This window comes from Rhipicephalus microplus, chromosome 6 (assembly GCF_043290135.1).
Source record: "Rhipicephalus microplus isolate Deutch F79 chromosome 6, USDA_Rmic, whole genome shotgun sequence".
Classification (NCBI taxonomy): domain Eukaryota; kingdom Metazoa; phylum Arthropoda; class Arachnida; order Ixodida; family Ixodidae; genus Rhipicephalus; species Rhipicephalus microplus.
Window position 1 is genome coordinate 66,594,782 of NC_134705.1, and position 576,716 is coordinate 67,171,497.

Below are 576,716 nucleotides of genomic sequence, written 5' to 3' on the forward strand. Positions count from 1 at the left end.
TGCTTTGACCCGAAGTGATAACTTCTGACACCATGTACTCTTTTCCCAGAAAAATCAACGAGCACATAAAAACAGAGCACTTGCAGCTCCCAAGGCGTAAGGGGAATGGGCCGAAGCCACAATATTCCGCTGCTTGGACGCATATTCTGACTTTCACCAGGTCCCTCTTGACGAACAGACGTCCAAAATCTGCACTTTTTCAACTCCTTTTGACAGGTACCGCTACCTTCGATTGCACTTCGGCATTTAATCAGCGCCTGAAATTTTTCAAAGAACTATGAGTCAAGTATTTGAAGGCCTTACAGGTGTACACGTGTACATAGATGATATTTTGATGTGGGGAGCAAGCAAACGGAAGCATAATCGCAGATTAATTGCTGTCTTGAAAGCAGCAGAAAAAGCTGGTTTAACGTTCAACGCTAAAAATGCAGGTTTGGTGTTACGAAAATTCAATTTCTTGGCGACATCATCAGACGTGAAGGCATTTCGCCAGACTTAAAACTTGTGAAAAGCTTGCTTGAAATGCTAGAGCCAAAGAACAAAAATGATTTTCAGCGCATGCTTGCTGTGCTCAACTACTTCGCCAAGTATGTGCCGCGCCTTTTTGAGCGAACTGCGCTTCGCCGGGCGCTTATCAAAGCGCACTCAGCATTTGAGTGGACTGAAAACCACAGAAGAGAGTGCAAATCTATCACGCAGGCTCTAACCACGACACCTGTCCTCGCTATCTTTGATCCCCAAAGACAGTCCAAAGTAACATGCGATTCATCAAAAGACCGCATGGGTGCAGCACTCTCGCAGTGCTACGATGGTGATGAGTGGCGCCCAGTGGCGTACGCTTCCCGTGCTCTAACGCAAGCTGAGCAGCGCTATGCGGAGATTGAGAAGGAGACGCTAAGCGTTTCGTTCGGCTGCGACAAGTTTCACCACTTCGTGTACGGGCACAAAGTTTTGATTGAGACTGACCTTAAACCGCTCTTGTCTATTGCTGCGAAGGGTATCTGTGACATGCCTCCCTGGCTTCAGAGATTTTTCTGAGGCTTCTGAAATATGAATTCAGTGTGCAGTTTGTTCCGCGCAAACATCTCGTCTAGGCCGACATGCTGTTAAGATCATGCCCGGCTAGATCTGAGGACAGCGCTGCAACCGTGGGCGACGTGGAGGTGCACGCAGTGCAATTTCTGGGCTTTTTGGTCACAGATGCGATGCGACAGAAGCTGGAGCAAGAAACTGCTAATGATGGTTACCTGAGCACTGTCATCTCCATCTTGTCCATCTTGAGAACCTGCAGGGTGAACAGAAGCTGTTTTTGTCAGAGCTTTCTGTCGTGAAGGGCGTATTGCTAAAAGGAACGAAAGTGGTCATACCAAAAGGTATGCGACTTGAAATTCTTTTACGTATTTATGCCGGGCACCTAGGATTGCAGAAATGCAAAGAAAGAGCACGACGTCTGTTTTTTCTTGGCCTGGGCTCAGTAATGACATCACCCTGCTCATTCAGAGCTGCCCTACTTGTTGCAAGTTTTCTTACAAGCTACCGAAAGAACCATTTCTCATGCGCCCAGTACCAGCATGCGCATGGATCCGTATGGGCGTGAACATTTTTTCGTTTGGAGGAAGTTCGTACGTCGTCGGTCGCGTTCGACGCGTTTTCAAACTTCCCGGAAGTCTAGAAACTCCATGACACCACTGCAAGAACAACAATTGCAGCACTGAGTGCTATCTTTGCTAGGTACAGCGTGCCTCTGGAGGTATGCACGGACAACGGGCCGCAGGTTGCAAGTTATGAGTTCACAGAATTCGCAAGAAAATATGACTTCGCTCATGTCACATCAAGTCCGCTCTTCCCACAGTCAAATGATCTGGCTGAGAAAGGAGTAGAGATCGTGAAACGCCTCCTTAAGAATTAAAAGTGAAGACTCGCTCGAAGACTTCTGGTTAGGCTTGTTGGCCTACTGCTCTACGCCGCTTGTGGACGGCCAATCACCTGGAGAACTCCTTCAAGGTAGGCGTCTCAGGTCGAACGTACCAGACTTTGACGGCGTACAGTCAACATCAGTCAAAAAGCATCATCAGAGCGACGGTGGAAAGCCCCTATCACCCTTGGGTAGAGGGGCGATCGTACGGCTTAGGGACTCAACATGGTCTCCGAAAGGTATTGTGATGGCAAGAAGGTCTCCGAGGTCCTACGGTGTAGAAACGGAAGATGGGCGGGTGTTTAGACGTAACAGACGGCATCTCCTTCAGACTCGTGAACCGTGGACAGCGGGCGTGAGTGATGATGATTGTGGTCCCTCCGAGACAAAGTCCGCTGAATGTGGGGCACCTGCATCGAGTAGCTCCGTTCATGCTACACCATGCCAGCCTACACCGCACCCTCAGGCAGCGTCCACCGGTGGTGTTCCAGTACCAGCTACACCACACCACGGGCAATCTCCTCCCAGGCTGACACTGGTCCCAAGAAGATCGGGTCGCAACACAAGGCCACCGCAGCGGCTTCGTTACGATGCGGCCTTTATTCAAATAACCTGAACTCATTCCTTACACCTCAGAGGATGTATCAGGCATGCGCTCTCTGCGCTGCCTGCCTTATAACGATAGCACTGCTATCACACATTTCGCCAATATAAGAGCGTGACAATAAACTTTGAGGGCAGTCTTGTTCCTGCCATCGGGTAGTTGCCTCGATCCTTACTTCACCAGCATTGAAAACAGTACAGTCACCGTAGGCTGCCGTGGGTCGTGAAGAGGTACGTATGGGGTGGATTCCTCTTGCGCATGCCGTGCCATGGAGTGCCGGGTCAATGAGAGCCGGCAGTTGTAAACGATCGGGCAATATCGGCAGGGATGAAGCGGCTCGTTCGAGGCTCGACCCGGACAGTCATTGTGAGCGGACAGCGAGGTTAGCAGGGCATCACAGGTGACACACCTGTAAAGGCGCTGCGATGGCAGTACCCTGTGTTTTCGCTTCATATGGGACCGCCACGTGGACAGTCTGAGCGAAACCGAAGAGCGGGCTTGGCAGCCGTCGCAACCAGAAAAAGGACAACGAAGCATTTCGAGCACCGGCAGGTACACCGTCATGATGCCCTGGGGAACGATGGGCGGACGAAGACGAGGAGGGCCCGTAGCTACCGCAGGAACGTCAAAAAAACACCGAGGTGCAAGGACGAGGCCGCTGCGCCGGAGGCGGCGCTGGTGTGCTCAACCCTGAAGAAGGAGCAGGACGCCGCCGACGACGACAGGAACCCAGGTGTAGCGACTCCACTGACACGGCAGGTGGCCTGCGGGAAGTAGGCATCACCAAACAGGAACTCCTCTAGGTGGCAGTACACCGTGGAATGACGTCCCGGCAGGAAGACCTGGGTGATGACAACAGCGGTGAGGTGGACAGAAGGACAAGAGCCCAATGATGTCGGCAGCAGGCATTGACGACCGGGCTGGCAGTGGCACGCAAGGGAAGACGGTAGACCCTTACCACTCCTGGAGGGCGTCTGCTGCGACTGATTGGACCACAACGCCGCGTCAGTGGATGGCCAGGAACTTGTTCCGTGGAACAACAGGGCCAAGGAACCAGGTAGACACAAGAATAGCGAGGACCCGTGCAGCCGGAGAAAAAGAACCTGCCAGGGCGGCCAACTCCCGAGGAGGGACCGTTTCTTGTCCTTTGTCTGTGAAAATGATGATGATGTTTGGTCCTTTGTGGCGCAAGGGCCATTTGATGGCCAGAAAGCGCCAGCTCATGGTACGAGAGATGTGAACAATGATTGTGATTAGCGGCTGTATAAGGGCCTTAAAATTCCTCGCCCTAAGGCGGGTAAAACATAGAAGTAATAATATCATGACCATGGTAGTGTAGTGAAGAGGAATGCCCACTACTGCAGCGGCATCGACACGTTGGCGCGAGGCACGAGCTAAACCTGCCTGGTTGCTGCTGCGACGCTGCCCGTATACTCGGCCTGCTCTTGCCGCTTCGGTACCGACGCCGCTACCGCTGTTTACCTTGCATTTACATTATATTTTAATGGAGAGTGCTGCGGTCTTCCCCAGTCCTGGAACTGCGTAGCCGAAAGCTGCCGTCCGTCATGCCTGACGACGATGTCTTCACACCCCCACCGGCTTCGCCACGCAGGAGCTGTCCCGGTGCCTAGCTCTTGCGAGAACCAGACATCTTCAGCGGCACCGATGCGAAAGACGTTGAGGATTGGCTGGAATCTTATGAACGAGCCAGTGCTACTAACAAATGGGATGATCCCGCGAAGCTTGGTACCGTGATGTTTTATTTAACAGATGTTGCCAAGCTATGGTACTGAAACCTTGAGGCGGATATCCCCACTTGGACGACCTTCAAAGCCTGCATCACAGATGTTTTTGGACGCCCTGGTGTGCGGAAACTTCGCGCAGAACAACGTCTACGAAGCCGGTCCCAACAAAATGGTGAAACATTCACTAGCTACATCGAGGACGTCCTCGACCTCTGCCGGCGTGTCGACCCGAAGATGGCGGAAACTGACAAGGTACGACACACCATGAAAGGCATTTCTGACGACGCCTTTCAAATGCTGCTCTCGAAGAACCCTGTCACTGTCTCTGAGCTCATCGAGTTGTGTCAGAGTTTTGACGAGCTCCGACGACAGCGTCTCCTCACGCGACGCCGTAACGTCGCGGATGACACACTCTCAAGCCTAACCACCACGTGTGACCTTGAGTCCCTACTATCGCAGATCAAGGAGTTTGTTCGTGCTGAAGTCGCTCGTCAGCTATCGCTGCTATCGACAGTGGGCCAACCAGGCAGTTTTAGCTCGTGCCTCGCGCCGACGTGTCGATGTCGCTGCAGTAGTGGGCATTCCTCTTCACTACACATAGAAGTAATAATATAGTGACCATGGCATGAAAAGTGTGCAATGGTAATGGATAACAAAAGTTTGTGATAATGAAAACCATGGTGGACATGTATGGCATTAGCACAAGTGCCTTCATCATCATACCCTTGCGTCCAAGGGCCGTGAGGCAAGTGATTTGTTGAGTGTAGCTACTGCAGTGGAGACCTCTCGGGAGAAGTTGTGCTACGGATTGTCCGAGTATATAATATTAAAGTATGAACATCCCTCAAAAAGCTAATAAAGATTTATGTGTAAAAAGTGGTTTCCTACCGACGAACATTGCAGGATGAAGTGATATCTGTTGTTGGTAGGGTAACGGAAAGTGTTGTCTTCTCGACGTGTCTAATTCTTTACACTGGATCAGAATGTGAAGTACGGTGAGTGCTTCTCCACATCGATCATACAAAGGTAGATCGTCCCCAGACAAAGAAAAGAATGTGTTGTGTGCGTATGTCCTGTTCTTAACATTGTAAGATTTACTTCTGTGTGGCATGATTTTGATACTGGTGGCTGATGACCAAGTTGCGGCTTGATTAAATGCAATTTATCTGTGTGTGTGTTCCATCTGCTCTGCCAATAGACTCTCAGCTTTCGTTTTAGAAAAGGTTTCAAGTCGAGTGCAAAAACTGGTATCGATGTATTAGAAGCGGTTTTGTTGGCGGATCCAGCTAGCTGGTCCACCAGAACATTACTTTGTATTTCACAGTGTCCTGGCACCCAACAGACAACATGCTGCTTAGATGAGTACACCGTGCATAAGAGCGAATAAAGAGAGACAAATAAAGGGTTTTTGTGCTTTTTAAAAGTTTTCAGAGCTTTTATTAGGGTTAGGGAATCTGTTTATATTATTACCTTATGCAGTTTTATTTGTTTAATGTGTTTAACGGCCGCAAGTATCGCATAAGCTTCGCCGGTGAAAATGCTTGTATGAGAGTGCAGGACGCAAGCTTACGAAAAGGATGGGTCGACGGCTGCGTACGAGACCAATGTGTTGGATTTGGAGCATTCGTAAAGAACTGAGGATATATGTATTTATGTTGTAGTTCTAAGAAGAATGTCTGGATTTGTGCGATTGGCGCGTGCGTTGTAACCTCTAAAATAGAGACGTCGCAATCTATCGCCTGCCACTGCCACGGTGGCAGACATACTGCGGGAGCCATCAAACAGTGTTGAAGTGGCACACCAGCTTCCTTCGCTAGGCCCCTCACCCGGAGTGAGTTGGGCTGTCTCATAGAAGGCTGTTTCTCAAACACAGCAAGGCTTGACATATCATTATTTGTGGATTGTAATGGGTGATTCTTGTCTGCATTTACATTAAGATAATATTTAGAACACATGTAACATCTCTGTAGGTGGAGGGACCATTCGTTTGATTTCACGTACAGGCTTCCCACGGGGCTTGTGTGAAAAGCACCCGTGGAGAGACGGATTCCTAGATAATAAACAGGGTCCAGCATTTTAAGGGCAGTATGTGTCGCAGACTGATATGCTATTGCCCCATAGTCTAGGCAGGTACGTAAGAGGCTTTTATCCAAATTCATTAAACACTTTCTTGTCGCTTCCCCACGTAGTGCGTGACAAAACTTTTAAAATGTTCGTAGCTTTTATGCACTTGTTTCTTTAAATATTGGATGCGTTGTATGAAGCTTAGCTTGGTGTCCAAGATTAGGCCTAAGAATTTGTGTTCAGTAATAACAGAAACACGTTGCCCATGTAGCTAAATATCGTGTTCGGAATGGAGGCCTCTCTTCCTGGAAAAACAAGACACGCGTGCGTTTCTGTGCATTCATTCGGAACCCATTTCCTTCTGCCGAATCGGACACTTTGTTCAAACCAAGCTGAACCTGCCGCTCACACATGGTCAGATTACAAGATTTGAAACCAAGCTGGACGTCGTCGACATATGTACAATAAAACATATTTACAATACAACATTACAATAAACAGTACAATAAACAGTACAATAAAACATATAAAATAAACATAGAAAAGTGTGCAACTAAGTACACCGCATGGCGCCACGCCTGTTTCTTGGACAAATGTTTGAGAAAGAACACTGCCTACTCGAACGCGGAATGTCCGGTTTGAGAAGTAACTTTCGATTATAGTAAACATTCTACACGCACGCCAAGGTGGGACAGGTCTCCTATTATTCCAAAGCGCCATGTTGTATTATATGCCTTTTCAAAGTCAAGGAACACAGAAAGGAAGTATTGCTTGTCGACGAAAGCATCTCTGATCTGTGCCTCAATACCAACAAGGTAGTCGGTGGTGTACCTACCCTCTCGAAACCTGCACAGAAACGGGTCGAGCAAATTGTTTGTTTCAAGGAAATATACAAGTCGGCAGCTTCTCATTATATCGAAAAGTTTTCACAAGCAGCTTGTAAGTGCAATAGGCCTATCACTTCGAAACTAAAGAACGGTCCTTCTCCCCTTTAAAAATGAGAATAATAGTATCGTCTTTCCAAGAAGCAGGGATAGCGCCAGTAAAGCAGATAGCATTGTAGAAACAAAGTAAAGTTTTTTGCGTTTTAGTTTGGAGGTTTTTCAGCATTTCACACAGCAGATGGTCGGAACCAGGGGCGGAATTTCTGCAGCAGTTCAGTGATGTTTGGAGCTCAGCTAAGCTGAAAGCTAGGTTGTACGCCTCGTATCTATTACGTTTGTGTTCGAGTTTCTGCTTTTGTATACTTCTTTTGTATTTTCGGAAAGCATCAGTATAGTGTGACAAGCTAGACACCTGTTCAAAGTGTGCGCCCAGGAATTTCGCCTGATTTTCTAAGCTGTCACCGTGTGTGTTTACACGAGTGGGAGTGAGCTTACTTGTTTTTCTACTATTCTACCGACCATTTTTCAGACTGTATCCTCGTGCGTATATGAATTAATCTCTTATAGGAACTTCTGCCACCTTTCTCTTCTGGCCTGCCGATGCGTTCTCTTGCCTTGAGACCTAATTTCCTTAAAGCTGCCAACATTTTCAGCTGTCGGTGAGTTCCGAAGCAACCTCCAAGCCCTGTTCTGCTCCTTTTGCGCATTCTGGCACTCGGTGTTCCAACATGGGACACGTCGCTTGCCAGGCATGCCAGATGCTTGCTGTGTGCACTTGGCTGCTGCATCAGTAAGAAAAGCTGTGAAGTACTGCACAGCTTCATCTGTGTTTAACCTACTTATGTCAGTCCAACTTGAACGAGTAGTGTTGTGAAACTGTTCCCAGTCTGCTTTGTGTATCAGCCATTTGGGAACATGTGGAGGACATTCATATATTGTTGGTGAACTCAAAACTGCATGAAAATGGTCACTTCCATATGGATCATTTATGATTTTCCATTTCAGTAGGGGTAGAAGTGAAGGAGATACGATGATGAGGTCTATAGATGAGAAAGTTTTGTTGGCGACGTTATAGTATGTTGGCTCTTTCCTATTCAACAGGCAAGCACCTGAAGAGAAGAGAAACTCTTCAATGAGACGACCTCGTACTTCGCGAGGAGAATCGCCCCACAGAGTGCTATGTGCATTTAGGTCCCCAAGGAACAGATAAGGTTCAGGTAGTTCGTCTAATAAAGATTGGAATTGACGTTTTTCAAAACGGTGGTGCTGAAGTATGTACAAAGAGCAGACGGCGACGAGTTTGTTTAGAATACCGGCTCGAACAGCCACCGCCTCGAGGAAAGTTTGAAGGGGTAATTGTGTACATGCTATCCGTTGACTAACTATAACTGCTACAACACCTGATGGTGGCATGGCATTATCTCTATCCTTTCGGAAGATTACGTAGTTACGTAAAAAGTTTGTGTTTGTTTACTTTAAGTGTTTCTTTTGTACGCACAGCACCATAGGATTGTGTTCAACGAGGAGTTCTTGTAAGTCATACAGGTTTGGAAGAAGGCCTCGAGTGTTTCACTGTAATATTTCTGTCTGCATATAAAAAAAGATGCTGCAGTGTGTACAGAGAGTATCCTTTGTTGGAACCTATTAACAGGTGAGAGGATGGTCGTCTGGCCCCGTTATTGGGTTTTTACTTTTCTTGGCGCACTCCAAGGACCCACGCCGCTCTTTCGGCACTAAAGGTACCGTCGTATTCATTGCCACCTCGGATGCACTGGAGCCCCGCCGCGGTGGTCTAGTGGCTAAGGTACTCGGCTGCTGACCCGCAGGTCGTGGGTTCGAATCCCGGCTGCGGCGGCTGCATTTCCAAAGGAGGCGGAAATGTTGTAGGCCCGTGTGCTCAGATTTGGGTGCAGGTTAAAGAACCCCAGGTGGTCAAAATTTCCGGAGCCCTCCACTACGACGTCTCTCATAATCAAATGGTGGTTTTGGGACGTTAAACCCCACATATCAATCAATCAATCGGATGCACTGGATGCCCGCACATGCGAGCTGGTGGTTTGAATTTTGCTCCTCGCCTGTTGAGGTAAAGCCTTGAGACCAGAGGACCCTGGAGTCTCCGGTCTCGATTCGCTAGGAGGAGGAGTAGACTGAACTACAGCCACCTCTGGGGCAGGCGCCCCAGCCCACGGCTTGTTCTGCGCTGGACGAAGCAGTAGCGAGGGCTGGTGCGGCGTTGCCCCCTGACGCGCCGCATCAGCATATGTGGTGCCATAAAATGGCGACTCTCTTCTTCTTGCTTCCTTGAATGTGATGTTTTCTTTAATTTTCAATGTTTTGATCTCTTTTTCTTTTTTCCAAAATTAAAAACAACATGAGTATGCGGCATGATTTCCGCCACGGTTTACACAGTGTGACGGTTCTTTGCAGTTGTCAGAATTGTGACCTGACACTTCACATTGTTCACAAGTTTGGTGACCACGACAGCTTTCTGAGCCGTGGCCATACCTCTGGCATTTAAAACAACGACGTGGGTTAGGTATGTATGGTCTGATCGAAGCCTTCGTGTACCGAGTTGGAACAGTTTCTGGCAGATTACTGGAGGCGAATGTGTAAGTGTGAAGTGTTTTGCTGGTGTTTGCTTGTTGTCTCTTCTGATAATAATCCTGTGTACATTGGTCACATTCTGACTCTTCCAACCCTTCAGAAGTTCTGATTCGGTCTGACCAAGCAAATCAGTGTCAGATACTACTCCACAAGTTGTGTTCATTGATCTGTGTGGTGTTACAGTGATTGGAGTGTCACCAAAGGTTGAAAGATTCTGTAGCCTCTCAAACTGTTCTTTTTCTCGAACTTCGAGGAGGAGGTTTTCGCTGGCGATTTTGGTAACATTGTACCCGGCCCCAAGAGTTTCTGTAAGACACCTGGCTACTACAAAGGGGGATACAGTTCTGGCTTGCTTGCCACTTTTCTCACTATGTGTAAGATGAAAACGCGGGAAGTTTTCATTTGATCGATTGAAAAACCCAAAGTCCTCGGTGCGCACACGCTTTAAGGAGGTAAGACCACTCAATAAGGGAAAACTCTATGCATGCTTGTTTAATTTTCTCTAGAAGCGTTGGCGGCCACCCATCACGAAGCTCAACGAGGGGACGCTACATGTTTGCGGATGCTAAAACCTGCAGTGGCCAGCAGTATACCCGTACTATAACCGCAATGCACATAGACCAAGGTAGGCTATTTGCACAGGGTTAACCCTAGCCGGCAGAAAGTTTGGAAGTATACAGAAAAGACTAGAAGACAGGACAGATAAAAAGCGAGAGATAAAGACGAGGATGTAGGGAGAGAGCGATAGGAAAAGGTGACTGCCGATTTTCCCTGGGTGGGTCAGCCCAGAGGCGCTGTCTACGTCAAGCCAGGGCCAAAGGGGTGTGTTTCCTCTGCCGGGGGCATAAAAGGTCCGATCACCCAGCGTCAGCTCACCCCCCAGGATCCCCTTTTCCCCGGGCAGGGCTCAGCCACGCACGGCTAGGCGTCGGAGGAAGTCGAAACTTCCTCGTTAGCTCGGGTCCGTGGTGACGCTACGCACCAAATGCCTGCTCTCACAGACGCCCCTGCGGGCTTGGCTATAGAAAGATGAAAAGTGGGATAGGCCAGGTAAAAGGTTTTTATCTTTCTTTACATTAATTCATTATATTTACCTTATTCACGAAGCAATTTGTTTAGTGGTAAGCTAACTTTTGGCGACGCTTTAGATTTTGCCGCTGTTTCTTGCTTCGAAGGTGTTGGTAGTGGCGCTTCGGGAACTAAACGTTCATGATTATACAAGCATGCTTTATTTATCACTGAAAGTTATTATATTACTTGACGCACTAAACTTACATCTGGGTTGTCTACGCTCAGAGGTGTATGGCTATGAGACAGTTTTATTGCTTTGCGGCGTCGGTGCTAACATGCAAGTGCTAGGTCAGCAAAGACGGAGTGCCATATTCCATTTACACATCATCAGATCGAGAGTTGCATAGATTGAAAACTCCGCTTGAGTGGCAGAGAGTTCACAGTCTCTTTTACTCTGCATTCAACGAAGAGTACGTTCCACGGCCAACTCTGCCCTACTCCCCCACGGAGTTAAACAACTCAAGGAAGAGTGACACAATCCCTCTGCTCTTGCAGTATCCCGTCAGATTCTGTGAGTGCGGCATTCGCTAAGCTATTTTACGTCATTCTTCTGAGAAGCATGCTATCCACTAAACACTTGCAAGGAATGTTGTGCGAATCGTTCATGCAGTGGCTGATGACGATAAAGAATTATGCTTAAGTGGGTATGCGCCAGAGTTAATAAGAGAACAAGCTTTTTGAAAGGGTTGGAGCATTGAATGGACCACTTGTTACGCTATTAGCATTGTGCGACGACTGGTTGTTCTTTCGTTGTTTGAAAACGCTTTATGAGTCGCATTAACACGATTGTTTCCCGACATGAAGCCTACCTAAGGCAAGTCAGCCAACAAGTTACAAACACAGGCGTAGCTCAAAATGGTTATAAGTTGAAAAATTCTGGTTTCAAGCTGTCGAAATATTTCTTTTCTAAAGCATGTGCTCTACGTAAAAAGCTAAGTAACCCTTCTGCTGAGCATCGCAATAACAGATCTGTTGTCAGAATGATGTTTTGTCGTTTATCTATTGATAATGTTCGCTGTAACTTTTATAGTACCTAAAGCGTTCTAATAACTACGCAGAGCTCCGATTCTACCGTTCGATCAAATAATGCATCATCTTCAACAACATTACCATCCCACCCACACGATAATCTTGACTTTCTGCATGTTAATGCCAGAAACATTACTTACACATTTTCGCAATTTTTTCACTGCTCTTTTCACGTTGTCTTCTTGTTATTTGCATCACAGATACATGGCTTAATGGCGATATTCAGAATTCTCAGTGCACTCTATCTGGTGATATTGCTATTCGGTGTGATCGCTTGAATAGAAAAGGAGGCAGTTTCGCCTTGCTTTCACGCTCAGAATGCATATTTGCGGTCCTAACTGGTTCCGCTGGAGTCGAATAGGTTTGGTGCAAGCTTCTCATAAACATGAACACTTTAAATATACGTGGCCTATATTGTCCCGTGATGATTTTAGTGATATGTTTGACAATACTTCACAATTCCTGCGCGAGAATCACCATGACAAAACAAATGTAATCGTTTAGGTGACTTCAATACTCCTGGTATTCCCTTACCGTAACTTACGTAATCCTCCTCTAATACCTCCGCCTGCAGAGATTTAGTTACTTTTTGTTTTCACATATTCCATAAAAGTAGTAGGTCAAAACACCCGAGAGAACTCTATTCTTGATTTAGTTTTTTTAGTGAGAGTTTCGCGCATTTAGGCTTCGTATACTAAGTCCTATAAGGTGTTTCGGATCACAATGCAGTCCTTGTGCACATTGACTGTCCTGCTCAACGTGAACGTTTCAATTGTACTATATATCGTGTCTTAACTAAGGCTGATGACACGTCTATTACCGCACTCTGGCAGAAAACTTTCATCACTTCGTGTCGGACAGTACCGAGTACTAGGCTGATGTGCTTGTTGATCACTTTGACTCATTAGCAAGCTCTTGCATCAGTCATTACATTCCATTGACAAGAAGAAAGGTATATGAAAAGCTTTCTTGGGTTAACCGAGATATCTAGCTCTTATCATGACGTGCTCGTAGACTATGCATATCTAAACAATCTAATACCGAGGTTCGTGGCTTTTTCGAACAAGCAAATGAACAACTACCCACCATCACAAAAATGCCAAGTATTTCTATTTTTCAGTACAACTTCTCCTACTCCTCAGATCAAATCCTCGTAAGTTCTCGACATGGGTACCTCTTGTAGCATGACTGGCAGTACCTGTTTATGGAATATTATTTCTTATCAATAACTGTTTTTATTACAAGGGTCTTGAATTTATACTTCCAATCTGTTTTCACCCTTGATAATCATGTAGTTTCAGTGTTTATTCATGTCTTCAGTTTAATAAATTTGAAGATATAACTAACTTCTGATGGTGTCCTAAACCTAATTTTGAATCTTGATACTGAAAAGAGTGCTGGTTTTGACGGTACTCCGACTTTTTTCCCAGTACAATATTCTTTATGGACAGCACCATCCCACCCCAAAAAATAGTTTTCAGAAATCCATAGACTCTGGCTTTGTACGAAGCTCATGGAAATTAGCCAAAGAATGGTCCTCGCATCAATGAAATGACAAATAACTTTTTCTAATTACACACCAATCTCCCTACACCTCATTTGTGCAAAATGTTAGAACACATCATTCATAAACACAAAATCGATTTCCTTGACACTAATAAAATACTCTCACCAGCTCAGCATGGTTTCTGGCGTGGTTGCAGTACTGTAATACAGCTAGTCGATTTTGTGCATTCGGTTCCTACAATTTAGATCTAGGCAAATAAATTGATGCCACATTCATTGATTTTTCGAAAGCCTCTGATTCAGCGGTTCCTGCTAGCCTCTGTTTAAGGTAACCGTCATTCTCAAAAACCCTCGTATTGTTTCCTGGATTGTCAGCTCATGCGCGCACAAAATTTATCTCTTTCAACTCGACAGGATCATCTCCCATTGATGTCACCTCCGGCGTTCCACTGAGATCCCTGCTGGGCTCTTTATTACTTTTACTATCCAATAATGACTTAACTCATAGCATGGTATCTAAAATAAGACTCTACACAGAAGATTGCGGTTTATATGAAACTATTCCATCCTTATCATTACTCTCTCACACAATCAATCTCGTCCTTTAGCAACTGGTGTAAAAAGTGGCAAATGAACGTAAGTTGTACTAAACCAGTGAGGATGTCTTCTACCAATTGGTGTAACTCACTCTGCTTTGAATATTGTCTAGGTGGCACACTAGTTAACGGAGTTTCTCAGTACAAATACCTCGGCATAATTTCAACCAAGCACCTCTCTTAGGCAAGCCACATCAAGTACGTTTGTGTAAGAGATCTAAAAACTTAGGTTACTTGCCCGTCACTCTACCGATTACCCCTCGTGACGCCACACTTCTCTTATATAAATCCATGATTCACCTTATTATTTAATATGCGTCTGTGGCCTGGTTGACCTACAAGCTACTTAAAATAACATTCCTAGATATGACTCAACGGTAACCTATGCGCTTCATTTTTGGTAACGACAGTCGCAATTTCTTCCCGACCTTAGCTCTTCAATTATTCAACATTCTATCACAGCTCTGAAAACACTAAAATGATGCTTGAAAATTTTTATACGCAATAATAACTCCTCCCCCAGCCTTTCTGACGTTTACCGCGTCTCATTTACTGATGATGGTGGTACTCGCAGTTCCCATGCTTTAAACCTAAGATCCTTTTTTGCGCGTACCAGTGATTTTAAATGCAGTTTTATTTTCTACGTGCGATAGCGCTTTAGAATTGCCTGTTTGTGTTATGTTCTTGGTTATTTGTCTGCTTCTAATATAGTATAATATCCTATTACTGCTGTAGCCCTGTATAGGGCTAGAGTACTTATAAATAAATAAATAAATAAATAAATAAATAAATAAATAAATAAATAAATAAAAAATAAATAAATAAATAAATAAATAAGTACAGGTTGGTGAGACGGAACAGCCCGGTCATGTTTTCGATGAAAGTATTCACGTTTTCGTTGGTGGAGTTGCACACGTGTCTCCAAACTTGTAGCGCCACGTTGCTTGGGGACGACTCTAGCGATGGTGTTCAGGAACTTCAGCTGAAAGAGATTTAGGTTCGTAGTGTAGATTCTTTGTTCTCTAACAACGTGTTTACGGTGTCTTCTGGGTAAAAGTGGACGTGGTGCAGTTTTTGTCAGGGTCCCAGCTGTTCAAGGTGGTGACTCGGTCGCTCCTCGCCAGCCAGCTTCCTGGGTCTTCAAACGATGATCCTTGGGAAGGGAGAGGCTGTCTCGGCTGCCGGAGAAGAACCGGTGCCGGCTGTGTGCAGTCGACGTCAGCATTTTTCAGCACCTGGTGTTTTCGGGAAGCAGTCCGTACTCTGGCTATAGTCCTTTTTGGCTACGCTGCCTCACTCCTCAGCGTTGGTGCCGACGTCCACTTGTGTGGGCTTGGCTCACGGCTATAAAAGGCATTTCGGTTCATGAACCGGGGAGCACCCCCATCAGATGTCACGGGGTAGTGACGTGGCCAATGGAAGCATACTAGGTGTTCAGATCAAACTGTTTATTTGGCTGAACTTGTCACTAGTAAAAGAAAAATCAAACACACCGACACTCATCACGGCCAACAGAATGTCGGCCGTCGATCACTTGAAAAATGTCGAAGGGTGTCTGTATTCGTGCATGTGCCGTTGAATATTCCAGCTTTATAACTGGTCTTCCCGCAAGGTCTCGAGTGTGCTGGAGTGTTCGCGTCTTGTGCGCAATCTCAACAGACCAATACATAGTTATAATGCACCTTCTAGAACAATGAGGCGCAGTTTGTTTTGAGTATTCAAGACAGGCTTTGTGGGTGAAAGCGGAATGAAACACGAGTGTAAAAAAAGAAAAACTGGCGTGCGGCAACATTTCTGTTTTTGGTGGCAAGTAATCCATGTTTTTGGTGGTGCGTAACACACGGCAACCTTTGTAATTAGGTATCTATGCATTTCCAACATTAAAAAAACAGGCAAACTGATGTTTACGAATCAATATTGCCCCTAAAATTTGCGTAAGTACTACTTGGTTGTTCATTGGCAATGTTCACAAGTATGAACGCAGTGACCACATGAAGATTTTGTGCGCGTTGAGCAAGGGGTTAAGCTTTCATTGGGTGGCTGCATCGTAGAAAACGAGAACCAACAGGCAGACAGAAAGACCAAATTTCTGCGTTGATGCACCCCAAGAAACACTATCGCCTTCGAAAGTATTCAGGGCAGCCTGAAACCCCGTCAACATATATAGTATAGCTTGGTAGAAAACTCAAACAATAACCAGGTGTCACCAAATCTGAATTTTGTAAGAGTCATTACATGATTCGGATTCTATAATGAGTGAGCCTTTGATTGTTTCCAACCCATTATAGAGGGCTCAACTAAAATTCTTTATCGTCATCAATCACCGCATCAACAAATTGCACAAAACGTTGAGCGAATGCATGGCGGGAACCTTCATCTCTACGGGATTTTGAATAAGACGTAGTGGGTGCTTCCTAAATTGACAAAAATTATGATCTAAGGCATAGCGGCCACATTGCAAGAGCACATCCATTTCTATTCCCCAAATTGTTTACAACGGTCTTTAGAAAGGCCGCTCTGCGAGCTTTCGTTGTGACTGTGATGTGCTTTCCACGAAGGCCTAGCGTCTTTTTTTTTTACTTGTGCTGAAGTCTGCAGAACTTGAAATATTTTTTCGGCGCACAAAACGACAAGCAGAAACCAACCGTTCAAAAAAAAAAAAAGATTGCATAGCCATCATCTCGGTTACGTCAATATTTTGCTCTTCTATCTAGGGCAGGCTTTTCAAAAGTGTGAGTGTCCATCTCAGATTGGCTTTCCATGCAAAAATGGGTCCTACCAAAAGCCAGAGCCACTGATATATCAGAGGACACTATCCTGCGTAGAAGACACCGTGTTTCCTCATTGCACGTTAGAGGGTCTCATCACTGGCAGAGGCACGGCTTTTGCTGTTGAATTATATCAAGCGAGTTTGGAATGCTGCTAAACCAGCTACCCCCGATGAACCACGAAACATCGCCGAAGTGCTGCCCGGGTACTACGACCTATTGCTGCATTTTGTCCGTGACCTTAACATAGAATACGGACGAGCAAGAAACGGCACACTTAACACCGTAGACGTTTGTCTAATAAAGGAAGCGAGCAACGACGCTCCATGCTATGCTACCGTACATCATGAATAAAAAAGACTGTGAGTATACTTCGGTCTTCGCCCCGCCGCGGTGATCTAGTGGCTAAGGTACTCGGCTGCTGACCCGCAGGTGGCGGGTTCAAATCCCGGCTGCGGCGGCTGCATTTCCGATGGAGGCGGAAATGTTTTAGGCCCGTGTGCTCAGATTTGGGTGCACGTTAAAGAACCCCGGGTGGTCTCAATTTCCGGAGACCTCCACTACGGCGTCTCTCATAATCATTTGGTGGTTTTGGGACGTTAATCCCCACAAATCAATCAATCAACTTCGGACTTCTTCAGTCCTCCAAAGAAACTAAACAACTTGGCCACCAAATCAGCTTGCCAAAGCTGATTTCACAACCTACCCTCAAGTTACACCGCGACCACTACCACACTTTTCTGAGGATGCTCAAGGTCAGATGCTCCGGGAAAAAGAAAGCTTCGACGTGCCACACGAGTTTCTATAGCTCCGTGTGGATCAGACCACCCTGGTAGTTTTACCCACCAAGAAGAGGTAACGTCGCGGAGTGTTCGTGTTGAGGTTGCGCTTATCTCATGCGTGTCCACCCTTTGAAATCAAAAGTACCGAGGCCCGTAAAGCACATCATGCCCATTTTGTGACGCCCAAGTTTAAGATGTAAATGCCTCACGCTTACAGTGAACTTGCACTGGTCTACAAATAAGTCATCGCCGTCACCTCCATACAACAAGTCTCAGGCCTGGGTGACCACTCGACTATGACCGCTGACTTCAAGGACCACACCACCGTTCTCTACTAAACTATATACATGAAGAAAATTTGTATGTGTACTTTAGAATAAAGAATTAATATGCCTAGAGACAAACATTCGAAATAGAAAAAAATACTTGCCCACCTTCTCATCGTGAACCACTAGATGACCGACCACCACTGTTACAATAATGAGTGCCACGTTGTGTAATACCAGGCCAGAAACAATGTTTCGGATTGAACGCTCATAAGCTGATGTGGACTCAGCGCAGATCTTCGTCAGTGATAATTCGAGTCATAAATTATTATCCACCGTTTACGCCTTTTAAACTACCAGTTCAACTCAGAGAGTTTACGCACGTTTAGAGGCGCTGCACTCGACTTCTAGTCGTACATGCCATGCACCTTGAGCGATTTTATAAGCATTAGCGATTTATAGGACAGTGCAATTTGTTATAATCATCTAGTAATTGCTAAGGCGCTTTAGGTGTACTGTGGACACTTTGAATATCTATCTATCTATCTATCTATCTATCTATCTATCTATCTATCTATCTATCTATCTATCTATCTATCTATCTATCTATCTATCTATCTATCTATCTATCTATCTATCTATCTATCTATCTATCTATCTATCTATCTATCTATCTATCTATCTATCTATCTATCTATCTATCTATCTATCTATCTATCTATCTATCTATCTATCTATCTATCTATCTATCTATCTATCTATCTATCTATCTATCTATCTATCTATCTATCTATCTGTCTACGTCTGGGTGCTCTTGTTATCACCCCCCTTAACTTGGAGCAAACCAAACTTAGTATGGCAGAATAAGATGATTTGACGAATATGACTTGATGGTTACCAGGTGAATAATGTCACTATCACAACTCGTACGTCACCAAACCGTTTCTGCCAGACTTGTGGCACATAACTGCCGGCGCGTATCTGCCATGGGTGAACCACAGTTTATATTTACCCAAGAATGGCGAGAACACAAACCAGTAACATTTACACGGGAGCCCCGCCGCGGTGGTCTAGTGGATAAGGTACTCGGCTGCTGACCCGCAGGTCGCGGGTTCAAATCCCGGCTGCGGCGGCTGCATTTCCGATGGAGGCGGACATGTTGTAGGCCCGTGTGCTCAGATTTGGGTGCACGTTAAAGAACCCCAGGTCGTCTAAATTTCCGGAGCCCTCCACTACAGCGTCTCTCATAATCATGTAGTGGTTTTGGGACGTTAAACCCCACAAATCAATCAATCAGCATTTACACGGGAGCGTTGTGAAAAACTTCCCATCGCAGCGTTGACCAGGAGGATGCAATGAATAAACGTTAGTGCCCAGAAGTTATCGAAACCCAGCATTCTCAGTGGTAGTCAAGTATTCTACCAAACGGCTACGTCACGTTTCGGAACTATTTTTCAAATAGACCATATAGCTTGTGAAACGTCAATGGTTCTTGCAGTGCTGGCCATCTAATTTTATACCATTACAATGTACTCCTGTGATACAGCTGTCATGTTGGTTATTGACCATTGCAGTTAGGCGACATCTGCTGAAGTTCAATTATGTAGCAATGCCCAAGGCTCCCGTTCTAGCGAGCTCTAGCACTTCATTGTACTTATGCTGTTGTTATCCGTGTTGCCATTGGCATCGCTACACAAGTGTAAACAACGGCTTATGTAAAACATGTGCGATTGCGAAAATATCTCTGCCTGCCGGTTTTCATAACATTAGCACCACTCTAAACATATTTATCAGTAAAACAATATACAACAGTCGCGTTCCATTGGCATGCATCGCGTAACATCAATTTCCAAGGTACTTGTGATTGGCCGAATTTTTCTGTATGCATATATTTCACCCTTAAATGTTGTTTGGCAGGCACCGGGCGGCCCGGTATGAGTGGGGTGCAATGGCGCACGTAATCCTAACTTTGTATCTCCATGTTACCCCCCATTACCTGTGCTACTGCTTTCTCGCACAAGCTACGTCCGAATGACTGAGAAACACTTAGAAATTGTTCACGCACCACGGGGTTCTAGTGCCTAAGGCACACGGCTTCTGACCTGCAGATCGAAGGATCAAGTCTCGGCCGGAGCGGTTGCATTTTCGACGAAAGCAAAACTGGCCCTTGTGCTTAGATTTAGCAGCACGGTAAAGAGCCTGACGTGGTCGAAGTTTCCGGGTCCCTCCACTACGGCGTCTGGCATACTCCTATGGTGGTTTTGGGACGTTAAAACCCAACAACTATTATTCTCATATATGTTATCATTAGGTAGTATTCAAACTTTGAGATTAGAATATGCACACAACGCGAGCATTGGCTTGTTCTTTAACTCAAGCTGTCGCTAGCGATTACGTTGGAATCTTCAGTGGCACAAGAATTAATGTTGACGCGCTTCCCCGCTTGACAGATTATAGAGAGCCAGGGCTCTGTTCACGGATATATGTGTACTGTGGGATTTGTTTGTCGCATTTTGAGTTTTCCTTTCCTGGCCGGAAGTTCGACCAGATTAACAGCTTTTTCCTGGACCCCCCTGACTCCCATGATACAGAACCGTGCGGGAAAAGAGGAGTGAGGGTGTGCAAGAGAAGAGAAAAGTCACAGCATAGCTATTTATGGCGTCACTCAGGCAAAACCATGATTTTGTTTTGGAAAGCCATATTTTCAAAAGCATGGTAAGGAGGCGGAAAAGATTATTCAGGATTAGGGGAAGAGTTGAATGGTGAAGAGTATGCAAATTATCAAAGCAGAGCGAAGAACATGGCATAAACAGCATAGTGTAGCACATATATATGCAGTTTATTGTAGTAAAATGAGTTCAATTAGTGCAAAAACAAAGTTGCGAATTGTACTACTGTAGAGAGATTTGGTACTGAAGTACCAGCTATTAATTTTTTTTCATTTTTCTCACTTTAAATTTTAATTATTTTTTTTGTAACCACTCCTTCAAGGACGATTGAGCATGTAGTATCCTGATTAAACACGAAAACACAAACAGAAACGCAAAAACGACTCGCTACAAGCAACTGAAATAGATCAAAATTTTAAGAAATAGCAAGCGCGTCATAAAAAATGCAAACGGTATTGCATAACAAGTACAAACACGTCAACAAACATTATTATATAAAAGCTTCAGACTCATACCAATCAATTCAAGTCACTGAAAAGATGGGATGAATAACATCGACCCAGACGAGAAAACTAAGATTGCGTATGTGTTCATGTCGACAAAGAAGAATGCATAGGCGAGTTATGGCTCTAGTACAGACGTGCCAAGATTTATGAAATGTATTATAGCCAAGCTGTCCAATACAATTTCTCCTAGGTTCTTTCAGATTCTGCTTGAAGTAAACGCCTGGCTTTAGCCAATTCTCGTAATAACCTTGCACTGTTTCCGATGAGACAATGTTACACATTAAGCGAAAGCTAAAGAGACCACAAAGAATTCAAATTGAAACCCTTCCGCGATTGATCAACTTCAGGTTAAACTTTCGTGCTCGTAAATGCATCTCTTGATAGATATTTTTGAACGTCCTTGCCTAGCTTAAAATTACATTTTATGAAATGCACAACTTTAATTAGACTCATAAACCTAGGCCAGTAGAGGGTCTAACGGGAGAAGGTATACAAGCAGAATACAATTTGTATAAAATCGGAAAATCAAAAGAAAGTTTTTCTGAAGAAAACGAACAAAAATACACCAGATTTTATTGGAAGTTAAGGTGACGTCAGTGCTTGATAGAACGCACAGAAATGTGTCGATGAGACACTATTACATTTTTGTCATAATTAATCAAATAAACATATACAGACGAAACATCAAAATATGTTCAAGGTTTTGCACATGGTCAATACTATTGCTCTACATGTTGCAAATATTCCTAAGTGCGGTTGAGTGCGCCTAACGAATAACAAATTTACGTGCGCCTAACGAATAATCCGAAAAAATCACAGCATATCCACGGAGTGAATCATGACTGGTGGGGCGCAGCATTCGTCAGTCTGTCTGTCCATTCGTTCTTGCGTCCGCCTATCTGTGTGATCCTTGGTGCATCCGTCCGTTTGTTCATTCGTCTGCCTGTCCATCCATCTCTTTTTGTGGCCATCCCTCTGTTTGTCCATCCGTCCATGCGTCCCTCTGTCTGTCCGTCCGCACGTGTGTCAGTCCGTTCGTCCGTTCATATGTCTAGAGAAAACTCCAAGCACAGCCATCTCACATCTTTTCATAATGTATTCATCATATACAAGTGCCCCCATCCAGCAGACATTGTAAGGATCGCTATTTCAGGTATGTGCCACTGGTGGTTACGTACTACTAGGGACGCACAAGCCACGCCATAAGGAGCTTCGCCCCTAAAATAATGCCAATACTTAGAAAATAAAGCTGTAAGCTTTCAAGAAATTAAGAATTAGTCGTTGTGAGTTTGAAGGAAATTTAACACTTAATGAATGACTATTTTTATTCCGTGTTTCTTTTTGAGAACGCCACAAAAGTCTATCTACTTCCAGACTCTGTGGATATGCTCTGGAAATTACTAAGGTTCTCTTTTGAGCAATTCATAAACCAGAAGTGGGTTCATACTACTATACGACTACAGAAGAGGGAATCACCACTCAAGGCCTAAAAAGCTTTGCCCCTAAGTGATTTATGAAGTTGCCCATTGGGACTGTCTTGCCATTTTGTCATACAACAGCTGCCGCCTTGAATTGAAGTCAATGGGAAAGTTCAAGAACTATTTTGTTTCTCAAACTAAAAGTTTTAATGATAAATTTGTCATATACAAAGAACCATTTACTTGGTTTCAGTTTAGGTAAAAGGCATTTTTTTTGGACCACTACATGGTGAAAATTGCGTCTTAATGTGGACAAAAATGACAAATCTGTGGTGTTCGTGATCTTTTGTTGTGAAGACTAACAGCTAAGATGTTTAAAATAATTTTTTCCTCAAATTATACCTTCTGTCAAGTAAGTATTCACAAAGAAAACATTCACATGAAGCGCAGTATTGCTGCGAGAAATGCAAACATAACACAAATTGTCTTAATTTTTGGAGGCGTATATGACCGAAAATTGTATTGATATTACTGAGCTTGAAACAACTTACACAAGCCCCTTTTCTTAATGTGCACACCAAGCATTGTACGGAGAAAATAGGCGGTACTTTTAGGACATTTTTTTTCATAAAGAACACCCACACCACATTCTGGGAAGTTATGAAGGCAGCCACGTGAAGAAAAAATTTCCCTCCAAAATATTTTAGCGGTTTACTGTTTTCAAAGCATAAATTCAGCGCAATTTTTTTCATATGCACTGGAGTTTTTACATGGTCACCACAATGACTGCAAAGAGTGGCGTAAAATGACCCTTTAGCTTTTACTCAATCACCATCAATTGCCGACTGCTAAATTAGGGTCATTATTTTTAATGATGCCGGTCAGCTAAGAGAGCAGAACTTCTTCGTGCAGGAGAAGCTATTCTGTGGCCGTGCGTTAACAACAGTGTAAAGGCCGAGACTTACACAGAATCAGTGATGAGCCCTGTGCCTTCACAATAACGATGCAAGGTTCTGTGACAATCTATACCGCCAGCAGAATCCTTGAAGCTTTTAACCGCAGTTTTGTAATACATAATGATTATTCGGCGAAACAGATTCCTGAAGGTATTTGTTTTAATATCAAGATACTGAAACAAGCACATTTATTATTGTTAGGTTCTCGGATAAATATGCTGCCCAATCTGACATTTTGGCGGCAGCACATGCATGCATACCGTGCAGTATGCATAACATCAGAGTGCTTTTCGTGCAACGTAGCGAACATCCCTTTACCATCAGTAGTTTTTAGCAAAATTAAGTAATTAGCACAGTTAAACTCTGAAGAACAAGAATATTAAGAAACCTACACACGAGAAAAGCCAGCAGAATAAAATAAATTGTGCTCAAACGTCAGCAGTTATGTTCAAACTAGCGTTGCACTGTTCAAGTACGGCAATTCGGCCGCACACACAGATAAAAGATACGTTCAAAAACGAGTCCAGCTGAAAACTTCGCTACACTGGCACGGCTGCCGGCCGTGTCACGCAACTTACGTGGCGGGTGAACGAAAAGATCGGTGAAAACAAGTTTGACGAAATGGAATTTCATTGATTGATTGATATGTGGGGCTTAACGTCCCAAAACCACTATATGATTATGAGAGACGCCGTAGTGGAGGGCTCCGGAAATTTAGACCACCTGGGGTTCTTTAACGTGCACCCAAATCTGAGCACACGGGCCCACAACATTTCCGCCTCCATCGGAAATGCAGCCGCCGCAGCCGGGATTCGAACCCGCGCCCTGCGGGTCGGCAGCCGAGTACCTTAGCCACTAGAGCACCGCGGCGGGGCGACGAAATGGAATTTATTAGCATGTAGGCAAACTTTGCGAGGCGCACCTAACACGGAACAATAAGATGTGTTGTCATCCCATGCGTCAACCCGAGTTATCATCTTAGTTTTAGTGCACAAAACGAAGAAGTACTCAAAAGAACTACATGGACACCACACGCTTGTTTTCCGTTCTCAGGCATTTTGTGCGACAAAATAAAAAAAAGAGAGAGAGAGCATTTGAAACACTAACATGCCTAAGCATATGGGTCTCAGACACGTTTGATGCTTAGTGCTAACAGGCGCCGCCCCTACGAAAGTATTAGTAAACCAAAATTGATGGTCAGCGTGAGCGGGCCGCAAAGAACCCCTGCCAACAAAGGGCGCCGCCACAGCCGCGCATGCGCACTCTGCTATCTAGTCCAAACAATCCAAACAAATAAAACATGCCCGCACTCACATTGTTCTGTCACCCTGGTGAACACTGAGAAGCTTGTCAGGTAAACAAATGCTTTTTTATCGACAACTTATTAAGCAAAAAATGCTTGAAGTCTTTATTCTCATGCTCACGAAGTTGCCCCGCCGCGGTGGTCTAGTGGTTAAGCTAGTCGACTGCTGACCCACTGGTCGCGGGATCTAATCCCGGCTGCAGCGGCTGCGTTTTCAACTCAACGCTTACGAAGGTGCTTGGGTCTACCGCGCTGTACTTCAAAAATTGGACAATCGCAGAGGCTCGGGCTTGTCCCATTAGTGTATACATGCTCTGAGAGCCACTTAGAGTTCACCTCCGATTGCTGAGCCGACACAGACAGCACCCACTGTCAGTACTACCCGCCACTCACCCAGATTGCAGTTTCTCAAGAGTAATATCGCAACATGAGAATGTTATACCATCAAGGATTTCCCCGCCAAATGCCCCTCCAGTGCCTCCATGGGTACTGCCGTAACCACCTGTTTGTTTTACGATACCTGGAAATACGAAGAAGTCGCTCATTTCTTCTGTTGGCCTCAGACAACTTACCCTATATCACATTTATACAACGTACAGTGATTCTCTGCACGTGTACACCGACGGATCCACCACGCTAAACACCTCCGCCGCAGCCTTTGTCATCCCAGACATGGATATCGCTCGACGATTCAAAGTGGACCATAAAACCACATCAACTACGCAGAGCTTGTCGCTATCCGGAAAGCAATAAGATTTATTTCCGGAGAGCGACCTCGAGCCTGGACGATTTTCTGTGATGTCAAACCCGCTTTGCAAACCAATAATTGCATCATGAATCAAGGTCCGTATTACAGCTTGGCAATTGAAATCACAGAACTTATTCAGGTTACTTACACAAATGGGCATCTTATCACTTTTCATTAGATTCCCGCTCATTGCGGCGTGATGGGAAACAAAGAGGCAGACGCTGAAGCTAAAAATGCCTTAAGCAGTGCTCCTAAAGTACGCATTGCATTTTCACGAGCTGTCATGAGCGCCCTGCTTCGCTGCGTGATGCGCAGCTACACACTTCAGCACTGGACCAAACCGGAACGACGACACCAGCGACTTCACAAATGGGACCCGGAAATAAGGTTCCGCATGCCCCGTAAATTGAAACGGCAACTCACAAGTATGATCCACCGCATACGTCTTGGTGTGGCGTACACCACACGTTTCGCACATATCATCGGTCGCAGTGACACCGGTCCTAATTGTGAACACAGTGATGTGCAAGAAACACTTGAGCACAAATTTTGTGTCAGCCCAGCATACGCACGTGAACGACAAACACTGATTCCTTTCACTGAACTATATCGCAGTAGGTCATTAACTGATGAGACCGTGTTGGGCCCTTGGCCAGACACCAACAGTGCAACTGCGGTCACAAGAGCAGTTATAACCTTTTTGGAAACAAGTTGACTATATGCGCGGCTATAAAATATGTCTCAGCTAGAAAGAACACTACATACTGACCTCTCTATCTCAACATCGTCATCCATTATTTTTTCTTTTCCCCTTTCCCTTCCCCCAGAGTAGAGTAGCAGGCTAGAGCAAGCTATCGCTCAGGACGACCTCTCTGCCTTTCTGTAAAAAAACTTATCTCTCTCTTTCTCTTCAATGGAGGCGTAAATGATGTACACCTGTGTGCTCAGATTTGGGTGAAGGGTAATAAACCCCATGTGGTAGAAATTTACAGAGTGCTCCACTACGGCGTCTCTTATAATAAAATGGTGATTTTAGAACGTTCCATCCTCATTTCAATCAAATCAAACCAGCGCTCATGAAATTAACCAAGTGCTGATTTCAACAACATGAGCGCGGTACTTATTTTTTGACTTCGAGTACTCTACAATACGAATACGCAGGTCCCGCTTTCAATATGGCGCATCTTCGCAACAAGCAGCACTGGTAGACCACACAGGACGAGTACAGAGCGCATGCACTTTTTTCAGACAACGAAACACCGACTGATAAACTCGACTGATCGAGAATACAAGTGCACTAAACGCCAACAAGTGAGAGGGTATATCCAGGTATTTCGCCAGCGCACGCACTGATTGGTTGGTATAAGGAGTTCAACGTCCCAAAACCATCATATGAATATAAGAGACGCAACGCCGTAGTGGAGGACTCCGGAAATTTCGACCACCCGGGGTTCTTTAACGGGCACCCAAATCTCAGCACACGGGCCTACAGCATTTTCACCTCCATAGAAAATGTAGCCGCCGCAGCCGGGATTTGATCCCATGACCTGCGGGTCAGCAGCCGAGTCCCTTAGCCACTAGACCACCGCGGCGGGGCGCGCACGCATTGACATGCAACATGAAGCCGTTCGCTCTCCCGCGCTCTGCGCCCACTGCGCACGCGTGCCTGCACATATATTTATCCCGCTTCTCAGTCGCCTGATCGTTCGAGTTGTTCGGGTTGCAGCTATATGTGACCAAGGTAATTAGAAGGTTTTGTCATCAAACAATGCGTATACTGGCCGGAATGAGAGAAGGCCTCCGAATCATCCGTTTTCAGGTGCATGTAAGCAGATAGATTTTATTACCTAAATGTTTAAACGTGGGCATTAGAGAACATTATTTTTCTCAGTGAGATGACTTTCCATTAAAGTCAAATTCAGTTATTAGCCACAGCAGAGCTTATTGAATAATATGTTACTACACTGCACACTGCTGATCTAAACCAGTGTTGCGAAATGGGACTCTCAATTCCAATCCAATTTCGTTCCGCAAAGCTAGAACTTGCCGCTGTTCCATTCTTTCCCTGCCCCCCCCCCCCCCCTTCGCAGTGGTCTAGTGGCTAAGGTATTCGGCTGCGGATCTGCAGTTCGAGGGATGAAATTCTGGCTGTGGCGGCTGCATTTCCGAAGGAGCTGAAAATGTTGTAAACCCATGGGCTCAGATTTGAGTGCACGCAAAGAAAACCAAGTGGTCGAAATTTCCGGAGCCCTCCACTACGGCGTCTCTCATAGTCATGTGGTGGTTTCGGGACGTTCAACCCCGCATATAAATCTATTTCCTTCTTTTCAGTTCCCCGGCAATACAAAACCTGATTCATTCCCACTCAGGGAAAAGCCGGGTACAATATTAGATTTTTAGGTAATTCTCATCCAAAAGAATTTTCCGTAAGAAAGACATCTTGATACGCCCCAGAAACAAGATGTCATCAGATGCATTAAGGACTGCACAAGTAAGTAAACATGTTACCAAGGTAGAGGGCTATTAGCAGGATGACATATCTCGTGCCGTACGACCACACTTGGAGGGCAGTCTTCTTGCCACTCTGTATTTGCATAGGCAGTATTTTTTTAGACTAGGTGGTGTTTTCTTATTGTTTATTCCTAAAGGTTATGATACAAAAATGATGTCCTAGCGAATTTTTATGCTGAAAAAAAAGCAGCGTTCAAGAAGACTATGCAGTTCTGATGGCATCAGTAAAGACCTGATTATAGTGAAGGCCTGTTTTGTTTCTTGCGTTCATATTGTATCATTTTGAAAAATGAGCATGAAGTAGAGGTTAAGAGGGTTTTTTATAGTGACCACTACCCTAGTTAGTGGTCGAAAACTGCCGCCTTAGACGTATTCATACCAAATTGTGAGTCTAGCGAAGTCTTAGTTGCGTCATTCGTTCTATGGAAGTTATATGAGAAGAAACCTTCGATGTTGTGTGGCATAACCCTGCAGCAATATAATTTCCTTTGTTAACAAGATGGACACAACAAAAATATTTTCAAACTCATGGCAACGAACTGCTTTAGTAATATTTTCCTTCTTGAACAAATACTGAACATATTCGTCAAACTTCGGGAAAGCCTCACAAATATAGATTGATATTTGGGGTTTAACGTCTGAAAACCACCATATGATTATGAAAGGGCCGTAGTGCAGGGCTCCGGAAATTTAGACCACCTGGTGTTCTTTAACGCGCACCCAAATCTGAGCACAAAGGCCTGTACCATTTTCGCCTCCATCGAAAATCCAGACGCCACAGGCGGGATTTGGTCCCGCGACCTGCGGGTCAGCAGCGGAGTACTTTATCCACTAGACCACCACGGCGGGGCAGCCTCAGAAAAGAGATACAATGAAGACATGGCTCAATGATAGGTTACTTGAAGTACACTGCTCCTAGGACATGGCTAAAACGGCATTAAAAGTACATAAAATTCCAGTCAGATGTTACATGACGTTGACTGTAAAAAATGTTGCCAAAGTGGTTCATGCAGTGATTGCAGGAACAAACTTGAACGTGCCATTGGAAATAATTTGCTCTTGCAATAAGCACAACCTTGCCTCGCTGCTCTGGGCAAAAAATAGTAATAGTGTTCGCTGCAGGTGGATGTTTTTGCCATTGAGACGGGGGGAAATGAAATTTCTGTATGACACAATGTGATAATAGGTGTTCGTTCTCGAAATAGTCAAAGAAATAAAATTTCACGTTCGGAATGGCTCACGAATAAACAATGATACTTCTATGCCAAACAATTGCATCTATATGTTCTACAATAAACTTCTGACGCAGACGAGGGCTCGTAATTCTTCCTACGTTATATGGTGTTGAAGTAATGCTGAACGACGTAATGCTACCTAATTGGGGAAAAAATTTTCCTTGTACCAGTTGGCTGTTCGGTGGTACCTGTTCTACATGACACCCGTTATCTTATATGTGTAATGGTAAATATTATGCGCCGTATGAATACAAATAAAAAACACCACCCAGGCCTAATTAGTTGCATGAACGTTTTTCTCTAGTTGCATGAAAGTTTTTCTCTAATCTGACGCTCTTTAACTTGAATCAATCAGCTACGTAGTACATTCATTCACAGCGGAGGAATTCAATCTCAAGACTAAATAAAAAAAATAATCCAGCATTTTGTGAAAGCGCTACTGCAGATACGTCAGTGCCACCCACCAGAATACTTGTCGGCAGCCGTGTACTCAGTGTCCTAACCGTGTGGCATGATCTAAACAACGCTGGGTTTTGCGTGCACTGTCTGTGAGAGTGGACCTATTGAAGACGAAGGCCAGGGTTGAACAGATAGTCCAGGATCGGGTGCCGTCTTCGTGATTATTATTCCTTACAATATCGTTATTTCGGATGATTCAATGTTTTGCAGCATATACAAATATTCGCATAATTATTTATTTACTTTTTATACCTCAAAAGCCCTCTACAGAGGGCTTAGTAAAGTAAAAAAGTCACTGTCTAAAATTACAAAATTGCTACGCCCTGTTTCTCAGTAAATGCCAGCAGGTGTATCTCAAGCACAGTGAATGCGTTTGAGGTACGAGACTCTCTCTATATAGAAAGCATACCGTATAAAATTAATGTCGAGCGTACAGATAAAGGCTCACCACGTCTCTATATTCTTTGTATCACATTTGTGGCGGTGATTACATATTTGTTTAAAAACGTAATCTCACTAACTAAAAAGTTTATTCACTTCGCAGGTGCGCCACTGGTAAACTGACTGGCTGTATCGAACACAATTTGGAGCATTTCGGAACTTCGCCTTTTTGTTGCTTTGCAACAAGAAATGAGAGGGAAGGCTTCGCACTGTGTTATTACATATGAAAGGGCATTGCATGTTGCGGCTTTGATAAATTATACAAGCCACAACGAAGACAAACGGGAAAAGGCTAGTGCAGAAATATAGTGAGGAACGAAAATGGAGAAACTGGTGTCGAGACATTGCTTAAAAACTGAGGTTTTCAAGGACGTTGGTGCAGTCAGCTTTCAATTTTGGACTTCACAATTTTATGTGCTGAATTTTGTATGTAAATTTCCAATGAAGTATTATCTTTACGTAGAAACGATTTTACCATCTGAATATACCGTTAAACCTCCATTGCCAGAGCAACTTGTTATCTGCGTCGTCAGCCTATCATTGCATAAATATTACTTAGCACACTAAAACACGAGAAGAAAGGGTTTTTTCCTCTTTCTCGTTCATGCGTTCTATTGCTTCATATATTACAAAGTGTCTTAGCAACAAGAGCGCGTTTCTCCCCTGGTAGCATTCATTCTTTTGTCCTGTCGTCTCCAGCAGTACTTTGAGCATTCTTGATATGTCGAAAATCAATTTCGAGCACATACGGTGATGAACAATGTTCGAGCGTCATTGCGATGCCAAGGAACACAATTGTTATCAATTCTTGCCACGTACACGTCATTGCTTCATGAGGGATAAATGATAGGACCGTGTCTTTGATGCTAGGCTTACATTACAATTAAAAGACTATTTCGGTTCTCAAGCATTCTCAAGGATTGAGTCATCAGGTTAAAAGCTATTGCTCAGAGACTTGAAGCTACAAGAAAGATACGAGGCGCGATATAGCTTGCAGGTGCTATATGTGTAGAACAATGACAATGTTACACATCATTGCTAGTAGTCTACCAATTGCTAAATTGTAAACGGCACACAATCTAGTAAAAGTTCAGAATAGTTAAAAAGCATGATAGGAACATTCGTCCAAAGATATATAGCAGATGACTCCACTTTACCATTGTTATAAGGAGGTAATTGCTGAGGTAATTTTAAGCTATGTGATGCCTGTACGTAGACATTCGCTACATATTTAACGCTTGTGCACTGCTACAGCAAAATGTAAGTCGTATCTCCACTTATCTATAGGCTGATGTCGTTCATGTACTCATATAGGAAAACGTAAGGTGATGGCTATTTCATGGCACTATGATGTTATTAGATGCAGTACTATTGAAAAGTACATCGTGGTGTTTGAAGATAACAGTCACCACTTCATCATATACGTGCGACATGTGTCCCATGAATATTTGAATGACGTTTATTTTTTCAATTTGGAAGGACACTAAAGCAGAATATCTTTACTGTTTTTTAGATAATTGTGCATTTTACATATATAAAGGAGTAGCGCTTTTGAGGGACACCACGAAATTGGGAATATGATAACTATATGATGTAAACTACATAATATGAAGGCATCTGGAGAGCTGGACGGGTATAGGCCTCCTTACCTCGGTTAGGGGGCGCTGCGCCACGCGCGTTTCGCCGCCTCGCTATCGAAAACCAGTCTCTCATCACCCCGCTTCCGCCATCTGCCTGCGCTGTTTAACCCCGTTCACGCGCTCTGCGCACACTGTTGTCTGGTCGCTTTATACGTGCAGTGTCACCTGTCACTTCCTGCGAAAGCTCTGAAATATTTTAAAAACATTTTCATGGTGTGGATATTGCCAGAACAAAGAGCGATTCATTGACAACCTTTGGGGGACGAAGCTACTGAATGAAACCATCAAACAAGATGTGGTTAGTGAGTGCTACTTGCTTTTCCATGTTGAACAGCCGCACTTCTATTACATAAAAGGAACACTCAAGGCAACTATCGAATCGACGCTGATTATTCAAATAGCGGTCCGCAAAACTTGTAGTGTTACTTTTAGCCCAAAGAAGTGCTTATATTCGTGGTTCAGTGACATTAATCAGGTTAGCGCACATAAAAAAAAATGGCAGCATATCAGTGAATGAAGGGTAGTGGGGCGAAGCATCCGTCCGTCAATTCGTTCTTGCTTCCGTCCATCCATGCGTGTGTTTGTGTGGCCGCCCGTGCGTCCATCCGCGCGTCCATGCGTGCGTCTGTTCATGCGTCCACACGTTCATCTGTGTGTCCGTCCCTGCTTTCATACATGCATCCACTCTTGCGTCCGTCCATGCATCTGTCTGTGTGTCCGTTCATCCACCTATTCAACATTCCAAGTACCACCATCTCACATCTTTTCATCATACATTCCTCATATAGAAGCACCGCCATCCAGCGGACATTCCAAGGACTGGACGAGAGAAGGCACACGCACACTTTCTTACGGCTTGCGGTTCGTGTCTACTTACCACCTTTAACCACCTCGAGTTCATGGTATATACTAGTTCACTGCGGCCCAACAATCGCTAAACCTTTCTAAAACCTAGGAGGTTACGCCCAGCAAGTATAACGTAGCAACCCTTTCTTGTCGTCTGTGCATTGTAGAACAATAAAATAATCGCAGCCTGCACTTCAACTAAAAGCCGAATTCTCCTGTCTCTCATTTCCCCCTAACAGCCATTGGCTTGTACATTGAGAACTATCTTTTATTGTTCAACAACGCACAGAAGAAATCTCTCACCGGCACCACCTTGGAGGTCAAAATGTTATACTTGTTACACACTACTGCAACGGCTACGAGGGACGAACGGGTGCCGCTATAAGAAGCTGCACCCCTAAACAAAAAAAAAAAAAAAACTGACTCGAGAAGAATGTCTGACGTCACTGTTGCCGTGCACAGCGTTGTCACTTCACTGCGCGGCCGCCGACACTAGTAGCAACAGAACGAAAGGCAGGAAAGCCAGAGCAGGAACGGCCATTGAACAATTTTCCGCCACCGGCTCTGAGACGGCGACGTGCTTGGTTCAACTGGGCCCTGCTATACGGCATGACCGACGCGTTTACCAAGGCGAAAATTGAACTTTTGAACCACTCGCACTATTATCCATAGGCACGTACAGTGGTCCTTTTTTCATAAATTAAACAGAAACGAATGAGCAGCAATTGATGGCGTCTGTTGATGCACGCAAGGTTGCTTATTCAGTGCAGCTAGTTCCGTTACTAGTGATTCATTGCGACGCATGTGTTTTCGATGCATTTACCTTAATTTCTGTGTAGTTACGACACCACTGCTGATAATACTATCCTTTGAGAGGTTGTAATACATTGAGCTTTCCCTCTCATGTTTTTGTTATATGACTTAGTGTACCAGTTATGTTCAAAGCAAGCGAAGGATGGCCAGTCGAGAGACGGCACCTAAAGAAAAGGGAAGATAATGAAAAGTGACTGCCTAGACGGGGACCAATTCGTTCGCCTCTGTACGCGGCTTTCTTGCCGAACACCTTTTGTTCACCGCACCTCGAATTCGATGCCTAAATGCGCCAAATTTGAGAATATTAATTATGTCAAAGCAATGAAGTACTTACACGAGATATGTATCTTATGATCAATGGTACAAAACTGTCTTTGTGAGTTGCGAATAACGCGGGTGATTTTCGTCTTTGTAGTTACATTCTCCATCCACATCTCGCTTCTTGTGCGTTGGACTGTTTTATTACGCATCCTCGAATGTTCTGTTGACAATTGTCTTCGGTTTCCATAGAATGCAAATGGGTACACATGCTTCTCCAATGACTGGGTCTACAACTAAATTTAGAACCGAAACTTTCACGATGGCTCCAGCAATGGTGGACCCCACGGGCAAAAAAAATGTTAGAGTAGTCGTGACCACAATTTTGAAATTTACTTGTGTGATTCACGTGTTAGCTTTTGCTAACTGAAACTGGAACTTTAAGCCTTCAAGATTAGCGTTTGTGTGTTTTGTGACATTTATTTAGAATATGAGCGGTTGTACGGCGCGCGCGTCACCATTCTGCGTTTATTTCTTGCACAGCGTGCTTCGCGGTAAAATGCTTTGCAGATTTGCATTGTGCAGGGTAGCATGGCTCTCTATCAAGGCTACTCAAAACAATAAGAGGAGACCTACCTTACCACACTTTCTCAATTGACCGGCTGTGGGTCGAGAACGTGAGTGGTTCACTCGCCCAGAATGTTCGCAACGTCTCGTTTCCAGTGTTTGTACCGTTCTTCTTTGTGTGAAAGAAACGGAAATGAACAAACCAAAGTCATTCACGTCGATGGCAATTCACAACGCAAAAGTAGCGTCAACTAAAGCATTTCTTTGCAGTGCACGAAGCAGTTGGCGTCTGCCTGTGCTTTGGCCGTCATTGAAGCAAGCGATCCAACAAGCACTTCTCGGCGGTAAAGTTGTGCGTCCGACGAGGCGTCAGAAATTCGCAGCTCTTTGTCTCAGTGTTCAACGCACAAACTGAGCCAATATTTTGATCAATCGTTGTTTCACACACCTTAGTTGCACAGGAAGCTGTGCAACGGAGTTGGTCTTTGTACTACCCAACACTGCCCTGAAAGTTGCGCGTTCTGTCTGCAGAACTACAGAGTCTGGCGTCTACTACCAGTTCGGCGTTTTGATTTGAGACTTCGTCGGCAGGACGGCGGCCATTTCGTGGCACGCGTGCGTGTCTTCGATGCCTGTTTATTAAATGCGCCGGCTTCTGTTGCGTCACATCAGCACCTGATTAGAAAGGAGACGCTGCAGTTGAAAAGAGGATGCTCGCGCTTTCTTAAAGCTGTTTTGAGATACCTTGTTACCGAGTGATTCCGGGTGAGTTCGATGTGTTTCAGCTTTAGCGTGTCTTATTTTGAAAACAGAACTTACCATTAGGCCTCAGCCAGACGTCATGTGTCTTGAGGTTAACAAAAAGACAAAACCGCTCACAGCCGACAAGGTTCTACGCTTTTACAACTCCTCAGCTGCTTGCGTACTGCGCAAACATTTTTCACGTTCGTTATATGTATTTTTTTTATTCATTCGTTTTTAATGACTCGGTATAAGCCAGCCTTGCATGTTTTTTGACAATAAAGTTTTGATGTTAACACAAAATGTCCAGCAAGGCTTTCATGAGAATTTCTGTCACAGAATACGTCGAAAAAATGAGCGTGCTCAGTAGGAAAGAGAAAAAAGTGAATAATCAAATTCCCACCCTGGGAGGTGAACCCACGGCATTGCTGTCCGCAACAATGGCGAGCGTTTAACCCACCACGTTACCACCGAAACCGTAGGGTAGGCTGCATGAGCTCGCCTTTACTTTTGTCATAGTGATGTTGTTCGCGAAATGGTGTCAGCACCTCGAAACGGAAAAGTCAGCTTTTGCGTCATTTCCTCAGTTACCTATGTTAACACGCCATTATAATACCACCACCATCGGGGTGCTTCAAATATCTGTGTGATTTTGCGAAAGTTCTCATTCCCCGCAGGGAGGCTCTCGCCTGGTCGTCAGCCCACGTTCCGCAATCTCCTTGCAATGAATAACATCTGGAATAAAACAAACACATGGTGTGTTGCGTTTCTTATCGCGTTTAACAATGTTTTGAAGAAGCGCATAGCGAGTACCTATGTTTGTAAGGTGCTTGTTGCTGCCATCTCTCTTCGAGTTTCACCATAGGTGGTGCACTAAACACCACTAGGCATTAAAGTGGGTGGGCCAACGTGAAGTGAAGCTATAACTGCCAAACACCTGTCCATGTTGTAATCATCATCATCATCAGCCTGACTACGTTCACTGCAGTACAGAGGCCTTTCCCAGACTCCGCCAATCAACTCGATTCTGTGCTACTTGCTGCCACTCTGTACCCACTTTCTCTTGCAATTCAGTCTGCGTTCCTTGACGACCAGAGGTAATATTGCATTCGTGCAACGCGCCCTGTCAATGAGCATTTCTCCTATTTGATTTCTTGAAATGAACAGATTTATTTCTGGAGAGATAGAGAAAAACGAAGCGAAGCTAAAGGCCATTTGGCCTGGCGTGGCTTCGCTACGGGAAAAAAGTTCAGCAAACAGTGCTACATAGAATAATAATTATCAAAATAACAGGAGCAGCATAAATGACAGAAACACAGAAATAGCATAAAAGCAAAAATAGGTGATATATAAGTACAAAAATAGGCTGCATAGACACACAGAATCAGACATCGAGGCTCTTTTCATTACATATTCAAAAAAAAACCTACATATTGATATAATCATATAATACACTCATATATTCATACATACATCTGCGCATGTGTACGTACATGCTACTGTATATACACGCGTTTTGTACCTAAAGGTGAGAGTATATGTGGAACCTAGCCAGAAGTTTATTGGAAACAAGATGTTTACTATACTCAATAATTGATATGTTTTATGTGATATTTGAAGTGTGTTATTGATAGGTTCAAATTCAATTGTTCACCTAAATGAGTTATAGGCAGTGTATAAGCTATAATGATTTATAAACTCTGATGTCCTTAACACCCGTTTCTTCTTTCATAAACTATGGGCTCCTCCTCTTGTCGCTAAGGCTTACACCTACTCTGTTCTTTTCCAATGGACGCTGTGTCGTCCTCCACTTAGGTTGAACTCCCTTCTCCATGATTTTCCTCCGTAGGCAAGTATCGGTAAGATGCAGCTTACCCTTGGAGAATAGTGGTAATCAATTATTCATAATTTGAGAAGGCTTGCCAAATGTGCTCAACCGCATTCTTACTCATCTAGTTGCCTGTTCTACAACTTAAAGTGCACTGCCACCTATCTCGTTGCGCTGTTCTCTTCTGAGGTTGTTGTTCATTAAATTCGCTTTCTGCAGATGAAGTTTAAGACCTACCTTCCTGCTCTCCTCGTCTAATTCAGTAATCATGAATTGCCATTTGTCCCCTGAGTTACTCAGCAATGCAATGTCATCGGTAAAGGACATTGATTGGTTGATTGATATGTCGAATCTAACGTCTCAAAACCACCATATGATTATGGGAGACGCCGTAGTAGAGCATTTCGGAAATTTCAACCACCATGGGTTTTTTAACATTCGCCCAAACCTGAGCACGTGGGCCTACAGCATTTTCGTCTCCTTGGAAAATGCAGCCGCCGCAGCCGGGATTTGATCCCGCATTCTGCGGGTCAGCAGCCGAGTACCTTAGCCACTAGACCACGGCGGCGGGGCATCGGTGAAGGGCAGCACAATACGGTACTCTCTAATATTTTACATTCCTAACTTTTCCTATTCTAGGCCTCTGAAAACCTCCTGTAAGCAGGCCTTAAGGACCATTTGGAAGATCGTGTTTTACATCCTTCTTAATCAGTATTGCGTCGCTCTTTTTATGGAGTGATCTGGTGGCAGTTGAAGCGCTTTAGATTTTTCCCGTGGTGTTTTTATATGCTTTGTCAATGCCCTGATTTCGCAGTGTCTGCATGAGCGTTAATGTCTCTACTGAATCAAATAACTTCTTCTAATCTATGATGGCTATGCATAGTGGTTGGGTGTAGCTTCGAATAGAAAGTAGCTTCTAATGCCCTCGCAGAACATGTTGCGTCTACTGGGCATGCTTTCGACTGGGATAAAGCCTGCATCATTGCCACGGACAGAAAGTTGTTACCACGATTGCACATGGAATCTCTGGCCATTCAAACTACTGCGCATAAGTTGAACAGAAATATTGGGACACTCCCCTTTGTGTACGCGCGATGTCTACAACACGTGATGAAACATGCATAAGAAGAGCACACTGCGCCATTTGCGGACACTGTGAACAAGGCTCTCGTGTGGGGAGCCCAAACGTCTTTTTAAGTTTTGTGTATTTCACCTTGGTCAGCGTTTTTGTTTTTGTTATTTTGCCCTATGTTTGTCCCCGAGCAGACGGGATTCCGTCGGACTCTTGACTGGTTGGGTGTATTCTGAACATTTTCCTGTCACCTGATTGATGGTATAAATGGGGTCGATTGTTGAGTAGCCTGTACAAAATCTTGCTTGATACCTTGGTTGATTGACTTTTTATGCTGGCCTAATTCTGCTAGCAGTTACCTTTGTAGATCGCTTGTATGCGACGGAGAGCAACCTCAGCACACCGTAATTCTTCAAGTCCTTGTCATTACGTTTCTTATTATTAAGATGATATACACATTATTTCAAGATTCTGGTACCCTTCACGTCAAGAGACACTTCATAAACAGAGTGGCCAGTTTTTCTAACACAACCTGTAATACGTTTTTCAGCAGATCTCATGCTACCTGATCCTCACCAGTAGTTTGGCATTTTTGTATTCCTTCCAAGGTTTTTCTGTCTTCATCTGTCATTTTTGGCGGAATGTCTGCCGAGGTAATGTTACCTCCTACATCATAGTCGTGGTTGTCCCCGCTGCTGCACAGAACTCTGGAAAGGTCCTTCTACTTTACCTACCATATTCATGTTAGTGGTTAGCTTGCCTTCCTTTCCTATTAGTGCATACACCTGATTTTTCGCCTATCCCAAGTTTAGTCTTCACCGCTTTCACGCTTCCTCCGTTCTTTAGAGCATGTTTAGCTCTCTCGTTGTCGAATGCCTTGCGCATATTATTCAAGTTTGAAGGCCGTGCTAGTTCCGTTTTGTCTGTTGACTTTGTGGCTTTCATGCCTTGATATTTTTCAATAAGGTTCTTCGTCTCCTGAGACAGCTTGCCAGTGTGTCTAGCTACCGTACCTCCAACTTCCACTGCACACTCCGAACTGATACTCGTCACACTACGAATAATTGCTTCAACGGTAAGACCGGTTTATTCTATAAGAGCAAAGTTTCTGCTCTGAAGCTAGACTGAATTCCTGTAATTTCGCTCTCAGTGCTAGCTCCTTGAGTGGCTTCTTGCGTACACATTCTATTAACTTCTAGATATCAGTGCACTATGAACAACCAGCTGCTGCAAAGGGCACGTTTAACATTCGTGCTATATTCACTCCTATGACGAAGGGATAAGCCCTGTCTTTTCAGTGCTTCGTGACTTTTTTGGCTACTGTTATTCTCACTTGGCCAATCGCATCGCCCGTCTAGTGGATTCTGGTGAAGATCGCAAGTGGCTTCAGTGACACAAGGTAGCATGGGTATCACGCATGAAACATGACGAAGTGCGTTCGACGAGCATATGTCTTCCCATCCACATTTCAGTCAGCCTGCTTGAAACACTTGCTGATATTCGTGCAACTTGTTTAGGGCATTGTGCTTCAGTGTTTCTATTAATTTGCTTCGAAGTTCATTCAAAGCTATACGTTTGTGAGTATATCAAGGATGCTTTCTGCAGGGGAATATCTTATATTAATACATGAAAAGTTTGACTTGGTGACTGAATAATAATAACTTAGTAACAATGTCTGTGCTTAAGGTTTCTGTTTTTATAACTTGTTAGTCAAAATTGACCACGCAATCACATCTAAGCCGTCCGACCGCTTGTGTTTCATTAAGGTATATTGAGTTGGCGGGCAAACAAGGCACTTACACAACTATTTCACGTAATTCCGCAAAATTTTGTGGAAAATCTCATGATAAAGTAGGTAAGTCATGACGTTTTTACGAGGAAATATTATCTTCCAAACCGCGATTGATTGAGTTATTGGTAAAAATGTACAGAATGACGAAATGTATGTGGCTGCAGTGTGCCGAAAGCGAAACAATATTCCAAGAGCTGGTTACAAAGCATTTATCATCGTATAGGTAATCAGGGCCCTCATCAGCGACAACAAAGCTTAAGCTCATGCATTAGTCAGAGAGAGAGAACTGTTTTAAGGGCAGAAAGGTTGGTCTCAGCTGCTGAGCTCTAGCCTGTTACTGTATAAATGAGACAAGTATGCGTCTATGAAACTCTTTGGTAGGGCCTGCAAAGTTTGCCTAGCCCGTGTAGCAAGGAGTAGTTTTTTTACAGATTGTTTTCGGTGAAGCCTTCTGGTTACATATGGACACTAAACTTGGCTGTCATACCGTTTACTTCATCGTATTATGGCTGGCAATGTTCGTGGGAAACTCAACGTGCCCTAAGCGAAAAGTAAGTATGGGTCTAAAACTTGAAATACCACACGGCTAGGGTTGGCTGATGCACATTGAAAACAATTTATCTGGTAGATTTCGCAATTGTTTCAAAAGAAATTTTAGCAGCCTAATCTGGACATTCCGCCTGCTTTTTGGAACTAAACGAAAATACGCTACAGTGAGTGCGCTAGTAAATTGTGTTTATGTAAACATACGCGAATCGTAGGGTTGTGTTTAATTTAGGTACGACTGACATGTATTCGTTTGTGTACCCCACTTCCAATAGTATGCTAAAAGCTCGGTTTAAAACACGAGAGAACTATGTCAGTTTACCGTACGAGATTAACAGCATATCGACATTTTCTGTTTATGAAAAGAAACTAAAAGTACAGAGAATTCTATCTCTTTAGTGCTGCAGTAGCAGCTTTGGCGCATTACGCAATTGCACATCAAGTACAGAATTCAGAAAGCCGTAGTACGGATGTGACAAGCAATGAGGTGGTGATCAACTTGTCAACACTATGGAATGCAGCCAGGAACCTATTCTTGAAGGCTTGCAGGTTCAAATCCTTTTTCGAGTAAGAGGAACAGAATTTAGCTTGCGGCAAGCCATCATCGTTTGCACGACGACGAGAAAGTTGCAAGTAAGCTGGTCCGCACGTTCAAACCGAGATCGAGGGAATGTTTCGGCGTCTATTGGCTGCCAATTTAAATTATTTTACAACGTGTCTGAAATAAAATGTGGGCGATTGAAAACTGACCACATTGTCTCATCTGTGGTGACCCTTACGACAAATGGCAACGTGCTGCCTGCTCAGCCCACCGCCAACACACCCAATCTATATGGATGGCCACCACCACTTCTCAGGTGACCGTGACATAGGTACTAAGCCTCGTTACTTCAGGCTGACCAGGGGCACCACGCCCAACAGTGGCTTAGCGCCGAACCCCAATTTACCGGACGCTGTAATCACTGTTCACAAGATGTTGATATTTGGGCAGTTGATGTCGGATCTCTGGCTTTTAAACGTCGGGCCTTTCAATCAGAATTAGCGAGTAACATTAGAAAGAGCAAGGTACTGCATTATCATTGAAGTCATACCATCTGATCTCATCGTATTCGCAACAACATTCGGTGCTGTCCACCTCCTGGTCATCGGACGGAAGAGTCTGAATGGCGTAGACTGCAGCAGGTGCTTACGAAGATGGGGCTTGGTAATAAAAAAAAAAAACTACAGAACTTCTTCTTTGCATGCGGCGTTTGACGAAAGACACCTGCATCTCTAATGCAATAATTTTGCGTGAACACTTTGTGTCATGACCAGCCCCCCAGGTCAATAAAGCCAATGGCCAAAAAAATATAAAGTATGGTTCCATGACACTATCTATGATAGACACGCGATTTTTTACTGTATGTACCTGCCCGCGAGAAGTGCGTGGACCACCAAAATAAAGCTCACGAGGTGCTCCACGGTAAATAGACCTCAGTTAAGGCAGGCTGCTGACGCATTACATTGCGATCCGACGCCAGAGTTAAAATAGATGGTAGAGTCTTGTTCTGAGCGTCGGCTGATGCCACCACGAACACGGAGGACCTGTTTGTGTGTAACGTCGATTTTGTCACTTTACCCGAAACGCACGGGTCCTGCGCTGACGGCAGCCAGTGTTCCATACCCGACATACAGTCACCTATTACACGTCACTGACAGTGTTACCAAGGTCTGGTGTGTCATCGGCAGAAGTCCCGAAGTGGGTGCTGTTACTGATACGTTATAGGAGTGCTATCGAAGTCACTCCCCACCGCCTCTCACTGGTTCTAGCCTACGAACCTACGAACAGAAAACTGTTACACTGCACATTTGTCTAACGCGCGTGTTTTCATTGTTTCTCTTAACAATCGGCGTGTTTCTTTCAATGGTTGTAGCATGCTTTTTTGAACATAGGCGTCTCTTTGATTCGATCACCCACCTAACAGTTCAAAGCTCGTCATCAAGTTTAGCACCCGTGCATCTCGCGAAAGCTCTTGGCTTGCACACCGCTGCCTACGCTTCCAGAAGAATTATGCGATCTTTTTTATGCTGAATCTCTTTGAGAAGCGGTACGCCGCAATGTCACTCATCCTATTGGCACAGTAGGAGCGCCGCTGTTCGCACGTGTTTGTAGTCTTGCTCCTCATTTGCACATAATTTCACGGCAAGAATTTGTGCATATATGTGAAGTCGCATACACGCACTGCTCTTTTGCTGCGTGGTAATTACCAGTACACATGGTCCCGAAACTCTCAGATGAATGCAGGCTGTGTGTTTGCAACTACGCCCTCAACACATTGACTAGCGGACGGCTATGCGATACCTTGCTGCTAGGACTTGATGGGGGTTCCACCCCATTATGTAAAATCGACATCATAAGGCATGCCAACAAATATCTGTTGAACTTCCGACGTACCGAAAGAATGCAAACATTCCTCTTTTTGACGCCTCTGAATACGTGCGTACGCCATTCAGTATACGAAATGGCACGAAAATTCTTGAAAGGTTTGATTACCGGGTTTCAAATGCGAAGCATATTTACCAAACTTCAGCGACTTTAAGACTATCTATCTATCTATCTATCTATCTATCTATCTATCTATCTATCTATCTATCTATCTATCTATCTATCTATCTATCTATCTATCTATCTATCTATCTATCTATCTATCTATCTATCTATCTATCTATCTATCTATCTATCTATCTATCTATCTATCTTGCTGCCTATTATTTTTAGCTCTCCTGGCTGTTCTGATGATAGGGTCTATACCAAAATGTTTATGGCATGCTATGAGTGTATAACGATCATAAGTGAGTAGTCATAACAAGAAAATTATGACATGTATGTCATGAATGTCATGATTTACATTTCCGGATCATGCTGCTCTCGCGATGGTTTTGTTCATATGGCATGTTGCAAAATCGTATAGTATGACATAACTACATGACGAACACAATTGAGAGACCCTAATGCGGAAATCTCGATATCGTTGTCATGCAAGTCATGACGACATTCCACCCTCATTATGCGCTCGCGACCGTTTCGTGAGCTTCACACATACCAATTTTATTATTAAGTCATCTGATTGTTTGTCGAATGCATGTGAGTGGTGCAAACATTATAATCATGGGGTGCGTGTCATGTAATAACATGACTACATGCCACGCTCATGATGCGCGCACGGCCGTTTCACTTGCTTTACATATACCAAACATGGTTTGGGGAACGTGAGTGGATGACGAAGGTATGGTAGTGGTGCATACATGATAATCATTAGATGCTTTTCACGTAAGAAGAACATGACTACATGTCGTACCTATGATTGTGGTCACGGCCGTTGCGCTAGCTTCACGTATACGAAATCTAGTATTACGTCCCGTGAATGGATGACGAATGCATATGACTGGTTCAAACTTGATAGTCGTGAGACGCGTGTAATGTAACAACATGAGTGCATGTCATGCTCATGGTGCACTCATGGCTGTTTTTAGCTCCACAAATACCAAGTTTTGTATCACGTGACGCGACAACACGACGAAGGTAAATGGCACGTCAAAACATGATATTCATGGTATGGCCTTCCAGCGATGTTTTCGGCGCTTTTTCTACGCTCTTGCCAGCGGACGTGTCATATTTGGTAAAGTGATTTCTACGATCGGTTTACTTGGGCAGTAAGGTTCATTATACAGACTCTTCCACAAGTTTCTGGTGTAGCTGTTTCTCAGAACTTTTCTTGGTTTCTTTCTCTTGGTTTCCCTTGCCTTAGAAGCATCAGCCCTTTCGCTCTGCGTTCGTCTAGGCTGTCGTATATGGGGGGGGGGGGGGGTTGACACTGTCATTATAGTTCGCATCTTCGCAAATATATGCCATTCCAACCACAAACTCTCTAATCTTGACTTCTGTGGCTTACCCGAAGTGTCATAGTTTTGATAAGTACTGGCGGTAGGCTTACGTTTTCTCGTTGACTTTAAATTTCTCTTTCTTTGGCGAAATGGCCTCGATTTCCTTTCATCAGGTATTAGGTTGCATAGGCGTGAGGACTGCAATACAACAAAATCTGACTTCTTCGGCATGCAATCATCCTCAAGTTCTGGTGTGTTATTATTTGGATTTCCAGATGCCTTCTGCTTTTCCTTCGTACAAGTCTCTTCCAGCATGTGCTCTTGAGTTGCTGTAACTGTCGTGTCGTTCGCTTCATTGGTAGTGTACGCTGATGGAAATTCTAAAGGCGTGGCCCAGTTTTTTGGAAGTAGTGGTTGTTCTGTGATGGTTGAATGCTCGTTACGGTGGTGAAATAGGTGACTTTCTGGCTTCCAGTACGTTCAGAAGTTCATCGGGAGTCTGAGTCGTTTAGCTTCCGTAGAACAAGATTGCTGCTGAAGAAGCAAAGGCTAGATGGTGGCGCCACAGTTGAAGAGTGCACGTTAGCTTGTACTTCTGTCCAAATTCTTTGCCTCATGGCTTCCAAGCGAGCTTGCCGAGCATTTAGTACGTCCGCGATCCTATAGTAAACTCTGACCTTGGCTAGAATTACCTGATGTTCATAAAGCTCTTCTTCCTCAATATCTGCTTCCAAATGATCAATGGCAACTGTTTTTTTCAATCTCCTCATCAATTACTCGTAATGTTCAGTCGAAATTCGGTTAATCTTGCGCAACTCACATTTTGATGGCTGGTTAATATGCTAGAGGTGTCCGATATCTGCAATGACCTGCGTGACGGCGTTGCGTGTGTGACTCTGTTTTTCACAGGGAGCCTCCGTGATCCGGTCCAGTGTCCGAAACGGGAGAGATCACTGGTAAGTCGTTTCACGAGGTGAGGTAGGATTCAACACGGCACCCATCGCAGAAGGGTCGCCGAACGATTATCCGTCACTTGTCGGGCTATCGTCCTTCATGATATTGTGCATAACGGGCCATCGTCGTGAAGGGCGAGTCAGTAATGAGCCGGAGAAGACGTGAGGGCTCCCGTCTCGCGAGCCTACAGACGGTGCCTGCACTCATGGGTCTGGGCTGTCCAGATGTACGTCATTGACCTATTCACTGATTTGATTGATATGTGGCATATAACGTCCCAAAACCACCATATGATTACGAGAGATGCCGTAGCGGAGAGCTCTGGAAATTTCGGCCACCTGGGGTTTTTTCCGTGCAGCCAAATCTGAGCACACGGGCCTACATTTCCGCCTCCATCGGAAATGCAGCCGCTGCAGCCGAGATACAAACCTTCTACCTGCGGGTCAGCAGCCGATTACTTTAGCCACTAGACCACCACGGCGGGGCGACCTATTGACTGCCTTCACTTGGGAACATCAGGCCACCGTCTTGAAGGGTGAGTCAGTACTGAGCTGAATAAGACGTGAGGCCTCCCGTCTCGCGAGCCTCCAGATGGTGCCTGAACTCACGGTGCTGCATTGTTGAAATGAACGTTGTTCACATATGCACTGCTTTGACAATATCGGGCCGTCGTCGCGCAGGGCGAGTCAAGACGGAGCCGAAGTAGACGTGAGGGCTCCCATTTCGCGAACCTCCAGATGCGTGTACTGACGTCAGTTCATGGGGTCTCCTAGTGGTCTCAGTTGCAACCGGAGTCGTGCTCCCAGATCTCAGCGAAGGTTAGGCCTCGCACATAAGCTTTACCCACGGCTGCTTCACAAAGTTCTCGAGGCTACGACTGCGGTCGAAATGCGTGAAGATTGCTCAGCCTTACCTCCGAAGGTTCTTACTTCCGAGTATCAACACACCAAAATGTAGAGAAAAGGACAAGCCACCGTGCCCGTGGTGAACTCCACTGGTCGACCTCTTCTTCATTCTGAATGCACTGCTCTAATCCTAATGATATCACCACTCCTCGTTTTCTACATTCTTTTTAACAGCCATTTCCTGGGGGAGCCATGGAATCTCATTAGGTCTAGCTTAGGAAGCCTTGATCCTGTGCCACCAGAAATATATGACAGGGGTTGCTTGATATGACAGAGAAGAGTCGGTTGGCAACTCACCGTTGTACCGGCCTGGTCTTGATGTTCGGACAGCAAGCTTCTCGATGTGATGTTTTGCAACAGTGCGACATCTCGCTGCCCCAGTTGTAATTGCGAACACTTGGCAACGGACAAAGAATGTTTCAACCTCGTCATGCGTCATGTGGGCGTGCAGTGCTTCGTCAGCCTTGGCGAGCTCGTCGCTGCTTTTCTCTGGGCGCTAAAGAGTGCTGCAAAGCCCCACCAATTCAAATTCATTGAAGGCTACCAGCTCGCCTAAGGCATTGATGGTCTTGGAGCTGTGTCGCCATCTAGTCGCTCTCGTGTTTCGCAGGCGTTCCATGGGGCTCCTTGAAATCGCGCAGGGTTTCAGCACCAATGTAAAATCCGAAGACTTCTTTCGTGGAAAACCTAGTTGAAAGGACTAATACGCCTGGAGATGAAGAGCAGAGCGCCTCGGCGTCCGTTTATTGCGGCGTTGGTCCGAGAACCACCCCACGTGCCTCGCGCCACCCACGTCCCTCTCTCTCTCTCCTCCGCCCTATGTCTAGTGTTTTTTTAACACGCCATATGTGGACATGGGCATCTGCTTGGAATTTGCGTAGGCCTATTCATTAGTAGTAACAGTCGCAGTACATGTGTACAGCCTTTTCGCAATGGGAGCACCTTTTTAATGTTCAAAACACGACGTTATTGCTAACTAGTCAGTCGGCCACGTTTTGATACACAAGGAAAGATTGCAGGGTACATTACAGACGGTTAACTTGCACGAGCTAAGACGAAAATGGTCCTGCAAAGCGGGGTGATGGGCAAGGCTTGGAAAACGTCAAAGAGCCGCAGCAGGTGGATGAGCAAAACGCGCCGTCCGCGGCCTAGAGACGCCTAGGTCACCGCGCAGGAGAGATTGGGTGGTTCGGATTGCGATGGTGGTAAGTAATAAACGAACTGCCTGATTTCTTTCAGAAAGACGTCGATACGAGTGTAGTGGAGCATACGCACTAATGCGTATGCGCCTTCCAAAGAGAACGAAAAACCCCGTGATCTGATTACGTGAGAACCTGTGCTGCCTTTGCCAGACTTGCCATACGCCCATTTTCCGTCGCGACCTCGTTGCAACTCTTCTGTTTGAATAAACATCATCGCTTTTGGTGGAGGCTGCTGAGATCCCTAAGCAGACATAGAGCTCCGCTCTCTCAAGTTGGCCGAAAGACCACCATACAACATGACTGACGCAGTCACCAACCAGTTTATCCCAGCACAGCCAGCACCATCAGCTGCCCCATCGACCTGCCCCGGCGCTACCCGTCAGCGGGACCCACTAATCTTCAGTGGCAGTGGTGAGCAAGACGTCGAAGACTGGCTCTCCTTGTACGAACGCGTAAGTGCCAGCAACAAGTGGTACAACGACTCCAAGCTTGTCTATGTTATATTTTACTTGGCTGACGTCGCAAAGCTATGCTTCACCAACCGCAAAACTGCCATCGCCAACTGGTCCACCTTTAAGACCCTCGTGACAGAAGCGTGCGGCCGACCAGAGGTCCGCAACCTCCGCGCTGACTAGCGTCTATGTCATCAAGCCCAGCAGCCTGGTGAGACTTTTGCTAGTTATATTGAGGACGTGTCGACCTCTGCAGGCGCAATAACCGATCCATGCCTGAAGAAGAGAAAATTTCACATATTCTCAAGGGCATCGAGGATGGCGCATTCCAGATGTTGCTGGCGAAAAGCCCGACCACGGTAGCAGTCCTCGTAAGCTTGTGCCAGAGGTTCGATGAGTTGCGTTGTCAGCGTTCCATCGCCCGACAGAGTGTCCCATCACATGATTTCATCTAGGCCGTCACACTCGCAAATGGCAACGTACGCCAAGGAACTCTGTCGAACCAGATTAAAGACTTCATCAGGGAGGAAGCCGCCCGAGAGCTCTTCCTGCTGCCGCATTGCGACGCGCCCACCACAAGCCTCCCTTCGACACTGCAGCAGGCCATACGCACTGAAATTTGCGATGCCCTCCCTACAGTTCCGGCCCTTTACCCACGCACTTCGGTACCATCTGATCTATCAACTGCCGGCTACGAACATCCTGTGCCACCTTCACCTCTTAGCTACGCAGCTGTGGTCGCGCGGTCCCCACCGCATCCAGTCGCCTTATCGGCTCCACCTCCTCCGGCCTCGCCTCCAGTTTACAGGCTCCCACCTCGCTTTTTCCGTCGATCTAATGAGTGGCACACCCAAGACAATCGTCCTACCTGCTTCACGTGTGGCATCGCTGGCCACATTGCACGCTTCTGCCGCCGCCGTTCCACACCTGTTAACGCATATTTCGGAACTCCTACCTACGCGCCGCAGCAGGTCACCACGTCTGCATATGAACAGAGGCACTCAGACTCGGATCGCTGCTCATCGACTGCTTGTTTCCCATCCCCTCGTCGCCGATCGCCATCGCCTATGCGTCTTCGACCACCTCCTGAGGAGGGAAACTAAACAGTGCAGTTCCGGAGACAAGAACTGCAATTTGTGCGCAATTCCCAAGGCCTCCGTTTTCACCGCAAATTGTTGTTGATGTCGATGTTGAGGGAGTCGCCGCATTGATGCCGGGGCCACCGTTTCTGTGATGAACGCAAAATTATGTCGGAAACTGAAGAAAGTGACCACATCTCTCTGTGGCATGATGGTGTCCACGGCTAGCGCGCAACGCATTCACCCCTCGGCTATGTGTACGGCGCGCGTCGTCATCCAAGACGTTATGTACGTCGTACAGTTTTTTGTTCTACCATCTTGCTCTCATGACCTTATCCTCGGTTGGGATTTCTGATCATGTCTTGAAGCTATCATCGATTGTTCCCATGCCGAAGTGTCTCTTGTGCCAACATGTGAATTTCTACCACCCGACCGGTCTCCTCGGCTCTGCAAACTATTCGCTGACGACGACATCACCTTGCCTCCGGAAGCTTCGGTCCCTATAAGCCTTTTATGTGTGGCGCAACCTGATGCCACGGTGGTGTTTACACCATCTCCGGTTTTTACTGAACGTAAGAGCATCGTTCTCCCATTTGCCGTTCTTACAATTCCGTCTGGTTTATCCGTAATGCTGGTTATCAAACACCGCAACTACCTATTGGCTTACTTCGTGGTGAAACCTTAGGATATGTGCAACCTGTCGACCATATTGATGATATTATTCTTCCCGACGCAACGCCACGTCACATTGCCGCAATCCCTCATGCGTCTGAGCCATCAAGGTTGTCAGCCTTCGACGATGCTATTGACACAGACCTTCCCCTCTCGCATCGCCGCCAACTTGTTGCTCTCCTTAACAAGTTTCGCTCTTCTTTCAAATTTCAAGAACCTGCTTTGAGCATCACCACTACTATCACTCATGCTATTGACACCGGCTCACATTCGCCTCTGCGACAGCGTCCTTACCACGTTTCCGCCGAAGAGCGCCGCGTCATTACGGAGCAAGTAGATGACATGCTTAAAAGTGGAGTCATACAGCCTTCTCAAAGCGCATGGTCATCATTTGTGGTTCTGGTGAAGAAAAAAAGATGGCACCGTTCAATTTCGCGAGGAATATCGCCACTTAAACAAGATTAAAGAAAGATGTCTACCCGCTACCACAAACAGACGATGCTCTTGACTTTTTACAAGGTGCCGAGTACTTTACATCCTTGGATCTGCGTTCTGGGTATTGGCAGGTGTCAATGGCTGAATGTGATCGCCCTAAAACAGCCCTTGTAACGCCGGATCGCCTATATGAGTTCAAAGTCTTGCCATTTGGGCTCTGCAACGCACCTGCCACATTTGAGCGCATGATCGGTACCATCTTGCGTGCCCATAAGTGGAAAACTTGCTTGTGTTACCTGGACGACATCGTAGTCTTTTCATCTGATTTCCCGGGACATCTTGTTCGCCTCCATGAGATTCTGACGTGTCTAACTTCTGTTGGCCTACAACTCAACTCCAAGAAGTGCCACTTCGCAGCACGGAAACTAACCATCTTGGGACATGTCATCACAAAAGACGGTGTTCTCCCGGATCCCGATAAGCTTCGGGCTGTCGCTGACTTCCCGTTGCCCACATCACTGAAAGCCCTAAGAAGTTTCGTCGGTCTCTGCTCCTACTTTCGTCGCTTCGTGCGCAACTTCGCGTCCACCATCGCACCTCTCACGCATCTGCTTTCCAACAGCAAAGGTTTATTTGCACGGTCACCTGCATGTGACGACGCATTTCGCCAGCTGCGCCGCCTGCTGACATCACCACCTATTCTTCGTCACTACGACTCCGCTGCTGCCACAGCAATTCACACCGATGCAAGTGGCATCGGTCTTGTTGTAGTTTTGGCACAACGGAAAGGCACCCAAGCCGAATACGTAGTCGCCTATGCAAGTCACGCTCTCAAGAAGGCTGAATTGAGTTACTTCGTGACAGAGAAGGAGTGTTTGGCCATAATCTGGGCGTTGACGAAGTTTCGCTTGTACCTTTACGGCTGTCCTTTCGACGTGGTCACAGATCGCCACGCTCTATGTTGGCTGTCCACCTTGAAAGACTCGTCCGGACGCCTGGGGCGTTGGGCACTTCGATTGCAAGAATACGACATCCGTGTCGTATATCGTTCCGGTCGCAAGCATGGGGATGCCGATGCATTTTCGCGATCGGCACTAACACCAGATGTGGCTTCTCTGTCACCCCTTTTTACAACCTTGTCACCAATAGACACCACTGACATGCTTTCGGAGCAGTGTAAAGACCAATACCTTGCATTGTTACATGACTACCTTACCGATCCGTCTGCTGTCCCTTCCACGAGAACGCTATGCCTACAAGCAGCCCACTTTACAAGCAGCTCACTACAAGCAGCCCACAACATTCTGTACCGCCGCAACTACATGCCTGGTGGTCGGAAGTGGCTCCTTGCTGTCCCAACTCATATGCGCTCTGACATCTATATGAATTTCCATGCTGACCCCGAAGTGCTCACGCAGGTGTCCTGAAAACCTACGAAAGGCTGCGCCAACGATATTACTGGCGAGGAATGTATCGCTTTGTGCAGAAATACGTTCAGTCTTGCACCACTTTCCAGCAGAACAAGACACCTCCGCGGCACCTTGCTGGCATGTTACAGCCGCTCCCATGCCCGGCTCGCCCATTCAACTGCGTGGGTATCGACCTCTAGGGCCCCCTCCCATATAGTCGCTCTGGAAACCAGTGTATTATTGTCGGCGTCGATCATCTGACACGCTACGCTGAGACTGCAGCTCTACCGGCAATGACCACCCACGAAGTTGCACTCCTCATTCTGCGCAGCTTCAATCTCCGCCATGGGGCTCCACGTGAATTACTCAGTGATAGGTGCCGAGTGTTCCTGTCGGAGGTCATCCAAGCTATTCTCGCTGAATGCAGCACCATCCACCGGAAATCTACCGTATACCATCCACAGACGAATGGTATCACTGAACGGTTCAACCGCACACTTGGCGACATGCTGAGGATGTACACCTCCTTCGACCACACTAACTGGGACGCTGTATTACCTTTTGTTACCTTCGCTTACAACACCGCGACGTAAGTGACTACCGGTTTTTGCCCGTTCTTTCTGTTGTACGGCCGCGAACCATCCCACCCACTCGACACCATACTCCCGTACCGCCTTGATGCATCGGAGTGCTCCCCGTTTTCGGAAGTCGCCAGATATGCTGAAGACTGCCGTCAGTTGGCTGGTCTATGAGAAGTGAGGCTCAAGCTCTACAAAAAACCCGACATGACGACTTTCATCACATAGCGCCTACGTTTCGCACTGGCTCCCTTGTGCGGCTTTGGGTGCTCCCGCACGTTCCTGGCCTTTCTTCTAAGCTTCTGGCTCGGTACCATGGTCCATACTGTGTCATTGACGGAACCTCGCCGGCGAATTACATCATCGAGCCCCCAACTGCCAGATTTGCGCCGTCGAGGACGCGAGACCGTATACGTCGACCGTCTCAAGCCGTACAACGACCCCCTCATTGTGCCTACTCCCTGAATCGCCAGGATGGCTACTCTTCACCCCGGGGTAGTGTAGTGGAGCGTACGCACCAATGCGTATGCGCCTTCCAAAGAGAACGAAAAACCCCGTGCTCTGATTGCGCGAGAAACTGTGCTGCCTTTGCCAGACTTGCCGTACGACCATTTTCCGTCGCGACCTCGTTGCGACTCGCCTGTTTGAATAAACATCATCGCACGAGTAACGATACTGGAAGGGCACAATGCATGCAATTTGTGGAGTTCTTCGTGTACAACCTGCCGTATGAGTTCTGTGAGAACGTTCGTGCCATCACATCCTGGCATAAGCGAGCACGCAGCGGACATGGCCGTCTGAAAATTAAGCTGCGACAACTGCTGCTGAATTGCGTGCTTTATAACGGCAGCCTTACGTATGAATTTTACAGCGTCGTATGAAGCTTATGCAGAAGGCCCACGCAAATCTGCTCTTTCACGCCTCAAAATAATAGGCGCAACTTCTTTTTTTCTGGCACATGGAGGTCAGCCCATCAAAATGATTGCGGCATCTCTTCAAAAAATCATGGCGACGCTCTCGTTTGCCATTTCAAATTGCAAAGAATGTACCTTCTTCACTCTCTCTTTCCGTTGGGGGTTACCGAAGGCCTCACGGAGCTGCCGATGTAATTGTTACCAACTTGAATGACGCTTCGTTTTTCTCGCATCACCATATTACCACGTCTAAGAGATATATGTAGACACTTTTCAACTTACGGCCGATTTTCCTTGTCGTTAGTGGCAGTGACTTGGTCGAAGGGGTCGAGCCAGTCTTGCACATTTTCATCTTCAGCGGAATCGCCATGGATTGGGTTGAGCGTGCGAGGCGTATGTGTTGGTGACACAGGGTACGCCAGCCAATGGGCGATGCTCGATTTGGATTGCGCATGTGAGCAAACTTTGTCCTCACGGAACTTTCCAAGTGGCCGAACTATGGTGGCAGTTCTTGAAGGCGGCGGCTCCTTCTGTTGATATCAGCCGACTGATGTCAATTGTTTCTGGTTCAGTACCAGCAGGCATAAGCCATCACAGTACCCAGCACCCCCACCAGTTTGTCGAGAGAGGAAACAGGCACTCGAAGCGACCGACTGCTTTCTGACCGGACCACGCAACCTCTCAGTTATACGCTGTCTTCTCGTGCCACCAACAGAGCGCGTCGATACGAGAGGGTGAACACTTTCACGAATGAATCGATATTGAGGTTTCCGAAGAACAATCGAGTTAGAAAGAAGAAGTGCACATCCGTACATTGCACACTGCTATTCAAAACGAGAAGGTGGGCCATCATAAAATTTAGAACAGCGATCTCGCAGCTCTTTACTTCGAACAGTGACCCGCGTGTCCGACGCTCCCAGCCGAAAGAAAAGTAGCGACAAAACAACGCAAGCTTTTGAAAAAAAGTGCTCTCCAGATACAGGACACAGTCCAGTAAGTTGTTTGTTCGGGCCCCACGTTCCAGTGTCAGGTTCGATTTAATGCAGTTAAAAATGCTGTATTTATTAAGCTCTAAGCGTGTGGAAGAAGACTTGTGCCCAAAATGTGTGGTTGAGTGTGCTAATGGTTTAGTTGAAGGAGATAACTTAGAGAGAAACGCTTGCCTTTTTTTGTTTGGCAAGTGTGCTCGTAGAAAGGTTTAAATATTGGACCCATTGTGGCGGGGTAAGGAACGTTCTTGTAATTTTTGATAATGCTAGGTTTTCAGGAATTGCATGTGAAACCACCGAATTGAGCTCTATGTAGGCATGTCTGGGATGTGGTAGAAAGTCAGCGCTAAGGCAGTTATCCTTTTAGACCTTAACCACCAGAGATTGTTCTCTTTTCCCCAAAGGAGCTATAATTTCGAACTGAGGTCATTCCCTGCGACAAAAACCCATACGCCTGGCGTGCTTTTTCGTACGATTGTCACGAAAACAAATATCATTCAACGAAGTTTTTCCGGGTATAATATAAAGCCGAACCTGGGGGGCATAGTTTTCAGTATCGTTGCTGAACATGGTGTCACGGTTAGCCTGAGCACTATCTCAAAACAGAAGCTTCATGGCTTCTTCAAACTTGTCTTTCGTCTGATTCAAGAAGTTTGAGTGAATCCCACGAAAAATATCATTGCTGCAGACACAACAGATGAGAAGATGGTGCAAACCCTGTTAGGTCTATGTCAGCTACGCAACGTCAACGTGCGGGCTTTTGTTCCACAGGGCGCTAATGTAAGAGCTCGGGTTATATCAGATGTAGACATAGAACTTTCAGACGACATTTCAAAAAACTTTCAGACGACGTTTCAAAAAGTATGATAGTCTGTACGTCACCATGCAGAGTCATCAGCGCTTGAAGGCTTAGCTCTTCGAAGTGTGTGAAGACTTTTTTCGGGTGCGGAAAGCTACCTAGTCACATATAAGCCGGACTAGTGTGGTACCCGGTCCAAACTTTCATACCTAAGCCTCTACAATGCCGCAAAAGTCTCAAGCTTGGACATGTACAGGGTTTCTGCACAAATGTTGTGGTCTGTGCTAAATGTGCCGCAAATTACAACGTAAAAATATGCTACAGTGCGACATCTCGCTGCCCTAACTGTAATGGCGAACACTTGGCAACGGACAAAGAATGTCCCAAGCTAATGAAAAAAAAAACGGAAGGTCCTGAAAGAGAAATCTAAACAGACAGCATCACGAGAAAAGACGTGTAGCTGTAGTGCCCGTCAAGTAACTGGAAACGGTACAACTGAAGATACACCTGTACGTTCGAAAAATAGTACAGTCAGAGAGAATCGAAGTGACGAAGAGAGGCGCAGTTTCAGCATTTCGGTGACACCGTGGCCGGCAATACCATCAAAGCTGTCGGACACAACCTCCTCAAAGGTCACGCCTCATAAAGTTTCGGAACCAGCTTCCGCGAAAGCCATGTCTGCAATAGAAAATACTGTAAACAGGGCACCGGAAACGGCTCTAGCCAACGATGATGCCCAACTTGTAACCATGCTTAAGATGCTTGTTGATGTCGTGATATCACTCATAGCGGGTCCTCAACCGCCAGCAGCATTAGCCGCACAACAGCTCTTGGAGGCTATCGTTCCCGTTCTCCACAGTCTTCACTAGAAACAATGTGAACACCTGTCGCAAGTCCCGTCCCTATGTACTGCAAAGGAACGTCAGGTCTCTACGACCACGCCATTCTGATCTCGTTCTTAGGCTTCTTGCAATAAAAATCCGCCGGATGTTATAGCTCCCCAAGAAACCAATGTGAGAAATGACGAGCTCAGACTTCCGTGTTACGTAGGCGTTCACAGCAATACCCGATGGACGGCAATGGCGTGTGCATCTTTCCAGTGTACAGACACCACGCATCCTCGAAATGCTTCGAACGCGTCGTTGTACATACGATCTGATGTTCATTTCGCAGTTATTGACGCAAGTGACCTCTGCGACGCCAACTTTGAATGTGTAGCAGTTGCTATTATTCTCAGGACCAGCACTATGACTATGGCAAGCATATATTTTCGGCCAACGTGATCGTCGGACATCACATTGCTGGATTGCCTGCTATCTCGGTGTGGCTCGTGATTTCTGCTGTGTGGAGACTGCAATGCCCACCATCTTCGTTGATGTTGTCACCCAAAAGACAATCGTGGAGCGGAAATCAATGAGCTTATTGTTAAACATGATCTTCAGACCCTTAATGACGGCTCCTCTACATTTATTGGCAGAGGAAGGGAACAATCCACCATTGATCTTGCCATATCAACCAGAGATGTGCGTCTCACTTGGTCAAGCGTAGCTGACCCATGGAGTTCAGATAACTGCCCATTTGTCTCGCTTCAGAGAATTCTAGCAGCCAGAGTGCTGCCTACACAGTGACAAATAGGGACAAGTTCCGTCAGCTGATTGCGGGGGCGCCATCACACGATAACCTGTTCAAACTAGTGAGTGAGTGTCTGCAGCAAGCTACAGTGCGACGACTGCGAAGCATAGACAAGCCAAACCCCGACCTCAAGCTCTTGAGACTACGTGCTTGTCGACGACGTGCTTACAGGAGGGCAAGAAAAAGCTCTGATTGGACACATTATAACCGCTTAGATGCAGCCATTAGGCGGCACACAAAACAACTTCGTCGAAGAAGCTGGGCCACTTTGTGTAGCTAGTTGCATATGCCGAGTGGTTTCGGGAGTGTGTGGCGCAAATATAATGTTCTTCAAACACCTCAGGTCTGCAAGAACCCAACTACAGCATTTTGCATCATGAATGGACGGTCTCCAAAAGTCCTTGTGGAAGATTTCATCAATATTTTCATCTGCCCTATGTCAAATGGCAGTGCCAGTCATCGTTCCGTAACAATTTTGTATGGGCCTCCATGTGAGATGGATGAGGCAGAATTTACCCTGGCCGAGCTGCATCATGCACTTAGCCTCTGTCAACGTCACACTGCCCCAGGCGAAGATGGTGTTACATACCAAGTCTTGCGAAACTTTGATGAGGTCTTTCATCAAAGTATCCTGGACGAATACAACAAAGTGTGGCAAACGAGTCTGATTCCTGCTGAATGGAAATCGTCTGTGGTGAAGCCAATTTCAAAGCCTAGTCACCTTGCACAACTCCTGAAGTCATAACGGCCAATATCACTAACTTTATTGTTATAAAGCTGATGGAACGTATGGTGCTGTTTCGTCTGGACGCCAGATTACTGGAGCTCACTTTCTTCCCTTACGTCATGAGCAGATTTCGGGGCCACCGTTCAGCCCTTGACAGCATAGCAGATCTTGTATCATCGCTTGAATCTACTTGAGCAAACAGACATTCAGCATATGTTCTATTTCTTGACATACAGCAAATATTTGACTCGGTGCCACATAAGGCGAATTATTGTGCACTGATGAATGGAGGAATTTCAGGTGGTATGTTACACTTTCTCCGTCATTTTCTATCTGAGCGTGGAATGAAAGTGCGCAATGGAGAACTACAGAGTCAACCTCACGTTGGTAAATGTGGCGTCCCATGAGCCAGCGTCTTGTCACCGCTTCACCTTAACAGCGTATTTTCTGGACTTCCAGGTCGATTACCAGAAGAGCGCAACTTTCCTATAGGCATAGCGATTTATGCACATGACGTCGCACTCTGGGTCAGTGGTCCGTCACGCCATGGTCCACGTCTTGGTGGTATATTGCAGCGAGCCCTGAAAGCAACTTCAGAATACTTGTTGGAAGTTGGCCTGCAGGTTTCACCTGTGAAGTGAGCTGCGATCGATTATCATCCAAGGCAACGCACTCGTCAAAGCCTTAGCACGTTTCACCTCGGAGACACATCGTTACAGTGGGCACACCAACATCGCTACCTGGGTGTAATCATCGATGATCGCCTTTGTTGGCGCCCTGCCGTTCCAACTGTAAGGAAAAAATTGCTTTCTCTCTTCAAGTATGTAGCCGCCTTGACTGCTAGGGTAGAGGGCATTGATCAGAGGACGGCACTACAGGCTTACCAATCAGCTGTACTCTCTTGCGTGATGTATGCTTTGCCAGTCCTGAATGTACCGCCTGCTTTGATGTCTCACCTGGAACGGGATCGTCGTATTCCCCTCCGAGTACTGTTTGGCTTACCTCGTGAAGCACACTAGTGGCCGCTAAGGCTGCAAACTGACCAGGGAGCGCTACGTCATATTGAGCGTCTGAACCGAGCCCCACATGGCAACGCACTCCTTAACAGGCTGTTGCAGAGCCCACTTTCTCGGATGGATAAATTGGCGGCTTTGTTTAATGACATTACTGGCAATTCCGGCGAAAATATTCAGTTGCCAACATCGACAGAGCACAGGCCATCTGCCTTCCCTGCCCATCTGTCAATTCCAGGAATACGCAAAAAGCGTGACCAACCTGTTTTAGAACTATAGCAATAAGTCCATTCACATTTATTTGAAAATTTCGAAGACAATGCAAAAGTTTTTGCGGACGCTTGTGTAAACAGCGATGGCCTGAGCGCTTGTGTAAACAGCGATGGCCTGAGCGCTTCCGTAGTTTTTTCTGCCCTTCAACCGATATCAGGCGGTTGTTTAAAATACCGCACCCCTCATAGTCGGTGACGGCCGAGCTAGCAGCGATTGATGTCACCCTTAACTACGTACAAGAAGGCTTACCAGCATCGAAGGTTGTCATCCTTACCGACTCTCGTGGTGCCCTTAGCAGTCTCACTAGCAAGGAGACCAGCAGCCCAATTCTGAGCAGCATCATGGAATCCATTAACAACATTCTGTCACGTGACGTATGCCTAGCTACACAGTGGGTACCTTCGCACGTGGGTATTGCCGGCAATGAAGAAGTGAATCACCTTGCTTCGCCACGCAACCATGATGGCTGTGACTATCCGGGAATTCTATATATGATGGACAAAGCTCGTCTGCCTATACGCCGACACCTCCTAAAGCAGCACCCAGACCAGCATGTGGCAAATGGATCGTTTTCTCCCCGTGTTCATGGCCGTGGCTTGCCTCGTAATTCTCGGGCGCTGTTGTATAAACTAAGAGTGGGCTCTGTGCTGGTGCGTGAACGATTACACCGTCAAGGGCGAGTGGACAGTCCGTTGTGCGCAGCTTGTGGCTCCTGCGAAACACTTGAGTATCTCGTAATGCACTGTCGCACATTTGCAACGCAGCGGTCTTTGTTTATTAAGGAATATGAATTCCTAGGACTCAAGTGTGCGACTCTAGACGACTACCTCTTTTCGAGTGGTAGTGCTTCCCGACGTGACCAAGCCCACCGAGCTCCCCTTACATTTATGAACCAAACGGACCTGGCCACTCATTTATAGGTGGTCTCTCTTTCTTTTTCTTTGTTTTCAATCATTTTTATTGAAAATTTTTTTTAACTCGTACTCGTCGAAGTCTTCGTCATTTTTTCTCCTTCGTCATCTTGTTTCCTCTTTCTCCCCTCTAATCTTTGTTTCCTCTGTTTTCTTCCCTCTCTCAAAGGAGTGAGCAAGAGTTGTGCCCCTCCAAGTGGCAGTTGCCAGCTTGCTCTCTCCCTCTTTCCTCTGTGTCCTTGTGTATCTGTGTATGCAAATAGGATAATAAATAATAAATAAATAAATCAACGTTTTTTATTCCTAATCATGAGCCCTTGGCGCGCGCCCAGGAATGTATAAATAAAAACAATGATGAGCTCATTTCAGTAGTAGCAGTCGTATGAGGCAATATTGTTAAAATCTTGTTTCGCGGAAATTGTGGTGTCAGCCTTCTTTGTTTAAAACAAAAAATTTACATCTTGTCGTGAGAGAAAATCTTGAGGAAGATGCAACTACAATAAACAATACAAACATCCGGGTCCTAGTGAGGATCGAACGTGCGTCATTCGCGTGAAAAAAAAGCTTAAAAAAACAGTGAAATACAGTAAAAATACTGTAAAAGGAAGCTTGCCAATGACAGTATTACTTTTTAGGCCACTTGTGCCGCAGATACGCCTAACAGGACATTTCAAAATACCAATGCAGGCGTCGTACAAGCCTGCATTGCCATCTGGCGTCAAAATAGAAGATTATCACCCCTACCATTTAGGTTAAAGAGGGTTACTCATTGCAATAGGCCCACACGTTACTGCGCATATTTTTTAAAGAGTACGTAGAGGGTGCACAGCAAGTTCGAAAACATTTCACGTGCATAAGTTCATTGTTTCGAAAATGCTAAAGATTGTTTAGAATGTAGTCATATGTGCAAGCTTCACTGACACAATTTATTTTCGACTTTATTACTTTGATCTTCTCGAGTTGCATCAAGCAATTATAAGTAAGCACCAAGTGGTTCAAGTACTCTCTCTATGAACCGAATATTGCTATTGTATTGAACTCTTAGACGTGACCCTAAAAGTGCCCTAATTTTTTCCGTAGAATTATTCACTGAAATACTGGCTTTTTACCTCAATTCTGCATTATTTGTTGGCAAGAGTACACCCTAATTTAGTAAGCATGAGCCTCTATAGACTCGTGAGTGGAAATTCTTGCGTAAAGTTTTTCAATATAAAATTAATCGTCTTTTGGATACAAGCCTACACGAAACTCTGAAAGGTAATTTTCGATATGTGGACCGTTATTTCTCAGTTGTGACATACGTTACATCCACTATATATATTTCAATTGTGTTGACTGTGTTTATGGCAGAAGGCATGGGCGTGTCGTTTACATAAAAGGCTCACAAATAAGTCTCTGCGATTCCTCGATTTTCACTTCGCTGTAGGAATGTCCATATTTACTGGTGTTTTAAGCATCCATTAACGAATTGTCAACGCTACATCAGGCCACTAAACGAACATCTCAATCACTTTTCACTGTCGCCTCCAGAAGAGTCTTGCAAGCATGGGCTGGCCTTCAGTTTGGAAAAATATGTAGCAAAACCAGAGGAAGAAAAGTTACCACCTAGTGCATTTGTGCGTAATTTTTCCACCTTAGCAGGTTTTTTTAAAAAGGCGTGCAGCAACGAATCTTAATGCTGACGCGTAAAAGATGCTCGCGATCATGCCTTCATGCATAAACTTGTACACGAGTTTAAAAAGAAATATTGGTTCTTACTATGTAGTTAATGTTGTTTTTATGGTGCCGAATTGTTTAGGCAAATTCTGTGCTTAAGTGGCAATAATGGCAGATAATTAACTGGGTGAATTTAGCTGCGTCTTTAGGAGTTGAACGCGATAGCGATATCCGTTCTCTAGTGCGTACTGAGTTCAGTATGGCTTGTTTCAGTGAAGCATTCGCATACGGCTACGTTGTGTGATGTGGAGGATGATTTTAGGAAGGAAAGAAGGAAGTGGCTGGAAACATTGGCACACAATCACGCTGGGAGATTGGCGAAGAACAACGTAGTTCTTTTTAAATACTGTTAATTTGCCAGCTCACGGTTTCTAAAGTATAAAACAAAGGCAAAAATAAATAAGAAATTTACAATTAGAAATAACGAATACAGAAATTGAAGCAGACGGTTTCACCAACAGCAATAAGTAAATGAATGAATGAATAAAGTAATTTGAAAAATGAGTTTTTTGGGAGTAATAAGAAGTTCTTAAGCCTGAAGTTTTTTGAAGTTTTAATAAACTCCTGCAAGGAGTCGGCAACTCTCCCGTCAGTGAACCCCAAGGACGAAGCCCCCAAAGAAAGTACATTTAGAGTGGACAACCACAATCCTACGAGATTGAAGACGGCATCTAATGTGATTTTGCGCAATTCAGCGTATTTTGTACAATATATCACATAATGTTCTGACGTCTCAGGCACTCCACAAAACCGAAAATTAGGGGAAGCAGCCAGACAAGCTCTGTGTAAATAAAAATTTGGACACGGAGTATGACCCCTCAGCCTTGTGATTTTAAGCGCGGGCATTTGTGGGCGTGAAATGCTTCCGAGCTTGCCATGCACCCACTACATGGTGTTAAAGAAAACGGCTTCGTAACGCGTTCATCTTTTGTAGTGGGTGGCCCACTTTAAGCTTTGAAGTCATTAAAATCATGTTCTGACACCCGATTACACTGTACGCTTGTACGACGCATTATTACTGCGCTATAACAAGTTACGCTGGGAAGCACGTATACACTAAGTCCGCATTTGTGCAGCATACGTTACTTTCACTGTATCTTTAGCACAGGAAGTTATTTTCTCTTTATTTTCAAGTGGACGCGTGGCTCTGTGCATGAACACCAACTTGCCACGCGAAAGACTTGGCTTCGACTGAAACCCAGACCTCAAATTTTTATTATACAATTTATTTGCATCCTTCTGGGTTTTCGGGTATGCACAAGATGATGAGTTATCGCTCATACACAATGAAGCCGACACCGGCATTTTCGCCAAACGAGCTCTTGAACGCAGCCTCAGTAATAAAGATAGGTGTGATAAAAACAAATATGGTGAAAGCCATCTAAACATGCATGTTGCGTGTGCAGTGGTGAGTTCGTGGGAGGTGTCGTATTTCAATATTTAGTGACCTGTAGTTATTGGACAGATGAGCCGGTGTGCAACTGGAAAGCTACGATTATATTATAATGCGAAGTTTTACGTTCAAAAACGACGACACGCTTTTGAGAGACGCCGTGTTCAAGGTTTTCGAAAAATTCAATCATCTGGTGTTCTTTATAGTGCACTGACATCGCACAGTGCACGGACTTTTACAATTAAAGATTTATTGAAAAGCTACAATCGTGGTTGGGATCAAACGCAGGAGTCCTGTGGATAAGTCCGCAGTCGACTGCCTTAGTGGCTCATCCACTGAGGCGGACATAAGCTACGAGAGCAAACTGTCTATTTTTACATAACAACCCTTGTTATTTGGCATGGAACTCGTGTGAGTGAACGTGCGTTATCTCTAGCACTATTGTTATTTTTACCCACGAGGATTATTTAAATCGTTGTGTTTCTGTAACCTACCGTATCAACAAGTCACGTGATTCTAGGGAGATGCAAGCCTCAGTGACATTGCAAAAATTGTAATTTTTTTTAATGACGAGAGTGTCACCTAACTAATCTGTTCCTCTCTTGCGATGCGTGCTTTTCACTTTTAAGCTTTTTTTTTTCGTTTCAGTAAGCTTCCGGTAGTGAGCAGTGAGAGCTTTGTGTGGTTCATCTCTGATTTGTCCTCGTTTTTTCAGTGCTTTCTTTTCTTCAAGTATGTATATCATAATACGGCAGCTCAACTTTCTACTGATTAGTACTGCGGTAGCTGTGTTAAATCTCGCAGCAGACAATTGGCTTTTTGCCTGTGTCTAAGCCATCCTAATAAAAACATTGCAACAAAGTTTTACAAATGTAAATGGCATTTTTAATTAAAAAACGCAAGGCTAATAAAATTTTCGCAAAATTCTAATCACAGATTCTCAATAACCCAAAGAAACACATATTAGAATGTACATCCTCAATGGCTATTTATTCATTTGAGTTTCCTCAGGCCCAGGAGCACTAAGATGAAGCTAGAACACAGTGAAACGCAAGCCCTAAGCTTTGTTCTACAAAATGATGGGTAACTGAAGCACTTACGACTACCAGTATGAGCAAGAACAAACAATGAAATATTTGCTTGGGGTATAATCGCGGTACGCTAATTCACAAAGTAGAAAAGTCCTATTGAAAACTTTATGCAACCGGCAATTATGAAAAAGGAAACCATTTGATACTGCGAAGATTTGTTCCCCACAGGCACTAGAAAGAAATGACTAATTAAATGGTTGCGCAAAGTTTTGTAATACTGTCACGCCGTGGGGATGACCGTCAGGAGCGGAAAGCTATGATAGATAGAAAATACGACCATTCAGGATGGGATTCGCAGAGTGGGAATGGATACTATCTTCTGAACGGGACATATGCAAGAAATCATGCGGTAATACGTGATAGGCAGAAGCTGCAAAGACTATTTCATTATTTTAATGCTGGCAGTAGGACTATTCTTTCTGAAAATATTCTGCATAAACTATTCTGGGTGAGTTTTTGAGCAAATCTCCGTACATCAGTGAATGGGTTTCAAATGAAAGCTGCGCATGCAAGTTTACTTGTGGACAATAGTTTTGTTGAGAGGAAGCTTGTAATAAGAAAGGAGCTTAAGTACTGTTGCGGCGAGGATATTGCAACAAGCGAAAATGATTTTATTTCATTTTCCTATACATGATCGGTGCTACATTTGAGTGCTAGAATTAAAAAAATGTTTTGCTAAATTGGTAAACCATCCTAGCATATGTAGTATGCCGCCAAAGTGACGCTGTTCACTCACTGTGCCTCATTAAACAATATTGTGAAATTTTTTTTCCTTTATTATTTCTTACATTGCACAGAAAGAGGAGCAGGAGCTAAGGACCATATGACCTGACAGAGCCTCTTGCTCCTTTGTGAATTCGGCATGCATATACATTGCTTTTATACGTGTACAATAACACATCAGCATGCACATAATTAAAGGCAAACAGAGCTCATACAGTTCACATCATACAAGTACCTTCATACAACAAAAAGCTATATAAATGCTTCATAAAACGATACAATGAAAACGCTTTGTGTAAAATGAAAATTATTATCAACACACTTCATAAAAAGAAGCATATCATGCAAAACACTTAATGAAAAAAAAACATCATTCAAACTGTTCAAGATTGTGCACCTCAATTCAGTAAATTATGAAGCTTGAAACTGTAGCAAAAAACCAGTAAGAAAACAAGTATAAATGGCGTAGTTACCATATCGACATGTTATCATATTACGAAACATAACGCCTTTTGCATATTTTTCGCAAAGGGGTGCGCGAAAGCCTGTCTTCCCTCACACTAATTAACAGCCGGGGTATTTTAAATTGTAGGTTCTGAGTTTGTTCGCGTGAGTGTTGACATTGTTGTTAGGTGGCGTAATTGATACCGTGGAGATGAAATTGGTATGCTACTACCATGAAGTTTCTGTTTCTTATGATGAATAGTAATCTATAATAGTATAATTGAATTGCTTTTTTCAAGAGTGTTTATCAAAACTAGTGCATGTGGTCTACCATGATAGTTTTGGAAACTTCTGAAAAAGATTTTTTGTAGTTTTAATAACTTGAAGTAGTGCGTCCTCACATGATTTATTATTCTGAAAGCCATACTACAGTGTGCTACTTATAGTACACTTACTTAGAAATCCTTCCAGCCGCGAGGTTATAACAGCCTCAAAGTGTTCTGAGAAGAGCTGTGGTACTGAATTGTTCATGGAGAGGTGTGCACCCCCTTTGTGAACAGCAGAGGCTCGGGCTAGTTTAAGTTTGCTTTGGAAAACTCCCGACCACAAAGCCTTTTACTAAAAAATTTGTTAAATAAAGCTTCAGTTGAATGTATATTCTTGTGTGCAGTATACATTGTTTATTGTTATGTTATCTCACTTTCAGGGCTCACCCTTTTCACCTCCAGTAAGTATACATAAGAAGTATACGCCATGCAAGAGTGTTGAGCCTATGACAACTATATTATACTTGGTGATCTAAAAATAGTATATTACGCATAATCGGCGCACAATGGAACCTGTACACTCGTCACAAGAAAGAGGAATATGATTTTTGCAAATTTCACTTGGCTTTACTGCATGATACTAATTAGGGATACACGAAATTATTGAACATGGAGAAAACATGACGCATGACACATCGGGTGACAGTGCAGCAAATTCATGACTTAGCGTCATCTGCCATACCAAACTATTTGCGTCTTTTTTTTCCCGAAGGGCATATATAGAAAGCCCCACCATGGTGGTCTAGTGGCTAAGGTACTCGGCTGCTGACCCGCAGGTCACGGGATCTAATCCCGGCTATGGCGGCTGTATTTCCGATGGGGGCGGAAATGTTGTAGGCCCGTGTACTCAGATTTGGTTGCATGATATAGAACCTCAGGTGGTCTAAATTTCCGGAGCCCTCCCCTACGGCGTCTCTAATATTCATATGGTGATTTTGATACGTTAGGGAAGAAGAAGTGTCTCTTTAGAAGAACGCTTGTTTCAGCGCTCTGTTTCATTTTAGTGAAATCATCGGTCTTTTGAGGTGCCTCGCCTCTCCGTCTTGCGGTGATGGACATCGAGCATGGCAGAGGCCCGCCATGTCACAGGTCCTCACACCCGTCAGCCACAAGGAAGCGAGCTGGCTCTCCCAGTGACACTGAGGACACCGATCTCTATTCTATGTCGGAAGACGACACATCCGATGGCAGCTTCACACCTGTCCGGGGTAAGAGGGCAAAGAGAAGGACGGCGAATACAGCAGCATCAGCTCCTGCAAGCACAGCGACTGTGCATTCAAGGCCTGCGCGCTGGCCGCACGTCATCATCTTCATGCCCGAAGATCCATCAAGCAACCTACGGCTCCTGAACAGGCAAGCCCTTTCGGTTGCTCTCGAATGTGCGGTGCCACATCAAATTAAGGACGTACGAGTAAACCCAAGGAAGAACATTCTCGCATAGACGTGCAAGATGTGAGTGCGCTAGGACAGCTGCAGCAAATGACTGAGCTAGGTGGCATTAAAATGCGCCCCTTTATCCCGATGGATGACAAATCAATTGCCGGTGTAATTTATGACATCGACATTGCCATTCCTAATGCTGACTTGTCTACCCTCATCAAGCCTGCAAACGAGGGAACTGTCATTACGCAAGTGCGGCGCCTTGGAAATACGCGCTGCGTAAAAGTGTTTTTCAAGGGAGATTGCATACCGTCCCACGTTAAAGTTGGACATTTTCGACATCCGGTTCGACCATTCATCCCAAAGCCACTTCAATGTCATCAGTGCTTCAGGCTAGGACACGTCAAGGGCGTATGCCCCAACTTACGACTGTGTCCCCGCTGCGCTGAATCTCATGCTGAAGACGCCTGTCGGGCGACTACTCTGAAGTGCGCCAACTGCAGTGGTCCTCATGCTGCCTCGTCGAAAGACTGTCCTCGAATCCAAAAGGAGCGCGCGGTTCTCAGACAAATGGCCCGAGAAAACTCAACGCACAGGGAGGCAGCCGAAGTAGTCCGGCGTCGGCATCGACGTCGGCATCATCGAAAGTCTTCAAAGAAGGCACATTCCCGAGACGCTCCTTCCCACTCTGTAGCGGTTCCATCCAGTAGCGCCGCGAAAGGGCCCACCACTTCTACGAAAGAAACAGAGAAGCCTCCTTCTCTGGAGGAATGGCCCACGCTCCCGACACGCTCTTCTGCGAAGGAGCCTCGGCAGGTTGTGGCCACACAAGAGCCGTCTCCAACCATGGAAGATTTGCCTAAAACAGATCTTCAAGTGATCTCGGTGCTGCGTTCCCTTATAGAAGCCATCCGAGTGATATTAGTCGACATGAAGACACCATCTGCTCGAAGCGCACTTGGACTATTGGACGCCCTAAGCCCAGTACTTGAATCTCTCAACTAGGAAGATGGCTACTCACACCTCAACCTTTCTTAAAGAAGTCAAGGCTGCATCCGTCATCCAATGGAACGCCAGAGGACTAAAATCACGCCTTTCAGATTTTCGTCAGTTTGTGTTTACCAACGTGTTTCCAATTATCGTCATTTGTGAACCCAATTTGTCGAAACCAATAAGACTATCAGGGTACGAAGCTGTCATGTCTTCAACGAACGGTGCGTGCAGCAAAATCATCGTCTTTGTTCGTCGTGAACTGACGTATGTTGTGCAACCAATTGCACCTCACGATGACAATCAGTATGTCTGCATCACTGTGAAAAAGAACCAACTCATGTTTACTCTCATAGGCGTTTATATATCACCGTCAAGTAATCTCGATTCCAGGAGATTAGCGGATATTTTGAGAGTGTGCCCTGCACCATGGGTCCTCATAGGTGATTTCAATGCGCACAATCACGCATGGGGAAGTACGCGGACAAATGCAAGAGGACGCAGGTTAGCAAACATCGCCTACAACTATGGCCTTACTCTCCTGAACGATGGCAGCCCCACTTTTCTTCGAGGGGTGACATACGGCAGCTGTCTCGACCTTGCTTTTGTCTCCAACTCCCTCGCGAGATACGTCAAGTGGTTTCCAGATGTTGAGACACGAGGAAGCGATCACATTCCAATCTACCTTAACATCAAAGGCTTGTCTAGTTATGGTCCACGGACGACCATTCGAGCAGTCCAATGGACCAACTTCAAATCTGACATGGAAGATGCTTGCAGCGATGGCCTACGATCTAGGTTAGAGGAAACAATTAAGAGCACAATGCAAAACGCCACTCGCACGGTGACGATATCTTCCACACGAAACGACTTTGATATAGAGTTGGAGCGACTCCGAGCACTGCGACGCCGGGCGGAACGTCGGTATCGGCGTACAAAATCAATTCACGATCTTAGGGCAGCCAGGAGGATGCAAAAGAAGATTCGGCATCGCATGGATAGATTAGCGTCGGAACGATGGACAACGTTTTGCCAGTCACTGGACCCTCGCAAGCCACTCTCACACATTTGGAAAACGGTGCAAGGTCTGCGTCACCCTACGGAACAGCGCTTTCCATTCAAAGCGCTCGCGCTATTTCAAAGGAGGCCAGACATCGATGTCGCAGAAGATTTCTGTGCGCAGATCGCCAACCTAGCCACTCATCCAGATTCTCCAGTGAGAGGTGACGTCCCCCGTTCCCGTGACTACCACATGGACCTCCTTTTTACAATGGAGGAGCTCGAGGCGGCACTAGCTCTCTGCAGGCGTTCAACTTCTCCGGGCCCAGATGGTATTCCGTACCGAGCCTTGTGCAACCTTGGGGAAGGTGCAAGGAGAGAACTGTTGAGCCTCTACAACATCTCGTGGCAGGATGGCAATGTTCCTGATGACTGGAAAGTAAGCCGCTTGTTACCCATCTTGAAGCAGGGCAAATCCCCACTCGAACTAACCTCATACCGCCCAATAGCGCTGGCCAGCTGCGTAGGGAAGATAATGGAACGGATGATACTAGGCCGCCTGGAGTGGTATCTTGAATACTACAAGATTTATCCGAATTCAATGGCTGGTTTCCGACGCGACCGCTCTTCTATTGACAATGTCGTTGATCTAGTTTCGTACGTTCAGCACGAAAGATCCCTTAAGCGACTATCTGCAGCTTTGTTTCTAGATGTGAAAGGCGCTTATGATAATGTTCTACATGAAGCCATTTTGGGTGCTCTTGCGGAGGTTGGCCTTGGTGGTCGAGTCTTTCGGTGGATTTCGAGTTACCTGGCTGCAAGATCATTCTTTGTGTTAACAGAAGATGGCCCAACTACGCGACGCTATACTTCCAGGGGTGTTCCTCAAGGCGGAGTTCTTAGCCCGACGCTATTCAATCTTGCACTAAATGGCCTTGCTGAATACTTGCCAAGCACCATTAAAATATCAATATACGCAGACGACATCTGTGTCTGGACATCGGCAGTCACACGTCCTCAGATACGTTCCCGGCTTCAAAAAGCAGCAACTATGATTGCCAACTACTTGTTCAAACAAGGTCTCAGCATATCACCGGAAAAATGCGCGCTGGTGGCTTTCACTCGCAAAGCAATGACCCCTTATGTCATCTCAATCTGCGGGCGACCAATTTCTTACGCCAAAACCCACCGGTTTCTGGGCATCATTATTGATAGGGACCTCTGTTGGAGTCCGCATGTGACCTATATGACGAAGCGCCTGACCGCTGTTACTCAACTGTTCAAGTTCCTGGCAGGAAAGACGTGGGGGATGTCAGTAGACGCAATGATGGAGCTCTACAGGGCCCTGTTTCTCGGTTTCCTCAGATATAGCTTGCCTGTGCTTAGCAATACCTGCAAGACCAATGTTCGTGTTTTACAGGCAGTACAAGCCCAAGCGCTGAGAGTGTGCCTCGGTCTGCCCAGATGTACGTCAACAGAAGCAACAATTGCAATTGCTGGTGACTATCCGATACAAACTCACATTGTTGTAGAAGTCCTGAGAACGCACATCCGACACTTCGCACGTGCCCCCGGCCATCACATTGCACTGTTGCCTTCAGAGAGGCGCCAAGCATCGTTCGCCAAAATTATCGTGAAATACAACGATAAACTTCCCTCGGGCTTCACTCATGCATCTAAACCACCCATACCACCTTGGTGTCTTATTCGACCCACAGTGCATCTTAGTGTACCAGGGATCCGGAGGAAATCTGAGTTTTCGTCACCCGTGCTGAAACAACTGTCTCTTCTTCTTTTGCACGAGAAATATTCAGACAGCATACATGTATACACCGATGGTTCCACGAACCACCAGTGTTCGTCAGGGGCAGTAGTTATCCCAGCAAGAGGTGTTACCATCAGCTTTAGGACTGACCACTCCACGGCATCTACAGCAGCGGAACTAGCTGCTTTGCGCGCTGCACTTTGTGTGGTCAATCGGGAACCACCGCAACAATGGTCGATTTTCAGCGACTCAAGGGCTGCCCTACGATCTGTGCTCTCAGCACTGCGTCGCGGCCCGTACGAACAGCTTGTTTTTGAAATTCGATGCCTTCTCCACACTTTACTCGAGAAAGGGCATCATGTGACGCTTCAATGGCTGCCAAGTCATTGCGGCATCATAGGGAACGAACATGCCGATACTGCCGCGCGGGCAGCCCTCGAAGGAACACGAAAAGAAGCCATACCACTTTCGAGGACTGATGCTGCCAGTAATCTTCGACGACTTGCGCGTGAAATCACGTTTTCACTATGGTGCCCACCAAGCATCGATACGAATCGTCAACACCACCTGTCCTATTTGATGGCTCTCCGCATGCCCACTGGACTCGACCGAAGAGAAGCCACCCTACTTCATCGCGTATGGCTAGGAGTGGCATTTACAAAATCTTACTCCTTTGTCATAGGAATGGCCGACAACGCTCTCTGCGATGCCTGTCATTGCGAAGAGACGCTACACCACATCCTGTGTGACTGTCCATTGTATGAAATCCAGAGACAGTCACTGGCGTCTGCTTTTGCGCGTATCGACAACAGCCAAATGTCTGTGGACACTATTCTGTGGAGTGCCCGAGAGAAGACACTGCAACAGAAGGCGACGAAAGCTCTGTTGAAATTCCTACGCGACACCGACTTGAACAAGCGACTGTAACAGCAATGTCACACACCGCGAAAGACAAGACTGGACTATGACTGAGTGTGCGCGCATGTGCTGCCGAATGTGCTGTTTCTATCTTCCCTCTCTGCTCTCTTTCATCTCCCCCATCCTTCCCCCATGCGCAGGGTAGCAAACCGGCTGCCTATAGGCTGGTTAACCTCCTTGCCTTTCTTTTCCCTCTATTTTCCTTCCTTCCTTGATACGTTAACCCCAGAAATAATCACCATCAGATAGTAGAAAAAACAATTGCTGTTTGTCTTAAATACATATTAACAATGTCCTTTTATCGGCTGAAATAGCACCTCAACGTCAATGCAGTTACACCGAAGGAAGTCAGAGCCACTCAACGTACGGTGTCTGGCTGAATTTACAGAATTTGGTGGCTCAACATTTCTATTTCAAGCGTTTGCGTTCGCTATAAATGCACCATTTTCTCTAAATTGAATTGGTATATAAATTGCATACTTAGTTCACGCTATATACAAATTATTTGTGGCAACCTAGTACAGCGTCAATGCTTCTGTTTAACGTCACTTAGTTACTCCGGGACGGTGTATGATACGGGTCGGGAACTTCTGCAGCCAAAAAACCCAGTCACGTGAAAGCAATTCGGTGGAAGTGGTAAGGGGGGGGGGAGGGGTAAACAGGGTTGTAGAAAAAAATATTTCAAATCTTCATTCAAATTGAAAGACTAAATTCAAATCATCCTTGTTAATACTTAGAGCACGGCTTTGTAGAGGAGTTGAGAACTTGGCATAATGAGGGCGTAGTGCATTTTTGAAGTGATCCTGCAAGACTTTTTGAGCATGGTCAGGAAAGGCTGCTGATTGGTAGTAAAAGCCCTTGAGATTGTGTGAGCCATATAAGATAGGGCAACACGCACCTGTAATTCACAATCAATTCTCCAAGTCAACTGAATATTGCGTTTTTTTTTCTAGACAAATCACGCAAAATGCTCGAAAATTACTCGTCACAACCGTTCCACCAGACTATGGTTGATCTGAGTATGGTGCGCTAGGTCGTTACAGCGATGGTCGCGGGAGGCTGCGACTTGGCCACGCGTGCGAACGCGATCACACCAAAAACGAAAATAAACTTGGCTCCGGATCTGCATGTTACATTGCAAATGCCATCGAAAGACGACCGTCTTGCGGCCAGAGAAAGTGAACAAAACTTTTTTTGAATGTTCTGCGCAAGAAAATTGGTGAATCGTATTCTGGAGGCACTGCAGTAGAGAACGTCGAGCGTGCAGCGGAGGCGATTGAGGGCATCGAGGCACGTTAGAGACGGGTGTTATACTGGTAGTTGCCTTCGGAAACGATGGGAGGTGTGCGAGTCTGCGGAGAAAGATGTGTGCCATTCTCGGGGGTGATAAGATATCGAAAGCAAAGCGATGGGCAGGTGCTGCCACCGTGTCGTTTTAGCAAAGCGTTGGTAACACTTGCCTTTTTGAGCACCGCGTTGCACTGTCAGCGCAGCGAGTTTAGCGCTACGGTCCTTATAATTACTTGTGTGTGCCTTTTCTGGTATAAAGGCACACATACAAAACATCGACATGCTGTTATGGTACCTGAGATATGTGCAGTGATTGCTTTTTAATTGACAATCACACAATTATCAACGATAAATTTTCAGAAATATTGTTGGGCGCTGCAGATGGGGTCGGCAGTTTGAGGTATTGTTAAGGTGGACAAATACGAAAATGTACAGACATACCAACATTTGCTCGTCGAAGGTCTCCAAGAAAAACTATCGTCTTTAAAAGTGCTGAAGGTCATGACTGATGAGGCGCGCATGATGTATTTTATTTGCCTATGCCAAACCTCCCTGCTTTCATCGGGTTGATAGAAAAGTGAACCCGATTGCAGGTTGCGACGAATATGTGTAACGCTCCTCGTACTGAACGGATTTTACTGCTAATACTAGTGATAATAATACTACTATTAACAACGAATGTCAGGCTGCGGAGGCGTGGAGCACTCGCTAAGTGGCTGCAGCGCGTGCTCACCGTCAAGACGCACCGATGAGAGCTCGCGAAGCCGAAGCGAAACACCGGTGCTGGCAGCAAGCACAAGCCGCTGATCCAGAGGCAGCGAGAGTTGTCGCAGCGGAAGCGGCACGGGCTCGTCGACAAGGTGACAAGCAGCTGAGGTTGGGCCCTTAGCTGAGAGCCGACGAAGCTGTGGCGACATGGAAGCGGCTACAAGCAAAATTTGTGGAGGTGCGGGAGCGGGAAGAGTCAGCGAAGCACCTGAAGTGGTTCTTTTTCAAGGTTTGTGGTGCCGACATGTGATTTAGGCGTGACTTCCCAACTCGCAGTTTCTGCCACAGTTTCGAGGTATGCGACTACTTGTGGTTTGACAAGAATTTCACCACGATTTCTACTCTCAGAAACGAGGAATCCCTCGCGTCGACTGCAGTAGTTTGCCACCACCCCTTTTCGTGAATTAGATCACAGTGAGTACAGAATGCTCTTTACTTGAAAAGAGTGTTTGGTGGCTGGGGAAGTCTCTTTGATGAGTGTGGTGTACGAGTACCGCTACTCAACTAAACCATACCAACTGCCCGAGCTCAACCCCGTGGCAGTTCACCTGATCGCTCTTCGCCTACCCTTTATGACAATCAGGTGCTTCACGCCGGCAGCGGTCAGTGCGATATCAAAGGTTGAGTAGTGAATATACCCATCAACTTGCAAAATACTGCGCGATGCGTGCCACAAAACATCCCCAATGACGTCGCCTTCTACATTCACCTCAACAACTATCGTACAAGAGGGGGCTTTACATAAAGCGCGACGTGCACGAGTGGCTAGAACATCTCGATGGTTATCCTCTTTGAAAATATTGCAAGAAGAAGAGTGATTCGGGTAGCTTTTGCAAATTGAAGAAAATGAACTGAAGTGTGACAATGATGAGATCGGGCTGGTGACGGAGGTTTCATATTTCGAAGAACCGTTGCAAGCAGTCATCAGTATAAAATTGTGAGTCATCTGTTGGGGTACGACAATGACGGCATCGGCACTGTTGCTGCTGCTGCTACTTCTGCTATGACTGCTCAAAAAAAACTGTGGTCAATGGCAGGCCCTCACAGTCTCGATGTGGCACACGGCAAAGGTGAAACGCCCAGCCTGCTGCTCTTAGGCTAGTACATTGAAGAGCTCTCGTTCCCGCATTTGTACGTGGGCATGGCTCGTCAAATCACCGAAACTCAACCGACGCCCTTGGATGGATGGATGGATGGATGGATGGATATGACTGTACCCTTTAGATCGGGCGGTGGCTAGCGCCACCAAGCCGTAATACCTAATGAACCAAAAACTATATATTTTTTTTCCTTAAAAAAAGAGTTTGAGGATTCGTACTTTGCAGTGAAGAGTTTAATTTTCACTCGTGCCTTGACTTTAGCCACCAATCAGATAACCTCCTTCTAGGTAAGTCTACCCGCTTAAAGTTTATTTTGCCCTCCCGGTCCCTAAACCCCAGTGCTTTGAAAAACTCTGCGCCATCATCCTGAACTATAGGGTGAAGCCCTTTACAGAACATTATCAAGTGTTCGGCAGTTTCTTCTTCCTCTCCACACGCACTGCATACTGTGTCTACCCCTTCGTATTTGGCCCGATATGTCTTGGTTCGCAGTACTCCCGTTCTGGCCTCAAACAGTAGAGAACTACCCCGAGTATTATCATAGATCCTTTCCTTGGCAATTTCCTGCTTAAACGTTCGATAGATCTCTAGTGCGGACTTCTTTATCATGCCCATTCTCCACATGTCAGTCTCCGTTTCCTTCACTTTCTTCTTAACCGATAGTTCTTTTTGGTTTGGCCACCTGCTGTTTTCTAAGTATTTACCAGTCAACTTCCTGGTTCGCTTCCTCCATTTTGTATCGACATTCTTCATGTACAAGTAGCTGAAAACCTTCCTAGCCCAACGCTCTTCCCCCATTTCTCTCAATCGCTTCTCGAATTTTATCTTGCTGTCGCTGCCCAGATGTCGCTGCCCACCTTCGCAGTTTTTCAGAAAAGATTCCTCTTCAAGACATAGGGTCTCACAGGTCATCGATTCCTCATGGACATCAATCAAGGTGCATGAATTCTCTTGGACACTTCAGGACAGTCATATTTCACAGCACTTACATCAAACTATCATGATTGTATAATAAATGGCCTATGCGAGTACTTCCTGTGCACGCTGAACGAACGTTTTTGGACCAACACGTGTTACCGTTCGCATTCTTTATTTTTACAATTGGGTTTTCTCCACAAAATCAGCGCCTTGTGTAGTTTTTATACCTTTTTCATTTTTTTGTTTATGGCTGCTCTTGCTTCTCGTAGGAGCGGGCTTATTACTACCTTCATCTTACGTTATTTTCCTTTCTGGCTGATGGACAGTTTAAGTTGGGGCTGGTTCCTGGAAACGTTAGAACGGCTGTGAGTGGAACCTGCAGGTGTGGCTCACGCGCAGGAAAAGCTTGACTACATTTAGCGCGTGGGAATCGTGAATACTAATCTCGGGACGTTCGCGATTTATGCTTTCGCCATCTTCGACTTTATTCTGAACGTACTCAAAGACAAGCGGTCCTCCCTGTTGAGGGTCTACGTGGACGTAGACTTCCTCAATCGGGTCAAGCTATAACAGCGCAGGAGAGCGCACATACACACTAACCATGAGCTGGTGTAGATGCCCACAGAATAAGAATACGCGTGCGCCGACATTCCACGCACTTGAAAATGGTTGAGGACCTGCCGACCAAGAGCACGAATCTACTCGGGCGTCCGCGAACACAGATCCACACGCCCAACCACACGTGCTGCAAGCACTCAAGTACAAGTGTAGGTTTGGCATTTCCTTAATGACGAGTAACGAAACCAGAATATAGTGCCCTTCCTTCCCAACGAGGACTAAGCAGAGAAAGCAAAGCGCTATCGACTACCTAAGCACAACAAATATACGGTCACAAGGAAGTGACAAGAATGAAGGAAGCAGACGAATAATAAACTGTTTACTCGGGCCGAACTTGTCACTACATAAAAGAAAAGTCAGATTACAGCAAAAAGCGAGCACTGATAGCGGTGAGCAGGGCGTGAGCCGTCGATCAACTGAAAAGTGGCGAAGCATGTCGGCATTTATACACTTTCGATCTAATATTCTAGCGTTATCGCTAGCGGCAATGTAAGTTCCAGAATAATCTGAAAGGTTCACGAAGAGGGCGTGATCTTAAGAAAACGATCTACTACTTCCTCGAAGCTTCTCTAACACCATAGACGTGGTTTGCGCTCAACTTAGTGTAACGGGGCGACAACAAAACTTGAAGGAAGGAACCTTTCAGAGCCACCCTCTGAAAAAGGCATCGTCCCGAGGCTGTGAAAAAGACTAAATTACAGTAAAAGGGAAATAAACAATAGGTACAAGCACATTAACAATACACAGTCCTCAGGTTCGGGCATAAAATGGCTTGAGACACACGACATGGACGACTTCAGGACGAGCACGGCGCCGTTGAGAGTTCGTAATGTTACGGGAACAATGTCGTAGTTGAAAGCAGTGCCGAGACGTCGAACTACTCTGTGGGCTTCGAACTACCATCGCAAAAGTTTTTGCTGAGCCCAAGTCGGCTAATCGGCGTCCATACCCAAACATGGTCTCCGTGCTGCTACTGCACGAAGCTTCACCGAAGATTGTAACGGCGGCTGTCGGTCACCTGCTGATTCCCAGGTGGTCAAAATTTCCGGAGCCCTCCACTACGGCGTCTCTCATAATCAAATGGTGGTTTTAGGACGTTAAACCGCACAAATCAATCAATCACCTGCTGATTCATGATGCGCAGGTGGGCGATTTGACGAGCTTCTTCCATGACCTGCAAGTAGGTAATGACGTGAAAGTTATCTTCGTCAGCAACGTTTGGAAGCATAACGGTGAGCGTCATTGCCGGGTTCCTTCCATAGACCAACTTTTACGGTGGCATCTGCGTCGGTTTTTGGACGACCGTATTGTACACGAAGGTCACGTACTAAAGTAATTCATCCTACGTCTTGTCCTTGACGTCGGCGTATATGGCCATAATATCGGTAATGGGTTTATTAAGACGCACCGTGAGGCCAATAATCTGTGGATGGTAGGCGGTGGTCCGGCTGTGACCCGTCTGGCTGTACCTGAGGATCGCCTGAGTTAGGTGCGTCGTAAAGGCCACACCTCTGCCTGTATTGGTGACCTGTGAAGCTCCGCGACATGGGAGGATGTTCTCGACGAAGAACTTTGCTACCTCGGTGACAGTGTTTTTGGGCAGGGCCTTTGTCTCGCAGTGGCACGTGAGGTAGTCGGTAGCTATGAGGATCCCTTTGTTCTCGGAATTCGATGTAAGGAACGGCCCCAGTAAGTCCATGCCGATTTGCTGGAACGGCTTGCGAGGTGACACGTTGGGCTGGAGAAGTCCGGCTGGCCTAGTCAGCGGTGTCTTTCGCCGTGCGCAGTCCCGGCACGTCTTCACATAACGAGTGACGTCGGTGGAGAGGCGTGGACATTGTTCCCAAGAAGTAGTAACTGTTCCCAGCAGCAGAAGCAGATACTGTTCCCAAGAAGCAGTTATTGTCTGCATCATCCTTCGCTGGTGGTTCGACGGGGGCACGAGACAGGCCGTCGGCGTCCGAGTGTCTTCTTCCGGACTTGTAAACGATGAGAATGTCGAAATCTTGCACTTTCAGGCTCCACCTTGTGAGATGACTCGTTGCCTCGTTCATGTTTGACAGCAAGCACAAGGCGCGGTGGTCACTTACAACTTTAAAGGCCTGCCGTAAATGTAGAGGCCAAATTTTGATGTAGCCCTGATGATTGCAAAGGACCTCATTTCTGCTGTAGAATACTTACCCTCTGCCTACTATAGCGACCAACTATTAGGACTAATGGCCCTTTTTTGTGCATTAGTCCTCTGCAAAAAAATGGCGCCGAGTCCTGCACTGCTTTCGTCTGTATGTATTTCTGTTTCGGCAAATTTGTCGAATTGCGCAAGGAACCGAGGCGTCTGCAGGCGTCGTTTTAGTACTTGAAATGCTTCTTCCTGCTGCTTTTCTCACCTGCATTCTAGGTCGGACCTGGTAAAGTTAGTGAGTGGCTCGGCGATATGGGCAAATTTTTGGGTGAACCACCTGTAATAGGCACATCGGCCAAGAAATCAGCGGAAAGATTTCTTCTCGGTGGGTGGTGGGAATGCAGTGATGGCAATTGTCTTCTGTGGTTCGGGGCGTACTTCGCCCTTAATTATCAGTTGGCCGAAGAACATGACTTCCTCGTACGCGAAGCGGCACTTCCCTGGCTTGAGGGTGAGTCCGGAGGGTTCGATTGCTCGAAGTACAGCTTCAAGGTGCCGGAGGTGTTCGTCGAAGTTTGAGAACATAACGACGTCGTCCGAGTACACAAGGCAAGTCTGCTAATTCAAGCCGGCTACTACAGTACCCATAACACGTTGGAAAGTCGCCGGAGCCGTGCAAACACGAAAAGACATCGCCTTGAACTCGAAAAGGCCGTCCAGTCTTATAAAAGTGGTTCTTTGTCGGTCTCTCTCGTCAACTTCAATTCGCCAATAGCCGGTGTTGAGGTCCATTGACGAAAAATACCTCGCGTTGTGAAGTCGGTCGAAAGTGCCGTCTATTTGTGGGAGGGAATACGCATCTTTATTGATTATTTCGATAACCGACGCTACAACGGAGGGTGCCATCCTTCTTGTCTCTAACACCACAAGGGATGCCCATGAACTCTTGGAAAATCGAATGCTGGCGTCGCGTAGCATTTCGTCAGCTAGCTTTCTTTCTGCCTCCCGTTCTCGCGTCAAAACTCTGTATGAGGTCTGACGGAGTGATCTGGTACTCTCCTCTGTTATAGAAAATCAGTGGTGTGGCGTCTTGGTGCTTGCGCGGAAGCGGTACGTAGCGGCTGACTGCAGCAGCGTAGTTCATCGCATGCGGATGACGCTGCGGTGCTTCTGAAACTCCAAGCTGTTGCCGAAGTTTTTCGCGAACAACGTCGGCAATCGAGTTCATTTGGGGTTGCAAAGAAGGCGGTAGTTTCCGTAGTTCCTCCCGCATGATCTGCGAGATTGTTTCACGTATATCGGCGGAGCCGACGGCGTGAACAGTTCTACTGCCTTACGTCAATCGGCGATCGTACTGGCGGGCACGCATATCAAGCGTTTACTCACTTGTCGTAGCCTCCAACACATACTGATGGACTGTTTTAAGCGGAAGCTGGACTAGCCCAGTGAAGAGGTCTTGCTTTATTTCTCGCATGAGCAAACCGACCTTCTTTGCCTTAGTCATATCGGGGTCGGTGAGACGGAACAGACGAATCATTTCTTCTGCGAAGATTGTGACATTCTCGTTTCGTATCTGTACCAGGGTCTCCAGCAAAGCAGTGGCCCTTTCTTCACGGGCGACGCTCGTGAAAGATTTTAGGAACGCGCCACAAAAGAAATCCCAGGAGCGAAGTGCTAACTCCTGATTCTCGAACCAGGTCCTGCCGCGTCTTATAAGTAGCAGTAGACGCGACGCAGCTTTTCATCCAAGTCCCACTGCTTCAAGGCTGCAACTCGGTCGTACATCTCGAGCCAAGTTTCTGGTTCTTCAAATGATCCGTGAAAGATGGGCGGCTTCTTTGGATGTTGCATCACGACCATGGCGAGCATTGGTACAGGGGCTGTCATAGTTGTCGCAGTAGAGGTGGTTGCCGACTGGAACATTAATCTACAAGTGATCCTAAGCTACTAGCCTTGTGCCACCTACGTCATGGGCTTCATGAACAAGGCTTACCGTGCCATATATACCCTCTACAAGGTGGTCGCACAGATCCTCGAAGAGGAATTGAACGTTGGCTATGTTTACGCGCTGCGATTATTTGGTGTCATCTGCTCAAAGAAGTTGAGATGATCAGGCAAGAAATATGCGAGAAGACCTGGGACGGTGTCTACATCTCCACTTGCTACCCCGAAGAGCACGCGTTTTTGTAAGCTAAGCCCGTTTTCATTGAATGCCTGGAAGCCCGACATCACCCAGAAGCCCGATGCTAGACCGCGCGACATAACTACGCCTGTCTTGCGGACTTTGCCAGCAAGTACCGGCATGACATAGGCAGTGGGACCGGCAGAACTGGCACGTGTGTACTTCATGACCACACCGTGGTCATCTGCTACCGTCATTACTCTGCCAATAACATGCTGGATGACTACATGCGGGAACAGGCCGCCTTTATATGTCTTTCTAGAAGAAGCACGTAGACCTCTACAAAGACAAAGAAGGGATCGCTGCTAAGCACCATGATTACAATCCTGCCATCTACGATAACATTGTGGTTCAATTATTTGAGCAACACCATCAAAACCAAGAATCCGAAACAGAAACTTCGCAGCCGCAGCCAGACTCGACAGTGCTGCTGCTGTCGTCCTCGTCCATCATCACGAAGACCGAGGCCTCATTCTGAGTGAAGACTTTGTGTGGCTCCAAGCGCCGGGACGTCATAAATTGACAAGAGTGCATGAAGTCTCTTGGCATGAAGACTGCCGTCTTGCTCCAAGAAATCATCCACAGACATATTACGGCGATAAGTGCTCCTTCATTGCACGTTTTCTTGACGGTGCGGCTTGTTGCGGTGAAACGTTCTTTGTGAGGCAGGCAATCAACCTTCGCGACTGCTCCAACACCGCCGCTGGTTCCTACAGCGCATTCGTCATCTGTGCAAGCACCATAAAGGTGGTGGTGGTGGGGAAAGGAACCACTGTGAATCTGTCATTCATGCTTCCAGCAGCAGAACCACGCATGTCGGCAATTAAGCGACAGTGAGGTGAACACGTTCCAAATGCCATTTTGTCACGTAGAGGCGTAATCTTCGATGAAATAAGGATGTTGTCGCTTGATAAGCTCAACGCAATCGACAGCCATCTTCGACAAATCACTCAAAATCTCGACGAACCATTCGGTAGCCTTGACGTAATCGTGTGCAAGGATGTGCTTCAATTACCGCCCATCATAGCAATTAAGGTTTAGAAGAGAAGCACGGAAACGAGAGGGCTTTTTGACTTTTCAATCAAGCGGCACTACCTGGATTATTTTCCACCCGTCCAGCTAGCCCGGCAGGCCGACGCATCCTTCTCTGCTCTACTAACGGCTTTTAAACAGAAAAAAAGGGCCTACAGAAAGTCAACTCGAACCAACGATCCTGATGACTGGCAGAACTACAAACAGATTTCTACTTTAACTGAACAAACAATACGTGAGGCAAAACATAAGTATTTTAATATTACGCTCCCAAGTATTATGAAAACCGACCCAAGCAAATTCTGGAGTATTATAAACCCCAAGAACAAAAACATGGTACCCGTCCTAACCAATGCAACCGGGGTTAAGTTATCCTTGCAAAAATGTGCCGAACATTTTAACAAAGCCTTTGCCAAAGTTTTCACTACCGAGCTACCTTTAAATGACTCTTTTGACCCGTCGCAACCAAACATAGATTCCAGTGTTACGCCCTTTGTAATTACAGCCCATGGCGTGGCATGCGCTATCGACCACCTAGCTTCCAAGACTAGCCCCGGGCCTGACGGTATAACAGCGAAGCTCTTGAAAATAACTTCTCCTTACTCAGCTTACCTGCTTTCGTTGCTATTTCAGCAATCCCTAGATTCAGGTTGCTTGCCGGATGATTGGAAATTTGCCCATACCCTACCATTTTTCAAATCTGGCGACCGGTCTGATCCGCTTAACTATAGGCCTATTTCACTTACTTCAATCAGCTGCAAGTTGCTGGAACATATTCTTTTCACGCATATTGTAACCCACCTTAATCAGAATAACTTCTTCATTAGCAATCAACACGGATTTATGAAACATTTCTCATGTCAGACACAACTTTTTGAGCTGGTCACTGACCTCCACGTTTCACAGCACAGGTTGCTTTGTACCGATGCCATTTTTGTCGATTTGTCGAAGGCGTTCGATCGGGTTCCACATCAGCGTCTAATGGCTAAAATTTGTAACCTTAAACTGGATGACAAAACAACCCACTGGATTCGTAGTTTTTTAACAGACCGTTTGCAATCTGTAAAATTATATGACCACGTTTCTAACCCAGTGGGTGTCTCATCAGGAGTCCCCCAGGGGTCCGTACTTGGCCCTTTACTGTGTCTGATTTATATAAACGACCTCGCATGTAACATTTCCTCGTCAATTCGTCTCTTTGCCGACGACTGTGTGATATATAGAGAAATAGTAACTTCCGATGATGTTTCTAAACTCCAGCATGATTTATTTACTCTAACTGAATGGTGCGAAAAATGGCTGATGAAAATAAACGTAGAAAAAACTAAGCATGTGCAATTTTCTTCTACGACAAGATCCGAAACTTATAATTACCTAATAGATAATGCCAAAATAGAAACAGTTTCATCTTTCAAATATCTGGGAGTTACATTCACCTCCGATTTAAGCTGGACCCCCCATATAGAAAAAATCACATCGAAGGCGTGTAACAAGCTCGGCCTGCTCAAGAGTCACCTTTATTTAGCTAATTCAGAGACACGACTTCACGCGTATAAAGCTCTTATCCGCTCTTCACTAGAATACGCGCAAATCATCTGGCATCCACATCAGATGTGTCTGACTAACATGCTTGAATCCGTACAGAACAAGGCCGCGCGCTTCATTCTGTCATCGTACTCAAGATACCAGAGTGTATCTGCCTTGAAGGACGAACTTAATCTCCCCCCTCTCACCCAACGCAGGCAGTTGTCAAGATTAACTTTTTTTCACACCCTGTACCATCATTCAACACCATTCGCTCGCAAATTTATACTCCCGGCACCCTATACGTCCGCACGCGCTGACCACGCTCACAAAGTTGGCCCAATTTTTGCCCGAACAAACAAATATCAGAACTCACCCCTTGTTCTGGCAATCAATGAATGGAATTCTTTACCTAGTAGCCTAGTGGACCAAACAGACACCTCTTCTTTTCAAACCGCACTCCTCGCTTTTCTAGCTATTCAAAATACCCTGTAACTTGTCTTCATCATGCTCATCTTTTCTAGGCTGTAAATTTGTGTTCCTGCCTTCCAAATACCAGATTTTCTGTCACTTTTACTTTTTTTTACATGTTTCACGCTGTACTTTGCAATTGTGTACTTTTGCTGCCTTTATGATATTGTAATGTCACTTTTGTTGTGCTGATTCTTTCTTTTTACAATATTGTACGTTGTGTCGGCTTTCAACCCATCCCCCCCCTATGTAATGCCCATTTGGGCTCTTAGGGTACCTAAATAAATAAATAAATAACGAAGATCGGAGACGGTAGGCCACACGCAGAACTGCAGTTGCTGGAGAGCATGTTTGTCACTTTAGCAGAAGCCTTTCTTGTGCCAAAGATAACCATCTGCAGTGCCCATCTTCTACTCCAATGGTGAATTGAATAAGCTCAACACGTTCATTGCTACTCATCAGGTGGGAAAAAAGATTTTGTGACTCATCTGCAGAAGACGTTCTGCAGAAGGCCAGAGAATAGTTTCAGTGGATGTCAGCCACAGAACTCGCCAACCGAAGAGATTCTCAGCGTCCCCAACAGGCTCTGCATGACCACCAGAACCATCTACAGACTCGTCATAAGACTGCGGAAACTCTCAAGTTGTGAGAGAAAGGAGGAGACATTCGCTCCATCAATGCCCATGTAGGCAAATTCGAGAAATATATCATACTGACCGTGGCCCATGTACACTGCTTCACGCACAACGAAACTCTGGAAAGACGTTCTACATCAATGCATTCGTTGCAATGATCTGTATCAAAGAAGCAGTCAGTGTTGGGATCTACGTCTAGCTGCCAGTTACAGCAGAAGACCTCTGGTTACTGTTAACTAACCTGAGCTACAATGGGGAGAGTGCCGCTCTGATGCTCTCCACTGGAACCTTCATCATGAGTATGCACTTGGCACCTGACCAATCCGAGGGAAACTTCGTCGCGTACCTCCAGAAAGTGATACTGCACTACGAAACTGGATGCAAACATGGACCTTTGATTCTTGCCGGAGACTTCAACGTAGACATCATTAACGAGGATGAGCTGGTTCAACGCATGGTGTCCCGTTACGCTTTCCGGGCATTGATATGACTGCAAACGTCCCAACACGATCAAGTGTACTCGAACCGACATTGTCTTCTCGAATTATTTGTACACTTTTGCTGCGTATGGTCATTGTTTATCTGCTATAACACTGCTGGCTAAGAGGTCTATAGGTTGTCTGATTACGTGATGTGACAGTGTACTACTTTCCATTTTTGTTGTTGTTGCCTCTCCTGCTAAGCCCCAAAGTGTAAGCCAGCAGAACCTCTAAGTAAATAATTAAGACTGAGCCTTATTGAAGATCTTACGGCTTCGTACTTCATGAACCACAAGAGTGTTTTACTCAAAGAGAAACGTTAGCCTGAGCCAAAATAAAAAAATGGCAGGGAAGGGCAGATGGAAGCTTAGGATGACAACATTCGTAAGCACGAGTTTTGTCAAGCCGATGTTTCTACAAGCGGACATGTATATCTCAGCGCTAAAACAGTTACGTTCTATCTTTGAGGAAAACAAGCCCACCTGTCAAATCATCGGTGCAGCGCAAATCCTGTTCGGATTTTTTATCCTTCATCTTAAACTCATATATGACTGAAACAAAGCTTTACACTGTCATTATACTTTTGTCATGTCTTTGTATGACCGTGTGGGCTGATTGTTTAGAATATTCACGGCTTATCAAATTTACTACTCAAGCTTTGCCCAGTCATGATCATTCAGTTCTTAAATATGACGGGAGTTTTTGTCATTTCTCATTTCTCTTCCTTTTGTTGATCTTCCTGAATCGCATTTCATGCCATTCCTGCTGTTCCTTTTATCTATTTTTGAGTCTTTCTTTGCCTTTCTACCCTGTTTTTACCTCTACTTTTCTGTCTGTTTTCTTCCATCAATTTCTATGTTTGTCTTTTTTTCTCTCTCGATGTAATGCTTACCTGCTTGTTTTTCTCACGTGTTTAAAGTGTGCTACCTTTGACCAAACACGGATGTTCTTCAACGTCCGCAGCCGCTGTAGGCAGTAGTGGGGTTCCCCAGTACCTGTGCCACACACCCACTTATGGCTTTCCGTGAGCGCCAAAGTTTTCACGGGTGGTTCAAACAGGCCTACTGTTAATACATTTAGTGTTGAAGAAGCACTTATGCGGATTATTTATTTGAATATTCGTACATACTGCAGGCCCTTACCGGGCCATGCAGGAGTGAATACGTAGAGGTGACATGAAGCACAATAACGCTTCACAAAAACAAAAGAAAGGAAGTAGTGATACGCATAGGATACTTCATGATTCACGTTTATACATTGTTAGAAACATCAATCTCTTCTAAACAGTTGACAAAAGATTTCAGCGTAGAACAATTCACAGCATTTACTGCCAATCTATTCCAAAAACTAATAGTCATTGGAAATAAAGACTACTTATGTGTATTGTCACGACAAGCAGGTTCAAAAATGATCTTGTTATGGCTTGTCCTGAGTGAGTTTTTTAATGGGTCCGGTAAGTACAGATTGTGTGGTATCTTAAAATGACCGTGATGGAGTAAGTATATGACTTTTAACCTAATAATTATTTTTCGTTTGGAAAGTGGCTGAAGATTCGCTCTAATAATTAGGTCGGTAACGCTTGAATGCCACGAATAATTGGAGTAGATGAACCATGCAGCTAATTTCTGAATGTATTCAATTTTGTCTACTAGGTGTTAATGGTGGGGACTCCATATTATGTCGGCATATTCTAAGGCAGGGCGAATAAGAGTCTTGCATGCATTCAATTTGACTTTGGCCGGAGCATTTTGCAGCCTTCTTCTAAGAAAGGATAGCTTCCCTACCGCTTTTTAGCAGATGGTGTCGATATGAGGTTCCCAACTTACGTTAGCTCTAAAGGGCACGAAAAATTAAGCGGATTCTTCTTGTTAGTGAATGTCAGTCATTTGGTTTTAGATGCGTGGAGTCCCATGCCCCATTTCTGGCACCAAGCACAAATATTTTCCAGAGAGGTATTCAAGCCAGTTTGTTCCTCTGAATGTCTTACAACTGTATACACGACACAATCATCTGCGAAAAGCCGCATCTGGATTCGTTACTGGATAAAAAATTGGATATCATTGATATAAATAAGCAATAGTAGAGGCGCAAGGACTGAACCCCGCGGTACTCCCGAGTACACATGGAGGCTATCGGACATACGCGTGTTTACAGCTACACGTTGTGTTCTGTTCATTAAGAAGCAGAAAATCTACGAGATTAGGGTGTCATCAATACCAAAAACCTGCAGTTTTGTGATTAAATCTTTATGTGCGACCACGTCAAACGCCTTTGAAAAGTCTAAGAATATGGCATCAACCTGACTGTTGATATTAACAGCATTGGCGAGGTCATTAGTTATTTCGGCCAGCTGTGTTAGTGTTGACAGCCCAGATATGAATCCATGTTGTTGGTTATAAATAAGGTCATTTTTTTCTAGATGAGTGATAATAGAGTTAAAAACAATGTGTTACATCACTTTATAACACGTGCTTGTTAATGATACAGGTCTGTAGTTGCTTGGTTCAAATTTAGAGCCAAACTTTAGTACTGGAATTATTTTTGCCCAGCGCCAGTCATCAGGAATACTCGAGGTATCCAAAGACACTTTAAATATTATGAGTAAATGTTTTAAAATCCAGGCAGCATATCGCTTCAAGAATGCATTAGAGATAGAGTCGGGATGATCATGATTGATATGTGAGATTCAACGTCTCAAAACCACCATTTGATGAGAGACGCCGTAGTGGAGGGCTCCGGAAATTTCGACCAACTGGGGTTGTTTAACGTGCACCAAAATCTGAGCACACTGGCCTACAACATTTCCGCCTCCACAGGTAGAGTCGGGACCAGTGGACTTCCTTTGGTCAAAGTTATTCAATAAATGTAATATTCCTTCTTCACTTATAAATAATTTCCCATAGGCTGCTCAACAGTATAGACCGCCAGTGGCTCTTGTGAAGCAGTGTGTGTGAAAACTGACTGGAAATAGTTGTTAAGTTGATTCACAATGCCTTTACGTTCAGTCAATGTTCTATTCCCATTTTTGATTTGCTCAATGGTTGGTCTATCTTCTGACAAGTAGCGCCAAACTTTTTGAGGGTCGTCCTTCATAAAACTTGGCAAAGTTACACCGTAAAATCGTGTTTTCGCTTCACGTACTATATCACGCGTAGTGCCAACAATACCAACGAGTTCGATTTTATCTGTCTTTGTGCGACGTCGCCGTTTCTGTTTTCGTTTCATCTGAATTATGTCGCGTGTTAGCCATAGGTAATCTTTGTTGACCCGTTTCTTTCTTTGGGAGATGAAGTTGTTTTCGCATAGATATATTATTTCTTTAACACGGGTCCAAAATTTTGGAACTCTGTTCAGGGCGCTAAATACGTCGGAGTTGCGTTCTAATATGTCTGATATTTTATCATCGTCTGCGTGCACGTAACATTTTACGTAAAGGCATGGTCGTTTGGTAGATGAGCGAAAAACTGTGATAGAGCATGCCAGGACAAGCAACTTATGATCTGAAATACCTTCTTCTACGCTAACAGTGCTGTTTTGAAGCGTATTTACAACGAACGTCAGGTCGAGAAGAGAGGAGGACGACGCCCCAATTCTTGTATGTTCGGACACTAGTTGGTTCAGCGAAAAACTGAACGCACTGAAAAGCAGCGATACCGCACTTCTGGCATCTCTGCTGTCGTAACACTTGTCATCCCAGTTCATCCCCGGGAGGTTGAAATCCCCTGTTATTATTATGTTTGACCTTGAATTTGTGTGATGCGAAAGATAGTCGTGAACAGCTTCCTGATACTGGGGCGCAGCATTGGGTGGGCGGTATACGCCAGCAAGTAATATTGTCTTGCGAGAATAAAATAATTTGCCCCATAAGCTTTCTTGATCAGGAATTCCTTGAGGAACAGAAAACTTGATGCTGTTTTTAATGGCTATCGCTCCGCCACCACCTATGGAAATCCTGTCGTTATGGAGTAGTGTATATGATGCCGGAATTACTTCACAGTCCAACACACCAGCATGTAGCCAAGTTTCCGTAATTACCAGCACGTGCGGGTAATGACACAGAAATAAATTTACGATTTTGCTGAGCTTATTGTTTACTACGCTGCGGGCATTGAAGGACAAGATTCTCAAGTTTTGGGTCTTCCCCTGTCAATCCACCTTCTGGACGTCAGGTCTTGCCCTTGTAGCTGCTTTCGGTCGAGAATACCCTGCAGCAGCTTCTACTCTGATGTTCTGTACGGGGTCCAAGACAAACATTTTGCCACCGACTTTTAATTTGTCAAACACGAGGGACGCCTTCGCTCCCTGTGCTTTCTCGTCTGTGGCAGAGCGCCACAACTGACTGTGCATATCTCTCACTCTTTTCAAAAAATCCTCCGAAATCAATATTTCTGTGCCTTTCAATTTGGTGCAGCAAAAGAGAACTTTAGACTTTTAAGAGAAATCAAAAATCGTAGAACAATTGGTCGTGGGCGTTTGCTACGAGGATTGCCTACTGTGAATACTTTCAACAGATTTTACGGCAATAACAAGTGTATCAGTAAAACAGTTCGTTGAACTTTTTTTTTCAGCAATTTTTATTCTTCATGAGGCTCTTCAGTCACCCCAAGTATTACGAGATTATCGCGACGACTTCTGTTTTCCAGATCGTCAACCTTAGCTGTCAGTTCTAGTAGTTGCTGAGTCATGCCTAGGCAGTTTTTTTCGTAGTCTGCTAATTTTTCCTTACATTGCTTTAGTTGACCGATTTTATTTTCTGTGGCAGTAATTTCTCACGAGCACATTCTTCAGCCTTGTTTGTTGAATGGGAAGCAACTTCATGGGCACCACGCGTGCATTATCTTTTCTTTTCTATCAGGAGTCGCCCAGACATCGCACTCGCTACTCTGCTAGCAACGATTCGGTAAATCCTCTATAATAATGCAAAATATGGTATCATTGAGGGTGCAACAAAGGGATACGTGATTTAGAAGTGTGATAGTTTGGACTATTTGGTATGGCATGACGATAGTTACAGCGCAAGTTACGATAGTTCTGTTCTCGCACTATACCTATCGTCATGGCTACGTGACATCGGCTTTTATACAGTGCAAGCCACAGAGAAAACACCAGAAGATGAAAAAAATTTAATGGCCGGTCGCTATACAAACTCTGACTTTTATTCTTGCACCTCCGAAAGGAGCCCACTAATTCATGCAAAATGTCACGGTGATAGTATTTTGGAAATTTCGAGGTATAGTGTGCCGCTTCCCGTTTAAAATCACCACTCAAGTACTCCATACATACAGCTAACCAGCGGAAGCTATAACGTGCGGTCTCGGCGTTTAGCACTTGCTTAAACCAGACGGGCCACTAAAGCGTTTGACAATTACTCGTTACATGTTCGTCCTTCCTAATGAGATAAGATACACCTTTCACTCGAGTTTAACTGATTCTTCACTTAATATGCCGCGCATTGTATCTCGCGCGATCACGGTCAAGAAGGAACGTAATGAGTGGTTAAATGGACTTCGCAATGTGTTAAAAACACAGGTTTTGTTTCGAACCACAGGTGGTCACAGACGTCGCAGCTGAAGCCAATTTGCCGCTGAAGAAAATCTCAGCGTATGCACGGACTGAATGATGATCAGTGGGGCAAAGCGTCCGGCAGTCTGTCCGCGCTTGTATTCGTTAGTTTGTTTTTGCTTCCGTTCTTCCATGCGCCGTCCGCGCGTCCGTCCATCTATCCGTACGTTCATCCAGCTGGCCGACCGTCCGTCGGTGCATCCGTCCAAACGTCCACGCCTCCAATTGTCCGTCCGTGCGTCTGTCTGTCCTTCTGCGTGTTCATGCATCCATCCGTTTGCTTATCTGCCTGTTGCTTCCGTGCGTCCGTTCGTCCATCTAGTGAACACTTCAAGGACCGCCATCTCGAATATTTTCATCATAATTTCATCATATGTAAGTAGCGCCATCCAGCTGACATATGAAGGTCTAAACGAGAGGTATCTATCTGATACTACTACGATGATCACTACGGCTACTACACTCACTACTTCTACAACTACTAATACTACTATTATTACTATTGCCATTAATATTATTATTTATAATAATATTAACATTATTAAAATTTTACTACTATCATACTGCTGCTACTACTACTACTACTACTACTACAAACATCGGGGACGCACGACCCGTGGCTAAGGGGCTTCGGTACCTTAGCCACGTCCCTTAGAACTTCTCGACGGAAGGGACGTTGGCACAGACTAACGCGCTGCCGCAACGCCGCGTTGTTGCAAGCTTCTGACACCGCTACCCAACTCAACAGGGAAACTCAGAAGAAACAGCTGAGCGCGAGATCGGCTCCATGGCTGGGACTACATCACTCACAACGCAGCCAATGGCGCACGGGATCGGGAACGACGTAACTGATAACACACCCAATGAAGACTGTTCATGACAGCGCTGCCGAACAAATTTTAGTTTCTCCTTCCTACATACAGATTTCGCTGTGAAACCATGTCAGCGTCCCTAAACACCAACTGTCGAATTCTTCTGGCACGAGAAGTGACGTAATCATGCCCGAATCCTGTTTGCCAGATGTGGAGGCCCCACCAAATCTGATATGCAGGGCCACTTACCCTGATTACCTGAAAGCATAAGACAAGCCTCTACGCATATGTCAAGCCAAGAAAATAATTTGTCTGAGAGAGTTGAAAAAACGTAGTTGAACTCTTTTCCTTACGATCCTTACAGCACGAAAGTAAAACGTGCTCCTAAAGAGGTGACTGAATGATTAGTGTATATTGCGTAGTGTATACGCTTGTTTGGCAGCTATAGCGCCGTGCCACTTGAATCACACACGCAAACTCTTGCTGGCACATCTCCTTTGCGAGGACTACTGTTCATCCATGATCGATTTTTAAAGAACTCGTTGTGATAACTGCAGGAAATATTAACGGAAAGAGCATAACTAGAGAAAGAAGTGTTGCACCCAAAGGGGCCTGGCATATTGCGCGAAAAACTGGGGCTAACGGCGCCAACCCTCAGCATGTTGAAGCGTGTTAGATCACCACAATTGGACTATATATAAACACTAATCGCGTCATGTCACCCCTGTGGTGCAACCACGATTACATTCAGGGTCGGCTTAGAGAGAAACGTGCTATTACAGCCATGTGAGGCAGGTGCCTGTCGCAGTGATGTTTTAGGTTTGGATGGGTACTATGCGAGACGCCAAAACTTGGCTAATATCGCCCGTTCGCGGTGTGTTAAGGCAATGGCAATATTACACTTCTATTGAAAATGCACTGAATTTTACGCCCAATTGGGGGAACCACCGCAGTGACTCACTGGCGTCTGGGCGGAGCTTGACGCCACCACCTTCACGCTAGCGAAGATCCCCAACTCCTGGACGACGTCCCACTTCACGGCCGCCACGAAACTAGGCGGCGCGACCAATGTAGATGAAGTCACCAGTCAGCTTCAGCTGCACGCAGCTACGCCTCCACCAGTGACTATGCGTCATAACAAGATTGGTGTTTCTGTGAACAATGTTACAACGACAGCTTTTGTGTACACGGGAGCAAGTGTCTTTGTTATTGTCACGAATTTCAAAACCCACTTAGGCCATAAGGTGATGTTCAAGCGGAATGATGCAAGCACATTTCGTGCTGTGAGTGAAGAATCGCTACGACCTCTCGGTGTTTGTACCGCGAACGTCTATTTCTCTAATAACGTCTATCAAGCCGAATTCATAGTGTTCGCTAAATCAACGCATATTGTGATTCTGGATTTAGATTTCCTGCAACAGTACGGTGCCGTTCTTGATTGCGGTACCGGCGAGCTTTTTGCCTCTCCTTTTCTTGCCGACCAACCTGCTAGTTCTTTGCACACCCTCGCCGTCTGTGAAGATTCCGTCGTACCGCCCCGTTCGTTATCCAGCATTCAGGTTACTGTTGCTTTCAGGTTACAATGTATTCGACGCAGTTGTTGAGCCTATGCCATCAATCGTCGCAAAGAAGAGTGTGCTCGTGCCTCGCTGTATTGTTTCTGTGGCCTGTGGCACAAATGCATTGTGGGTGTCAACTTTGACTAACCAGTTTGTTGTGCTTCCAAGTGATATGTGACTTGCCTCGTTTGAGGCGGATACGAGCCTTAATATTGACGCCTTAAGCAATCACGCCTCGAAATAATCCCGGGCACATGAGACTAGCCTTTGTGGCCTCAAACACTCTTCGCCATTTGTGAACCTAATCAGCAAGGCACTACCCCATGAGAAGCGTCAAGCCCTGGTCAGCGTCCTTAGCAGGCAGGCTTCATTGTTTGATTTCACCCACGACACTACCAAAGTTCGTGTTTCCAATACGCGGGCTCGCCACTGGATTGACACGGGGTCCATGCATTCCATCAGGCAGAAACCATACCATGTGCCTGCATCGGAGCCCAAGGTGATTGCTGAACAGGTGGAAGACATTTTGGCTAAGGGTGTCTTCCAAGACTTTCCTAGCTCCTGGGCTGCACCGGTCATTCCCGTGAAGAAAAAAAACGGGTCCTTGAGGTTTTGCCTTGACTACCGGCGTCTAAGTTCGGTGACGAAAAAAGATGTGTATCCGATTCCCCGCGTGAATGACGTTATCGACTGTCTTCATTCGGCATCCTACTTCTCATCTTTGGATCTCTGATCGGGCTTTTGGCAGGTACCTATGCATTCCGACGACAAAGAGAAAACTGCTTTTGTCACGCCAGATGACTTGTTTGAATTCAATGCTATGCTGTTTGGTTCGTGCGACGCCCCGGCAACATTGGAAATGTTTACGGACATGGTACTCTGTCGTTTCAAATTAGAGATTTGTTTATGTTACCTTGACGACATCGTCATTTCGGACGCACTTTTGCTGAACACAACCATCGACTTGACGTTGATTTACTATGCCTTGGACAAGCTGCTCCTACCCTGAACTCCAAGAAATGTCTCTTCGGTAAGCGAGAAGCACTTGCACTTGGCCATGTTGTAGACAAACACGGGGTGCGCCCTGGCCTCAGAAGGTCGCTGCAGTTGCCTGTTTCAAATAACCGCAGTCACAACGTGAACTAAGGAGTTTTCTGGGTCTCTGTTTATACTTACACCTATTTGTTCAAGTTTGCTGATACTACCTAGCCATTGACTTCACTACTTTGCAAAGATAAGGATTTCATCTGGACAACGGAGTGTGGTGCCTCGTTTCATGAACTTAACTTCCTTCTCACGTCTGGACCCACACTCACCATTTCGACCTATCTATTATGACAGAAGTGAACCCCAACGCGAGTGGCATCGGTCTCGGCGCCGTGCTCATCAAGCGAATCGATGTCGCCGACCATGTCATCTCGTACGCCAGTCATTCGTTGAGCAAGGCCGAGAAGATTTACACTCTTACTGAACAAGAGTGCCTCACTGTGGTTCTTGCTGTGCATAAGTTCCGCCCATATCTCTACGGATGCCAGGTCACGATAGCGACTGACCACCATTCACTATGTTGGTTGGTTGGTCACCGTGATCCTTCTGATCGCCTCGCGCGATTGGCGCAACGTTTGCAGGAATTGAACTTTACAATATGATACAAGAGTGGTCGCCATCATGCAGACGCCGACTGTCTCGCGTTAATTCCCCTACCAACAACGCTATGTGACGCCGACAATTTTGACGATTTTCTACCTACCATCGACGATACCGCTTTTCCTCACCTCACTACCTTCCGAGAAGAACAGCGCAGTGACCGCAGCTTCGATTATTTCTTTTACTCAGCCACTCAACCGACAGGTAGCCATGCCTTTATTGTCCGTGATGGCTTACTTTACAAACAAAATTAGATAGATAGATATGTGGGGTTTAACGTCCCAAAAGCACCATATGATTATGAGAGACGCCGTAGTAGAGGGCTCTGGAAATTTCGACCACCTAGGGTTCCTTAACTTGCAGCCACATTTGAGCACACGGGCCCAAAACATTTCCGCCTCCATCGAAAATGCAGCCGCCACAGCCAGGATTTGAACCCGCGACCGGCGGGTCAGCATCCGAGTACCTTAGCCACTAGACCACCATGGCGGAGCTTTACAAACAAAATTACGCAGCTGATGGTGCCCGCCTTCTTCTAGTGGTTGGCAAAAATTTGAGAACACACGTACTCTATGCTATTCACGATGACGCATCAGCGGGGTTCCTGGGGTACGCCAAAATGTACCACCGCATGCTGGCTCGATTCTACTGGCCTACCATGCGACGCAATACATAAACGTATGTGGCTAGTTGTGACAAATGCCAGCAAGTCAAGCGACCAAATACTACACCGGTTGGTCTCCTCCACCGCTTGATGTCGTCCTCGTCTCCTTTTGAAATAGTTGGAGTGGATCTTCTCGGTCCGTTTCAACGCTCATTGAACAACAACCATTGCATCATAGTCTGCTTACACCACAAGACACGTTATGTGGAAACTGAAGCGCTACCAACAGCAACGGCCATAGATGTATCAAAGGTTCCTCCTCTCTTTTTTGATACTGCGCCACGGACCGCCTCGGATTATTCTGAGTGATCGGAGTCGACAATTTGTAGCCGATGTTGTAGAAAAACTCTTGCGTCTCTGTGCTTGCCAGTTTCGTCACTCAACCACATATCACCCACCGACAAATGGTCTCATCTAATGCACTAACAAAACGTTTACCAACAATAATTTAGTATACGTTGACTCTAGGCACAAGAACTGGGATGACATCTTGCGATTTATCACCTACGCTTATAACACGGCAAAGCATAAAACCTCTGGCTACCGTCCAATCTATCTTTTTTATGTCAGACCCCCCGCCACTTTCTTGACACCGTTCTGCGATTTAATGCGCATGAGGACTCTTCCATTGCTCAGACTCACTGCCACGCGGAAGAAGCACGTCGCCTAGCTCAGCTCCGTACCTTGGCCATCCAAGACCGCTCCAAGTTTGCCTATGATTCATAGCACAAGAACGTGTTTTCCGAAAAATTACAAAAAGGATGGCTACGGACACCCTTTCGCAAGCGTGGTCTGTACCAGAAGTTCCTGGCTTGTTACACCGGTCGTTTTGTCATCGTCGGTCGCCTAAGTGATGTGACATACTCAATCGCTCGTATCATTTGTCCTGGCTACCGTTCTAGACAGACGTTCACGTCACTCGCCTTGTTACCGTCGCCCGCCTAAAGCGCTTTCATCCTCGTGATTAATTCTTGCCCAGGGGGCTTCGTATGGGAAAGTGGGAGTCTTACGCTGAAGCGGCAACGTGTGAAAAAAGGAAGAGGAGAAGGAAGTGGTCTGTTTGAGAGCAGCCTAGTGTCGGCGTGGCTACACTTCGCCATTCGCTCTTCAATAAACACGCCCAATCGTAACAATATAGTTGAGTCCCCCGCTCCTCATGTATCTTGAAGTCATGCCAAGTTGCATACACCAATGGCAACAATACCAACTCCCACCAGAGTTATTCGTACAAAAGGAGGTGGTCGTACTTCACCGGCTGCAGGCTCAAACTTTTACTAATATGCATTCATGCTTAAGATATACCCGACTCCTTATTTAGATGCTTATCTTGGATGTGGGGCTGTTTGCACAACCTTTCATGCAACCTTAGATCAGTGAAAAGGCATTCTTTGCGACGACGGCTTCGAGGTCTGTCAGACGCTCGTTCTGCAGGCCAAGCTTGTCGCAGTAGTTGCCATGTTGGTCCCGGATGAGGGTTGCTACGTTTTTTTTGCATTTGGTTAATATAAAAATTTTCATTTTTCTTGAAGAGAGCTTCTTTTTTAATATTGAGTTACGGTGAGTAGGCGTCTTTGTTCACGAGGGCACAGAACCAATACAGGTAGTGCAAGTTTTTCGTGCACTTGCATGCATAATTTCAAAACGAGAGCTGCTTCACAAGCGATAATGTGGCTTTCGTAAGCACGAACGGCGGCGCAGGAGTCTGTGAGAACGCTCGTGTGCGAAGGGTCGATCGTATCGGAAGCTATAACAATCTGCTCGGCTATGGTGCTCATTGCTCGCCTAACCGAGAAGGCTTAGCGTAAGGATTCGTCACCATATACCACCGCGAGTGCACTGATCGAGATGTTTGTCTATTTTGCCGCATTGATGAACACTGTCGAGTTGCGATTCGCTGCGATGCGGTCAAGCATCACGCAAGCACAGGCCAGGCATCTGCCTTTGCAGTATTGTGAAGGGACATTTCTTATGAATTGCTTTTACTTGTAGATAGCTCTACAATAGCTCGGCAGGGCTAGGGCGCATTCAAAGATGGCGTTTGGGAATGCGCCGACCTCGCTTAGAGGTAGGTGGCCAGCCTTGGAACGGAGGTGGAGCACTTGAGGCGTGGTCTGGGCTCCAATAACTTGATCGATGCCGCTGTGCATGCCGAGACGGGAAGTACTCGAGGTTTGTGTAGGCCGAGGGCTTATTCAATGCCTTCACGCATGAATGCCTTTACCTTCGCCTTTTCTACGTTTTTAAAGTAGTCGTTAGAGGTGACCCAGTCAATGTGGCTCACAAGGAAAGCGTACTTGAAACACAGAAGGCAGTGCTTGGTACCTGAGACTAGCTGAATTCTCGGAGCTTGTTTTTCGTTTAAGCGGTCATGTTTGCTATTTTTCATGCAAGGCAGCCGCTGGCCTCGACTAAAAGGCCGAGAATGCATATGGAGTCAATGCGGGGTAGTCATTGGTCGTCTTTGGCTTGTAGCGCTATAAGTAGCAGGTATCCGGGGATCACACTACGAACGCCTTGTCGAGATTGCCAGAACAGCAGCAATTCTGATTTTGTGGGTGGCAGTCGCAGTGCGGTATTTTGTAGATGGGCTTTTGTGGCATAGAGAGCGGCTTGAATAGCCTGCTCTACTTGCACCAGTGGGCCTTCTGGGCATCAGGTGGTGATGTCATCTCCGTATACAGCATAAATAATGTTATCGATGTCGCAGAGTTTTACAGTGAAAGCTAATATGAACTCAAAAGTCTGGTCACGCATGTTGCCGTAGTTGTCCGCTGCTGCTGCCACCCCAACCGCCCGCACCACCGCCGTTGTCTGTAACCAGAATTGAAAAAAATATTCTATAAATAAAGAGTACTGAGGACATGGTGGGGTTCGAACCCGGTTCCGCGGTGGGCCAGGTCGTATTCTACCGCTGAGCCACGCCGCGGCTTGAAAGTTGTTCGCAAAGTTCCCTTAGGCCAGCTTGATGTCGGAAAAAGATTCGTGGTAATATAAGTGATAAAGTGTTTTATCCACTTCAGGCATAATTCCTCATCGTCGTCAGTGACTGCATGAGCTATCGCCACAATATTTCGTGGAAGTGTTTAGCGGATACCACGCTCTTCAGAAGAATGCCGAAGGCAAGCATAGTGATTGCTGGCCCATTACTCAGAAGTTAAGATTATTACTGCCCTTGTGGCAACCCAGCAAAGGTCCTTGCAGCATTTACACAATAAATGTTTAGAAAAGACCTTGAAACGCCGTTCTTCTAACTTTCGCTGTGACAGTTCTGTGCCTTCCGCGCCTACCTGACGTTTTTGTTGCTTTCCGACAGTCTTTATACTGAGTTTAGTAGTTTAAACATTGTTTGTTGAAGGGGAGCGCATAAATTACTGCCGCGTCTCTGTCGAAAAAGTATTGTGATACCCATAGTTGGGCTTTTCTGTCTTGCAGAAAAAAACGAATGTATGCATGGAAGTTTTTACCGTGGCCGCAACTGGCTGAGAATTCCAGTTGTAGGTGGTTAAAGGAGGTGTCAAATACTTTGCTGAAATATAGGGTGAGAAGGCCACAGACATCTCTCGTTTTTGAGTCTAAGATCTGCTTATTTTGTAATATCGTGACGTTTTGTAGTGGTAGGTGAGGATGGAACCCGTCACGTTGATTGGCGAGTTTTTGTGATCCTCCGTGTGATGCAATGTTCGACTTAGGAAGGCTTGTTAAGCTGCTTTTCCTATACATGACATCGCGTTAAGCCAGTAGTCAAAGTTTTTTTGTGTATGACGTGTTTTTCCTTAAATATTTGAAGTTGACAGTGGTAGATTTTTGTCATCGATGGCGCATTTTAACACGTTAATACATATGGTACTTGTATGAGCACTAAGCAAGAAATGACAATTGATTGCCCAAGCGTGCGCACATAAACAATTTGACTAAAGTTGAACAAAGGAAGCACAAGCGAAAACGTCTGACTCTCTCATTTTCTTCTGTCGCTGATTACCATGCATGCCCACCAGTTCATATTGGAATGATTAAAATCAGCAGCGGTAAGTAGTAGTGGAATTTGAAATTTGTTGCACACTGTACTACAAAGTTGTGTAGGCACTGCGGAAACAGTGTGTAGTATCTGGCGCACGATAGCAGACACTAATTACAAAGGTTACAGCTACTGAGGAGCGGAGTGCTACCTACGAAATTTGAAGGCACTTGTCAGTTACAATAACACGTGACGCCAGCTATTTTTATTATAGTGTACAACATTCCACCAGCGCGCGAGGCCGTTTTATCTTGCCTAAATTATGTTATGTTTTAGACATAGACAGCTAAATGTACTACAAATCGCCAGACATTGATGTTTCCGTTCCCAAATTGATATCATCAGTACCATTAGGGAGGAAAGCACAAAAACGGTCATGCTTATATATTAGGCTCCCGAAATTGCATACGGAGAATGATAAATGACTGCCGGAGCTTTGTTGTCAAACTCAGTGCATGGTATGAGGTCTATATTGCTGTGGTGGAGCATGCTGAAGCAAGTTGTGGGAGCGGGCTAGTTGATTTTCTATGCCTTAAACAGCTGAAGCACAAAAATAAGAAAGGAAAGAAAACAATGTGGACAGTTGTTTGTTGTCTTAGTCCGTTGTTACGTTTTCGTGCTTCAGCTGTTTAAGAAATAGAATACCAACTAGCCTGCTCCCACGCCTTCCTTCAGTAAACTTATAGTTCGTTGGGCTCTGTAAAGCGTGCAAATTTTAACCCCTTACTACTTATCGTTTGTTCTCGCTGTTTCCTTGGTTCGTTGTTACCTTGGGTCGCTTCATCTATTCAAGGTAGAACATAACCTTGATTGCATGATGAACATAAGCTTGATTGCTTAAAACAAGTTAACAAACAGTAGTTTACAGCTGTATTGTAGTTTCTTGTTTTGTCGTGGAAAATACCACTTTCTTTCTAGAATGCTGCACCTGGGCAGATCTTCCTCGAAACACAAACACTGTGTTATGGTGTAATGTGGTCCCAGGATCCGGAATAAATCAACCGGCAGTCAGGTGACTCTGTACACAGAAAACAGAATTTAACACAACCGATAACTCTTACAATTCACACACAACACACTATAGCGTTCCTTACTTACATGCCAAACGTCCTACGCGCCTCGGCACATGAACTCTCCTACTCGCCGTTATGACTGTTGCCGCTGCGGCGAGGTCGGTCGTCACCGGTGTTCCTTGTGCAGTCACGCTGCCTTGACCGTGGTGAGGTGGTGGTGGTGGTGATGGTGGTGCTGCAGGCCGGTAGATCACCAGGCCACTGCAGTGCAGGTTAATGGCCCGTCGCCAACATGAGCCGCGGCCACCTCGTGCCACCACTCGGGCCCCAGGACCTCAGGCCACTAACAGACTATGCTGCTGGTCCCGTGTCAGCGCCGGCCACAGAGCGGGAAGCCAGCTCACCAGGTCCGCAAGGCTGCCGGACACCTGGTTGAGTGACGCAGCCCGAAGCAGGAAGCCAGCTCACCAGGTCCGCAAGGCTGCCGGACGCCTGGTTAAGCGATGTCGCGACCCGAACCGCCGACCAGCAGCTGCCGTTCGAACTGTGTCACGCTCCAACTGCCCGAGCCGCACGCCCCGCTCGCGCTTCCTTTTCTTCGTCTTCGCCTCCAAGGCGTACCGCAGAGCAGAACTGCCGTTCCCTCTTCGCCCCGTCACGGGCCACACAATCCACATCATCACACCACCCCCCACTTAAGATAGTTGTGAGCAACTATACCAGTCCATGCCAGGCGGTGAGTAGGCAAAAGTGCAGGCGCGTTTGTAAAGAGGGAACAAGTTCACACGAATCCGAATGGTTGTGATCCACACAGTACGTGATAAAAAAAACACATGAAAAATACACAAGTGGAGAAATATTAGAGCAATTCAGATGCGACCTAAGTAGTCCGCTCCTACATTGTCTGAGCCTTTTATGTATTCTACGGTAAAGCTGTACTCTTGCATTAGTAAGCTCCATCGTAACACTCGATTATTGACGTGTTTGGCTGACTGCAAGTACCGGAGTGGCTGGTGGTCGCACTGAATAATGAAGGGTTTGCCGCATAAGTAACTGTGGAACTTCTGAACAGCCCACACGAGCGCTAAGCATTCACGCTCTATTGTGGAATAGCGGGCCTCTCTAGGCAGCAGATTGCGACTAGCATAAGCAACCGGATGTAAAATATCGTCCCCACTGTTTTGCAGAAGCACTGCGCCGATGCTTGTGCTTGAGGCATCAGTACGGAGCACGAAAGGCTTCGAAAGATCCGGTGTTTGCAGTATGGGACTTGCGGCGAGCTTGTCTTTCAGCACGGTGAATGCTTTTTCTTGCGTCGGTCCCCACGATACGATGTGATGTTGGCCTTTCTTCGTAAGGTCAGTCAAGGGCTTGGAAATTTCTGCGTAGTTCGGAATGAACTGCCTGTAATAGCCCGTAAGACCGAGAAAGAATTGTACAGCTTTCTTCGTCGTGGGGCGCTTGGCGGCTAGGATCTTGTCCAGCGTTTTCAGCATTGGTTCTACCTTCGCCTCGCCAATGCAATGTCCGAGGAATGTAATGGTACGCTCTCCGATCTCACACTTGCTCGGTTTGATTGTGAGGTTTGCATTGCGGATTCTTTCGAAGACAAGTCGTAAGGCTTCCATATGTTCATGCCATGTGCTAGTAGCGATGACCACATCGTCAAAATAATGATGCACATTCGGCAAATCGCCTAGAACTCTCCTCATAAGGCGTGCAAATATCGCTGGGGCAGTCTTAATCCCAAAAGGCATGTATTTGAAGTGGTAGAGCCCCGACATGCTTGAAAATGCCGTCTTTTCACGACTGTCTGGAGCCATGGGCACTTGCCAATAGCCCTTCGTGAAATGGAATTTCGAGAAAAATTTCTGTTTCCCCACAAAAGCTAGAACAACATCAATTCTCGGAATTGGCTCACTGTCGAAAACCAAGGTCTTGTTCAGCTCCCTAAAGTCAATGCACAACCGTATGGTGTTGTCGGGCTTCTTGACGACAACGATCGGCGCATGATATGGCGACTTTGATTTCTCGATTATGCCCATTCGAAGCATCTCCTGTACCTCTTTTTCGACGTTCTCACGCAGCGCTAGAGGAATCGGGTACTGAGGCACGTGAACCGGCTTTTCGATGACGAGGTCAAGAGAGCATTTGACAAGTTGTGTCTTGCCGGGAAGGTCCGAAAATATGTCAGCAAACTCTTCGCACAATTGTCGAACTTGTTGAAGTTGGTCTGTCTGCAGTTTGGGCGATATCTTGACGTCTGATGCCGTTTGTGTTTGGCATAGACTGAGAGAGGGGATGGTATCCTCAGAGTCGTTGCTCTCACTGTTCGCCTCTTCCCCAGGTGTTGCACTTGTAGTATTCACTGCAGCCACCTGATGAGGAGACGTTATTTCTCTTTCCTCATACTTCTTCAGCATATTCACGTGGAAGACCTTGATGCTCTGCCCTAAGTCAATTGCATAATCAACATCATTCTTGGCTTCAGCAACTTTAAACGGGCCCTTCCACTGCATGAGAAGCTTATTGGTGTCTGTAGGAAGGAGAATTAAAACCTTGTCACCGGGCCGTAGCCTTCTGTGGCGGGTCTTACGGTCGTAATAAAGCTTTTGCTTGTCACGTGCTTTACCAAGCTCTTCATGAGCGAGGTTACAGGTGTGTTCGAGTCGGTTTCGAAGGTCCACAAGGTAAGTGTACGTTGTTCGCAATTCATCCTCAATGTTCTCGTTCGTCCACAGCTCTCTTAAAACACTCAAAGGTCCACGCACATGTCTGCCGTAGATTAACTCAAATGGTGAAAAGCCCAAGCTGGCTTGCGGTACTTCGCGATAAGCGAAGAGAAGAGAAGCAATGTAGCGATCCCATGACCGCGGCTTCTCCTGACACACCCTTTTGAGCATGGCCTTCAGCGTACCGTTGAATTTTTCGACCAATCCATTGGCCATGGCATGATATGGGGTGGTACGAAAAAACTTTACAGTTAGTAGTCGGCCCACTTCTTTCATGAGTTCCGACGTGAAACTTCTACCTTGATCGGTAACCACTTCTCGAGGCAGGCCCACTCGGGAAAATATTTCAAGGAGGGCTTCTGCAATACTGAGTGCGTCGATGCTGGGTATGGCTACTGCGTCAGGATAGCGAGTAGCGAAGTCAATGAGGGTAAGCACATAGCGGTTTCCCTTATCTGATCAAGGAGATAACGGTCCGATCAGGTCAATGGCGACTCTTTGGAATGGTGTCTGTATGAGAGGCATGTTGCCCAACGGAGCGACTCCGACTTTCCCTTTCTGCGTTGTCCTCTGGCAGACGTCGCACGACTTGACAAACCGTCTGATTTCGTCATGCATACCTGGCCAGTAAAAATCCCCAAGGATGTGGTCTGTGGTACGTCGCACGCCTTGGTGACCAGCCATAATGCCCTCGTGTGCAACCTTCAACATGTGTTGTCGAAGTGTCCTTGGCACGACTACTTGCCTAAAGGTCCTCCCCGTAGAAAGGCGGTAATGTCGATACAGTAGACCAGCCTCTTCAGAAAATTGGTACGTCGTGTCTTTATTGGAGTGAAACTCCTTCCTAATCTTGCTGATGCAACTCTTCAGACTTGGGTCGTCTTTTTGGCTCTCAGTTAGCTGCACTCGGGTCACTTCTAGCGAACCAACTAGCGGAATCTTCATCATACTCTCCGTCTTCCCCTGCGTCCGGACGATGGCAGAAAGCAAGGTTGACTTTTCCCAGCATGCCGGGATTTTGCTCGAACCAGTCGATTCAGGGAACAGGGCGTCAGAGTACTCCGAGGTAGTATCTGGCTCCTGTGGTCCTTTTACTCCTGGAATATTGCCGAGCACGAGGTCGTACAAAGGGTTAGTCATGCATAAAGCGTTTACATCACCATCGAAGTAGGGCGTGTGTATCTGTATGTTTGCTTCCGGTAGTTCCTTGGCCTTTCCATCCAAAAGCATAACTCTTGCCGTCTTCCCGGTCAGGCATCGATCCGGCACGAACTCGCGTCGGACGATGGTCGTGTTGCTCCCTGTGTCTCGTAAGACACGTGCGCGTTGTCCAAGCACCCGTCCTTCAACCACTGGCATGTTGTCGACTAAGAACATAGGTTGGTTCTCGCACTTCTTGGGGCATTCAGCAGCGCATGTCTCATCCTTGGACTTGGCCATAGGGAAGTAATCCTGTTTTTTCTGTTCTCTCATGGCACAAGACACCGACATGTCTTTGCTCTGATCCTTGCAATCGGTGGCTTTGTGGCCAAGCCGCCCACATGTTTTGCATTTCACAGACTCTTTCGGAACCGCACGACAATCTGGAGCGCTATGTCCTTTGCGGTGACACAGAAAGCAACTCGGCTGTTTGTACTGTGACATAGCACCAGGTTTATTTGCCTCCTTTGTATCATCTGCAATTTTACCAATGTTATTGACTCCCTGTGCTTCGAGAAAGCGGTCGGTGCACTCTGAAAGGGATGTAAGGGTTTTGCATTCCCTCTCTTTCAGGAAGATGGCCAGCTTCGGATTACAGCAACGCAAGAATTGCTCGGCTATAACATGGTCACGAAGAACCCCAAATGTTTTGGGCACATCAGCCATCTCAATCCAGTTATCAAAATAACTCGAGATGCTTGCTGCTAGTTGTTTCCCTGTTTCGCCATCTTCAGGCCTGGCTTTCCGAAATTTGTCTTTATATCCTTGTGCCGTGAATCTGAAGCGCTGAGGTAGGGCTTTTTTCACTTTATCATAGTCAAGGGCCTCGTCAGCAGTCATTCGACCAATGACAGTGAGTGCCTCACCAGTTAAGCACATGCTTACGGCTACTCCCCATTTATCTCTTCGCCATTCTTGCCCAGTAGCCACGCGTTCAAACCTCTGCAAATAGCGTGCAGGTCATCGCGTCGCTCGTCAAATAGCGGTAGTAACTTCTGCGGATTCAGGCATGACGGGTTTGCCGATGGGGCGAGTGCTGCCGCCGCAGATGGCTGACTTTGAGCACTTTGCTGAAGCTGGAGCTTAAGTTGGAGGATTTGCAGCTGCCTCTCGTCTGCTAACCGTTGCCTCTCGTCCGCTGACCGTTGTCTCTCGGCTGCTTCTTTGGCCTCTTCTCTCTCAGCTGCGCGCTCATCTCTCTGCCTAACTTGCTCTCGCTCAATCCATTCGCGAAGTTCCGCACCAGACAAGCCTAACAGAGCTGCTACAGCCGCTAACTTATCGAGATCCATGTCTCTCGTCTTGTGCTGCGTGCATACACCTGACTGGCGATTCCCGCGTTCTAGATGTTACTGGCGGGATCCTGGCAGGCTCGCCAAGTTTGTTATGGTGTAATGTGGGCCCAGGATCCGGAATAAATCAACCGGCAGTCAGGTGACTCTGTACACACAACACAGACTTTACCACAACCGATAACTCTTACAATTCACACATAACACACTATAGCGTTCCTTATTCACATGCCAAACGTCCTACGCGCCTCGGCACACGAACTGTCCTACTCGCCGTTATGACTGTTGCCGCTGCGGCGAGGTCGGTCGTCACCGGTGTTCCTTGTGCAGTCACGCTGCCTTGACCGTGGTGAGGTGGTGGTGGTGGTGATGGTGGTGCTGCAGGCCGGTAGATCACCAGGCCACTGCAGTGCAGGTTAATGGCCCGTCGCCAACATGAGCCGCGGCCACCTCGTGCCACCACTCGGTTCCCAGGACCTCAGGCCACGAACAGACTATGCTGCTGGTCCCCGTGTCAGCGCCGGCCACAGAGCGGGAAGCCAGCTCACCAGTTCCGCAAGGCTGCCGGACACCTGGTTGAGTGGCGCAGCCCGAAGCAGGAAGCCAGCTCACCAGGTCCGCAAGGCTGCCGGACGCCTGGTTAAGCGATGTCGCGACCCGAACCGCCGACCAGCAGCTGCCGTTTGAACTGTGTCACGCTCCAACTGCCCGAGCCGCACGCCCCGCTCGCACTTCCTTTTCCTCGTCTTCGCCTCCAAGGCGTACCGCAGAGCAGAACTGCCGTTCCCTCTTCGCCCCGTCACGGGCCACACAATGCACATCATCACACACTGATATGTGTTAAGCCTTAAAGAAGTTTGTTGGCATGGTGGTTTTATGTTTAAAGTTAAAAAAATATAATGATGACTTGAACGCTGTCCTCTTTACGTACGCCCGACCTGTGTAAATGCCTAAATTCACCTGATTACCCAAATTTGTAATCACGACTTCTTCGTCGAAACACATAGTGTCCTTCCACGTTTGCGAAGAAACCACAGGAATACCTTTGAAAGTAAAATTTTCGCACTGCGAATCAACAAGATAACCAACATCCATGCTAAACTGGTGTGTTCGCTTAGATGCTATACTTTGTAGCTTGCCTTAGGAATCCTTAGGTAGTTGTCCTTTATCATCAATTGATTTGTCAAGGGCATGTTTGGAGACGTCTTTCTCTCTAGCGCCATTTTGCAATGTTTCACTCATCAAAAAAGTACCACACTCTCATCTTCCCTCTGAATACTTCACATAACATCGATGTTCAAGGTATCACAGATGTCCCCATATTTTGTTTTCTTACTTTGAGTGATAGTGGTGAGGCACACCGGTGGTGACAAATAGCTACTCGTATTTACCTCGTGCTTTTACTGTGAAACTGTTTATGCAAGAGACGCGTTATGCCAACTGCATCGCGTAGGCTATATACCTAAAATAAGGTAACGTACACAAGGTCACCGATGCAGTACATTTTTCATAACTATAAAACTAAAGAGCGGTGTTATCCAAGCCACCTTATCACACTCTAGAAAATTCCGCTTATAGCACGCTGCTACTGCCAAATGCCACTAGGAAGCTTTCAGAAGATTTGTAGTGTTTCTAATATTTATGCTTTAATGGCGCGTGCGAGTAAACACCCGGTAATTGCGTCTTCGCCATAGCATGGGTAACAATTTTTACTGAAATTTTGTGAATACGTTTGTTAAAAGGATATATACAATCGCGCTAATGTGTATGCTCCCAATTAGCATTTCAAGTTACCGTGTTGTACTCTTTTTAGCCTACACCACCTTCAAGTCCCATTCCTGGTCCAAGTAGGGTAAGTGTTTCATACGCTCACCCTTGATGTTCCTCTTTATCCCACGTGTCTCGCGATTTCCGAGGGATAAAGTGAGAGCCTGGTGAACGCCGTTTTCACAATACCGCGACGACTGCAAATGCGGCGTATGCGTGAACGTAAACCGCGATGAGGCGTGATAAGTTGCTGTTGTTTTTCATTTATTCGTGAAGTCTCTCATTCGACACGCCAGCTAATCGGCAGACGACGTTGCTCATGACGCATTGCAACAATTTGTTGTAATTAAGGACATGTTTACGACTGAGGCGTAGCCAGACTTTTCCGAGGGGGGGATTCACACCAACACCACAGGGGGGCGTGAGAGCACCGGCGTCAGCTTTACTGCATGACGTGACTATCAGCGGTAGTTTGAGCAAAATGGGTACCTGTATATGAATGTCGTGAGACCTCCCCTCCTCCCCATGTATATGCTTGTGAAGAGAGTAATTATTTATGTGAAGTAACCGCACAAAATACAGTCAACTACACGTAGAGTGGCCTTCTTGAGCAACGACCTCTCGTCGCGTCAATATATGGACTAGTCTTTGAAAACACATCAATGCGCTGGCCCATTCAATTGGAGAATGCTTCATTAAACGTAATAACAAAAACTTGGAAAATGGAACGTGGCAATATCTGTTAAGGGTAGATGGCCTAGTCTGTGTCGGGGCGAAGTGCACTTCACAAGTCGAGGACGGCTGCGTTTACAACGAGGACTGAGAGGTATAGGCAGTCGTTTTTAGACAATGATATTTAGATTTCAATTTTGCTTACTTTGCGGAGCGAATAATTTCTTACTGTCGATAATTGTGACTTCATGTTTATGGGACTGATTTTTTTACAGCAAAACCTCTTCAGCACAGGTGGCGTACGGCGTCATAGTGGTCCGCCGCCGCAGGTGTTGGTAGTCAATATCGCAAAAAATAAAAAAAGCTCAGTAAATAAAGAACACCAATGACGGAATTGGTGTAACCCCAGGTCCTCTGCATGTCAGCCCAGTATTCTACCACTAAGTCACACTGGCGCTTCAGACTCATTTGAAAACTGGGTCAGGTAGGAAATATGTGAGAAAAATAATCGCGCTAATATGAGTAATAAAAAAGTTTTCGAACATCAAAGAAACAACTAGGCGTCACACAGTGCGAATAGCGTCAATTCGGGTCCAATGAACTGACCATTACAAAAGCTTGTTCTTGTTCACCTATTGATTGTGGCGCATAGCCACTTCAAGCATAATTTCTTAACTTTGTCAGCCACTGTATGAATATATCTCACAATATTCCATTCCTGTAGCGGATACAACGCTCCGAGAAATGATCAAAAACAGCATAGCGAGTGTCCACCTACTGCAAAAATATTACAATTATTCATGGCGTAGTGAGTACCCAACCAGTGTACTTGTTGTAGTTATTCGAAAGTGTTTAAAAAGCCTTTGAAAGGCCACTCTTCAAGCTTTCGAAGTGACAGTGTTGCACGTTTCACTCAGGCCTGGCGTTTTTTTTTATGCGATGCTGCACATGTCAAACAGGCTTAATTGCAGTGAAAGCATTTGGTCAACATTTTTTTTACTTCACAGTAGCAATCAAAGCACGCTTGCAATACGCAATAATTGTTTTTTTTTGTAAGTTGTGCTGCACGTTGGCCACATGATTTTGCAAGCCTTATTTTCAGGGCACACTTTCTCGCAACCTTGGTTGACATCATGTTGCATTGTGACATGGAATAGGAATGAAGTAATCCAATCGTAGAGCTTTTATTGTGCGATTTGCGAGGGCAAGGGCATCGTTGTTGATAAATGTTCACTTGGCCTCAATCAAAAATGCACCTCGGGTCACACAATGCCTACTACTAGAGAAATAACTTATTTGCTGTTTATATGCACCAGAAAACCTAAATAGGCGCAAATACGCGGAATGTTCTCGTTTTGTTTTAACTTTTGTTGATCTGCTCCCTTAATTGCTAGCGTTGTGGCAAGGTGTCTTCCGTTATTTGCAATCGTGCACGAGTCATTTTCCTTTACGTCAACGGACTAATACCTGTACAGAATATTTCACTGTGCAGCATAGATATGCCACGCACACACTGTTTTAACTACTGCGCCTAGTGATCTTTGCAGCACTTATGCCAGCGTCAACAGGAGCAGCCTCGTACCACACAAATTGTCGAGTGATCGGTTCACTAGTGATAATGGAAGGAACTCCAATCTTACTCAATGCATAGGGTACCACAATCAAATTCTCTGAACTCGTGAAATCTGTCGAGGACTGTTAGCGCATTAAGCACCACATTATTTACGTTGTACTGTTCACCACCCTTGCCTAGCTGTTGTCTGATTCGGATATTCTGATGCGAGTCTCTGAAATTTCTGTAATCAATTCTGTAATGGGATATTGCGTGGAATATAACCAACCCCGATATTTAGTCTACATAAATTACGAGAATGTGTTTGACCCAGTCGAGACATCAGCAGTAATGCAGGGACTACGGAATTAAGGCACCGAGGAACCCTAAACAAACATACCGAAATAAATGTGCACTGGAGCCACAGCCACGAAAGTTCTCCATAAAGAAAGTGACAGAATCCCAATGAAGAAGGGTGTAAGGCCGGTGTCACAGAACGAGCGCTGAACAAGGGCGCGCCGCCAAATTCTCGCGACGAACCGCCGGAGTGACGCTGCGAGGTCAACGAAAAAAAAAGAAAAGAGAAAACAAGCATCCAAGGCTCCCCGGGCGCGCGACGCTCTCTCCTCGGAAGCGTGGCTTCGCCGATGAACCTCCTCATCCCACAACGGCGGCCGAGCAAGCCCTGGAAATTTCTAGAAGGAAAGAGGTGTGTTATGCCGGGTTGAGTCATCTGTCGGGGACGGGCTTCGTACCGTCTCGCGCCTCTCCCCAGCCTTCGCTGCGTATTGCGCCGACGAAATGACGAGAACTTTCTGGAATGTCGCGCGGAAGGTATTTAACCAAGCAGCGGAGATGAGAGATCAGGAGAAGACGGAAGTTAGCGCCAGAGCGCGTAGGGATTCCGCCGTGTAGTCGGCGAAGGTTTTGTCCGTAGCGACAAAGCAGGAGAAGAAGAGGATTTCCACCTGAGGGGTGAAGGCTCGAGCTACAGGCAAGAGCGTGTGTTTACCGCTATCGAGCGAAGACGCGCGGCAACAGCTGCGTGTGTGAAGCCGACGTGTTTCCGGCGAAGAAGTTCGAAGCTTGGAGAGTTGCCATTTGAAGACGCGAGGTATCCTGGAAGAGAAACTTTGGCGAGGTTTCCTGGAAGAGAAACTTCAGGGGGCAGCGGAACGACAAAAACGCTGGACTTTGAGTGAGTGATTCTCGGAAGAGTATCATCCAGACTTTTGTTCCAAGGACTTTGGACTGAATAGGTTTTTTATCTCTTTAGTCTTTAAGTGTCTCGGTTGTTCAATGCATGTGACTGCATTGTAGTGCGTATTGTTGTCTGTGTCTGTTGTTTCGAGTGTGGCTGACTGTACTGTGTAGTACGTTGTTTGATTGGTGACATATTGTATGCGACTATTGTTGAGTGTGCATTCTTGTGTATTGTTTTCGATCTGCCATTATTGAGAATATAATTTTGTTTGTTTATCAACTCTCGGCTCTGACTTGTTCTTTGGGCCACAGCCAGCGTCCGCTGGCGCGCCAAAAAGGACCACTTCTAAATTGTTCACGCTTTCGTGGTGCGGTTCGGGGGGGCCAATACTTCGGCCCTTGGAATTAGCCCGGCGATCGCCTCCGTAATTAACGGGACCTGTGTGACAGCCGGTAGGTACGATCTCTCCATTGCTAATCACGACGTGCTTACAGGAGATTTTCAGGACCCTATACTGGGAAGAAATAGGGTTAAGAGTTATTTGAGAGTATCTTAGTAATCTGCGATTCCATGATGAGAAATTGTTGATGAGTAACTCAGAGGACGAATTACAACCGCTGATTATGAACTTGACCCAGAAAGCAGAAGAGTAGTTGTGAAAATAAAAAGCACAAAAATAAAGTAAAGGGCAACAGTCTCCGCAGAAAACTGCACTTTGCGATAGGTGGAAACACGCCGAAAGTTGTAAAGAAATTTGTTTACATGAACTGGTAGTAACCGTGGAGGCGAACTTTGAGAGTGAAGTAACTAGAAAAATAGGGATGATGTGGATCACATTCAGCAAGCATTCTTAATTCATAAATGCTAATCTGCCACTTACCCTAAAAAGGAAGGCATAACAGCTGCATATCACCAGTAGTTACCTAAAGAGCAGGCACCTGGAGGCTTACAAGAAGGGTTCAGCTTAACTCGAGGGCGACACAGCGAGTGATGAAAAGAAAATAAATAGGGGTAACTTTGAGAAACGAAAGAGAATAGAGTGGACAGGGAACAATTCGATGTTAATGATATCATAGTTGAAATATAGAAAAAAGAGGTATGGTCTGGGCGAACACCTCGTTGCAAGGATAACCACTGGTCATGAAGGTGAACTAACTGCATTCCCAGAGAAGGCAAACCCACGCAAGGGCAAGAGCAAGTTAGGCGGGCAGATGAGAATAAAAAAGTCGCAGATGTAAAGTGGCAACGCGATAAGGGGCAGAACGTGGCAGAAACTTTTGTCCTGCAATGGGCATAATCAAGCCGATGATGGGGATGAAACAACACTGGTAAAAAAATCAGTGCTCTATTCAATTTAAAATTGAAAAGTTTACAAATGGCGCCTACTCAATATAGTAAAACAGGACTAAACAACAGCATAAAACGTATGGGAGCGAAATATTGATTCGAAGTCCTCTATACAACTTGGCAGTTCAGAATGTCACAAAGCATCTAGAACAAGATGCTTGGACATTATCAAGTGTTGTATTTTGTTTGTTCACGCATTCCTCTCAGGACAAAGACGATGACGCGCAGAATTATTACGCGTCATGAAGGACTCTTATTGAGGAAGAAATAAAACATGATTGCGCTGCCAAAAAAATAAATTATCACAGTAATGCACTGGATTGTCGCAAAACGTTAGAATGGCAGCCAAAGTTTGAGGTCCTGACGTTGCCCAGCTCAAGACGAACAATCCTGGTGAAAGTGCAATTCTCATTTGGAGTTGGTGGTGCAGGATATTCACTCGAGAAGGTAGCAGTGGTGTTCGAAAGTTGGTTGATGCACTGATTTACCCTCCAGCAATTATCTTCTTCAAAGCGCCGACGTTTCGTGCTTATGAATTCAATAGTGGATCAGTTCTTACACATGAGGACGTTTAAGCTACTATAATCAATACTATTCAACACAATGCTGAACTTGTCTACCTCTGATTTCATTGTCAGACTAGTGGCAGTGGGCTAGCAGGTGTATTGTGTAGATGTCTTATGACTAAGTTTACGATCGAACTCGTGATACGAGTTCCTCTTTACCTATCATTTTTCGAGAAACTGACCAGCGAAAAAATTGCGAGGCTTCTGATTGCACATGTTCCAACTTCCTCATGCGCGTCGGGCATCATGCGACTTTCTGATGCGTCTCATACCACGCCCGTCTCGTGCCACTTAGGTAAGGCTCCAGTGTGGCCAAGCGACACCAATGCCGTTCGAGGACTTGCACTAAATACTGTGCGTGAGAAACTCGCTTCACTTCAGGGAGATTCATTTGAACCACCTGTAACTTCCCCCGTCAATATTGTCCCGAGGATGTTCACCTAGCGGCACGGCCAATCGTGTCAGACAAGCCCGTACCCACCTTCGTGCTGTCTTACGCGCAAGCATTGCTGCAAGCCCCGCAACCCATGACCAAAAGAAACTATCCATCGTCTCAAGAACAACTGCACCAGTTCCACAGAAAGCCTGGATACACCTGTACGCACGAGTTGAGGAGCACGAGATGAAATTCCGAAAATCAAGCGTGTGGCGCACATCGGCCAATATACCACTCTGCTTCGACTTTGGAGCAGTGGTTCACACGTATTGTTCCTGCTAATACTGAAAAATGGACTCCAAACGTTTCGCCAAATGCTTGTGGTCCACGCGTGGGAAAGCAGTCAAGAGAGATTCAGCAATGTCTGCCCAGGCAACACTCATCGTAACGGTTGCCTTCCTCTCAAACCGTTCCCGCCGTCTGCCCAGTCTCCTTCTTCAAAGAGGCGACAGTCTCGATTGCCCCCTCTTTAACAATTCACGGGACCTGGCAGCTGTCCTACGTTTTCGGCTTCCTTGGACAATTGGCACGTGAACTCAAGAGGGTTGGATGGAAGGATTTATATAGCTGTACCCTTTATATGGGGCGGTGGCATACACCCCCAAGCTGTAATACTTAGTGAACTGAAAACTAGATTTTTCCCTTCAAATAGTGAGGTCGAGGACTCGTACGATGCAGTGAAGGGTATAATTTCTACTTTAGCCACCAATCAGAGAACCTCCTCCTAGTTAATTCTGCCCTCTCAAAGTCTATTTTGCCCTTCCTGTCCCTAAACCCCAGTGCTTTGAAAAACTCAGCGCCATCATCCGGAACTACAGGGCGAAGCCGTTTACAGATCATTGTCAAGTGTTAGGCAGTTTCCTCTTCCTCTCAACACGCCCTGCATACTGTGTCTACCCCTTCGTATTTAGCCCGATATGTCCTGGTTCGCAATACTCCCGTCCTGCCCTCAAACAGTAGAGAACTACCCCGAGTATTATCATAGATCCTTTTCTTGGCAATTTCCTGCTTAAAAGTTCTATAGATCTATAGTGCGGACTTCTTAATCATGCCAATTCTCCACATATCGGTCTTAGCTTCCTTCAACTTCTTCTTAACCGATTATTGTTTTTGGTTCGGCCCCCTGCTGTTTTCTAAGTATTTACCAGTCAATTTTCTGGTTCGCTTCCTTCACTTTTTTCGACATTGTTCGTGTACAAATAGCTGAATACCTTCCTAGCCCAACGCTTCTCTCCCATTTCTCTCAATCGCTTCTCAAATTTTCTCTTGCTGCTAGCTTCCCTGCCTTCAAATGATGTCTATCTGTCACGGACGGCCATTTTCGACGGCCCCACGTCATGGCGATTAGCGGGCGCCGTACTTCCCCACTGACCGTGGGAACGGCGGGCGCATGAAAGGGAGCCGAGAAGTGCAGAATGGGGTGCTCTTCTTGAAACGTCGCCGTCGACGATTGATCCTTTTGTAACTGCGGCGGCGCCTGCAAGGTCGTGGAAACCCGCGATGTGCCCCAAACATGGATTAGGCTACGGGACGCACTGGCTGAGAGCCAAACAGTCTGACCGTTTCCCACGGGGAAAAGCGTGGGAAACCCTCTGGTAACCAAGCCGTATGACAACAACCGAACAGGTTGTCACTCTCGCTAGTTGTGGGCCCTTCCCCAATTAAAAAGGGGTGGGGTTAAAATATTTTTGGGGCGGAGTTTCTATCAAATAAACGCGCATGATTGGACCCATGTAGACGTCTCTTGTCTCCAAGGAAGAGAGCGAGGAGACACGAGGGGGATTTAAGCGCAGGATTTTGCCCTGCTAGGCATACTAGTCGCTGACCAACATGGTGTAGAAACAGATCAACAAGCATCTCTTCTAGAAGTTTTTAGTGTGGCTCTATATCGAGTGGCCACCTAAACTTAGCCGTTCGTCTAGTAGTGACGCGATATGAACGTCTCTAACGTAGACATCGGGACTTCGCCTAGAGGTAGCTCAATCTGCTCGAAGTCACCTGCAAGCACTAGCCTCCCGGAGCCACCAGCGTTGCAACACCGCCGACATCGCAGTCGTGCCAGAACTCTCTTCGACTTCTTGCATCCGATCGTCGGGGACGCAACGCTGCCGGTCATCACACCTATGCCTTCACCTGTTTATATCTTCGAACACTCTCCTCCGTAGTCCTATTGTTGTTAGTTTGTGTAGTTTGTAATAGTTCTCTCGCGTAAGCTGATTTATTGTTTTTATATGTTTTATTGTTGTATCAAGTGTTGATGTATTTTGTTAGTTATATTGAAGTGTCGTACTAGATCCCATGTGCTGCAGTATCACTAGAGTAATGTTTGTTTTGTTTTATCACGTCTCTGATCTCTTCACTGTCTCTGCTGGCGTATGGAATGAACCAACCTGCTGTCAATCCCGTCGCCGACTTCGCGCTGGCAACGCTAGAGTGGCAGCTTGTAACACTATCCCACATCACCTTGTACTCCCTGATTTGGTGTATTCCCGTGAGCTGCTAAGGCAAGCCTACCTGTTTTACGTTGCTAAATTTCTAATCTTGCTTGAACTTCTAATCTCATGCACAAGACCGTATTGCCGAACGTCTGACCAGCAACCACGACCCCTTTCCATATTCCTCTCACAGCATCATACCTATTGTTATTCAACAGTGCCCTGCTTTTCATCACCGCTGCATTCCTGTTACCTTTCGTCGTCACGTATATTTCGTGTTCCCTTAGGTACTCGGTCCCATTGCTTATCCATACGCCCAGATATTTTAATTTATTAGTAATCTATAGCGTAACCTCCTGTATTTTAAGCTCAATACCTTCATTAGCATTAAAAATCATGACTTCTGCTTTTTTCTTGCTGAATACGAAATATAACCCTTTTCCCCCATTACTGCAGATGTCCATCAATCTCTGCAAATCTTTTTTGTTTTCGGCCATCAGCCCTATATCATTGCATACTTCAATCCTGGTAGTTCCTGTTTTAAGAGTTTTTCTTGTTTGACGAAACAGAGGTTGAAATGCAGTCCACTTCCCTCTAATTTTGCCCCTAGTCCTAGTAGGTGCATCATGAATAACAAGAATGACAGAGGACACCTGCCTGATCGCCCGTTTTACCTCTGCGGGCTTGAATACCTGTTTTTCCAATTTATAAATGGCTTGTTAGTTTATAGATATCCTTTAAAAGATTGGTGACTCTATATTGCACACCTAGTTTGTCTTGTGCACGGGATCGAATCCCGGCTGCGAAGGCTGCATTTCCGATGGAGGCGGGAATGTTGTAGGACCGTGTGCTCAGATTTGGGTGCACGGTAAAGAACCCCAGGTGGTCGAAACTTCTGGAGCCCTCCACTGCGGTGTCTCTCATAATCGCAATATGGTGGTTTTGGGACGTTAAATTCCACATATCAATCAATTAGTCTGTGGTATTCCCCACAAGTTCTCTTTAACCACGCTATATTACGCTCCCTTGATATCCAAAATTGCTAGCCACAGGGGCCTGGGTTCCTTTTCTGCTATTCTTATGCACTGCGTCAGTGAGCACAGATTGTCGTCCACCCTCCTGTGTTTTCGAAACCCATTCTGCAGTTCCCTCAGCACCCCCATTTCTTCTATTCATTCGTGCAGTCTTTCCCTTCATAATCTGCATCGCCAAACTGTAGACAACAGATTTTACTGTTATAGGACTTAGTTGTTTGTGTCAGCTTTGTTTCCCTTTCCTTTATAGATCATGCTCATCCTGCTAAAGTTACAATTATCGGGGACTTCACCATCGATTATTCTTTTGCTCACAGCTTCTCTCAAAGCCTGCTTAGACCTCGAACATAATGTCTTTATCAGCATAATTGGAATGCCATCTGGGCCTTGTTATGCCTGCGAGTCCACAGCGATCGTTCATGCTTCTGAAAAAGGCAATCTGTGTCAAGCCCAGCACGCGAGCCCGCCTGAGGCAACCAACTCAACGGCGTCATTGCGCGGCGGTGCCTTTCTGACGCGCATGCACAGTGAGTCACCTCAGCCAGCCAGCCCGTCGAAGCAATCGGCGCCTTCCTGGCTGGCGAGTCTGACGCAATGCGTGGTGACGTCACTCATCCTTGGGTGCAGCCACGTGCAGCGCAGCGGCTCCAGATTCGATGAAAATGACGCGGCCCAGCGGCGACCCCATAGGAGGATTCTGACCTCACGACCAGTGGCGCTTCTGGTTGGACATTTGGTTACACAAAGAATGCACCCGGTGCATATAAAAAAAGCCCTGCGGTGTGTCGCGAGTAGTAGACCAATGTGTTAGAGAGGAGAGCTCGGCTCTTCGAGTCTCTAACCTGTCAGCCACAGTGCCGAATTTGTAACGCTTCTGTATATATGCTGTACATAAACCTTGTAACTCACCGTCATCTCGCCCGCTCGCCTACCAGGTCGGCGCAGAAGCAGTCGCGAGCTGAAAAACCTACGCTACCAAACGGCTGGTGACCTTCCCGGCGGAGTTCTAAGCAGTGGCGCCTTCAGGACCGTGTTGGCGTCGCCGTCTTTCGTAACAGTGGTTGGCAGCTGTGGGATTGGCCGGCGTCAGCGACATCGATGCGGTGACTGCCTGATGTTTTACCCTTAGTTCACCAGACTACTCTAGCTCAGGTTATAGTAGTTTAGAGAAGCGCTGTGTGAAGCATTGAAGTGAGCTTTGATCGTTTCAAGCAAAGTCGAAGTGCTTTGAAACCCAGAGTTAATGCGGAGGGGGTAAACACGGGAGTGTTAGAAATTGCTTGTGCGTCTTGCTAGTAGACCTATAGTGGGTACGGCAAGTAAATTCTTAACAAGGGCAAACAACAAGAGGCTAGTGTGAACGATGGAGAACCTTAAAGTGAACGAACTCATCGAAATTTGTGAGAAACTCGGCATTACTTTGTGTTGTGCGAAACGAAAGCAAGCGATCCTTGAGATCATGAAAGATGAAGGAGTGTCGGCTGAGGAAGTCGATGAGGCCTGGGTGGATATTAAAGCACCCCGCGAGGAGGCTGAAAGGCGAGACGTTCGCGAACGTGAAGAAGCTGAAAGGCGAGAACACCATGAGGAGGCCGAGAGACAGGAGCGCCTTGAGTTGAAACGATTAGAATTGGCAATCCTACAGTGTTCGCAGGCGCCTAGCGTAGCTTCTCCGACAGTTCAGGTCAGCGGTTATAGAATTCGCGACCAACTGCATCCGTTCATAGTAGGCGAGGACATGGAAAAGTATCTCGTCAAGTTTGAACACGTCTGTGAGCGAAAAGCTTTAGAGCGGTCTCTTTGGGCGCGGAACCTGTTAGCTCTTCTTCCCGGCGAAGTGTCCGACGCGATAAGTTGCTTGTTGAAGGAAGCGTTTGAGAGCTATGACGAGGTTAAGGAAGTGCTCTTAAGCGTTATAAGTTGTCACCCGAGGCTATCAGGCATTTCCGGTATGCTAAAAAGGGGAATGAGTCACACGTTGACTTCGCGTTTCATCTTAAAGCCGATTTAATTGAATGGCTCAAGGGCGAAGGTGTTTATGACGATCGCAATAAAGTGGTTGAATGCATTGCGTTGGAGCAATTGTACCGCTGCGTCGAGGAGGATGTCAAGCTTTGGCTGCAGGACAAACTTGATGAAGCACAGCTAAACAAGGCAGCAGAGTTAGCTACGGAGTATCATACTCGCCGAAAGGTGCATAGCAGGGCCGTGCGCGTTGAAAAGGATGAAAGTAAGGAGGGCTTTTCAAAGAAACCTGATCAACAAAAACCCGCTCCACACCGTTTTGTCAAGAAGGACCCGTTTCTTACGAAGGACACTGTAGGGGAAGGTCAAACGGAAGCGGAGAAATCGAGTGAGGTTCCTAAACAACGCACTGATACCACACGGGCGTTGGAATCACGGAAGCCGCTAATATGCTAAAACTGCAAAAGGAAGGGCAAATCGCGATAAACTGTGAGCAAAAGTTTGCTTTTGCAATAATCTGAAAATCGGAAAAGAACATGTGGTTCTTAGAGCGGTATCTTCAAGAAATTAGTGTGAATGGGAAAACGTGTCGAGCACTTCGAGATTAAGCGGCGACCATGGACGTTGTCCATCCTTCATTGGCGTCTTCGGATGACTTTACAGGAGAATGCGCGTGGATCAGGCAAGTCGCTGAAGGGCAGATTTCTTGCTCACCAATCGCTACGGTTGTCATTGAAGGCCCGTTCGGTAAGCTTCGCACCGAAGCGGCTGTGTCTGTTGATCTTCCCGATCGTTTTCCTTATCTTTTCTCTAACAACTCAGAGCAGCTTCTCAAAGAGCAGGGTAAGTCGTTCTTCTCCAACCTAGCGTACATGGCCCTCACGCGATCGCAAGCGCGGAAGCTTTGGCGGGAGCTTGATCTTGTTCGATGTGGTGAAACAAGTTCAAAAGCAACAGATCTGCGTGACCTTGGCGGTGAGTCGACGGAACCTCAGACACGAAATTCTTTGTGTGAGTTATTTAGCAGTCACTCGAGCGGCCCGTTGCAAAAGCGACCGGCGCGGTTTCCGTAGCAGGGGGAGACGACATGGCGCCATTGAGTCAGAGCGAAAGGGGTGCAACGCTCTCGCCTGTAGCGGAAAGCTGGAGTGAGCTGTCGAGGGTTGATCGAGAAACGCTCATTCGAGAGCAGCGTGAGAAACTCTCGATAAAAGCGCTAATGAAAAGCGTAAACTTGGGAAAAAAAGAAAAAGAATGTTTCTTTTTTTTCAGAAAGCGAGGCTCCTGTATCGGAGCTACACAAATGCGCAAGGTCGAAAGTATGAGCAGCTCTTGGTGCCACAAAAGTATCGTCACCAACTATTGGAACTGACGCATGAAAACGCATGGGCAGGGTTTCTCGGCAATAAAAAGACCAAGGCTAGAGTTTCCCCTGAATTTTATTGGCCAAAATGCTGGAAGGATATCGAAGACTTTGTACGCTCATGCTACCCTTGTCAGAGAGCGGGAAAATCCACGGACAAGTGGAAGGCACCCATGAAGCTTGTGCCAATTATCACAGAACTTTTTCGGCGCCTAGTGATTGATATCGTCAGGCCATTGCCAGAGTCAAGGCGAAATTGTCGGTACATTCTGACGGCTCTCTGTGTAGCCACAAAATTTCCGGAAGCGATACCACTTAAGGAGCTCAATTCCCCTCGTGTCGTGCATGCACTGCTATCCATATTTGCACGTGTCGGATTTTCTTCCGAAATCCAATGAGACAATGGTAGTGTCTTCACCAGCTGCCTTACCTCTACCTTTATGGATAAATGTGGAATAAAAGTAATGCACAGCTCAATACATCACCCGAAATCTAATCCGGTAGAGCGTGTGCATTCCGTTCTGAAAAGAATACTGAGAGCTCTTTTTTACGAGCATAATTGCGACTGGGAAGCGTGCATGGGAAGCTGGGAAGCGTAGATCAGCTCCTCAAGAGAGCATTGGTTTTAGCCCTGCAGAGCTTGTGTATGGCAGGAGTTTGAGAACACCATTGCGAATGCTACGCGAGTCCTGGGAGGGATTCGATGAGGACCCTAATGTAGTTACGTATGTTCTAGACCTCCTTCAGAGGCTTGGAAAAACGAAAGATCTTGTGGAAAGCCACATAACGGCTGCACAAGTGTTGTCGAAGGAGTACTACGACAAATCGGCGAAGAAGCGCACTTTGAAGTTGGTAGTCAGGTAATGCTGCTCTGGCCGTCCAAAAAGAACAACCTTTACGTTCATTGAGAAGGGCCCGCCAAAGTAATATTGAAGCTTTCTGATACCAATTATGAAGTGAAATCAGGAAGGCGGCCGAACAAAATTTACTACAGTAACTTGATGAAAACACACGTTCAACGTCAAGGAATCGTAAATCTGCTGTTGAATGCTTCAGAGGAAGAAGAAGCAGAAATTTTCAGTTCTAGTGATGTAATAGAAAGGGGATCGGAGGTAATCTTGGAGCAGTTCAACCTAGAGCCTAGGTTAAGTGAAGTCCAGAAGGAGGACCTGAGAAGGAATGTTTCTTTTTATGAGAAATCTGGACTCCCATATTGTAGTTACACAGGTGTGCAACGTCGCAAGTATGAGCAGCTGTTGGTACCGCATAGGTATCGTCGCCTAAATGTGGCTGGTTACTGAGGTGGAGGATGATGATCCAACAGCACAACTTTGACGTTTGCTACAAAAAAGGAAAGCTAAACGCTAATGCAGGCGCATTGAGCCGTGCGTTTAGTTAGTACCTGCTCCACTTTAAGGTTTTTCGCTGGCGATACGGGGCAAAATTTTGTCCTCATCACGGCCTTAGCTGAGCGCTCTCGTCCAGAATGAGCTAAAAGAGCCAACTTTATGTTCTCTTCTATTTAGTTACGTTGTTGTACTTCTAAAAATTTGAGTTCTCATTTTAAGAGTCTTGTGTCCCACATGTGCTTCTTGATGTAGAGGGAACGAAATTGCGATAGAAACGTAGCTAGGTATATGTTGTAATATACTTTGTCTGGTGTTCTGTCGGGTGACTGAGGGCACTTGCTTGTGTCGTGTGTTGTCTGTTGTCGAACCGTTCTTGACAAGTTGCAGAACCATCGAAAAGTGCTGAAACCCAAGATCATCAGAACAGATGAGCTTGTCGATGAGCTTCGCTCGTCGACAAGTTGTGGCGACAAGCCAGTGGAGCTCGAATCCGTCCTCAAGAATGACATATGTTCCCGAAACAGAGTCTGGTGCTGTATTCTCCCCATGACTCTGGAGGCGAACCTGGAGGGACCTGGCGAACGACCGCGCCTGACAACCGAGCCACATGGAAGCAGCTTGTCTTTCCGGCGCTCTGTCTGGCAGCGGGGGTGCTGTTATGCCTGCGAATCCACAGCAAACGTCCATGCGTCTGAAAAAGGCAATCTGTGTCAAGGCCAGCATGCGAGCCCACCTGACGCGAACAACTCAACGGCGTCATCACGCGGCGGTGCCGTTCTGCCGCGCACGCACAGTGAGTCACCTCAGCCAGCCAGCCCGTCGAACCAATCGGTGCCTTCCTGTCTGGCGAGTCTGACGCAATGCGTGGCGACGTCACTCGTCCTTGGGTGCAGCCACGTGCAGCGCAGCGGCTCCAGATTCGATGAGATTGATGCGGCCCAGCGGCGACCCCATTGGAGGATTCTGACCTCACGACCAGCGGCGCTTCTGATTGGACATTTGGTTACTCAAACAATCCACCCGGTGCATATAAAAAAAAGCCCTGCGGCGCGTCGCGAGCAGTAGACCAATGTGTTAGAGAGGAGAGCTCGGCTCTTCGAGTCTCTAAGCTGTCGGCCCCAGTGCCCAATTTGTAACGCCTCTGTATATATGCTGTACATAAACCTTGTAACTCACCGTCGTCTCGTCCGCTCGTCTACCAGCTCTGCGCAGAGGCAGTCGCGATCTGAGAAACCTACGCTACCAAACGGCTGGTGACCTTCCCGTCGGAGTTTGAAGCAGTGGCGCCTTCGGGACCGTGTTGGTGTCACCGTCTTTCGTAACAGCCTGTTGATGTACTACTAGGAACTCTCTTCTGAGCCCTTTCGCACTCTGGTTGTGAAAATGGAGGCATTGCGCCACCTAATTCATTCTTGTCTATTGTGGTGCATAAAGCACTTCTTCGTAAAATTTTTTGCCATCCTTGTTCTTATATACGCAATAGCTTCAATAGGGGGAAACTAATAGCAGCGACCTCACGTGGAAGTGCCACTGACCATCGCACTTCGAAACGTTCCCCACAGCGAAAATATCGCATCGATGACGATGACGATAACGACAAGAATACCCACGGTAATATCGACGACGATTGTTGTTTCAGCAACAATCAAGGCAGCAATATCCACGACGGTAACAATGACAATAACGATGATACCAACGACGACAGCGACTATTTACGCTCAAACAATTTGTTGGTCTCTTTTTCGACCATTCTCGGAGGTGTCCTTAGTTGTGTCAGAACCCTGATACTATGATGTTTCTGAGCATAGGCGTCTCATTCCGTCAATGTGCTTCCTCGCGCCCTCACATGAGAAGAGTCATTTTTCGATGCCAGTTTTTTTGAGTGCCGCAAAAACTGCCGAGTTTTAGGCGGTGGAAAAAGAACAGGAGGCGGACTGCGAAGAATGCGAAGAAAGGGCACTGTCTTTAGGCTTTTTGGCAGCATGGAGGTGGCGGTCTTTTTTGAGATGAGGAGCCGAGTTTTAAAGACGATAGTACTTCTTGGAGACTATCAACTTAACAGCTTTTGTCTGTCTGTCTGTCTGTCTGTCTGTCTGTCTGTCTGTCTGTCTGTACACTTGTCTGTTTGACTACCCTTAACGGTACCCTAAACGGCACCAAAGTGGCCGAACGATACTCCAAACAGCCGACCCCATCTGCAGCGCCCACCAATATTCCTCTCTACTCAGCGTTCGTACTTGTGTGATGGTCAATTAAAAAGCAATAATTGCACATATGTAAGGCACCTTAACAACATGTCAATATTCTGTCTATGCAGCTTGGGCTAGTTGGTATGGCATGACGATAGTTATAGCGCGAGAACAAAATGACGACACAGAGACGTGTCCTTCTTGTCTCTGTGTCGTAGTTTTGTTCTCACGCTATAACTATGGTCATTTCGAAAAGTTAATCGAGCGCGAAAACTTGACTCGATCACTCACACAGGCGCACACCCATGCATCAAACACACACATCGCTCACTTCCAACTGTCTGTCTGTCTGTATGTCTGTCTGTCTAGAAGTGGGCGCTGTGTCTGTTCGATGCATGGGTGTGTGCGTGTGTGAGTGATCGTGTCAAGTTTTCACGCTTGATTAACTTTTCGAAATGCTCTACCAACTAGCCCAACAACAAGTTCTTTTAGAAATATGGTCATGCTTTGCTCAGACCACACGGTGGTGGCACCTACCCATCGCTTTGCGTTTTACGCCTTATCACTTCCGAGACAGGCGCGCACAGCGCGCGCCCTTCGTTTTTCAAGATAACTGCCAGATAGTCCTCATATCTCACTAGTAACGTCACCTGACGTACTCGTTCGCCTCCGTTGCACGCTCAAGGTATTCTAACGCAGAGCCTCCAGAGTACCATTAATCAATTTTCTTGCGCAGAACACCAACTGAACGCTTTGTTCACTCTTTCCAGGTGCAAGACTATGGTCTTTCGACAACATTTGCTGTGTAACATGCAGACAGGTGCCACTGTTTTTTTTGTAGGGCCACCATTTTCAACAAAAAATATCTTGCAGAACATATTTACGCATCGTCAGCGACGAGGACTACAGCGAGATAACGCTGCATAGAGCGCACAGAATACGTCCACAGGACAAACCAGACTCAGTCCCACAAGAACAACTTGTCTTTGTTTATTCGGCGTCATTTCAGTGGCCTTTGCAAAGTGCTGTTTCCATAAACGTGAAAACACTAAGGAACTGTGCCACTTCTGTACGTGATAATGTGATTTGACAAACTTTACTGCTTCTTTGAAAGTGCCTTGTTGAACTAAATAACGAGTTCCATTTATATTGAGCAACCGTTTTATATTTGATGTATTCCTTTCTTTTTCTTATTTCATACTCCTACTCACCCTACTCTAGACAGTGTCTTCTTTGGTGCGCATCCGGTAGGTGTGTCATACCAACAAAAAGTATGAGATATTTAACGTAACACTAAATATTGCTCACAATATTTACGTACATAACCAGTATGCATTGAAAGTTGGGCAGATGAAACAAAAAAAAGGACATTAACTAATGTAACATGTAACTATGTAACTGTAATAATACACTTGCGAAGATCTTCAATAAAAGACCTTAGCATTTTAGCAATTCAAAAATGCCTCGCATGAAAAAGCAGTGGTCGATACGCGGCTATCATTGAACGAGCTTTATTGGAGGTTCTGTTTGTGTCTACCGTTGGGTCGTAAAGAAAGTACTGGCACAAGGTTTCAAAGTATCCTTCATCTGCAGCTTTGCTCCTAAAATACGTGCTCCACCTTTTGCGACACGGCGTAGATTAGCATTGAAGGGCAAGAAAATAAATAGAGATATTGTCACGGGGTCGTGACGTGGCCGAAGACAGGAGACTTCGTGTTGGGATTTAACTGTTTATTTGGGCGAACCTGTGCCCCGTAAACGGAAAGTACAATTACAGCAGCACTCTTGCACAGATAGCAGTCTCGGACTGATAGCGGCGAACGGAGCGTCGGCCATCGATCAACAACTGACAAGCGGCGAAGCGCGTCAGCATTTATAACTCTTGCTGTCGAATCTTCTAGCGTTATCGCTGGCGGTGGCGTAGGTTCCAGAACAATCTGTACCGTTCGCACAGTGGGCGTGATCTTATCGAAATGATCTACTACAGTCCGGAACCTTCTCGAAAACTGCAGGCGCGGTTTGCGCTGAGAATCGTGTGGTGTTTTGGGACGATAACAAAAACCTGGGAAATGCAACGTGGCATTGCCCCCCTCTGAAAAAAGGCATCGTCCCGATGCTTTAACTAAAGATGAAGGTACAACAATAATGCAAGAAAGTACACTGAATAAATTATGATACAACAATAATACAAAAAAAACACTGTTTCAGTTTGTTAACGCGCATGAAACGGCTTGAGGCGTGCGACATGGACGACTTCAGGTCGCGATCGGCGTCGTTGAGAGTTCGTGATGCCGCTGGGGCCAACCTCTTAATCAACAGGGCCGAGACGTCGAACCACCCTGTACGGTCGGAAGTACCATCGCAGAAGCTTTTCACTTAGTCCACGTCGGTGTATCGGCGTCCACACCAAAACACGTTCACCGGGCTGGTATTCCACGAAGCGTCGTCGAAGATTGTAACGGTGGCCGTCGGTCATCTGCTGATTCTTGATACAGAGACGCACAAGTTGTCGGGCTTCTTCGGCGCGTTGAAGGTACTCGCTCACATCGAGGTTTTCTTCGTCGGTGACGTTGGGTAACATGTCATCGAGCGTCGTTGCCGGGCTCATTCCTTACACCAATTTGTATGGAGATATCTGCGTCGTCTCCTGCACCACCGTGTTGTATGCGAAGGTCACATACGGAAGAATCGCTTCCCACGTCTTGTGTTCGACATCGACGTACATTGACAGCATGTCGGCGATCGTCTTGTTAAGCCGCTCGGTGAGGCCGTTGGTCTGTGGGTGGTACGCTGTCGTCCAGCGGTGGTTTGTTTGGCTGTATGCCAAGATCGCTTGAGTTAAGTCGCCAGTGAATGCCGTTCCTTTTTCGGTGATAAGGACCTCCGGGGTGCCGTGACGTAGGATGATATTTTCGACGAAGAACTTAGCTACCTCGGATGCACTGCCTTTTGGCAGGGTTTTTGTCTCGGCGTAGCGGGTGAGGTAGTCGGTAGCTACCACGATCCACTTGCTTCCGAAAGCCGACGTCGGGAACGGCCCAAGTAGGTCCATACCAATCTGCTGGAAAGGTCGGCAAGGTGGATCAATTGGCTGCAGAAGTCCCGCTGGCCTTGTCGGCGGTGTCTTGCGTCACTGACAGTACCGGCATGTCCTCACATAACGAGTGACGTCGGTGGTAAGACGTGGCCAGTAGTACCTTTCTTGTATCCTCGCGAGCCTGCGAGAAACACCAAGGCGCCCTGCCGTCCGATCGTCGTGCAGGGCCTGCAGGAGTTCTGGTCGCAAAGCTGAAGGCACCACAAGGAGGTACTTAGCTCGAAGCGGTGAAAAGTTTTTCTTTTGTAGAAGACCGTTTCGTAGAAAGAACGACGCAAGTGCACACTTAAATACCTTCGGGACTTCGGTGGCCCTGCCTTCGAGTTATTATATTAGGGCCTTAAGTTCCGGGTCGGCCCGCTGTCGTTCAGCGAAGTCGTCGGCAGTTATCGTTCCCAAGAAGTAGTTGTCATCCGGGTCGTCGGGTAGCGTTTGGTCGACAGGCGCACGAGAGAGACAGTCGGCGTCGGAGTGTTTTTTGCCGGACTTGTAAATGACAGTAATGTCATATTCTTGAAGTCTCAGGCTCCATCATGCGAGGCGACCTGAAGGGTCCTTCGAGGTAGCTAGCCAACACAAGGCGTGGTGGTCGCTCAAAACTTTGAAGGGCCTGCCGTAGAGGTAGGGGCGAAATTTTGACGTAGCCCAGATGATGGCGAGGCACTGTTTTTCTGTTGTGGAGTAATTTGCTTCTGCTTTGGATAGCGATCGGCTGGCGTAACTAATAACCCTTTCAAGTCCGTCAGCCCTCTGCACAAGAATGGCGCCAAGACCTACGGTGCTTGCGTCAGTATGTATTTCTGTCTCGGCGAATTCGTCGAAATGGGCAAGTAACGGAGGCGTCTGGGGGCGATGTTTAAGCTCCTGGAAAGCGTGTTCCTGTGGCGTTTCCCACTTGAACTCCACGTCGGCCTTGGTAAGGTTTGTGAGAGGATCGGCGATGCGGGCGAAGTTTTTCACGAACCGCCTATAATAGGCGCACAGGCCCAGAAATCGGCGCACGGCTTTCTTGTCAGTGGGCGGCGGGAAGTCGGCAATGGCGGCTGTTTTCCATGGATCGGGATGAACTCCAGACTTGCTGATAACGTGCCCAGAAACAAGAGCTCCTAATACGCAGATCTGCACTTTTCTGGCTTCAGTGTGAGTCCGGACGTCTTGATGGCTTGAAGTACAGCTTGAAGGTGCCGAAAATGCTCGTCGAAACTCGAGGAAAACACGACGATGTCGTCCAAGTACACAACGCAATTCTGCCACTTCAATCCTGCCAGTACTGTATCCATAACGCGTTGAGAAGTTGCAGGCAATGAGCAAAGGCCGAAGGGCATCACCTTAACCTCGAAGAGGCCGTCCGGTGTTACAAACGCCGTCTTCTCTCGGTCTCTTTTGTCGACTTCGATTTGCATATAGACACTCTTGAGGTCCATTGACAAAAAGTACTTGGCGTTATGGAGCCGATCAAGTGCGTCGTCTATTCGTGGGAGAGGATACACGTACTTTCTTGTGATTTTGTTCAGGCGGCGATAATCGACGCAGAAACGTAGGGTCCCATTCTTTTTCTTCACTAACACGACGGGGGATGCCCATGGACTCTTGGACCGCTGGATAATATCATCCCGCAGCAATTCATCAACTTGTCTCTTCATGGCCTCACGTTTTCGCGTCGAAACCCTGTACGGACTCTGACGGAGTGGTCTGGCATTTTCTTCAGTTATGATGCGATGTTTCTTGATTGGGGTCTGCCGAATTTTTGATGACGACAAAAAGCAATCTTTGTATTGCAGGAGCAGGGCCTTGAGCTGTTCTTGTTTATCGTTTGCGAGTCTGGGATTGACGTCGAAAGCTATGAGAGGGGCTTGGTTCCTCTGAGCAGGTTCCGCAGAATCGGCGAGGGCGAAAGCACTGGTGGCTTCGACAGTTTCTTCGATGTATGCGACCGTTGTTCCTTTGTTCACATGTTTGTACTCGTTGCTGAAATTCGTTAGCCTAACTGTTGCTTTGCCTCCTCCCAGCTCTGCTATTCCTCTTGCGACGCAAATATTTCGGGTGACCAACAGATGCTGACTGCCTTCAACGACGCCTTCCAAGTCAGGTGATTTAGGAGGGCCGACTGAAATAATGACGCTTGAGCGAGGCGGAATGGTGACTTGTTCTTCCAGCAAGCACATTCAAGGCATGGTGTCCTGACGGCGTGCGCGGCGGTAGTGCTTCTTCTGTGGATAACGTTATCGACTTTGTTTTTAGGTTGATGACAGCACCATGGAGGCATAAGAAGTCCATGCAAAGGATGACATCTCTCGAGCAACGCTGTAGGACTACGAAGTCTGTAGGATAAATACGGCTGTTAATGGTGACTCTCGCTGTGCAGAATTCTGCAGGCGTTACGAGATGACCTCCGGCTGTGCGGATTTCAGGGCCTTTCCAAGCTGTCTGAACTTCATTTAACTTCGCGGCGAACGACCCACTGGTTACAGAATAGTCGGCTTCAGTATCGACGAGAGCGGTGACACTGTGGCCGTCGATAAGAACGTCGAGGTCGCTAGTTCGCCGTCTCGCATTACAGTTAGGGCGTGGCGTCGGGTCACGGCTGCGTCGGCTTGTTCCGCTGGTTTCATGTTGCGTCGTCAGGCCACCTTCGGTAAGTGAGCTTTCGCCGTCAGCGCTTTGCCTGGTTGGCGTTGTGTTCGGAAAGCTCCGTCGCGGCGTCGTCGTCGTCGGAGGATCTTCGGTAGTTCGTCACACAGCAACCACACCTCCACCGGTTGCTGCCCTTAGTTTCCCGGATACGGGCTAGGAGACCGGCCCCGCGTTGGGCCAGAGTACTGCTGGGGGTGCGTTGACATGCGGCGGCTGGGCGACGGCGAACTAGAAGGACTTCGTGGTGTCCATTAAGTTCCTGTCAGGTAGTCGGCGATGTCACGTGGCCGTTCCCCTGGCTGCGGACGTGGTGCATCGACGGCGAAGCCACGCAGTCCCATCTGTCGGTACTTACAATGGCGGTAAGTGTGCCCGGCCTCGCCGCAGTGGTAGCACAGTGGGTGGTGGTGAGGGGTGCGCCAAACGTCGGTTTTCCTCGGCGCACTGCGCTGGCCCGCTGGCGAACGGTAGGTCGTCGGTAGAGGTGGTGGCGGCTGTGGTGTCTGGCGACGGACGTGCGATGGGGCGGCATTTTGGCGTGCGCTAGGAGGAGGGGCGTGGTGGCGTGCTGCAGCAGCATAGCTCATGACTTGCAGCGCCGGCTCTTGAGGCTGAGGAACGCCCAGCGACTGCTGGATCTCCTGACGTACGACGTCCGCGATGGATTCCACGTGAGGCTGCGCTGAAGGAAGTAATTTTCGCAGCTCCTCTTGCCCGATCGCTCGGATCGTCTCACGCAAGTCAGCGGTTCCGAGCGCTTGAATGTTGGCGTAGCTTGTAGACGAGACGCTACGGTTATATTGCTGCGTGCGCATCTCGAGCGTCTTCTATATCGTAGATGCTTCTGAAATGAATTTGGCGACCGTCTTAGGCGGGTTTCTGATCAGCCCGGCGAAGAGTTCCTGCTTTACTCCTCGCATGAGTAGACGCACCTTCTTCTCCTCGGACATGTCACAGTCAGCGTGGCGGAAGAGTTTAATCATATCTTCCGTGAATATCACCGCGTTTTCATTTGGCATCTGCATGCGGGTTTCGAGGAGAGCTGCGGCCTTCTCCTTGCGCACCACACTTGCGAAAGTGTTGAGGAACCTGGCGCGAAAGTTGTCCCACGTTGTGAGGCTTCGCCCTTGATTCTCGAACCAGTACCGAGCAGCATTTTCCAAGGCGAAGTACAGATGCCATAGCTTGTCTTCGTCTGTGCAGTCATTGAAAGCGGCGACGTGGTAGAACCTTTCGATCCAGCTTTCCACGTCTTCCAGTGGCGAATCGCGGAAAGTTGGTGGCTCTTTGGGTCACCGGAGCAGGAGTGGTGCAGGTAGAACCGGCGTTGACATGGTCGCCGTGGTCGACGTAAACGTCTTGGTTTTCCGAGCCTTGTCCAGTAAAAGCCCGTACTCCGGTGGCAGACCTTGTTGCCGGCGGCTAACTTGCGGCTCGTTGCTGGCGTCGGTGTCTTCATGGCGTGGGCTGGGTTCACGGCTTGACGGAGGCGTCCGGTACATGGAAGAAACAGCGCCTCCACCAGATGTCACGGGGTCGTGACGTGGCCGAAGACAGGAGACTTCGTGTTGGGATTTAACTGTTTCTTTGGGCGAATCTGTGCCCGGTAAACGGAAAATCCAATTACAGCGGCAGTCTTGCACAGATAGCAGTCTCGGACTGATACAAAGAGAAGTTTATTAACTTCAAACTCAAAAACTCTTGAAATCCTTTTATACATACAGTGCTCGTTTATACACCCCTCTTGTGCACTATGGGGCATACAAATTCCATTATCCATAGAGGAAACTAGCGGCACATACACAGATATCTATCTGATAGCGGCGAACGGAGCGTCGGCCTTCGATCAACAACTTACAAGCGGCGAAGCACGTCGGCATTTATACTCTTGCCGTCGAATGTTCTAGCGTTATCGCTGGCGGTGGCATAGGTTCCAGAACAATCTCTACCGTTCGCACAGTGGGCGTGATCTTATCTAAATGATCTACTACAGTGCGGAACCTTCTCGAAAACTGCAGGCGCGGTTTGCGCTGAGAATCGTGTGGTGTTTTGGGACGATAACAAAAACTTGGGAAATGGAACGTGGCAATATCGACAAAGTATTTATGTGAGGTTTAAGGTTCTAAAAGCACCATATGATTATGAGAGACGCCGTATGGCAGGTATTCAGAAGTTTCGTCCACGTAGGGTTCTATAACGTGCACCCTAATCGGAGCACATGGGCCTACAGCATTTTCGCCTACATCAAAAAGTTCGGCCGCCGGAGCCGGCATTCGATCCCACGACCAGAAAGTGAGAAATAAACAGAGAAGCAGGAGGAAAAAGTAACAGAAAGAAAGAGAAAGATAATGAAGGTTTAGAAGAAAATACCCTGGCTTCATTAGAACCAGCGGGCTCACGAAATGAAGGCAAGGTCTAAGGTTTCGTCTGTCCAGTCTTCCTAACTTAAAAAAGTGGGGCATTGCGAGAGAGTGGAGGGTGTGGAGGGGAAAAATCAAGTTTAGTAAGGGTGCAGAGGGGAAAAATAAGAGAAGTAGAGCCAGTACACAGAGAGAAAAAGAAGGAAAGGGAGGGAAGAGAGGCGATCAAATGAGTACGAAGTAACACAAAGATGGTAAACGCAGAAAGTAAAAGAAAATATCTAGAAAAGGGTTATGAGGACAGAAAACAGAGAAAAAAGGCGACAAAATACACAGACATACGCGAATACACGAACAGCAGAGATAACGTATGGAAACGTATATAACAGAACAGAAGTGGGGAAAAGAGGGGCGTGAGGGTAAAAGGCAAACTTATCCAGACCCAGCTAGGTGCCCACCACCTATGATGTGACACAGCCGCTAACTTATCTACAAATATAAAACATGCAACTAACGAAGAACCAGAAGGTTCATGTGCTAAAGCAATACACAAACGCGAATATAATGAAGAGAACTACGAACGAAACGTAAATAAGTCCATGCAGCATAAAGTTTATGAACGACAAGCAAGGACGACGCTGCCCACACTAGGATTAAGAGAGAAAATTCCCCTCGCAGGGCAACGGTGCGCTCAAAACAATGTAATGAAGATATGCATAGAAGCTTTCTATCAAAGTGTATATAAATATAAAATCTAACTTTGTACTTCCTAATGCACCTGCATATACTTTAATCACACAGTAATAAAGACAAATTTTAGGGCTCGTTTCCTTTATACGACACAGCCATATTTACGAGCAAGTAATAAAGAAGCAAAATAAAATATAGGGTTTGTTTAGATGTATAGTAACACCTTAATGAAAACCAGCAGATATTGAAGTAGGCAAAGTATAGGTATTGTTAATTGTAGTTTTTAAACTAAAGGGCAGCGCCGTTCAGGCAGCCCTCTCATTTTCTAGATGATCCCGCTTACAGCGCAGCGTCACCGCCAAATGCCACCAACTAACTTTCAGAAGAATTGTAGCACTTGTAATATTTAGGCCTGATCGGCGTGCTGTTTTCAAACATGTAGCGTGCGAGTACATGAAACCTTCCCGGATATTGAATCTTCGGCATCATATGGGTAACCATTTTTACTGAAGTTTCATAATACTTCTAATAAAATGTTATATACACAATCGCGCTAAAGTGTATGCTTTGATTTATAATTCTAAATTGTCATGTGCTTTTTTCAGCCTGGATCACCATTAGGACCCTTTCCCGGTCCAAGTAGGGTACGTGTTTTATGGGCTCACTCTTGATTTTATTTTTTATCCTGTTCGTTTCGCAATTTACCAGAGATTAGGTGAGAGCCTGGTGAACACCATTTTATATTGCCACACTCACCAGAAAGTTGAAGTGGGCGTGACGCTTGGCCGCGATGAGGTGCGATAGGTTGCTGTTGATTTTCAGTTCTTCGTGGGTACTCGCTTTCCACACGTCCTCTTTCGAACACGCGACGTTGCTTATGACGCATTGAATGTAATCGCCTGACTTAACATTCACCTGCAATGAGGGACAAGTTTTCATTCTTATAGCTCATTCTTGCGCTATGTATTTTTTATCTTAGAAGCCTCCTTTGAATCCGAGGTGCGAGAATGAGTGTGGCAAGTAATTTCCTTAAATATTTACTAAGCACTAATTGACCATAAAAGAGTATCCCACAATTATTACATGGTATATATTTAAAACCACACAAACAAAAACAGAGCAGATACCGTGCTATATCCAACATAGGATTTAAAACGTGTGATAACTGTGCCTACTGATCATAGGAAACAGGACTAAACGAAGCCAAAGAAGATATAGTAGCAAAATATTTATTCGAAGCCCCGTAAAGGCTGGTGCACACCGGCAACTAGCAGCGGTGGCACGACCATTTGCGACTGCATGGTCGCAAAACAGTCGCGAACGGTCGCAAACAGTCGCAAAGCGACCGCATTAGCTAGTCGCTTCCTGACCAATTTTTCAGTCGCGCGACTGCAGTCGCAAAGCTGGTGGAACCAATCAGCGATGCTAAATTTTTGTTTTTTTGTTTTTTTATTGCGCTTGCTTTTTGCTGCCAGATACAAACGAGTGCGTTCCTCTGGGTCTGTGGCACCATGGCCATCATGCAGTAGTTAATTGGCTTGGAAATGGCTATTCGCAGCAGCTCGAGCAAAGTGTCGAATTTGCGTGGCGGCATTCGCAAGAAGATAGACACCGTTAAAATAAAGAGAAAATGAATTGTGTACTATCTCTACCCCGTATTCAGAAACGCTTTTGTGTTGAATAAGACTTGTCACCGCCTTCAATGCAACGCGTTTGCAATGCGTTTGTGCTTCATGCCTTGGCAACGATTGGAAAATATTGATCAACACCACGTTCGAAACGCGTTTGTGCTGTATTGTAGGCCGTGGCAAGTCAAGATAAGTTCCACAGAGTTTCTGAATACGTACGCCTCTTGGAAATACTCCTCGTCGTCTCAGCGCAGCTCGCGAGGTAGGTGGTTTTCATGGCCGGCTAACTCCCGCGATGGAAGGGACGGTCACGCCCACAACCGGCTTTTTTTTATATGGAGGCATGTGTGCTGCCAGCACTGACACCATGGCACAGCGCACCAGCACCATGACAATCTTTTGTTCTTCGCTTCGATCGAACCCCCGTATTCACAAACGCTCCTCGACTCGACTTTAACCCTTCACTTTACAAAGGTGAGCACTGCGCCGCTGCTCGGCTGAAAATAACGCTGCGCTGCTCGAAAATCGCACCATATTATCGCTGATATGCAGTGACTTGCTATGCTTAGAGAGGGCACTTCCATCGGCTTTCTCAAGTGAAGGTGAAGCGTTGAGTGAAGGAACGTTCTAGAATACGGGGGGAACTCCTTGACGCTCTTGAGAACGCTGTGCGATAACGGTCGAAAACAATAAATGCGGCACGCTCGGTTTGCTCCACTCACTTAGCCGGCGGCGATCACCTGATCGGCGCTGGTCTCCAGAGTTCTCGCTGATAACGAGATCCGGACGTGACTGTCCGCTTTTGCGATCTCCGGTCGCTCGCGTGCAGCCTCTGCCGATCTGAACATCAGTCGCTTTTTGGTCGCCAGTCGCGAATAGTCGCGCCACCACTGCTAGTCGCCGGTGTGCCACAGCCTTAACCCTCATTAGCTCCGAATATTGCAGCGCATGAAGAACAACAGACTTCAATCCTACAAACAAGTGATGTATTTTGTTTGTTCACGCATTCCTCGCATGAAAAAGAAGATACTGCCCCAAAATGCCTGCTGCCTGTTGTCACTGACAAGTTATAAGAGACAGTTGAAAAGACTGTATCTTTCAGGAGGCGTCACACAGAAAACTAACAGTATTCGTGCTCAGAGTCAATAGCAAGCGAGATGTCGTTGTGCGAATTGCGAACGACTCTCCCGCACAATGCTGTTCTGTTCAACTGCAGACAGTTGCCAATCTTCCCGCGATAAAAGAAACAAAAAAAAATGATGCGTTTTTTTTGCAAGAACCAAGTGTTTTCGGCTTCACTGAACATAAAAATCTTTGAAATATTTACATTTATGTCAATTTTCTTGCAGATAGGCTAGACGACCTTCAATTTTTCACCTGTGCATTTTCATTAATGTTCGACGTCATACTGCTTAGTGAAACGTGGTGCAAAGATAAAGACGAAGCCCCCTTTCACTTCTCATCAGTATATTTGTTTAAACTGCACAATGCGTTGGGGGGGGGGGGGCATTATCAAGTTACTTTTGTATGAAGGCACACAATGTGGTATGCTTCCTGCATTTTGTGTGGTGCGTGATGATTTCGAAGTGCGCACAGTTCGATTCGGTAAACATCGTTTTGCTGTGTTTTATAGGCCACCAGGCAGAAACCTTGATGGCTTCTTTTGTTTCAGTGAGGTGGTTTTGCGTTTTTCGTTGGACAGTGCGTATTTTTTTGGTGTCGGGAGGGGACTTTACCATTGATATGGTCTGCAGCTCTACACCAAAACAAACTATGAATGCAATTAGTTCATCAACCGGCTTTAAAATGCTATTAGTTCACGGACCAGGATTACAGAAAATAGTTGAACAAATGCCAACAATAATAACAAGTTTGTAGGAGTTTTCTCTGAGGATATCAGTGATAATCTTGCTACCATTTTTATTATTAAAATAGCATCTTACGAGAACGTAAGAAGCAGACGGTACGAAGCAGACGGTAATCTAGCCTAAAAGCTTTTTGAAGCGAATCGCTTGGTAGGAGCCTTACTGAGTTCCTTTTGATGAAAAACGTAGAGCAGGCCTACAATAAATTCTTAGACAAAATCTTAGCTACTTTTAAACGTTACTTCCCCGAAAAACAAGTTATCTTGAACAAGAGAAACCGTAAGCCGTGGATCAACAAGCACTTGCTCAACAAAATAAACATAAAACTAAATTTTATCACAAGTTATGGTAAAGAGAAAATAAGAAATTGAAAAGAATTTGAGGTATATAGAAGTCGAATAAAAAAAATAAGCTCGCGCAGATCACACTACTTACATACCGAAATAAAAACCAGCACAGATAAAACTCGCGCTTTATGGACGAAGCGGAACTTACTTTTGAACCGTGGTAGAACATAGGCAATTGTTGGTAATCTGAATATAAACGGGCCCGACCTATCAGGACTAGACGTTGCAGATATATTCAATGACCACTTAGTCAAAACACACATCATGAAATGTCTAGTGATTTTATTGAATTTCTACCTGATCTGAATCCAGCCTCTATATTTTTTGAGCCCGTGAGAGATGAAGATGTTTATTTAGTTTTTTTTTGCAACTTAGAAACACTTCAACTTGTGATATTGATGGTGTGCAAACTAGACGCACCACATGTGCGCTGGTATTCTTGTCCCTTATACACTCACATATTGAATATCTGTTTTTCAAGTGCAATGTTGTCTAAAATGATGTAGACAGGGAAAGTCAGTTTTTTTGTTTATAAAAGGTGACAAAAGTGAACTTAATAACTACAGACCTACGTTTATTTATCCGGTATTTCTAAAAATGGCTGTCAAAACTTATGCATTGTCAACTGTACAAATTTTCAGCAAATACAACGTTACAACGTGATTTCTTCAACTCAGTTTGTTTGAGGAAATATCGATCTGCAGAAATGGTATTATTCAAACGAAATCAAATCATAATATATTCATTTAAAACCTCATGCTGTTCTCGAAATGTTTGTTGATTTCAGTAAGACATTTGACAACATTCCCCATTTCACGTTGTTTGCGAAGTCACAATACCATGGAGTTCCTGGTCATGCACTTGATCTAGTAATAAGTTACCTTAAATATCACACAGGTGCTTGTATTTGAAAGAAAGGTCTAAGAGCTGAAGACAAGTACTCAGGGCGTACATCTGGGAAGTATGCTTGGACCAGTATTTTGTATAGTCTACATAAATAATTTATTTCATGTTTATCCAGATGTAAATAGCGTTCTATATGCCGATTATGTCATCAGTGTGTTTCAGCTGAGGATATTATGGCGCTTGAGCATAAAATGAACCAGTTTCTTATGGAAGTAAAACTCTGGTCGCTCCATAATTATTTACATAAACACTAGTAAAACGAAAGTGCTACTATTCGGACCTAAAATAAGCCTGTTAATAAAAACATGGAGCTTAGGTAGGTCGACACGCGTACTGAGCTAGCAAACCATATCAAAATTCTTCGATTAAATTTTCCAGCAATACGCTTTAGAACAAGCACACTGAAAGTGTGATGGGTCTGTTATCTCGCGCAGTGGGTATGGCGCACAGTGGCAAATATGTTCTACCATACAAGGTAAAACTCTTACTTTATAAGTCACTTTTACAATCGCATCTTCTCTATGGCTTATGGTATGGAGGACTACAACTAACACGAATTTGAAATACTATACCCGATGCAAAAGAAGTATATTAGAATAATTTTTAATTGTCGTTTAATGCTTACCCAAGAGAATTGTTCAACAGGCTGGAATATTACCCTCCGTCGCCTCTACGAACTTAAGATAGCAATGGCAATCAGGCGCGTATTGAAAGAAAGTAAACATTTTTTGTATGACTTCTGAAAGCTTCAGCCAAACACTATTGTTTGATACACGAAATAAATAAACATAGAACACAAAATCTTTGAAAACAAACTACTTTAGCAGTTATTCTACATAGTTCATACATTACCTAATTATTTTGTGAAACCTGGCATAGCTTTCTTAATAGTACACAGACCCCAAATCTTGATATATTCATGTTTAGTTTTTATTACTGGTTTGCAGTTGGTATACTGTTAATAGTGTTACTACTCTTTTTTTCTAATTCGGATTTTCTTCTTGAGTTCACATAGGTGACTGTCCTTGCTGTCGTGCTAAAAGACGGATGTGAGCCTTTGGCAAGCTGTATTTTTTGGAGAGCAGCTTTTACTTGCAGCTGTGCTTCTTCAAACTATTGATGAGAAATAAATAATAATATTGTTACGGTTGAATTAAAGGATAGGTGGATTTATTTACAGGGTGAGGATAAAGTTCGGCAGTCGCGGTAAAGATGGAGTCCTCAGGCCGCACCAGACAACGTCATCTTTCTCTTCTACCACTCCAGCACATACTACAGCCCGGCTCATACCGTAGCAATCCCCCGTTCACAGACGAAGCCCGCTGGGCAAGTAAGTTTACGTCACTGAAGGGATGAACTTTCTTGAGGTGAGCCACGTGCACCAACTGCGTTCGATTTGACCGACGAGAAGGTGTCGTCAAGCGTGCCACAACGTACGTCAAGTCAGTCAAGCGATCTACAATGACTTAGGGGCCTGTGTACTGCGGTAAAAACTTCTGACATAAACCAGGTTTTCGTTGGGGGTTTCACAACCACACGAATTCACCTTTGCGGAATGAAACGGCATCCTGGCGTTGATCGTATCGTTGCTTGGAGTGATCTTGTGATGTCAGTGTTCACAGGCGAGCAATTTGGCGGGCTTCTTCAGCCCGGCACAATGTTTCGGCCACGGACTCATCGGTATGGAGCTTAATTGGGAGGATTGTATCAAGGGAGCTGCGTGGTGATCGAGCGTAGAGCAGGTGGAAGGGCGTGAAGACCGTGGTCTCGTGCTTCGCTGTATTGTATGCATAAGTAATAAATGGTAAGATCTCATCCCAGTTTTTGTGATTGGACGCGACGTACATTGCGAGCATGTTAGTAAGAGTTCGATTGGTACGTTCTACAAGACCATTCGTCTGGGGATGTTATGGTGTCGAATGTCTGAACTGTGAAGTGCAGAGGCGAAGTAAATCTTCCACAGCATCCGCGATGAATTGGCAACCACGGTGACTAATGATTACTTGAGGGGGACCGTGGTGAAGAACAACGGAGCGTAACAAAAAGGCAGCTACACCATCAGCTGTAGAAGATGGTATCGCAGCGGTCTCGGCGTATCTGGTAAGGTGGTCGACGCACACTATTATCCAGCAGTTGTTCGAAGATCGCGGAAACGGGCCCAATAGGTCAATGCCCACTAGCTCAAAAGGCGTAGTAGGCGGTTATACGGGATGAAGAAGGCCGTGCGGTGCACTGGTAGGTCGTTTGTAGCGTTGGCAATTCTCGCAGCTCGAGACGTGTTGTTTTGTAAAATCTCGCATTCTGGGCCAGTAAAATGCTGCTGCACTCGATGCAGGGTGCGAATGAACCCATGGTGTGCTGACGTTGGATCATCATGCATAGTATGGAGAACGTCGCATCGAAGACTTTAAGGTACAACCAGTAAATAACGTGCGCCGGTTGCTGAGTAATTCGTTTTGCACAACAGTCCATCACGAATGCGAAAGCGACCACTGCCTTTGAGATTCCGAGCGTCAACAAACAATGGGTCTAAAGATAAATGATTAAATTGTTCTCGTTTGAAGATATTGGCGTCAGGAAACGTGTGAGAGACCGCAGCAAAACAGATGTCAAGGGTATCTGCACTGTCCTCCGTCGTAATCATAGGTAGGCGAGAAAGGCAATCAGCGTCCGAATGATGTCGTCCACTTCTGTACGAAATGCTGAAGTCAAATTCTTCAAGGCGTAAAGCCCATCGAGCAAGGCGCCCAGAAGGGTCTCGGAGGGTAACAAGCCAACATAAAGAATGATGGTCTGTCACAATCGTGAATGGACGACCGTAGAGGTAACATCGAAACTTCTGAATGGCAAATACAGCCGCTAAACGTTCTTGCTCTGCCACTATATAATTCATTTAAGCCTTGCTTAGAGATCGACTTGTATAAGCAACAACATGCTTTGCAATACCATGGCGCTGAACAAGCACACCTCCGATGCCAATTCCACTTGCGTCAGTGTGCACTTCTGTATACGCAGAAGGATCGAAATGACGAAGAATAGGCTCAGATGTTAGTAGAAATTTCAGTTCAGAAAAGGTGGCATCACAATCAGGTGTCCATTCTAATGGGCTATCTTTTCGCAACAAGCTCGTCAGTGGGTGTACTACGTCCGCGAATCGGGGCACAAAGCGGTGAAAGTAGGAACATATGCCCAAGAAGCTGCAAAGTTCCTTCAGTGTCTGGGGTGGTTTGAATGTGCCGACTGCTTCGATTTTGCGGGGATCCGGCCTGACGCCATCTTTGTCAATTAGGTGACCGAGGACTAAAGCTTTTCGTTCACCAAACCGGCACTTCTTAGAGTTGAAAATCAAGCCAGCCTTTTTGACACAGTCTAAAACAAGGCTTAAACGGACGTTGTGCTCTTCGAAGGTACGCCCAAAAATGACGACGTCATCCAGGTAGCATAAGCACACCTCCCACTTAAGACCACGAAGAACAGAGTCCATAAACCTTTCAAAAGTGGCGGGGGTGTGGCAAAGACCAAACGGCACCACATTGAATTGGTACAGTCCATCAGGCGTCACGAATGTGGTCTTCTCCTTGTCTGAAGGGTGCATAGGTATCTGCCAATATCCTGAATGTAGGTCTATTGAAGAAAAGTACGAAGCCGAGTGTAAGCAGTCAATAACATCGTCAGTCCTAGGCAGCGGATATACATCACGGTGTTGAGTTTTCTGTAATCAACGCAGAATCGCCAGGCACCATCTTTCTTCTTAACCAAGATGACCGGTGCTGCCCACGGGCTACACGACTCTTCAATAACACCGTTCTTCAGCATTTCCTGAACCTGGTCGGCAATAACTTTCCGTTCTTATGACGACACTCGGTAAGGCTTTTGTCGGATCAGATGGACAGTGCTGGTGTCAATACTATGGTGAGTGCGAGAACATGGTAAAGGTAGTGGCCTCTCCTCTTCGATAAAGTCAAACACAGCAGCATGTCGCCTCAACAGATGGCATAATGTTTGCTGCTCGTGTGACCGCAAAGTGGCGCTAATCATGCCTTGGATCTGCGACTCGTAAGAGCAACTGCGCTTGCCAGAGACTGTACCTTTCTCGCTTTCATCGTTGATAACGACCGCTACAGAACCTTCAGTGGAATCATCAAAGATGCCAAGCTTCATTCCTCGAGGGAGCACAACGGCCATTGGCGAACAGTTCAGTGCCCACAGAAAAGTTGCTCCTTCATGAACAGATACCAAACTACGAGGGACGAGTATGTCTTTCTTAGCACATTGAACGATGGCAGGTTCAACGATGGCGTCAAAAGATGTGGCAGATTCTGGGGTGAACACGGCAACTGACCTCATGGACCATGGCGGCACTGTCAGCTCATCGGAAACAATCAGAGCATCTTTCGCGGCCTCCGGCGCCTCATCGACGAGGGCAGGAACAATGTCACCACTGATGGAAAGTTCACCGCTTTTACAGTCGACGAAAGCACCACATCTTTGGAGAAAGTCAAGACCAAGAATCACATCGAGGGTACAATGTTGCAGCACAAGAAACTCTGTTGGGAACTCCGACAGGATGAAGTACTTCCCCACCAACACCATGAAACCTTGTTGATTCGCCCCAAGTAAACATAACTTTACGGCCAATGCGACTATTGAAAGAAAGACTCATAACTGATATCGTAGCACCAGTGTCCACCAAAGCACTTGTACAAAAGCCGTCTATTTCCACACGTATCTTGTTCTTGGACATTATAACTGGCGGAGGCATCTGAGGCAAATCCTGTTGTGCGACCTCACCTCCATCGGTCGGGCTGGCTAGTTTCCCGGCGGCGGCGGTGATGCAGGCGTCATCCCGGCGAAGGGGAACGATGCAGTCGGCCAGATGGAGGCGTCAAACTACGGTAAGAAGCGGGAGAACTGCCACGGTGATTTCCCCGCCGTGAGGTATTCCTGAAAAAGGCGAGCCAATGACCGTTGTTGTGACCAGTTCCCGCTGGCGGAAACTCTGATGGGGAAAGTTATCGGGATGTTGGCTCTCTCTGTCGACGACAGAACCGAGCTATGTGCCCGGCGATACCGCAACGGTAGCACACAGGGGCTCGGCGGTATGCATTGCACTCCTGGAAGGCATTGCGCTGACCTGGTGGTGGTACGGATGCATCTTCGTTCGGGTCGTAATAGGTGTTGGCTGGCTGACGGGGGTAACTGAAGCGGTCGTCGTACCTCGGCAGCGGGTAGTTATTGCGCTGTGACTTCGGTGGTGAGTGTGGCCTGTAGTTGCAGTCATCGTTGCCTGCTGCGGCAATTGATACGAAAGGGCGAGAGGGAGGCGGTGCGGGTGTACGCTCGTACGGCGTCGGGCGAGCGTGTCGCGTGAGCTCTTCTCGAACGATCTGGCATATTGTCGACGCGAGATCAAGCGGCGTGTATTTGTCAACACTTGCCACGGTGGTTACATTCGGTAGGCGACCGAACTTGGGGGTGATACGTCACATCTTCAGGGTCTCGAATGTGCGACAGTGGCTTATGACGTCGGTCACCGTAGCAAGGCTGTCTTTGCTGATGAGAAACTGATACATGTCCTCGGCAATGCCCTTCAACAGGTGTCCAACTTTGTTTTCCTCTGACATAGAAGGGTTGACAATCTTGCAGAGCTTCAAGATTGCCTCGACATAGGTCGTGCACGTCTCTCCTGGGATCTGAGCTCTTTGCAGTAACGTTTGTTCCGCTTTCTCTTAGCTATGGAGTCTCCGCAGCACGGTCTTATTTCAGAAACGAAGCGATCCCATGACGTGAGGGCATCTTCGTGGTTCTCGTACCGCACGAGTGCTGTGTCCGTTAAGAAAAATACTACATTGGTCAGCTGGGTCGCCGCATCCCACTGGTAGTATTTGCTCACCCATTTGTAGTGTGTGAGCCAGGCATCCACGTCTTTGCCAGATTCACCACCGAATGTGCGAGGCACTATCAGATCCTGACGCAACCAGGGACCAGCCGCACGCGAACCTGGTACTAGCGGTGCTGCTGGGACTGGTAGAAGGTCTGCAGCTGCGGTGATCTGGTTTCCTTCATCGCCGTGAGACATCTCAGCTGCCAGTGGTAACGGGGGCAGTCCAGCAAGGCGGCGGCTTCGTCGTAGATCAGGTGCTTGAAGCGTCGTGTTACTTGGTTGATTACCCCGCGTCTCCACCCCAAAACTGGTACGGTTGAATTAAAGGATAGGTGGATTTATTTACAGGGTGAGGATGAAGTTCGGCAGTCGCGGTAAAGATGGAGTCCTCAGGCCGCACCAGACAATGTCGTCTTCCTCGTCTACCTCTCCACACATACTACAGCCCGGCTCCTACCGTAGCAATATTATCAATATTATATTATTGTTGTTACTATTAATAAATAGCACTCGTAAGCTGAAAAACTCTCGACAACTTAAAATTGATGCTTATTGAAGAAAAAGTGGAACAAAATTACGCTGCCAAAATGAAAATATTGTGATAATAATAAACTGGAATGTTGCAAAACGTAAGGTTATCAGCCAGCTCTTTAAGATCTGGGATGCTCGCAGCTCCTGGCGAACAATCCTGGTGATGGTAGAATTCGCGCTTGGACTTCGTGGCACACGTTCGTCGCACGAAGAGGTCGCAGCGTTGGTCCGAATTGGCTGCCGCACTCATTTATCTTCGTGTTTTGTCTTGCTCAAACCGCCGTTCTTTTTTTTCAATATACTGCAGCCGCGCAGGGCTATCATAGTGGGCAAATACATACATAGAAGAGCATAACAAGTGAGCTCTACATCAATCGTTAGTAATATACAATAAAATTCATCCAGTGATAAAGATCGAACAAAAAAACTTTATTTAAACGCCACCGTACGATGAACGATAGTAGACATGTTTAACTCATGGTAATTTCCGGTGGCCGCTGGTCTAGCGTGTGCTATATATTTGCTGAGAACAGTTTCATTCTAATGTGGTCAATAACGGTTCAGTTCTTGCGCATTGTGATGTTGAAGTCATCTTCAGCTATACTACTCAACACATTGCTGACTTTGTCTGCCACCGACATGTCTTTGTCGGTCTTATGGCAGAGGATTAGCACATCTTGCATGTAGGTGACGTGACTCATTTTAGGATTGGACTCAGGACACGAGTTCCTCTCTGGCTACCATTTCATGAGCAACTGACCAACCGAACAAGTCACGAAGCTTCGGCCTGCACATTTTTCAACTGCCTCATGCATGACGGGCATCGCGTGACCTCCTGATTCGTCTCATACCATGCGCGTGCCGTACCATTAAGGTACGGTTTCAGTGTGACCACGCGACTCTGATGTCCTTCGAGAATTTGCATAAAATTTCGTGCTTGAGAAACTCGCTCGACTTCAGAGAGCTCGATTTGAGCCACACGGAACTTCCACCACCGATATTGTCCACGAAGATGTTCGCCAGACGACACGTGTCAGAAAAGCCCGTACCTACCTTCGTGCTGACTTGCGCGCAAGCATTACTGCAAGCCCCGCAACCCATCACCCAAAGTTATTATCCACCATCTCAAGAACTGCTGCGCGAGTTCCGCAGACTGCCTGGATACACGAGTTCACTAGCACCCGACGAAATTCGAAAAGTCAAGCATGTGGCGCACGTCTGCCAATCTACCACTCTGCTTCAACCTCGCAGCAGCGGTTCAGTTGTGTCGTTTCTGCTACTACCAAAAAATGGGGCTCCAAAAGTTGGACCCCAATGCTTGTCGTCCACGCGAGGAAGAGCAGCCGAGAGAGATTCAGCAATGTCTGCCCAGGCAACGCTCGTTGTAATACGACCAGCTCGTCCCCCTCGAACCATTTCTGCCGACTGTCCAGTCTCCTTCTTCTCAATGGTGACAGTCTCGATTGCCCCATCCTTGACAATTCATGTGACCTAGCCGCTGCTCTACGTTTTCGGCTTCCATGGCAATCAGCACGTGAGCTCAAGAGGAGCAAACTAATAGGAGCGATCACGTGCGGTAGTGTCACTGACCACCGGACTTCGAAACATGCTCCACAGTGACTATCCGACAGTGACGAAGATGACAATAACGACAAGAATAACCGCGGTAATATTGACGATGGTGGTGTCAACAACAATCACAGCGGTGATATTCATGATGATAACAATAAAAATAATGATAATACCAACAGCGACAGCAACTATTTACGTTCAAACAACTTGTGGCTTTCTTGTTAGATCATTCTTGGAAGTTTCCTTAGTTGCGTCAAGCCTTGCTACTACGATGTTGCAAGCATAAGTGTCTCATGCCACCAATGATGCTGCCTCGCGCCCTTTTGTGAGAGTAGCTATTCTCGGATGCCAGCGTTTTCAGTGCTGCAAAAACTGCCGGGTTCGAGACGGTGCATCGAGATTACAGGAGACGGACTGCAAAGTTTGCAAAGTCAGTGCACCGTCTTCAGGCTTGTTGGCTGCACGAAGGTGGGGGCCGCTGCTGAGATGAAGAGCCGACTTTTTGTAAGGCCACCAACTTCAGCAAAAAACATGTTAGTGGAAGAATTTATTTCTGAATGGTCAGTGAGGATTACACCAAGATGCCACTGCATAAAGCACACATAATGCGCCGCAAGGCAAAACCAGACTCAGCCCCACAAAAAAAATTGTGTTTGTTCATACGGCGCCATTTCAGCGACTTTAGTGGAGTGCTATTTCCATACACGTGAAAATACTAATGAAATGTGCCGTTTGCCTACGTGATATTGCGATTTTCAAGAATTTTACGGATTTGTTCAAAGTGTCTTGTTGAACTAAATTTCGAATTCTGTTTATATTGAGCAGCCGGTTTTTCATAATTTAATGCATTCTTTTTTTTCTTTTTCAGACTCCTAGTCCCCCTACTCTGGATACTGTCATATTTGGTGTGCATCCGGTAGGTGTGTCATGCCAAAAAAAAGTATCAGATATTGAACGCAACACTAAATATTTACGTATATAACTAGTATGCATTGAAAGCTGGGCAGATGAAACCAGAAAAAAGGACATGTATATTAGCTGCACATGATATACTTTTATGAGGTAATTATGTACGCATGTCATGACAACACAGCGGGAAAATGGGGACTTAAAATGACATAATCTCCTCTCGAAGAAGATCTTCGTTCATAGACCTGTGCAATTTTGCATTTCCAAAATGCCACGCAAGGAACAGCAGTGGTCAATACGCGGCCATGATTGAACGAGATTTATTAAAGGTGCTGTTTGTGTCGACCGTTGCGTCATAAAGGAAGGACTGCCACATCGTTTCATACTCTCCTTCATCTTTAGCTTTGCTCCTAAACTACGTGCTTCCCTTTTTCCGACACGGCGTAGATTAGCATTGATGGGCGAGAGAATGAATAGAGATATCGACAAAGTAAGTATGTGGGGCCTAACATCCCCAAAAAATCAAATGATTATGAGAGACACTGTTGTGCAGGGCTTCGAAAATTTCGTCCTCCTGGGATCCTTTAACGTGCACCCTAGTCTGACCTCATGGGCCTACAGTATTTTCGCCTGCATTGAAAATTCAGCCGCCGCACCCGGCATTTGATTCTGTAACCTGAAAGTGAGAAATAAACAGAGAAGCAGGGGGAAGAAGTAACAGAAAAAAAGAGAAGGAGAAAAAGTGTTTAGGGGAAAACATCATCGCTTTATTGGAGCGAGCGTACTCACGATCCGAAGGTGATCGCTAAGATCTCGTGAGCCCAGACTTCCTAGAATTAAAAAGTGGGGCTTTGTGTACATCGCTTTATTGGAGCGAGCGTACTCACGATCCGAAGGTGATCGCTAAGATCTCGTGAGCCCAGACTTCCTAGAATTAAAAAGTGGGGCTTTGTGTACTTTAGAATGAAGTGGTGAGAAAGGTTAGTGAGGGTGCAGAGGGGAAAGATAAGAAAAGAAAGAGAAGGAAGGAAAGAGAAGGAAGAGAGGCAAGCGATTGAGAACGAAGACACAGGAAGAAAGAAAACGCAGAAAAGAAATGAAAACATCTAGAAAAAGAAAGTGTATGAGGACAGAAAACAGAAAAAGAAATAGAAAAAATACACAGAAGTATGCGAATACACGAGCAACACAGATCACGTATGGAAACTCAGATAACAAAATAGCAACAAGTGTGAAAAACAGAGGCGTGAGGTTAAAAGGCTAACTTACCCAGACCCAGCTAGGTGCCCACCACCTATTATGTGACACAGCCGCTAACTTATCTACGAATACAATGCATGCAACTAATGAAGCACGAAAAGATTCATGTGCTAAAGTAATGAACAAACGCAAATATAATGAAGAGAACTACAAACGAAGCGTATATAAGTCCAAGCAGCGCAAATTTTATGAACGACAAGGAAGGATGACGCTGCCTATACTATAGCTTAGGAGAGAAAATTCACCTCGCAGTGCAATGGTGAGGTCAAAACATTATAATGAAGAAGTGTCGTGCTGTTGACATTCAAATATAAAAGTGCCCTTTGTATTTCCTAATGCCGCTCCATATTTTTAATTACACAATAATGAGAAAAATTTTAGGGCTCGTTTCCTTTATATGACGCTGTCTTAATTGCATGCAAGAAATAAAGAAGCGAAATAAGATAAAACCTTAACGAAAACCAGCAGATAGTGAAGTAGGCAGTGTGCAGGTATTGCTAATTGTAGTTTTTAAACTAAAGGGCAGCGCCGTTCTGGCAGCCATATCGCAGTCTAGATAATTCCACTTACAGCGCAGCGTTACAGCCAAATGCCACCAACTAACTTTCTGAGAAATTGTAGTGCTTGTATTATTTAGGCCTGAACGGCGTAGTGTTCTCAAACATACAGCGTGCGAGTACATGCAACCTGCACGGAAATTGCGTCTCCGGCATGATATTGGTAACACTTTTTTACTGAAACTTTGTAATACTTCTAATAAAAGGGTATATACAATGGCGCTAACGTGTATGCTCTGATTTGAAATGTTAAATTGTCATTCCCTACTTTTTTCAGCCTGCACAACCATTAGGACCCTTTCCTGGTCCAAGTAGGGTACGTGTTTCATGCGCTCACTCTTTAAGTTCCTTTTTATCCCGTACGTTCCGCAATTTTTCATGAATGAAGCGAGAGCCAGGAGAACACCGTTCTTATAGTGTCGCAATCACATGAAATATGAAGTGGGCGTGAAACATGGCCGCAATGAGCCGCGATAAGTTGCTGCTAATATTCAGTTATTCGTTGGTACTCACTTTTCACACGCCCGCTTACGGGCATGCGACGTTGCTTATGGCGCATTGAATGTAATCGCCTGACTAAACATATGCCCGAATTAAGGGACAAGTTTACATTCTTGTAGTCCATTCTTGCGCCATGTATTTTTTATGAAAGCCTCCTTTGAGCCAGAGGTCCAAGAATGAGCGTGGCAAGTCATTTGCTTAAATTTTTACTAAGCACTCACTGACAATTAACAAGCGTCTCACAATGATTACATGGTATATATTCGACACCACACAAACCACAACGGTGCAAAGACAGAGCTCTATACAATATACGATTTCATTGATTGATATGTAGGGTTTAAGGTCTGAAAACCACCATATGATATGAGAGGTGCCATAGTTGAGGGTTCCGGAAATTTCGACCACCTTGGTTTCTTCAACGTGCACCGGATGGATGGATGAATATGGCTGCACCCTTTAGAACGGGCGGTGGCTAGCGCCACCAAGCCGTAATACTTAATGAACCAAAAACTAGATTTTTTTTCTTTAAAAAGTGAGTTTGAGGATTCGTATTTCGCAGTGAAGGGTTTCCTTTTCACTCGTGCCTTGACTTTAGCCACTAATCAGATAACCTCCTTCAAGTTAAGTCTACCCGCTTAAAGTCTATTTTTCCCTCCCGTTCCCTAAACCCCAGTTCTTTGAAAAACTCTGCGCCATCATCCTGAACTATAGGATGAAGCCCTTTACAGAACATTATCAAGTGTTCGGCAGTTTCTTCTTCCTCTCCACACACACTGCATACTGTGTCTATCCCTTCGTACTTGGCCAGATATGTCTTGGTTCTCAGTACTCCCGTCCTGGCCTCAAACAGTAAAGAACTACCCCGAGTATTGTCACAGATCCTTTCCTTGGCAATTTCCTGCCTAAAAGTTCGATAGATCTCTAGTGCGGACTTCCTAATCATGCCCATTCTCAACATGTCAGTCTCCGTTTCCTTCACTTTCTTCTTAACCGATAGTTCTTTTTTTCGTTTGGCCACCTGCTGTTTTCTAAGTATTTACCAGTCAATTTTCTGGTTCGCTTCCTCCATTTTGTATCGACATTCTTGTATAAGTAGCAGAAAACCTTCCTAGCCCAACGCTCCTCCCCCATTTCTCTCAACCGCTTTGTTGATTATTTTTCACGTTCTTGGCTGGGACAAGGAAACGAGAAAGAAGAAGAGCACGAGCGAGGGACGCGGGGACGCTCAAGTGACAGCAGAGCGCTTCCGAACGCAGTTAAATAAACAAGTTTTTTGCCTTATACCTTAAAGACGGAGTTGAGTCTGATCGCAGGGTCTGGAACGCCATCGTCTACACATTGGTGCCGAAGAACCGGGATTTAAAACCAGGACCCTACGGACGTCTACCAACCAGTCAACTGCAGCGGCATGGAGCGACTGAAGTCGAAGCGGACGGCGCGGCGAGCACAGAACACGAGGATTATAAACAAGGCAAGTGAGCTCCTCGCTAACGACTCTGCCTCCTATGACCAGCTCAACTCCATATATGAGAGGCTGAAGGCTAATAACGAAGCCCTTAAAAACCTTAACAACGAGATTGAGCCGCATATACCTGACGAGGAGTTCGAGGTCGAGTATAACGCTGTCTTACAATACGAGGACGTTGCCACGTGCATTCTCGCTGAGATTCTCAGCAAGAAAGATCGCATGCTAAGGACATCGACTGGAACTCAAGAAACAGTTGCCCAGACAGTCCTAGCCCCATCAGACGGAACTGGAGTTAAATTGCCTAAACTGACAATAGCACCTTTTTTCGGAGAACTATGCAAGTGGACCGAATTTCGGGAACAATTTTACCAAATTGTTCATAGTAACAATCGCATCACTGCCACAGAGAAGTTTCATTACCTGCGACTGTATCTTAAAGGAGACGCTACATCAGTAATTGCGGGCCTTCCGACGACAGAAAGTTGCTATAACGCCATCAAAATGCTACAGAAGCGATTTGGGGACAAGACGCGCCTGGAGCAAGAATATTTTGCCAAGCTACGGATGTTAAGCCCTGTCCGTTCATCGACTGACACCAAAGTGCTACGCAGCTTGTACGGCCAAGTTCTCGTGAATATCCGAGGCTTAGAGACTTTGGTGTGCACAAGTCGTCATTTTCGTCAATGCTCTGCGACATCCTACTGCGTGCTCTTCCACGGGATATAGTCGTGCAGTATCATCGATCATGTGCCGTCCAGTTGGCATATGACTCGAGAGCTGAAGCTACACCCGTGGGACTGGACCATGTGCTCCACTTCCTGTGTATCGAGCTGGAAAGCCTGGAGAAGAGTGATTTTAAAGATGCGAAAGGACGAGAACATGGAACACTCCCCGTGGCCAGTCAGTCGACGTACTGTAGGCGTGGGAAACCGACGTCATCTGTGCTTCACGGCAACTCGGTACGAGAAAAAAAGGACAACTGCGTATTCTGCTCGTCCAGCCATCACGGATCGGAAGCCTGCACAGCTGACTTGTCACTGACACAAAAGAAGGAACTGCTTTCCAACGACAAAAGGTGTTTCCGCTGCACCACCAAAGGCCATCGGGCACAGGACTGCAAAAAAAGGATTTCCTGCTCCAGATGCCAAGCTCGACACGCTACAAGCATGTGCGATCCCGATTGGTGTTCGCGAAAGTCAGACTATACTAACAAGATCTACGAAAAAACTACGACAGTCTGTGCATCACTTGGAAGAAGACCCGTCAAGGAAGACTCGACCACTTCCATTTTTCTTCAGACTTTCAGAGCATGGGCCATGAATGATGACACCTGCCGCTACATACGAGGTGTTTTCGATGGTGGCAGTAAGAGGACTTTCGTAACTGAAGATCTGTCCAAGCACCTCAAGCTGAAAAGCGTGGGAGCAACTAAAATAGCCTTCAATACTTTCGCAAATACATAGGACCAAGAAGCTAAGAGGCGTCGCATAGTAGAACTACGACTGCGAAGCCAGTTTTCCGACGCGGAAATAGTCTTAACTGCAATAGAGATCCCAAACATCTGCCAAGACATCGCAGAGACTGCAATGGACGTAGCCTTCGTTGCGTCTTTCAAGAAGCTGGAAAACGATGTTGCCGATGAGCTCCAACATCCATCTATCATAACTAAGAGTGGCATCAGCGTACTTATCTGGTCCGATCAGATGTGGAAAGTGTTGACCGGCGAAGTTTCACGGTGCGAAGGCAACGAATCATTGATCGCACTGAACTCCAAGCTTGGATGGACCTTCCAGGGAAGCACATCGCACTTGGTGTCCCACCCAACTACTTCACAAATGATGGTGTGCGTGCTAAAAGCCCAAGCTACCGATTCCGACGAGATATTGCGCTCCTTTTGGGAACTTGAAAACATAAGAATTACGGACGCGATAAACAAGCCACCTGAAATGAGCGACACCATGAGGCATTTTGAGCAAACGATCAGCTTTAAAAACGGAAGATACGAGGTGACCCTCCCTTGGAAGGATAATTTCGAGCTTGCAAGCAACAGGCAAGTAGCCGTTACTCGACTGGACAAGCTTGTCAACCGTCTCAACTCCAGAAAAGGACTGCTCGAAACGTATGACCGTACCATAAGGGAGTACTTGAGGGCAGGACACGCCGAAGTAGTCAGTGACGTACCTGCAGAGGTGACGAAATAATATTACATGCCGCACAAGGAAGTCATGCGTGAACAAGCACTGACGACGAAAATGAGAGTGGTGTTTGACGCTTCGTCACATGCCAAAGGATGCAAGTCCCTTAATGACTGCCTTCAAAAGGGTGACAACTTATACCAAGACCTCGTGCAAATTCTGCTACGCTTCAGAACGCACCCGGTGGCAGTTATCGCGGACATAGAAAAGGCATTCCTTCAAATTGCGATTCAGGAAGACGACAGAGACGCTTTCCGCTTTCTCTGGTTTGCAGAAGGAGATTTATCCAAGGGCAAACTGCAAGAGTGGAGGATGACACGAGTGCCTTTTGGAGCTACATGTAGCCATTTTTGCTCACAGCTACTATTCTCTACCACGTGAAAAGAGCACCGGCTGTCATGGCACAAACAGCGCAAACTCTTGCCGAGTCATTTTACGTGGAGGCCTTAGTCACTGGTGCCGACACAGAAGAGGAAGCCGCTAAACTATGCCGAGAAGCGCGCACAATAATGAAATCAGCCGGCATGACATTGCGAAAATGGACAACGAATTCAGCAAATTTGATGCGCATGCTTGAGAATCAAGTGGAATCTACTAGTGTTGAGATGGTCGTTCTTCACGAAACGTCGGTCAAGGTCCTGGGTTTGCTTTGGAATCCTGCAAAGGATGAATTCAACTTTTCGGTTGAAAATCTACTCTGGTTTTTGACAGCACAGACGGGTACAAAACGGTTTGTCTTGCAGTCAGCATCAAGAATATTTGACCCGTTGGGATTTGTAGGACCATATACTATTGCCATACGAATATTGTTTGAGAGACTGTGGATACGAGGAATTGGCTGGGATGAAGTCCTACCCAATTACCTGTAAAAAGAATGGAATGATTGGGTCATCCAGCTGCCGCAACTGCAAGACGTCGTCGTTCCTCGCTATCTGGGCGGCGGAGCAAGGAAGACCAATGTGCTTCAAGTACATGTTTTCTGCGATGCCAGTCCAGCGGCATGCGGAACAGCGATATACGTCCTATCAAGTCCTGAGGAGCCGATACTGTTGATTGCGAAGTCCCGTGTAGCACCCATTAAGGAGACAACGCTGCCGCGATTGGAGCTGCCGGCTGCCTTAATCGGCTCAAGAATGTTGGCATACGTGAAAAGGGCTTTGAGGAATGTTCAAGTTGACTACACGATGTGGACAGATTCCGCCATTGTGTTGTCATGGATAGCCCCGCCGCGGTGGTCTAGTGGCTAAGGTACTCGGCTGCTGACCCGCAGGTCGCGGGTTCGATTCCCGGCTGCGGCGGCTACATTTCCGATGGAGGCGGAATTGTTGTAGGCCCATGTACTCAGATTTGGGTGCACGTTAAAGAACCCCAGGTGGTCAAAATTTCCGGAGCCCTCCACTACGGCGTCTCTCATAATCAAATGGTGGTTTTGGGACGTTAAACCCCACAAATCAATCAATCATGTTGTCATAGATAAAAGGTGACGTCAGAAAGTGGAAACAGTTCATAGCCAACAGAGTCAATGAAATTAGGTGCACTACAGATCCATCAAAGTGGAGATACTGTCCTGGAACAGACAACCCGACGGACCTACTCACACGTGGCGCGACGCTTGAAAGACTGCTGTGCAGCTCAAAATGGTGGCACGGTCCCGAGTGGCTAACTAAACCGATGTCTGAATGGCCCCTACAGTTCTGTGAACTAGACATAGCGGAAGCCACCCAAGGTAAAGTTAAAACAGTCCACGTCGCACTAATGACACGCTTCTCAGTTCCGATAATTGATATTCAACGGTACAGCAGGCTTCAACAGCTACTCAGAGTCACTGCGTGGATTTTCAGATTTACTGACCGATGCAGAAAAAGAAGTAATCACACAGGACATCTCGTGGCAACAGAAATCCTGAACGCTGAACAGTATTGGATAAGATGTACACAAGAGCAAGGCTTTCTTGAAGAACTCACCACTTTGACCAACGGCCAACCAGTCGAGTCTACATCTCGAATCGCTGAACTACGCCCTTACATAGACAAAGACGGAATTCTTCGGGTTGGAGGCCGTTTATCCCTCATGCATTCCACACAAGATGTCAAGCACCCAATCAAAATGCCGTCAAGCCACCACTTTTCGACACTTTTTTAGACAGAGCCCATCTTCAAGTCTTACGTGGAGGAGTTAGAGATACATTTACACAGCTTCGGGAACGCTACTGTATTTGTCGAGCTCGCTCTTTGGTAAAAAGAGTGCTGCATAGCTGCAATATATGCAAGCGTTTCAGTGCAGGCCCAGGAACTGCTGAGACTGCTCCGTTAACAATTCATCGAGTGACACCAACGAACCCGTTCGAAGTTGTAGGAGTCGACTTCACGGGCCCTCTGTATGCACGCACGGAGAAAGGGGACACGAAGTGCTACGTTGCACTTTTTACGTGCGCCGTATCTAGAGCCGTGCATCTCGAGCTTGTCTCGGAAATGACATCCGAGGCTTTCCTGCTGTGCCTACGACGATTTGCAGCTCGGAGAGGATTACCTAGGGTGATCTATTCTGACAACGCACGAAGCTTTCACAAGACATCGGCAGACATAAAGCGGCTAAACCGAATGTTCTCTGAAGAGGACGTCGCTGGTCACCTCAGCACCAACGGCATTTCGTGGAAGTTTATAGCACCAAATGCTCCTTGGTGGGGTGGATGGTGGGAGCGCCTTGTACTATCAGTGAAGCTTCTGCTGCGAAAAATTATCGGCAAAGCTCGTCTGAATTACGAAGAACTATCGACAGTGCTGGCGTAGGTCGAAGCAGTCGTAAACTCTAGGCCTCTGACTTTCACCGAGACAGATGCAGGAGAACCTTGCACTTTGACGCCAGCCGAACTTCTCCTTGGACGAAGATTGACTTCCATACCGTATGTGACCGCTGACGAAGTCAACAGTGATTCCAAACGATCAGACGCCATACGCAGACACAACTACAGGAAGCTGCTGGTTGAAAGTTTTTGGAAGCGTTGGCAAAAAGAATACCTGTTGCGATTACGATCTGCACACTTTGCCGACACGAAATCAAATACAGCATTAAAGCAAGGGGACATCGTTCTCGTGCATGCGTACAACACTCCACGCCAGCTATGGAAGCTTGCAAGGGTCACGGAAGTGTACCGCAGTGCAGACGGTCTCATTCGTTCTTGCAAGATCAAGTTGCAAGGCGGTCACCTTGCGATCAGGCCGATACATAGACTGTACCCACTTGAACTATGTGTTTGACTTTGCGCGGCCAGGAATGTTGATTATTTTTCACGTTAAGGGCTGGGACAAGGAAACGAGAAAGAAGAAGAGTGCGAGCGAGGGACGCGGGGACGCTCAAGTGACAGCAGGGCGCTTCCGAACGCAGTTAAATAAACAAGTTTTTTGCCTTATACCTTAAAGACGGAGTTGAGTCTAATCGCAGTTTCTGGAACGCCATCGTCTACACAGCCTCTCAAATTTTATCTTCCTGCTAGCTTTCCTGCCCTAAAATGATGTCCATCCTATATCACCTTGTACTCCCTGATTTGGTGTATTCTCGTGAGCTCCTAGCCTACCTATTCCACGTTGCTTAATTTCTAATCTTGCTTGAACTTCTGATCTCATGCACAAGACCGCATTGCCGAACGTCAGCCCAGGAACCATGACACCTTTCCAGATTCCTCTCACAACATCATACCTATTGTAATTCCACAGTGCCCTATTTTTTAACACTGCTGCATTCCTGTTACCTTTAGTCGTCACGTATATTTCGTGTTCCCTCAGGTACTCGGTCCCATTGCTTATCCATACGCCCAGATATTTGTATTTATCTGCTATCTCTAGCGTGACCTCCTGTATTCTGAGCTCACTACCTTCGTTGTCATTAAAAATCGTGACTGCTGAATTTTCCTTACTGAATCTAAAATCTAACCCATCTCCCCCATTACCGCAGAAAGCCATCAATCTCTGCAAATCTTTCTTGTTGTTGGCCATTAGCACTATATCATCTGTGTACATTAATGCTGGTAGTGCCTGATCAATGAGTTTTCTTGTTTGACTAAAGAGAGGTTGAAGCCCAGTCCACTTCCTTCTAGTGTGGCCTCTAATCCTCGTAGGTACATCATGAATAATACAGGTGACAGGCGACACCCGTGCCTAAGCCCCCCTTTTACCTCTGCAGGCTTGGATACGTGTTTTCCCACTTTATAACTACCTTGTTACCTTTATAGATATCGTTTAAAAGATTAGTGACTACATGTTCCATGCCTAGTGTGTCCAGTATTTCTCAGAATTCCTCTTGAACCACGCTATCGTACGTTCTCTTGATATCCAAAAATGCTAGCCACAGGGGCCTGTGTTCCTTTTCTGCTATTTCGATGCACTCCGTCAGTGAGAAGAGATTGTCTTCTAACCTCCTGCGTTTCCGAAACCCATTCTGCAGTTCCCCCAGCACCCCCTCATCATCTATCTATGTCTGCAGTCTTTCCTTTATAATCTGCATCGCCAGCCTGTAGACCACTGATGTCACTGTTAAAAGACAGTAGTTGTTTATGTCAGCTTTGTCCTCCTTTCCTTTATAGATCATGCTTATCCTGCTAAGTTTCCATCCATCGGGAACTTCACCATCGATAACTATTTTGGTCACTGCCTCTCTAAAAGCCTGCTTAGACTTCGGACCTAATGTATTTATCAGCATAATTGGAATGCCATCTGGGCCTGTTGATGTACTACTAAGAACCCTTTTCTCAGCCCTTTCCCACTCTCGTTGTGAAAATGGAGCCATTGCGCCACTTGATTCATCCTTGTCTATTGTGTTGCATGAAGTACTTCTTTGCTGAAATTTTTCTGTAACACTTGTTCTTATATATTCATTAGCTTCGTCCCCTTCTAACCTAGCACCTTGGGCTGTAGTTATAAAACTCTGCTCTAGGCTCGTCTCATTTCTTAGGGAGTTTAGATGGTTCCAATATTTCGCAGCCGCCTTTCTATGTTTTTTATGTACTTCTGCCAGCCACTGAGCTCCCTTTCTTGTAATCTTTTCATTGATCAGAAGGAATGCATCCCTTCTACAGCTTATAAAGGTTTCCCATTTTCTTTCAACATCATCTGTCGGTTCACCCCGCTGCTTAGCATGTCTGTGTTCCCTATAGGCTTCCTGACGTTTTGCTATGGCTCTCTTAACTTCCTCATCCCGCCAACTTTTGGGTTTGTGTCTTCTTTTCCGGGGTGACTTGTCACGCGTCTTAGGAAGCTCTAGCTCAAAGAGTCTAATTAGATTCGTGTATGTCCACACTGTTTTATTATCCACCGTGATTACTTTCTCAATTTGTTTAGTGGGTATTTCAATTTGCCTTTCTGGACAAAAATGTTTATGTAGTTGCTCATCTTGTCTCCTTCCCACTTTCTGTGCTCTTCCAAAACTTAGCTTGATACGTTTGTGATCACTACCCAGACTTCTGGAGCCACCTTTATCTATGTGCATTCCCCTGAACTTATCATACATCCTAAGTAACATCAGTGCATAATCTATTGTCGACTGCAGCCTTCCTACCTCTCATGTTATTTGCCCTTCACACTTCTCGGTACTGTTGCAAATGATCAAATCAAGCTTTTCACACATATCTATGATGATTTTGCCTGTCGGGTAGATAGACCCATCTATATATTTCATGTGCGCATTCATGTCTCCTAGTATAATTATCTCGCACTCTCTTCCTAACTCCTGAATGTCCTTTGAGATACACTCTACCATTGCCTGGTTTTTCTCTCTGGCCTTTACTCCCGTCCACAAGTACACGAAACCAAGGAGTGTCATTTGACCTGCCACTTTCCCTTTTAGCCATAAATGTTCCGTGCACTCCTGCTTGACCCTTTGCCAGTTTGTACTTTTATGAATGAATGCCCCAACACCACCCCCCTTTCTGCTGCATTCTGTTCTATTAAAATATTCCTACGCGTAGTCCGCATTGTTCGGACGTTGTTCCATGTCCCTGAGATGTGTTTCTACAAAACCGTATACCATCGGCCTCTCTTCCCTTAGCTGTTCTTCTATCTTTTCTCACTTCAGCCTGTTTCTACTACCCTGCATGTTAATATACCCTATGTCTGAATTGGCTCGGCACTCGTGGCTACGTCTATTTATGCACCTGACTCTACCTATCTTAGATATTGGTGCCACTTTGGAATCATATCTGTCCATACCACCTGTCGAAGCGTCTCCCTGGTTGTTTTCCTCGTTAATAGCTATCCTGCATCCCGAAGGGCCCGCTTGCCTCCCAAAAAAGCTACTGCGCGTCCTGCAAGTCGCCAACCCACCTCAAGACATAGCCGCCCATCGAAGTGAATTCTGTCTCGTTGAAAACTACCCCACCTATGCACCTCTCTGTTTATTTCCACCATCTCAAAGCCTTTCTCTCGACTCATCCGCCATATCTCTTGGTTTGCGTTGACAACCGCTCTTTGCAGGTTGCTATCACGCACCGGTACCTCCGGTATCGTGCATATCACTACCTGTACCTTAGGAGAAGTGGCGCGCATGTCATCGACGCCTTTCGCCAGTGTGGTTGCTAGTCCTGCTGTATCGTCATTTAAAACATCGTTTAAACCGCCTGAAATGATCATGAGGTTTCGTCTATCAGCTGTAGTTTTGAGTTTTGCGCTCGCTTGCCTCATGACTGCTTCAAGCTTGCGTCCTGGGAACGCCCCTAATGCAACCCTCTTGTCACCTCTTACCCTCTCTTTGATGGCTTCTGTGCATTGATTTAAATTCGAGTCCCCGGCGATTATCACATGTTGTGACTTTTCAGCTGGAGCGTCCTGCACCTGGGGGCTACTTGCACCTCTGACGCCGACGGCTTTGTCCCCTCCCAGCCCCACCACTACCTCGCTGAAGCTGGGCCTTGCGACAATTGAACCGGCTGAACCCGTTTTTTCTAAACTTGCTTGCTCTTCCTTCTCCACCGCTCTGGTTGCCGGTTCCCTACTGTTCTCTCCGTAGGCCGCTTCTTTGTTCAGCTTCACTAGTGCTTCCTCGGCGGACTTCAGTCTTTCTCCCATTGAGCTCGTTTTTTCTTGCTCTGTCACCAACGCAGTCTCGAGCTCGGCGATTTTCATCAGCAGTCCACTCTGGGCAACCATCATCTTCTTCATTTTTTCCTCGACCTCACATGCCTACACTTCGCGTCGGCCTCTTGTTCATTCGCTTCTACGCTTGGGTCCACTTTCAAACCCACTCCCCATCCTGAACACTTTACAGTCTTTTTAACCATGTCTTTCTGACACCAATTGTTCCTATACTAAATAATTACTAAACTCGAGCCCTGCACTACAAAAAAAAAAGTCTAAGCTCTACTACAGAAATTCGCATCTTCAATGTACGCGCACCTTCCCAACGGGGTGGCAAAAGAAAAAAAACAACAACAAAGAATTCAAACACACACACCCGCCCTAACTAATAAATACCTGGTGACTGGCCCCCGAAAAAGCCGTACCTTAAAATGGGTGCTATGAAGATTTCAACCGCTGCCTTATAATTATAAACACAAGCTCAAAACATGCAAAAACACTTATCTGCACAGTCGATCCGGAGCACTCAAAAAACACGTCCATCCACCGTGACAGCCCGAACCGAACGTCCACACAGCGGAAATGCAGCTGCCGCACCGAATCTGAGCACACGCGCCTACAACATTTCTGCCTCCAGCGGAAATGCAGCCGCCGCAGCCGGGATTCGATCCCGTGAACTGCAGGTCAGCAGCCGAGTACCTTAGCCACTAGACCACCGTGGCGGCGCCATATACGATGTTATACTTGTAATAAATACGCCTACTGAATATCGTAAAACGGGAATAACGAAGCCAAAGACTTTTTAGCAGCAAAATATTGATTTGAAGCCCCGTAACACTCATTGAATCAAAATAATGCAGCGCATGAAGAACAACAGACTTAGATCCTACAAACAAGTGGTGTATTTTGTTTGTGCACGCATTCCTCGCATGAAAAAGAAGATACTGCCCCGAAATGCTTGCTGCCTGTTGTCACTGACCAGTTACAAGAGACAGTTGCTTAATGTCGCGAAAGAATTAGCAAAAGACTGTATCTTTCAGGACGCGTCGCACAGAAGCCTAACAGTATTCGTGCTCAGAGTAAATAGCGAGCGAGCCGTCTTTGTGCGAAATGCGAATGACTTTCCCGCATAATGCTGTTCTGTTTAACTGCAGACAGTTAATTGATTTGTGGGGTTTAACGTCCCATAACCACGCTATGATTATGAGAGACGCCGTAGTGGAGGGCTCCGGAAATTTCGATTACCTTTGGTTCTTTAACGTGCACCCAAACGGAGCACACGGGCCTACGACATTTCCGCCTCCATCGGAAATGCAGCCGCCACAGTCGGGATTTGAACCCGCGACCTGCGGGTCAGCAGCCGAGTACCTTAGCCACTAGACCACTGCGGCGGGGCTAACTGCAGACAGTTGTGAATGTTCCCGCGATACAAGAAACAAAAAAAAGATAAATTTCTTTTGCAAGAACTAAGTGTTATTGGCTCCACTGGACATAAAAATATTTAAAATATTTGCGTTTATACGTTCGTTCTCTTGAAAATAAGCTAGACGACCTTCAATTTTTCACCCATGCATTTTCTTCGATGTTTGACGTCATACTGCTTACTGAAACGTGGTGCAAAGATAAAGATGTGGCCCTCCCTTTCACCTCTTATCAGTATATTTGTTTAAACCACGCATTGCGTCGGGGGGGGGGGGGGGCAGTATTAGGTTACTGCTGTAGGAAAGCACGCAATGTGAATTGCTTCCTGAATTTTGTGTGGTGCGTGATGATTTCGAAGTGCGTACAGTTCGATTCGGTAAACATCATTTTTCTGTGTTTTATAGACCACCAGGCAAAAACCTTGATGTCTTCTTTTGTTTTTATGAGGTGGTTTTGCATTTTTCATTGGACAATGCATATTTTTTGGTATCGGGAGGAAACTTCTACATTGATATGGTCTGCAGCTTTATAGCACAACCATCTATGAATGCATTTATTGCATCGAACGGCTTTAAAAATGCTCTTAGTTCGCAGACCGGAATTGCAGAAAATAGTTGAACAAATGCAAACGATAATAACAACTTTGTAGGAGTTTTCTGTGTGGATATCAGTGATCCTCTTGCTATCATGTTCTTTATTAAAATAGCATCTTAGGAGAACGTAAGAAGCAGCTGGTAACCGTTAGAGATATCTATGAATTCAGCCTAAAAGCCTTTTGAACCGAATCGCTTGGTAGGAGCCTTACTGAGATCCTTTTGATGCAAAACGTAGAGCAAGCCTACGCTATATCCTTAGACAAAATCTTAGCTACTTATAAACGTCTCTTCCCCGAAAAACAAAATCGCTTGAACAAGAGAACCCGTAAGCTTTGAATGAACAAGGACTTGCTCAAAAAAATTGAACTTAAAAATAAACTTCATCACAAGTTTTGGTAAAGAGAAAATCAGAAATTTAAAAGAATTTGAGGTATATAGAAGTCGAATAAATGAGAAAATTAGCTCGCGCAGATCACACTACTTGCATACCGAAATTAAAACCAGCACAGATAAAACTCGCGCTTTATGGACGAAGCGGAACTTTATTTTGAACCGTGGTAGAACACGGACAATTGTGGGTAATCTGAGTATAAAAGGGTGCGACTGAATTTTTACCTTACCTGAATTTATCCTCTATAATGTTTGAGCTGGTAGGGGATGAAGATGTTAATTCAGTTTTTTTGCAATCTAGAATCACTTCAACTCGGGATGTTGATGTACGCAAATTGGACCCCCCAAATATGCACTAGATATTCTTGTCCCTCATATCACTCACCTATTGTATTTCTGTATTTGAAGTGCAATGTTTCCTGAAAGAATGTAGACAGCAAAAGTCAATGTTTTGTTTGAAGAAAGGTGAAAAAAATGATGTTCAAAACAACATACCCATACCTGTTAGACGGTGTTTTCGAAAAGGTTGGCAAAGCTTATGGTTTGTCAACTGTACAAATTTGTAAAAAAATACAACGTGAGTTTTTCAAATCAGCTTGGCTTCAGGAAGCATCGGTGTGCGGAAATGGCATTATTAGAATAAATCGAGTTCATAATCTCTAAATTTAAATACACAACATGCCGTTCTCGGTTTGTTTGTTGATTTCAGTAAGCAATTGATAACATTCAGCGTTTCACATTGTTTGCAACGTCACAATGCTATGGAATTTCTGGTGATGCAGTGGACGTGGTGAAAAGTTACCTTAAATATAGCACACGTGGTTGAAATTGATAGAAAGTTCTCAGCGATGAATAATAATAGTTCCGGCGTATCTTTGGGAAGCATGCTTGAACCCCTTCTTTTTATAGCCTACATAAATGATTTAATTTGTATTTATCCAGATGCTAAAATGGCTTTTATATCGATGATGTCAGCAGTATGTTTCAACGGAAGATAGTATAGCGCTTGAGCAAAACATAAACTAGTATCTCACGAAACAAAAACTCTGGTCACGCCATGATTATTTGAAAACAATAGTAAAACGAAGGCGGTACTATTCGGACCTTAAAATAAGCCTGTTAATAAACACCTGCAGCATAAGTATGGTGATACTCGAATTAAGCTAGTAAACCGTATCAAAATTCTTGGAAATAATATTTCCAGCAACATGCTTTGGAACCAATACATTGACACCGTGATGGGTCAGTTATCTCGTGCAGTAGGTATGGTGTTCAGTGGCAAAACTGTTCTACCATACAAGGTAAAACTCTTAATTTATAAATCTCTTTTCTATTCACATCTTTCCTATGGCTTATGGGTGACTACAACTAACAAATACGTAGCGATGTTGGGTAGTGGTGGGAACTTGGGTAGCGGTGTGATCTTGGGTAGCGGTGACTTGGGTAGCTGTGTTGTACGCGTAGGTCACAAACGGAAGAGCCAGGTTTCAGTTCGTTTGGTTAGATGCCACATGCCTGGCGAGCATATCATCCAAGGTCCGATTAAACCACTCAATCAGGCCATTCGTCTGAGAGTGGTAAGCAGAACTCATTGGGTGCATCCGGTGTACAATACGGCACTGGCGGATAAGTGCTTGAATTACATCGGATAGCAATACACGGTCCCGGTCACTGAGGAGCTCGCGAGGAGGGCCATGACGTGACACTAAACGATGGAGAATGGAAGCTGCGATGTACTGAGTGGTCGCCGTAGGATGAGCAGTGGTATCGGCGTACCAAGAAGGGGGATCTACAGCAACGATACCCTACCGGTTACTTGCTGTGGTCAATGGCAGTGGTCCATGAAGGTCAATTCTGCCATGATCGAATTGGCAGTCGGGGCACGCAAGCAGCTGTAGTGGAGCTGCTCCTGGATTCGGTGGCTGTTTCCGTCGCTGACACTCGCGGCATCCGTGAATAAACTGTCGAACAAAAGTAAATATCCCTCGCCAGTAGTACCGCGCCTTAAACGTTCGCAGGTCTTAAAGACGCCGGCGTGAGTGCATTGCGGGCCGAAGTGAAATGATGCACATATTGTAAACCGCAGCTTTCGGGGAATAGCGAGCAGCCACTTCCTACCCATCTGGTGCTAATTGCGCCGGTACAAGATGCGACCTCGAATGGTGAAGTGCGAAGCCTGGCGTCACATTGCTCGAGTGTTTGAAAGTGTCGGTACTTCAGATAAAAGGTCCAGAAGCGAAGTTATACATGGTTCATCGCGCTGTGCAGAGCACATTATATCGATGTCAAGAGCTGATAGCGCGTGCTCGATAGAGGATATAGAGACAGCCTCAGTGGACAGTGTTGATCGCGAGAGCGCATTACCATCGGCATGTTGGCGGCCGGAACGGTACACGGCGCAGTTTTCATACTCTTGAAGTCGCAGAACCCAACGAGCAAGGCGACCTGCTGGATCCTTCAGTGACGACAACCAACATAAGGCACGAATGTCTGTAACTACAGCAAACGTGCGGCCATATAAGTATGGGTAAAACTAGACAAGCGCCTAAAGTTTGGCTAAGCACTCTTTTTCGGTAACACAGTAGTCTACCTAAGCCTTGTAGAGTGTTCTGCTGGCGTAGGTGGGGACATACTAAATGCATTCATGCTTTCGCTGAGCGAAAAATGCACCGAGACCGACGCCATTGCTGTCTGTATGGATTTCAGTAGCAGTCGTGAGAACATAGTGGCGCAATATAGGCGGTGATTTCAAGAAACGGTGAAGAGTGGGAAATGCGTGATCACACTCGGAAGACCATGACCACACGTCGTTGGCTCTGCTTAAAAGTTTGGACAAAGGGGCAATTATGGAGACAAAGTTATGCACAAACTCAAGAAAGTAAGGCATAATCCTACACAACAGCGTAACGGTTTTTACAGTCGTCGGTTTGGGAAATTCAGCGACAGCGTGTAGTTTAGCGGGGTCGTAAAGAACGCGATCTCTTGATTCGACGTGACCAGGAGTAGTGAGCCTCCGATCAGCGAAATGTCATTTTTTGAGTTTTAGTTGAAGCTGCGCATTCTTCAGACACGTGAGGACATATTTCAAGCTTACAAGAAGTGTTGCAAAATTGAGTGCAAAGATGACGATGTCGTCGAGGTAGCAGAGGCATATGTTCCATTTCAAACCCCGCAGAACCAAGTACATCATGTTCTCGAATGTGGCCGGCACGTTGCAGAGGCTTAAGCGGATGACATTAAACTCATTTAGCCCGTCCGGTGTCACGAAGGCTGTTTTTGGACGATCGGCATTTGCTAAGGGCACCTGCCGAATACACCGAACGCAAGTCTAACGACGAAAGGAAAAAAAAAACTCGGCACCTTGTAAGCAATCAAGGGCATCATCACTCCTGGGCAAAGGGTATACGTCTTTGCGAGTGATCTTAATTAGGCGCCTCTAATCCACGCAGAAGCGAATTGAACCATCCTTGTTCTTAACAAGAACGACAGGTGATGCCCATGGACTTTGGGAAGGTTAGATAACGTGGCGCTTGAGGATATCGTCCACCTGTTCGGAGATAACCTGATGTTCCACGGCGGAAACATGGTATGGTCACCCTCGTACTGGTGCGTTGGAATCTGTGCCGATCCAGTGAAAGAAATAGGAGTTCAGCCAAGCGTAGGTTGGGCAACGTCAAAAAATTCACGGAACTGGTCGTGCAGCTAGAGAAGCTCCAAGCGTTTAGACGAAGATAGTACGACGGCAATCGATGAATTGAAAAGCTCGGAAGGTGGTACACTTGAAGGGTTGAAGGCATTGATGGCATCGCAGTCACCGGAACAATATGGTGCCATAGTAAAAATTTGTTCTTTATCAAGGCAGGCACGTGTCCAAGAAATTCACCTTGAAACGGTTTGACGGTATACGGAAGGAGATTGATGAGGCAGAGAACACTGTTTTCTTCAGAAATGGAGACGGTTGAATACGGCAGAAGAGGTGATCTTCGACTAAGGAAAAGGCTTGATGGCTCAAAGAATGCAGCTTTGTCCCTAATGCCGTCACAGAACACGGGGAGCGACATAGCTGGTCTCGGAGGAATTTCAGTGCATTTTTTGGCGATGAGTTTGTGTACGGCGGGCTAAATGCGGTCGGTCGGTTGGCCGTAAAACAGGAGGAGTTCAAGTTCGGATCTTGCACAATCAATAGCGGTGTAGTTACGCGTTAAGAAATAGCATCCAAGTATGATGTCGTGTGAGCATGACGAACGGACAATAAACTCAATAGTGTAACGGTCCTTCGCGATGATCAGTCGGACAGTAGAGGCGGCGACAATCTGAAAAGGCTCCCCATTCGCTGTTTGCAAGGACATCATATCAAGAGGCGTAGTCACTTTTCGGAGCTTACGGCAAAGTTTAGTGTCTATCACGCAAACGACAGCACCAGTATCAACTATAGCATATGCACGAGTACCTTCCACAAAAACTTCGACAATATTGGACGGCAATGTCCTAGGACTTGAGCGTTTCAGCAGCGCAGTTCTTGCCTCCTGAACTGCGGCGATTAGTTTCCCTCGTTTTCAGGAGCTGGCCGACGACTCTTGGGTGACAAGAAGCAACGATGGGGAGAAGGTGAGTGACCAGACGCAGTACGCGAATATTCCCGTGAAGACGAGCCTAACTGGGGATCCCAATTTTCCAGACGACATGGAGGAAGGTCCAGGAAGCAGTTCTGTGTCCGCGCGTCTGTGTATCCCGGCCCACGACGGCGGTAGTATCAGGCTATGTGGCCCGTACCGCCGCACGCAAAACAGATGAGCCGGTTATCGCGCGTTCTCAAAATATTGGCGACGAGGGGAGCAGCCCATGCGGCGGACGGGTGAGTCGGGGCTGAGGTATGCGGCAGTCCCTGGAACGGTGGGGGCTGGTGTAGCTGCTGCCGCTTTAGTGCCTCAGCGTAAGTGAGACGCGCGGTGACGGGGGGCTGCCGCAAACGCACTGGCATAGCCTCAGAAATCTGCTCCTGGTTCACATATCACAGCATGGGAGCCAATGGTGGTGGGTGTCGCAGTGGCTGTTGCTGCGAGAGCTCCTGGCGTTGAGCAAAAAGCCGTAGAGAAAGCTGACAAGCCACTTTCTTTCACACGAAGTCTTTCGTTTGTGCAAGAAGGTTTGTCTGATCAGTCATGACGTCCAGTGCGGTCACTGGTTAGATTGTCTGGAATGAGCGCCACGTTTGAGCTTGTTGCCTCTGCAATTCTTCATAGCCCCGACACCAAGTCCCCACTACCGCCACAGTGCTAGGAGACTTCGCGAGAAGCATCTGGAAAACGTCATTGTCGACGTCCTTCATAATGTGCTGTATCTTTGCACTCTCGCTCATGGAAGCATCGACGCGACGGCAGAGATCGATTGAAATTTCTATATATGAGGTGAACGTTTCACCTGGCTCCTGTGCCCTTGTGCGCAGACGATGTTCGGCAAGTAGCTTCCGTAAGGCAGGGGTACCAAAAACGGCGCCTATTGCCTTTTTGACGGCGAAACAGTTCGCGAACTAGGTTTTGTGGTTCATATACCACAGCTTGGCCACGTTGGTGAGATAAAAGTTGACAGTACTGAACTTAGTATCATCATCCCACTCGTTGGGTTCACTGACTTTTTCGTATGACGACAGTAAATCCTCGACATCCTGGTCTTCTGTGCCCGCAAAGATCGGCGTGTCTCGCTGGAGAACCGGACCAGGGAAAGTAGCGCCCGCGAGAGGTACTGCATGTTGGGCAGCGTCAACCTGCCTAGTCAACAGCAGGGTGCGGGTTCGGAGTTCCAGGTCGTGGACGATGTGTTTACCCAGCACGATCCATCAAATGTAGAGGTTAATTGAGCAAACCTAATGGGTAGGCGGAAGATTCGAGATAGCCACAGGACGAGGAAGATGGTGGGGCTTGAGTGCCGATCACATGGTGCCTTTCTCTGCGATGATGCTCCCTGGTGATGTCGTCATTCCTTCAAAATATAATATTATAATTATTAATAATATTGTTAATAATAAATAGCAATCCTATGGTGAAAACCATTCGACAGCTTAAGAAAGACGCCTATGAAGGACAAAGTTAAACAAGATGACGCTGCCAAACAATAAATAATGCGATAATATTAAAATGCATGGTTGCAAATCGTAAGGTTAGCAGCCAGCTCTTTAAGATCTGATATGCTCGCAGGTTTCGGCGAACAATTCTTTTGATGGTTCAATTTGCATGTAGACTTGGTGGCGCACGACCGTCGCACAAAGAGGTCGCAGTGGTGGTCAGAATTGGCTGACGCACCGATTTATCCTCCTGTTTTGTCTTGCTCAAACCGCCGTTATTTCATGCTGATGTGGTCAATAATGCTTCAGTTTTTACACACAATATGATGTTGAAGCCATCGTCAGTTATACTATTGAACACATTGCTGACATTGTCTGCCACTGGAATGTCTTTGTCTCACATGTGGCAGAGGATTAGCACATCTTGCATGTAGGTGACATAAGGCTCATTTTAGGATTGAATTCAGGACACGAGTTCCTCCTTGGTACCATCTTGAGAGCAACTGACCGACTGAACAAATCACGAAGCATCTGTTTGCACATTTTTAAACTTCCTCAAGCGTGTCGGGGATCATGTGACTTCCTCATGCGTCATATCACGCGCATGCCGTACCACTAAGGTACCGCTTCAGTGTGACCACGCGATACTGATGCCCTTCAAGAATTTGCACGAAAGGTCATGCGTAAGAAACTCGCTCGACTTTACGGAGCACAATTTTAGCCACACGGAACTTCCACTACCGATATTGTCCACGAAGATGTTCGCCAGACGTCACGTGTCAGAAAAGCGCTTACCCGCCTTCGTGCTGACTTACGCGCAAGCATTGCTGTAAGCCCCGCAACACATTACCAAAACTTACTATCCACCTTCACAAGAGCCACTGCGCCAGTTCCATAGACCGCCTGGATACAGCTGTGCGCACGAATTCGCGAGCACTCGATGAATTTTGGAAAGTCAAGCGTGTGGCGCACGTATGCCAAGCTACCGCTCTGCTTCAACCTTGCAGCAGTGGTTCACTTGTATCGTCCTGCGATTACCGGAAAATGTGGCTCCAAAAGTACAGCGCAACGCTTGTCGTCCACGCGAGAGAAGGCAGCCGAGAGAGATTCAGCAATGCCTCCCCAGGCAGCACGTTTTCGGCTTCCGTGAGCAATCGGCACGGGAGCCCAAGAGGGGGAAGCTAATACCAGCGAACTCGTACGGTAGTGCCACTGACCATCGTTCTTCGAAACATCCTCCATAGCGACAATCTCACATCCACGACGATGACGATACCGACAAGAACAACCGCGGCAATATTGACGATGATGGTGGTAGCAACAGCAATCTTGACGGCGATGTATACGACGATAACAATGACAATTAGGATGATACCAACTACGACAGTGATTCTTTATCCTCAAAAAACTCGTCGTTCTCTTTTTCGACTATTCTCCGATGTGTCCTTAGTTGAGTAGGTTCCATGGTACTAATGTTTGCGAGCACCAGTGGTGGTTCCTCGCGCTCTCATAACAGAAGAGCCTTTCTTCGACGGCAATTTTTTTAGTGTCCCAAAAAGTGCCGGGCTTCAGACTATAGAAAATTATTGCAGGGCGTCTTGACTGCCAGAAGGTGGTAGCGGCTGCTAAGATTCGAGTTTCTGTAAGAGCGGCAACTTCAACGAAGTTGATGTTACGGTGAAAACTTATTTAGGATTCGTCAGTGCGGATCAGAGGGAGATAACACTGCAAAGAGCCCACTGAATACGTCAACTGGGCAAAGCAGACTCAGTTCCACAAGAATAACTTGTTTTTGTTAAATCCGCGCCATTTCAGCGCGGCTCTTGCCGACTGGTATTTACATACACGTGTGAATATGATGACCTGTGGGAGTTGCATAAGTAATATTGCCATTTGCACAAATTCTACGGCTTTGTTGAAAGTGTCTCGTTTACTCTGTTTACCGTGAGCACTCGTTTGTTAATTTGATGCGTTCCTTGTCTTTTTTTTTTAGCTTTCTAGTCCCCCTAGGCTGGACAGTGTCATTCTCGGTGGACATCCGGTAGGTGAATTATACTAACAAGAATTTTGATATCTTTGATGTAAACTATAAATATACGTAAATAACGTGTGTGCATCGAAGGTTGGGCAGACGACACAAGAAAAAAGGACATTTATATTACCTGCGCGTGGTATAATTTCTTGAAATAACTATATGCGCATGCTATGATCCTACAGGGTGAAGACGGGACTTCAATGACACAACCTTCACTCAAAGAAGATCTTTGATCAAAAACCTCAACGATTTTGCATTCCCAAAACTCCACGCGAGAAAAAGCAGAGGTCGATGCCCGGCAATGATTGCACGAGCTTTATTAGAAGAGGCGTTTATGTCGACCGTTGGGTCATAAAGAAAGTACTGGCGCAAGCTTTCATAGTTTCCTTCATCTGTAGCTTTGCTCCTAAAGTACGTGCGCCACTTTTTTCGACATGGCGAGAGAAAGAACCGAGATATCGACCATGTATGTATGTGGGGCTCAACGTCCCAAAAGCACCATATTCTTTTGAAAGAGGCCGTATGGGAGGGCTTAGAAAATTTTGTTCAACTGGGGCTCTTTAACGCGCACCCAAACGTGAGCCAAGGAGCCTACAGCATTTTTGCTGCATCGCAAATGCTGCCGCCGCAGCCAGGATTGATCTCATGATATGAGAGCAAAAATAAACAGAGATTCAGAGGGAGAAAGTAACAGAAAAAAAAGAAATAACAAGAGAGAAAGAAAAAAAATTTTTAGGGGAAAACATTCTGTCTTCCAGGCTTCCTAGCGTCGAAAAGCGTGGCCTTGTGTAGTTTAGAAAGAAGGGGCTGGAAAAGGTTAGTAGCATCGAAAAGCGTGGCTTTGGGTGGTTTAGAATGAAGGAGATGGGAAAGATTAGTGAAGGTGCAGAGGGGAAAACTAAAAAAAAAAGAGCCAGTACACAGAGGGAGAAAAAAATAAATGAAAGCAAAGGAGGAAGGAAAAGTAGGAAGAAGAGGCGAGCGAATGGTTACGAAGGAACTGCGAGAAGACAAATGCAGAAAGGAAAACAAAACATCTAAAAAACATCTAGAAAAAGAAAGGGTATCAGGACAGAAAACAGAGAAACACAGAGGCAAAATGCACAGAGATACGCAAAAGCAGGAACAACGCAGATAACGTATAGGAACGTATATAACAGAATACCAACAAGTGTGAAAAAGAGAGGCTTGAGGGTAAAAAGCTAAGTTAGCGAAAACCAGCTAGGTGCCCACCATGCACCTGTGCTGTGACACAGCCGCTAACTTATCTAGGAATACAAAGCATGCAACTAACGAAGCACCAGAAGATTAGTGGGCTAAAGCGATTCACAAACACAAATATAAGGAATAAAATAAAGAACGAGGCTAAATAAATCGATGCAGCGCAAATTTCATAAATGACAAGCAAGGACAACGCGGCTGACATTATAGGCTCATGATATAAATTCACCCCGCAGTACAACGATATGGTCTAAAGCATATTATGAAGATATGCCTTGAAGTTTTTATCAAATGATTGAGCCGTTGACATTCAAATTTAAAAGGCGCCCTCGGTATTTCCTAATGCTGCTTCGTATATGTTAATTACAAATTAACAAGTAAAAATTGCAGGGCTTGTTTCTTGTATGATTCAACCTTCATGACATCTGAGAAATAAAGAAGCCAAATAAAATATGGGGCTTGTTGGCTTGTCTGGTAAAAACCTAATAAAAACCAGCAGATAATGAAGTAGGAAATGTATAGAAAATGTTAATTGTAGTTTTTAAAGTATGTTTTTGGAATTTCAATATAAGTGTGGTAGTAAAGTGAGCGGAAGAACAACTTTTGCCGGCTAGGACTAAACTTGCTACTTTTCAATTACGCGGCCGATGCTCTACAAAGTGAGCTATGGAGGCGGCCATTCCCCGTTGTATAGAAATTCGTTTAGAATTCCCATCCTGACCACGGCAGTCTTGATACATTTAGGTGGTAATCGAGAGTTGAGTAGCTGTCCGCTTCACAAATGATTACGTAATTCTCACAGTTGTATAAGTGCTCGGCAGTTGCTGTCGTGGTGCTGACTAACACTCCAAGGTTTACAAGTACATAAATACCTGAGAACGTAGAGAAGGGACTGAGCGGCAGCGTAGCTGAATTGTTAGAGCATCAGATGCAGCAAGAGGGTCTTTTTGTCGATGGTACTTTTGAGGTCATACAAGAGATCTAGTACAATATGTTCAAAGGATCGACATTTCTTCTTTGGTTGCATATGCTGCTGGTTTTCTTAAACGTTTCCTCCCGCAAAGAAATGAGCTCTCGAACTTTCCTTTGTCGATCACTCATAAACAGTGTTTCAATTGGACAGAATCGATGACTTTGGGTAGGACGGGACCGTATACTGGGCGACGGCCTTGTCAGTAAAGAATCACGTGTTACGTGACGTAAGCTCGCAAAAGAAAGTGTTGCACACTCTCTGGCGTCGCCATCAGTGGCCCTGACTAGAACTACAAGGTTTGCATGCATATAAAACACTACAAGGTTTGCATGCATATAAAACCACACATGACATGGACGAAGGTACGGTTGGCACCATAGCTCAACCGGTACATGATTGATTGATTTGTGGGGTTTAACGTCTCAAAACCATCATATGCTTATGAGAGACGCCGTAGTAGAGGGCTCGGGAAATTTCGACCACCTGGGGTTCTTTAACGTGCACCGAAATCTGAGCACACGGGCCTACGACATTTCCGCCTCCATAGGAAATGCAGCCGCCGCAGCCGGGATTTGAACCCGCGACCTGCGGGTCAGCAGCCGAGTACCTTAGCCACTATACCACCGCGGCGGGGCAGCTCAACCGGTACAGCATCGGGTGTATAATGTGAAGGCTGAAGGTTCGCTTCCTGCCAGGGGTATGTTCTTTTTTGTCGGCTTTACAATATTCACATCAATTTTAGTTGCTACAAGACAGCTACATCGCTAGTATTACCATTCCTTCAACTCTTCTTGGCTTCGCTATGTGTTGAGTTTGATTGAGGTTGGGTCATACTTGGAAACTGTGCCTTTGATATGCAAAATATTGTGACTCACACAAAATATACAGATTTGTTTCTATTTGTCTGGTTTACTCCAACACCAAGTTCGGATTATTTGCATGCGTTTATCCGTTTTCCTGTGCATTCTTCATCCAGATTCCCGGTCCTCTTACTCTGGGCAGCGTCACCTTAGGCAAACATCCGGTATTTTATCCTAATATAAAATAGGTGATCGTTGATGAAAAATGAAACTTTTGCGTATCTACCTAGTATGCATCAAAAGTTGGGGACATGACACAAGAAAACAAAACACCACATTACATGCGCATCTTCTATTTTATTCAAGTAATTACGTGCAGGACGTGGTCACACTTGAAGAAGACGGTGTCATAAAAAATGCCAGACATGCGGGTTATGCACAGCACAGCCAAGCTAAAGCTGGAAGAGCGGCTTTTCAGAGCCTTTTCAAAACACTCATTGTGTAACTACAGCAAGCACACTTGCTCGATACCCACTAGGGCATTATAATAAACTTTTATGTAGTGGGCTGGCATTGGCTACGCTATTTTTTTTATTCTTCTTAGAAGCGTGGTGTCTGTTGAACACTTGCAAAAAATTTCGTGCCAATTGTTTATGCAGTGGCTGACGTCGATCAGAAATTACGGCTGAAGTGGGTATACGCCACAGTTATCAGGGGAACAAGGACGAGCGTTTGTAACGGGTTGGGGCATTGAACGGTTCCTCGTTACACTAATTGCCTTGTGCGACGACTGGTTCTTCTTTCGCTGCTTTGAAACGCTTTATAAGTCGTAATAACGCGATTGATTTCCCGACATCAACCCGCGTAAGGGAAGTTTGCAACGAGTCACAAGCACCAGCGTAGCTCAGTGGTAGAATACTGGGCTGGCACCTAGCAGACCCGAGTTTCGAGCCCGACTGGATCTGTCGCACTAGGTTTTTTTTTCTAATGTCGCGCGATATGGTTACGGCCATCGGCGGCGGTGGAGGCGGACAACTGCGCGTTGCCCGAGTTGTGATCTCATAAAAGTTTCGCTGTAAAATGACACAGTGAACATATTAGCAAACGTTCGTTCAGTAACCTTCACAGCTTCTATTGCCCAAAATGCGTTACAAGAAAGAGCGGAGGCGTATACTCGGCTCTCAATTCGCGAGCTTTAATAGATGAGCTGCTTAGGCCGAACTTTGGCTGAAAAATCATAAAAATGAACATTATAGAACGAATCCAATAGAAATGAACAATCATAGAACGAATAAACAACCATAGAAAAAGTGAGAAAAAAAGAAAGAAACAGTATAGTTATGATGAAGAAACAGAGAAACTTTTGTTAAAGTACTCTGTCGATATTAGAAGCAGCGTAACTAGGCATGCTAACATAAAACAGAGAAGCCTTGTGTTATACAGAATGAAAGTGTTTCTAAAGGATAGCGAAGGTGTCAAGGAGGAAAAAAATCACAGCATATCCCCGGAGTGAATGATCATTGGTGGGGCGAAGCGTTCGTCAGTCCGTCCATGCTTTCGGCCGCCCATTAGTTTTTGCTTCCATCCGTCCTTGCGTCTATCCATGCGTCCTTCCATACGTCCGTCCGTGCGTCCGTTCATCCGTGTGACCATTGATGCAGCCGTCCGTCCATGCGTCCCTCCATCCGTCCGTCTGTGCGTCTGTTCGTGCAGCATCCTTCTGCCTGTCTGTCCATCCATCCGTCCGTGCATTTATCAGTCCGTCCGTCTTTTTGTATGTCCATTAGTTCATCCGTCTATCTAGTGAACACTCCTAGTAGAGCCATCTCACACCTTTTCATCACGTATTCCTCGTATACAAGTGCTGCCATTCGGCGGACGTTCTAAGAACCGCTCTTTCGGGTATGTGCAACCGGTGGCCAAATACACCATCAAAGAATGGGCAGACCCACACCCTATGAAGCTTTGCCCCTGAAAGCAGAACAAAGAGATGGTGGGAGAAAATATATAAGGAAGCGTAGAAAAATAAAAGGCCAGATATTGGGTATGCAAAAGAGTAAGAAAGCGAAAAAGACAGGGAGCAATATTAACAAAAAAATGGTATAAAGAAAGAATCAAAGAGACAAATAAAACGCCATGCCAGTGAACAACGTACAGCAAAGTTGTAGCGATTTCTGGAAGAGTGGTCCTTCTACAGCTTGATTTAGTTCGAGTAACTCATACTAGCGGACTTGCAGGTACCAACTGCGCAATAATTCATCATACTTTTAGTGTTGTAGGTACGCATTTACTATGCCTTTCTTCGTCATTCTTCGGAGAGGCGTGGTACCTGCTATGCACTTGCAAAGAATTTTGAGCAATATTTTTATGGTGAGGCTGTTTTTATGGTAGGCTTTTGTAATAAGTTGGTGCGTCTCATGGCGCACTCGTTAGACCCTTCGCAATGTGTGACGCCTGGTTGTTCTTTTGTTGTTCTAGTACGTTTTATTACTCGTATTAACGTGACTCCTCTTCCGACATGAAGCCTGCAAGGTCACTTTCCAACGGAGTGGCAAGCACCGGCCTGCCCCTGTCTTCTTGCGTCCGCTGTTGCAAAGACTACGTTTTTTTTTACAGTTGGATAAAAATAAAACCGCAGGATATTCACGGAGTTAGTATAGATGAATGGGCGAAGTTCCGGAGGTAAATTGAGTAACCGGCAATTTCATTCAAAGCCATTCCAGCGTTTTGAGGAGCCTGTGCCTGTGTACATTTGTGGCCGATAGCATGAGGAACACGAGCGGTTCGCCCAGCTCGTGAATCATGGCAGAGATTTTCTTGCGGCGTTCTTGCCACTATTGCACCGTGTTAGCTACGCACCGCATGAAGTCCAGGTCTCGGTTGAGTGCTTCGTGCATGAACTCACGCCCGCTGCACTTCAGTTGCTCCCACTCGAACGAGCTAATGGTAGATAGATGGATGCGTGCTTGAGCCTCTTTTTTATAACGGGGCTGTGACATGTGTGCCACAAGGCTAGCAAGAAAAAAAAATGAAAAGAAATATGTCTTTTTATGTTGGCCTAGTGCCTTATCTACTTGAAGAAATTGATCGTACTCTAACAGAAAAAAATTAAATTTTGTGTTTCATCTCTCTGCATCTTCAAGGAGACAGACCTAATTTTTTCACAATTTCTGTCCTTTATCTCTACTTCTATGCCACCAATACTCTAACCGCCTCTCACTTGAACCTATCGTGGAGGTCATCTACTTCACATATTAGTCCCTGAAACTCAAAATCTTATGTAAGATTTACCCACACGTATACCTGGGTGGACACATGGAGGTTATTAAGAACTTCTGGAGTGGCGGTCCCGCATTTCCGCCTATGTGTCAAAGTGAAGCCGTGGCGTTGCTCAGAGCGAATGAAGGTGGTCACTGCCTTGTAGTGCCGTAATGCTTTGGAGACTTAGGGCTGTGCGTTTCTGTATCGCTACGAAAGCACTAGCTTATTACTTTTAGGAGGCGAGAGAACGTGGGAGCGACTTTAATGCACATCTGCTTTAACCTTTTTATCGCTTGGTGTTTTGACGCGTTAAAAAAAGAAACGCCAGGCCTGCGCAGAACACGCTGTACAGGCACAGTGAAAGCAAGAAGAGGGGCCTTCCAGAGCCTTTTCTAAACCCTCATTGGGATGCTACAAGCACATTGCTGGGTACCCACAGAGCCATAATTATTCATATATTTTGTGTAGTAGGCCAGCACTCGTTTGTTTGTTTGTTTTTTGGAATCATGACTCATACCCACTCAGAGAGATTGGCCAAGCAAGCGTAATGCACTTTTTCTGTGAGCATTACAACCATTTCTAAGAATGAATTTCTATTGTAATATAACTAATGTAAAGAAAACCACACAAAAGGAGAGGAAAAGAAGGAAATGGAAAGGTCAATTTTAGAGATGTTGGAATATCAGTTGTTGAGATGGCCACACAGCTGCATTTACTTTACCTAACCATTCATAGTGAACACTTTTTCTTGATACAAATAATAAAGATTTGATTAAGGATCACAATAGTACACGTTTGGATGCGTCAATAAAATCGCAAATGACATTAAAAGCATCCCTATAACAATATCCCAAAACTGAGGCGCCAAAATTCGGTACAGTTTCCGCCAACAATGTACCGCCTATTCTCATAAAGGGAATAACTATAAGCATTTTTCTAAGTATATTGTGTCGGTTAGAAGACGAAAAATATTGTTCAATTCATTCTATTTCTCCGCACAATGCACAGAGGGGTGATATCACGTGAGCAGCTCCGTGTAGATATAAATATAAAGGGGTGACACGGCATCAAAGTCTAGTAAGCAAAACTTCAAGCTCTCTGGACTGACTTCACTAAGGTCGCAACGGAAACTTGAGGTGGTGATATTCTGTCCTTGTAGTTATTGTTTCTATCATATTAGTACAGATTGCTGAATTTCTATATCTTATTGCGGTAATATATTTAGCTTAGGCAGTACAAAAATATTGGGCCATCAAGCGTGGCTCACTCTAAGAAATCGGCCAGTTCATTTAACCTTATTTCGCAATTTCCTGGAACCCACAGAATCTTCAGGTGTCTCAACTGCCGTGGTACATATGTTTGGAATATCCTTAGATTTCGAGAGTTCTGAGATGCTATCAGAGCTGCATGAATTGAAAGAGAACCAGTCATTAAGACTGCGCTGTTTTGATTTCAAGGAAGGTTTTGAAGTGCTAAAATAACAGCCACTAGCTCACCTTCAAAAACTGGAGTAAAATCAGGCAGTCGCACTGAGAAGGACCAGTCAATGTAATCTTAGGCGATGCCTACACCTGCCTTTCGATTATTCACTGAAGCATCTGCGGCTATTATATTATTTGTTTCTGCATGCTCCAGGTAAGCTATTTCAGAGAATGGAACTTGAATGGAAATTTCAGAGAATAGAACTTGGATTCTTGGGGGAAAACATTATCATATTCAGTCGTACCGTTACAATTCAAGTCATTTGACACAATTACGTTTCTACTGTTCACATATACACTTTGTAGTTTCTTTTGTAATGTCAAGAGGTTTATTAGTCGTTAAAGGCAGCGGCGAGACAGCGTGAAGAAGGTGAAGTTACTCACCACCACTCTGAGGCTGCCGAGACAGAGTGCGTTGCCTTTTCAACTCGTCGTAGCTCTGACACAAGCTGACGACTTCGCAAACTGTGCTCGAATCTGACAAGGTCAAACACATCCGGAAGGGCATCGACGATGGCGCATATCAAATGCTCTTGGCTAGGAATCCGAGCACAGTTTCCGAAGTTGTCAGCTTGCGTCAGAGCTACGACGAGTTGAAAAAGCAACGCACACTGACTCGGCAGCCTCAGCGTGGTGGTAAGTCAGTGTCCAGTTTTGACACCATGCCTGACAATTCATTGTTGATTCAGCAAGTCCGAGCCTTCGGCCGTAAGGAATTCGCCCGCCAACTTTCCCTAGTGCCCTTTACTCACGAAACAATCACCCGTCAACCTACGCCACACCTCCACCAAACGTGAAGAGGTTTATTAGTCGTTAACGGCAGTGGCGAGACAGCGTAAAGAACCGTCCAGAGATCGGCACAGCAACAAACCGAAGCATCAGCCGAGAGAGCCGGGCGTTGGCGATGCTGCTCGCTGCAGGCACATCTTCTTCTCCACGGTAAAAAAAACATTATCTAGGGTATGTGAAACAATGGCCATAGAGCAAAAAAAAAGGCGTCTGGATCTGGGATAAAACCAGATTGAGATCTTGCCAGCAAGCTGTAAAATTTCAAAAAATGCTTGTACAGCCAAAATGCGAAATCTACAAAGTAGTGTAGGAAGGCGCGCTTTCTGATACATTATGTTGATGTCCATAAACCTGGGGAGTCCCAGACACATTCGCAGTGCTTCTCGCTCCAAAACAACAAGAGGTTTTGTTTTATAAGCAGGGCCACCCGAGAATAGTATGCATATGAATTGCAAGGTTGGGCGCATGTAAATCTTGTGCAACATTATCAAAATGTGCCTCCGTAACCCACATTTATGGCAACACAGTTTGTGCAGTAAGCTTGAGACCCGTTGTGCTTTGGCAGCTATATACTCTGTATGTGGACTTCAATTAGGCTTCTTTTTAAATTGATTCCTAATTATCGTATAGAGTCTACTCTCTGATTGGGTTTAGGTTTATGTAGTATTGAAATTGAGTCTGCAAGAGGAAACACCAATAGTGCCCTTTTCCTGACATTTACCTACAATTCAACCAAGTTTCTATCATATTATTGTATTCATAAATTTAAGTTATAGTGAGTAAATGTCAGAGTGAGCAGCGATGAATGCGATGTCATCAGCATAAAAGTAAAGTAACTTACTGTTTTGTTGGAATCATGATCATTAACGCATTGAATAATACTGAAGATAAGACGGCTCCTTGGGGACCTCCACGTGTTTGTTTGATTTTAGATGAGGAACATCCATCTTTGACGCAGTAACATTGTCTTGATTTTAACATTTTTGTCATCTGCTCAATAAATGATTGTGGTAAATTTAATCTCCCTATCGTATTTACCAAAATGAAGTGCTCCCAAGTATCAAGAGCTTCAGCTATGCCAAGTGTTACTTACACAGTGTATTGTCTTCTTTTTCGAGCTAACTGGATTCGGCTGTATAAATCACCATGTGCACACTAAATAGAGCAATCACACCGAGAACAAATTTTTTTTCAGTTTTAATACTAGGTTGCCTTCCGTCCAGATACTTACCCTGCCATGTAGGATCATCTCTAGTAGTTTGATCATGTTAGATGTTAGAAATATGGGTCTGACATTATCTGCTTTAAATCATACTCCTGGCTTTTTTAGTACAGGAATCACCTTCGCTATTTTAGGATACTTCGGTACCAATGAGATATCAAAGGAGTTGTTTATAGCATCAGTGACATCACTGGGCGATACATTGAACAGAATTTCATTCATGGGATCTGTAATTCCACCTTAGTCAGCATCCGCAGAAGGTAAATGTCTAATCACGTTGAATACTTCAGTTTGTGTCACTTCGTCAAAGTCAGTAGTTGTCATTGACTAGTGTCTGTTTGGCAAGACTTAAGTAAATATGCTTTCTCGACCTTTACCGATTCTCTCTAGAGATGTGGTCCTTTCTTGCGACGACAGATTATCATAGCTGCATTTACTGGTGGGGGAAAGATTTTGCGAGCTCCCATATCCCGGAACAGTGCATTCATATGTTTGGGCGTCTACACGTATTCATAACGCCTTCTGCCAATTCTATTTCCGATGGAGGCGGAAATGTTGTAGGCCCGTGTACTCAGATTCGGGTGCACATTAAAGAACCCCAGCTGGTCAAAATTTCCGGAGCCCTTCACTACGGCGTCTCTCATAATTATATGGTGGTTTTGGGACGTTAAACCCCACAAATCAATCAATCAATCAATCATTCTGCCAATTCTTGTTGAGCTTGAGCTACCGTTTGCTGGAAGCCCACTGCAATAAATTTGTAACATGTCAAATTTTGGGGGGACTGATTATGTAAGAGCTGCTTCCCATTTGCCTGACGTCGTTGGTGCTTTCTTGTACATTCATCATTTCACCAACGGCTGCATGCCCCCTTTGTGGATGCACAGTAATTTCTCCTCTTTTGTAGGCTCTTTTTATGACTGAAATTATCTTCATTGCTTTTGTGTCGTCGCTCTCTTCCGACTGAAAAGCCAACGTTGATTTCAGGTACTTGCTAAATTTAGTATATTTACAAATACTCATACATTATAACATGGTGGAATTGTCGGACAAAAAATATCAAAACTTATCGGCAAGTCGTGAACGTTGGTGCCACAGTCAAGCGCTTTTCAATAAGTAGTAATACCTGAACTGACGAAACCTAAATGTATGACTGACCAAGAGCGATTACGAATAAATGTGTGGGCTCTAACATTCAGGCAGATCCGGTCATTATCTATTGCACACTCCCCCAAGCATTTTGCACGCAGACTAGTTCTGAAACACCAACTCAAGTAATGGGAATTAAAGTCTCCCACAAAAACTTTGTCCTTGCACTAAGCAAGTCTTCGTCGTTCTTTGGGGAAGAGCGGTATCCGCTACACATTTGTTGGAAATTTGACCAATTTTTTGTGCAGTGGCTGACGACAATGAAAAAATATGAGTGAAGTGGGTATGCGCCCCAGGTAACAGGGATCAAGAACGAGTTTTCTAATGGGTTGGAGCATTGGACGACCCACTCGTTACGCAATTCGCATTGTGTGACGCCTGACTGCTCCTTCGATGTTAGTAAACGCTTTATTACTCATAATAACGCGATTACTTTCACCACATCAAGCCTGCCTATGGCCAGCTTAAAAATGAGTTCCAAGCACTGGCGTGGCTCTGTTGTTGGATACTGAGCTGGCACGTGCGCGACGGACCCAGGTTCGAATCGTATTGTGTCAATATAGTTTTTTTATTTACTGATTTTATTGCCTTAGTGTGGTTCATTAGTAGAGTACTAGGCAGCCACGCACAGCATACCCTGGTGTCATTGGTGTTTTTTTCATCAAGTTTTTTTTTATTTAATACTGTTTACGGGTGGCGGCGCTCAACTACGGCGCTGCGCGGGACCCGTATTGCGATCTCATAACAGCTGTCGCTGCAAAAAAAAAAAGGTACTCAATGATATCAACTCACAATATATGTTTACACAACTGCCCCACAGCTGAAGTAACCAGTCAGGAGATGCAGTGAAAATAGAAGTTTCACTAGCACACAATCATAAGCCCTTGGCGACTAACAGCGCAGCGGGTGTGCAAACTCTTTTGTTGAGGGGGGGGGGGGGACTATTCGCCTTTTCACGTACTCGTTTGAGAAGCCCCTAGATATCGACCGAAAACTATGCTTGTAAAACTTCCAATCCTTCATCTCACAACATGTTCTGCTTCATTATCTGGTCAATCAAAATACGGCAGGCCCGAAGCATTTTAAAACGCCCCATCAGTTCTGATACGATGTCGTACCCTTCTTTCAAGGCGATAGCGTTAGAGAGCTCGTGTCGCAGAAATTCCGCCGTCAGCGTCGGCACTATTGGTTGTGAGAAAAAAATCGTCCGTGAGCAAAAAATCCAGAAAGAAGCGAATAAAATGAAGAATAAAACTTTCGATCGGATCAAACCCGGGCCTTTCAGGTAGCAGGCAGATATTTTATTACAAAGCCACGACATTACTTACATGGGCTTCGGGCCAAAACACTACATAAGTGCCATGTAGTGTAAGGAGTCTTAACAAATTTCGTTCGACAGGCGTCAATACAAAAACGTGCCCATTTGACGATTTGTAGGTGCATTTGGGAGGTCATCAACTTACGTCAAAAGACACCGGGATAGTGCCCCCATCGCCGCTAGAAACGCACGAGAACTTTCAAACAGCTGTAAAATGGACAACTATGTCCATCTAGCAGAAAATATGCCATTCCTTTGCAGTGGGCGCTCATCGAGCAAACAACAAATCCTAGAATATGTGGTGCCATCTGTGATGCATTGTGAGTCTTCTTATGGCCTGTGAAATGGCGAGCGCGCGGCGTGTATCTTGAAGGCCAGGTATCCTTTGCTTCAGACAAAAAACCTGTATGCACTATTCCCGCGCGCGCACGTGTGTGTGTGTGTGTCTGTGTGCGTGTGTGTAGGTGGGTGGGTGGTTTTTTTAATTTTTTTTCTGGTAATTGTTCCTCGTTTGCGAATGATTCGGTCTTCTCTTTTTTCTTTTTTTTTTGCCTGACAACTGGTTTGGGGGTGAAGTTTGGGGGGTGACGGGATTTTGACAGCTCCATCCATGAGAGGTGCTTTAAGCGAGAGTGTTTATGTCCCTGACCTGTCAAAGAAGCTCATTTCTTTTTTCTCCGACATAAAGAGAGCTATATCGCAGCATCAACCATTTCGGCATTGGAAGTGTAGTGCTCATGCATATATAGGAAAATCAGAATTCCGAAAATTCAGAGCCGGTGTTATATTAACTATCTTTCGAAAAACGAAGATCTCCCTTGTATAGGGCACTCCAATGTACTGGTACTGGTAAGTGTGCGTGGAAACTATGCAAACACGGTAATTATGTTACAAGCCCATCGTCTCGTTATTTACCCTGTCTAATCGAAGGAGCCTGCTTCAACATGTGTACTGAACGTAAGTCGTCATTCTTTCTTGGCGCTTAACCTTCTCGCCTGAAAGCACACTCTCATGTGCCACGCAATATGACGTCTTTGCAATCTTGAAACGTACGAAAATCATTCAAAGTGTCTCTGTGAACCCGGATGCAAAAACGCTGGGCGTGCGCGGAAAACGCAGCACACGCAGCACAGTCACAGCGAAAGCGAGAGGAGCGGCCTTTAAGAGCCGTTTCTAAAAACTCATCGGGTAACTACTGCAAGCATACTTCCTTGATACCTACTGGGTAATTAATAATAAACTTATTTGGGTCGTAGGCAGACGTTCACTATGCTACTTTTCGTCATTTTTCTGAGAAGCGTGGTCCCCGCTAAACACTTGCAACAAAGTTTGTGCCAATTGTTCATGCAGTGACTGACGACGATGAGGAACTATGACTGAATCGGCTTTGCGCCACAGGTTATTGGGGAACAAGAACAAGCTTTTTTGATGGGTAGGAGCATCGGACGGCGCACTCGTTACGTTATTCGCATTTTACGACATTTGGTTGTTCTTTCGTTGTTTTACAACGCTTTATGAGTCATAGTAACGCGATTACTTTCCCAGCATCAAGCCTGCCTAAAGCAAGTTTCACAAGCCACAAACACTGGTGTAGCTCATTGGTGGAATACTGGCTGGCACCCAGCGGACCCAGGTTCAAGCCCAACTGCGTCATTGGTGCTTGGTCAAACCTGCCTAAGACAAGTTAGACAACAACTTACAAGCACCGACGCAACTCAGTGGTCGAATACTGGGCCGGCAGCCAGCTGACCGGGATTAAGACCCCACTGTGTCATTGGTGCTAGGTTTTTTTTTTTCTAATTTCGCCCGATGTGGTTACGGACACCAACGGCGGTCGCGGAAAACTGCGTGCGCCCCGAGTTGTGATCTCATAACAGCTTTCACTATACAACTAAATCTATGTACTTACGAAAGTAGTTGTCACGAAAACATGTGATGAAAAGCGAGCAAGCGAAGGATGCCTACTTACACATCAAAAGTTGTGCACGGTTTCCCCTTTATAATTTTTGCGCAGCCAAGTGCTACCTGTATAGATTGATTGCACACGTGCGTTGGTGTCTCGGCAACCAGTTATGTTTATTATTAGCGGCATGCTTATATACAGCCGTGGCAAGTACAATGTTGCCCGCTTCCTTTGATACATATGTGACATGCTTTTTTTACAAACAGAAGCATTGTTATTTACAGAAAACAAAACATAAGCTTTACAGGTTAATTTGTTCGTCTATGTTGTTCATCGTAGTTCAAACGGCAAGTCTGTCGTCTCTCCCTTGTTGACCTGCGTACCATGGGGCTTGAATTGGCGCAGTTAGCCTGCTCATCCGGAGACTGGGGCTGTGCCGAATGAGTTGCTGGAGTCATTTCCTCCCTTCTGCACGAGAAGCCGTAGTGTTCAAAGGGTGGACCCCCACTAGTATTACATCGTTCCGCTCACACGCGCACAGATGTCTCGCTGTTTTCTCCCGGCACGAGCAGAGGTGTTTCGCTGCTTCCCGATGGCGCCTTTGACAAGGTGGCACTGCTCTCAGTTGAGCACTCAGTTGTCGCACTGCTTTCACATGAAAAACGCACCAGGGATGTCTTCTGCTCTTTGAAGGGGTCAGCTGTTCGCCTGAGGTCTCGGTGGTTTCTTCCCAGCGGCCTTCCCTCTTCTGTGTGAACCAAGTACGAACGTGGACACACTATCTTGAGCACCTTCGCTTTCAAGTGCCAATTGTATGGTTCATAATTCCGACACTGTGTCCTTGATGAAGTAGCGGTAGCCGCGCGTCTTTTTGCATGTTTTGTCTATGTTTCACAGGCTGCGACTATGTAGAATGTTGAAACTCGAGGACTTGTGTACGAGGGTTTTGGTGCATCAAAAGCTCTGCTGGTGACCTGCCGTCTTAGAGTGGTGATATTCTGTAATTTAATTGCCCCAGCCAAATTCGCTGGCTGCACCCGCTTTTTTCAACAGCCCTTTGATGATCTGGACTCCTTTCTCTGCGGGGCCATATGATCTAGAAAAATAGGGGCTGGAAATAACATGTTCAGTCAAATATCTCCGAAAAATCTCTGAACTTCTTCGCAGTGAATTGCGGCCTTCCGTCCATGCAGAGCTGTTTGGGTATGCCGTATGGAGCAAAGGTACACGACAAATTTTTAATTACTGTTCTCGCATTAGTTTTTTGGAGCTCCTCAAAGTCTGGTAAATTTTAGCAGCAGCCTTACACATCGATGCAATGTCTTCCGGCATATCCAAACAAGTCTGCTGCCACTCGGTCTTATAGATGATCAGGCGTATCCCGCAAAAACAATGGTTCCTCGGCTTGTCTGTCCGCATGCAACTGACAGTAAGACCACCGCTCTATCATATCAGGTATGTCATCGTTTATTCTAGGCCAGTACATGAGCTGCCGTGCTCAGGATTTGCACTTGGCAATGCCTAGGTTAGTTACCATGGTGGAGGTGCTCTAACATATGTTTGCGCTTTGAAGTGGGAATCACAACTTTTGTTATCTTAAGCAGTACAGCCCTGACAACTGCTAGCTCATTTGCGCACCTTTTGAGTTCACCTTCGATGGGCTGCGAAGCTTCCGGCCTTTTTGTAAAAATCTGCAGCTCAGGGTCTGTTTTGATAACCTCAGCTAGTTTTGCCAATGTTTTGTGGCTACTCGGTCAGAGAAGATGTTTACAGCATGAATTTCAACGTCCACAGAAAAATCACCCTGCAATTTTTGTTCCTCAATGCGCGAAATCATGTCTACTGTTATCAGCTTCTTCCCAGGAACGTGCCGCAACTGATAGTCATACTCTAACATGTGCAGGAAAAGTCTTTGTAGTCTTGGCGGTATATCACCGAGCCCTTTTTTAGAAATAACTGCAAAAGGCTGGTATCAGTTTATATGGCTATCTGCCTGCCCAGGAAAAATTCGCTGAACTTTTTACACCCCAAAACAATGCTCAGGGCCTCCTTCTCTATCTGCGTTATCTACGCTCCTTGTCTGCTAACATTTTGCAAGCATAGCCAATCAGATGGCAATCTTCCCCGTGTTTTTGAAACAATGCAGCTCCTACAGCGAAAGCCGATGCGTCAGCAGATAGCTTTGTTGGCAGTGAAGCATCGTAAATTGCAAGAACAGGGGCTTTTGTAAGCATGTCGCGAACGTTTATTTATCTGTCATGCTCGTCTGTCTATTCAAACATGACATCTCACAGCAAAGAACGCAGCTGCCCCGCCGCGGTGGTCTAGTGGCTAAGGTACTCGGCTGCTGACCCGCATGGCGCCGGTTCGAATCCCGGCTGCAGCGGCTGCATTTCCGATGGAGGCGGAAATGTTGTAGGCCCGTGTGCTCAGATTTGGGTGCACGTTAAAGAACCCCAGGTGGTCGAAATTTCCGGAGCCCTCCACTACGGCGTCTCTCATAATCATGAAGTGGTTTTGGGACGTTAAACCCCACATATACATCAATCAATCAAAGAACGCAGCGCTTTGATGCAACTGGCGAAGTTCAGCAGTTACTTAGAAAAGTTGTTCACAGCGCTTAAAAATCTTTGCAGATCTTTTTTAGTTGACGGCGTCGGGCACGCCACGATGCATTTCACTAGAATGCCGTTTGTTTCAGAGCTGATTTTATCACCCATGAAGTATTTTGGTGGCGTCGCTATCGTGCACTTATCCCAGTTAAAAGATAAGCCTGCGGCTCGTGCAGTGTTTGAAGTGCTATTCAGCCTCTCGGTATGCCCTTCTGGCATGGCTCACCAAATTATAATGTCATCCACGTACACTCGCACGCCACACTCTAAAAAAATATCGAGTAAAAAGGGCGTCTTTTGGTCCCACAACAATTATCGTCATCAGGCTTGCGTGCGCTTCCTTTCTTGAAAACTCGGCGCTGGCCGCCTTCCTATCGAGAATTCAATGTAATCCTGATAATGGGCATGTCGATCGTGACAGGAATGTACCGGGCGTGGGGCGATAGCGCAAGGATGGATCGCAATATAGCTGACGATTATTGTTGTGGGACAGAAAGACACCCTTTGTACTCGCTCTTTTTTTAGAGTGCAGGCAGACTGTCAAATATTTCTGTCATCATCCTCTGAAAAACTTCTGGTGCCAAAACTCTTTCGAATTACAGCCATACAAAGCGGTAACGCCCAAAGGGGCTACTGAGCGTGCGAATTCGAGAAGTTTCCTCATCAAGCTGGATTCCATGAAATCCGCTCTTTGCATCCAATTTGCTGAAATATTTCGCACCTACAAGCTCGCTCTCAGTCTCTTTTTTTCGTGGCTAATGAATGTGCTCCCTCTTTGTCGCCCGATTCAATAAGGGGGGCCTATGCAAATACGCAATTTTCCATTTTTTTACGAAAAACTACCAAAGGGCTCCCCCAGACGGATGATTCTCTAGCTTTCATGACGATACCAGTGGCTTCCGGACGGTCAACATCTTCCTTGAGTTGGAGCCGTAGTAAGAGAGGAACCCTCCTCGCAGGCTCTGCCACTGCCAGGGCGTCATCCTTCAAGATTTCTCTGTAGCAGGTCGCGGGATCAAATCCCGGCTGCGGCGGCAGCATTTCCGATCGAGGCGGGAATGTTGTAGGCCCGTGTGCTTAGATTTGGTGCACGTTAAAGAACCCCAGGTGGTCGAAATTCCCGGAGCCCTTCGCTATGGCGTCTCTCATGATCATATGGTGATTTTAGGACGTTAAATTCCACATATCAATCAATCAATCAAGGTCACTCTGTATTCCCGGTGCAGCTTGCCGATACTCATGAACAATTTTTTTGACTCGGTTTGTATGCAGTTAGACAGGTTGCTCTCACTTTTGACGTAGTCAACATTCACCAAACTGAACTGCTCACTGGCTTCAAGCCCTAGTATAGCCTGCCCTATACCCTAGTATTTCGCTTCCGTCATATCTGGGCGGAATGGCTTTTGTTGGTAACGGAGGCTGTCTAGAATGCAATGTGTCAAATATACCTCCGTGGTACAACGCGATCAAAGCACAGGTTTGCCTTGAGCCAGCGAAAACAGCGCGTTCTCAAAGCTGAGCTGCAAGATTGACTTGTTCGTCCTTGAGGGAAGCCAGAGGCTCACTACCTGGTGTCCACTAAGTCATCCCCTCATCGTTTTCATTCACATGTAGACACGAGTCATTTGCCTCCCTCTCAAAAACCATCGACCCGATGCGAAGACAATAATGCAGTTTTTTTAGAAGGAAAGTCTCACGCAGTCACTCGGTGACGTAAGGCTTCATGCGCTGAACGTGGACGAGTTCAGAATGGTGCTGGCGACGCTTCATACTACACGAACTGTCGGGAACGACTGCGTAAGTGACATCACTCAGCGGTCGCAGCACGCGGTATGGCCCCAAGTATGTTCTTAAGAGCATTTCGGAAAGTCCTCTTTTTCATACAGGTGTTCGAGCCCATACTTTGTCGCCAGTTTGATAGACGACTGTTCTGCGGTGAGCATCGTAGCGGCTCGCATCGCACTCTTGCTGCTGGCGGATCCGTAAACGTGCAAGTTGCCTAGCTTCTTTCACGCGTTCCATAAACGTGTCAGCGTCCGGGTCGACGTCGTCACATTTGTGTGGTAACATCAAATCTAACATGGTTCATACTTCTCGCCCATGAACGAGGCTGAACGGGCTGATGCAGGTTGCGTTTTGCTTGGCCGTGTTGTACGCAAACGTTATGTATGGCAAAATTTCATCCCAAGTTTTGTGTTCAACGTCTAGTACATCGAAATCATATCTTCAATGGTTTTGTTTAGACGCTCTATCAGCCCGTTCGTCTGTAGGTGGTAGGCGGTGGTCTTACGATGCGTTGTTCCACTCATCATCAGGACTGATCCAAAAGAGCTGCCATAAATGCGGTTTCTCTGTCTGTGATCACGACGGTTAGTGCACCGTGCCTCAGTACAATATTATGGATGAAAAATCTCACCACCTCCGCTGCTGTACCTCTATAGATAGCTTTTGTCTTGACATACCGGGTCAGATAATCTGTCGTGACAATAACTCAGCGGTTCTTTGCAGTAGAAGTAGGTAGTGAGCCCAAAATGTCCATGCCAATCTGGTAGAATGGAGCTGTTGGGACCTGCACGGGTTTCAGGAGGCCAGCTGGGTTATTCGGTGGTGACTTGCGTCGCTGGCAGTCTAGACAGGTACGAACATGGTGCTTCACGCCTGCGGTTAGTCTGGGCCAGTAATACTTTTGCTGTACTCTGGCCAACGTTCTCGTGTAACCCAAATGGCCAGAGGCCACGTCGTTGTAGCATGCTTTGAGTACTTCGATGCAAACAGCTGCGGGGATGACGAGCAGATGGGTGGATCCCGTCGACGAAAAGTTTCTTTTGTAGGATACTCCGACCCGAAAACAAAACGATGACAACATTCTTGCGAAAACTCTTGCCGCCTTCTCAGATCAGCCATTCAAGTAGTTAATTAGGCCAAGCAATTCAACGTCGTCATGTCGTTACTGCGCAATGGCGGTCGTGTCAAGCACACCAACAAATGCTGTTTCCTCCTCCTCGGGTATTGTTGCCGACTCAATGGGTGAACGGGACGGACAGTCAGCGTCCATGTGTCGCTCGCCTAATATATGTACAACTACCATCTCGAACTCTTGCAGCCTGAGACTCCAATGTGCTTATCGCCCGGTAGAGTCTTTAAGAATTGTTAAGCAGTGAGTGGTGGTCGCTAATTACTTTGAAGGGGTGGCCACATAAATACGGGCGAAATTTTGTAACCGCCCATACCACGGCGAGACATTCCTTCTCAGTCGTGGAGTAATTAGCCTCAGCGCGTGTTAGCGTTCTTCTCGCCTAGTCGACTACCCTTTGTGTGCCCTCTTGCTCCTGGACAAGCACAGCTCCCAGAAATACATCGCTAGCATCAGTGTGAAGCATCTAGTGGCTCCATTGTGAAAGTGGCCAAAAACTGGTGGTGTTTTTAGTCACTGGCGAAGATCGTTAAAAACAGCTTCCTCTTCGTTCTTCCACTGAAAGGTGATGTCTACTTTCATGAGGCGAGTGAACGGTGATGCAATGCGTGCATCGTCCAAGATAAATCATCGATAATATGCACAGAGGCAGAGACAAGATCTGACAGCCTTTTTATTGGTTGGCACAAGGAACAGTGCAATGGCTGCGATTTTTTCAGCATAGGGACGACCACCTGCATCACTGATGATCAGACCAAAAAATTGCAGCTCTTCGTAGCAAAAGTGGCACTTCTCAGGCTTCAACGTCAAGCCCTCAGGCCGTATGGCTCGTAAGACTACTTCAAGCCTTTGAAGGTACTAGTCAAACGTTGCGGAGAAAACTATGACATTGTTCAGATGTACTAAGCAGGTTTTTCACTTAAACCCGGAAAGCACGGTATCCATGAGTCTTTGAAAGGTAGCAGGCGCTGAACACAGACCGAATGGCAAGACCTGAAATTCATATAACCCATCTAGTGTCACAAAAACAGTCTTCTCGCGGTCTTTCGAGTCCACCTCGAATCACCAAAAACAACTGCGCAAGTCCATTGAAGAGAAGTTTCGAGCATGTCGAAGTCTGTCGAGAGAGTCGTGTATACGAGGTAGTGGATATACGTCTTTCTTGGTCACCTGATTTAGCTTCCCGTAATCCACGCAGAAGCGCATGCTTCCGCCTTTTTTCTTAACGAGGACCACAGGCGACGCCTAGGGGCTCTCTGAAGGCTGAATGACGTCATCTTCATTCTGTTTACCTGCTTTTGTATCGCTTTGCGTTATTTTGGAGCCACGCGATAAGGGTTCTGGTGAATAGGTCTCACCGTTTCTTCGATAATTATCCGATAATTATCCGATAATTATCCGACTGCAGTTAGAGGCGCGCGGCCAACTCTTTACGCTGTCGAAAAGCAATCTTGGTATTCGGCAAAGTGTTGCCAAGGTCCATAACAGGCACTGAACCAAGTTTTAGTGCCTCGTCGACTATAGCCAAGCAGCCTTCGGCATGTATGAAACCGTCGAACTAAGCGACAGCCACACCTTTTGGAAGGTGCCGGTGCTCAGCTCTAAAATTGATCAGTAGTAAGTGTGTGCGTCCAGCAGACATCTGACAATACTTCGCGCGACAGAAGTACCGTAGGTGAAAAGACGCGAGCTTATTTGGTCTGCAACTTCTTCGGCGTCAAAATGGACAATGGCGGCTACAGAAACAAGCGTGCATGACCTAGGAGAGAGGACCATGTCATCATCAGTAAGACGCAGTTGGTTTGCTCGCGCCTCTTGAAATTCAGGTAAGCCCGTTTTGTTGCAGAAAGTAATCAAGCTCTTTGAGATGTCGATAACGGCATTATATTCTCTTAAAAAAATCGTGCGAAGGATTACATCTCTGCAGCATGCAGCGATAACGACGAACGACGCAGTGAAAGGAGAGCTTCTGATGTCAATTTTTGCTTTACATCTTAGAGAGGACATCAATCACTGGACCCCTGCCGTTCTTATATGAGGGCCTGTCCACGGCGTCTTTACTTTTTTAAACTATCAGCGAGGCCCTGACTGATAATAGAGAAGTCGGCATCGGTCTCGACTAAGACCGTCACTTTCTGGCCGTTAAGAAGAATACTTAGGTCGGAAGCCACAATTTCATCGCTTTCATGGCTTATCGACTGTACGACGTCATGCAGTGGGGGCGTTTTTGTCATATTCATTGCCTGCAACTTTGCCCTCGGAGGACACCACCCTCAGTTTCCCGGGCACGGGCTAGGTGACCTTCTTGTATTAAGATCCTCATAGGTTCGGCGGTGCGACAAAGGCGAACGCGTGGGCGACGGAGAGCGGGATCGACGTCCCAGACCAGGCGTGTTAGTAGGCATTACCTTCTCTACAGTGATACGGCCGCCCTCAAAGTAAGAACGGGCTCCGTAAAAAGAGGTGTCTTCACGGCGTGGAATATATATTTCGTTGGCACGGCGGTCGTCAAACCAAGGTTAAATAGGACGGAATGAATCGCCTCTATGTCAGCAATGACGGGCAATTTGGCCTGCACCTCCTCTGTGAAAGCAAAGTGGACGCCTGTCGACTGTGCGCCATGCGTCTGTGCTTCGGGTCGGTGGACGTCTGAGCAGCTCTTCTGGCGTCGATGCCCATGGCGTAGCTGTGGATGGCTGGTAGTATGGCTGTGGCATGGGTGGTTGCTGTAGTGTATGCTCTTGCGGCGGTGACAAAAGGGCCATTGGTGCCTGGTGGCACGGCGTCGGCATAGCGGGTGGTATACGTCGGAGAGTGGCAAGCAGCTCATGGGACAGTGCTCAGCATGAGGACCAGCCGTAGACAACGCTTGGTGGATTTCGTCGCGCACGACTTCAACGAACGACGCAGTGGGCGTTTCAGCAACCAGAGTCTTCAACTTCTGCAGTTCTTTGTGAACCATCCCTCTGATAAAGTCTCGCAAGGAGCTCTGATTCTTAGACAGCATGGCGATTAGTATTCATTAGGACATTGCTAGACATGCGGTCATATTGCCTTTAGCGTTGATGAAGGGCCCGCTTGAAAGCCGTAGCCTCTCTAATGAAGTCAACCACGGTATTTGGAGGGTTGCGCAGTAGCCCGGCGAAAAGCTGCTCCTTGACACCACGCAAGAGGTAACTCAACTTTCTATCTTCCATCATGTGCGGGTTAGCTCGACGGAAGAGCCGAGTCTTGTCTCCCGCAAACATTGCAACAGTTTCGTTAGGTTTTTGAACCCGTAGCTCCAATAACTTCTGTGCACGGTCCCGTCGATCGACATTAGTGAAGGTATCGATGAACTGCTGTCGAAAATCGGGCCAAGTTGATAGTTTGGCTTCTCTTTTTTCATACCAAGTACGAGCACCATCGTCGAAGTAGAAATAGGCGCGAGAAAGCTTTTCTTGTTCCGGCCACTGGTTTATCTTGGAAGCATGCTTGTAGTGGTCAAGCCAGTCGTCAATGTCTGCATAGGCGTCACCACTAAAGCGATCAGGAACGAGTGGTTGAAAGATGGTCACCTGAGATGGGTGCGTCAGAAAGCTGCCTTGGGGCACCTGTTGGGGGCTTGCGTTAGCCATTGGTCGAGGTGAGCGGTGAGCCTGGGAGGTTTCAGCGAGAGAAGGAGCTCTAGGGCAAGGCCTTGCAACCGTCGACTGAAACGATGCACAGGAGTTGAAACAGGTGACAATGCGTTCGGACTTGAATGGCTCCCAGCAGGAGTGTGGAGCATCAGGCAGGTTGGCGATCTAGCACCTGCATTAGTGTTGCATTACAACGCAAGCAAAACACAGGTACGCCTTGAGACAGCAAAAACAGCATGTTCTGATGCTGATGACCTCAGATAGATGGCGCCAACCCACAGAGATGGATGGGTCTAGAACCGGGCGGTAGGATACCTAAATGAAACTAAACCTAGATAAAGATTGATTGATATGTGGGGTTTAACGTCCCAAAACCACTATATGATTATGAGAGACGCCGTAGTGGAGGGCTCCGGAAATTTCGACCACCTGGTGTTCTTTAACGTGCACCCAAATCTGAGCACACGGGCCTACAACATTTCCGCCTCCATCGGAAATGCAGCCGCCGCAGCCGGGATTTGAACCCGCGACCTGCGGGTCAGCAGCCGAGTACCTTAGCCACTAGACCACCGCGGCGGGGCTAAACCTAGATAAAGCCAATATGAAAAATTTGTTTAGAGATAATACTACCAATAAACCAAAATGTTTGCTGAGCAAGCGGACAAACCATCTCTTGTTTTGACAGACATCGCTACGAATTATAAACTAAAGATCTGAAAAGGTTAGGGCTCACTACCTCGGTAATCTTTTAGTTTCGATGACGTAATCAAACACAGTGGAGCATACATCCCTGTAGCAGTAACCAAATCAAGTGCCGCCAAGTGATAAAAGTACTTGTAGATTTACTTGTATTCCTAGATTTTGTAATGGGGCTACTAAAAATCTTTTGCTCTGATAAGAGTTACGACGACAGTATAAAAAGAAATGTTCAATTGTTTTAACTTCATTGCAAAAAATTCAGAGCGGTGACGCCTTGAGTCAAGCTTTCTTAAGGTAATTCTTTAGTTGTGGAGCTGTACAGCGCAATCTGGTATAAGTGACCTCTGACTGGCGAGATACACGCCACTGTTTATTCTAGCAGTACCTTTATTGCTCAACATCTTCAAATTTATCCAAATTACCTATTCTCCATTGCAGGCAAGCATTTCGGAACTTTAGCGCTGTCACGTAAGCCGTATCTGGCAAAACTGGGATGGTGAGCCCACTCAAGGATACTGCTGCTAAAGAGTCCACCATTTCGTTCAAATATAATCTGCGGTGGCCTGGTACTCATAGCAAATGCAGTTTTTTTACGTTTCTTTCGGTGCTAAATGCCGAAACGCATTCATCGGCTCTGCATTTGCTGCCGCAGAAAGTGCATTACATAACGATAAGAATCTTTATTAAATTCTCAACAGCTGAGCCGCAAGCTTGACTTCTTCGTTCTCGAATAAAGACAGAGGCCCACTACCTGTTGTCCACTAAATCTCCCCCCCCCCCCCATCATCGTTTTTGTCAATATGTAGACACGGGTCAATACAAAGGGGAATTAAGTTGGCTTGAGCAACCATGTTAACTTTCAGCTTTACATCATGGCCAACTATGCGAGGGGCAACCAGCCAATCCCGCTTTGAACTTGTCTTTTTGCTGCTTCCAGCTGTGAAAATTTTGAGCACGTCGAAATCGCTATCGCTGCCCCGCTTTTCATCAATTCGCTGGTCCACGTTATCTACTTTTGGTGGTTTCGTTCTGCAGCACACTATAGAGAAACGTACTTTCATAGAGAGCGTACTCTCCCGTAGCGCTCTGCGGCCCAGCTTCTGCGCTGCTTTCAGCGCCATGAGTAGCTGGTCAGACCCGGTAATGTCTTTTGAATAAATAAAATAACAAAAGTTTTCTTTCTGATGCTCGGATTCCTGATACCCTACTGCTCCAAAAACAAGTGTCTTTACCACTAAGTTACAAACCCATGCGTGCACGGAAACAATACATCTACAGCACATCTAAACCATATGAATTTGTACCCTTTGCGCAAAATAAACGCAAAAACAACACTTTCTAGTCAAACTTTACTGAATTTTGTGGTAAAGCGTTAGACGTCCTCTGTGGGAAACGTTGTAAAGCGAATGTGAGAGTTGCAAAAATTAATAAAGTTTTTTCTTTGAAAATTTTTGATGCAAAATTTATGTTTTCATTAACCTCCTGAGGCAGGTATTATATGCCATTACAGAAGAGTGGAAGCGAGCATGGGCACACCACGTAGCGAGTAATCAGAGCCTATCTTGCTGGGCCGCGCAGAAGCTCGAGTGGCCACTCTTTATATAGTATGTTTCTCTGTGAGCACACAACAAAGTGGTTTGGTTTGTTGCATTTCACGCAGATTTTACACAAAGCAGCACATTGCCTAGCCTTGCGCAGTCTGTCACAAAAGACGCATTTGCTTTTCTTTTGATGCCTGTGCTAGGATTTTCGCTTGTGTTTTATGGCGGCAACACTTCTTTTCTTCTCCCATTTTCTGCTGCGTGCAAGAGCAACTTCTGCTTTTGATTCCTCTATGGCCATCTCAGGGGCCATGTTTTTCTTGGCTAACAGCTTTTCCCGCATACACTTGCTTGTAGTACCAAAAACTGTCTAGTCACGTAGCATGAACGCGCTCAGTACGCCGAAATTACAGCTCGTAACTTTCAAGTGCAAGTCTCTGTAGAATTACTCAACTGGCTCGCCATCCGCTTGCACTCAGCTGCGGAACACGTACCTCTCATATGTCTCGTTGGTTTGTGGCATACAGTAGGCTTCGAAGGCTTCCACTAGCTTGTCGTAGTTGACTTTGTCTTTTTAACTGACGCTCAAGGTGTTGAACGCATCGATGGCCTCTTGTCCGGCAAGATGAAGGAAGACAGCCGTTTTCTGTGCCTTGGTGCATGGTTTCTGTTGCTCGGTGGTGGAAAAATAGAGCTGTATACGCTGCTTCAACTTCAACCAGTTGTCAGGAACGTTCTCACCAAGCCGCAGTGGTTCCGGGGACGGAAGCTCAGCCATTGCTTTCGAAAAGGGCGTCGACACGGCCGGCCCAATTCTGACACAATGTATCAGGTTTATTGCACACATGTGTCAGCGTCTCGGCAACCAGTGACGCTGATTGTTAGCGGCATGCTTTTAGACAGTCGCGGCATGCACAATGTTACCCGCTTGCTTTGATACATATGTTACACTACCCAATAGCCCAACAGCTTCGTCTCGAAAAGTGATCACAGACGTGTTCAGAACCATCTTGTTTAATTAACCACACGCGACATTACTAGCACGAAAACAACGCGAAAGCCACGTACGCTACAATGCGCCCATCCGCTTTCGGCCCTGAGCATTATGGCGGCGCATCACCTTCAGCCACAGAGCCTCTCTGCCTTTCCATAAGGTTTATATAACCTCCTTAGGTGGATATCACTTCATTCAATCAGAAAACGTTCCACCGTATCCTTAACTCCCCCAAAGCACGCACACTGAGAACGAGTGCCGCTGCGCCATCTAGTGAGCATTCTGAGTACTGGCGGAACTCGCACCCGCTGCTCTCTAGGTGCGTCTGCCTGAATGAGTTGGTGATAGGAGGAAGTGCCGCAGCGCCGTGTAGTGAATACATCAAGTACTAGAGTTGGCTACGACGAACAAATGTGTAAAAGCCCACCCCTTTATAAGATTATTCTCTAAAAAGGTTCATAGAACTTTATGCGGCACTGTGCAGCCTATCTGACTGTACACAGCGCTACAGCCTAAAAGAGAGAGCTGGGCACTCTCTCTGGGAGAGTAGTTTGTTGCCCCAGATTGCATTTTCTTTTCCAGAGTAAATCACTTCTTTTTGAAGCAGAGTATGGTGATTATCCAAAAAGTGTCAAAGTACTACACCTCAACAAAGTGACACAATGCTGCCTGAACAGAGCAGCGTGGCCCCAGCGAAGGAAATAGTAGTTGTACACATCACAGAAAAACAACCCAGGCGAAAATTGGGCTTTCCCATTGTTTTTGCCCGACTTGCTCGTGTGCACACCATAAGGACGGCTAAAAAATGTCGCCGCGTTGCCGCAAAGGTGAAGCAATGAACACTCTACCAGCAAATTGGAAGGTCATGTGCACAATAGCAAGCAGATTGAAACGTTCCCAGCGTTTCTCACATACAAATGACACACAAAACGTACTAGCAGGTACAGATGAACGCGAATAAGCGTCTGAGTTGTTACTTCGCTGTGTCTGAAAAGCACGTCCTTTTCGCAAACGGAGGCTGTGCAACAAATGCAGTGACCTTTGTGCGCCCAGTAACTACAACAGAATCGTTCCAGTGAAAGGCCAAGGCTAGCCAAGACGAACGATTCTCCCCACTGCAAGATGAAGGCGTGTGATCGAGCATACAAACCCTCATTCTCTACGCTACGAGCGCGTACACACCCTCATTTATTCGCTACGAGCGCGTGGCGGCTCACGTGAGCCGCCACGCATTCACTGCGCTATCTTACTGACAATCCTGAAAACACGATAGTTCTCTGCCGTCTTCCAATACTCCCGTCAGCAGCGGTAAGTGGTAGATATGAATAGCTTGCCGTTTCAATGATGAAAGAGGTATCTCTAGGTGGCTAAGTGCTTAACGCCTCGCAATCGTGACACGGAGATCCCACGTTCAATACCACATTCCAGAGTCTTCTTTTTTTCTGAGATATCTTTCTTTCTTACATTTTCATATATACAGGTGCGTATACGGTGCATACGTACACGGTGCATGACATTGACGCTGGAGGTGATATCGAGACGAGAGTGTCGATATAATTGATATCGCAATAATACAAACACAAGAAGAAAGCTGTGCAAATGAAGACGACCGAGTGAGACTCTAACCTCCGACCTATACATGCACAAGAAGGTGGGAACCCAACCCGCTATTACTGCGCCACATTGGAGACCTGTACATCATGGTTAATTTCTTCATGTCATAAGTAATGTTTGTGATTTGTCTGGAATTTCTTGTTAAGAAGCACAAATTATAGGGTGTCCACACTTGTTAGAAAAAAAACGGGCCCTTGTTCAAGTGTTTAGCGTGCTGATTTTGTGCTTTGTGAGATTGGAACAGTACATTGAGATGCTTTACAGTAGAATAAAAGGGTAGCGCAACCGACGATGTGAACGACACTAGCGCTCACTTATTAAATTCTGTTTAATCAATTCTGTTTGCGAAACATCGCGCTTCTAACGTATGCACTGAGGAATTCAGTTTGTTGTCAAAGATTTGGCCATTTTGCCACGTTTCTTTCGTCAAGTTTTGTTATCACCCCACACCACTGCATTCAGCGCAAACCACACCCACGCTATTTCAAAAGTTTCAAGGCTTTAGGCTGGCCTCGCCGTGGTGGTCTAGTGGCTAAGGTACTCGGCTGCTGACCCACAGGTCGCGGGATTGAATTCCAGCTCAGGCGGCTGCATTTCCGATGGAGGCGGAAATGCTGTAGGCCCGTGTGTTCTGATTTGGGTTCACATTGAAGAACCCCTGGTGGTTGAAATTTCTGGAGCCCTCTACTAAGGTGTCTCTCATAATCCTATGGTGGTTTTGGAACGTTAGGCCCCATATATCTTTCTTCGAGGCTTTGATAGATCGTTTTGTTAAGATTACGTCCACTTTGGTAACGTCGCAAATTATTTTGGAAGCTACGTTGCCGCCAGCGATGATGCTAGGATATTCGAAGGCAAGGGTATAAATGCCGACACGCTTCGCTGCTTGTCAGTTGAACGACGGCCGGTGCTCCGCTCACCGCTATCAATGCCAGCGTCTTGCTGCTGTCTAATTATTCTTTCACTTCGCCACAAGTTCGGGTGAAATTAACAGTTTATTATTCCGCCTGCAACTCCTCCCTTCTTCCCCGTCGCTACCCTGGGACAATGTTGTCAGTCATGCTTGTTTACGTTTCACGACTAAAGCCAAAATAATTCGCAGTATTCGTACCGTATCTTAAGCTTACGGGAGCATTCTCGGTGCACAAAGTTCCTATTGAAAACCATCAATATCATATAAAGAAAACGCAACATCATTAATAATATATTGTCGATAGTGACCGATTGGATCAGGTCATATTTTAATGAGGTCATATTTTAATGAAAAACGACGTTGTGACAATCGTGTGGTTTTAGAGGTGGTAGTGCGTGATGAGGGATGAGTTTGGCGCAAGGTTTAGCTTAAGCCAGGTGGGTCTCTGTGTAGACCCCATTCGGAGCGAAATTGCGAGTGTCGAAGATTACGGCATTCACAATTCTCTGCTACAATGTAAGTACGCAATTCAAAACTGTATCAAAAACGCTAGAATGCATAGACAGTGACCTATTGTTTTCTTCATACATTGCCCCGCCGCGGTGGTCTAGTGGATAAGGTACTCGGCTGCTGACCCGCAGGTCGCGGGTTCGATTCCCGGCTGCGGCGGCTGCATTTCCGATGGAGGCGGAAATGTTGTAGGCCCGTGTGCTCAGATTTGGGTGCACGTTAAAGAACCCCAGGTGGTCAAAATTTCCGGAGCCCTCCACTACGGCGTCTCTCATAATCATATGGTGGTTTTGGGACGTTAAACCCCACAAATCAATCAATCAATTCTTCATACATTCCTTATTCTTGCCGGGGGTTACTTCGTACATCTTGTTCCGGATGTGTAACATTAGAATTAAAGACTGCAATTGCATTTTAATGCTTAAGGTTCTTTAAGGTTTAATGCTTAACCATGTTCTTTGTCTTTCAAGGCTATGCACTCCAACAAGATTTTACTGAAAGTAGATAGATTTCGTTCAAGCTTAAAGTTGTATTTGAAACATAGGATGCCGAAGTGAAACATTGTTTGATTGATTGGTATGTAGGGTTTATGACTCAAAACCACCATATGGTTATGAGAGACGCAACATTGTTTACGATAATATAAATTTGAATGCGGGTATCTTGAGCCCATTAGCGCAATCACTCTTTAGAAACTACACTCGCTTTTTCTGAAATATAAAGCATACAACCCAATTTGCTGATTCTGCTAATAAATAGTTCTGACTAGAAAGTTACTAACAAGATAACTTATATCTCAGAGCCTTACTCGAGTGCATTTTTCTATTGATATAAGTCATTAAACTTTACCATTCCACGCGCACCACGTCGGCGAAACTTCGCTAAGCTTCACATGCAAAAAACGCATCGATTGTACTTTGAAAGGGTTTGCGTGAATGCTAAAAAGCGCAAGAAGCATCAGGAGTGCATAGCTTTCCTCTCATCAGTGACCACATTTCGGCGCACATCTAGTACTACAGTGCCCCTTTGTGAGGTAAGGTACGGGTACATTGTGTTGGTTGCTTCAGAGATTGGAACCCCTCTTTTCTCAGGATGACTAATATTTCTTCTATCATATCAGGTCACCAGGTTCCAATAGGTACCAGTGTGAATATACTGGAACTCATTATTGTTATACTTCTCACCCCTAACCCTAAATATGCTCACTGAAGAGAAGCGAGGGGCGAAGACGATATTATTCTAAGCTCCCTGCTAGCGGAAATCAGTAGGGGAAAAGAAACACTACTGCTGAATGCTCTACTGCTTTTAGATGTGCGTCATCTCTCTCTGTCGCCCTCATCTCCTAAGCACTTGCCTTTCTCTCCTCTAGGCATCTTTCTCAGTGACGTTTACTCCACCATAGCACCTGTGCGTCACCTCCCTCCTCTCCTACGTCCTCACCTCTCTTGCCTCGCCGTTCCGACACAGGCAGCGTTTGCTAGCGAGTTTCTTGATTGAAAAAAGTGCCCGTTCGTGCTGAGCAGCCCTTCACTGGCCACCCCGTATATATAAACACTAGATTTCACCTGCAAGGTGGTGCCGGTGGGACTTTTCTCTCGTGCGTTGCTGAACGATAAAAATTCTCAGCGTATGCGTTAAACTAAAAGCGGACTGCAGGTCTCTGTCTCCAAAAGAATTATTCTGTCTCTCATTGCCTATTAGTAGCGATTGACATGTTTCGGTAGGAAACACTTGTTTATCACTGTGTACTTCGCCGCTCCACAGGTTCATCTTCTGGGCAACGCCACATTGAGCGCCTGCGTCAACGCCACCACTGGTGTAGGCGTTAGAGCCCACTGCTTCGCATCTACACCTGGTTGCCATTAGCAAAAGATGGTGTAGTTTGTAATAGAGGACAACGTGTTTTTTTGCCAACGACTAAACAATATTGTAGCGGACGATTGACGCAGCGTGGCAACAGCAAGGGAACCAATGAGAATAAAGAAGACGTTAGCACGAGCTGCTCAAAAAACGTGCAGTGCTTAGACTAGGACTCGAGCCTTCATTAGGAGACATTTTCTGGTGACAATATATCCCGTTCATCACCCCTTCAAAACTTTCGACTGCAAATGCATGGTCACAGCAGCTGCGCGAAAAACGTAGCGTCACCAGGACCAGCGTCACACGAATCATTATGCCAACTGACAAGCTTCAGGCCATGGCTACAGATGCCACTTGAGTTCATTCCCATGCTACATACCCGACTCAGAAGAACGTTGAGCTCGCCTACCTCCTCAGGTAAATTTTCGTCGCCACGCACGGTGACGCTTACGAAAAAGAGCTCGAGCTTAGGGAAGAATACAACCGGAAGATGTCCTATGCCAAGTCTGGAGCGCGCTTCTTCCTTTGCGATCACGTCAACACCACGATGGTAACGAGGACGAGGAGAGAGCTATGTCCCATGAAGAGCAACTGTCAGTCTTGATATACTCTTGAAAGGGCTGCATCTCACCGCTTTGCGGTAATAGGACAGGCGGCATAAAATTCGCATCTACCTGCAGCGGGCGTACTTGCTTAGGTCACGAAGGTAAGCTAACATTGGCTATACCCACGCTTCGCAGTGCGTACTTTAGCCAAATCTGGCCAAAATTTATTATTTACGTTTGAGCCACAGCTGGGTCACTGGACCTTTATACCACCCAGGGAGAGGCAGCACACATTTTTTACATGCACTCTGCGAAGACGGCAACGCCAGAAGAGCCTGCCGAAATGATATTCACAGACAACTTTGCCTGTTTCTTCGGCCATAATGTCATACAATGTACTGACGTGAGATAACTAAAGGCCTCTTACACTTGCATGTACTTGGTCGGATCGTGAAGACAACTGACCTTTCTTGGCTTAGTTGCGCATTACATACTCAAGTGGGGAATGTCAAGACCAAAATTTGTACAAAAAGCGCGGGTGTGATAGGCTTCGGAGGTGCACTCTTAGATCTCCATTACAATATTTTCACATTCTACCGTAACATAAACCTGTAAATAACGGCCCACATTAACGTCAGGCTAGATCTCCTCACGGCAAAACGACTGTATTATCTTTGTCATGAGCTTGTCTTCGTCCCCTTTTTGATAGCAGCACATGCTAGCCTGCCAGCATCAATAGAAACAACACCAGAAAAACTTATATCAGTGGCATCACCCTTCTTCCCAAATAACATCGTCCCAACGCCACAACAATATAACGCGATTAAACTAAATAAACATACATATAAAGTAACCAGTACGGAAGGGGGTGTTAACAATCCCGACATGTCCATACAAGCGAGTTCGATGAACAGTCAGCGTTGGTGAAACAATTTCACCATTGAAACACGGAAGACGTCTGCCTGTTGTGAACGACGGCATGGACGAGCCGTGTTTTTGAGAGGAACTTCGTAGGTCACTTCGCTAAGACGAAAAAGAAGCCTATAGGACCATAATAGCGGTTCACTAACTTTTCCGACTGGCGCCGTTGTTCAATGGGAGTAATCAACCATGCTCGTACTCCGCGTTGGTAAGAAACTGCGATGACGAGCATTGTACCACTGTGAATCGATGCGTTGTTGCTTATTGATTCTCTCGATTGCAAGCTAGCGAGATGCGTCCGGGAGTGTAATAAATTTGTCTTCACACTAATGTGGTGCCTGTCTGGTAGCAGCATGCGATCCAGACGTGTAGTGACCTCCATGCCATGAAGCAACCGGATAGGTGAAAAACCTGTTATTTCAAAAATGGTGTTATCAGCGAAGGCGATGTAGGGGAGGATGTCATTGTAGTGCCACCATCACCATCATCATTTCTCAATCACCGCGCCGCGCATCTCGCGCAGCTGATGCTATTTCGAGCTGCGCGAGGATTAGAACAAGCTAGCGCAGTTGGCGTATCGGACGTAAAAAGCCACGCCGCTCTGCTTCAGGCGTGGAATAAAGTGGCGAGAGAACGACACGACCACGTTGGCCGCCGTCCCATCTTCCTCTCCCGCTACATTGGTGACCCGGAGAACACGCCCTTCGCCGAGCGGCCCGCGGCCATGTTCCCGCAACTCTGCCCGCCAGTGCCGCCGTTCCAATCGACCTACCCCAAGGTATGGTTCATGCAGCTCGATGCCGTTCGTGCGCTGAATGGCGTCACGGACCAGCCGCTGATGCACGCCATTCTTCATGACGCCCTTCCGGTAGAGTTGCGTCATAACTCTGCCACTTCAACCTCCAGCCAGCCGTCTTACGATGACCTCTGCTCTGCGGTGCTTGCCAGCTATGGCCTCACCTACCACCCGCTGCCGTTTACCCGCGACTTTCATGTTTTCCCTGCGTCGCAGCGTGCTGGACCTTCCGGCCCGAAGCTCTCATCTGACCGCAACCTAACTTCCCCGACAACGTCTCCCTCCACCTTGGGTCCGGCCACTAGCGCAGTGAGTCTCGCACCCGGTCACAGATCCGACGAGGTTCTTGAAGTCGTTCCTGCTGCCGACAACCTGTCCACCACGAAGTGCGTTTTTTCGAAGTCCTCGGCCGATGGTCCTTCTGGCATGCTTGCTACCTCCATGTTTTCCACGAAAGCGACGGCACGCGACACCCTGGCCCCACCAGACTCCATGACGACCACCTTGCCGCCCGCATCGGAGTCTGGCACAGGTGACCTTTCGCCCGTTATTGACTTCCCGACCTCGAAGCTTTCGCCTTCAACAACGTCCGATAAATGAGACTTAACCTCTCGTCTGGCCACTAGCGACGCTTGTCCTGCGCCCGACTGCCCATCCGCCAAGGTTCCCGACATTTGGGCTGAATGCGACCAGTCAGCCACGAGGTTTGTGTTTTCATCGTCCTCGGCCAACGACGCTGCAGGCATGCTTACCACCGGCTCGTCTCGGCCGACCTCCATGGCTCACAACACGGCTGACACGTCAGGTTCTACGACGGCAACTTCAACGAACGCCCTGGTGGCTACCACGACGATGGGCATTGTCACGCCCGCTATTCACCTCCCGGTTCGGAAGCTTCACCCTCCCCGATGTCCGAAGGCGACTGTCGACCAGCCTCAATGTTCTGCACGTCCTGCCAGCAACGACCACCATCCTCCTCGCAGTTTCCCGCAGCTGAAGTTAAAGCCACCAGCCATCAACCACGGCCAAGTTTCCAAGACGCTGCGACTATGACTGACGCGCTTGAGGACGACGTGCCCGGTCCGCTTCAGACAGGGCTCACCAGGCATGCAACGCCTGCGGTAGAGCAATATAAGGGGTGTTGGCTGGAAGCAGCCATCAATTATGCAGGCCTGCACGCCAACCCTCGTGCGCGGACTACCGGAGGTCATTACACGAGCACAGGTGTCCCGTCCAATACTCCGGGCGAGCCCACGCTGACTGGGTTCCACCACCACCATTCCCCGGAGCCTTTGCCTCCGGACGGCAACAACCAGACGTGTGTCCACAAGGCCAGCTCGTGTGTCACAACCGCGACGACGCTCATACCTCATACGTGTCTACCACCCATTACCCTACGTCGGCGACGACAACGTGCTGGGCGTCACACATTGCGGCAAGTTTTGAGCCGCCCTGCTACGCAGCCACGAGTTGCTGTCACAGCCCTGAAGACGGCGCAAGCGCCTACTCGGCCTATCCGACGCAAGGTCCCACCACTAGTCGTGTACCCGACTACCCACCGTACACTTAGCGGCATTGTTAGGACACGTTCCTGCGGGCGTCGGCACGTCTATCTATACCGGCACGTCAGACGCCGCTCGACTTTGAGGTCTGTGTTGCGTCTACCCCAACGTCAAAACCCGCACTGCCGACCCTCTGCCGACGTTAGCAGCATGACCTCGCGACACACGGTCCACTCTCGGCTGTCCGACCAGGTCATCGTGAGACCCGCCTGTCGGCAACCACAGCGACCCGGCACTTCCTTCTTCATCCCTTGCGCTTCTCCCAGAGTCGCCCACCGGAGACACACTGCTTACCGATGGCCTATAAACGTTGACAACCTGGACTTGCCAAATGAACACTTTATGGATTGTCGTTCATGTATATAGCATTTGTCGCTCTCTTCCTTTTTTCATATGCCTTCAAATCGCGCAAAGCGCTAGGGGGGGGGGAGCCCTGTAGTGCCACCATCACCATCATCATTTCTCAATCACCGCGCCGCGCCTCTCGCACAGCTGATGCTAGCTCGAGCTGCGCGAGGATTAGAAAAAGCTAGCGCAGTTGGCGTATCGGACGTGGAAAGCCACGCCGCTCTGCTTCAGGCGTGGAATAAAGTGGCGAGAGAACGACACGACCACGTTGGCCGCCGTCCCGTCTTCCTCTCCCGCTACATCATCGTAGTGTTTATTGTCTTTTTCAATGCACATGGATAGCATACCGGCTATCGTCTCGTTTAGCCTCTTTGTGTGAACGTTGGTTTTTGTGTAGTATACAGTGGTTTTTTGATGAGCTGCTAAACTAAACAGGCCCCGTCGCGGTGGTCTAGTGGCTAAGGTACTTGGCTGCTGACCCGCAGGTCGCGGGTTCGATTCCCGGCTGCGGCGGCTGCATTTCCAATGGAGGCGGAAATGTTGTAGGCCCGTGTACTCAGATTTGGATGCACGTTAAAGAACCCCAGGTGGTCAAAATTTCCGGAGCCCTCCACTACGGCGTCTCTTATAATCAAATGGTGGTTTTGGGACGTTAAACCCCACAAATCAATCAATCATAAACTAAACAGCATGACGTCTTATACCATCCAGGCGACAAAAGCTGTTTCACAATCACCTGTGATACTGATGGTGCTTCTTGACGAACCTTGATGTTCTTCATAAAAAAGTGGGCAATTTCAATGGCAGTGCACGTTGTAATGCTCTCATTTCCCATTAACATATCATGTAACCAGTACCGACTAGAGTTCAGTGGTTGCAGTTGTCTTTGTACTTTGGAAAGGTCCGAGAAGGTGCATGCGAAATTGTTGGAACGGTTGTGCTGGCGGGGCAACGTGCTTCAAAAAGCCCGCTGGGTGCTGAAGCGATGCTTTGCAGTGCTGGCATGCATGACGGGTTTTTACGCAATGCTTCACGTCCCGATTGAGCTTAGGCCAGTAGTATTGTTCGCGAATCCGGGCCACGGTACGCGTGAATTTCAAGTGGCCGGACGAAGGCTCATCGTGACAATATGAACAATTTTCTTCGGTGGATTCGAAGTCACCCTTTTCAAAAATATTTTTTATATATTTACCGAACAGATTAAGATCAAATTTGGAAGGAACCTATGAGTTACAATACAGGCTTAGCAACTAAAATATCGTATATATTCACCGATGAGAATAGGTTCAGGCTGCATATACAAAAAAACGACTCTCTTTAATTACGAGAAATTGAGAAACAATTCAAGTGCACTGTGCTTTAAACAAGGCGTCAACTTCATGCCAACCAGCACAAACGTTTGCGTGCAGTCAGGGTAGCGCTTATTATAGTCCCTTATATTCATTTCGACTCCAGCGACCATTGTACTAGACATAATAAAAAAGGTGATGCAGAAACGCAAGCAGAGTCTCAATCGATGCCGATACCAAGCAGGCACTTTAAAAGGCGAGCAATATAACTTTTAAAGCTTTTCCTCTTTGTGCCGCTCTTTCTTATGTGGGGGCCTTAAAGTATAGGCAGCGTCCACGAGAAAAAACCTGCGCATGGTGTGGTAAAGTATACAAAATTATTTTCGGAGCTATCTTCGTGGAATTCAAATAACTTAATTGTGCAATCAGTATAATGCCTTGTAGAAACAATGATCCAAGAAGGTAGTTTTTTAATCGGTATTTTGCTTACAATGCGAGAATAACTATGTTCAGTGCACTGGACACCAGGATGCAATTGGATCGCGTCGTGCGAAACATGCAGGAAATAAGAAAACTGTGAGTAAGCGTCAGGCCACAAACTTGAAGCCCAGTCATCGAAAATGAAATGGGAGCATGCTAGGATCTCTACTAAAAGCATGGAGCACGAGAATAAAGCGGTATAAGAGGAAGCTGGCTTGTGGAATCTAAGCGCTCTCCGTCCTAGGTTTTTACCATAATGACGCTATTGTTGACGTTAGGTATGATGATTTTTTCTTTTTCTCAGACAAAAACAAACCATTTTTTTTGTTTTTCAAGACAATTAACCTTCTGACAGGGCCGCAAACAACACTCTTTCAAAGAAAGTGGCAAAACGTGCATACCCATGGTGCAAAAAATAATCCTATTCTCTAGTACACTGGACATGGTTCGACTGTGAACATCATCGTACTTAGGTTCTTAACAATTTTTGCACGCTTTTCAAAAGCCTCTCAGCTATATATATATTAAATATTTTCGCCCCACCCTACCAAATTCCTGATTAAAATATATGTACGCACTTTTCTTCGCTCCATCTCCTGCATGTCTTTCCAAGATAGTTGTCTTCAGGGGAATATTGATAATTAGTCAGGATTCACTCTAACTTTATAAACAACGCTGCGGAAGAATGCATATAGTTGTGTTGATGCGTTCGCAGATTGTTTTGCCTCTGCGGCGATCAAGTCCCATTCCCGGTCCAAGTCGGGTAAGTGCTTTATTCTTAGAGAAAGTATGTTATGAAAACACTGCTGGATGGGCAGGAGTGATGCTAAAAATTCTTTGTTTATGGATACCTATGCCATGGATACCGATGCGTTATTCATTCGGTCAGCCATACTCATAATTATCATCTATTTCATTTTTACACGTGATTCGAGGCTTAGTGGAGCAAGATATGGAAGTAACTGTATACGTGCTTCAAAGCGGCTTCAAAAATTCACGGTAACCGCAGGAAACGTGGAGATTAGCCATAAAATGTCGTTATTTTCACCTCGTGCGGTTGAAACTGCGTTTGATAAAAACTAATTAGTGACAAGTCAGTGATCTGCCTTTTTCAGGAATCTGCAAATAAAGCTTACCTTGTTCTGATGTGAAGGCGAAGAGGAAACTACAACAACTGTAGCAAACAATTACTGTTTTGCTGGAAAAGAGCTTGCCTTATGCATTAAAAGCGTTTCCTTTATACGGGCCATGCTCGTTAAGCCGTTGGTCGTGCGTCCGTGAGGTATGTAGTAGTAGTAGTAGCAATACTAGTCGTAGTAGTAGTGATAGTGCGTCGTAACAGTACTTAGCAACGTACACTGCCAGGCTATAAGGAGCCGCACGCTGCGCTCATTTGAATTGAGGAGGAAACCCGCGCATGGTAATCATAAATAAAGAGATGGTTGTTTCCGATGAAGTAACTTACGAGAATAGTATCGGTGACCCAACTTCCAATAAGATTTTCCTTGAGTTTGATGCTTACATAAAAAAGCTAATAACAGAAGGAGGCGCATTGAACACACTATCACACCAGAAAAGGTTGCATCGTTAAACTCGATGGGCGTAACCTCATTTTTTTAGCGAGGTTACATTTATACTCAGCATCTGGGCTGTATAAGTAGTCTGTAGTTCAAACGTGACGGGATGGCGTTATGCTCTCCTATAGTAGAGTACCGAGTACTCTAAATCGTTAACCACTTTCTCTAAGCACGCAGATTTAGCGAAGATTGGGCCACAGCACCATGAACTAGACACGAAGCGTAGGCAGTAAGAAAGTGCACGTGCGCCGCTTCTCTAGTCGGGCCCTGCCCCCTCTTGTTTCAGTCATAGAAATGTCCGCTCGATGGCGGTACTTCTGCATGATGAAAAGAAGTGAGATGGTGGTACTTGGAGTGTTCACTAGATGGACGGAGGATCTACAGACGCGCGGACGAACGCACGGACAGACGTACGAACGGACGCATGGAAGGACGGACGGACGCATGGAGGGACGCACAGACGGACACACAGAAGAACAGAACCAAGAACGAACGGACAGACGGATGCTTCGCCCAACTAATTATCATGCCTTCCATAAATGTGCTGTGATTTTTTTCTGCCATAAAGGAAATGTTAGGTTATCCTTTAGTTTTTCACAGGAAAATACAATAGGACTGTCAATAGGTTATAAATCCTTCGCTATAAAAATGAAAACGACATGAACTGTCAATCAAGAAATATTAATTTCTTGAGTAAGTTGATGATTAATATCAGACCACTACGTATGTCAAATAATGTTTCAAATAACTTTTGTGACGCAATCATGTGAACTGAATTCAGCACACTTGATCACGCTCTGGAAAAAAAAGCACGCGCAGAATGCATAGATTTTTTATACAGAGATACACGTGCATTGCCTAACAAAAACTGGGTAAGAGTCGAATATAGGATGTAAAGTTATATCTACCTCAATATCTAGCAATTCCATGTATAATTTTGCAGCATGCCCTCATTTGATAAGTGCCTCCTAGTTCGCTAAAAGATGGGCCTCACTGAAGGGTAAATAGTACATTTTAAAACTCGTGTGCAATCGCTCACGCAGTACAGTGTTTCCTTGTGCATCCCAGTATTTTTTATTAGTCTTGGACACTCTGTACACCTCTTCCCTGCTGTTCACTGAGCGGGAAGGCACTGAGAAACGGTGGTAGCGTTTTTTTTTTGTGTGTGTGATAGGAAAGTGAGAGGAGGACAGCCAAGCCACCAGCTCAAATTTCCCCACAGTCTTTGCTTCACGTGCGCGTTTCTAGCCTAAGAACTTTCTTGTTCTCCGAAAAAATGTGTTTTCGAGCTTCACGCTGTAACTAGCGTCTTTTGAGGAAGGAAAGCAATTTTTTTTTGAAGTTACACTGCCTCCCGCTAAAGGCAACATCATGCGATGCGAAGCAGTGCGGGGGTGGCGCACTACATTTGCATCGGTTTGAATAGGTGTTTACGTTGATGTTTTCAGCCTAGTCAAACTGAAGTTAGGGTGGTGTGCGCCCCACGTGCTGTTTCTCATTGCCTCATGGTCCCCTTTTGCGGGAGATGGTGCAACTCTATTGAAGTTTGCACCGTCAAAGCTCGGGCGTTCAAGTTGTTTAGCAAGGCGTTCCAGCACAGGCGTTAGGCTCCTTTCGTCTGTCTGCAGCCGACGCATTGTCTCGATGCTCACACTTGGCTTTGAAATGGGTGTGTCGTACGGTGGGGTTTGGTTGCTCACCTCGGCCTCTGTGTGTGACCGCGTCGAGCCCTCGTTTCGTCTGTGGCAGCTTCTCACCGACGCTGCCATGTGGTGCGTGGAGTGGAGGCAGTGTTCACGCCATCCCTTCCACCCTACCTTGTCGCACCACTTACTTAAGAGGGGGGAACGTTAGTTAGCGCATCCTAGTAAAAGTGGTCACGCAGAAAGCACATCGCAGTGAACTTCGCTATAAGCTGCTTGCCAACAAAAAACGCAAAAAAAGAAGAAACTCACGTGCCCGCGTATAGTGAATTGAACACATCACCGCTATCAATAAACCAACATATTATGGCAGTCGAGAAATCTATAGCGCAGGCGGCAAATCACTGCAACAAACTGAACTGTGCGTATGAATTGAGAGAGCACGAGTGCTCTACATCAGAGGACAGAGCAGATAGCCACTTCAGCCAGGCTGGTGTGCTAAAACTACGGTTCGACGTTTAAAGGTGCCAAACGAAAGAGATGCAAACCCGAGGATTCTTAAGTAAAAGCGTCTTCAGGTTTCTGACGTTCTCTTCCTCTTGGTCGTTCTCAGTCCTTGAATGTGCGCGAAGTTCAAACGATTTACAACATCCTCCGCGGGAAGTTCAAACGCGGGAAGTTCAAACGATTTACAACATCCTCCGCGCCCGACAATACCAACGGGCCCAGTATTTAGGAGTACCTTAGGAAGTTGAGCTCGAAGAACCGCACCGACGAGTTGCAGGGGTGGTGAAGTCAGGTCCTTGATTGGAGCAAACCAAGACTTTGCGAGCAGCTACTGGAGTCAAACCGTTCTAGTACTGTCTTCGCCTCGTACGTATGCCACCACTCCTTAGGCACTTGGGCTAGCATTTGTCGAAATATGCAGCTGGTATACACTGTTTAGAGAGCTGATGCTGTCTGGTTCATACCTCTTGGTTCTCAAGTCTTCAAGGTCTTGAAGTTCGACAGTGCACTTGTCCCACTCGATCATAAATGTCTCCGGAAGAACGCTTTCCCAGTCGAGTCCTTGCATTCATAACTTCTGAAAGAGTACCTTAATTCGAATTGTACGTGGTGCTAGAAGTCCGAAGGGGTCAAAAATTTGTGATAAATCCTGGAGCACACTTCGCTTCGTACTAAGTCTCACTTTTATGACATCTGTCAGTAAGTCAAATTTCGCCGAAATGGTGTTGTCAGTGTAATAACAGGATAGTCCAAAAGCCTTAGACTGGGAAACCTCCTCAGCTGACCTTTATCTTGCGTACTTCAGCTTCTTTCTTGATTGGTCGCAGTGTGTCGACCACTTCTGCTTTTTATTTCGGCCAGCCTCATTATGGCCTTCCTCCATTCGGAGGGTTGTAGTGCTTTTTTTGTAGTTGAAGCTCCGAAATCTAGGTGATCGGCAGACAAACTTGCTTTTCGTTTTGCAGCTGCTACTTCGTAAATTTGTCCAACGTTATTTAAATGGTATTCAATCATTGCAGATAACAGGAACGGATTTGCGGAAGTGGCGAATGGAACTTCAGTCATTCGCATTTGTTGTATTTTTTGCAGTGGCCTGTCAGCCATTGATAGCCCTTCAAACCACAAGAAACGAAGAGCATCTCCATCTTCTTCAACGCACATGGATAGCATACGGGCTATCGTCTCGTTTAGCCTGTTTGTGTGAACGTTGTTCTTTGTGTAGTATACAGTTGTTTTTCGATGAGGTGCTAAACTAAGCAGCATGACGTCTTATACCATCCAGGCTACAAAAGCTGTTTGTCGAAAAGAGACGTGCAGAAGGCGACAAACGCCTTCTGCACGTCTGCTGTAATTCCGGTAGCGAAAAGGCGAAACCTGACCATAACTTCAAAAAGGTAGGCATTGAGATTAGGACCTTTTTCGAGCTGTTCATTATTAGAGCAAGCTCCTGATGCATGTGATGATGCGTCAAAGACCACGTAAAGTCTCGTTGTCATCGATATTTCACGGATTACCTCACCATGCACCATGTAATACACGGGATCTTACAATAAGGGGCATCTTCAACTTTTGCAGCATGACCGTTCATCTCGTATTGCCTGATAGCTTTTTCGTAGGCTTTTATGGATTCGTTGTTTGATGACAGCCGCCTGACGGGTCCAAGAAGCTTCGAAAGGGCTACTTTCTGATTGTTGACCATGTCGACAAGAGGTGATTTCAAGGGCAATGCAACTTCATAACATATTTCTGGAAGAGCAGCAGTGATGCTAAATTTGTCTGTAACATCTGCAGAGCGCTGGTGCGTTGGCGTGTCAGACATTCAGATGTCTTCGAGGTGCCGCAATCATTGTAATTGGAAAGGGACGTCGAAATTTTTGTGGCAATCTGTTCTAAGAACACATACTTGGGTGCTTGATTTCCTAGTTGCGCTTCCAACGCCATATTTGCGCCCTGGAGAGTTCAGCCCATATATGAGTTGTTTGCGAGTAAGCCAGGCCCCACCGCAGTGGTGTAGTTGCTAAGGTACTCGGCTGCTGACCCGCAGGTCGCGTGATCAAATCCCGGCTGAGGCGGCTGCATTTCTGATGAAGGCAGAAACGTTGCACGCCCGTGTGCTCAGATTTGGGTGCACGTTTAAGAACCACAGGCGGTCAAAATTTCTTGAACCCTCCACTACGACTTCTCTCATAATCATGTGGTAGTTTCGGGACATGAAACCCCACAAATCAATGAATAAAATCTATCAAGTGAGTAAGGCAGCGTTTTCTTCATCCCATTTCACTTCGCTCGTGCTGGGCATCACTTCCAAAGCTGGTTCAATCCAATGAGGACACTCACACCTGGCTCACAATATACGCTTGGGTATACGACTGCGTCGGCCAGATGTTTGCCCTGTGCTGCGATGGCTTGAAGAAGGCGACTCTGACTTGGTGCTTCAATCATCTCCCCACAAATAAAGGGCGCCACTACGGCTTCGACGTCCATATTGAGACTGTCAAGCTGACTGCGTAGCCTGTACTTGACTATTCTGAAGCACCGTGTCGGACTACTGGCTCTACCAAACGCACTGTTGACGAGTTTGGTTTCGGTAATATTTAGTAGGTTAACATGAAAGGTACACTCAGTACAGAATGTGTGCTGGCTTCAAATATTCAGAACTCCTCGAGTATAACGACAATGTGACGAAGTCGTTATCCAAGCTGGAAATGTCTGGAGTAGAACTTCTTTGATATGTCGGAGAGCTGAAGCTTTCTGAGCAGAAACATGCACCATTGCAGTTAGTTTATTCTGAGAATTAGTCGATAGTATTTCTAAACTACGAGCAATGCTCATCGAGGAGGCGTGTCTGTGCTTGCATGCCTGGCAGTGTACTCTCCGTCGGCAATCACGGACATGATTACCTTTTGGCGTGCACCGGAAGCATCGACCATCTTTCACAAGTTTTTTGCGCTTCTCGACAAGTACGATGTCACTTGTGCAGTTCTTTGTCTTGTCATCAGCAGCGCAGCAGAAAACACAGGACGAGAGCGTAAATAGTGTCTTGTAGAGAAAAAACGACGCTGTAGAAGTCTGAATGCAGGAACAGCGCAACCTAGAAGTAGTTACTTCGGAACTATGGAAGCTAAAACACAAGGACAGGAAAGAGCGCTGACTTTCAACAAAGATTTAATACCGGAGTGGTGTACATATATAGGGGAAAATGAGAAAAATGGGCATGCGTAAAGGCGTGCAGGAACAACTACTGCGATACAATGTCAGCAAAACTCTTGTCTCTTGTTGAATGGGCTGAAAAAACAAATACATATGTAACTCAAAAAAGATCGAGATACGCAATCTCCTTTTGCAACAACGCAACCGATAGGCTACTTACACATTTACCGTCAAACTTGTTTATTTGATAAGCTTCAATTATCTCACGCTTGCCTGCGAGTATTGCTTGCTTAATACCTCGCAACGCTAAAAAACTGGCACGCAGCCGCAGTCTCGGCAATGGATTCCGAGGTGTCCTTGAACTACGTTGTGTACATTGTTATTGTACCTTGTGTTATTGGTGTCGTATATCTCACTCCGCTTTCGTGCGGAACGGTATACATAGAGCAAACCGGAAGGTGCCTTAATGACCGCTTAAGAGAGCACAATAACATTGTACACAACGTAGTTCAAGGACACCTCGGAATCCATTGCCGAGACTGCGGCTGCGTGCCAGTTTTTTAGCGTTTTGAGGTATTAAGCAAGCACAACTCGCAGGCAAGCGTGAGATAATTGAAGCTTATCAAATAAACAAGTTTGACGGTAAACGTGTAAGTAGCCTATCGGTTGCGTTGTTGCAAAAGGAGATTGCGTATCTCGATTTTTTCAACAAGAGACAAGAGTTTTGCTGACATTGTATCGCAGTAGTTGTTCCTGCACCCTTCTACGCATGCCCATTTTTCTCATTTTTCGCCTATATATGTACACCACTACGGTATTAAATCTTTGTTGAAAGTCAGTGCTCTTTTCTGTCCTTGTTTTTTCGCTTCCGTAGTTACGACGTAACTACTTCTCGGTTGCACTTTTCTGCATTCAGTTATGTCCTACCTACTTGCCCAAGCTTCCACGCTTCACATCCGTAGAAGTCACAGACAGCTTATTGAATGATCTGTTTATTACTGTTACGCTGCAGTCTGATGTCTTTGGCAAATCGTTCACTAAAGAACTCTTATCTCGACATTCAACTTCGAAGCGTAGAAACTTCGTCATTTGCTCAGGTTCCTAACATAAGAAAGCCTGGCTTGTTTCCGTCGCGTTCCCTATACTTTTTTTTCTTTTTTTGTATTCTACGATGTCATCTGGTGTGATCCCGAGCAGCACTTCATTCAGCGTAGCCTCGTATGAAGAGTTCGTGATTCTGAGACTATGCTGTCATCTCCTAAACAGTCACACCGTGTCGAAGAAATTCCGCAGAACGGTGACATTGTTTGCTGATTTCACTCTTTCGAGCGTGCGTAATTTTTGGGTATCTTTGCTCAATATTTTTCTGGTTTTTGAACCAATTTTTCAAAACTTCAAGCGCATCATCATAACAAGAATCTGTCACCTGAATAGCTACGACGATTTGAGCTGCAGGTTCATCTAGTAGTGAGACCAAACAGTCAAATCGGTCTGCGTTGGAAAGCCTCGGGTTCTCATGCACGGAGTGCAAGCGCTTATCCCAAAAGGGTCGCCACTTAGCCACGGTCCCGTCGTAACGAATAAGCTCAAATTTGCGAAGTCGTCCACTTAACCCGCGTTGTGGATGTCATTCATGTCGACTCAGCGCACCCTCATAGGATCTTGCTACCATAGCTTAAGTTGTAGGCGACACCGATGTAGCAGAAATCTACGAGCCTAAGTGACTGGCCATATCATGAAAATTATGACACGTATGTCATGACGGTCAAGATTCACAATTCGTGCTTTTGCTGCTCTTGCGGTAGTTTAGTTCATATGACATGTTGCAAAACTGGTATGATATGGCCTGACTGCATTGCAACCACAAGTGACAGACCCTTACGCGGAAATTATGGCATGCATGCCATGTAACAACACGATTGCACGCCTCGCTCATGATTCGCTCGTGGCCATTTTGGTAGCTTCAAATATACAAGATTTTGTATTACGGGACGTGAATAGACGACGAAGGTGTGTGACTCGTGCAAGCATGGTATTTATGAGATGTGTGTCATGTAACAACACGACTACATGGCACGCGCATGATTCGCTCGAGGTCGTGTCGCCAACTTCCCATATATCAATTTTGGTACATATTACGCTAACTGACGACGAAGGTAAATAACATGTCCAAACATGGTAATCATGACATGCGCGTCATGTAACACCATGACTACATGCTACGCTCATAGTGCACTCGTGGTCGTTCCGCTAGCTTCATATACATCAAATTCAGTGTTACGTGACGTCAATGAATGGTGATTGATTGATTGATTGATTTGTGGGGTTTAACGTCCCAAAACCACCATTTGATTATGAGAGACTCCGTAGTGGAGAGCTCCAGAAATTTTGACCACCCGGGGTTCTTTAACGTGCACCCAAATCTGAGTACACGGGCCTACAACATTTCCGCCTCCATCGGAAATGCAGCCGCCGCAGCCGGGAATCGAATCCGCGAGCTGCGGGTCAGCAGCCGAGTACCTTAGCCACTAGACCACCGCGGCGGGGCATCAATGAATGGTGATGGTATATGATTGGTGCAAATATGATAATCAGTATATTGGTCTCAAGTCAGAACATGACATCGTACCATGCTAATTATGCACTCGCGGCTGTTTTGCTAGCTGGATATATACGCAATTCGGTATTACGTGACGTTAATGGCTGACGAAGGTAAATAAGACATCCAAACGTGATGATCGCAACGTGCGTGTCATGTAAAAACATTACTACGTGACAAACTCTTGATGCGCTCACGGTCATTTCGCTAGCTTCACCTATAACGAATTTTGTGTTACTGGATGTGAATGAATGACCGAGGCATGTTTTATGTGCAAACATCAAAATAATGGGAAGCGTGTCATGTAACAACGTGACTACACGCCGCGCTCTTGATGCGCTCGTAGTCGTTGCACAAGCTTCACATATACCAAATTCAGTATTACGTGACGCGAATGAACGACAAAGGTAAATGACACGTCCAAACACAATAATCGTAATATGTGTTTCGTGTGAAACATGACGACATGCTATGCTGATAGTATGTAAGCGGTTGTTTCGCTAACTTCACATATGGGAAAATTGGGTATAACATGACGTTAATATACAACGAAAGTAAATGACGTGTTCAAACAAAATAATGATGGCATGTGCGTCATGTAACACTAGACTACGGGCAACGCTCATCGTCTGGTCACGGCCCTTTCGGTAGCACCACATATGCCAAATTTGATATTACGTAACTTGGTAACTTGTATGGGCGACGAAGGTAAATAACTCGTCCAAACATGACAATAATATATTATCCATGTTGTGTAAAACATGATCATATGCTACGCTCATAGCGGGTTTGCAACCATTTCGCTAGGTTCATATATACTAAATGTAGTATCACGTGACGTGAGTGGGCGAAGAAGGAAAATTGCACGTTCAAACATGACAGTCCTGACATGCGGGTCACCTACAAATTACATGTTACGCTCATAGCACGCTCGTGGCCGTTTCGCTAGCTTCACATATACCAAATTTGGGATTACGTGACCGGAAAGGACTGCGAAGATAATGACAGGTCGAAACATATTAATCCCTGCATAAGCAGATATTAAATGTAACATACTTACCTTCCTCATTCGTGCTTCTTTTATCATCGATTCCCAATGCACGTGGAATTTGCCAATTTGTTCATAACTATATTCTTTGAGTATTCTGTATGAAGGGGGTCAACTTGGTGGAGCACCCTGATTTTTCTTCAGCATGCCTTCTCATCCCTCAGGCGAAGAATTTCACGAGGGTGAAATTGTGAGAGCGCCCTTTTTGGTATATTGCATTGAGGTGCGTTCATGTACTTCCGCCCGCGAAGTGTATGGAATTCGGGAAGGCCATTAGCAGTTCACTGTGGGACAAGATGTAGTGTTAACGGTACTTCTGTTCTCCGTTCGGACATCCCTGGAAGAGGCTTTACGTGATCTTCTTCAGAGCATCAAAAAAGTGCTGCAAATGTGCGCTTTCGGGACCCCCCTTTCGGTTTTTGCGCACTTTTTTTTGAGGAACTCCTACAAGGTAGGGTTCAGCCTTGTTATCCACGGTGTGTTCGTCTCTGACATCAGTGTGAACGCCCTTTTTCTCTGCCTTCCCAACACATCTGAAAAGTTACTGCTTCGAAAAATCTGGTTCTGTTTTCTTCTAGTTCTTGCTTGTGCTTCCGTCTTTTTTGTAGACAGATTGTCTGACAGAGCACTGGAAAACCTGCTGAATTAACTGATGTGTTTAGCATTTATTTTTATTTTCGAAGCCCAATACATTGTCCCATTTACTCGATTCTTCAAAGCTTGGAATAGTGCTTGCGTGACTTTACTTAGAAGCGTGGTGGTTTTTGCTACTTGGTATGACATGACTATTGTTATAGCGCGAGATCAGAACAACGACAAAGGGACAAGAAAAAGACGAGCGCTATCTTTTTCTTGCGCTTGTCTTCTAGCGCTCGTCTTCTTCCTGCTCTTTGTCATCGTTTGAATATCATGCTATAGCAATTGTTTCACTATTACGCTGTAACTAATTTTGCGGGGTTGTTTAAGGAGGTGGGGCACTTAATGCGGTTGTTCAACTGCACGATTTTCTTATCGAAGCACTGTATTTCAAGGCGTTCGAACGCAACCGAAACCACAAAACAATGTCTGGTAGTCTTGAACTGCGCCAGTACTTCTTTGCAGAGAAGTTGGTTCAAACTTGAAAAATCGTCTTCAACTTGCGCAGCAAGTCAAGTTTTTAAATTTGGAGTACACGTTCCCGACGTGTTGCCTGTCTTGGTCCAGCTTGAGACAGCACTGCCGGCATATGTGTGGTGTGACGCGCGATGCAAAATTTTTCACACGCAGAGTTCAAATATGGCAAAGCTTTTAATACTAGGAATAATTTCAGACTCACAGTCTTGCCTTGGGAAGTATCTGGCAATACTACTGCTCCAAGAACCTTCATGGCTTGACCACTACGTAGCATGGCCTTGCCCTCCTGACGCTCGTATTTGTGGCCTCCTGGCAGGGAGCCTACTCAAAGGAATCAAATTCACTTCAGACCCTCTGTTTACTTAGAGCTTGGGCTTGCCCTTTTTGTGGTTGCATTTATCATTCATATCGAAGTGTTGCTGAAGAATACTTGCAACACTTCATGCGGCGTATTCGGTGAGTTGCTGCGAGCCTCGTCAACATGGTCGACAGGACCCCTTTTTTTGCAGGCCACTGCAAAACTATTTTTCCAGTCGCACTTTCGGCATTGTTGACCAACGCTGGCTCTTTTTTCTTCATGCATTTTTAAAGTTTTGCAGGTTGTTTAACTCTGCGTATTTTCGTTGCTTGACAATTTATTTCTATGCTGGTGGCTTCAACAGCCTTCCCTTCCGCCCCGCCGTGGTGAACTAGTGGCTAAAGCACTCGGCTACTGACCCGCAGGTTGTGGGGTCGAATTCCGTCTGCGGCAGCTGCGTTTTCAATGGAGGCGAAAATACTGTACGCCCATGTGCTGAGATTTGTGTGCACGTCAAAGAACCTCAGGTGTTATAAATTTCTGGATCTCTTCACTACGGAGTCTCTCATAATCGTATGGTGCTTTTGCGACGTTAAACCTCACATATCAATCAATGAAACGTCTGTTTGCGGGCTTGCTCCACTCTTTTTTAGTTTGCTCTTTTTTCTGTGAATCGCACTGATTTAAAGACACAATATATCAAAAGTGAATCTTCTCTGAAAAGACGTTCTCTAAGTCTGTCATCAGCCGTTCTGAACACCCCTTCATGCCTTTTGATGGGTCCACGCATCGTTCCGAACTGCCAATTCTGAGCGTTCAACTACAGGTGGCTTAATGAGCTTTCAAAAAACTCGCCATCCGGCTATACGCCCTTCCGAAACAGGTACCGTTCTCATAATTCATTTGTGTGGTGCTGGTAACAGCTTTGATACTTTTGAAGAAGCGTGTTATAGCTATCCTTCTCTGTTGCCATTCAACCGAAATTGTCGAAAACTGACAATTTCTGGTGCTGTGGCTTGGAGTAGCAATGCTGCTTTCTGCATCTGACTGCGTTGCTTTTCGCTTTTCGTTGGTCCGAGGTAAAAAACAAAACAAAATGGCGGCAAAACACACGGCAGTTTTCAGCGATGTTCTCAGAATTGCTGCGTGCGTGAGGGTGATGTTGGCTAAAAGCGACAAATCACCTTGTCCATGAGCAAAAAATCTGTAAATAGGCAATTAAAATACATAATGAATTATTCCAGGTCCGAGTAAGAATCTCACCCAGGCTGTTCGAGCGGCAAGCAGGTGCTCTACCACACGTTCACACTTCTGTATGAAAAGATATTGAAAATAACTTCTCCTGATCGGAAATGCAGTGATGGCAACGTTGATGCTTCACAAACACACGCGTGCAATATACAGGCTGTGCAATACAGTATTTAGTATTGCAGCAATCTTGCGCAGTACAAGAACACACTGCATCGGACGTCAGCACGTGTGATTATAATAAAGGATACATGATTTAGCTGGCCACTAAATATAATATTTTCTTAAAGGGGCCCTGAAACACTTTTTGAGCAAGGTCAGAAAAGGCTGCCGATAGGTGGCAGAGGCTGCCGACAACACGTGAGTCAATTATTATAGTGCAGCACGCACCCAAGAATTTCAATAAAGTATCAAAACAAGCTAAAATTACGTTCTGTTTTCTCGACATATGACAGAAGACGCTCAAAAATCACTCATAGAAAGTTCATCTATTAGCCATTGGCTGATTCGAATATGGCGCGCTCGGTCGTTACAAATATCGCCGCAGGAGGCTGTGACTTGTTCATGCGTGCGTTCACTTCTGGCTGGCATGGTGAATGGATGTGTTTTACGAGGGCACGATCCGCTGCGCAGATAAATGTTTTTGCATGTTTTGAGCTTGGTTTTATAAATAATAAGGCAGCAGTGTAAACATCTCGGGCACTTATTACACGAACGGCCTTGTGGGGGGAGGGGTCAATCACCTGGCATTTACTTGTATGTGTATGTGTGCTTTTTTCGCCTTCATCCCACGATTGGTGTGCACGTACACGGAACATGCAAAATTTAGTACTAGAGCTTGAAGCTTTGTACGCCGCGTTTAGTAATTATCGAAAGAAACAACGCAGCAGGACAATCTGTGTCAAAAAGGCAGTATGAAAAATTGTAAAATGTTCAGGATGGGGGTGGGTTATGAAATGGCAGCTAGTGCAGACGCGAATGCACAGACTGCTGACGTCAAGTGTAGGCAATGTAAGGTCGAAACAAATAGGCAAATGATGGTTGCCTAGAATGCACTGCTGATGATAATCTCCGAGCTAGAGACTGCATTGGCAGCTGAGCAAGAAAAAACGAGGGCTATGGAAAAAAGGCTTAGGGCAGCCGAGAAGGCACAAGCTAAGGTGAACAAAGAAGTGACCTACCTGGAGAACGGTAGCGCACCTGCACCCAGAACGCCGTATAAGAGAGGTAAAACAGGGCCAAAAAAAAAAACAGGTTCCACCAGTTCGATGCCGTGGTTCAGCGAACTAGTGGTGGAGGTGGGAGGTAAGAAAGCTACCGGCGGTACAAGAGTAGGTAACCTCCAAGTGCGAGAAATTTTAGCAGAACCGTCGGAGCACCTATAATTGCCGGGGACTTGAATTTCAATTGATGCGCAGATGGAATCAAAGAGAGAGTTAGCGGCGACAATAGGGTGTCAGTAGGGACGCTCCGACGAATCAAGCTGAAAGCAGTCATGAGGCAAGCGAGTGCAAAACTCACAATCAGGGCTAAATAATGAAACCTCGTAATGGTTGGGGATAGTCTAAACGATGTCTCAAATGAAGAATCGGCGGGACTAGTGAACAAAATGGCGGTAAGAGTCGATGATATGCGTGCCTTTTCACCTCAGGTACAGGTGAAATATGCACGATACCTGAGGTAACCAGCGTGACGAAAACCTCCAAAGCAGCGGTTGTCAACAAAAACAAGCAGATATGGCAGATGAGTCAAGAGAAAGACTTTGAGGTGGTGGAGTTAACAGAGAGGTGCATAGAAAGGGTGCTTTTAAACGAGATAGAATTCACTTCGAGAGATGGCTAGGTAGTGAGGCGGGGTGGTGACTTGAAGGCCGTGCAATAGCTTTCTTCAGGGCACTCAGGCTCTTCGGGTTCCAGGATAGCTAGTAACGGAGAAAACATGTAGGAGTACTTTTTGACAGGTGGTATAGAAAGATACAATTCCAAAGTGGCATCAATATTTGAGACACGTAGAGTCCGGGGGAGAAATTGACGTAGGCGCGAGGACCGAGAAAATTTGACGTAAGTATTTTACCATGCAAGGTGGCAGGAATAGGTTGAAGTGGGCAGAGTTAATGAACAGCAAAGGTGGAGAAGCTGGTGGTATATGAGCTTGCATAAACACATTTCAGGGACATGTAAGGACCACCTAGCAGTCCGGCCTAGGCATGAGAATATTGTAAGAGAATAGAAGGCAGCAGAAACGGGGTGTGGTATTAGGCCATTAATGCATAAAAGTGCACACCGACAAAGGGTCAAGCAGGAGTGCTGGGAACATTTATGGCGAAAAGGGAATGTGGCAGGGCAGATGAGGCTCCTGGGTTTTGTATACTTAGGGATAGCGGCAAAAGCAGGAGAGGAAAACCGAGAAATACTGCAGTGCATAGAAAGTGACAAGAAATTATTATTAAAATAGTGTTTGGTAATTATATTTGGAGATAAAAATGCACCTATAGAAAATATGGATGAATATACTGACCGAACTGGTAGAATGCTAATGAATATGTGTGAAATGCAAGATTTGATCATATAAAACAGTATCGAGAAGTAAGAAGGGCAGATTACATAGAAAGTCGAAGGGCTGCACTGAACGATAAATTACACAATGATGTCACATAAGATGTATGACCGGCTAAGGATAATGAACATAGGTGAATATGGTTCAAGAAGCTTAGGTAGTGATTTGAAACGCATCAAGCTGAGATGTGGAGATAAATGGAATTGGAAAGGATGCGTTTGGAGCAACAACATGGTAGCATTCTTTCAGAAAGGCAAATGCGAATAGCAACCAAAACTATTGAGGAAATATTCAACTAGAACACTAAAACAGAGTGAAAATACACAAAAATTAACTTGATTGCAATAGTTAGATATTGCTTAGCTACGAGTCAAATCAACTGGAAAAGACGGCACGAACCCAAAAGCTGGTGGGATGAGCAAGTTAAAAGAGTCCTTGTAAGACGTCAGGAAGTCTCCAGGGAAAACAGGTATGCTAAAAAAGGAGTGAACCAGAAGATGATGTCAAAATTCATTGGGATAACTTTTTGAGTCGCGGAAAAAAAGGACCCGATCTGATCAGTGAAGAGATTAGAAGAAAGGGGGGCTTAAACGGGAAAATATAGTTGAAGAAATGATAGGAAGGCAGCTGCAATGTTTCGGAACAATCTCTACTCTCTGAGTATTAGGACAAGCGTGGAACAGAGGTTGAAAACTAGAGTTCAATTAGTAAGGCTAAATGAGCATGAGGGAAAGGATTGTATAAAAACAATGATAAAAAATTTTAGCACGAGGAAAGTGCTGCATGCGCCATACGAGATTAGGGTGCACTAATTAAGCACAGTGGCTTCACTGAGCCAACAAGAGTGGAAAAGGGCAGAGAACAGGGCTCCTAATAGCACTTCAACAGGCGCTGACGGCATCCCAGTTCTGCTAATAAAGAAACTAGCACCAAACTATAATCAAACATTAAGAAAAGCAGCAAGCAGAACAACAAATAATGGTGAAGCCTCCATTAGGTAAAAACTAAGCAGAATGAGCATGATCTATAAATAAAAGGGGAACAAAGCTGAAATAAACAACAACCGTTCTATAACAGTGACATCAGTAGTTTACAGGATGGCGAGCAGATAGTCAAGGAAAGGGTACAGACATGGGTGGAAACTCAAGGGGTGCTGGGAGAGCAACAAAGTGGGTTCCGTAAACAAAGGAGGTTAGAGGATAAGTTTTTTTCATTGATGCAGCGTAGTCAAATGGCTAAAAAAGAACAGAACCCTCTATGGCTGGCATCGCTACAAAAAAAAACTAATCTTCTAAATGATATCTATATAAGTAAGAGGGCACTTATAAAATGAGAAGAACAGGTATCCGAACCTATAGAAATACAACGCTGGCTTTCACAGGGGTCTCCCTTGTCACCTTTGTTATTTGTGCTGTATCTACAGGAACTAGGAGCCACATTAAAGGGGAGTCGACTCGGCTTCAACCCCGCTTTTGCCAAGCAACGAAAACGCGTTGAACAGTTATTTCCACCATTAATGTATGCAGATAATATAGTATATTAGCCGACAACGAAGAATTCGTGCAGAGATTGATAGACATCTGTGGCAATGAGGCAGATGATTTTGAATGGTAACGAAGAGAGTGAGCATAAGATACAAGAAATCACTCTAGAAGTAGTGGATAGTTACAAATATTTGGGCGTATGGATGAATAACAGGGCCGAATACCTAAGGGACCACGAAAGATCCGCAATTAATAAGGGTAGCAGGAATGCAGCTGCAAAGAAAAATGGAGCACTGTGGAACTACGATGGGTATGACGTTGTGACAGGTATTTGGAAAGGTGTGATGGTCCCGGGTTTGACGTTCGATAATTTGGTCTTGTGCATAAGATTGGTGGTTCAATCAAGATTGGAAATGGAACAACGTGGCATAGGTAGCCGTGCTTTGGAACCACACAGAAACACCACAAATCAGAGGGTACAGGGTGACATGCCATGGACTTCGTTCGAGTGCAGGAAAGCTAGCAGCAAGATTGAAATTGAGGAGCAACTGAGAAGAGCGTTGGGCTAGGAAAGATTTCTACTACTCGTACAGGCTGTTTCACACGCAGGAGAAATGTTGAAGAGTGTGGCATTGTCATGCGGCCAGCAATTCAACAACGCACCCTGAGCTGATCGCTTGCGCGCATATTATTCTGGAGTGGAGTTTTCAAACACGCCTCCTGCTACAGTGGCTCTTGCTTGCCGCATTGCTGGCCAGCGTGCAGATATCATTGGTAGTGCAGGAACTGGACCGATGATTTGCACTAAACGTTGTGTGACGTCCACCTATGAGCCTTTATTCGAAATAACATGGCGCCACAAGCAGAATTCGACAGCTTACTTGTTTGCTCTCTCGAAACGCCGTGGCGCTGTGTGCATTCATGAATATTCTTTCACTGTGTGGACCCCGCACTAAGATAGGGCGAGGAATCATCACACGACAATCAGCACGCAATGTAAGCTGTCTTGATTTGACATAGATTGAAAAACACTAACTCGTAAGAGCTGTAGTACTGCACCAGCTTGACACAATAAAACATATGGGAATGAATTCAGGAATGTCTAGAGGAGGACAGAGCCTGAACGTGTCTCAGAGAGACAACATTTGATTGCCAAAAGACTCGCTAACTGGCTACAAAATGCAGCGTAGTTTTTACAACGAAGTTTAATAATGTTAAGTCGCTATTTTTCTGGCATATGAAACATGTTAAACTAGGCAAATAACACAGTGTGTGCTCTTCAGACCATAAAAAATACAAAAAAACGTGCGACGTATAAGCTTCTGTTTTATTGACCTCAATCTGGATCTTGTGATGCGCACGCTCCCATTGTTGATTGATTGATTGATATGGGAGGTTTAACGTTCCAAAACCACCGTATGATTACGAGGGACGCCGTAGTGAAGGGCTCCCGAAATTTCGACAACCTGGGGTTTTTTAGAGTGCACCCAAATCTGAGCACACGTGCCTACATCATTTCCGCCTCCGCTGCCATTGTTAACGAACAGGACATGCTGTAGTGGAACACATAATTGACACTATGATTTCACTGCCATCTAGAATGAGCACCATCATCGCCACTTTGAAGACATGAACTTGGAAGCGTCACGAGTGTGTTTTCATGCCGGGATTCAGTCCTTTCTGTTGTGATCAAATATTGTCAAGAATAAGCTCGTTTATGTGGTTGTTCTATTCTAAATCATTTTTGAATTCATTGCTGTAGAGACCACGCGTGGTGCGTGCTCATTATCGTGGTTTTCTAATCCAAGCTTACTGCAACACGCACAAAATTAAGAACATTCGTGAACGCACACAGTGTCATGACGTATCGACACTTGAAACAAGGTATACTATCATATACTGTTTCTAGGGCCCCATTAATATTAATAAAGGCTGATAGGTTGGCGTTGCACAACGCTTAGCGCAGAGATGCGTTGAAGTTTCGGCAAGTCCACACAGAAACATCTGAAAAAACTGCGCGGCTAGACGGGACAAAAAAAGAAAGAATGAGCAAGTTCGTTGTTCTTTGTTTTTTCGTATCACATCTTGCACGCCGTTTTTCTTTTGGAAATGACTAGTGTAGGGTATCAGCCTAGTTCCAGCATTACCAATGATATTGGTGCGCTCGCCGATAATGCGGCACGTGTCCGGCCATAGCGGACGACGCGGATCAACTCCACACCCAAGCGTATGCGCACACGTGAGCTGCTGTTGGAAGACGATTGCAGCACTAGTCACATCCGACATTTCCGACGAGTATGAAACAGCTTGTACATGAAGAACGTTAATACTAAATGGAGGAAGCGAACTCGAAAATCATCAAGCAAGTCTTTAGACAACATCAGAATGCCAAGCCTGAAGGAAACATCGGTTAAGAAGAAGGGGAAGAAAATGGAGAGGGGCGTGTGGAAGATTGCAATACTTACAAAATCATCCCTGTAGACCTACCGAACTTTCAGGCAGGACATTGCAAAAGAAAAGATCGACAATAATTCTCACGCTAGTTCACTGCAGTTCGAGACGAGAACGGAAGTATTGCGGACCAAGGCTATCTAGCCAAATACGAAGGCAAAGAATCGGTATGTAGTGCGAGCGGAAAGGAGGAGGAAACGGCTGAATATTTGATAATGTTCTGTAAAAAACTCTATCCCATAGTCCAAGATAATGACACAAAATTTTTCAAAGCAATGGGGTTTAGGAACAGCGAAGGCAAAATAGATTTTAATTGTGTAGAAGCAACCAGGAGGAGACAAACTGATTAGTGGCCACAATCAAGGTGCGGGTGAAATTCAATCCTTCAAAACATAGTGATAGCACTCAACTTTATGGCCAGGTGGCGTGAGCCATCACCCTATTTACAGGACACAGCCAGATACACCAATTCCTCCATCCATGCGTGCACGATCACACTAAAATCTGTGCATTCGAAGAAAAAATTAAAAAAAGTGCTCAAGGTCACAAGGTGCGCGTAGCGTATCCTCTTGGCCTTGCTCCCTGATTGCTCCCTGTTTAGCTTTCAGCACTTTCTTCGAGGTGAGAGAACGGAGAATGCCATTGTAGCAAGCGAAAAATTTTCGTAAGTCCCCTCGTACTGGGCACATTCTTAAAATTTGGTGGCATTGAATCCATGAAGCAATAAGCTCTTCCAGTGAAATAATTTCATGGTTACTTGAAAAAGTTCATCAGGGCTTCTTTATTACCACATAGAGGGTGCGTATCAAGTTGGGAAACATTTCATGTGGATAATTTTCTCGTGGTTCACAGCATGCTGCGCATTACGCAGAATGAAGCCATCTACAAAAGCTTAACGGACACAAGCCACTATGAAGTTTATTTGTTTCATTGGGCAATTCATACTTGAATCTTCTCCAGTAACACCCTACTATAAAATTATGCACCGAGTGGTTGAAGTATGCACTAAGGATAGAATATTGCTAATGTGTCCACCTCTTATGAGCGAAGCTCAAAAGTTTCCCGCTATTTCCAACGCCAAGTCACATTAAAAGACTCTGCTAAACTAATTGTAGACTGGTACATGTGTTCTATTTGTATGTTTCAAACTTTACAGTTATTTAAACTTAACAAATAAAACTTGCAGTCACCAAAATATGTTACACAATACGCGTACTACAAAGCTTGCATGAGAAAAATCACAGATTTGCCGTAAAGACGAAGCAATGAACTTGATAGCAATAAATTGGAAGTTCACGCGCAGAATTGCGAGCAGATAGAAAAGTTTCCCGCGTTTCTCACGCACAAAGGACGCACAAAACGTACTGACATGTACAGATTAATGCGAATAAAGGTCTCAGCTGTTACTTCGCGGTGTCTTGAAAGCGCACCCTTTTTCCAAACGGAGGCTGTTCAAAGATTGCAGTGACCTTTTGTGCGCCCGGTAACTGCAACGAAATAGTTCCGACAAAACTCAAAGACTACCCAAGACCTACGATTCTCCGCACTGCAAGATAAGCGCGCGCGACCTTGCGTACACCCCTTATTCTCTACGCGGGCCAAAGTACGCGTGAGAGATGACAGCCGCACGCTCACTGCGCCATCTTGCTGATAATGCTGAAAACATGATAGTTCCTCCTCCCCCCTCACAATATACCGCCGAGATGCCCGTCAACAGCGGTAAGTGGTATATGTGAATAGCTTGCCGTTTGATCGATGAAGGAGGTATCTGTCGGTGGCTCAGTGGTTAACGGCTCGCATTCACGACGCGGAGGTCCCACGTTCGGTTCTGCGCGCCAGAGTTTTTTCTGAATTTTTTTTCTTTCTTGTGTTTTATTGTATACAGATACGTATACATATGCGGTGCATGACATTGATGCTGATGGCCATGTCGACGCCGGCAGGGAAATCCAGCTGAGAGTGTCTATATAATTGCGATCGCAATTATAAACAGAGAAAAGTAAACTCTGCAAAACAATTCAGCCAGTGCTCCCGTAACATCATGGAGAAACTTAATAGCATTGCCTTTTGCAGCGCAAGACTGCTAACGAAGGGTATCTAACTAAGCGTTCAGTGGCAAACGAAGACTTGGTACTCTTAATAAAAGGGCGGTGTCCCGTTATGGCACAACCAACGTGCATTTAGATACTGTCGTTCACTAAAAGTGTTATTGCTCTAACAATGCTAATCAAACAACGTACAGCAACTATGCAAGTGCTGCAGATAAACAATATATACAGAAGTGCACTTGCGCACTTAGGCATCTCCAATTACAAATTTTTATGATATAATCTTTCCAGTCTCCGCCACGATCAGGCCCCATTCCTCATCACCCAAGTGGGGTAAGTGTTTCATCCTAAGTTGAAATATGAGTGATGAAAGAACGGTGGTCTTGCATGCTTCTGGTGTAGACTTTTTTTTGTATTTCGTGCGACCCTACAGAACTAATAAAAATCTATATGTAGTAGAATGAAAGCTAGACACTTCTAAATCTTGTAGTTTTCAAGCCGATCAGCTTTTGAGAAGAAGCCAAGTGGTGTGCGCTTTAAGCAATGCTTCCAACTTTGGGTGAACAGCGCGAAGGTTTGCGCAGTCATAGCAGCGCTTAATACGTCCCCTATAATTTTTTTTGGATTCGTAATCTGCTGCTGCCTCAAGAAATATGTATTCTTGTGAAAATTGACAATATGCCATTTTTCACTGCAACTCCATAAACACTGGTTTATAACTATGTATACAGTAGAGTATTTGCGTCTACGTGTATAATGTTTCCAATCGTCATGCTATACCTTTCAGCCACCGCTGCGATCAAGCTCTTTCCTGGCCCAAGTTGGGTTAGTGCTTCCTCCAACACCGGTAAATTGCGAGTTCTATGGATAAAGGTCCTTTGCTTCAATTTTCCTTTTTCCGGCCATGGAAAACTATGCCGGATATCATTTGGCTAGCGGAACACAGAATTGGCATACAATTATTTACACACGATTAGAGGCTTAGTGCTAAGAGACAGATATATAAGCAACCAATACAGGCGCATCAGAACAGATCTGAAAGTTTATGTGAAGCACAGGAAAGGTAGAGCTCAATTATAATTTTTTTAATATTTGCTGCGGAAACCACTTTAGATAAAAAGAAATTGATGACAAGCCAGTGGTCAACGTCTTTGAAGTTTCTAAAACTACAGCAGACTTAATCCTGCGGCGAAGGCCAGAAGGAAGCCACGATAACTGTAGCGAGCAGTCATCATGATGTAGAAAAAGACCTGCCTTGCGAGACAAAATGGTTACTTTTGCTTCAAGTGTTTCGCGGGAAAACACCAGAGGGCTGTTGTTGGGTTCTAAATTCTCACAATCAAAGTGAAGACGGTATGCACTACAATTCTGGAGGGAGTGACCACGAGAGCAAGTATATGCTCATTGTCTGGCTAACACGTCTATTTTATTGCCGTTGAAAAGACTTTTTTTGCGATGCACACGTGTGTACTAATTTCACGACACTTGATCACACACTTGAAAGAAAGCATGCGCACATTATACATGTCTTGTTTTACGAAGAAAATACACATCTGTGGACTAACTAAAGCTGGATAATCGATGATGACAGATTAGAATGATATTTCAAGCACCACATGCCGCAATCCAATGTATTATTTACCAGCATACGCTGTTTTTCTCAAGGGCCACCAGTGCCTCTTAGTTCACTGAAAAATGGGCCACAGCGGATAGTATTTTTTTGTACCTTTTAACGACTTGGGCTGATCTGGTCACGCTTTACAGTGGGTCCTTGTGCATCCCAGTCCTCTCTGAAAGTCTGGGCCTTTTTAGTTTTCTTCGGTGAGATTGAAGGGAAAGGAAAGAATTTGAAGCACTTTTTTTTGTCCCACAGGAGTGTTAATGAAGGACAGCAAAGCCCTAATCTCCACTGTTCCTGTAGTATTAGCACTACTTGTGCGTACTCACCCAATATCTATTTTTTTTCTTTTGCAATCAGTTCTCTTCTCGACCGTGACGCTGTAGCCGGCGTCTTTTGAGGCAGTGGAGGTAATTTCTTGTTTAAACAACCACCACTACCAATGGTGATTACGTGCGCGTGCTCTGTGATTAGAACATGACAACGTTTTAAATAAACCAGCATGTTATGGCAGTCAAATAACGCATAGCACAGGTGGTATACCACCGCAACAAGTGAACTCTGCCCAAAACCTGAGCAAGCATGAGCGTCATATACAACAAAACAAGTAGTGTGAATTCCTTTCAGCAATTAAGAGCAGTCATTAGAGCAGGCAAAATTTGCTTTTGGAGCAGCAACCTCTCTGTTTAGAGCGTGCATGGGCTTCTCATGATACACGCAGAGAAACGAAGTTTAGCTTTAATTTATTTTATTTTTCCGTAAGTCTTTATACTCACTCATACAGAAGCATCGATCCCACAAAATTAGCGCTGAAATAAACAAAAGCAGGATTGTATACAGAAGCGTTCATGAAAAACAGTGAATGGTATTGCACCAACAATTAAGCTACCTTCACTATAAAGTTCTCGCTGCGAGTGCGCACGCAAATTCCTCTCACATGCGTGAGTGAATTTGAGAGGGGTCAAAGCCAGATCAATACATTGTCTTGATAGGAAAGGGGGCACTGCGACTAATGTCCCCCCCCCCTCTTTTCCTAAAGGGGAACCCTGAGCACGTCTATGCATCCCTTCTCAAGCATTCAAAGCTGTTATAGCAGTAAACCCCCATTCTTACATACATGCGTGCCGAGAACGCGGTTAACTTCACACTAAACCTAGTATATGTTAACCACCATGTAGCAATTTGCATCTCTTTACCTGTGTCATCGCCGCTAAAGGAGGAATAAAAACATGTCCACAAGAAATATTGCTCAGCGTGCCCTCCCTAAAGCCATTTTTTTCTGTTCGTAAAACTTCGGAAATGATTGGCACTGTCTGATGGCCGACTGATGGCACGTAGTGGCGCCATGAAGGAGCGTTTTGAAAGTACTTCGGCGACCTGGATACGCAGCGACTGGTACAGTGACAAAGCGGAAATAAGCAGCTGTGCTCAATAAAAGTGCACCGCGATGTGCTACTTAGCGAAAAAAAGACACAACTTTTTTTTAGGTGCGGTACTGTCACACGAAGACGATTGTCTACTGGCTAGTTGCATGCAACGCTTTGCTTACTAGGCCCACACCGTGCCAAAGCAATTGCATTCACTTCGCTTCAGATCGCGTACACATGCGGCAAAAAAAGCTATTTCACTGGCGCAACGATGCGACCTCTCCACCAGTGATGCTTTAGCGGTCCTGATGGCAGACTGAGGTGAACTTGGGTTGTAGGACTATAGAAGAGTGCAGTATGGTTACAATAGCACTACGCTTGCTGTCTCGGTGCCCACAATCCACAATGCTGAAATCTGCAATAACGACCTTCGTTCACTTCTAAAACGTGGTGCTCGCTGAACACGGTCCAGTACAACAGTCGAGGCGGCAGCGATCAGCACCCTGTGCTCTCACAGAGTCGCCAGCCGTTGAAATCGTGTATAAGGCCTAAAGTGGCGCTACGCCAAAAACGTAGGCTTTTTGTCGGTGATGTCATACAGGTGCACTTTTCAGAGGTCGGTACATCGCCATCATTCTTTGCCAGTGGTTACCAGAACAGTATCTGTCGAAATCGCGCGGAAGCGTGAATAATTTTTCGGCTGATTCCGTGTTCTTGCAGTTGCCTAACTGTACGCGAATGCGGAGGTGCAAGTGTACAAGATGGTGACCATCACGTAATATCCGCTTATATGCGGATATTACGTGATTCCTGTTTACAGTATTTTCATTCCAAAATCAACTCTTGGCGTTGCAATGGCGCAAATCAAACAGGAAACACCCCTTCAGTGTAGTATGGCACAGTGATTTCCAGTTGACCCAGGTTGGCGTATTTGGCACAGGTTTGCCACCACCACCACACACATCGTCACTTCAGTCAGGCTGGCTCCTCAGTGTTTCAGAAGTTTAAAGTTACAATACAACAGTTGAAATCTAAGAACAATATGAAATCCTGCTAAGAAAACGTTTTGCTCAGCTACCAAAGCATGTTCAGAAAGCGTCCCAAGAATATTGTAAGTGCATTCATGTTCTAGAAGTGCAGCAGTCACACCTTTATTATGTGTAGCAGGGTTCTTTGGTCTCTAAGGAATATATTGGTGATAATAAACTAATAGGTTCACACACCTGATGCAAAAGGTGGTTTAAAAATTATATTTACATGACACCAAATATCTGGTCCAAATGCTGTATCGAACACTAGGCCTGATCCATGCTGTAGGAAGAAAGGCACCCAGAAACGCGAGATCACACGACGCTGCGGCACTTTTAGTGTGTCACAATGAAGGACAATATTAAAGTTAGAGTATTTGGGAGAGGACGCAACCCAAGGTTGCCGGGCCACTATGTAACGTCCACTGCACCTGCAATTTTTAACGAAGATGCATAGATGAACATTACATCTCTTTTTAAACTGCTTGTGCTAGGACACAAAGTTCGTTGAACGAAGTGTTCTGAGACATCTCCGAAGAGGCTATGTGCCACAAGAAATTTCCGCTAGAGTTGATGATTTCTACTTGACCAGTCACATGAGCAGTTCATTAGGTGTAATAAAAATAGTAAGGACTAAGTTTCTCACGCTTGTTTGAGCGTGCCATCTAAGCAGAATTAGACTCAGTGATGACGTAGTAAAAGACACACGATGTTTATTACAATTCCCAAGGAACTATTACAGTAAACACTTCGGTACAAATTGTACAATGCAAAAAGAGAGAAAGACTAAGCCTGATTAAGAAAATGGTTGACGAGAGTTCAAGGAAGAATTTTCAAAAACCTGACGGCAAGACTGGCGGTTTGATGGACAAAAAGGGTCTGGGCCGTAGGCGGTACAAAGGTACTATGGGCATGCTGACGTCTTAAAGTGCGACGCTTTGGCAACTATGATGTCTGATGTTTTAGGGACGAGGCTCGTTAAGCCGCATGTTTTTTTCTTACCGGTTCGTAACCACCTAGTTGTGTCACTCGCTCATCAGGTGGCGGCAGTGTGTGTGATAGACAGTTGGGCGGACTACGGAGCAGTCAAGCCGCATTGGAGACGCGATGCTCCATGCAATGATTGGCGAGCCCGTCCAGTGCACAGCTTGCGTCGAGACGCGATGCTAGGTGGTACCATGACCATTAGCCGGGCCATGTCAGTCTCTGTGCTGAACAGCTGGCCGCGGAGACGCCTTGCCGAGAAGCAGTAGAACTGGCGGCATTGCCGTACCAGCTGATGGTGTGACGGCAGCACCGTAGACAGGCACGTTTCCAGGTCAAAAGCTTGATCGCTGGCGTCCAATGCTTCGGCCCACTGTCTTCCGTCTGCCGCTGCTTTGGCTCAGCCCCAGCCACAAAATTTCTCGTCCTGTAATCATCACACATGGCCGAATTGTGGCGCACCACCTCTATGGGCATCCCGCCTCGGTGGTTTAGCGGCTGAGGTACTCGGCAGCTAACCCGCAGGTCGCGGGATGGAATCCTAGCTGCGGCGGCTGCATTTTCGATGGAGGCGAAAATGCTGTAGGGCCGTGTGCTCTGATTTGGGTGCACGGTAAAGAACCCCAGGTGGTCGAAATTTCTGAAGTCCTCCACAACGGCATTTCTCATATTGTTGTGATGATTTGGGGACGTTAAACCCCACATATCGATCAGCATATCAACCTCTATGGGCCACCAAATGTCGTCAGCTGATTGGCTGAGTTTAAGAGCATAGCTGGTTTACAAACTCACGTGCTAGCCGCCGCATCATTGTCATCGTTTTTAGGGACGAGGCTCGTTAGGCCATGGATGTGTTTATGCATGTTTTTTGTTACTGGTTCGTAACCACCTAGTTGTATCACTCGCTCAATCAGGTGGCGGTACTGTGTGTGACAGACAGATGGACGGACTGACCAACCGACAGACAGACAGAAATACGGACATACGGACGGACGAACAAACACAGAGATGGACGTTCGTACGGACCGGTAGACAGATGGATGATTGAGAGACGCGCTGATGGAAACGCAGGGATGAACGCACGTGCAGATGAAGCGAAGAACGGACGCATGAACAGACGCAAGGACGAATGGACCACATTGCCTATGACTGCATCGTGCATCAATTGCTTTCCAAATAAGCACACAGATGTATCCATATGCAACCTGTTGTGCTACGAGGGACGTGCATAAACTTTGTGTTTTCCAGCTTCCTACTGCAGCGAATAATTGATTTCTGCGGCTTAACGTCACAACAACTACTGCAGTGAATACAAGAACCTCTCTCACTTCATTTCATGGACCATATAGCCGTAATTATGAAGAGACTTTGCAATCTATCAGCCATGACATTGAAGAAGTGAGAACAAAAACGAACGAAAAACGTAACAACAAACGAATAAGAATGAAATAAACGTTGATTTATATAAAGTGCGGACAGTCTTACATCTATATGATGTTGTAATGGGTTGACTTTTTATGGGAGAGATACGGTTTACCGAAGATAGCCCTGTCTCAAGCTTCGCCCACTTATCAGTTCATTGCGTGAATAGGGCGTGTTTTTTCAGGCGAGCAACTTTGTCAGGCTGTGGGTGGTTCGTTTGTCTGTAGTAGTAGTAGCAATAATAGTCATAGTAAAATGCAGTCACCTCTAGTGTATGAATGGGTCAATGAATGGCGTAATACGTCCTTGGAAATAATTTCACTAGATGGCGTTGGTTTTTTGCATAGTTGTAAACAATACGGTGTCGTATAGTTGACGGACGGATAAGCAGACAGATGAACGCTCGGACAGACAGACAGACACACAGACAGACAGACAGACAGAGAGACAGACAGACAGACACACAGACAGACAGACAGACAGACACACAGACAGACAGACAGACAGACAGACAGACAGACAGACAGACAGACAGACAGACAGACAGACAGACGGAAGCATGGATGGACAGACGGGCGAAAGTACGGACAGAAGAAAGGACGGGCGCGTGGACAGACAGATAACAGAATGATGCACGAACTGATGGAAACACAGATGAATGGACGAAGAGACTGAAGGAAGCAGAAATGAATGAACTGATCGACAGAAGCACGGACGTGCAAATGAATATATGGACGCACCCAAGCAAGAACGGACAGGTGGACGGATGCATAGACGAGCCGACGGAAGTCCGGGTGGACAAATGGACGCAAGCACAAACGGACGGAAGCACAGAAGGACGAACGGATGCTTCGGCCCACTCATCATGATTCACTCTGTGGATATGCTGCAATATTTTTTTCACTCATCACAAAACAGCACTATCGTTGTAGCCCTGATAAGGTGCTTTAGGCACATTCTCTTTTAGCTGACCGATGCTGTGGTCGGTTCCATGTGCCCCTAAACGAGCAACGTTACTGGAGCGCGACGGGCGTTTAAGGGGCGAAGCTCCTTATAGCGGCACCCGTTCGTCCCTCGTAGTCATAGTCGCAGTCGTGGTGTGTAACCAGTCTTACGCTTTGACCTCCAAGGTGGTGCCGGTGCGAGATTTCTCCTGTGCGTTGTTGAACAATAAAAAAATTTGCAGCGTGCTCGTTAACTAAAAGTCAAATTTTTCTGTCTCTCATTCCCCATTAGCAGCCATTGGCATGTTCCAGTAGAAGACGTTAGTAGAAGTAGAAGTGTTAAAATTCCCAGTAGCAGCCATTGCTTACCTCCAAGGTAAACAATGGCTGCTACTGAGAATTTTGGAGAAATTCATCTATGTTCTGCATGCTGTGAGTGCGCAAATATTTGTGTTTTTTTTTCAGGACAAGTTTTGTAGGCTCAACACAAAGTAAAACTAGTTTTTGCGCACATCTACATATCTAAGCGAACTTAGGGTTCACAGAATTATTACGATGTACTATAAAAAATATGTTTCCCCTGATAGAGTCATTTTGTGAAATGAGTGCAGTCGCTCTGGCTTGCTCTTGTTTGTCATGAGCAAAAAAAAAAACAAATTGAGCTGGGGTCCAGTAGAACAAAGCCCTACATGAAATAAAAGAACTCAGTATGCAGCAAACACAGGCACAAAAAGCACATGACATGTTCATTGAGCTAACTGTGGCACTGAAATTGCGAGCACGGGGCAGGCAGAACATACACAAATCGGTCCTGTATTCGTCATGCGAAGTGCTGCGCTGAACTTTATGAACTTGTTACACCAACATTTATTTATTTATTTATTTATTTAAACATACTGACAATCCCTTGTCGGGATTTTCGCAGAAAGGACATCGGGAAAACACACAATAAAAGCACACAATAAAAACATCCGTAAGTTATACATTGTTTAGGATACGCGTTACATTGATGCTACCAAGTTCTCACAATTTCTAACAATCAAATTCAAACAAATTCTAACCAAATTCTAACAACAAAGTTCTAACAGTAATTGTACTATATCCAAATGATTACAGTGTGAAAGAGTCAAAATAACACAGTCTAAAACAATGTATTTTGCAAAGATGACCACAATAGCGCAATATTAGGGTTCCAAACGCAAATGTTCTTCAACAAGACGTGAAAAAATATTTAAAGAATTGCTGCTAGTAATCATAGCTGCTAAGCTGTTCCATTCCCTTATTGATGCTGGGAAGAATGAGTGTTTGAAACATTCCGTACGTAATGCGTATTCTTGTAGCATTTCGGGGTGCTTCTTACGGGTGGGTCGTGATTGTTGAAGTGTACCTGGAGGCATCGATGTTGGTTTGCTTATGGCGTAGCTGGTACATGAATCGTAGGCGTGCTAGTCTTGTTAGTTTTTGCAGCGTTAGCATGCCCGCTTCTTCGAGCATTTCAGTTGGTGAGTCTGTTTGCCTAAACTTGTTAAAAATAAATCGAACAGCTTTTCTTTGCACGCCTTCTAGCTTCGCAATATGTTTTTTTTGTGTACGGGAACCAAACAATGTTCGCATAATCAAGAACAGATCTCACGTACGTGTTGTAGGCTAACAGTTTAATTTCAGAAGGTGCTAGTCGAAGGCATCGTCTCAGAAAAAAAAGTCGTTTCAGTGCGGTAGCTGTAACGTTAGAAACGTGGGCATCCCATCTCAGATCGCTAGTAAAGGTGAGGCCAAGGTACTTATGATGACTTGTTCTAGGAAGTGGGATACTATTGATGGTATATGAGAACTCTGACCATTCCCTTTTTCTTGTTACTGTCATTATAGCTGATTTTTTAACATTAAGTATCATTTGCCAATCTGAACACCAGTTTGATACTATTTCGAGGGCTTTGTTTAAGGCAAGATGATCTTCTGCAGAGTTTATTTCATGATAAATTATACAATCATCCGCGAAAAGTCTGACGTGGACGGGAATTTGACAGGGTAGGTCATCTAACATGGGCAACACTTTACTCTTACTAAGTTTTTATCACATCCTTGATTTTGCAATTTTTCAAATAGATTTATTTTTGCTGAACCACGCATTACATGCGGTACAGAGGAGTACATGCATTCAATATCACTTTATATCCAAATCCATAGCAAATGAGCAGTTCTTTTTTGGCCAGGTTTAATAATACAATTTTAGTTTTAAGGAAGCAAATAACTCTTGAAGTTAACATTGATGGCTGCCTTACAATTTGGTTATAAGGCAGCTTCCGCCTTATTCACCATGGCACCAGGATTCTTCAAGATGGGCAGGACGTTTTCTTAATTCTTAATTTTCACTCGTTGTACTATACTTTTTTGCAGCTTTGGCCGCAGGTTGTCACTTCCGGCGCAAGTCCGGTCAGTGTTTTCTACTAATGCGAAAGAAAGCATTTATGATGGATAAAAAAACTATTACAAGACTTTGGCTTTGTATACAGTACGAAGAGGATGCAAAACACATGATGGAACAAAAGAATTCTCATAGAACTGTACAGCTTGAAAAAGGTGCTGAATTAGCTTTAGACCCACCGTGGCGGTCTAGTGGCTAAAGTACTCGGCTTCTGACCCGCAGGTCGCCCGATGGAATACGGGCTGCAGCGGCTGCATTTCCGATGAAGGCGCAAACGTTGTAGGCCCGTGTGCTTAGATTTGGGGGCACGTTAAAGAACCCCAGGTGTCGAAATTTCTGGAGCCTTCCACTACGGCGTCTCTCATATACATATGGTGGTTTTGGGACGCTAAACCCCCCACATCAATCATCAATAAATTAGCCTGAAGGAAGAAGAAATGAACACTAGAAGAGAGGTAATAATGTACAAATATGATAGCCTAAAATTTTTTTATTAAATGTAGTTAGTGGTAGCTTTTGCTGTAGCTGTGTTTTTTTACCTTAGCCTTAGTGATATCGACGACCAACTAATCAGCGTACACCCAAGATAAATATTATTGCATATAAGGGTGTTCGATAACTAAACCGCATGCAGTGTTCAGCTGGATTAGACACCGTTCTTGTTGATCGTTTTGACACATTTCAAAATCCGCATTTGTAGAATTATGTTCATTTTTTTCCTTTGTTGACAAGCTCTGTAAGCAATTTTTTATTCGATTTCAGTATAGTCGTCATAAAAAATAGAGATTGGAAATTTAACAAAACGATTTCTGATAGTGCGCTTCTTATCAATTTATTATCTGTGGTAAATCTGTAAGCAAGAAAACTTGGCGTAATTTTATCGCAAACCAACTGCGTAGAATCTTTTTCTGATATCAGTAATATCAATTTGTTGTTAAAATAACTTACCTTACAATTCACGAAGGGTAGAACCAGTACTTTTCTCACTGTATATGTTTCTTGAAGAGCGTACTTGGCAGAGTGAATTGTTACGCGTATCATTTAGAGGTGCCCTCGGTTTCCATTCCGCTGAGACAAGTAATGTGCGTTTATTGTTTTCTAAACACTGCTTGTTTCTTGTATGAAGGGCGTGCGAAAAAAGGTTCAGCATGCAGACAAATTTTAACCTACTGAACAGTTCATTTGAATGTGCATCGGCCATTTAGATGTATGCACGTGATCCAAAATCATGGCCTAGACGAGGACGCAGTAGTGAATGTTGGACATAAATGAAGAACTATAAGTAGTATTTTCTACAAGTGACGGCCGAAGTGCACGTAGTTTTGTCTTTATGGCAGTGGTTTTCGAAATCTGCTCGGGTACAAGGCTGACAGGTGTGTACCAGAGCACATCCTTATGAAAATATACACTCATGTATTATGCACTGTATAACTCCCTAAATGACTGGCTAAAAGTGATTTCATGCGCGATTTCACGTTGAGAGTTTTCTGGTGAGAAAAACACAGCTTTCGATTCAGTGACGAATATATGCTAAAACTTCAGATCACTCCATGCTCCTAAATTTTTTAGGCAGTCGTTAACATCTCACAGGAGAGTTCCGAGGTCTGTGGTGGTAGACGAAAGAGCTACGTCAATTGCCTATATAACGTAATTTGGTGGGGTAAAAACTTTAACAATATTGTGTACGTATAGATTGATTAAGACTGGCCTTAAATTAGCGTCAAGAGGTACTGCTGTGCGTGCTGTTTTTAAAAATGATATTCGATGACCTATTCGCACACACTGTCTGCGCGGCTCCAGGTAGGAAGTCAATAGTGAGAGTGGTATACCTCTTATTCCTTCAGGTCTAGTATTTCCAGTACAGTGTCATCTTTTAGCAAATTGAACGCTTCCAAAAAATTAAGTGTACAGCAACGACCAACTGCTTTTTATCCAACACATGTAAATTTTTTCTTTCTTGATTAAAATAGGCAGTTGGTGGATCTTCGTTTGTGGAAACCGTGCTGACATTTATTCATCAAATCAAACTCCTTTACGAACCTTGAAATGGTAGCGTGCGAAAACTTTTCAAGTCGTTTAGATAACAAAGGGAGTATTTATATGGGACGATAACTGATGAGGTTGTTCTTATCCTTTCCTTCGAAAATAAGGTTGGCTTTTAAAATGATATTTTTTTGTGAAAATGTGGCCGTAAAAAAGCTATGTTAGTAATATGGGCTAGAGCTTATGCGGTTAAGCCTACCCTGTATATTATAGATAACGAAATGTGCGTCTATATAGTCTGTATAGAAATATATTCTATATTCATATAGTCTATATGAAATATAGTCTATATTTAAAAAAATTTAGCTGGAAACTGAAGGTATATATTTGTGAGGGTGCTGCCAGCATGCGAGTTTATATCGTAAATTTCAGGCATTCTCTGCGTCATGAAATGCAAGCCATTAAAAACGACAGCGTAAGGCCCAGCACAGTCACAGCGAAAGCTGAAAGTGCGGCCTGTCAGAACTTTTGCTGAGCACTCATTGGGTAAAACTGCAAACACACTCGCTCGATACCCACGATGGCATTAATAATTATTTTTTTGGTAGTAGGCCGGCATTCGCTATGCTCTTTTTTGTCAATATTTTGAGAATTGTGGTATCCATTAAACACTAACTTGCATTTATTTTATGCCAATCGCTCATGCAGTGGCTGACGACGATGAGGAATTATGCCTAAAGTGGGTATGCGCCACAGTTATTACACATTCAGCCATGTTCGACATAGCTTCTCGTTGTATATTTTGCCTTGCCGGTCACTTCACCCACTAGACGTTTAGTCTCACTGGACATTCAGTCTCTTAGTCCAAGTGAGCTGCCGCGACATGTCCAAAACTGTTTAGGGTGGTTTCAAGCAAGACATACACCCTTTTGACGAATCAGAATCAGCAAAAGTAGGGGTGTAAAGGTGGTCCTTTCCTAATTAGGTCAACTAGAATAAGCTTTTTTAATGGGTTGGAGCAATGGACGTCCCACTCGTTACGCGACTCGCATTGTGCGACCACTGGTTGTTCTTTCGCTGTTCTAAAACGCTCTATAAGTTGTATTAACGCGAATGCTTTCCCGACATCAAGCCTGCCAAATGCAAGTTTGCTAACAAGTCCATAGCACTAACAAAGACGCTGTTCGGAATGGTTGCGTTTTTGATGTCCTCCACCACAAAGGATCAATCGGCATCAAGCCGAAGTGTTGCGCTGGTTTCTATCAGCAGTAATGAATACCGCATCGTCCTGCCTCGTCTTTCCATTGGTAAGCTCGTCTCCGACTCCGTTTTTCTGCATGTAGACCTTGCTGGTCGTCCATACAGAGTGCAGGACTTTCGAGATGCCCCCAGGAATATCACAGACCTTACAGACGTAACCTCGAATGGACAGTTTCAAATTTCTCATGTTCGGATGGTGACTTGCAGGAAAGCACTAGCGGAAACAAAGATTGTAACCTGCGGTGAATTTTTCGTTCAAGGCCGAATGTGTGTTGCAATAGACCTTGAGTGCACGGCTGTTAAAACGCAGGTAATATGGCTCCTTGAACCTTTAGAAGATATCTATGTGCATGAAACCCTGCAGTCGTTCGGAAAGATCAAGTCAATAACAGCGAAGCCGAGGAGAGTGTAAGAGATGGAACAGATGCGTGCCCTTAATAGAAAAATCGTGTTGACACTTGTGGTTGGAGTGTATGTGTGCGACATCCCACATATACTCTCGGTTTTCGATCTACCAGCCTCGTGCTCATTCCCGGCAGACCACCACTATCTCTGCACTGCAACAGAGTAGGACACATCCGTCGTCATTGCCGGACACCGTGCTGCGAAGACTGTTGACGGTGTGAACATACGGCTGAAGAATGTGTGGTGAAATATGCCAACAAACTGCACCATCGCATAAGAAGACTTGCTGAGACTTAGCAAGAAAACACATGGATGTTACTGAAGTTCTTGAAGCAACTGGCGATCTTCCACGTACCGCAGTCATTGAACCCTGTGCTGCCGTCCAAGACGAGGCTAACGACTGTGCTGTAGCAGTGACATCCGAACAAGCATGGAAAGAAGATGGCGCAAAAGACAGCGAAAAGGCAGGCGGTCCCCACATCTGGTAAAGAAAGCCTTGAAAGCAGTGTTGGTAATGAAGCACTATATACGGAGATAACTGCAACCGACGTGTGAGGATGCACCATCGCCTTCATAAGTAAACGCCGAGCATCACCAAACTCCGCGACAAGCGAGAAAAGCGACTCGACTACCTGTCTTCGTCAGAGACGTCATCACAAGTCATCACAGTCTGCAGGAAAGTGCAGACGCTCAAGATCAAGGAGTCCAGGTACTCATTACGGGGTGCATTGAAGCACCCCTTCTGTACCGCCGATTGTTAGCGGCATGCTTTTATGCAGTCGTCGCATGCACAATGTTACCCGCTTGCTTTGATACATATGTTACACTACACAAGAGCCCAGCAGCTTAGTTTCAAAAAGTGATCACAGACGTGTTCAGAAATATATTGTTTAATTAACCACTTGCGACATTACTAGCACAAAAGCAGCGCAAAATCCGCGTACGCTACAATGTGCCCATCCGCTTTCGGCTCTAAACATTATGGCGGCACGTCGCCTTCCGCCACAGAGCCTCTCTGCCACTCCAGAAGGTTTACATAACCTCCTTAGGTGGATATCGTCGTATTAAATCAGAACACGTTCCACCGTATCCTTAACTCCCCCAAAGCATGCACACAGGGAGCGAGTGCCGCAGCGCCATCTAGTGAGCATTCAGAGTACTAGCGGAACTCGCACCCGCCGCTTTCTAGTTGCGTTTCCCTGAATGAGTTGGTGATAGCAGGAAGCACCGCAGCGCCGTGTATTGAACACATCGAGTCCTACAGGTGGCTACGACGAACCAAAGTGGACAAGCCCACACCTTAACAAGATTCTTCTCTAAGAAAGCTTCATAGAACTTCATGTGGCACTGTGTACCCCATCTCGCTGTATGCAGCGCAACACTCTAAAAACAAAGAGCTGGGCTCTCTCTTCGGAGAGAATTTCGTTGCCCCAGTTTGCACTCTATTTTCCAAAGTAAATCACCTCTTTTTGAAGCAGAGCATAGTGATTCTTCAAAAAGAGTTGAAGTACTACGCCTCAACAAAGTGACACAATGCTACCTGAACAGAGCAGTGTGGCCCCAGCGAAGGGAGTAGTAGTAGTACACATCACAAAAAAAACCCACAACCCAGGCCAAAATTAGGCTCTTCTATTGTTTTTGTCAGATTTGCTTGTGTGCACACCATAAGGACGGCTTAAAAAACGTCGCAGCGTTTCGGCACAGGTGAAGCAATGAACGCTATAACAGCAAATTGGAAGGTCACGTGCACAATAGCATGCGGATCCAAACGTGCCCCGTGTTTCTCACACACAAATGACACAAGAAACTTATTAACAGGTACAGATGAACACGAATAAGCGTCTGACTTGTTACTTCGCTATGTCTGAAAAGCACGCGCTTTTCGCAAACGAAGGCTGTGCAACAATTGCAGTGACCTTTGTACGCCCAGTAACTACAACAGAATTGTTCCAGAGAAAGGCTAAGGCTAGACAAGATGTACGATTCTCCCCAGTGCAAGATAAGGGAGCGCGATTGAGCGTACACACCCTCATTCTCTACGCGGGCCAAAGTACGCGCGAGAGTTGAGAGCCGCCACGCGCTCACTGCGCCATCTTACTGATAATGCTGCAAACAACATAGTCCCCCCCCCCCCGCAAATATTCCCGGAAGCACTGGTAAGTGGTAGATGTCAATAGCTTGCCGTTTCAACAGTGAAAAGGGTATCTCTAGGTGGCTCAGTGATTAACGCCTCGCATTCGCGACACGGAGATCCCACGTTCAATTTCACGCACCAGAGTCTTTTTTTTTTCTGGGATATTTTTTTTCTTGCATCTTTATATATATAGGTAGGTATACGGTGCATACGTATACGGTGCGTGACATCGACGCCGGACGTGAAATCGAGGCGAGAGTGTTGATATAATTGATATCGCAATAATAGAAACACAAGAAGAAAGCTGTGAAAATGAAGAGGACCGAGTAAGACTCGAACCTCCGACCTACACATGCACGAGAAGTTGGGAGCCCAACACGCTATTACTTCGCTACATTAGAGACCTGTTCATCTGTGTTTATTTCTTGATGTCGTAAGTAATGTTTGTGATTTGTCTGCGATTTCTTGTTCAGAGGCACAACTTTTAGTGTATCCACACTTGTTAGAACCAAACGGGCCGTTGTTCAAGCGTTTAACGTGCTGCTTTTGTGCTTTCCGAGATCAGAACAGTCAATTCAAGTTGCTTTACTGTAGAAAAAAGGATAGCGCAACCGACGATGTCAATGCACTAGCGCTCATTCATTCAATTTTGTTTAGTCAACTCCGTTTGCGATACATCGCGCTTCTGACGTATGCACTGAAAAATTCAGTTTTTTGTCACTGATTTGGCCATATTGCCACGTTCCTTTCGTCAAGTTTTGTTATCACCCCGCACCACTGCGTTCAGCACAAACCACACCCACGATGTTCAAGAACATTCTAGACTTTAGGCCGGCCTCGCCATGGTGGTCTAGTGCTGAGGTACTTGACTGCTGACCCGTAGGTCGCGGGATTGAATTGCAGCTGCGGCGGCTGCATTTTAGATGGAGGCGTAAATGCTGTAGGCCCGTGTGTTCAGATTTGGTTTCGCATTGAAGAACCCCTGGTGGTTGAAATTTCCGGGGCCCTCCACTAAGGTGTCTCTCATAATCCTATGGTGGTTTTGGAACGTTAGGCCCCATATATCTTTCTTCGAGGCTTTGATAGATAGTTTTGTTAAGATTACGTCCACTTTGGTAACGTCGCACATTATTTTGGAAGCTACGTTGCCGCCAGCGATGATGCTAGAATATTCGAAGGCAAGGGTGTAAATGCCGACACGCTTCGCTGCTTGTCAGTTGAACGACGGCCGGTGCTCCGCTCACCGCTATCAATGCCAGCGTCTTGCTGTTGTCTAATTATTCTTTTACTTGGCCACAAGTTCGGCTGAAATTAACAGTTTATTATTCCACCTGCAACTCCTCCCTTCTTCCCCGTCGCTACCCTGTGACAATGTTGTCAGTCATGCTTGTTTACGTTTCACGACTAAAGCCAAAATAATTCGCAGTATTCGTACCGTATCTTAAGCTTACGGGAGCATTCTCGGTGCACAAAGTTCCTATTGAAAACCATCAATATCATATAAAGAAAACGCAACATATTTTATAATATATTGTCGATAGTGACCGATTGAATCAGGTCATATTTGAATGAGGTTATACGCACTGTTTAGTAACCCGCCATGATTGTGCTTTCGAAGCAGCGTTTTTTTCAGCAACAGAAGTAGTAATCAGAGTTTTCGTTTTCACGCTTGTCGGATGTCACGTGTACTGACTTGAAAAGTGCCTTAACATTGATTGTGTCATTAGTGATCCCGGTAGTATCGACAGCGGATGCCTCACTTATTAGCTTCCTCTTCACTTCGGGATATGCACGTGCAAAGTCAGAAGGCACGACTTGGGGGAACTGTTGAGGATGAAAAGATTTCAGCCATGGAACGTAGGCTGGCAAAATCTCTCTCGATATATTTTGATAGGTTATCGAAAAGTAGAAGGCCATTTTCTAATGAAAAACGACATTGTGACAATCGTGTGGTTTTAGAGGTGGTAGTGCGTGATGAGGGATGAGTTTGGCGCAAGGTTTAGCTTAAGCCTGGTGGGTCTCTGTGTAGACCCCATTCGGAGCGAAATTGCGAGTGTCGAAGATTACGGCATTCAAAATTCTCTGATGCAATGTAAGTACGCAATTCACTACTGTATCAAAAACGCTAGAATTCATAGAGTGACCTATTGTTTTCATCATACATCCCTTATTCTGGCCGGGGGTGACTTCGTACATCTTGTTCCCGATGTGTAAAATTGGAATTAAAGATTGCAATTGCATTTTAATGCTTAAGGTGAGGAGCAACCATGTTCTTTGTCTTTCAAGATTATGCACTCCAACAAAAGTTTACTGAAAGTAGATAGATTTTGTTCAAGCCTAAAGTTGTATTTGAAACATAGGTAGCCGGAGTGAAACATTGCTGGATTGATTGGTATGTAGGGTTTATGACTCAAAACCACCCTATGGTTATGAGAGACGCAACATTGTTTACGATATTATAAATTTGAATGCGGGTTTCTTGAGCCCATTAGCGCAATCACTCTTTAGAAACTACACTCGCTTTCTCTGAGATATAAAGCATACAATCCAATTTGCTGATTCCGCTAATAAATAGTTCTGACTGGAAATTTACTAGCAAGATAACTTTTATCTCAGAGCCTTACTCGGTGCACTTTTCTATTGTTATAAGTCATTAAACTTTACCATGTCACGCGCACCACGTTGGCGAAACTTCGCAAAGCTTCACATGCATAAAAAGCATCGATTGTACTTTGAAAGGGTTTGCGTGAACGCTAAAAAGCGCGAGAAGCAACAAGAGTGCATAGCTTTCCTCTCAGCAGTGACCAAATTTCGGCGTACATCTAGTACTACACTGCCTCTTTGTGAGGTAAGGTACGGGTACATTGTGTTGGTTGCCTCAGAGGTTGGAACCCCTCTTTTCTCAGGATGACTATTATTTTGTCTTTCATATCAGGTCACCAGGTTCCGATAGGTACCAGTGTGAATATACTGGAACTCATTATTGTTATACTTCTCACCCCTGACCCTAAATATGCTCACTTAAGAGAAGCGGGGGGCAAAGACGATAATAGTCTAAGCTCCCTGCCAGCGGTATTCAGATGGGGCAAAAGAAACACTACTGCTGAATGCACTACTGCTTTTAGATGTGCGTCATCTCTCTCTCTCTCTCGCTCTCATCTCCTACGCACTTGGTTTTCTCTCCTCTAGGCATCTTTCTTAGTGACGTTTACTCCACCATAGCATCTGTGCGTCACCTCCTTCCTCTTCTACGTCCTCACCTCTCTTGCCTCGCCGTGCCGACACAGGCAGCGTTTGCTAGCGAGTTTCCTGATTGAAAAAAAGCGCCCGCTCGCGCTGAGCAGCCCTTCATGGACCACCCCGTATATATAGACACTAGATTTTCACCTTCAAGATGGTACCGGTGGGACTTTTCTCCTGTGCGTTGTTGAACGATAAAAATTCTCAGCGTATGCGTTAAAACTAAAAGCGGACTGCAGGTCTCTGTCTCCAAAAGAATTATTCTGTCTCTCTCTCATTGCCTATTAGTAGCGATTGACATGTTTCGGTAGGAAACACCTGTTCATCACTGCGTACTTCGCCGCTCCGCAGGTTTATCTCCTGGGCAACGCCACAATGAGCGCCAGTGTCAACGCCACCACTAGTATAGGCGTCAGAGCCCACTGCTTCGCATCTACACCTGGTTCCCTTTAGCAAAAGATGGTGTAGTTTGTAATAGAGGACAACGTGTTTTTTTTTTGCCAACTACCAAACAATATTGTAGCGGACGATTGACACAGCGTGGCAACAGGCAGGGGAACCAATGAGAATGAAGAAGACGTCAGCACGAGCTGCTCAAACAACATGCAGTGCTTAGACTAGGACTCGAGCCTTTATTAGGAGACATTTTCTGGTGTCAATATCTCCCGTCCATCGCCCCTTCAAAACTTTCGACTGCAATGGCATGGTCACAGGAGCTGCGCGAAAAACGTAGTGTCACCAGGACCAGCGTCACACGAACAATTATGCTGACTGACAAGCTTCATGCCATAGCTACAGATGCCGCCTAAGTTCATTTACATGTACATACCCGACTCAGGAGAACGCTGAGCTCGCCTACCTGCACAGGTAAATTTTCGTCGCCACGCACGGTGACTCTTACGAAAAAGAGCTCGAGCTTAGGGAAGATTACCACCGGAAGATGTCCTACGCCACATCTGGAGCGCGCTTCTTCCTTTGCGATCACGTCAACACTAGGATGAAAACGAGGACGAGGAGGGAGCTATGTCCCATGAGCAGCAACTGTGAGCCTTGATATACTCTTCTAAGGGCGGCATCTCACCGCTTCGCGGTAATAGGACAGGCGGCATAAAATTCGCATTTACCTGCAGCGGGCGTACTTGCTTAGGTCATGAAGATAAGCTAACATTGGCCATACCCACGCTTCGGATGCGTACTTTAGCCCAATCTGGCCAAAATTTGATATTTGCGTTTCAGCCACAGCTGGGTCACGGGACCTTTCTACCACCCAGGGGGAGGCAGCACACATTTTTGGCTTTCACTCTGCGAAGACTGCAACGCTAGAAGAACCTGCCCAAATGATATTCGCAAACAACTTTGCCTGTCTCTTCCGCCATAATGTCATGCTATATGCTGACATGAGATAAATAAAGGCCTCTTACACTTGCATGTACTTGGTCGGATCGTGAAGACAACCGACATTTATTGGCTAAATTGCGCAAAACGTACCCGAGTGGGGAATGTCAAGACCAAAAATTGTACAAAAAGCATGGGTGTGATACGCTTGGCAGGTGCACTCTAGATCACCATTACAAATATTTTCACATTCTACCGTAACATAAACCTGTGAACAACGGCCCACAATAATGTCAGGCTAGACCTACCCCAGGCAATACGTCTTTATTGATAATGATGATGATCCTTGTTACTCTGGCACACACTCACAAAGGGGGATCGGCCAAGAACCGGGCGGCAAGATCTTAAGTAAAAGGCTTTTCGAACACAAAGTAATTTTGGACTGAAAAAAATCATATAGACAGAAAAGCCAAAAATCGAAAAAGGAGTATATCTCTGCAGGGATCGATGCAGGCTATCAGATGCGATGTGAGACAGAGATAATAGTGGTTCTAAAACGAATGATATATATATATATATATATATAATAATATATATATATAGATAAATAGATAGATAGATAGGCAGTTAACATGGCAATCGCTTTGTTTCAATTATGCAGTCAAATACCGCAGAGCAAACGTCCCTGTGGCTATAAACAAATTTATTGCTGCTGAACGATAAAATTAGTGCCACCTTTAATTCAAATCCTAATTTTTTAAGTGGAGCTACCAGATATCTTTTCCGATGATAAGAATATCGGCGACAGAACAAAAAACAACGATCTATCGTTTCCATTTCTACGCAAATCTGGCATAAAGTTGACGCCTTTTGAGCAACTTTATGCAAATAATAATTTAGCTGCGGAATTCTGCAATGCAGTCTCGTATAAGTAACTTCCGATTGCCGTGTTCTGCACCACTGTCTATTCCAGCAGCATCTTAGATGTGCGGAATCTCGAAAATAATCAAATGAGTAGCAGTTGAATTCATGCAAACAGAGGTTTGTAAACCTATTGCTGTCGCGTAAGCCGTATCAGGCAAAATCGGGATAAGGACACCGCTAAGAAATACCGTGGTTAGTCCATTCACCATCTCATTGAGATATTTGGCACGATTGCCTATTACCCATAGGAGCTGTTGTTTTTGCAAGTTTTTCGGTATGAGTTGTATAAACATGTCCATAAGTGTTAAGTTGGCTCCTGAAGACAGAGCAGCACATACTGAAATAGAATCTGTAATTACGATTGCTGCCGATTCGCCCAAAGGAAGTTTCCGTAGTGCCAGTACAATAGCAAATTATTCTGCTATGAATATTGTTTTTCTCGTAAGCTTGTCTTCGTCCTCTTTTTGGCAGTAGCACATGCACGCCTGCCAGCATCAATAGAAACAACTCCAGAAAAACTTATATTAGTGGCATCACCCTTACTCCTAAATAACATTGTCCCAACGCCACAACCTAATTACGCGATGAAACTATTAAACACACATATAAAGTAACCAGTACGGAAGGGGGTGCTAACAATTCCGGCATGTCTATACAAGTGAGTTCGACGAATAGTCAGCGCTGGTGAAACGTTTTCATCATTGAAACATGAACGACATCTGCCTGTTGTGAACGACGGCATTGACGAGCCCTGTTCTTATCAGGAACATCGTAGGTCACTTCACTAAGACGACAGAGAAGGGGCCAGACTAGCGGTTCAACAACTTTTGCGAATGACGCCGTTGTTCAATGGGAGTAAACAACCATGCTCGTACTCCGCGTTGGTAAGCAACTTTGCGATGACGAGCATTGTGCCACTGTAAATCGATGCGTTGTTGCTTATTGATTCGCTCGACTGCAAGCTAGCGAGATGCGTCCGGGAGTGTAATAAATTTCTTTCTCTTCACACTAACGTGGTGCCTGTCTGGAAGCAGCATGCGATCCAGCCATGTAGTGACCTCCATGCCATGAAGCAACCGGATAGGTGAAAAGCCTGTTTTTTCAAAAGTGGTGCTATCAGCTAAGGCGATGTAAGGGAGGATGTCACCACAGTTTTTGTTGTCTTTTTCAACGCACATGGATAGCATACCGGCTATTGTATCGTTTAGCCTCTTTGTATGAATCTTGGTTTGTGTGTAGTATACAGTTGTTTTTCGATGAGCTGCTAAACTAAGCAGCACGACGTCTTATACCATCCAGGCGACAAAAGCTATTTCACAATAACTTGTGATACTGATGGTGCTTCTTGACGAACGACGATGTTCTTCATAAAAAAAAGTGGGCAATCTCAATGGCGGTGCACGTTGTAATGCTCTCATTTCCCTTTAACATATCATGTAACCACTAGCGACTAAAATTTAGTGGTTGCCGTTGTCTATGTACTTTGGAAAGGTCCGGGAAGGTTCATGCGAAATTGTTCGAAAGGTTGTGTTGGCGGGGCAACGTGTTTCAAAAAGCCCGCTGGGTGCTGAAGGGGTGCTTTGTAGCGCAGGCATGTATGACGTGTTTTTACGCAATGCTTCACGTGCAGATCGAGCTTAGGCCAGTAGTAGTGTTCGCGAATCCAGGCCAGGGTACGCGTGAATTTCAAGTGGCCGGACGAAGGCTCATCGTGACAATATGAACAATTTTCTTCGGTGGATTCCACGTCACCCTTCTCAAAAAATATTCTTTATATATATACTGAACAGATTTAGATAAATTTGGAAGGAACTTATGAGCTGCAATACAGGCTTGGCAACTAAAATATCGTATATATTCGCCGATGAGAATAGGTTCAGGCTGCATATACAAAAAACGGCTCATCCTAATTACGATAAAGTGAGAAACAATTCAAGTGCACAGCAAGCGCAATACTGCGCTTGAAACAAGGCGTCCAACTTCATGCCAATTAGCACAAACGTTTGCGGGAAGTCAGGGTAGCGCCTGTTAATGTCCCTTATATCCGTTTCCAGCCCAGCAACCAGTGTACTAGACATACTAAAAAAGGTGATGCAGAAACGCAAGCAGAGTCTCAATCGAAGCGCCGATACCATTTAGCAGATAATTTAAAAGGCGAGCAATATAATTTTGAAAGCTTTTCCTCTTTGTGCTGCTCTTTCTTATGTGAGGGTCCTAAAATATAGGCGGCGTCCACGAGAAAAAACCTGCGCACGGTGTGGTAAAGTATACAAAATTATTTTTGGAGCTGTCTTCGCGCAATTCAAATAACTTAATTGTGCAAGCCCCATTTGATGCCTTGTAGAAACAATGATGAAAAAGGTAGTTTTCTAATTGGTATTTTGCTTACAATGCGAAAATAACTTTATGTTCAGTGCACTGGACACCAGGATGCAATGGGATCGCGTCGTGCAAAACATGCAAGAAAAAAAGAAAACTGTGAGTAAGCGTCAGGCCACAAACTTGAAGCTCAGCCATCGAAAATGAAATGGGAGCATGCTATAATCTCTACTAAAAGCATGAAGCACGAGAAGAAAGCGGTATAAGAGGAAGCTGCTTGGGGAATCTAAGCATGCTCCGTCCTAGGTTTTTACCATATTGACGCTATGTGTGACGTTAGGTATGATGATTCTCTTCTTTTTCTCAGACAAAAACAAACCGTTTTTTTTTTGTTTTTCAAGACAGTTAATCTTCTGGCAGGGCCGCAAACAACACTCTTTCAAAGAAGGTAGCAAAAGGTGCATAGCCATGGTGCAACAAAATAATCCTAGTGTCTAGTACACTGGACATGGTTCGACTGTGAACATCATTGTACTTAGGTTCTCCACAATTTTTGCATGCTTTTGAAAAGCCTCTCAGCTATAAATAAATAAAGATTTTCGCCCCACTCCACAAAATAGGGGATTAAAATATATGTACACACTTTTCTTCGCCTTATCTCCCGCTGTTCTTCCCAAGATATTTGTCTTCAGGGGAATATTGATAATTAGTTAGGATTCGCTCTAACTTAATAAACAACGCTGTGTAAGAATGCATATAATAGTGTTCATGCGCCTGCAGGTGGTTTCGCCTCCGCGGCGATCAAGTCCCATTCCTGGTCCAAGTCGGGTAAGTGTTTTATCCTAAGAGAAAGTCTGTTATGAAAACACCGCTGGATGGGCAAGAGTGAGGGTAAAAATTCTTTTTATGGATGCCTTTGCCATGGGTACCTACGCGTTAATTCATTCGTCAGCCAGACTCATGATTGTCATCTATAACATTTTTAGACATGATTCGAGGCTTAGTAGAGCAAGATATGGAAGTAACTGTATACGTGCTGCAAAGCAGCTTTGAAAATTCATGTTAACCGCAGAAAACGTGGAGTTTAGCCATATTAGTCGTTATGTTCACCTCGTGCGGTGGAAACTAAGCTTGATAAAAACTAATTAGTGACAATTCAGTGATCAGCCTTTTTCAGGAATCTGCAAATAAACCTTACCTTGTTCTGATGTGAAGGCGAAGAGGAAACTACAACAACTGTAGCAAACAATTACTGTTATGCAGGGAAAGAGCTGGCCTTATGCATTAAAAGTGTTTCCCTTATAGGGGCGACGCTCGTTAAGCTTTGGGTCATGCGTCCGTGAGGTATGTAGTCATAGTAGTAGCAATACTAGTCGTAGTAGTAGTGATAGTGCGTCGTAGTAGTACTTAGCAGCGTACACTGCCAGACTATAGAGGAGCCGCACGCTGCGCTCATATAAATTGAGGAGAAAAGCCGCGCACGGTTGTCATAAATAAAGAGATAGTTGTTTCTGATGAAGTACCTAACGAAAATAGTATCGGTGACCTAATTATCAATAAGATTTGCCTTAAATTTGATGCTTAAAAAAACTAACAGCAGAAGGAGGCGCATTGAATACAATATCAGACCAGAAAAGGTTACCTCGTCAAACTCGATGGGCGTAACCTCATTTCTTTTAGCATGGTTATACTTACACTCAGCATCTGGGCTGTATAAGTAGTTTGTTGTTCATACGTGGCGGCATGGCATTATGCTCTCATATAGTAGAGTACTGGTGTACCAAGTACTCTAAATTGTTAACCACTTTTTCTAAGCACGCAGATTTAGCGAAGATTGGGCCACAGCACCATGAACTAGACACGAAGCGCAGGCAGTAAGAAAGTGCACGCGCGCCGCTTCTCTAGTCGGGCCCTGCCACCTCTTGTTTCAGTCCTAGAAATGTCCGCTCGATGGCTGCACTTCTGTATGATGAAAAGAAGTGAGATGGTGGTACTTGGAGTGTTCACTAGATGGACGGAGGATCTACAGACGCGTGGACGAACGCAGGGACAGACGTATGAACGGACGCATGGAAGGACGGACGGACGCATGGAGGGATGCACAGACGGACACACAGATGAACAGAAGCAAGAACGAACGGACCGACGGATGCCTCGCCCAGCTAATTATCATGCCTTCCATAAATATGCTGATTTTTTTTTCTGCCATAAATTAAATGTTAGGTTATCCTTTAGTTTTTCACAGGAAAATACAATAGGGCTGTCAATAGGTTATAAATCCTTCGCTATAAAAATGAAAACGACATGAACTGTCAATCACGAAATATCAATTCCTTGAGTAAGTCGATGATTATTATCAGACCACTACGTATGTCATATAATGTTTCAACTCACTTTTTTGACGCAATCATGTGAACTGAATTCAGCACACTTGATCACGCTCTGGAAAAAAAGCACGCGCAGAATGCATAGATTTTTTATACAGAGATACACGTGCATTGCCTAACAAAAACTGGGTAAGAGTCCAATATAGGATGTAAAGTTATATCTACCTCAACATCTAGCAATGCCGTGTAAAATTTTGCGGCATGCCCTCATTTGATAAGTGCCTCCTAGGTCGCTAAAAGATGGGCCTCACTGAAGGGTAATTAGTACATTTTAACACTCGTGTGCAATCGCTCACGCAGTACAGTGTTTCCTTGTGCATTCGCTCACGCATTACAGTGTTTCCTTGTGCATTCCAGTATTTTTAATAGTCTTGGACACTCTGTGAACCATTTCTCTGCTGTTCACTGAGCGGGAAGCCACTGAGAGACGGTGGTAGCGTTTTTTTTTTGCGTGTGATAGGAAAAGGAGAGGACGACAGCCAAGCCACCAGCTCAAATTTCCCCGCAGTTTTTGCATCACGTGCGCGTTTCTAGCCTAAGATATTTCTCGATTTCCAATAAAATGTATTTTCGAGCTTAACGCTGTAACTAGCGTCTTTTGAGGCAGGGAAGCCATTTTTTGAAGTTACACTGCCTCCCGCTAAAGGCAACATCATGCGATGCGAAGCAGCGCGGGGGTGGCGCACTACGTTTGCATCGGTTTGACTAGGTGTTTACGTTATTGTTTTCAGCCTAGTCAAACTGAAGTTTGGGTTGTGTGCACCCCACGTGCTGTTTCTCATTGCCCCATGGTCCCCTTTTGCGGGAGATGGTGCAACTCTATTGAAGTTTGCACCGTCAAAGCTCGGGCGTTCAAGTTGTTTAGCGAGGCGTTCCAGCACAGGCGTTAGCCTCCTTTCGTCTGTCTGCAGCCGGCTCGTTGTCTAGATGCTGACACTTGGCTTCGACGTGGGTGTGTCGTATGGTGGGGCTTGGTTGCCCACCTCTGCCGGTGTGTTTGACCATGTCGAGCCCTCGTTTCATCTGTGGCAGCTTCTCACCGACGCTGCCATGTGGTGCGTGGAGTGGAGTGTTCACGCCATCCCCTCCACCCTATCTTCCCGCGCCGCTTACTTGAGAGGGGGGAAGGTTAGCGCATGTTAGTAAATGTGGTCACGCAGTACGCACATCGGATTGAACTTTGCTATAAGCTGCTTGCCAACAAAAAAACACAAAAAAGGAAGGAACTCACGTGCCCGCGTATAGTGAATTGGACACATCACCGCTATCAATAAACCAACATATTATGGCAGTCGAGAAATTGATAGCGCAGACGGCAAATCACTGCAACAAAATGAACGGTGCGTAGGAATTGAGAGAGCACGAGTGCCGTACATCAGAGGACAGGACAGATAGCCACTTCAGTCAGGCTGGTGTGGTAAAACTACGGTTCGGTGTTTAAAAGTGCCAAAAGAAAGAGATGGAAACGCGAGGATCCATGAGTAAGAGCGTCTTCAGGTTTCTGACATTCTCTTCCTCTTGGTCGTTCTCAGTCCTTAAATGTGCGCGCTATTTCGAGCGGGAAGATCAAACGACTTACAACATTCTCCGCGCCCGACAATACCAACGGGCCCAGTATTTAGGAGTACCTTAGGAAGTTAAGCTCGAACAACCGCACCGACGAGTTGCAGGGGTGGTGAAGTGGGGCTCTCGATTGGAGCAAACCAAGACTAAGCGAGCAGCTACTGGAGTCGAAACGTTCTAGTACTGTCTTTGCCTCGTACGTATGCCACCACTCCGTAGGCACCCGAGCTAGCATTCGTCGAAATATACAGCTGGTATACACTGTTAAGAGAGCTGATGCTGTCTGGTTCATACCTCTTCGTTCTTAAGTCTTCGAGGTCTTGAAAATCGACAGTGCACTTGTCCCACTCGATCATAAATGTCTACAGAAGAACGCTTTCCCATTCGAGTCGTTGCATTCATAACTTCTGAAAGAGTACCTTAACTCGAATTGTACGTGGTGCAAGAAATCCGAAGGGGTCAAAAATTTGTGATAAAGCCTGGAGCACAGTTCGCTCCGTACTAAATCCCGCTTTTACGACATCTGTCAGAAAGTCGAATTTCGTCGAAATGCTGTTGTCAGGACAGTCCAAGAGCCTTACACTGGGAAACCTCCTCAGCTGACCTTTCTCCTGCCAACTTCAGCTTCTCTCTTGATAAATCGCAGTGTGTCGACCACATCTGCTTTTTATTTTGGCCAGCCTCATTATGGCCTTCCTCCATTCGAAGAGTTGTAGCGCATCTTTTGTCGTTGAAGCTCCGAAAACTAGGTCATCGGCGGAGAAGCTTGCTTTCCGTTTTGCAGCTGTTACTTCGTAAATTTGTCCGACGTCATCCAAATGGTATTCAAACGTTGCAGATAACAGGAACGGGCTTGCGGAAGTGCCGAATGGAACTCTAGTCAATCGCATTTGTTGTATTTTTTGCAGTGGCCTGTCAGCCATTGATAGCCCTTCAAACCACAAAAAACTAAGAGCATCTCCATCTTCTTCTCGAATGCTGGTTTGTAAAAACGCCTTCTGCACGTCTGCTGTAACTCCGGTGGAGAAAAGGCGAAACCTGTCGATAACTTCAACGAGGTAGGCATTGAGATTAAGACCTTTTTTGAGCTGTTCGTTAATAGAGCAAGCTCCTGATGCATGCTATGATGCGTCAAAGACCACGTAAAGTCTCGTTGTCATAGATATTTCGCGGATTACCTCTCGATGCACCATGTAATACATGTGATCTCACAATAAGGGGCATCTTCAACTTTTTCAGCATGACCGTCTATCTTGTATTGCCTGATTGCTTTATGGTGGGCTTTTATGGATTCGTTGTTTGATGAAAGCCGCCTGACGGGTCCAAGGAGCTTCGAAAGGGCTACTTTCTGATTGTTGACCATGTCGACAAGAGTTGATTTCAAGGGCAATGCAACTTGATGACATCGTTTTGGAAGAGCAGCAGTGATGCTGAACTCGTCTGTAACATCTGCAGAGCGCTGGTGCGTTGGCGTGTCAGACATTCAGATGTCTTCGAGGTGCCACAATCATTGTTATTGGTAAGGGACATCAACATTTTTGTGGAAATCTGTTCTAAGAGCACATACTTGGGTGCTTGATTTCCTACTCGCGCTTCCAACGCCATATTTGCGCCCTAGACAGTTCAGCCCATATTTAAGTTGACGGCGAGTAAGCCAGGCCCCAACAGGGTGGTTTAGTTGCTAAGGTACTCGGCTACTGACCCGCAGGTCGCGGGATGAAATCCCGGCTGTGGTGGCTGCATTTCCAAAAAAGGCAGGAGTGTTTTAAGCCCATGTGCTCAGATTTGGGTGCACGTTTAGGAACCCCAGGTGGTCGAAATTTCTGGAGCCCTCCATTATGGCATCTCTCATAATCATATGGTGGTTTTGGGACGTTAAATCCTACAAATCAATCAATCAAATCAATCAAGCGAATAAGGCAGGGTTTTCTTCATACCATTTCACTTCGCTCGTGCTGGGAATCAACTTCCAAAGCTGGTTCGATCCAATGAGGACACTCACACCTGGCTTACAATATACGCTATACGCTCGGGTAAATGACTGCGTCGGCCAGATATTTGCCCTTCGCTGCGGTGGCTTGAAGAAGGCGACTCGTACTTGGTGCTTCAGTCTTAAAAAAAATTAAAGGGCACCACTACGGCTTCAACGTCAATGTTGAGGCTATCAAGCTGACTGCGTAGCCTGATCTTGACTATTCTGAAGCACCGTGTCGGACCACTGGCTCTACCAAACACACTGTTGGCGAGTTTGGTTTCGGCGATATTTAGTAGGTTTAGCATGAAAGGTACACTCAGTAAAGAATGTGCGCTGGCCTCAAATATTCAGAACTCCTCGTACATAACGACATTGTGACGAAGTTGTTATCCAAGCTGGAAATGTCTGGAGTAGAACGTCATTGATATGTCAGAGAGCTGAAGCTTTCTGAGCAGAAACATACACCATAGCAGTTAACCTATTCTGAGAATTAGACGATAGTATTAAGAAGCTAGGAGCGTTGCCCGTCGAGGAGGCCTGTCTGCGCTTGCATGCCTGGCAGTGTACACTGCATCGGCAATCACGGACAAGATTATCTTTTGGCGTGCACCGGAAGCATCGACCGTCTTTCACAAGTTTGTTGCGTTTCTCGGCAAGTAGGATGTCACTTGTGCAGCTTTTTGTCTTGTAATCGGCAGCGCAGCAGAAAACATAGGGCGAGAGCGTAGATAGTGCCTTGTTGAGAAAAACCGACGCTGTAGAAGTCACAGACAGTTACTTGAATGATCTATTTATTACTGTTACCCTGCTTTCTGATGTCTTTGGCAAATCGTTCACTAAAGACCTCTTATCTCGACATTCAAGTTCGATGCGTAGAAACCTCGTCATTTGCTCAGGTTCCTTACTTAAGAAAGTCTGGCTTGTTTCCGTCGCGTTCCCTATACTTTTTTTTCCTTTCAGTATTCTACGATGTCAGCTGGTGTGATCCCGAGCAGCACTTCATTCAGCGTAGCCACGTATGAAGAGTTCGTGATTCTGAGACTATGCTGTCATCTCCTAAACAGTCACACCATGTCGAAGAGATTCCGCAGAACGGTAACATCGCTCGCTGATTTCACTCTTTTGAGCGTGCGCAATTTCGGGGTATCTCTGCTGAATAATTTTCCGTTTTTTGAACTAATGTTTCAAAATCAAGCGCATCATCATAACAAGAATCTGTCACCTGAATAGCTGCGACGATTTGAGCTGCAGGTTCATCTAGTATTGAGACCAAAAAGTCAAATCGGTCTGCGTTGGAAAGCCTCGGGATCTCATGCACGGAGTGCAAGAGCTTATCCCAAAAGGGTTGCCACTTAGTCACGGTCCCGTCGTAACGAAGAAGCTCCAATTTGCGAAGTCGTCCGCTGAACCCACGTTGTGGATGTCATTCATGTCCACTCAGCGCACCCTCATAGGATCTTTCACCCAAGGCTTAAGTTGTAGACGACACCGGCATAGCAGAAATCTACGAGCCTAAATGACTTTCCTTAACATAAATATTATGACAAGTATGTCATGACTGTAAAGATTAACATTTCGTACTTTTGCTGCTTTTGCGGTGGTTTCGTTGCTATGACATGTTGCAAAACTGGCATGGTATGGCCTGACTGCATGGCGAACACAAGTGACAGACCCTTACGCTGAAATCATGGCATGCATGTCATGTAACAACACGATTGCACGCCTCGCTCATGATTCGCTCGGGGCATTTTGGTAGCTTCGAATATACAAGATTTTGTATTACGGGAGGTGAATCGACAAGAAAGGTGTGTGACTCGTGCAAGCATGGTATTTATGAGAGGTGTGTCATGTAACAACACGACTACATGGCACGCTCATGATGCGCTTGAGGCCGTGTCGATAACTTCTATATATCAATTTTGGTACACATGACGCTAACGAACGACGAAGGCACATAAAATGTCCAAACATGACAATCATGAAATGTGTGTTATGTAACAACATGACTACATGCTACGCTCATAGTGAACTCATGGCAGTTCCGCTAGCTTCATATACATCAAATTCAGTGTTTCGTGACGTTAATGAATGGTGATGGTATATGATTGGTGCAAATATAATAATCAGTATATTCGTGTCAAGTAAGAACATGACAACGTACCATGCTCATTTTGCACTCACAGCTGTTTTGCTGGCTGCATATATACGCGATTCGGTATTACGTGACGTTATTGGGCGACGAAGGTAAATAAGACGTCCAAACATGATGTTCGCAACGTACGTGTCATGTACAAACATTACTATGGGACACACTCATGATGCGCTCATGGCGGTTTAGCTAGCTTTACATATACCGATTTTTGTGTTACTGGATGTGAATGGATGACTAAGGCATGTTTTATGTGCAAACATCACAATAATGGGAAGCGTATCATGTAACAACGTTACTACACGCCGCGCTCTTGATGTGCTCGTAGTCGTTTCACTAGCTTCACATATACCAAATTCTGTATTGCGTGACGCGAATGAAAGACGAAGGTAAATGACACGTCCAAACACAACAATCGTAATACGTGTTTCGTGTAAAACATGACGACATGCTAAATTCACAGCATGCTTGCGGTTGTTTCGCTAACTTCACATTTGCGAAAATTCGGTATTACATGACGTGAATATACAATGAAGGTAAATGACTGGTTCAAACACGATAATCATGGCATGTGCGTCATGTAACACAAGACTACGGGCAACGCTCATTGTCTGCTCACGGCCTTTTCGGTAGCTCCACATATATGATATTTGATATCACGTAATTTGGTAAATTGTATGAGCGACGAAGGTAAATAACTCGTCCAAATATGACAATATTATGATATGCGTGTTGTGTAAAACATGATCATATTCTACGCTCATAGTGGGCTCGAAATCATTTCGCTAGGTCCATATATACTAAATGTAGTATCACGTGACGTGAATAGGCGAAGAAGGTAAATTGCACGTTCAAACATAACAGTCCTGACATGCGGGTCACCTACAGATTACATGTTACGCTCATAGCACGCTCGCGGCCGTTTCGCTAGCTTCACATATAACAAATTTGGGATTACGTGACGGAAAAGGACTGCGAAGATACTGACAGGTCGAAACATAATAATCCCGTCATAAGCATGTATTAAAAGTAACATATTTACCTTCCTCATTCGTGCTTCTTTTATCATCGATTCCCAATGCATGTGGGATTTGCCAATTTGTTCATAACCATATTCTTTGAGTACTCTGTATGGAGGGGGTCAACTTGGTGGAGCACCCTGATTTTTCTTCAGCATGTCTTCTCATCCCTCAGGCGAAGAATTTCACGAGGCTGAAATTATGAGAGCGCACTTTTTGGTATATTGCATTGAGGTGCGTTCATGTGCTTGCGTCTGCGAAGTGAATGGAATTCGGGAAGGCCATTAGCAGTTCAATGTGGGACAAGATGTAGTGTTAACGGTACTTATGTTCCCCGTTCGGACATTCCTGGAAGCAGCGTTACGTGATCTTCTCCAGAGCATCGAAAAAGTGGTGCAAATGTGCGCTTTTCGGCACCCCCATTTCGGTTTTTCCGCACTTCTTTTCAGGAACTCCTACAAGGTAGGGTTCAGCCTTGTTATCTACGGTGTGTTCGTCTTTGACATCAGTGTGAACGCCCTTTTTCTCTGCCTTCCCAACATGTCTAAAGGTTACTGCTTCAAAAAATCTGGTTCTGTTTTCTTCTAGTTCTTGCTTGTGCTTCCGTCTTTTTTGTAGACAGATTGTCTGACAGAGCACTGGAAAACCTGCTGAATCAACTGATGTGTTTAGGATTTATTTTTATTTTTGAAGCCCAATACATTCTCCCATTTAGTCGATTCGTCAAAGCTTGGAATAGTGCTTGCGTGACTTTACTTAGAAGCGTGGTGGTTTTTGCTAATTGGTATAACATGACCATTGTTATAGCGCGAGATATGAACAACGACAAAGGGACAAGAAAAAGACGAGCGCTATCTTTTTCTTGCGCTTGTCTTCTAGCGCTCGGCTTCTTCCTGCTCTTTGTCATCATTTGAATATCACGCTATAGCAATTGTTTCACTATTACGCTGTAACTAATTTTGCGGGATTGTTTGAGGAGGTGGGGCACTTAATGCGGTTGTTCAACTGCACGGTTTTCTTATCGAAGCACTGTGTGTCACGGCGTTCGAACGCAACCGAAACCGCAAAACAATGTCTGGTAGTCTTGAACTGCGCCAGTACTTCTTTGCAGAGGAGTTGGTTCATACTTGAAAAATCATCTTCAACTTGCGCAGCAAGTCAAGTTTTCAAGTTTGGAGTACACATTCCCGAAGTGTTGCCTGTCTTGGTCCAGCTTGAGACAGTACTGCCGGCATATCTTTATTTATGTATTCATACTGCAGACTACAAAACGTGGTCCAAGCAGGACGGGCAACAGGAATCACAAAAACAGAGGACTAAGATTGATCACGAACGTAATAAATAACAAAGTGAGTAAGATGAGGATATATATACTGTGCTACATCAACAAATATACACTATGAGACAAACATACATACTATGCAGGGCGGTCACACTCAGACAAGGTGTTCCACTCAGACACTGTTCGCGGAAAAAAGGAAAATTTATATGTATATGTTCTAGCAAAATATGGTGTAAAAGAGTTTGGTTGGTGATGTCGTGTATATCTGGTTGGCAAAGGGGTTAAATACAATGAAGGGTCAATCGCAACTCTATGGTTAAGCAAGGAACTCAGGAAGTCTAAGCGCAGTTGCCTTCTTCTAGTCCGAAGTAGTGGAATGTTGTTAGCTGACATTAGTTCAGATGGAGAATCCGTGTGACGAAATTTAGAATATATAAAGCGAACTGCTTTTCTCTGGATTCTTTCCAATTTGTCTATGTTACATTTCGTGTAGGAATCCCACACTACGCATGCGTACTCCAATTTTGGTCGAATGTAGGATTGATAACACAGAAGTTTTACACTTGGTGGTGAATTGCGGAGCTTGTGTCTCATGATGCATAATTTTCTGAAAGCAGATGCACAAATGTTTTCAATGTGTGAATTCCAAGACAGGTTAGTAGTGAACGTAACACCCAGATATTTGTAGTTATTAACCTGTTTAAGTGTAGATGAACCAAGGGAGTAAGCATAGTGAAGGGGATATTTTTTTCGAGTTATACACATGGAAACTGTTTTTTCTGTATTTACAATCATACCCCTTTTGTTGCACCATTTGTATATGTAGTCTAGATTTTTGTGTAGCTCTATTTGATCATGTTTGTTATGAGTTTCACGAAATAAAACGCAGTCGTCTGCGAACAAACGAATCTGGACGGTTGGCTCAATTACATCTGCAATATCATTTATATAACACAAGAATAGCAAGGGCCCCAATACACTGCCTTGGGGCACACCCGACGTGACTGGCAAAAGACTCGAATTTCGACCCTCGATGGCGACGTACTGCACCCGATTATTCAGGTATTCAGCTACCCATGCGACCAATACCTTCGGAAGACCTATTTTATTTAATTTGTAGAATAATTTCTCACGAGGAACTTTATCGAAGGCCTTACAAAAGTCTAGAAAAATGGTGTCTATCTGAATGTTGTCATCGAGGGCGCTGGCAAATGTATGCGTAACGGTAACAAGCTGCGTCACGGTCGAATACTTTTTTCTAAACCCGTGCTGGAAATGTGTTAGTATAGAGTGTGTTTCAAGAAATTCTGTAATCTGGTTCGCTATAATGTGTTCTATTAGTTTACAGCATGAGGAAGTTAGCGATATTGGCCTGTAATTAGGTACTGATAATCTGTCACCTTTTTTAAAGATAGGCGCCACTCGGGCCATTTTCCAGTCACGCGACAAAGTTGCTGTTGACAGGGAACCATGGAAGATTATAAAGAGGAATTTGCCAACGCATTCGGCATAACGTCGGAGAAAGGCATTGGGCAGTTCGTCAGGACCGCAACTCTTTTTCGTATTTAGGTTTACAAGCACGGAAACCAAACCAGCATATGAAATAAAATTGACCTCGAATGGTTGAGATGACACTACAGAAAACGTAGATGCTCCGGAAACATTAAACACGCTATGAAAGTATGTGTTGAAATGATTTGAAATGTCGCCAGGATTTGTAACTATGCGGCTGTGAAGTACAATCTTTGAAATGGGTTTCTTCCTATCTTTAAGGGAATTCCAGAACTTGGAAGGATCGTTCTTTATAAAGTCGGGCATTAAGGTTTTAAAGTAGTATTCTTTTGAGCGATGCATTTTTTCAGCAAGGATTCTTTGGTGCGCCTTGATAACTGCGCGCTGCGCATGCTGCTTCCTTAGCCGTTGAACTTTTCTTTTTAGTTTAACAATTTCATGCGTCATCCATTGCGTACGTTTATGCGTTCGTTTGGGTTTGCTAGGGATAAAGTTATTATTACAGTATTGGCACGTATCAACAAATTTTTCCCAAAGAGCGAACGTGCCTAAAGCGTCATCGTTAAATTCTGCAAGTACAGCTTCCACGTATTCTATTACACGGTCATCATCAGCTCTCGAATAATCCTTAAAATACTGCATGGGTGATATTTGGTGGCTACTGCATTGAAACAGAGGAATTGTCACGCTTACAAGTTCATGATCTGAAAGCCCCTGTTCCACGACTACAGTATATCCTGAAAAAGCACGTGTTACGAATACCAAATCTAGGATAGAGCTTGCATGTCCTTGCACGCGTGTTGGTTGCCTGACTATTTGAGTTAGATCATGAGCGAGCATAATATCAAATAAAGTGTTAGCATTTTTACTGAACTGGGAACAGGTCAGCCCCTCCCAGTCTACACTTGGCAAATTTAGGTCTCCTACCAAAAAGATCAGCTTATTAAAAAACCTTGACATATGTTCTTTCAGAAAAATTAGGTACTCCGGGATCGCATCTGGAGGCCTGTAACATGCGTACAAGATAAAGCTATGTCCCCAGCAGGACAATTGTACGCACAAGCATTCAAGAATGCCAACATCAGCAGCAATCGTTGCTTCGATATCTGGTTTGACAAGGATGGCTACTCCCCCTCCTCTGGCAGATCGGTCTTTTCGATACACGTTGTAACAGGGGGGAAATACCTCGTCATCACTAATCTCCTCTCGCAACCACGTCTCCGTTATCACCGCAATATGGGGATCATACTGCATAAGCATGCTTTCCAAGGAATCTATTTTATTAGTGACACTGCGCAAGTTTATGTTAACTAGTCTAAGTTCTTTTCGTTTGTTTGTGTTCCCGCTATTTTTACACAACCTAGCTTTGTTTTTATAGGGAGGGGTGACAGAAGGCATTTGGTCTGTATTACATTCCTCAGTTATGATTGTCGCGGCTTGTGGCTTCGCGTATTTGGCCGACGGAGTTCGGTTTCTACGGTATTTCTGGCATCGTTTTTTGGAACGGGCACTATATCATTTTTGTCTTCGTCCCAGACGTATTCCTTCTTGTTGATATATAGCTTGTTGTACACTAGCGAGGCTTTATCGCCATTATCTTGATTCGTTTTACAGCTCCACCATAGTTTTCTTCTGATTTCCCGTACTCTTACAGAGAAATCCTCCCCAATAGAAAAATCTGTGTCTTTTAGTTTGAAACACTGTTTCCAAATTTTTGTCTTGTCTCTTGAATCTAGTAGTTTGAGTATCACGGGCCTGACCTTGCCGGGTGATGGCCGCCCCAGTCTATGGATACGCTCAATAGTCACCGGATCTAGCTCAAGAATGCCCTTTATTATATCATTGTTCACAGTGGACTCTAGCGACTTGTTTTTCTCTTCTTCCGATTCAGGTAGTCTGTAAACAATGATATTGGATCTTCTGCTTTGGTTTTCAAGATCATCAATCCTTGCTTCAAGATTCGCAATCTGTTGCTGACATGACGTGACCTTTATTTCTAGGCTGGCTAATGAATCTAATTTTTTGTCTATATCGGTCAAGCGTTTTCCCTTAATTTCCTTGATGTCAGTTGCAATTTCACTAAGTTGCTTTGCTATTTGTTCTAGAGTAGGGCCGGGGTTAGTCTCAATATCGCCACTTAGCAGAAGGATCCTCCTAACAGATGACGCCACATCAAACAATATGCAACATATTCCGCAACCGAACAACCGTGGGCACGGCAACATCACCAAGAATGGATCGCCAGAACGAAAGCACTTTCCGTATCGTTTGCTTACCTGTACAAAATACAGGAAGGGATTAGATGCGACCCACATGGTGGTGATGCCGCCGTACCCAGTGCCAGCCCAGTCCTCGGGAGTGCCTTTTAAAGCCGAACCAGCAGATGACGTCCCCCAGCTACTGGTACCGTGGTGATGTGGTGGTATCTTGCTTTGGAAAACTGATGGGCTTGTCCACGATAAAGCCGGGAGATTGTCAGTCGGTTTGTGGCAGTCGGAGGCGTTCCACCCATGCGACGGTGCCACTTTAGTCGCACCAGCGCACGTTGCGTTGATGATGTGCACCAGGCCAAATATCTGTACAAAATACAGGAAGGGATTAGATGCGACCCACATGGTGGTGATGCCGCCGTACCCAGTCTGTGGTGTGACGCACGATGCAAAATTTCTCACACGCAGAGTTCAAATATGGCACAGCTTTTAATACCAGGAATAATTTCAGACTCACAGTCTTGCCTTGGGAAGTATCTGGCAACACTACTGCTCCAAGAACCTTCATGGCTTGACCACGACGTAGCATGGCCTTGCCCTCCTGACGCTCGTATTTGTGGCCTCCTGGCAGGGAGCCTACACAAAGGAATCAAATTCCCTCCAGACCCTCTGTTTACTTAGAGCTTGGGTTTGCACTTTTTGTGGTTGCGTTTATCATTCATTCCGAAGTGTTGCTGGAGAATACTTGCAACACTTCATGCGGCGTGTTCGGTGTGTTGCTGCGAGCCTCGTCAACATGGTCGACAGGACCCCTTTTTGTGCAGACCACTGCGGAACTATTTTCCCAGTCGCACTTATGCATTGTTGACCAACGCTGGCTCTTTTTTCTTCATGCATTTCTTCAAGTTTTTGCAGGTTGTTTAACTCTGCGTATTTTCGTTGCTTGAGACGACTGAAAATAGCGCTAAGAAACGGGGACACAAGAAGAAGACACACGGCACAGGCGCTAGCGCCTGTGCCGTGTGTCCCTGTGTTGTGTACCGTGTTTACCCAGGGTACCGTGTACCCTGGGTAAACCCCGTGGTACCCGGGGTACCCTGGGTACCCCGTGTACCCTGGGTACCGGACAGGGTACCGTGTACCCTGTCCCTGTACTGTGTTTAGCGCCTGTGCCGTGTGTCCTCTTCTTGTGTCCCCGTTTCTTAGCGCTATTTTCAGTCGTCACAATGCACCAACAAGCCCAAATTTCGACAGTGTTGAACTTCGTTGCTTGACAATTTATTTCTATGCTGGTGGCTTCAACAGCCTTCCCTTCCGCCCCACCGTAGTGAACTAGTGGCTGAAGTACTCGGCTACTGACCCGCAGGTTTTGGGGTCGAATCCCGTCTGCGGCAGCCGCGTTTTCAATGGAGGCGAAAATACTGTACGCCCATGTGCTGAGATTTGTGTGCACGTCAAAGAACCTCAGGTGGTATAAATTTCTGGATCTCTTCACTACGGAGTCTCTCATATTCGTATGGTGCTTTTGCGACGTTAAACCTCACATGTCAATCAATGAAACTTCTGTTTGCGGGGCTTGCTCCACTCTTCCTTAATTTGCTCTTTTTTCTGGGAATCGCACTGATTTAAAGACACATTATATCGAAAGTGAATCTTCTCTGAAAAGACGTTCTCCAAGTCGGTCATCAGCTGTTCTGAACACCACTTCATGCCTTTTGATGGGTCCACGCATCGTTCCGAACTGCCAATTCTGAGCGTTCAACTACAGGTGGCATAATAATCTTTCAAAATCTCGCATCCGCCTATACGCCCTTCCGAAACAGGTACCGTTCTCATAATTCATTTCTGTGATGCTGGTAATAGCTTTGATACTTTTGAAGAAGCGTGTTATAGCTATCCTTCTCTGTTGCCATTCAACCGAAATTGTCGAAAACTGATGATTTCTGGTGCTGTGGCATGGAGTAGCAATGCTGCTTTCTGTATCTGACTGCGTTCCTTTTCGCTTTTCGTTGGTCCGAGGTAAAAAACAAAACAAAACGGCGGCAAAACACACAGCAGTTTTCAGCAATGTTCTCAGAATTGCTGCGTCCGTGAGGGTGATGTGGGCTAAAAGCGACAAATCACCTTGTCCATGAGCAAAAAATCTCTAAATAAGCAAGTAAAATACATAATGAATTATTCCAGGTCCGAGTAAGGATCTCACCCAGGCTGTTCGAGTGGCAAGCAGGTGTTCTACCACACATTCACACTTCTGTATGAAAAGATATTGAAAATAACTTCTCCTGATCGGAAATGCAGTGATGGCAACGTTGATGCTTCACAAACACACGCGTGCAATATACAGGCTCTGCAATACAGTATGTAGTATTGCAGCAATCTTGCGCAGTACAAGAACACACTGCATCGGACGTCAGCACGTGTGATTATCATAAAGAATACGTGATTTAGCTGGCAACTCAATATAATATTTTCTTAAAGGGTTCCTACAACACTTTTTGAGCAAGGTCAGAAAAGGCTGCTGACAGGTGGTATAGGCTGCCGACAACACGCGAGTCAATTATTATAGTGCAGCACGCACCCAAGAGTTTCAAAAAAGTATCAAAACTAGCTAATATTACGTTCTGTTTTCTTGACAAATGACAGAAGACGCTCAAAAATCACTCATAGAAAGTTCATCTATCAGCCATTGACTGATTCGAATATGGCGCACTCGGTCGTTACAAATATCGCCACGGGAGGCCGTGACTTGTTCATGCGTGCGTTCACTTCTGGCTGGCATGGTGGATGGATGTGTTTTACGAGGGCACGATCCACTGCGCAGATGAACGTTTTTGCATGTTTTGAGCTTGGTTTTATAAATAATAAGGCAGCAGTGTAAACATCACGGGCACTTATTACATGAACGGCTATGTGGGGGGAGGGGTCAGTCCCCTGGCATTTACTTGTATATGTGTGTGTGCTTTTTTCGCCTTCCAACCCACGATTGGTGTGCACGTACACGGAACATGCAAAATTTAAAATAGAGCTTGAAGGTTTGTACGCCGTGTTTAGTAATTATCGAAAGAAACAACGCAGCAGGACAATCGGTGTCAAAAAGACAGTAAAAAATTGTAAAATGTCCAGGATGCGGGTGGGTTATAAAATGGCAGCTAGTGCAGACGCGAATGCACAGACTGCTGACGTCAAGTCTAGGCAATGTAAGGTCGAGAAAAAATAGGAAAATGATAGTTGCCCATAGTGCACTGCTGATGATAATCGCCAAGCTAGAGACTGCGTTGGCAGCTGAGAAAGAAAAAACGAGGGCTATGGAAAAAAAGGCTTAGGGCAGCCGAGGAGGCACAAGCTAAGGTGAACAAAGAAGTGACCTATCTGGAGAACGATAGCGCACCTGCACCCAGAACGCCGGATAAGAGAGGAAAAACAGGTCCGAAAAAAAAAACAGATTCCACCGGTTCGATGCCGTGGTTCAGCGAACTAGTGGCGGGCGTGGGAGGTAAGAAAGCTACAAGCGGTACAAGCGTAGGTAACCTCCAAGTGGGAGAAACTCTAGCAGAACCATCGGAGCACCTATAATTGCCGGGGACTCGAATTTCAATTGATGCGCAGATGGAATCAAAAAGAGAGTTAGCGGCGACAATAGGGTGTCAGTAGGGACGCTCCGACGAATCAAGCTGAAAGCATTCATGAGGCAAGCGAGTGCAAAACTCACAATGAAGGCTAAACAATGAAACCTCGTAATAATTGCGGATGGTCTAAACGATGTCTCAAATGAAGAATTGGCGGGACTAGTGAACAAAATGGCGGTAGGAGTCGATGATATGCGTGCTTTTTCACCTCAGGTACTGGTGAAATATGCACGATACCTGAGGTAACGGAGCGTGACGAAAACCTCCAAAGCAGCGGTTGTCAACAAAAACAAGCAGATATGGTAGATGAGTGGATGGAAAGACTTTGAGGTGGTGGAGTTACCAGAGAGGTGCATAGAAAGGGTGGTTTTCAACGTGATAGAATTCACTTCGGGAGATGGCTAGGTAGTGAGGTGGGGTGGCGACTTGCAGGCCGTGCAATAGCTTTTTTTGGGGCACTCAGGTCCTTCGGGTTCCAGGATAGCTAGTAACGGAGAAAACTTGTAGGGGTACTTTTTGACAGGCGGTATAGAAAGATACAATTCCAAATTGGCACCAATATTTGAGACACGTAGAGTCCGGGGGAAAAATTGACGTAGGTGCGAGGACCGAGCAAATTTGACGAAAGTATTTTACCATGCAAGGTGGCAGGAATAGGTTGAAGTGGGCAGAGATAAAAGAACAGCAAAGGTGGAGAAGCTGATGGTATAAGAGCTTGCATAAACACATCCCAGGGGCATGTAAGGACCACCTAGCAATTCGGCCTAGGCATGAGAATATTGTAAGAGAATAGAAGGCAGCAGAAGCAGGCCATTAATGCATAAAAGTGCACACCGACAAAGGGTCAAGCAGGAGTACTGGGAACATTTATGGCGAAAAGGGAATGTGGCAGGGCAGATGAGGCTCCTGGGTTTTGTATACTTAGGGATAGGGGCAAAAGCAGGAGAGGAAAACCGAGAAATACTGCAGTGCATAGAAATTGACAAGAAATAATTATTAAAGGAGTGTTGCGTAGTTATATTAGGGGATAAGAATGCACCTATGAAAAATATGAATGGATATACTCACCGAACTGGCAGAATGCTAATGAATATGTGTGAAATGCATCAATTGATCATTTAAAACAGTATTGAGAAGTAAGAACGGCAGATTACATAGAAAGTGGAAGGGCTACACTGAACGATAGATTACACAATGATGTCACATAAGATGTATGACCGGCTAAGGATGATGAACATAGGTGAATATGGTTCAAGAAGCTTAGGTAGTGATTTGAAACGCATCAAGCTGAGCTTTAGGAGATAAATGGAATTGGGAAGGATGCATTTGGAGCAACTACATGGTAGCATTCATTCAGAAAGGAAATTGCGAATAACAACCAAAACTATGAAGGAAATATTCAACTAGAACACTAAAACATAGTGGAAATACACAAAAATTACCTTAATTGCAATAGTTAGATATTGCTTAGCTACGAATCAAATCAACTGGAAAAGAAGGCACGAACCCAAGAGCTGGTGGGATGAACAAGTTAAAAGAGTCCTTGTAAGACGTCAGGAAGTCTCCAGGGAAAACAGGTATGCTAAAAAAGCAGTGAACCAGAAGATGATGTCAAAATTTATTGGGATAACTTTTTGAGTCGCAGAAGAGAAGGACCCGATCTGATCAGTGATAATATTAGAAGAAAGGGGGGCCCAAATGGATAACTAAAGTTGAAGAAATGATAGAAAGGCAGCTGCAAAGTTTTCGAACTATCTCTACTCTCTGAGTATTAGGACAAGCGTGGAACAGAGGTTGAAAACTAGAGTTCAATTAGTAAGGCTAAATGAGCATGAGGCAAAGGATTATATAAAAACAATGATAAAAGATTTTAACACCAGGAAAGTGCTGCATGCGCCATACGAGATGAGGGTGCACTAATTAAGCACAGTGGCTTCACTGAGCCAACAAGAGTGGGAAAGGGCAGAGAACAGGGCTCCTACTAGCACTTCAACAGGCGCTGACGGCATCACAGTTCTGCTACTAAGAAACTAGCGCCAAACTAAAATCAAACATTAAGAAAGGCAGCAAGCAGAACAATAAATAGTGGGGAAGCCCCCAATGGGTAAAAATTAAGCAGAATGAGCATGATCTATAAATTAAAGGGGAACAAAGCTGATATAAACAACAACCGTTCTATAACAGTGACATCAGTAGTTTACAGGCTGGTGAGCAGATAGTCAAGGAAAGGGTACAGACATGGGTGGAAAGTGAAGGGGTGCTGGGAGAGCAACAAAGTGGGTTCCGTAAACAAAAGAGGTTAGAGGATAATATTTTTTCATTGATGCAGCGTAGTAAAATAGCTAAAAAAGAACAGAAGCCTCTACGGCTGGCATTGCTACAAAAAAAAACTAATCTTCTAAATGATATCTTTATAAGTAAGAGGGCACTTATAAAATGGGAAGAACAGGTATCCGAACCTATAGAAATACAACGATGGCTTTCACGGGGGTCTCCCTTGTCACCTTTGTTATTTGTGCTGTATCTACAGGAACTAGGAGCCAAATTGAAGAGGAGTCGACTCGGCTTCAGCCCCGCTTTTGCGAAGCAACGAAAATGCGTTGAACAGTTATTTCCACCATTAATGTATGCAGATAATATAGTTTTATTAGCCGACAACAAAGAATTCGTGCAGAGATTGATAGACATCTGTGGCAATGAGGGAGATGATTTTGAATGGTAACGAAGACAGTGAGCGTAAGATACAAGAAATCACTCTAGAAGTAGTGGATAGTTACAAATATTCGGGGGTATGGATGAAGAACAGGGCCGAATACCTAAAAAACCACGAAAGATCCGCAATTAGTAAGGGTAGCAGGAATGCAGCTGCGAAGAAAAATGGAGCACTGTGTAACTACGATGGGTATGACGTTGTGACAGGTATTTGGAAAGGTGTCATGGTCCCACGTTTGACGTTCGATAATTTGGTCTTGTGCATAAGATTGGTGGTTCAATCAAGACTGGAAATGGAACAACGTGGCATAGGTAGACTTGCTTTGGAACCACACAGAAACACCACAAATCAGAGGGTACAGGGTGACATGCGATGGACTTCGTTCGAGTGCAGGAAGCTAGCAGCAAGATTGAATTTGAGGAGCAACTGAGGAAAATGGGAGAAGAGAGTTGGGCTAAGAAAGATTTCAGCTACTCGTACGGGCTGTTTCACACGCAGGAGAAATGTCGAAGAGTGTGGCATTGTCATGCGGCCAGCAATGCAACAACGCACCCTGAGCCGCTCGCTTGCGCGCATATTATTCTGAAGTGGAGTTTTCAACCAAGTCCGCTGCTACAGCGGCTCTTGCTTGCCGCATTGCTGGCCAGTGCGCAGATATTATTGGTAGTGCAGGAACTGGGCCGATGATTTGCACTAAACGTTGTGTGGCGTCCACCTATGAGCCTTTATTTGAAATAACATGGCGCCACAAGCAGAATTCGACAGCATACTTCTTTGCTCTCTCGAAACGCCGTGGCGCTGTGTGCATTCATGAATATTCTTTCACTGTGTGGACCCCGCACTAAGATAGGGCGAGGAATCATCACACGACAATCAGCACGCAATGTAAGCTGTCTTGATTTGACATAGATTGAAAAACACTAACTCGTAAGAGCTGAAGTACTGCACCAGCTTGACACAATAAAACATATGGGATTGAATTCAGGAATGTCTAGAGGAGAACAGAGCCTGAACGTGTCTCAGCACGACAACATTTTATTGCCAAAAGACTCGCTGACTGGCTACGAAATGCAGCGTTGTTTTTACAACAGAGTTTAATAATGTTAAGTCGCTATTCTTCTGGCATATGAAACATGTTAAACCAGGCAAATAACACAGTGTGTGCTCTTCAGACCATAAAAAATACAAAAAAACGTGCGACGTATAAGCTTCTCTTTTATTGACCTCAATCTGGATCTTGTGATGCGCACGCTCCCATTGTTGATTGATTGATTGATTGATTGATATGGGTGGTTTAACGTTCCAAAACCACCATATGATTACGAGGGACGCCGTAGTGAAGGGCTCCCGAAATTTCGACCACCTGGGGTTTTTTATAGTGCACCAAAATCTGAGCACATGGACCTACGACATTTCCGCCTCCTCTGCCATTGTTAACGAACAGGACATGCTGTAATAGAACACATAATTGACACCATGAGTTCACGGCCATCTAGAATGAGCGCCTTCATTGCCACCTCAGAAGACATGAACTTGGAAGCGTCACGAGTGCGTTTTCATGCCGGGATTCAGTCCTTTCTGTTATGATCAAATATTGTCGAGAATAAGCTCGTTCATGTGGTTGTTCTATTCTAAATCATTTTTGAATTCATTGCTAGAGAGACCACGCGTGGTGCGTGCTCATTATCGTGGCTTCGTCATCCAAGCTTACTGCGACACGCACACAATTACGAACATTCGGAACGCACACAGTGTCACGATGTAACGACACATGAATTGATTGATTTGTGGGGTTTAACGTCCCAAAACCACCATTTGATTATGAGAGACGCCGTAGTGGAGGTCTCCGGAAATTTCGACCACCTGGGGTTCTTTAACGTGCACCCAAATGTGAGTACACGGGCCTACTACATTTCCGCCTTCATCGGAAATGCAGCCGCCGCAGCCGGGACGACACATGAAACAAGGTATACTATCATATACTGTTTCTAGGGCTCCTATAATAAGAATAAAGGCTGATAGGTTGGCGTTGGACAACGCTTAGTGCAGACATGCGTTGATGTTTCAGCAGGTCCACACGGAAACATTTGAAAAAACTGCGCGGCTATTCGGGACAAAAAAAGAAAGCATGAGCGAGTTCGTTGTTCTTTGTTTTTTTGTATCACATCTTGCACGCCGGTTGTTTTTGGAAATGACTAGTGCAGGGTATCGGCCCAGTTTCAGCATTACCAATGATATTGGTGCGCTGGCCGATAATGCGGCACGTGTCCGGCCATAGCAGACGACGCGGCTGAACTCTACACCCAAGCGTATGCGCACACGTGAGCTGCTGTTGGAAGACGATTGCAGCACTAGTCACATCCCACATTTCCGACGAGTATGAAACAGCTTGTACATGAAGAACGGTAATACTAAATGGAGGAAGCGAACTCGAAAATCATCAAGCAAGTCAGAATGCCAATATCAGAATGCCAAGCCTGAAGGAAACATCGGTTAAGAAGAAGGGGAAGAAAATGGAGAGGGGCGTGTGGAAGATTGGAATACTTACAAAATCATCCCTGTAGACCTACCGAACTTTCAAGCAGGACATTGCAAAAGAAAAGATCGACAATAATTCTCGGGCTAGTTCACTGCAGTTCGAGACGAGAACGGAAGTACTGCGGACCAAGGCTATCTAGCCAAATACGAAGGCAAAGACCCGGTATGTAGTGCGAGTGGAGAGGAGGAGCAAGCGGCTGAAGATTTGATAATGTTCTGTAAAAAGCTCTATCCCATCGTACAAGATAATGGCCCAGAATTTTTCAAAGCATTGGGGTTTAGGAACAGTGAAGGCAAAATAGACTTTAATTGTGTAGAAGCAACCAGGAGGAGACAAACTGATTAGTGGCCACAATTAAGGTGCGGGTGAAATTCAATCTTTCAACACATAGTGATAGCACTCAACTTTACGGCCAGGTGGTCTGAGCCATCACCCTATTTACAGGGCACAGCCAGTTACACCAAATCCTCCGTCCATGCGCGCTCGATCACACTAAAAATTCCGTGCATTCGAAGAAAAAAATTGAAAAAGTGCTCAAGATCACCAGGTGCGCGTGGCGTATCCTCTTGGCCTTGCTCCCTGATTGCTCCCTGTTTAGCTTCCAGCACTTTCTTAGAGGTGAGAGAAGAGAGAATGCCATTGCAGCATCCGAAAAAGTTTCGTAAGTCCCCTGGTACTGGACAGATTCTTAAAATTTAGTGGCATTGAATCCATGAAGCAATAAGCTCTTCCAGTGAAATGATTTCATGGTTACTTGAAAAAGTTCATCAGGGCCCCTTTATTACCACATAGAGGGTGCGTATCAGGTTCGGAAACATTTCACGTGGATGATTTTCTCGTGGTTCACAGTATGCTACGCATTACGCAGAATGAAGCCATTTACAAAAGCTTAACGGACACAAGCCACTATAAAGTTTATTTGTTTCATTGTGGCAATTCATACTTGAATCTTCTCCACTAACACCCTACTATAAATTTATGCACCAAGTGGTTGAAGTATGCACTAAGGATAGAATATTGCTAATGTGTCCACCTCTTATGAGGGAAGCCTAAAAGTTTCCCGCTATTTCCAACGCCAAGTCACATTGAAAGACTCTGCTAAATTAATTGTACACTGGTACATGTGTGCCTTTTGAATGTTTCAAACTTCACAGTTATTCAAAGTTAACAAGTAAAACTTGCAGTCACCAAAATATGCCACACATTACGCGTACTACAAAGCTTGCATGAAAAAAAATCACAGATTTGCCGTAAAGACGAAGCAATGAACGTGATAGCAATAAATTGGAAGGTCACGCGCGGAATTGCGAGCAGATAGAAATGTTCCCCGCGTTTCTCACGCACAAAGGACGCACAAAACGTACTGACATGTACAGACTGACGCGAATAAGTGTCTCAGCTGTTACTTCGCGGTGTCTTGAAAGCGCGCCCGTTTTGCAAACGGAGGCTGTTCAACGATTGCAGTAACCTTTTGTGCGCCCGGTAACTGCAACGAAATTGTTCCGACAAAACTCAAAGGCTACCCAAGACCTACGATTCTCCACGCTGCAAGATAAGCGCGCGCGACCTTGCGTACACCCCCTTATTCTCTACGCGGGCCAAATTACGCGTGAGATGAGAGCCGCCGCGCGCTCACTGCGCCATCTTGCTGATAATGCTGAATACATGATAGTTCCTCCTCCCCCCTCCTAATATACCCCCGAGATGCCCGTCAACAGCGGTAAGTGGTATATGTGAATAGCTTGCCGTTTGATCGGTGAAGGAGGTATCTGTCGGTGGCTCAGTGGTTAACGGCTCGCATTCACGACGCGGAGGTCCCACGTTCTGTTCTGCGCGCCAGAGTTTTTTCTGGAATTTTTTCTTTCTTGTGTTTTATTGTATACAGATACGTATACATATGCGGTGCATGACATTGATGCTGATGGCCATGTCGACGCCGACAGGAAAATTCACCTGAGAGTGTCTATATAATTGCGATCGCAATTATAACCAGAGGAAAGTAAACTCTGCAAAACAATTCAGCCAGTGCTCCCGTAACATCATGGAGAAACTTAATAGCATTGCCGTTTGCAGCGCAAGACTGCTAACGAAGGGTATCTAACTAAGCGTTCAGTGGGAAACGAAACTTGGTACTCTTAATAAAAGTGCGGTGTCCGGTTATGGGACAACCAACGTGCATTTAAATACTGTCGTTCACTAAAAGTGTTATTGCTCTAACAGTGCTAATCAAACAACTTACAGCAACTATGCAAGTGCTGCAGATAAACAATATATACAGAAGTGCTTTTGCGCACTTAGGCATCTCCCTTTACAAATTTTCATGATATAATCTTTCCAGTCTCCGCCACGATCAGGCCCCATTCCTCATCAGCCAAGTGGGGTAAGTGTTTCATCCTAAGTTGAAATATGAGTGATGAAATAACGGTGGCCCTGCATGCTTCTGGTGTAGACTTTTTTTATTGTATTTCGTGTGAACCTACCACACCAACAAAAATCTATATGTAATAGAATAAAAGGTAGATACTTTTAAATCTTGTAGTTTTCAAGCCGATCAGCTTTTGAGAAGAAGCCAAGTGGTGTGCGCTTTAAGCAATGCTTACAACTTTGCGTGAACAGCACGAAGGTTTGCGCAGTCATAGCAGCACTTAATACGTCCCCTATAATTTTTTTGGATTCGTAATCTGCTGCTGTCTCAAGAAATATGTATTCTCGTGAAAATCGACAATATGGCATTTTTCATGGCAGCTCCATAAACACTGGTCCATAACTATGTGCGCAGTAGAGTATTTGCGTCTACGTGTATATTGTTTCCAATCGTCATGCTATACCTTTCATCCACCACTGCGATCAAGCCCTTTCATGGCCCAAGTTGGGTTAGTGCTTCCTCCAACACCGGTGAATTGCGAGTTCTATGGATAAAGGTCCTTTGCTTCAATTTTCCTTTTTCGGACATGGAAAACTATGCCGGATATCATTTGGCTAGCGGAACACAGAATTGGCATACAACTCTTTACACACGATTAGAGGCTTAGTGCTAAGAGACAGATATATAAGCAACCATTACAGGTGCATCAGAACATATCTGAAAGTTTATGTGAAGCACAGGAAAGGTAGAGCTCAATTGTAACTTTTTTAATATTTGCTGCGGAAACCACTTTAGATAAAAAGAAATTGATAACAAGCCAGTGGTCAACGCCTTTGATATTTCTAAAACTACAGCAGACTTTGTCCTGAGGCGAAGGCCAGAAGGAAGCCGCGATAACTGTAGCGAGCAGTCATCGTGATGTAGAAAAAGACTTGCCTTGCGAGACAAAATGGTTATCGTTGCTTCAAGTGTTTCGCGGGAAAACACCAGAGGGCTGTTGTTGGGTTCTAAATTCTCACAATCAAAGTGAAGATGGTATGCACTACAATTCTGGAGGGAGTGACCGTTAGAGCAAGTATATGCTTATTATCTGGCTAACAAGTCTGTTATATTCCCGTTGAAAGGACTTTTTTGCGATGCACACGTGTATACTAATTTCACGACACTTGATAACGCACTTGAAAGCGTGCGCACATTATACATGTGTTGTGTTACGAAGAAAATACACATCTGTGGACTAACTAAAGCTGGATAATCGATGATAAGAGATTAGAATAATATTTCAAGCACCACATGCCGCAATCCAGTGTAATATTTACCAGCATACGCTGTTTTTCTCAAGGGCCACCAGTGCCTTTTAGTTCACTGAAAAATGGGCCACAGCGGATAGTATTTTTTGTACCTTTTCACGACTTGGGCTGATCTGGTCACGCTCTACAGTGGGTCCTTGTGCATTCTAGTCCTCTCTGAAAGTCTCGGCCTTTTTAGTTTTCTTCGGTGAGATTGAAGGGACAGGAAAGCAGTTGAAGCACTTTTTTTTTGTCCCACAGGAGTGGTAATGAAGGACAGCAAAGCCCTAATCTCCACTGTTCCCGTAGTATTTGCACCACTTGTGCGTACTAACCCAATAGCTATTTTTTTCTCTTGCTATCAGTTCTCTTCTCGACCATGACGTGACGCTGTAGCCAGCGTCTTTTGAGGCAGTGGAAGTCATTTCTTGTATAAACAACCACCACTACCAGTGGTGATTACGTGCGCGTGCTCTGTAATTAGAAGGTGACAACGTCAGCATGGTATGGCAGTCAACAAACGCATAGCACAGGTAGTATATCATCGAAACAAGGGAACTCTGCACAACACACGAGCAAGCATGAGCGTCATATACAACAAAACAAGTAGTGTGAATGCCTTTCAGCAATTAGGAGCAGTCATTCGAGCAGGCAAAATCTGCTTTTGGAGCAGCAACCTCTGTGTTAAGAGCATGCACGGGCTTCTCATGATACACGCAGAGAAACAAAGTTTAGCTTTAATTTATTTTATTGTTCCCTCAGTCTTTACTCTCACTCATACAGAAGCATTATTGCCACAAAATTAGCGCTGAAATAAACAAAAGCAGGGTTGTATACAGAAGCGTTGATGAAAAACAGTGAAAGGTATTGCACCAACAATTAAGCTACCTTCACTATAAAGTTCTCGCTGCGAGTGCGCACGCAAGTTCCTCACACATGCGTGAGTGAATACGAGAGGGGTCAAAGCCAGCCAAATACATTGTCTTGATAGGAAAGAGGGTACTGCGACTAATATCCCCCCCCCTCTTTTCCTGAAGGGGAACCCTGAGCACGTCTATGCACCCCCCCCCCAAGCATTCAAAGCTGTTTTAGCAGCAAAACCCCATTATTACGTACACGCGTGCCGAGAACGCGGTTAACTTCGCACTAAAGCTAGTATATGTTAACCACCATGAACCAATTCGCATCTCTTCACCTGTGTCATTGGCGCTAAAGGAGGAATAAATACAGTGCCACAAGAAATATTGCTCAGCGGGCCCTCCTCAAAGCTATTTTTTTCTGTTCGTAAAATTTCGGAAATGATTGGCACTGTCGTATGGCCGACTGACGACACGTAGTGGCACCAAGAAGGAACGTTTTGAAAGTACTTCGGAGACCTGGATACGCAGCGACTGGTACACTGACAAAGCGGAAATAAGCAGCTGTGCTCAATAAATGCGCACCGCGATCTGCTACTCAGCGAAAAAAAGACACAACTTTTTTTTTTTAGGCACGGTACTGTCACACGAAGACGATTGTCTACTGGCTAGTTGCATGCAACGGTTCGCCTACTAGGCGCACACCATGCCAAAGCAATTGCATTCACATGGCTTCAGATAACGTACAGATGCGGCAATAAAGCTATTACGCTGGCGCAATGATGCGACCTCTCCACCAGCGATGCTTTAGTGGTACTAGTGGCAGACTGAGGTGAACTTGGGTTGTAGGACTATAGAAGCGTGCAGCATGGTTACAATAGCACTACGCTTGCTACCTCGGTGCCCACAATCCACAATGCTGAAACCTGAAATAACGACTTTCGTTCACTTCTGCAACGTGGTGCTCGCTGAACACGGTCCGGTATAACAGTCGAGGCGGCAGCGATCAGCACCCTGTGTCTCACATAGTCGCAAGCCGTTGAAATCGTGTATTAGGTCTAAAGTGGCGCTACGCCAAAAACGTAGGCTTTTTGTCGGTGATGTCATACAGGTGCGCTTTTCAGAGGTCGGCACATCGCCATCGTTCTTTGCCAGTGGTTACCAGAACAGTATCTGTCGAAATCGCGCAGAAGCGGGAATAATTATTCGGCTGATTCGGTGCTCTTGCAGTTGCGTAACTGTGCGCCAATGCGGAGGCGCAAGTGTACAAGATGGTGACCATCACGTAATATCCGCTTATATGCGGATATTACGTGACTCCTGTTTACAATATTTTCATTCCAAAATCAACTCTTGGCGTTGCAATGGCGCAAATCAAACAGGAAACACCCCTTTAGTTTAGTATGGCACAGTGATTTCTAGTTGACCCAGGTTGGCGTATTTGGCACAGGTTTGCCACCACCACCACACACATCGTCACTTCAGTCAGGCTGGCTCATCAGTGTTTCAGAAATTTAACGTTACAATACAACAGTTGAAAAACCAAGAACAATATGAAATCCTGCTAAGAAAACGTTTTGCTCAGCTACCAAAGCATGTTCAGAAAGCGTCCCAACACTATTGTAAGCGCATTCGTGTTCTAGAAGTGCGGCAGTCCCACCTTTAATATGTGTAGCAGGGTTCTTTGGTCTCTAAGGAATATATTGGTGATAATAAACTAATAAGTTCACACACTTGATGCAAAAGGTGGTTCAAAGGTTGTATTTACACGACACCAAAAATCTGGTCCAAATGCTGTATCCAACACTAAGCCTGATCTATTCTGTAGGAAGAAAGGCACCCAGAAACGCGAGATCACACGACGCTGCGGCACTTGTAGTGTCTCACAATGAAGGACAATTTTAAAGTTAGAGTATTTAGAAGATGACGCAACCCAAGGCTGCCAGGCCACTATGTAACGTCCGCTTCACCTGCAATTTTTAACGAAGATGCATAGATGAACATTACATCTCTTTTTAAACTGCTTGTGCTAGGACACAAAGTTCGTTGAACGAAGTGTTCTGAGACATCTCCGAAGAGGCTATGTGCCACAAGAAATTTCCGCTAGAGTTGATGATTTCTACTTGACCAGTCACATGAGCAGTTCATTAGGTGTAATAAAAATAATAACGACTAAGTTTCTCACGCTTGTTTGAGCGTGCCATCTAAGCAGAATTAGACTCAGTGATGACGTAGTAAAAGACACACGATGTTTATTACAATTCCCAAGGAACTATTACAGTAAACACTTCGGTACAAATTGTACAATGCAAAAAGAGAGAAAGACTAAGCCTGATTAAGCAAATGATTGACGAGAGTTCAAGGAAGAATGTTCAAAAACCTGATGGCAAGACTGGCGGTTCGATGGACAAAAAGGTGCTGCGCCGTAGGCGGTACAAAGATACTACGGGCAAGCTCACGTCTTGAAGTGCGACGCTTTGCAACTATGACGTCTGATGTTTTAGGAACGAGGCTCGTTAAGCCGCATGTTTTTTCTTACCGGTTCGTAACCACCTAGTTGTATCACTCGATCATCAGGTAGCGGCAGTGTGTGTGATAGACAGTTGGACGGACTACGCAGCAGTCAAGCCGCATAGGAGACGCGATGCTCCATGCAGGGAATGGCGAGCCCGTCCAGTGCACAGGTTGCGTCGAGACGCGATGCTAGGCGGTACGATGACGATTAGCAGGGCCATGTCATTCTCTGTGCTGAACAGCTGGCCGCGGAGACGCCTTGCCGAGAAGCAGTAGACCTGGCGGCAACGCCGTACCAGCTGATGGTGTGACGGCAGCACCGTAGACAGGCACGTTTCAAGGTCAAAAGCTTGATCGCTGGAGTCCAATTCTTCGGCCCGCTGTCTTTCGTCTGCCGCTTCTTTGGCTCATCCCCAGCCACAAAACTTCTCGTCCTGTAATCATCACACATGACCAAATTGTGGCGCACCACCTCTATGGGCATCCCGCCGTGGTGGTCTAGTGGCTGAGGTACTCGGCAGCTAACGCGCAGGTCACGGGATTGAATCCTAGCTGCGGCGGCTGCATTTTCGATAGAGGCAAAAATGCTGTAGGGCCGTGTGCTTCGATTTGGGTGCACGGTAAAGAACCCCAGGTGGTCGAAGTTTCTGAAGTCCTCCACAACGGCGTTTCTCATATTGTTGTGGTGGTTTGGGGACGTTAAACCCCACATATCAATCAGCATATTAACCTCTATGGGCCACCAAATGTAGTCAGCTGATTGGCTGAGTTTACGAGCAAAGCTGGTTCACAAACTCACGTGCTAGCCGCCGCATCATTGTCATCGTTTTTAGGGATGAGGCTCGTTAAGACGCGGGTGTGTTTATGTATATTTTTTGTTACTGGTTCGTTCCCACCTAGTTGTATCACTTGCTCATCAGGTGGCGGTACTGTGTGACAGACAGATGTAGGGACTGACAAACCGACAGACAGACAGAAATACGGACATACGGACGGACGAACCGACACAGAGATGGACGTTCGTACTGACCGGTAGACAGATGGATGATTGAGAGACGCGCTAACGGAAACACAGGGATGGACGCACGGGCAGATGAAGCGAAGAACGGACGCATGGACAGACGCAAGGACGAATGGACCATATTGCCTATGACCTCATCATGCATCACTTGCTTTCCAAATAAGCACACAGATGTATCCATATGCAACCTGTTGTGCTACAAGGGACGTGCAAAGACTTTGTGTTTTCTAGCTTCCTACTGCAGTGAATAATTGATTTCTGCGGCTTAACGTCGCAACAACTACTGCAGTGAATACAAGAACCTCTCTCACTTCATTTCATGGACCATATAGCCGTAATTATGAAGAGACTTCACAATATATCAGCCATGACATTGAAGAAGTGAGAACAAAAACCAACGAAAAAACGTAACAACAAACGAATAAGAATGAAATAAACGTTGATTTATATAAAGCACGAACAGTCTTACATCCATATAACGTTGTAATGGGTTGATGTTTAATGGGAGAGATACGGTTTACCGAAGATAGTCCTGTCTCAATCTTCGCCTACTTATCAGTTCACTGCATGAATAGGGCTTGTTTTTTCAGGCGACCAACATTGTCAGGCTCTGGGTGGTTCGTTTGCCTGTAGTAGTAGTAGCAATAATAATCATAATAGAATGCAGTCACCTCTAGTTTATGAATGGGTGAATGAATGGCGTAATACGCCCTTGGAAATAATTTCACTAGATGGCGTTGGTTTTTTGCATAGTTGTAAACTATACGGTGTCTTATAGTTGACGGACGGATAAGCAGACAGATGAACGCTCGGACGGACGGACGGACGGACGGACAGACAGACAGACAGACAGACAGACACAAACGAATGAACGGACAGCCAGACAGAGACAGTTGAGCGAATGGACGGATGGACAGACAGATAGACAGACACACAGACAGACAGACAGACAGACAGACAGACAGACAGACAGACAGGCAGGCAGGCAGGCAGGCAGGCAGGCAGGCAGGCAGGCAGGCAGACAGACAGACAGACAGACAGACAGACGGAAGCACGGATGGACAGATGGGTGAAAGTACGGACAGGAAAAGGACGGACGCATGGACAGACAGATCAACAGAAGGATGCACGAACAGATGGAAACACAGATGAATGGACGAAGAGACCGAAGGAAGCAGTATTGAATGAACGGATCGACAGAAGCATGGACGTGCAAATGAATATATGGACGCACCCAAGCAAGAACGGACAGGTGGACGGATGCATAGACGAGCCGACGGATGTCCGGGTGGACAAGGCGGACGCAAGCACAGACGGACGGAAGCACAGAAGGATGAACGAATGCTTCGGCCCACTCATCATGATGCACTCTGTGGATATGCTGCAATATTTTGTTCACTCATCACAAAACAGCACTATCGTTGTAGCCCTGATAAGGTGCTTTAGGCACGCTCTCTTTTAGCTGACCGATGCTGTGGTCGGTTCCATGTGCCGCTCAAACTCGCAACGTTGCTGGAGCGCAACGGGCATTTTAGGGGCGAAGCTCCTTATAGCGGCACCCGTTCGTCCTTCGTAGTGATAATCACAGTCGTGGTGTGTAACCAGTCCTATGCTTTGACCTCCAAGGTGGTGCCGGTGGGAGACTTCTCCTGTGCGTTATTGAACAATAAAAAAAATAATTCGCAGCGTGCTCGTTAACTAAAAGTCGAATTCTTCTGTCTCTCATTCCCCATTAGCACCCATTGGCATGTTCCAGTAGAAAACGTTAGTAGAAGTAGAAGTGTTAAAATTACCAGTAGCAGCCATTGTTTACCTCCAAGGTAAACAATGGCTGCCACTGAGAATTTTGGAGAATTTCATCTATGTCCTGCATGCTGTGAGTGCGCAAATATTTGTGTTTTTTTTCAGGAAAAGTTTTGTAGGCTCAACACCAAGTAAAACTTGTTTTTGCGCATATCTATATATCTAAGCGAACTTTGGGTTCATAGAATTATTACGATGTACTATGAAAAATATGTTTCCCCTGGTAGAGTCATTTTGTGAAATGAGTGCAGTCGCTCTGGCTTGCTCCTGTTTGTCATGAGCAAAAAAACAAATTGAGCTGGGGTCCAGTCGAACAAAGCCCTACATGAAATAACAGAACTCAGTATGCAGCAAACACAGGCACAAAAAGCACATGACATGTTCATTGAGCTAACTGTGGCACTGAAATTGCGAGCACGGGGCAGGTAGAACATACAAAAATCGGTCCTGTATTCGTCATGCGAAGTGCTGCACTGAACTTTATGAACATGTTACACCAACATGGGCAACACTTTACTCTTGCTAAGTTTCTATCACATCGTTCATTTTGCTACTTTTCAAACAGATTTATTTTTGCTGAACGAGGCATTACATGCGGTACAGAGGAGTACATGCATTCAATATCACTTTATATCCAAATCCATAGCAAATAAGCAGTTCTTTTTTTGGCCAGTTTTATTAATACAATTTTAGTTTTAAGGAAGCAAATAACTCTTGAAAATAACATTGATGGCTGCCTTACCATTTGGTTATATGGAAGCTTCCGCCTTATTCACCATGGCACCAGGATTGTTCAAGATGGGCAGGATGTTTGCTCTCTGCTTGAGTATCAACGGATCCAATGCCTCGTACGCTGGTTATGTCATGGCATGCGCCTTTTGTGCGACTGAGATAGGTCAGCTTGTTTCAACTTTGCTTCAGCCGCGTTTGTAGGGCCCTCTTGCTCACATTTACTCGTGGGTAGAGCATACGATGTGTGGGATGTTATCAACTTCAACTTTACATGGTGCATGTTGGCGATGCCAATGTCATAAACTCATCAAGAGTTTTCATATCACAGTAAAGAAATTGAAGAGTAACTATGAATACAGTAGCATTAGATACCCGCATTCTGGCTCTCTATAAACACATCAGGTGGTAGCAAACACATGAAGTGTTGGACATGCGTCTGATGGACAATTTTTACATGTGTACAAATAGCGGAAATAACACGGATCCTGAAAGTAGTATCTCAACGAGAAAAAATGCATACAAATATAAACAATAATACATAAAGTGCAGATGTCGTATTTTAAAATGTTATAAACACTGAGCCACTCATACACGGGTGATGCCAGCTTCAGAGATTTCAAGCAATAAAAAATCGCACGAAAGTTCTACTGACGAAGCCTCCGTCTGCATTTAGAATGGCATGGCTTTGGTTGCTTCACTTAAAACCATTCCATTTACATCGTACATCTGTTCGCTTTTTTGTACTTCCTACTGAATTCACTTTTTAACTCGGAGAATTTGTATTCACCTGAACTGCTGTTACTAGTACGCAATAAAATGTCCCGTGTTTGGTGGAAATTCAATTTGCGGCTGAATATGTCCTGCCCATTAAGTTCGACATTTGTTTGATACTGGTAGTGCAGAGTATTACGTTTTCTGTAAGCACTTTTCTTGTTATCAGCCTTGTTCTTCCTCCCGTGTCTTGCCGTATGGTTCATTTTCACTCGTTGTACTACACTCTTTCCAGCATTGGCCGCAGGTTGTCACTTCCGGCGCAAGTCCGGTCAGTGTTTTCTTGTAATGCGAAAGAAAGCATTTATGATGGATAAAAAAACTATTACAAGACTTCGGCCTTGTATACAGTACGAAGAGGATGCAAAACACATGATGGAACAAAAGAATTCTCATAGAACCGTACAGCTTTAAAAAGGTGCTGTATTAGCTTTAGACCCACCGTGGCGGTCTAGTGGCTAAAGTACTCGGCTGCTGACCCGATGGTCGCGGGATCAAATCCGGGCTGCGGCGGCTGCATTTCCCGTGGAGGCGCAAATGTTGTAGGCCCGTGTTCTCAGGTTTGGGTGCACGTTAAAGAACCACAGCTGGTCGAAATTTCTGGAGCCTTGCACTACGGCGTCTCTCATAATCATATGGTGGTTTTGGGACGCTAAACCCCCCCATCAATCATCAATAAATTAGCTTGAAGGAAGAAGAAATTAACACAAGAACAGAGGATTGCTCCGCCGGTTTTGCAATAAGAATTCAGGGATGCGCAGGGATACGTTACTTATGATATACAATCTTTACTTACGCCCAATTCTGGAGTTTGGCTGCGTTCTGTTTTCTGGAAGTGCTGAGTACAAATTAAGACCTCTTATATTGCTAGAAAGGCAAGCTCTGCGGCTGTGTCTCGGGCTATCTAGGTGTGTCGCGAATAGCGTGCTTTATTTGGAAGCTAGAATCATTCCACTTGATGCTAGATTTCGACAGCTTACTGTGCAAACATTTTTAAAACTTTAAGATGCGCCCCTCTTCTGTTCACAGACAATTTTCATCAAACATCCAGTTTCTTTCTTTCAGCACCCGTGGTTTCGTTGTCAAAGATCCCAAGTCATTTTCGTCGAGTCTCTGTTATCAAATTTTTGCGTTTCCCTCCGGCATTTAACTACCCAAACCCAATGCTCGGTGCCAGTTGACTTAATTTTCGATGATATTTTTCCGAAAAATGCCAAGTTACTTCCAAAGCATGTTCTGGAGGGCCTCCTTCAAGACCATCTCAGTCATTTTCCTAAATACGTAGTAATTTCGACGGACGCAACGCACAATCTTCAGAAGGCTGGAGTAAGTGTTTTTTCTCATCAGCTTAATTGGTCTTTTGCGCTCCGATTACCTGACTTCACACCAATTTATCTCGCAGAATTCCTGGCTATTACATTGGCTCTTCGAAAACTAAATTATCGGCAATAAAAAGCTATTATTATTTCGGATGCTTTGTCTGTATGTACACATCTAACGTCCGCAAAGAAGTCTCCTCTTCTCAGGATATTTTGGTCTCTCGTACCGCATAGCCTATCAGAAGTTCAGTTTATTTGGGTCCCTGGGCATGCTGGAATTGCACTAAATGAAATTGCTGATTCGCTCGCTTCGGCATCTTTAAATTTCCCGGTGGTGCTAGTAGCTCCACAGTTTCCTTTTATTACTGCCGAACGATTCAAACGCCTGTTAATCTTAAAAATGAACGAAACGTCACTTCTAGAACCTGAAGAATTTCGGCACTTGCAATTCACATGGAACACCGCAAAATGCCTTTCCCGGCAGTGTGAGGTGACCCTCACAAGCTTTTGCTGTGGAGTTCCTCTGTTAAATTTTTATCTCAACAAATCAGGATTCTCATTAACTAACCTATGTGTAGTTTGCAATGAACTGGAAACAATAAATCACTTTCTTCTCACATGCCGCCGCTTCGCCTCACTGCGCCGAATAATTCTTGAAAGACCGATTGGTATGCTCGGATTGCCAGTCAATACATCCACCCTATTATCGTTTGGAGCCAGTCAGTTGGGTGTGGGCCACAGTGCTATTCTGTCAGCGCTACATAAATTCATTCAGGCAGCCGGAAGGATACGGTGCTAGTGGTACTGCCAGATATATCCAATTCTTTCTCCCTCTTCCTCATTCTTGTTAATTTATTTTATATATTCTGGTTTATCGCATTCTTCTGCAATTTTTTCACGTTTTTTCAAAGGAACATTATTGTTGTTCCTATCTAATTTCTCTTTATTATTTTTAGCAAGCGTTGTAAAAAATGATCTATTTTGAGGTACAGTGTGGCCAATCCCCCATGTGGGTATGAGCCAAGATCTCCTAGGAGACAAGACAAGACAAGAGGCATTAGTGTACAAATATGATGACCTAAAATGTTTTCATTAAATGTAGTTAGAGATAGCTGTTGCTGTAGCTGTGTTTTTTTTTACCTTAGCCTTAGTGATATCGACGACCAGCTAATCAGCGTACACTCAAGATAAAAATCATTGCATATAAGGGTGTTCGATAACTAAACCGCATGCAGTGTTCAGATGGATTAGACACCATTCTTGTTGATCGTTTTCACACATTTCAAAATCCGCTTGTGTAGAATTATGTTCATTTTTTTTCTTTGTCAACAAGCTGTGTAAGCAATTGATTTATTCGATTTCAATATAGTCGGCATAAAGAAATAGATATTGTAAACATAACAAAGCAATTTCTGATAGTGCGCTTCTCATGAATTTATTATCTGTGGTAAATCTGTAAGCAAGAAAACTTGTCGTAATTTTATCGCAAACCAACTGCGTAGAATCTTTTTCTGATATCAGTAATATTATTTGTTGTTAAAATAACTTACCTTACAATTCACCAAGGGTACAACCATTACTTTTCTCACCAAATATGTTTCTTGAAGAGCGTACTTGGCAGAGTGAATTGTTACGCGTACCATTTAGAGGTGCCCTCGGTTTCCAATCCACTGAGACAAATCATGTGCGTTCATTGTTTCCTAAACACTGCTTGTATCTTGTATGAAGGGCGTGCGAAAAAAGGTTCAACATGCAGACAAATTTTAACCTACTGAACAGTTCATTTGAATGTGCATCGGCCATTTAGATGTATGCACGTGATCCAAAATCATGGCCTAGACGAGGACGCAGTAGTGAATGTTGGACATAAATGAAGAACTATAGGTAGTAATTTCTACAATTGACGGCCATAGTGTACGTAGTTTTGTATTTATGGCAGTGGTTTTCGAAATCTGCTCGGGTACAAGGCTGACAGGTGTGTACCAGAGCACATCCTTATGAAAATATACACTCATGTATTATGCACTCTATAACCTCCATAAATGACTGGCTAAAAGTGATTTCATGCGCCATTTCACGTTGAGAGTTTTCTGGCGAGAAAAACACAGCTTTCGATTCAGTGACGAATATATGCAAAAACTTGAGATCACTCTATGCTCCTAAATTTTTTAGGCAGTCGTTAACATCTGACAGGAGAGTTTCGAGGAGTTTCGAGGTCTGTGGTGGTAGACGAAAGAGCTACATCATTTGCCTATATAACGTTACTTGGTGGGTTAAAAACTTTAACAATATTGTGTACGTATAGATTGATTAAGACTGGCCTTAAATTAGCGTCAAGAGGTACTGCTGTGCGTGCTGTTTTTAAAAGTGATATTCTATGACCCATTCGCACACACTGTCTGCGCGGCTACCGGTAGGAAGTCAATAGTGAGAGTGGTATACCTCTTATTCTATCAGGTCTAGTATTTCTAGTACAGTGTCATCTTTTAGCAAATTGAACGCTTTCAAAAAATTATGTGTACAGCAACGACCGACTGCTTCTTATCCAACACATGAAGATTTTTTTCTTTCTTGAATAAAATAGGCAGTTGGTGGATCTTCGTTTGTGGAAACCATACTGACATTTATTCATCAAATGAAACTTCTTTACGAACCTTGAAATGGCAGCGTGCGAAAACTTTTCAAGTCATTTAGATAACAAAGGGAGTATTTATATGGGACGATAACTGATGAGGTTGTTCTTAACCTTTCCTTTGAAAATAAGGTTGGCTTTTAAAATAATATTTTCTTGTGAAAATGTGGCCGTAGAAAAAGCTATGTTAGTAATATGGGCTAGAGCTTATGCGGTTAAGCCTACCCTGTATTTTATAGATAACGAAATGTGCGTTACGTTATCTGCGCCAAATTATAGTTTATATTTAAAAAAATTTATCCGAAAACTGATGGTATATATTTGTGAGGCTGCTGCCAGCATGCGAGTTTATATCGTAAATTCCAGGCATTCTCTGCGTCATGAAATGCAAGCCATTAAAAACGACAGCGTAAGGCCCAGCACAGTCACAGCGAAAGCTAAAAGAGCGGCCTGTCAGAGCTTTTGCTGAGCACTCATTGGGTAAAACTGCAAACACATTTGCTCGATACCCACGATGGCATTGATATTTATTTTTTTTTGTAGTAGGCCGGCATTGGCTATGCTCGTTTTCGTCAATCTTCTGAGAAATGTGGTATCCGCTAAACACTAACTTGCATTTATTTTATGCCAATCGCTCATGCAGTGGCTGACGATGATGAGGAATTATGCCTAAAGTGGGTATGCGCCACAAATATTACACATTCAGCCATGTTGGACTTTGCTTCTCGTTGTATATTTTGTCTATCCGGTCACTTCACCCACTAGACGTTTAGTCTCATTGGACATTCAGGATCTTAGTCCAAGTGAGCTGCCGCGACATGTTCAACACTGTTTAGGGTGGTTTCAAGCAAGAAATACACCCTTTTGACGAATCAGAATCAGCAAAAGTAGGGGTGTAAAGGTGCTCCCTTCCTAAATAGGTGAACTAGAATAACCTTTTGTAATGGGTTGGAGCAATGGGCGTCCCTTTCGTTACGCGATTCACATTGTGCGACGACTGGTTGTTCTTTCGCTGTTCTAAAACGCTTTATAAGTCGTATTAACGCGAATGCTTTCCCGACATCAAGCCTTTCAAAGGCAAGTTTGCTAACAAGTCCATAGCACCAACAAAGACGCTGTTCGGAATGGTTGCGTTTTTGGTGTTCTCCACCACAAAGGATCAATCGGCTTCAAGCCGAGGTGTTGCGCTGGTTTCTACCAGCAATAATGAATACCGCATCGTTCTGCCCCGTCTTCCCACTAGTAATCTCGTCTCCAACTCCATTTTTCTGCATGCAGACCTTGCTGGTCGTCCATACCGCGCGCAGGGCTTTCGAGATGCCCCCAGGATAATCATAGACCTTACAGACGTAACCTCGATTGGACCGTTTCAAATGTCTCTTGTTTGGATGGTGACTTGCAGGAAAGCACTAGCGAAAACGAAGCTTGTAACCTGCGGTGAATGTTTCGTTCCAGGCCGAATGTGTGTTGCAATAGACCCTGAGTGCACGGCTGTTAAAACGCAGGTAATATGGCTCCTTGAACTTTCAGAAGATATCTATGTGCATGAAAACCTGCAGTCGTTCGGAAAGATCAATTCGATAACAGCGAAGCCGAGGAGAGTGTAAGAAATGAAACAGATGCGTGCCCTTAATAGTAAAATCGTGTTGACACTTGTGGTTGGAGTCCAAGTGTGCGACATCCCACATATACTCTCCGTTTTCGATCTAGAAGCCCAGTGCTCATTCTCGGCAGACCACCACTATCCCTGCACTGCGACAGAGTAGGACACATTCGTCGTCGCTGCCGGACACCGTGCTGCGAAGACTGTTGACGGTGTGAACATACGACTGAAGAATATGTGGTGAAGTATGCCAACAAACTGCACCATCACATAAGACGACCTGCTGAGACTTAGCAAGAAAACACATGGATGCTACGGAAGTTCTTCAAGCAACTGGGGATCTTCCGCGTACCGTAGTCATTGAATCCTGTGCTGCCGTCCAAGACGAGGCTAATGACTGTGCTGTAGCAGAGACATCCGAACAGGCATGGAAAGAAGATGGCGCAAAAGACAGCGGGGAAAGGCAGGTGGTTCCCGCATCTGGTAAAGAAAGCCTTGAAAGCAGTGTTGGTAATGAAGCACTAAATACGGAGATAACTGCAAACGACGTGTTAGGATGCACCATCGCCTTCATAAGTAAACGCCGAGCATCACCAAACTCCGCGACAAGCGAGAAAAGCGACTCGACTACCTGTCTTCGTCAGACACGTCATCACAAGTCATCACAGTCAGCAGGAAAGTGCAGACGCTCAAGATCAAGGAGTCCAGGTACTCATTACGGGGTGCATTGTAGCACCTCTTTTGTACCACACTCACTAATGCGACTCTGAAAAGGATTCAGAGAGCATGGCGCTGACCCATAGAGTCACTTTTGAAACGATCAACGTATGTGGACTACGATCCAAGCAGAAGCAGGTGCAGCTCCACTGGTTGCTCTTCAGCCGATATCTCGATTTAGTCGCCGTTCTAGAAACGAATATCGATAGTGAAGTGGATAGAGAGAGGGCCTTGTGGCCATATCTCTGTGTATTTGATGTATTTGAGTCGCATGCTGTGAGTCTTTCGGCGGGGTATACCTTCTGTTTCTCAGGAAGAGTTTACCGTATTTATCCATAGCAAATAGTGTTGACCGAAAATGGCTGCTGATACAATCTGATTTCGTATTGTATGGTTTGCTGTGGTGCCCATTTATCATGTATGCCTTGAGTGATGCATCACAGTGCACTAATTTGTTTTTTTAAGTTTGGCTACCTTGTTATATCCTGATCGTAACATTGTGCTTATGGGTGATTTTATCTGCGTCTGTAATCTATTCGATATTACCATGCTAAGTCGCAATGACAAGAGTGCTGAAGTATTCTTGCTTATGGTTCAAAATTCGGGACTAGTTGATATAAGATCACTGAATAAAAGGCCTCGTATACACATGTACAAGGAAGTACACATACGCGCGTTGATCGCATTTACGTTTCAGCACCACTTATTTTCAGCACCCGCTTCAGCAACCGCATACGCCAACAGTATTACCTCATTCCCATAAGCATTGAAACCGCGGACGTTACTAGATGAAAAACACTTAAGCACAGTGGCTCCAAGTAAAGATTAAAAAGAATAGGCGACAATGAACAGCCCTGTTTCCCAGACAAGTTTAGAAACACGATTTTTGAAAGAGCCATTAACAACTGAACGGGTTTAACAATATTTGTAGCATAGTTTCACACCTTTAGTTATAGTGGAGCCAACGCTAAGCTGTTCGAGAAAAGAAAATAGAAAACAATGGCGAATCCGGTCAAAGGCTTTCGCTAAGTCTACTTGTAGCATTGCCAGTTGTTGATATCAATGAGAACAATGTTCCTATACCGTGCGAGCAATTGGTATATTAGTCTGTATTGAGTGACTTTATTGACCGGACGCCTGATCGGCATCAATTATTATTGACTTTGCAAACTGAAGTCTGTTTGAAAGTACCTTTGCAAAAACTTTTTAGTCAATGTTGCACCATGTAATTGGTCTGTAGCCACCAACGTGGCAAAGTTTTTTTTTATAGCTGAGCATTTTGAAATTATAACAGTGTGGCTTTTAAAAAGAGCGAGGAGGCGTCTTCAAATTCAACTCAGCGGGAAAATTTCGAGCACTACAGGGTGTACTATGAATATAAATGTTTGGTAAATATCACCGCATGTGCCATCAGGTCTTGGCGTTTTTGACAATGGTAAATGGTGAACGGCAAATTCTATTGCTTTTATAGTGAATGGTTCAGTAATAGATTCACAATCTTCGTCAGTTTGAGGAGTCACAAGTCACACAGCTGCGTCCCCAGATCTTCATTTTTGTTTTCCGAAGAGGCGCTGAAGAATTATTTGTTATAAGTTTCAAATTCTGGCATAAACTCACTGGAATTATTCACCAATAATTCTTGTGAGTAAAACCTGGTATAAACTTCATTTCAGCTTTGTGATAGTCCTCGCTTAGGGCAGGACGTGTGGGCTCCACTGAATGCAAAATACGAATAATGTGGGTGCGAACACATGCATCTCCGTAACGTGAAGCGTCATACTCCTGGAGTCCGTTTTTGGCGTTAGCAATTTCGGCTGCATAGTGACCAGGGGCCCTACCCTCAAATTAATATGAGTTTTGAAGAGTTTGCTTTGGCATGTTTTGTTCTAGTTTGCTGTAAAAACCCCTCGCAGATCCAGTTTATGAGCTATTGCCTGCACTCCTTGTTTGAATAATTCCAAAGAGGCGAACAAAAGAACGTCAGCCGACAAACAGTTCCTCAGTGCTACGCGAATGCGTGCAGTGAACTCCTGGTCGCTCACAATTGAGGAGTTGAGTTTTCAAAGTGCCCATTGTTGTCTGAGATACGATCAAATGTTGCTACCCTTCTGTCTCACAACAATGCAGTGTTCTGAAGAGGAAATGGGCTCCATTTTGCACGATACTTCGCGCGAAATAAAGGGTGCTGAAACGTAAATGCGATGAAGGCGCGTATGTGTACTTTCTTGTGCATGTGTATACGAGGGCCGGTTATTCAGTGATCTTATATCAACAAGTCACACATTTTCAAACATAAGCGAGAGAATTTCAGCACTCCTGTCATTGCGACTAAACCCAGTTCAATCGAATGGATTACAAAGGTAAAATCACCCATGAACACAATGTTATGGTCAGGATTTAACAAGGTAGCCGAACTTTCGAAGAAATTAGTGCGCCGTGGTGCATCGCAAAAGGCATACACGTTATTAAGCGCCACAGCGAACCATACAATGCAAACTCACATTGTATCAGCCGTAATTCTTGGTCAACCTTATATACTATGAATGAATACGGTTAACTCTTTCTGAGAAACAGAAGGTAGCCCGCCGAAAGACCCACAGCATGCGACACAAATACAGCAAATACAGAGAGATAGGGCCACAAGGCCCTCTCTGTATCCACTTCACTCTCGATCTTCGTTGCCCCGCCATGGTGGTCTAGTGGCTAAGGTACTCGGCTGCTGACCCGCAGGTCGCGGGTTCGAATCCCGGCTGTGGCGGCTGCATTTCCGATCGAGGCGGAAATGTTGTAGGCCCGTGTACTCAGATTTGGGTGCACGTTAAAGAACCCCAGGTGGTCAAAATCTCCGGAGCCCTCCACTACGGCGTCTCTCATAATCATATGGTGGTTTTGGGACGTTAAACCCCACAAATCAATCAATCATCGATCTTCGTTTCCAGAACGGCGACGAAATCGAGATATCGGCTGACGAGAAACTGGCGGAGCTGCATCTGCTTCTGATTGGATCGTAGTCCACATACAATGACCTTTGCAAAAGTGACTGTAAGGCAGCGCCATGGTCTCTGAATTCTTTTTAAAGTTTCATTCGTCGGTCTGGTGCAGAAGGGACGTGGGAATGCACCCCGTCACCAGTACCCGGCCTCCTTGATCTTGAGCGTCTGCACTTTCCTGCAGGCTATGATGACTTGCGACGACGTGACTGATGAGGACACGCAGTCGAGTCGTTTTCCTCGCTTGTCGTGGAGTTAGCCACTGAGCCACCTCCTTGATTGTTGAAACAACTTGCTGTTTTTATCTACCATATTTAGTTTCCGATGCCCATTTAGAGTAACTATCGTATTTTAAGCATTACCAGTGAGATGACGCAATGAGCGTGCTCATGGGTTCATGTTCCACGCGTACTTTTACCCTCCCACAGAGGATGGGTGAAGGGGGTAGGCGCTCACACGTGCGCAGTTAATCTCGTAGTGGGAATTGTCGTACGTCTTGGGTTTTTACCGAAATCATTCTGTTATGGTTACCGGGCGCCCAAAAGTTACTGCACTCACTGCACAGTCTCTGTTTGCGAAAAAGGCACGCGTTTCAGAAACAGTGAAGTAACGACTGAGACACTTAATCGCGTTCATGCGTATCTGTGAGGACGTTTCGTGGGTCATTAGTGCGTGAGAAATACGGGACACGTTTTGATCTACTTGCCATTCTTCGCATGATATTCCAATTTGTTAATATTACAGTAAGTGCTTTGACTTTGCGGCAAAGCTGTCTTTTTCGGAGACCACCACTCCACCGGAAACATTTCGGTGATGAAACTGCTTGCAGAGTTTTGCCAACACACTCAGATCAATGTTATTCACTATTACATGGATTGTTATCAAAAAGCTTGAATTTCCCCATCTTCTTCGAGATCGAAAATTGGGTAATGTTCAATATTATGCTCTGAGTAAGCCCACAATCACTGATTGCGGCTACGTCGCAAAACTAAGTGAATATTCACCACCAATAATTTTTGCTACAAATTACAACCCGTCACTTGTGCATACATTTGGTCAGTGCACAAGCCGAATCAGGAGTGAAAATCAGGAGTCCAAATCCGAAATCAGGAGTCCGAATCAGGAGTCCGAATCAAGAGTGATAATAAGCTGTTCGCACTACAGGCAAATGTTTTTAAACACAGGCACGCGTCTGATAGGAAACAGGGTAAAAAACTTTCTCTGATCGAAACGTCAGGAAAAATAAATTTCAAGTTTTAAAAATACGCGCGTACTGTACACAGACTTCACAATAGATGTCTTGGCAGTCTAGAAGCGTACATTGTCATCAGCCGTCAGAACATGTGATTATCAAAACGATTTCATTGGTTCGTCAGCCACCTATAAAAAAAGCGCAGATATTACGGCGCGTATTCTCCTAACACTAAGTTTTGTAAGCGTAGCAAGTTTGAAATCGTTACACGCGCAGTGGTTTACTCGTGGTTTAAAGGAGGACCTATTACGCAGAATACAGCCATGTACAAAAGCTGCAATGAGACAAGTCCCTTTCGACTTTATTGATCACAATATAGCAATTAACAACTCAAACATTTCTAGTAACATGATACAATAAAAAGTATGAACTGAGTTGTTGAGGTACGCACTGGGGACAAGATATCGCTGTCGCGTTCAACTCGTGAAGGCGAAGATTGAGGCTTTCCCAATTTTCCCAACGTCAAGTCACATTACCGGACTATCTGCTAAACTGAATGTAGATTGGTACACGTGCATCCATTGAATGTTTCAAATGGCAGAGTTACTTGAAATCAAGAACTAAAACTTGCAGTAACCAAGAAAAGATATGGATCCTACAAACCACAAATGAAATAGTAAGAGCACAATTGACTCAGGAAAACAATTCAGACAGTGCGCCTATGCCATGACTCAGGAGCTGAAGGGCATTGTCGCTGAGGCGGCCATTCTAAGCTTGAATTCACAGTGCAGCAATGCGATATAATGGCTTCTTACTGAGCATTTAGTGCAAAAAAAGACTTTGTATTTTAAAAAAAACTAGCGGTGTTCCCTCCTCGGACAACCAATCTGTATTTAGATTCTACCTTTCAAGAAAATTGCAGTGTGTTTAATTTTGGTTATGGGTCAGTTTTTACTGCAACTATGTAAATTCTGCAGCGAAAAGTGTATAGAGTGGTTCACTTGCATACCTAAGTATTTCCTATTTCAAATTGTGATTTTATACTGTTTGAAATCTCCACCACGATCAAGCCCCATTTCTGGCCCTAGTGGGGTAAGTGTTTCATCCTAAGTTGAACTGTCAGCGATGCAATACCGGTGGCAATGCAAGCACATTCTGCGGCATTTTTCGTGTATTGTTGGAATCTATATAAGACATGAAAAGCTATATTTATTGCAATGAGAGGCAGGAACATCCAAATTAATGCCCTACGGGCCCTGAGGGTATTCTAATAAATAAATAAATAAATAAATTCGGCACACTTTCCAAATCAATGTAGTCTCGTAAAAAGGGTATATTTTGACTCCCATTCGTTAAAAAAAGGATAATTCAGACGTTTATTCTTCGCCTGGCAGGAGTGTGCCTTTTTTAAGGGCATAAAACTAACGCTAATTCACTCATTTTAAATATTTTGGTTAATTATGATAGTCCTTCGCGTGTGCCCAAGGCAAATCACTGCAAATTTCCGACGCAAAGGAGCGAAAGCAGTCTTTATGAACAACCTAATCAGTTGCAGAAAGTCAGGAAGATGTGGTAGCCACATGGTAAGAAACTGTAGATGTAAGGTATTTTAGCAACTTGTAGGTCAGAGTAGGCCACTAGCAGTAGTCCAATATCCACAATCTGCTGGTCATTTATTTGCGCAAATTGTAGGAATTCAGCACGGCACATTCAAAATCTGCATTCCAGGAGATATGTGAATCGAAACTGTCCTAATATCATTGTCACCAGCACAAAATACAAAAACTGAGGCATCAAGCATCCTTGTGCTAGGTTTGTTATTTTGTCTCAGGTATATTGTTTCCCACTCTGTCTCTCTCTTGTGTTCAATGCGTAGAGGGGCTTCTATATTTTGCGAGGGTGATCGACTTAGGCTAATAAAGCAAAAGCTTCAGGTGCCTCATCACGATGAAAAGGGGAAGTCGGCATCAGCGCAAGTGTTGCGAAAAAATCATCATGATGTAACGACGACTCCTTGTGATCTCATTGTGATACGACCTATCGAGAGAATCTTTTGTGTCGTCATGAAGTCGCTATGACTGCACGTCTTCATCACAATGCGACGTCAAATGATGGCGTCATCAAATGTCATCATCACACGCTCATAGGCGGACTGTTACAACAGATACCCGATGCGTCTGAACGTCGTAAATTGTGCCTTATCTGTTTGCTCTCACTGTGAACAAATTGTTATTTCTAAGTGTATGGTAAACGGCAGGTTAAAGAAAATGTTGCGTGTGCTAAAGTATGGTGTTTAGGATCTTCACGTAGGGTATTATCCAAACATTTGTTGGCCACACTCGATCGCCATACAAGATCTCGCTACAATCATGTTCTTGGCTACCGAGGCTTCAACCATCACTTAAGGGCTACTCCATTTTCGATTCATGTTCTACATCTTTCATCCTCTGATTAGCAGCAGTTGTCAATGCTGCGAGAAGCCGTCCTTTGGTTTTTGTTGCGTTTCTTCCGCACTGTGTAGTCGCCATTCAATACTGTGTATCTGCGGCAATTTCTTTAAGCAGCAGATCTGGTACTCAGATTTTTTTCGATGCTTGCTGGATGCCCCGCATGTTTTCTTGGTAATTGCAGTGTCGGTTCTCAAGCGATGCATTTGAAAAACGTTTATGAAACGTGAAGGTGGAATACAGACACAGGAAGGTACGGATGCACAGAACATAGCGTTCTGTTCTACTTTCCCGTGAATCTTGGTGTCTTTTGCCTCCGGCTACAAACTTTGGTTACTGAACGATGGCGGTCCTACATTTTTACGTGGCTCCACATACATTAGTTGTCTGGACTTGGCTTTTGTTTCGCGAAGCCTAGTGAAACATACTGAATGGTTTACGGGTATAGAAATGCATGGGAGTGATCACATTCCAACATGCGTCAAGATCAGAGGATTGTCGCCTCCTAAAGTGCACGACATGTTTAAAAGAGTGGAATGAAAAAAAATTCAGTCTCGTATGAAAGACCAGTGCCAAGAACACATATGCGATTTACAAGAGGCCATCAAGAACACTGTAAAAGAGAATGTGTGTACGATCCCATGCCCTGTAAGAATCATGGACATCGACATAGAGCTGGAGCGGCTTCGAGCCTTGCGACGACGAGCTGAAAGAAGGTACCGGCGCACGAAGGACATAGAAGATTTACGGACTCCTATACGTATGCAAAAGAAGATCAAACGTCGGTTGGACAAGCTAGAATTCCGAAGCTGGATTACTTTCTGCGAGTCACTCGATCCTCGTAAGCATTTATTGCAGATATGGAGGACGGTAAGAGGTTTGCCGTCATCCCCCATTCAGAAGTCACCATTCAAGACCTTAGCCCTTTACCTAAATCGACCAGATGTGGACGTTGCTGAAGATTTCTGCGGCGGACTATCAGGGCAAACTACAGCACTTAGCAGCTCACCACTTTCGAGCAGTTGTCCGCCACCACGTGATTCCTGTATGGACTTCCCGTTCACCATTCAGGAGCTCAAGACAGCACTCGCTTCATGCAAACATACCTCCGCAACAGGACCTGATTGAATCTCCTACAGAGCCTTCTGTCATCTCGGTGAGCGCGCGAGAATAGCACTACTTCAGCTATGTAATAATTGTTGGCTAGAGGGCACTGTCCCCTTAAGTTGGAAAACTAGTCATCAAGTACCACTGCTAAAACCTGGCAAATCACCATTGCAACTCTCCTACTATCACCCGATCGCATTAGCTAGTTGCGTGGGTAAAGTGATGAAGAGAATGATTCTCGACCGACTCGAGTGGTACTAGGAGTATCATGAGATCTACCCAAATGTCATGGCTGGCTTCCGACGTGGTCGATCGTCGATGGATAGCGTCATCGACCTAATCACGTACGTTGAACACGAGAAAGGCCATAAGCGTCTTTGAGCCTCTCTGTTCATTGACCTCAAAGGAGCCTATGATAACGTTACACATGAAGCCGTCCTTACCACACTAGAAGTTATTGGAGTGGGCGGCCGAATGTTTAGGTGGATACGCAGTTATCTCCAAATGCGATCCTTTTTTGTGAGTAAGAAGGCCGGGAACACGTCTGCACATTTCAGTTGTCGTGGCGTCCCTCAGGGTGGTGTACTGAGCCCCGTGCTATTCAATATAACACTAATCGCTCTCCATACGCACCTACCAAACAATATTTATCTATTAACATACGCTGGTTGCATGTGCATCTGCACATCTGCGGTAACTCGCCTGCAGTTACGGACGAGAATACAAAGAACTGCTACTGCAACTGCTTTGTATCTCCGCAATCGAGGCCTCGAAATTTCCTCCGGAAAGTGCGCTCTTCTGGTATTTACGCGCAAACTCATGTCGAATTACAGAGTGTCAATTAAATGTCAATATATACCATATAGTCAATCTCACAAATTTCTGGGTGTCATAGTCGACAGAGACATATCCTGGAGCCCTCATGTGTCGTATTTGAAAAAAAAACGATTGACAGGCATATGCCATCTTTTCAAGTTTCTCGCGGGAAAGACTTGGAGAATGCAGCCTAATGATATTTTACGACTGTACAGGGTGCTTTTCCTTTGCTTTTTACGATAAAGTCTGTCTGCATGTGACGCTACGATGAAAGGGCGACGTGGCCTGGCTCATACGCCATGTTTATTCTCAAGCACTTCTTCCTCATCTACTACTCCCAACCATCCCTGCCTTCTTACGTCACAGGATTCCCCCTCGCCCCGAAAGATGGCACCGGTTACAAACTACAACAAATTGAGGAAGAGAATAAACAAAACAATGGCCAAGTTCACAATTTCACATCCCGACGGAGTTTCACAATGTCACTGAATCTTCAAGGCTGAGGGAGCAGTCCGGTGATTTCTATGACGACTCTGGTGGACGAGCTTGACTGTTGCGTCCTGGATGGCATAACCACACCCTGGAAATCTGAACTGATGATGACATCGGTTGAGTTTTTGTGAAGAACGGACAAGGTTGGGAGTGCCTGTAGCATTTGAAGTTCGGATGTCGTCGGGGTTGTATTTTTCGTCGTGAATGGTGCCATCCCAGTGCTTCTTGCTTTCGTGCTTTTTGACAGACAGTGACGAAGTGCCTGAGTGCTTGCGGTGTGCAAGCAGTGCTTCCGTGTTTTTGTCGGCGTTTTCTGTGGTGGTGCAGTCGGTGTAATAGCTGAGGCAGGGAGTGTCTCTGGTGACTTTTCTTTGTGCGAAAGTGTCTGACGTCTTGAATTCGTCTTTGTTTTCGAGATCTTATTTTCCGATGTTCTTTTATTGGTGAGTGCGCTTCCGTTGAATTTTGCGTCCGTCGGTGCCCTCGTTGCAGTCTCTCTCGTTGTAGCATGAGTTTATGAACTTGGCTTTGCTTGCTTTCCTGAGGCTGCTCAAGAGATGGCTGTAGTGGCGCCCTTTCCGGAATGGGGCATTCATTTCCTTCGGTATTTGACGTGTCCTGTCGACAGCTGATGCTTGGTGAATCGGTGTCTTGCTTGTCGGGCATAGTTGGTAATGCGTCCTCACCGCTAGCAGGCTCTTCAGAGGCTTCGGTGACGTGGTTCATTACGCACGCTTCTGAAAGACAACTCTGTACGAGGTTTGATGTATCATGTACTTCTGAATTTGTTCGATTCATGAATTGGTGAGCTCTGCATGTGGGCCCCATAGGTGACATGGCATTACTAGGTTTGAACTGCAGATTTTGGAGAGTCTGCGGTGCCGTAGAAATGGCAGGAAGCTCTTCAGGGGCTTCCATTTCGCTGTTTACTGCGAGTGGTTCTTGCGCCTGGTAGCGTGCGACGTTCGATGCGTCTGAGCCTTCTGTTTTGTTTGGACTCTCGAGAGTGTGTGCGCCGAACGGTGATGCATGAAACCGTACGGAAGAAGAGTGGCTTGGCAGGGTATTTTTCCGATGCGTCAACTCGTCTATCGTGAACATGGTGTCCTTATGAGGCAAACGGTGAGTGACAGGAACGCTTGAAGAGCCGCATGAAGGAAAACCGGGTGGTGGACCACGTATTCGAGACGAAAACTGAAGTGCATGAGGTGGGTAAGCAACGTCTTGTGTCGTGTGCTGGAGCGACGACTTTGAAAATACCGGCTTTCGTGAAGGGAAACCTGGTGGAAAGCTACGTTCCTTGAGAAATAAGCGTGGACTGCGACGGTCGCGTGTAGTTTCATGCAGATGGCCGGTAATGAGGAAGTCCTTGTCGTAGTCGTTAAAACGGGCAATCATCTTTTCTCTGATCTTTGGCATGATTCGTCGTTTTCGAATATGTGTATCAGGTAAAACTTAAATGCCTCACCGGAGATGTAGTCGGTAAAGTTGGTGATCATCTCCCGTTCCGACCATGATGCAGCGGCGGCATGGAGCTCGAAAAGTTTGAACCGGTCCTGTACGGGTCCGTCGTCCGCTGATCCGGTGTACTTGGGGATGTCAAGGTCGTCTGATGGTGCTGTCATGATGCTTGGTGGTCTTGGTGGTCCGCGTTCTTCTGTGGTCCGTGTTCGGTCACTGCGTCTCGCTGAGGTCTTCGATGATGATGGCCGGGCGATGAAGTGGTTGCGAGGTCTTCATCCTGTCGACTCGTGTGACGCGTATGATGAATGGGTGACGTGGCCTGGCTCATACGCCATGTTTATTCTCAAGCACTTCTTCCTCATCTACTTCTCCCAACCATCCCTGCCTTCTTACGTCACATGCATTATCAAACGCCAGCAAAACAAGTTGACGCATGATATCAAGCGTTCAGGTGCAGCCACTTCTAAAATGTTTAGGTTTGCCTCAGGGTGCCTCAACTGTGGCGACTAAAGCTTTAGCCAAAGACCACCTCGCGCAGACCCATATTCAAGTTGAAGCTTTGAGGACACAAATAAGGCATGTGGGCCGGACTCGCCATCCTCACCTAGCCTCTCTACCAGCAGATAGACCTCATACTTCCTTTTGTCGAACAATAAATACAGATGCTGACTCCCTACCTACTGATTTTACGCCCGTGGCGAGACCTTCAATTCCTCCATGGTGCCTCAAACAGCGAGTCATCAACCTGACAATACCAGGCATTCAGAAAAAACGAGATTTCTCAATACCAGCCCTCAAGCAGCTCGCCTTACTTCTGCTGTACGAGAAGAACCAAGACTGCACCCACGTCTACACCGACGGCTCCATCCTGCCAAACAGCTAAACTGCGGCGGTCGTTATTCCAACGCACGCCACAACCATCAAATTCAGGTCAGCTCATGCAACCACAACAACAGCAGCAGAGCTTGCAGCACTTCGCGCTGCGCTGCGTATTATTAACGAACAAAGCACGCAACGGTGGACAATTTCCTGCGACTGCAAGGCGGCGCTGCAGTCACTTCTGTCAAATCCACGCCATGGTCCACACGAGCAGTTGGTATTTGAAACAGCAGAAATGCTACACCATATAACACAGAAAAGGCACCAAGTTATATTTCAGTGGTTGCCAAGCCGCTGTGGAATTATCGGCAACGAACGAGCTGATCAAGCTGCCCGTTCAGCCCATAGAAAAGACAACAACCAGTCGATACCTCTCTCAAGGACGGACGCTGCTAGGAGGCTCCGCATGCTAACTCGCCAACGCTTCATTGCTCTTTGAAATGAGCCTCTCTTTACGCATGCAAGACTACGATCCTGTCATCCATCGTTAAGCTTACAGCTTCCAACGAAAATTCGACGAGGTGGCGCTACTGCTCTGTGCAGACTATGGTTGGGAGTCGCGTTTTCCCGTGCGTACGCGTTCCGCATAGGTATGGCCGACACCGCCGACTGTGCACACTGCGGATATGAAGAAACAATTCGACATATCCTGTGTGACTGCCCGAAATACAACCTGGAAAGACACCTTTCTAATAAACTAAACAGGTTAGATGAGCAGCCGCTGTCAGAAGAAAGTATACTGCGCCATCGTCATGACTTATTGTCACAGAAGAAAGCCATGCAAGCGCTACTGGGCTTTTTGCGAACTACTGGCCTGTCGGAACGCCTCTGAGTGGACTGATTTTGTGTGCGCGTGTGTGTCGGTGTTTTTCTCTTATTTATTTTTTAACTCTTCCTTTCTCTTTCAACCCCCTATTCCCCAACTCCAGTGTAGGGTAGCATAGCGGATACTAGCATCAGGTTAACCTCCCTGCCTTCCTTTTTCTCGTTTCTCTATCTTTCTCTCTCTATCTCTCTCTCTCCTGTGTCCGCATTTTGCTTCGTGCTATGCATCCAATTTCTTTGAGAAGTTCATGAACATTGATGGTAACTTATGTTATCCTAGCTTTTTGCGCAGCAGATGCCGCACTTGGTAGCTTACTCTTGGTTTCGGAAAAGGCATGCTCCAAATCAGAACACTTCAACATAGGGGAACTGTAGAAGATGGAGAGCGTGAGCGAGCAGGTAGATGTGAGCAGAGAGACCCACAGGCTGACAAAAACTTGTTTGTTACAATTTGATGGACGATCGAAGAGTTGCAGAATATTCTGCGGGGAATGAGACACGTTGACGAGCGCTTGGTGGCTGAGGTGGAAGTGCGTGATAAGAGACGAATTTGAATTAGAGTTCAGCTTAACACAAGGCCGTCAATAGCGGTCATATTCTGAGTTAAAGGACTCTGCAAGAGTTTTAGAGCATGGTTAGAAAACGCTGCCTATCAGCAGCAGAGGCTCCCTATAACTCGCGAACCAAATATTGTAGCGCAGCACGCCGCCTGGATTACAAAATGAATTATCAAAACCAGATCAAAATGGCTTTTTCTACTCTCGTATAATCACGAAAGACGCTCAAAAATCACTCGTAAGAAGCCCACCTATCAGCTATTGGCTGATTTGAACATGGCGTGCTCGGTCGTTACATAGATTGCCGCTGGAGGCAGTGACTTGTTCAGGGTACGCGCGCAATGGCAAGGAAATGTCGCACATTCGTAGAAAAAAAAGAAAAAACAGTGCTCAAGCTGACGAGACCCCCTTGACCTCTTTTTGCCCGTGCTATTTCTCTTTCCTTATCTTCAAGCGCATTCGTCGGGAAGAGAGAAGAGAGAATGCAATTGCAACATGCAACAGTTTTTGTAACTCCACTCGCACTGGATGGATTCCTAAAATTTTTGCGGTGGGCTGATTCCACGAGAGATCGACGCGGGTCCAAAAGTTCATATTTTAGATTTCATTGAGTATTTTATAATTCGTGTACCTCTCACCAGGTATCCCGAAAATTATCTTCGTTTTATTATTAACGGCATAACTTACAAGAAAAAAAATTATCAAACTTAACCAACACGGAGGTACCAACTTCGTCACCTGTAATTTTCGGAAATTGCAGATGCTATCAAAAGACGAATATCTTTGTTTCAAGGAAGATATTTTTTACCTGAAATGCACGTCCAATGAAAAATGAATTCATACGGTTTCAAGTTTGTAGACCTTAAGAAAATAGCTTTTAAAAATGTCTAATTTTGCGACAGTTTAAAATAAGTTACGTATTCCCCATTTTTTTTCTCCGAAAGTAATGGAAGCAGCGTTTTCAAACTTGACATGTTTTAAGAATTTAGTGTGTTCATTATGTACTTAAATTATTGCTGCCGTAGGGCGAATGTAAATTTTTATATATTGCCTCAAAATTCTCATATTGGCAAAAGTGTACTCCTCTGAAATTTGAATAATAAAAAACCCCCATCTTCCATTTTTCTTAAAATCTCGTAAGTAGACAAACGAAGGCCATCATACAGTAATATAAAAAAAAACATGTTTAATTTTTTGGTTTTAGCGACAATACTCGTGGTACAAATCAGAGCTTTTCGAGAATGCGCTGATAAGTTGAGAAATCTAGAAATCGGAACGGAAAAGCGGCAATAAGCTTCAAACGCTAATAAACGGGACCGCAATTGGTGAAAAAAGGCTGTTTTAGCACTGTGACAAATACGTACCTATGAAGGCGCATTTACGCTCTTGATAACACAGCTCTAATGGAGGAAATCTTCAACACTGTAACTCAGTTGCAAAACATCTGTCTATATTTGCAGATAAACTGAAACATGAAAATGTTCCAACGCAAGTGTTGGGTCTTGCTAGAAAAAGCATATGCGCTTGAAGTACCCTCACTGGTATTTAGGTGGTTATTGCGTGAAACAAGAGATGCGCTCAAAATAGCTGCATCTTTTGCAGATCACATTTAGCAGTACGTGACGCTAACAAAACACGACCACGATCAGTGCCCTGAAATGTGCTTAGCCAAACATGCCAAGAACGTATGCCTGGAACTCGTGGCAACGATTTCCACTGGCTCTTCTTAAATTGACGGAATGTTTCTAGCTCGTCTGCATTTGCACACAGCAGCTTGACTTTCTTGAGGTTCGCGCTCATTCGCGCCATCATTTGGGATGCTGACATAATCACAAGTGAGCTTGCCGCTCTGAGGTTGTAGAGCGTAGCCTGATGCTTTCGTAGGCCACCAACGCCGTCGCAAGAGTTCTTGTCATGTCCTGTGGCCGAAAAAATTCACTTTGTTGATATATGATCTTTCTGACATAACTCGAACAACTGGTACTTGTTTTTGAAGTGAATGCATGCACCATCAGAAACATAAGTAACATGCGTGTCAGGCTCAAGTTGTTCCTTCATATGGTTGTGGATTATTTGTAGAGCAAAACAGGCATGTGCAGCATCATGGCATGCGTCATCACTGATGACGGCAAAACTTTGAATTGATTGCTTCCTTGTGACGACACCTGAATATAGACACCTGTCTTTTGTGCCAGTGATACGACTGTACCTCATTCGTTAAAATGGCTGTGCAATTTTCGGCGAAATCAAAGTGAATAATGCAAGATTCATTTTCTTGGTTTTCTTTCGCCTGGCGTATTGCTCATTCTTGAATGTATCTTATGTAATCATGGGTAATCCACTTCACGAACCATAGACTTAGCTCTCGCAGAAAAGCACTTGCCTGGGCTGTTTTTTAACTAGATTGCCATTTTCCCATACTACATAGGCTACCTCAATATCTTCAGGGATTCCTAAACATGCGGCTGTCAGAGCGTCCTCCTTAGCACAATAGTCACAATGGCCCAAAAAACAAACACTTGTAGGGGAGCTGCAAAGACATAGTTCTTTCAAGAAGTCCGCCGTGTAGGCACCATCGGTGATGCCTTGTAGGGCAGAAACATACTCCGTGGCATTATCACAGTATATACAAAGGCACACTTCTTGGTGTGGCGCAAAAAGAACCCACTTCGGCCTCAGTGAATAAAACTTTGAGAGCCCAGTAGACGTGTTCGGATTAGCTTCTCTAAAGAGACGGTAAGCCTCTCGCACCGAACGGGTCATAAACCTTTTCGAAACAAGCTCCTTTTTTCGTCAATGATAACAGATACTACATCTTTTTTCTTGGGACTCTGCCGAGAGCAGCTATACTCATCTTTCAGTAGTAAGCCATAGCTGCCTGGACGTCCATTGGGTTCAGCCGTGTCCTTTTTACCGCATTTGGTGCTAACCGTATCCCGTGTTTTGCGCGCAGCGTCGCGATCTGTATATAATGTAAGCTGACAAGTTTGGTATAAGTGCTTGGAGTTTTCGGCGCTCTATATTGCTCGGCAACAGTGTCAACAAAGGCATGCGCTCTTGATACCAAGAACACGCTTCATAGGTTTGCTTGAAGTTCTTGAACGACTGGGCACACACACTGCTTTTTAAATCTGATGATTGAAAGTGGCGGTTACACACGTTACGGTGGCATTTCACGGTTACTGCCGAATTGCTGCTAAGTTGTCTTGGCTCTGCAAGAACTTTGCTATTTTGCGCATGCAGCTTCTCCAGTCGCATATGTGACAATGCTTCGGGCGTGTTTAGGCACCGTTCTTGACTTCTGCCTTTTCCTTCTTTCGGGAAAAACTCATCAGCTGTTTCAGCTGAGAAGCCATTAGACAAAAAGAGCATATCTCTGAGGCATCTGAAGCAGTTCTGGCAGACGTGGTTGTTGTTATGTGCATGGCGTCAGCTTTCGGCAAAAGCTTCTGGAGGGCAAACAGGCCGATGTCTTCGACCTCGCGGAAGTTTTTTTGATAAGGTATTTTCTTTTTATGCAACATGAGGTAATCTTAACAAAAAACTCAATCCCGGCTGAAGTTGTCAGCTATGGCCACGCTCCTTGAGGCTCAAATTACTGGCAATGCAACTATGCGTGAAACCAGCAGCACGAAAGTAATCTATCTGTCGTCTTTTCCTATGTCTCTCACTTTTAATGAGAGCAGACGTAAAACAGCGTGCGTAAGTATCCACAGTGCGCCCTTATGAAAGAGAATTTTGAGAGTCTAATGTGCAGCTAATGCACACCTAATGAGTCACTAGATTGACATTAGACCTGCAAAGCTTAATGTCTCTTAGCATCAGGTGTGCAATAGAGACTCAGATGACAACATGCACCAAGATTTCTGATGGTCAAAGTACGCAGACTTTTCACTACGTGTCCTAATGTCAAAACACAACACAATAAAAAAAATTTTCGTTAATCTTTTAGAGCCAACAAAAACTCGATTTCTTACTACTAAATGTAATAATCACGGGAATTCTAGATCACCAGACCACTATATGATAATGAAGAACGCCGTAGCGGAGTGCTTCAGAAGTTTCGACGATCTATGATTTCTTAATGTGCACCTAAGTCTAATTCAATTACTTGCTGATCTCGACATTCACGTACATGTTGTCTTTCGGAAATCTAAAGCACTAAACAGTTTGTATTTCCATAGATTTTTCGGCCATGTTTCAGTAAATATAACATCGACATGAAGGGAATGTCTTCGTACCCATGCTTAAGTGTAAATCAGCTAGACCATAAGAGCAATAATAATAATAATAATAATAATAATAATAATAATAATAATAATAATAATAATAATAATAATAATAATAATAATAAAATCTAGGGTCTCTTATGCATTAATTCACGTAAGACAACTCGAAGGCGACAGCCATCTCCTTCTTTTTTTCCAATCAGTTGATGTGTTCATACTGCCGCCCTTCGAAAACTTTCTGCAACTAATGTGGTTATGCATTGCCTCCATGGTTAATGACACCGTTTTGCGTAGCCAATCAGCCAGCCAGCCTTTGGACAAGCTATAATGGGATTGTGTGCGATGTAATGACTTTATCATGTGGCGCTATAATGACACGTCATCTCGTGGTGATTACTTTTTGCATGCATCTATCGTTCCCTACATTGCAGGATGCGAGACGCTGCCAACGGTCAAATTTTACTTTTAATGAAGCATCTAAGGCTTGCGATTTCATTAGTAATCAATGATTTATTATTTACTTATTCATGTAGCGTGCCCAAAAATAATTATAAGGTTGTACATGTGCATCTAAAAAACAAGAACAATAACGATTATTATTATTATTATATTATTATTATTATTATTATTATTATTATTATTATTATTATTATTATTATTATTATTATTATTATTATTATTATTATTATTATTGATGATGATGATGGTGATGATGATGATGATGATGAGATATTTGTGACAGAAGTGCGATGTGGAGGCAAACTTTACTGGGGCATTCAGGGGTGGTTTCCACCACCTTGCGCGCATAAATTTTGAATATGTATTTAAATCTAACAAGCATAGCGTCGATCACTTACGCTGAAGCGGTACCCCAAACAGTTGTATAAACATGCCAATTTACCATTTGCATGGAGGGGGATGGTTACATAAGCCGATCAGTGGACACCGATGATTGATTGATTTGGGGGGTTTAACGTCCCAAAACCACTGTATGATTGCGAGAGACGCCGTAGTGGAGGGCTCCGGAAATTTCAACCACCTGGGTTTCGTTAACCAAAACTGAGCGCACGGGCCTACAACATTTCCGCCTCCTTCGAAATTGAAGCCGCCGCAGCCGGGATTCGATCCCGCGACCTGCGAATTTGCAGCCGAGCACCTTAGCCTCTAGACCACCAGGGTGGGTCTCAGTGGACACCGAGGGCAGCACAGGAGATAAACTCATCGTATCGTTGTAGTGAGCATATGAAAGCGTATTTAAGTATCAGTCATACTTTCACAACTTAAATATGGCTGGGAGCGGCAGCTGCCAAATGTGTGCCCCTCTCTCCCCTCCCTGCCACTGGTAGGTGGTGGAGAGTGAAGGCGTGATGGAGAGGAAGAGATAAGTCTTAATGCGCATTCATGCCTCTCACCCCGCCACTGTTTTGCTGTTACAACGCTAGCTGTCACGTAGAGACGGCGGCGTAGATAAAAAAACAAAAAAACAACGGAGGGTAAGGAAAGGAATCCCTCGTTGATCTCTGGGAAGGGTGGAAGGGGGGAGCAGGCGAATAGTCATTTTGCTCTATGTATACCACGCAAAAAAAAAATCGCCCGAAAGGTGCGGAGATGGGGGAGGGCAGAAAGGGGTAACGGACTCGGTGTGCCGACCTCTAGCTACGCCACCACAGAACACCACTGCGTAGAGACGTAAAGGAACGGACACCCGGTCAGATACCTTTCTTCTCTGTAGAGCAGCAATGCATGCCATTCATTCTTTTCTGCACACAAACAAAGCCGCTGCTGCAAAAGCATTGCCCTTGAGATCTGTACTTATTGGCATTGTGTTGCAGAGACTCAGAGATGGCCATTGCTGCTGACATGTTGTGAAACCTTTTTTTTGTTATTCAAAACAAAATAAAAACTACTGCAGAACTACACTAATTGCAAACTAATTATTAAGAAAGCTTCATTTGGCTTGAAAAGTTATAAATACACTTGATTGTTATTTTGAAATATTTATATAGTGACTCGATAGTGCTGCGACCTGCCCACTTATTTTGGTTAGGCTTGTAAATCAGCAGTTGCTACAGGCCTCGTTGTACTGCGGGCTCACCACCAGCTTCACGCAAGAACATGTGCAGCAAGTCCGCGGTTACAACATTTCCGTGTTGATAGATATTGCGTGAATTGTATACTGATCCTCCTTTGGAATTCGTCTACGGGATAGTTTCCGCGTGTCGGAAAGTTCTGCTGCTTTTATCGAGTACAACTCGCCGTACGTTGCCTGCTCCAAGCAGCCACATCGGACGCGCGCCTTCGTGTTCGCTCTGAAAAGTGATTTCTTCCTCCATTTATCGATTACTCGTGTTGTTCGCGTGATTCAATGTCGAGTGTGCTTCCGAAGACAATGCTCGACCCCTGGTGTGACAAGCAGTGACTGATGTCATGTTAGAGCGTGAGCTTTTGACGGGCGACTGAAGAGTGCACAGCCTATGCCAAAACTTCGGTAAGTTGAAGAAAGTCGCTGAACTACGCAACTGGGTTACTTCATTGCGTGACAAATGGTATGCAGGAAGCGATGGCCCAGGCGGCTTGTTGGCACAGCGGGGATGACGAACCAGAGACCCGATAGGCAGGTATGTTTTGAGGTGGCTTATTTCATTTCACCGTAAGAAACAGTCGTCGTGTGCGTTGATTGCAAGTTTTAGATTCGCGTTGCGCTACGTGATCTATCGTTCGGTTATGCAAGCCTCTTGTCGTGCTGTCATTCCTTGGGTGTTTACTGCACGTGATTATCCTTTGATCCCTTGTCTCCCTGTAAAAGTGTCTGCTTTTAAACATGCTGGTGTCACGAGAGCAGTTCACGTTCACCCAACTCGATAGTTTGTGCGTTTTTACGCGCAAAACAATCACACGACTGGGCACGTAGATAGAAAAACGCACAGCCCTGTCAAGCACACACGAATGATGTTTTCATGGCTGTGCTCTGACTCCTTGTGCCAGAAATCTATGTAATTTCTCTATGGTTAGAATTTCACCCTAGCTGCCTCATAAATATTTTAAGAGAGCTACCTTGAAGTATACGTATTTCAGTAATCTACACTATGTGCTGAAACTAAGAGTACACTCCCACCGCTGCATTGAAGATATGTTGATATCGAGTGTTAGTAGGAGAATATGGGAATTCAATTTAGTTAATTAAGCTAACCCATGACACCCTTGGTTGCAATATTTGTGTGAACTTTTGTTAGCTATTTAAATTTTTGTTTTCTCCTTGAAGCATACCAGGTGCTTCAAGCTGTTTTTCCGTGCTTTCTTTTTTTACATCAGTGTTGTACTGATATTGCCTACTTGCTTGTGTGACGAGGATGTATAACCTATGTGTAGCATTCAGTGATTTAGTATTTATTTTGTTTTGTGAGGCAGTATATTAGAAGGAAAAAGATCTTATTCCAATGTTTCCAGATGTTGACAGAGAGTTTCAGAATAGTATATTTTTGCGGAGGGCTTATGTAATAAAAGAACTCCTACAGATAGCTTGTGTGAACAAAAGTCAAACTATATGGTAATTTGCTTCAGAGTACAAACAGTTTGTTTCCTGAATAGCTTACATTTATGATGTAATACAATATGTGTGGCTCGTTCTTACACATGCCATGTGCGCATAAACCATGCACTCTTTGCAAATATTGTTTTCATCATTTAGATCACCCACACAATTGTGCATGCTCTGCATAGTGTTATTACGTAATTTTGTGAATGCGAAACATTCATTGGCACTCTGTCAATTGTCAGCAAGAAGGGGATAATCCAATATTGCCTGTTTTGATTGTGCCATGATTCCTTTATTCAAGGATTTACCCTTTAATGTATCAGTATACCGGGTCCCACGCAACGGGTTGAGAGTCCTCCAGGCAGAGCAAGCTTCACCTCTGGGGTGACGCGTCACAGCCCCTCGAAGCCCGCCTGTACCCTGTTTAGCTTTTGGTGGGTAGCCGGCTGGCACTGGGGATGGAACCCCGCACCTCCCGTAGCTGAAGCGGACACGTACGTGCAATGCCACAGCTACGGTTAATGTATCAGTATACACTTTGCTAAGACATGTTTGTTACTCGCTATCTGTGTGTGATATAACGTTTGTTGTGCGTGAAAGTAATATTTTGTGATATCTTTTATGTAAGTATCAGCGATGGCAGCTGTTCATGGTCCCGACACAGAGGACAGGTTGCAGTGCGCGATTGGAGCGGTCTTCCTGCAAGCCCTAACGAGCCTTATTAAGTGGTAGGCATTTCTTTTCGTTACCAAAGAGTGATATTTCGGACACATAGCCCCTATTGAGGTATTACATACACTGTCTTCTAGCTTAGGTGTGGGAAGCCTATGTCCTGCACTTCAGTGCAGTATTCCTTGGACATGGAACATGCATCATTTGGTTTGTAATCCTTCAACATGGAATGTTGCCGGAGCCAACGTTGTGACACTTGGAGGCGTCTTGATAATAGGAACAGCTGTTCCTTGTCACTGCTGTCTTGAGTAAGGCAAGAGTTCTTGTTAAAGGGTTGCACAAGGAAAAACATTCAGCATTGTTTGTTAAACATTAGGTAATATTTAGCTCAATGTAACACAAGGATGAGACCAGTGCACTTTAAACAAAATGGATTATTGCAACGGAAGCACAAAAATTTATGGCATGATGCTCACCGTGTATTTTTTAGTGCTTCGGTTGCAATTAACCATTTTATATAAAGTTGGGGCACGTGCCGCGTCTTCTCTGACGGTCTTTGTGTTACACTCTGCTAAATATTACATAAGTTAGAAAGTTGACTGCAGCGACATTCTCTCTTATAGGATTTGTTGGTCTTTTCAAGTTTCCTCCATCAAGATCCAGTTTGTTTGGACTGCCATGAAATTGTGTGCAATGAAATCTTACTTATAATCATGTTTCGCTTATTGTCGTGATGATTGATTTTACCTCAATTTTTTTTTAGTGGAAGTTAAAGATTTTTTTAACTAAGTTCTTTTTTTACAAGTAGAAGTGTCATTCATTTTTTGTGCCTTTTAAAGGGACTGCAAGCAACTTGAAGTCTAAAAATTAAATGAATATATAAACAACCACACTTTTGCTATATGCACATTCGGCTAATTCGTGTTCAAGAATGTCACGGGGGTTGTTGTTTCAGCTCGTTTTCGAATTTTCACGTGTATGAGCAGATTTGTGGTATTTTTTTAGGTTGTAGTGCAATCTTGTTTTAAGTAACATCGTGCAACATGCAAGTACATATTCCTTTCTAACAAAGCCTTGTCAGATAATCCTTATGCCTGAGAGTTTGATCATCTGAATTAGGGACAGCTTTTCTTAAGAGGCAGCACATACTCATGTTTCATCACATTGTTTGGAACATGTTTCCACTACGATCTGTGACAATACTATGGATGTGTTTATGTAACACAGCTCACAAGACATAGAGGCCTACCATACAGAGAAGTGTAATCTGTGTGATAGTGCCTTGAATAGCCTTGTTGGACTGCAAAGGTAAATTGTTGAATGAATTTATGCTCTTTTTTAAGTACAGTACTCACGGATTGAAACAGGACACTCAGAGCGTGTGGTTGACGGTACATGTGCCGCCGCTCATGGGTGCGCGCAGAACCAGTGTGTTGCGTTGTGGTATAGGGCGATACGGGGAAGACCTATGGAGCATGGCTACTCCTTCCGATTGCCAAATTGTTGGCCCGTAGTTTACCACGTGTACACTACCAGGGCAGCGCTGCGAGGCTCACGCACATTCGCAAGTCTACCAAACTGGCTCGCCGCTGCGCACCACTTTTATTGCCACTCCAGCAGACTACCCTCTCGTTCTGAGTGCTTAGGCAATGTAGTACGCATGATGTTCAAGGAAAACGCAGGATTCAGTTAGTAGATTGCGCCTTGTGTGCATTTGTAGACATGATAAATATCTGCACAAAAGCATGAAAAGTTTACTTTGTGGTTTCTCTCTCGAAAAGAAAGAAAATGTGTGGCTTGCTTTTATTCATGCAACAGGGAAATAACATCATGTATTAGTGTCCTTAGGGCAAACTGCGGCCTATCATTGAATAAAAATGTGAGAAGCTCGCTCTTTCTTCTGTGGGCGACAGCTCTACAAATGCTTGCCACGGAAAATAACCGCACTATTCACTGCTTGGGGCGAGACAAGCAAGTACTTAGTTATTGTTTTATTGCTGCACGGAAACAGGCCCGTGGCTGGTGCTTTTCTTTTTCGTTGCGACAAGAAGCTTGAAAAACTTTTTATGCTTTTGTACAGCTATATATTATGTCAACGAGCGCATTTCAGGCGCAACATCTTAGCGGTATCCGAATACTTACTTGCGCAGCCTACGTGCCCCATCGTCGAAGGGCGCCGATCGAGAGCGTTGTCTGCTAGCGTCACAGTATAAATGGTTCGCACAGTCCCTATTGATTCGGGCTGCATGCATGCAAAAATGCGCGAGCCTTGCTGCGCCACGCTGGCAGTGTGCTTTTTGTGAACTAAATGCCAACTCTTTTGCGACCGGAAGGAGTAAGCCTGCTCTTTAGCTGTTTTTGCCCTCACTCTATACAACAGTGCAACTCCTGGTTCCACGAGCACCCATGAGCAGCGGCACATGCATTGGCGGCCATGTGCTACGAATGTCCTGTTTCAATCCGTGAGTACTGTACATATATGTTGACCATACTGGGCATGTTGGTACGTACTTGGGAGGAAACAGGAGTGCAAGCAAATACATGGGCTGCTGCATCCATTATTCTTTCTGTGTCGGCGTCTTAGCTCATGACGCTGTTCACTCCTGAGTGTACACTTTATTTCCTCACTGAGCTCCTACATACACTTTAAATTGTATTATCTCTGTCACGTAAGGGTTGAGGCGATATTTTTGGCATCTGCTTGGTCTAAAATAGTCATTAGTTCAACACTGTGATGTGCTATTTCCTTGAATACTTGAGTAACGCAAGTGTTTGGTTGGGTTGGTAATTCATCGCCTAGAAACTTTTGTAAGGTACGGCAAAATATGAACAGAGAAAAGGGAGAGGACACAAAGTAGTACTAGCTCGTGTTGTCGCCCTTTTGATTGTGCATGTTTTTTTCTGCTGTTGAAAGTTTTCTTTAGAAAGAGTTCCTATCCTTGTCCTATCAAGACATTCAGTAATTGCCAACACACCCCAGTGTAGATTCTTGTGCTTATTAATGACCAGCGATCAATTTCATAATTTGCAATACTGGCTAGTGAACATGGGCAACTGTGCACTCGGAAGCGTGGACCTAGGTAAAAATATTTCCTTTTTTTATAAAGCTTTTGTCACCTCTTCAAGGTACCTAAATAATGTATATTTAGCTATTGAATATTATGCAAAAATCAAGGGTACGAAAATGATTTGCTTGCTTCCTCCAATCTGTTGCTTGTAGAAATATGTGTAGAAACGACCTGTAACATGTTGCAACATGCATATCTGTGTAATATACTGTAGGTTACAAAAAGCACAATTTTTTAATTGTTTTCACTAAAGTTGTGTAGCTGTATCACCTAGACGAGGCTGTACATTTCATGTGCCTGTTTGTTGCTCAGTTTCACCTTGCACATAGGCGTGCGCATAAGAGTGGGGGCAGCCCCCCTCTCCCCCAACTTGTTAACTAAGACGGGGGCTACAAAATTGGAAGCTTACTTAACTAAGTAAGGGGGAGTGCCGTGGTGAACCTCCCTGCCACCCAAGTGTAGGAAAACCCTGCACACGCCTATGACTTTGCATCTCTGAGCATGTGCCCTCAATATTTCTCAGTTAAAGAAGAGGGATTTTAATGTGGTAGCTTTGTGTAAAACAAAGTTGTGGAATATAGACCCACTGTTGCTTGCCGTAGTCATACATTGGGTGCCATTGGATTCGTGAAAGGAGGTTATTCTGCAATATTGCCTTAGCGAAGCTGACTCAGCTGATTCCTCTGTTCATGATAGCTGGCTTCTCTTCAATTACTGATCAATCGGCAGCCCTCTGAACTGATGTATAGTGGTTAGTTTTTTTTTCAACGCAGCATGAAGTCAAGGCTATGTGGTTCAACATGGAATCCTGAGGGATTATTTAATATAACTGATAAATGTATATCACGATTTCAAAAAGGCATAACTCATCAATTGTAATGTCTACTCATGTGCTGCGCTAAAATTTATGCTTCATTGCCTTCTAAGTTTTTATGTTCTTTCTTGCAGGTTTTACATAATGCAGTGGTGCCACCACGACGGTGCTACAAAAGACCCTATTATCAGTGGAAAGTCGAAAATTATATACAAATGCAGTTATTCCTGGAAATGTCTCATTTGGTGTTTCTTTGTGTGTTTGTATTTATAAAACAGGACGTTCGCAAGAATTGTAAACAAGGACGAACTAGCTCCATTTATTGTGCTATCCGAACTGAATCGCATGTCAATGTAATGCGTGTTTCCAAATGCAGGCATTATATACTTGCAGCATTATTTATCGGCTTCGAAAGATTCTGACGTGTAAAAAACTATAACCCGTTCGTTGGTGGAAGTGGTCTGATGGTATTTCCTTTACAATCCTGTAATTTGTGCACACTTTCATATTAATAATGAAGCGATTGATTGATCTGCTTTTCAGCAAATGTTCTGTTGATGGCGTAGGAGCTTAGTCTACAACACGACGTTTGATGTCAACCTAATGCATATGCTCGATAGCACTTCACTAGACAACGGCCATCAGAAACTCAGATGTCAGGACTCTATAGACTAACGCTAGCCAATGGTCATCAGAAACTCTAGTGTCAAAACTCTATAGACTTACGCTAGACTATAGACATCAGAAACTCCAATGTCATAACTCTATAGACTTACGCTAGACAATAGTCGTCAGAAACTCTAATGTCATAACTATATAGACTTACGGTGGCCAATTACTACTAGACTCACATTAGGTACGCATTAGGAAAGCGCATTAGACTGACATTAGACAGTTTAAAGATTGTGATGTCGAATGACATTAGCCTGTTTGTAAAAGTACAATAAATTTTTTCATAAGGGCGAACGCAAAACATGTATAGTACGTTAAAATGGATTGCACAATGTTTTTGTCAATAAAATTACGGGAGGCGTAATCTTTGTCCCTACTTTGAACCATATAATCTAAAGCATTGCCTCCGAGATGCGGTGCACAGCAATTCATCTGTAGAGCAGACGACGGACGACAACTTGCCCTAAAGCGTGTTCTTCAGTTTAATGCGGCAGTCTTCGTGCCCCAAATGATAAAAAATTGTTATAAATCGTTTATGAACTCATTCGAAATTCAATTCTCTTACCCAACGTGTTGCAAACACATGGCCGTCACAGCAGCTCCATCTGTGTGTCAGTAATGGAGAGGCACCACATATTAGAATTCTCAGTGCTCTACGTATAAGAGTGAATTGAGATACTGTAGAATATCATTTTCAAAATATTTACTCCTATCTGCTAAAAGAGCCTTTCTTCACCAAATGTGGTTACGTTTACTCGCGTTTGCAAGCTTATTGCCGCTTTTCAGTTCTGATTTCTAGATTTCTCAACTTATCAGCGCATTCTCGAAAAGCTCTGATTTGTACCACGAATATTGTCGCTAAAACAAAATAATGCAACATGTTTTTTTATATTACTGTATGATGGCCTTCGGTTGTCTATTTACGAGATTTTAAGAAAAATCAAAGATGGGTTTTTTTATTATTCAAATTTCAGTGGAGTATACTTTTGCCATAATGAGAAATTTGAAGCAATATATAAAAATTTAAATTTACCCTACGGCAGCAATTATTTATGTACATAATGAGCACACTATATCCTTAAAACTTGTCTAGTTTGAAAACGCTGCTTGCATTACTTTCGGCGAAGAAATGGGGAATACGTTACCTATTTTGAACTGTCGCAAAATTAGACATTTTTAAAAGCTATTTTCTTAAGGTCTACAAACTTGAAACCGTATGAATTCATTTTTCATTAGACGTGCATTTCAGGTAAAAAATATCTTCCTTGAAACAAAGATATTCATCTTTTGATAGCATCTGCAATTTCCGAAAATGACAGGTGACGAAGTTGGTGCCTCCGTGTTGGTTAAGTTTGATATTTTTTTTTCTTGTAAGTTATGCCGTTAATAATAAAACGAAGATAATTTTCGGGATACCTGGTGAGAGGTACACGAAATACAAAATACTCAATGAAATCTAAAATATGAACTTTTGGACTCGCGTCGATCTCTCGTGGAATCAGCCCACCGCAAAAATTTTAAGAATCCATCCAGTGCGAGTGGAGTTACAAAAACTGTTGCATGTTGCAATTGCATTCTCTCTTCTCTCTTCCCGACGAATGCGCTTGAAGATAAGCAAAGAGAAATAGCACGGGCAAAAAGAGGTCAAGGAAGTCTCGTCAGCTTGAGCACTGTTTTTTCTTTTTTTTCTACGAATGTGCGACATTTCCTTGCCATTGCGCGCGTAACCCTGAACAAGTCATCGCCTCCAGCGGCAATCTATGTAATGACCGAGCACGCCACGTTCAAATCAGCCAATAGCTGATAGGTGGGCTTCTTACGAGTGATTTTTGAGCGTCTTTCGTGATTATACGAGAGTAGAAAAAGCCATTTTGATCTGGTTTTGATAATTCATTTTGTAATCCAGGCGGCGTGCTGCGCTACAATATTTGGTTCGCGAGTTATAGGGAGCCTCTGCTGCTGATAGGCAGCGTTTTCTAACCATGCTCTAAAACTCTTGCAGAGTCCTTTAACTCAGAATATGACCGCTATTGACGGCCTTGTGTTAAGCTGAACTCTAATTCAAATTCGTCTCTTATCACGCACTTCCACCTCAGCCACCAAGCGCTCGTCAACGTGTCTCATTCACCGCAGAATATTCTGCAACTCTTCGATCGTCCATCAAATTGTAACAAACAAGTTTTTGTCAGCCTGTGGGTCTCTCTGCTCACATCTACCTGCTCGCTCACGCTCTCCATCTTCTACAGTTCCCCTATGTTGAAGTGTTCTGATTTGGAGCATGCCTTTTCCGAAACCAAGAGTAAGCTACCAAGTGCGGCATCTGCTGCGCAAAAAGCTAGGATAACATAAGTTACCATCAATGTTCATGAACTTCTCAAAGAAATTGGATGCATAGCACGAAGCAAAATGCGGACACAGGAGAGAGAGAGATAGAGAGAGAAAGATAGAGAAACGAGAAAAAGAAGGCAGGGAGGTTAACCTGATGCTAGTATCCGGTATGCTACCCTACACTGGAGTTGTAACAGCTAGCGTTGTAACAGCAAAACAGTGGTGGGGTGAGAGGCATGAATGCGCATTAAGACTTATCTCTTCCTCTCCATCACGCCTTCACTCTCCACCACCTACCAGTGGCAGGGAGGGGAGAGAGGGGCACACATTTGGCAGCTGCCGCTCCCAGCCATATTTGTGTTGTGAAAGTATGACTGATACTTAAATACGCTTTCATATGCTCACTACAACGATACGATGAGTTTATCTCCTGTGCTGCCCTCGGTGTCCACTGAGACCCACCCTGGTGGTCTAGAGGCTAAGGTGCTCGGCTGCAAACCCGCAGGTCGCGGGATCGAATCCCGGCTGCGGCGGCTTCAATTTCGAAGGAGGCGGAAATGTTGTAGGCCCGTGCGCTCAGTTTTGGTTAAAGAAACCCAGGTGGTCGAAATTTCCGGAGCCCTCACCTACGGCGTCTCTCGCAATAATAACGTGGTTTTGGGACGATAAAGCCCACAATTCAATCAATCATCGGTGTCCACTGATCGGCTAATGGAACCATCCCCCTCCATGCAAGTGGTAAATTGGCACGTCTATACAACTGTTCGGGGTACCGCTTCAGCGTAAGTGATCGACGCTATGCTTGTTAGATTTAAATACATATTCAAAATTTATGCGCGCAAGGTGGTGGAAAGCACCCCTGATTGCCCCAGTAAAGTTTGCCTCCACATCGCACTTCTGTCACAAATATCTCATCATCATCATCATCAACACCATCATCATCATCATCATCATCATCAATAATAATAATAATAATAATAATAATAATAATAATAATAATAATAATAATAATAATAATAATAATAATCGTTATTGTTCTTGTTTTTTAGATGCACATGTTCAACCTTATAATTATTTCTGGGCACGCTACAAGAATAAGTAAATAATAAATCATTGATTACTAATGAAATCGCAAGCCTTAGATGCTTCATTAAAAGTAAAATTTGACCGTTGGCAGCGTCTCGCATCCTGCAATGTAGGGAACGATAGATGCATGCAAAAAGTAATCACCACGAGATGACGTGTCATTATAGCGCCACAAGATAAAGTCATTACATCGCACACAATCCCATCATAGCTTGTCCAAAGGCTGGCTGGCTGATTGGCTACGCAAAAGGGTGTCATTACCATGGAGGCAATGCATAACCACATTAGTTGCAGAAAGTTTTCGAAGGGCGGCAGTACGAACACATCAACTGATGGAAAAAAAGAAGGAGATGGCTGTCGCCTTCGAGTTGTCTTACGCGAATTAATGCATAAGAGACCCTGGATTTTTTTTATTATTATTATTATTATTATTATTATTATTATTATTATTATTATTATTATTATTATTATTATTATTATTATTATTATTATTATTATTATTATTATTAATATTACTATTATTATTATTATTATTATTATTATTATATTATTATTATTATTATTATTATTATTATTATTATTATTATTATTATTATTATTATTATTATTATTATTATTATTATTATTATTATTATTATTATTATTATTATTATTATTATTATTATTATTATTATTATTGCTCTTATGGTCTTGCTGATTTACACATAAGCATGTGTACGAAGACATTCCCTTCATGTCGATGTTATATTTACTGAAACATGGCCGAAAAATCTATGGAAATACAAACTGTTTAGTGCTTTAGATTTCCGAAAGACAACATGTACGTGAATGTCGAGATCAGCAAGTAATTGAATTAGTCTTAGCTGCACATTAAGAAATTATAGATCGTCGAAACTTCTGAAGCACTCCGCTACGGCGTTCTTCATTATCATATAGTGGTCTGGTGATCTAGAATTCCCGTGATTATTACATTTAGTAGTAAGAAATCGAGTTTTTGTTGGCTCTAAAAGATTAACGAAATTTTTTTTTATTGTGATGTGTTTTGACATTAGGACACGCAGTGGAAAGTCTGCGTACTTTGATCATCAGAAATCTTGGTGCATGTTGTCATCTGAGTCTCTATTGCACACCTGATGCTAAGAGACATTAGGCTTTGCAGGTCTAATGTCAATCTAGTGACTCATTAGGTGTGGATTAGCTGCACATTAGACTCTCAAAATTCTTTTTCATAAGGGCGCACTGTGGATACTTACGCACGCTGTTTTACGTCTGCTCTCATTAAAAGTGAGAGACATAGGAAAAGACGACAGATAGATTACTTTCGGGCTGCTGGTTTCACGCATAGTTGCATTGCCAGTAATTTGAGCCTCAAGGAGCGTGGGCATAGCTGACAACTTCAGCCGGGATTGAGTTTTATGTTCAGATTACCTCATGTTGCATAAAAAGAAAATACCTTATCAAAAAAACTTCCGCCAGGTCGAAGACATCGGCCTGTTTGCCCTCCAGAAGCTTTTGCCGAAAGCTGGCGCCATGCACATAACAACAACCACGTCTGCCAGAACTGCTTCAGATGCCTCAGAGATATGCTCTTTTTGTCTAATGGCTTCTCAGCTGAAACAGCTGATGAGTTTTTCCCGAAAGAAGGAAAAGGCAGAAGTCAAGAACGGTGCCTAAACACGCCCGAAGCATTGTCACATATGCGACTGGAGAAGCTGCATGCGCAAAATAGCAAAGTTCTTGCAGAGCCAAGACAACTTAGCAGCAATTCGGCATTAACCGTGAAATGCCACCGTAACGTGTGTAACCGCCACTTTCAACCATCAGATTTAAAAAGCAGTGTGTGTGCCCAGTCGTTCAAGAACTTCAAGCAAGCCTATGAAGCGTGTTCTTCGTATCAAGAGCGCATGCCTTTGTTGACACTGTTGCCGAGCAATATAGAGCACCGAAAACTCCAAGCACTTATACCAAACTTGGCAGCTTACATTATATACAGATGGCGACGCTGCGCGCAAAACACGGGATATGGTTAGCACCAAATGCGGTAAAAAGGACACGGCTGAACCCAATGGACGTCCAGGCAGCTATGGCTTACTACTGAAAGATGAGTATAGCTGCTCTCGGCAGAGTCCCAAGAAAAAAGATGTAGTATCTGTTATCATTGACGAAAAAAGGAGCTTGTTTCAAAAAGGTTTATGACCCGTTCGGTGCGAGAGGCTTACCGTCTCTTTAGAGAAGCTAATCCGAACACGTCTACTGGGCTCTCAAAGTTTTATTCACTGAGGCCGAAGTGGGTTCTTTTTGCGCCACACCAAGAAGTGTGCCTTTGTATATACTGTGATAATGCCACGGAGTATGTTTCTGCCCTACAAGGCATCACCGATGGTGCCTACACGGCGGACTTCTTGAAAGAACTATGTCTTTGCAGCTCCCCTACAAGTGTTTGTTTTTTAGGCCATTGTGACTATTGTGCTAAGGAGGACGCTCTGACAGCCGCATGTTTAGGAATCCCTGAAGATATTGAGGTAGCCTATGCAGTATGGGAAAATGGCAATCTAGTTAAAAAACAGCCCAGGCAAGTGCTTTTCTGCGAGAGCTAAGTCTATGGTTCGTGAAGTGGATTACCCATGATTACATAAGATACATTCAAGAATGAGCAATACGCCAGGCGAAAGAGAACCAAGAAAATGAATCTTGCATTATTCACTTTGATTTCGCCGAAAATTGGACAGCCATTTTAACGAATGAGGTACAGTCGTATCACTGGCACAAAAGACAGGTGTCTATATTCAGGTGTCGTCACAAGGAAGCAATCGATTCAAAGTTTTGCCGTCATCAGTGATGACGCATGCCATGATGCTGCACATGCCTGTTTTGCTCTACAAATAATCCACAACCATATGAAGGAACAACTTGAGCCTGACACGCATGTTACTTATGTTTTTGATGGTGCATGCAGTCACTTCAAAAACAAGTACCAGTTGTTCGAGTTATGTCAGAAAGATCATATATCAATAAAGTGAATTTTTTCGGCCACAGGACATGACAAGAACTCTTGCGACGGCGTTGGTGGCCTACGAAAGCATCAGGCTACGCTCTACAACCTCAGAGCGGCAAGCTCACTTGTGATTATGTCAGCATCCCAAATGATGGCGCGAATGAGCGCGAACCTCAAGAAAGTGAAGCTGCTGTGTGCAAATGCAGACGAGCTAGAAACATTCCGTCAGTTTAAGAAGAGCCAGTGGAAATCGTTGCCACGAGTTCCAGGCATACGTTCTTGGCATGTTTGGCTAAGCACATTTCAGGGCACTGATCGTGGTCGTGTTTTGTTAGCGTCACGTACTGCTAAATGTGATCTGCAAAAGATGCAGCCATTTTGAGCGCATCTCTTGTTTCACGCAATAACCACCTAAATACCAGTGAGGGTACTTCAAGCGCATATGCTTTTTCTAGCAAGACCCAACACTTGCGTTGGAACATTTTCATGTTTGAGTTTATCTGCAAATACAGACAGATGTTTTGCAACTAAGTTACAGTGTTGAAGATTTCCTCCATTAGAGCTGTGTTATCAAGAGGGTAAATGCGCCTTCATAGGTACGTATTTGTCACAGTGCTAAAACAGCCTTTTTTCACCAATTGCGGTCCCGTTTATTAGCGTTTGAAGCTCATTGCCGCTTTTTCGTTCCGATTTCTAGATTTCTCAACTTATCAGCGCATTCTCGAAAAGCTCTGATTTGTACCACGAGTATTGTCGCTAAAAACAAAATAATGCAACATGTTTTTCTATATTACTGTATGATGGCTTTCGGTTGTCTATTTACGAGATTTTAAGAAAAATGGAAGATGGGGGTTTTTTGTTATTCAAATTTCAGAGGAGTACACTTTTGCCAATATGAGAATTTTGAGGCAATATATAAAACTTTACATTTGCCCTACGGCAGCAATAATTTATGTACCTAATGAACACACTATATTCTTAAAACATGTCTAGTTTGAAAACGCTGCTTGCATTACTTTCGGAGAAAAAAAAGTGGGGAATACGTAACTTATTTTAAACTGTCGCAAAATTAGACATTTTTAAAAGCTTTTTTCATAAGGTCTACAAACTTGAAACCGTATGAATTCTTTCTTCATTAGACATGCATTTCAGGTAAAAATATCTTCCTTGAAACAAAAATATTTGTCTTTTTATAGCATCTGGAATTTTCGAAAATGACAGGTGACGAAATTGGTGCCTATGTGTTGGTGAAGTTTGATATTTTTTATCTCGTAAGTTATGCCGTTAATCATAAAACGAAGTTGACTTTCGGGCTACCTGGTGAGAGGTACACGAATTGTAAAATACTCAATGAAATCTAGAATATCAACTTTTGGACCCATGTTGATCTCTCGTGGAATCACCCGGTGTTCAATTCGTGAGGCAATAGGATCGTCCAGAGAATTACTTTCAGAGTTACTCAAAAGAGTATTTCAGGGCCACTTTGGGTAGTAAATTACAAAAGTAATGGCATTTATATTCTTTTTATGCCTAATAAGTCGGAAATTCACGATTGTATGAAGCAAAAGACAATGTGTTACACCTATTAAGTGTTTTCTATATGTACTGAACCATTCAGTCTCGGGTTATTTCGTACATCTTGTTCCCAATCAGTTAAAGCGGAATTGACGACTTCTTAGTGTATCCTAATGGCACCAGTAACGAACGACATTGTTGGTTTTCTTCAAAGACGATCTTGCCGAACAACTTTTTATGTTGTAAACTCTTGATTAATTCTCTTTTTTAAAATGGAAGTAGTCGTCTTAGGTTCAACTTAAAAGTTTTATGCCTTACATAGGATTTAAAATTGAAACTTATTTACGATACAGTAAATTCAATGCTAGTACAGTGAACCTAACAGCATCCAGCGTACTCAACAAGTACCCTTTATTTAGAGAATAGAAAAGACACAATCGGACATGCTGATTCTGCTCGTTATCATTTTTGATGCTAAAGGTTGCTGTATTTTATTCTTATTCTCAAATACTGACCAGGGTGGATCTTTTCAATGCTTCGAGCTGTTAAAATTTACGCACATCAGCTTACGGTGATCGCGTGATATGAGCAATAAATTGTCTAAATTACACAAAGTTACCCATTGTACATTTTCAAACACGTACTGATTGTCCATCAAAAGGAGCTGTGTGGGCGCTATAAAGCACAAGCATGCGCACAAGCGTGAAGGGCCTCGGTGGCTCATGCTCGTCACCAGACAAACAAAAAGGCAGACACACAGACAGACACATGGACCGACGCATGAACGCATGGATGGACGCATGGGCGCAAGCACGAGCGGACGGACACATGGACGGATGGGTGGTTGGACGCACACATGGACAGTTGTACAGACAGACACACAAACAGAAAGGTACATGGACAGACAGACGGACGCGCGGACAGGCAGACAGACAGATGGACGGACGGATGAATGGACAGACAGACAAACAGAAATACAGGCAGACAGATGAACGGACCGATGTACACACAGACACACAGAGACAGACGGACAGACAGATAGGCACATGGATAGATAGAAAGACGGACGCTTCGACCAACTCATCATCACCAACTACATCATTATGCTGTGATATTTTTTTGTCAGTCAAATGAGCGTAACGTAATCGCGATTGTTGGCGGTGTAGATATACTGGAGCCCGGTGGTGTTATACTTGGACGCCGGGACCTTAAATATGAAAACTGATGAGAAGAATTGGGTGAAGACGGTACCAATTCGTCCCCTCTGCAGCGATGGTGAACACCAATGGTGAAGCCTATATTGCTGCTGCATTTTTAAGACACCGTGTCCTATTCGTAAAGGGCAAAGACAATGACATATTTCGTATGGCGACGAACTACGACAAAGTTCAGTCGCTGTGCGGTGCGAGTAGATGACCATTCATTCAAATTAAACACGTTGTGCCACTACCGAATGTCCTTCACAGCTACAGCAATGGCATAGGAGTGATGCAGATACCTACTCGATCAAACTGCGTATAGCCGCGAACTTTCATGCGAAAAAAAAAACCCTGACTTGTACAAACAACCAACTCCACGCATAGAGGATCTGCTAACCTACCGATGGTTAGCAGGCCCTCATCGCATTGACTTTTTTATTGTTAGAAAAATAATAGAGCCTCAGCCTCCATCATAGCAATATCGTTACGAAAAATTGACACGAGACATGGCAATGTCAATTAGAAAAGAAAAAGGGACAGGACCGAGCCATGATAAACTGTGATGGGGAAAGATTTCTAAGAGATGGAAAATCAACCAAAAGAAGAATCGAATAAAAAAGCTCTATTTTTTCATCTATTATATGCTACAATAATAGCATGACCCCACCCTTACCTTCTTCTAACAAATTATCTCATCACGATCTTCAGCGTCTGTTGCCCCTGCGTCCACCCGCCGTACGTGCGAACATTTTCACAGAAGCTTGAAGTCACGGTTGAAGTCCACTGTCTGTAGAAAAAAAAAAGACACATCAATCCAAAAAGCCTGGCATCACGCTTTGCATGAAGCGTCGGTACATACAAGTTATGAGCACCAAGATAACTTTGCTGTTAGCTTTGCAAGAGCTGAGCGTGCTTTTTTTTCTTGTACTATTCCCGCTTGCCCACTTCTATTGCATAGGGCAGCGTACTTCTTAAAATACAGCATTACACTTTCTGAAGAAGTAAACACACCCCAGCCGAACTTTCCAGACGTTCTCGTTCACTGTAGTTCGAAATTTTGAAAACTTCCACTAAGAAGTAGATAATAAATAATCGGTTAGTGAAAATAAATGTGTTTGACAAACAACAAATAGATTGGTCTGTTGACAGGTTTTAGCAGTAGCCTTCGCTGTAAGCATCACGTTGTAAATGAAGTTCGAATTGATATTTGGTAGTGTACGGGTTTGAGCTCGTTGGTATGGCTTCATCTATGCTAAACAGCGCGAAAAATAAGGAGAACAATGCAATCACAAAAAAGAGCACTGAATTGCCAATATATGAGTTTATTTGTGCAAACAAGAATAAATACGGTGCTACATGTCTAAGAAAGGTAACGGAGATTGAAAGGGCGCATGCACCCGGCCCTATACATCGCAGCAATTTAACGGTGCAGTTAGCTAATCTACTTGCCACTTAATGCTATCGATGGTGCACTGACAGCTGCTTGTCTCCCATTAAGCGGTCCGTAAGCCTCGTAGGTTTGTTGGCCTCGGGAATCTCGATAGCTTAGAACAACACGCGTCTGCTGAAAACAAGGATTTGCACCCGCGCCTTCCTCAACGAATCGACAAATTGTTGCCTGTCTTGGCTCCAAGATTGCCCTCATGTTATCGTGGCCGATTCAGAGGGCGTCAGGATAACCATTCCGTGCAAGGGATCGTCCACCCACACGTAATGGCACGTGAGCGCTTAGGACAAACGTGACTGAATAGATAAAATGAGGCAGCCAAGTCTGTCCACTGAATGTGCATGCGATCACACCACCCCATGTGTAATGGCCGCGGTTGACAGCTACCCAAGCTGTATTTTGCTCCTCAATATTAAAAGAAGCTGGAGGAATGGGAAGCTGTGTCACCTTAACAGCAAGTCTCGATACACTTTTCTGAATGTTGGATCTCATCGCTTTCCGCTGACACGACAGGCTGCACAAAAACTACCTCTTCCTGCAGTGACCATATTTGATAATGGGGAAATTGACAATGATATTGATGATGAGGCAATTTTCACTCCAACTTTATAAACACTGCTGCGGAACAATGTGTACAACTGTGTTTAGGAATCTGTAAGCATCTCGTTCTAATTCTCATGCTATATATTTCAGGTTCCACGGCGATCAAGCCCCATTCCTGGTCATAGACGGGTAAGTGTTACATCCTAAGGGAAACTATGTTGTAGGAACACCCGTGGGTAGCTTGGAGAGAGGGTAAAAATTTTCAGATTATCTTTATAGTACTCCAAATGACATGCTTATCGAAATACCAATTCGGAGAGCCTGTCTTCAACGTCCCGTTTATAAATGCATATTCCAATTATTTCGTACTTGAGACAATCTAACAGACGATGGTGAAATTGTTTCTTATGTGCAGCCCAGAATATCAATTTACGTTTGGCGCGTTTTACCACAAAATACAGCGTAACCGCACTCGTGTACGGCACACACAACGATTCGCTAAGCAGTTTGTAATAATTCTGTTAAAAAAACATCGCACTTCTAAACTACGCACTGAAAGCTTCAGATACTGTCATCTGCTACAACATATTTGCTGTCCTCATTAATTCACCGCATACAACAGCCGCTCTTGATTGATTGATATGTGGGCTTTAACGTCCCAAAACCACCATATGATTTTGAGAGATGCCGTATTGGAGGTCTTCGGAAATTTCGACCACCTGGGGTTCTTTGACGTGCACCCAAATCTGAGCACACAGGCTTACGAAATTTCCGCCCCCATCGGAAATGCAGCCGCCGCAGACGGGATGTAATCTCGCGACCTGCTGGTCAGCAGCCGAGTACCTTAGTCACTAGACCACTAACAGCCGCTTTTCACTGTAGCGGAACTCACAATTAGCTGTACTCAACATGCCACAATTCTTTTGAAGAAGATAAATGTTCAATTAAAAATAATGTCATAAGCACTTGAAGTATGAAAAAAATTACTTTCAGTCATAACTGACACAAGCGAGCTGATATGTACTTATTGAACTCCCAAATCCGTGGTTGAAAACTCCGAGTGAGATTGGACGTTTATAACGAACCTTTTTCTACAGCGGACAATTGCTCCTGGTGACTTTTTGCTTCAATCAATGTACATGCCTGAAGAAGGACTGGCTGCTAGGGTAAGTTTCATTATCAGACTAACAAAGCTGTGAAGCTTTTTCGACACATGCATGTAAGCTAAATTATCAACATTTGATCACATATTTGAAAGAAAGCTCACGCACATTATACAAATCTTTGTTATGGAGAACTGGAAGAAAGCATTTACATGTGTTTCTGATACAAATGAGTACGTCCGTCTCTCCACTAAAACTGGATAAGCGTTGCACACAGAATAGAGTGATCTCTGTAAGCTCAACGTGGATTTCCCGATGTAATGTTAAGTATTGCAGCATGCCCCCTTTTAAATGCGAAGCATTTTAGCGAACTTTGGAGACTTTGAGCGTATCTATCTATCTATCTATCTATCTATCTATCTATCTATCTATCTATCTATCTATCTATCTATCTATCTATCTATCTATCTATCTATCTATCTATCTATCTATCTATCTATCTATCTATCCAGCCGCCTACGACTTTTAGCTCTGCTGGCCGTTTCGATAATGGTGTCGATACCAAACTTAACTTGGTATGGCATAACATGACTGTATGAAGAACATGTTGGACTAGTCATAACACAAAAATCATGAAATGTATGTCATGGTTTTTATGATTGACATTTCATGGTCCTGCAGCTCTTACGGTGGTTTCGTTGACATGTCATGTTGCAAAAGTGGTATGATATGGCAAGATTGCATGGCGAACACAAGTGACAGACCCTAACATGGAAATAATGATATGCGTGTCAAGTAACAACACGACTACATGTCACGCTTATGATGCCACGCTCGCGGTCATTTCGCTAGCGTAACATATACCAAATTTGATATTACAGTACGTGAATAGATGACGAAGGCACAGGACTGATGCACACATAATAATCATGAGATGAGTGTCATGTAACAACATGACTACATGCCACGCTCATGATGCGCTGGCTCCGTTTGGCCAGCTTCACGTGTACCTAACTTGGCATTACGCGAGGCGAACGGACGACATAGGTAAATGACACATACAATCATGATAATCACGACATGCGTGTCATGTAACAACATGACTACATGCCACAGTGATGATGCGCTCGCCGCCGTTTTGTTATCTTCCTATATGCGAAATTTGTTATTACGTGACGCCAATGGTTGACGAAGGTCTGTGACAGGTGCAAAGTTGATAATCATGAGATGAGTGTCATGTGAGAACATGACTCCCTGCCACACTCAAGGCGCCAATACATTGCGACGTGACTGGTGCGCGTACTCGCCCGCGTTCATTTCGTCGCGTCACGCCGGCGTTGTCACGCCAGGCGCCGGTCCTGCCATATACTTGCAGGCGCGCGCCGCACTGCGTTCCTTTGGCGCATGCGCGTTTCAGCGCGTCCGGCATCCCTCCGCCACGAAAAGAGGGAGACGTTGTGTTGTCTGCGTAACGCATCAGCGCAAAACGCAGCATGTCGCATTGCGCGCCGCTTGCCATCAGGCCGCGCTGACGGACGCTTGTCGCGCCTGGCGTCAGACTATAGAGTGCTCGCGTTTTGCGAACGTAGCATCGCTGTGCCCAGCGTGCGCGCGCGTCAACTCTACATTGGAATATATTGGGCTCCTCTGATGCACTCGCGGCTGTTTTACTAGCTTCATAAATACCAAATTAGGTGTTACGTAACGTCAATGGATGACGAACTATATGACTGGTGCAAACATGATAATCCTGACACGCTTGTCATGTAAGAACCTGACAACAAACAATGCTCACAGCGTTTTCGCGGCCGTTTCGCTAGCTCTAGATATACTAAATTTGGTATCACGTGACGTGAATAGATGACGAAAGTAAATGGCACATCTAAACATGATAATCATGACATGGAAGTCTTGTACGGCAGCATTTACCTCCACTTTGTAACGTTGTGCTCATTTTAAAGTGACAAATCAACATTTCTCATTCGTGTTTCGCATATAATTGATTCCCACTGTACGTAGGATCTGCCATTTTTTTTCTGAGGTGCCACCAGTGCTCCCTACTTCACTAATAGATAGGCCACACCGGGAAGTAATCCTAGTGCCTTTCAGTGCTTTCAGAGGCAGTACAGTACAGTGCATCCTTGTGCATCCCAGTGTTCTGTGACAGTCTGGGATTCTAAGTAGAGTGCTCTGCCTAATCTTTAGTGAGTAGGGATGCATTGCGAAACAGTGGAAGCATTTTCTTTTTGTCTGATAGAGCAGGCAAAGAAGGGCAGCAAAGTCACAAGCTACAATGTTTCCGCAGTCTATTTGTAAATTTTGTATTTCTCACCCAACATCTCTTCATTGCACTGAGTTGTGTGTTTGAGCTTGACGCTGTAGTGAGTGCTCTTTGAGGTAGTGCAAGCCATTTCTTGAATAAGCAATCAAAAACAGGAATGGACATCACATCTGCCATTTCAGAGAATAGAAGAAAACACCGCAATAAATGTACGTTACACGACATCGGCAACGAAAGAGCATCATAGACGACGAAGACGATGAAAGCGACTGTGCTCGTGTTGTTATTGCTGCTGTTCTTCCATCTTGGCGGCAGCTGCCTCTGACTCTCCCTGTATATTTTGTAAATATATTTATTTTCATTCATTCTCTCACCCCCGTAACATGCTATGACTGTCGACAAACTAGCAGCCCAGGTGTGAAACCATCGCCTTAAAATGAACTTTGCACAAGAACTCAGTAAAGATGAGCGTCATATATACAGATCGCCACATCGGTCAGGCTGGCTCATCAGTATCTTTAAGTAATTTCACCTTTCAGTGCAACAGTACCACAACAGACAGAAATGTGCAAGTTAATGGAAAAAATCTCTCTTGCTCAGCCAACGAAGCCGCTTGTAAAAGCCCACCAACACTAGTGTAAGCGCATTTACGCTTTAAACCTCTCGCTGGTACACCTTGAATGTGCGGGATATGGTTCTATGATCACTATAGACGATTTTTCCCAGCTGGTTTACTCATTCCAATGTAGATCCAGCAAGAACAACCGGGACGTTTTCTTACCAAAGCCGTATGTTTAGCGTAGCCTTCTGCAGTACTGCTCAACAACGGCCGAGTGCCGTTAGCTCAGCGCCCCCGTAGCGTGTGCGCGAATAAAAGAGAAGCAGATGCAATGGGGACACTGACCAGGCGACACGACCGGCAAAAATCCACAGCAGAAAGACGGCTACCATACAAAAAATCAACATGGCGGCACATATGGGTGCAGTTTCTTTTCGCCTCGATCTAATTATGTCGTGTTCCTGCGCTGTGTGGCCCGTAAGTTCACATCCTACGCGTTTATTTGCTTTATGCTTACGTCGTAAAGCTTGAGAGCAATGTATACGTTGGTATTTCGCAGTGCTTTCAAGATTTCGCAGTGCTTTCAAGGCTTAGAAAGGCTACATAAATACACCTGATCTCCTTCATAAAGATAGTACACTCGGTCCCAACATTTTGCGGCAGCACCATAGAGAAACATACTTACACAAAGAGCGGACACTCCCGTAAGGCCCCGCGGCCAAGCTACTACGCTGCTTTCAGCGCCATGAGTGCTGGGACATGAACCCGTACACTGATGTTCCGAAAACGAGTGTCTTCACCACTAGGCTACACACCCATTTGTGCTAGAAAGGAATACATCTACAGTACATCTAAACCACATGAATTTGTACCCTTTCTGCAAAATAAATGCAGAAAAAGAACCTTTTCCTGTCAAACTGCTGATTTTTCTGGTAAAGCAATAAACGTCCACAGTGGGATACGTTGTAAAGCGGATGTGTAAAATTGCATAAATCAATGAAGTTTCTTCTTTGAAAAAATTTGATGCCAAACTTATGTTTTCTAGTATATGCCGGCTAGTATATGCCGTGACAAAAGAGTAGCAGTGAGCATGGGTGCGTTATCTAGTGGTTCGTCAGACCCTATTTTGCTGGGCCGCGAAGGGGCTTGAGGGGCCACTCTTTATATAGTATGTTTCTCTAAGGCAGCACAGCCAAAGCTACGTGGGTGGAGCTTCTGTACAGATGTTAATACGCCAAGCAGTTCGTTTCCGTGCGATTTCAGTTTTGGTTTCGCAAGCGTATCCAACATGTTAAGTGTTCTCGGATTAAAATAGGACCCTCGGAATGCGTGGCGGCCGAAACAGATAGCGCATCTCGTGGAACAAAGGTGTTTGCATTGTGGTGTAGAGTGAGGGCGACAACATCTGCGGAGCAGGATTGCTGCTTCCGGTCGCCAAAGAGTCAGTCTGTAGCTAACCATGTGCACACAGCCAGCGTGACGCTGTTCGGCTAGCACGTTTTCGCATGCTGAGCGAAATGGCTCGCCGGTGCACTCCGCGAGTAGACGACGCTCTCGTTCGGCGCCTTTCGGTGACGCTGCACGCATGCTCAGTAAGTAAGAAATATGATTCGGCTTGAAAATACGCCATACCTTATCTTTTTGCGGTTGTCTGAGGAGGTGGGTTGCTTGACGTGGTTATTGAACAAACTGCGTTAGTTTTTAAGCAATGTGTGGCACGGTGTTAGAACGCATCCCAAAACGGTGAAACAAGTTCAGTTAGTCTTTGATTATGCGTTTTGCAATACTGCTGTGACTTTTTCTATGCGGGGTTGGTGCGCCGAAAAACGTAGCCTTTCCCGTTAGGACCAGGAGGCAGCCAGGCTCGGCTGCTTTGACCTGGTGGCCTAAAGGGTCTTGGTTGAACGTGGCTGGGCCGTGGCCACGCCACTACGCCAATGAGGGGGGGGGGGGGGAGATTGATTTTTAAAGGAAAAGAAGAGAAAAGTGAGCCCCGTAACTGTCTTTCAGGAGAGGACACCTCAACAGTAGCTCACGAGGGAGGGGGGTAGAGAAGGGTTTAAAAGGATAGGATTAAAAGGTATAGAGATAGAGAGAGTGGAAGGAGAGAGCAAGGGCAGGGACACACGGAAGTAAGGAGAAGATAGGAAAGACGGACACGGTCGCAGGAGTCCGAGAACGAGGCACCACTCGGCGAGAGCTCTTGTCGACGTCATAAAAAGGCGTAGGGCGAGCCCAGTCGGCCAGAACTACGCTGCCGTCGGAGATCGCTGGGGCACAACCAGTCGGCATGAAATCGAGAGAGCGAGTAACGCCAACGGGCTCCCGCAAGGGGTTGCCTTTCTAGCGCGTGTTCAGAGTGGCCTCCCACAAGGTGTAGCCCTTTTAGTGTGTGTTGAGGGCTCTGAGAAACCACTCACCACCCTACCAGTACATTACAAGCATTGTTCTAAAAACAATTACTTGTAATCGTCATCAAGAAGCCTTAAAGAGGTTCGCCATCAGCCTAGACCTGCTTCCGAAACAAGTACCGCTCAAAAGTCTTAATTGTCTGAGGCTGGCAATAGCTTTGAATTTTTCGCAGGAGCCTCCCATATATATCCTTCTCTGTCGTCGTGCAACAGAAAGTGTCAAAAACTTAGATGGCGTCTGATCCTACGTCGTGGTGTTGCAACGCCACTTCGTATTTCGGATTGCGATCGTTCTGTTTTTCGGTGGCTTCGGGGCAAAGTTCATAACGGTGACGAAACATAAGCCAGTTTTCAGCAATATCCCTTCTAAATACGAGACGTTCCGGCAAACGTGCTAGTACTCTGGCTTGAAGAAGCATTCAGGCCATGCTCTTCTGACATAAATTAACAAATTCTAGGAAGTGGCATCGCAGTTAGGGGTTCGTCTGTTCCTAAAACACAGTTTAGGCCCTAGCAGCGGATACACATATCAGAAACAATTTTGTACTACTCCGCTAAATGTATCGAATCTCCTACCACATTATCAGAGAGCAAATAGGCTTGCATCACATTGGGTTGGTAAATGGTTTACTCTGATCTTGCCAAGGATCCCTGTAAAATAAATAGCGCAAGTAACATGAAAAAATTCCAGATGAAATATTTGAACAACAGAAAAAGATATGAAAACATAGCAAGAAATTCATACTGTGCAGACGTCTTTATATAAAAATTAATAAACTCCGAGTCACTCGGACTCGGATGATGCCGGTATGGTGCAATTCAAATAACAGTAGAATGGCACGAAAGAGAGAGAGAGAGATAAAGATTCAAAGAAAGGCAGGGAGGTTAATGACATAAAAGGCGCTCTGACGAAACATTCGCCTGCATTCCGAATGGCATGGTTTTGATTCTTTCCATTTAAAGTGCCAATCGGTTCAGTTACATCGTACTTATCTTCACTAATTTGTACGTCCCGTTGAAGAGATTAGGTTGCCAGGTCGAGTAGTATTCATCCGAACTGCTGCTAGTAGTATGGTATGCAATATTGTTTCTCGTGCTTTGTGGAAATTAAATTTTCCACTTATCGTTGTTGGGACACTTTTGTAAGATACTGGCGACTTCAAAGTGCTACTCAAACTGTGAAAAAAATCTTTAAATAAGCCTTTGTTTATGACCCTGTGTTTGCCCGTATTTATTAGTCTCGCTCATTGTACTATCTTCTTTACAGCTTCAAGAGCAGAACGCTCGCCATATTGGTTCTTCTGGTGCACGTCATGTAAGTGTTTTATTCTGACACAGACGATATAATTTAAAATCAGAAAAGGAACCATTACGTTATATAGGCCTTGTGCACCATAAAGACGAACTACAGCGCATGTTATACAACGAGAAAAATTGCAATAATACTCTATGGTTTATGATAAATGCTCAATTATCTTTACATTTGTGCAAAGGAAAGCAAGAAGACAAATATGAGTGCACCAAAACCAGGACCGAAACAATATCCTTGTTGTTTTCCAATAGATGCAGCTGGACAGCTGACGCTACTGCTGTGTTCATTATTTTATCTCTAATGATCTTTTTGGCCAGCCAATCAGTGTCCCTTCGATGCTAATATCCCTGCATATAAGGACGATCTATAACTGCACCGCAAGCAGTGGTAAACTGGAAATGAGCCGTTGATAGGTTTACGTCTTTCACATGTTTTCAGAGCCGAATACGTAGACATATATTAATTTTTTTTCATTTGTAGACAAACCTAATAGGTGCTGAATGCATTTTGATTTGAATTATTTTGCCTATGAAATGGAGAAAGGCCCAGATGAAAATGACGATTTCTCCTAGACGAAGATTTGGGCACTTTTATCTGGCATACAACAAAGACAGTCTCATACACAGACATCTGTGGAGCGTATTGAATACGATAGGAAGTACATAGATCTATTACCATGTAGAAATTAAGCAATACTGGTACAATCGCTGCATATGTAAACAAGAAATACAAGTATATCTTTAAAACAAGAAAAACATTTGACAAATTGCACATGAAATGATTCATTATTATCTGTGCTTAATCGGCAGCTTATGAAGCGCCTGATGCCGTTACTTTACTGCAAACCAATCGTGAATAGCTTCTTTTCTGATGTAAGCAACATCAATTTCTTCTTGTCAGTAGATATATAACAATGCAGGAAGAAAACATCGAACGCGTTGCTCAGCGTATGTGCTTCTTGAAAAAGGTACCTGCCAGAGTTCATTGGTACTCGTAGCATACATCGATGTTTTTGTTTCAAATCTCGCTAAGAAAAGCATTATTTGTTCATTGAGACCTAGTTTGTATCTTGCATACAGGGTGTACTAGCAAAGGTTCAGGATCAAGATGAAATAGAACCTAATGAGCAGTTCATTTTTGTGTGATGAGAGATGGTCACTGACGAAGTCTAATCATGACCGGACGTACCGGTACTACGCAACCCTTCCTTGTATCTATTTCTGACTTTTCCGGTGTAGCTCTGTTCACTTCCTTGTAACTGAATTTACACAGTAAAAATATAGGCAGATGATTGCTGGCATGTAGTGGGAAAATTCCGGTTACATTATAACTAAGAGTGAGGTTAGTTATAAAAAGGTCTACTACGGTGTTTCCACAAAAATATAGCTGGTAGTATAGAGGAGTACTACAACATTAGTGAAAGGGTGGTAGGTATCGTAAACCTCATAAGAGATACAAGTTCAATGTGGCACAAGTTTAAGTGCCTACATGCAGCCAGGATGACGCGCTAGTTGAAACCTTCTATGAAGACGTGTAATCGGCAATAAATAATGTTAAAACAGAGTATACTATGCTGATAGATGACTTCAAGGCAAGGTAGGGAAGAAGCAAGCATGAGACCAGGTAGTAGGAAATTATGGCATGGGTACTACAAATGCCAGAGAGGAGTTATTCATAAGATTTGCCGAACGCAATATTTTATGGATCCTGAATACGTTCTACCAAAAGCGAGTGAAGCGCAAGTGGACATGAAGGAGTCACAATGGCGAAATTATGAACAAAATAGGCTTTATAATGAGTGCGCACCCAGGCATCGCGCAGGAAGTGGAAGTGCTACCCAAGGTACAATGCAGTGACAATAGAGTGGTAAAATCTTCAATTCCCATAGACTTGAAGAAGGAACGATAAAAGCTGATACGCATGAAGCCAGTTAATAGGCTAGCATTGAGAAAACAAGTACAGGAATTCAGAGACTCGCTTCAGAAGAGACACTCGGCCCTTATCTAAGAAACCAGCCTTAGCGTTGACGCGATTGATGATCAGGCCAGTATCATTACGGAGTGTGCGATAGAAGTTGGAGGAACGGCAGTTAAAGGGGACACTGGCTAGCTATCCCAGGATATAAACAATCTCATTAGGAAACGTCAAAGCATGAAAGCCCCAAACGCAATAGACAAAATAGAACTGGTAGAGCTTTCAAGTTGATTAATAAGCCTAAGATATCCTATGTAAAAAGTATAGCATGAAGAAAATAGAACACACTCTAAAAGACAGAGTAAGCCTCAATGCGGTGAAGAGAAAACTTTGGATAGGCCAAAAAAATATATGTATGCACTAAGGAACAAGAAAGGTAAGGTAACTACCTATATGGAAAGAATATTTGAAATAGCAGAGGGGTTTTACAGAAATCTGTGTAGTAGCCGAAACAACCACGATCATAATATAGGAACTTGCCGCACACAAGATGGCATTCCAACAGCAATGACAGAAGAAGCCAGAAAAGCCTTGAAGGGAATGCAAAGAGGCAAAGCTGCTGGTGACGATCGGGTAACATCAGATCAGCTGAAAGACGGAGGACAGATTGTGTTCGAAAAACTAGCCACCCTGTTTACGAAGTGTCTCCTGACTGGGAGCGTACCAGAATCTTGAAAGAATGCTAACACCATCTTAATACTTTATAAAGGAGTGGACTAGGACTTGGAGAATTACAGACGGATCTGCTTGCTCTCTGTCGTATACGAGCTATTTAATGAGGTAATGGCGAGCAGAATTAACACAACTTTAAAATTCATTCAAGCAAAAGAACAAGCAGGATTTCGAAGGTGCTACTCATGATCAACCATATTCATATTATCATTAAGGTAATAGAAAAATCCTCAGAATATAGTCAACTTTTATACGTAGCCTTCATAGACTACGAGAAGGCATTTGATTCAGTAGAAATATCAGCCGTCACGTAGAGACTGCGGAATCACGGCCTAGACAAACTATATATAAACGTTTCCGAAAAAGTCTATACAGTACCAACTGCCACCATAGTGCTCCATAAAGAAGAAGAAAACGACAGAATATCAATCAAGAAGGGTATAAGACAAGGAGACACAATCTTACCAATTTTATTTACCGCCTGCTTACTGGAGGTTTTCAGAGACCTAAAATGGAAAGAGACAGGTGTAAGAGGTAATGCGGAGTGCCTCACCAACTTGCGTTGTGCCGTTGACATTACATTTCTAAGTAAATCAGGTGACAAATTTCAACTCATAGTAACTGAATTAGATGATTAGAGCAGAAATATAGGGCATAAAATTGATGTGCAGAAAACAAAATTAATGTAAAAAACCAGTGCTTCGACATAGGTAACACAGCACTTGAGGTCATAAACAACTACGTCTACTTAGGACAGGTATTAACAGCGAAGCTGAACCACGAGATTGAAGAAACTAGAAGATAAAGAATTAGGTGGAGCTCATTTGGCTAGCACTCTCAAACCATGACTAATAGATGGCCCCTATCCCTCAAGAGGAAGGTATATACCAGCTGCATCTTGCTGGTACTTGCCTATGGAGCAGGAAACTGGAGCCTTACAAAGAAGGTTCAGCGTAAATTAAGGACGACGCAGCCAGCGATGGAAAGGAAAATGATTGGTTTAATCTCAAGACGCAAGAAGTGAGCAGAGTGGATCAGGGAACAAACCAGGGTTAAAGATATCGCAGTTTATCTCAAGAAGGAGAAATGAACATGGGCCGGGCATGTCGTGCGTAGGCAGGATAACCGCTGGTTATTTAGGATAGGTTACTAGATTCTCAGAAAAGGCAAGTGGGTTAAAGGCCGACACAAAATTAGGTGGGAAGATAACAATTGGAAGTTTGTGGGTATAAATTGGCAGCCGCAAACACAGAACCGAGTTAACTGGCGAAACATAGGAGAGGCCTTTGTTCTGCGGTGGAAGTATACAAGCTTATGTTGATGATGATGATGACTATGGTGCTTGTGTGCATGGTGATACATGCTGGGGTATTAATGATGTTATCGAAACCTTGTGAGACGATTGCACTATGGCACGTATGCGAGACAGATCGATTTCACGTAGCAATGTTGCAGTAGCCGCTTAACATGCGTTAGATTATTTTGATTCTCATAGTCAAGGTACGCATAAAGGTATTCCACCAAAGAAAGCATGTTTCCTTCTGGTGGGTGATACAATACAGAAAAGGCATGAGTTTATGACTATAGAGCAAGGTTTTCAGCATGACAGGAAGCAAACGAAAACTGGGGATTGATATCACACTGAAATCTTGAAGCAAGAAATATAGAAAAAAATTACAGCATATCCTCGGAGTGAATAATGATTAGTGGAGCGAAGCGTTCGTCAGCCCGTCCGTGCTTTCATCCGTCCGTTCGTCCTTGCTTCCGTTCGTCTGCGCGACCATCTATGCAGCCATCCAAGCGTCCGTCCATCTGTTCATGCGTGTGTCCGTGAGTCCGTTCATTTGTCTGTCCATCCTTTTGTGCGTCCATCCGTCCGCGCGTCCTTCCATCTGTCCGTCCATCTTCAAGTCTGTCTGTCCGTTCGTCCGTGCGTCCATCTAGTAAACACTACAAGCACCACCGTGTCACATCTCGCATCCCCCGTGGCACATATCTGCTCCACGCATCCATGCATCCATTCGTCCGTACGCTAGTGTGTCCGTCCGTCCTTGTGTCCGTCCGTGCGTCCATCTAGTGAGCACTCCAAGTACCGCCACTTACCATCTCGCCTCCCCTGTGGCGCACACCCGCTCTAGCACGGGAATGTGCCACTGGTGGCTACATACACCGATGGAGGATGGACATACCCACACCCTAAAGAGCCGCGCCCATAAAAGAAGCGATTCGTCACAGATGTGGTTACGGACACTTTTCTTTCGCTAATACTACCTATTTTGCTATGTGCGGAAACCAGTGAAAATGTTGTCTGTCATAGGTTACTGCATATAATATTCATTTTTTCTAGTTAGTTCGGGAGTGAGCTCACGCGTAAGTGTAAAATAATTTGCTATACGAGAGCATTGTGGTGTCTCTTTAGATAACAGCATACGTTTTTTTGTTTTTTTCTGAGCAAAGATTCTCTAGTAGCGTAGCGAAATTTTGGGCATTTAGTTACGTTTTCTTTGCGAAGTGTAAAGATTTAAATAATAAAGGGTATGGCATGGGAGGCATTAACAAAAGCCCCGTTTACATCAACGGTGAAAATGGCTGGCGTTTTATGTCTGATTGGTCTACTGCTACATTATTTTTTTAAGTACCTGGATGAACGAAAAGAAGAATACCAAAACAGACGCTACTCAGAAATGAGAAGAATAATTTCTTAGCACCCTTTCGATATGTTTAGGCAACAATCAAATTTCTGTACTGTAACAGCAACGTCAGTCAGATAGACGAGGGAAGCCTGGCATTAGAGGCCTCTCAACAAGGCGTTAATTACGCGTTTTATGCTAGTAGTACACAAAAAACTCAAAATACAATTGATGAAAAAACTCTGCGGCGTTATCACGGTGGTTTTCAACCAATCACTCTTTACTATATGAATTTTCCAGTAATCGGTCTTCGATCCGCCGACGAGAAGTACCCGGCAACAGCACAAAGCTAGTCAATCGCGTCATCTTCTGTGAGGATAGAAACGGCGGGAAAGTATGCGCCCCTGTTTTGCGATTTTATTTAAAGAACAATTATCAAACGATAACCGCAAGTATTCATGCTTCTTCTTAACGATTGTTAAGGATTAACGTCTTGAGTTCTTGGTTGTCCGTCTTCTATTATCACACGGATGTACGCCGACTTTTTGCTCAGTGTCCACGCATAGCTGGGATACACTGAATACTGGCTCGGATATTGTAGACAGGCTGTCCTTTCAGCAATAAGTGGGCGCTTATTTTGAAGGCTATGTCTATATTTCACGCAAAACGATAATGACCTCTTGTTTTGCCGGAGCGGTGATTAACAAGTGCGCCTGCACGTATGACCTTCATGTACAAATATGAATGTAAACATTTGACATAAGTTTGTCTCGTCAGGTATGAAACTGGAAAATTATATACGTTCCAACCAAAAGTTTTCAAGAGACCCGACGTTTCGGAACCGACTTGGTTCCTTCTTGAGGAGTGACTGTGGAGGCTACGTAGCAGTAGAGTTCTACAGAGAGCGCAGCGCAGTCGCCAAACACGCGGAGACATTGGACCACAAGATAAATTTTGAAGCGACGGCCATTCTCGAAAGCGAGCCGAACTGGAGAAAAAGGTTGTTACTCGAGTCGTGGCACATTAAGGGAACAGCCCACAACATCAACCGCTCTCTCGGAACCCTTCCCCCAGTGTACACACACGGACTGCGCTCCACGGCAAAACGACAGCGACAGAGAGAGGGGTCATTAGCCACCCCTCGTGTGCTTTGAAGACGCTGCTGCTACGTAGCCTACGCAGTCACCCCTGAAGAAGGAACCAAGTCGGTTCCGAAACGTCGGGTATCTTAGAAACTTTTGGTTGGAGCCTATATCATCTCCCATGTAAAAATATGTATGGAGCAACTCTAACTGCTGACTTCCCAGGATATTGGCAAATTCAGCACTTTCACGGGTGCTGTGTTCTTTTCGCACTTAGGTTGATTCAAGGCAGTGAAACTTTGTGCCCCTAAATGCCCATATGCCTGTCATGTGCTTTAAAACATTCCTTTGGGTACCAGCTGCATTGCGTAATGCAACTTTTTTCACACATCTGTTGCATGTATTACATTCTACAAATATGTCATGCATCGAATTGAGCATTCTACACGATGGAAAAGGAGGCAGCGAGTTTGGTGTCAATAGCTTTACAAACTGTGACAGCAGATTAGAAGTGTTAAAACGATTCCGGATAATCCTGTTGCCTAATTGTAGGCCAAAGAGTACATGTTCCTTCTACGAAATTGTCTTGGCGGATTTTGTCCGGGAGAAATAGTTTGCTGTAGGCGCACGGCTGAAAAAAGAAAGAGCCTGGACATGAGGGAAAACTTTCGCGTATTAGACGAGTTATGAAGGAGCCGTGGTTGAGCAGAAAAGCGCGGAAGCGATTATTCAACGACCCGAACAGCTGCTTCCATCGCGCTGGGGGCAACGGTCAGAGGGTTACTCGTTTTAGTACTGTAGAAGTGACATTAATATGAAGGTTCACGAAGCTTAGGCGACACGCAAACATGTCATTCCTCTACCATATATTGAATTCCTCCACCCACACGATCCTTTCCTTCTCTTCCTTCCCTCTGGCTGTGCGGCTGATCGATGCCACTCGCACCTCCACGGTGGTGTTACGCTTCAACAAAAGCTCTTTTTGACATAGCGTGAACACTTGTAGCCACTACGAGATGTATCGCTCCGGTTATTTATATAGGCTTCGTCTATACGCCAAGGACTGTGTTTTGTATTCCAATGTGCGTAGTATCATCGACCAAGTGATGTTAAACGGTCCGTAAACCACGCATACGTCGAAATTCAGTTGTGGCTAAATTGTGCGCGAGTGTACGACGAACAAGAGGCCGTGAGAATGCTTCGAAAGGGTGCCGTAATAGCGGAGTTCGACGCGTTTAATTGTCGAAACCACAACAGTCCCCCCTTTCACTCTCTTCTCCGCTACCCTTCATGGCATCTTCTCCCAAAGCCGCTTTGCCCTCTCGCCAAGAGCCGCTCCTAATCTCGCGTGGCCAACGTCATTCCTGACGCGCTGCTTGAAACAACCTCTACTTCCGATCTCCGCGACTCCGTCTGTCGATTCGTAAGTTGCGTTGTAGCTATTTGCCTTTTGGCGAACCGCCACTCCCATGCTAATATATAATTGTGGAAGTATGAATTCTTCGTTGCGCGCACGCTTTCAGAGAATCGCCACCACGATGGACCCGTACCGGACATGCCATGATAGGCAACCTCCCCAGCTGATTCGCAAGCGGGCACAAGCACGCGGACAACACCACGAACAACAAGCAGCCTGGACAGCTGCTTACCGACTGACCGGAAGTCGTAGGCTCTTGCTCGACTAATCACAGAATCTTTGAATCAGTGCGTCAGAGAATTGAAACGGCGCGTCACGCGGACGCACGAAACGCCCGGGAAGAAGGAGGGATTGTTTCTAGAAATTGGGGGTGGGCCGGAGGCTCGTAGCGCTGGCACGTGAAGAATTGTTGATCAGGACGGCATTCTGCTCATGATGCGTGTGTTTACTTGAAACGTTGGAAAGAAATATCGAAGGTGCTTTACGGGCCGTTTAAATGGTGTTTTCTTTTTTGAGGCTCGAGCAGAATTTTTCAAATGCACTTTAATTTTGAGAAAACCGTGACGTTGTCTTATACTAATAAAATTAAGCCATTGCAATTTAGGTATGACAATCTCGGTCACACACTAGAAAACATTTAGGAATTTAAGTACCTTGGTGTGTTCTCTCTAAAATTAAGGTTGCACAAAAATATTCATCTTACATCTACAAAACCACTTCAGAAATCATGTTACTTAAAAAGGACGTTAAAGGACGCCACGAAACAATGCATGCTTATAGCTTTTAAACCTCCAAATATGCGTATTTATATATTCACCACATCTTGTATATTACAGAGATAAACCAAACTTGGTCCAACGAAAAGCGATGAGGCCTATTTTTAATTGCTATGACCGTAACAACCCCCCCCCCCCCCCTCAGAGCACTATTACGCTTTGCCGCTCGAAGGTTTATAACGCAGACATATGTGCGATCGCCTTATCATGTTAGATCGTGCACAAATCTGTCCGCATAGCTGCACCCGTTTCATTCACCAGTCGTACTACCCATGCGACCCACCGATACAATTCGTTTACCAGTATCACATTCGGAGTTGATTGATTGTTAACAATATTCTTTTTGCCGTGCGCAGTTGTCACTTGAAATAACTGTGCAGTTGTTTCAGACGACTAGCGCATGCGCAGTTTGTAAAACAAGTTTGTTGTTTCTTTCTTGTAGCAACTTCTGCAAAGTCTCAACAATGAAACAGCAGTACCACTTAATAAATAAGAACAATAAATAAAAAGTAATAAATATATTTGCTGGAGACAAGGCTGTGTGAATGGGAGCAGCAGTTTGCCAAGGTTGTCGTAAAATAAATAAACGTTTCAAGGTTGTCTTCAGAAAATGCCAGGACAAATCATTTTTATATTTTGTGAAGCTACCTGTATTAATCCAAGACCCTTCAACCGGCTAGGCTGACTGAGAGCACAGGGCAGCCGGTGTCCCTTACAATAATTCATTATGGACATTTGGGGTCTTCACTCACATTGATGCTAACAAAGTTTTTGGGGCACTGGCACAAAAAAAAATTGTGCCCAGTTTCTGTGCCGTCCATCGGAGGGCGGAGACCTCCAACGTCATCCTGGTTAGCATGAGTTGATATTGGCACTCGATGCAAGCAGTAAATACCCATTAGCTTGCGCCTGGCTCACCGTCGTGTATTGGAACTTCATAGCATTTCTTTTGGTTTGCGGAAGACACACCAAACGTGGGAAACTTGATTATCGTTGTAATTATTCACTGCTGGCTCGTATATTTTCTAAGAAAACGTGAAGCAGTTTTTTGTTTGACTGTGATTTTTCTCATATATCGCCTTAAACAAATACGCTTTACAGCCTTCGCCCTCCTCAAGTCCGGAGGTTATCGCTGGTCCAAGCTGGGTAAGTGTTCTTTCTTTTTTTCTATAACGCGGGATATTTATCTTGCATGTTCATGTATTGAAAGTGCTCCAGAACCCCGTTCTTTGGTTTCGCTAATATTTGCCGTGGTTTTTTAAAAAGTGCGCATTCTTATCAGTGGTTCTTTTGTGTGTTTTCTTTTGTTTATCGTGCATTTTCACACGGTTTGGTTGCAGTATAAATGAACAACTTGTCTATTCAGCCATACAGCAGACCCCATGTTCACGAAATTGTACGTGCGCAATAAATCATTTGCAGGCAAGTTGTGCCTTGTCTCCTGTATTGGTTCTTCTATGGGAGACTATAACTGGAAAAGCGGCATGCCGAAAAGAACGAACGCCTGCTAGTCACGAATTAACTAAGCCGCCTGCACCCGGCCGACCGGCCACAGTGGAGCTCGGTGAGAGCTCGTATGCGTGCTCTCATTGAACGAGCTTGTTCTCAGGTGCACGCGTACGTGTGCGATTTTCAGGCTTGAATTTAGCACAAACAGCTGGAAAATTGGTTCCGCCAGTGAATTGGCACTGCGGCTTAGAAAAAAAAATTCAGAAGTTTACTCTCAGAGGAAAACACTGAAGCTCTGCAAAGCGGTCTGCACCTATATATGATAATGGTGTTAAAAAGACTGTGCTGTGCCATGATGGTGATTCCCTCACCAACATTGTCTGGCTGCTCGCAGAAAGTTTTGTCAAACCAGTGCAGGCTGACACGCCTCCATGTATGAGTACCTACTGCGTCGATATCACGATGCCCATTTCTGCGATCAGAGAAATGCAGACAAGTGGTAGCTGCGTCAATTTTTTTCGGCTGTGGTATTTGTTCCCATTTCATGGTATGAAAGAACGTGGATGCTGATCAAGCAAGCGACCGGAATAGCATAGCACGTATACAGTTGCGCTTTCATTTTGATTTATGTTTACCGGCGTGAGTTTCACACCGCTTGCCGTCAAAGCTCCATGACGAAATGCTCCCCGTTATCAAACGTGAACCGTAGTCACAACACAACACCATGCACAGGTAGTGAAAGCGACCATATTATATGGGTATGTTGACGATTATGCATGTGTACTGCTGCAGATCAGTAAGTGATCAGTACCAAAAAAAAAACATAGCTAAAGAGACTTCAGAAAAAATCCTTTTAAATCAATGTTGACGGCTTTCATAGATTAAGACCATAATGAAAAACTACAAATGGTGCGCTTTTTTCAAAATACATATTTGTTTGCGTGATATTCCCCGGTTACTGAAGCAGAAAACTCCAGGCCTTAAGAGCATCTGCAGAAAACCACATGGCAGATGTTCTAGAGAGGACGCTTTACGACCAGAATTCGTACAAAAGAATCTCTCGTCCCTTAGTAGTCCAATAAAGCAACGTTGACTCACTTTAGTACAACTAACCAAGCAAATTTCAAGCCCTTCTCGTCATCAGCCACAACACCCACAGTCTGCTCATTATGCCTCACGGGACTGTTGCAAGTAGCAGGTTCTCTCATAATGACGCGTAACGGTATATTGAATGCTTCGTTGTATCACAGGAATTATGACGATTTATAGCGTAGAGGGTTCCTGGCTACTGTACTCGTATTAGTGGTTAAGGGAGCTCATCTGGCTCTCATGATTCCCATCCTGACGTTAACATATGTAATATCGCGTGGTAAGATAGGTAAATAAAACCACACGCCAAACAATGTAAATCGTCTAACAAATAGATTGTTAAGCCTTGAACTAAGTAGATATATGATTAGCAATAATTATTCATTTCAATCAGCCACCCCCACACCAAAAAAGTGCACATAACCTCTGGCAGATGTGTAGTGGATATTTCGATTCTCCACATATTGATGAATAACAAATCATTTGGTACTCCGCAACCGGACAGAAATAATTGTTTAGGGCTTAGCAGGTATCTCGAAATCAACCAATCAATCAATCAATCAATCAATCGATCAATCAATCAATCAATCAATGTTTCTTTATTAGCATCAGAAATGTACATTGTGAGTAAGTATGCAGGAGGAGGTCCCAAGGCAGTAAACCGCAGGCGGGATCTCCTATGTTAATACAATGAAAAAGCTAAAGTATGAATAATGAAAGAGCAAACCCTGCAATACACCTGCAATAACAGCCGCAAGAGTACACAAGGAACTCTAGAAATGCCGCTGTTTAATCTTTCGCTATGACTGTTGCTGCGGTTTCCGATGAGGCATGACGTTTTTATACTACGCCATACAGGCATGCCATGTCTTGTAATTCAAGGCATATATCTGGTTGTTTAAATACAGCACCCTGCCTCAACAGACTACGGGAAATCGTGTATCACAGCTCCACACTACATTCATTGAAAGCATTTCTTTGTTCAATTGACCTACATGTAGTCATTATTTCTTCATTCTGATGCGCTACACATACTGCACTGTTTTGGTTGGATGCTGTTCATAAAGCTATCTCTAGAACAGTTGTCATGCCGTATTTTGGACATGCTCTGACGGCTCGGTGTTACCTAGTGTTATAACTAGGGATGTTAGGTGCTTATCGACGATCTGAGTGCTCCGGTGTCACGTGACAGAAAAAAAAACGTTGCAGAGGGCGCTATTCCTGCTTGCGCAAGGATGCGCTAACGCAACGAGATTGAGACGCGTAGAAAGAGTATTGTGGTATTAGTGGCGGGGACACTCAAAGGCCGATGCAGTAGTAGTTGCAGTTGTTATGAAATGATAGAACACGATCCGTCAAGGTCATTTTATGTGGCTCGAGGACTATCATCTTCGTTTAGTTTTTTTTATGGTGTTTTCGCAGCTTACATCATTATTGTAATATTGGTAATGAACACATATTTACTTCCAGTTGCAAATTTTCTTAAGCCACGAGCTTCAATAGTAGAGTACACTAGTAGCCCTTTTATTGCGAAAACAGTGCACACATGCATCAAAAGAGATAACTGAATGCATGATTAAGCTACATAAAACCTGAAACAAGTACCTCCAGTAGTAATAAAAGCACAGCTACGCAGATGGGTTATTTTTGGGCACATATATACAATATTAGGAAACCTATCCGTGCGAACACTAAAATAAAAAAAAGTGAAACATATACATTGGAAACAGAGAAGTAGACCACTGAAAAGAATGGAGAGGCGATGGGATAACATTACAGAAGTACTAACGCTTAGTGTTGCGTTTACTAGGAGTAATGGCGGAAATTTATTCTGAATTGATCCACATAAAAGCACTTTCCAGAGCTTATACATACGTAAATTCATTTGTGCTATAATATTGCATGTATTCTCAGCTACTCTATTAACCAAGTACAAATTGCCGCACAAATGGGTTCATATTTGCATTACAAAGAATGAAAACGTGGCTGTCATTGTTTACCGCGGATGCTGTTTCCTAAGGCAGTGAAATGCAGAGAAATGCAGGCACTTTGATCGACGTGCCTGCCAAAAACTTTATGTAGATCAAACAGATTTGCACAGTACGACTACAGCACGTTTTTGTTTCAGTGTCGTGCTTTAGTGTCGTGATTGCGAAATTTAATTTATTTCGATTGCTCAAGCGCAAAGGAGGTGTTTACTAATTCGCTGCTCAAAAACTACACTGCAGCTGCGTGCAGTGTCACTGTACAATTCAAACTGCTCCAGCCATGACAAAGCGTTCGTTCTTCTGGCATGCACTTCTAGCAGAACACAGTGACTCTCAGTTGCTCTCTACTTGTTTGTTGTCCACGCTCTTTTCAAGATAAACTCTATACATGACGATGGGGCACCTCACCCTTTGTTACTGCTGGAACATAAAAAAATAAAGATTATCATTACAAACTCGCCACGAACAAAAGTTTACAGTAGATAGATGCGTGTCAACAATTTCACTTTTTTGTATTTCCAGAAGCCATGACAGGTATGAAGATAATGGTGAAAAAGGAAGGAAGTCCCAACACGGAGACACAGAATAAGAAGAATAAAAATATATATTTTTAGATACAAGTGCATTACGACATTTGTAATTTCCTCAGCTCTAGTACAGGGTAACATACCAGACTCTAACATCTGTTTAACCTGCCTCTTTTTTTTCTCTTTTCTTTCTTTCTTGAAGGTGAAACCCTTTGCTCAATAGCAAGGCATCAGTCAATAAAGCGTCTTCCGTTTCGGCTTTACCAAGTGTGAGAAGCCATGAATTACTTCACTATGCCACTCACGCCGTACTGTAATAAACGTAGACCATAGAAATGGTGGATTGCACCATCCACCGTTTTAGTGGATTATGGCGGTGGATATGGTGGCACATGGTGTATGGTGGCGTATGGTGGAGCGGATGGTGGATGGCGCGCTCCAGCCGGCAATGCTGGAGCGCGAAGCAGCGTCAGAACCACCGTGACGAGCTGCCGCTAAAAAAATGATAAAAATAATTGTATAAAAAATAATGAAGCAAGCACCCGAAAAAAAAAAAACGTGCGCCAGCGTGCAATCGAACCTGGCACCTCAGAATTATGAATTGAGTGCACTAACCACTGCATCACGCCGACAAATGGCGATACGGGTGTTAAAGCCGTCAGCAACTCACAAAGTCACTGTTTAACTTAGTTCTATTTGTCGTTTACTTGGGAGGGACGGGATCTGCACTTGCTAATGAAATTTGCACATTTGATAAACACGAACAACTGCTGCCTGTAACAATTGCCTCTGCGATAATGGCAACAGCGCTATGTTTTTGTTACAATTTACAACCGCAAGAAAAGCCCCGCCATGGTGGTCTAGTGGCTAAGGTACTCGGCTGCTGACCCGCACGTCGCGGGACCAAATCCCGGCTGTGGCGGCTGCATTTCCGATGGAGGCGGAAGTGTTGTAAACCCGTGTACTCAGATTTGGGTGCACGTTAAAGAACCCCAGGTGGTCAAAATTTCCGGAGCCCTTCACTACGACGTCTCTCATAATCATATGGTGGTTTTGGGACGTTAAACCCCACAAATCAATGAATCAATCAACCGCAAGAAAAAAAAACAACTAAGTGGACTGAGGAGCAGGTAGAGTTTTTCGGCCGTTACTGCCAAGTTTATTATCCGTTTCTCGCTCCTTCTAAAGGGCGATATCAGTTCAGGCTTTATGACGCTTCTATGCTCATTCGATAGATACACCCACACAATTGATTTTCATGTTTTTCGCGCAACGCACACCGCAGTCGTGCCAGCGCACCGCTGTTGCTCTGTCGTTAGGAACAGCTACATAACGACTTGTCCAAAACGAATGCAGTGCGTCAGAAATATTATGCTATCATATTAGTTCAGTAAGCATACGAATTGACGTGTCTATGTTCTCGCATAGGAGCCAGCGAAGCGCCGGCAAGTGCGACCGGCGGCTTTCGGTGAGGCGAGGCATATCTTTGGTGGAAGTGCTGCAAGCGCGTCGCATCGATGTTTGTCGCTTCTTGCGCGGACACCGTGCACAATACAAAATGCTTCATTTAGGGTAAATGATACCGCAGCGGTGCTGTATTGTCATTTTGCTCGTCAAAATCGTGTATTCTGAAACCCAGAAGCGCCTATAACACTTGTACGGGCTCGGTCGGTATGACAAACCTTTGATGGAAATCATGGTCGTAGAACAGAAAGGTGAAAGTCAAATTCGCTTAGGCTCATCTCGACGCATGTCGAAAGTGAAAGTTTATGCATATTCGCACTCACTTTGTTAACTTAAAGGTACGGATCAAACAATAGAGTGTGCTCGAATTACCAGAGCTGCGTTTCCAGCGTGGCGACATCAAGTGACCGCTGTGTTCTGCTCTAACATTGACAGGGACAACTGTGACCTGGAGCCCATTTATTTGTCGACAAGTACTCGCCGATGTAAAACATTTATTGTCATGTTCACAGTGAGAACTCTAGTCTTCTAAACATCACAAAAAAGAAACACAACGCGGATGTCAAACTGAGGTAAGTGCATGCGCGAAATGTAAACATAATCCCGGCCGCACAATCTATGTTCCACAAAAATTGAAGCGTTGTTGACACCACAGGAATAAAAGAAAACGTAATAGAAAGCATCATAAGCAGCGTTGGTTTCTTTTGACCGTAAACATATATCTCTGCGCATTCAAGAATGAAACACTACAAAGAAGTGATTTCATATATTGTCATGTGCTTTTCATCATGCCACTGGCATCCACCAAGCTTCCATCATGCCACCGTTATCCACCTTGCTCACCAAGTCTTCCACCAAACACGTTTTGCCTCGCCACCATGAGCCGGCATTTTTCACCGTCACCACCATTGGCTGCCACCATCACCACCACCATCTGCGACCTTTTTTTCTACTCTTGCCATCCTCAGCTGGCATTTTCCACCGTCACCACCATTGCCTCGCCACCACCACCACCATCTGCCACCATTTTTTCCGCACTCGCCGCCATCAGCCATTATGCCCACTAGAGTTCCCGCCATATCCACTAATCGTTCTACCATGTCCACTATTCTTTCCAACTTATCCACTAACGATTCCTGCATCCACCAACCTAGGATCTTCAATAGGGCGTTAGACTATGATTCAAGAGAAGAGCTATTCTTTATAACTTTATAGTGACCTCACACAACCACTTCATCATGAAGTGTAGAGGAGCAAACGGGTAGTCAGAAACAAACAAAAAGCATTTGCAAATTATAAGTGTGCGTGTTTCTCGCAATCTTTTTTCTTACGAAGTAAACCTTTCAATAGTACACTTTATTATAGAAAATAAACGTAACGAACAAGCATACTTAAAATTCACAAGTTTCTTTTTATGGGCTCCTTCGGCTGCCACTCACATTCATGATTATTATTGATGTGAATGCCAACGGGATGGAATACTGTCTCCTGCGCAGAACACCAAAGGGGCGTTTAGCGCTTGTTGCACCTTACTGTCGCTGCTAACTTTGACACTGGACGCCAAGGCCGGTTACACTTCGCGTTTGCTGGACCTAATATTTCGTGCTCAAACCGAAACTGGACGACGCCAGCGACAGTTACATTTCTAGCTCGAAGCATGCATCGTGCAGACGCCAACGCTGACAGCCACTGATACTTACATTTCGCACCTCATGCACCCAAGTCTGATGCACTCCATACGAAAGCCAAGAATAATGGTTCGTTTCTTACTGAAAACACATTGTTTCATTCAATTGCGTTCGAATGAATACGCAATCATTCGGGTTTTTTCGCATGGAAGACTGCTAGCCATTCATTACTGGCACCGTTTCTGCGATCTGACTTGCACGGTAAACAAATAAATATTCTATACATATTTGTCTACTGTCTCACTAAAAGCTAAGTAAACACGTTATTATGCTGATACAGACGCAAGAATAGGAAAAATAGATGCATCCTTCTATTATCATTGACTGCATCATTATCAAGCAGAGTTCTACTGCCTGCACAGCAAAAAACAAAGAGAAAAGGTGGGAGTTTAGTTTGGCCATATGAGGCATCATCCCGAACTAATGAATTCGCGAACTAATTTGCGAACCAGATTTCATGACTCAGTGAATTCTATTTATTTATTTGTTTATTTGATTAACAATACGGCCAATCTTATCAAAATATAGCAGGGAGGGCACATGAAACATATTTGTTTACAAAAAAAAAAACATGACGTTAAAATCACGAAAAAGACGAATTTAAAAATTACATACAGATAATACAATATACATAGTCATATTGAGAACAATCAAACAACTTTGATAAAAACGTAAACATGGAGTACATTACAGCTAGAAGTAACTGGAAAAAGGTAAGGTATACACATGGAAGATTACATAAAGTGAGCAAGTACACATTATTATTGATCAACTTAGTCGAATGGTTTATTAACAATAGGTTGATACTAGAACGTGTCACCCAAAATATTGCGATCGAAGAAAGGGAAAGCTATACTTTAATAACTTGATATGGACTCATCGCTTATTGGGTCGATTGATGTTTTAGTGTCGTTAGTGCGATTTGTGAGGCAAGCAGTTCGCTTTCAATCGCAGCTGTAAACAAGCTTATGAATGGTTCAGTGGTTAGGGTAGGTTTCAGTGCATTCTGAATTTTATAGGTCTGAGGAAAAAATGAGTGTATAAAGCAAATAGTGTTGCAAGAATATTCGACAAGAATGTGGGAATGATTATGACGGGTTGGTCTGCTTTAAAAAAGATATTTATTTTTATTACGTTGTGAAGTAGTTAAAACATTCGTTGTAGCCTCGTTATTTCTATTCTGTTTTTTAGTGCCAGAATGCCAGCGTTGTTAACTAGGTGGGTCAGTCAGTACATACTTGCGAAAAATAAATCCCATTGCATTCGTTGAACTGTTTCTATTTTATTAACTTATTAATTGGTAAACGCGAACTAGACAGGGCTGGCATATTCCAGTACACATCTGACGAGGGTTATGCCAGCTATTAGTTTGGTATTCGGTGGTGCCTGCTCAATACGTCTTTCCTGCAAACTAGTCTTTTTAGGGCTTTGCTGGTTATGTTGTCGATGTGAGCATCCCATCTCAGGTCGTTTGAACTTTTTATTTCTAGGTATTCGTGTTTATGACTGTGGTTAAGTGGCAGTTGTCAATGGCCTAAAAAAATTCCAACCTGTGTTTTTTTTTTGCGCGTTATTACCATGGAAACACATTACCAATATAAAGGCATATTTGCCATTTTTCGCACCACACGTGTACATCTTCTAATGCTCCGTTCAGAGTTAAGTGATCAGCAGGAGTATTGATTTCTCGGTAAAGCACGGAGTCATCTGCAAAGAGCCTTAGCTCTGCTTTAGTTGCGAGGGACAAATCAATAATGGAAATTGTGAATAGGTATGGGTCTAGTACGCCGCCCCGTGGCACGCCTGGCGTGAATTGTGCTGTTCTAGAGGTGGTGTTCCATTACTGTACATATTGTGAGCGATTAGATAAGTAATATTTAATGTGGTGTACAATGGTACTATCTCGATGTGTGGGGTTTAACGTCCGAAAACCACCATATCATTATGAGAGACGCCGTAGTGGAGGGCTCCGGAAATTTCGACCACCTGGGGTTCTTTAACGTGCCCCGAATCTGAGCACACAGGCCTACAACATTTCCGTCTCCATCTGAAATGCAGCCGCTGCAGCCGGGATTTGATTCTGTGACCTGCGGGTCAGCGGCCGAGTACCTCAGCCGAGGATCACCTCGGTAGGGCCAATGGTACTATCTCCAAGAGTAATATTTATTTTACTATTATTTTGAAACCTGTGACAAGGTCGAATGCTCTTGAGAAATTTAGGAATGTGATGTCAGATAGGTTATGACTAATTATTGACTGGACTGCATTGTGTATTAATTCTAAAATTTCAATAACCATTCAAAGGCTGTTTTTCAAACCATATTGTACAGGAGACGGTATATGCTTTTTTTTTAGGTAAATACTTGCGTGTTTCAATATCACCCACTGTAAAATTTACACACAAAACAAGTTAGTGAAATCGGCCTGTAATTTCAAACCACAGTTTAGCTGCCTGCTTTGTGCGTTGGAACAATTTTAGCAGGTTTTCGTACAGAGGGGCCGGTGCATAACTGCAGTTGTTTTTTTGAAAAATTAGACATAAATATCCTGCTACCCACTTCACATACTTTTCAAGAAACACGGTCAGTAAGTTCTCAATACTCGGGTCTTTCTTGGTATTATCATTTATTATCAAGTAGAACACATGCTCTTCCGTAACTGTCAGGAGTCATATCAGTGACTGGTTGGAAGATTGCATGGGTTGTATGTTTCCGCCATCTACGGTAAAACCTGGCTGAAAGTAATCATTGAAAAAGATAACGAGGTGTTCGTTGTTTTAAGCAGAACGCATAGGCTTGTTTTAAATGCGAATTTTCTTAGTGACCTTCGGCGACTTTCAGCGTATCTATCTATCTATCTATCTATCTATCTATCTATCTATCTATCTATCTATCTATCTATCTATCTATCTATCTATCTATCTATCTATCTATCTATCTATCTATCTATCTATCTATCTATCTATCTATCTATCTATCTATCTATCTATCTATCTATCTATCTATCTATCTATCTATCTAGCCGCTTACGTTTGGGTGCTCTTGTGGTCACCCCCTCAACTTGGCGTGAACCAAAATTAGTGTGGGAGGGTAAGATGGTTTGACTAATATGAAGCACTCGTCAAGACATGAATATTGTCACAATCTCATCGCATACGTCGTCATGCACTTGCCGCCAGACAGTGGCACACACCCATGAGTGGGTGTGAGCCGCTGATATGCGGGTATGTGTACAGGTTATTCACGCTTAGTATCTACTCAGGAACGACGAGGACACACATGGGCAACTTCGACTCGTGAGCGTTAAGCAATATCCGACATCGTTAGCGTCGACCCAATGAAAGCATAGAATAAACTTCAGTGTTAGGAAAAAACTTACCTAGGCAGCTTTGACCCCCCGACGAATGCATATATTGAAATTCAGGGTCCTAGCAGGAACCGAGCGCAAGCATTCTGCGTGGCAGTCAAGCATTCTACCACAGAGCTACGCCATGTTTCGGAACTACTTTTTAAATAGACGCTAATCTCTAACCACTGAGCTATCACAGCGGCCTGAGATGCTAATCTTCGTGAAACGTCAATACTGGTTGCACTGCTACCAACCCAATTTTCTAAACATTGCATATGCTACTTTAATATACTCCTTCATACAGCCGTCACGTCGGGTTCAATTGTGGTTAAATGCCATGCGCTGAAATTTATTTGTGCAGCAGTGTCTGGGGCCAGCATCTCCGCGAGCATCAGCGCTTCACATTAGCTTTTTGTGTTCTATTTGACCTCGTTGCGCAAGTGCAAACAGTTTGCTAATAAACAACTGCAACTCTTCAACATATGTCTGGGCGTGCAACATTTGTACATATGTCCAGTGTCATTTCAAGACAGATTGCTCTATATAAAAATTGCAACATGGTCATCTTCCCTCCGCATGCTTCGCGTAACGTCGATTCCCAGGTACGTGGGATCTGACAAATTTTTTTTTGTTGGATGTACATGTTGCCAAAATTTCTTTGGCACGTTAATCAAAAATGTTGGAAGTATCTTTACAAAGCAATTATTTTTAGCATTACAGTGCAACATTATGGCAAAAGCTCAGGATGTTTTTTCAAGCACCATGATTTATCGATGTGTTTGGCGTGAATACCACTGAAACATAAAGTTATCATGTATTAACTTCACGGTGTACCATCATAATCACGCCATCTCGTGAGACTTATTGACGCCATCTTGCCATCAAAGTGACGGTACCGTAAGATGGCGTACTGGCGTCATAATGTTATCATTTCTAGATAAAATATGGGGTCACGACGGCGGCATTATATTGCCACGTGAGGTACCATAAGCTCATGCCGCCTTCAATCCTGCAAGCAGTGCGACGTAATATGAGGCGCAGAAAAAATTTCGAGGCAGAGAGAAGGGAGGATCAGTTGCTTGACCGTCTAATCATCTTAGGCGACGATTTACATCAGCTATGTCACCCTACCAACAATCTCTTTTCACTGCATAATTTAAACCTAGGTAACAAGTGATAACGCAAGAAACATTTTTTGCAGTAATTTGCTTGGCTTGTCGAGAGCCGAAGGTCACCTGACAGATTAGAACCTAGGCGTGGTTTCAGCACCACCGTGGCTGCCGAATTTCGAAAATGAAGTTTTAAATGCGAGTGCATTTATCAGTCGCGCTATGTCAGGCGACCGGCGGCCTCCACGCACCGGCAGGTGTTATCTCTCCGCTCTCACTCCCCTCTCCATAGCAACCGATGCGGGCACACGCCCTATCGTCGCCCTAGCAACCGGAGCATGTGGTGCAAACAGAGTACAGGAGGTGTGAGTAGAGAGGAGGAGCGCGCTTTGGAGTATGAGAGCACTCGCATCGCGAGAGCTCGGCGGAGCTTCTGCGCGTGTGGAAGCAGTGTAGGAGAGGGTAGATGCAGTGCTTCGCCGCTCCTTCTCTCACCTTTCGCTCTCTCTTCTTCCTGCTACCACTCTCCCGTTTGCTCGCTTGCATGTATATTCAAATGAAGTGAAGCACACACCTCACTCTCGACCATTGGATGGCTGATGAATGTGTAAATAAATGGTTACAGTGCAAATCCTCGTCTCGTCAATACTTTACGCCACAAAAATTACTACGCCGCGTACTCTCTGCGCAAGAAATGCTTTCGCATTTCATCACGGTTCCCTTCGGAACGGTGTGGGCAACTTTTTCCTCCTTCTTCTCTTTGTTCTCCTCACAGTGATATGCCCTGATAACCTCAGTGTTCTGTATGAATCGTACACTTTATTGTGTCTCTGTAAGGCCATGTTGGTTGGCATTTCCTCTGTACCATGGCGTATTTCCTTGGCATGATTATTGCTATGAAAGCATTAGTCAAGAAAGCAAGCAGCAAATTTGTCAAGGTTTTTTTCCAAAAAAAATGAAAAAAATGCTCTAGCACAAACTTGCACGTGGCACGTTAGGAAGGTGTCATTGCACTTTTTTAGCATGACACCTGACTTAACCTAATGAAACTCGTGTGGAAGCGAAACTGGTCTCAGAAGCAAGCGGCATTCTTTCTGTTTACATAGTGTGCACGTGCGTCACGCAGCGCCGATTCGTCACTGCCGAAAGCGCCACCGACATGCCCGGGTACCTACTGACTCCGTGGCCGACCGCTGCCGTGTTGTTTCCTCGTGCACGCGCCCGTTCAGTTTGCTTGACGATGCAAGTTTGAGCAATTATCAACTGCTGGTGAGGCAAGTTCATATAGCAGTCCACGAAAAGCAAGCAGAGCGTCAGCACGTTGGAGCGTCAGGGTGTTCTCTTTGTCGAAAGTTATTATCTAAATTTGAGAACCCAAATGGCAATATTCTAAAAAGCACCGGCATGTTTGGCTGGCATAGATTAACAAAAACAAATTAAAGAACCGGTGATAATTGCGTCTTCAGGTGTAACTTTATTACGGGTAAGTGCTATATTCAAGCACATACCTGTAAACAGAGATAGGTACTGTATATACAAACTTGTCCGCGACCGCTGCGTGCACAATCAGCGTGTCAGGGAGGTGGTTAAAATTATGAAGGCGATCGCGGGATATCGGGTATTGCATTCAAACAAACTGTGAAAATGGATGTGAAACGCTATTCGTTCACTCGCGATTTCAAGTATAGCCGATCGGTTCGATTAGGGGGGTCAGGTTTTTTAAAAATCGGTCAATTGATTCCCTAAAACGGTCTCTATCGATTTCAGGGACTCTACTCTACATTAGCGCACAACAACAAAAGTAATATACAAGGTAAGAAATGAGTCAAAACATACGCAAAAAAAGTGGCCGGCATCAGCGCGGCACGCACACGCGAAGTGTCTACCTTGCACAATATATTCCTCGGCTGTTTTCACAAATTTCAATCAAAGATGCTCAACATCAGCACTGTTTGAAACACTCGAGGAGCTGCACTGCTACTTTGGTGTTGTGGGGCGCACCAATATATTAAAATAATTATGATTATTGTATCTCTTGCAAACTTGCCTAGGTCTTCATGATAACTCGTTTTCAATGGGACCTTTGTGCTTCGCTCATCCACTTTTAAAATTGTGGCTCGAGAGACTTTGAGCTTTCCCTTGTTCTTAGACTACGCAATTTGTAGTGAAAGCGAGATAATTGGCCTTTGTAGGCCGTGGCGGGCAGCTGGTGTACGCGGTGGCTGGTATTTGTGTCACACGTTTTGATTTTTCGGTCTTGTATTGAGTAAACAAACGAGGCCTTCCGGACTCGATGAGCTCGTTAAAGCATTACAACAAAAAACCACACGGCTTCTCTTTAAACATCGCGCACAGCAACAGATGATGAGCCTCAACAAACCGCGCTGCAACACGCTAACTGCTGTAGGTTCCCAGCGAGGTACCCGGGCATGGCGGAAGATGGCGACAACGGCGGAAGTGACATCACATGAACACTATGTATACCGCTTCAATACAGAATACCTTAAATTTCCCCGCTTCAGGCGGATTAGAACACAACGTGATCAAAGGCGTCAACACTGTGAAATTTTATGTCAAAAAGCATGTGCCTTCAAAACAATGCAGCCTCCCCACGATCCCTCAAAGCTCTCCCAGAGCTAAAGGTACGACAAAGAAGCATGGCGAGTTTGCTCTTCGCTTCTAATGTGACGATCTACTGACCTCAAACTGTTCCACTCGCACATAATACCGTCAACGTGCGTCTGGATCACGTATATAATTGCAGACGTTTCGAAGAACCACACACGTTCTATCAATTCAGTTCTCATATATTGCTGTTTTACATGTATTCGCCCTATTCACGGCTTCCTTATGCAGAGAAATATAGTTTCTTTGTGTGACCCTGAACGACCACAATTTCGACTATCTTTTGACCTGTATAGAGCCATGCGGCACGCTAAGCGCAACGTAAATTTTGGAACAAAAAACGAAATAAATGCAGGCTTGAGAGTTTCACACCTTGTAACATGCGAATTTCGCTGCTGCAACAATGCTATCAGGAGTGTTTCAGTACGTGTCTCTTTTATCTATCCTGCAATTTTTTTAAAATGTAGTCCCAGGCATCTCACTGTTTTTTTGAACTGTTAGCTATGCCGAAAATTATCTTCTGAAGTGGCAATTTAAAGTGCACGCAGAAACATACCGTTTTTTTTTTCAATTTACGACATCCTAACAAATCTTTTAGTATTTTTAGGGTAGGACAAAAAAACAAAACGCTTCACCAAATTTCTGCCAGATCTAAAACTGCGTTGCAGAAGCTACACAAGCGTCAACAAAAATTCAGAACACGGAAAGCCTAAGATATGCAGTAGTATGATGGTGCCAAAATTCAAGAAAGCAAGAAAAAACACAATTCACTATACCTCGTATAGACTACATGAATTCAAATCAAATAAAAACGTTTCACGTTTGCTCTTGTAGCTCAATAATTTACATATATTTAGGAATAGTTTATTGAGGATGACTTCAATATTGGGTATCATCTGGAGGGCAATTCATACATTTGAAACCGCTATGCACTCTGTTTCACAAGCCAGTACAGGTAAAGCTTTTTTTTTTTGCAGTGCATAACGTCAGAACTGTTGAAACGTTCCCTACCCATGGCAATATTATGAGAGATGCTAAAGTGAAGGGCACCGGTAAAGTTGACCACCTGCGGCTTTTTAAAGTGCAATTTGATGAAAGCCCACTTCTCACATGCCGTATTATTTTACCACACTGTTCCGGTTCTGCGTACGTCGAACAAAGCGTACGCATACGGGCTGCTAACGCAGTTTAGAGCTCGCTTGGCGAGTCCCAGAGATGGAAAAAGCAGTGACACCCCAGCTAAAAGATAATTTCATTAGCCCTGATCAGTCTCACTTTAGAGCGCCATCCTAGTCACCTATTTCTGTGTTGATCGAGTACAGCGTCATTGTATAAGGCAGTGTGAACGAGGACGGAAGAAAGCCAACGCGAAGTGAAGAATGAAATACGCTGATAGCGAGGACAGCGTGAGAAAAAGTGAACGAAAGTGACTATACGACAGGCAGCTAAGTTAACTCGTAACAAGTCACCACGTTGTGCACCATTCCTAAAGCTAGCACGTAGGAATCAGTTTTCTGGAATGAGCACCACCATTTAATTCTAATCCCAATCCAGGAAATCGCAACTTGCTGTAATTCCACTCTTTTTGATTCTTCGGAATGACAAAAGTAAGCCCATTCCCACTCCGGGAATGGCCAGGCAGGTAAATTTCATTTCTACTATTCTTCAACGTAAGAAAGGTATATCTTCATAGCTTTGTCGGGCTAAGAATCATGGTAACAACACAAAACTGATCTCATCAGATGCATACAAACTGCAAAACTACGCTTCACCCGGTCGAGAAGTAATAGCTTGGTGACTTATCTCGTGCATATACAATCACCATAATAGTTCCCATAGGGGCAGTTCTACCGCTACCTATCATGCTTGCATGGTCAAAAAAAAGTTGGTGAACTGTCGGCAACGCATGCATTTACTTCTCTTTAGCGTACTCTGCTACCTTCGCGGCATCTCTTCAACATAGCCAGCAGCTAGTAAAGCATGAAACTTCCTTCAACCCCCTAATCCCCAACCTCAGATCAGCGTGGCATACAGGATCCTAGCATCTCTTTAACCTCGCTGCCTCACTTTTTTCCTCGTTATGTCTCACTTTTTGTTGCCGTTACAAACCACTAACACTTTCTTGCTCTTTTTAGCTAGGTTAGTACCAAGCTGCATACGTTGCCACATCTCTCGTAAACACCGCCAGATACCTTTCAGCAACCCGCCACTGTGGTATAGTGGCTAAGGCACTCGGCTGCTGACCCAAAGGTCGCTGGATCGAATCTCAGCTACGGCGGCAAAATTTTCAATGGAGGCAAAAATAATTGAGGTCCGCGTGCTTAAATTTGGGTGCACGCAAAATAACCCCAACGAGGCTAAAATTTTCGAAGCCCTGCTGCACTATGGCGTCTCTCATAAAGATATGGTGGTTTAGAGACGTTTAATCCCATTTTATAATATTATTAGTATAGCTTGCAGTAATTGTGACACCTTTCGGAAAAACGTAATAAAAACAAAGCTTCGAAGAATCTTAATTTTGTCAATTACTCTGTATTAAAAATCTCGTGCTAAGTAATAACACATATATTATACCACATACCTTGAGTCTTGAATTTGAAAATTAAAGGCACTTCAATGGCGAATCGAACCTAACGCGTATTACTCGCACTAGTCTGTAGGAATTGAGGCTATTTTGATTTCTCCTCATACAAACTATTTATTCATTCTTAATTACCTATTTTTAATTATGGGCTGGAAATCAAAAATATGAGCACCGGATGTGATGCACTTTCTGAAACCACTTACTAAATTGTTTCCTGTACGATACGTCTCGCGCTGTTATTTTTTCCGTGTTGTAAAGAAAGCATATAGCAGCACTATAGCAGTGCGCTCACAGTCCGTCACAGCGCTTCTTTTCACATTTCGCGGGCTTTCTTTACAACGTAGAAAAATAACAGCGCCAGACGTATCGTACACAAAACAATTTAGTTGGTGGTTTCAGAAAGTGCTGTACATCCTAGTGTTCATATTTTGGGTTTTCAGCCAATAAATAAAAAACTAGGTAGTTTACAATTATTCATTGCTTAGTATAGGGAGAAATAAAATATAGCCTGAATACCTACAGGCTAGTGCGAGTAGTATGCGTTTAGTTCAGTTCACCTCCCAAGTGCCTTTCACTTTCGAATTATTGGTTCAAGTTATGTGGGACACCCTTCAGAATGATAGACGACGATGTGCACAACAGGTCCCCTATTTTTTAAATAATATAGCTGCTAACTAGTACACAATGTGTTATTTCAAAGTGGGAGCATAAAAAGCCTTCAAGTGGATGCTACAGTATATGATACCGGCTAAGTCTTGATATTTCATGTGCGCATTCTCGTGTATGCCCTCATCTCTCATTCTTTCATGCCACTATGTACATTGCTGTGATGCATGCTTGTCAGGGTATTACAGGAAGTAATTAAAACCCACAATTTAACCCACGTGAACAATTGAACTTCTATTATTCTATATATACTTCTGTAATTGAATAATCTTGATGTGGCAATGCACATGCGCATATAAACGCTTCTTGACTAATTATTCAGTGATATATCAATTATTCGAGTCACGGCTATTCAACAACTGCTTTGAAAACTTGCAGGTTTCGCTAATCAGCATTTTACTAAGTTCACTTACTAGGGTGTTAGTGATTTTTCTGACAAGTAAACTATTAGTATTTAGTTACTGAATGAGTAAGCCTTTTTGTCTAATAGTGCATGCTTAAACGAATGATGCTTTGATTTTATTTACTTTAATTGTGTTAACGCTAAAATGACGACTCAGCGAATCGTCGCCCAGGCTTTTGGGGAGGCACCGCGTTGGTTACGTGGGTTGACCTGCCTTGGCTGGCTGCACGAACCGTTGCTTTCAAAAGTCTATTTCATCTCTCTCTCTCTATTATTTATCTTGTACAACAGCTAATCTCACACACAGTTCACACAGCACACAGTTCATGGTGTACGAATGTGTGCAGCGCTGGCCTACATGCCTTTACGATATAGTTTCAGGCAAATGCGCTCATGTGTGTAGGCAGGAGGCATAATATTTTAAAAAAGGTGGGACGTGTAATATGTGGCGAGATTGCGCACAAGCTGGTATACGAAAACTTGCTGTAAACACAAGCATTGCACCAGCGTCAATACACAGATTAGAGAACGTTTTCGAATATGCGTCCGAGTCGCCGACAGCGGCAGAAGCGAAAACAAAGTGAAGGATAGGAGACAGCAAGCTGCTGAGACACTACCGAGGGGAAAAAAGCTCAAGATGTAAGGCGGGTATGATGCCACCCTATAGTTCCGCAAGATGAATACCATGATATAGAGCCATGGTTACATGAAGAATAGCGAAAAACATCGGTGCAACACAGTCTATATGAAAACAGATATATAGTAGACGTTTTACTTAATAATGTGCTTGAAATCAGCGAAGCTTTTTTAAGATACTGCTTTATTGTTGGATTTGGGCGTCTGACTTACTAATGTTGGAAGTTTGAAAAAAAAAACAGTACGTCAACGAAAATAAAATGTGCTCTATTTTCGAAAAAAGTCGCGATTCCGTTCCCATTCCAATCCCCCAAGCTTTGTCGCCATTCTATTCCCATTCTATTCCAGGGTCACTAGAATGTGAAATAATTCCGGAGTGGCAACTCCACAACACTGATAGGGATCCTACCTTTTATTCAAATCACGCTCAGCTATCATGCCTACACGCTCAGCAACTATATTCGACAAGCTTTACGACGCTTTAACACTACGCGAACAGCATTCTGTTTTCTGTTATTTAAATACGACTAATTATTGATTAGTTTACCAAGATATCTAAAGATATACGCCGTTAACACTACCATTATATTTGGTACCATTTCATGGTACTAACTCTGGAATTGAAGTTAGTAGTTAATGACTAGCAGTTCCGTGCACAAATACAACCGAGTCGCAAACCTCTTCAGGAATGGGATGAAAAAGACTGCATGCGCGTGGTCGCGCTGCTGGCTTTTATGAAGGGGGTAAGGTGGGGTGGGTGTGTGCTGCGCTCGGTGGCGGAAACGACTAGAGAGAAAGTGTGTGGCGCGTGAATCGTCACTTGCCGTCGCGACTGCGCGAACGTGATGCCAGCAGCGCGCACCAGCAGCGAGAACTATAGGACAGTGCGATTTCTTTCTTAGCGTCCTCTATTAGGTGCGAAGCTGTTTTAGATGCACTGCGGAAACTTTGATCTATCTATCTATCTATCTATCTATCTATCTATCTATCTATCTATCTATCTATCTATCTATCTATCTATCTATCTATCTATCTATCTATCTATCTATCTATCTATCTATCTATCTATCTATCTATCTATCTATCTATCTATCTATCTATCTATCTATCTATCTATCTATCTATCTATCTATCTATCTATCTATCTATCTATCTACGTCTGCGTGCTCTCGTGATCAGCCCCCTTAACTTGGAGCAAACCAACATTATTACGGCAGGATAAGATGGTTCGACGAATATGACTCGATGGTGGCTAGATGAATAATTTCATCATCATATCGCATACATCACCGAAACGTTTCTGCCAGACGTGTGGCACATAACCGCAGGCGGGTATCCGCCATAGGTGATTCCTAGTTAATATTTAACTAGAAATGGCAAGATCACACATCTGTAACATTTACGCGTGAGCGTTATGAAAAAACTCTCATTGCAGCGTTGACCCGAGGAATGCAAGGAATAAACATCAGTGCCCAGCAGCTAACCGACCCCAGATTTCCCAGTGGCAGTCAAGTATTCTACCTAATGGCCACATCACGTTTCGGAACTATAGTTTTTAAATAGACACTAATGTTCGAGAAACGTCAATTGTAGTTCCAGTGCTAGCTAGGTAATTTTGTACACATTGGATTGTACTCCCGTAATACAGCCGTCATGGGGGTTAATGTCAATTGCAGTTAGGCAACATCCGCTGAAGTTAAATTATGTAGCAATGTCCAGGGCTCCCATTAAAAGCGAGCACCAGCGCTTCATATTAACTTAGCGCTTCTGGTGTTATTATCGGTGTTGCCATCGGCATCATTACACAACTGTAAACAACTGCCTAAGTAAAACATACATGACTGTTTACAGATGTCTGAATGCATTTGTACATATCTTTAGTGCCGCTTCACAACATATTGCCAAGTAAAAAAAAATACACCAGCCACTGCTGTTAGCGATTACGGTGAATTCTTCGATAGTACACGTATTAATGTTGATGCCCTTCACCGCTTGCCACATTAGACACAGCCGGCGCTCTGTTCACTGACATATGTGTACTGTGGGCTTTTGTTTCTGTATTTTGAGTTTCCCTTCCCTGGACAGAAGTCCACCCTAATTACCAGTTTCTTCCTGGAACCGCCAACTTTTATGGTAACGAACGGTGCAGGAAAAGATAAATGAGGGAGTAGGAGAAGCGATAAGTTCAGGCATAGCTACTGATATCGTCATGCAGGAAAAACCACGATTTTTCGGGGGGACAGCATTAAACTCGAAGGCATATTAAGGAGCCAGAAAGGAGAAGTTAAGGTTAGGGGGAGAGTTGAAGTTAGAAGAGTATGCGAAATATAAAAGAAGAAGGAGCAGTATCGCACAAACAGTATAGTATAGCATATCTATGTTAATTTTTTTTGGTAAGAATAAAGTTAAAATTAGGGCAAAAACATAGTTGTGACTTGTGCGAGTGTAAAAGCTTTTGGTACTGAAGTACCTGATATTCGTTTTTGTTCATGATTGTCACTTTTTCTTTAGGTGTGTATTTTTGTAACAACTTCTGCAAGGGCCGATTGAGCCTGTAGTATGGTCAAGTAAAAAAACACAAATACACAAACAGAGAAGCACCAACGACACGCTACAAGCAACTGAATAGTATAGAAAAAATTATAGAATCAAAAAATGAAAAATCTTGCAATCCGGTTAACAAAAAAGTGAGATGAAGGAATCATACCCATAACAATCAATGCAAGCTACTCAAAATATGGAATCAATACCATCTATCCCAGTAGAAAACTAAGATAGCGTTTGTCTACGTTCCGACGTAGCGGATTTCATAAGCGAGTTTTGACACTAGTACAGACGTTTCGCTGTGGTCGATCGCTTGACCTTCCAAGTTCGTGAGATGTACTAGGAGCCAAATGTCTAAAACAATTTCTTCCAGGCTCTTTCAGATTCTGCTTGAAGTAAAAACAGAGTAAACAGAGAAGTAAACACTCTTGTCTCCGATGAGACAATTTTACACAATAAGCGGGAACCAAAGTGAGCAGAAAAAATTCAAACTCAAACCTATGCGTGATTGATCAACTTCGAGTAAAATTATCGTGCTCGGTAGATGTATCTTATGATAGATATTTTTCATCAACCTTGTCTAGTTTTCTAACGAATAATCCAGCAAATTATTGGCAATACTTTGAGAATATTATTGTAAGTTTTTGAGAAATTAAGACTCTGTGGTTATAAGCTTGGCGGAAATTTTGCACATAACGAATGATTATTTTCATTTCGTGTTTTCTTCAAAAAACGTCACAAATCACTGTTTCCAGCCTAGCCTGAATGGGGTTTCGTGGGTTTTGAAGGCGTGTTTTCACTGTTATTCACCGCAAAGACAAGAACTCTGGCGACTGAGTTAGCATTCCAAAATCTATTTCCATCGTTATGTAGAACAGGTATGTCATACTTTAACAGTTTTTTACCCGCTTGAAACGACGATATTGCCAGATGACTGGAGTCTCGCCAGCATTCTATCTCTACACAAGAAAGGTTATCGCCTGCTTAATGAATACTACTTAAGGATGTCAACGTGTTCTAAGGTGATTGAACACATTATTTCTCTGTTTAATGTAAAAGTTCTTGAAAATAGTGACCTTCTGTCTCCAGTTTATTGTGGCGTTGAAACAAATTGTCAATTCGTGTACACAGCTAGCTGAAACTGGCAATAATATCGCACTAATACTTCATTATTCTTATGAGATTAATTTTTCTTTCTATTTGAACAAGACCATGGACCGTGTTTTTCACAGTAAACTGATGTTATCACTAGCAAACCTCAATTTTATATCTTTTGTCAAAAATGGGATATATGCTCATCTTTTAACCCCCCTCAGTACCTTGACGAGGACACTTAATTCTGACACATTATCTGTATTCTGAGGAGTTCCACAGAAAAATGCCTGAAAGCTGATTCTTTTGTTTGTTTAATAAATGGTGTTGCTGATGTGGTGGAGCCAAACATTATTATTTGATTGCTCGGTGATGACTACCTTCTCTAAGAATATTTAGAATGCCAACAAATTTAGGTCAACATAATGTTTCCTGTAGCACAAGTTAGTGAGTTGTGTACTGTAGCATCAGTGAAATTTAAGCCTGACAAAACAATATTCCTACGTGTGACGAACAAAAAACTGCCATTTATGTTTAGTTATCCTGTTCAAGGAACACGTCTACATGAAGTTAATCAATATAGGTACCCTGTAGTAACCACTACCAACAGACTTTCTTGGTACCACCACCTGTAAAAAACGTGTGTGCAGAAGTTTCTCACACGCTCGGTTCTCTGAGGCACAAACCGAAAAAACAGACAGTCACCAAACATAATAAATGCTCGCATACAAAGCGTGCATTTTACGTAAACTGAAATATGAATAAGGTTTTTGAGACCATTTCTACAATACACAATTTGAAATACTAAAAATGGTCCAAAAACGCGCTGTAGGTTATTTTTGTACCAAATTCAAATTATCCTCTTTGCCTACGAAATTAATGAAAGTGACATCCCCGTGCTCGAAGATCATCCCACAATCGAACAATTCAAATTTGGTAATCAATAATTATTTTAAATTCCACATATCTGACATAGATATGCCCAGCTGGGTAAGAACTAATACGAAGAAATTTGACTCATCCCTCCATCACAGCAATCGGCATAACACGAAAGTGAAGCATGTGTTCATAGAAGTAAAGCTTACTTTGTAGTGATATATGAGGGCTTTTACAATTTCTATTGTCGTCGTGCAGCTATATATTTATGTGACTCCGGCACAGCCACGTTGACGCCCAGTGGCACGTCTCTATCACAACGGCTGTCACCCATGATCGTGATTTATAGATAGTTTCAACTGAAGTTTTGAATATATACCTGAACACAGTTTATCGTTATTCTCGAGCAAAGATGACATCTATAAGCCAACATTAAACACTGCTCCTCGATATGCGTGTCTTCGCGAATTGCCAGTATCGAGAGAAACAGCACGGTGTGCGCTTCTTGAAACCTACGCCAGCGCTTACGCATACTTTGCTTTAGCAACGCGTGACGCAGAGGTTCGTAGCCTGAGCTGCGAACGCGCACCAGTGTCCTATGTTCCGCTGGCCTAGGTTTCGCTTTACCAAGACACGAAACTCACCCGTCCACATAGTTGCTTTTTGCCAAAGCCGAGAAAGTGGCCATAGCTCTCGCAGTGTCTTTTGGGTTCACTACGATTCTCAGCGACTCGAAAACCACTATCTCTCATTTTGCTCGTGGTACCGTTGCTCCTGATACCTTACAGCTCCTTCAATTTCTCGCCTACTTCTAAGACGAGGATCCGCCTTCCATATCCCTCGTCTGGGTCCCGGCGCACGCAGGAAACCCGGAGAATGAGGCCGCCCATCGACAAGCTAGAGAATTTGTCAACCGAGTGGTGGGCCCCACCATAAACCTAGAGAACATCGGCGAGCCCCTCATATATTATCACAAAATTGCTCAGCCCTATCGCTTCGCGCTACGAACCAAACCACCACCGCACCCCGAACTTAAAAAGTTGTTCTAAGAGAGAAAGGAAGAGAAAAGTAAGCCCCGTAACTGTCTGCTTCTGGGAGCGACATCTCAACAGCAGCTCACAAGAGATGGGGGTGAGGAGGGATAAAGAGGATAGGAATAAAGAAATAGAGGCAAAGAGAGAGAAACAGAGATGCGCTAAGCGAGAGAGCTACGAAATATCGAGGCGATAGAAGAGATAGGAAAGATGGAAACACGGTCACAGGAGTCCGAGGAAGGGGCACCACTTGCGAGAGCTCTTGTCGGCGTCAGGAGATGGCGTAGGGCACGTCCGGTAGGTCAGAGCTGTGCTGTCGTCGAAGGTCGGCATCAGGAGATGACGTAGGGCCAGCCCAGTCGGCCAGAGCTGCACTGACATCGGAGATCGCGAGGGCACAACCGGTTGGCACAGAATCTAGCGAGCAAGTCACGAAACCTCAAGAAATCACATGGCGCCACTTCCAAACAAACTCGTTCCCGTGACCGCAGGTATACGCACACATTTACCGCGATCTGTCCAGTCCGCGTTGCTCAAAATGTGGCCCCGTCAACTCCCTATCTCATATACTGTGAGACTGCAGCAAGAATCTACCCCCGCCTGATCTTACCACTTCCTTGTCTGAGTCGTGGGAAAATGTACTCCGCGGTACAAGCCTAGAAATACAGCTTCGGGCCATACAGCGAGCTGAGGAGGTGGTGGTCAGGCCGTGCCTGGCCACCACTCCTCTGTGAATGTTTTTTTTTCACTTAAATAATGTTTTTCCTCCCTCTCTGTCTCATTTCTGCAGAACTTGCTGCAGCAGCTTCAATAAATAAGCCAGCGCTATCACACTCCTATTAGTCGGCGTTAAATATCCCTTTGGTGCATGTGGAAGCTCCCCGAATTCAACAACGAGCACTGTGATACCAAATTTGGTATCACAGTGCGTGAATGAATGACGAAGGTATCTGACTGGTGCAAACATGATAATCAGGAGATGCGTGCATTGTATCAACATGACTACATGCTACGCTCACGATGCGCTGGCGGCTGTTTCGCTAGCTTTACTTATACCAAAATTGGTATTACGGGACGTGAATATATGACGAAGATATGATACTGGTGCAAACATGATAAATATGAGATGCCTGTCGTGTAACAACATGACTACTTGCTACGGGCATAATGTTTTCGCAGCTGTTTCGCTAGCTTTACATGTACCGAACTAGGCGTTACGTGACGTGAACGGACGCATAGGTAAATGAAGCATCGAAACGTGAAAATCCCGGCATGCGTGTCATGTAACAACATGACTACATGCCACACTGAAGAAGCGCTTGCGACCGTTTCGCTAGCTTCACATGTGCCAAATTTGGTGTTACATGACGCCAATGGTTGACGAAGGTGCTTGCCTGGTAAAAACATGATAATGAAAAGATGCGTGAAATGTGAGAACATGACTACATGCCACAATCAAGGTGCCAACACATTTCAATCTGACGCGATGCGCGTGCTCGCCGGCGTTGCCACGCCAGGCGCCGGTCCTGCCATATACTCGCAGGCACGTGACGCGCTGCGTTGCTTTGACGCATGAGCGTTTCAGCGCGTCCCTTCGTCACGAAAAGAGGGAGACACAGTGTTGTCTGGGTAACGCACCGGCACGAAATGCAGGACGTCGCATTTCGCACCGGTTGCCGTCGGGCCACGCCGACGAACGCTGCTCGCGCATGGCGTCATATGGTAAAGTGCTCACGTTTTGCTAACGTAGCGTCGCTGTGCCTAGTGTGCGCGCGCGTCAACGCTATAATGGAGTATATTGGGCCCTTCATGATGCACTCGTGGCCGTTTTGCTAGCTCTACATATACTGATTCGGGTGTTACGTGACGTTAATGGGTGACAGAATATATGACTGGTTCCAACACGATACTCCTGACACGCGTGTCATGTAAGAACACGAGAAGATACCACGCTCATACATGCCTGTGGCCGTTTTACTAGGTCCACATATACTAAATATATTATCACGTGACGTTAATAGATGACAAAGGTAAACGACACATCCAAACAAGATAATCTTGACACAGAAGTCATGTACGGCATCATTTACTTCTACCTCGTGACGTTGTGCTGATTTCAAAGTGGCATACCAACATTTCTCATTCGTGCTTGGCATATCATCGATTCCTACAGTACGTAGGATCTGCCAATTTTTTTTTTTTTGCTGATCAGAGTTTGCAGCTTCTTTTTGAATCCGTACCAAGAGGGCAAGGCAGCAACGTGCGTAATATGACTCATGAAGAATGCATGAAATAGCCGCAGCAGATTGTCCTCCCTGAGTCCTCCCCTTCTGTTCTTAGACCTATTAATCAACCTGATCAAGTTCTTGGTCTTTGTTGAAATCTTTGCAATGGCTTAATCGTTGTATTCGTGCAACTGCCTAATTATGCCTAGCACTCTAATCACATCCACTCTCGGATTGGGGGCACAATTTTGTTGTGAACCACAATATACACCTCTAATAAAGGCTTTCAGTTCTTCGGCTTAGTTCATTTTCACCAGGCCTATATAAAAGCAGCTTCGATTAACTCGCAGAGCACTTCAGCGCTGTGCCAGCAAGAAAAAGCTCCATCTGATCAATGGCTATATAAAGTTTAGTCTATACTTCTCATTCGCTGCATCCGGGATACCAGATGGTAATATTATCAGCGTAAAACGTGTGGCTCATGGCATTCACGTTAGATAGCAATGTGGACAAAATGCACATAGCGATGTGGAAGAGAAGCAAGGATATCATCGCTCCTTGCGGCATGCCTTTAGGGCCCATTGCTATGGGAAATGACTTGAGGGCCCCGATATTGAGAGTGGCCTTCCAGGATTCGAAAAGGGAGCAGACGTGTGTGTGAAAGGCTTCACCCAGCCCAAGCTCTGAAATGAAGTTTAAGATGTCTACGTGAGAGATGTTGTCAAACGCTTTTTTCAATTCAAGACCAAGAATGATTTTTACGTCTGTTGTGTTCTTTCCTATGACTTGATGTTTGAGCAGCTTCATTGTGTCGAATGAAGCTGAAGCAAAGAAGAATGAAGCCCGACCTTGTTTTGAGGGAAAAGGCCCTTCTTCTCGATGTTCTTAGAGTTATGGTTGTGAATGACGTGCTCTGCCACCTTGCCAGCACAGGACGTTAGCGATATGGACCTAAGATTAGCTAATCCTGGATGTCGCCCCAGCTTGGGGTTGGAGACAACCGATCCTATTTTTCGAGCGACTGTGACAGAACCTTCTGTCCATATGAGATTGATTTTATCAATAAGGAGCTTGATGATTTCGTCTTCAAGGTTCCAGAGGGCTCTGCTGGAGATGCCACACGGCCCCGCAGCCCATCATCCAATAAGGTTTTGAAGAACATCCCAGACGTAACTGGCGATAAGGACTCTCGGAGCTCAGTACGAGGGGGTCCAGTGTGGGACAGATAGCCTGAACAGCTGGAGGAGCCAATGGGTAAATATCTGCGAGCCAAACCGTTCAGTACGGAGTCTTCCGATTGAGACTGTCTGGCTGCATGTATAAGTTTAGCAATGGCTTCTTTGATTTTTCTTGGAGTTCGACCCGTTCAAAAAATGCTTTAGCACACCCCGTTTTTCTTCTATTCTTACTTGGTCATCCCCCGCATTGCATACCTAATCCTTCTGCTGCCTAGAAAGGGTGTGGAAGTGGTCCTCTATGAATTGGTTATGTTCTGCAGTTTTCTTGCGGAGCCTACAACTGAGCCTCTGCCGCTTTCGCCTATTCAGTAATGATTTCTTGGCCTCTAAGAGGTGCGCAAGGCGGCTGTCCATCCTATCGTTTTTTCTAAATCCGAGGCTGTCTTTTTTGTCGCCTCACTAACGTGTTCCTTGAGCTGTTTGGCCCATTGATCAAGGCTGGGAGTTAAGTCTTCAGCTTGCGCGCATTTTTTTCTGATATGCCGGAAGTAATCCAAATCTGTAAAACAAAATTTTCTACCCAGGGTTGCACTTTACACTGATATTAGTAGCTAGGACGTTATGGTCACTCCTTGGATCCACGAGAAATTTACGCCAAGTAGTAGATTCAACGTTTTCAACAAAAGTAAGATCTGACAAGGGTGTCCCTCGTAGAAGAGTTACGAATTTTAGTCGAAAATGCTGGGTCTGTGGCCAGGTAGAGCTTCAGGTTCGCTGCTGCTTGCCATCAATCCTCGCCTGTACTAGATGATCGCACATAGCCCCAAGGTTATTGTGAAGCTCGAAGTCACCCGCAACTACACGCGGGGAGATACCGGCCGTGGTGGCAGCCCTACTCAAGAGCACCGCAAACCTTTGTCTCGAGTCGTTTGGTGAACTATAATTATGAAAAATGAAAATACTGTTCTTGAATTGACCCCTTCCCCCCCGGAATAAATACGACCCATAAGTGTTCCCTTCTACTAGTGTCCACAGAAAGATTGTGCGAAATAAAGGTGTATCCCTTAGGGACGAGCGTGCAAATGCTCTTAGTCCTTCTCCGTAAGCAGCGTGAGATTTGTAACCAGGCAGAATGAAAAAATCCGAAAGCGTCCCCTGAAGCAAAGTATCGTGCGGCTTTTCACAGTCAGTACGAACGAACTGCTGATGGACCACCATCTTACGGTTGAACCCCTTGTAGTTCCAGTTCCAAATTGTGAACTCTTCAGGGGTATGCGCCATGGTTAGGCTCGAGAGATATGCGCCCGGGCTCAAGCACATTGACCTTAGTATCCAATGGGCAGAAGTTAGCTTCCAACGCATTATCCTTAGCATCTAGCGCGTTGAACGTGACCGCCAAAGTATCGATCTTAACATGAACCAATGTGACTGTTCTGCCAAGCGGATGCACCATGTCTCTGATTCTGTATTAAAACTGTGTAGTGTCTGTTCATGTAAGGGCCTCCTCAAAGCCGTCTTTTTGGCTGGACGAACAGTACACAGCACTTTCATGGATATTTCGAAGGGCGTTTTGACGGGCATTTCCATAGGTATTTCCACGGGCGTTTACACGGACGTTTCGAGTCTAGTGACCTGAGGTGGTTCGAGAGCCTTACTATCAGCGTTATTAGCATTCTTAAGTGCAGCCATCTCGGCCCTAAGTTGCGCAATCGCCTCTTTTAGTGCAGCATTCTCTTTCCAGCTGAAGTTTTCTATCATTGTTGTGCTCTTGTGGCGTACCTCCCATTACCTGTTTCTGGGATCCTTGGACGCAATCAGTCCAATCAGTCATCGTGGCAGCAGGCACCTGAATACCGATGGCCGAGCCTCTTGATCGGGAACAGCTCCTGGACTGGGAACGGCTTGTGGATCGGGTACCGTTCCTGTATCGGGAGCGCCCCCTCGAGCTTTTGGGCTTGAGCCTAGACCTGTTGGCCAGTTCGGACAGCTCATGTATTGGCGTGAAGCTCTTGACAAGGTTGCGTGGCTCATTTCTTCGCTGTCTGACGACGTAAGGTATTCTCACAGACGGTGGCGTCGCCATGCCGCATCCGTCATAACTGTCGTTTGGGGAATGCCAACGCAGCCAGCCTATGCCACCGTTCAGTCAGCCTCACTTTGGCGGTTCGCTGGTGCTTTAGTTTTTGTCACTGGCAATTTCCACTACGAATATTTGTAGTAATCTACCGAAGTCGGACAGGTAATGCGAGTCGTAGTAGCAATGATTTACTCTTTATTGTTTGCTTGCTGAGCTAGAAGAATCACAAAACATGTTGGATGCCGCTGTGTAAACGCCATACAGACGCCTGCTTGGCACGAGCACGGCCACTCGATCTTTCTTAGCCGTGGTAAGAGCAGCGTTCACAAAGCTGTACGTGCATTCCTTCACACTGCAGCAGACGATATGTGTCCAGCGTTGAAAACTTCTTTTTCTTCAATATACGCGGCACACGCGTTTCTCAACACGCAGTGAGGGATATGATGCTTGCTATAGTGAATGACCTCAGCTAAGCCTTGACAAAAAAAGGTCACTGCAGCCGAAAATACTACGCAGTTCAAATTGACGGGCACACCGGTGGCGGCGGCCGGCACGCCGGCAGCACAATCCCCTAAACGGCAACCATGTTGGGCTTGCTCTAGCGCCCTCTCTAGGCAGTGAAATTTGCAAATTTCAAATCTACAGGTTCTGTCGGCCGTTGGATGAGGCCCTCCACAGAAGGCACACTTCGGCGAGCAAACGTGTTCCGCGACCGCGGCAGATGAAGCATCCTAGAGTGGGGCGCACATCGGCTCTGTGGTAGAGTCTACCACAGCCATAGCAGACGTCGTTCTGTTGTCAATAGAGGTGCACTTGATTATGCTGGGACCATACATGCCATAATTTTGGAATCGTAGCCCACAAAAGGGATGACGACTGTGGTATAATTCCTAATTCGCCGCACTACAAGAAGATTGAGATTATTTGCCTAAATAATAAATCTCCAGAGCTCTTTGTTGTCAATATTCATATCAATGTTTCTGATGATGCCCTTGTATGTGTTCTCGGGCGCAGCAATGTATGAGCTAACCTTGTAGCCTGCGTTATTATTGGTAATGGCCTCAAACTTGAAGGCGCCTTGGAATTGGCTCGCGATGGCGTGCTAATCACAACAATTTTTTGCATAGCTTTAGGACAAATGATGTTTGCTATAATATCCGCACTTGGGAGACGCGCTGCAGTCGTGAGGGGTTGAGAAATCCTAACGCTGCTGGTATTCTCAACGTTCAGGCCTCCCCAGGGCTGAACAATGATTTGAAAGTGCTCTCTTGGTAGATGAGCTAGCCTTGACGCGTTTACGAGGCGTTTGATCGCGTTGGTGGAAGATTGGGTGCCATCGTTCTTGCCATACGGTGGGCCTCGAAGTTCAGCGCCCACCACGGACTCCGTAGTTGATTTGCGCTTAAAAAGCGCCGCTGTCCATCCAGGACACTGGAATTCTTCGGGAGAAATGTCTTGCTCTTACACAGTAACTTGCATAGTCATCTTGAATAGTTCAAACGAGCTAAGCCTAGCGTTCGGCTCAGCTAAGTCCACCCTTTGGTCTAACAAGTCATGGCATGGTCGAGCGAGAAAGTTCTTTCAAAGTCGGCAGAGGGTCCACCCACCATAACAAAATTGTTCCCACGTGGTTCTCAAGACTTCAAGCGTTGACTAGAGCGAAGGGCATCAACACCTTGCTAAACTTCCCCCAAAAGAGATGAACAACAGGACCGATGTTTAGGCGACCGCATGAATAGACGCCCCCTAACGTTCCTCACACAACGCAAAATGCAAACAACATAACTGTGTCCGTGACTTTCTGATGCTCGCTCGGTCAAGATTTTTTGCTGCCATTGAGAAGTTTGAACCATAGAGCTTTAACCATCGCCTCTAACACTGCGCACCACATCGCAATCTCGGACGCCATGAATTGAATGCCTCATTCGGCATTACTTTTCTTGAGTAGTCACAGATGGTGGCACCACCGCGCTTCATGAAATGAAAGTATCGATCGAGAGAGAACTATTGAAAGAGGTGAGGAGTGTTTCCGCAAGGTTCAGCAATCATATTAACAGCTTCGTTGGTACATCGTATTTCGTCGGTGTATTTTGTGGGCGTATTTCGTTGTTGTCCAAAAATCAGAAGTTTCACGCCAGGCTGGAAAAGTTTTGGTGAGTGTGTTTTGTTTTTTCTCATTTGTTAGCATTATTATTGCAACGTCATATTCGTGATGGAAATACGTCATTAAAGTCTTCGTTGTTCCTGGGATGAAACACACTCGTTTTACAATAAAAGCTCTGCGGTTACTTTTATTTTTCGAACAAATTTAACTGGAAAGCTCACTCTCTTCTGATTATTATGATGTGGTCAGTATTGTTTCATATAAATGCATGCAGTCCTTTTCTCCTCGCGCATCTCAGAATCGTCATATGTACAAGTTCTTTTCATACAGCACTGGTAGCACTATTTTTCAAACATTTTTCACGAGAAATTATTCAGTGGAATAATTTCCCACGTGATGTTATTTCATGTGATGACTTTCAAAGGGCGTTGCTGGCAGCACCTCCAACACAACTGCTCCCAGCTATGCAAGTATTCTCTCCCCCTTCGCACCTGCCTTTTCAGGAGGAAAAGTGTATACTGCTTTGTAGGTACAAAAAAATCGTTCAGCATTGGTGTTATGAGTGCTCTCCATTCACTGTTCTATCAGTTACATCAGTCTCAGCTTCGTACTGAAGTACGCATGCGATTGGCTGCGTTGTGAGTGTGTCGTCCACCTAGACGCAGCCGTGCCGCCGACCACGCACGCATCAGTTAATGCTGAGAGATTTCACATGGGTAAAACTTGGACAACTGTAGAAGAGCACCGAGAGTGGAAACGTGTGAGAGCTCAGATTCACCGGACTGATAGTGCAGTCCGGGCACAACATGAAGGCCCGAGAGGCCCAGCATCAGTTGCGAAACAATGATCCTGCAGCCTTCTTCCACGGTGTGGGTCTGGTTCAAAAACAGGCCAGGGAGGCCCAGTGCCGGCAGAATTTCCATACCGATGATCCCGCAGCCTTCCAAGCCGTGCTGAACCACGAACCTGAATGAAAGCACCAGGTTGGCGGGTCCTGAAAACTACACCACTGAGTTATCTCGCGAAGTCAAACGCTTGCAACAACGTCGGCTTGCGGGCAGAACAGTGTCAACGTGATGAATGCGGGCGCGCGTTCACTGGGGCGAACGCCAGCTTGCAGTGGAAGTTTCTTCAGCACCTCTTTGGCTTCGCCTGCGAGTTCCCTGACCTCCTTTGGTTTGAGAACAACCACTGTGAATAATTGATTGCGAAGTGCATTTAATCGTTAAATACACTGCATGACCGTGAGAATGCGATCGCTGTATGTGGCATTTGAAATAAACACCAGTACACCGTAGGAAAACGTGATACCTTATTACGAAGTGCGAACATGTAATAAATACTTGTGAAAGGCTTAAGTGAAGCGCTGGGTTGAATTTACTGCTGCCGATGGTGGCGGACCTGTGGCAACTTGAAGGAGACGTAGAAGAGAAGCAAAAAGTTACTCACGAGAAGTAGAATAAACATGAAATGCTTGGTTTAGGTCCCAGCTTTCTACACCAGAAAGAATTTCGTGGTATAATCAGCACATGTGGTACACCACGAACCCCATGTTTATTCCACTGCTCGAGCCTAACTTCTGACCTGTCTTCCACGACGTTATGCTCCTTGCTGCCGCCTGTCTACAACCATCAGCAACACCCACAGCTAAAAATCGGTGCCACACGTTTCAGCTTTCACTTGTTAACAATTTTGTATGGTGTGTTTTGGTGGTGTTTTTTTCTGTCTCTTTCGCTCTTTGCTTTCATTCATTTCATTTTTTTAATCTTTCTATTTATTTTTAGTATAACTTGTCAGACTGCAAGTGTATAACTGCAAGTGTACACTGAGCAATTTCACTGTATAACTGTATTATGTGTGTAAGAACATATATATTGGTTTTATTTGTGCTTCAGGCTAATGCTTCATCTGTATCACTGCGTTTTCTTGGATATTTTTGAGGCATATTGTTAATGCTATGCATCATATATAGAATATTTTGGTAGAGTTTGATTACTGCATAAATATAAAAAATGTTTTCATAGTTGCTTACGGTTTCGATTCTCAGCTGTCTGGTATTGATTGACGGGAGCATCTTCTAAATAGAAAAATGGCATGAGCGACGTAAGAAATCTTGTGCTAGTTGTTGAGCTAAGAAACTCTGAGAGAGGTTTAATCGTGGCAAATCATGGGTGCATTCTTTTAGGCTCTAGTAATAGAACTAAGTGTTACAGAAGTAGAACGTTGGGTATTTAAAAACAACGGCGTTCAAAATGCAAAGCACGGTTGCGCTACAGGGGTTCTTCAGGACTAAGCTCCGAGTATTTTATAAAGAAATTTTAATAACGTTCTTTGAACTATATATTCACTATGCCTGCGAACTATTGAGCATGGAGAATTCAATCAGGTTTGGCGCTCCTAGCCAACCTTTTAATTCTCATCTGCGTTCATGGATTCCGTCAGTTGCAAAAACACACAAAATTAGTGGTTTGCTTTTTATACATCCATTATAACATGTGTTTTGCGATCACTGAAAATTTATCTCTATTGTATTCGCTTTGTGAAGGTGAGGTCCACCGGACTGTATTTGTAGTGTCCTTCTTTGCTGCATCATTTTCAAGACAGGAGCTTCTTTGGCTTTTAGGAGCGAAACTCCTTATAGCATCGTTTTTGCATCTTGCGTAGTCAGCATATCCGCTAAGTGAATGATGATGAGTGGGGCAAAGCATTCCTTCGTCCGATGCATATCTAGTGTGATAGGAGTGAACAGACAGACAGACAGACAGACAGACAGACAGACAGACAGACAGACAGACAGACAGACAGACAGACAGACAGACAGACAGACAGACAGACAGACAGACAGACAGACAGACAGACAGATAGATGCGCGCACGGATTGTTGCCTGGACGAACGTGTGGACGCACGGACGGTTGCATGAATGAACGATCTGACGAAAGCATGGTCTGATGGACAGAGACCTCACTCATCATGATTCACTCTGTGGATATGCTGTGAACTTTTTTTTAAAGAAGAATCCTCTCATGAACACGTACGCCTTCACTCAACATTTGCTCTCCTCCCACCACAACTTCGCTCTTTGTACTGCGTAAAACACAATAACGCTGATGAGTATTTCTCTTGTGTTATTAAACTTACGTAACCACCACAAATGGTTAGTGACATGATTAAAGAATATCTCCCATAGGGGAACTAGACACGTCACAGAAATATTGTAACACCAGGTATACAGCCACGTGACTTGAATATTGTAACAGCTTTCACACAAATAATTATCTTGCAATGTCCCGTAACTAGTAATATAACGAATAAGTAGCCTCACGCAACTACTTGGGCGACTAAAAATCACGTGAGGCTAGGCAAAGTATAGTAATCTCAGTAAAACGACATAACATAACATCACGCGACACGTGTAACAACTAGCCACGTGGCACGAGTACACGATAAGTCTCGCCACACCTATCCACGTTATATTTTTCCGTCCAAAATACGAATAGCTAGCCATGTGACTAATACAACACCATGACATAACAGCAAGTAACGTGACCTGTCCAGTCGTGTTTTACCACACTTTTCACTACTAGAAAATATTGCTTCTGTAACAAAATCTTAGAATTTCTCAACAAACCTATGAAGGTCTAACACTGACTGCGTTGATATTTTCAGCCTTGACAAACCGGGGCATGCTGCACAGTTTTTTATAATAATCATAAATTTTTTGTGTACCTATTTTGAAAGCACACTGACACAAAAGTGTGCTGGCCGGGTTGACGAGAAGAAGCGTATGTCACTTACAAAACGACCACAGGGGTAACTCATTTGCATTCTATAGTTCGTTAGAGTGATACAGTGCTATGCACCTCACCTAGCGATATGAACTTCATCGTAGGTTTTCGATGATGTTCTCAATAAAGGAAGAAACTCATGTTCTTGATGAAGGGAGAAATGATGCACATGTCACGAGTAGGAACTGCCGACTACCCACTCAAAACTCTGCTTTCTCTAATGATGCATACAACTTTCGAAAACAAATCAACCAGGTCACTAAGACACGCACAAATTTTGGGAAACCAAAATAAAGATTCAAGTAAACCTGCACATTATTAAAATGTGGAGGATTGTTTGTTATGACATTGCGTTGAAATATTCAGAACGCGAAGAAAGCAATATTTACTCGCATCTGAATATATGAAGCTTTGTATTTGGGTCAATTTGTACTTTTATATTGTTTCGTGTCTTTTCAATTGCGCATGCTTAACATCAGCATTGTGTTACACTTTAAAATGCAGCGGAAATTGCAAGTGTTTGCTAGCGCTTGTTCATGCCAGGTTGTACAAGGGAGTCGAAGGCTTTGTAGGCCCTCCAGCCTTTAGCAAATGCTTCCCCCTTTGTTTGAAAGAAAAATAAACTTCACCTCACATCCAGAAGCCGCAAATATAGTTAACGCTGCCAGTTCGTTCTCTATGCGACCATGTCACGACACTACCGCTTATCATTACTCGGGAACATGTATTGCACTCCTGGCTTATTACGCAAAACCACTAGCTAGAGCACATGCTGATAGTTCTTGCACAAGTTCAATTGCCATTCACTGATAACTCGTGTACGATGGCGTATGAAACGAATTTTGTGCCAGCATGTCATCCGCGCCTGAAAATACACATCAAAAGGCTTCTACAATATTCAGTTTTCAACTGTACCAAACTGAAACAAAGCTACTGAGTCTCTGATCGGCATCTCCTTAAGAATGCGGTCACTAACACAAGAAGATAGTGATGCGGACTACGCCACCTCGTTCGGGATGTCTGCAAATGCAATTATTATTGTGATAAGGCTATTATGAACACTCTTTCCTGCATTTCGCAGCCGGCATTGCCCTTACTCACTGTATCTGTTTACATATCTATATATATGAAAACACAAGAAAAAAATACACCATAGAAAGACTGTGGTGAACGGAATTGAGCGTCGGACCTCAACATTGTAAATGCGAGGCGTTAGCCACTGAGCAACGATGAAGCACCTCCTTCGAAGTTTAAAGGGCAAGCTGTTTACATGTTTAGAACTTACCACCGGTGACGGGCATCTCGGAGGAAACTATTGTGCTTTCAGCATTACCAGCAAGCTGGTGCACTGAGCGTGCGTTGCACATCATCCCGACGCGGCGGTGCGTACTCTCCTCTCCCACGCGTACTTTGCCCACGAAAGAACGCAGCGTGGATTCTCACGCGTGCACTTGCTTATCTCGTGTTGGAGAGAATCGTATGCTTTTGCTGGCCTTGGGCTGTCACCGGAACAATATTTTTACAGGGCTCACAAAGGTCACTTCAATCGTTGCACACTGTTTGCGAAAAGCGTGCGCTTTTCAGACACAGCAAAGTAACAACAGAGACGCCTAACCCCGTTTATTAGAGATCAAATCGCATGTCTATAACGATGGAGCGTAAGTCACGAAAGAGCACGAGCGACATCTGCACTCACAAATACGCCACATCTGAGCATGCGCGGCGCCAATGATCCACCTGGCCTGCAGTTTCCACCCTTTTTTATCTCAGTGGCCTCGATGACTGCTTTGGACGTCGAAGCGCTATCAACTTTATATAACCAAAATAAAACAAAAAGGAACATTCTCCTTTCGTGTTATTATATCACAACGTCAACGGCTTTACTTTGTTTTTTTGCTTTTTGATTTTCGTTATATTGTTCAAAGCGCTTTCTACGGCCACAGCGGTTGTTGCATTCGCGGTGATAAACAGGGATTAGTATTCCAAGGCAGGCACATAACTGGAGCCACACATACTGAGATGTGGCGTATTTACGACTGTAGATGTCGCCCGTGCTCTCTCGCGCACGACACTCCGTCGTTATAGATATGCGAGTCGTGCGTCATTTGTGCGTGAGAAACGAGGGTTACGTTTCAATCCACTTGCCATTTGGCGCGTGACCTTCAAATTTGTTGCTATCACGTTCATTGCTTCGCCTTTGTGGCAAAGCTGTTACATTTAATCGTTCGCACACTTCAGAAGTTTTACACACTTACTGGTGTATTTATTGTCCAATGGGTAACAGTGCTTTAGAGTGTTTAGATATACCCTAAAATAATACGTTTAGAAACACTCTAGAAAACGTTCGGTGTGAAGACACGTTACACCCTACTTTTATTAGTGTTTATGACCACCCCTAAACCATGTGTTTTAGAACAATCTACACCCGGGCGAGAGAGCTCGAACGCATAAAAACACACTCGAGACGAGGGCAGTTATAAGAATGAGCATACTTGACCAAATGAAGCGAAAAAAATGGGACAACAAAAGGAGAGACACACAAGGCGAAACGCTTCGTCCTGTGTGCCTCTTACTTTTGTTGTTTTGTTCATAGCCCTGTATTTCACCAAATATGCGCCGCCAACTGGCCCAAGCCTCCACTGTTTTAAGGGAGAAGCAGATATGAACCTTCCTACCGGCGATTGCACGGGAAGAAGAGAGATACTAATGTCACGACTTTGCTTATTAAACCAACACTTGTGTAGTTGATAAAGTAATGTGTTGTGGTCATAAATAGGCTGCATGACATCAGTGTATATATGTGTAGTTAGACTGGGTCAAAAATAACACAGTGCCACGCGGCAGGCGTATACCACTAACACACATACACACACACGCACGCGCGCATGCACCACTCCACAGTAGTGCAAGCTGTAGGCTGCAGGGAAAAGTTTAACTAAAGATATCGTTGATTTGAAAAAGAGTTAAACACGTATGTCCACATTCGCCTTTATTTATACAAAAGCTGCAAGAAGTCTCACAAACAGGGCTCGGATAGTATCATGCAAAATTTTGAAATCTCACAGCCAACAATTGTTTTTCTCAAGTGTACTGTAAATTTATTGCTTTCAATGCAATAAATCGCCAGAAGACTTCAGAAACATTTGCGCTAGTCAGAAAATTGCTGAGAGATTTGGCTTTGAATGACACATGTACTAGAGAAAAAACAATTGCTTTGAATGACTGAACAAATGTTGTACTACTTCTGGAGACTTATTTACAACTCATTATTTCTTACAGTATAAAGTTTGACAATTAAAATAAAACAGTTGATAACGTGATGTAACTGGGTTTGGGTTAATGTATTGAGGTTGTTCATACACTTTCAATTGCAAAACCACAGCTCGTCACTGCTGCTTGCACAATCGTTTTCAGCTGCTTTGATGACTGGTCATTTCGAGAGAAATGAGCCCAGGCTGTTATTCCTTTGCAGTAAAGTCACCTAAAGTAAATACACGAGGAGTTTCTGTGCAGTGTTCTTTCTGTGTAGTAAAAGAACTTAAAGTAAATACATGAGGAACAGTGATCAAATTTCACAAAAAGTGCAACATACAGTTAGCACCATGCATTGCAAACTGCTTTTTTAGTTATATATAAGTGTAATTGAATTGCATAGCAAGCATATTCAGTGGCATCGCGCTCCTCTGCAGTGAGAAATGCAAGAAAGGGTATGCTGCAGATTGAATGTCATGAAAATTGCACTGTCGCAGAACTTTTACACATATCGCGACATACTTATACACGTTACATTACTCTTTTAGCTTGGTCGCACAGGCTAATAGAAAGGTGCAGCTCTAAGATGATAATGTCCCATTAAGTATAATAATCGACCAAGTGTAAGTGAATAATACTCATACGATTTGTTTCCTAAAACGAATGCAATACGACGCTTAGCAACAGATAAGTATTTTATCTATGTTGCAGAAAATTACTATGCCACTGAGCATATATAATGGTGTGCACATATATAAGGTATTCAGTGCAGGTAACATATAAAGTTAAGTGGTGGTAGTTACGTGTTTTTTGGGGGGGAATGATACTAGTGTTCTTGAAGTGGCTTAAAATAACACGACTATATAATACAAGAGAGAGAGAGAAGAAAGAAACCGAGGTTAACCAAGCTTGACTTGGTTGGCTACGCTACACTTGGGATGGGGGAAAGAAGGAATAATAGAAATGAAAGAGATAGAGAAAAAAGAAGAGTAAGAAAGATCTGTATAAATAGTCATCTCAACACTACACAGCAAGGCCTCACGCTGTTCTTTCACAAGCACTCGTGAAGTTCAGTTCACGAGTGCTTGTGAACTCGTGAACAGTGGTCCTCCAAAAAGTTCAGTGGTCCTTAAAAAGCACAAGAGATCTTAAGTGACTTTGCGCGTATGCGGAAACATCAGCCGAGGTCCAAGTATTGTTTTTCTGTAAGTGGTCGGGAATCACCTCATGGAGCTTTGATTGCATAATGCACCTTTCAGACTGATATACTGGGCAGTGGCATAGAATGTGTTTAAGCGTCTTCTCGCAAGCGCAATTGTAGCAAGCTGAACTGCTGACCATTTCAAGAAGACAAGAATACGCATTCATAAATGACATGCCCAACCACATCGTACACAGTAAAGTTTCATCGTGTCGTAAGAGTCCGGATGGCAAACAGAGTTGCAAGTTTGGGTTGATCGTTTACAGATGAGCGTTGGAGAAATCATGCATATTCAATTGTAGGAGCGCTATATGGCGAGCAATTGATTGTAATCGCCTTGCAGTGTCCGTTCTCACGAGTGGTATGGGTGTTCTCAGGCCTTGGTCATGAGCCTATTGAGCAGCTTCATGAGCGTGATCATGGCCGATAATTCGGCAATAATTCAGTGACCTTTGAGATACAATATTTCCACCTTCCTCTAGTGCTTCGTGGTAGCCATGCCTTATCTGAAGTACTGATCGTTCGTGTAATCCGAGCTGCAAAGCGAACCGTGGTGTCTCCGAGGGTGACCTCCAGTCACAATACACAAATCACAGTACCTAGAATTTTACCTAAATCGAAGCAAGAGAGAAAGATAAATAGAGAGGAAAGGCAGGGAGGTTAACCAAGCTTGGCTCAGTTGGCTACCCTACACTTGGGGTGGGGGAAAAGGAGAATAATAGAACGGAAAGAGATAGAAAAAAAGAGGAGTAAGAAAGAGAAGCATGAATATTCAGCTTGAGACTACACAGCACGGTCTCGCACAGTTCTTTCACAAGTGGTCGTGAAGTCTGGTGGTCCTTAAAAAGTACAAGAGGGCTTTCGTGGCTTTGCGTGTATGGGAAGCCGTCGGCCAAGGTCCCGGGATCTTCTCTTCTGTAAGCAGCCGTGAATCCAGCTGACAGAGCTTGGCTCTCATAATACGTCGTTCGGTCTGGTATGCTGGGCAATGACATAGAATGTGATGAAGCGTTTCCTCGCAGGTGCAGATGTTGCATGCCGAAGTGCTCGCCATTCCAAGGAGACGAGAGTATGAATTAGTAAATGGCACGCACAACCTCATGCGACACAGTAAAGTTTCAGCGCATCGTGGGAGCCCGGATGGGAAACGAAGTTGCAAGTTTGGGTCCATCGAATACAGGTGCGTGTTGCCTTAAACCGTAGTGCCTTACAGTCACTACGGTTTGTTATGCAGCACGGGTTACACGAAGAATCATTATATCAGATAAGGCACGACTACCACGAAGCGCTCAAGGAAGGTCACGATATTGTATTTCAGTGGTTGCCGAGTGATTGCGGAATCATCGGCAATGACCGCGTGGATGAAGCTGCTCGATCGGCTCATGACCAAGACCAGCGCACGCCCACAGCACTCTTGAGAATGGACGCTGCAAGGCTACTACAATCACTTGCTCGCCGTATATCTCTCCTACAATGGAATACGCAGGGTTTCCAACACGCACCAAATCAAAGCAAATAAACTGTTCATTTTATGTGGCATATTTTACCTATACAATTTTTGTTTTAAGAAAAAAATCACAGCTTATACACCGAGGTAATAATGATCATGACGTCCGTGCTTCTGTCAGTCTGGAAGCACGGACGGACGGAAAGACTGACGCACAGACAGACCGATATACGGAGGGACGCACGGATGGACAGACGAACGAATGGACGCTTCGTTTCACTCAGTCATTCATTCTGTAGATATGCTGTGAAAACTACAAACGCCATCTATTGAACAATTTATAAACTAGAGGTGGCTTCATTGCTACTATGACTACAGAGGAGGCAAAAACCCATGACCTAAGAAGCTTTACCCCTAAACAATTTTTGAACTTGCCCATTGGGGCTATTCTGCCATTTGGTCATACGTGAGCTGACACCTTCTAATTTCTCATTGCCATCAATGGAAAAGTTCTAAAAAAATTGCTTCCTTACAACAGTAATAGTAACGATAAAACTTGTAATATGCAAAGATTCATTGATATGTGCGGTTTAATGTCCCAAAGCCAACATATCATGATGAGAGACGCCGTAGTGAAGCGATACGAAAATTTAAACCACGGGGGGCTCTTTAACGTACACCCAAATCAGAGCACACGGGCCTACATGTCCGCCTACATTGGAAATGCAGCCCCCACAGCCGGGATTCAATCCCGCGACCTACGGATCAGCAGACGAGTACCTTAGCCACTAGACCATCGTGGTGGGGCCTATACGAAAAGCTGTTTATTTGGTTTCAATTTAGGGTTTCAATTTAGGTAAAAGGTCATTTTTATTTGTACCACCACACGGTGCAAATTGCGTCTGACCGCAACAACTTGAGAGTGGTAGTTACTGTTTCACTTCGAGTGCTCCATGAAATGAATCAGCAGGTACCGCTTTCAGTAGGATGTATTTTCACAATAAGCAGCACTGGCGGAACACACAGCACGAGCACAGAGGGCAGGCACATTTCAAACAACAAAGCACCGATTATAAAACTCGACGGGCTGAGAAGCCACGTGCACAACACACGCAGAAGCGAGAGGGTATTTTCAGGTATTTCGCCAGCGCACGCAGTGACATGTAACATGAAGCTGTTAATTCTTCCTCTCTGTGCGCCCACCGCGCACTCGTGGATGCGCACACATTTAACGCGCATCTCACCCCCCTGATCGTGCGAGTTAATCGTGCTGCAGCCATGTATGACCAATGTGATCGGAGGGTTATGTCATCACACAATGCGTATACTGGCCGGAATAGGAGAAGGCCTCCGATTCATTCGTTTTTGTGAATTAGTGAGTGTGGATATAACAAGATTTTATTACTTATTTTTTGAGCATGGGCATCAGAGAATGCTATTTTTCTCAGTTACATCACTCTCTACTAATGATATAGTTAATATTACTAAGGTGATAGCTAAGTGAGTAATGGGCTACTACAGTGCACACTGCTGATCTCCACCAGTGTTTTGAAATGGGCCTCTCTATTCCATTACAATTTCATTCTGGGAAGCTAGAACTCGGCGCTGTTCCATTCCTTTCGATTCCCCGGCATTACAAAACCTGGTCCAATTCCACTCCAAGAACAGCCGGTCAGTTTATTTGATTTTCCGTACTTCGCATCCTATAAAAGTTTTATGTAAAAAGGCCTCGTGATGCGCCCCAGATACCTGATGTCATCAGAGGCATTACGAACTGCACAAGTAAGAAAAGACGTTACCAAGGTAGAGGGCTAATAGCGTGGCGACCTAAATAGTGCCCTATGACCACACTTGGTGGACAGTTTTCTCGCTACCTGTAGTATTTGCATGATCAGTATATTTAAAGAACAGGTTGTGTTTTAGTAATGTTTATGCTTAATTGTTTTAATACAAAAATGATGACCTAGCGTACTTTTATGCTGACAAAAGCAGCGTATAATAAGATTATGGAGTTCTGACGGCATCAGTAAAGACCTGAATATAGGTAAATGCCTGTTTCTTTCTTGCGTTCATATCATGCCATTTCTAAAATTGAGCATGAAGTAGGGGTTAAGAAGGGCTATAATAACGACCACTACCCCAGTTAGCGGTCAAAAACTGCCACCTATCATGTATGCTTACCAAATAGTGAATTTAGCGAAGTCGTATTTGATTCATCCGCTGGAATGAAGCTATTATGAGAAGAAACCTTCAATGTCAAGTAACAATCCTCTGCAGGAACATTATGGCGTTTGTTATGGAGATAGACGCTGTGAAAATTCTTTACAAACACATGGCAAGGAACTGCCATGTGATTATTATTATTATTATTATTATTATTATTATTATTATTATGTGTTATTTCCCTTCTTGAAAAAATACTTAACATATTCGTCAGTTCTCGGGAAAGGTTCAGGAAGGAGATGCAACAAAGACATGACTCAATGAAAGGTTACTTGAAGTAGAGTACTTCTAGAACATGACTGCCATGGTATTAAAAAGTGCATAAAATGCCAGTGCGGCGATGGCGTAGTGGTTAGAGCATCCGCCTCGCATGCAAGAGGTCCGTGGTTCAAAATCCCGGTGCCGCGCAGTTCCCAACCGGATTAAAAAAAAATCCGCGTGTTGATGGAACTGCATTAAGAGGTCTGGGGTGCAGCCTCACCGGTAACCACCGCCGGGAACGCACTCCCTCACCAGAGAAGGATTGGCCACCCTGGTGCAGTATCTGGCCACTACCTCCCACATGCACACGTCAAATAACTCACGGCCCTCAGTCCCCAGCAGCTGCGAAGCAACTGATCACGGCGGCGGTCAGATCTGCAACGCAGCAGAGGGTGCTAAGAATCTCTGGATCCGGACAGGCCGCCATTGGAACCTGAACTTGGCAACGTTTAACGCTAGAACCTTATCTAGTGGGGGAAGTCTAGCTGTACCATTCGAGGAGCTAGAAGGTGTTAAATGGGATATAATAGGGCTCAGTGAGGTTAGGAGGACAGATGAGGCCTATACTGTGCTACAGAATGGGCACGTCTTTTGCTATCGGGGCTTGGCAGACAGAAGAGAACTGGGAGGGGGGTTCCTAATTCACAGAAACATAGCTGGCAACATAGAGGAATACTATAGCATTAATGAAAGGGTGGTAGGTATTGTAAATAAACTTAATAAAAGATACAAGATGAAGGTAGTACAGGCTTACGCACCTACACCCAGCCATGATGACACTTCAGTTGAGAGCTTCTATGAAGACGTGGATTCGGCAATGAGTAAGGTAAAAACACAGTATACTATAGTGATGGGCGACTTTAACTCAAAGGTAGGGAAGAAGCAGGCTGGAAACCAGGCAGTAGGAGATTATGGCATTGGCACTAGAAATGCCACAGGAGAGCTACTAGTAGAATTCAAAGAACGCAATAATTTGCGGATTTCGAATACCTTCTACTGAAAACGAGAAAACCGCAAGTGGATATGGAGGAGCCCTAATGGCGAAAATAAGAACGAAATAGACTTTATAATGACTGCACACCCAGGAATCGTGCAGGATGTGGAAGTGGTTGGCAAGGTACGATGCAGTGACCATAGAATGGTACGGTCTCGAATTCGCCTAGACTTGAAGAAGGAACGACAGAAACTGATACGCAAGAAGCCAATCATTGAGCTAGCACTGAGAGGGAAAGTACAGGAATTCAGAGTGTCGCTGCAGAACAGGTACTCGGCTCTTAGTGAGGAAACCAACCTTAGCGTAGATACAAGGAATGATAATCTGACGAGTATCATTACGGAGTGTGCAGTGGAAGTTGGGGGCAGGGTAGTTAGACAGGATACTGGCAAGCTTTCCCAGAAAACGAAGAGTCTCATTAGGAAGCGTCAAATCATGAAAGTCTGAAGTACAACAGACAAAATAGAACTGGAAGAGCGTTCGAAGTTGATTAATATACGTAAAGTATGCGATGTAAGAAGGTATAAAATAGAGAGAATTTAACACGCTCTGAAAAACGGAGGAAGCGTCAAAGCAGTGAAGAGGAAACTTGGGATAGGCAAAAGTCGGATGTATGCACTAAGGGACAAAGGAGGCAAAATAACTACCAATATGAATAGGATAGTTAAAATAGCGGAGGAGTTTTACAGAGATCTGTACAGTAGCCGAGACAGCCACGACCTTAATACTATAAGAACTAGCAGTAACCCAGATGACACCCCACCAGTAATAATAGAAGAAGTCAGAAAAGCTTTGGAGAGCATGCAAAGAGGCAAAGCTGCTGGTGAGGATCAGGTAACATCAGATCTGCTGAATGATGGAGGACAGATTGTGTTAGAAAAACTAGCCACCTTGTTTACGAGGTGTCTCCTGACGGGAAGGGTACCAGAGTTTTGGAAGAACGCTAACATCATCTTAATATATAAAAAAGAAGATGACAAGTACTTGAAGAATTACAGGCCGATCAGCTTGCTCTCTGTAGTATACACGCTATTTACAAAGGTAATTGCTAACAGAGTAAAGAAAACATTAGAATTCAATCAACCAAAGGAGCAAGCAGGATTTCGAACAGGCTACTCAACAATTGACCACATTCATACTATCAATCAGGTAATAGAAAAATGCTCAGAGTATAACCAACCACTATACATAGCCTTCACAGATTACGAGAAGGCGTTTGATTCAGTAGAAATATCAGCCGTCATGCAGACACTGCGGAATCAGGGCGTAGATGAAGTATATATAAACATTCTGGAAGAAATATACAGGGGATCAACTGCTACCATAGTGCTTCATAAAGAAAGCAACAGAATACCAATCAAGAAGGGTGTAAGGCAGGGGGACACAATCTCCCCAATGCTATTTACCGCGTGCTTACAGGAGGTTTTCTGAAGCCTAGAATGGGAACAGTTAGGGATAAGAGTTAATGGAGAATACCTTAGTAACCTGCGCTTTGCCGATGACATTGCATTGCTGAGTAACTCAGGGGACGAATTGCAACTCATGATTACGGAGTCAGACAAGGAGAGCAGAAAGGTGGGTCTTAAAATAATCAGCAGGAAACGAAAGTAATGTACAACAAGCTCGGAAAAGAGCAGCGCTTCGAGATAGGTAATAGTGCACTTGAAGTTGTAAAAGACTATGTCTTCTTAGGGCAAGTAATAACCGCAGAGCCTAACCACGAGATTGAAGTAACTAGAAGAATAAGAATGGGGTGAAGCACATTCGGCAAGCACTCTCAAGTTATGACAGGTAGATTGCCACTATCCCTCAAGAGGAAGGTATATAACAGCTGTATCTTGCCGGTACTTAGCTACGGAACAGAAACCTGGAGACTTACAAAGAGGGTTCAGCTTAAATTGAGGACGACGCAGCGAGCAATGAAAAGAAAAACGGTAGGTGTAACCTTAAGAGACAAGAAGAGAGCAGAGTGGATTAGGGGACAAACGGGGGTTAAGGATATCATAGTTGAAATAAAGAAGAGGAAATGGACATGGGCCGGCCATGTAGCGCGTAGACAGGATAACCGCTCGTCAGTAATGGTAACTAACTGGATTCCCAGAGAAGGAAAGCGTTTTAGGGGGAGACAGAAGGTTAAGTGGGCAGATGAGATTAAGAAGTTTGCGGGTATAAATTGGCAGCAGCGAGCACAGTACCGGGTTAACTGGCGGAACATGGGAGAGGCCTTTGTCCTGCAGTGGACGTAGTCAGGCTGATGATGATGATGATGATGAAGATGAAAATGCCAGTCAGGTGTTACATCACGTTCCCAATGAAATATTGTCAATGTATGTTATGAAGTGATTGCAACAACAAACTTGAACGTGTCTTTGGAAATAACTCGCTTTTGCAATACGCACGACCTAGCCTCGCTGCTCTGGGCAAACAACATTAACGGTCTAGTCTGAAGGTGCAGTTTTCGCCATTGCGAATGTGCGAAGTGAAATTTCTTTATGACACATTGTGATGATATGTGCACTTTGTCGAAATAGTCACAGACATACGATTTCACGGTCAAAATGGTTCATGGTAAAACAATGATAATTCTATGCCACACAATTGCTTCTATATGTCTAGAATAAACTTCTGACGCAGACGAGGGCTCATAATTCTGCCTACATCACATGGTGTTGAAGTAATGCCAAAAGACAGATTACTACCCAATTAGAAAAAAAAACTTCCTTCTTGTACCTAAGGTACATGATGCCCGTTACCTTTTATGCGTAATGGTAAATAAATTGTGCCATATAAACTTCTACAAGAAACACCACAGAGGCGTAATTACTTGCATGAACGTCGATTGGTGAGCTTTTCTGTAATATTGTGCTCCTAAACTTGAATCATTGTGCTACGTGGTAAACTCGTTTACAGCGAGCCATCAGGTCTTACGACTAAGTAATTGACCGTTTTGTGAAAGAGCCACTGCGAGACAGTCATTAACGCCCACCACAGTCCTTGTCGGCAGCCGCGCGCTCACAGTCAAGGCCGAGTGGCATGAACAAAACAATGCTGGGATTGAGCACACTCCCAGGGAGAGGGGACCTGATAAAGACGAAGAAAAGAGTTGAAGAAATGGCCCGAGATCACGTGCCGCCTCCTTGTCTCTTGTTCCTTCCAAATGGTTATTTCGGACGATCCATTATTGTGCAGCTGTATAAATATTTGAATATTAATAATGAATTATTAATATAATTATTTAATTATTATGCCTTAAAGGCTCCTTACTGAGGGCTTAGTATAGTAAAGAAGTCACTGCTGTAGCGAAGCCTCCGAACTCTGAAATGGGTCGAACTCTTGAGTACCTCCTAGTGGGGCTACCCAACAAGGACGCCGCTCGCGCTGAGAGTCCGTGCTTGGTCGTGACTGTCGCCATTGTGTATGCTCGCTGCTTGCCGGCTAATAAGCGCCTTAACAAATTGGTGGAGAGTGCTGGGATCCCCTTCGATGCCCTTGGAGCTTCGATCACGTACCCTGCCATCTACCATGTCCCACGACGCCTACAACACCGCCCCTCAGAGCACGACCAGTTTTTCACCTTTCTACTTGCTGTATGGAAAGCACCCGTCCCCCAACATGGACATGATACTCCTGTACATGCCGGATCCATCTGAATGTGCACCCGTTTCTGAGACAGCCAGGCTTGCTGAAGAGTGTCGCGAGCTTGCCAAGACGTTTAACACACATGAGCAAGAGCAGCAGAAGAGTAATCGTGATGACTCCACCACTTCTGAGCCCACGGTCCTTCTTGGTGCACTTGTATGGCTCTCGATTCTGATCTCTGCAGCTGGCCTCTCTTCCAAACTACTTCCCAAATCCGAAGGACCCTACCGTGTCATCGAGCGCACCTCTCCCGTCAACTATCTGATCGAACCCATTGAACAATCTTCAGACATGCGCCACCGTGGGTGTGACATCGTCAATGAGGAGCGCCTGAAGGCTTATTATGACCCACTCATAGTAACAAGCTGTTAGCTCGCCAGGCGGCTCCCTCTTTGACCCCGGCGTAATTTTTGCGAAGCCTCGGAACTCTTAAATGGGCTGAACTCTTGAGTACCTCCTGGTGGGGCTACCCAATAAGGACGCCGCTCACGCTGAGAGTCCGTGCTTGGCCGTGACTGTCACCATTGTGTATGCTCGCTGGTTGCCAGCTAATGAACGCCTTAACACTGCCTACAATTGTGAAGTTGCTACGCCCAGTTTCGCAATAAATTCTAGCAGGTGTCTCTCAAGCACGTTGAATGCGTTTGAGGCAGGCGACACTCTCTCTAAAGAAATCAAACCGTTGAAAAATGTTCTTTAGTGTATAGATCAAGTTTCACCGCGTCTCTGTACTGTTTGTATCAGCCTGTGGTGGTGAATACATATTTGTGTAAAAACGTATTCCCTGTAACTAGAAAATTGATTCCTTTAGTGGATGCGCCGTTGGGAAAAAACTGAGCATACTTGCCTTGTTGAACATAATTTGGAGCATTTCAGAGTTTCGCCTTCTTTGTTTCTCTTCAACAAAACACGAGAGGGAAGGCCTTGCACTAGTTACCTTATATGTAAGGTCATTGGATATTTCGGCTTCGATAAATTCCAGCAGCCCTAACGGAGACGAACGGGGGAACGTAAGTGCCAAAATATAGTGATGAACTGAAAATGAAGAACCTAGTGTCGAGGCATTTCTTAACAATGGAGGTTTGTAGTAATGTTTGCGCAGTGCGCCTAAAATTTTTGATTTAACAACTGTTATGTGCTGAGTTTTGTATGCGATTTCTAAACGAAGGATGATCTTTCCATAAAAACAATTTCATCATCTATGTATTTATTGGTCATCTATTGCCAGAACAACTTTTTATATTTGTCGTCAGCGTATCATTGCCTAAGTAATGTCATGCACACGAAAACACGAGGACAATAAGGGGGGGGGGGTAGTTTGCTCCCGTTTCGCCCATGTGTTTCACACAAAATGTTCATTACAAAATGTCTTGGTAACAAGACTGCATGTCTCCTCTGGTAGCCTCTATTCTTTAGTCCTGTCGTCTGCAGCAGTACTGATAGCACTCTTGATATGTGAAAAATCAATTTCGAGCATACGCAGTAATGAGCGGAGTTTGAATTTCATTGCAACACCAAGGAACAATTGGTACTAGAGATTTACACGCATACATCATTTTTGAATGAGGGCGAATTTATAGGTCCATGTCTTCGATGCGAGGCTAAATTTTCCCTCAAATGACTATTTCGGTTCTCAGGAATTCACAAAGATTGAGTCACCAAGTTAAGAAGTATTGCTTAGAGACTTGAAGCTACAACAAGGTTACTAGGCGCAAGAGAGCTTGCTGGTGCTATATGTGTAGAAAAATCACGATGTTTAACGTCATTACTAACCGTCTAACAATCGCTAAAATGTAAAGGGCACACAGTTTAGTGAGAGTTCAAAATAGGTATAATACATTATAGGCACACTCGTTCAAAGATATATTTGCAGATAATTCTGGTTTACTATTGTCATAGGGAGGTTATTGCTACGACATTTTAAGCTATAAGTTGGCTTTCAGGCAGTAAGTCGGCTTTTGCTTCCTATTTAACGCTTGTGCACTGCTGTAGCCCAACGTAAGTCGTATCATCACCATGTATAAACCAATTGGGTTATTCATGCTCTCTTGTAGGACAATGTCAGATATATTCCCTGATGGTGGTTCTTCCATGACACAATGATGTTTTAGTTGCAGTAATAGTAAAAAGTACATCGCGCTGTCTGAAGATAACAGTCACCACTTTATGCTATACGCGCCACATGTGCCCCATCAATTCCGGAATGAGAATTTCTGTCACTTTCAAAGCACACTAATGAAGAATACGTCTACGATCAACAAAGAATTGCACGTTCTAAATATGAAAAAGAGTACGGTGTTCGCAGGAAAGCACTAACTCAGGAATATTATAACTATATAATGTAAACACTGGGCGATATGCAGAAGCGGCGTCGAGACAGTAGCAGCAATAGCTGTTTGGGTCTAGGCCTCCAAATCTCGGCCAGGAAGCGCAGTGGCGCTTCCGTTCCGCCACTTTTCTAGCAAAAAAAAAAAAATGGTCACTCGTCACCCCGCGCCAGCCATCTGACTGTGCTCTCTCAGCACGTTCATGCGCTCGGCACGCACTGTGGTCTAAATGCTCTGTACGGGCAGCGTCACCAGTCACTTGCTCCAAGGGCTTATAATGATTTTAAAAACGTTTTCCCGGTGTTCACATTACCAGAACCGAGATTGACTCATCAACATCCTTTGGGGGACCAAGCAATCAGGCCGTCAAAACGATGTTATTGAGCGAGTGCTATGTGCGTGTCGATGGTGAGCAGCCACATTCCTATGAAGTTTAAAGTGATATGACGGCACGAATTCTGTATGTTACGGGAGCAGCGGCCGCGAGCGAGCCGACCATAGAAGAAAGAATGAAGACAGAGATGACCGGGTGTGCACGGAGTGGCACGCGGCAGCCGCTGGCAGCGGGCAGTTGCGGCCCGTGCTCCGGTCAATAAAGAAGGTTCCTGGTCTAGCTACGCGTCTTCCCTGTGGGGTTCAGGGCGGAGCAGCCGCTAAACCCCTTACAACGCATGTTACCTGTAAAACGCGTATACGCTGCGGAAATTGTCTTCTGGTGTCACGCACCACGCTTTCACGTACGTTTCTATATAGCGTTCTGATTTCGATTGCTTGAATGCCAAGTTTGTGGTGCGGCTTTAAATTCAATACGAGGTCAGTGTGAAGAGCCCAAATTTGCATGTGCCCTGTTAAGTCACTGCGATCATTGCAATGCGCACTGCTAAGTTTCATATGAGTTTCACTTTAACCGAGGTCTTCACGGAATGTAGACAGCGTCGCGTCGTACGTCTAAAGCCACGTTGAATTGTTTTGTAGCTTCTTTGAAAGCATAAAGATGCGCAATAAAGTATTTAATGCCCACTTCAACCACGCACGTTCGCTTTTCCTGCAGCACATGTTTATTCGGATAATAACCAAGCCTGATCTCGCGTCGTGTTCAAGGTAATATGTAATGAACATCATTCGAGGGCAGGCAAGCTAGAAGCAAGTTATAACTTGAGAAGCGATTGAGAGAATTTAGGTTAGGAGCGTTGGGAGAGGAAGGTTTTCAGCTACTTGTACATGAGGAATTTCGATACAAAGTAAATAAAGCGAACCAGAAAATTGACGGGTGAATACTTGGAAAACAGGAGAGGGCCAAACCAAAAAGAACTATCGATTAAGAAGAAGGCGAAGAAAACAGAGACCGATATGTGAAGACTTGGCATGATTAAGAAGTCCCCAGTAGACATCTATCAAACTTTTAGGCAGGCAATCGCCAAGAACAGGATCTATGATAATACTTGGGGTAGTTTTCAGCAGTTTGAGGCCAGTACGGGAATATTAGAAACCACATATGAAGGGGTAGACACGGTATGCAGTGCGTGTGGTGAGGAGCAAGAAACGGCCGAACACTTGATAATGACCTGTGAATGCCTTCACCCTATAGTTCATGATGATGGCGCAGAGCTTTTGAAAGCATGGAGGTTTAGGTACAGGGAGGGGAAAATAGACTTTAAGCGGGTAGAAATAACTAGAAGAAGGTTATCTGAATGGTGCTAAAATTAAGGCACGAGTGAAAATAAATCCTTTCCTGCAAAATACCAGTCCTCAACTTCAATATATAAAGAAAAAAAAGATAAGTCTAGTTTTTGGTTCAGTCAGTTTTACGGCTAGGTGGGGTTAGCCGCCACCCGATTTAAAGGGCACATTCATATCAATCCATCCATCCATCTACGGACCCTGCGGCAAACAAAGTCAGAGCGCGCGGGAGTCCAGCCTGTGCGTGGTTTTTATTTTTTATTTTTTTGCGTAGGAGCAAGAATCACCGCCAGAATGTTCTGACCGAACTGAAGGAAATTATTTTTATTGCTATAGCAATTATTTGGACGCTCTCGACTAGATTTTGCCGCTCGCGTCAGCGTTTACATCGCCGCAACTAATTGTATATGTATACGCATATATATTTATGAAAACATAAGAAAGGAAAAAAATCCAGGAAAAGACTTTGGCGCGCGGAATCTAACCTAAAACCTCTGCGGCTTGAGTGTGAGGTGTTAACTACTGAGCCACCAAGGAGTACGTCCTTGTACGTGTACACGGGAAGCCCTTTATATCTACCACTTACCACTCGTGATGGGTAGCTCGGAGGGACTGACGTGTTTTCAGCATTAGCAGCAAAATGGCGCATTGAGCGCGCAATGGCGCGTGGCGGCGCGCGCGCTTATCTCCAACGCTTATTTTCCACACGAAGAAGAGAGGGTGGTTGTAAAGCACCTGAACGCACTTTAGCGCGCCCTTATCTCGCCTTTGGAAACATCTTATTTCTGGGATGTCCCTAAGCTTTCACCGGAACAATTCTGTTGTAGTAACGGGGTGCACAAAAATCATTGCAATCTCTGCAGTCTCCGTTTGCGAAGAGGGCGCGCTTTTCAGAGGCAGCAAAGTACCAACTTAGACGCTTATTCGCGCTCATCTCTACCTGTGAGCGCGTTGCTTGGGTTACTTGTGTTACTTGTGTGCGTTACTTGTGTGAAACGCGGCACAAGTTTCAATCTGCTTGCCATTCTCTGCATGACCTTACAATTTGTAGCTATCGTGTTCACTGTTTCACCTTTCGGGTAATGCTGTGACTTTTTTATGTTACTGATTTTATTTTCGTCCAATTTACAAAAGAAAGCTTCAAAACTGCTGTATTTCCCTTGTAGGCTATTGAAAGTGGCATGAATTTTATTGTGGAGTACTACTTTTTTATTTCGTTCCGTGTTGTCTTTGTGCTAAAGGCCTCTGTTTGAAAATTATAAAGGCATTTTAGCATTCCTTCTTTCTGGAGACTTGTATGGCGGAAAACGGGGCTAATTATCATCCTTGAAACGTATTGGTCTTCTATTCTGACGCGTACTTTTACTAATACATTGCTTACGCATACTTATCAGGTGGTCAACCTAAGTGCAGTTAGGCTTTAGATAAATGAGTGCGCTGGTTGAAATAAGTTGTACGTGATAAGTAATTTTGTCAGAATATTGTAGAAGGCTTCAATTAGCCAACCTACGTTCACTACTCACGAAGTTCACAGTGAAAGTAGCTCTGTTGTCATCATCTCCTTTTTCGTCATCACATTTTCATAATAATTATTCGGTAGCGCAATTGCAATGTCAGTGTAGTGTTGTTTTACTGTACTCTCAACTGCATCCAAATGAAGGAATTGCATTGCAGCATAGCAGCGCATTTCTAATGAAACCCAAGTATCCGCCGAGCCAGACTACTAAAAGAGAAAAAAATGCAAATTGTCACTGGTATGTAACGCCACAGTGTTTCATATCAGGTGTTTTAAACTCTGAACGCGTGTCGCGCACTTTTTTCACAAGCAAAATATTTCGTTGTTCGGTCTTACATTGCGCAACCTATCCCCTGAACACAGTAAAATTCACAGTGTGATATGGCCATCATAAGCGACCAAAACCTGCCCGTAGCCAGCCCATGGTCGTCGCAGAACGGGCGTGTTTCAGTCTGACAGAGTCTAAACGCATGGCAACCACTTGCACCCTCCTCTGTGTATCCTGCTTCTGTAGCTTGATGGGACGATTCTCAAAACGGCATAACAATGAATAGCAGTGCCAGTTCCACGAAGGGAAAGAAACAACAACCCTTTTATTCGAATGTAACCCGTGAGCACCGAAACACGGCTCTCTTCTTACTTCTCTTGTTGATCGGGCTGCCACTTATTTTTTGGCCGGTGCCCTCCATATGATACAGCCAGAAATATTTGAAGTACATTAGATTTCCTGCCTATCCAGATCTCTTGAAGACATATCGCAATTCTAAGTGCTCTAATATGGGCGGCGCTGGTTTACAGCTAAAACCAAATCCCTGTTTGAGAGTATATGCGGCCAAGCATTGACTTTGCCTATCGTACACCGAGGCCTGACATTCCCAAATGAGCGCGAAGTTATATAAAAACGAAAAACCATTTTTTTTCGCCACACACAAGCTTCGCCAACAGCACGACAGCCTTTTCGACCATACGAAGGGGCGCAGCGGTGCGGTGAAAAGGGTGGCTAACGCTCTACTTAAGAAACTAGCTTTTTCCGCGCAAATCTGACGGCTGGAGAAAAACCCGCCGCACGCCCTCCATCGCGAAGGCCACGAGGAAAACCAAGGGAGAGCGGCCCGTCCGAGAGACCGTAGCTTTACCCTCTCCCCTCTAGGGTGGCAAAAGGTGCTGCGTAAACTTGAGAACATCTTACTTATACGGGCAGCGTCGCAGTAGCGACCAGTCAGGCAGCGAAAGCCCGTGCCTCGCGCCAGGGTGTCGATATGGCGGGAGCATTGGGCATTCGTAGTCGCTACGATTCATCCCCCGTTGAAAAAAAAAAGCCAGCCCAGCGACTCATGGATAACCCAGTACGAGACGTTCTTAATATGGCTAAATGCTCTAGCGATTTTCCAGCGGATAAATGCTCTAGTGGTTTCAGAACCCCAAAAGCGCTGGTCTATAGATGGCGTAAATGTTTCCATGATATAATTGACAGGTTACGTCTGCGCGAAAACGTGGTACGGATGTTAATATTCTAAAAAAAGCTACAAGGAGAGGCCAATATGGACAGCTGGAACCGGAAGCCAAACAAGGGTGTCCGGAATAAAATTAGAGTACGGGTGCCCATCGTCACGTCAAGATTTTTGTCTTCATTGGTCGACGGTTGTGAAGGACTGGGCGATCTTACGGCATTCCTTGGCCTGGCGGGTAGCTTTACAGATGGGCGTAGATTCAGATACATCAGGGTGGTAGAGCATGATATCAAAAGTGGTGGAAGGGTCTCGGCCCTATATAGAAAAAATGGCGAAAAGCCATTGCAAGCCTACGTCACGAACAGCAAGAGGAGGTCTCAATCAGAGTGATCTTAGCAACAAACTAGTATATGATATCGCAAATGGATAAGGTTGAATCCTTTCTTCAAGCTATTTGTTTGGGGATAGTAGACGGTGGTAGTTCACGCGGTGCGTCATGACGGAGAACAAGAAGTTCCGTAGGAGGAAAGATGATATGCCGTGCGCTTTGGCAGCAGTCAGAGCTGCTGTTTCTACGTATCGCGTCCAGGAGTCGACAGCGAGAACGGCCTAATGGCTTTCGGAAGGCGTGAATGAAAGTGGATCATGCAGTTCAATTAGAACATGGTCGAAAGGCCATTGGCGCGGGATCAGCTGCATCAGACCAAAGGCATGTTGAGGAAGAGTTTTGCGTTATTGGCACTGCGGGCATGACTGAATGTAGTTGCACACAAGGATGCGTACGCCTCGCCAAAAAAAACCAACACGAAAGCTGAGCGTATGTTTTGAAGACGCCCCCATGTACGCACTGAGTGACCCTCAGTGCGTACATGGAAAAGCTTGCACGTGGAAAGCTGAAAGTGTGGAAAGCTTAACATATTGAAGCAAAAAGATGGCGAAGTATGACCAGTACCCCTTTCAGCCGTCAAACATGCAATTCCTACATTAAATTAGGTCATCGCGCATCGCAAAGTAAACAGCTTCGAGAAGTTGGTGACTGAATCTTCGAGAAGTTGGTGGAGAAGCCGACGGCTCGGTAAAAAATTGCAGAAGAGGGTTGATCCAGAAATCGTAACGTTGCTCACTCCCGATGTCGCAGTATATATTAGCCTCATAAGAGATTAACTCATATTCAAAGAGTCACGCAACTTCATCTACTGGAACATTGCAGGTCATGCGGTTGTGATCCCATTTTCGAGATAACCACCATCATCTTCAAGCATCCTAATCAACTAGCAAGAGAAATCGCTGAGGCATATCATATTAAGATTAGGGGTAGCAAGTGCATTAGTGAAACATCCGTCACACTGCATGAAAAAGAATTAAGGTATTTAGTAGGCCAATCTTGATTATCGCCATAAGTGCGATAACGCTACCTCGGTGCACCTCTTCTTCTGCGCATGTCGGGATGTAAGCTGCCAGTACCTATATATATATATATATATATATATATATATATATATATATATATATATATATATATATATATATATATATATATATATATATATATACATTGCACCCCATTTTTTCTAATAAACAACAGTTGTGAGTCATCGCCGTCTTTTCTTTCTCTTTTGCTCCTTCCCTGTCTGTGTTTTCTGGTGTTGCGCTGTAAATAAGTTCACGATGGATCCTAACCAACTGGCCCAACTCACCGTCTTACTGCAATATGAAGATGCACCACAGAGCGTTAACGTGGTTGGGCCTACGTGAAGTGTGGATATATTTACGAAACACCGTTAGGCATTGTAGTCATAACCGTCATCATCATCATGATCAGCCTGACTACACCCCCAGAAGGACAAGGGCCTCTCCCATGTTCCACCACTCAACTCGGTCCTGTGCTTCCTGCTGCGACTTTATACCCGCAAAGTTCATAATCTCATTTGCCCACCTAACATTCTGTCTTCCCTTCACCCACTTGACTTTTCTTGGAAATCTGTCTATCATCCTTAATGACCAGCGCTTATCTTGCCGTCGAGCTACGTGCCCTGCCTATGACCATTTAGTCTTCTTCATTTTGACCCTGATGTCTTTAAAACCCGTTTGTGCCCTCATAAACTCTGCTCTCTTGTTGTCCCTTAGTGTTACACCTATCGTTTCCTTCTCCATTGCTGGCTGTGCCGTCCTCAACTTAAGTTGAACCTTCTTTGTAATCCCCCATATTTTTCTCTGTAGGTAAGTACCGGTAAGATCGCATCGCTCTTCCTTGCCTTCTGGTGAAGATCGCAAGTAGCGTCAGGAACACAGTGCAGCATTAATATAACGTATTAAAGATCACAAAGTAGCTTGGACGAGCAAAGGTCTCCCAATCCATATTTCAATCAGCCTGTCTGAAAGACTTCATGATATTCGTGAAAGTTATCTAGGAGATTGTGTTTCTATGTTTCTATTATTCTCCTGCCCAGTTTACTTCTAGCCTAAATGATTGTTAGAATAGCATGAATGATTTTTCATAAAAATGTCGTATTTATCCTACGAAACGTTAAACTGGCATTTCTGAGGAAATAAAAGGTTTTCAAACGCGAATAATTGAGATGTCTGCTGAAAAGTCATGAGATTCAGGAAATCTATGCAGCCAGATTCATCCAAGTGATTCGCTGAAAGCGAAAGATTGTTCAGAAATCTATTAGGAACAATTTATCATCTTTTAGGTCATCAGCAATTGCCATGAGTCATCATAAATTTAAAGCTCATGCATTATTCAGAGAGAAATAATTTATTAAAACCCCGAAAATTCGGCCTCAGCTGCATTGCTTTAGCCTGCTACTTTGTAAAGGAGACAAGTATACGTCAGTCAAACGCATAGGTAGGGCTTGTAAATTTACATAGCCAGTACAACAAATTGTTTTTTTACAGACCAATTCCAGCAGACTCTTTCTGCTTAGACATGGACACTAAATTTGGATGTTTTAACTTTTCCTTCACTGTGTTATGGCTAACAATGTTTGTGGGAAAGTCAACGTGCCCCAACAGAGAAGTAAGTATGAATCTATAAAATGGCTATGGTTGAGTGACGTATACTCAAAATATTCTATCTGGTAGATTTTGGTTTTGTTTCCAAACAAATCGTTCCAGTCAAATCTGCGTATTTGGCCTGCTTAATAGAGCTAAATAGAAACACGCCACAACAAGTGCGCTGCTACAATTGTTTTGATGTATGCAAGAGGGGAACGTAGGGAAGTGTCTATTTTAGGTGCGACTGACGTGTCTTGGTTTATGTAGCCCAATTAATTTATTATGGTAAGAATTCGTTTAAAACACCTTATAAATATTTGCATTGGCCGTACGAGATTACGGTAAATTGACGTTTTCTTTTTATAAAAAGAAACAACAAGTTCTGAGAATTTCTTCACTTTAGTGCAGCGGTGGTACTTCGGTGCGTTGAGCGATTGCAATCCAGGTACAGAACACCAATAAGCCGTAGTACGTATGCGACGAGCAACTCGGTGCTGATGGATTCGTAAACCGTATGGAAGGCAGAAAGGAGCCAGTTAACAACAATAACCAGCGTGCTGTGTGTAGCGTAATTAATGCAGCTGATACAGAGCGCAGAGCCAGCTCCCGACCCGTCAACTAACCAAGCTGATCGGTTCCGCGATGGGCGAACGTGGAAGACCTGAGCACGGGAAAATAAGGAGACTCTTTCGTTCACACAGTTCATGAGCGGAGCCGTCAAGGTCGCCCCGTCTGGGACTAGAAGAGAAAAGCTTACTCGGAAGTGCATCTTGCAAAAAGCAGGCCAAGCGCCGCCGTCTCAGTTTAAGTTATTGCTGGCATACGCGTGTGCCATTGAGAATGACGCATGGACGCGACCACTAGGCTGTCCGAAACATGATGGCGGCATGCATCCCCTATACGTTATTACCGCCTGTTGTTAGGATGGCGGCGCGACTCACTGTCGCGTGCACACCTGGTCAAGCGCACAGGACCTCACGGTGTACTCTCCGCGCTTAAGGAGGGTTCTATGAAGCGACGTTTAATGAGAAAGCTGATGGAGCTCGAGCGGGAAAACGGCTATCGACAAAGGTCGGCCGATACACGGCCTGGCATGAGAGATAGTGGGATACGTGGAGAACCTATTCTTTTGCGTGTTGTACTTGGCAACGTGGTTTTTACCAATGTAGTATCTGTAATGAAAGCGTTTCTGTGACTGGTTGTGATTATGCGAGTCGAAAACGCGTGCAATTGGCTTGTGTGAAGGCCCTTTGTTCTACCAAGGGTTTAAAAGAGAATGTTTGAGTCTGAAATGAGAGCGGAGGTTCCGGCTTAGACTCGGGCAGATACCTGAGGCTGCATTAAAGCGTCTCTTCACCGGACTACGGCTCTTCCTTCGTGCTGCCACTATGCACTCGAGTCATCGAGGGGACCCATTCCGACCCTCAAACATCTCGCCTCCTTAGCTAGTGTAGAAGCTTGTCCAAGAGGAGGAAACTAACTGGCGCAGTTTACCTGGAATAGAGATCCCGCAGCGAGGAAGGCGCTGAAGTCTGGGAAGGTGACAAGACGCTCACCGCTTTTGGGACCTGCTGGTGCGCTGCGAGAAGTAGCGTCAAGACGTCCGCTGCATTGAGACCTGTTGGCGTGCTGTGAGACGCAGCATTAGAATTCAGCACGAGCCTGCTGATCAACTTTGGGGCCAGGGGTTGGGAAGTGTAAGAGCGCTGCGCGTTGGTAAACGAGAGCCGAGCAGCAGGCACAGTCGGCGTGGCTAGCTCCAGACAACAACAGGGATGGTTAGATCGAGCACCGGGAGCATCTAAGGATTCGTCGCTGCCATCGTTGTCGACGAGACGGATGCCGTTACAACCAACGTGGTCATCGGGCGACGAATCACAGCAGGATGAGGCCTGCTTTGTGCTCTCTTCGGGGCCCCAAGTTTTTTCTTACTGAATGCCCTTGCGTTCAGGCCCACTTCGGAAGATGGCAGATTCAGATAAAGATGTTATGGAAGGCGACAGTGTGAATGAATTGGATCGCACCCGTGAATTGCAGCTAGGGATTCAAGCGGTAACGACCAAGCTTGAGATACAGGAGATGAGGTCGCCGTGTGCTCCATCAGAGGTGCCAAGAAACTGGAACCAGAGTTCTAGTATCCGACGGTACGCGAAAGAGGCGGAGGCAGTCCTAGTGCCATGTCTAGTAGTGAACCAGTGATTCCAGCCTGGTACAAGAATGTGGATGCTCTTTTCGCGGCATTGAGCATACCTGAGGAAATACAGGGCACGAGTTTGCTACCATTCCTAAATTACAAGATGCGTACGTTCGTTGCCAATCAAGCAGAAGCTGGGGTATTGTCTTATTCAGATTTGAAGTCTAGAGTGCTAAGGGAGCTGCGGTTGACTCCACGCGACTACCGAAGAATGATCGTGGAAATCAAAAAAGAGGCAAACGAGTCCTGGAGCCAAGTGATGGCGCGCCTAGAAACTGTGTTTGCTTACTAAGTTAGAAGTAGAGAAGTGGCGACATTTGAAACTCTTTCGGATTTGCTTATACCTGACAAGCTGAAGCAGTTAATGCCGACTGATCTCCGCTCATCACGCAGCAAGAAGTAAAGGGCTGGTTTAAGGCCAAGGATATTGAGTAAATAACCGTCAATTTTGAAGAAAGCTTCGACATTGGCAGGCAGAGGGTTGCGCAATGGAGGTGCCATGGTACTACGTTAAAAGGGCAAAATATAGGGCGCAAACTAAACAGCTCAGCGGTGCAAGCTTCAATCCTAATTAAGGAGTTTGTTTTCGGTGGAAACGGCAGGGTCACTTCCAAAGACATTGCGAGCTCTTACGTTACACAGCTGCTAATGAAGCAGAAGTTTCATGCGTAACTGTCCAGATTAAGCGGTCATTTGAGAGCCGATCTACATCGTCGCGACACCCTGCCGTCATGAAAAACTCACTGATGGGAGACCCGCGTTTTGACATTTTCATGGAGGACAAGCCCTGTTCCGCGCGAGGTTACTCAGGTGCGGATATAATGGTGATGCGAGTGAATGAGGTATCCGCTGAGAATTTGCATGAGAAGAGTGGCACAATAAGGCTACCTGACGCTTTTGGGCATGATGTGACTGCGCACCCGCTGCATGTACCTCTCAGTCTCCCAACATTGTCGGGGAGTGCTGCTCAGCCGGTGAAATTGCGATGCGCAGTGATCAATCAGTTGAATACGAGTGTGTCCATCTTGCTTACTCCCGCAGACTCCCGCAGAGCCAGAGCATATGACTCGAAGGTACAGTCCTAGTGCCAACATCATGCAGCGGACAGTGGAGAAACAAGATGACCGAGCAAGGGAGCCGCAAACGCCTAAGTCTGCGTCACGTGTAGAGCAGGTGCAGTTGAAAAGTTACAACTCTGCTGCCGAAAGTTCTATTGTGGACAGCGTGCGGCTTGGTGCATTCGATGTAACTTCTTTCAATGGAAAGAAGGAACACGATGAGCCACTTGCTGCTGCGTGGTGCCAGGTAAAAAAGAGGTGGCACGTCAAGGTAACTGGTAGAGAGAAGTTGGACGATAAGCAGTCACAGCAGTCAGTGGTGCCAGGGTCCTGTAGAGATGAATTGTCAGCGCACGACAGCCCTTGTGATGATAACTGCTCAGAAAAGAAAATGAGAAAGCGCGTTAAAAAGCGGCTGGTGTTCGGGTTCAGCGGTCGATCGGAAGGGTTCTACGTCTTGAGTATTGCTTGTTCGAAAGGAAAGGTCATCAGGTTAGGATCATCACTTTTGCGATTCAAAGGTGAAGTTGAGGCGTAAGCTTTCAAGAGGTTTTAACTTTAACTACCAAAAGTATGAAGGTATTTTTTTCTGCGTTGTTTTTCAGTTGTGAACAGTTTCCTTATGTAATCACCGTGGACAGAAGTTATTGTAGTTACTAGTGGTGCATTTTCTTTTTTTTAGTGTTTAGTTATGGTGTGCTACCGACGGGTGGTGACATTGTGAAATGCTTTAATTGGAAATTCATGTATTTATCGGTAACTGCAGTTACAGAGTGTCGAACACGCTGCCGTGAAACACAGAGGCACCATTAGCCTTTAATTTAATTAGAGGCCTTCGCGTTGTTTTTTGAGTTGACTGAAACCAATCCCGGCAAAGCTTTTGTTTGACCACAGACGTATTGGAGACGGCAATTGGAGGTTGTCTCTTCAGAACGATAAGTGAATGTGCACGATCAGTAGAAATCTTGAGTGAGAGGCTGAACCAGTCGCAACAAGAGGCGTCCACAGTTGAATGAGTGGCGAATGTGAAACAAAAATTGTTCGTAACTTCGGCGTCCTGAGCGAGGCTGGTGATGCTTTTTCGCGTCTCGGATGATCATTGGAATCAGTCATTGTGACTGCTAAGTTACAAGGTGATGTTCTGTATGTTTCATATGGCTGCGTTTTTTTTTCATTGTTGTTGTTGTTGTTGTTATGCAGCCACTGACGCGGTTTCTTTGAATTGAATGACCGTACAGTAGTTTGCATCGCACTTTTAAGTGTTTTGCGTGATGAAAAGTTGGTCGAAGAGACTAATTGTTCCAGCGTGATGTAAAAATGTCTTGTTTCTTGCACCAGACATTTTTTGTTGTGTTGTTGTTGTTGAGATGAGAGCTTGCCTCTAAGTGGTAGAATATTTTAGGTGTAGTAGATGTGTTGTGAAGGAATAATTTTGTAGATAAAACAAGGTAGCATTGGTGAAGTAAGTTTGTTATAATTTTTTTTTCTTGGGGCGATCCATTCAGACTAAGGACTACCTTTAGCACTGGGTCCGTCACTCTCGTTGAGTGTGTCACGCATGGCCTGGAGGGCACATAAAGTGGGTATCACGTGATTGGACAGTGGCCGCGTGGTGTTGTGAAATTAAAAGGCAATGTGCCACAGGACTATGCACGGTGCGCGTGCCCTGTTTCAGGTCAATGCGAACTGACTGACACAGTGCACTTCATTCAGAGCGTGTTCGTCATTGTTGTGCATTACGAGAGTATTTTCTTTCGGAGGACCTTTCGCGAAATATGTATATATGTTGGTGCGTCTGTTTTGCAGTAGAACGCGAAAGTTCTCCGGTTGAGTTTAAAATGAAAATTGGTTCACGCATATGCGTGCACCGAAAGTGAGTTTATTTTTTTTTTCTTTTTCTTGTCGCGTTACTAGACATCGAGTATCCAGTAACACTCTTGAGGGGGAAGGAGTTAATGTGAGGCAACAATTACCGGCGTGTTGTGTGTAGCGCATTTAATGCGGCCGATACAGAGCGTGGAGCAAGCTCCCGACCCGTCAACTGACGAAGCTGATCGGTTCCGCGAAGGCGAACGTAGAAGATCCGAGCAGGGGAAAGAAAGGAGACTCTTTCATTCACACGGTTCATGAGCGGAGCCGTGAAGGTCACCCCCGGTTGGGACTAGAAGAGAAAAGCTTACTTAGAAAGGCGTCTTGCAAAAAGCAGGCCAAGTGCCGGCGTCTGAGTTTAAGTCATTGTTGGCATACACGCGTGCCATTGAGAATGACACAGGGACGCGACGACTGGGCTGTCCGGGACATGATGGCGGCACACAGACGAGTTTCTTCTCCCCCGCTATACGTTATTACCGACTGTTCTTAAGATGGCGGGGTGCCTCACTGTCGCGTGCACACCTGCTCAGCGCAGAGGTGTACTCTCCATGCTTAAGGAGGCTTCTATGAAGCGACGTTTAATGAGAAAGTTGATGGAGCTCGAGCGAGAGAACGGCTATCGAAGGAGATCGGCCGATACACGGACTGGCATGAGAGAGTGACACGTGCAGAACTTGTTCCTTTGCGTGTTGTATTTGGTAACGTTCTTTTTACCAATGCAGTGTCTGTTATGAAATTGTTTCTGCAATTGGTTGTGATGATGGAAGCCCCAATGAGTGATTGGCTTGTGTGAAGACCCTTCGTTCATCGGAGGGTTGAAAAAAAGATGCTTGAATCTTAAATGAGAGCGGAGGTTAAGGCTTGGACTCGGGCAGACGCCTGAGGCTGCACTAAAGCGTCTCTTCAGTGGAATACAGCTATTCTTTCGCGCTGCCATCGTGCACTGGAGTCTTCCAGGGAACCCATTCCAAACCTCAAACATCTTCCCTTCTTAGCTAGTGTGGAAGCTAGTCCAGGAGGGATAACTAGTTGGGCCAATGCTTGAAGAGTGAGGGGTTCTAACCTCTTCCGAATAAGAGCAACTGAAGTGAGCTTATGGCGAGCCATCAGCGTCTGAACGACGATAACGACGAAGTTACACGTCAACTGCTCCGCACGTTCAAACCGAGATCGAGAGAAGGTTTTGGTGTCTATGGTCATACATTTCCATTTATCTTCAAAGATTCATGATATAAAAAATCTGAGATTGGAAACTCCTCACGTTGTACCAGCTGTGGCGAAACTGACAACGAACGGGAACGTTCCGCCTGCTCGTCCCTTCGCCAGCACACCCAGTCTCGACGGCTCCCACCACATCTTGTGTGAACGCGCGAGGTACATTCAGTCCCGTTACTTCTGGCTGACCGTACACCTCACACCCAACAATGGCTTAGCGCCGATTCTCGCGCTACCTGGCGCTATCGTCATTGTTCTCAAGGATGCCAGGATTTTTACACAGGTGTCACACGAGCATTTTTAATCACGATCAGTGTCGACCCAGATTACCCCCGATCCAGATTAGGGGCTGCTACAAGGTGACGTTTAATTACGATTAGGCGTGATTGTGATAAAGGCTCTCGCAATATGCGCATCGCGATCTCCCTGAGAGATCCGACTGTCGCCTGCACCCCTTAGCTGAGCATGTTGAAAGCACAATCAACAAGAAAATCGAGCACAGTTACATAAAAACGCTTTCAAACAGCTAATTGTTTATAAAAAATCAAGTTTAGAACTGTTTAAATTAGAACATATTGTGAAGTATTGCATAATTCAGGATTCGCATCCACCGCATGTAGTTACGAGACAAGCAGACGACAAGCAGATGACAAGTAGTCGACCGCTGCCTTCAGCGCTTAGTTCAAGTCTCGCGCCGTTGGAGCTGTTGGAGCACCTCGAAGCAAACTGATTATGAGTATCGCAAGCCGTGCGACTATATCGCAACATGCGCACACTTCGTGGTCGAATGAAATGTTTTTACTGTAATTGACCGCTGGCAGAAGCGACAGGAATAGGCTTCAGGCGCCAGAAGTGAAACACTGGCGGGTACAACGAAATTGACGTTTTGCTACGACAACACAGCCACGAGTTGGGGCCATCAGAAATAAAAGCAAAGGTTAAGAATCTCGCCCGGCAATACAGATAAGTGCTATGAAAATTTTATTGTTTGATGGATAATTGAAATTACTATTGTAGTTAACGCAAAGTTTTTGACGTTCGAGTGGTTCTTGCACGAATAACATTGCTGATAAAGGGCTCTATAGATATACCGTGAACCGAACTTTGTCAGAGGCATGTTTTACGGTACCAAATTTCCCCCTGGGGCAATTCATCTGGCCCAAGCTCGAACCGGATTAGCTTGGGCTGTGTTGAAGCGATCATAAAGTTGATCGCGATCAAGAAAATTGATTCGGGTCGTCCTGATTGCGATTAAAAGTTGCCGTGTGACACCGGTATTACAGTCGATCTTGAATCTCTGGCTTCTGAGCGTTGAGTCATTCTTGTGGTGACAGCTGGTATAGCATTGGAAACAAGAACATATGGCTATATCATAGGAGTCATACCGTCTGTTCCCACCACGATAGCATTAACATTCTGCTCTGTACACTTTCTGACAGTCCGGTGACAGAGTAGGAGTCATATTATCTGCTCTAAACGTGATTGCATTACCATTGTGCTCTCTGTGCCATCTGACAGTCGTATGAGAGTTCGAACAGCGTATACTGCAGCAGCTGCTCTCTAGGAAGGGGCTTGGTAATGAAAAAACCCACAGAACTTCTGCATTGCATGTGGCGTTTGAGAAGGGATGATTCTGCAGCCCTGAATGCAATCATTCTGCATGAACTCTTCGTGCAACTACTGCCCTGATACGTCCTGATTAGTGTATTGGTGTCCTACACAAACCCTCGACTGAAAGAAACAAACGACCAGGGTAAATATAGAGTGCCGTTAAATGTCAGTATCTCAGATCAAGACATGAGATCTTTCACTCCATGCGCCTGTCCGCGAAAAGCGCGTAGACCGCCAGACTAAAGCTAACGAAGTGCTCAACTACAAAGTGTACTACCTGATCGCTGAATTGAGCTCAGTCAAAACAGATCACCGACGCGTAGCGTCATAACACCGACGCCAGAGTAAACACAGATCACCCAGTCTTTTTCTGAGCGTCTGCGGAAACCACCACCAACAAAGAGCTCCTTGCTTGTGTGCGGCGTTGGTCTTCCAACTTTGAGCGAAACGCACGTGCCGCGCACTGATGGCATCCAGTGTTTCATACCAGACATGCAGTCACCTATAACACGTCACTCACAGTATTAGGGAGATCTGGTATGTCATCGATAGAAGTTCTGAAGTGCGTGTTGTTCCTCACTATTGAGAGGAACTCTACCACACTGCCTTTCACTGGTTCTACCATACGGACTTACAAACATAAAACTAATAGTCGACGCAATTACAGTCGACGCAAATGGTAATGGCAGCGGACGTTCTGTTGGCTGTTTCAGAAGCAGGCTTTAACGGTACGACGTGAGGCAATGGCACAGGTTATCTGTCGGTTCGCGTGACAGTGGCCTCACCTCTGGAGGTCACCTTTTTTAGTTTGCCCGGTGTGGCTTTGCGCCAGTGAAACCAGGAAACCCAAAGGCTGGTCGGGCGTGGTGCGTTGATGCGGACGGGGTGATAGCGGCAGTGGGGCAGTGCCTCTCGTTGTGGGGCGGCAAGAGCGTGGTGACTACCTCCAAAGTATTCTTCAATTTTTGCGGGCGCTTCCTATAGCGTTGACAACGGACGTCTGGGTAGAATCCGCGTAGGCCTATTCGTTTGTAGTGTGAAAAAGAAGACGCATCACTGGTAAGCAGCATCGCCAACGCTTCGGTATTAGGTTCTTGGCTCGGCTCGCTCACCTCTCGCCTATCGTCACCGGTATCTGCTTGAATGCTGCTTCCTTCCGATGGAGGTTGATTCATAGATCCACCGTTGCAAAACACGCCAATTAAGCAATTTTAATTTGGTAAAGGTTGCAGACATTCCCTGTCGCCTGAAAGTGGAGCTGCGCAACAGAATGGTTCCACCCATCAAGGCCACCACAAACGCACAACCTGGCCCTCCCACCTGTCCTACAACACCCCCGGCGCTCCTCGCTTTCGCGAGCCCTGGGTCTTTGGTGGTGCTGTTGAGACCGACATCGAAGCCTGGTTCACCCACTACGAACTGGTGAGCTCTAACAACAAGTGAGACGACAGAGAAAAGTTGACTCACGTCATTTTTTACCTCACTAATGTTGCCGAAATGTGTTATAACAACCACAGAAACGACATTAAGACAAGGCCCCTCTTCAAGACATCGTTTTCTAAAGTGTTTGGCGGAAACGCTGGCCACAAGTTCGATGCCATGCAACGCTTGCGCACTAGCGCACAGAATCCATGCGTATCACTCACTAGTTACATCAAAGACATTGAGGTTATTTTTAACCATGTCCGAACCACCATGCCTGTGTCGGACAGGATTGAGGACATCCGCAAAGGGATCATTGACAGTGCATTTGAGAGGCTCCAGGCCCGTAATCCTGGCACCGTTGCGGAATTTGTCACCTTGTGTCAAAGTTTTGCAATTTGAAGAAGCAGCACGCCCTGACTCGACCATTTTGCTCGCACGCCGACTAGCTCTCCAGTCTCACTTTCGTTGCCGATCACTCCCCAACCATACAAGAAAATAAAGACTTCGTACACGAGGAAGTTGCTCGGGAGTTTTTCTTGAATCCCTCAACGCAGCAGCCGCTGTTCTCTCGTCTGCCCCGACCACTCCACAATGTTATTGCCAAAAGGGTCGCGCCAGCTGTTCCCGTGAATTAAGCAACAATTTTGTCCACAACCCCCTTTCTACACTTGCTTGCGCTACTTGTCGGTGAATGCCTCGGTCATGTGAAACACCTTGAATCTTCTTTCTTTCGTAATATAACAGATTAATCGTGCCGCAGTGACTCGATCGAGCTTCATACCCTTACCCCACTGGAATGCTCGTCGAATAACATCATCGCGAGTTCCATCACCGATACCTTAAGTGCTAATGAATGCCTCGTGCTTCTCAGCCTCCTACAGGAATTCGCGTATTCATTCGATGTTTCTAATCCGCAATTAGATCTCACTTCTGCGGTTCAACACTTCATTCACGCCGGTTTGCACCACCTTTTGTGTCAAAGACCATAACGCGGGTCTGCTACAGAGCGTCATGTCATCAGCGATCAGGCCGTAGAGATGCTACGCCGTGGCGTTATTCAAACATGATCCCACAGTCTTTGGGCATCTCCTGTCATTCTAGTTTGAAAGAAGGACGGAGCCATTCGCTTTTGCGTCGACTACTGTCAAATAAATAAAGTGACGCGGAAAGACATCTATGTGTTGCCGGGCATCGACGACGCGTTTGTCAGCCTCCAAAGATGATGATGATGAACAAACTTTATTCATATTAGCGGAAAGACCCTCCTTCCCTTTCAGGTGCGAGAGGAGAAGGGAGGGCCAAACCTAGATGACGGTCATGATCCCACGGGCCCTGGCGGCGTCTTCGGCCTGCCGTAATAAGCGGGCTTGTATTTGAGAGTCAAGAGCTGAGGAGTGCGGTAACCCATTCACTCCCGTCTGGAAAATTGCCTCTCATAGGGACCTGCGGGCATGCCCATAAAATGTGGCTCAAGTCCGCCCTGTTGTGGCAAAATTTACACTTGTCCAATTGAAGTTCCGGAACGCAGCGGTTCATTGTTACTGGACTAGGAAACGCATGGGTCTGGAGTAAGCGCCATGCCACCGCCTGTGCTCTGTTCAATGAATAGTGTGCGGAAGGATAAATTTTCCTGCTTAGCCTGTAATACTGCGTAATATCTCTGTAAGTGGTCATCCGCTCAAATCTTTCATCATCCTCCCAGTTCGACAAGGGCAATCCAGAGCCTTGGTCTGTAAGTCCTCGAGCTGCCTGGGGTGCAGCCTCATTGCCGAGTAAAGAGGAGTGAGCGGGTGCCCGGACTATATCTATTGTTCGTTGGTATTTGCACCCAGCCAGTATTCCTAAAGCTATTTGGGATATTCGCCCTCGTGGAAAGTTTGTCACAGCCGTCTACGAGTCGCTAACAATTAGTGAAGTCGAGGTGGATGTTATGGCCATTGCAAAAGCTGCTTCCTCCTCCTCTTCTGCAAAGCTCGTTCTCACTGAGCCGCTGACCTTACGATTTTCTTTGTAGTCCACTACTGCTATAGTCATGTTGTCATTTCCTTTGCATTTGGCCGCATCCACGTATGTTGTTTCCGATAAATCTTTTACGTTGTTATGTACATTTTTCACTCTTTCAGCTCTTATTGCCTTGTGATAGTCGGGGTGCTTGTTTTTTGAAATCGATAAAATTACTAAACATTTCCTGATCTCATACGACATATCCATTTCGGCGCCAATTTCATTTGCGAAGTTCATACCCAGTTTCTCTAGTATGGCTCTCACTGTTTTGCTCTGCGTTAGTCTTTCATAATGTGTGATTTTTTTGAGCTTCTATAAGCGCTTCTTATGTGTTGTGAAGCCCAAAATGAAGTAATTTCTCATTAGGGGTAGTGATTGGAAGTCCGATCGCGTGTTTGAAAACTCGTCTAATGATTGTGTCAATCTTTTCACTCTCGGCCACTTGTAGTGTGAGGTTAGGATTCACATACACAATTCGACTGATGACAAAAGCCTGTACCAGTCTTATCAGATTATTTTCCTTCATACTATAGTGCCGGTTTGTAATTCGTTTAAGTAAATGCATAATTTGCTGCACACTGGTTTCAATCAATCTAATCGCTTCCCCGTTATGCCCGTTCGAGCTGATTCGGAGTATCAAAATTCTTATGCTTTCGACTATAGGTATTTACGTTTTTCTAACAAAGACTTTAGTGATGGGTCTTTCCTGGATACTTTTCATGGCCACGTTAAAAAGAAAGGGGGATAGGACTGAGCCTTGCGGCGTACTTCTGCTGCTAGACTAAACCCTTGGTATTCTGCTTCGCCTAGTATTATTCTTGCAGTCCGATCAGCTAAAAAGTCTTTTATATAATCGTATCCTTTTTTTTCTACCCCTAACGCTTGAAGATTGGCAAGTATTGATTTATGTGATGTATTATCGAATGCCTTTTTAAGATCTAGGCCAACTAGGACCTTTGTGTTCTGTATATTGAGACCCGAATCAATTATTTGATGTTTAATCTTAAGCATAATAACGTGTGTGGACAGTTTTGCCCTCAAGCCTACCATCGTACTAAGAAAGAGCTCATTGTCTTCTATATAATTTGACAGGCGAATTAGTGAGGATAACATGCTCTAATAAATTTCCTATGCATGATGTTAGGGAAGTGGGCCTAAAGTTATCAAGATCTAATTTCTTGCCTGGCTTGGGAATCATTATAATAGTTGCCGTTTTCTATTGCTTTGGTATCTTACCTTTTTCCCAACACTTGTTCATATACTCAGTGAGGGCTGTGAAGCCGAATTTTTCTCCTCTGTACACTGATGTTCTGGCTACTAGCAGGTTTCTGTGGCAGAAGTTTATCGCCAGAAACTGCATTCATCACACGAGTTGGCCTGTATGCATTTACTGTAATGCCTTTTAAGCTTTAAAACGCTTCTGCCACACGACTTATGGGCAAAACAATGCATGAACTGAAATGTTGTGTGTGTGTCTATACTACCTCGACGACACTGTCATTTAATTCCCGATTTTATAACTATCGGCATTGATTTCGACTGATGTTGACGTGTTTAAACGACGCTGGAATCCAAGGGAAACTCACAGGGCGCCGCTACGTCGCACGAAAGCTGTCAATCTAAGGGCACATCGTGGCCAAGCACAGAGTTCCACCCGACCCTGCAAAACATTGTGCAGTCTTCGAGATTACGACACCTGATACGCGCAAAGAAAAACACTTGTTCACTGGACTACGCTTTTACTTTCGCCGCTTCGTTAGAAACTTTGCGTTATCAATATCACCTTTGACCAACCTACTACGCGGTGCTGCAGAACTTTCTTTGTGGTCTCCTTACTGAGACGTCGTATTTTCACGCTCCGTAGTCTGCTCACCTCTCGTACCCTTATTCGGCATTTCGACCCAGAAGTTGCAACCGAAGTACACAGAGACGCCGGCGAGGTTGGTCTTGGCGGTGTTCTAGCCCAAAGTTAACCAGGCTACTCTGTTTGACGTTCTTACAGGCCAAAAGCTTGAACGAAACGTTGTAAATAGTGCAGTGATTGAGAGTGACTTTATGTGTTATGTGACTGTTATGCGTGTTTATAGTTGTATGTGTTGCGTGTTTATCATTGTGTATATCACTGTCATCACCCGGCAGCTGCAGTAGCTTGTCAGGTGAAAAAGCAGGCAAACCCCTCCAGCTTACCATAAAATAATTCTCTCTCTCTCTCCGAGTACGTCGTCACTTATCCGAGTTGCACGTTCCCTAAAGCTTATGGCAATTAAAGCTTCATTGAAAAGGAGTGCTAAGCTCTAGTTTGTGTGCTTCGCAAAGTCCGCCTTTATTTGTACCGTCGCCCATTCGACCTGATAACTGATAACCATGTGTTCTGCTAAATCGCCAAGGTGAAATACCCTTATGGCTGCCTTCCTCACTGGGAACTGCAAATCTAAGAGTATGACATTCGCGTCACCTATCGCAGCGGATACAAACCCTCTGACGCGGACACCTTGTCTCTTCCTCCTTTATCCGCCGAGCCGGCCCACGGAACGAACTGCACCAACTACGCCTCATCTCTCGCTCGGCCTTGATTCCTCTGCCAGCAAACAACACCAGGATCCGCGGATCGCTTCACTTTTCGACTGTCCCTCTGGATCGTCAACCACTGCGTTATCGCAATCTCTACGACGTCACGCTGCCCGTTTTGCCATTCTTGAATGGCTGCTACACTGAAGAAACTATGCCTCTCAAGGTCGTAAGTGGCTATGCTGGAGTTTTCATAACTTACGATCGTATTCGCTGTCGCTTCTACAGGCGTGGAATGTATACTTTTGTTCGAAAATTTGTTATGTGCTACCCTGACTGTCAGCGTCGTGAGTGGCCGCCTTTCCACTCACCCGGGGCGCTTCAGCTGCTTCCGTGCCCTGCAAAACCTTTCGCTTGGTCGGCATTGATCTCTACGGCCCACTACGAATTACGTCAAATGGCAATCGGTGGATTATTGTCGCTGTGGATCATCGTAGGCGCTACACTGAGACAGCCGCGCTTCCAAATACCACTGTTCGAGACGTAGCGTCTTTTTTATAACACCTAAAAGGCCCCAAAGAAGAGGTTTTTAATGACGGGTGGGCTATTACAGTGAATTCTTGATCACTGCTTTGAAGGTGATGATACTGGAGTGGTGCAAAACGTGAGGAGGAAGACCATTCTAATCGTACAGTCTTGACAAAAGAGAATGAAAGTTGTGCAGTGGTGTGAACACGTGGCGGGTAAACAGCTTTCCCATGATTGATGTGGTCTGAAGGACGATGGGGTGGCTTGATGAAGGGAGTGCGAGGAGATCTATGATAGAATTCGAAAAACAGTGCACACGAGAAGCACAGCGGCGTAACTTCATACTTTGACATATTCTACCTCAAGAGCTGCTCAGTGACCGAACTCAAGCCTTTCTCTTTGAAGTCGTCGCAGCTCTGTTTTCCTCGGTGAACTTTTTTTTATTGAGCCAGTTTGCCCATCTGACGGCATGGCCGTGAAATCGTCCACGTAGCTCGCCTCAAACCATAGCGCTCTGCCTATAGACTCTTAGGTCGCTAGGATGGCTCTGTTTCAGCGGAGAAAAATTGTTAAGAAAGAGACACATGTTGGCAAGCAGCATCGCCAACGCTTGGGTAGTGGGTTCTTGACTTGTCTGGCTCGCCTCGCACTGATCGTCGCCGGCATCCGCCTAAATGCCGCTCTGTTCCAATTGTGTTTTGTTCGTAGAGCCGCCATCGCAACACACGCCATTAAATCTCTTTCAGTATTAACAGTCGCAGTGCGTGTGTCCAACCTTACCACAAGGGTAGAATAAATTTAAGGCTAACAGCGTGAAGTCCCTGAAAACTTGGCCAGTCAGCCACTTTGGTAGCACAAAAGGCAATTGTCGGGGGCACGTTAGGTGGTGGACTTCCGTGGGCCAGGACGAAAATCGGCCCGCAAAGTTGAGCGATGGGATGGACTTAAAAAACGTCGAGGCGGCCCAGGAGGTCGATGAATAAAACGTGCCGTCAACGGTGTAGAGACTCTCAGGGCATCCGCATTAGGAAGCCGGGTAGGTTCGACGATCGGCTTGCGATGGTGGTGAGAAATCAACCAACTGCCTGATTTCGTACCATATGACGCCGGTAAGATCGGCTATACTCGAGTGGGACGCTGCCTCAGATTTCTCGAGTTCTTCCAGTACAACGTGCAGTCTCTATTATCACCTCCTGGCGCAACCGAGCACGCAGTAGATATGATTGTGTGGCACTCAAACTGCGACAACTGCTGCTGAATTATGCGCTTCATAATTGTGGCTTTACGTGGGAACTCCGAAACCGTCGTAGGAAGGTTACATACAAGGCCCGCGAGGATACGCTACTTTACGGCTTGCATTAACAGGCACACCTTCTTAATTTCTGGCATGGGGGAGGAGGTCAGCCCATTGAAACACTCCCGACATCTTTTCGACAAGCATGGCGACGCTCTCGTTGAGAATCCGAAACCGCGAAAAAGTGCCTGCTCCTCTCTCTCTTGGTGTTCGCGGTTAATGAAGGTTTGTGAAGCTGCCGATTGAATTGTTGCCAACTCGTGACTGAAGCTTCGTGGTTTTCGCACCACAATTTTTGCGCATCTAAGAGGGAAACGTAGACGTTCTTCAACCCAAGGCAATTGACACAGTCGTTGATTGCAGTGACCCGGTCAGCGCTGTCAAGGCAGTTTTTCACATCGTCATTTTCACCAGATCGCTGTGCAAACACGCCTCGCACGTCCAACCCACTATGGGTTGGACGTGCGAGGGGTGTTGACGACACAGGGTACGACAGTGAGCGGGTCTTGCTTGGTTTGGATTGCGGATGTGGCAAACGGTGTCCTCACGAAACTTTCCAAGAGGCTGTACTGTAGTGGTAGTCCTAGGAGGTGACGGCTACTTTGTTGGATATCAGCAGAGTCTAGTGCACTGGCGTTGGTTGCTCCTGTTTCAGGACCAGCTGGCATAAGACGTCGCAGTACTCAAAACCTCCGCCAGCCACAGTCGCGCACAGAAACAGGCACTCAAAGCAAACGTCTGTATTGGGCCTTGCAGCCGCCCACTTATACGCCCGCTTCTTCTGCCACCAACAGAGTGTCACAATATGACAGGCTTCAGCGGTTTCACGAATAAATTGATAGTGGGGTTACAAAAGAACAACTGGGTTAGAAAAAATAAGTGTACATTCTCACGCTGCGCACTGCGATTCCCCATGGGGAAGTGAGCCGTTATTTAAAATGAAATTGTTATCCCGTAGCTTTTCTCTGAAACAGCAGCCCATCTGTCTGACGCTCTCAGCCAGGTGAAAAGTAGCGACAAAAAACAGCAAGCTTTTGAACGAAACTACTCCTTCACTACTATACAAAGTGTGGTCAGTGTTTTCTTTGGGCCCCAAGTTCGAGGTCGAGGCTCGAACTAATGCGGTTCAGAAAGCTGTGGTTGATAAGCTCAAGGCGTGTGCAAGACTTCCGCCCAAAATGTGTGGTTGAGTTTGTTGCTGCCTTAGCTGGAGCAGGTAATTCTGAGAGGAACGTCTTCCCTGTTTTTAGTTTGGCAAGCATGCTCGTAGAAAGGTATACAGGAACTGTTGTGACGGGGTAATAAAGCTATATTGTGATTTTTCATGACGGCATGTTTTCAGGAAACGCAAGTAAAACCGCAAGAAATAGTTACATAGCTGCTTCTGGAACGTTGTACAAAGTCAGTGCTAAGGCGATTTCCTTTTTGAGACCTTAATCTTAAGAGATCGTTCTCTTCTCTTGGTAAGAGCCATAATATTGAAGTGAGCTCGTTTCGTAGGACAAAAACCTATAGGTCTGGCATGCTCTTTCGTACCATCATTGCGGAAACAGTTACGTTTCAACAAAATCTTTTCAGGTATTTAGAAAGTAATTTGAAGCAACTTTTATTCATGATCCCTCTAAAGTGGACAACTGGAGCGCCATGTTTAAATTTCTAATGGAGGGCGGCACAAAGTGCTGCATGCATTTCAGTATCGATGTTGAGAAGATGTTTTTTATTGCTAATCGGAAGCTCTTCGCGGGTGCCGTGGAATTCATCAAGGAAAAAATAACGAGCCTCGTTTTATTAGTAGTAGTCGTATAACCGCGACAGCTTTAAAGAGGTCGTTTCACGAAGATTTTGGCGTCAGCGTTGTTAGTTGTGAGCGAAAAATTATTGCCTTGTCAGTGACAAAAAAATTGAGAAAGATGCAAATATTATAAATCATAGAAACTTCCGGGTCTGAGTGAGGATGAAACTCATGCCGTTCGCATGTCAAGAAGGTGTTTTATGCCAGAGCCACGCGCCTGCCTAGAAAGTGAAAAGAAGCTTGCAAATATCATTCATACTTTACAAGCACATGCGTCCTGCATATACGCTTCACAATACAAGAGAGAGAGATTGACTTTATTTAAACATATCCTCAGGAGGCTGAGAAAGGGCCATTCCGACCCTTAATTCAGCCTGAAGGCTCCGCCAAGGATGGCGCTTGCAGCCGAAGGCTTGTAGCGATGTCCCGGGCCCTCTGGACCGCCTGTAGTTGCAGCTTGTATTGATTGCTCTTGGGAGCTTCCTGCCAAGCCTCTTGGGTATTTAGTTGTGCTGCGCTATGGGTAGGGCACAGCCAGAGCATGTGTTCAAAATTGCAATAGGGATGGTTGCAAAGGGAGCATGTGGGCGGTGTGTCGGGGTCGACTCTGTGTAAGGTGGATGGTGTTATGTACGTACGTGTTTGCAATCTTCTGAGAGTTAGAGCTTGTATTTTGTTAAGTTTTGGGTGCGGTGCTGGGAAGGCACGTCTTTGTCCCCGGTTATGTGAAGTAATCTCGTGGTATGTGACTGCTTTGTCCTGGCTGCAGAAATTCTCGTACCGCTCGCTCATCGAGGGGTCGTTGTCCGCGGCGCGGCGTGTGAGCTCACGCGCCAGGCGGTTGACCTCTTCGTTGGGATTGCAGTGGTCGAGTCCCGTTAACTGTCCCATGTGGGCTGGGAACCAGGATACGTAGATTTGAGCTTTCTCTTCCTTAACAAGGGTTTCTTTGCTCTCGTACTCTCTTATTGCGTTGACGGTGAGTTTTCCTGTGCTTCTAGCTACTAGGCCAGCCGCGAACGTTCGTGCCGCCGTCTTAGAGTCTGTGGATATTGTGGAGTAGGCTTGGCAGCTTTGCAAGGCTAGCGCGATCGCCATTTCCTCTGCTTCGTGGACATGGCTTGTTTGGACGGTTGCCGCGTTTATGAGGTTTCCGTCTATATCAACGACCGCTATGGCAAACGCCTCCCTGCCATAGTAGCGGGCGGCATCTACGAATAGCACGTGCGTGTTGTGTTTTTTTTTGCCTTGTTTATGAGCGCCCTCGCTCTGTCCTTCCTTCGCCCTTTGTTGAACGTAGGGTGAACGTTGCGGGGGATTGGCTCAACCCTAAAGTGTTTCCTCACGTCATTACCAAGTTGTGTTCTTTTCTCTGGTTGAAAAATTGGGCAAATGCCTGCGTCTCGTAGGATGAGATGGCCTGCCTGCGTCAACGACAGGCGTGTGATCTGTGCCACTCTCTGAGCCTCGAAAATTTCTTCGGCTGTGTTGTGCAGACCAAGTTGCTCGAGTTTCTCGTTGCTCGTGCTATTGGGCAAGCCGAGTGCTGTTTTCAGTCCCTTGAGGAGCATGGAGTCGACCTTTTTGATTTCAGCCTTCGTAAGTTTCAGAAACGGGAATGCGTATGCTACGTGACTTACAAGAAAGGCGTGATACGCCTTCATGATGTTGTCTTCTAGGAGGCCTGCTCTCTTGTTGGCAATTCTAGCAATGCCTCTTGAAAAATTGTTCGTGCTTTTTTCAAGGCGCTTGAGTGCTTCTTTGTTGTGGCCCTCCTTGGCGCTTAACGTTAGCCCTAGTACTTTGACCGTATATACTTGCGGTATCGTTTGGTTATTCTCAGCTTTGAGCACTACTTGCGGCTCGTCTTCGCCCGAATACCGTCGAGGGTGAAAGAGCGTTAGAGTAGATTTAGTGGGGGACAGTGCGAGTCTAGTTGGCTTAAGAAATTCTTCAGTTGTAGTCAGTGCTTGTTGAAGGATTCCTTCCAAGGCACCATATGAGTGGGCACATGGGACCCATATGGTAATATCATCTGCGTATATGGCATGGTGCACGAATGGGATTTGAGCAAGCTTCTCCGACAACTTGTGCATCGCCACATTAAAGATCAATGGCGAGAGCACTGACCCTTGTGGGGTGCCGATATTTCCGAGTCGTTCGGGTTCGCCGCATTGCTCTCCTATGCGTATGGTGGCGGTTCGGTTCGCCAGAAAGCCTGTAATGTAGTTGTAGAATTTCTCGCCTAGGTTCATGTGTGATATTTCACCCAGTATGTGTTCATGTTTCACGGTGTCAAAGGCCTTGGCGAGGTCCAGGGCTAATATAGCTTTGGGCGTGTGGAGGAGGCCGTAACATATGTGTTCTCTTAACATCAACATGGCGTCCTGTGTGGACAGTGCCCTGCAGAAGCGAATAATGTTGTGTCGAAAGAGCCCATTGCTCTCAATGTGGTCTGTGATACGGTTGAGTGTTGCATGCTCAGCTACTTTTCCAACGCAAGATGTGAGTGATATGGGCCTTAAGGTATCGATGCTCAGTGGTTTTCCAGGTTTCGGGATGAGCGAAACCTTGGCACTACGTCATTCTTTAGGCACGGTACCCGTTTCCCATGCCTCATTTATCTTCTTAGTAATGATTGCGATTGCTTTATCGTCTAGATTTCGTAACAGTTTATTGTCGATTCCATCTGGCCCTGGCGCCGATCTGCCATTGAGTTGTTGTAGAGCGTACCGTATTTCAGCTTCGCTGAATGGTTCGTCTAGCTTTTCTTGCGGTCGACCTCCATATGAAGGATTTTTGTTTTCCCAGGCTACTGATTTGCTTTCCAGTGGGAGATATTTTTGGCCTAGCGTTTTGAGGAGAGCTTGGGATCCACCACTATCCTGGGCGTGCTTGTGCACCAATCGTTCAATTTGCAGCTGGGTGCCACCTCTGGTGGCTTTGTCGCTGTCCGCCATAAGGTGTTTGAGCAGCCCCCATTTGCTTCCCTTCCTCATTTTGCCATCTGCTTCGTCACATGTGTTGTTCCACTGCTGGGCGCAGATTGTCTTGGCGTGAGATTCGATTTCGCGGCCAAGGTCCGCGATTTTTGTGCGTAAGTGTCTGTTGAGCTTGTTTTTACGCCACGCTTCTTTTAGGTCATGCCTTTTCTGCAGCAAACTGGCCAGGTGAGAGTCCAGTGCCTGGATGGATTCATCAGTCTCGACTTCTTTGGTGGCCTCATTCGCTGCCATTTTTAATTCATTTAGGAGAGCTTCATATGATAGTTCTGTATTGCCCTTCTGCTCCCGTATTTTACGGAACTGGTCCCAGTCTGTGATTTTGAATTTTCTTGGCGCTTTCGCCTCGTTCTCAACGGTAATTTCTAGGATGCAGTGGTCGCTACCTAGGTCTTCGGCGAGGTTATCCAAGGTAGCTCTGACGTTCTTGGTGAAGGTTAAGTCTGGCATTGTGTCCCGCTGTACCGAATTACCTCTTCTTGAAGGGAGGGCAAGGTTGTTTGTCAGCTGCAGGTCCAGCGCATTCGCGCTTTCTGCTAGCTTGGTGCCTTTGCCTTCGCTTTTTAAGTATCCCCATTCGGTACTCCTGGCGTTAAAATCGCCCGCTACTATGAGCGGATTGTCCCCCGCCATTTTTACCGCCGAGGTAAGCAGTCTGTTGAAATCTCTTTTCGTATCTGATGGAGAACTGTAAACATTGAGCACGAAGATGCTTCTTTTATCAGCCCTGTGTGGTAAGATTTCCACCAGGACCGTTTCCAGGCCTTTTTTGTATAGGGGGCGTCCCTTTTGGCGAACATTATGTCCTTCCGGATGAAGGTAGCCACTCCTCGCGTCTTGTTCTGCTCGGGGTGCAGGGTCGGCCTGGCTACCCTGTACCCCTGTATGCCAATGCTTTTAGCAGTTTTGCTTTCTCCACATTCCTGTAGCAATATTATATGCGGCTTTTTTTACAGGCTAGCAATAGTTGTGTTAGTGCTGCTTTGTGTTTCTGAAGTGAGTTACAGTTCCACTGCCAGATCTTAATCTCGTTATGGTCAGCAGCCATTTTGGCTTGGTAGCTTGTGTGCGTTGCGGCTCGTTATTTCCGCGAGATTGCGTGCATTGACTGGTCGGACTTTAGCTCTAGAAGGTATGCTCGGCACGCTTGCCGTAACCGCTGGTTTGTCCGCGCTTAGGCTCTGGGGAGCACCTGCCCCAGCTGGGTTGGTTGCCATCTTCTCCAGGCTCACGAGCCTCTGGTCATCTTTGTCAGTGTAAGTCTTAAAGGTTTCCATAAACTTGGCAAGCGTGTTCGCCAACGTATCAATTTTGTCGTTGAGCTTAGTTGTCACGGACTCGACATTTTTCAGTAGGGCTTCTTTTTCTATCGAGACCATCTCGATCTCCTCCGTCGTGTCGCTGTCGCTGTCTACGGCTTTGCGTTTGTGTGTGTTGTGGATCGTTTGTTGTGAGCGTGTTGTCGGTGGTGCCGGTGAGCTCGACAGATTAATTCCGTGACAGCTCTCTATTCTAGCTATTGAGGCCCGGAGCTGCTCAAGCTCCTTCTTGAGGGCCCTGTTTTCTTGTTCAAGCGCTACAATACGAGAATCGGGAGCATGCTCTGGCTGTGCCTTACCTTTGAGCTGGCTACTTGTGCTTCGTGCTTCACCTGCAACCCTGCTGGCCCAGGAGCCATTGTTCGGCTGCTGCTGCTGCTGCTGCGTGGCTGTTGGCCTCGTTCTCGATCGGGATCTGGAGCACTCCCGAGATGACAGGCGGTTGTCGGATCCCGACAGGGTCGATGGGCGCCCTCCGGAACGAGAACGGCCTCTGGATCGAAAACGCCTTCTGGATCGGGAACGCCCTCTGGATCGGGATCTCCCCCTGGATGGAGAACGGTGATGGATGCTCGAGGCGTTCTCCCGTCCCGGCACCTGGTTGTGGCAGGGTTTTCTTAAACGTGACAGACGTTGGTGCGTCTTGACGTTGTTGTGCTTGCCACTCTTGCTTTCTGCGTCTTCTTCTCCTTCTCACTATGTATGGAATGTGGAAGCGTCTTTTGCATTCGCGATCTCCGGTGGGGTGATTGCCATCGCAAAGCTTGCATTTCGGCTCGCAGTGATGCACGCCGTCTTCTTGTAGCGTTTCACCGCAGTTGTGACATTTCTTGCTCGTTGCGTTTGTGTGCCGGCAAACATCGGCGCGATGGCCGACTCCTCCGCACGTTCGGCAAACATCGACTTATCGCTTGTAGAGCGAGCAGGGAACCATGGCGGTTCCGCATATCACTGTGCTCGGAACGTGCAACCCGTCAAAGAGGATTGCGACGACTTTGGTCTTTTTAATGCGTCTTGCCTCGATGGCAGTGGGATTTCGGTCGTGCACAATCAGGCGTTTGAGCGTTGCGTCGTCAAGGGAGAGGTCAACGTTCTTGATGACGCCCTTGCATGTATTATCGGGTGCGGCCACGTATGCGGCAACTTCGAACGAGCCTTGGTTTGTGTGCAGTTTCCGCACGTTCACGTATGATGTCGCATTATTTTGGTACGGCGTAAAGGTAACAATGATGTTTTGCATATTGTTGGGGCAGATCGTGTCCTCCCGTGCTTGTTCGTCGGTGATCTGGGCAGTCATGATGACGGCTCTCGCCAGCAGAACGAGGTTGACTCGGGCTACGTCCAATCCACCTCTGGGTCTCATAATTACCCTGATCTGGTCTTTGGGTAGGCGGGGTAGCCTGGAAGCGGATACCACACGGTGTAGTGCCGATTGACTTTTTTTAAAGCCCCTGGGGTGCTTCGGCTGGTTGCTGTGCTTGACCGTCCCAGCGGCCAGCTCCTCGTTCGGCGGAGTCGTCTGTCTTCGGCGTTCCATGGCGGTGGCCCATCCTGGTCCGTCGAAGACCTCCGCGCTTACTTCCATTCTCTCCACGGTTACGGTGGAAGGCATTTTCAGTGCCTGGTTGTCGGCTGCGACGTACGGAGGTTGATCCAGTAGCTGCCGCGTCTGGCCGAGCCCTTGGCTACGTGTAACGGCCGTACTCCTCGCTAACCCTAGGTGTGGTTAGGGTTAGCGGGGACGCTCGCCGCGTCGCAAATTTAAAGTCCAAAAATATGTCTAAGAGTTCACTCACTGCCAAAAATGGCGTCTCCACTGAAACCGCAGAGCTTGCTTGTTCGAATAAGCACAAAGCCAAGTGATCTTGAAGCATAGAAACGACAGAAAACATTTAGAAAAGCGGGATCCGACGTTTTCACGTCCGCGCTCCTCGACGTCACCTAGCGATCCTTCACAATACAACTCGTAATATCATAGAAATATGCCGTGGTACAAGCCTACATTGCAATCTGGCGTCAGTACAGTGATTATCACAAGTACCTAGTGGTTTAAAAGCGGCCTTTCATTACAATAGTTCTACACGTCATTGGGCGTTTTCTTTTAAGACAACGTGTAGAATGCACAGCAAGTTCGAAAACATTTCGCGCGCGTCAGTAATCGTTTGAAGAATGCTACACATTACAAAGAATGCAGCCATATGTGAAAGCTTCACTCACACCAGCCACTCCCGAGTTTATCTATTGCATTGTAGTAATGCGTAATTTTAAACTTCGAAACTCTGCGTTTTGGAAGAGGCAATAGGTAGTATGCACCAAGTGGTTGAAATAGTCACTAAGGAAAAATGTCGCTTTCGCGTTGAACTCTTGAAAGTGAAGCTTAAGCGTGCGCAATTTTTTTTTTAGAATTACTCACTGAATTAGTGACTATTGCGTTCATCTTTTAGCAAGCGTACACCCTATTCTATCAGTCAGTAGCTTCTAGATACTCGTCAGGGGAAACTCTTGTGTGCAGTTTTTTAAGCCAACATTGATCACCTTGTCAATACAACCTTCAACGAAACTATTAAACGTAATGTTCTATGCGTGGAAGATTAATATTCAGTTGTGAAAGATGTTACGTCCACTACATACTTTCCTATTGTGTTGACTTTGTTTATGACAAAAGGCATGGGTCTGTCGTTTGCTTTGGAGATTGCTAAATAAGTCTGCAATTCCTCTATTTCAACTTCTGTTTAGGAGTGTACATATTAATTGGTGTTTTGAGCACAGAATAAGGAATTGTTATTGTTGGATCAGGTCACTCAACACGTTCAAAAAGACCGTTTCTATTACTTTACCAATGTCTCCTCTAAAAAGACTTGGGAGCATAGACTGGCCTTCAGTTTCACAAATGAAGTAGCAAAAACAGCGGAAGCAGAGTTCCTACCAAGTACACTTGTGTTTGATGAAGCCACCTGAGCAGGTTCTTAAAAGTACGTGCAATAACGAAACCCTATGCTGATGCGTAAAAAGAAAGCTCGCGAACAGTCCTTATACGCATAAACTTGCATATACATTTAAAACAATAATGGTTCCTGTTGCGCAGTTGTTGTTTTCAAGGTACCGAATAGTTAGGGATAATTTTGTGCTTTGGCTGCAACAGACGCAAATAAAAAAATGGGGGACCTTAAGCTATAGCCTTTAGGAGTAGAACGCGATAACAGTATCCGGGCGCTAGAGGGTGCAGAGTTCAAATAGCTTGTGGCGGTGAGGCTTTTGCATACGGCTACACTCTGCATAAGAAGTAAGGTGCTTTAAAGTACGGGCAATTTCAGTTTCAGTTTACTTCAGTTTATTTTTATTTTTTACTTTCGTACGAAACATACATGCTTACATAAACATACAGAAGGAGGTTCCGGAGCACTTGGCTGAAGGGGGACCTCCTAATTGTGTGCCTGAAATGTTTTCGAGCTCTCCACGTACCCACTACGTGGCCATAAGAGAAAAGGCTCAGTAACGTGTGTGCCTTTTCAAGTGGGTGGCCCGCTTTAAGCCATTAATTCATTATAGTCGCATGTTCTAGCGCCCTACTGCACTGTACTGTTGTACCATGCTTTATTAAAGCGATATAACATGGGGTATTGGGAAGAAAGTATACAGGACACGTGCGATTGTAAAAACTGCGTCACTTTTACCGAATTTAGAAGCAGATAGTTATGTTCGCGTTATTTTAAAGCACACGCGTGGCTCTCTACTTGAACACCATCTTTGCACACAAACGACCCGGCTTCGCTGTTCACTCAAACACGGAGTTTGCTTTTTTTTACTTTATTTGCATCTTTCTCAAATCATATTTCTTGATTTTATGCTCTCACACTGGATGATGATTTTTCACTCGGGAAAAACAACGCCACTGCTGGAATTTCGGCGAAAAAACTCTTTAACGCTATCACGTTAATAAAGACAGGTCTGGTGTAAATAAGCCTGCTGGAAGCCACCAAATTATGTATGTTGCGTGTGCTAGGATGGGGAAGTGGGTGGTACCGTGTTCCATTATTTCGTTACTTTAAGTTATGGGATAGATGGGCCGCTGTGTGACTGGGCAGCTATTATTGTAATAATATGCAGAGTTTATGTGCCAAAAGAATGACATGATTCTTAGAGACGCCATAGTGAAATTGTACGCCAAATTCGACCATCTATCTGGTGTTCTTGGACGTGCACTGTAATCACACCGTACACTGACCTCTACATATAAGGCTCTACAGAAATGCTGCCGTAGCACCTGGATCAAACGCGCGAGTCCCGTGGATGAGTCAGCAGCTGAATGCCTAATTGACTCCTTTGTCGAGGCAGACAAAGTCTACGAAAGCACACTGTCTGCTTTTACATAGCAACTCGCGTTGCCATTTGGAATCACACTGAATGTACCACGTGTGATTCAGCAGTCATTATCTGAAGCACTGCTGTTTTCTCACAAAGGAGAATCAATTGAATCGTGAAAGTTTTGAAGCCTATCCTATCAAAAAGACGTGATTCTTGGGACAACTAAACTTCAGTGGCATCTCAAAAAATGTTTCATTTTCTTATTGGCGAACGTGTCACCCAACCTATCTGTTTTTTCCCATGTGATGCGCGGTTGCTCACTCTTAAGTCCTTGTTTAGTTTCAGTAAGGGCTATCCAGCGGCTTGAGGAGGCTTTGGAGAAGCAACAGAGAAAAGGAGCCGACGACCCGTCTAACGGGAACGGAGGCACCCGAGTAACGGTTGCCTAGTCAAAGCACAACGTCCTCGAGGTCTAGGCTCTCAGATTATTGGACTCTAGTAGCCATATTATCCAGATAGGGAACATCCGCGCCCTGCGAGGCTGGAAACTTCCTACACGCCGGATGTGTAAATAAATGTTATTTCTCTTCTATCTCTCTTAGTTTCAGTAAACGTTCGGCAAATGCTTGAAAGCTTTAAATTTGCTCAAGATTCTTTCACATCAGTCATGGAGTACAGATCGTGACTGCCAAATAAACCTTTTCAGCAGTGTAGTGCTCTAAGGTATGGATTATGGCTAGGTTGTATACAAATCAGCGTCAAGATCTGCACTAAAGATGCTTGACCCAGTGCATCACCATGGCCTTCGTCTGGCTAGAGGTGCTTTCCGAAACAGCCCAGCAGCCAGCCGGAATATCGAGACAGACCGGTGGTCAGAGACAAGCGTCAAGTATGCCACTAATGTGCTCTCCTTTGTCGACCATCTTTTCACCACCTATTGCAGGACTCATCAAATGCCCACTTGTTTTTGAGGCAACCAGCAGCTACACCACCCTATTCAATCAGAGTGGCCTCGCACTTTGAAATTCTGAACATGCCGGTCTCAAATCCTCAACTAAGCTCCCACAAGGAAACTGTGATGCCATGGGAAATGCCAGCTATCCATTGCGACTTGTCATTCTTAGAAGTAGGAAAGTATGTCTTCTGGTCGCAATCGATCAGCATTTCATGTGCTTGCAGGCAAAATACAGCTGGGCTTAGTACTACACTGATGCTTTCAAATCCTTGGCCTTCGTATGTGCAGCATATGGTCCGGCGTACTTTGAATCTGCAACAATGAACGAACGTACCAGCATATTTACTGCTGAATGCTATGACATAGTTCTAGCTATAAGGCACATCTTAACGAAGAAAGAACCTGTCTCGATCATATACACAGATTATCTCATTGCAGTGACTGAGTTATACTCCTCTAAGACACATAAAAATTCTGTTCATAATACCCTTCTAAAATACATCATGTCAGCCTACATATCCAAGCTTGAAATCACGCTATGCTGAATTCGGGAAGGCTGCAGCATAGCTGGCACTGAACTGAGGCAGTGGACCAACTGGCGGAGTCGGCTGCACTCCGCCCATCAGTAGACGTGGACGCCATCTTGTATGAGGAAATGAGGCCACTAACCAGAAACCGAATGCATAGACAATGGGAAGAGGAATACAACGCAGCGATCGAAAACATTGCACACAGTAAAGCGGAGAATAGAAAGATACGATACGGGAAAACGTAACAGGCATCAACAGGTTCCACTGTACAGACTCAAGATTGGTCATACACATGCAACACACTCGCGCCTTTTGAGCATTTCACCTGCACCGCATTGTGAAAAAACGTGGTGATGTGCTGTTTGTGGTTCATGTTTTATTTATGTGTCGATACCTTGAGTTAGAAAGACTGCGTTACTTTCGAAAGCTATACAAATGCCACATACTGCCTCACTCTTTGTTTTTCTTCGTGCCGATTTATTGTTTCCACCAAAAGTTGTTTCAAAGTTCTTTGCTCGTGTAGGCTTCCGACCCTCAATTACAAATCCTCACTAATCTTAGCCCTCTCGCGATCCACACGGAAACGCTGAGGCTTTGTTTTCAAACGTCATGCAGGCAAACTCCGTGTTTTGACTAGGACGGTGGCCGAGAATGTGTGCCTCTATAACGCACTTAGGCTTTGCCCGTTTTATACTGCTCACACATAGTTATTAGCGCTATCTTTAAACCTTATGTAGTACATACACTTCTGCCATCAACCTGCGCAGCTTATTTTATAATAGAGTGGACCACTACCCTAGTGTTTGGCGCTCTTTGGCCTGAGTCACCCTTGCGCAAATAAAATCTGCCACCATCAACATCGCCATTGTCTTCAGCATTTAACAACAAAATAAAAAAGTTACATTCTGCACTACTATCAGCTTAAACAAGCATATGAAGGACTCTTCTTCGAAAATTGTAAAAGGACAGAAGTATGAAGCTGTGGTGGTAAACGCAATTAAGTCCTGTGGTACATATAAATATTGGCCAAGATCGGCTTTGGCAGAGCATCGTCCTTTGCCACTGAATGTTACGCAATTGTGCCGATCTTTCCACCACATCACTTGGCAAGCTGTATTTGTGACATCATGGCTTATTTTTTATGTGTGTGCGTGTATGTGTGTGAGTCGGCGGGCAATGACATTCTGTCGCAAATTACGAAGACTGAAAGTTGGCAAAATGTCACGCGTTTTGATGGAGGAATGAAAATTTTTAGCACTTTATTTCCTTCAATTTGCAAGAAAATCCCAAGTCCGAAACACGATGTCCCCAATGCTTTCCTTGAATGAAATGACAGTTTGTTACATATATGTACAATGATTTTTGTCACTCAGCAGTAATAATTGAGAAAATGCTAATACAATACTACAGCTTGAGTCAGCTAAGACAGCTACAGTAGGAGCTAATTTATGAATAAAAATGCTACAACAGCTACTCGCAGCTAAATCAAATTTTCAGTAGTTAGCTTAGTTTAAAATCAGTCAGATTTAGCGACAAAATAGCTAAAATGGCAACACTTCAGGCACAGCTTATCGACAGAGCAACTATGTTTTCATCTAAAGGCGCCATAGAAACTTCTACATTGTTTACGCTGATCTAGTGCTCTGTCCAGAACACACTTATGCCTAGTCTTTTTCACGGAGAGCTGTTGGAAGGTGTTGACGACTGGCTGAGCGAGTTCGAACATGTCGCAGTGACCAAGTACTGGTACGAAGTCGCAAAATTCCGCTATATCTGCCTGCTGAGTTCCATCATCGCCTTTTCAAGACCTACAGGAGCCGCGACCACTGTGAACGTGCTGGACGTGCATTACAATCACGCATCCAGACGCCTAATGAGACCGTCACCATGTACCTGGAGGGCATGACCCGGCTTTTCACGCGAGCGGATCCGGCAACGCCAGAAAAAAAAGTCTGGCGAAGTCTGATGCGTGGCGTGAAGAAGCATTTTTTGATGGTCTAGTAGGAGTCCTCCAAAAAGTGTAGAACAGTTTTTGACTGAACCCACTACGACGGAGAAGATACTTGATCAACGGTCTGCCCTATTCGACCGGCAAGGGAATGGTGCATTTTCTTTTGAGTTTTCCCGCACCTTCGGGAGAAAAAGCGTTAAATAGATTTGCGAAAACGTTCGCTGCGTCTTTCCCGAGGAAATGACGAAACTATATGAGGCGAGACAGCCAGGGATAATCTGCATCACTCGCATCATCCGGAACGAGGTGAAGCAGGTGCTCTAGAACTGTCGCTGCCAACCGATAGGTAGCAATGCAGAACCACACCCTCTTTCTGCCAATGTTGAGAACCGTACATATGCCGAAGCATTTCGAACTTCCATGCCCGTCTATAGTCCTGCAGTCCCAATGCAGACAATGGCGCCAGTTGCCATTCAATCAGAACACGCTTCGCTTGCTACAATCAACGGTGGACGTGCTCCTACGCGGAAGTCCGATGTCTGACGCACGTCGGAGAGAAGACCCCTCTGCTACCATCGCAGTGAAGCCAGTACCGACAACTTGGACTGCATGGATTTTCGGCGGAATTTCGTCGTCCCCATGTTTGTCAGAGGTCAAGAGAAAGTGAAGACTACTTCACGCAGAAACGTCTACCTTTCTCACGGGGTCAATCGCGGTCACCTTTTTACGGCAACCCGCAGCCATTGGACCAAGTTTTGGTGCAATGGCATGGGAACGCTCCTAAAGCCCTGGGCGGGAAAACTGAAGGCAGTGACTTTTGGGGGTGAGGTCGCTGGGACTCAAAGTGCAAAATACCTCCTATAGACGCTTGGACGAATCTCCGCAGACATTGAATTTACGTCTGAGCGCAGTGCCAAAAAAAGGCTGAATTCTACGTCTGAACGTGGTTGGTCAGTTTCGCTCGACATTCCTCTGCGGATGGACGGTCTTCAGGTCAGGTCATTGATAGATACAGGCGCAGATTATCCTATTGTTAGTGAAAAATTGGCAACCAGACTTAAGGAAAGGATGACACCATAGAGTGTGACGCGTACTCGCACGGCTGAAGTCCACGTTGTTGCTTCATTAGGTGAGAATTAGAAAGAATACGCGAGTCAACAATTGTGGTCACCTGCCTCCTACTAGGCAACTTTTCTCGTCAGCTCAACCTCAGTGTGGACTTTCTTCGAGAGAGTGGTGCAATTATAAATCTCCACGAGCGAATGGTGAATTTTTCGACGCAACACACAACAGATTGATGCGCAAATAGCCGCCGTAGACCTGCCCAGCGAGTTGCTCACGAAAGCGTCACGCTGCCTCCCCGAGCGACTGCTTTCTTAGAAGTCACTTGTAAAGACTTTCAAGACGGGGATGCATTCACTGGGAGCAACGTATCCCTTTTGCTGCTTCAAGGTTTGTGCGCAGTGCGATACATCGTGCGTGTTGGTGACGGATGGTCGCAGATACTCGTCACCGATTTTAACTTCGAACCACGCATTTTTTTCTGTGGCACCACTGTGGTCCTTAGAGACCCTGTATTAGATATCTCGGAGTGATTTGCACCTGAGGAAATGAATGATGAGACACGTTTCTGGACCACATCGCCGTCAGTTAGAAGCTTTCTCACGAGAGGAAGGCCACGCTTACCACCCTTTTGAAAAATGTTTCAATCTTGCTTCGCCTCTTCATCTAGATTCGGTCAAACACCCTTCTCGAAGCACCGAGTATTTACCTACGATCACGTCTACCCAATCCGCCAGCAACCTTACCGTGTTTCGGCTATAGAACGCGAGGCTAAACTGACACAGGTGAAGGAGATGCTTGCCGACAGAGCCATTCAACCGTCCAGCAGCCCATGGTCCTCACCAGTCGTTCTAGTAAAGAATAAAGACAAAATGCTGCGATTGCTTATTGTGTACAGGAAGCTCAATAGCGTCACCAATAAAAACATTTACCCGCTTCTTTGGGTTCAAGATCCTTTCAACGGGCCGTGACAAGCGCAGTATTTTTCATCCATTGATTTGAAGAGCGGCTACTGGCAGATGGAGGTCTGTAAGTGATACCGAGAGAAGACAGCGTTTGTAACTCGCGATAGACATAATCAATTTCGAGTTCTTCCGTTCCGCCTCTGTTCGGCTCCAGCAGCGTTCCAGTGGATGATGGATGCTGTTCTCGCTGGCTTGAGTGGCGGAGCTGCGTTGTATACCTGGACGCTGTGGCCATTTTTAGGAGAGTGCCGAAAAACATCTGAAGCGCCTAAAAATGATTCTGAAAGCTATTCGTTCTGCCGAACTCATACCACAATCCCAGAATTGCCATTTCGGCGAGTATGAGCAGAAATTTACGGAACATGTCGTGAGTGGGCATTCAGTTGAGCCTGACCAGACAAAACTGCAGCAATCCCTGCATTCCTCATTCCGTCAGACAAGAAAGCAATGCTGCGTTTCATCGGTTAGTGTGCTTATAACCGCCGATTTACTACCAACTAATCGACGATAGCCGAAGCGCTCACGTGATTCACCAGAGATGATGTACCATTTGCCTGGACTACACGGCAAGAAGCAGCTTTCGCAGAGTAACGGCAAACGCACCTGTTATTTTGCATTTTGATGAAAACGCTGCTACCGAAGTGCACACTGATGCCAGCAACGTCGAACATGGCACTGTCCTAGTACAACGGCAGAACGATGTTGAAAGTGTCATAGCTTATTTCAGTCGTATTCTCCATTGAGCCGAGGCCAACTACTCTTCTTCCATGAAGGAATGCCTCGCAGTCGTGTGGACAACGGCAAAGCTTCCACCTTAACTTTACAGCCACCCCTTCAAAGTGGTGACTGATCACCGTTCTCTGTGCAGGCAGACCAATCACCGCAGTGTCTCAGGCCGTCTCGCTTGGTGGAGCTCTCATCTGATTGCGTATAGGCTTGGGCGCAAGCACGAAAATGCAGCCGCACTTTCTCGAGCACGTGTAGGACAACGGGCTGTTGACTCAGAAGATGCTGATGGCTTCCTTGAAGCCCTCAGTTGTTCTGACTTCATGTCTAGACAGCGAGCAAATAAGAATTTCGTTGTTTTATCTAATCCTTAGACGACCCAAACGCTCACATTCCTCGGCTAATTGTAATGTAACGGTCAACATTTGGGCTAAGGAGGGGTATCCTTTACAAGAAAAATGCTCTAGGCAGAAACAAAGCCACTTTCCTCGTTGTGTGAGCTGACATGCGTGATGGCATCTTTCTCGCGTGCCATGATGAGTCCACGTCGGAATACTTGAGCTACTCGTGGACTCTCGCCGGGGTGCGCCAGCAGTACTACTGGCCACAACTTTCTACCATTGTAGACCACTACGTGCAAGGCTGCCGAGAGTGCTAGATTCACAAAATGCCATATGTAAAACCAGCGGACCTTCTCCACATAATCACACCACCACAAACACCCTTCAATCTTGTGGGAATGGACCTTCTGGGCCCCTTTCCTTTGCCGTCTACTAGAAACAAGTAAATTATAGTGGCAACTGATTACTTGAGCCGTTATGCTGAGACAACAGCATTTCCCGCAGCATGGCGTCGGAAGTCTCGAAGTTTTTCGTGCACCACAATGTCCTACAGCACGGTGCGCCATTATGCGTAATAGCGGATAGAGGAATGCCATTCAGGGCACAAGTCCTGGCGGACATTTCCGCACTTATCTGCACAAGTAACTGAAATACAAGCGCTTACCATTTACAATCAACTGAACTGACGGAGAGGCTCAACAAGAACATAACAGACATGATGTCAATGTACGTGGTCGTGCCACACAAAACCTGAGACGATATTGTGCCATAAGTGACGTTCGCATACAATACTGTAATGCAGGAGACAAAGCAATTTTCGCCTTTCCACCTTGTTTATGAACGCACCAGAGAAGCCATGCTTGACGCTATGCTGCCACACGATATTAGCAACGAGCTCGCTCAAGAAGCCTAGCAATACACGCAATACGCTCAAGAGACTCATCAACTGGCTCGCGTAAACTTCGGCCACCAACGAGCCGCAGATGCGCGGCGTTACAACCTTCGCCGTAGGAATATCGCGTACCGCCCTGTCGAACGAGTGCGGATTTGGACTCTTATCTAACGACCAGGCTTGTCTGAACAACGTGTGCATCACCTTATCTACGAAGTGTTTTGGAATTGCACAGTATCTTCAAATCGATCACTTTTGCCCGGAACTGTGCATGTCGTACGACTGAAGCGGTATCACACAAAGTAGCCTCTGTGTTTTTGAGTTACTTCTAATAAAGGGGCCCTCCGATACTATATGAACACGTATTTTTCATAGGTTCTGCTGGTGCTGTGGAACACGCCGGTATTGCTGCGCACACGGCAACGCCGAAATCGACGCTGTTTTAATTTTAATTTACCACACAAACTACCTTGATTTCAGACAACGGCGACACACGTCGGCTATTTTTGTTATGGGAAGTGACGTCGCGTCATGTGACGTGACGACAAGCACCGTTCACTTTGATTAGTTTGACGTGAGAAATATTGTGAAATATTCAAATGGTGGTAGCTAGGCCATAGGAGTAAATGATAAAAACAACAAAAACCTTTTTTACATTTTTTTAGAAAGGAATAATTCCCGTTTAGAACTGATGTATTTTCAGCAAACATTAACACAACACTTAGCCTGTGAACGCGGCTATGATACGCCGGCAAGTGTAAAGGGGTCGTGAGAAGCTAGCTCTAAAGCGACAATGCGAAGCCACCAGCGTTTACACGCACTAACTAGGTGACGTCATCATAAGTGATGCTTTGTATATCGAGAACTCTTCGGTACTTGCGAGTGCGTGCAACTGAAGCACTCATCAGCGTCTTTGTTATACGCAATTGGTGCTCACTTGAACTGTGACGTCATATTAAGCAGTGTCCTTGTGGGACGTGGATCGCGTATGGCAGGCGCCGATGAGCGCCTCTTGCGCGTGCCCAATATGCCATAGAGTTCTGTGTTCCTCGATAGGCAACTGAGCGTCTATGCAGGTCCATTCGGTCTGATGATGCAGTTAGTGCATGTGGCGGCCGATGGTGCCGCATTGTCGTTTTAAAGCGACCGTTTCACGACCCCTTAAGTGGAAACGCAGGCCACGTTTTTAGCGAGCCGAAAGTGCTACAGGTGGTGGGTGCCGGCGTTGCCGTAGAACGCTTCTTGTATGCAAGCTGAGAATCAACCTCGCCCAAAGCGTTTGTGTGAATCTTACACACAAAGTGTAAGAAAAATAATTTAGGTGGGGATACTTTGCCCGACGGCGCGTACACATAATGTTCGCCTCTTTCCTCCTCTCTGCCTCTATGTGACAGCGTCTCCCACGCAACTGTGGCCGGTGCATGTACTATAGAAAACGAGCTGCGTGCGTAGCGTCCGTTACGGCGTTGCGCACGTGAGAAGTCAGCGAGCAGAAAGACTGCTCACGCGCTCTAAGCAAGACGCCGTGCTTTTACGTATGCAATGCTGTTAGGTACTCCATGTGCGTCGGGTGTGCCGTTTACGTCGTGGTGGTATGAAAACTCTTCCTTCAGTTGCTCTATTCTCCTCCGTTGTGCGAAAACTACAGCAGCAGCGGTCTGAACAATAAGATCAATTATGTACTTTCTTTTCTGCATACTCATGGTAGTGAACATTGCGATAATTTTTTCTGGATTACCGACAGCCAGTCGTTTACGACAGCGAAGATGGTGAATGAAAGGTAATTATTTTATGGAAACGCAGGCACTCGCTCTGAAGAATAAAAAGAACCAGTGAAACTTGGACGTGCATTGAGCATGCGGGCGTGAATATAAACTTACGTTATTGCAATTTGTGTTTGTTGTGGTTTTTGGTTAGAAATTCACCATTGGTACGTCTTGCCCTTCTGCAATAGCGAGCTCTTTCAGTAGAGTTCCGCCACGGTGGTCTAGTGGCTAAGGTACTCGGCTGCTGACCCGAAGGTCGCGGGATCAAATCTCGGCTGTGGCGGCTGCATTTCCGATAGAGGCGGAAATGTTGTAGGCCCATGTGCTCAGATTTGGGTGCACGGTAAAGAACCCCAGGTGGTCGAAATTTCCGGAGCCCTCCACTACGGCGTCTCTCATAATCATATGGTGGTTTTGGGACGTTAAACCCCACATATCAAAATCAAATCCATCAGTTCTTTCAGGAGATTTAACAGTTATGTAAACACAGGTGGCCATGAGAACAGGTCGCGTGCGTACGTGTTTGGTGGTTGAGCACTCCGACTTTTTTCAGTTGTTTCATATATTGCTCGTTTCAACAGTTACCACAGGAGCGTACTACAAGCTAGGCAGCGCCAGGAGTACCAAATAAAGCATTCGGTGTGCTTAAGCTGCTAACAAAAATAACCATTTAGTAGCCTTCTGACAGCAATACCTTAGTAAAACGTAGTTCTTAATATTGTTCAGAGAGTGGTACAAAAGTCAGCCAGTGCGTGGGCAGCACCGGTAATCCTTGTTAAGAAGAAATAAGGATCTTGGAGATTTTGCGTCGACTATCGCCGACTAAATGCCGTGACAAAAATTTGGCAGCATATCCACGGAGTGAACGATAGAGAGTGAGGCAAAGCATTCGTCTGTTCATTCGTTCTTGCTTCTGTCCGTGCATGCGTCCGTCTCTGTGACCGTCCGTGTGTCCATCCACCCGTCTGTGCGTGTGTCTGTTCGTGCGTCCATCTCTGCGTTCGTCCATGCATCCGCCCCTGCGTCCGTTCATGCGTCCACCCATGCATCTGTCTGTGTGTCTGTTCCGTTCATCCATCTATTCAACACTCCAAGTACCACCATCTCGCATCTTTTCATAATATGTTTCCCATATAGAAGCACCGCCATCCAGCGGACATTCCAAGAACTGAACGAGAGCTGGCACACGCACACTTTCTTACGGCTTGCGCATCGGGTCTACTTCCCACCTTTAACCAACTCGAGTTCATGGTATATATTAGTTCACTGTATTCATGGCACTGCGGCCCAACGCTCGCAAAAGCATTCCAAAACCAAGGAGGTTACGCCCAGCGAGTATAACGTAGCAACCATTTCCTGTCGGATAGTGCCCACTGTACATGCCAATGGCTGCTAATAAAAAATGAGAGACAGGAGAATTTAGCTTTTACTTTGTTATGGCTAGCGCTTCGTACCTACTTCCCATTTTTAACCACCTCGAGGTCATACATGGTATATACTAGTTCATTGTATTCATGGCACTGCGGCTCAACGTTCGCTAAAACTTTCTAAAACTAAGGAGGTTACACCCAGCGAGTATAACGTAGCAACCTTTTCTTGTCAGATAGTGCCAAATGTACATGCCAATGGCTGCTAATGGGGATTGGAGCGTGCGCGTTAACTAAAAGCCGAGTGCTCCGTTTTCTCATTACCCATTAGCAACAATTGGCATGTACATTAAGCACTATTTTTCATTGTTCAACAACGCACTGTTGAAATCTCTCACCGGCACCACCTTGTAGGTCAGTATGTTAAACTTGTTACACACTACAACGGCTACGAGGAGCGAACGGGTGCTGTCGTAAGGAGCATCGCCCCTAAAAAGAACGTATACCCGCCGCCCCTTATAGAGGACGCAAAAGACAGCTTACATTCGGCCTCCTATTCTGCCTCCATAGATTTATGATCTGGTTATTGGCAAATTCCGATGCACGCACTCACAGGACAAGGAAAAGACTGCCTTATATATATATATATATATATATATATATATATATATATATATATATATATATATATATATATATATATATATATATTGTGAGCGCGACAAGCGAATGACTCTTTATTCTCTTTGTAATCATCATCACCTGTATATCTTCTTCATCTAAGAATACCATCACCAGCGTGATTGAGCTCGAGCCTGGCCGGATAAACCAGTTTCTCCCAAGTGGTGGACTGTGCTTTTCGTTCCCTCAAGTCCTCTCGCCCGTTCTCGCTCGAGCTCCGCTCGGGTCGTCGCATACAACCCCCTGCCACGGCGGCCCAAAAAAACCCTGGCCCATCCAACGTCGCCGTCTTACTGCAGCCACCACCACCCGCTCCGCCCAACAACACTCGCCTGCGTGATCCACCTGTGTTTTCCGGTCTCCGAGGCGATGATGTCGAAGACTGGATCAAGAACTACGACCTCGTCAGCGATTTGAACAGGTGGGACAATCCACACAAGTTGCGCAGCGTCCCATTTTACTTGTCCGATGTTGCGAAAACTTGGTTCTGGAACCACCACACGGATCTTCCTGACTGGGACACTTTCGAGCAGCAAATTCGTCAGGTATTTGGTGCCCCTGCAGCTCGCACTGAGGCAGCAAAGAAAAAACTCGCTCAACGCACGCAGCTGCCGGGTGAATCTTACACCTCTTATATTGAGGATGTCCTTGCACTGTGCAAGCGCGTTAACACCGGCATGTCTCAAAACGACCAAATACGCCACATTATTAAAGGCATTAACACCGTCGCCTTTAACGCCCTCGCGACGCAAAATCCTGCCACCACCCAGGACGTGATAACCATCTGTCAGCGACTTGACGAGCTTCAGTCACTTCGCCTTTGCTACGATGCCACCGACGTTCGTTTGCCTGCACCCCTCGACTTGCGTGCGCTTATTCGCGACATCGTTCGTGAAGAGCTGCACGGCCGCTGCTCTTCCTGTGCTGCAGAAGTTACTTTACCTCCTGAAAAAGATAGCTTGCGAGACCTGATTAAACAAGAGATCGCCTCCGCATCGCGTGCGACGTGTTCCAACAGTCCCTGCATGCGCCAGACGCGCACGTACGCCGAAGTTGCCGCGCTCTCTGCGGCACCCACCGTTTGTATGCCTACAACAGCAGACCATACGCCTGTGGCTTCGTTATCACCGCCAGTGCGTGCACCATCTTACTACGCACCTCAGCGCCCACTTCGACCAATCTGTTACTACTGCGGCTATCGAGGACATATTGCTCGGTTTTCTCGAAGGCGCCAAAAGACGAGCAACGCGGCTACGCTCCCGAAGAACATCGAAGCTTCTGTCCGACCATGAACTACTTACGGCCACCCTCCCGATCGTCCTATTACCGTTCACCGTCACCTACTTACCACTCAGACATGCCTGGGAATTCCCGTACGTCTCGCCGCAGGTCGCCTTCGTCAGGTCGCCGTTCAGTGTCGCCTCTACGACCCGCCTCCCATTTCACGAACGCCCACGCGGAAAACTCCCCAATGCAGTTTTAGGAGGGGAAACTGCATCCCTTGGACAGCTAACAATTCCCCCAGAGCGGCCATCGAATTTGATAGTAGTGTTTGTAGAAGGTGTACGTGTTGAGGCTTTTGTAGACACTGGCGCTGCCGTTTCGATTATTCGTGCTGATTTTTGTTCCCGCCTTCGAAAAGTCACCACACCTTATGGCGGCCCACCTCTACGTGCGGCGACCAACGCTCTCATTCGTCCACTTGCACAGTGTACTGTTCGTGTCTGCATAGAAGGCTTTCGTCATCACATTGTTTTCGCGGTATTTCGTGAGTGCACCCACGCTCTCATTCTTGGGTGGGATTTCTTGTCTTCTGCGTCCGCTTTCATATCATGTCATCAGCGCCTCCTGCATCTAAACGCCACTGACTCTTCTCCGCTTGAACAAGATGAACGCATCCGCCTTGTCACCAAGTCAGATTATGTACTTCGGCCATACATCGAAGAAATTATAAGTGTTAATTGCACCGACATTGTGGATGGCGACGTACTAATTCTCCCTTACGGTCATACCCTACGTAGGGGCATTGTGATCACACCGGGGCTTATTCGCTTCTTCGATGTGTGCACGTACCTAACCGCCATAAATAAAACGCCCGAGTGTGTACTGCTCCCCTGTGGCTCAACAGTATCTTGCGCGGTCGACAGTGAGCCTGTTGCGATTGTTACTCTTCCGAACAACAACCACAACGATGTTCCGAAGTCGCAATCATTGCCAATCAATGCCTCTGCCACACCTGTGTCGGCGACAATAAGAAATGACTTAACACCTGATCAAACTGAACATTTGCTCGCCCTGTTAAATAGACACCGTTCTCTATTTGACGTGAACTCGCCCGCCCTCAGCATGACTACCACCGCTACTCACAGCATCCAGACTGACGGCTCTCGTATTGTACATCGGCTTCCATATTGCGTGTCTCAGACAGAACGCAAGATCATCGAGGAAAACGTCTCAGACATGCTACGACGCAACGTCATACGTCCTTCCTCGAGTCCCTGGTGATCCCCAGTTGTTCTCGTTCAAAAGAAAGATGGGACAGTGCGTTTCTGCGTCGATTACAGTGCGCTAAAGAAAATAACGCGCAAGGTTGTTTATCCCCTCCCTCGGATCGACGATGCACTGGATTCATTACAGGGCGCAGAGTATTTTTCCAGCTTCGACCTTAGGTCAGGCTACTGGCAGATACCAATGTTGGAGTCTGATAAAGAGGAGACCGCCTTTTCAACGCCAGATGGGTTGTACTAGTTCAATGTGATGCCTTTTGGACTCTGTAATGCGCCCGCCACCTTCGAACGCATGATAGACGGCGTATTGCGTGGTTTGAAATCGAAAACATGTCTGTGCTATCTCAATGACATAGTAGTGTTTTCATCCACGTTCTCGCAGCATCTACAACGTCTTGACGAAGTCCTCACGTGCCTTGCAAAAGCCGGTCTACAGCTTAACACCAAGAAATCTACCTTTGCTAGCAAGAAAATCAAGGTTCTCGGCCACCTTGTCAGCAAAGAAGGAATTCGGCCCGACCCCGAGAAGCTTGCCGCTGTCCTCGATTTTCCTCGTCCACTACGTCAGAAGGACCTGCGCAGCTTTCTTGGGTTATCTTCTTACTTCCGGCGCTTCATACGTGGTTTCGCGGAACTTGCGTCTCCGCTCCATCAACTCCTCGCAAAGAACGTCCCCTTCATTTGGTCCGAAGACTGCGAAAGCGCTTTCACGGCATTGAAGCAAGCCCTCACGTCGGATCCGGTACTGTGCCACTTCGATTCCACCGCACCCACCATCCTTCACACCGACGCAAGTAGTCATGGTCTCGGTGCGGTACTCTTGCAGTGTGACAAAAACTCACGCGAACGCGTCGTTGCTTACGCAAGTCGTGCTCTTACCGCTCCAGAAAAGAATACACTATCACCGAGCAGGACTGCCTTGCTGTTGTTTGGGCCGTGCAAAGATTCCGACCATATCTTCACGGCCGTCATTTTACCGTCGTTACCGACCATAACGCCCTATGCTGGCTTTCATCGCTGAAAAACTTATCGGGTCGCCTTGGTCGCTGGGCACTTCGCTTACAGGAGTATGATTTCGATGTCGCCTACAGATCTGGGAAGAAGCATCAAGACGCTGATGCTCTATCGAGCTGTCTTTTGCCCAGCGGAAGCAATTCACCATCGATACTCGAAAACAACAGCACCTCTCCTATCGCAGCGCTAAGTTCATCACCTGCCACCCTATCCGTCCTTGTTTCACAACAACGTGTCGACGCATACTGCCGCACCATTGTTGACCGCTTGACCGGCTCTACTACTCCTCCAAACGCCAGACTCCGTCGACAACTTAAACAATTTAAGCTTGTCGGTGATGCTTTATGTCGCTACATTTACCACATCGATGGCAACAAGTGGGTACCCGTCATCCCACGTTCTCTGCAACGCGAAGTTCTGGAAGCCTTTCACGATGATCCAACCGCTGCTCATCTAGGCTACCACAAGACTTACGACAAAATACGAAGTCATTGTTTTTGGCCTGGCCTCTCTTCAGCCGTCGCTAAGTACGTCGCCTCCTGTGTCCATTGCCAACGGCGAAAACGACCAACAACTGCTCCGGCTGGCTTAATGCAACCTCTTCCTTGTCCCGCCTCACCTTTTGAAGTCGTTGGAATCGACTTGTATGGCCCTCTTCCTATATCATCCAATGCGAATCGCTGGATTGTCATGGCAGTCGACCACCTTACCCGCTACGGAGAAACAGCTTCTATACCATCTGGGACTGCCACTGAGATCGCCGAATTCTTTCTTCGCCACATCTTTTTGCGTCATGGAGCTCCACGAATTCTCCTCAGTGATCGTGGCAAAGTCTTCCTATCTTCTATTGTCGAGCAAGTTTTGCGTGCCTCGAACACTGTTCACAAGACCACTTCTAGCTACCACCCGCAGACCAACGGATTGACTGAACGGTTTCATCGGACCCTATCGGACATGATCGCCATGTACATTCACCCCAACCACACGAACTGGGATGCAATTCTACCCTTCGTGACATTCGCCTATAACACGGCTGCTCAACGCACTACCGGCTTTTCTCCAATTTTTCTCGTCCATGGTCGCTCGCCGAGTTTTGCTCTGGATGTCTCTTTCCTTTCGGCCCCTGCACCCTCGACGGCTCCTTTCTTTGAAGATTTCCTATCTCGTCTCGCACACTGCCGTCACCAGGCCCGCGTTAACACCGGCCTCTCTCAAGACACTCGAAAATCTCGCTACGACTCGTCTCGCCGTGTTGTGAGTTTTCCGCCTGGTGACGAAGTTCTTCTATGGACTCCACTACGCGTCCCCGGCCTATTCGACAAATTCATCAGTCGCTTCATTGGGCCATACACGGTGGTCGAACAGACATCTCCTGTCAATTACCGCGTTTCTCCTCTTAGCGCTAGTCCTGATCATCGTTGCCGAGGAACATAGATTGTGCACGTATCTCGTTTAAAGCCTATTGCGCGACGCATTTTATAATACTTTCAAGCGACCAGGCGGCCGCTTTCACCGCGCGGGGCAATTAGTGCGAGCGCGACAAGCGAGTGACTCTTTATTCTCTTTGTATTCATCATCACCTGTACATCTTCTTCATCTAAGAATATCATCACCAGCGTGATTGAGCTCGAGCCTGGACGAATAAACCGATTCCTCACAATATATATATATATATATATATATATATATATATATATATATATATATATATATATATATATATATATATATATATATATATATATATATATATATATATATATATGTATATATATACAGTATAAAAAGAGGTCGACAAACGTGCGAAAAAACACTAGTTTTACTAACGTTTCGGCAGGTGGGCCTGCCTTCGTCGGAGTGAATGGTCCACGCGCCCCTTTGTCGTACCGACTGAACATATGTACCAGGCTGCCCGTCCTTTCTCCCGACCACCCCCTCTGCGCTTTCAGAACCCTTGGCGCACTCAAGACAACCGCCCCATATGCTTCGCCTGTTCAATTGCGGGGCACGTGGCACGATTTTGTCGACGGCGTGAGTTTTTCCTGCGTGACGACGTCAGGCCCAACAATTATGCTTTCCCACAACGACCAGAGCCTGCTGTATCTGGCGAGACTGCGACCATGGACACATTTTCACCTCGCCGGAACTTCAACAGACACCGATCGCATTCACCTCAACGCCGTTCCCTTTCCCCTATGCTATGTCGACCTCGCCCTGTCCCTGAGGAAAACTAGGAGCCGCAGTTCCGGGGGCAAGAACTGCGGATATTTCGAACTCCACAAGACCTTGTTTTTTGCCGTCCAACGTCGTTTCTGTCTCCGTTGAAGGTATACGTGTTTTTGCATTGGTCGATACTGGTGCCGCAGTGTCTGTAATGACTGAAAAATTTTGCCGTCGGCTAAAAAAAGTCACAATGCCTCTTAACGACTTTGTTTTGAGCAATGCGAGTGAGCAACGAATTCGCCCTTTTGCTGCATGCACAGCACGTGTCGCTATTGCTGACGATATTTATGTCGTCGAGTTTGTAGTGCTCCCGCAGTGTTCCCATGACATTATATTAGGCTGGGACTTTCTCTGCACTCATCATGCCGTCATCGACTGTGCTCGCGCCGAAGTGGAATTCGCACCGTTATGCGACGCTGCTTCACTCGACTCGCCCCTTCCACCTGCAAAAGTTTTCGTTGCCGCTGACACTTCAATACCCCCGTTCTCATCCGCCCTAGTTCCCCTTTCCTGTGACGTCTCTAGTGGCTCAACTGTTCTTTTTACGCCTTCTGAAAGTTCGCCGCAAGTACTTCCTGATTCCTTTCGCCGTTCTGAATGTTCACGAGGCATCAAGTGCAATTTATGTTTCAAATCTGTTTCCCTCGCCTTCCAAGTTACTGTACGGAGAGTGCTTGGGCTTTGCCGATGACATTGATCCCTCGAGTGCACGTGTAGTTCCTGACCACTCGACTACGCTACCTATTGAAGCTGTTGATTGCTGCGCGTCATCCTCTTCCCCATCATTCACCGACGCGATTTCGCGCTGCATTGACACCAACTTTACGGCCCAACAGCGCACCGACATCATCGCCCTCCTCGAGCGCTTCCATGCCAGCTTCGACCACCAGCAACTGACTTTGGGCCGTGCTTCCACAGTATCTCACGAAATCAACAATGGCCTTCACGCTCCTTTACGTCGGCGTCCGATCGGGTATCGGCATCTGGGCGTCGCATAATCGCGGAACAAGTTGACGACACGTGTAAGCGAGGTGTTATTGAGCCCTCTAACAGCCCGTGGGCATCCCCAGTTGTTCTAGTCAAGAAAAAGGATGGCTCAATAAGATTCTGCGTCGACTACCGCCGGTTCAATAAGGTCACACGCAAAGATGTTTACCCGCTACCCCACATAGACGATGCCCTTGACTGCTTACAAGGCGCGGAGTTCTTCTCGTCACTAGATCTGCGTTCAGGTTATTGGCAGGTTCCCATGGCTGAGGCTGATCGCCCCAAGACGGCTTTTGTTACCCCTGATGGCTTATACGAATATAAAGTCATGCCATTCGGGCTCTGCAATGCGCCTGCCACTTTCGAGCGCATGATCGACAACATCCTCTGTGGCCTGAAATGGCAGACATGTCTGTGTTATTTAGACTATGTCGTGATATTTTGAAGCGACTTTTCAACGCATCCTCAGCGGCTCTAGACAGTGCTTACTTGCCTCACCTCCGCCGGTCTACAGCTCATCTTGAAGAAGTGCTGCTTCGGCGCTCAGAAACTCCTAATTTTGGGCCATGTTGTATCTAGAGATGGCATTCTTCCGGATCCGACGAAACTCCGTGCCATTGCCGAATTTCCTAAACCGAAGACCTTAAAAGAACTTCGCAGCTTCCTCGGTTTATGTTCATATTTTCGTCGTTTTTATTTGCAACATCGCCTCCATCATATCGCCCTTGACTGACCTTCTTGGCGGAACAACGACCTTTCTAGTTGGTCGTCAGCTTGTGATGATGCATTTGCCACACTCCGCCACCTTCTTACGTCACCTCCTATACCTCCTATACTCTTGCCCCGACGGAAATACACACGGATGCTAGCGGAGTCGGCCTCGGTGCTGTGCTCGCCCAGCGTTAACCTGGATTTGATGAGTACGTCGTCTCTTACGCCAGCCGTACACTCACAACAGCAGAAGCCAACTATTCAGTCACCGAAAAAGAGTGTCTAGCCATCATATGGGCCATAGGCAAGTTTCGACCCTATCTTTACGGGTGCCCATTCAGCGTGGTTACAGATAATCACGCAATATGTTGGCTCTCCTCGTTAAAAGATCCCACCAGCCGGCTCGCCCGTTGGGCGCTTCGGCTACAAGAGTACGACATTCACGTCGTTTACCGATCTGGCCGAAAATATTCCGACGCAGACGCTTTGTCCCGATCACCTCCACGATGTAGTGACAAGTCGCCGTCTTCGCCTGCCCCCGACGTATCTGCACTTAGTGTCAGCGACATGCTACAGGAGAAACGCAAAGATCCTTGGATCGCTTCATTTATCAACTTGTTGAGTCGAGCTCCCTCGAAAAATATCCCTAGAGGTATGCGCCGTCAAATACAGCACTTCGTTATCAGAGATGGTTTGTTATACAGACGGAATTATCTCTCCGAAGGACGCCAATGGCTCCTAGTCATTCCCAGGCGTCTCCGCTCAGACATATGCGCCTCCTTTCACGCCAACCCACAATGCGCCCATTCTGGAGTGTTAAAAACCCCCACCCGACTGTCCCACCGCTACTACTGGCGTGGAATGTATCGCTTCGTTCGTCGCTACGTACGTTCCTGTCTCGCTTGCCAACACCGGAAGAATCCTACTCCAAGTTCTCCAGCTCCACTACAACCCTTACCTTGTCCTGCCCGACCGTTTGACCGTGTTGATATCGACCTGTATGGACCTCTTCCGATTACACCGGCTGGAAATCGCTGGGTAAGCGTCGCTATCGATCACCTTACGCGCTATGCAAAAACTTCACCACTCTCTTCTGCATCAGCCAGTGACGTCGGTCGTTTCATACTGCATCAGTTCATTTTACGTCACGGTGCACCACTTGAACTCCTGAGTGACTGAGGGCGTGTGTTTTTGTCGGACGCCGTTGAATCGATTCTCAAGGAATGCCAAGTCAATCATCGCACCACTACCGTGTATCACCCTCAAACTAATGGCATTACAGAACGATTCAACCGTACATTAGGAGATATCCTGTCAATGTACGTCGCAACCGATCACACCAACTGGGACAGTATTCTCTCTTTTGTAACATACGCACATAATACTGCTGTCGAGACAAAAACTGGTTTCTCTCCATACTTCCTCCTTTATGGTCGCGAGCCCTCTTGCGCGCTAGACACCGTCCTTCCTTACCACCCGGATGTTGCTGATTCGACGACGATGTCACAAGCTGCTAAATACGCGGAAGAGTGTCGTCAGCTTGCCCGCTCCTCCACAAGTTCTAAACAGCAACGACAGAAACACCACTGCGATAGCCCGCCTCCGGCTTCTTATGCATCAGATGACCTTGTCTGGCTTCGCATCCCTTCAACCAGCCCTGGTCTCTCAACGAAACTGACGTACAAGTATGACGGCCCTTACTGTGTGGTTAAGCAAACTTCACCCGTCAATTACATCGTCGAGCCGCTAGAGCAGCCCCATGATCAACGACGCCGTGGACGTGAGACCGTCCACATAGACTGCCTAAATCTGTATTATGATCCCTCTATTGTCTCCTGCCCATGAGTCGCCAGGATGGCTCTTTTCCGGAGGGGAGAAAAATGTAGTGAAGAAAATGCGTGCTACTCAGAAAGGCAGGGGGTATGACTCAGTCGGTGAAGAAGACGACGTTTGCTTGGCTGGGTACTCAGACTGGTTCCGCCATTACCACTTGACGTGTCGTGACCGTTCTCCTGTTTTATAAAAGAGTGCCACTCTAAAACGCCTCATTAAATATATATATATATATATATACATACATACATACATATATATATATATATATATATATATATATATATATATATATATATATATATATATATATATATATACCAAAAAAAAAGTGATGCTGGGTCCGGGTAAGATTATCCGTATAGGGAAGAAGACGCACGTCCAAAGTGATTTTATTGACGTTTCGGCCGTGGGTCCGGCCTTCATATATATATATCGACTTTCTTGTTTTTTTAAACACGTGCATCTTCTTTTGAACAGCGGCACATAAAAGCCTGCCAGCATCTATGGAAAAAAAATTGGCAGATCCCACGTACAGTGGGAATCGGTGATATGCGAAGCACAAATGAGAAAGGTTGATATGTCACTTTAAAATCACCACAGCGTTACGAAGTGGAGGTAAATTATGCCGTACACGACTTCCGTGTCGCAATTATCATGCTTTGATGTGTCGTTTACCTTCGTCATCTATTCACGTCACGCGACACCAAATATAGTATATGTGGAGCTAGCGAAACGACCACATCCACGCTATGGGCGGGATACTTTCTTGTGTTCTTACATGACACGTGTGTAAGTATTATCATGTTTGTCCCAGTCATATATTTTGTCATCCATTGACGTTCCATAACACCAAATTTGCTATATGTGTAGTAAGCAAAACGGCCGCAAGCGCATCATGAAGGGCTCAATATACTCCCGTGTAGCGTTGACGCACGCGCACGCTGGGAACAGTGACGCTACATTAGCAAAACGCGAGCATGCTATAGTCTGGCGCCAGACGGCACCAGCACCCGTCGGCACGGCCCGACGGCAACCGGTGCGAAATGCGACATGCTGCATCTCGCACCGATGCGTTTCCCAGACAGCACTGCGTCTCCCTCCTTTCGTGATGGAGGGACGCCGGACACACTGACACGTGCATGCGTCAAAGCAACGCAGCGTGGCGCTCTCCTGCCAGTCTGAGGCAGGACCGGTGCCTGGCGTGGAAACGCTGGCGTGAGGCGACAAAAAGAACGCCAGGGAGCACGCGCACCACGTCGAAATACATTAGCGCCTCGACTGCGGCATGTCGTCATGTTCTCACACGACACGCATCTCATGATTATCATGTTTGCACTAGTCACATACCTTCGTGATTCATTGACGTCACGTAATACCAAATTTGGCATATGTGAAGCTAGTGAAATGACCGCAAGCGCATCATGAGTGTGGCATGTAGTCATGTTGTTACAAGGCACGCATGTCGTGATTATCTTATTTTAATGTGTCGTTTACCTATCTCATCCGTTCACGTCGTGTAATACCGAGTTTGGTTCATGTGCAGCAAGCGAAATGGCTGCGAGCGCATTATGAGCGTATACCGCATGGTCATGTGGTTACATGACACGCTTATCATAATTTTTATGTTAGGGTCTGTCGCTTGTGCACGCCATGGAATCATGTCATACCATACCAGTTTTGCAACATGTCATGGGAACGAAACCACCGCAAGAGCTGCAGGACCATGAAATGTAAATTATAACATTTATGACATAAATGTCATGATTTTCGTGATATGACTAGTGAAATATGTTCTTCATACCGTCATCTTATGCCATACCGTGTTTGGTATGGCATAAGAAGCCATACCAAACAGACAGATAGATAGATAGATTAAATAGATAGATAGATAGATAGATAGATAGATAGATAGATAGATAGATAGATAGATAGATAGATAGATAGATGGATAGATAGATAGATACGCTCAAAGTCGCCGAAGTTCGCTAAGAAATGCTTCGCAATAAATAGATCTTGCAGAACTTGTACTTGTGGAAATATATACAAAAGTTGCTATCGGGTGACGTTAAGTGATTACGAAGGTAAATGAAACGTACGAACGTAGTAATCATGACATAGAAGTCATGTATGGCATATTTGACGTCCGACTCTTAACGTTATGCTCAATTTAAGGGGACCTATGCCTTTTCCTCATTCGTGTTTCGCGTATCATCGATTTCTGCTGTACGTAGAATCTGCCAATTTTTAAACCAAACTTTCGTTGAAAGTATGCTCTTGTGTGCGTTATTGATAGTTTATTGTTATGTTATCTCACATTCAAGGCCCAACCCTTCCACCTCAAGTAAGTATACATATGAAGCACTTATTGCTCTAGAGTGTTGTGCCTATAAAAACTATACCATATCCAGTAGTCGATCCCAGGAAACAGTGTATCAAACTTAATTAGCGCACAATGAAAACTACACATATAGCACAAAAAAAGGACAAAGAATTTCGCAAAATTTTCTTGGTTTTATTGCATGTTTCTAATTAGGCATTCATAAAATAGTTGAGCAGGAGAAAAACACGTGGCAGGACACATAAGAAAGCAGTGCAGGAAATGCTATAACGCCATCTACCACCCTCAAACGTTTCCATTTTTTACCAAAAAACAGTTAGGTAAAACACGCAATAGTTGCTTATCTTAATTTAATATTATGCTGTCAATTTATTGGCTGTAATAGCAGTTTAGTCCTAATGCAGTTGCACTTAAGAAAGTCATAGCCACTCAACGTATGGTGTTTGGCTTGATGTACGGCCTTTTGCAGCTCAACACAGACGTTTGAAGCATTTGCATTTGGCAATAAAAGCATCATGTTTTCCAAAATTGGTGTATAGGGTGTATACTTTTTTCACGCAAGATAGAAATTATTCGTGGCTACACAATACAGTCTCATTGCTTCGGCTGAACGTCGCGTCTTTACTCCAGGGCGGTGTAGGACACAGGTTGGCAACTTCTTCAGGCAGAGAGCCGAGTCACGTGAAAACGACTTGGTGGTAGCTGCAGAGGGGTTGGGGAGGCTTGTAGGCAAAAAACATAAATAAACTTGGTTCAATTTCAGTAACGCACAATCCCGAAGTGGCAATCACGTTTATTTAAACTGAATAAAAGTATTGTTTGTTCATACAGAAAGCGCCGCTTTGTAGTGGTGTGAACAAGTTGGCAGAAAGAGGTTGAAGCGCATTTTATAGCAGCCCTGCAACACTTTTCGAGGATGGTCAGAAAACGCTGCCGATCGGTAGTAAATGCTCCCGAGAATACTTGAGCCAAATAATATAGCGCAGCACAAGCCTTCAATTCACAATAACTTCTCACAGTCAACTAAAGATTGCTTTTTCTCCTGTCGACAAATAACTGAAAAAAAATCAAAAATCGCTCGACGCAGCCGTTCTATCAGATATTGCTTCATTTCTACTTGGTGCGCCCGGTCGTTTCAGGGATCGCCAGGGGAGGCCGCGACGTGTCTACGCGTGCGCGCGCTATCGCAGTAAACAGCCGCGTGGTCCAAGAAAAAAGTGCTGAATGTCATGGAGCTCAAGTTATGTATTTTCTTTGCCTATGCCATCTCTCCCTGCTGTCATCGGGATGTGAGATGAAACAGTTTGTTTGCAGGTTGCGACAAACCTATGTGACTCTGCTCGCGTAGGACGAATACTACTACTACTACTACTACTACTACTACTACTACTACTACTACTACTACTACTACTACTACTACTACTACTACTATTGCTACTGCAGTAAATATTGAATAGAAGGCGGCGGCAGAGCGGACAGCTCACAGAGTGGCTGCAGCGCGTTCCGGCTTCCAGAGGCGGAGATAGTTCGCGCACCAAAAGCGGCATGGGTTCGTCCACCAGCAGACCCGGGGCTGAGTGCCGATGCTTAGCTAAGAGCCTACGAAGCGATGGGGGCACAGAAGCGGCCTCAAGTGGATCCTGAGCAGGTGTGGGAGTGGGAAGAGTCAGTCAAGCACTTAAAGTGGTGTTTAACTGAGGTTGGTGGTGCCGATACGCAGTTTAAGCTTGATTTTTTATATCACGGTTCTGCCCACAGCTGCAAGGTATGCAACCACTTGTGGTTCGACAAAAACTTGACCACAATCTTCACTATTAGAAACGTGCGATCCCTTACTCACTTCGACAGAGGGAGTTTGCCGCCAACACTTCCCGTGAATTAGATGACAGCGAGTGCAGAGTGTGGTCTACTTTGAAATACTCTTTGACGGCAAAGAAAATGCCCGCAATAAGCGTGACGTACGGATACTGCTACCCACCCAAACTGAATCACCTGCCCAAGCTCAGCCCTGTAGAAGTAGGCGTGATCACTTCTGGCCTACTCTTTATGAGCATCATGGTTTTGACACACGGCGGCGGTGAATACGGCCTCAAGAATTGAGTTATGAACATGCCCATCAACTTCAAATACACTGTGGGATTCGCGCCACAAAACAACGCCGACTACGCAGCCTTCGACGTTCATTTCAAGAGGCCACTCATGAACAACTGTCGAAGAAGAAGGGGCTCGACAAAAAACGAAACGTTCTCGAGTGGCTAAAACATCTAGAAGGTTATACACTTTACAAATATCGCAAGAACTTATTGGTGTCGCTTCGTGCATTTAAAAAAAATGACCCCAAACGGAACGGCGACGAGATCGAGCTGGCGATGGAAGTTGCGGACCTGAATGACCCGTAGCAAGCAGTCGTCGCTCTCAACGTCATGAGTCATACAGTGGTGTTTGAGAATGGCGCTACCGGCACCAATGGTGCTGCTGCGACGACTGCATACGAAGAATGACGCTTAATGGCAGCCACTTACAGTCTCGAAGTTGCACCCTGGGAAGTTCTTACGCCCATCTTGAAGCTCTTTGACGAGTACTTCGACGATCTCTCGTTTCATCATTTATACTTAGGTATACCTCGGCAAATCACCTAGCCTCGACCCCCGCCCTACCCAAGGCGAACAGCCAAAGCCGCTGGACCTACAGTCGCGAAGTGTGGCCTGAACACATTCTCTACACGACCATGAAAGTAATGAGGCACAATGTATCTGAGAAGACGATAACGTTGCGAACCAACCCTGTTACTAGTTTCCTCATGTGGCTACAAATTTATAGTGTAGGTCGCGAGTTCCTCGACAATGTGCTCAAGCGAGACCAGCCATTCGTGCGGGGCGTCCTTAACGCAGTTCAATACTGGCAAGACCGCCGCAAGGAGCTGTTCGCCATCATTCACCAGTCGGGAAATGTGCACATGTATTTTACGTTCTCTGCCGCGAAATGGCACTGGGACAAGCATTTGGAAACGCCTAAACGGCTTCGAGTGAGCCCTGAAGTTGTAGCTTGAGCGTTGCCAAAGCTTTGCTACATGCAGCGTGTGGAATGCGTCAGTAACCATCCTGTGATCTGCGTAATTTAGACTAACCACATCTTCGACGTTATTCTGAACGTGCTCAAAGACAAGCAGTGCTTTCTGTTGCGGCACTACGTCACCGTCAACTTTTTTAAGTGGGTCAAGATCTAACGTCGCAACAGAGTGCGACGTTATCTCCTGGCTGGCCAAGGCGCCCACAGAATAGGAACAATTACGTGCCGACATTCCACGCATCTTGCAGATAGTCGAGGGTTTGCGGACTACGGACATGGATCTTCTGAGACGTCCACGAACACAGATCCACTCGCCCACGCACATGTGCTAAACGCGCGCAAGGACAAGTGCAGGTTCGTTGTACCCTTCATAATAAGGAACAAAATCAGAATATCGTGCCCTTGCCTTCTACCAAATAATAAACAGAGAAAGCGAAGGCTAGCAACTGCCAGAGTGCTATGCATAAATGCACGACGTGCTAGAGAGGAAATGCGAAAGAGTTTGATTCTTTGAAAAAGTTTCCGGGTGCATTTAGCTCCGACAGCGAATTTACGAATATTTTAAAGGTGCGTTTTTCGCATCTTTGTGTGCTTCATCCTCGGACCCCGTTCAAAAGTTCGCGAACGCTTTCAACCCATGGATCGCCAAGGTGCTCAACTCCAACATAATCCTGCATGTGATTCTAGGTCACTAAGCTTGTGCCACCTGCGTCGTGGACTTCACCAACAAAGCTGACCACGGTATATAGAACCTCCAAAGCGCCGTCTCACAGATCCTTGAAGAGAAATCGGACATGAGCTACGCTACCGCAATACGCTTGCTCGGCGTCACCATGCTCAAGGGAGTCGATATGTCGCCGCAACAGTTCTTGCTCAGGGACAAAATATGTGACAAGATCTGTGACGTTGGCTACATCCCCGCTTGCTATTTCGAGGAGCACGTGTTAATGTGCAGAACGAACGAAAAGCTGGCCAAGCTCAGCGCGTCTCTCACAGATGCCTGGAAGGCCAACATCGTCCCCAGAAGTGCGATGTCACACCTTGCGAGAAGGACGAGTTGTGTCTTGCGGTCATTTCAAGAGAGTAATGGCGTGGCACAACCGGCCGCACCGGCAGCACCAGCACGTGTGTACTTTACGACCACCTCGTGGTCATCTGCTACAGCCATTGCTCTGCCAATAACAAGCTCGATGACTACATGCGGCAAGAGGTCCTCCTATGCGTGCCATTCCAAAGAGACGGCATGTACGTGCTCGACAAAAAGAAACATGTATACGCCACTACAAGGATAATAACGAAGTGGTCGCTGCTAGGCACCATCAATACAACCTTGCCAGCTACGATGATTTCATGGCTCAAATAATTCAGCAACGCTATCAAAACTGAGAACACGGATGAGCAGCTGCCACAGCCGCTGCCAGACTTGATGATACAGAAGCTGTCGTTCTCATGCACCAACACAAAGACCCCGGCCTCATTCCGAGTGAAGGTTTCGTGCGAGTCCCAGCGCCAGGACGTCATACACACGGACGAATACATGAATCACATTTGCATGACGACTGTGAAGTTACTCCGAGTAATTATCCACAGAGAAATTATGGCGATCAGTGCACCTTTATTGCGCGTCCTATTGACGGGTTCGGCTTGATGCAGCAAAACGTTTGTCCTCAAGCAGATAATAGGCGTTTGCAACCACTAAAACAGCAACGCTGGTCCTACAGCACATTTGTCATCAACGCATGCACCGGAAAGGCGGTGGTGGTGGTGGTAAGAAGAAGCACTGTGCGTTCACTGTTCAAGTTCTCCCGCAGGAAAACAACTGATGTCGGCGGTTGAGATGACAGTGAGCTCAACACGTTCTGAGTGACTTTCATCACGTAAAGGGAGGCTTCGATGAAGTAAAGAAGCTGTCGTCTGATAATCTCAATACGATTAATGCTGCTGTCTCCGACAAATCACTCAAAGGCTTGAGGAATCGTTCGGCGGCCTCGACGTAATCACGTGCACAGATGTGCGTCTACAGCCGCCCGTCACAGAAAATGAAGTTTAGAAGAGTTACAGGGAAACGGGAGAAATTTTTTGATGCACCATCATGAGGCACTACCTCGACTTCTTCCCACTCGTCCTGCTGGTACGACAGGCTGACGCGTTTTTCTCTGCCCTACCCATCAAGATCAGAAACGGGAGGCAACTCGCAGAAAAGGTTTAGCTGCAGGAGAGCAGGTTGATCACTGTGGAAGAAGCTTTTCTTTGTACATCACCGGCGGTGCGCATATTTTACTCGAATAATCAATTGAACAAAATCAAAACTTTCTTTGCTACTCATCAAGTTACTGGAAATGATATCATCATTCGTCAGCGGCTTCAAGACACGTTTCTGGCGTGCACGATGAGAGACGTTCTGCGGAAGGCTAGAGAAACGCTTCAGCGGATGTCACGCGCAAGTAATTCACCAACCTTCGCGAAGAGATTCTCATCGTCCAAATCAAGTCCTACATGATCACCACCACACTCGGCAGCCTTGTCAACGGGGCTGTGGGAACTCTCAAGTAGTGCGAAAGAGGAGAAGGTGAAGACGACAATGATTTTCATAAAGACATTTCGTTGCACAATGTCGACCTGGCACCGACGAGAAAGCTCGCTCGCCTTCACTCAAAATGAATGGTGAACGAGGTGAATCGAATTGGTCGCACTGACACTACGTAGAGTCCCATTGAACCAAGCGTTGTCACGCTGACCATCATTGGCAAGACGGGTGCTGCGTGCAAACGCAGGTAGTTTTCGTTTGTTCCAGCCCGTGCCATCACCACGCACAAATCGCAAGAGGACTTAATCGTCTGTTGTTTATGATTTAGGAAGATGCATCCGCAGAAGGGTGTACATTGCCCTTAGCCGCTGCACCAACGTCAACAACCTGTATCTTTCTAACGCTAGTTGGAATCATCCTTTTCAACGCACGGAGAACAACAATGACAGGGCTATGCTAAGCGTGTTTTCACGTCTAGAGGAACCCAGGCTGCCGACACTGTCCAAACAGTATTTTGGAGGCTTGCGAGAAAACGTTGACCAGACGACTTAGTTTACCCTCGTCCTGCTGAGCGCTTGCTCTATCATTGTCCATGTAGACGATATCTAGAGATATCTCGTACATATCGCGGCATAGGTATTCTGCTTCACGCACTGTGGAACACTGTGAACATGTGCTACATCAATGTATTCGTACAAATCGTCATTACCGAAGAAGCTGTGCGTCCGGTGGTCGGTGTTGGGATTTACGTCCAGCTCCAAGTTATAGCAGAAGACCTCCGTTCGCCGTTCACCAACCGGAGCTACGACAGGGAGAACGCCGCTGTGATGCTCTCCACTGGAATCATCATCATGGCTATGTACTTGGCACCCATATATTCCTAAGGCAACATCCCCACGTACATCAAGAAAGCGATGCTCCACTACGAAACTGAATAAAAACACGGTTTTCTTTGAACAAACACGGTTCCTTCATTCTCACCGGAGACTTTAACGTAGACGCCATGGATGACGATGGGCTAGTTCAACACATTGTGTGCCGTTAGCGCTCACGCCACTTTGTATGACTGCAAACATCCCAGTACCAACACGGGAACTAGTATTTACATTGCCTTCTTGGACTTCAGAATACGCCGAACTGGAGATCCCTAATTGATTAATATGTGAAGTTTAATGCTTGAAAACGACCATATGATTATGAGGGACGCCGTAGCGAAGGACTCCAGAAATTTCGACCACCTGAGCTTCCTTAAGGTGCACCTATATCTGAGCATGGCAGCCCACAGCGATTTCACCTGCATCGAAAAATGCATCCGCTGCAGCCGGGCTTCGATTCTGCAGCCTGTGGGTAAGGAGCCCAGCGCTTCAGCCACTGGACCACTGTGGCCGGAAATTCAAGGTTCCTTAGCTGCATACTTCACGCACCGCAAGGCTGCTGTCTTAAATAAAAATAGCAGGAAGGGGAACATGGAAGCTTTCGTTGAAAAAATCCTAAAACGTGAGTTTTGTCGAGGCAATGTTTTGACAAGCAGACTGGTTTTCTTCAATGCTAGAACAGTTCCGTTCGAGCTTTGAGAAAGAAGCTCACTTGACGAAGCCTCCGTGCGACACAACTACTGTTTACGGATTATTTCACCCCGGACTTCAAACTTATATATCACGAAAGCGCATTTATACACCACCACCCTGTTTTCGTTCTGTCCTTCAATGCTCAAGTGGACAAATTGTACGGATGATTACCACACTGAAAGGCTTACCCATGAAGCTACGCCCATTCATGATCATTCAGTTACTAGATATGGCGGGATTTTGAGTTTAATCTTGATGATGCCTTCAAGTATAACTCATACTTAATCAGAGGGATCGGCCAAGAACTTATAACATGAGTTCATAACATATCTAATATCAGAGAAATGACGTGGGTACAACGAAGACAGTGCAATAACCATTTTTTTCCTGTTTGGATCAGGCAGTATAGTCGTAATTTTAACAAAAAGTTGTACGTCAATAATTCTTTGTTCCTGGTTTTGCTATAGTGAGTTTTGGTTATTTTGTGTTTGCCTTTTATCTACGTTTCGTGTTTGTTTTGTGTATTTCTACCATTTATTGTCCTCAAGTTTTCTCTCTCTTTCATTCTATAGCTTCCTTTTTGTCTTTTTTTCTATCTGTTTCGTTTTGTTGCTCACTTGGTTATTTTTTTCATGCTGTTCACGTGCTTCATTTGGCCCAACACAGTTGTTCTTGAACGTCCGCAGCTGCTCTATGTGGTAGTGGGATCCCTTATTTCCATTGGCACATACCCACTAGTGGTTGCTTCTTTGGGAGGGAGCCGCGCTATCGGAAAAACTGTCATGGTGGATACTGGAAAACACGGTGGGTGTAGTGGAAATATTAGTGGGTATGGTGGAAAATATGATGAGTATGGTGAGATGTAGTGTAAATTATGGTGGATATGCCGGGACACACTGGGTGGTATGGTGTACAGAAGATGGGTGAAGTAGAAACGATGGTGGAAAGTAAAGGCTAGTTGTGGGCAATCATGGGACCCTTTGCCCACCATTGCGACAATGCTGGGAAGCTCTAAGCAGATGATGGGTGGTGCTTATTATGGTGGGTCACATGATGTAGCAAGCTGAGAAGCTCTTTCCACCATTGCGGTAATGCTGGGAAGCACTAAGCAGATGATAGCTGCTGCTTGTTATGGCGGGCCACATGGTATACCAAGCTGAGAAGTTCTGCCCACCATTGCGATAATTCTGGGAAGCAGTAAGCAGATGATGGGTGGGCTTATAATGGTGGGCAGATTATATAGTGTACCAAGCTGGGATCTGTACACTGTATGTACTACCATCATGATTTCCACCAAAGGTTAGGCCTACCAACCAAGCCCGTACAATTGTGTTAACCGTGCTTCTAGGTTTCAGAATACATAATTTTGACGATTAAGAATGACAATGCAGCACAGCCATGGCATGAATTATCCTAAATGAAGCATTTTTTTATTGTGTACGGTGTCCGCGCAAGAATCAACAAACATCGATGAGACGCGATTCCAGCACTCTCAGAGAACGTATGTCTCCCCTCACTGATAGCCGCCAGTCGCACTCGCCGGCCCTTCTCTAGCTTTTATGCGAGGACACATACTTGGCAATGCGTATGCTTGGGGAACGAATATGATAGCGTAATGTTTCCGGCACACTGCATTCGTTTTGGCCAAGCCGTTATGTAGTTGTTCTATAGGGAAAGAGTTACAGCAATGCGCTAGCACGACTGCCCTCTACTTTGCGTGAAAAGCATCCCAATACTTAATCGATGGGGCGTAATTATGAAATGAGCCTTGAGGCCTCATAAAGCGTGAGCAGATGTCACCCTTCGGAAGCAGCGCGAAACGGATATTAATCTTGGCAGACTCCGTCGATAAACGGTAGCTGCTCCTCAGTCCACTCGGTTTTTTTTTCTTGCGGTTGTGAATTGTAAAATAAACAGCACTGGTGCCATTATCGCAGCGGAAATCGTTACAGGCAGCACTTGCTTGTGCTTAATAAATGTGTAAATTTGAGTAGCAGGTGCAGATCTCGTCTACGTTGAGTACACGACAAACAAAACTGAAGTTTAACCGTAAGTTTGTATGGAAACTAACTATTTGACACGCGACTTATGACGTGTTGGTATGGCGCAGTGGTTCCCGTTCCCAGTGGTTCCATTCCCATTCGGAGACACTAAAGTGTCTCCGAATGAGATTGCACAAGTTGCACGTTCGATCCTCCTTGGTAGCTTTTTTAACGGAGCGGATGTTTTTTACATTGTTTTTACACAATTATTATTTTATTTTTCGTGGCACCTCGTCACGGTTATTTTGACACCATTTCGCCCTGAAGCGTTGCCGGCACTGCAGCACCCACGATATCTCATCATACGTCATGGTGGACGTTTTCCAGCATTCACCAACTACATTAATCCACTATAATTGTGGGTGGTGGTTTACACCGTGTCCACCATTCATTTTTTTTTCCAATAGGGGACGCTAAGTTGTTATGGTCAGCCTAAATGGCCCCACTGTTAAAACATTTAATTTTGGTGAAGCGCTTATATATATTGCAGATTGTTCAGCCTCATTTGTTTTTTGGGGAGCAAATTTATGGATATAGTGCGTGCGCGGTCTTTTCTTTTCTAGCAGGGGCCCCACCGACCTCGCTTACCTAGCACTCCTAGCAACATTCCGGTAAGTATGCTATAATAAGGCAGAGTTTGGTATCCATGACGACAAAACAAACTGATACATCAAGTCAGGTTTTTCTAGAAAGCAAGCCAGACAGAAAACACAAGAAAAAATTTAATGGCTACTATACAAGCTCCGACTTTTTTTGCACCTCTGAAATAAGCCAACTGATCCATGCAGAAGGTCATGGTGATAAGATATAGAAAATATCACGGTATTGTGTGCCTTTCAGTGTTAAAATCACAGCCAGAGTACTCCGTACATATGGTTAACCAGCGAAAGCTCAAACGTTCGGTCTCAGTGTTTAGCAGTGGGTTCAACAGGACGTGACACTGAAGTGTTTTACAATTACTGCTTATATATTTGTGCTTCTTAATGACATTCACCGCACCTTTCGCTCGAGTTTGCAAAAGTGTTTATTTCAAATACCGCGCATTGTGTCTTTGTAATGGCCTGTATATGGCAAGACAGAGCTGTGAACATTGATTGATATGGGGGGTTTAACGTCCCAAAACCACTATATGATTATGAGAGACGCCGTAGTGGAGGGCTCCGGAAATTTCGACCACCTAGGGTTCTTTAACGTGCACCCAAATCTGAGCACACGGGCCTACAACATTTCCGCCTCCATCGAAAATGCAGCCGCCGCAGTCGGGATTTGAACCCGCGACCTGCGGGTCAGCAGCCGAGTACCTTAGCCACTAGAACACTGCGGCGGGGCAGAGCTGCGAACAAAACGCTCGTATTTGTGTGAAAAGAATTACGATGAATTGACAAACATCTGGACAATAACGAGACTGTTTATGCGTAAAAAAAAACCGATGGATTTACAGAGGATGATAGAACCATAGTGGTAGTAAGGAAATAAAACAAGTGCTAAGAGTTATAAAGTCGAGGATCGAAGGAAGCAAATAATGAGATCACCGGGGCCAGCGTGACGGTGAAGCCCCGGGAAAGGGTTGAACGGCTCAACGACGCTGAGGGAAGGCACTCGATGCTTGGGTAGCACCGGAGTGCTGCTGCTACCCAGGTCAGCAATGCTGCTCACCATCGGGGTTGTTCACCTTCAACCAGGATGGCTACATTCATGCTGGTCTAGAATCCTGGCTGAGGCTCAGTGTAGTCGACTCCTGGCTCGCCTGACGGGAACGTCCTGGCGACGTTTCCACAACGCCAGCCCCGAGGTGGTCAGAAGGCTGGTTCGCCCCAGGTGCGTGGATGGCTGGTTTGGGCTCAGGTGTGGGTACTGCTGGTACCTAGAGTCCGAAACCCGATTGGTCTCTGGCTCCGTGCCCTGGTTCTTCGACCACCAGACACATCTGCTTATCTTCCCCCTCTCTCTCAGTCTCGTCCCACCGCGTGTGGCACCACCGTATGCCCCGATTACACACGTCATCTTTCTCAATAGTATCAGAGGTGCGCAGTTCAAACGTGTTTCCCGCACTCCACTGGTCACTTGGCCCTTCGCACACGGCCACTTATCACACCTGCGCCTGCTTGCAAAAAAAAAACTCTTCCAGAAAAAAAAACTTTGCAAGTTTGCTTTAGCCACATCGACCACTTGTCCGTGCAAGAACACTGCACTGCCACGGTGAACAGACGTCCGCAAGGACTCCAGAAGAAACGTTCGAATACACACAAGAAGAAAAATGTTATAACGCTTCCGTGCTATAAAGCGTTAAAACCTACTCATGAAGTAGGCGCCTACATTCTCTGAGCATCTAATATGTTGAATGACAAAAGAATACTCCTGTATAGCCTAACTCCACCTTAGTACTCTGCCGTTCAGGTATTTCGCCTTAGCTAGATATTGCATTGGTTGATGATCCGTTTCTACAACAAACTGCATTCCGTATGATAAGATGTGAAATTTTTCTATTATCCAGACTAGTGCTAGACATTCTCGTTTTATGGTGGAGTAATTGCGCCTCGAGGCGAAAGCTGTCGGCTAGCGTATGACACTGGTTGTAGTATTCCATCGTGTTCCTGCATAAAAACTGCCCCGATACAAGTGTCAAACGCATCCGAATGCAGTACAAAGGTGTGTTTTGGATCAAAAGCTCGTACAATAAGTCCCGATGCAAGGGCTTTCTTCAGTGTCTTGAAAAAAGCTTCTCTTTCCGGAGTCCACAAAATCTGGTTCTTCTTTTCTTGGTCAATTCTGTTAAAGGCTGGGCCTTCTTTGCATATATAATTAATAAATCGCGGTAGTATCCACCTAATCCTAGGAAAGATCGCAAATGATTCTTTGTCTCAGATGGAGTTGCGTTCACTATCTTCGCCACTGTACTTTCCACTGGCTGAATAATTTCGCCTCCCATTCGTGACCCAAGAATTTGATGAATTTGATGGCGATTTCACATTTTTTAAAGGTTTATAGGTCAGTTTGGCTTTGCAGACTCACGGCAGAAAGCCCCACAAACTGTCGACGTGCTCCTCCCAGGTCTCTGTAGGTACGAGAAAGACGTCAATGTAGTGGACTACTTTTGCAATGCCCTGTAGAAGGGTGCTCATTAACGTCGTCAACACGGTGAACGCTGTCTTGATGCTGAAAAGCATATATATGAATTGATTCCGGATTGTGTCAAGAAGGCGGTTATCGTTAAAGGTCGACGGAGTACGACATGCCTTTGGTCAGACCAAACTTCGAAAAGTAGTTCTTGGTCCTGACTTTCGTGATAATTCGTGGAAATTCGTGGCTCGGCTCCAGGTATTAAGATCACATCTATACGCCGAAAGTCCGCACACGTTCGATAAGGGCTGGCTCGCTTCTTGAAAAGAATTAGTGGTGAATTTTAGAGAGACTTAGAGCATTCGAAGGTTCCAAGCTTGTTCATGTCTTAAACTTTCTTCTCGACTACTTCTTTCATTTTTATCGGCAGCGGGTACTGTGGCTCAGAAGTTGGGAACTAAAAGCTGCACTCTAAACGGTTCGCATTTCCGATGATGTCTCGTTAGACATCATCATAATCAGGTAAGATCTTGCGGAGTTGAATACGTTTTTCTTCCTCGAATTCCTCGGCTATGGTTATTTCTTCCATTCCAACACTTCGGGAATCCTTGCAAGTTGGTAGAAGTTTGTCTGCTTCCTTCTCTTCGATGACCACGAAAGATGCTGTCTGAGAGGTAATTTGTGGCTGCCGGTTATTTACAGCGTTTTAACGTGATTATATGGAACAGTTTTTTGTCGTGTCTCAGGTTCAATAAGTAGTCGTGGTTATTCCTTTTGCCAACTCCTCTAAACGGCCCTTTCCACTGCACCAATAACTTCTTTTCCGTAGTACAAAGTAAGATCAGAGCAAGATCTCTAATTTAGAGCTTACAGTTCTTGCTCCCCGATCGTAGTATCTCTTTTCAGTTTTCTTTGATTGTGACAGGTTCTCATGGGCTTCTTGCAACGTCTTCTCAAGACCACCTTGAAGAGCCAAGACCCAGCAATATACTGTTCTCATTTGGTCGCTGATGTGTTCTCCAGTCCACATCTCTTTTAATACGCTGAGAGGTCCTCGAACGTATCTTCCATAAATGAGTTCGAGTGGCGAGAATCTCATGCTGGTTTGAGGTACCTTTCTGTACGCAAACAAGAGCGGTATCAGCAGCCGGTAGCATGATTTCGAATCCTATTGGCACAGTTTACGCAGCGTCGGTTTTCAGCGTGCCATTGATTATTTCCACTATCCCGTTGCACATGGGGTGATAGGGTGTCAAACTCAGATGCTTAACGGACAGCAAGTCATTGACTTCTTCAATGAACTCGGAAGAAAAGCAGGATGCAGGATTACAAGAATCTCACAGGCAAATCCAGTGCACAAAAGCATTTCCAACGGGTCTTCTGTCACAGTCGCCGAATCAAGAGCGGGCAGAGCCATTGCGTCCGGGTAGCGGATGGCGAAGTCAACCATCGTCAGAATGTTTTAGACTGATTTATTAGCGCAAAAAAGACAGGACATATAGAAAGAAACACACACAACAGCGCTGTGTGTGCGTGTCTGTCTAAATGTGCGCTGATGAATCAGTCTAAATAATCATGGACCAACTCGCCCAAGCAACAGTTTTAGCGTCAGAATATACCGGTTGCTGCTGTTAGAGACTGGTTTCAAGGAACCGATATTGTCTACTGCTACTCACTCGATTGGAGTATTATTCAGTGGCATTTGACCCAGTGGTGCCTTGCCTACTTTACTTTTTGGATATGTTCTTCGGCATTTATCACAGGGTCGAACGTAGCGTTCAATTTCTTCCTGTACCCCGGGCCAATAGAACGATCTCAACAACAAACCATAAGTCATTTGTTTGATGCCTCGATGTCCTGGCATCACACGTTTGTGAGCCATCTCAAGCACTTGGACACGCCCTTTACTGAAGACGACCAGCTGGTTCACAGCTTCTAGAGAATAACTGGTAATGGCGGTAGAGTATCTCCTTTTATGCGGTAAACGAACGTCTTGTTGATCCACTTTCATAATAAACTTGTCTGACTTTGTCTCTGCAGGTAGGTATTCAAGGTATTCTGCTAGCGCAGTTTCAGCTCTGCTCTCACAGTGTCGACCTTAAGTGTCGCTGAGTTTGGCTGGGAGCTTGCGCTCTTGATGCCACTCAGGAAGGGCTTCCCTTGTTGACCGTTCTCCTCATGCTACACACGGGTCGTGCTGTCCGACTCCAACTTCGCTGCAGCCAGTCTCTCTTCCCATGTTGAATTTGAGTGATGAGACAGACGTCATCAAGGCCTATTTCTTAAGATGATGTTTTAAATTAGGGACCTCATGCATTTCGCGGTGCATACGCCTGAAAAGTAAGGTGAAAAAAAATTTCCACCGTTGCCTCTAGAACCGTCATTTTGCTTCCGTCCGCCAAGAACAACGTTGCCGTGGTTTCCATGAGTGCTTCGTCTGGCACAAAAAAACGACGCGCAACGACAGTGTGGCGGACCAGAAATAGCGATGTTGCCTAATAAGTCGTTCATGTGCGTAATGCAGATTCCACTGGCACAGTTGGCCGCTCTTCAGCCGCTGGAGATTCAGCCAGACGGGACACAACTCAATGCAGGCGTGGATCCAACAGTGCGCACTACACCGCAACGTCAGTGCTTCGGGCTTCGCGTTATCAACGCGCCATACCACGTGACTTTATCAGACACCTTTATAAGGGCCACGCCACATCGCTTCTACTTCAGTGGGTGTGGCGGACCAGACCTAGCGGTGTTGCCTAATAAGTTGTTCGTCTGCGTTATGCAGGTTAGTGTTTGTTATAGCTCGATCAAAAGTGACTATCGCGGCCTCCTGTTCCTGCCATGCCCACGCCAGTTTCTTCAAATTTTATGCGATGCTTTTTTGTGCATGCAAACTTTTGTTGCGCGGGAATATCGAAGTGAACCTTGGGCCGATCACTGAAGCCTTATTGACCAAACTGCTAGAAGGCCAAAATAAGCTGGTCACAGAGATAGCCACTTTGAGGGATCAGCAGTCCAACATTGAAAAAATGATTTAGGACCTTAACACGCGTTTTTCCGAATTTGGAACGCACGTCGCTCGAGTAGATGGCCTAGAACAGGAGGTCAAATCATTTCATGCGAAGGTAGCTGACCTTGAAGAGAGGAGCAGGTGTTCTAACCTGGCTTTGTTTGGCATTCGGGAGGTAAGCACTGAAAGTGACACAACTCTTCGCACTGAGGTGATTGACCACGTGTTCTGGCCTAAGCTAAAAGCAAGATGCAGCTCTGTCGCAAGATTGCACAGCATTGAAAAACCAGGTAAAATGAGGTCACTAATTGTATCCTTTCAAAATTACAACAAAACGCAGGAAGTTCTTGAAAATGCACAAAAGTTAAAAAGAACAAAAATTTCCATTCAGAATGACTATTCGGTGGATACGCCAAGGAAACGCAAGCTTATATGGCGAAGTGCCTAGCAGGAGAAATAACAGGGCAAGAAAGTTATTCTTCTGCATGACAAAGAGCGCGTAGATAATGAGCTATACGTATGGGATGATGCCACAGATTCCTGGGTAGAACTGGTTACCCGACGAAACGTTTCCTCCAAGGATTGACAGATACCTTCACGCCTTGAGGAACTGCGCCTCTTATATATCAATGTGCGCAACATAGCGAACAAAAGTGCTCGTCTTGAAGCCGTATTCTTGGGGTACAGTCCTCAAGTAGTTGTGATCACGGAAACTAGGCTTTCAAGTGAGGTTCACGACAACAGTATTTTTTCGCCTTCGTACCTAGTAATTTGTCGGGACAGAAATGCAAAAGGAGGTGGCGCTGCCTTTCTGGTTAAACAAAACATTTCGGCAACACTTACAAAAAATCGATAACCATGAAGGTATTACCTTGAAGTTGTCATGATGGGCCTTCTCCTCATTGGTGGTAGCCGGATGCTCCACCGCAGTTTCGGCAGGATTTAGGTGACCACGTCCGGGTTTCAGACAACAAAAAATAATTATTGCTCATGATTTCAACCTTCCTGGTGTTAATTGGGAGAACTCGTTTACTTCTGATGAATCCAGCGCCCTAGTTCACAGTGTGCTGGACTTATTGATGTACAGTAATTTGGAACAGGTGAGTAGACAACCCACTCGTGTTTAGGGTAGTTCCTCTTCTATATTAGATCTTGTATTTTTTTAAGCCGATGCATGACCGACTTTTCTGTGACAATTGAACCTGGTCATTCGGACCACTATACGTTGAAGTGCGTAGGCCGCTTCTTGACAAGGAAATGTGCTCCTTCGAAAACCATCCCAGTTAAAGATTACCTTCACGCAGCGGACGAAAGCATCTTAGGCTTTCTTGACTTAAACTCAAGTAATTTTGGTGGATCTGACATTAATGAGCTATGGAAGGCATTTAAAAGGTTACGTCTATACTGTATCAATCACTTTGTGCCAAATAAAAAGAAAATAACCGCAGAAAAAAAATCCGTTGATCACCCGTGCCATTTTGAATCAAGAAAAAAACTAAAACAATTACGTCGTCTTTGTACATCTCCGAAAACTATTCAAACAAACCAGATGCTCTTAAAACAGTCTGTCCGATGCGCTAAGCAATTTTATTTTCAGCATACTCTACCAGACCTCAAACAAATGGCTCCTGGTAAATTGTGGTCGCAACTATCTCGCAAGAAAGACGGCACTCTTCTAATAATTCACAATAATACAATAATTACAGCTAAAAGAAGCATAGCGACACATTTAAATCAGTACTTTTAAAGTGTTTTCCAGAAAGATTGTGACATCGCACGCGCTTATGTTAGCACTCCTTATCTTGATTCAGACATCGTGTCCCTATCTTGCGTTGTATATATGCGTCTGAATTTAAATGCTAAAGCTTCGCCTGGTCCCGATAACATTCACAATGCGTTTCTGCGTTCATACGCTGAGATGGTTACTAAATTTCTTGTGATCACTTTTCGTGCATCTGCGTCTTCTTCTTCTGTTCCGACAGATTGGAAAACAGCGCGAATTGTCCTAATATTGAAATTTGGAGATGAAGTATTGGTTTCAATATATCACCCCTTATCAATTACTTCTTTTCGTAAGCGTCTCGATCATGTCATAGCTAATTACATCACTAATTTTCTTAATCGCAACAAAGTTTTAACCCTCTTTCATCATGGGTTCAGAAAAGGTTTTTCCACTGTCTCTCAACTGCTCACAGTCATACATATTTTAGCATCTATTCTTGATAAATCCGGGCATACTGATAATATTTTCTTGAACTTCAGGAAGGCGTTTGACTTAGTTCCCCTAAATAAATTGATTTTGAAACTTAAAAATATTGCCCTTCCACAGTTTATTGTACATTGGGTCTTCGCGTACATGTCAAATCGTACACAATTTGTTGACATATAAATGGTCAATGATCATCCAAACTTCAGGTTACATCAGGTGTTCCCCGGAGAAGTGTTTTGGGACCACTCCTTTTTTAACATATATAAATGATATTCTTGAAGTTGTCCCTGAACATGTCAGAATAAGCGTATTCGTCGATGATTGTGTACTGTATAAGGAAATAGTTACGATGAATTATCAACAGCTTTTTAATTCCTGCCTTGATAACGTTTTCCAGTGGTGTAAGCAGTGGGATATGAAACTAAACTCAGACAAAACAGTGGACATGAACATCATGAGAAAAAAAAACTTTTCTTCTTTCTATATGCGCTACAAACACACATACTCAGAGAGGTCAGTGAATAAAAGTACCTTGGTGTAAATGTAACCAAAAATCAAAGTTGCAATATGCTTGTATCGAACATTTGCGCATCCGCCTTCTGTAAGCTGTGTTTTCTCAAGTATGAACTTCGTCTTGCCCCACGATCTGTTAAGCTGTTAGCCGAATAATACCATCATTACACCGAATCTCGAATATGCATGCGTCATTTGGGGCCCATAAACAAGACAAAAAACATTCATGTCATTCAAATGATTGAACTTAAATGCGATAAGTTAATATTTTCTAAATACCGTATGACAGACTCCCCCACAGCTATCATGAAAGAAAAAATATACAAGAACTCCAGCTTCGTCACAAAATTCTGAGATTAAAATTTATTTTTCATTCAAAAAACAAACTTTTCGCACTAAATGCCTCTACTTTTATCTAGCCACTGACGTCACGATAAACTATAAATCGTCATGCGGCGTCGATAACACCATTCCAGACATAAACGAACACATATAGGTTCTCTTTTTTTTGTATTCGTACCATTGCAGACTGGAACGCCCTGCCACTTCAATCGCTACAACACATTGACTACTTCGACTTTAGCACATCATAACCCTAAACACTATCCTTTTTTTTTTGCTTTATATGTACAGAAAATACGTGCACTAGCAATCCTAGCCGTTTACATAAATGTGTTAACGTAATAATACTCATATTACTGTGCCATGTGTTATATTGCGAGTATGTATTTGCGTTGTTCTTTAGTACATGTACTTCTTCTGGTCATGAATTGTTACTGATTTATTCGGTGAAAATGGTGTTGAAAATAAATTGCTATGTGTACTTGTTCGTATGAGAACAATAATTTCGTGTGTACATTGCGCGTGTTGACTACTGATTGATTGTGTTTTTTTATTTTTCTGGAAGTGCTTGTTCCCACTCAAAATGGGCTCTGATTTGAGCCTGCAGTATACTGTAAAAAATAAATAATATATAACCGTCGTGTCACCTCCAGTATCTCGCAATACTGACACCGTCTTTCTTAATATGATGCCTCACAACACAGGCATCAGTCGCTTAGTCGCCCTTGGTCACATTCACTGCACTAGCCATACAATCTTTGCTCTTGTCGTCATCTACCTCCTCGACTTCATTACAGTTCTGGTTCGGCGACCATATACAGGACGTTTTCCGTATATGGTCCTGTATATGTTTTTCCACGGCTGCCAAGGCGTTGGCAGCCGTGGAAAAAAATTTTGTCCGTGTAGACGTAAAAGCAAACAAGGTTAAGCAAATGGCTCTCACTTTACTAGAGAACAGTAAATTGAAACGGCTTGCATCAGCAGTAAAAAGCGCAGGTAGCTTACATCTTGAGTTATTTTTTGCGGCAAAGACTCATAAAATTGATATTCCATTCAGAGCCATTGTATCCGAAAGGGACTCGTGGCAACTATGCTTGTCTTCGTATCTTCAGTGTCACCTTAAGACATTGAAGGTATCGGATCCTTTCAGTCTGCCAAACTCTGAGGCGTTAGTTTCGTATTTAAGCACACATAACCCAGGAAAATGCTATTTCTTCAGCGTAGACATACAAGATATGTATTACAACATCCCGCATGGTCCGCTATTGTCAAGTGTAAAGCATTGTATAACAGAAGAAAACGATGAGTTAGAGTTTGTGAATAAGTGTGGTGTATCGGTGGATGCCTTTCTTGAATTGTTAACCTTTTACCTTAGGTCGACATTTGTTATGTGGAACAAGGCTATGTACCGACAAAAATCCGGTATCACAATAGGCTCGAAAGTAGCCCCGGTTTTAAGCACAATTTATTTAGCAAAAATGGACAAGGCAATAGATTTAAACCTTAAAGGGCTTGCACTCAAAGTGTTTCGGTTTGTAGATGACTTTTTCATTTTTATTGAATCGGATGGTCGGGATAAAATGGTCGCAGAAGTTTTGAAAGTCTTCAAGAAAAATAGTAGAGGGCTTGAATTTACTCATGAATATCCAGTCAATGACAAACTGCAGTTTTTGGATATTGAGTTAGATGCCACAGCAGAACATGTATGCTGGTCATACAATCCGCGAACGGAAAAACCCTTACTTAGCTACCGATCGGCACATTCTAAAGTTGTAAAGAGTGGCATAGCCTTTTCATGTTTGAGAGCAGCCTTAACAAGGTCATGTTCAGAAAAAATTAGCGAAAGCTTCAACCAACAAATTATCAGGCTAAAAAATGCTGGGTACGAAAAACACGTGTTGTGTAGATCAGCTAACAAGCTGATTAGTCACGTACGCAACAACTTTGATAAAAAAATCACAAGTAATGAAAACAGCAAGAAGATAGTGCCAGTTCCATATGCGCACAAGATTGCCCATAACTTAATAAACGTAGGTAATCGCTATGGCCTAGAATTAGTTTTTTCGGCACCCAACAAGCTTAGTCAAATATGTTTAAAACTTGACCGTAAAGTTTTCATAGCAGTAAACACTAATGCTGGTAGTTGTACGGTAAATCACACAACAAAGTTTGTTAAGTGTAGCCTATCAGTCGTGTATTGCTTGCCGCTAACGTGTGGAAAGGTATACATCGGCCAGACAGGTCGTTGTTTGAACACCCGACTTTTAGAACACAAGCGATCATTAAGAACTGACATTCATTCTCACATAAAGAGACACTGTTCCCAGTGTGGCTGCTCACCACAGTATAGTGACACAACCGTAGTCTTCCGTCATGGAAACCAACTAACCAGAGAAATTGTCGAAGCCTTTCACATTAAAAAAAAGAAAAGAAGGATGCATTAGTCAGTCATCGGTTTCGTTAAGTAACAGAAAAGCCAGCTACCTCGAAGGACTTAATTGAGATCAGTGTTTCCATGTGTCATACTCTCCTTCTTGTCGTTTCAAAATTTTGTTTCAAACACGTGTGAATTCCCGCAAAATTTTTTGCTTTTTTGTTGTGTTTTTGATTTGATGTTACCCAGGGCTGTTTTAGTTATGTCATCTCAAAATGTATAAGCTTAACTGCCGCGTACTATCGCTTGAGTCTGCGCAAAAGCTTCTGTTGACAATGATTCAGTGTTCGTAGTTCTTTTCTGTGTCGCTAGGGTTATGGGTTATATATGAAGTGCTGCTTCTGAAATGAAAATTAGTTGCGAGTGTAGCGAGTGTCGTGTTTTCTTGTCCTCTTCGTCCCCGTCAAATTTGCGCTACTACACCATATGGTTAAATGACGTTTTCCGTGTGGTGGCGGTTTTCTTGGGGTACGTTTGACAGTCTTGCCCGGGTTTGTGAGAAAACCCACAGAAAGGTTGCCTTTTCCGAGATCGGCATTCTGCTACTATGTGACCGGACTTGTCACGCACAGAACATCGTGTTTGAATTTTTGATGTGGTGTTTGCGCCTTTTTCTGCCTAGATGTTTTCCGTTTTTTCTCAGAAAACCAGCAAGTTTGACTGTCGCTCAGCTTCCAGGAAGTTGCCGGCGGCTACCGCCACCTCTTCAAGCTCGCGGCAGTTTTTCCCTCGCGGAAATAGTGTCACTTTGTCATGACAGCTGTTCCTAAAGTGTACCGCCATAAGAGGTTCCAAACGGCTTACCGTTCAGAACCTCGCAGACCAACCGTTCGGAACCTTGCCAACCCCCGAGGCACTCCTCGGGTATACTCGGCGGCTTCTCATCGGAGCTTTCCAGGTTAGCGTTTTTTCAAGCCATTGGCCCCTGAAATCTCCGTGGTAACTGGTAATTGGTCCAGTTTCATTTTATGTTGTTGACGTAGCGTCCACGTGTTGTTACTTGTCATCTCCATCCAATTTCTGTTTACGCAGGGACTGCTTGTCTCTTGACTTTATTGTCACGCACTTTTCCGATACACTCACTAAGCACGCGCACTGCACTCATCACAGCCTGCCGCGAGCTGCTCGTTTCCCACATTGCGCTATCAGTGCATGTTTATGGACAAGCACGTGATGATGCAGGTCTCTCTTGAATTCTCGTCCAGCTAAGGAACCTCACTTTCACTGTAACGTAGCCGCAAGTCCGCTACCTCCAAGAGGCGCCTCTCCACGCTGGAGCCCGAGAGCCTTGTGATCTATGCCGAACAAAGCGCTTTCATATGTTCGAGGATGGTATTGTGAACACCGAACTTGATTAGCCTGTCCGTGTTCACCGTGATGGATACCAAGTACCTTTTTGACACTACTCCACATCAGCGTATAAGGCTTGCCCCTTCCCGTTTTAGTCTACTGCAAGACCAACACCACATAACACAATTGGCTCAGGAGGAATGCGTGCTTCGCCCTAGGTAGATTGTCCTCACTTAGCCAGCTTTTTTTTTGGCGACTCTTTGTTATGTTGCACTACGCACAACTTCCCCTAATGAGGACCAACACAACAGTTCACCGAACACATGCGGTGCGCCAAACGATAGTCTCACTATCATGAAGTAATTTGTGATGATTGACAGTGGAGGCTAACAAAGAGTGGTTGTAAATTCTCTTTCTTAGCTTAATAAACAATGTATACAAAAGAAAAATAATTCAACAGATTGGAGCATAGCAAGCGAAGGATCCTTTGAAAACATGGGCATAACGGTGGCCTAGACGCAGTAAAACAATACTACCACAACGAAGCTGAACAAGTATATTTTCTTTAAAACCAGCCATACAACATATCTGAAGGACTTGCAAAGCATAGAAATGTCTTAGCCTGGCTAAGAGAATAATACAAGATGCCCTATTTTATTGGCGTCCGCGAAGCTGAAACGAAAACTGTAACTTTTAACAATTCAAATGGTCCTAATGTTGTAAAGCAATAGATGAAGCCACCACTTATTCGTGGCCCATCATGCTACAAATGTCGCATCGAAACAACGGGAAAAGACCCAATGGTCTGGAAGATGCGTTCACCAAGAATAACAATAAAACGTTTGAAATGTTTGCAGTACGAAACTGAGCCGTTAAAGAAGCGATTGGGCAGTTCGAAAGTAACCCACAATTGTTCAAGGCGCAATCACTAGTGCATCTCGATGCCTACGTTTCTGAAAATACACTATTTTGGGGCTGTATGTGGTTGTTTGCTTTCTTTATATTTTATTGCCGTACTGTCCTATTTCCGGCAGGGGCACTTTCAAACTTCAACAGGATATTTGGAGCAAATCTTTTCTTCTGCAAACTTTGTGACTACTGATGACAAAATGAACAATTATACCACTTCTTGGTATAGCATTAAAGAGATGAAGAGCACAAAAAACGGCAGAATAATCAAGAATGTCTGCTTTATAGTATACATATATACATCTAAAATGAAAAAAAGAGTTGACCTCAAATATGCGATAAAACAAAGCTTAGTGCAATACAATATAGGGCTGTCGTCCAACTTGTTCAAGTCCGAGCTCGCGCCACGGTACACTTTATGAGTGGCTTTGACAGAAAGAGAGTCTGAATTGTCAATCTAGAGAGTAGCTGAGGGGAAGCCTAAGTGGTCAAATCAACAAAGAAGCAAAGTTAGGTGAACAACAGGCTTGGTCGAGGACTAAACAAACCTGCTCTCCGCTTCAACAGCTCCAACTCCGCCGACCCTATTCCTTTCGCCTGCGCTGCAATATGTTATACACGGAACGCTTTCTATTTCCTCCTCACCCTCATTTATTTTCGCGTTTCCTTGTTATACTACAGCAATCATGCTTACCCTTCTCTTTACGAATGTCCCTAAATTCCATATCCTAGAATCACATACTTATCCCCCCTCCTGAAATTGATTTACATTTTCCGCATGTTGCTATGTTGTACTGTTTGTGGCTAGGCTATACGTTTAGCATCTCCTCTTCCCCTCATTCCTACTTTCATTTGCAATCCCCTGCTTTATTATATACCCGGATACGTGATTCTAGGCTGTCTTGGCTGCTTCTCCTCACCCGTCGCTATGCTTGGAACGACACTTCAGTATTGCATGTTGAGCTTTGGGCAATGTTTGCTCTGTGTACTTCTACGTTCAGGTTACCACCAAATAATATTTTCTGCGCCTTTTGAAAGCTATTTAACGCACCATTGTGTTTAATCTATTTAAGCGATGAGTAATCGATGGCCTTAGAACCGTAACTAGGACTAACTACTTGACACTTTTTCTACCGTTGCTTCTTAACATCTTTCAGATCATAGTTTTAAAAGTTCCTTTTCGCTGTTCTGGTTTCTCTTCTATATAGCTGTACGCGTTAATTCTTACGCTTCTGGTCATTCTGAGACTCCGTTGATACTGCTCGTCAGTATACCTGTTTCGCGTTTTTTTATGCCAAGCAGCTTATTAACAAATCTTGTCCTCTATCACGCCGTAAATGACGCTGACGGTCATGCTGATGCAGTTGAAGAGCAAGCGCATTCCATACCATATATTCTTTTTTCTGCTACCATCACTACACTACTACAGCCGCCGTATCTCTTCTTTAATTAAGCAGCCGTTGGAGTACACAATGAAGGTAACAAGTGTACGTCAGTATGATGATGATGACGATCATCGCAATAAAAAAGGAGCACCTTCCATACAAACATTCTCTTTTACAGGGAAAGCTGTTGTGATATCAAAACTTGGGTCACGCGTGGCGCTGTAGTAGTCCGGCGGCACCTCCGCCGCCGCGAGTCTCCCTAACCATGATCGCGAAATAAGAAAAAGATTACAGACCCCACGTATAGTGGGAATCAATGATATGCGAAGCACGATTGAGAAAGGTTGATATGTCACTTTAAAATCAGCCCCACGCTCAGAGGTGGAAGTAAGTGATGTCGTACATGACTTCCGTCTCATGATTATCATGTTTAGATGTGTCGTTTACCGTCCTCGTATATTTACGTCCAATGATACCAAATTTAGTGCATGTGAAGCCAGTAAAACACCCGCAAGCACGCTATCAGCGCCGTAAATTACCATGTTCTTACATGACACGCTTGCCAAAATTATCATGTGTGCGTCAGTCATATATTTCTTCATCATTTGATGTCACGTAACAACAAGCTTGGTATATATGTGGAACTAGCAAAACGGCCGCGAGTGCATCATGAAGGGCCAAATATACTCCAATGTAGCGTTGACGCCTGCGCACGCTAGACACAACGACACTACGTTAGCAAAACGCGAGCACTCTATAGCCTCACGCCAGGCGGGACTGGCGCGACCAGCGTCCTTCGGCGCGGCCCAACGGCAACTAGCGCTAAATGCGGTATACTGCATTACGTGCCGATGCGTTACCAAGACAACACTGCGTCTCTCTGCTTTTGTGACGGAGGAATGCCGCACGCACTGAAACGCGCATGCGTTGAAGCAACGCAGTGCGGTGCGCGCTTGCGAGTATATGGCAGGACCAGTGCCTGGCGTGGCAACGCCGGCGTGACGCAACTAAATGAACGTCAGCGAGCACGCGCACCGCGTCACGTCGAAATGTATTGGCACCTTAACTGTGGCTAATATTCATGTTCTCACATGACACGTATCTCATGATTATCATGTTTGCACCAGTCACATACATTCGTCATCTATTGACCTCACGTAATACCAAATTCGGCATATGCGAAGCTAGTGAAACGGCCGCGAGGCCATCAAGAGTTTGGCATGTAGTCATGTTGTTACATGATACGCATGTCGTGATTATCATGTTTGGATGTGTGATTTACCTGTGACGTCCGTTCGCGTCGCGTAAAACCGAGTTTGGCACAAGTGAAGCTACCGAAACGGCCGCGAGCGCATCATGAGCATAGCATGAAGTCACGTTGTAACAAGACACGCATCTCATGTTTATCATGTTTGAACCAGTATTCGTAGTTCATTTCCTTGAGGCAACGGAGAACTTGGTTGGGTCCGAAGTGCAGACATGACAATTTTTCTAAACGTCCACGTTGACGTATAGGAGTCCGAACCCAGACTAGGCCACCGGGTTTGTATATTACTGCTATGTGGTGGTTGTTGCACCGGTGAGCATCTTGATTTCGTCGTTACAAAATGCGAAAGCGCGCCAGCTGCCAGGCGTCTTCGGCACGCTGAACAAATAATCTGCCTCCGTGGTAATCATGTCCGGCACAGTTGGTTGCAGCATGGTGTCAAGCATTGTGGTGATTTCGCGGCCGTGAACCAGACGAAAAGGAGCAAAGCGGGTGGTGTCCTGCAGGGCCGTATTGTAGGCAATCGTTATACGGGAAGATTTCGTCCAAATTCTTCTGATCCTTGGTGACATACATCAAAAGCATATCTGAAATCGTTTGTTAAGGCGTTCGGTTAACCCGCTAGCCTGCGGGTGGTAAGCAGTTGCTGTTCAGTGCGTCGTGCCACTGAGCAACAGGATCTATCGGAGCAACTGTACCGTAAAAGCAGTATACCACGATCTGTGAGGACGACAGTGGGAACACTGTGGCAGAGAACGATGTTCTTGATAAAAAAGTCAGCCACATCGAAAGAAGTTGCTCGCTGGGTGGCTTGTGTTTCGCAGTATCTGGTCAAGTAGTCGGTAGCAACCACAATCTAATGATTACCACCCGCAGACGTTAGAAATGGGCCGAGTAAATCTATCCTGATCTTTTCAAAAGGTGCGTGAGGGGGTCGTAAAGGCTGAAGCAGACCGCCTGGTTTCGTCGTTGGATGTTTGCGGTGCCGGCAAGCTGTGCATGTCTTGACGTACTGTCAGATGGTTTTCGCAAGTTTCCGTTAGTAGTATTTGCCCTTGACCCGCGCCAAAGTACGCGCGAAGCCAGGTGCCCTGACAATGGCCCCTCGTGACAAGCACGCAAATTATCATGGCGGAGAGCAGCAGGAATGACGAGGAGGTAAACAGTTTTTGTTCGATGACTGTTGCGCTTGAAGAGTATGTCCTGGCGTAGACAGAAAGATGACAAATTACAGGCAAACTGACGTGGGAGTTGGGAGTGACGTCCCACAAGGTATTCGATCTGTGGTTGTAGTTATAAATCTTCGCAGTGCTGCTCAGCCACGTTTTATGATACGAGAATAGCAAGCAAACTGAATTCTTCATCCTTGTGTTCTGCAGCGATCTCGACGGGTGCGCGGGAAAGACAGTCAGCGTCTGTGTGTTTGTGGCCGGACTTGTAAACTATCCTTATACGAATTCCTGTAACGGAAGGCTTCATCTTGCGAGATGACCCGAAGGACATTTCAGATTCACCAGCCAGCAGAGAGAGTTTTGTTTCGGAAGGGGCGTCCGTACAAATAGGGCCTGAATTTTGTTATGGCACATACAACCACCAGACATTCTTTTTCAGTCATTGAGTAGCTCTTCTCCGCAGATGACCACGTGCGGCTAGCTTAGGTGATGACGCGTTCCACGCCATCTTCATATTGCACGAGAATAGCTCCGAGGCCAAGGTTACTCGCGTCAGTGCGGACTTCTGTGTTTGCTTCGGCGTCGAAGTGACCAAAGATCGGCGGTGTTTGTAGGCACTGTTGAAGGGCGTGGGGAACGTCGATTTGTTTGGTACCCCAGACGAAGGCGACGTCGTCTTTGACGAGTTGTATGAAGGGTTGGCGATTTTCGCAAAATTTGGCACCAAGCAGCGAAACAGGCTCAGAGGCCCAGAAAGCGCAGTACATCATGCTCTGTTCTTGGTACCGGGAACAAAGCAGCTGCCATAGCTTTCTGAGGATCGGGGCGAACACCACTGCTGCTGACAATGTAGCCAAAAAATTCGAGTTTCTAATATTCAAAATAGCATTTTTCCTGTTTCAGTGAGAGGCCGGCAGTGCGAATAACCAGAAGAACCACCTCAAGCCGCTCAATGTGCTGTTCAAAAGTCGTATAAAAAAACGACTACATCGTCTAATTACTCTAAACAAGAGTGCCAATTCAGGTCACATAAAACTGTGTTCATTATTCGTTGGAAAGTGGCTGGATCAGAGCAAAGGCTGAAATCGAGAACTTGGAATTCATAGAGACCATCAGGTGTAATAAACGCTCTTTTTTCTCGGTCCTTCTCATCTGCTTCAATCTGTCCATATCTGCTACCGAGATCCATGGAAGAGAAGGAACGGGCGTGCCGCAGGCTATCCCAGGAGTCTACAATGCGAGCTAGAGGATTTACGTCTTTTTTGTTATCTTGTTCAGTTTGCAGTAGTCGATGCAAAAATGCATTGAATCATTTTCCTTTTTAACCAGAAAAACTGGTGAAGCCCAAGCACTAGTCAAATGTTCTGTTAAGGCGTTTATTAGCCGGCAACGAGCGAGAATATGCAATGGCGACAGTCACAGCAAAGCACGGGCTCTCAGCGCGAGCGGCGTCCTTGTTGGGTAGCCCCACTAGAAGGTACGCAAGAGTTCGACCCATTTCATAGTTCGGAGGCTTCGCTACAATTACCCCGGGGTCGAAGAGGGAGCCGCCTGGCGACCTAACAGCTTGTTATTATTAGCGGGTCATAATAAGCCTTCAGGCGCTCCACGTTGACGATGTCTCGCCCACGGCGGCGCATGTCCGAAGATTGTTCAACGGGTTCGATCAGATAGTTGACGGGTGAGGTGCGCTCGATGACACGGTAGGGGCCTTCGTATTTGGGACGTAGTTTGGAAGAGGGGCCAGCGGCAGAGGTCGGGGTCGAGAGCCATACAAGCGCACCAGGAAGGAACATGGGCTCAGAAGTGGTAGAGCCATCACGGATACTCTTCTGCCGCTTTTGATCTTGCGTCGTAAAAGTCTTGGCAAGCTCGCGACACTCTTCAGCAAGCCTGGCTGTCTCGGAAATAGGTGTACACTCAGATGGATCCGGCGTGTACGGGAGTATCGTGTCCATGGTGTGCGACGGGTGCCTTCCGTACAGCAAGTAGAAAGGTGAAAAACCAGTCGTGCTCTGAGGGGCGGTGTTGTAGGCGTAGGTGACGAAGGGCAGTATATTATCCCAATTAGTGTGGTTGGCAGCGACGTACATAGAAAGCATGTCGCCGAGGGTGCGGTTAAAGCGTTCGGTGAGGCCATTCGTCTGTGGGTGGTAAGCAGTAGTTTTGCGGTGGACAGAATGGCACTCCGTCAGAATGGCTTCGACGACTTCCGACAAGAAGACACGGCCTCGATCGCTGAGAAGCTCTTGGGGTGGTCCGTGGCGCAGTATAAATCGATGCAGCAGGAAGGACGCAACATCGCGCGCAGCAGCCGCAGGGAGAGCGGCGGTTTCGGCGTATCGCGTTAAATGGTCAACGGCAACGATGGCCCAGCGGTTACCAGCCGACGTCAGAGGAAGTGGTCCATACAAATCGATACCTACGCGCCCAAAGGGACGGTCAGGGCAAGGTAACGGTTGTAGACTGGCGTGCGACATGTGGGCTGACGGTTTACGGCGTTGGCAAGTGAGGCAAGAGCGAACGAACTGCTGCACATAGCGGTACATCCCGCGCCAGAAGTAGCGTTGTCGAATGCGATGGTAGGTTTTGAATACCCCAGAGTGCGCGCATTGCGGATCAGAATGGAATGATTCACATATCTCTGACCGCAGACTGCGGGGTATCACGAGTAACCACTGCCGGCCGTCGGCGTCGTAATTGCGTCGGTGTAGGAGGCCGTCACGAATGGCGAAATGGCGAGCTTGACGACGCAATGCACGCGTGGATGGCGTTGCGGATGGATCAGAGAGCATGTCGATGAGCGGGCCGATCCAATTATCCTTTCGCTGTTCGGTAGCGATGATGTCAACATCAATGGCAGAAACAGCAGCCGAGGATACTGAGCAGAGCACATCACCTTCAGGCAGAGGGGAGCGCGAGAGGGCGTCGGCGTCAGCATGCTGGCGTCCGTTGCGGTACAGCACGCGGATATCGTAGTCTTGTAAGCGAAGAGCCCAACGGGCGAGACGGCCTGAGGGATCCTTCAATGATGAAAGCCAGCATAGTGCATGATGGTCGGTGACGACATCGAATGGGCGACCATACAAATAAGGTCGAAACTTTGTAAGAGCCCAGACGATCGCCAGGCACTCTTTCTCCGTGACGGTGTAGTTTTTCTCGGCTCTCGTGAGCGTACGGCTTGCATATGCTACGACATATTCAGGGAATCCGGGTTTTCGCTGCGCCATGACAGCGCCGAGGCGTACTCCGCTGGCGTCCGTGTGCACCTCCGTTGGGGCTGTAGGGTCGTAGTGGCGTAGAATGGGAGGCGACGTCAACAAATGGCGGAGCTTCGCGAACGCGTCGTCGCACTCGGATGACCACGAATTGAAGGGCCCGTTGCTTCCAAGAAGCTTCGTCAGCGGTGATATGATCGTGGCGAAATTTCGTATGAAGCGTCGGAAGTATGAGCACAGGCCCACGAAACTACGCAGTTCTTTGACAGATGCAGGTTTGGGGAATTCGGCCACGGCCTGAAGCTTGGCAGGATCAGGAAGAATGCCGTCCTTGGACACGACGTACCCCAGTATGGTGAGTTGCCGTGCTGCAAAGCGGCACTTTTTCAGATTTAGTTGTAAGCCGGCATTGCTCACACGTGCGAAAACTTCTTTCAGACGTTGGAGATGCGTGGAGAAATCCGTAGCAAAGACAATGACATCGTCGAGGTAACATAAGCACGTGTACCATTTCAAGTTGCGCAGAATGGTGTCCATCATGCGCTCAAAGGTCGCAGGTGCAATACATAGACCAAACGGCATGACGTTAAACTCGTACAAGCCGTCTGGCGTGACGAAGGCGGTCTTTGGTCGAGCGTCGTCAGCCATGGGTACTTGCCAGTACCCCGAGCGCAGATCGAGAGAAGAAAAAAAATCGGCTCCATGAAGGCTGTCAATCGCGTCATCGATGCGTGGCAGTGGATAAACATCCTTGCGAGTGATCTTATTGAGCCGTCTGTAGTCTACACAGAACCGCACAGAACCGTCTTTCTTCGCAACAAGAACAACAGGAGACGCCCATGGACTGTCGGAGGGCCGAATAACGTCGCGTCGGAGCATATCGTCAACCTGATCATTAATTACTCGACGTTCAGCAGGCGACACGCGATATGGACGTTGCCGTAAAGGTGGATGGGCACCAGTGTCGATGCGATGCGTAACAACGGACGTGTGACCGAGAGAACTTCGCCCGACATCGAAAGAAGAACGATATTCTTGTAACAGGTCCAGAAGTTGGGAACGCTGTGCGGCCGTAAGGTTGTCAGCGATGGAGGGGCCAAATACATCAGCAGACGACGAATCAGAAGTGGAAACAGCATTGATGGTACACGACCTGGGAGCGCGCGTGTCATCGGGTACGTCCAGGACTTGTGCGTCGTCGACTGGTTCCACTCTGCCGAGACATTCCCCTCGAAGCAAGGTAACAGCGTACGGGAACGGGTTGGTTACAAAAATAGCAGTGTTGCCCTGGTTGACCTGCACGGTCGCGAAAGGTACTAGCAACCCTTTCCTGCTGCAAGCGCGGTCAGATGGCGAAACAAGTCCAATGGTGTCGGAGAGACCAGCGCAGTAGACAGACACAGCCGTCGTCGAGTTTGGAGGCACTGTTGTATCGTCTCTCGTTAGAATCTTGCTCAGTGTCGGGGGACTGTCTTCTGGCGTCAAATGCGAGAAGGGTGAGAGCTCAATTTCGGCAGCGGCACAATGGATGACGGCGTCATAGCGGGAGAGAAAGTCCCATCCCAGGATGACGTCATGAGAGCATGCCTGAATCACGATGAACTGGGCGACATACAGAACGTCCTGGATGACAACGCGAGCTGTGCACCCTGCTGTAGGATGAATCCGGTGCAAACTCGCAGTACGAAGGGATAACCCAGAAAGTGGCGTCGTCACTTTTCGAAGTAAGCGGCAGAGTTTTTCGTCCATAACTGATACGGCAGCTCCAGTGTCAATAAGAGCCGATGCACAAACACCGTCCACAAGCACGTCAATGACATTCGAGGGGCTGCTCTGAGGGCTTTCACATTGCGATAGCGTCGCAGTCCTTGCCTCAGGGACTGCGACGACTAGTTTTCCCGCTCATGAGATGCCGCACTTGGCCGCATGGGAGACAGGGAACGGCGTCGTGGAGACGGTGATCTTCGAGATGGACCTGGGCGAGATCGAGGTGGCATAGACGGCGGTTCTTCGCGATAAGGACGGCTGAGTTGGCCAGCAACAGGTGAAGAAATTGGAGCCGGCTGTACGCGATGGCAATAACGGGCCACGTGACCGGCGTAACCGCAGGCAAAGCAGATGGGCCGGTTGTCGGGTGTGCGCCATCTGTTCACCGGGGTAGGTCTCACCCATGTCGCAAGGGCTGATGGACGGAACGGTGGCTGCATGGTGGACTGAAGCTGAGGCTGAGGGGTTACGTCAACATACGTAGCGGGCATACCCGCTGCAACGGACGGAGGTCGTGCAGCAGCTTCAGCGTAGGTCAGAGGGGCGGGTGCTTGAACGACTTGGGGTGGCCTGGCGACCACTTGCGCGTAACTCAGGGACGCAGGAGCCGGAGGCTGTTGGGGGTGGTAAGCAGGCATTACCTCCGCTATTTCCTGTTCAATCGCTCGGCGGATGGGAGGGAGAAGGGTAGTAGCCGATTGTTGAACAGCAGGTTGGTGGGAAAAGGGCAGGAGGGAGAACTGACGCGCGATTTTCTCACGGATAAAGGACTTCAGTTCTGCCATCAACGCCACTTGGTCACAACTGGCCTCCAAGCCAGCAAGCGTTGCAGCTCGTGGTGGGGAGCGTCGGGTCATCGAACGCTGACGGCGGAGCTCCTCGTAGCTCTGGCACAGTGTGATGACCTCAGCCACCGTGCCGGGGTTTTTGGCGAGCAGCATCGTGAAGGCATCATCGTCGATGCCTTTCATGATGTTTCGGGTCTTGTCAGACTCGGACATGGTGTGATTGGATTTGTTGCATAGGTACAGGACATCTTCAATATAGCTGGTGAATGACTCACCAGCCTCCTGAGCCCGTTCACGCAAGCGCTGCTCGGCTTGCAGCTTGCGAACAGCAGGGCGGCCGAAGACGTTGACGATTGCGGTCTTGAAATCGGACCAGGTGGCAAAATCGGACGCGTGGTTGTTGTACCACAAACTGGCGACACCGGCAAGGTAAAACACCAAGTTTGTCAGCTTGCCGTCCTCGTCCCATTTGTTGGGGACGCTCACGCGGTCGTAAATGGCGAGCCAGTCCTCCACGTCAGTGCCATCAGCGCCAGTGAAGATGGGTGGATCGCGGATTCTGGGGACACCGGGACAAGGGGGTGGCATTGGAGGAGGCGTTTGCTGAGAAGCGTCTTGGTACATAGTAGATGGCAGGGTACGTGATCGTAGCTCCAAAGGCATAGACAGGGATCGCAGCACTCTCCACCAAATTGTTAAGGCGTTTATTAGCCGGCAACGAGCGAGAATATGCAATGGCGACAGTCACAGCAAAGCACGGGCTCTCAGCGCGAGCGGCGTCCTTGTTGGGTAGCCCCACTAGAAGGTACGCAAGAGTTCGACCCATTTCATAGTTCGGAGGCTTCGCTACAGTTCAATTAAGTCGTCGTCGATTACTTGTTTCACTTGATGATGGATGGTATCCTGCTCCTTTTGCGACACATGGTAAGCGTGTTGACGCACGGGTTGGGCGTTAGGCTCAGTGATATTTCTGTGCTTCATTGAGGGGTCTGCCGGACTTTCAACATAGTGGCCAAACATTCACTAAAAGATGAAAGAAGACTAAGGAGCCTTGCCCTCTTAGGTTGTTCTAACTGGCGATTGACGTTGAGGTGACTAGTCACGTCAGTATCGCAGCTGTTCTCAGTCAAGATCGTCGTAATCAAACGGAAGGCGCCCACATCATCCAATGCCTCCAAGTAAACTAGGGTTGTGCGTTTCGCAAAATGCCTGAATTCACCACTGAAGCTCGTAACTAAAAGCGTGGTCTCATCATTTTGAGTTGAACAAGACTTCGAGCAATGGCGACTTCCCGAACAATCAATAACGTCGTGTTACTTTCGGCGATGCCTGTATTTTCCTGCTCCCGTGGACACTCAACAAGCACAAAGATACTACTGTGAGGTGGCAACGTGAGGCAATCATCAACTACGCGTAAGGCCACGCCACGATGTTCTATCTCGATGTCGGGGTCTATAAAAACACAGTTAGCAAAACTGTCGTACAAATCGCGCAGTATAATTACCGCTCCATACTCTTGTAGAAAATTCATGCTCAAAATGACCGGCCGAGAACAATTGTGCAGTACAAGCGATGACGCTGCAAATACGACGCACAAATCTTAAGCCTGGCGGTTTAAATTTCTATAGGGGATACGAGATGTGCTCCAGCGGTGATTAGTTGAGGGCCATCCCGCGCCGTTGGCACCTTGAGTACACGGGTGGCCAATGAAGCAATTATCACCGAGTAATCAACTCCCGTGTCGACGAGTGCAGTCACCGGATAGCAGTCGACAGAAATGGTAATGTCAGCGGACGTTCTGTTGGCGGTTTCAGAAGCAGGCTTTAACCGTACGTCATAAGGCAGTGGCGGAGGGTATTTGTCGGTTCCCGCCACAGCGGCCTTACCTCCGGATGTCACGGTTTTCAGTTTTCCCGGCATGGGCTTGCGCCACTGACACCAGGGGACCCAAAGGTGGGTCGGGCACGGTGCGTTGATGTGGACGGACGGGTGATGGTGACCGTGACTGTCGTCGTGGCGGGACAGGAGCGTGATGGCTACCTTGCAAGTAATCCGCAAATTCTTCCGGGTGCTCATCATAGCGTGGACAACGGCAATCTGGGCTGAATCAACGTAGGCCTATTCGTCCGTAGTAACCTTCGCGGTACATGTGTCTAACTTTGCCACAAGGGTATATCAAAGGACGATTGTCGGGTGCACGCCAGATGGTGTACTTCCGCGGTTCAGGACGAAGGCGGGCGATGGGCTGGACTTGGAAATCGTCTGGTGGTCGCAGCAGGTGGATGAGCAAAATGTGCCGCCGACGGCATGGAGACACGTAGGGCATTTACGTAGGAAAGCGTGGGAGGTTCGACTTGCGATGGTTTCGTTAGAAACGACGTCCGTAAGAGCCGCAATACTCGGAGGGGACGCTGCATGAGACTTCCGAAGTTCTTCGCTTACAACCTGCCGTATGAATTCTGTGAGGATCTCTCTGTTATCACTTTTCATGTACAAGCAAGCACGCAGCTGACATGGCTGTCTGACGCTCGTACTGCGACAACCGCTGCCGAAGCATGCGCTCCATATTTGTGGCCTCACGTATGTACTCCGACACAGTCGTAGGAGGTTTGCGCACAAGGCCCGCGAAAAGTTGCTCTTCTACGCCTCGCATTAGCACGCGCGCCATCTTGTATTCTGGCATGTGAAGGTGAGCCCGTCGAAACAATCGCGACATTTATGCGACAAACATGGCGATGCTTTCGTTCGGCATTTGAAACAGTGAAGAAAGTGCCTGGTCCGCTTTCTATTTCCGTTCGGGGTTACTGAACGACTTGCAAAGCTGCCGATGGAATTTCTGCTAACTCACGAATGAATATTCGTGGTTCTCGTACGACACTCTTGACACGTCTAAGAGGAAGATCTACACGTTCTTCAACTTAAATGATGTCCCAGTCGTTGATGGCAGCGACCCGGTAAAAATTGTCAAGCCAGTCTTGGACATCCACACCGGCATCGCCATGAAATGAATTGGGTGTGCGAGGCGTATTGATGACACTGAGTCCGCTAGCGAACGGGTGATGCTCGGTTCGGGTTGCGGATGTGGTAAACATTTTCCTCACGGAACTTGACAAGAGCCGTATTGTGATGGTAGTCCTTGAAGCTGGCGGCTGATTCGATGGATATCAGCAGACCCTGGTGCACTGGCGGTGGTTACTTCTGGTTCAGGACCAACAGGCGTAGGGCGTTGCAGTACGGTACCCAGCGCGTCCACCAGTCTGCCGCGTGAGGAAACGATGAAGAGGAACTCGAAGTGGATGACTGTTCACTCAGCCACAGCAGCCATTCACTTCTTTGCTCTACTCTTCTGCCACCAACACAGCGTGGCAATATGATGGTAGTTGAAGCCAGATGATGGTAGTTGAAGTGTTTACTAGATGTACAGGTGCATGGATGGACGGAGAGACAGATGCACGGAAGGACGCATGAATAAATATACGGGCGGATGTACACGTGTATGGACAGATGTACGGACGGGCTCAGTGACAAACGCGCATGGACAAACGCAGAGACGGACGCACAGATGAACGCACTGTTGGGCAAATGCAAGGACGGACGCACAGATGGAACGAGGTACGAATGAACACACGGATGGACGCACGGGCCGGTTGCACAGACAGACGCAGGGACACATGGAAACGAAACGAATGGACGCACGCTTCACCCCACTCGTTATCATGCACTCCGCGGATATACTGTGACTTTTCATTCTTCAATAACGCACAGATGAAATCTCCCACCAAATCAGCCTTTGAGGTCTAGTACTGTTGCCAATATACGGAGGGTGGCAGTGAACAGTTGTGCAGTGCGAGCAGTCGGTTTTTGCAATCAAGAAACTCGCTAGCAGATGCTGTCTGTGTCAGCGTTGCGAGGCAAGAGACGGGAAGCATAGGATAGAAGGAGGCACTAGTACGCAGATGGCTGTAACCGCCGCTGATAGGCATTCCTAGAAAAGAGAAAGAACCCCGGCCAGAACACGCTGGCTGCGTCGGCGTTGCGAGAAGAGATGGGGGAGCGTAGGAGAAAAGAAGTAGGGGTGCACATGCACAATGACGGTGTAAACGCCGTGGGGATGAAAGCCTCATGTAGAGAGAGAGAGAAGACAGCCCAGGCTAGCAGGCGCTGCCTATGTCGGCGTCACGAGACAAGAGATGGTAGGTGACCTTAACGCCTAGTAAGGGTGGTCATGCCACACACCAGATATAGCGCGACCAAAAGATGCTCGCATTCAAAAGAGGTAGCTAGATATCACTCGGATAACAACTTCATTAACAGGTCCTGAGGAGATCAGGCCGCCAGGAGGCCTACGATGGACATTCCAGCAGCCGCCGCACTAAGCGATAACCGAGTCGCGGCGGGAAGGTGATGGCATTTCGTCAGTTCATAGGCCCTCTTGACGCCCTTTAGTTGATGGGGGCGCTCGGACCTCGTCAGTTCGTGTTCTCCGTCAGACTTCCTGGTGAGAGCTATCTGAGGTTGCACGGGATATTGCCAGAGCATGTAAGAGAGTAAACAGTCAAGTTCTGTGCAGTCTGGGCGTTGCGGATTTATGTCAGAGCTGTACTGGCTTAGTCGGCCCCGTGAAGGGTATGATATCGTTTGTAGCATGCGAAATGCTACCTCATGCAGGCGTTTGACTTCTTGGGCGTGGTAACGAATATTGTTTTACATCATTTCGCAAGTATGAGTTGAATTCGTAGAAGGTGAGTAAAGGGCTGGTCAACTGTACGTCTGGGCCCAGCTGATGAACCGTCGCGGCGAGTGAGTGTCGGGTAACGAACGCACTGATGCGGCCACTCGAGAACGCACCCTCTGAGCAGCTCCGAGCAGGGAGGCGGCCAACACAAAGCTAGGACTCTCAATTCTCACATAAAACGAAGTCACGGAACAATTCATAAGTGTACGACAGCAGTACCAACTCCCACGAGAGTCCTTCATAGTTGAGGATGAGCTGACGCACTTCACCTGCTGCAGACAAGAGCTTATCTATATGTGAACTTACACTATCGATATACCCTACTCGTTATACAGACGCTTGTCCAAGATTTAGCACTACCCACACAACCTTTCACATCACCCTACAATGCACCGCTGCCTACTTCGTTCCCCTCCCACCAATCATTTTGTCTAACCTTCACCAGAGTGGCGGGAAGGCACGCTTCGTGACGATGCCCCTAAGATATGCCAGGCACTCGTTCTGCTGACGTGGCCTGTCACAAATGTTAGCATGGGTGTCCTAAAATAGGGGTCATTTATTTACTTTGCACTTCAATTATGAAAATACTATAATCGTGCTCAATAGTGAGCCGCTTTGTTGAGATTACGTCACTGCGAATGTACGTGTTCGCCTATTCGGGCAGCAAACCAAGACAGGAAGGGCAAGCCTTTGTATTTGCGTGTTTATACAGCGTTGGCTGGTTTACAAGAAAAAGTGCAATTTTCGTGAGCCCGAATGGCGGCACAGAAGTTTGTGAGGACGTTGGTGTGCGAGGAGTTGATTATCCCAGAAGCTTTAGCAACTTGCTCGGCTGTGGAGCTCCTTGCTAGCCTACCCGAGGCAGCTGAGTGTAGGGTTCCGTCGCTGTCGACTTCCCCGAGTGAAAAGCTGTAGTACTTAATTTATCGCGCCGTATGAACGAATTCGGCAGGGTTCTAATTTGGATTCATGTGGTGAAAGATTTCGTTATATATGTTGTATCGTGGGTGGGAATTTCGCAGGAATGGGATTACCATGAAGGTAGCTCGGAAATCTCTCGGGAGGGTGACTACACGTTCAATGATTGTGTGTGGGGATATGCCGGCTCCGCTTCAAAGTATGTGGCCAGCCTTCGAGGAGAGGTGTAGAAGTTAGGCCATGGATATCGTTGTGCATGCCTAGTTGGTGGAGACGTGAAGTACTCAAGGCTCGGGTATACTGAGGAATTATTGAATGTTTTGGCGCGTGAGTGTCTTTTGTTTTGCCTTTTTCACGCTGGTACAGTTGTGCCGAGAGGCTACATAGTTGATGTGACGCATATGGAACGCCTGGTATATACGCTGAATTGTGGCATCTTTTGGACAGTGCCTGCAACCTGAAGCTTCCTGAATGAGTTGGAACCTGTTTTACATTTGAGCTGTGTTACGTGTTATCATTCGTGCATGCCAGGCGGTGGCCTCGACTAGGAAGCCGAAAATTAGTATGAAGTCAATGCAGGGTAGTCGTTCCCAATCTTTGGCTTGTACCACTGTAGATAGCTCGCATAAGGGGAACACATTACAAACGCCGTGGTGAGGTTCACGGTACTCTAGCAATTCTGAATTCGTCGGTGGCATTCGAAGTGCGGTATTTTGTAGGTAGGTTTCAGTGACATCGAGGGCGTCTTGAAATGCCTGCCTTACTTACACCAGAAAACCTTCTGGGAACTAAATAATGAGTCATCTCCGTGTACAGCGTGATTTATGTTAGATATGTCGCAGAGTTTTTGTAGCAGTCCCTTGACTACTAGGTTGTAAAGGAACACCGAAATCACTGCTGCTTGAGGTGTCCCGTTTAAATATAACGGTTATGTGTCGGATGCGAATTGTGATTTTTGTAGTTCGGCTTTACTGTCTTGCAGGAAAGCACGAATGTATGCCTGTAATCGTTTACCGAGGCCGAGGCTGGCAATGAATTACCGTATGAAGCGGTGTGAGATGGTCTCAAATGCTTTGGTGAGGTTTATGGCGAGGATGCCGCGCACATCTCTAGTTTTTGAGCCAAAGATATTGGGACGGGGCGAGATCTAGGTTTAAAGCGTAGCATTCACAGAGAATTGGCAGCCAAAGAAGATGGCTGAGTTGCCTCTCGCGCAAGCGTCTAACGCACAGGCGTCTTCGTCCTCTTCGCCAAGTGCTACGCTTGCTTCTGTTGATGGTGCACCGTAACATCACCCCCCCCCCACCGCTGAAGCGCTGTCACGGTGCTTGGTACGGCGGCGACAAACTATCAGGCTGATGCGCTTTGAGTCTGGAAACGTGCACAACGTCCGTCTGAAGTGAGGGCGTCGAAAATGCATTGTTTAAGGGTGGGATCTTGTAGTTCACGTCACTTTGTTGTCGTAACGCTTTGTAGGCGCCATGGTAGTGTGGTAGTAACTTCTCTGATAAGCCGACTTGGCGGTTTGGTGTCAAGAGAAGTCCCACAGATCCCGGTGGGAGGTGCACGCTTGGGTGGCGACTGTCATAACGGTCTTTTTGCTGATCTTGCGACAAGTGCAGCCGATCAAATGGCAAGCTGACGGACCGCATGGGCTCGTGAAACGACATCGGTGGCGTACTCAGAAGACAAGGGAGCAGCCGAAGGAAGGAGCGTGTTAAATGGTAACGCTGGATGTCGACCAAATAGCAAATAAAACGGCGAATAACTAGCTGTGTCGTGCCGTGAAGAGTTGTACGCAAAGGTAACAAAGGGAGTGCTTTGTCCTAGTCACGGCGACCTGGTGAAACGTACATTGACAGCATTTGCGTCAGCGTTCGGTTCACACGCTCGGTCAATCCGTTTGTCTGTGGATGATAAGTGGTGGTAAGCTTGTGCTCAGTGGAGCAGGCGTTGAGAATGTCAATCACAACACGAGAAAGGAAGTACCTTCCTCGATCAGTAAGCAGCTGCTGCGGCGCGCTGTGATGTAGAATGACTTCATACAGAAGAAAGTCGGCGACGCCAGTGAAACAGCTTGTCGGCAGTGCTTTAGTGATAGCAAAGCGTGTGGCGTAATCTGTGGCTACTGCAACCCAGTTATTCTCGGATTTGGACGTAGGAAACGAGCCCAACAGGTCAAGGCCATCACGGAAGAACGGTTCCATCGGTATGTCGATGGGCTGTAGGAGGCAGAACGGTAGCACAGAGGGGCGCTTGCGACGTTGACAGTGGTCGCAAGCAGTGACGTAGCGAACCACAGAACGATATAATCCGGGCCAAGAAAGTGACGTCGCACACGATCGTAGGTACGAGAGACGCCTAGGTGACCGACTGTAGGTACGTCGTGGAGTTCTTCGAGAACGTTGAAACGCGGGTGATGGGGAAGCACGAGTAGTAATTCCGGGCCATCGGCAGTGAAGCTGCGACGGTACAGAATGTCATCTTGCAGTTCGAACAGACGAACGGAAGGATCTGTTGGAGCAGAGGACAGACGCTCTATGATGCAGAGTAACGATGGGTCACGTCGTTGTTCGGTGGAGATATCACCCAAAGCGTGGATGAAGAGCACGCAGGGGTCTGTTTCAAGGTCTGTCAAGTCGGGCGTTTCAACTGGACGACGTGACAAACAGTCTGCATCTGTGTGCAGGCGTCCCGACTTGTAGCGGACCACGAACAAATATTCTTGCAGATGCAGCGCCCAGCGACCGAGACGTCCAGATGGGTCCATTAGCAATTAGAGCCAACAGAGAGCGTGATGGTCAGTAAAAACGTAAAAAGTTTGGCCGTACAGGTAAGGCCTGAATTTTGTCACTGCCCGCACTTAGGCTAGGCATTCACGCTCAGTGATGAAGAACTTCCATTCGGCAGGTGAAAGAGACGACTGGCGTAAGCAATCACATGGTCCTTCCCTTGCTGTCGTTGGCCGAGAACCACTCCGAATTCATGGCCACTAGCATCGGTTCGAAGCTCTGTAGGTGATGCAGAATCGAAATGGGCCAGTATTGTTGTCGTAGTCAGCAGATGGATAAGAGCCGAAAAAGCGTTCACTTGTTCTACGCCCCTTGCGAAGGGAACCTCCTTCCTTAAGAGATCAGCAAGCAGTCGAGCGATGTCTGCGAAGCCTCAGACAAATTGACGAAAGTAGGAACATAGCCCTACAAATCTTCGGATGCCCTTGGTTGAAAGTGATTTAGGAAATTCTTGTACTGCTCGCACCTTGTCGGGATCCTGCTGAACACCAGCGGCACTGACAAGGTGGCCGAGTATGCTGATATGACGACGTCCGAGATGGCATTTCGCGGAATTGAGCTGGAGAGCGGTTCTTCAAAAAACATCCAGAACGGCCGACAGACGTGTGATATGGCTGTCAAAGGTAGGTGAAAAGACGATGACATCGTCTAAGTATTATAAGCAGATGGGCTACTTATATTCTCGAAGAATGGAGTTCATCATGCGCTCGAAAGTTGCCGGTGCATTACATAGTTCGAATGGCATGACCTAGAACTGGTAGAGGCTGTCAGGCGTAACGAAAGTGGTTTTTTCGTGATCCACGGGGTTGACGGAAATTTGTCAATAGCCAGACCGAAAGTCGAGTGACGAGAAGTTTTGGGCACCATGGAGGCAATCGAGGGTGTCATCAATCCAAGTCAAAAAGTAGACATCTTTATGAGTGACTGTTCAAACGGCGACTTTGTTCAAATGGCGTCCACGCAAAAGTGCCAGCTGCCATCCTTCTTCTCGACGAGTACGACTAAGGAGGCCAAGTGGCCGGATGATGATTCTATGACGTCTTTAGTACTTATTTTCTCCACTTCATTCTGAATTACTTGGCGTTCCTTGTGAAATACGCGATATGGACGCCACCGTATAGGACTGGCATCAGCAGTGTAGGTCCGGTGCGTCACGGCAGTTTTTTGGCCGAAAGGTGGTGGTAAAAGTCCAAAATGTCTCTATATGATGTTAGCAGACGACGGAGGCCGGCAGTTTGAGCTGAGGTGAGGTCCGAAGCAATCATCTTGGTAATGTCATCGGTAGGCAGAGTGTAATTGCGGCCAAGACAGGGGGATGTAGCATCGGTGTCCGAACCAGTATTGTTGCAGTGATCAAGCGTAGATAGGGTGGCCAAAGACATGTCTTGTGGAACAACTTGAGTCAAGAGACTGACATTGAATAGGGGTATAACCACTGTATTATCAGTGACGGAGACAACAGTGTGAGCAAGGGTGACGTCTCGGGCCATCAGCACATCGACTATAGGGTTTACGAGGTAGTCACCATCGGGCACATTTTTTTATTTATTTATTTAATATACCTCAAAGGCCACCCAACAGGGGGCTTTACATGAGGGTGTGGGCAAACAATATAGGGTTAATAAAACAATGATTCTATGGCATTTTTAAATCTATCCGTGTTGCTATGATGGATGACACTTGGAGGAAGATCGTTCCAGTCCCTGGCTGCTTGAGCGAAGAAGGAGTGATGGTGGGCTGTGGTACATGCAGGAGGTGGGTACACGGCCTTGTGGTGGCTTGTGCGGGCTGAAGTACGATGAGCTGATTGAATGGGACAGTTGTAATGAAACGTATGATACATTTTGTGATACAAGGATAGTCTGGAAACCTTACGGCGTAGGTCAAGGTTGGGTAGATCTGCTATTTTTTTAAGGGTGGTAACACTGGTATGATACGAGTAATCTGCGTAGATGAATCTAACTGCTCGGTTTTGAATTAGTTCGATGGACTTACTTAGGTTAATTTGGAATGGGTCCCAAATGGCGGATGCGTACTCTAGTTTTGGGCGAATTAGTGTTTTGTAGGCTAGTAATTTGACTGATGGAGGGGCAAGATGCAAGTTACGACGAAGGTAACCGAGAGCTCTGTTAGCATTGTTAACTATTTTACTTACGTGAAAAGACCAGTTTAGATTCTGTGAAATGTTAACACCGAGATATTTAATGGAACTTAGGGAAGAAACTATGGAGCCATTAATATTATAGTTAGTGGTGGGTAAGTTTTGGCGTCTGTGAAATGAAATAAGTGCAGTTTTATTAGTATTTAATACCATGAGCCATTTGCGACACCACTCGTCCAGCTTTAGTAGGTCCTGCTGGAGAGTAATTGTATCTGAAACGTTAGTAATAGGTCGGTAGATTACACAGTCGTCGGCAAAGAGGCGGATGTTAGATGAAATGTTATCGGGTAAATCATTGATGTAAATTAAGAAGAGGAGGGGTCCTAGAACTGTACCTTGTGGCACACCGGAGATTACGTTGGAAAGGGAAGAGGGCGTATCGTTAGCTTCAACAAATTGCTGACGGTTAGTGAGGAAGTCCTGAATCCAATTGTAGACAAGTTGGTTAAGGCTTAATTGGGAGAGTTTTAGTAGTAGGCGGTTGTGGGGAACTTTGTCAAAGGCTTTCTCAAAGTCAATAAAAAGGGCGTCAACTGGTATGTTAAGGTCTACACTAGCGCTTAAGTCATGGATGAATAGTGCAAGCTGAGTATCGCATGAGAGTCCCCTTTGGAATCCATGTTGGTTAGGGTGAAAAAATTTAACTGAGGTAAGGAAGTTAGCGATTTGTGAATGAATTATATGTTCCATTATTTTTGAACAGACGCTGGTTAAGGAAATTGGCCGGTAACTAGATGAACCAGGCTTAGGAACCGGAACGATCTTACCCACTTTCCAGTCGTGAGGAACGATGCCGGATGAGAGTGATTGCTGAAAAATATAGGAAAGAATGACACTGGTGATTTCTTTGGTGTTTTTGAGCACCTTAGCATTTATACCATCGATGCCGCAGGATGATGTAAGTTTTAATGACTCGATAATTTTCTGGATGCCCTGAGGTGAAAAAATGACGTCCGGCATGGTAGGGTAGTTGTGGGGGGAGACATCAGGGAGGTTTTCAATCGGTTCTCTGGTGAAAACGGAAGAAAAGGTATGGTTTAGTTCTTCTGCTACTGCATTATTCGCGATAGGCTGTCCAGTTGGATCCATTATTGATATGCATTTGTTTTCGTTTCGCGGGTTAATCACTCTCCAAAATTGTTTTGGGTTAGTGCGGAGTAAGTTGGGCAAGGTGGTATTATTAAACAGCCGCTTCGCTTTATCGATGGCAGAGCAGAATAGTTTCGTGGTAGTCTGGTATTTTTGCCACGCCACAGGATTGTTGCTGTTTTTTGCGGCGCGAAATTGTCGTTTCTTTTTGTTTTTGAGCCTCTTGAGTTCAGGATTAAACCAGCGGGATGTGCTACGTTCACCAATCGTAATTGTTGGAATGTAAGTACTAATAAGCTCATGCATTTTAGATTTAAACATTAACCAATTTTCAGTGACAGATCGTTTGTTAAAATCTTTAACTACAAACTGACAGAATTTTGTTAGTTCTTTATTGAAATTATTATAATCACCCTTATCGTATAAGGTAAGCTTTTTCCTTGTTTTGTCTGGGCGCTTCAGCCTACATTGGAATGTGCCATGAATGACCTTATGGTCGCTGATTTCGTCGAGGTACGAAAGCGAAGTGATTCTATCAGGATGGGTTGTTAGTACTAGATCAAGTATATTGGCTGAGTGTTTAGATTGCCTCGTTGCTGCATTAACAATTTGAGTTAAAGCGAATGTTAAACATGTATCGACGAAGTTGCTTTCAATGTTTTGTTTCGATGTGATAAGGACGAGGTCAGACCAATCTATGTTCGGAAAATTAAAGTCGCCGAATAGGACAACTGGTGCATTAGGGAAATGAATCTTTAGTGATTGTAGCGCGTCATGAAACATTGGTATAAATGTACTGTCGGAATCAGGTGGGCGATAGCATGCACCTAAGACTACGTGGGGTTGAATGGCTTTACAGCACACAAACACCATTTCGAGTGAGGTTGGTATATTGATACGATAGCAGCCAAGGTCACGGTGAGTAGCAATGAGCACGCCACCACCACGCCTGCCATCTCGGTCGGTACGAAAAATATTGAAATCTGGATAAGAAGGGAATATTTCACCGCTGATGACAGACGACCGCTGATGACACATCACCGCTGATGACACATCACGGGAGCATGACAAAGTGACGTATGTAGCAGCTTGCGGAGGCAAGTGGACGTGGTGAAGAAAGCATAAACATGAAGATTGGTCAGCTGGGAAATTGGCAAGCTGCGGCAGCTCAAGCTGAAGAGCACCAGTGGCACAATCAATGAGTGCAGAATGACGTGACAGGAAGTCCAAGCCAAGTATAGGTAATGAGGACTCATTTCAATGACGGCAAACTGAAATAATGTAGGATGACCGGCAATGGACACACGGGCCGTGCACATCCCTTGAACGGCAGGGGTCCTCCCATCAGCGAATCCGAGTGTGCGGGAAGCGGCAGGCATGAGCACATTATGTGGGCGTCGGCGAAGGTTCGCGCTCATTACAGAAATGTTCACTCTAGTATCTATAAGGCCAGAAATAGCGACACCATCAACGTCAACGTCTAACAAACTTTGTCTCGTCGGATGCGCCAAGAGAGGATTTGTGGAGGAAGTCGATAAAGCAGCGTCACTTCCGGACGCCGCACCGTTTAGTTTTCCGGACAGGCAAGAGCGGGGTTGAGGACGACGGCCTGCGAGTCTGCGGTGAGCGAGACGACTGGCGACGTCCTTGAGGCGAACGCGACTGCGGTGACGGAGATCGGCTGCTGAACCTTTTGTAGTTGTTTGGCGAAAAAAGCTGTGCGGCAGATGCAAAGCGGGTGCTGTCCTCTCAGTAGTAAGGTTCAGACGAATTCCGAGGTTGCAAGCATCAGCGGTAGTTGCAGTACCAGACGACATGGCCGATACGGTGGCAATGAAAGCGAATTCGTCGATTGTCGGCGGTTCTCCACGCAGCAGGGTCGCGAGATTGAGCCGTAAACTGCTGCTTGTGATAGAACAAGGGTAGATGCCATGGAGCTCACTGCAGGCTGGAACCTCGACTGCAGGCCCCTGAACCTCGACATGTATCCTCTGATAAGTTCCGTTTTCTACTCTGGCCTGTGTATTCACAATGGCTACCAAATACCAAGACATCCTGCGTTTTCTAGAAGTCACGGTTCCTATCTGCAGGCTGTCAACGTCGTTTGGATAGGGTCACTTGTCTACGGTGGCACAAAAATTGGAGTTTCACGTGAGAAGATGGTCGTGTGCTGACTTTAGAATTGCGCTCCGCGCCACAGTGCCACGCGACACCTCGCAAAAGCCGTGGACTTCTTCGCGCTGTTCTCCGCAACCGAAATAATTGCAGCAATATGCAACATGACTATTAAATATGCGTGGATGAAAATTTCGGTGAATCAGTGATACAGTGTGAGTGACGGGTCGCGGAAGGAAGTGACCCCGGATGTCACGTAGTTTATTGATCTTCTCATTTACATGGGTATTGTACGAGTGCCGCGCTTGCACTGCTATTGGAAGACGCGGAAACTATTTTCTGGTCCTATTGCCAAGAAGTCTAATCAAAACACCACTTTCATTCCTCAGTGTGTCCCAACTCGAAAGGACAACTGTTGCGTCTTCTTGCAAGCACTGCAAAAGCACAACACCTCATCCGCTCAATTTTCTCGGCTTGATCGAAGCCTCTGCGTTTAAAAGAGAATAGTAAAATCCAAGCGCAGATCTAGAATTCAGCACTACATGCGGAGCACTGTTATCAAATGAGGATACAAATTGTTTGTGTTGGCGGACTCCTATTTCGGTAACACAGTTCAAATGAAAAGCTACAAAGGTACAGTAAATCCAAACGTTGCCATTAAGAATACGAAGTTGGAAAAATATGGCCCCGTATCTGCATGTTCTCTGCAAATGCCGTTGAAAGAAGGTAGTCTTGTTGGTGGAGAGAGTGAACAAAACGTTTATTCGATGTTCTGCGCAAGAAAATTGGTGAATGGTATTCTGGAGGCGCTGCGTTAGAGTGCCTCGAGCGTGCAGCAGAGGTGAAAAAACGCATGAAGTCACGTCATACGTGAGATATGAGCGCCATCTGGCAGTTTTCTTGAAAAACGGAGCGCGTGGCTACGAGACAACAGTGCGCGCCCGTCTCAGAGGTAATAAGATGTAGAACGGAAGCCGATGGGTGGGTGCCACCACCGTCTCGCTTTAGTAAAGCGTTGGAAGCACTCGCCTGTTCTTGCAAGCATTGCATGGTCAGTGCAGCGTGATAAGCGCGACAGTCCTTAAAATTACCTATGTTTGTTTTTCTAGTAAAAGACGCACTTTCAGAATAATATATACTTGTTATTGTGGTGCCCTAGACATGCGCAATATTCGCTTTTTAATTGATAATTGCACAAGTATGAACGCTGAATCTTGAGAAACGTTGGTGGGCGTTGTGGATGGGGTGGGCCATTTCAAGTACTCGATTGTAATAAGAGTGGACAAAGAGACAATTGTACAGACAGACAGACAGGCAGACAGACAAACAGAGACGGACAGACAGACAGACATACACACAGACAGGCCAAAACTGTTGCGTCGAAGGTCTCCATGAAAGACTATCGTCTTTAAAAAAACGACACAAGCTAGTGCTTCACAACACCACGCAACTGCTTTGTGTGGTGGCATGACAGCCACTATGGCTAGCGTTTTCTTATGTATAAAAAGAGCTTTTTATATAGAACGTTTATACTTGCACTAATGTCGTATACAACTTTCTTCAAAATATACTTTTGATAAATATTTAGCTTGTATTGGTGCAAAGCGGAATTCACGTTTTTTCGGTGTTTTTTTTTCGTTTTTGTTACGAATTTTTTAAAAAAAATTCTTTGGTTTCAAAAAATTTGAAATAAATGCTTGCTTGTGACTACAAATCATTAGAAAGCACAATTCTCTTGCTACAAGCTCATACTATGCATTGTAAGATAAAGCCCTAGGTATTGCAGTATGAAAATTGTTTACTACACCACCCCCAAACTGCATATTTTCCTGTGGACAGGAAAGTGTTAATACACTTGTTAGATGAATCGTTTGAGAATAACACACGTACTAAAATCGATTCCCCATGCATGAGCACAGAAACCATTTGAAATAGGTTTCACAAATAAAGCACACGGAAAAAAGTGCCAGCACATCCACGCGATCAGTGACGGAGAGTGGAGCGAAGCTGGGTCCGCACGCCGCTGTCACGCCGCTTCGGCCTCATGATTCTTGTGCGCTGGAATCTTGCCGGCACCGACGCGCAGCTTCACAGCAAGCTTCCACCTCACGCGTTCGCACATCAGGGTTCCATCAGAGGGCCTACCTTCTGAGCATGCGCGCGTGCCAAAACGGCTTTTATTTTACTACACCACGCCCTCTATCAAACGGCGCCACCGACGACCACGCGATCGCCAACGTCTTCGTGGGACGTGATTTCTATTTTCTCGCACGCTGCACATCGGGGTTCCTTTAGCGCGAACCGCTTCCTGCTTGCGCTTATCCCACTTTTTATCGGCAAACCATGAGTCATCCGCTGGGCGCGTTCATCCGTCGTGTGTCTCTCTGCCTGTTTTACGCACGGACGGAGGCATGGATGGACGCATGGGTGGATGCATGAATGAACGGACACACGGATGGACGCACGAACGGATGGACGAAGAAACGCAGGGACCTACGCATGGATGTATGGATGGACGCGCGCACGAATGGATGAATAGACTCATGGACGAACGCAGGGATGAACGGATGAATGGACGCACAGATGGACACACGGATTTACGCACGAGAAGAAGAACGGAGGGAGGGACGGACGAATGGACGCACGGACGAATGGAAGGAAGAATGAACGAACGGATGTAAGCACGGACGGAATGACGGAAGCTTCACCCCACTCATCATTTTTCACTCTTTGGATATGCTGTGATCGTTATCACTTATCATACTACAAGTAACGCCATCTAGTATCGTACCACTTGCATTTTTCAGCGTATAAGCATTTTGGTATTTGTACATTTCGGTATATGTACAAATACTGCCCTCTACAGCCGGTTCAAGAACTAAGAAGAGGTGGCTACATACGATTACGACGGGACGCTCAGCCCACGCTTTAAGGAGCTTCGCTCCTAACACTTCTGATACTCATTTTCTTGTGCCCCTGAGTGTCATGTATGCACCACCACACTCTAAAGGAAGAGCGAGTAAAAAGGGTGTCTTTTTCTCCCACAACAATAATCATCATCTATATTGCGTTCCATCCTTGCGCTATCGCCCCGCGCCCGGTACATTCCTGTCCCGATCGACATGCCCATTATCAAGGTTACATTGCATTCTCGACAGGAAAGTGGCCAGCGCCGAGTTTTCAAGAAAGAAAGCGCACGCAAGCCTGATGACGAATATTGTTGTGGTACAAAAAGACACCCTTTCTACGCGATATTTTTTAGAGTGCAGTCAATATTTGGATAATGAAATTCAGCACCTTTAAGTATTACCGGCATTGTGAATTTGTTGTGCACTGTACTAAGGAAGTCGATTACGCACTGTGCAATTTGTCTGTTCAGTCAGGTGCCCGGTAGCAGACGCCTATAGCACAACTTACAACTGCCGAAGGGTGTAGTTTAACCAACGAAATATTAAGGCACGTGTCAGTTACTGTTACACGTGAGTTTATCTTTTTCCTTGCAGCGGTTAACAATCCACCACTGCTTTGGGGCATTTTAGCCTTTTTCAGTATTATGTAGGTTTTAGGCACAGACAGCTCGCTCTTTGACACGTCACCAGACAATCATGTTTCAGTTGCCAAACTGTTATCAGAAGCACTAGTCCGCAGGCAAGCACAAAAACAGTCTTGCTTGTAGAACAAGCTCCTGAAGTTAGATACTAATATTCATAAAATCTGCCTAAGCTTTCCTGTCCCAGTCAGAACGTCATATAGCGTCTTTCTTGTTTTGGTACAGCACGAACCTGATTGCGCGATAAATCAACATAGTACAAAGTTTCAGTTACATCAAGTTAATCAAATATTAGTTGAAAACTCTTTTGTAGGTTCTCGTTTTCTTGTAGAAAGTGACAGAGTTTTTTTATATTTGCTGCACCCTGGGCTTCCAGAAACCTCGCTCGATCCATGCACGATGATCGAGGTGTTTAGCCTTGGAGAACTGTGTGAGCATGGTGGCTTTGGGTTTGAAATTCACAAATTTCACAGCGATCAAACAAACGCGGTCCTCTTTACGTACACACAATTTCTGCGCTCGCTGAGTTTCACATGATTGCAAGCCCAAATGATTGATCGCAACTTTTTTGGCGAGCACGATGGTGTCTTTTTGTGTTTGCGATAAAGCCTGAAGATCGCCTTTGAAAATCAAATTATTCCAGTGCATACGCTTTTCAATATAATCAACAGACATGTTACACTGCTCTGTTTGTTTAGATTATACACTGTGCAGCTTATATTGAGAATCATCCAGTGTAGCACCGTATCACCAATTTATTGGCGGGAGTCAAGTTTGAGAAGACGCCGCTTCACTTCGGATGTACTAAAATAATGTCATATACTTTCTCTGTGGTATCATCGGGAAAGTTTTCATTCCAGGCCACTATTTTCTTAGCTGCTGTGAGGAGTTTGTCAACCTCTTCCGGGCCCGGGTATGTTTCTATGCTTCCAGAACAAAGTAGCAAACGTGCAAGGCAAAAGAGCACTTGTGTTAATGAGCCAGCGATGCACAGCCTATAGGTATGGCAACACAAAGCCATAGGAGACGAGGCATCTTGACATCTTTGCAACAGGTATAAGAACAGCATAGTCGTGAACGGTTTGTCTAACTGAAAATAACCATTGCTTAATATAAGAGGGGCACAATTTGACTTCAAGTTGAGATTTGTAGCTAATAAGGCTCGAAATGTTTAGCACAATAATAGGTCGCGCTCACCTAACGAGCACGAAACGGGACTTGATATGACATGAGCACTGAGATGCGAATTTTGCAGTATTCTTTTTCGATGCCCTTGTGTTGTTTTTGATGATGTTGCAAACCGTGGCAGACTCTATTGAGTTGTGGCAAGGTTAGCAGTGCAACTTGCCTTGCTAAGCAAGTGATAAGAGCTGCAATCGGAACAGTGTTAGCCGGTTTTCAGCATGCGGCTAAGGCAGGCGCAGCGCAGCTCGTCAGTCGGCTAAATAGCTCCGCCAAAGGATGTGATTAGGCGCCTGCATTTAGCTGCTGCTCCCCACTAATGGGAGGCAATATGCGCGCTTTGTTGATGATGTGGCCAACGACGACTTAAAATTATGTGTTTTCTTTTGTTGAGTGGGGTCATTCAACGACGCACTTGTTATGTGACTCCGATAGTGTGTTGCCATCTTGTCGCTTTACTGTTTTAAAACGCTTCTCTAAACATTTTAACACAATTCCTTAGCTTACATGAAACCTGTACAAAGTCTCTTTGCAGAGTAGTTTCAAAAACAAGCGTTGCTCAATGAAGAATACTGAGCCGCCAGGCAGAAAGCCCTGAATTAAATTTGACTGCTACCTGTTTTTTATTATGCCGTTTTTTTTCTTATTTTGAACATTGGTGGTGACCCACACCGGCAGAGGGAAACAGCAATAGCGCGAAAATCGACCCTGGTAGTAACCGCATAACAGCTTTCACTGAGAAACAACTATCAACAGAAGACACCTTATGCCAATGGCATCGCATACATTTAAAGGCTAAAGTAAAGTTACGCACACAAAGCTACTGATGGAGTACTGGTTCCTTAACAGAAACCAAAGAGCAGTGCTGCTCAGCCAGCCTTATCACACTTTAAAAAATCCCACTAAAAGTGCAGCAATAGTGCCAAATACCACTAACTTTCAGTGAATTTTTAATGCTTGTATTATTGATGCCTGAATGGTGTACAGTTCTCAGGCATGCAGAGAGCAAGTACATGCAACCAGCCTAGAAATTGAGTCTTTGTCAGAACATGGGTAGTAGTATTTACTGAGTTTTGTGGATACTGCTCTTGAAATAATATATACAACTGTGCTTATTTGTATGCTCCCACCTATCATTATAAATTGTCCTGTTATACTCTTTTCAGCCTCCACCGCCATTAGTCCCCATTGCTGGTTCAAGTAGCGTAAGTGTTTTATTCGGTCACCTTTGGTGTTCTTTTCTATCACTAATGTTTCTCAATTTCGCTGGGATGAAGTGAGAGTCTTGTGAACGCCCCTTTTTAATGCTGCGATCACCGCGAAGAGAAGGCAAAGTATGCGTGACTCTTGCGCGTTTAGTTGCTGTTGGTTTTGAGTTAATCGTAGATTGTCATGCTCAAAACGCCAGCTTTTGACGACGCGACGTTTCTCATGACGCATTGAATGTTTCGTCTGACCAAACAATTTGGTAAAAGTAAGGACATGTTTCCACGCTTCATTCTTCATTGTTGGGCGACCTTTTTTCAGTCCGGAAGCCTCCTAGGAGCCGAAGATCTCATATTTAGTCCAGCCAGTCATTCACTTTTGTTATTACTAGTCACCAATTGATCTTCAAAGAGCATCGCACAATGGCTACCACACAAACAACACTGGTGCAAAGACAGCGCGCTTCCCATTGTGTGATTTATTATTTATAGTTAATCTAGTCTGTCTACCGATCACGTTAAAATAGGACTAAACGGCCCCTTAGGACATATAACACCAAAATATTGATTTGAAGCCCTGTACAACGTTTAAGAAGGGTAATAGCACACTGAATACGAATACACAAAAACAAAGACACACACACACACACACAAACACACACACACACATAGCGCTACTTTCAACCGTTTATTTTTGTGATCACAACTCTACTTATAGGGCACAACGATGAGCACAACTCCTGAGCAGCAGTAACCACAACATTATTACGCATCATAATGAACACCAAGAAAATCAAATTCCTTCTTCGTCAGCGTGATAGAGGCATACTAACACACCTGTCACCCAACTTTCCAATCTCTCCTGCCTCTATTATCTCGCGTGTAAGCTAATTCCTATTTGTTGACAAAACTGCGCACGTGTTGAACAGGGGCATACAACCACACCTTTTACAATGTATTGTAAAAACCCACCTGCCCCGTTTTTTACATTGTAATGATACTCACGCAGCCGGACACATGATCTAGGGGTAAGACCTAATAAAACGGAGCTCTCCTTAGTTGAGGTCATTCCGAGTTCTTCCAACCTTTCCAGCATTTTTATACTGAACATATATAGTAGCCCTAGTGATCATAGGCAGCGTTTTAGGACGATCATAGCTAAGGCAACCAGAATGGCTGGGCTCTCTCCTCTGGTTGTGGCGGGGGATTTTAACTCGCCTTTCCGGGCGTGGAACTACCCGTATGATTCAGCTAAAGGCAGGAGCTTGTGGCAGGAGACGGGAGATGCGGATCTCTCGTTAATTACGGACCCGATGTTTCCTACTAGGCGCGGCACATCCACCACCAGGGACTCCACCCCGGACCTAGCTTTCGTGAAAAATGCTGGCTCGGTAGGTTGGGAAAATCTTCTGACGGATTTAGGAAGTGATCATTATATTACAGTTACTAAATTACAGATGGAGGCAAAATCTAAAAGAAAGTTTACTTACGTGGATTGGGATAAATTTCGGGAGTCACGCAGCGCTCGAGCGGAACAGGGGGAAATCCCGGACTCTCTGGGGCAATGGACAGAGATGCTGCTGCAGGACGTTAGAGCGGTTACCAGAACCATTGAGACAGAGGTACAGACAAACAAAATGGACAGTCGGCTTGCGCATTTACTGGAGGCAAAGCAGTCGCTATTGGCCAGATGGAAGGGTCAGAGACTTAATCGTAGGCTTCGGAAAAAGATAGCAGAGTTAAATACACAAATCGAAGAACATTGCAAAAACTTGTCGAGGCAGCAGTGGGATGAAATTTGTAATTCAGTCGATGGACAAATGCGAACCAGAGGTAAATGGAATCTTTTAAAACACTTGCTTGACGAGTCGGGCACTAAATCTAATCAGAGGGGGGTCCTTGCTAGAATACTTCATCTTGCTCAAAAATCCTCCTCGGGCGCGGAGCTATTGGGGCAGCTTGCTGAGAAGTATCTACCGCTAGCAGTTGATTCCATGCAAGCCTATCCGGGGTATATGGGAACACCTTGTGCCCATTTGGATGAACCCTTCACCATCAGCGATGTGCGACGTGCCCTGCACGAACTTAATGGCCGATCGGCACCGGGTCCAGATAAGGTCACCAACAAAGCGCTTCGGAATTTGGAAGATGACTCTGTTGAATTTCTTACTGATGAGATTAATAGGATTTGGAAGGGAGGTGACATCCCGGAACAATGGAAGTTGGCCAAGGTGATCCTCATTCCCAAGCCCGGTAAAGCACCAAGTTTGGACAATATGCGCCCCATCTCTCTCACGTCATGCGTGGGAAAGGTGGTGGAACACGTTGTCCAGAACCGAATCGCGGACTACATAGAGCACAATGATCTCTTCCCTCACTACCTTATTGGCTTTAGGCCAGGCCTCTGTACGCAGGATGCTATGAAAATCATTAAGTGTCAAATTTTAGATAATCATACCAGAGACACCAGGGCGATCCTAGGCTTGGATTTAAAAAAAGCGTTTGATAATGTCCGCCATGATTCTATTTTAGATGCGATCTCAAGTCTCAACCTAGGTTCCTCATTTCATGCGTTTGTCAGATCCTTCCTGTGTGGTCGAAAAGCCATACTTAAAGTTGGAGATCTAGAATCGGATGTGCAAGCGCTGGGAAATAGGGGCACCCCGCAGGGATCTGTTCTATCACCCTTACTTTTTAACATCGTCATGGCTGGTCTCTCGAGGCAGCTTTCTGGAATTTCAGATGTTGGTCATACAATTTATGCCGATGATATCACCATTTGGTGTAGAGGAGGAAGTGATGGCACTGTAGAGGCGGCCCTGCAAGAGGCCATCGACACTACCGAGAGTTTTCTGGAAGACACAGGCCTTTCTTGCTCTCCGGAAAAGTCTGAGCTTCTCCTCTATAAACCGGTCAGGAGGGGCCGTCGACCGCGAGGCTGGGTGCCGCCCCTAGAAAATGACATCCACTTACGTACCAAAAGTGGACGATCAATCCCCAAAGTCGCTTCCATTCGGATCTTAGGTATGACGCTAGAAGCAACGGGCACCAACACCATCACGATTAAAAGGTTGGAAAAAAAGACAGACAGTGTTATTAGGCTCATAAGACGGGTGGCTAACCGAAGGACAGGACTATCAGAGGACAACTTGGTCAGGCTTATACATGCTTTTCTGCTGTGTCATTTTGCATATGTGGCGGCAATGCATGTCTGGAAGAGAATGGAAAGGGACAAGCTTAATGCAATGATCAGGAGAGCTGTAAAGAATGCCCTTGGGCTCCCCAACTACACCCACACCAATCGTCTCCTGCAGTTGGGAATTCATAATACATTGGAGGAAATTGCGGAAGCACAAGAAAGAACACAGGTAATTAGGCTGTCTGGCTCAAAAGCGGGGAGGATGATTCTCGCAGAAATGGGTATTCCACCAGCTCAGATTGAGGCTCTGTACCAAGGGTTGACGAGGGATCAGAAGGAAAACATCATTGTCTCGCCTGCCCCGCGGAACATGCATCCCCAACGTAATGTTGGAAGGAGGAGAGCGCGCGCTCGGGCCCTTCTTCGCCAAGTTGCGGATCTTGACGGGGGGGCCTGTTTCGTGGACGCGGCGCAATATGATGGCCAGAGAGACCGATTCACGGTAGTGGCAATCAACCACAAAGGCATTACAATTAATGCGGCGTCGGTATGCGCCAGAACTGCCAATGCAGCTGAGCAGGTTGCCATCGCCTTGGCTCTTTTAGATCAGCGTAATGAACACATATTTAGCGATTCTAGAGCTGCCATTCGTGCCTTCAGTGTTGGAGCTGTGTGCAAAGAGGCCAAAAATATACTCGGTGATAAGTTGCTTACAACCCATACCATTACATGGTTCCCAGCTCATATGGGAAACATGGACGGAGGGATCATAAATCTCAATGAGTTGGCCCACTCCAGGGCGCGAGGGTTAGCTGTCCGCGGCCATGGAGGACCTTTGGGTCGAACTGGAGATTTCGTAAACAGGGATCCGCCAACTACATATAATGAAATAACCCAACATTTCGCTATGGATAGGAGAATCTTTCCACCTCCACATGCGAAGCTAAATAGAGCGCAGGCGCTTACATTGCGATTACTTCAAACAGAAACGTACCCTAACCCTGCCTTTCTTCACAAGCTTTATCCTGATGTTTATTTAACCAACTCGTGTACAAAATGTGGCGGTTTAGCCACCTTACACCACATGCTCTGGGAGTGCCCTTCGGTACGTGGCACCGATACAGCATCGTCCAGAAAGTGGGACTCCGCTCTCCGGAGCCCAGACATAACATCGCAACTTTGGGCTGTCCAGAGGGCCCACGATGCGGCGCTAGGGCTCGGCCTTACTGTCCCATCGTGGGAGCGGCCCGCCGTGTGCTAGGGCGCACGCCTTCGGACTTGTCAATAAAGTTTTTCCAAACCAAACCAAACCAGCCGGTCATTGAAGCAACGACCTGTTTGTCCGACGTAGCAGCGACCACAAGATAGCAGCAGGCAATACACGACACACTCAGCGCACTCAACAAACTTAATTTTGTGAATGAATTACCGGCTGCGTGAGCATCATTATGATGTAAAAAACGAGGCAGATTGGTTTTTAGCAATACATTGTAAAAAGTGTGGTTGTATGCCCCTGTTCAACACGTGCGCAGTTTTGTCAACAAATAGGAATCAGCTTACACGCAAGATAATAGATGCAGGAGAGATTGAAAAGTTGGGTGACAGGTGTGTTAGTATGCCTTCTATTGCGCTGACGAAGAAGGAATTTGATTTCCTTGGTGTCCTTTATGATGCGTAGTAATGTTGCGCTTACTTCTGCGCAGAAGTTGTGCTCATCGTTGTGCCATATAAGTAGAGTTGTGATCACAAAATAAACTATTGAAAGTAACGCTATGTGTGTGTGTGTATCCTTTATTTGTGTATTCTTATTCAGTGCGCTCTTAGCCTTCTTAAACATCGAATACCAACATGGCCACCTTTCCACCTTGTACAACACATTATCTCAGAAAAACGCAGCGCATGAATGACAACAGAGCTAGGTGCCGGAATCAAGAAATGTATTTTCTTTGTTCACGCATTTCTGTCATAATGAAGGAGATCCCGTCTCTCCCCCTACACTCACCACAGCTCCTAGGACATACAATGTGAATAAAGGCGTGTCAACAACAACAAGGAATCAAATAATGCGCAGGAATAACACGCGTAGGGAGAACACTACGTGAGAGTTCAGTAATTGACCCTTAGTGAGAAGAAAATGAAAGTTGTTTGCGATAAACAAAGGGGCGAGAGATGAAGAAAATTATTGCGAAAGTAATAAAATAGAATGTCGCAAAACAAGAGGTTGACAGCCAACTCTTCAGGATCTCAGGTGGTCCCACTATAAAAACTGCCACATCAGGAACATGGTATCGGCGGTGAGCACCAGCATTTTCGCAAGATCTTTCCTAGCTTCTCCCAAAAAAGCTGCATGACTCCTGCACTAACGAGTGAAATGGCAAGTATTCAAGTTGAGTTTATGTCAGCCCGAACAAAAACTCGACGTGTATTCACGTGTAGTTTTTGTAAGTGTGCACCGGGGGAAGGAAGAGGGAGACGATGCATGATAAGCAGGCTTCCCAACGCACGTCTGTAATTTTCCGTCTTTCTAGTAAAAGTCTAGTTTATTTTTTTAATTTTGTGCCTCTACCTCGATAAAAAAGAGCTGGGGAGCTACCGCTCTGCGGAACAAGCACAGCAACGGACTGCGGAAGCATGTCGAGCCAAAAGAGCAGCGTGGCAATCTTCTGTTGTCGCCCACCTTAACAATGTTCTAAAGGCGTCCACCGAAAGTAGCAATCAGCAACAGTCTACATTAGGTCAGCATGTTCATTCTGAGTACCACTAAGATGAGAAATAAACAAGGAAAATAATGCGTGAAGATGATGCCGACTCAAGGACATCTGTGAAAGACAACGAAGAGATAGACCAGGGAACTTTTGCTGTTGTCGCATATAAAAAGAAAATGTTTTTGTCGGGCTCAAGCCAACTCAACCTGATAGATGCTGCTGGAGAGGCAATCCGAATCTTCTGGCTTCTGCAGTGCTGACAACAGCCCGAGAAATGTACTGAGCCATCGCCTGAATAAGGATAGAAGCCTCATAGCGACAATGTCTTCAGTTCCCGCCACTAATCGCATCTTCGCGATGACCAAACTCACATGTGTTGCAGTAGAAGCATGAGTTGCATATTCCTACTCTGAAACGTATGGGAGGCTACAGGATGTTTCTGATCAGTACTCCGACACAACCAAAAGGAGTGTTTGAGCGTCCAAGGAGTCATTTCTGCAAAAAGGCAATTTGACTACTCCCTAAATGGAGATGGTGCAGTTGCAGAGACTCGAAAGTGCTCGGTCATTCTCGAATTATCTAAAGACGCTCCTTTATGAAGCCAAGTGCCGTTTAAATTTAGCAGTTATTCTGTGACGGAGTATAACAGATCCACTACTCAGTGTTTCAGATTTCAAAGATATGGACATATGGCAAAATGTTTCAAAGGCCCCACCGGTGAAAGACTGGTGCACATACGCACAAGGAGTACACGTGCCGTTCTCAGCCTCGATGTGCAAACATTGGTGTTCAGCACGCTGAATCATACGGCGCATAACGCAAAAAGAAAGCACATACTCCAGGAGAGATAACGGAACGATTAGAGGAAAAAACGCGAAAGCGACGAGAACCACCACGTTATACGGATGTGATAATAACCGCTGCAAATCAAATGCAACAAAACAGTGCACAGCACAGTGACACCGCTTCGAAAATGTCCTTTGCAGCAGTAGTGAAAGAGAACAAGCCTTACATGTGCAACGAGCCAAATGACACCCTCGAACGATCTTGAAACTAGTCAACAACAATTGTGCCAGACGTCACGCTGAAAAAAAAGAGCCAAAAAAAGATGAGCTAAATATCAAGTATGCTGATTTCCATGATATTTGCAGGAATCAAGGCCGTGCCAACGTATCGTTCAAAAGCACCCAACAAGAACATACAGTCCTGGCTTCAGAACCGCAAGTGACGACACATTTCACGGTGCAACTTCATGATTCTTCTGAGTAAAAACCACGTAATCGCTACCAATGGACTCATCGGCAGGGTTCATCAATGAGCACTTGTGTACATGTATTATTTGCAGTGAAAATATTTGCGGTTTTCGATCAAATTAAAAAAAAATGGCAGCATATCCACGGAGTGAATGATGGAGAGTGGGGCGAAGCATTCGTCCGTCCATGCGTCCGTCTGTGTGACCGTCCATGCGTCTGTTTGTGCGCCCGTCCCTGCGTTCTTTCGTGCATCCGCCCCTGCGTCCGTTCATGCGACCATCCATGCATCTGTTTGTGTGTCCGTTCGTTCATCTATTCAACACTCCAAGTCCCACCATCTCGCATCTTTTTATCATATATTCCCCATATAGAAGCACCGCCATCCAGCGGACATTCCAAGGACTAAACGAGAGGTGGCACACGCATACTTTCTTACGGCCTGCGCTTTGGGTCCAATTCACACCTTTAACCACCTCGAGTTCATGGTATATTCTAGTTCACTGTATTCATGGCACTGCGACCAAACGCTCGCTAAACCTTTCGAAAACCAAGGAGGTTACGCCCAGCGAGTATAACGTAGCAACCTTTCCCTGTCAGATAGGGCTCAATTTACATGCCAATGGCTGCTAATGAGAAATGAGAGACAGGAGAATTCGGCTTTTACTTTCTTACGGCTTGCGCTTCGTATCTACTTCTCATTTGTAACCACCTTGAGTTCATTCATGGTATATACAAGTTCATTGTATTCATGGCACTGCGGCTCAACGCTCGCTAAACCTTTCTAAAGCTAAGGAGGTTACACCCAGCGAGTATAATGTAGCATCCCTTTCTTGTCCGATAGTGCTCAATGTACATGCCAATGGCTGCTAATGGGGATCGCAGCGTGCGCATTGACTAAAATCCGAATGCTCATGTCTCTCATTCCCCATTAGCAGCCATTGGCATGTACATTGAGCACTATTTTTTATTGTTAAACAACGCACAGAAGAAATCTCTCACTGGCACCACCTTGGAGGTCAAGTGTTATACCTATTTCGGGTATGTGCCACTGGTTGTTACATACGAGGGACGCCCAAGCCACGCCATAAGGAGCTTCGCTCCTAAAATTTAATTATCTTTGATATGTGGCGTTCACCGACTCAAAACCATCCTATGAATATGAGAGACGTCATAGTGAAGGGGTCCGGAAATTTCGACCCCCTGGTGTTCTTTAACGTGCACCCAAAGCTGAGCACACGGGCCTACAACATTTCCGCCTCCATTGGAAATGCAGCCGCTGCAGCCGGGATTTGAACCCACGACCTGCGGGTCAGCAGCCAAGTACCTTAGCCACTAAACCACCGTGGTGGGGCAACTTCTAGTATCTTGCTTGAGTGTACCGTTTCTCTTTTGTGGTCAGTTCAGAGCCGCAGGTCAACGAGCATATCAGGTTGAAAGAGTACTATTTTCTTCATTCCAGGCGGCAAATTGTAATGAGCAGGTTTCCGGTTCGAATACGAACTGATGTACCCACATTTTTGATTGAGGTAGAACCACATAACCAGAATGCGTACGTTTCTGAAACTACGGGATTCGCACTTATGATGTTTACATTTAAAGGTGTCTATTTGGTACCAGGCACACCATTAGACACATCAAGAGCCGTAAACTTGTTGACGAGCACTCAGTCGCCTCATAATATTTGTGGTGATTTCAACGCAAATAATATGATTCGGGGCAGTTTACAAACGTTTTTATGGCGCTCAGCTGGAAAAACGTCTTGCAAAAGATGATATAGAGCCCTTAAGTGTTGGCAACATAACTTAGCTGAAAAATCCGACAACTGCATGCTGCATTGAAGTCACATTCGTATTCAGTCTAGTGGCTCTTATTTCTCATTGCTGTACACACTTCGAGACTCGAGGGAGCACCCAGTACCCGATCCCTATGTCCACCCGACACCTTGGGTCGTCGCCAAAGAAAGGCAAACTGCGGTGGGTATACTGGAGTACTGCACAGCAGCGCTAGACAGAGGGATCGCAGCCTTAATTACTAATGCCTAATCAATACCGACAATAGCTCAATGCCTCCTAAAAGCACCCGCTTTGTTGTAAACATCATATGGTTTGAGCCAACGGTGAAGAATTAGAAACATTATGTAGCATTAGAAGGCGTGCTGAAAAGAAGGCTCTACGTACAAACAATATTGAACACCCCAGATCTTGCTGACTTGCGCAAACACACATAAGGCGATACCTAAGTAAACTGAACCAGAAAAGATGGAAATACTTCTGTAGAACGCTGGATTTACGAAAACCACTGAGGAAATTCTGGAAAGTCACGAGAGGCATCCGCAGAGAGCCACAACAGCCGTACCCTTTGATCGCGCTGACACTACACCAGCTCACATTGTTGAAAGAGGTGGCAGAACAGTACTGCAGGCTCTTTTCCAATGAAGCGAATACTTCTCTGAAGACGGTTATACATCAGGCTCATATACCTCAGATAACCTTTCCTGACTACAAGGTGCTTTAACAATTGAGAAGCTGACAAGAGCAATTAGCGACACGAACAACCGGTTCGCACCTGCATGTCGGAGTGAGTTCTGCAGCACTCGCAAGCCAAGCCTCCTGACTACGTCTTTTAGAATACTAAAACGTATCATGAATTAATGGGGAGGTTGCAACAGAGTGTACACTTGTGAATGTTATCTCTATAACGAAGCAAGAAAAACAGCGAACAGATTACGCTTCCTTCAGACCTAATTCTCTGCTGAGTACCGTTGGGAAACTATTCGAAAAAGTTATGTTGAAGCGACTAACTTGTCTTCTAGACAGTAAGAAAATTCACCGTGAGGAAATGAATGGCTTCCGTAGCACGTCTACAATCAATAATGTCACAGACTTGATCTCTTTACTTGAAGAAGAGTTGGCCTGTGGAAACACACCCACCGCACAATCTTCAGAACGTCGAGGCAGCGTATGACTCTGTTCATGGCAAAGCGATACTCAATGCATTGGAAACCCCTGGTATTGGAGGACGGCTTTACGCATAGACGCAATCTTTTTTGAGATTTCGATAGGCCGCACAGGGAAAATTTGCAACTGCTTGTCCAAAGGAACAAGGTAAATTCTACAGTGGAATTCTGCCTCTCCTCCCGTCATTCTGGCTTCTGCTACATTCAACTCATTTCATTTATTTTCACTGCACGTCACCAGCTTCGCAGCTTCGTCAGTGTCTGTGACGTGGAACTGGTTAATGTTTTCCCTCTTCCTTTCGGTTTTGCTGCTTTTCGTCTCTGTTTATTTCTATCTATACATTCCGCCTTCTTTGTCCTTCTCTTTCTTTATATCTTGTTCTTATTTTCTTTGTCTATTTCTCTTTCGTTCTAGTTTTCTTACTCTGTGTGCCTTTTTATAAAGATATATATATATATAAAATAAGGGAACGAAGTGTATAACTAAGGGCTTGTTTATCCGTGCTTTAACACAATATTAATGAGATTTAACAGACAGTAGTGCCAAGGAATGTACAGGGGAAGATATTAGAACCAATGCAATGTAAATAAGAAGAAAGAAAAGTGGATGAAAAAATAACCAGCCTATATATATATATTGTTAGCAGTACGTTCAGCCTTCTACCACATAAGCTGCTCGTGCTGTGATTCAAAGAGTGCCTTACATCGTTGAATTTGTCGTCCTTCCACATGCGTCTCCTGAAATCATCCTGGGATGGAACTTTCTTTCCGGTAATCATGTGGTTGTCGACTGCGCTCGTGCACAACTCGTTTTGTTTCTGTTCAGCATGACATTCATAGATCTTCTTTGCTCACCCAAAAAGGTGATCGTTGCCGCTGACGTCGTCATCTCTGCTTTCTCGGTCGCCGTGGTGTCTATTTTGTGCAACTCCGTCCCTGATTCAACTGCCCTCTTTATGCCGTCGCAAAAATGCGCTCGTCGCCGGAACCTTGTCGTCTCGTTTGCCGTCATAACGCTTGCCGATGGTTCCAGTGCCATGTACGTGCGCGATACGTTCCCTTGTCTCGCTCCCTTATTGCATGGCGAACGTGTTGGGCGTGTTAAAGCTTATGATGCCATCTTTCCCTTCGATGCCCCTTCCGATACGACGCGAATGTCCGTGGACGCTGTCATGGTTGCCACCGCACCCTCAATACCTGAAGAAGACGTTCTGTTGTGCAGCGTGGTCACTGGGCTACGCAATACCAGCGCAATCAGCTCGTTCAACTGCTTGACCGTTTCTGCGCCTTCTTTGACCACGTACAACCTCCCTTGGGACACACGTCAGTGGTTGCTCACCATATCGACACTGGTCATCATAATCCGCTTTGTCCGCGCCCCTACCACGTCTCGCATGCTGAGTGTGACGACATCACTCGACACGTCGATGAGATGCTGCAACGGGGTGTCATTCAACACTCACACAGTCCTTCGGCTTCACCAGTGGTCCTTGTGCGAAAAAAGATTGCCTCCAGTAGGTTTTGCGTGAATTATTGGTGACTAAACAAGATCACACGCAAGAATGTTTATCCTCTACTAGGCATTGATGACGCCTTGGATTGCCTTCAAGGTGGGAAATTTTTCGCTAAACTGGATCTGTGTTCTGGATATTGGCATGTGCCATTGGCCGAACCAGACCGTCCAAAAATGGCGTTAATGACCCCTGATGGCTTCTATGAATTTAATGTAATGCCCTTCGGTCTTTGCAATGCGCCGGCCGCTTTTGAAAGGATGATGGACAGTTTCCTCAAGGTACTTAAATGGCACATCTGTCTTTGCTATTTAGATGACAGAGTTGCATTCTCTGAAATTTTTGAAATTTATCTTTCTCGTCTGGAACAAGTTCTTCAGTGCCTTACGGTAGCCGGGTTGCAAATGAACTCAAAAAATGTTATTTGGCTCCCGCAAACTCGCAAGCCTTGGCCACGTCGTCTCAACAGAAGGAATATCGCCAGATCCTGCCAAACTGCGTGCTGTTGCCGAGTGCCCCAAGCCTGCTACCCTGAAAGAGCTCCATAGCTTCATAGGCTTGTGCTCATATTTTCAGCATTTCATTCGCAATTATATTTCTACAATCGCCCCCCTGACCCAACTTCTTGCCAATAGGGCGGACCTCTCGGGCTATAATTCCCATTGCGATGGCGCATTCATGACGCTGCGCTGGTGCTCACGTCTCCACCAGTTCTACGCCACTTCGATCCCAGTGCACCTACTGAAGTTCACACTGATACGAGTGGTGTCGGCCTCAGTGCCTTTCTCGCTCAACGCAAGGATTACTGCGACGAGTACGATGTCGCCTATGCAAGACGTACCCTAACAAAGGCTATTCCGTCACGGAAAAGAAGCGCGTGGCTATCATTTGGGCTATAGAAAAATTTCGCACTTACCTTCACGGACGCCAGTCTGATTTCACAGATCACCATGCCTTATGCAAGCTAGCGTCCATGAAAGACCCTACTGGCCACCTTCCTTGTTGGGCTTTACGCCTTCAGGAATACGACATCCTTGTTATTTATCGCCCAGGACGCAGATATTCAGATGCCGATGCCCTATCCTGTTCACCGGTACCTCCTTACCTTGCCAGTTTACCAACTGCAATCTGCGATTCAACATCGTTGAACCGACATGCCAGCCGAGCAGTGGAAGAATCTGTGGATCACTTCGCTGCTCGATGTCCTCTGTCACAGTTCGTCATAATGGACTTCACGCTCCCTTTCTCGTCAAGCAAGACACTTTGCCCTCCACGAAGGCTTGTTTTATTGCCGCAATTAGCTGAAGGATGGCCATAGGTGGCTCCTTGTCATCCCCCATCATTTGCACTCGGACATCTGCGCTGCCTTTTATGATGACTACAAGTGTGGCCACGTTGGAGTATTTAAGACTTACTCTCGCCTTCGTTTAATATACTACTGGCGCGGTCATGTATTGGCACGTCCGCCAGTACGTTTTGTCATGTGCCACGTGTCAACGCCGCAAGACGCCTTCTCACAGCACTGCTGGCCCTTTGCAACTTTTACTTGTCCAGCGAGATTATTTGACCACGTCGGAATTGATATTTACGGTCCTCTACCCAACACTATTCGAGGCAACCGGTGGATTATTGTCGCCGTCGATCATTTCACACGCTACGCTGAAACATCGGCGATACCGGCTAACACTGCAAAAGATGTTGCGTCCTTTCTTCTTCACCATCTGATTTTGCGACACAGTGCACCTCGTGAATTACAGACTGACCGTGGACGCGTGTTTCTCTCCAACGCCGTCGACGAGCTGCCCGAGGAATGGCACACTGTCCACCGGAAAACCTCGGCTTACCATCCTCTGACCAATGGCATGACAGAACGCTTTAATCGTACCCTTGGAGATATGCTTGCCATGTACGCCTCTGACCACCACACTGATTGCTACTGATTGCTGATGGCTACTAGTGGCGCTGACTGACACTCCCATGTTTAAATTGACATATTTACCCAATAAAGTGGCTGGGGGGATAGCTGTCGTGGTAGCTCAGTGGTAGAGCATCGAACGCTTTATTCGAAGGTCTCAGGTTCGGATCCTGCCCACGGCAAGTTATCTTTTCACCCACTTTTCTTTCTTCTCATTTACTTTACAATCGGCCTGATAACTTTCTTTATACCTTCCTTGGCATTATTGTCTGTTAGATCTCATTATTATTGTGTAAACACGAAAAAAACGCGCCCTTCAGTATACACTCGTTTTCCTTAATTATTAACGAGGGTCTCGTAATGGCAGACTTGGTGCTCTCAGGTTGTATACGAGGGACTATTAGTCAGCTGCCAGTTAGTAATAAGTTCACGTTCTACGTGACACCAAACAGGCTCATAAAGAGCGCGTCACACTCGCCGCCATGGCAACTAGTGGCGCTAGCTGACACTCCCACGTTTAAATATACATAGATACCTAATACTGGCTGGGGATAGCTGTCATGGTAGCTCAGTGGTAGAGCATTGAACGAGTTATTCGAAGGTCGCAGGTTCGGATCCTGCCTACGGCAAGTTATCTTTTCACCCACTTTTCTTTCTTCTCATTTACATTACAATTGGCCTCATAACTCCCCCTATACCTTCCTTGGCATTATTGTCTGTTAGATCTCATTAATATTGTGTAAACACAAAAAACGAGCCCTTGAGTATACACTTGTTTTTCTTATTCATCAACGAGGGTCTCGTACTGGCAGACTTGCTGCCTTTAGGTTGTATACGAGGGACTATCAGTCAGCTGCCAGTTAGTAATAAGTTCACGTTCTACGTGACGCCAAACAGGCTCATAAAGAGTGTGCCACACTCGCCGCCATGGTTACTAGTTGCGCTAGCTGACACTCCCACGTTTAAATATACATAGATACCTAATACTGGCTGGGGATAGCTGTCATGGTAGCTCAGTGGTAGAGCATTGAACGAGTTATTCGAAGGTCGCAGGTTCGGATCCTGCCTACGGCAAGTTATCTTTTCACCCACTTTTCTTTCTTCTCATTTACATTACAATTGGCCTCATAACTCCCCCTATACCTTCCTTGGCATTATTGTCTGTTAGATCTCATTAATATTGTGTAAACACAAAAAACGAGCCCTTGAGTATACACTTGTTTTTCTTATTCATCAACGAGGGTCTCGTACTGGCAGACTTGCTGCCTTTAGGTTGTATACGAGGGACTATCAGTCAGCTGCCAGTTAGTAATAAGTTCACGTTCTACGTGACGCCAAACAGGCTCATAAAGAGTGTGCCACACTCGCCGCCATTGCTACTAGCGGCGCTGACTGACACTCCCACGTTTAAATTGTCATAGATACCGAATAAAGTGGCTGGGGGATAGCTGTCGAGGTAGCTGAGTGGTAGAGCATCGAACGCGTTATTCGAAAGTCGCAGGTTTGGATCCTGCCCACGGCAAGTTATCTTTTCACCCACTTTTCTTTCTTCTTATTTGCATTACAATTGGCCTCATAACTTCCCCTATACCTTCCTTGGCATTATTGTCTGTTCGATCTCAATAATATTGTGTAAACACAAAAAACGAGCCCTTGAGTATACACTTGTTTTTCTTATATATATATATATATATATATATATATATATATATATATATATATATATATATATATATATTGTCACGTGATTACAGAAAGACCAAAACGTCTGTTCACAGGAGCAGCAGCACTGGACGTCGAGCCGAACCGAACGTTAGAGCACGAGCACACACACAGTCCTCTTCTTTTTCACACTTTGGCACCTACTCGCATTGGCATGGCTAAACCTCATTTCATGCCTGTGGCATTACCCCCCCTTTCAAGAAAGTACCACCCTGATGATCAATGCTGAATAAAAGTTAAAGTAATCACGTACAAGCACAAAGAAAGATGATGAAGCAGCGTCAGGCGGCTCAGAGGTAGTGTGGCTTCATCCGTGACACATGAACAATGTCGGCCTGCTGGGAACAATGATATCGCCGAGCTGTGTCTTCAAGCAGAATTTCGTAGTGGACATCTGTGAGGCGCCGTAGTACTCTATAAGGACCGAAGTAGTGGTGAAGTACCTTTTCCGAGCGGCCCCTTTGGCGAACGGGTATCCATAGCCACACCAGATCACCGGGTTGGTAAATAACATGACGATGACGGGAGTTGTACCTCTGCGAGTCGATGCGTCGTTGTTTTCGGATCCGCTCGAGTGCAAGCTGGTGGGCCGCGTCGGCAAGCCGAATAAAGTCGTTCGCATCAGAAGGAATAGCGATAATGTCAGGCAAGGGCATGACATCCAGCACCGTAATTGCTTTTCGGCCGTGAAGCAACCGGAATAGAGTGAAACCCGTAGTCTCTTAAACCGCAGTGTTGTAAGCGAACATTACGTATGGCGAAGTTTTATCCCAGTTTTTCTGATCGCGGTCGACGTACAAAGATAACATGTCAGTGAGCGTCTTGTTTAATCTCTTCGTCAGACCATTGGTTTGTAGATGGTATGCGGTCGTTTTGCGGTGAGCTATTCCACTAAGTCTCATGACGTCTTGCATCAATTAGGCTGTAAAGGCGGTTCCACGGTCAGTGATAAGAACTGTTGGCGCTCCATGGTGGAGGACGATGTTGTTAATGAAAAAATACGCAATCTCAATTGCGGTGCCTCGTTGTAGGGCTTTCGTTTCACAGTACCTCGTTAAATACTCAGTAGCAACTGTGACCCAGCGGTTGCCATCATGTGACTTCGGGAAGGGCCCAAGCAAGTCCATGCCAATTCGTTCAAACGGTTGTGACGGCGGTGCAATAGGCTGCATAAACCAGCAGGGCACACAGGTGGGGCTTTCTGGCGCTGGCAATGATTGCGCGTTTTAACGTAATGCTTGACTTCCTGGGTGAGCTTTGGCCAGCAGTAGCGAGTCCGAATCCGCGCAAGGGCACGTGCGAATCCTAGGTGGCCGGAGGAAGGCTCTTCGTGGCAGGCAGATAAAATGTCAGCACGTAGCCCTGGTGGAACGACGAGAAGGTATTCAGTCGCATAGGGTTCGAAGTTTTTTTGTAGACGGTGTTGTTGCGGAGACAAAGTGACCCTGAACGTGCGAATGTCTATGGTGGATTCGAGCTGTGACCTTGAGGGTATTTGATAAGTTGTCGGATTTCTGAATCATTCCACTGCTGTTGGGTCAAGTCAGATTCACTGACTTCACAAAGGAAATGGTCATCGGTATCATCGTCACTCTATGTCGCCGCGAGAGGAGCGCGCGAAAGGCAATTAGCGTCAGTGGGCCTGCAGCCCAAATTGTAGATGACTGTAACATCAAATTCTTGAACGCGCAAGCTCCACCTCGCGAGGTGCCCTGAAGGGTCCTTGAGATTGGCCAGCCAACAGAGGGCTGGCCAATCTGGTGGAGGTGCGGGGTAGTGTTGTATGCGCTGCAATCAGCAGCAAGGTCACGACACTAGTCGCGACTTCGAAGAACCAGCTGGTCTACGGCGTAGCAGGCGACAACTAGGTCTACCTCCTGAATTCGGACCATTTCCACAACACGGCAGTACTATGGCTAGTGCGGGAACGCAAACGAAAGAGTCATCAATGCTGCCTCCTCCATGGTTCTTCAATGCCCCGCGAACCCCGAAGCCGTTCCATGGTGACCCTTACGAGGACGTCGATGACTGGCTTGACGACTACAACCGTTGCGGCAGCGTCGACGAGTGCAACGAGCAGCGAGAGCTTCGGTATGTCCACTTTTACCTTGAGGACTCTGCGCGCACTTGGTTCGATAACGATGAAGACACTATGACAACCTCGCCAGAGTTTTTCACCCAGTTGCGGAGTACCTTCCGAAGCTCTGACCGAAAGGAGCAAGAGGAACGGCTCCTCAATTCCCGAAATGAGCGTCCGAACAAGAGTGTTTGCATGTTCGTTGAGGACATGTCACGGCTGTTCAGGCGAGTTGACTCCTCAATGACGGAAGAGAAGAAGGTGCGCCTCGTAATGCGGGGAGTGTAAGTGCAGCTGTTCACTGGACTTGTGTGAAACCCTCCCAGCACTGTAGAGGACTTCCTCCACGAAGCCACGACAATACAGAGAATGCTAAGACAGCGTTCGTATAAGTATGAGCGTTCTGGCAGTCTTTCGTCAGTGTCGTCGGTCCGGCCAACACCCGACGTCACGTCTATGAGAGACCTGATGGAGCTCGTGCGCAGTACTGTGCGCGAAGAGCTGCAAAATCTGCACGCGGTGTCTTCTCCGCCCCATGTTGCTGCTCTAACGGATCTCGTTCACGAGGAGGTCCGGCAGCTGGTGCACCCCATGAAAACTCTGCGTGCAGCCGAGGTCCAACCCATGACGGCCCCGCCTCCAGCCGAAGCTCCGATAATAACGTACGCGTAAGCAATACGTACTCCTGCACCGGCTGTTGGCTATCTGTCCCATCCGTCAACCCTGCAGACGGCGCCGTCATTCTACTCAGGACCACCGCAGAACAACCCACCCTTACACGGAAATCCAAGGTATGGCGTGCTCCCGACAAGCGGCCTCTATGTTATCACTGTGGTGAACCAGGTCACATCTACCGTGAGGGTGCATACAGGCACATGGGTCTTCCTGGCATTGGTCCGGATACTCGTCGACCCAGAGATGGTGAGTGGCCCCGTGCTAACGCCAAATACGTGGCAAGCCAGCAATCCTCAACTGTTCCGCGTCGCCGATCCCGCTCACCGACTCTATGGCGTTTCGTTCCACGTCACCTGGCCAACAACTAACCTTTGCGGACGTCCTTCCAGGAAGATCGCCTAGATTCACAAGCCCGTGCCGGGGAAACTAAGAACAGCGACCTCTGGAGGTGAGGCCGCTGTTGATTGACCGTTACAAGACCCTCTACCAAACTGCCTGCCGATATCTGACGACATCCTTTCACCGACGTGTGCCATCGACGACAACTGTGTCTCTGCTCGCATCTCTGTCCTTGTCGACAACCACCCGCTAACTGTTCTGGTAGATACGGGGGCCGATTATTCCATTATAAGCGCTGACCTCACTGCACAGCTAAGAAAGGTAACGACACCTTGGGGACATGGAACCAACCTCCGGACTGCGGGAGGTCATTTATTGACACCGCTGGGAATATCCACTGCCCACCTCCGAATTCGTGAGTCTACATATATTGCTTCCTTTGTCGTATTGCGCGAATGCTCCCAAAACCTAGTTCTCGGAATGGATTTTCTCCGCGAGCATGGAGCCGTTATTAACCTTCGCGACCTGTTAATAACGTTCTCTAACGACCTTACAGCAGTACAAAAGGCAAGAAAAACAGAAATATTACGAGGAAACACAAACTTCATGGTGTCTTCCCCGCAAAAGTTTTGGCGACATTTGTCACAAACCCCTCAAAGCCAATACAGCATTGTTGTTGACGACGAAATCATAACCGACTGTTCGGAAATTGCGTCTTACCATAATAAGTTCTTCCAGTCTGTCTTTTCAAATGATTCCGAATGTAGTGCTTCAACTACAGCAACATCATTCTCCCATATGTCTGACATGCCAGAAGTACGCATTAGCTATGAAGGAATACTATCGCTCCTGCTAAACATTAAAGAACATAAATCTGTCAGTCCGGATGGAGTTCCAAATGCTTTCTTGCGTAGATACGCTGAATGGGTTGCCCGATACTTGGAAATAATCTTTAATGCCTCCTTGCAACAAAAACGGGTCTCAGATGACTGCCTTGTAGCAAAAGTGCTTCCGGTACACAAAACCGGAGACAAGCAGAATATCGAAAATTACCGGCCAATCTCCTTAACCTGCGTCTGCTGCAAACTCCTCGAACATGTTATATCCAAAGCTATATATCAGTACCTAGAAAATACAAATCTACTACATCCTAACCAACACGGCTTCCGACAAAAGCCATCAACCGTAACGCAGCTTCTTGAGACCATCCAAGACTTTTCTAAAGCAATAGATAACGAAAGACAGGTTGATGCAATATGCCTTGATTTCGCGAAAGCCTTCGATAGGGTTCCTCATAACGAATTAATTAAGAAATTGAAGCAGATTGGCATAAATAACAATGTAGTAGAATGGGTCAGGTCATATCTGACATGTAGGACGCAGTATGTGGACATAAACGGCTACAAGTCTGATCGTTTACACGTAACATCTGGAGTCCCTCAAGGGTCCGTACTCGGACCGGTGTTATTTCTCGTTTATATTAACGATATTTGTTCCGACATTAATCAAAATATTACTGTTAGACTGTGCGCCGATGATTGTTTACTTTATCGAGAAATATGCAACCATAATGATCAAAAAATACCGATGCCTTGGCATCTATTGAGAAATGGTGCGAAACATGGAAAATGCAAATAAATAAAGAAAAAACGGTTGTTTTGCGAGTTACAAACAAAGTAAAGCACGTCAAAAATTTCGAGTATCAACTAAGTTCCACTGCGTTAGCTACCGTTAACAGATGTAAATACTCAGGAGTAACAATATCTGAAGACCTGAACTGGACCCAACATATCAGTAATATTTGCTCTACTGCTGAAAAGAAGTTATTGTTCTTACGTCGCAAATTAAAACTGGCTCCAGCCCCCGTAAAGTTAACAGCGTACTCAACAATAGTAAGGCCTACACTGGAATACGCAAGCATTATATAGGACCCTTATCAAAAAGGATTAATTAAAAACATCGAGCGGGCACAAAGAAGGGCGGCTAGATTTATTCTTTCAAAATATTCTCGTAAACATTCTGTAACACAGATGCTGCAACAATTAAATTTACAGCCCCTCGTGGACCGCCGTCGCATAGCCAGATTTAAATTCTTGTTCCTGCTTTCCCAAAATACATTTAACTTTGATGCAGAGCAGTACCTAATTCCCCGTCAAGTTCGGAGCGACAGTGGCAGCAGGGGAAAACACAAGCACTAGGACGGCGGACAACCGCGCGATGCGGACGTCAGCTGCGGCAAACACTTTCGAGGGACTGTGGTGGTCGATATCAAGGCACGGATTCATCAACGTGAGTTCAGCACGAGCGCAGTCGACGAGGGCCTCATGGGTAGAAAGGAAATCCCAACCTAGTATGACATCGTAAGATAAACGTGGGAGAACAACAAAGTTGACTGCGTACCAAACATCTTGAATAAAAACGCGGGCTGTGCACTGAGCTGTCGGCGCGATGGAATGGGAGGTGGCTGTACGCAGATCAAGAATCGTAAGCAGCGTTGTAACTTTTCTCAAATCGCGACACAGTTTTTCACTAATTACAGAAACGATGGCACCTGTGTCGACAAGTGCACGTACAGCAACACCTTCTACTAGCACATCAATTTCGTTGGTCGGACAAAAAGGAGGTCTTAGAAAGTTCGACGACGACGCAGTTCTTTCCTTCGGAACTGCGGCTGTCAGTTTTCTTCTCGAGCGGGGCTCGTGCGCCGAAGCATCGGGGAGACAGATCGGCGACGGGGTGGTAATGACCGGCGAGAAACGACAGGGCGTCGTGGGGACAATGAGTCGGTGATAGGAAAAGATGGTCGCTGGGGATTCTGGGCAGCCTGGTAATTTGCAGAATTCCGATAGACTGGAGGCTGCAAGTTGTGACGGCGACAGTAGCGTGCTATATGTCCCACGAAACCACATGCGAAACAGATGGGTCAATTATCCAAGGTGCGCCATGGATTAACGACAGTAGGTGCAGGGGGCGAAACGGGATGGGGTGCCGTGTATGTAGGCAGCGTCGTAGAGTAGGAGGACCCGGTGCCCCGGTATGCACCAGAGACAGGTGGGGCTGGGGCTCTAGCAACGACGGCAGAGTAGGTCAGCGGCGTAGGGACAGAAGGCGATGGAGGCAGTGCTTGCGTGACCTGTGTCTCAATGACCTGGCGTTGACGTGGACCTAACGAGGTCACTGGCGCGGATGCTTCGGCCACAAGAGGAAGCTGACGCGCAACTTCTTCACGAATGAATTGTTTGATTTGGGGCAGTAAGACGATGCGATCAGCAGCGACGTCGTGCACGAGGGCGGAAACATCAGCCGTATCTTCAGAGGCCCTGCGCGTAGAGACACGCTGCTTACGCAACTTGTCGTACTCCTGACAGAGCTGGACAACATCGGTGATGGTCTGTGGATTCCTAGCGACGAGCATCTGGAAGGTATCGTCGTCAACTCCTTTGATCATGTGCTTGAGTTTGTCGCGTTTGGTTAGAGATTCATCGACGCGCTTGCAAAGAGACAAGACATCTTCAATGTAGCTTGTAAAGGTCTCGTCCCTGCACTGGACTCGACTACGGAGACGCTGTTCTGCGCGAAGCCGGCGCACAGCGGGACAACCGAAGACCGCGGCGATGGTGGTCGTGAAGGCAGACCAGTTGGTGATTTCGCCTTCGTGGTTTTTGAACCAAAGGCTGGCCACATCAGCGAGGTAAAAGCGCACGTCTGTGAGCTGGTCGCAGGCGTTCCACTTGTTGGAAGCGCTTACAATTTTGTACTCGACGAGCCAGTCCTCCACGTCTTCTTCGTCGTTGCCGCGAAAAATTTGTGGGTCGCGTTGTCGAGTCACGCCAGTAAAGTAGTCTGTCGTTGGTAAGGCAGCTTGAGAAGGACCAGGAGTAGTCATGGTGAACGGTGAGGTTAGCGTCCGATTGCGAAGTTCCAGGTTGATGGGAACCCCGGCTCCTCCACCACTTAAAATAGAGGTGTTGTACGTCGAGAAAGGTTCAGATGCGGCTTGGTAAATGTGCTTGATGAGGCAGGTCTGGCTAATGGCGTGCGCGAGCTACTGCGGCAGCCACCGATCATCATCGTCTTCTTCATTACCACCAGCAGAGCGTCCGTTATTTAGATTCGTTACAATATATATATATATACATATATATATATAAACATATATATATATATATATATATATATATATATATATATATATATATATATATATATATATATATATATATATATATATATATACCAAACACAAAAGTGATGCTGGGTCCGGGAAATATTATTCGTATAGGAAAGAAGACGCACGTACGAAGTTATTTTATTGACGTTTCGGCCGTGGGTCTGATGAAGGCCGGACCCACGGCCGAAACGTCAATAAAATAACTTCGTACGTGCGTCTTCTTTCCTATACGAATATATATATATATATATATATATATATATATATATATATATATGGCGACTCGGTTGTAACCAGGTTTATTGGCGGTGAACTCGGGAACGATCAAGCACAACGGACCCGAAGATGAGGCGCACGTTCAAAGACGATGATGATTGTCAGCCAGAACAGGTGATGAAGATTGACTGCTGTCCAGATGAGTATGAAGCACATAATAGATGCCTACACTAATTCCCCTCACGTGGAAGCGTCCAGCCTGGCCGCTGCGGGCGAGTAGTTAAGGTGACGAGGAACGCCGTGTAAAAAGCTTCATGCGGGAAACGTGTACCATTTCGGTGCTGCGGTAACGGTGGTCATTTGGCCCGACAAGATGTGTCACACGATGGTTGACTGGTGAAGTCTGCTCTAAAACTACATATAGGCCGATGAATCGAGGTTCGAACTTGTCGCACAGACCAGGTGTGCGAATTGGTGTCAATAGCAGCACCTCGTCACCCGGTCGCAATGATACCACACAATGAGAGGTGTCGTAGGCGGTCTTCCTTGCTTGTTGCGTAGCTTCCGTGTTCATACGAGCGCGCTGGCGGCACTGGGCAAGGCGAGAAATATATTCTTCGCAGGAAGACGGTGTTGGAGGGCCATTGCTGGTGAAGAACGAAACGTCGATAAAGAAAGTAGGTGAACGTCCGTAAACGAGATAAAACGGTGAGTAGTCGGTTGTGCGCTGAACAGCGATGTTGTACGTGAAATTAAGGAACGGTAGAAGTTTATCCCAGTTTCTGTGATCCGGTTGAATATACACGGCGATCATGTCGGCAAGGGTTCGATGAAATCTCTCGATCAGACCATTTGTTTGAGGGTGGTAGCTAGACGGCATTTTGTGTGTAGTAGCAGAAACGTGAAGAACTTCACCTAAAAGCTGTGATAAGAACACCTTTCCACGGTCACTTAGAAGCACACGGGGAGCTCCATTACGTAGAAATGTGGCCTGAAGGACAACGTTGGCAACATCCGATGCTGAACCAGTAGCTACTGAAGTTGTCTCGGCGTAGCGTGTCAGATGGTCAGTGGCGGTGACTATCCATCTGTTTCCAGCGCCAGTCACAGGAAGGGGTCCATAAAGATCGACACCGAAAACCTCGAAAGGTGTTGTAGGGCACGTAATTGGCTGTGATTTACCAGCACGAGGAGATGTCGGAAGTTTGCGAAGTTGGCACGGAGAGCAGGAACCCACGTACTTTGCTACGCTGTTAGAAAGGCCAGGCCAAAAAAAGCGGCTTTGAATGCGGTCGTAGGTTTTGTGAAAGCCGAGATGGCCAGCAGTCAAATCATCATGAAAGGCGTTAAGTAAATCATGCCGAAGAGCGCGAGGCAGAACAGGTACCCAACGTTGACCATCAGGATGATAATGGTGTGAAGAGGTTTATTAGCAGTTAACGACAACGGCAAGACAGCGTGATGAACCGTCCAGCAGAGATCGGCACAGCAGCGAGCCGAAGCACGAGACGAGAAAGCCGGGCGTTGGCGATGCTGCTCGCTGCAGGCACATCTTCTTCTTCACAAATGTGACTAAACAGCACACCATCCTGAAGCTTGAAGTGCTTGAGTTGGCGACGGAGCCGTGCATTGGGTGGACGCGTGGTTCCTGAGAGGTGGACTATAATGCGCCGACAGTATGGGTAAGCTTGGTGGCGAGAACTGAAGGATTGGTCATCGTCGATTGGCGGCTGGTACAGAAGGGCGAGCAAGGCAACAGAACCTGAGAATCACGTCCACACTGGTGCCGTCGGAGATGGCAGCAGGAATGTCGAACGAAGCCGTAGGTAGTGGGCAACGAGAAAGCGAGAAAGAGCGTCGGCGTCCTGATGTTTTTTGCCAGATTTAAAGTAATCTCAAAGTGATACTCCTGTAGGCGTAAAATCCAACGACCTAAGCATCCGGACAGGTTCTTCTTTGTAGAAAGCCAGCACAAGGCGTGGTGATCCGTTACGACGGTGAATTGACGGCCATACAGATAAGGGCGGAACTTCTGTATGGACCAAACCACAGTGAGGGACTCCTGCTCAGTGATTCTATAGTTCTTTTCGGTAGACGTAACCACTCGGCTAGTGTATCCGAGGACTCTTTGCCGTCTAGAGTTGTCACATTGGAGGAGAACAGCAACTATGCCGCAACCACTGGCGTCGGTATGCAGGAATGTCGGGGCAGTGTCATCAAAATGGCAGAGTACAGGCTCTGACGTGAGACCTTCCTTCAATAGTTCAAACGCCGACTACATTCTTCGCACCACACAAAAGGTGCATTAGAAGCAAGTAGTTTGTGAAGTGGCGCAGCTAGTGAAGCAAAATTTCGTATGACGTGACGAAAATATTATGCGTGGCCGATAAAGCTTCACAAATCCTTAGGTTTGTGGGGCGTGGCAATCGAAGGATGGCAGCGATCTTTTCGGGGTCAGGGCGAATACCGTCCTTGCTCACAACATGACCGAGAACCTTGATAGATTTGGTGGCGAAACGGCATTTCTTGGTGTTAAACTGCAGATTCGCACCAGCGAGGCAAGTTATGATGTCATCCAAGCGTCTCAGGGGATAAGAAAACGTTGATGAAAAGATGATAATGTCATCACGGTAGCAGAGACACCTCTTCCATTTCAGACCACGCAGAACGGTAACGATCATGCGTTCGAACGTCGCGGGTGCATTACAGAGCCCGAAAGGCATCGCGTTAAATTCGTATAGGCCATCGAGGGTGGCAAATGCCGTTTTTTTTCTTTGTCGTCGTCGTGCATTGGAATTTGCCAATATAACGAACGCAAATCAAGGCTTGAAAAGTATTCGGCACCTTGCAGTGAATCAAGGGCGTCGCCGATGCGTGGCATGGTGTATACGTCTGTGCGTGTGATGTTGTTAAGTTCCCGATATTCGACGCAAAAGCGCACGGAGCCATCTTTTTTCGTACCATAACAACAGAAAATGACCAAGGGCTAGTTGATGGACGAATTATTTCTCGTTGGAGCATGTCAGCGACATTTTGCTTGATGATTTTTCGCTCAGAGAGACACGTGGTACGGGTGGCAATGCACAATAGATGTTCCCTCGGTCTGATTGCGATGCGCTTCAGTGGTAGTTCGTCCCAACGTCGAGGAGGAGATGTCGAAAGAATCGGCGTGTTTCGTTAACAAAGCAAGCAACAATGCTGCGCCTGCATAGCTGTTAGGTCATCATTGATAAGTGCTCTGAAGGGAGAGGAGGAACCAGGCTTAGTTATAGAAGGGTCGTTGGTAGAGGCAGGTTTAAGTGGCTTGACGCTGATAGGCTCAGCATCCACAACACAGGCTACTGCAGTGCCCTCTGGCAGGAAAACTTTCTCCGGTATAACATTCATAGCAATGACGAGCGCTGAGCCATGGTGAAAGCGTACGACACCTGATGCAAGGGCTATGCTTCTAGCGATGCAAGTCGATGAAGGGGAGACCAAGACGTCACCGTGGTCGGCGTCCTTAGAGGTCAGGGTCACAATTCGCTCTTGATGTGATGGTAATTCCAGTTCTTTGCTAGCGAACAGACGTAGTGGCTTGTATACGGTTAGTAAAACATGGAGTCCGTATTAGTTAGGTTCAGAGTCCGTTCACCACAATATATATAGCGGCCGAAGGATAAGATAGGAAGTCCCACCATAGAATTAGCTGGTGAGAGCACCGGGCAAGCACAGTGAACTGGATGTAATGCAGGATGTCATCAATAAAAACACGAGCAGTACAAAGAGCGAAAGGGCGGATAGTGTTATCCTGGGCTTCGACTAGAGTGGGCCCATTATAAGGAGTCATTACTTTTTTATGCGTTTGCACAAATCATATCTAATCACAGAAACTGTAGCACCGGTGTCCACCAAAGCGTCCACGAAAACTCTTTCCACCATAACAGAAATCATGTTGAACTGGCGAGCTGGAGGATGATCAGTCCTACTGTTACAGGGAGTTTCTCCTCAGAAAACTGCGTCTTTTAGTTTTCCAACCGGTTGTCAGTGGTAAACGAGGCTGACCGAAGAGGAGAGGAGGAGCGACGAAAGGGCGAAGGTGATCGGCGTCAGCTTAAACGGTAAGGGTTCCGCGTCTCAGTCGATGCGGGCGGAGATGGAGACCGCTGCTGTCCAGATGAATAACGCCGGGCGTAAGAATCCCCACCGGGAATGTCCCGTTCGCGTATGTCGTACCCGCGACGCTCATCCTGCTGGCACTTGCGGCAGAAGCGCGATATATGGCCACGATATCTACAATAAAAACATGTTAGGCGAGAAGGGCGCCAAGGCGAGTAATAGAAGGCGTTCGGCGCACCGTGAGATAGCGCACTCAAGTGGGCAGATGGACGGACAGGTGGCATTGGCCGGTAGTTGACCGGTGGTGCAGCAGCAACCGACGTGAACGATGGCAGCGACAACGTAGAGTTCACGTTGCGAGGAGGCGCGGACGCAACTTGCGTGTACGTTGGAGGGCTGGACGGAGGTGGCTGTACGTGGGCTGGACCGGTGAATGTTGTCAGTTCCTCTTACGATGTCACTCAAGGCCATGCTTAAAGGTTGTGTGAAAGATTGAGAAGGGGGTGAGAAGCCCATTGATGGGAGTTCTTCGCGTATGATTTCCCGTACCATGTCACGCAGGTGCCGGTCTAATGGGCAGTGTTCGCTACTGCCAGACTGAAGGCGAACAGAATCAAGTTCGTCGAGACACTGACTTGTAGAGACGACGTCAGCGACAGTAGAAGGATTCTGGGCAACTAGGGCATTGTAGGCAATGCTTCCGATGCCCTTCAGCATGTGTTGGAGTTTGTCTGACTCGTACATCGAAGAATCAACGTGCCGGCAAAGCGCAAGGACATCCTCGATGTACGATGTGTACGACTCGCTGGGATGTTGATGGCGAGTATCTAGGGCTCTCTGAGATAGAGCGGATCGAACAGCAGGTGTGCCGAATGCTTGGCGAAGCTGCTGCTTGAAGGCAGGCCAGTTGGTGAGGTCAATCTCATGGTTAAAGAGCCATGTCTTGGCAACGCCGGCGAGATAAAGCGATACCCGGCTGAGCTTGTTAGAGTCGTCCCAGTGATTAGTTGCGCTTATTCGCTCGTGCTTATCGACCAGTCATCCACATCTTCGCCGCGGAGACCAGCGAATATCGGAGGGTCGTGCTGGCAGTTTACAATGTAAAGAGGAGGGGCTTGCGGCGCAGGAACGGGAGCAGCAAGGGCGTCCGTCCACTCACTCTGAGATATGTTGGCGGACTGAGGGTCCAAGCGGCGGCCTGAACGGAGCTCCAGCGAGTAGGCGTTGGGTGGACAAGTACTGGGATCGTCAGTCCACCTCCACCACGCATGACGACTGCGTTGTAACTAGGTTTATTGGCGGTGAACTCGGGAACGAACAAGCGCAACGGACCCGAAGATGAGGCGCACGTTCAAAGACGATGATGAGTGTTAGCAAGAACAAGTGATGATGATTGACTGCTGTCCAGATGAGCAGATGAGGATGAAGCGCATAATAGATGCCTACAATATATATATATATATATATGCGTGTGTGTGTATGTGTGTTTTCTAGTACATATAAAGTCAATTTTCTCATAACAAGATACACCACCGCCTGCCTACACTTTTGATACCTAATAATAAAACAACACAAATACAAAACGGCGTCATAGATTTGCTGGCTTGCAATGGTGTTATGCCAATAGATTATTTGGAAGGCAGCACAATTTAAGCTGTTGATACCAAAAGAGAACTGGTTACAATGAATTCACGCAGCATAACAGTTTGTATATATATACAATTGGCACTTTTCAATATGTATGTGTGTTGTTTTTATTATGTTCAATATGTAATTAGCCTTTCAGAAAGCAATAATTGTTATCTTCCGCAAAAGTGGCATGATAAAACTGAGTCATCTCTGATTTAAATGTTGTAACAGCGTTACTTATACTCGTGTTTCTCGGGAAATGAGCGAGCGCTTGTAGACTGATAAGAAGAACACTATGCTCTGGATATCGTAGAGACTGTCGACAAAAAGAGCGTATGCTTCAATCGCAATTTTGAAACTTCTCCTCTCTTTGTGGCTCACCAGCAGCCACTTTTTATGTAACGCAGCTCAAAGCGCTGCTTGAGTGAGAAGCTATGTGGATCCGTGAAAATTGCGATTGACGTTTGTTTAGTTTTTTCTTTGGGGATGGGGGGGGGAGTAGGTTCTTTACACGGTGAATGTATCGACGAAATTCCGGCGTGCCTGCATAATCAGTCGTGCACCATGACTCGTAGCAGGTGTGTCTACTTATAAAGGCTCAGAAACACACTAAACGTGCTAAAAACGAGCAATTAAGCGCTTTCGCAGGCTACGACGCACGCGCTTCCAATGCAGACGCTCCTGAGATATTCAGTACCACAGACTAATATTGATGTTTTTCGCTGCGGCCATCGCACTCGGGCGATGGTGCTGTGAGCCTATCGTATGGTACGACTACAGTGAAGTATTAGGGCTTTAGTCGAAGAAGGTGAGCAAGAATGACCAAAAATATGTCCAAAGGGGTGAAAAAACTTGATTGTTTAGTGTAAACTTCAGAAGCGCGATGTTTCGTGCGCAGAAATGACTAACCACTGAGCCGGTCAGTGCAAGTCACGTTGATATATTTCGTTGCGTAATATTCCTTTTTATATTGTAAAAAAACGTGTCGGATAGACGTTCTAATATCACGAAGCACCAAACGTACACATTAAACACAGCAGATTCAATCCAGCTAGTAATGAGAAGCGCAGAGACACTCAAATTTATGCGTCTAAACAAGAAATTGCAGACATGTCACTAACATTTATTATGACATTAAAAAAAATTAACGTCCTTCCTGCCTCTATCAGTGTGTTGTAGCGGTTGTCATGGCAAGCTAGTCATCTGTAATGCGTCTAGAAATTGAAGATTCAAGTCACACTTGGTCATGTTATTATTTTCATAATTACTTATTTTTTGTAGTGCTCGTATTCAGCTATCCTTACAATCCACTCGCCCTGAGATCCTTCGAAAACAATAAGAAGCCCAATTTCAGCTCAAGTTTTGCTTTTTTTTCAGAAGGTGTACTGTTACTCTCTTCGGAGGGGTGATACTACTCTGCTTCCGGTGGCGTTACGTTACTCTGTTGAGGGGGAGTGCATTGACCCGCACTGGGGAATCACTGTACTCTGCCTCGAAAGGAGGTGATTTACTCGAAAAAAGAGAGTGAAATATGAGACAAAAAAGTGCTCTCGCAAAAAAAGTGCCCAGCACTCTCTTAGTTTTTAGAGTGGGTGGTCTTTAAGTTTTACCACTTTCTACTGATACTTCAAGTGCCTCTATTCAAGACAACGTATTTCCACTATCAAGATTCAGATCCATCGACATGGCTTCGGAGCAGCGCACAGATTTGTGGATGGCGCATTTGATAGATTACCTCTCTGGTGCACTCCCCCGCCCGCCATCTCGAGCATTACGCCAACCATTCTCTCAAATTTACCGTCCATAATAGAACTTTTTATCGCGGGAACTACCAAATGGACGGCCGTAAATGGCTACTTGTGGTACCCAGGTTACTCCGCACTAGCATATATGCTGCTTCCCATGCTGATCCACAGTGCACACATGCAGTTTGCCTAAAAACTACACTATTATACGTCTTTAAATTCATTAGCGTGGTAAGTACACATTCGTGCAAAAGTGCATTTGATCTTGCATGCAGTGCCAACGCTGCAAGCCCGATCCTTGCCATCCTACTGTGCCAATGCAGTCGTTACCATGCCCAGTGCGACCATTTGACCTGGTCGGAAAAAATTTTCACCATCTTCTGCCTTACACGTCACCTGGGAGTCGCTGGGTTATTCCAGCAGTAGACGTTCTGACAAATATTCAGAAGCGTCCGCTCTGTCGGTCGCGACCCGCACACGACGTTACCTCCTTCCCACTTCAACACTTTGTTCGGCGTCACGTCACTCCTCGTAAACTTATGAGCGACCGTGGTCGCATCTTTCTCAAGGATGTTACTCAAAAGCTTCACGATGTACCACTGTACTATCACATATTACCCCCAAACAAACGGCTTCACCGAGTGTTTCAACCGCACTCTTAACGACATGCTTTCTATGTCGGTCGCTCCTAGCAACACCATCTGAGACCTTATTTTCACTACGTAACAGACACTTATGACACGGCACCCGAAAAGACGACAGGCTTCGCTGCCTTTGTTTTCCTTTATTGTCGAGATGCCTCATCTCCTAGGGACACCATTCTTCCTTGCCAACTCGACGACACCGAGGGCACATCAGTTTCCCAATCTGCTCAATATGTACAATTTCGGCTATTTCCTCTCACCCTTACAGTAGAAGCGCAAGAGCTACGAAAATTTCTACATGACGAAGGGCGGTCCTTGAACCAGCATTCACTCAACTCACTTATTTAGCTGCGGGTGCCTCAATCTTCTGCGCCAGAATCCTTTTCGAAATACGCCAGCAGGAACCATAGCCCTTGTACTTTATTTTTTAGTTTTTGTTTTCTCGATGTTGAGTTTTGGTTATTTGTTGTTTCCCTTTTATATAATTTTCGAGCCTTTTTTGTGTCGTTATACTCTCTAATTCCCTGAATTTTTTTCTTTCAATCTATCGCCACCTTTTTTTGTCTTTACTTCTATCTCTTTTTTGTTCGATTTCTTGTTTGCTTGGTTTTCTTACGTGTTTCACGTGCTCCATTTCGCCGAACACAGTTTTCCTTCAACGTCCGTAGCTGCTGTACGCGATAGTGAGATTCCCCATTTCCTTTGAAACATACCCACAGTTGTTTTTTTTTTTGGGGGGGGGCGCTAAAGTATTTAAGTCCGGCTTAATCAGCCTCACTGTTATAACACTTAGTTGTGATGAAGCGCTTATGCGTATTGCACAGACTTACGCCTCGTTTGTTGTTTGGGTGGTAAATTTATGGACACTGCGCCCTCGTTATTTTTTTTTCTTCAAGCAAACTTCGCCACGGTGGTCTAGTAGCTAAGGTACTCGGCTGCTGACACGCAGGGCGCGTGACTGAATCCCAGCTTCGGCAGCTGCATTCCCGACGGAGGCGGATATATTGTAGGCCCGTGTGCTCAGATTTGATTGCACGTTAAAGAACGACAGGTGGTCTAAATTTCCGGAGCCCTCGACCATACGTCGTCTCTCGTAATCATACGGTAGTTCTGGGACGTTAAACCTCACATATCATCAACATTATTTTCTTGCAGGGGATGCCCCGACGTCGCTTACCTTACCCTTCTAGCCTCTATTTGGTAAGTCTTCTATAATATCGCAAAGCTTGGTATCCTTGAGGACGAGACAAACTGACACATCACATCCATTTTTTCTAGAATGCAAGTCAGACAGAAAACGCAAGAAACCAATTCAGTGGCTGCTATACAAGCACCGACTTCATTAGCACTTCCAAAACGAGCCCACTAATTCATGCAAACGGTCATGATGATCACATAATGAAAACATGGCGGTACCCTGTGCCCCTCTCTGTTAAAAATTACAGCTTAGGCACTCCGTACATATGGTTAACCAGCGAAAGCTATAACGTGCGTCCTCAGTTTTGAGTAGGGGGTCGAACACGACGTGGCACTAAAGAATTTCGCAATAACTGGATGGGTGTTCATGCACTTATTGAAATTAGCAACACCTTTCGCTCGGCTTTACGGGAGTGTTTATTTGACATGCCCCGCATTGTGTCTCACATGATCATGGTCATGGTAGATTGTAATGAGTGGTCAAAAGAGTTTCGCAATGCGTTATTCATAGTAGTTTTTCTCGAACCACGGGCAGTCAAAGACGTCGCAGCAAAAACCAACGTACCACTGAAGAAACTCCTGCTGAAAATGGCTTTCGCCCAGGTGAACGCGCTCCCTCAGTCACCATGCCTAGCCGAGTTGTTGCGAGCGTTTGACATCGCGAGAAAACTCAGCGGAGATGTAGGTCTCAGGAGAGAGAAACTGCTGTCCGTTGTGTCGGTGCCATGGCTGTGACGACGTCACTCACAACGCAGCCAATGGTGGGTGTTCTTGGAATGACATAACTGAAAACACAGCCGATGTAGACTGCTCACCAAACCGATGTCGAGCGATTTTGGTTTCTCCTTGTCATATACAGCTCTTGCTGTGAAATTATGTCTGCGTCTCTTCCCACCTCCTGTCGAGTGTTTCTGGTAAGAGAAGTGACATAGTTTTGCCCAAATACTGTTTTGCCACATTAGGAGGCAATACTATCATACTTAATCGACAACGCAGGCCCACTTACTCAAAATAATGGCAAATCATAAAACAAGCTTCCACCTATATGTCCCACTCAGAAAATTTGCCCGAATGATTTGAGAAAAAAAACAGTGTTCATATCCTTGTGAATAAGTATAACACAACCTAAAACATGCTCTTAAAGAGATAACTGAATGATTACTGTATATAGCGCAGTGCATATTCTTGTTTAGAAGCTATTCCTCCGTGCCACTTGCATGACATACGTTGACTCTTGCTGGCACATCTGCATCGCGAAGACTACCCTTCATGATGAATTATCAAACAAACCATTACGATAACTGCATATAATAACGGCGAGAGCGTAACCAGAGAACAAAGTTTTACACCAAGAAGGGTGTCGCATGTTGCGCGCCGAACTCAGGCTACCGTCACCTTCCCGCAGCATGTTGGAGTGTGATTGAACACCACAATCAGAGTTGGGGCTTGCTCAATTTTGAACACATGCTCTGGCGCTGCTCGGCAATGCCTGGTGCGGTTTCTCACGGTGAACAGTGGTGGCATTGAATGCTGCCGATTGACGCGCTGGTGTTCACCACTCAGGGCTGCACAGAGGGCCCGTGTGGCGGCAGAGAGGCTTGGCCTCTCTGCCCGACATGGGAGCAGCAGGCATCAGTCCTAGACTGGTACTCAGGGCTTCAAGAAAGTTCCCCATACCATAAAATATCACAATCAGACTATACGGAAACGCTGAGCGCGTCTTGTCATCCCCGTGACTCGGCCACAATATCATTCAGTGTGAGCGTAACATAGCATTGTGATATTACAGCCAGGTGAGGCAGGAGCGTGTCATAGTGCTATTTTAGGTTTGGATGGACATTTAAGCGCGATGCTGAAACTTTGCTAAGATCACCAGTCGACGGTGTGTTAAGGCGTTGACAAAATTTCACTCCTGTTGAAGACGCGCTATTTGGGACGAACGCGTAGCAATACGTACTGTGGTTGCTACTTCCGGAGACCGAAGTACTGACAAACTCTACCGCAACAAGAAGGCGAAACCACACATCTGACCAAGAGCTCTACGATAGGAAAGCGTCAGATGTAAGTGAAGCGTTTGGAAAGTTCTTAGAGTGTATGGTCATAGCGTAGGGGGTAGCATGTCTGACATCTTTTGCGTCCGAGAGAAAGGCCGTTGATTCGATGCCCGTCGAAGGGACTTTTTGCTTTGGCATGTTATCATGTATAACTTTCGGGGACAATTTTCGTGACGGGAATACGTCACTTAAGTCCTTAAGAAAAATTATAACTGTGCCAAAAACGAGACACGAGAACAGAGTGAACAGGATGACCGCGGACTAAAAACTGTTTTATTGCAAAAGTACACCATCTTTTTTGAGACAATAAACGCATGCTCAATGACAAACATGGCCACGTGACAAGTTTCAAGACTTCTACCTATTAAAAATGAAATCGCTTTTTTTCTGGAGATATCTCGGATGAGTCGCTTACGCACTTATGAGGCCCGTGTCTAGCTATCCAAGATGCCTCCAAGATCTCTCTTTCTCTTTGGCTCATGCCTGCCCTGCCATCTTGATAGTGCTGAAGATGGGCTTGCATTCCTGCATGCATGCGACAAAACGAATTGGTAGATGCCTTCCAATCCCGTATCCTAATGAATTAACATGATCCTATAAACGCATAATAATACACCTTCCAGTCCGCGCAAACAATTTCACAGGTTGGGGGGAACACGTATACCACTACCGTTATACAGGGTACATACGCACGTCTGTGCTGAACATCACATTTTTTTATTATTTACTTTGCTTGCGTTGGACATGCCGCATAATTTATAAATTCGCAAATGTCTTACCAACTAGCCCCCCATCTTACGGTACTAAACTCATGTTGGACTCTGAAAAAAAAAACACTATCGTGTTAAAAGAGAGCGCCAAAGGCATTTATTCAATACCGCTAATCAGAAGTTGTCGACCGAAACTCAAGAATTGGGGAAATAAACAAATATTTGCCACAGAAATATACGTGATGCGAGAGAAAACTACGATTATGAGAAGCTTGTTTTATAAGCAGGAGTCAATTAGGAAGTGCATGAAGTCAAATACTAAGCCATGATTTATAATAAAAGCTTATCTGAAGCAAACACATAGTGTATATAGCAGCTAAAGCACAACAAGCGTCATGCCAGCGCCTGACGCAGGAGGCGCCGGTCTGGCTTGTTGCGTAGGCTAAGCAACTGAAATTACGGGTTACGCAAAAGGATATGTTAATTCTGTATAAAATGTACATGCACCCAACATTGGAGCTTGGGTGCGCATTATTTTCAAGTAGTGCTACTTATAAAACAAAACCTCTTGTTTGTTGGAGCAAGAAGCACTGCGAATTCGCCCGGGACTTCCAAGGTCTATGGTTTTAATGTAATATATAGGGAAGGGCAGCTGCCGAGACACCACTGTCGGTTCTGCATTCTAATGGTTCAAACCTATTCCAAATTTTATAATTTACCACCTAGAAGATTAGTACGCATTTATCAGTGACTCCGACTCTTTCTTGTTTGCTCATTGGCCACGATTTTATACACCTCAGATAATTTTTGCTAACAATAAACTAGATAGCATAAATGTGGACATTAAATTGATAATGAAAACTAATAGGTCAAACCACAGTATTGAAATAAAGTATGATGAAAATTTTCCCCAAAATATGAGTTACAATCTCTCAACTTTTTGAGCACTACAATAAAAGATTATCTGGCTCATGTAAAAATAAATACGATAATAGCCGCAGATTCTTTTGTAGAGAACAAAACGGCAGGCGTAGGAATCGCCTCTGAATACCTCGGCTAGTGTTTTTGAGTGAAGTTACCATATTTCACTCCTGTATTTTAAGCCGACCTCATAGACAACATTTTCGCACTTAAAAACTTTCTTCGGACAAAGTCAGCACAATTGTCATAGCAGGTTCACTTCGGTGTGTGCAGCGCTTACAGCCTTAGAACAATAATGAGCCCGGTTAACCTTCCACAAATCAGTATTGACGTATTTAAAGTTCCTGAAATTTGTGTGGGTGGCAGGTTATTGCGTGTTACATTTGAATAAATTTTTCGAAACCTTACCGCGAGCATCACTTGATGCACCATTAGTTTCGGTAGCCCCACAGTCATAATGGAATTTGGGTAATAGATATAGCACATTTGCAGTTTCTGCAGATGTGTAGGAAAATATCACCAAGTGGAGAGATCATCAGCGCCTCAAATTTCCATGGAAACGTCTGTGGAGGCAGTAAAAAATTGAAGTTATGCCTGATCTTGCTGTCGTGTCCCCCCATTAACCTTTTATTTACAAGAAGCTGCTCTGTCAATATGTTTCCTTTGCTCATTCTGCGAAAAATAAGAAACTATTCAACGTTATTTGGTATCATTTTCTAATTATTTAATAATTGCAAAAATACAACTACCTATTTTGTTTGCATAGCTAAGTTATGTTTGATCGCAGAAGGTGTTCTAAATGTCGGCGCCTCCGCTTTGAAACATTGTTTCAGAGATGTATATTATGTCGTGTGAAATTTAATTCAAACCACTAAGCGTCTTTAGATATAATGTCCACTTTAATATAAACTCGATAAAGTTATACAAGGGAAGCAATTTTAAAATGTATCTATATATAAGACATACATCCTATATTATTTCGTGAGGTAAACTCAGCTGTGCGGTTGCCTCCGAAAATCAAATTATCGTTATTGTAATAGCATTTATTTAGTGTTTAAAGGCGAAGCAGCTCTTTAAAGGCGAAGCAGGAACGCGCCGCAAGTTCACCTAACCACAAGGAAAGGAGTGGCGCCAAGAAGGTCACACCAGAGCTGCTGGTTGATGTCACGCTCACCTAGCACGCTTTTCTCGCAGGTGCGCACTGACATCACTCTCTCTTTCACCCGCAACATGCTCGTGGCAGCACCGCAGCTGCTGGCTCCTCTGCCCAATCGCAACAGAATTTTGTCTCACTTCACCTTCTACACCGCCCACTACGCTCGAACGTATTTTAGTGGAAGCACTCCTTTGGCTCCTTTATCTGCAATTAAACTTAAACGAAACCCAAGCCGCCTCTAGTGTCATGGCGTATCAAACAGACGTTCACTAGAGTAAACGCTACACTGAGTTTCGATTCAAACTGTTCTTACAGCACCCACGTTGACGACTGTTTCAAACGCGTCAACGCCGTGCGCACTACTGCTGCTTCGCATACCAGCTGGGTTCCCTTCGGGGAGATGATTCATAATTATTTTTCTTGTTTCTCACTTTTTTGCTCTTCATTCGTGTGATGTTCTCGTTCTTTCATATTATATTTATGGGCGAAACTCCTTAAAACGTGTGTTGTCTCTTTTAGCTCGTCGTGGATCATGACCGCCTAGTTCAATTGCTCACTCAGCAGGCAGGCAGGCAGGCAGGCAGGCAGGAAGGCCTCCCAAGCTAATGAAGCATCACCGCTGTCGCGGCACATGAGTTCTCAGGCATGGCAGAGAGCAACCTCACTGCTGTTTGGACGGCCATTTAGTATGTCGGAACCTGAAGAAGCCGAGACGCAGGTCATGTATTGCACGGTGTCAGAACTAGTGGTTGACTTGCTTTTTAGAAGCGCTGCCGCTTTTCAAGCAAGCTTTTTTGAGGCGAAGGTCCTGGCACCTGCTCGGGAGGCAATGTGGATATATAGCACGCCCTGAGCCTTATGTCGCTAGTGTAACTGCCATATGCTCTGCCACGTCAGCCAATGTAGCTGCTACCGAAGCCGCATGTAGGAGCCCGCTCTTCTGGCTGACTGCCGTGACTGTAAATTTACCAGAGTGCCCTTAGCAGCATCTAAAAAAGGCTTCCATCGCCCTGAGACGAGCTGTTTGCCTTCCACATTGTGCTATCGCTGCACGTTTCAAGGTAAGCACGCGATGACGCAGGTATCTCTTGAGTTTTCGTCCAGCTGAAAACCTCACTTTAACTGTAACGTAGCCGCAAGTCCGCTGCCTCCAAGAGACGCCACTCACGCTGGACCCTGTGAGCCTTGTGATCCATGCGGAACGCTGCCCTTCTCTTAGTTTAAGAGTGGTATCGTGAATACCGAGCTTCATTAACCTGTGCGTGCTCTCCGTGACAGAAACACCTAGTACTTTTAAGACGTTTCTCCGCATTAGCGTGTCAGGCTTGTACATCCCTGTTTTAGTCCACTGCAAGGCCGATGCCACATAGTTTGTTTGGCTCATGCGTAATGCATGGCGCGCCTTAAGAAGGTTGTCCTCGTTTAGCCAGCGTTTCTTTTGACGACTGTTAATTTGGTGAATTCCACTACGCTCAACTTCCACTAAAAAGGATGAAGACAACAGTCAGCCGAACACATGCGGTGCGCCTAGAATACGTCACATAATTATCACTAAATTGTCTGTTGTAATAAACATTAGAGGCTAAGAAAAAGTGGTAGTAAATACTCTTTCTTACCTTAACAAACAGTGTTTACAAAAGAGAAGTAATACAACGTATTGGAGAATAGCAAAGGAAGGATTCTTTGTAAACGTGTATAACGGTGGCCTAGACGCAGTGAAGCAATACTACCCCCTCGAAGCTTAACAACAAGTACTTTTTCTTAAAAGCTGCCAGACAACACAACTGAAGGAGTTGCAAAGCTTACAAATGCTTTAGCCTAACTAAGAGAATGACACGAGGTGCGCTGTTTCATTGATGTCTGCGAAGCTGAAATGAAACGTTTGATGTCAAACAAAGCAAATGGTGTTAATGTCGAGTGTAATAGATGAAGCCACCACTTGTGCATGGCTCGTTATGCTATTATTAGAAATGTCGCATCATATCGAAAGGGTGTCACCTGACTGCCTTGAAGGAAGCGTTTACCAAGAATAGTGATATAACGTTTGAAATGTTTAGAGTCCAACACTGAGCTATTCAAAAAATTGATTGTGCAGTTGAACCACTATTGTTCAATGCGCAATCATTATTGCATCGTGATGCCTACTTTCCTGAAATACACAATTTTGTGACTATATGTGTTTGTTTGCTTTCTCTATATTTCATTGCCGTACTGTCTTATTTTCAGCGTGTCCAGCTTCAAGCTTCAACAGGACATCTTGGGGCAAGTGTTTTTTCCTGCGAACTTTGTGACTACTGACGTCAAAATAAACAATACACCACTTTTTGGTAAGCGTTATTCAGATGAACAGCACAAAAATGGCAGAATAACCAAGAGTATCTGCTTTATATTTCACATATAATAATGTAAAATAAAGAAACAGTTAGCCTCAAGGCTGCAATACGCTCAAGGCTTCATGTAATACAAAATAAGGCTATCATGCAACTGGTTCAAGTTCGAGGTCGAGCCGCGGTACACAATATGAGTTGTTTTGACAGAACGAGAGTCTAAAAGTTAAGTGTAGAGAGTAGCGGAGGGGAAGGTTCAGTGATCAAACAACGAAGCAAATTTAGACGAACAATGCGCATGATTGAGGACTAAGCAAACTCCTCCAACTCACCCATCCCTTTTTAGGGGCGAAGCTCCTTAAAGCGGCACCCGTTCGTCCCTCGTAGTCGTAGTCGTAGTGCATAACCAGTGTTACATTTTGACCTGCAGGGTGGTGCCGGTGGGAGATTTCTCCTGTGCTTTGTTGAACAATATTAAGTTTGCGGCATGTGCGTTAAATAGAAGCCGAATGCTGCTGTATCTCATTCCCCATTAGCAGCAATCGGCACGTACATTGAGCACTATCTGAAAAGAAGGGGTTGCTACGTTAAACTCGCTGAGAGTAACCTCCTTAGTTTTAAAAAAGGATTAGCGAGCGTTGAGCCGCAGTGCCATAAATACAATCAACAAGTATATACCATAAACTCGAAGTGGTTAAAGGTGGGAAGTATATACGAAGCGCAAGCCGTAAGAAAGCAGAAGCCGAATTCTTCTGTCTCTCATTTCTCATTAGCATCCATTGGCACGTACATTGAGCATTATCTGACAGGAAAAGGTTGCTACGTTATACTTGCTGGGCATAACTTCCTTGGTTTTAGTAAGGTTTAGCGAGCGTTGGGCCGCAGTGCCATGAATACAGTGAACTAGTATATACCATGAACTGGAGGTGGTTAAAGGTGGGAAGTAGACCCGAAGCGCAAGCCATAAGAAAGTGTGCGTGTGTCACCTCTCGTTTAGTACTTGAAATATCCGCTGGATGGCGGTGATTCTTTATGGGGAATATATGAGGAAAAGATGTGAGATGGTGGTACTTGGAGTGTTGAATAAATGGACGAACGGACACACAGAGAGATGCATGAACGGACGCAGGGGCGGATGCATGGACCAACGCAGGGACGGACGCACAAACAGACGCACGCACGGACGGAGGGGTTAATGCAAAGACGGTCACATAGACGGACGCATGGACGAACGGAAGCAAGAACGAATAGACGGACGAATGCTTCGCCCCACTCTCCATCATTCACTCTGTGGATATGCTGCCATTTTTCGTTCAACTGCGCTGCCGCTGCAATACGCTATACTCTCTATGGTTGCTCACTCAACGTAATCCTCGGCATTGGCTTCTTGACCACGCACTCAGCCCTCGTCGATTGTTCAACTGGCATTTTACAGCTGGAGTTGCCTTTGCACTCTCTTCACCCTCCGGCAACTCGCAAACGGCTACGGTCCGTAGAGTGTCTGTGATTACCGCCTCAAGCCGCTGTTTACCTTTTTATGTCGCCGTTCCCACCTGTTCCTGATGGCGACTACCTGGAAGCTCCAATCATTGACCTGACCCTTTCCGGGAACAATATACTTTCTTATACTGTAGTGAGGATTACCGAGAAAAATACGCTTCTGGCTCAGATTTTGTGCTACATGACACAACTTTTGAATTCTTACTATCCTCAGGCTAGCGGGCTTACTGAACGCCTCAAAGCACACTGATGGACAAGCTTAAATTGACCACGCTGCTTGCGACACTGCCCTCCTATTCGTAACCTTCGCCTACAACACCTCGAGTCATAAAACTGCCGGCTACTCACCATTTTATCTTCTATTTGGCCGAGATTGCTTATTACCTTACGATACCCTGATTGCGCATAACCTCGGTCCACCACTTCGTACGCGCCAGAAGCCATAGCCCGTGCTCTCGTTGCACGCAAACTGTAGCCCGTGCCACCGTCTCATCGTGCTAGAGAGCACAAAAGTCACTCTACGACCACCGACATAAGGATGTCGATTTTCTTTCGGGCTCTATCGCACCACAGTAGCTCCCATCTCGTCATGTCAGCCTCTGCAAGAAACTTTTTATGCAACACATTGGGCTTTACCAAGTTCTGCGCAGGTGACACCTGGCACCGATGGAATTTCCCCTACAACTAACCCGACTGTTACATCCAGAGCTGGCATGGTGCATGTTTCTCGCCTGAAGCACTATCACAGTGACACGTCCTCCTAACAAAAGCCGGCACCGTGATGATGTTTTGCCACCCGGGGTAATACCACGGCTATAGAAAGGTACCTCAGCCACGGGCGCCGAAATGACACAGAAGGAATGAAGGCGACGATGTTGCTGTGAGACTGTGTCTATACTGCCCTGTTGTCCTGTATGTCTGCGCACTGTCTGCAGTGTTAGCTCAACGAGCGTAAACTTACCAAGTACTCCCCGTTACAATATGAGATTTCGCTGGGACTTTTTTGTTAGGTTGGAGCATTGAACTACGCACTTGTTACGTGACTACGATTGAGAGTCGCCATCTTGATGCTCTCTTATTCTAAAACGCTTCATTGCACATTTCAACACGATTCCTTAGCTGACATAAAACCTGTAGAGGGTCAGTTGGCAAAGTATTATCGATAAGAACAAGCGCTGCTCAATTGCATACTACTGGGCCACCAAGCAAAGAGCCCGAGTTTAATTTCGATTCCAACCTTTTTTTTTACAGCGAAAGCTGTTATAAAATCATCAATTGGATCACGCGCGGCGCCCTAGTTGTCCGCCGCTTCCACTGCCGCTGGTGTCCGTAACCACTATCGCACTTGATACCAAGGACACAGTGGGACGTGAACTCTGGTCCGCTGCGTCCAAGCCCAGTATTATACCACTGAGCCACACCGGTGCTTTGGACTTGTTTACAAACTTACCTCAGGGAGGCTTGCAGTCAGGAAGGGAGTCTTGTTCGTATAAGTAATAAAGCGTTTTATAACAGCAAAAGAACAAGTAGTCGTCGCAAAACGCAAATCGCATAATGAGTGGGTCGTCCGATGCTCCAATTCATTACATGAGCCTGTTCTTGGTCAACTGTTGACTGTGGCGCATACCCACTTAAGGCATAATTCATCATTGTCGTGACCACCACATGAACATTTGGCTCACAATTTCTTGAAAATGTTTAGCGTATACCTCGCTTCTCAGAAGAATGACAAACAGTGGCATAGCGAATGCCAGCCTGCTACCCGGAAATCTTTATAATGCCGTTGTGGGTGCCCAGTCAGTTTGCTTGCAACAGTTACCTAATAAGTGTTTAGAAAAGACTCTGAAAGGCCACTCTTTTATCTTTCGGTTTGACTTTGCTGCGCCTGCCGGAAAAGCCTGGCGTTTCATATATATTTAGTTTTATTTTTACTTCGAATGATGGTGGTGACATACACTGGTGGCGGCAAACCACTATAGATACTATACGGTAAGAAAATCGTCTCTGGTGGTAACCTCGTCACGCCTTCCGTTGGAAAACTACAGGTTTTCCTACTCACCTAATTCCATGTGCCAGTCCAAATACTCTTCACGCTTTTAAAATAATGTGAGTGTCGAGCTGTCTAATTCATGTGCCGAATGAATAATACAAGCGCGAACATATTTAACTCAAGTGCCAAATCTCTCAGGCTGTGTTCCATTGAGTTTCAGCCAAGTGACACCGTGTTTATTCCAATTGCCAATGACTTTGATTAAGGTGCCAGTCAGTTTATTACAGCGAAAGCTGTTATGAAATCGCTTTTCGGGTCACGCGCAGTTGCCTGTTGTGCGCCACCGCCGCCGCCGGTGTGCGTAACAATATCGCGCAAAGTTAGAAAAAAAAATCTTGCACCAATGGCACAGTGGGGCTCGAACCCGGGTCGCCTGGGTGTCAGCCCTGTATTCTACCACTGAGTTACACCGGTTATAGTGACTTCCAGTCAAACGTGCCTTAGGCAGGCTTGACTTCGGGAAGGCGATGGTGTTACTAGGACTTACAAAGCGTTTTAAACTAGCGAAAGAACAACCAGTCGTCGCACAATGCGATTAGCATAACGAGTTTGCCGTCCTATGCTCAAACCCATTACAAAAAGCTTGTTCTTGTTTCCCTAGTAACTGTGGCGCATACCAACCACAGCCATATTACCTCATTATCGTCAGCCACTGCATAGAAAATTGGCAGAAAATTCCTTGCAAGTGTTTAGCGGATACCAGGCTTCCAGACGAATGACGAAAAATAGCATAGCGAATGCCGGCTTCTACCCAAAAAGTATTATTAATGCCCTAGTGGGTACCAAGCAAGTGTGCTTGCAGTAGTTACCCATTGAGTGTTTTGAAAGGACTCTGAAAGGCCGCTCTTCTAGCTTTCGCTGTGACTGTGCTGGGCCTACCATGCAGGCCTGGCGTATTTTCATGCACCCGAAACGCATAGTTTGCCAATTTATATATGTTAAATTTCAGAGTGATATAAACACGAATTGACTTCAAGAACTTTCCCCTCGTCTATACATGATAGCACTCATGGAACGTAGTGCGTAGTGCTATTTCCCCATAATGTATTGGTGTCATAGCTTCAAATTAAAAGAAAAAGTTTGTGTCAATTTCGTTTACGGATAGTAAATGTATTTGCTCATAAAGTCTATGTTAGTGTATGTTTTACCGCTATTGCATTAATCCGAATAACCATGTGCACGCACTATCGCATGTGCATAGGCTCCTGGCCTCTGCTCAGCAGACGACATTTTGCTACATTTTCACTGAGGCATTCGCAAACGTCTGCTCAACTCGGTGAAAATGACGAGGACCAACAGATTATATCCATTCGTTCTTGAAATTAGAAAAGACTACTTTAAAAACTTGATTTGCGTTTAATTCGGTTCATGTGGAGTTGATACCTCTGTCACACGGGCACTTAAAAGTCTTTTAAGTAAGCGGTCTTTTTCCGAAAAGGAGTTCCTGACAGCAGACACACGGCACAGAGCGAACTCCTTTGAAGAAGCGGTCTTTTTCGTAAACGGCGTTCGTCGATCTCTTTTACGGCTCCGAATGAGTAGCCTCGAAACCAGTGGGCGCCAGCAATTTTCGAGTGGTGAGAAAAAAAGAGCGAATGCTTATTTTTCCGTCACCAAAACTCTTTGTAAAAACAAATTTCATATCCTGCAGAAGGTGTAATGAACTCTTTTAATGGTTATTTCTTTTTCTACTTTCGTAAGCAGCTACAACGCGTCGGCAATATCACGTGGTGACGCTCGGTCTTGCGCTGCTTTATCTTTTCCTTGGCGGCTTTTGCAGCGTCTGCCTCCCTTTCCAGAGCGAGAAGGCAGGCCGTGAGGCTTGCGATCCTCGCTTTTTCTCCCGTACGGTCGCCCATAACGTGTCGAGAGCAGTCGAGAGCAGCAAAAAACAAATACGGTAAATAAAAGCACAGTGGTGCCAGACGGACTTGTGCACGTCGCTAGTTATGGGAATGCTTCCTTATCTAGTGCAAAAAACTTTCACATTGGTGTTTCTTCATCTCTTATTCTTAAATTTATTTGAAGAAACGAGCAGTGCAACAAGTCTTTCATTTGTACATCGTGATAGATCGTTTAATTTTCATTGCTTCTCTTTTAACTGCTAGCGCCACGCTTTCGCTAGTATCTTCGAACGAAAACACTAAAAGGAGATCCTTGCTGCCGTGTGTCTGCGCCGCAAACACCTCTTTGTTAAAAGTCTTTCAACTTCGTAAAAGACCGCTTACTTAAAAGACTTCTTGCGCGCCCGTGTGACACAGGTATAAGTTTTCATAAAAGCGTCAAGGGGCATACTGTAGTTTTTATGTAACAGACGACGCTGCTGTTGCTGTAGCGTGTTTGCTTGAAACACGCGTGTTTTTGGAGAGTACGATTTGCATACGACAAAACATCTTTGTTTTAAGCCAAGGCTGGACACAAATGAGGAACACACTATAAGGACCAAGGCGAACCTCGTAGAAAAAACAGCAAAGTATCGGTGGTTGACAGGGCTAGGTTTGTAGTCGTGTACAGGCGTGCTGGCGACCTAAAGCAACTGGCCGCCGCTCAATGCGTCAACATAAAAATAGAAAGGTTGATTGCCGCTACCGACGTTGGTACGAATTTCCTTGCAAGTGTTTAGCGTATACCAGCCTTCCAGACGAATGGCGAAAAATAGCATAACGAATGCCGGCCTCAATGCGTGGTGGTGTTTTGAAAAGAAAGTTTGGAGATGACGTGGTGAGTACTTTGAGATAAATCCTCGACGAAAAGTGTACATTTACATTCAGGCAGCTAAAGGAGACCCTGGTGGAAGAAATGCCAAGAGCAACAATCAGTGCAAGCAAAGTCGATCGCTTGCTGGATGCCCACAGCTACTCGCTGAAGCTAGTGACGCAGAGGCCCACAAACCACCACCATGTCGATGTGAAGCACAGCCGCATGCTGGACGCCGAATGGCTGCAATCTGGTGGACCGCGTGTTTGGCGCTTCTACTGGGTCAAGACAAACTTTCATATCTTGTATTCCAGAAACTCCTGCAGGGCAGCTTAAGGGCAAGCAGCTGTGCACATGAACACAACGACAAAGGGAGGGACTTTGAACATAATTGCATGCACGTCCGCAAATGGAATTAATCACTGGACTGCGGTCGAGAAAGCTAATTTGGGTTGTTTCAATGATTTCCTCAGCGATGTTTTGGCCCGCGTACAACGTGATGAGCCGAACACCGAAGCTGTATTCCTTTTTTATAATACACCTGCTCACGCTCGAGCACAACAGGTGTCTTTGGCTAACTCCTTGCACTCTATCAAGCGCCTACCAGCGTACAGTCCCTCCTTTAAACCCACACAAGAAGCCTTCTCAATATTCAAGACCTACGTGAAGGTGAAGGCCTACCTGAGTGAAAGTTGTGATTTAGTTTTAGTGACACCACAAGACATGACAAAAAAGGAGCACTGGCCTTCATAGCTGCATAATGTGGCTTGGCTCTCAATATCAACAATGCAGCGCGTGGACTGTGCGGGCTTTGACCGGCACTATTTATATTTTATGTTTCTGCCTGCGGCACGGCATGAAGATGACTTGGGGACGTTCATCTTTAAGGCCTAGGAGATAGTTCTGTTTTCATAAATTACCTGAAGCTGTGCCTAAATATATATAAATATATATATATATATATATATATATATATATATATATATATATATATATATATATATATAAAGAAAGAGAGAGAGAGAGCAGGACATATATAAATGCACGAAGAGGAGCATGATTCCACGTAAAAAACGTGTGATGACAACTGCGCGTTGTCGTCATTTTCTTTCCTTTGTGTTCATTTCATCGAATTGGTTAAGAACGTCGCCAAACTGCCAAGCTAAACAAAAAATTAGGACTGTTTGTATAATCGGAGATACGCAATATTTTTAGACTAAAGAGATAAGAAGTAACATGATTATGAAATATTGCTTCGATTGTCCATATCAGGATGATCAGTTTACGATTTATGCGCACTATAGAACGAAAACTTATTAGCATTATTTCTAATTCATTCTTCCCCATGACGGTCTCCCAATTCTTGATCAAATAACTGCCCTTAACCCATCACAGCCCATGGCCACGCGTTTGATATCTTGGTATGCAGTCCGGCACTCCAATGAGCATAGTTTTATGCGCATTTTTTATCGAACTTCTTCGACATTGAATCTATCTATCTATCTATCTATCTATCTATCTATCTATCTATCTATCTATCTATCTATCTATCTATCTATCTATCTGTCTATCTATCTATCTATCTATCTATCTATCTATCTATCTATCTATCTATCTATCTATCTATCTATCTATCTATCTATCTATCTATCTATCTATCTATCTATCTAGCCGTTCACGCTACGAGAGCAGCCATATTTAGCGTCAATTCATGACACATCACTCAATAAAAAAAATGCAACATGGTCATCTTCTCTCCGCTTGCTTCTCATAACGTCAATTCCCAGGTGCGTGGAATCTGCCGATTTTTTTTTATTTCGCATTACATAACCTGTCCCGGTTTCGCAATGTTGTAGTGTGTGCCAAAGCCAAATCTAATTATGAGTTCTAGTGACATACACTGAACTTTTTTCGTTATTATGTTCGTTATTATTCGTTATTATTCGTTATTATTCGTTAAATATTCGTAATTATGTTCCTGCTTTTTTGTTGACAATAAAACTATTCCACTTGAGCCAAACAACCATCTACGAACCTGTACATAGCAAAGTATATAGGCGATCCAAACACGGCTCAAGCGAACCACGGCAGTAGTTCTGTTTTCGCGCATACTAGCAGCGAATACCAATATTATCGACCTATTCTAACTCCCCACTACATTCTAATAATTGTAGGAATCGCATTTCGATTGTAGGGTCATTTTTATGCCCCATGTTCTGCTTTTTGTGCATGGGATAAACTGACTGGCTCCTCGACTATTGTCGATGGCAATTGGATTAAACACGGTGGTACTTAGAATAAACTCACTTGCACGTGCCTAAATTGAGTTGGTATCTAAATGAAATATGTTGGCGCTTCGATTGAATTTTTGGCACCCCCGCAGGGGCGCCTGTGAAAGCAGGCGTTTGGTGTGTAGCGACACCATGGACCCGAGCTAACGGGGGAGTTTCTACTCCCTCCCACGCCTAGCCGTGCGTGGCTTTGCCGTGTCCGGGGAAAAGGGGATCCTGGGGGTTGAGCTGACGCTGGGTGATTGGACCTTTAAGGCCCCCCGGCAGAGGCAACACACCCCTTTGGCCCCGGCTTCACGTAGACGGCACCCCTGGGCTGACCCAACCAGGGGAAATCGGTAGTCGCCTTTTCCTATTTCTCTCTCTCTCTACATCTTAGTCTTTTCTCGTCTTTAAATCTATCCTGTCTTCTTCTCTCTTCCATTTACTTCCGATTTTTCCTGGCGGCAAGGGTTAACCTTGTGTATGTGCTCTGTATTGGGCAAAATACATTTGGTTATAGCGGCTGTGTACAGCTGACGTTGACATGCCTCATATATATTTAGGACTTGTCACGTCCCCGTGTTGGGCTCCATGGTGGGCGGCTGGCATGGCTGCCGAACTCACATTTAGTTTATGGCTTTTTCTTCTCTCCCTGCATTGCATGATCGTCCTCTCCCGAAGAGAGGGCGCATCGAGGACTTTTGCAAGTATTTCAGCAAACCGAAAGAAACCTTTCCCCGTTACCATGTAATCCATTGTGAAACCGATGAAAAGAACGCCAGAACTATTTCGCCTTTCGTTGTTTCCAAATGCCTCACCACTACACTTGGACCAGGTTACCAGGCTACAAGAATGGCCAGTGGGGATCTCCTCCTCGAGGTAAAAAGTCAGAGCCAGTACGAAAACCTCTCAAAACTAGAATCGTTTGGAAACATACCTATCTCAATTACACCACACTGCTCACTCAACACTTCCCGAGGCGTTGTATCTGATCAAGACTTGCTTGACCTGACTGAAGGTGAGCTCCTCGAGGGCTGGAAGGACCAGCAGGTGACACAAGTACAAAGACTCAAAATTAGGCGTGATAAGAAGGAAATCCCAACAAAACACATAATTGTGACATTTTGCACCAGCACCCTGCCTGAACATCTCGAAACAGGATACTTGAAGTTGAATGTGAGACCTTACAATCCCAACCCACGACGTTGCTTCAAATGCCAGCGTTTTGGTCACGGCTCTCAGAGTTGCCGCGGCCAACTCACCTGCGGAAAGTGTGCCACCACAGGACACGCTACAGACGAGTGTAAGGTGGAGGATGGGGCCCACTGCGCAAACTGCGATGGTGCCCATCCCGCATACTCCCGAACCTGTCCAACATGGAAAAAGGAAAAAGAAATTGTTACAATCAAAATCACACAAAACATTACTTTCCGAGAAGCCCGTCAACAAGTATCTGGGCTTTTCACAAACAAACCATCGTTTTCCGATGTAGTGCAACAGGGGGCAGCACTACAACGGCCTGCGGCAACTGCCCATGCCAGGCACAGTGTGCCCAGGCGGTCGCCAATGCCCCCACCCACGGCGGGAACAGCCAAGGCTGCCCTGCCACTCGTCCCCACGGCGACAACCAAGGCCGCTGCAAGCTCTTGCAGCGGCCAGGGTATCCCAGCACCAAAGGAGGTTCCTTCGACCTCTAGCCCAAGAGGACCGAAGGTTTCGCCCCCCGAGGTGAAGGAGACCCCAGGGCCGGCCGATATGAAGGCCTCGTCTCACCAGGCGAGGTCCCAAGCCCAAAACATCAGCTCGCAAATGCGGGCATGCAGTGCCTCTGAGGAGGCAATGGACTCCACGGCACCCCTGGTGCAGAAAGATCGGCGTAGCTCCCTGGAGCGCGCCAAACGAAATAAAAAGCCAATAACGGGGCCCGGCGACGGCCCTGTTCTGTGAGTCTTAACTAAGCGTTAAGACTCAGACACACCCATTGTTCCTTACACACAGCACTACGTTACCTCCAATATGGCAACACAAATAATACATTGGAACGTCAGAGGACTCCTCAGAAACCTCGATGATGTTCAAGAGCTCTTTTGCAAACATTCGCCGAAAGTGCTGTGTGTACAGGAAACTCATTTAAAATCTAAAAACACGAATTTTTTGCGTCGGTATGTTCTCTTCCGAAAGGACAGGGATGATGCTGCGGCATCATCCGGCGGTGTAGCCATTATTGTTAATCAAAAAGTAGCATGCACACATTTACCACTGCAAACAACACTAGAGGCAGTGGCTGTTCGAGCAGTTCTTTTCAACAAGCTCGTCACCATCTGCTCTCTGTACATACCCCCACACCACCGTCTTGGAAAACGAGAATTCGAGTCCTTAATAGACCAACTACCCGAACCTTATCTGGTCCTTGGTGACCTGAATGCTCATAGCAGTCTATGGGGTGATTCTCGCTGCGACGCACGAGGTCGTCTCATTGAACAGTTCCTTTTTTCCTCCAGCGCCTGTCTGTTGAATAGGAAAGAGGCAACATATTATAACCTTGCCAACAAAACCTACTCTTCCATAGATCTCAGCATCGCATCTCCATCACTTGCACCATTACTCCAATGGAAAGTTCTAAATAATCCCTACGGAAGCGACCATTTTCCTGTCGTTTTGAGTACACAAACATCATACGAATATCCTCCACGAGTTCCCGAATGGCTTATACACAAAGCCGACTGGGAACAGTTTCATAACAAAGCTCGCTTATCTTGGACTGGCATATGTACGCTAAGCATAGATGAAGCTGTGCAGTACTTCACAGCCCTCCTTATTAACACAGCAGCCAAATGCATCCCACAAACATCTGGACAGCCCGGCAAGCGACACGTCCCATGGTGGAACACAGAGTGTCGTAATGCGCGAAAGGAACAGAACAGGGCATGGAGGTTGCTGCCGACAGCGGAAAACATTGAGAGCTTTAAGAAAATAAAGTCTCAAGGCAGGAGAATGCGTCGGCAGGCCAGAAGAGAAAGCTGGCAGAAGTTTTTGTCAGGGATCACTTCATACACACAGGAGGCTAAAGTCTGGAACATGGTCGGTAGGATAGCAGGAAAACAAGTACACACACTTCCACTCGTAAACACTCAGGGTGATACCTTGGAAGATCAGGCAAACTTCCTCGGTGCACACTTTGAACGGGTATCCAGCTCGTCCCACTATACTGACACTTTCCAAAAATACAGAACAAGAGTAGAAAAGCAGAAACTAGAACATAAATCCACTAGATACGAGGCATATAACCAAGCTTTCAGTCTAGCTGAGCTCCGAACATCTCTAAACTCCTGCAGTACTTCTGCCCCAGGTTCTGACCGTGTGGTGTATGAAATGTTAAAAAACCTACCAGCCGAAACACGAAAAACCTCACTTTGTTTATACAATGCTATCTGGTTTACTGGCACTATCCCTACCTCCTGGAAAGAGGCTATTATTATTCCCATTTTGAAAGAGGGAAAGGACCCTTCTTTAGCTTCAAGTTATAGGCCTATTGCACTTACAAGCTGCTTGTGCAAAGTAATCGAAAAAATGATAAACTGCCGACTTCTACATATTCTTGAAACAAACAATTTGCTCGACCCATTTCAGTGCGGGTTTCGAGAAAGTAGATCCACCACAGACCACCTCGTTCGTATCGAGGCACAGATAAGAGACGCCTTCGTCCATAAACAATATTTTCTCTCTGTGTTCCTCGATATCGAAAAGGCGTATGATACAACATGGCGTTTCGGAATTCTAAGAGACCTGTCCCACCTTGGTGTGCGCGGAAGAATGTTTCATATAATCGAAAGTTACCTGTCAAACCGGACATTCCGTGTCCGTCTAGGCAGTGTGCTCTCCCAAACATTTGTCCAGGAAACAGGCGTGCCACAAGGTGGTGTGCTTTGTTGCACACTTTTTATCATCAAAATGAATTCTTTGCACTTGTCCATTCCCCGCATGATGTTCTATTGTACATATGTCGACGACGTTCAGCTTGGCTTCAAGTCATGCAACTTAGCCATGTGTGAGCGGCAGGTTCAGATGGGTTTAAATAAGGTCTCCAAATGGGCAGACGAAAACGGATTTCGACTTAACCCACAAAAAAGCACGTGCGTCTTGTTCTCTCGAAAGAGAGGCATGCACTCGGAACCTGACATTCGGCTGAACGGGCAACGTCTGTCCGTCAAAGCTAAGCATAAATTCTTAGGCTTAATCTTGGACAACAAGTTGACCTTCGTACCGCACATCAAGTATTTAAAAACAAAATGTTTAAAAGCCATGAATGTTATAAAAGTGTTGTCACGTACTACATGGGGTAGTGATAGGCAATGCCTCATGAACCTCTATAGAAGCCTTATTCGTACCCGCTTAGATTATGGGGCCGTTGTCTATCAGTCTGCCACTCAAAGTGCCTTGAAGATGCTTGACCCCGTGCACCATTTGGGCATCCGCCTTTCTACGGGTGCTTTTCGCACCAGCCCCGTAGAAAGCCTTTATGTTGAGTCAAATGAGTGGTCGCTTCATCTGCAGAGAACTTACATGTCCTTTGTTTATTTCCTTAAGGTGAAAGCAGACAAGAAGCACCCCTCATACTCTACAATTAATGATTTGTCGAGCTCAACTCTGTTTCAAAACAGGCCTTCGATGAGGCAGCCCTTCTCAATTCGCCTGAAGTGTCTAGCTGAAGAAACTGAAGTGTCACTTGAACACAGTTTAATGGCTCCTGTAGCATACCCGCCACCGTGGCAGTGGCAGACTATAGACTGCGATGTGTCTTTCCTAGAGGTTACAAAACATGCACCTATTGCCCATATCCGAACATACTTTCTGGAACTTCAACACAAATACACATGTCCTGAGTTCTTCACAGATGCCTCCAAGACTAACTCCTCTGTGTCCTACGCTGCTGTCGGCCCATCCTTTTCGGATGCTGGCCCTCTACATCCACGCACAAGTATCTTCACAGCGGAAGCTTACGCGATACTGGTGGCAGCTAAACACATCAAACAATTACAAATACAAAAAGCAGTAATTTATACAGACTCCCTCAGTGTGGTAACGGCTCTGCACAGTCTTAAAAAACAAAAAAAACCAGTCCTTGTCTCACTTTACTCCATTTTGTGCACACTCTACACGCACAAACAACATGTTGTAGTGTGCTGGGTGCCAGGGCACCGTGAGATCCAAGGCAACGTGAGGGCGGATCAGCTCGCTGCATCCGTTCATGAGAGCACCGCCATTACATCCATATCAATCCCGGCCCTTGATCTTAAGCCGTCTCTCAAACTAAACCTCAGGGACTACTGGCAGAGCAAGTGGGATACACACACACAAAACAAACTACACGTTATCAAGCCACACCTTGGCCATTGGCCACCAGTATCAAAATCATGTCTAACAGAGGTAACACTAACAAGACTCAGGATAGGGCACACATACACGACACACACACATCTTTTATCCGGTGGTGATCCACCATTGTGTGATAAATGTGGTGAGGCTTTAACAGTTCTTCACGTTTTAATCCAATGTAAACAGTTAGACACTCTAAGAAGACAACACTTCCCATTACCCTACCGACAACATATACCTTTACACCCTGCAATGTTTGTCGGTAGGGAACCACTTTTCACCCATAAATCATTGTTAGCTTTTTTAAGAGATGTTAATTTTTACCATGTATTATACCCAGACATTGCGTAGCGTGACCTCTCAAGAGAGGTCGCTGCTGCTGTGATTACATTTAAAAGCACTTGCCTCGCAGCCCTTGGACACAAGGGCACTGATGAGGCAAGTGTGCTAGTGCCAAATATTTTTACATGTTTTTATTATCAAAACCTTTGTCACCCTTTTTAATATGCATATCACGCCACTGTCATGTCTTTAATACTTATGTTTTTACCCGCATTGTCGCGAGGAATTTTAAGGCCCCTATACAGCCACGCAACATATCATTGTCCGCATCTCTATACTCATTGAAATGGCGCTCTTTGGCCATCAATTGGCCCTTGCGCCATAAAACACCACACATCATCATCATCATCATCATCATGAATCTTTGGCACAAGATTTAAAGAGCTTGACTATCAGATTATTTGAATGACATGCAGATTGTTTAAGCTGCCACTTAGAATAAAGCAAGCGAGAAACCAGTAGTATCGGCAGTAGACGCAGTATGCCAATGGCGTCACAAATGTAAAATGACTAAAGTAAAGTTACGCACACAAAGCTGCTGATGGAGTACTGGTTTCATAACAAACTAAAGGGCAGCACCGCTCAGCCAGCCTTGTCATAATTTCTCAGACTCAGACATGCAGAAAGCCTGTACATGCAACCTGCCCAGAAATTGAGTCTTGGTCACAACATGGGAAACGGTTTTTACTGTGATGTTGTGAATACTGCTCTTAAAGTTATACATATATATATATATATATATATATATATATATATATATATATATATATATATATATATATATATATATATATATATATATATATATATATATATATATATAGACGTTGCGAGGAAGGAAGCGCACTGGCTCCGTAGTAACAACGGAAGCAAAAAGGCACGACTAACGAGGAAACACTTTTATTAATCACATACGTTTCGGCTGGTGGACCAGCCTTCGTCAGTGTGAACTGACGAAGGCTGGCCCACCGAAACGTATGTGATTAATAAAAGTGTTTCCTCGTTAGTCGTGCCTTTTTGCTTCCGTTATATATATATATATATATATATATATATATATATATATATATACGTATGGGGGAAGAAAGTGTATACATTAGGGCTCGTTTGTTCGAGTTTTGACACAATAATAATGAGATATTTAAATCTCATTATTATTTTGTCAAAACACGGAAAAACGAGCCCTTAGGTATACACTTCTTTTCCTTATTCATTAACGAGGGTCGCGTACTGACACACTTGGTGCCGTAAGGTTGTACACGAGGGACTATTGGTCAGCTGCCCGCTCGTAATAAGTTCACGTGCTACGTGACGCCTCACAGGTTCATAGAAGGGTGTTTCACACTCGCCGCTTGGCTAGATGGCGCTGACTGACACTCCCACGTTCAAATTCACATATAAACCCACAAAAGCGGATGTAGAGAAGGCCGCCGTGATAGCTCAGTGATTAGAGCATCTAACGCGTTATTGGAAGGTTGTAGGTTTGATTCCTGCTCACGGTAGGTTATTTTTTCACCCAATTTTCTTTCTGGCTATTTACATTACATTTGTTCTAATAACTTCCCCTATACATTTCTCTGCATTATTGTCTTTTAGATCTTATATATATATATATATATATATATATATATATATATATATATATATATATATATATATATATATATATATATATATATATATATATATATATATATATATAACTTTTACTTTGATAATTGTCATTGCGTTCAGATCAGTGGCACATCAATGGGAACACGAATAGTATGCTAACGTTTTCATGGGCATTCTTGAGAATAATTATCTGTCCAGCACTGACCTACAGCTTTTGTTTTATAGACGGTTTATAGATGATATATTCTTCATTTGGACGCATGGGGAGGACACGCTTTTAAAATTTATAGATGGATTTAATACTTTCCATCCGTCAGTCAAGCTTTCGCACAGCTATTTGACAAATTCTTTTAACTTTCTGGATGCCACCTACGCGCTTTCCGAAGGAAAATTGCTCACAAAATTATACCGCAAACCTACTGATAGAAACCAGCTCCTTTATTTTCAGAGCAGTCATGTGCGACATTGTAAGACAGGTATACCTTGTAGTGAGACTCACCGTTTAAGCGATTGTATTTCGATCGCGAAGACTTCCTATCTAACTGCGAGCAACTTAAAAGCGCTCTCAATAAACGAAGGTATCCAGCGGACTTTGTCGATGACGCTATAGACCAAGCAGACCAACTGAATAGAGCCGACATTCTTAGCGCAAACAGTTTGCCTCAACAACGTGCTGACACTAATCTCGTATTAACTTACTCGGGATCAGTGCCAAAGGTTGTTTCTATACTCAAACGCCACCACAACATTCTTACTCAAAATGAGCATCTGAAAAATATTTTTTCTGAACCACCTCGCGTAGTTTACCGGCAGTCTAAGAATCTCCGCGATATGCTAACATCGTCAAAATTAAACGAGCCCACAACATCTTGCTGTGAACCTTGCAACAGACCACGCTGCAAGGTTTGCCTACCTATGCAAACCACCCAGGAAGCTGTATGTACGTCGTCTAATTTCACCCTTAAAATTCGCGGCCCCTTTAATTGCGATAGCTCTAATGTCATATACATGCTCGAGTGCGCCGTCTGCCAAGAACAATATATTGGCCATACAGACACCTCGTTCCAAATACGCTTCAACAACCATAAATCACATACGAATACTGGGGCACTAGTTCGAAACAATTAGGGTCACTATACTTGAATCGGGCTTTCATTCTCTCCACGATAGGGGAATCCGCGAATCGTACCTCATCTACAAATTCAACACCGTGTCATCAGGCATAAACGAAAGTACAGGCACGCTTCATAGTGTGCCCACCAAGCATTATCAGCCTCAACTCATGGCCCGTAGCGTGATCGGTTAATCTTGTTCGATATCGTCTCTAATGCTTCTCTTATTGTGTATATTTGTGTATATAATGTTTAAAGTCGCTTGAGTTCATTAATTGCCGCGCTATCACGAATGTGGATGCAAGACTGTGTTTGAACGCGCACGTACACTAAAAGCATCAACTACTCATTTTATTCATGTCACAATGACTGAGCTGTGTATATGACACGAATTCTGACTGTTATATCATGCGGTTTTTTGATATTTCGATATCCATGATTTCACTGTTGCTTTATCAGTTGTATCAGTTTATCTCCGGTTGTAACAGAGTTATGCTGTGTTCACGAAAAAGAGATTTTTGCTCTTTGGTGTTCTACATTTTTATCTATGTATGCGTATTTATTTATTTTTTTGCAAGATATCTAACTGTACCTTCATGAACACTTCACGCTATAATTTGTCTAATCGCTGATATACGTCGCTAATCTTTATTATGGCATGTGAATCGTATTTATAAGCGAGCGCGTCGACATGTACTTGTTACTTTGACAAAGGCTGGTCCACCAGCCGAAATGTCAGTGAGAATATACCGTGAAAAACCAACGTTCATCGTACATCGTACTCTATTTTTCCTTATATATATATATATATATATATATATATATATATATATATATACATATATATATATATATATATATATATATATATATATATATATCGTAGCAATGCTGAGGCCGACAGGTTAAAAAAACAAGCGTCTTTATTGGGGCGAACTTGTGCCCACGATTCTAAAGACTATGGTCGTCAAGTCCGAGTAGCCGAGTGGCACAGATCCAACTATCTTCCTCTTCCTCGTTGCCGGAGCGCACGAACGCGTGGCGCATGCCAGCCGAGCCGGGTCTTGCTGGTGCTGGTGCCACGATGATTGTGGCGGGCTACTTGAACGTGACGAACCTGTCGCAGCATTACCCCCTCCTCAGACGCATCGTCCCGATGCTTAAGACAGTGAAAAGATACATGTGCACCCTCACTCATTTTTTGACGATCTATAGTGATAGGGCTTCACGCGGACTACGTGTACCACTTCCGTGGGATCGCGGCGTCTTGAACTCACGTGTTCAGCGGATTTGACTTCATAAGTGACGTTGCTGATACGGTTGAGTACTTCATAAGGGCCGAAGTATCGGCAAAGAAGCTTTTCAGAGAGTCCGCGGCGGTGCACTGGTATCCATATGCACACTTTGTCACCGGGATGATAAAGTGCGTCACTGCGTCGCTTGTTGTGCCGACTAGAATCGTGCTGTTCATGGCGTATTCGGTATCTTGCCATTTCCCGTGCTTCTTCGGATCTTTGCAAGAAGTCATCTAAGTCAGGTGGATAGCTACTTTCATCCTGTAGTGGTAACATGGCATCCAGCGGGGTGGTCACTCTTCGGCCGAATACTAGTTCAAAAGGGGCAATGTGGGTTGTTTCTTGAACGGCTTTGTTATATGCGAATGTTACATAGGGTAATATTTCATCCCACTGTTTATGTTCAACATCGACATACATTGATAGCATGTCGGTCAGAGTTCTGTTGAGGCGTTCGGTTAAGCGATTTGACTGAGGGTGATACGCCGTTGTTCTTTTGTGATCGGTATTTGTCATGCGCATCAGGCATTGCATTAGGTCTGCAGTAAATGCGGTGCCCCAATCCGTAATAACGACGATGGGCGCACCATGTCTGAGCACTATGTTGTTCACAAAGAACTCTGCGACTTCGGCAGCTGTCGCACTGTATAGGAGTCAGTCTCAGCATAACGGATGAGATAGTCTCTGGCTACGACTACCCATTTTTGCCTGCACACGATGTAGGGAATGGTCCTAGGAAGTCTATTCCGACTTGTTGGAATGGGGCATCTGGAGAGTCTATTGGCTGGAGAAGGCCGGCTGGTTTTACGGGTGCAGTTTTGCGCCGTTGACATTGACGAGAAGTTTTCACGTAGCGCTGCACTGATGCGAGCAACTTAGGCCAATAGTATTTCAGGCGAATCCTGGCGAATGTTCGGCTCACACCCATGTGTCCAGATGTTGGCTCGTCGTGGCATGCGTGCAGAATTACCTCTCGCATGGCTGTGGGCACGACTAGTAAAAACGTTCACCATTAGGTTCGAAGTTCTTCCTGTAAAGAACACTTCCTCGAAGGCAGAACGCGGAGAGCCCTCTGGAGAATATGCGAGGGACTTGAACGTCGAGACCCTGCAGGTGTTGTGTAATCGCCAGCGAATCCGGGTCATCTCGTTGTAGTTGAGCGATTTCGGATGCGTCGACAACACCTAGAAACGGGAAGTCTTCCTCTTCAGGTACACTTGGATCGACGGGAGAGCGTGACAGGCAGTCGGCATCGCTGTGTTTCCTTCAAGATTTGTACACGACCATAATATCATACTCCTGCAGCCTAAGGCTCCATCTTGCTAGTCGACCTGACGGGTCCTTGAGATTTGCCAGACAGCATAGAGCATGGTAGTCGCTGACAGCTCTGAACGGTCTACCATAAAGGTTAGGGTCAAAACTTGTTTATGGCCCAGATGACTGCGAGGCACTCTTTTTCAGTTGCAGAGTAGTTTGCCTCAGCTTTTGATAGTTTGCGGCTGGCATAGGCTAACACTTTCTCTTGACCATTTTGCCACTGGACAAGGATGGCGCCGAGGCCTACATTGCTGGCATCGGTATGGACTTCAGTGTCGGCTGTCTTATCAAAATGGGCAAGTATTGGTGAACCCTGTAGTCGTTTTCTTACTTCGTCAAAAGCTTTCTGTTGTTCGCTTTCCCATGTGAAGGGCACGTCGTCTTTTGTCAGTTTTGTAAGAGGTTCCGCAATCTTTGAAAAGTTTTCCACAAATCGCCTATAGTAGGCACATAAACCCGAAAATTGACGCACTGACTTTTCGTCTGTGGGTGTAGAAAACCTCTGAACAGCGGCTGTCTTTTCAGGATCAGGACGAACATCATCGGAACTAATGACATGTCAAAAAAATCGCAGCTCTTCGAAGCCGAAGTGGAATTTTCGGGTTTGATTGTCAATTTTGCTGACCGGATGGCTTCCAATACTGTGCGTAGTCACTCTAGATGTTCGCCAAACGTTGCAGAGAATACCACCACGTCATCCAAATACACTAGGCATGACTCCCATTTCAATCCGGCGAGGACAGTGTCCATTATTCGCTGGAACGTCGCTGGTGCGGAACAGAGGTCAAATGGAAGCGCTTTGAATTCGTAGAGGCCATCTGGTTTTACGAATGCCGTTTTTTCACGGTCCCGCTCGTCGACCTCTATTTGCCAATATCCGCTTTTTAGATCTAAGGGGGAGAAAAACTTTGCGGATCGCAACCTGTATCGTCGATACGTGGCAAGGGGTAGACATCTTGTTTAGTTACACTGTTCAGTTTTCTGTGGTCGACACCAAATCTAAGTGTGTTGTCTTTCTTCTTAACGAGCACTACGGGAGACGCCCATTAACTATTCGAAGGCTGTATGACATAATCCGAAAGCATCTCCTCCATTTGCTTCTTGATAATTTCCCGTTCTTTCTGTGACACCCGATATGGATGCTGGCATATAGGCCTTGTGTCGTCTTGCGTTATAATTCTGTGTTTCGTGATTGACGTGCGCTGGACCTTCGAGGCACTTGAAAAGCAATCAGAGAATTCTTTTACCAAGGCGTGAATCTGTTTCTTTTGACTGTCCAAAAGGCTCTGATTGACGGTCACAGATGTGTCGATGTTGCAGGCCACTGGTCGAGTGGTTGATGTCGTTAAGTTGCATAGTTCAGTCGCCATACAGAAGTCGTGTAAATAGGCAATAGCCGTGCCTTGAGCGATGTGTTGAAGCTCATTGGAGAAATTTGTGAGTAGGACATCTGCACGGCCATTCGTCAAGTGAACGAGACCCCTAGCTACGCAGACACCTTTGTTCAAAAACAGCCCTACAGTTGTATCCGCTATGCCTTCGCGGTTGTACAATGCGTCATTTTCTACGAGCACCATTATACTGCAGCGTGGTGGCCCAGTTACGTCATCATGAACAACGCGTAGAGCAGTTAGGCGTCGTTCCTCAGATTCCTCCACAGGTATAGCTCGTTCAGTTGAAAACGACACGCTGGACCTACGCAGGTTAATTACGGCGCCATTAGCTCGCAAAAAATCCATTCCTATAATGAGTTCCCTTGAACATTCTGCCAGCACAATGAAATCGGCCACGTAAATAAAGCCCCGTATTTCAAGTCTTGCAGTGCATCTGCCAAGGGGCATAATAATGTGACCACCTGCCGTGCGTATCTGCGATCCACTCCACTGTCACAACTTTGTTTAGCTTTTTCACCATCTTGTGACTTATCACTGAATAATCAGCACCGGTGTCGACTAAGGCATTCAGCTCCCATCCTTCCATTCTCAACCGCAAAGCTGAAGTAACGTTTTCGTTGCTGCACACATCTACCGGAAATACACCGTCATCACCCTCAAACCAAATTGGAGGATCTTCGTAACTGACGTTATCAGCGGCCTCACCTCCACAGGTCGCTTGCTTCAGTTTGCCGGGTGTGGACTTGGAGAGCGATGACCAGGCTGCCTTGAAGGTGCACGTGGGCTGGATGACCGGTAGCGCATAGGCGATGGTGACCGTGACAGATTTTGGGGTAGAGGTGGCGAGTTCTGGCGCGTGGACAAGTACTCCTCAGTCTCCGCTGGTAGTTCGCCGTTTCAGGGGCACGGTGCATACGACGGGAAGCCTCTTAAAGCAGCCTGTCGGTAAGGACAGAATCTGTATAGATGACCCGCTTCCCCACAAAGAAAACACAAAGGCCTGCGCTCGTGATCACGCCAGACGTCACTTTTCCTGGGCCTACGCTCCACATAGTGATTTGTGCTACGTGCTGCTGGAGGGGGATAGGTAGCTGTTGGTTCCCGTGGACGAGGTGCGCTGCGTGCCGCAGGTGGGAGAGGAGTCGTCGCCATCGCAACTGCTGCACTGCTGTGTACCGTGGGTTGTCTGACAACCTCAGAGTATGTTCGGATAGGTCGAACCGGCTGCAGCTCACGCTCTCGCTCTCGTATCACCTGCCTCGGTTCGTCACGAACATTGTCCGTAACAGATAGTGCAGTTGGAGTCTGGGGAATTCGCAGTCTGCTCGTTTCTTCTCTAATAACTGATCTAATTAGCTCTCGCAGGGCTTCAACGTCGTTTCGCACGCCTCCGGAGAATACCTGTGCAGATGCGCAGTTAAGATTCCGATTGTACTGCCCAGCCCGCTGTTACAGTGTTTTTTCGATGGCCGTCGCTTCCGAGTGAAATTCAGCAACTTTGCTCGGAGGGTTGCGGTCTAGAACGGCGAACAGCTCTTGCTTCACTCCGCGCATTAGATGGCGCACCTTCTTATCCTCAGCCATGTTGTAATCCGCACGCTTGAACAGACGGACCGTACCCTCAAAGTACATAGCAGCACTCTCGTTCGTGAGCTGGTTCCTCGATTGAAGAGCAGCCTCCGCCTTTTCTTTCCGGTCATTGTTCGCGAACGTAGCCACCGCTTGTCGTCGAAATACCTCCCAGGTAGACAACGAGGTTTCATGGTTCTCAAACCATGTCTTTGCGAAGTCTTCCAGGACGAAAAATACGCGATGGAGCTTCTGTTTTTCGTCCCATTCATTCAAGCTTGCTACTCTCTCGAATAGGTCCAACCAATCTTCAACATCCTCGTACGAGTCGCCGTGGAATGCTGGCGGCTGGTGCGGTTGGCTAATGAAAACTTGTGCCGGTGTTACCTGGCTAGTCATAGTGGTGGCATCCATCGTTTGAATTCCGCTTGGTGTGAAGTGAACAGGACTGAACTCAGGTGAGTCACCTCGAAGACGGCGATTTGCCCTCTGCTGTACAGCAGTCACTTCCACGGGGTTGATACGCTGGTCGTCGGGGCTACGTTGTCTTGAGCTCGCGGGGCTTCGATTCATAACCCAGCACTTCCACCAGAAATGTAGCGATGCTGACGCTGACAGGTTAAAAAAACAAGCGTCTTTATTGGGGCGAACTTGTGCCCACAATTCTAAAGACTATGGTCGTCAAGTTCGAGTAGCCGAGTGGCACAGATACACCTATCTTCCTCTTCCTCGTTGCCGGAGCGCACGAACGCGTGGCGCATGCCAGCCGAGCCGGGTCTTGCTGGTGCTGGTGCCACGATGATTGTGGCGGGCTACTTGAACGTGACGAACCTGTCGCAGCAATATATATATATATATATATATATATATATATATATATATATATATATATATATATATATATATATATATATATATATATATATATATTTATTTATTTATTTATTTATTTATATATATATATGTATATATATATATGAATATTACACCCACTTCTCTTTTTTTATAGTTCTGGTGAACGCGACCTTCGAAGGTCGCAGGTTCGGATCCTGCTCTCTCGGCCAGTTATCTTTTCACTAACTTTTTGTTCTTCATAGTTGCATTACAATTCGGTCTAATATCTTCCCGTATATTTTCCTTGGCATTAATCGCTCAGGTCCTTCCTCAGCTGGTCGCTTCAATCTTTCGCCTTTTGTTTTTTATAGTCTGTTAAATCTCACTTTCACTTAAATATATATATATATATATATATATATATCTACACACACACACACGCACACACACACACACACACATATATATATATATATATATATATATATATATATATATATATATATATATATATATATATATATATATATATATATATATATATATATATATATATTTATATTTATATTTATATACGCTCTGTATGCTGTATGCTCTGATTTTGCATTATAAGTTGTCCTGTTTTCCTCTTTTCAGCCTCCACCGCCATTAGTTCCCATTCCTCGTCCAAGTAACGTAAGTGTTTCATTGAGTCAATCTGGGTGTTCCATTTTGTCACCTACGTTTCGCAATTTGCCAGAGATGAAGTCAGAGTGTAGTGAACGCCCCCTTTTTTTTAATGCTGCGATCACCGCGAACACAAAGTATGAGCGAGTCTTGTGCGTTAAAATGCTGTTGGTTTTGAGTTAATCGTAAATGGTCGTGCTCAATACGCCAGCTTTTTTCGACGTGACGTTTCTTATGACGCAATGAATGTTTTTGCTCGACAAAAAATTAGCTAAAAGTAGGGACGTGTTTCCACTCTTCATGTTTCATTGTTGGACTGTTTTCTTTTCAGAGGGGAAGCCTCCTAGGAACTGAATCCCGTGGAACCGGAGCGGCAAGTGATTTACTCTAATTGTTACTAGTCAGTCTTTGATCTTCAAGGAGCGTCTCACATTGGTACCACATAAACAACACCGTTGCAAATACAACGCGCCTCCCAATGTATGAATTAGTTATTTGTGGTAAACGCATGGCGTCTATTTGTCACGGTAGAATAGAACTAAACAACACATTAGGAGATATCGCAGCAAAATGCTAATTTGAATAGTTGTACAACTTATTAGCTCAGAAAAATGCAGCACATGAAGGACAACAGAGCAAGGTGCTACAAACAAGCAAGGTGCTGCCCTTGCAAGGTGCTGCCCTTGACAACAGAGCAAGGTGCTGCCCCTGCACTCGCCTCAGCTCTCCAAGGCCATACAATATGAGCAAAGACGTATCAACTACAACAACGAAGCAGATAATGCGTAGGAGTAACACGCGTATGGGGAAGACCACGTGACAGTTAATGAAAAGACCCTTAGTGAAGAGAAAATTCAAGAAGCTTGTGATAAACAAAGTTGCAAGAAATGAAGCAAATTGATGCGGTAGTTATAAAATAGAAAGTTGCAAAACGTAAAGTTTGCAGCCAACTTTTTTAGATAGTCGGATGTAAACTGCTGGCATAAGGAATGAAAGTCGTGTATCTGAGCACCGGTATTGTCACACGTTTTTCCCTTGCCTCCCCCCCCCAACCCAAAAAAAAAACTGTGTGGCTGCTTCCCTCGCGATTGGAATTGGATGTACTCACGTAGAGGCTTTGTAAGATTGAACAATAACTCGACGCGTACATCCGAGTGGTTTTTGTAAGAGTGAACCGGGGGAAGGAAGAGGGAGAACATGCGTGATAGGCTGCCTTTCCACATTCGTTTCCAATATTCAGTCATTTCAAGCAAAAGTGGAGTTTATATTTATTCCTAAACTCAGGCGCTAAACGTTCTGTGGTAGAAGCACAGCAACCGACCCTCTTAGCGTATCAGGCTAAAGTAGCAGCTCGGCAGTCATCCATTAACTCGTGCCTTTCAAGCTGTTCCAAAGGCATCAACCTCAAGTAGTGATCAGCAACAGCCCACATCAGGTCAGCCAGTTCATTTTGTAGACCGCGAAGAAAAGGAAGAAACTAGAAATAAAATGCGTGAAGATGGCCCAGAGCCGAGGACATCTGCAAACTACAACAATGAGATGAACAAGACAACCTTCACTGTTGCCGCACCTGAAAAGGCAGGATCCGCAGGTGTGCCTATCATATTCATTGATATGTAAGGTTTAACATTCCAAAACCACCATATGATTATGAGAGACGCTGTAGTGGAAGGCTCCAGAAATTTCGACCACCTGGAGTTCTTTAAAGTGCACCCAAATCTGAGCACACGGGCCCACGGTATTTCCTCCTCAACCGGAAATGCAGCCACCACAGCCGGGATTCAATCCCACGACCTGCGGGTCAGCTGCCTAGTACCTTAGCCACTAGACCAAAGCAGCCGGGCTGAGGTAAGGGCGTGGCGGCTCTCTATATCTATATTTAGTTTTCTCTTTCTTCCTCCGTTTTGTTTTAACTGCGAAGCTATTTTTCGCCTAGTTGTTACTACTGTCCGGAAAAGCCGCATTGCGAAAACTTTTACAGTGCTTTGCCCACTGGAAGAAAGTAAACCTTGCTGCATATAAATTACCTTGCTCCCAGCATTTCTGCTACCACAACATCAAACTAGTTTCATTTAACCCCACTGCACACCACCGGCTTTGCTGTTTATTCGGTGTCCGCCAAGCGGAACTAGCAGATATTTTTTTCTCTTCCTACCAATTCCCTGTGCATTTGGTCTGTTTATTTTAAGCTACATGTTTTTTCTCTGCTGTTTATTATAGTCTTTTGATTTCTTTCTTTTCTCTCTATTTTTTATTACATCATATTTTCATCAATCTTTTTTATCTTTGTTTTTCTCTTTCTTTCTTGCTTTCTTACTCTTTCTGAATTTCTGTGTTTTTCTCCTTTTTTTGTATATCATAATTATTTTTCTCCTTCTTTCCTCTTAGCGTCACCCTCATTACCGTTTCGTTTCTATGTCTACGTTATTCGAAATAAGGTTGCGCTTATCAAAGGTAAACATGTGGCAGTGGTTTGCCATAATGAGGAACAGCAACTACCTGAAAAAAAATACTGCCAGGGTTATTTTTTACGTGCCCGACCTTTGGAAGCATGACTGGCTCCTTCAGGGATGAAATGGCTCGACACACGCAGTGCCTATATAAGAATTACCGTTGTACGTGCACAGCTCCGGGACACTTGCAGGTTTTGGTAGTTGAGGGGTGCCGTCTCCGCGGCGGTACTGTAGACGTTTCCTGCTGCCTGTTCTATGCGCCGACGTTCCAGGAGTAGCCGCTGTTTGCGGTTGTTCTTAAAGACGATAGTCTTTCTTACGGTAATTCGACGCAAAATTTTGGTCTGTTTTTGTCAGTCTGTTTGTTTGTACATTTGTCTGTTTGTCCGCCGTAACGAAACCCAAACGGCCAACCTCAAGCGCAGAACTCAGCATAATTGCTCCAGTTTAGGCGTTTATACTTGTGCTATTGTCCAATATAAAGCAACTATTGCGCATATCTGAAGCACCATAGCACCACGTTAATATTCTGTATGTGTGTCTTTATACTAGAGAAGGCATACAAAAGTAATTCTAATGACAGTAGCATTACAGTGTCTAGAATACACCACCTAGTGTGCTGAGCGCGCGCATTCTTTTTGAGAGTGGGTGGCCGCGCATGTGATTTCATTTCATTCATTTCATTTTATTAATCCTCAGGGCCATATGGCATTATAGAGGAGAGTGGAAATAAAGTTTACAAGGAAAAGGAAAATACAGCATGAGAATATACAGCATAGAAAATACATATTATACAGCAGAATGTACAGCAGATGAAATACAGATTGAGAATAAACAATGCAACAAACATATAAATAAAAAAGTAAAGAAAAACGCCTGATTATACAATAGTAGCTGTGCAACGACGACGAACATAATACAATTTTGAGTAACGTTTAGCTCATACAATTCTGAGTAATGTTTGACGGAAAATAATGTTATTAGTAATAGTGACGATGTCTTCGGGAAGGTGGTTCCAATCTACTGATGTACGAGGTATAAATGATAGAGAAAAACACTGGGAGTTGCAGGATGCGATTCCAACCTTATGACGATGGTCGATGCGATGGGATATGTACTGATGATTGAGGATTAATTGGTTTTGTAGTGTTGGATGATGGAATAATTTGTGAAATGTACTCAAACGAGATATTTTCCGACAGGATGCAAGGGAAGGAAGGCCTAGGCTGGATTTCATTGAACTGATACTGGCGATGCGATGGTAGTTAGAAAGTATGAAGCGGGCGGATTTATTCTGTACGCGCTCAAGTGAAGTAACCAGGTTATCATGATAAGGATCCCACACTGATGATGCATATTCAGGTTTGGAACGTAATAATGTTTTGTACAACAGAAGTTTTAGTGCAGAAGGTGCTTTCGAAAAGTTACGAGGTATGTAGCCTAACATGCGATTAGCATTTTAATTAATGTATGCGATGTGGGGTGCCCAAGATAAGGCAGATGTGATAAGTATGTCCAAATATTTATACGAGCAGACTGGATGAAGCGGGATGTTGCTTAAGTAGTATTTTGATGGGGTGTTAGCAGATCTAGTTACGCGCGTTACCTTACACTTAGCGATGTTTAACCATGTGCTGCACCAAGCTGCTACTGTGTTAAGGTCAGATTCGAGGCTTAAACTTTCATTCTTACTGATTATTTCACGAAAAATGATGCAGTCATCTGCAAAAAGATGAATGTCAGAAGAAAGTGAAGACGTGAGGTCTTTATTATAAATTAGAAACAAAAGTGGACAAAGAACTGACCCTTGCAGTACACCTGTGTGGACCACAGCAGATGACGAACTGTGATTGTTAGCAGTAACGTATTGAACACAGTTAAACAGGAAACACTCGATCCACTTGAGTAAACTATTGTCAATATTTAGCAGGCTCAGTTTGAAGAGTAGTAGTTGGTGGCAGACTTTATCGAAAGCCTTACTGAAGTCTAAAAAATGCAATCTGGACATGATGAATGGTCTAAAATCTGATGCAGTTTGTGAGTGAAATATATCAGGTGTGTTTCGCATGAAAAATGTTTGCGAAAAGCATGTTGTGCTGGTGTGAAAAAAGAATTCAATTCAAGAAAGTTAAAGAGGTTGGTGAAAATGACGTGTTCTAATAAATTACAGAAAGTGCCTGTTAACGAAATAGGGCGATACTTTTCAGGAGAGTGTTTATTACCAGACTTAAATATGGGGACCACCCTCCCTATTTTCCATTGTGTAGGAAAGGTTGATGTATCTGAGGACTGTTGAAAGATTTTTGTTAGTATCACTGAACTCTAAGTAACGGTGCTTTTCAGAAATTTGGTACCAATATTGTCATGGCAAGGGGATGAGTGAATGGGCAAATTATCTATGAGTTTAGCGATACTAGAATGCTCCATAGAAATGTGTGGCATGGCAACATAATTGAAGCTTTGCACATGGGGTTGGATGACGTTATTAACTCGAGAAAAGTTGTTTTTAAAGGTGTCATTAAGAAGATCGGCGCACATGTCAGTAGGAACTGGATTGTCAAAATCATCTACTAGAACTATGCTGTTATCTGGTAAAGGGTTAAGTAAGCGCCAAAATTTACGTACATGATTTGCAAGCATATCTGGGAGAGTTAGAGAAAGGATGTAATCTAAAGGATTTTAAGGCGGTAAGGTAAGCGTTGTGCGCGCCTTTGTAAATCGCCCAACGGTCTTCAGAAGGCGCTAGTTTTGCTGATTTGTAGAGTCGTTTTTTACGGTTAGATAGGGATTTGATGTAGGTGTTGTACCATGGTGTCTGTTGATGAGAAATAATGGTTCGATTAGGAATGTATTTCTTAGTAAGTTCGTCTACTTTCGCAGCAAAAATATTCCAGTGCGATTGGACAGAGCGATCACTGAACTGGATGAAAAAGGAAGCGACGAAGTTCGACAGTTCGGCATTAATGGCATCGAAATTTGCATTACTGTAATCGACTATGAGTTTTTTCACTTTGGTTCGTTTTGGTGGTGGCAGTGATGATTGCACTCAGATGCCGCAAGCGGGGCTGCGTGTCGAGAGGGTGCAAGAACGCGCGAAATTCCTCTCGTCCTGTTGCTGCCGGGGCCTCGCCACGTTTAAAATCAGTGTGTGACAGCTGCCATCTGATTTACTGTGAAGTTCGATGGCGCAATATGTACACTGTAACACCCTGAGATGTTAAAAGCTAAGCGGCGAAGCAAATAAAGGACGTGTATTGTGCCACTGTGTCAAATAAGTTATCGGTCGAACAAGGGAAAGGTGTCTTGATCCCCGCCCTAACGGATCCAGCACGGTTTCCTGAATGAAAAAGTAGGATCAAGAGGGCAGACAGAAGGCTGAATCCGAAAGCTGTCGTGTGAGAAAAGCATTCTGAAAGTGCACTCCACCGAACTATCTTTTTGGATTAGGGTGAACGGTGTTGGGAAGGCGATTGCCGTTTAGGCAAAACTTGAAATATTAATATTTATCTAAAAAATCGGAAATACCCTTTCGAATTTCATTCACACATTTTTTCTCACGTGTAAACGTCGGACTCCCTTTTCAACAAGGTTTTGAGTTTCATATGCGGCGTGTGTCAGATTATTCATTGGTATGTTATCATTCTTTGTTTTCACTCGAATCCTAATTGAATGCAGGGTAAGAGGTAAAGGTTTTATGGTCTTCTGTGATAATTCTTGCTCTCAAGAACAAACCACATTTTAAAAAATAACTCTGGTGGTTATACTGACAATGGTTTTTTAAAAAATCTATCTATCTATCTATCTACCTATATATATATATCTATCTATTTATCTATCTATCTATCTGTCTGTCTGTCCGTCCATCCATCCGTCCATCCGTTCATCCGTCAAGCTGTGAGTCCGACCGTCCGCCTGTCCGTCCGTCTGTTTGTCCGTCCATCCGTCTGTCTATCTGTCTGCTTGGCCGTCCGCCCATCCGTCCGTCCATCTGTCCAGTTGTCTGTCTGTCCATCCGTCCGTCCGTCTGTCTGTCTGTCCATCTATCCGTCCATCCGTCTGTCTTACCATCTGTCCATCTGTTCGTCCGTCCGTCTGTCTGTCTGTCTATCCGTACGTGTGTCCGTCCGTCCGTCTATCCGTCTGTCTGTCTGTCTGTTCATCAGTCCGTCTGTTCGTCCGTCCGCCTGTCTATCCGTGCGTTCATCCGTCCATCCATCTGTCTGCCTGTCTGCTCGTCCGTCCGTCTGTCCGTCCATCTGTCTGTCTGTCCGTCCATACGTTTGTCTCTCGGTCCATCCGTCCGTCTGTCCGTATGTCTGTCTGCGTATCTATCTATCTATCTATCTATCTATCTATCTATCTATCTATCTATCTATCTATCTATCTATCTATCTATCTATCTATCTATCTATCTATCTATCGATCCCTCTATCTATCTATCTATCTATCTATCTATCTATCTATCTATCTATTCATCTATCTAAATATCTGTTTATATATCGAATCGCCTACGTCTGGGTGCCCCGCGATCACCCCCTTAACTTAGGGTCTTCGAATTACTTTGAAAGAAGAGCCAAATGTTCGTGAAACGCCAATGCTGGTTCCAGTGTTGACTATGCCATTTCTTGCATATAATTTGTGCCACTTCATAATGTTTCACTTAATAAAAAAACAACAGAGTCACCTTGCATAGCATTGATTCCCAAGTTACGTGGGATCTGCGTCTTTTTTTTTTATTGCGGGCAGTAGCAGATGGCCAAATGTATGCCACGAAATGGTCTTCATTTGGTATTGCAAAGCGCCAGTTCTGTGAAAGCAATCGAGTAGTTCCTATACAATAAAGCATTATGTAAAAAAAACGCTTTGAATATGCAGAAAAATAATAGCTGGCCTCGCGCAGCTCGGCACCCTGCAGGCTTCGCAGCGCTTGCGGAGCGCAAGGATTGAAAGCAAATGCACCCACTCGCACAGCAGCGCACCATGCGGGCACTGCCGGCAATCATCAGCTGCGGGGCTATCTTCCAGCCCGCACTCAGCATACTAGGCAGTATATTTCTAGACACTGTAGTAGCATTCATCACGCTGCGCTGACAATGCAACGCTATGCTCAAAAAGCCAACTGTTTCTAACGCTTTGCTAAGAAGGCACGGTCGTGGCACCTGCCCGTCGCTTTGTGTTCTACATCTTATCGCCTCCGAGACAGGCGTGCACGCCTTCCTTCGTTTTCGAAGATAACTACCAGATAACTGCTTGTGCCTAAAGTGCCTCGATGCGCTCGTTTACCTTCGTTGCACGGATCGAGACACTTCAACGCAGCGTATCCAGAATACAATTCACCGGTTTTCTCGCACAGAACATCGACTAAACGTTCTGTTCAGTCTCTCCAGACGCAAGACGACGGAATTCAGAGTGAAACATGCCAATACGGGACCATATTTTTTCCCAAGACCACCACTTCCCAAGTACTAAGGCAATCGAACGGCTCGAAGAGATCTGCCACTGCACTCCGTTACATGTTTGATTCATTGAGATCATTTTACTGCTGTCTAATTGTTTACTAATAGCTTTATTTTACCCAATTATCTACGGCACTACAAGTTAATTATAGTACAAGTATGTGCTCCCCACACGCGCCCAAGTGGTGCTTGCGACTATATACGTAACAAAGTCTTCAGCCACCTATTTTTTTCCACAATAAATTCCAAAGCGTCAAATATGCATCTAGTTGGTCTGGGCACCTGCCCTAGTGGTGCGGGGGTAATGTTGGTGGAATGGGGGTCATGATGTGGCAGCATTGCAACCCCAGCCGTGGAGGCCGAATTTCGCTGGAGACGAAATTCTTAAAGCCTGTGCACTTGGACTGACGTGAATTTTGAACAGCAAATTGTCGCACCTCCACGACAGTAGTTGTTTAACTGAAGTGCTGTTGAC

At 45.4% G+C, this 576,716-nt stretch overlaps 1 protein-coding gene across 9 annotated transcripts; it reads left to right on the forward strand.

The window, feature by feature from the left end:
* Positions 1 to 31,093: 31,093 nt before the first annotated feature.
* LOC142764790 (uncharacterized) lies at positions 31,094 to 349,677 on the forward strand. 9 transcript variants are annotated; one of them, XM_075865312.1, is made up of 17 exons: positions 31,094 to 31,340; positions 40,069 to 40,188; positions 65,065 to 65,085; positions 106,185 to 106,223; positions 131,637 to 131,675; positions 144,633 to 144,680; positions 146,768 to 146,806; positions 168,184 to 168,231; positions 206,276 to 206,323; positions 227,574 to 227,615; positions 251,451 to 251,498; positions 275,984 to 276,025; positions 328,291 to 328,329; positions 329,238 to 329,306; positions 335,762 to 335,809; positions 345,459 to 345,503; positions 349,406 to 349,677. In XM_075865312.1, the coding sequence occupies exons 2-17, from the start codon at positions 40,099 to 40,101 to the stop codon at positions 349,412 to 349,414; spliced, it is 714 nt and encodes a 237-aa protein (XP_075721427.1). In that variant the 5' UTR covers positions 31,094 to 31,340; positions 40,069 to 40,098; the 3' UTR covers positions 349,415 to 349,677. The 9 variants fall into 9 exon arrangements, with proteins under 9 accessions (XP_075721427.1, XP_075721431.1, XP_075721432.1 ...); XM_075865316.1 differs by lacking the exon at positions 275,984 to 276,025; XM_075865317.1 differs by lacking the exon at positions 206,276 to 206,323.
* The last annotated feature ends 227,039 nt before the right edge of the window (positions 349,678 to 576,716 follow it).

Bases quoted from the DNA above. Each gene is read 5' to 3' on its own strand.
- LOC142764790 (XM_075865312.1), top strand. From the start codon at position 40,099: ATGGACACTAAACTTGGCTGTCATACCGTTTACTTCATCGTATTATGG. The intron at 106,224-131,636 runs GTAAGTGTTTCA...TGCTTTTTTCAG, and splicing joins CCATTCCTGGTCCAAGTAGG to CCTGGATCACCATTAGGACC. The intron at 227,616-251,450 runs GTAAGTGTTTCA...ATGCGCCTGCAG, and splicing joins TTCCTCATCACCCAAGTGGG to GTGGTTTCGCCTCCGCGGCG.